The sequence below is a fragment of the Vanellus vanellus genome (assembly GCF_965231255.1).
Source record: "Vanellus vanellus genome assembly, chromosome: 2".
In the NCBI taxonomy this organism is placed as follows: domain Eukaryota; kingdom Metazoa; phylum Chordata; class Aves; order Charadriiformes; family Charadriidae; genus Vanellus; species Vanellus vanellus.
Window position 1 is genome coordinate 53958025 of NC_138906.1, and position 576716 is coordinate 54534740.

The 576716-nt window shown below is 40.6% G+C and overlaps 3 protein-coding genes across 3 annotated transcripts; 2 read left to right on the top strand and 1 right to left on the bottom strand.

Moving 5' to 3' along the window:
* The first annotated feature begins 146882 nt into the window (after positions 1-146882).
* On the top strand, positions 146883-461704 carry TPK1 (thiamin pyrophosphokinase 1). The gene is made up of 8 exons (XM_082480043.1): positions 146883-147240; positions 208431-208505; positions 268171-268240; positions 298605-298677; positions 333730-333825; positions 351466-351612; positions 396644-396755; positions 461391-461704. The coding sequence occupies exons 1-8, from the start codon at positions 147198-147200 to the stop codon at positions 461507-461509; spliced, it is 735 nt and encodes a 244-aa protein (XP_082336169.1). The 5' UTR covers positions 146883-147197; the 3' UTR covers positions 461510-461704.
* A 2270-nt stretch (positions 461705-463974) lies between these two features.
* On the bottom strand, positions 463975-466379 carry SEC61G (SEC61 translocon subunit gamma; the record flags this gene model as incomplete). Its single annotated transcript, XM_082479056.1, has 3 exons — positions 466327-466379; positions 465328-465427; positions 463975-464081 (listed from the first exon to the last, which is right to left on the bottom strand). Exons 2-3 carry the CDS (start codon positions 465419-465421, stop codon positions 463975-463977), a joined length of 201 nt encoding a protein of 66 aa, XP_082335182.1. The 5' UTR covers positions 465422-465427; positions 466327-466379.
* Positions 466380-484848: 18469 nt separating this feature from the next.
* LOC309686469 (uncharacterized protein) lies at positions 484849-487120 on the top strand (the record flags this gene model as incomplete). Its single annotated transcript, XM_082499169.1, has 2 exons — positions 484849-485571; positions 485729-487120. 2 exons carry the CDS (start codon positions 484849-484851, stop codon positions 487118-487120), a joined length of 2115 nt encoding a protein of 704 aa, XP_082355295.1.
* Between the last annotated feature and the right edge of the window lie 89596 nt (positions 487121-576716).

The window sequence follows — 576716 nt, forward strand, 5'->3', positions numbered from 1 at the left end:
TTCAAGGTCTTTCTTTGCCTATCAGCAACTGTGCCTGCTGGTAGCCATCAGCCTTCCTTAGCCTGACAGGGTCACATGGAAACTGCAATTTTCAGAGGGCTGGTGACCAGGAATTTCTGACAGTGAGCTAAATACAAAACCGCCCTGTGCCAGAAATCCTACAGTAGTTTCAGGAGCACTGAAAACTTTACAAAAATATTCATTCAGTGTTGTGTTACAGCTTCAAGAGTGGCAACTGATAGCCTAAAGTGAAGAGGATGACTTGGTTTTGACCTCTTCTGTTTCGTGGATGATGTGGAAGTTTCTCAAAGAGGGAAATTTGCAGTCTTTGCCACCATCGTGTCAGGAAGACTTAACAGCAGCAGCTTTTGTAGAAAGGCTTTGGGGGTCAGGTTTGCTTTACATTAGAAGCCCTCACCCTCCTCAGCACTTGGTATTTTTTTTTCTGTTAGTCCAAATTAAGTAGAGACAATCTAAAGATTTCTTACTGGGGAGACCTCTTTCTGCATCACAGATGGAAAAAGACAGACTGGCGAGTCTGGCTCCATGTGTGCCTCTCACTGGATCTGGGCCAGAAGCAAAGAAAAAAATGAAAGGGGTAAAGTCACCTGAAACTAATGGTTTTAGCTAAGAGGCGCCTGCTGGCACGTCTCTAGCAGAGCTGGTACTGCTGGGTTCCACATTTGACAGTCAACCACTAAAAACTCGGAGGGGGACAGTAGAGCACACTTTTCCTCCTAATTTTTTAGATGTGCAAAGAATAATGCACAGAAAAATTAGAAAGAATACAAAAATCATGGAGACATAAAACACAGCCAGAGGAGAAAGTCAAGCCGCATTTTTGTTACTGCGCCTGCCAGCTCAGTCACCTTCCTACCCGTTTTTATTTTCAGCTGCTGAAGCTGGGAGGCTAAAGTAGAATGTTTGATGTTTAGAAGCACAGGACTGAATGCCAGGCAGAAAAGTGATATTTCTTTTGGGGGAAAAAAAATTCACAATAAATCAACATAAAAGTAACATGCATTTATCTGATAAATGCCTGGGGGCATTTCTGAGAAGAAGAAACATTCAGAAACTGCAGACAACACAGCAGTGGTTGGGCGAAACCAAGAAAGCTGATCTGAAAATCTGAAGAAAACTTCTGTCACAGATCCTTTATCTGTTTAATATCCTGAGACCGACTTCTTGCTGCACAGTAGCCAAAGGATCAAGTCATTTGTTAAGACTGCAATGAGGAAGGCAGAACCCAGAAATCTGCTTCAGATCTGGAAGTTCAGTACATGTTAGACTGAGGTTGTGCCCTTGCCCTGGCAGATACAACTTCAGCTGCCAAATAGAAATCTCCTTTCTGATTCTTTCACTCCCTCCCTGAACAGCCACATGTTCTCACGAATAATCTGTCTAGGCTCAGAACAGAAGGCCAGAGTATTTTATACCTCTCAGCAAACCTTGCCCAGAAGTATGGACTCGAAGCCGTTTCTGGGAGGGTGGTCAGCGCATTCCTTCCCATCGTGGCACAGCGCTGACGTTCTTCTCAGCTACCCCAATTCCAGATGGCCAGGCCAGCATGGAAAAAATCCAGCTGGCCAGAAAATTCCTGTTATTTTCTGAGTAACACAAATAGTAGTAAGAGAAGAAGAGGTCACTAATAGATAGCACCGTTGACCATCTCCGAAGATCAGTAGTCTTATTTTACCAGTTTTCCAGGTAAGAAAACTAAGGTAGAAGTGACATGTTTGGGGCCATCTGACAGGAAGCATTTGCTGAACGGTGCTGCTGAGGAGCTTGCAGAGTGTAGCAATCCAAATTACCCGGATCTCTTCAGGCCAAAAGTGTTACTTGTGGGGCCTATTCACACAAAGGATTAAACCATCAATCCCAATGTGGAATATCGTGGGGAAAACTTTATTGCCCAGGAGAGGCAAATGAACTGGGTAGATCTGTACAGCTATGCCACCAAAACGGAGAGGTGATCAGAGAACCCACATGAACTGCAGAGAAACAGAGGACATTGGGTTCTTGAGAATAACCTTCCTTAAACATCAACCTATTTATTCTCTGATCAGTTGTCTGAGGAGGCTGAGTAAGAGAAAGCTTAGCTTTATCCTTTACAGATAGAAGCATATTGTTCAGATAATAGTCATCTTTATTAGTAAGACATGCAGAAATGTAATAGCCCATCCCATCCAGAATATGTTGTTAAATTAAGAAACTTGCAAATTTAGAAACAGCCAAAGCTGCCGCTGCTACTGATGTAAGACATCACTTGATTTCATTCAGGGGAAAAAAAGAGAGGGAGAAAGAAAACGTAAAGGCTGCAAAACGTAATCTGTAGTCAGATAGTTCAAAGACAGTTATTTCTTGCCGGAAAGGCAAATGATAATTTAATTTGACATCCAAGCCAGAGTAAGCTTTGTAATAAGATAAACTGGAGTTTGATTGCTTGCTGCTCACCATAATTTGGTTTGGAATTTTAGAACGAAAATGTCTTCGTTTACTATTTTGTTAGTGTCTTCCAGTTTCACCATAACTGCTGATGCCAGGGCTGCACAGATTAATTTGCTAAATAAATATTGCCTTGCTTTTTTCAAATAAATGTGTTATACACAGACTTGGGTGAAGTAGAAATATAAACTATATAAAACTACCCTGCTAAGCTTTAACTCAAAGTAACCACTCTGAATCCAAATAACGAAGAAAGATTTTGAGACAAGTCAGCATAAAACATGTGGCACAGGAAAGCATGCTGAGAAACATAAGAAATTTGGTATAAACACATTTTCCAGCATTCGTGGAGAGCCAAGATATCCAGCTTATCAGAAAGATCAAATGTTTTCTGAGATTTGTGCAAAAAACAAAACAAGAAACAAGTGGCGTTTTATGTAATGCCAGGTTTTTTTACTAGGAGGTTGGAGCTCTTTGGAACACATTCCCTTCATGTACTTCAGATAACATTTTGACTGCTGTATGAGAACAGCAAATGCATCGTGTTTGCTGAAGAACAGTAGGTTTTAGGTTTCAGAAGGTTTTTTGGTTTTCTTGCATTGCACAATACAAAGAAGGGAGATCTAAAAATTTGCCACCTCGATTTTCTGTTGTTTGTGTCATAGCACTGTTGCACTTCAGCTTCAGGGACTGTGAAATCTTTAAAGACTGCGGAGCTGGAGCCTGCTACGTAGAAAAGACATGAGCTTTCCCTCACCTCAGAGGTGGCAGCTGCCAGGGAAAGGCTAATAGCGTTTTGCAAGCAGAGGAAAGCTTCTGATGTTTTCTCAGCTAAGAAACTAGAACTGACGCTACCGATAAAAAAGTAAGCATAAGATTGTTGGGATGTTTGTTGTTGTTTGGTTTTGTTTTTTTTTTTTTTTTTCTTTGCCCTGGGTTTGTGGAAGAAAAGCCCACAGTTTGCTGGGCTTTGACTTTCCATTGGTTACGCATCTTGCTGAGGAGGAGGCTCTCCCCACCCTTAGTGCTTTCCCTTCCTTATTCCAACTATGACTGTGTCAAGCAGGAGGGAAGGTGTGCCTGTGCCTCAGCCCCTGCAAATCACAGTGCAGCTTACACTGCCAATTTGTGTGATTTTCCAGGATAATGCACTGAGCGTGACGAGGTGGGCACAGGCTCTGCCTGTGGACCCTCACTGCGTGCTGGTTCCTTGCAGCAGGGGGAAATAACCTCTCAAACCACACTGAGCATTGGCTCAGTGAGTGCGAGTTAAGAGTCTGTGGCTGTTCTCTTCTTTTAAATAAACCAGCATATTTATTCTATGTAAATTAAGATAGAAGTCCATTAAAATCTAATCATGAGAATGCTGCAATTGGTTTCCAGCAGAGTGCTGCCACTTTTTGCATTTGCTGGTACAAAGCAAGAAAAACTGGACAGAAGCGGGTGGCACATCTCACTCGTGTCATTCACCTGCTTTCTTCGCCCTTGCGTGCTTTCAGAGTCGAGTCATGTAAGAAAATTTTTACTGCTTTTACATTACGCTGCATCCATTTTTCTTCTTTGGCAGACTATTTTGACAGTAGAAGCCCACTGAGCCTAGTCCATGTTGCTCTGATTCAGGCTTCAGGTGAGGTCTCATCCAGTCTCATCTGAAGCTCAGCCCACTTTGTCCTACAGCTTTCTGAGGAAAAAAGCTTCCCGTTAGTTTGCCAGCGTGAATAATTGCAAAACAATATATCTAGCTATATGAACAAAAAATTGAAGTAGAAAGACTCTTCTAGGTTTTATTCTGTAGTTGCAATAATAGGGATGCCATACTGCTATTACTGCACTTCTCTATATTTTAATATCTCAAGGCCTTTCTCCAGGGTGTGTTATAAAACCACCCAAAGATATTACAGGAATAGTTGTCTACTGCTGATTCTTAATTGCTAAGGGTAAACACTTCTCTTCAGGAAAGGACTTTAAACCAAAACATTTTTCTTTCCTCCAGGCGTCTCACTACAACTAAGAGCCATTCACAGTCTGGGAATGTTCTTTTTTTGGAAACAAAATTTAACACCATCTTTGGGCTGCATACCTGAAGAATTTTCCTCTCCTACTAAAAAGCACCTGTGCTTCCCTTCCGTAATTTAACTTGCTCTCTCCAGCTGGGACTGCTCCTTGTGTTTAGTCATCCAGCAACTGGAACTGATTCTGGTAAGGATAGAGTTTCTTTTTTGGTTTATTTTTGTTTTGTTTTGGTTCCATCAGGCTTGCAAGCAGTTTATGGGTAAAAAAAAGTGCTTTCTGTAATTTGTCAAGAGTCAGGAGATGTAATCTGGCCAGCAACTGGACATCTTCATCTCTTGTATTAAAAGGCAAAAGTGTCTTTTATTAAATAACATTTTTAAAAGGGGGACAATCAATTAATTACTACATGAATGTTTATTTCTCCTTGAGATGGAAAATACATTTCTGGAAAACCAAATTCAAGTCCCAGGTTTTACAGACTGTCTGGCCATTGTGTGAAAGCCTCAGTATTTATAAAAGGTGTGTTTCCTGTACAAATTGATGTTTTCATATTCAAAATGGTACTTAAACTGACTCTATGAACAACTTGCAGAGGGTTTCAGGCTTTCAGTTTTCTAAATGCTTCTTTGAGTTATAAGTCTATGCTGTTCCCTGATTACTTAAATCCTTGATCATGGAAAGCAGTAACAGCACTGCAGTAGACTATGTAAAATAACATGGAAGGCTGAGACAATCTGCTCAATCTGGAAAGAAAAGTTGTTCTAAACAGTGTTGATCACTTCAATTTTCCTTTTTTTGGTAACCTTCTATGTATTTACTCTAAGTCTTATGGGAACTGCTGCAGACTTCAGGCATGCAAGTACCATTTACAGGAAGTCACGCAGGGTTTCTTAATTTTTTTTCCTCACCAAAAAACCTACAATAGGAACCATGCTGTGTCCTTGCTCCTCATGGTAAACAAGTGTATTGCTTTTCAGTCTAGAGATAAGCTGAGTAATGTCTCATATCCCACAACACATCAAATCCATTCATTTCTTTTATCATTTCATTTACTCTTCTCTATGTTGTGTTTGCTTTCTCACCTACCTTTCATTGTTTTGTCCTTACCTGGTTTCATAAGCTCACATACATCAATAATCACCAATACTCACTTCTCCCACTGCAGCAACACTTTGTGCTTTTGCTACCCAGAGTTATTTTTTATTCCTTTCCTGCTCTTACAAGTTCACTGCTTAGTCTTGCAGTTCATACACTATCTTTTCCACTGCTTTCAAAAGTTTTCATTCCCTTATCAACTTCTACTGCTACCCTATTTCTTCTTTTCTCACTTCATCACTAGACTTGTTGGCTTCTGGTTTTGGTGTTGTTTTGGGTTTTGTTTTTTTGTTTTGTATTGTTTTTTTTTTTTAAATTCTCTTACTACTTGTTACAGATCCTTGTCCATGTACTCTGGCTTTCTGCTCATATTTGCACTAAAGCTCTGCTTTCTGCAGCTCTTATTTGGTTAAATTTCACATCTCCTGTCTACCTACTTCATCTGCCTTTTACTGAACCTTCATCTCTGAGTTTCTTTTAGCCACATTTTCTGCATTTGGCTGTGTAAGGGTTTGGTGGGGCTTTTTTTTTGTTCTTGTTGTGGGGTTTTTTTGTGTATGTGTGTGGTTTGGGAGGTTGGGCTTGTTTTCAGTTTTGGTTGCTTGGTTGTTTTTTTTCTTTTCGTCACCAAGCTTTCACCAGGCAGGGGGAGTGAGGACAGGAAACGAGAATCATCTTGAGGGGAAACAGAGAGAGACTCCTCAAACCGTGGAGCTTGCCTGAGCAGCAGATGTAGGTTTATCTGAGACACTGAACTACCTGCTGTTTGTTTTTCCTACTCTGCTCAAGGAACCTGCACTCTGTGCTTATTTTCTGCAAATAAACAAGATTACACCAAATGATATATCTGACTACTATAATCTATTTTTCATCTTAACAGGAATAACTTTGCCAGGCTGTATTGGCTAACTACTTCAGCAGCAAAGTGGGTAATAGCATGAATTTGTAGTGCAAATTTAAAGAAAATGTCACAGCTGATTTGAAAGATAGAGTATGGTAGATGACACCTTTAAATCAGTGCTCTACGTTCACGTGGCTGTAAAAACTAACCTGTCTCCAGTTAGCTATTTAATAGTTCTCAACAATATAGTATTTATTTAAAAAAAAAAAAATTGTCTGGAGCTCTTCTTGAGATCTGGCTTTCTATCCTAAAGAAATTGTAAATGGGGAGAAGAATGCTGTTCATGTATAGTAAAAAGGGCATTTTTTAAACTAGCATATGAAAAAATTGTTCACAGGGCTTTGAACTAAAGTAGTTTAAAGTTGCCTAAAAGTACTGTCACATTCGCCTTGCATCCTTCACGTGTTTAACAAATTAATACATCATCATGAAGAATTTTACAAGGAAAATAGTTAAATTCAAACTCATTAGTATTGTGCAAGTTGATTTGCATTTTGGAAAGCAAAATCATTTTCTTGTACTTGCAGGAGGCAGGTTACTCTAGCTCATCCTTAAGCAGTAAGCGTGGTACAGTCCAAATAACAGTGACCAACCTGACTTTAGAAAGGACTAATATCTTCTCCTGTTGACATCGGTCAGGTGATGCCTGTGATTACTGTTCTGTCACAACAACTACTAGCCGAAAATTAGAATGTTTGTTCAGAGTTCAAACATTTTGAACAAAAAAAACCCCCACAACCAATTAGTTAACGTTTTGCATTTCAATGAATCAAAAAAGTTTTGCCCTCTTAAGAAATGTTGTATTTTTTGAAAAGGTGTTGTGAATAGTCAGATACCTAAGACTGAATGGCTCGACTCTATCAAAATGTTAGTTTTATTTTTCTAAAACATAATTTAATCACAAAATGATACATTCTCATACAATGATAATGATCTCCAAAGCAACTGTATTTTCCAGTAAAAAACCAAAATGTTGTGGCAGACCGATAATTTAAAGTCTCCTATAAATAATCCATTTAGTTGCAGACACTCCCACAGAGACCTCTCCCTTCCGCTCCACTTCAGTCTGGTCCCTTTGAATTGTGAATAATTGCCAATTATGTCAAGTAATTATTTACCCGTTCCCATTAGCAACAAATGGTGGTCCTTGCAATTGCTCTACACAAGTGAGTTGTCCAGCTCCGCTCTCACTGTTTCTTAATATCTATAGTTATGAATGCAGATAGGCAAAAATGCTAGCTTTGTGACTTATTACAGGGGCAAGTGAGGACCTATGAAAGGGAAATACTGAATGCAAAGGCAACAGGGCCTTTCAGACCATTAGTATTAAAAAGTAGCTTTGTCTGAGTGAGGATGAAAAAAAGGGAACAAACGCTTTCGGAACTGGTCTTTTATTACAAGCAGTAATAACAGAACTCTTAAGATAAGTAGATAATCTTTTCCCTTGCTGGCTATCCTTTGTTGGGTTTTAAAAAAAAAAATATGCAAAAAAAGTTATACACAACCTTACACCTCATTTCATTTTAAGCATGGAAATAATTCCTCTTCTTTAAAACCCCAGATTTTCTATACTTTTGCAATATTGTGCTAGACATTACTGCTAGAAGCAATTAGCAACAACTGAAGAAGTCGCTTCATTCTGACAAGAGATGAATGAGTTGCCATCTCACATCTCATTAAAAATCTAATCTGAAAAGCCACTGTTGAAAGTATTTTGCAGTATTTCATCAGCTGCCTTTTCTTGTTCTGTTATACCCTTATGCTCTGGTCAGGAAACCTCCAGTGATCTGACCTCAGAGCGCTAAAAATCCACCCTTGAAGTTTGTTCTCTCTTTTGTAGGAGATGATAAGAGCTCATCGTTTCCCTGTGCAGCTTGTCCTGTGGCATGTGAGTAGAGCACCTCAGCTTTCTGCCCCATTGCCTGTGAAGGTCAGTGGCTTTTTAGGATCTCAGTTTGAATATAGCACATAAAGCAAAACTGCAGAATCTGTCATAGCTGTGCTGGGTACAGATTCTAATATTTGGACTAATAAAAGCCATTTCATAACAGTAAGCCACACCCACAAGTGGCTGATAAATGCCTCACAGATGGCTTCTGTCCCTAACAGCGTATATAAGGACCAAACATCTTCAGATATTGGAAATTTTGCTCTTGATGATGTTTATTTTCAAGTTTATTCCCTTTTCAGAGTCACTTTCGACTGGCCCAGCTCACATATTTTCATAGCTTTTGAAAAGAGAAAAGTCTTAGTAATTTTAGCCTACTATTAAGGGCTACAAATTTAATTTCGCAAATTTGGAGCTTTCTGTATAGCTGTATTAGTGACATAACAGGTTAAAACCTGTTCATTTCTACATAGCAAACAATTATGGGTGTATAACAGATTAGTCTGATGCTGAACGACCTCTTTGAAAACAGAATATCCTAAGACTCACTACTGTGCTTGTAAGTGTCAGGTGAAAGTTATTTTTAGATTTGTGAAAATTTTTGCTCTATAGAAGTGGATTTAATCAGCCAGGGCTGATTAAGCAGCTGTTTACTGTGAGAATAAAACACGGAGCTGAAATACTGTTCAAGTAAAGAAGAATGGGATGCTCTTTTTGCTTTTTATATCATGGGATGAGTTGTAAAGACCCCCCAAAAATAGCCTGTACTCACAAATACAAAACACTTCAATGAAGTCATTTTACTGTTGAAAGTGCTTTTTGTTGTTATTTTCTTTTGTTTACTCCCTCCAGAATTTCTACTTGACTGAAAATTCAGAGTTGAGTGTTTATGTTGAGGAGGAACGAAAGGTGGTTTTGAGATGCTCTTGAAGACCAAAAGCAACAGCCAGCTCCACGTGTTGTTTTGTGGTACCGGCTGCTGTCTTTAGCAGTGTGGCTGAAACAACCCCTTCATCCTTGAACAGCTCTACTGAGCCCTACTCACCCTCCAGTTTAGGGCGCCAGTGTTCTCTTGTCTGCTGGGGATTTTGTTCTCCAGATTTACCTTCCTATTCCTCATAATCACATGCAGGCTTGCCAGATGCTGGTGACAGTGCATGCCCCACTGCAAGTAAGAGACACCACAGATACTCGCCTTCTTGGTTCGTAGGTTCCCTGGGGATGATGACAACGTGGAGACATGGAGTGAGGGATGTCTCTGATGACAAATATCTGGGTGAGGAGAGACAGTAAATGTTGTGGCTCCTGCACAGATAAGGTAGCTGTGCTTCTGTTTTGTTACAAAATTTATATTAGTTGTAGCTTAGACTCAGTCTGAAAGTTGATTTTCTAAGCACGAGGTAGATCTTAGAATTTTTTTTCAATATTTCTTAACTATTGTGTATTGCCATCTTTTTTTAAAAAAAAAATCAAATAAGTAATTTTCAATGTTTCTTGACCAGTTGTTCTGAGTCATTGAGCAAATTACCAATTCTTTTCCTTATGCTGCAGCTTGAGATTCTAGCATATTCCTTGGCCTATTTCTTGGGTTAAATATATGACCTTAAATGGTGAGAAAATGATACATCTCTCGGGAAATCTTAAGATTTGCTGTACACTTATCCAGAATCAGAACAATTTTTCTTCCTTACCGATGACAACTCTCATCAATCTTTTGCAGATAGACAAATGAAAATCTAAGTTGTGATCCATGCATAATATTATAGCTACAGGTTACTAGCAAAAAAAAAAAAGTTTAAGTTCAGCTAATGGAAAATTTGGACCTCCTTCACTAATAGAAGCTTTCTCTCTGCTGCGTCTGTGATGCTGGCAAGCCCAAAACTAAGATCTAACCTTTGAGTTTGTTTCTCTTACTGCTTTTGAAAGGAGAGTGCCAAAGAATATCTATGTGCCCTTTTAGTGACTTTCAAAAAACAAGAAAATTGTACAAAAACAGCAGCACCGGGTTCAACCAGCTTCATGCTGTATTAGGAATCCCTTTCTTCCTGCTCAGAAGTTGCAGGCAGGCTTGAGCCTCTCTTCCTTTATGTCCCCTCTTATATGTTTTAATATTAAATATAATCTTTGACACACTTATCAAAACCACCAATGGCTACTGTGCCATCATCAAGGTTTGCATTTCCTAACAGACACTCTGAATTGAAGGATCTTCAGCACATCTAAAAATTCACCATTTCTTTTGCAAAAGGTGTTAGGGTTTCACTCTTCCATCTTTCTCTCTCTGTCTCTCTTGTTTCTTCCCCTCTCTCTTTTCCACCTACCCTCCAGCTACAGCTGCTGTGTTCTGGGGCCTGTTTGCATTTTGTAATAATTATTGCAGAGCCTCTGTGCTCCCTAGTCTCTGGTTCTGCAGAGAAAGTTTTCTCTGCCTTGTTATTTATTTGCCCAGTCATCTGAAATCCTAGTGAGTAAAAGATGTGGAATAATGCTCCATTCGGAAGGAAACTGCTCATTCTCCTGCTTTGCACACTGTTACCAAAATATCATCTATTTTAATAACAACACAAGTAATTCCAGTAGATATTCCTGTAGATAAAATGCCTGCAGTAATAGATCTAATATACTATTTATTGCCCTTTAACTTAGTACTTGTACTTGAATGACAATAGTCCCACTGCGAAGCAATTGGTATAAGTTGGCCTACTGTGCTATTATGCTTTAATGTCCCTTACCACACACTTTTATACTGCAGCAAACATTTTTGTTGTGATACAAAATGTAGGTGATATCAGGTTTCCCTCTGCTTTGTAGTTTAAAACAACAACAACAAAAAAAGCCCAACTATATTTGAGGTTAAAAATATATACCTATATTGTGTATATATATATATATTTTATATATATGTGTGTGTGTAAAATGAGTTGGATTCTATTCTCTCTACTGAAGTCAATGAAGCCAGTTTGGTTAAGTGACAGAATCAAGCTGTGTATGACAGTGTGGGTATGTGTATTTGTTGTCTGTGAACTGAAAAATATCCTAGCAGGACTAATAGAAAATAAAACAAACTATGATATAATTTGGAACAATGCTTTCCTTGGTGAAGGAGAAAAGCAATTGTATGATTAAAATAGCTGGAATCAAGCTTATTGCACAGATAAGTAGCTTATATTTTGCAAGAATATGATTAATTAGAGAATAATTTATGTGCTATATAGTGTAACTGTATACTGAGAGATAGACAAATCTCCTTCCCTAGATTGTTTCTAGCCCAAATTTCTCATAATCCTTCGTTTTAGGTAAAGTATATGAAAACCAACAGAATTTAACATTGCAAAAAATGTATGTGCACTGTGTGACGTAGGCTCGGAAAGCATCTGATGCTATAGAAGAGTGACTGCTCAATAAGGCTCCTACAGCCTTTGGGTCATGTGAGGGCTCTGATTCTCGTTAGCTGCACCTCACTCAGAATGCAAAGGTGAGGATTGGGAAAATGGAGAACTGCCCACTGTAGGTGAAGATCAAGTACGAGACTACCTGAGGAATCTGAAGGTGTACAAGTCCATTGGATCTGATGGGATACATCCGCGGGTCCTGAGGGAGCTAGCAGATGAGGTCACTAAGCTGCTAGCCATCATATTTGAGAAGTCGTGGCGGTCTGGCGAGGTTCCTGCCGACTGGAAAAGGGGAAACATAACCCCTATTTTCAAAAAGGGAAACAAGGAAGACCCAGGGAACTACAGGCCAGTCAGTCTCATCTCTGTGCCTGGCAAAATCATAGAGCAGATCCTCCTGGAAACTCTGCTGAGGCACATAGAAAACAAGGAGGTGATTGGTGACAGCCAGCATGGCTTCACCAAGGGCAAGTCATGCCTGACAAATTTGGTGGCCTTCTACGAAGCGGTTACAGCGGCAGTGGACAAGGGAAGACCAACTGATGTCATCTACTTGGATTTGTGCAAAGCGTTTGACACTTTCCCACACGATATCCTGGTCTCTAAATTGAAGAGACATGGATTCGACAAATGGACCACTTGGTGGATACAGAACTGGCTGGATGGTCACACTCAAAGAGTTGTGGTCAACGGCTCGATGTCCAAGTGGAGAGCAGTGACGAGTGGCGTTCCTCAGGGGTCAGTACTGGGGCATGTACTGTTCAACAACTTTGTTGGTGACATGGACAGTGGGGTCAAGTGCACCCTCAGCAAGTTTGCTGGTGATACCAAGCTGTTTGGTGAGGTAGACATGCTGGAGGGGAGGGATGCCATCCAGAGGGACCTGGACAGGCTGGAGAGGTGGGCCCAAGCCAACCTCACGCAGTTCAACAAGGCCAAGTGCAAGGTCTTACATCTAGGTCGGGGCAATCCCAAGCACAAATACAGGCTCGGTGGGGAATGGCTAGAGAGCAGCCCTGAGGAAAAGGACCTGGGGGTGCTGATTGACGAGAAACTTAACATGAACCAGCAATATGTGATCGCAGCCCAGAAGGCCAACCGTATCCTGGGCTGCGTCAAAAGAAGTGTGGCCAGCAGGTCAAAGGAGGTGATTCTGCCCCTCTACTCTACTCTCCTGAGACTCCACCTGGAGTACTGCATGCAGCTCTGGAGTCCCCGACATAAGAAGGACATGGAGCTGCTGGAGCATGTCCAGAGGAGAGCCACGAGGATGATCCGAGGGCTGGAGCACCTCTCCTATGAGGAGAGTCTGAGAGAGTTGGGGCTGTTCAGCCTGGAGAAGAGAAGGCTCCAGGGAGATCTTATTGCAGCCTTCCATTACCTAAAGGGGGCCTACAGGAGAGCTGGGGAAGGACTTTTCACTGGGGCATGTAGTGATAGGACGAAGGGGAATGGCTTTAAACTGGAAGAGGGCAGGTTTAGACTAAACATTAGGAAGAAATTTTTCACTTTGAGGGTGGTAAGGTACTGGGAGAGCTTGTTGAGGCCCTGTCCCTGGAGGTGTTCAAGGCCAGGCTGGATGTCGCCTTGAGCAACCTGGTCTAGTAGGAAGTGTCCCTGCCTATGGCAGGGGGGTTGGAACTCGATGATCTTCAAGGTCCTTTCCAACCCAAACCATTTTATGATTCTATGATCATTTTTTTCTTTCCTTTCCCTTCTGCATTTAGGAGATGGTGCCTTGAAAACTGGTCTCTTGGGGATGCTCCCAGGCTGCCTGGGCAGGGGTTTCTATGCAATGACTTAGCTACTTTTAGACACAAATCATGCTTTTGTTCTCTTTTCCACTTTGCTTGTTGGGGTGCAAGGAAGAAAGGAATCCATACTTTTATTTTCTCTTTGAAGTGTATACATATAAGAGTATTTTGGTGAAGGTCATCCTCATCTGAGAAGGGGGAACTATAAGGCTACCTGATTTTTCCCAGCTACCTCCTCTTAATATGTCCAGAAAGGTTATATTCAATTGGTTGACAGACTTTTGGATGTGTAGCAACGCAGCCCAGCAGTAAGATCTAGAAACCTCAGATGAACAACCACTATGCACATGCAGGTTGGGTGTGGGAGACTTGTGAAGAGAGTCCAATGTGTCATAGTCATTTCCAGTCAATTGTATGTGTGACCTCAGACTACGCTCATGCATAAGTGAAAACCATCCAGGATACACCAGATGACTATGCATGCCTGTGTTCTCCCTGGGGGTTCACCCAGCTAGGGAACTTTTCAGTCAAACTCTTGTCAAAAAAGACAATTGAGTTTTGTCACCAGGGAGAACAGAAGGATCTGTGTAGGAAATGCCAGACACAGTCAAGAGCAGTATTTAAATGTTTGTAGATATTAAGCAAAAAATGTTTGTAGATATTAAGCAAAACAACATTGCACATAACCTGTCTTTTAAGTTTGGTCTTTATGAGTAACCATGAGAGATTTTGAACTGCATCTGCTTTTAGAGAAAGTTGTTAGATATGTTTCTAAGGAGAAAATAACCTATGCCTTCTGAGACCCGCTTAAGGAAAAGGTGGTACTGCTGGTTTTGCTGAATATTTGTCAGAGCTGGGTAAAACCATCTTTGGGTTTTGTGAAAAAGAAAATATTCAGTAATAAATTTGCAACATCCTTCACAAGAACTGTTTTAAAATTATATATGAATTTCAATTTTCAAACTAGAACAAGTGCCTTCAGACTTCTTATTCCTCTTTTTGTTCCAGACAGCTTTATTGCTGAAATGCTCTTCTACTAACAGTAAACAGGGCCTCAAAAAGCCAGCTTGCTACAACAAGAGGTAAGAAGAGCAAACCAAGGGCTATTGCAGCACTGCAGATGGAAGGGCTATGCCTCAAATAACATAAGATATTCACGCACAAAAAGTCCACAAAGGTCTGTTTTTATTTTAAGAATTATAATGTCAAGTTATATAATTATATTAAATTATTTTTTTTTAAAAGGCTGAGTTGTTTTGTTTACATGTTGTTAAAGCATTAAAGTGTAAGCCTTATATGGGAAACAACAAAATGAACAAATAAACATTTAGTAGGGTTTTTTTAATTGGTGGTAAATTTGCTAAAACAGAAAATCAATTGCATCTTTATTATTTTATTTCTACACATACACTATGGTGTTAATGTATAATTAAACTGCAGTGTGTTTATTGCTTTTTGCATTGTGGAGTAGTAAAAGAAAAAGACTAGAAATAGATTTCTGTTTGTCCAATGCTGTATCGCTTGCAGCTCAAAGTGTCAAACTTGCACATCAGGGTCAAAATGTATGCAAAAAGGACACAATTTGGACTTCTGCTGTGATTGAAAATAAAACAGAAAAGAAAATCACCCCTTTCCCACAGGAAAAATCAAGAAAAAGAAGTTGTTAGAAATAATGAGAATGTTGTTTAGTATATTTTACCTTGGTTATTATCATTATTAAATAGAAAAATTTTGCATGCCACAATCAGATTAAAGAAACCTGTTTGTTTTCTTGTGAATTGTGTATGTCTAGCAGTTTATTTAAAAAGAAATGTGGTAACAAGGCATAAGATACACCTGCTCTGAGCTCCTTGATCACATTGATGCTTGGAAGACTTACAAGAAAGCGAGGTTTGTAACCTTTTCTGCAAGTGTCATCACGCTTTCCTGCATTTATTGCCATTGCCCTGAAAAGTGGCAGTCTTATGTGCCCTGCTGTCTACAAGCAAGGACTGGAGACGCAGTCAGATAAGTAGAACACAAACTCTGAAATGCGTAATCAATGTTTGATGAGGAAGGTGGGAGAATAAGGAAGTTTTCAATAACTATTAAAATCCACAGCCTAGACTGTTAGGCCATTGCTCATTGTAAATAATACCTTGCACCAGTGATAGCTCTTGTAACTTGAATTGAAAAAATTGTGCCCTACCTTCATTCACATTACAATATATAGAATGTTAATATGACCCAAAGTAAAGCAAAATTTGGCTCCCAAATTTTCCAAATTTTTAGTAGTAAAAAAAAAAATTATTAAAATTTTTTTAATTGTTTTAGGTATTTTAGGAGGAATTACTGTGTTGAGTAAATTAAAGTCATCCCTGGAGGGATCCCCAGGTGGGCAGGTAGGAGCAAAAATTGACACTTAAAGACACGTATAAGACAAAGAGTGTTTAATTATTCTTGTAATGAGGATTTTATAGAATAAGAGCAGGTGACTTAAAGCCAAACACACTTCTGTCATAAGAGGATAAGCAGAGCAGAGTAATTACTGGAGTGTGCTAAGGAGAGGTAAAGCATATACCATCCTAAGAAAGAATGAAACTTCTGAAAGCTATCTATTTGAGAGAGGAAACCAGAAAAAGAGGGAAAGATTATAATGCATCCTAGCACATTTGAAAACGATGTCAAACATGCAAGACAGCTTGTGCAACTTCTAATTTGAGATCAAATTATAACATAAGTGAGGGCCTCCAAGCAGAGGAAAGGTTTATGAGAAAGACTTTTTTTGTACATTAAAAAAAATAAAAAAATAAAAAAAATACAGATTTGGCAGGCTAAGGAAGGCAACCAAGCCAAGCCATATGTTTTAAGGGGGGAATCAAGAAATGTTAATGCATTGCACAAGTAAATCTTAAAGCTCCTATGAGCATACAGAAATGAAACAATATCAAACACTCAAAGGAGAAGTATAAACAAAATCTGATCCATTATTTAGAAGAATCAGGATGAAAAATTGTGCAGACCATGGGGGAAGAAAAAAGAAAAGAAAAAGTCAGATTTAAGCAGCGTCCAGTGTTTAGAAAGACTATATTCAGAAGAAGCCAACCCATCTTTTAGAAAAATCCGTAAAGAAAGACTGAATGGATCTAAAACTAAATTAATGATGCAATCTTGGACAACAAGTAAAAGGAGGGCTTTTTGTGAAATTAATCCAAAGAATTATATGTGAGAACTGAAACATCAGCCTTAATACTAGTGAAATCTTTATGATTTGTCAAGGGAACCCTGGTACATCAGCCTGTGTGCTAGTAGCAACAAAGGCTTTAGAGAATAGTTAGGGGTGCTAAACTAAGGAAAGTTGGAAGAAGAAAGCAACAGAATAATTACTAGTATAAACGTGTATGAAGGAACGTAAAAAACCCCAAACCTGTATCAAAAGTTTGTCTGATAGAACAAACATGATATGCTTCTGAACCACTATTTTCGCTATCTAGAAGTAGCATCAGTAGAAAATTATGGCTTTTAGAGATGAAATTTCAAAGCTAGCATCTGACTTTACTAAATGGGGCATGGTAAATGTTGTTATGATGGGTAAAAGAAATGGTTTTCAAAGAAATATGATCATAAGTATGTTACTTCAGGCCCAGGGTGTCCAAGCTCAATGCTGTTATAGAAAGTGTTGTAGAAATTGACAGAAGAATGTTTTAAAAACCTGAAAAATCAGATTCCTATTTGGCATCCCTAAATTTCAGGGCACAGTCCTTTAAATTTGATCTCTCACCAGCTAAAATGTGGTTTGACAGAAAACTTAGAGACAGACAACTAGATTGTATAACCTCTTCTTTTAACTTAGCAGTAAGGTAAGTTAGAAAAAGAAAAAATGAGACAGAAAGTGTACTTGGGGAATGGAAGCTATCATACAGCCTATACATCTGCAAGACAACATACATGATGGAAAAACATGAGCAAACAAGGCATTAATCACTGGTGAAGTTGTTCCAATTAGGTTGTTATTGAACATACAGGAGAAATTGGAGAGAACTTCTCCTCTTCAAAAAGAAACTGAAGGAGTAAGGTGAGTTCTGAAAATTTAAGTGTAGAAACAGAAGCAGCTGTGGACAAGTTGGTAAAAGAAGTCACAGTGTTGTAGTAGTTGAAGAGATGATTAGGGGAAGAATTGCGGAGTTTCCTTCAGGAGGCCAGAAGAAGGATACAGAAGGACTTTTTGCAACAGACAGTTGCCAAAGGATCCCTTGCTATACAAGCAGCAGTAAAAGGCAGCTAATACAGAATTTGTCTTGTATGCATCTTTGAATGTATCCCTTGAGAAGTAGAAAGGAATAGTGATATTTGGGGTAAGCTGCAACCGCATAGCCAAGTGTCAGGTTATCGATGCCATTCATGGCTGAGCCAACAGAAAATGAAATGATGGAATAATTGTTAAAAGGTACTGGGGATACTCGATAGCTATAAAACTTAAGGAGAGGTTACACCTGTCAGGCATGATGTAGACATGAGTCCTGCTCTGGCCAAGGGGCTGGCCTAAAAAATTGACTGAGCTTTCTAACTCACCTGGAGGATCTGTTACAGTAGCAAGAGTCTGCAACTGCATTTGGAATAAAAGACTCTAGTAGGATGCCCAGTTAAAAAATGAAATGCAAAATGAAAATTAGAGTCAGAATATTTCCTGGGAAATGAGTTTTCAGGTTCTCCACTGAAATGAAGGATCAGCAGGTACAAAAACATGGCTCCTTATTCTTTCCACTCACTCTCCTCCCTATTCACTTTCCTAAGTCCCAATTCAGTAAAGCACACGATGAATTTTAGAAACCTTTTGAAATCCCAGGACAACTGAGTGCTTGGTGCTTTCCATAAAAGTAATGGTTGGTAGTGGTAAGTGCATGTTCATAAACTTTGATGTATCAGAATCTTATTTTGTGCCTGTTCCTGCTTCCACAGAGATTTTGCAAAGCTAAGAATTAATCTGTGCGCCGTTGGCTCATTTCCAAACAGTAACCTTGTGGGGAACCTGCAGAGCATGGGTCTGCCTGATGAACTCAGATACGCAGGGTCCTACTTGCTCCCAGCAGCCTCCCTCAGCCTCGAGGAGCCCTCACAAAGGGCAAAAGCCTGGAGTCTTTGGTGAAATGCACTGTGGTTGCACTGATTTATTCCTTTCAATAAGGAGGAGGAAACAGATCCTCAGACCTTGCCAACGTGATGCCTATCTAGGTTAACAGTAAAATCAAGCTTCGCCATCCCTTCCCGCGCCTCTCAGGGCAGCATGGGCAGACAGACAGAGCCAGTGAGATGCCACTGGGAGCCCCTCCATTTGCTTGGAACGACTTGGGTTGGGCTCTGCAAAACTATAAAACAAAACGACACTCCCTTCCCCAAGATCTTGTATTACACCTGCTGCTCCGTCTACCTCAGAGGGAGGAGAGCAAAACGCCAGCAGCTCTGTGGCCATGCCAGGGCTGAGGATGGGAGCACTGTGGTCATTCAGAGACAGAACTAATTTTCCTATCCGTGCCTCTCGGGATATAATTTTGATGAGTGCATGCACAGCTTCTTGGGCCACAAGTTGAGAAATATCTGGTACCCCAGCCTGAAACTAATTGGCATAACTCTAACTTAGGATCTCTCAGATCTTGGAATATTTTTTGGAGAGGAGAGGTTTCTCGTAAGTGGGTTTTCCTAATTATGGAAGCCTATAATACCAAGGAGCTGGTAAGGTTTGTCCTCTTCACTGGATCCCAGGGCTACTGTACTAACCAGTAAACTAAGGGAGATACCCAAGAGTGATGTGTTACGAACAGAAGGCGTACATAAGTGTATGTAAGCCTGGAGATATTTTTTCATAAGCTTTAATCTTGAACATCCTCTCCAGTAGTTTCAAGTGTTAGAATGACCAGGATCACGCTATTGCTTAGGAATGAGAATGTAACAGAAGCCTTTTCAAAGTATCAAGGATACTCCGAAAACGTCAGTGTTCATTAAATGTTATCAAGCATTTTATTCAGATGGCACAGTGCAGAAAGGTCCTGCTGTGAAAGACTCTATATATACTCAAAGGAGAGAATTCATACCCTACTAGCTCACACTCCAGGGAAGATAGACAAAAGGTGAGTAAGAGGAAGCATTTTTATTCCTGTTCTACAAAAAGGGCACAGAGAGGTAAATCACTTGTTGGGGTCATACAGAAAGAATATAATAACATGAAGTCATGTAAAGACTAATTCAGTACCTTCCCTTATAAGATCCTTTATTTAAGAGTGCTGCGTGACTCTATGATGTAAGAAATTAAGATGCATTTTCTAAGGTCTCCGTTATGATGTGTTGTCTTTCCAACGTGAATAAGAGAGTCCTTAATTTAGCTGAGTTTAATAGAGTTTTAGACGCAAACATGCAGTCATTTAAAATGTGATGCTGTTGGATGCAGATCCAGATGACCTAAAACTAAGCCCACCGAAGCTGATTTGATCTTCCTCCACATTTTGGGAATAGATATTGTGTGGGAATAGGTTGGACAAAAGGAATGGAGAATTCGGCATTCAGCTAGTCATCATCACTCTGTGTGCCTGTGTTGCAATTGGTTGATAGACTGCAAGTCTCATTAAAAGCAGTCATGAGAAGAGCAAGGTAGGTATTGAGAATTTACCTTTTTGAGGGTTGTTACTTTTGATGCTTTCTAAAGCTGAATTTTGAATAGTAAGATGATGGATAGTGAATCATTTAAAAATAAATCTTGTTTAGGTCTTTAGCTTGTGTAATAGGATCTCATTTAACAGAACTCCTTGTTAACTCATTAAGGAAATTCAAGACTGGGGGATGCAAATGGCTTTGCATACTGCCAGAAGGCACGATGATGCATTGAGTTGTCTCAGAAGCAGGTGTATTTATTCCATTGATTCTTTCAAAAACATTCTGTGGATTTTATGTCTTCTACTTTTCTCCCTTCATTTCCATCAATCTATAATTAATCTTGGGGAATGTTTGCTGTACATCATTGTCATTTGCTACCCTGTGAGGCTGCTTTGGAAGCCTGCCTCTTGCAGACATAAAGGAAAGAAAATTTTTCTCAAGATACAGTGGGTGCAAGAAATGAGTATCAGGAAGACCATTCTTTGGCCTTTTTCTGCAAAGTGTCTACAACCCCACAGATTAAAGGCGAGAAATGAGAAGAAGGAAAGACTGCACATATGCAGTGGAAAAGAGAAGTGGGAACAGGAGAACAGGACATGAGAAAAGCATTTCTTTAAAGAAAATAACTCTATACAGTTGTATTTTAACAAGTATATGTATTTAAACATATACCTTTAAACATGGAACTCTTTCTGAAGTAAGGGATGAAAATGGTTTGGTTTTGGTTTTCTGATATATTATCAGGTAAATTTTTCAGGAAATGAAGTTAAAAATTTTATTAGATATATGCTGTCAGAGTGGTTGAATTCTAACATTAGAAAAAAATATGTATTTTCATTAAACTTAACTCAGAAATTTAAGGAATCAGAAAGCTTTGGTACTCATTAAAAAGAAACTTCACTCTTTCCAAGTTCAGGAACTAAATAGATGATGACTTCAAGGTATTCCTACTGTAAAAAGGAATCAATTAATGAGAACTTATGTCACAACTGTGTCGGACAGCAAGTTGCAAAGAAGTGACATTTGCTTGGATTTGAAAAGGAAGGGAAAACTTTGATTAAGAAGCGTATGAAATATTTATTTATGAGTATTTTTCTAATGTGTTCTGCTAGTAGCAAGTCTGTACTATGAGGTTCTGCAGTGTGAACACACAAGCACTATGTAAAGATCAGCCTTACCGAAATGTTCACTGAAAAATTAACCAGGCAGGATGTTGTTCTTGCTTGTGCTTCACAAAAATCACAGGGAGGAGTTGTTTGGTTTTTTGCTTGATTCTTTTGAAGATACAATTTCAGAGAGTAAAATAGGACCACCCTGGAGGCAAAAAAGCAATGTACATCCATCTGAAACCAAAACAGCGAGTAGCCCCAAACATTCAAAACTCAGGTACCCAAACCATATTCTTTTTCAACTCGGGTTTTTCTTCCTTCGGCAGGGCAGACACCTCTGTTCTCACTCTGCAGGGTGGGTACTTTATTCCTCCAGCCATCCTGGTAGCCACACTGTGTAGCTCTTCCTTCTGAATTCATGTGTCTTAAGACTTGGTGATTAGAGATGTGTTTTGAATTCTAGATAAACTGTTAACAGGGTTTTATAGGAAAGCATTTAAAACCCTCCATCTTTGCTAGAGCGACTTTGCCTGACAAATATTAGTTTTCTCTTTAATGACGACATCAGATTGGTGTCTCTTGTTCTTCCAAGCTGACTGTCTGCAGGGAGATTTTCTTCATTCTTTATTAATTCCAGCTGATTATCTTCCAGTACATAAGAGGATTTTCTCTGACAGCATTGTACAGTGTTACAACTGCTATGTTGTCTCTCATTTCTCACTTCATTCTCTAAGGTCATTTGGTTCTCTCTACATGATAATCCATTTCTCCTTTCCAGTGGTGTCTTCCAGGTCTGTAACATCCACACGTTTTATTAGTAGTTACAAGGCTTTTCCTTGCATAAATGTTACTAAAGAAAAGCTGAATACACCATGTCCAATGACCTGAGAAGTTCTCCTAACAGCTTGTTAGTTTAGAAGTTCCTTATTTACCCAGTGCCAGTCATCTCCCTTTACTTCCTAACCCATTTTATAATCCATTTCCTAATTCCCATCTTCTCTACCCTAGCGGTTCCCCTTCAATGCCTTACTATAATGCAGGCAGATTGGATCTAGCGTATTTCCCTGGTCTGCAGAAAGCCAGTATCTTCTCAAAATAAAGTATCATCTGTACCTGGCTTGATGTGCCTTTTTTCTGTTCTCCATCCACACTGCAGAAACAACTATTCTTTTGGGCCTGTCAGTCGTTCTTGAATTCTGCTGAAAGGAAATTACAGCTTTTATTGGGAGCTTCATCTAAGAAAAATCTTCAGGATGGTGTGAAAATAGTATTGAACTATTCTGTAAGAAAGACAAAGAAATGATTGCACTGCCCCTAGTATATTTTAATGTCTCTTTAACAACCTCTGCAGAAACATCATCATTCAGGCTGTGCAGGTACTGATTCTAGTGCGGTGTAACGATTAAAATAACCTTATTTAGAGGAGGAATACAAAGCTTTATAACAACAATCCCCATGACTAGGCAATGAAGTTTGGTGAGGTTTCTATATTTTGTAATATTTTTTGTTTATTTTTGAAGCAATGTAAAGGGACAGACTCATTCTAGTTTCTTAAGAGAGAACAAGGGCTTGATTAATTGTGAAAATTTCAGATAATGATTTTAACAGGAGGGGGGGTTGGCAGAGCAGTAAAGAGGAACTGAGGGATTTGCCAGTCAAAGACTTTTCAGAATGAGATGTCCAGCATTTGGTTTTGCCACTTTGAAGCAGGCCAGCTTAATTAAATAGTTATGGCCCTAACAGATGTGTAGACATGTAGAAAATTGTTACTCCAGAATTTTACGCTTTTATAAAACTTGCATTAGAATATCACATTGCTTTGGAAAGATGTATTCAGTAAAACTAGATAAACGATGTATTGAATGTCACTTTGTAAGGCAGCACAGAAGCCTTTTTCTTGCCATTGAAATAATTTTACGTTTTTGTCCAATAGTAAGGCTGTCAAGATGAAAGGAAAAATAAAAACAAATGCAAATCCTGAGGGCACTCTGTTTCTTCTGTCCAAACACACGCAGTAACAGAAACAAGTGCAAAACATTAATAAATCTATTCCAAACGTCGTTAGTCACCTGTGGTCACTGCATGGGAAAAAAAAACCACCTATCTTAGTGACATGAGTGGCAAGTCTGTCCAGAAGTTGTGGGTAACAGCAATGAGAATGTGTCACTAGACATTAAGAGATTAAAAGCTCATGCTTAACACCTATGCTGTCTGTATGGGTTTGAATGTTTTCTTTGTTTGTTTGAACTCAAGATACACTCTACCTATTTGTTCTTTATAGATCTCAGAAGAAAGTCTCTCTTAAACTCCACTTTTGCTGGATTTTGAGCCTCTGTCATAAACAGTGCAAGAACAAACAGTATTCAAAAGATCACATTTTGCCTCCAGGTAAATTCACTGAGTGTCAAAGCAAGTGATTTATTTATTTATACAGCAAAATCAACCTGTTTTTCAAATCACTAAGGTTCGTATTGGGATGGGGTGGTGGGGAAAGTTGAAGACTAAGTTACGTGCTTGGTTCTTATTTCATTTAGCTTGGTCCCCCTGTTAAATGTGACCCTGTGGCAGTTTATGGCCCCCATACGGTATAGAGTTTGAGTGAAAAATAGATCCATTTGGCCATAGTTTCAGGGAATGTTTTTCTAGACTTTTACACTGCGGAAAGCTTTATTGCTGCTATGAGTGGGGGAAGATACAGACTTTCAAATAAATCTGCTTGATATTTACATGCTGATTGTCTCAGCTTACGTCTATACTTGCTATACAATTTCAAACAAAAATGAAATTAAAACAAAACAGAAAAATGCATCTTAGTTAAGTTTTCATAACCGAATGGTAATTTAGGAGCTTCTTCTATTAGGGTAGCTATCTAAGAGTTCATGGAATCATGGAGTTTTCAGAGTTGGAAGGGACCTCCAACTTTTTTTTTTTCCGTGTATTTGAATGGAACTTCCTATGTTCCAACTTGTGCCTGTTCCCCCTCGTCTTGTCACTGGGAACCACTGAAAAGTCTGGCTCAATCCTCCTTCAACCCACCCTTTAGATACTTGTATGCCATAATAAGGTCTCCCCTCAGCCTTCTCTTCTCCAGGCTAAAGAGTCCCAGCTCTCTCAGCCTTTCCTCATAAGGGAGATGCTCCAATCCCTCAGTCATCTTAGTTGCCCTTCACTGGACTCGCTGCAGCAGTTCCCTGTCTCTCTTAAACTGGGGACCCCAGAACTGGACACAGTATTCCAGTTGTGGCCTCACCGATGCACAGTAGAGGGGGAGAATGACCTCCCTCGACCTACTGGCCACACTCTTCCCTATGCAGCCCAGGATTCCATTGGCCTTCCTGGCGACAAGGGCACATTGCTGGATCATGGATAATTTACTGTCTACTGGGACCCCCAGATCCTTCTCAGAACTGCTTCCCAGCAGGTTCACCCCTAACCTGTACTGGTGCTTTGCATGCTTCCTCCCCAGGTGCAGGACCATGCACTTGCTCTTGTTGAATCTCATTAGGTTCTTCTCTGCCCAGCTCTCCAGCTTGTCCAGGTCACGCTGGGTGGCAGCACAGCCCTCTGGTGTGTCAGCCACCCCTCCCAGTTTGATTGTTACTTTTGGGGTTTGTTTATTTTTTTTGGCTGTAAGTGTCCCTCTTTTTTTTCCCCATAAATTGGAATCAAGTAGATATATGGAGTAAAATTTTTGTTTGTTCTCTGACATTTTTTGTTAGATTTAAAAGATTTTTCAGTTTTTACATGGCATCAAGCCTAGATCTTTCAAAGTTTTAGTGGAAAGCCACAGAAGGCAAGATATTAATTTGGTGGCTGACATACCTTAAATGGAGTAGGCTCATATATAAAATGAGCAAGGCTCGAACCTTGGTCTTATTCATCACAAATAATATGCTAGTAACAAAAGGTAATTTTTGGGTCAGTGGGGTGTTTTGCCACTCTTCCCCACCCAGCTTTGGCAAACAACTAGATCCTGCAATTGATCCATTTAAGCTGGAGAAGTTAATTAAAAGCCCCATGTTTCGACAAAGAATATTTTTCACAAAACTATTTTTCCAATGGATTTTTTTTTAAAAAAATCTTATCCATTTTTTTCTAATAGTGATAGAGGGTCCTCAAATGCAAGATACTTGCAGATCTTGGTCACTATCTATACATTCATAATATGAGACTTTGCTTTTGGAAAACCCTGAAATGTGGATCAAAAGAAAGGCAGAAATACAAAGCTTTAATATAATATTTTTGGGGGGTTAGGGGGATGGGTGTGGTTTTTACACCATAATGTGAAATGTTTAAGAAACCACGCCAATATTTCACAGAACTAGAACAACCCTGCCTTGTTGATGTTTTCACTTCATTCAGCTAAGGTAGATCCAAACATGAGATCCAATGTTCACCTGCAATATGTTAATAAAGGATCATACAGGATTGTGAGTTCATAAAATTGTGACTACTTTATGTTGTTGTTAATGCAGTTTCTTCTGGAAGTTGTGCAATGTATTGATATTCTGTAGTTAATAGGCTATTCTAGCAGAATTCAATGTATAAAGACATAAATAAGTCATTGTGGAACAGAAAAAATCAGTATTTCTTATAGGGGGAAGTTCAACTGACTCTGGTCTGGTTATACAAAAAGGAAAAGGACCATTGCATGCCATTTCTTGTGTCAGGCTTGCAACTGCTGTGATAGAGAGGTCCCCCATAAAGACCATTCACTTTCTGATTGAAACTTCATATGCTAGTGTCCTGCATCAGGAGGAGCTGAAGTCCCCCAAGGAATGCAGTCCATAGACAAAGCTGTCATAGGCAACTCTGTGCAAATTCTTGTAAGGCAGCACAGAGAGTGGGGGTGGAGCAAGTCAGCAGGGAATCCCTTACCCTTAGTCCTTGTTGGCAGTATGTACTGAGCTGCTCAAGATGAGGAACAGCCCACGAGAAGATGCCTGTGCAGCATGCTGGAGCCCACACTGGCCTCCAAGCATCCTGGTGCCTTTCAGACAAAAGCATAACTTGAAGTCACTACTACTGCTGCTTCTTCTTTCCCTGGACTTTTTCTTTTTAGGAACTGCTGAAAACCTGCAGTTTTCTTCTTACTGGCAGCCACCAGGCACACGGGAATGCTGAATAAGCAGGAATTTCCATTGCTCCAGGAGCTGACTACACTGCCAGGTGTCAGACTGACTTCAAGTTTCTCAAGGTTAAACTATCATGAGAAGTAACTGCAGTGCAACGCGCTTGCCCCTTTGTCACTGTGCCTCGTGGTGACCTGAAGAGATCATCTGAGCAGATGAGAGGGGAGCTTCAGAGACAGTCTAGTCTGTAGGCAACCCTAAAGTGAATTCTGTGGCTTAACTACTGAAGAATCTGTTGCAAATAAAAAAAAAACAAAACCAGGGCCAGACTTCTTGAGAAACCAAATTTGCCCAGATGGAGTACTCTACTAACATGTCTACAACCTCTTCCCTACTCTTCACTCCTTCAGGGATGCTGTTGGTGTGCCCACGGTAATTGGCACTTTGCGGTGCTAGCATACATTCTGGGGCTCCAGAGTGCCTAACTAAATTTATAGGAAGGTTGTAATCTGGACTCTTACTATTTCTTAAACTGATCCCATCTTCTTCTGTGCCTTTCCAGCCTGTATGAGGCCTCAGGTAGAGGCAGAGAACTGCAGCCATTTCTTATGCTCGTGCTTTATAGACTGGGACTTTTCCAGGTTTCTGAACCCAGTAACCTAAATTGTTGACAAGTTGTTGTTTCACAGTTAAATAACTGCTACTTTTCTTTGCTGTGTAGTGAGGGGCAAAGGTATTCCACACACCACTTCTGAGTTGATTTAGGAACCCTCTGAACAAAAAGTGTTAGTTTTATTTTCAAAAGTCTGCACAGGAGCAAACTTTGCCCTCGTTAAGGCGTTCTGGGAGAGTTAAAGCACAAAATTAGCAAAATGCGTATAACCAAGCTGGGGGAAGAAAAATAAACTTAGGAAAGAAAGCGAGCTAGTATAATCTACATCTTCTCATACTTGCCTGGAATGCACATGCAATAGCTTTGTGGGACGAGCTCAGAAAAATCAATACTCCAAATGAAATATCATTGGAATCCTCTTCTCATTTCAGCTGTGGTCTCAGTAAGGAGCCATAATGTATCCATGAATAATGTTTAGCTTCAATCTCTTTTACAGCCGTTCCAAACAGATGAGCAATTTTTGAAAAGCAACTGTTGAAGATGCACTTTTGCCTCTTCATCAAAAACGTATAAAAATGAAATATATTGCAGTATTTATTGCAATGTAATACAAACCTTCATGGTGATCCAATACAGATGCTTCTTTTTCTCTGTGGCACCGACCTTCAAAAGTGATGATGTGAAAAGCCCTAGATTTTATGACAGCTTAACTCAGAATACATTACAGCTTCTATATTAATATGTATTTGAAACTGCTGTAAACTTTGAATATGAAAAGAAACGCTGTACCTTGTACTCCACTATAAAGTTTAAATATGAAGAGAAAGATATTCATGGAAGCATAAGCAGGATTTAACAATATTTGTATGAAATGAAGTTCCCTTTTTATCTTTCCCTACCACACAAATAGTTCTTTCTGGGTGTTCCACGAATTTTATACTTGTTAGGTAAATCTAATTATCAGCAATGTAAAGGGCACCAGAGCAGCAATACACAGAACTGCATGATACAGCCATGTGTAGATGTACTGGTAACTTAATAGTTAGGTTTGAAAGCAGAATTCCGAGACAAGGTGTGTTTGAGCAACAGCTGTGAGATACAGGCTGTCTGCAGCTGTAGCAAACTTTGTGAACCAGTCCTGTCAACTCGAGCTAAGCAAACAACTCTAACACCTCTCACTGAAGGACATTTGCTGTCCCTGTCCCAGTGATGAAAAGCTCAAGAGAGCTACAGAAGTAATTCCTCTTCATAGTCCCCAATGGCCTGTGGCCCTTGCTCCTTGGAGATGCTGTTTGACTCCACCTGTAGTAGATCCTAGACTTCAAGTCACTATTACCACAATCAAGGGCTTCTAACAAAGGAGTGACACTAATGGTTACTGCTATAGCCCTGTAGGCACAGGTCTCCTACCAGCTTTGGTGGTTCCCCAGAAAAGCAAAGAAAGACACAACAACCATTCGAGGAAAAAACATCACTTAAGGTTGTCAGCTTTGATGCTGCAGCTGGCAGCATTTTGCTGCCAGGAGGACCAGAAAAGATGAAGCAGAACCAGGAATTGCGTTCACGGAGGCATTGAGAGAGGACATGGTTTGTCCTCCAGCTTAACAGTTGTAATTATGTTTGGGTTCTTTCCTACATTTCTTTGTGTTGCTTAACCTACCTGTCTCCTCTGTGTGTGTGTGTGTGTGTGTGTGTGTGTGTGTTGTTTTGATTCCACAAGTTACATGCCCATACATCCTGTCAGGTATGAATTATGGCAATGCAGTGAGATAGCTCTCGCTGAGATAGTACCCTCACCTCCGCAGGTGAGGTGCGATTGATAGAATGTCACGTAACAGCACTGGCTTTGTGATTCTTCAGTCTTCCTCCTGGCCCATAGCTGTGCCAAGTTGGGAGAGAGCACCCGAGTTCACAATATCCATCACAGAGACAGCATAGACAGGATTAGAGGTATGCCTGAATAGCAGGTGGAGTGAGACCTGCTGAGGAGGATACTCACTACTCACCAAGTAATGTTTTTATGAAAGAAAAGCTTTGTCTTTAGGGGCACTAGAGGTTTCCCCAGTGCATGTGACTCCAGAAACTAGATGCTCACCTCCTCTTTGCCCTGTGATTAGCTCAGACATTGATTGTAAAGGCAAGGATGGTTCATGATGGAAGGGGAACTAACTGGGGAATGAGGAAACCATATCCTGCCTAGGGTAGCTACCACCCTCCTTTGCCGTACTCCTGTACAGGGTGTCACAGGGCCCTCATTTCGCCACCTCCTGGTTCAGATAAATGATCCCAGAGAGGATGTGCATTGCTCACAGATTCTGTGCTGTGGACTTTATGTAGCTCACTGGTGGAAATAGTGAACAGCAACAAGATGGCGCAGCAAGTCCAGAGAGAAGATCGGAGATCTGTAGGAGGTGAGGTCCATCATTTGGATCATATGGGGCTGTGTTTCAAGCAGATGAGTTCAAAACACTTGCTGCTTAAATGTGGCACAGTCACAGATGCAAAGGAGCATAGGGTAGTTTGCAAATCCTATCTTCATATCATGGAAGACATGTCAGAGTGACTACAAAAGAACCTAGAGGCTTCTGCAATGCAGATGTGACTGTTGAACACACTTTTTGGGAACTCCTGTCAGTTTAGAAATACTATCTGTGAGTCTAAGGTAGTCTTCTGGAATGGATGGCCTTAGCTGGCCCCCTTCCCTTTTAGAGATGGTTTTCAGTGCATCCCATTTCTTTGATGTAATAAATGTTGATCTGCCTTTATTAGTTGTGCCTACTGCAATAAATTGAAACTTTCATATTATCCTCCTGTCTGGAACCAATTCTGATGTTTCTGTTGTACAGCCACTTTTGGGACATTTCTACATGCTGTTTCAATATTTTCAATAAGGACATAAGTTCAGTTTGCACCCAAAACATCCAGTTGGGAGTAACATGGATAGGGGCAGTGTGGTGCTAAGACCGAGCAAACCAGCTTGGAGTATATTACCTCCCACTCACTGCTGTCTGACAAGATTGCCTGACTTCTAATTGTTTAAAAACATGGGTGAGCTTACCTGCACCTGTTTGCATATGATCATTAGGGGAGCACCTGGAGTACAACACAAAGGAATTCCAGCCACTCCAGACAGTAAGTCAGCTTCATCGGGGGCCCAACTTAAATGCCTCTATGTAAACGCACATATATGGGGAATTGTCCTGGTTCCGGCAAGGATGGGGTTAATTTCCAAGGAGCCGGCAGGGGAGGCACGTATTCCATACCACGTGACCCATGCCCCGCTATAAAAGGAGCTAGCCGGGGCGGGGGAGTCAGTCGCCACTCGGGGGCGGGTCGCGGCGGTGCGGGTCCGGTCGGTGCGCTTCGCGGCGGTACTGTAATCGCGTTCTTGTATTCCTTTACCGGTGTTATTGTTTTTCTTTCTTTCTTTTCTTTCTTTTTCCCTTTGTCTGTTCTGCTAAATTATAATATTTCAACCCACGAGTTTTGCCCTTTTCTGCTGATTTTTCCCACGGCTGTGGGAGTCGTGCGAGCGGCTGAGTGGTTCTCTGTTGCTGGCTGAGGCCAAACCACGACAGGAATAAAAAGGAGGAGTTAGAGATGTATGCATACATACAGGACATGTACATCTTATTGGCATCATGGCGACGTGGTGGGATGGCTCATATGACCGGAGTGTTGGAATGGAAGGATACAGGCTCTTCAGGAAGGGCAGGCAAAGATGATGAGGAGGGTGTCACCCTCTATGTCAATGACCAGCTAGAGTGCATGGAGCTCTGCCTGGGGATGGGTAAGGAGTTGACCGAGAGCTTATGGGTCAGGGTTAAAGGGAGGGCAGGGAAAGGCGATGTTACAGTGGGGGTCTGCTACAGGCCACCCAACCAGGAAGATTGAGTGGATGAGGCCCTCTATAGACAGATAGGAGTGGCCTCATGTTCACAAGCCCTGGTCCTCACAGGGGACTTCAACAACACTGATATCTTTTGGAGGGACAACACAGCAGGACATAAGCAATCCTGGTGGTTCCTGGAAAGTGTTGATGATAAATTCCTTCTCCAAGAGACAGAAAAGCCATGCTGGACCTTGTTCTCACCAACAAGATAGGTCTGGTGGGGTATGTGAAGCTCAAGGGCAGCCTTGGCTGTAGTGACCATGAGATGGTGGAGTTCAAGATCCTTAGCGCAGTGAGGAAGGTGCAAAGTAAGCTCGCTACACTGGACTTCAGAAGAGCAGGCTTTGGCCTCTTCAGGGACCTGCTCGGTAGAGTATCGTGGGATAAAGCCCTGGAGGGAAGAGGGGGCCAAGAAAGCTGGTTAATATTCAAGACCACCTTCTCCAAGCTCAGGAGCGGTGCATCCCAACAAAGACGAAGTCAGGCAAAATACCAGGAGGCCTGCAAGGACGAGCAAGGAGCTCCTGGAAAACTCAAGGCTGGTGGGAAGGGATGTCATTCAGAGGGACCTGGACAGGCTTGAGAGGTTGGCCTGTGCAAGCGTCATGAAGTTCAACAAGGCCAAGTGCAAGGTCCTGTACATGGGTCAGGGCAATTGCAAGCACCAATACAGGCTGGGTGGAGAATGGATTGAGAGCAGCCTTGAGGAGAAGGACTTGGGGGTGTTGGTTGATGAGAAGCTCAACATAAGCCAGCAACGTGTACATGCAGCCCAGAAAGCCAGCTGCATCCTGGGCTGCATCAAAAGAAGCATGGCCAGAGGTAATTTTGCCCACTCCACTCTCGTGAGACCCCACGTGGAGTACTGCATCCAGCTCTGGGGCCCCCAACAGAAGGACATGAAGATGTTGGAGTGGGTCCAGAAGAGGGCCACAAAGATGATCAAAGGGATAGAGCACCTCTCCTATGAGGACAGGCTGAGACAGTTGGGGTTGTTCAGCCTGGAAAAGAGAAGACTCTGGGGAGAACGTATAGTGGCCTTCAAGCACCTAAAGGGGGCTTATAAAAAAGATGGGGAGGGACTCTTTGTCAGGGAGTGTAGCAATAGGACGAGGGGTAATGGTTTTAAACTGAAAAAGGGTAGATTTAGATGAGATGTTAGGAAGAAATTCTTTACTGTCAGGGTGGTGACACTGGAACAGGTGGTCCAGGGAAGTTGTGGATGACCCATCCCTGGAAGTGTTCAAGGCCAGACTGGATGGGGCTTTGAATAACCTGGTCTAGTGGAAGGTGTCTCTGCCCATGGCAGGGAGGTTGGAACTAGATGATCTTTAAGGTCCCTTCCTCTCCAAACAATTCAATGATACTATGATTAGAAATGCCTCCAAGTTCAAGCAGCACTCCTAATCTTTGTAGAGAGAGAATGTCAAATATGCCAGCTCAGTTCTTTGGCATCGAATGTTTCTTAATCAAAAAGCATTAGGAGGGATGAAGGTGAAGATGACTCCTCAAGGAAAGTACTTATGCACATTTTAGTATATACAAAGCATGCAAGTTGATGAACAAAACTAATCCCTGTGAGAAGGCATAAATAAACCATACATAGTGTCCTTTTCAGTTCAGGCTTAATAGCAACTTTAACAGTATGTAAGTCTGATTAATACCTTCTGCAAAGAAAGGCATTTGATACTTTCTGTATAACACAATTCCATGAAAAGACATAAGATTCTTACATCTTTCAAAGCTGACTCCTTTCCCCATTGGGTTTCTGATATCTGGGCTATGGAACAAGGATGAAATCCAAAAAAAACCACTTTGATGCCTAACACTCAAGAGAAGTGGAATTGGAGTTTCCCGGTCTAAAAATAAACAATCCACACCACTTTTATATAACTCATCAAATGTCTGACCATTTCCCTGACCTCTCAGACAAGAGCACATATACAACTTATTACACACTTAATGAAAGTTACCTCCTCCCAGCTGAGACATAACAACAACTCCTTTTCTATTACAATGTAAAATAAACCCTGGAAAGTTTTCAAGTGAACTTCATTAGTCTGCAGAATGGAAGACCATGCCCACCGTCAGCTACTCTGTTAAGGAGACAGTCATTTCCAGCCGAAGAAGGCAGTAACCTCTTACATTGAGCTAACATCATCACAAACAGTCACCTATTTTTAGCAGTAGTTACTTAGGTTCCTAATATTCCATTTTGTATGTGCCCAGACATACCAGACTTGTGGCTGGACCAAGCTGAGCTAAGCAGCTTTGTGTCTTCTTATGTTTGACTTGTGTGTGCATCCCTAAAATATTGACTGAAATCATATTAAATTTGACGCCCTACCCTGACCAGGGTGAAGCTATTGAGGTTTAAAAAAAAAGCCAAGCTTTACAGAAGTAGGTTTGAACAAAAAACCTGGAACTGTAGCTTTTATAGTTGAGAGAAGAAAGGTCTTGTTCATACTCTCTTTGTGTTACGTGTTCATGCAAAAAAATCTCCTGGGAAAGAGAGAGTAGTTTGTGGTTTGTTCAGAGCCCAGTCGTTTGGCATGTTGGGATACCTATAGCAGCTCAGGCTTAGTCGTTCCTAATAGTAAAAGGTTGTCAGTCATCCAGTGCTGCCTCTCCATGGCTAGATCTACAGCCACATGATAACTCATAGTTGGGTCTGCATTACAAAGAGCACCAATGGCACCAGCCTTGCTCTTCAGCAGTAAACACATTGTGTTTGTCAGCTTCCTGAAAGCCTCAGTGCTTTGCCCCCTCTAGCAATGCATGCCATTCCCAACATATGCCAGCTTTATGGGAGCTCTGTGACCACCTCAGTAGGCTCGAGGCTCAGCTGAGACACTGCTGCTATCACTCACACTGAGCCTTGCTGAACTTGTGACCAGTGTCCTCACCTCAGGGTCGGTCTGTTGGCCTCAAGCTGGAAGGAGCATTCATGCAAGGGTCTTGAATACCCAGATGATATTGCAATCTATATTCCAAAGTATTAAGGAAAATAATTTATCAGTACTTTTTTTTAATGCCAGTGAAAAGTTTTGGCTGCTGCATGAAGGAGCAAGAAAAGGTTAAGTACCTACCATCTACTGCAGAGAAAGTCTCTAAAAGTTGATTAAAACACATCTTTAGAGGACCTTGATGTTTATCATCAGCCTTGCCATACAGTCTGAAAAAATGCTGGAGTATTGTGGCCCAAGATTTAGGCAAACAAAAATGAAAGAGGATAGCACCTGTCAAGCGACTATTGGTGTGGGAATTCCTGGGGAAGTTAAAGGAGAAAGGGCTGAAACTGCAGGAGTAGCCATGTATTTTCTAGACCTGGAACAACAATGTGTTCATTAACCTTTGGCAGTAAAGCTGTAAACAGTAAAACTGTAAGTAGGGGGCAGGCACCTTGTCACTGTGCCTGAGGCAGCCAAGTGGGTGATGGAGTATAGGCTATGCCATTCCCCAGAGGGAAACAAGGCCTGTGAACATTTCTCTTTCTGCAAGCATGGCATTTAGCCAAAGGCTGGGGAGTCTCGATCCAGATGGAAATAGTCAGGACAGAACTAGCAGAGGTGGCATGTGAGCCAAGCTTTCCTAAATGACACAAAGACACAAAAGATGATGCAAGATTTTTTGTGAAGACCAAAGAGCAGAATCCCTGCAGGAAGCAAACCAAAACAGCCCAACAAAGAGAGTCAGGAGGACCTTCCCAGAAATGCAGGTGGAAAGTGCTTCTAGGTAAAGCTTCTCAGAATCTCACAGAAAAAAAGTATAGGAAAGGTAACAAATCCTGTGTACCCGGGGAGCAAATCGTAACAAAAATTATCTGTCGGAGCTGAAGGGTAAATGGGGTGCAGCAGGACAAGCAGCAAAGAGCTTGTGGGAAGAGCACAGGATGGCTGGGTGGAAAGCAGGGAGTAAGCAGCCTCATCTCAGAGGAGCTTTGGGCAAAAGGGGGTTACACAGGGTTTGCAGCAACTCAGAAAGCTCCTGAGTGGACTGAAATGAGTCCTGCAGAAAGGACCTGCTTACAAGCATGCAGGGAGCTAGTTCCTAACGGTATTGCTATTGCTAGCTTCCCAAGGCAAGCTTTCCTGTGTTTAAATGCTCTTTGGTGTTTATTGTGGAGTTCTCCAGAAGAAGGAGACATCAGCAAATCTGCTGACAGGGCCCTGAGGGCTTCACATGGGGCCCCCACCTGCCCATGGGCCCTGTGACTTCTATTTAAGTCAGACCTAGGGGTTCAGTCCTTTTTCTGAGCTATGCTGTAAGTGTACTTAGAGCTGGGTCTATCTTCTGCTGTGCTGGCTTACTGCCTGGCTTTTCTGGACGTATTCTGGACTTAGTCATTGGTATAAGCATTGCCTATAGGCCTGTACTGAGGTCTAACTCTGCAGTGGCTGGCTTTGCCAATGTGGTCAAGCGTGCCACTAGTGGTTGTTATTGGTCCCCATGTGCCACAGATGTACCTCTTCATATGGAAGCAGACAAAGCTGTGCTAGTCTGAAGATGGAAGATATAAATTGGGCCCATCCAGCTGTGCCAGGCCTCCAAGGACAAAAACTGCAACTTTGCACTTCGATACCTTGCTGGTCTCTACACTTTCTAGAACGTGTTGCAGGAGAACAGACTGCAGAGCTTCAGACAGGGAGGCGTGCCACACCATAGTAACTGCACGTAAGGGTGGGAGAGATGACTTTTGTGCTAGCCTTGGCGACTGTATGGTAGAAAGCCTGGTTCTTTTAAAAACAAAATGCTTTCACCCTAAGTTTCATATAGAGGCTTAAAGTCTGAGAGTGCTGAGAGAAGAGACTTGCAGTTGCTCTTAAAATTGAATAGTGCCATATAATCTCAATAAACAGAAATGCAATAGCAGAGTTAGTCTTTCAGAAAATGCACAGCAGTCAAAACTTGAATAGTCAAAATCAGCTCAGTGGGTTTAAAAGCTGCCACCTCTCTAGCTGTTCTCACTCTGGAAAGGTGGGAGGCAAGTGTGAGCAGTGGGACTCAGATTGTAGTTGGGAAGGTCTGGTGATGTGACTCCAGCTTATGCAGGGCTGGAACTGTATAATGCCTGAAAAAAAACCCAGCAGCCTGGAGTCATGTGTGGTTTTCTGTGTATTTGCCAGTTAGCTTGTTATGCCTGCTCTTGCAAGCATGTCTGGCTGAAGAGTCTGTGATGCTGCAATGCTCTCCTGGATTTCCCTCCTGCGCAGGTGAAGGCAGGAAGGGGGAAGGTTTTCTGGAAGTGTTCCTTTTCCAGGAGTTCAGCTGCTGCTGCTGCATCTCCAGCTGCCCCAGCCCACTCCCCCATGCAGAGCCCCCTTGGTATTAACTCTACGCTTCTCTCTTTTGCCCTCTTGACAGCATGAACATCCACACTTGCTGCAGTTTGCCTGAGCAGCCGCAGCAGCCTGCAACAAGGGAACTTTCAGTGCTTCTTTGTGATTGCTACTGAAAGCAGTTCAGAGTCCTTCCCCTGATTTCTTTGCTTGTATCACTGAGGGGAAAAATAATCCAAATGAATATAAGGTAAAAGATTTTATAAACTCCCATTAAACATGCAGGATCTCTGTTGTAATTAAATATTAGACTATGATGAGTGCATAACGACGACTGTGGTAATTCGCACAGTAAGAATGCAGCTTCGCTGTCACAAGCATTTCTGTTCTTAAATACATGTGAGATGTCTTGTCACATTCCACCACTGGATGAGGACTAATAGACTCTGGAGAACAGTACTGGGCACATGAAGTTGAAGGGTAGTGTCATGCTTACAGACTGATCCAAATAGTAGCACCTCTCACTGCAGTTTATACTCAATGCATTCCATATTTCCTTTTTCCATATCTTCTCCTTGAGGGTTTTGGTAATTCTGCTTTATCCAATTCCCTGTTCCTGAGGTGAGGCAGACAGCTGCAATTTTGCTGGTCTTGGTGTTCACCTGTCCTTGCCCCTATCTCCAGGGGACCCATTAAGAGCTAATAAATCTTTCCTGACTCTGACTTGGTAAAACAACAGAGAGACAATGCAGGATGTCTGGAAGCAGGGTGTTGCTGGGCACTGTCCTCCATCTTCCTTGGCGTTGCCTTCCTTGGACAGGCAGACAGCTGCCTGTTGTCTTGTTCCCATTGATAGCACCTCACCCTGCATTAAACATTTGCTGTTTAATGTCTCCAACTCTGACAAGACTAGACTGTCTTTTATGGCTGTAGTGGTTTTTAGGGGAAAATTATGACTACTGTAGCACATGTCCATAAGATCTTGTTTCACTGAATATTTTGAAGGGGTTCTTTCCAGTTTCTAGGTTTCAATGGAATGTACAACTTTAGGAATGTACAACTTTAGGAATGTAGAACTGGAAAACAAGCTCCAGGTGGCAATATCCTAAAATGTAGCATAACCTGATGCACTTCCAGAGTTACTCTTGGGTCCTGGGTCTATCTGTAATGTTCAGGTAATCTCTGTAAGAATGCCCATAATCCTTTACTCCTATATCCCAAAAGAATCCTATTAAGCATAATGGAAAGTTCAAAAAGAGCACAGCAGGAAAATATTAAGCAAGGAAGCATTCAGTCTGAATTATTATGAATTTTGGTTAATCTCACTTGTGCATTACTTGCCCTTCTCACTTGAATCTGTCACATTTGTAAACATAGCCTTCGTAGATTTTGGTCAGTTTTAATTGAAAGCCAAAGACAGTAAAGTAGATTTCATACATTTTTAAAGACGTTCCTTAAAGAAATTGATTTTGTTTAATGACCTCTTTGTATTTCTTATGATAATGTAGCAAATACGAATCTCTGGTTTGTATGGGGTGGACTGAAAGAATAGTATGTCATCAAAATGACCTATTTTCAGAAATCACTCGGCAATTTGTCAGAATGAGAGATTTAACTAACCGAGGCCCAATTTTAAAATAACTATGTAAATGGAATAATTTCAATCTCTTTTGAGGACAGGTAAAGCAAACTTCAGAGCATGCTACAAGGATCTGATATCCTTCCAGCCACCTAAAATAAATTACCTTTATTCTCAATGGTAAAATCATGTAAATCAGCGTGGTTTGTACTGCAATCAATCAGCCGTTCCTTATTGCCAAGTGAAGTGGTGTGTTTCTGCCACTGATGCATGGCTGATTGGCAAAAGCCAGGCTTTAAAGCAAGGGGGAAGGTTAGGATCAGTTGAGACAACTGTTACCCACTTTGACTCAGAAAATAAGTTAAAATGCTTTTTAGGACTACATGTACTCGTTCTCCTGTGCTATCCAGCTGCCATTGGATAAAGGGAAGCTTTTTTCTGATCTTCAGACTGACCTAGACGTTCCTGCATTGATGTCTTCCTCTCTTCTGCTGGTATGAGACATAGATTGTTCTCAGGTGCTATGTATTTGAAAGACAGTAACATAGATTATTGACTATGCTGAACACTAGTCCAAAGTGACATTATTCCCCAAGATTAGGCCAAGTTTGTGGCTGCTCAGAGGGCAGGAAAATACTTGAGACCTTGGAACATGTGAAATAACAGCTGCAAGTGTGCATCAGGTGAAAGATACCAGATATTAGATGGGTATTTGGGGAAGGAGAGAATTGGTTTTAGAAGAATTTTTCTTAAAAGTAAAGCAAATACGTATATGTTGATGATAAATTTGCAGCCTGTATAACATCCTACTTCATAAAACTTCATTCTTACCTGAACATTAAACTGTGCAGCAAAACCACAAGTTTGTACATGTGAGCCATAGTATAGCACACTTCAAAGAGATGATTAGTAGTCAGTGATCCCTAAACCCATTATCATCACCTGGTTGATTGCCATCAGGGCTGGCTTCAAGATCTGACAATGGTCTTGCATTTCCATGCATCGATCTCTTCGACGCTTGTAAAAAATGTCTTTACATAGAATGGAAGTTTCAGGGTATGGCAGGCTTCATACTGAGACTTGCGCATTGCTTTTTCCACTGATTAAGGCATTTTGCTTGAGGATTTTTCAGTTCTCAAAAGGAGGGTAGAAAGGAAGAAAAAACAAACAAGCAAGCACAAAATGTTGCCCCTTTCTGGTGAGGAGCAAGGTGAACCAGAAATAACAGGCAAAATGATAGCTTTTTCCAGCTGCTGTTCTGTCACATGGCTGCAGCGTGAGGTGGCACCTGGCCTGACACCTTGCAGTTGCTTTACACTATATGATGAACAACTCAGCTACACATAGAGCAAGAGAGGCTTTGGGATTTGAATTTGAAATAGTAATTTGAGTGATTTTCCTTATGTACTAGGTCTGGCTGGGATGGTGTTTGTATGGTGCTGCATTTCAGATTTGTGACCAATATAATGCTGATAACATTGTTCTAGGTACTGCTGAACAGTGTTTGCACAGCATCAAGACCTCCTCTGCTTCTCCCTCTGCCCCCACCCCACCCCCACAGTGAAGAGATTAGGAGAGAACAAAAGGCTGCGAGGGGACCCACCCAGGCAGAGGACCCAAACTAACCAAAGAGCTACTCTATGCTGTATAACAGCTTACTCAGGAATATAATGGAGAGGAGGGGCATTTAGGGAGGTTAGCTATGTTTTGTGTGGCAACTGGGTGGGCATCAGTTTGCCCATGGGAGGTGGTGAGTGCCTTTGCATTGCTTTTCTTCTGTTTCTCCTTTCTTCTTCCACTTCTCCTTTACTTATTAAACTATTTTTGTCTTGACCCATGAGCTTTCTCTTACTTTTCCTTTTTGTTTCTCCTCCTATTCCACTGAGGGTGGGGGAAGAAATGGAGTTAGGGGTGGGGTGGTGCTTAGCTGCCTACTGGGGTTAACCCCCAACACCTTACCTTATTTCCTATGTCTTTTTGACTCTTTGCATAAATATGTTTTCTCTTTGTCTTTAAATTATAAAATACCTGACTAGCAGGAAACTAATCTGTATACCTGTGACAGCTTGAAACAGAGATATAAGAACTCTTCAGACCTGCAGCCCCAATACCTTTCTCCAGATTACCCAAAGACTATAAAGCATAATTCTGCTGTAAGGTGTAGGCTAATGTAGGCACTGGAAATTTTAGGGTTCAATAATGGAGAAGCATCTTCTGGAGAATGCTATTACTCAGGTCAGGCTCTGGAAAGCAGGGAAGACTCAGTTCTTGCATCAGCTTGCAACTGTTGGGTTTTTTTGTTAAGTCTAGAACACTACGATTAGCAAGTTGCCAGTGTAGTTAATAATGACTTTCATAAGTATTTGTTGGACTTTCCTAATCGGGTGCAGTTACTACAAACTAGCCTCACTTTTTCTGTGATACCTTAATGGACAGCAGATTTTGAAAGGGGGTATACTTTCTCTAACTATAAAACAATAGTATGTTATAAACATCTGCATAACCTTATCTTTACTCTGAATAGGATTTCTGAGTGATCCAGTGCTCTGAGTATCAACATATTAGGGCTACAAATCTCCTGTGATTACCTATAAGAGTGAAAAACGCTGTGTGGCTTATGTGCAGTAACCCCTACAGAAGTCTATGCAAAGGTTATCTATCGAGCATGAAGCCATGCAGAACTTACAAACTTCCCAGGAGTACATGAAATGTTTGCTTCTGTCAAAAATCCTATAAAACTTCTTTTGTTCGCTAGGATTATAAAATGGGTTGAAGTCCTGTACGGTATGGGGCTCTACCACAGGTTCTAGGCATGGCAGATCTGGTTAGAGACACTGTTCTCATTAGTCCTTTTCTCACCTTTCTGTTGATCTACATCCCAAATCACCGCTTCCATTTTGGAGCCTACTGGTGCCCATGAACTGTAGCGTCTTGGTTTAAAAACTGAACAAACTGGATCAGATGTTTAGAAGTTTCACTGTAATCTTACTAAATATTCTAAGGCATTAGTGTGAGTTGCTGTGTAATAAAAGCCATTCTCTAGTCAAATCTGAGCAATGGCACTACAAATAAACGATAAAAGAACTCTACAGTCATAAAGTTGTTCAGATATTTTGTACTATCCCATGCGGGAACAGTTAAAGACAAATGGTAGAGCTTACTGCTAATAAAACATTAGTACATCTTGTATGTTCAAGAGTCCCTATATAGGTAGGTGAAAGCCTTTGAAAATAAGTTTCAGAGGCCAGAGCTGCTGTAATGGTACCGAAAGACAACCTCAGTAACTTCAATAAGTAACTAGATACTCTTAAGACCAGACTCTTGTTAGGCAGTAAAGGAAAGAGGCTTTGGACTTCTTTATTCTTATTTATGCATTGTATTTATAAATTTGTAATGGAAATAGAGATCAGCCATTATATGGCTGTATGATGACACTAACCAAATAAAATAGCTAGACATTGGCAATTAGTGTGTAAGAACAGTTATTGGAGAAACAATTAGATATAAAGTATGATATGGCAGAATCACCAGTTCTGGAAAGTCTTGCTTAATCACTTTGTCTCAAGAGTATTGAAAACTTTGCTGGTGCTATTTCTGAGAAGGGATCTGATAAACAGGATTTCTACAGCAACATTTGACTAAAACTGGCTTTATTCATATATGTACATATAAGTGTCTCATGCAGATTTGGTTTTGAATGGTGTGAATGAACAGCAGAAAGGATTGCACCTAATTATTCCATGTTAAATGTGATCCTTATAGCTCAAGAAACAGTACAGAGTAGTTTAAATGACAGGCTCCTTTTCAGTATGAAAAGTGGAAAGCTCAATTTCTGGTGCTTTGGAAAGTAATTTTTATATGTGTAAAACACATTCTTTCTATACAGGGGCAAAAAAGAAAGGGGTAGAGCCCAATACAGTTTTGATCAGTTATAGCTGGTGTGGTTTGCTTTATTTTTTCTTTGAAGTGTTTGCAATATGCTTTAGTCATGTTGAGGTATTGCAGTTTTGACCTCTTTCAATTTCTTATTTCATTGTAGCATCTTATTTTAAAGCCCAGATTCCACAGAGTAACAAGATTAGTCTTCTGCACTACTAGAGTGTGAGCTAAAAATGATTGAGGACAATCCTGGGATAGTTTGAAAGTGCTTTCTAGTTGTGTCTTGGACAGCATTGCAAGTTGGAAGTATTTCTCCAGAAGAGGAGAGCTACAATAACATGACATTCCTTCAGAGTTAGTGCAGGTATCTCTACAGAGTGCAACACTGTGTTGTGTTGACAGATTTGTTCACAGCTTTGAACACACTTCATCTGAACTTGTTGATGCCTCTTTTTATGTTCCTGTGCAAACTAATCTTTAATGCTCAAAGGAGCAGGAGGCAAAAATGCCTGCATTTGTGCCCAGGCTATTCCTGGAAGTAGATGCAAATGGCAACTTTAGTGCGGTGTGGGTAGTACAGCTGTGCTGTATGGTTTTGGTACCTGCAATGGCAGTGTGACCTGTGTGTGCACATAAGTCATCAGGCACCTGCTACTATCTGCACCATGTCTGATGCCCTCTATATCACTGGCTGTTGCTATACCCAAAGCCCGCTTGACTGAGATCAGGTGCCTACAGGTTGTATGAGAGGCTGTGTCACATCCTATGTTGGTGGCAGAGCAGAGGGAGCTTCACAAAGGGAAATTAAAATACTCTCCATTTGATGGTATTTTCTTCAAAGTTATTCAGCTTGATCATGTATCAGCACAGCTGGGTCTAAGACTGATTTTTTATTGCCAGGTTCTTGGTACAAAGAGTCTTTGTGTTGTGAGGACTCTTGAACAGTCATCCATCACAATCTTACAGCAGCTTGCTCTTGAGGTGATGGACATGACATAGTAGTTAATCTTTTCATATCTGGTAGACCTAGTTGTCCTAGCCCCCTTACTGGGGTGCACCGGGGTAAATGAGATTTGTGCCCATGTCACTCTCAGGTAATTAGAAGCCAAATCTTTAGGAGCTTTGGCCAATGCACGTTGCAGTGAGGCTACTGCACCTTCTGTCTGAAAGGCTCTGGTAGAGTGGGCTTGTATAGAATTTCCTGACAGGCATAATTACGTATAATGTCATTCGTGCTGTTTACAGAACATAGCATGGGGTGATAGTTATTGCTTTTGAGAAGTGTGCAATCTTTTCTGAAGTCATTTTAAAATATGATTCACATGGAAAATTGGCATTTGCAGGCTTTTTAGCTAGACTTCCTATCCCTATGAGTCCTTTGTTTGATTGCATTTTAAAAATACATATTTTTAGACAGTAATAAGAAAGGACGGTGAAGAGAAAATAAACAGAAACAAGTTTGTTTCTGAAAATAACAGCGGGCCCAGGGAGTATTTTTTTTTTCTTTATATCTGAATCACCGTGGTTTTACATTGATGACTGCACTATTTTCTCTGGCTAGTTCCATTGAGCACAGAGGGGAGTTCTGGGCTTGTAGTGTCTTGAGCTTCCCCTGTGGCACCACTGACAACCTGATCACCCTCATGTGAATGTTTTGCTATCAGTTATTTCTTGTCTGTTTTACCTTTCGTCTTTCCATGCTTAGAAAAGGCATTGGATAAGATATATATTGAAGTACACAGAAGTCTTCTAGTGAGGATCCAGGGTTTGTAAGGGTTTTCCAGGTGGCCAGATCTGTGAGTTGACTGCTTATGCTAAGTCTGTGAGACGGAAAAAGAATATTCTAATATGAATCTGACTTAGAAGACTTAAACTGACAAATTTCCTTGCTATTCCAATAAACCTATTCATTCTTTGGGACAAAAACATGCTCTTAACAGGATCCAATATTTCACAAAAACTCCCATCCCAAAACCCATCCATATTTCATTCTTCTCACTTATTCCAGGCATTTTATCTTGTATGAGGTGCATAGCATTTGGCTAAAACAATCTAAGCATAACTAGAAACTTCTGTACTAAGATTCAAAATGAGAACATATGAAAGAAGAATCATAACAAATATAAAGTCTAGGTTGGAGGACTTGTATGGAGATTTAGCGGTCCAACCCTCTCTTAAAGCAGGGTCTTAGATTATCTAATCCAGAGCTCCATCAAGCTGTGTCCTAAATATTTTCAGTGAAGGATAATTCACTTCTCTGGGAAGCCCATTCCCAGGTGTAACTATTTGGTGAAGACTTTTCAGAACTGCCTCCAAGCCAGATCGTAATACTGGCTTAAAAATCTCTGAGTAAACTGATTTTACACACTTGTTTTCTCATAGACTTCATTGATTCACATTGTGATACATGAGATATAAATCACCAAAAGAGAAGGCTGAGGGGAGACCTTATTATGGCGTATAAGTATCTAAAGGGTGGGTTGAAGGAGGATGGAGCCAGGCTCTTTTCAATGGTTCCAAGTGACAGGACGAGGGTTAACGGGCACAAGTTAGTACACAGGAAGTTCCATTCAAATACACAGAAAAACTTCTTTAGGGTGAGGGTGACAGAGCACTGGCACAGGCTGCCCAGGGAGGTTGTGGAGTCCCCTTCTCTGGAGATTTTCAAGACCCGCCTGGATGCAGTCCTGAGTAATGTGCTCTGGGCAACCCTGCTTTAGCAGGGGAGTTGGACTAGATGCTCTCTAGAGGTCCCTTTCAACTCTGAAAATTCTGTGATTCTGTGAATCTGTGAAAATAATTGCTGTAAATATTATAGCCAAAATAATTTGTGTTGAAGACAGGACAAAGGATGCTGACTGTCCAGTCTTAACTTGTTGCTGTGGTTCTTCATTGATATAAAACTAATTTCTTGAATGAAGCTTGCCTATTTTTAGGAGGCACTAGTTGTTAGGGGGTGGTCCTTTGCTTAAGGATCTTCCTTGCTTGGGCCTTCATGAGTCTTGGACAATGAGGAGTAACCTTGCCTGACTTTTCCCTTGTCTGGTAGGAATAGGAATATGTCTGTTCCTGATGGACTAGCAGGGAAAGGAACGGCGTATGAGATGCTGCAACCTTGTTGCTGTCCTCCTGCTATTGCGAGCAGGATCTTCTGCTGGTAACACTTCTCTGCTGTAGTCTTACCAGAGTACAGGTCTTCTGGTCTTCACATTAACTAACATTCCTCAGTCTTACTCCTGAGACCAGTGCCTTGGGAATGGTGTTCTCTTTATCAAAGCAGGTTGTTCTTTTAACCCTTGTCATGCTTTTTCTTCTGGAGCTTGTAAATACACATGCACTGCTATTTATAATCCATTTGTACAAATCTTACGATTTCCATTACAAATCTCTACAATTCAAACTTGCCCCAAGAATGTGCCATGAGCATATAACACACACATTTTTTCTTTGCCTTATAGAGGTATACATTAATAGTAACGTTCATCAACAAAAGACAGCAATGCAAATGATATACTGCCACCCCTGCTCGTTTGGAACTGTCCACAAACCTCTGGAAAAATTATTCAAATATCCTTGTTTCTATTTGAGGAAATAAATTAATCATGACTTGAGGGAAAAGTGTTCTAATCCATACCAGCAATTACTGTCCAATTTGGAGAAGACACTTCCTCTCCACTAAGCTATTCCTAACAAAAGAAAATATGGTAGAATTAGTCATGTTAAGATATTTTTATTTATCTTCCTTACTCCCACAGTGCTATGAAACTGCTGCTGTTTCTTTCACTTTGACATATAACTCCTCTCAAAATTTCCCTAAGCATAGTAATTATTTTGAACTCTTTTTCTGACAATTGATTAGAACAGGTTCTGAGGATAAAACAATGTTTTTAATTAGTTTGAACATTAGTTTGAATTCATAATGCTTGAAAATAGGAAGTGCTGCTTGCTGTTATTAAACCAAGGAACGCTTCAAAGTCATCAAAATGTCATTGGCTCAAAGTGAGGAAATTATCAAAGTGTAGGAGGTAGGTCACTACTTGCCTTCTTGAAGAACAGGCTAAGCAAGAGAACTATATTTTTATGGCTCTTCTCAAAAATAGTAGTATGTGGCCTTTCAGCATAGCTAAATAAAAGATAATAAAATCTTATCTGTCACACTGGGAAGTAGAACTTGTTTATTATTTTCTTTTTATAGAAAACATTATTAGCAGGCAAGTTACATTAATCTACTGGAGTATGACGCTCAATAAAATCTTTTTTTAACTACTTCATACAAAGAACCATATTCTCCCGAAAATTATTGTTCTCACCTAGACCAACCTTCCACAAAAGCCAGTGGGTGTCTGTTTGTTGAATAAGTATTTTAATATGTAGGCTGGGGTATTCTGAATTGAACTGTAAAGACACTTTAGGTATAACACTAGTTAGCGGACTGGGTGGCTTTTAGATAGATACCTTCATTGGTGAGGGAGGAAATTGAAGGCATGAATGCTTCTCTAATAAATCATTGTATGTCATCTCTCTTCTGTAACTACCTTGTGCAAATTCCAGCTGTAAAATACCTGCTTACACAGCTTGGTCAGCTTTATATACATGCTGAAGTGTTTCCCCTTGCTTTCACTGTTTCTGATGCAGGTCAGAATCCTTGTCCTTGTACAAGTGTCAAGTAAGCATTGCTGAGACACTGAATTACTTGCTCCCCATTTTTAAGACTCTGGAAAAGGGATTAAGTGCAGTTCAGATTTTTCTGTGCCTTGCCTAAAGAAATCCTCAGGCTTCTTCTTTAAATTAGCAAGTTAATGTAGAGGGAAGAAAAGACGGCAGTTTTCTGGGCTGGATGCTTCTCAGCACATCCCTCAATATGAGTTACAGTTAACTGAGTGTGCAGAAGCAGCTTCATCTCCTCTCCATAATAAACTGATGTTGCTTCAAAGCCACTTTGCCTTCATCATTAATACGGGGAGGGAGTTGATCCTCTATTTTTGGAGGAGAATGATAGCTGCTCCTGAAATCTCAGTGTAGGTGGCACTGTTGACCGGTGGGTCAACAGAAATGTAAAAGCTAACCATTCCTGCTGCAGCTTAGCTTCAAAAAAAACCCAATATGGAGCTCCTGGCACTCTTAAAGCTTCCAGTATAGACCTTAAAAGAGAGCAGCCGCATCTCCTCCCTCCTCATACTTCCCACCTCCCACAATATTGCCTATAGAGAAAGTTTGAAGTGGATTTTGTTAACTCAGTAGGTTACTGGGCTTTTTTTTTCCTGTGTTTTCCCAAGATTTCTGTGCCTAATTGGCTTGTACAGGGAAGTAGGAGAGGCTTTTTTTCTGGGCAGAACAATCAGAAGTCTCCTGAAGACAGACATTATAAAGCTGGGGAAGGTTGGGTAACCCAGCCTTGTTCTACCCTCACCTCTGCTGCAGGGATATTTTATATAAAGACAACATGAGCTCCCAGGGACTCCATCTGCAGCTCGTTGTCTTCTCTCTCCCTTCAAACTCAGCACAGGTTTTGAGGACCATGACTTTGACCTGAAGTTATGACTGCTGATGTCCATCTACTGAAGAGAAAACAGAGAGGTGTTATCTTGTAGCAGAGCTGTAATAAAACTTAGCTTGAATACACTACCACAGGACTTTACTTGCTACTGCTTACTGAAGACTCGCAAACAGGCTGTCTCAGCTCTCCTGTTATCTGCACTCCCGGTTGTCTGGAGCCATATGGTATCCTTGTATACCTTTGTATAATCAAGGTTGTGTGGCATTTACTATTTTTGTTTTGTCAACAGACTATGGCCAACCTTCACCTTTTCTCTGTACATCCTGGTTCTCTGTTGTATATTCTGTGCCTGTTCAGTCCCTGCAGATAAAACAACTGCAGCAAGCACAGGAGAGCTGAAGCTTCCTCTTATCTAAATTGTTTGCATGCATTAGTTAAAAGCTACCTGACTTCTGAGGTACCTCACCAGTAAACCCTTTTCTTTTACACCTCTTGTTACCTCTTCACTGTTTCCTATTTTTGAGCTAATTTTCTATCCTGAAGCTATTATTTTAACCTATGTACCATAACTCTCTGCCTTATTCAATTATCTTCAGCGTGGAACCTTATTACTCTTTGAAAATATAAGTGTGTGAAACGCTGCATTTCCCTTGCTCCTACTGCAGCAGTATTATCTCTTAAGAGCAAAAGTGAGTTAGTTTAAGCAGGACTCTTACGGATCCTCATTGGGTATTTAGAATCAAATTATTCACATGAAGATCATCATAATATGTCCTTCAAAACATTTATTCACCTATCCTCATTCTCCCTTAACTTTGTTAACCAGGCTATAATTTGTTTGCCACAACATATTTTGTGGCTTTTTTCATTCAATAGCGGTTGTAGGTTTCCTATTTTCCAGTCCTCTGGAGTACGTCCTGTGACTAGAAAAAAAAGCTCCATCTTTGTCCTCTGGAAAGTTTGGAGCGAAATAACCGCTTAACAATTCTGCCATCTTCATCCTTCTCTCCAATTCCCTACTATCACTTTTTAGTGGACCAATTTTCTCCTTTATGGTCTGTCAAGTGAGAATATATGTGAAAAGTCCTTTATTTTAGTTGAACATTGCCTGGCAATTTGGATGTTTGGTTTTCTTATTTTACACCTCTAACTGGAAAGAAACACGCTGCCAGTTTAGCCTGGTAGCAAGAGTTAGTAACTATTAAACACATCAGGCATTTTATTGATTGCTACTTGAATGACAGCTCTTTATCATTACAGTGCAGCCTCAGTGCCTCAAAAGGAGGACCACAGGCTTCTGTATTTTGGGATATTCAGATCCACACCTGAGCTTGTGACAGACCCCTGCTGTAATAAAGTGCTGATCCTCATCCCACCCTTCTCATCAAAATGCTCTGTTCTCTGTAAAACTGATATAAACATGTTCTTCTGGAGCCTCTTCTCTGCCTTTGTATAATGTATGAAGGACTTTGAGAGCTGTGAGTGTGGAGCAGGTAGCACCCTATTCGGATAGTCTGGAAGCTTGAAAAAAATAGGGAATACCAGTTACTGTCTGCATCCATCGAGCTAAATAGGAAAATCAATTTATATTTAATAACACAATTCCTTCCACTGCTGTGAGAGGCACTATAGACCCTAGCTTAGCTACTTTGGCACATGTCTAGCTGCAGCTCACTTATGGGAAAGTAATGGTATTTCTGAGATCAGCATATGTTAAATCCCCCTGAATTTACCATGAGGGAAAGCTTATTTCACCTAGGTCATACCTGTATAATTGAATGCTTCCAAAACAGAAAATAAGAAATTCCTCATTCATTTGCAGTTCCCATATAAAATGGAAGATGTTTGCTTAAACTGAATAAGCCTGTAAAAATCAAGCTTTTCTTTTGTGTTCATTGATATGGTAGCCACAAGGATGATCCAAGAGCTGGAGCACCTCCCCTCTGAGGAGAGGCTGACTGACTTGGGGCTGTTCAGCCTGGAGAAGAGAAGGCTCCAGGGCGATCTTATTGTGGCCTTTCAGTACCTAAAGGGGGCCTTTTTACTAGGGCATGTGGCGATAGGATGAGGGGGAATGGCTTTAAACTGGAAGAGGGCAGGTTTAGACTAAACATTAGGAAGAAATTTTTCACTTTGAGGGTGGTAAGGCACTGGAACAGGTTGCCCAGAGAGGTTGTTGAGGCCCCATCCCTGGAGGTGTTCAAGGCCAGGCTGGACGTGGCCTTGGGCAACCTGGTCTCGTGGGAGGTGTCCCTGTCTATGGCAGGGGAGTTGGAACTCGATGATCTTCAAGGTCCTTTCCAACCTAAACCATTCTATGATTCTATGATTCTATGGTAGAATAAAGATATGAAAGAAGCTCACTTTCAAGATCTTAACAAACATGTAATGTATTATTGTGCATTTAGTAGAAGGGGCTTGTCCTCTTTAGGATGGTACCTTAAAGCTTATTTTGCTCTATCCTATTTCAGCAATTTTAAGGGAGTTGTAATACCTTCCCTAGTCCTGCTGCTGAAGGAGTGGGCAGGAGGAATCTGCAATTCATACAGGGAGAAGTAAGCACTAGATCCTCAAGCAGAGGTACTTTGGAAATTTCTTCAGGTTTCACAGTTGCTCTTCTAATACGCATCTGCTTCCTGATAGGTGCTTGTCTTAAAATCCGAAATCCTGCCAAAAAGTTGCATATTAAAAATAGGACTTGAACTGCTGCTTGACCAGACCACAGCATAATTCCCTATGCATGTAGTAAGTGTTAACTCAATCCAAAGAAGAACTGATGTTTTTCTGTTGGTTTTTCTGTTGGAATAACTTTTGTCAGAGAGTGCTGATTTTCAGTAGTATTAAAAACATTCTTAATAGCTTTGTCAACATGATTAATAACAAAACCAGGTTTTTTAGGTATGGAAAAGTTGTTTTGTTCTGACTTCTGTACAAAGTTATAATGCGGTGTAATCATGCTAAATACAAAAATGTCCCAAATGATTAATGAATAGCAGGGCAGAATGCTTCCTCACGAGACTTGTGAGAGGGCTGCCACCCAGAGGGACCTCCAAAGGCTAGAGGACTGAGTTGACAGAAAGCTTGTAAGTCCAGCAAAAACTAGTGGGAATTCCTGCACCTGACTGGGAGAGAATAACGCTATATGTACAAGAGTACAGGTGCCTGTGTGGATGGATCTGGAGGAGGAGAAGTTGCTGCATGCTCTTACTGCAGTCAATGTTAATTATGCAGGGGGCTGCATTATCCAGGATGTAGCTGTGAGGTTGAGAGAAGGGACCGTTCCCTTCTCTCCAGCACTTGAGTGTTGGAAGTACAAGGCGTGGTTTTGCCCCTCTGCAGTACAAGAGACTAACAAACTGGAGCCTGTCCAGTGGAGGGCTATCAAGGGGGTGAAAGGGCTGGAGGATATACCATATCAAGAGAGACTGAGGGCATTTGGACTGTTTAGCCTGGAGAAGAGAAGGCATCTGAGGGGATCTTCAGCTATCTGTAGGAGTCTTGCTAGAGAAGACAGAAGACAGGATCTTCATTGAGGTGCACAGTGAAAGGACAATAGTCAGTTGCTGCAATTACTGCAAGGAAAATCGTGAGTTATAATAAACTTTCACAATGACAGTGGTCAAATGCTGGAACGAGTTTCTGGAGATGCTTTGGAGCTCTTCAGAGTGTGGCTGTACAAGACCCTGAGCCGCCTCACCCAACTTTGAAGTCAGCCTTACTTTGAGCAGAGTGGAATTAGATGACACTTGGAAGTCCTGCCCAATGTAATCTATTCTGTGAAAAATCATGGTAAAGTTTGATATAAGGCTTGATCAGAACTTTGGTACTATGGATATTTTTTTATGTTATTCCAGAAAGGGGAAGAGGTGGTCATAATCCTATGAGAGAAGAAAACTGGGTTTCAAAACTGTTCCCATACAAATCACAGAGATGTTGCTCCTGATTCAATTTTAAACTTGTCACAAATACAAATAAGTTTAAATCTGATACTCCTACCTCTCTTTTAGTTCCAGCAAATAGGGTATGGTCGTATACTAGCGATGGTAAATGAGGATCTTCTTTCCATTTCACTCCCTGGCATGGTAAACAATGAGTAGCAACATGTGTTCTACAGTTGAAGTCCAATTTGTTAATCATGTTTCCCAGGGCAGTGCTCACAGGCCACAAGAGATAGCAACCCCACTGTGCTAAATGTTCTGCCAGCACATTGTATTGTTTTCTCTTATATTGCAAAACATGTAATCTTTCTAAATCACTTGACATCTGGAGTTCTACAATACACAAACTAAAAGAAAAAGATTGTGCTGGGCCCAAGTAGGGGGTTTGAACAGCCAAGGAGTATTTTTCTATAGCTTATTCAAAACCAAACTTAATCTTACTCGTGTGTATGTTCATGAAAATCTTAGCATTCATTTTAAATCCTTGTGTGTTAATAGAAAAATTAATAACTGCATATTTGAATTAAGAATCTGCATTTAATGATTTGCATTTTGTTGGTTATGTAATTTAAAAGGCATTACTTTTGGATCCTGCTTGAATGCTTAATACAACTTACATCACTGATAGCGTGTATTACAATTGGCTGTACGGCATGCTTTAAAAGTTGTGCTAGTTCTACAAGTTAATTTAGAAGGTTGCAGCTTACATTGCAGCATATGTACTTGATTTTAATAGAGAAGGCTGAAAGCATGTACAAGACCAAAATTATTTACTGAAGCAATTTGAGGATACTTTTAATGAAGTACTGATAAGAGGATTCTTCATAATGCTTGGAGAATTCATAAATAGGGAAAAATACTATGAATGAATCCTTTGGGGCTCTGAGAGATAAGAATATAAGCAAAGATCAGCTCTAGTTTCTTTTTTATTTAGACCAATATTCTGTCTGTGGCTAAGGTGGAGGTGTGTTTCAGAGGAGCACACCCAAGCCCAGTGCATTTAGCTGCATAACTGGCAAAGGAGAAAGGGCCCCTGATAGTTACTTAAGGAAATCCAAATGGATTTTAATTCATTTTACCAAGAAAATGTTCTATTAGCTGTTACTTATTAATCTTACTGATGTGGAAGACAATGTTAAAAAAAAAAAAAAAAACCAAAACAACAACAACAAAAAAAATCACTTCAAGAAAAGGAATGTTGAGAGTCCTGATAAACAGTGGAACAGGAAAGATTACGCCCTTGCAGGTTTAGGTTTGATAGAAGTCCTTGCCAAAGACAGTTTCAGTGGAGCACAAGAGACAGAAGGCAGACTTCAGAGAAGCTAAACTGGAATTGGGGGGAGGGATTATAAAGTGTGTATTTCATAAAAATGAACGAGGTGACACAACAGTAATTGTGAGAGATGGGCAGAGTCACAGGAGAGATGGTAGGGAGGAACTAGAAATTACTTATTAAATCACACTTACAGTGTGATGGGGGTGAGGGGATAAACCAGAAGAGAATGAGATATTAAACAGAGAAAGAAAGGGAAGGAAACAGATAAGAAGTATCTTAAAAACTGGAACAAGTAGGAGAGAGAGAGGGAAGTGAGCAGATGAGAAATATTTGTTTCGGGTGAAAGGAAAGTGTTCTAGGAGAGAAATGGGAAGGGGAGGTAAAGGAGGGTAAAGACACAGATAATTTTGTCAGCTTTCTGTCTAGGGAGGGAAACAAACAGAATAATGAACCAGAAGTGCAAAAAGGATTCAGCATCCAGGATTTAGTCAAGTTGAACAAATTGCAGACACTTGCTTAGAAATATGTCAGCCTATTTAGAGGATTTCCTCAAACACTGCAGCATACCATGAATAGAGAAAGACGATTTGGTGACAGAGGGTGTTGTCAAAAAAACTGAACTGGTGCTACTCTTGCCGTCAGCAAACACTGAAGCTTGGGGAGATTGAGCAGCGCTCTTCACAAGAGAAAGAGCACTGAAAGCAGATGCCAGCACATCAGCGCAGCTGAGCTGAAGTCAGCAGGGTTAGATTGATTGATGAGCAGGGGGGTGGGGGCATAAAGAGGGTTTGCTGAATAGTGGTGGAAGGAGGTGGTCAGTGAGAGAATTTGGCAGCAGAGAAGACCAACAGAAGAACTTTGGAAAACTCATAAAAGCAACTGCAGTGGAGCTTTGGGGCCACTGAATGGCAGAACATAAATTCTTTTCCTACCTATGTGAAACCTCCATTTTATCATTGGTCAGATTGCCTGTACATACTACACTGGCTAGGAGCTTGTACAAGAGCTTCACTGCTCTCATCATTAGAAATTTAATTCACAAACAAAACTAGCTCATAGCCGTTTGTTCTTTTGCCAGTACCAGCTTTCAGATTCAAGTAGCTCTGGCTTAAATATTTCTCTTTCTCTTCTATAAAATAGAATATCTGTATCCCCACTGGGCACTTTTGCTCCCTCTCAAACGCTAATTCAAAGGTAAACACAGCTGACCAGAACTGTGTATTCGATAAGGTCTTCCTATTGCCTTTTCAAGAGTGCTAGGAACTGCCTCTGGCAGTGTCTGCCTTTTCCACAGCTGCCTGACAACGGTTTATTCTCATCCTATGATTAAACCACATACCTTGGCTGAAGCAGGGCTCGAGATCGCATGAAGAAAGGAAAACAAGGGCACAGCCACCCCAAATGAAAGGCTCATCATCAAGGACACTAAAGTTTTATTCTAGAGATGCTGCTCCTTACTGCAAGGCTGTCCTGGTTAATTTGTTGATGAAAAAGCCCTACACCTTGAGTCTTGATGCAGAGGTCTTCAAGACTAGCAGGGTGCTTTTCCTGGAAGAGCCTGGACTGTGGTGAATCACATAGACCTTCTAGCTCAAGTGTGAAACATGGCCACAGCCAGCCTGGGTATCGGCTGATCTGGACAACATGACAGGAAGACTTGGTCTGCTGCTTGCTTAACTGAAGCCATCACTAAGGTATGTGCACTGTTCTCCCCTTAGACCAAACCAAACATAGTCAAACCATAACATAGCCAAAGCCACCTGGGATGTCTTTATACTTACTGGAACAAAAATGTCCAGTCAAATTTTGCATTAGAAAATTAGACAACTGGAGCCTGTTCCCTTCCAGGATATCAGGACTTGTCTTTTGATTCAGACTTTCACAGCACAAGGAAGTTAACGAAGAAACACAATACCACATTTCTATCTCTAGCCTATTTTATCGAATATTCTAAGTAGTTATCAAGAATACACGTGTTTTGTTACAGATTACATTCTTCAATTTGTTTAAATGCACATCACCTTCACTGATTTTTCAACTTGCGGAGTTAGCAGCACTATGCAGCCTGTGCCGAAGTCTAAAGGCAGCTTTTTGGTCCAGAAGCTCTCTTAGCAAAGGAAAAATTTGGGCAGAACTTTCTAGTAACTGAGATCTTGCACCCATTTATTCCCCTCATGGCACAGATCTGTTCTCTCTCAGCTGCAGGTGGAAAAGAAATTGAAACACTTTGAGCACTGAGGAATCTAAAAAAAGATGTCCTGTTAAAAATGATGACAGAAGAGCCTGCCCTCAAAGTTTTATGCCGGGATAAGATTTTAGGAGTTCAGTTATTGGCATATGCTGTGTGTTCACCAAGCAGATGGGATCAATAAGGCCTTCTAAATATATGCCTACCTCACTTTTATAACCAGGCTTCTAGATTTAGGAGTTCGTACATACATATGTATATTCAAGGATCAACAATCTTGAATGTGTTCCTACTAGCTTGATTAAATAAACATACCTCTTGGACACAGAGCAAAGTGAGCTTTTTTAACAACAAAATAAACCCTAGGACCTTTATAACAGCTTAGGCAGACAGTAACCCCTGACAAAATACTTGGCACGCTCATTCTTCGTGAGTTGTAATAAATCTAGTTCGGGAGTTGTAAATGTGTATTCTCCCAAATCAGCTATTTGTGCCACGGCTTGCAGCATCAACCCACAAGCAAAATAATTGTGGGCTTCCTTGCCTTGAATTGCTGTTCACCTGGGACTCACTGGCAGCCACAAGCTGGGTAATACAGCCCCAAGAGGCAGGGAACATCAAGAGGACAGGGAAGAACATGAAGGAAGCGAAAAGAAGATGATTAAATAAAACAAGGTGAAGAACAGAAGAGACAACTGGGTGTGTGTCAGACAAAAAAAAAAAAAAAGGAAGGAGGAGACAAAAAAAAAAAATATACAGGAAGGTGAAAAGAGAGCAAGTGTTACCAGAATTGGGGAATAAACGGTGCTGGTAGAGCAGGTGGGGAGACTATGTTTGGCATTCGGGCTGCGTAAAGGTTCAGTCCTCTAATAGCTAACGGGAACTGAAATATCTGTGCCAGGGGAATTTCTGAGGTACTTGTTTTTCTTCCTGAGTTGAGGTGCTAATTCAAGGTACCACAACTTTGCAGTGTCACAAAAAGCTTTGTTTTGAAGATGCCAATGTATCAGGTTGAAGCAAAACATTTGCATTAAGGGCAGTTTGATAATAACCTGTGGTGCGCTGCTTTGCTACAGTGTCTCATCTGAGCTGCAGCTAGGACGTGCTCCATGCCCTGTCTGATACGCTGAAGTCCCCAACAGCCTTCATGGCTGCATCAACCTACCTTGAGAAGACCTCAGTGCATCAGAGGAAATGCAGTCTGGGCTCTTGGCTCTATAATGGGCTCCGTAAAAATACATGCCTATTTGCTCATCTTAATAAAATGTGGGAGGCTGCCTACACAACTTAAAAACACACCGCTTTATAGCTGGGCTTGCTGGATTTATCAGCTTGTGTCTGGGAATTTGCAGACGTGCTTTATCTGCATTTTCCTTTTTCCTTTGGACTCTGTAGCACGGTCTTTTGGTTTTGCTGTTGCTTTTATTCTCCCCTGATTATTAATGGTATTTGTCTTCTGTTTCTCTGTACCTTTCACATCTTTCTGCTTCTTGTGTTGAGTCTCATTTGCACTGTTTCTCTCCTGTCATTTCCTTCACAACCCCTTTTTTTCTGAATTCCAGCATCCTCCTTCACAATCAGATTTCTTCCCGTCATGGTCCATCTCTGGTTTCTTTCTCTCCCATATGTGTGCCAAGGTGTTCCAACAATGAAGGCTTTAGTCAAGCAAAATTGTCATAAAAATGGGAACTGGCTACCTTGCAAGATAGTGTTCTTAATGTCTGCTATATCTGTCTACATGGGAAGTTGGTGCACTGTGAGTTCACATCCAAATTTATAATAAATTTACTCCACTGAAACCAAGCCCTAGGCTCCTAAAAATCCAAGTAGTTTCCAAAATTTTACACATAGTGCTTTCTGGTTAATAGCCTTATAGTTTAGAAAATGCACGTGTAGTAAAACATTTCTAGTTTTGGAATATTCAATTTTTAAATGTTCTGTGAAATTAGAGTATTTCTGAACTTTTGATTCTTTTTTAAAAGAAATTCTTTATGAAAATGCTTGGTTCTCTTAAAGGTCATTGCAAAACATATATGTTGAATGTTTACACCCTTTCAAGAAATTACTTGTATTTCTGAGCACATGTTAGTATTCTTCGACTAACTGAGAAGGTGTGTTGGGGTGATGGGGGGCTAGAAGATGCTTAAATCTACAGGACACAGCTTGCTCCTGAACAAAACAAAACAAAAAAAAAAAAAACCGTGGTAAGCGATGAGACATGTACAGCTTCCCTTTTTCACTAGATATACAGCTTGGTTTATAGTGAGAGCTGCTATATGAACTGCATATGCCAGCTGTGTTATACACCCATGTGTTTGGATTGCTGTGTATGAATGGCTATGTGGAATAGAGTCCTTCTCATTTTCCTTTTATCAAAGCCCTCCCACATAGCCCTGGAGTATGTAAGGTACTGTGAGCACTATAGAAATCTGAATTAAGGAAGGTTTCATGAAACAGCCTTCTTCCACATCTTCTTGTGGGACTGAACTTCAGTGGCAAGCTGAAGCCCAAAACTTGAACTAGCTTTTGAACTTCAAAATTAAAGTCGATGTCTCAAATTGAGACTCGTGATCTGGCTCAGACCTTCAGTTTTGTAGGATAACAAGTTATTAGATATCACTTCGTCTCTTGCAATGGGCTTCAGCAAAAAGAGGAATAGGGCCTAGACACGTTGCTTACCGTTAGTTTAAACAGGTCCTCCTTCCCTGCTGTCTGCTTTGGTCCCTTCACAGGCTGCTCCTACCATCTAAACGTTCATCCTTGCCTGACAGACTCCTTGATTTTCTTTGTGACATTTAGTTACAGATCATGATAAAATATGGAGTCCCTGGTCCATCACTGCCTTTAAATTATTTGTAATTACAAGTATTCTAATTAGTTTAGATTTATGCTCTATTGCTCCATTTGTTTACTTTTGTAAAGATTTTTTGTCAGTGTGCACTGTGCTTGGCAAACATGCTTTCCTCCTGGATTTATAACATGGTTTAGTCATAGTTAGCAAATTATAATTTCAGTGAGGTTTTAAGTAGTCTAAATCTCAATAAACTCAACACCAGTGTTGATATTTATTTTCTTCCAATTTGTGTCTAAACATGCTTGTTTTTCAATTGTCAGTCAGTTCATTTTTCTCTTTGTTTTTTAAGAATGAGGATACAATCTCCTGAGCCTGAATCTGCAGGATAGCATTTTTTAAATGTTTATTCACATTGTTATTTTCATTGTGTGTTTGGAAAAGAGACACTGTGATCTGCCTGGGTATGTCAATAAATTTGGATCAATGTCTTCACACCCAAAGGCTTAAAATGAGACCTTGAGCTCTTAAAGCCTTGGGCATCTTGTAAAATTCAAGTGTTAGTATGCTTAATGAAATCTTAAAAGGGAAGGTAAAAATAAGACCTGTTTTACTCTTTACCAGTCTTTCAGTGTTTTACTCTTTACCAGTTTTACACCATTAGGAACATTGGTTAACTATTCTAAAGTAAAGCTGAGTTACTTTTTATGTATTTATAGGAAGATATATAAAGTAATACCTGTAACAATAATAAAAATTATATTAATATACTGACTGAAAAATGCACACCCATAACTTCAAAAGCAACTTACTGCTGAACATCAAACCATGTATTTATGGGCCTAAATATCCATATAAAGTTAGTTAACTACAACTTACATTAGTTTACAGGACTTTGTTGTAAGTATACACCAGTGGTAAGTTCAGTGATAGGGTGTACATTTCCTCATATTTCACCTGTGTCTAGGACCAAGTCTTAAAAATCACAAAATTCAGCTTGGCAGTGGTCTTAAGAGGTTATCCCACCCAACTTCCTACTCAAAGCAGGGTCAATGCTGATTTCAGGTGGTTTTCTCAGGATTTTGTGCAGCTGGGTCCCTTGAAAACCTCCAAGAAACTCTAAAACATCTTTCTGCAACCCTCTCCAATGTTCAGCTATGCCTTAGTGATTTTTTTTTCCCTTTATTTAGTTGAAACTTCCCTTGTTTCAATTCAGAGTGATTGTCTCCTGGTGTCCCACAATGCACCTCTGTAAAGATCTTGGCTTTGCCATCTTTATCTCCCTGCAGGCCATGGGAGGCTGCTGTCAGTTGTCCCCAGAAAAGCCCCACTTCCTCAGCTCCTCACAGAGCAAATGATTCAGCTGCCTGACTGTCTTTGCACTCAGCACTTACCCCAGTTTATCAATGTCTTTCTGGTACTGGGCAGCGCGTATGGATCAAGAATTTCTAAAAGAGATTCCCAACTTGATCAGTTTCCACTGCTAGTAGCTCCCTTTCTTGAACTCTGTCCCAGGAACAAAGTCCCAGGAGTTCTTGTTGAAGATGAATACAAAGAGAAGGGGTTGAGTACCTCAGCTTTAAACATATCTGCAGTCATGAAATTCCCTGCCCCATTGAGCAATAGGTCCATGTTTTCCTTGTTTATTCTGCCATTAATATAGAGGTATGAAGCACTTGTTGTTGCCCTTATTCCTCATTGGTTTCACTTCTAGCTGAGATTTGGCTTTTCTAATACCATCTCAGCATGGCCAGGACCTTCCTCTACATTTGTTTGCTTCTTCTCCTTGATTCCAGCTCAGTTCCTGCTTGGTAAAGCCAGTCTCCTCCTACACTTGCTAATTGTTCTAAACATTAGATGAACTGCCCTTATGCTGGAAGAGGTTGTTCTAAAAGACCTGCCAGTTCACTTGAGGTCATTTTCCCTAATGAGCTGTCTTTCCTGCCTTACCAGGATTCTTCATACATGTTGTTTTTCAATCTTAAATTAATATGTAGGTTTTTTAAGCCTGATCGTTAGTAGCCTATCTTGTCTGATTTCCCTTAAGGCTGTTCAGAAGAATGATTCCTCTTCACCCAAATTGTTTCTTGTCCCCTTCAGTGCGTGGCACTATCTGTTAAGTATACATCAGGTCTTACAAACCTTGTCACTTCTTCCAACGGCTCACAGGATGGCTTTCTCCAAGGATTCTTATTTTGCTTGGTTTTTTTGAAAGAGTATTTCTCTTTCATTGTATGGCTTAATAATGGAAGATGGCAAGCACTCTTTTGTAATATCTCTTTTTCTCCGAGGAAACCCATTGCAGTCACAGTTAAAGGTTCAGGGAGAGAAAATCTAACTCTAAAAAAAGAAAAACTAATCTAACTCAACTGATTAGAATGCATATTTGTCATTCTCAAAAAAAAAAATAAAGGTAAAGGATTATAAAGGTAATGCTAAAAGTGATAAATTAGCTCTGGCAAGACGGGTGTTTTACTCAAGCCTGCTGTTAGTTCACAATATTTCAGCAGGATGATTTTCTTATGTGGCTTTTGTTTGTACAAACCGGTGACTTCTTCCCACCCCACCCCACCCCACCCCACCCCACCCCTTGGTGCCTGCTGAGCATAGGCCAGCCTTCTCTGTTCTTTTTTCTTTTTCTCTCTCTTTTTTTCTTTGAGAATAGAGAAATTCTTTTCATCCTCTTATCAAAGTCTGAACAGAAATAAGAGTTGTTGGGTTCAGCCCATCTTACTCTAATGGTTAAGGTAGTTGCATGTTTCATCAGTCCTACCTGAGAATAGCTTCAGAGGGTTGCGGCACCTTATAACTATTGTAGGGGCAATGTTTAGAACAAGAACAACAAGATTTTTGAAAATTTATAGTTAGTTTGGAACTCTCTTTAATCTCAAATTGTACTCCACTTCATCTACCTGCAGCACAACTGAGGAAGCACATTAAAAATTAGTGATGGACAAGTTGACTGAAAGATTTGGTTAAAGGGTGACTTCATGGAGAACTGTGACTTTCAGAAAAATAGACTGACCTTTATGAAATGATGTTTTGTGGATTTAGAGAGCAGCTAATGTTTCTGTAACCAAAACAGTGACAGCACATGAATTACTTTCTTCCTTGGTAGACATGGATGCTTTGTATACTTTTCTTCATGTTGGCTTGCTTCGTTTGAAGTTCCTTAATGATTGTATGCCTGGATAACGTGATGTAGGCTGTTCAGATGAAGTTCTTATGATTATTTTCTGGTCTGGAAACACCTAGCTCCTTTCCCAGTGGGTCAGTACAGCAGCTGTCATCTTGCCTATGGATAAAGAACTTTCTCAACCCAGTGGCTAAATGTAAAGCAGTGGACAACACTACTACTAAAACTGAGTAGTATCACATCAACACATCAACACTGCTAATGCAGTAGGGTGGGATGGGTAAAGGAAACCGTACAATTTGGAATGTTATGATCCATCCCTTTCCAACTCAAAAGTGAATACAAAAACATACAGAAAAGCAGACATGTAATTTAGTGTCAATAAGTATGCAAAGCATACCAGAAAATAAGCTAATCCATTTTTGGCTGTACAAGAAGAAAACTGTTCTATAATCCAGACTTGAGATGCAGCCAATTATAGTGTTCTCTTTTTTTTATGAAGAACATGTGAAGCCTTTTTAGATGGCCTTTACTTACTTATTTCTGTCTTCCTTGACTGTCCCTTTTATTTTCATACCCGATCAAAAAACCTGTTTTTCCTCCCTGTTCTCTTCCACACTTTCACAGTTAACCGGACAACGTTTTTTGTTCATGAGATATGACATTAAAATAATGACATTTTATTGCACTTACAGTAGAAAATAAGGTTGAAGTGCTCACCCAGAAGTCATATGTAGTCCCTGTTCCATCAAAGCAGAGCTGGGTGGACATTTTGTTAAACGTTAATAGCTCCATTATTCCTCTTCCTACTGCCTGACTATTAGGGAACCACACTAGCATTTAATATCTGTAACATCTTTTTAAAAAATCCCACATTAGAAATACAAAATCAACAGCAAGAAGTTTTGATGCTCAGCTTGAACTGCTTTGCCTATTGACAACAAACACATTGCTTTCCTGGAAATAAACTCCTAAAATACACACTGTGGTAACTGAAAAACCTTTATGTAAGAAAACAACCCAGTGGGATAAAGGTCTTCCAAAGTTTTCTATTGATACTGCTGTTTAGCTCTGTCTGTCCAATTTTATTCTGTAAGCAGACTTGATTCTGTTACCTAGAATAAGCTGTTGCAAACTGAATATAATTGCGGGCTGTCCTATGAATAACAGGTTTATAAATGGGTCTGAGTCTCAGTTATACCAGTTTCAACCCACCGTGCCTGTACGCGTACCTGAATTTACATCAGAGCCATAAACCCTGTGGCACCAACAGCAATCCTACTATTTGGCCACCTATTATTTCCTTAAGAAAAGCAATGCATAGAAGCTGTATCCCCTAGGATGCCTGTCCTTTACATGCTTGCTGACTGCAGCTGTCCTACACCTAGACCTCAGTGGTACAGGACACAGGCCGCATGGGTCACAAACAGGTGTCTAACAAGCCCAAAACACCGTAGGCCCTAAACTCTAATGGAGTCGCTTGAAACTTGCTGCTTCTAAACTGCTCAGATGGACCTACAAAATGTGTTGCACTACAATGGAGAAAGGGCTTGGGGTTTTACATCCAGTGCTATTTTTCTTTTTAATCTGTTAGCTGAAACCACGATACCCTACTGGCAGCTGAGGATGTCTGGCTTTTGGGCCAGAGCTCTGTCTTTTTCTCCCTGCCCAAAAGCATCGTGCTCATGAGCTCTGTCTCTTGAGGAATGAGCAGAAATTCTCTAGCAAACCTTTTGTTGCTTGATAAGTACCAGAGGGAAACATGTCCAGTATTTCCCTTAATCTTATAGAGAAATACACCAGTGTGAGGGCTTGGATATTCTTTTGGAAGCAGAGCCAAGTAGCTTGCAGAACCTGATGTTACATACACCTTCAGAGTTCATGACCCATGTTACAGTTTGGCAGAGTAAACCAATTTTATATATATATATATATATATATATTTTAATTTTTTTTTTTGGTAAAAATGTTGAGCAAGCATGTTACTGAGCTAATTTATTACAATGATATTAAGGTAGTTAAAGATGGAACAATATGGTGATCAAATTACGATCTATTGTCTTTAATGTGATCTCTGTATCAAGTTTTAATTTCTTGCCAAGGGAAGCTACTTGTTACAGGCAAAATTTCTGTTCCTGTCACAGTAAAGAAAGAGCTTTCCCAAAGCCTTAACCTCAGCTGAAGGTTGAATTGTGTACAGTAAATTATTTTATCTCTTATATCTCTTTATTGAAAGAGACTTTGTGGAAGTGAGACTTCCACAAACACGCACAAGAATATGTTACTAATAAGATAGAGTAACAAAAGGGAAAGTTGTCACGTCAGTGAGACAAGGGTATAAATAGTTTGAAGCACTTCTGCTTGATTACTCAAGATCTTTAATTTAGGTAGTTGTTGGCAGGCCTTCAGGGCATGAGTCAGCGCCTCTAAATTCAAAGATGTGGATCCATCACGGTTCTTTTGCTGATGATTATAAATTTTCTTCTTAAGAGCAGAAAGGCCAGGGCAAGGAAATGCAGAGAGTTTGGGATGTTATGAACAGCAGGAAAGAGAAAGTCCATTTTCTTCTATATTGTTGTTATGGGAATTCCCATTTTCCCCAGCTCATGAGCAGCTATTGTGGCTTCTTGCCTAACTGAGTGAATTCAAGAGTCCAGAATAGTCATTGCAGTCAAATCCCTTTGGGGGAATAGTTAATGTTAATGTCAGTGTGGGAAGCCTCATCACTGAATAAACTTCCATTTTGGCAAACAGACAATAGGTAAGCTGATCTTTTAAAAAACAAGAAAGATTAAAGATGTCAGGAATATATATAGTTGAGAAGACTATTTATTACATCCTTTCCTGTCTGGTTGAGATGCCTACAATCAGCAAAAAGTTTGTCTAGTCTATTTCTCTCAGAAATTTATTTAATCATTTAGTGTTTCTTAAAATACACAAGATCATTTCAGTAACCAAAGACTAGGGAACTAATATGAAACCTTAAGCATAGACAGAAAAACATGACCTTGTTGGTTGTGGTGTTGTAAAACCATGAGCTGCATTTGTATCAAAATCCTAAACATTATCAAGTTCTCCTTTGAATTCATGTGCCCAGAACTGGCCTCAGATTCAAGTCAGTGTGAGACTTCCCACCAGCTTGATTTTCTCAAAGGTGGCCCAGTTCTGCACTCCTTGGTCAAATAAGATCCAATGTTGTTGTGTTTTTTTTGGTTTTTTGTTTTTTTAAAAGGTGGGGGTTCCCAAATCAAAGCTAATCTTCAGAATAGAGAAGTTTTGCTTCTACTGGAAGACTTTGTGTGAGTAATACCATTGTGTGATGTTTAGAATAGTGTTTTGAAAAGTCATTTGATAATGTCTTCTAAATTATTTACTGAGTGGAGCATCTGATGGACAACAAAGTGATGCCCTTGGAAAAGAAAGGAGCACAACATCTGGAGTGCAGCTTGTAATCCCAGAAGTACTACTCTGTATCTTGTGTTGCAGTCAAGAGGCAGTGAAGGTAAAAGCAAGAGGAGAATCAGTAGTGTAGTCAGTAGTTGTGATGTCTGTAAAGAAACTCAGCCTCTAATCTTTGCATTGCCTGTCTCAGAAGCGGATACACATACAACATAGAAAGTTTGCAAGAAGGGGATGATGTGAAAGGCAAGGGAGGCTTAGCTCTACATTAAACAAACCGTGAAAGTTTTGTGCCCTCCTTTACTCTTTTGTCGCACTTTGCCTGTGGCGCATTTGCAGTGAGTGCTCTGGCCTCTTCCCTGTAAGGAGCTCTGTCACGGACCGCTGCGCTGCTGCAGCACACCAACACCTCTGGTAGCTGCATGGCTCTCCCCGTACAGCTCTGCAACTGGCACACACTGCCAAATAAACTGTTGGCAATTACTACCTTTCCTACAGATTTGGCACATATCAGGAGCAGAGGAATACTCACAGAAGTGCTCTATTCCTTAATGCAGTCCTCTTTTCTAAACGCAATATTCTTTGTCTATAAACAGCCGTGCTGGACAACATTTTTACTTTCTGACATAAATTGTAAAAGCATCCATTAATACTGGCAAAATAAAGCAAATGCATACAGTCTATTTATTTTTCCATTTTCAACTCTGTGACTAGAACATAATAAAGCAGATTTGAAGGAGGTAAGCTGGTTAACATGTAAAATGCGACAAAACCCCATTGTGTGATGGAATAGCAACTTGTAAATCCCCAAGGCCACTCTTTTGTATTGCTTTAGAAAATACATGGTGCCAGAGTGGCTCATTCTTCCACCACTCTCTTGGCAACTTAAAACAAGGGATGTGCCAGGCAGTATGGCCTGAAAAATGCCAACTGGAAAAAGCAGATGCCAGGTTTTTTGGACCACATGGAGTCCTGTGCTCCCATAAAAAGGCACACGTTTGCCACTACTCTGAGCAGTGTATAGCAAACTAAATAAGCATATGTCCATTATACCTCAAAACGTTAACTAATTTTAGTGAGGTAATTCATTGCCTGTGGTTTGTTTATTTTTTATTCTGTGTTGCTATCTTACAAATCATGTTTTTCTTACAAGTTAAATATCCCAAAATGTTGGTTTGTATATATTTTTCTGTGCATATACTTGTATACATATAGTGAGAGAGACAGAGGCATGTAATGCCAAATGCTATTAGAAAGAATTTGTTGAATGAAATTGAGTAAATTCTAAATATTGAAACTGCTGGAATTGGCCATGACTCAGAGTTTTTAAGTCTTTTGAGATGTCTAGATTTCTCACTGGTGATATTAACCCAGTATTATTTATGTATGTGTGTATTTTTGGATTGATTTATTTTACAACTGCAGTGAATTTTATTTGCAAACTACAAAGTGAATGCATGTAGTTTGGGTAACAGGTAACCAGAAATCAGTCTGGTTCCAATTACGTTGGTTTGAGTTGGTCCCTGGTGTTCTGTCTTCAAAAGCAGATTTGACTGCAGATACTCACTTAAGGATATCTACGCATCAGAGTAACGTGCAGACTTTACCTTTTTGGCTTAATTTGTGTAAAAGAAAAAAATCCAACCCAACATAGCTTGGGCTCAGTAAGTTTAAATTCTCTTGTGTTTGGGGGGAGGGAGGAGGAGCAGAAATACCTGTTGTATCTAATGCTACCTTCCCCATGTATGGAGAGTCAGTGTCTAGGCAAGAAAAAAGCAATTGGGATAAAGCAACACAGAGCTGAGGCACGATAGATGAAAACAAAGAGAAGTGTGGTGGGTTGGGGTTTTTTGTTTGTTTTGCTATGGGGACACCTTGTTGCCCCAGATCTTGGAACCTGGGGTTTCCTTTCTCCATTGGTCAGTGGAACTGTTCGCCAATGCAATTATTAGCAGGACAGCAGCCTTGAACTGGCATCACATAGAGGTGTGAGTATATTTCAAAAGGAAAAGGGACAAGTGGGCCAATTTAATAATGCAAGATTCTTGCGTCAGAAATGCTGCTATAGTTCTGGATGGCTGCATTGTCGCTCTGCATATAATTTCCCCCCCTTTTTCTTAAAAGCAAACTTTATAAAGTAATGGAAACAACTTGATTTGGGAAGCAGGTTTACAAGTCAGGATGGGAGGATGAAATGTCGTATAAGAAAGACTAGTGTAGGCCAGGTAAGGGCCTTCCTTAGCTGTACTGTGTGCTTTTCTGCAGATGTGTTTTTAATTCCAATGTGAATTTAGTTAAGAGCTTTGAAAATGCCTAACCTATTTAAGCTCAATACAGAAGGCAACGGGGAATCATTACAATGACTTATAAGATATGGGGTACCAATATTGAAATAAAAACGTGTTGTTCCAAACGCGATGTTTCAAGCAGTAATTCTGCAACATCTAGGACTGCTTTATGAAGCACAATCTTTTTCTTTAATAAGGAGATAATCGAAAATAAGTTAGCTGGGCTTGAGAGAACAAACGGTGTTTCTCTTGGCTGGCTGGGGATCATAAACATGTTTTTGACAAGGGTTTAGAGAAAGCTCTGGCTGGATGAGGTCATATAACAGAAGTTGGGCTTTCTGACCCCAAATATATATCTGATGTGATGATTCTACACTTCAGGAGCTGTCAGAAGAAAATCTCTTGGGTTATTTTTGTTACTGCTTTGACAGCAACTAGTGTCTTGAGGCACTAGGAAAGAAAAAGCGAACCTGACAGGACAGGAATGAATTGCCTCCATGACAGAAAGAAACTGCCATATGTAAGGAGGTAACACACAAACTGCAGGAGGGGGAAGATAAATAAGAATGTATATGAGGACAATATCTTTTCTATATTGAGTGTCTAAGGGCATTAGTCTTCCTTATGCTTTCTCCCCTTGTCTCCTGCTTTCTCCCTGTCATGAAGAAGTGTACTTTTTTCAAGCTTGCATGTTTGTTGTTTCAGTAGTTTTTATTATGTACATATTCATTGCACTATGTCTTTCTCAATATTTTGCATATAAACCCCATATTGAAACACCTCACCTAATTCTACAACATTTCTCAATACCCCTGAGAGGTTTTTTAAATGGACGACATGGATATAAATCCCTCACTTATGCAACCCACTGGAGGTCTTAGAAAGCCTAAGCTGTGTCTCCTCTAAACCCCCCAGGAAGCCGGAAAACAATATTAAATGTTTAGTGGCTGATTTGCAAGGGTCTCTTATCACCCTGTATTTGTGGGCTTGGATATTAATGTCTTGGATCGAGGGGTCTTTTTGTGATGGTTTCTTTAGCTCTGTAAGTGACGTGTAGAAAAGGCAAAAAGTTGATATCATTTATGTCTGTTGACTTTCTGATGGTATAAAGTTGTTAGCTGGGAAGCCTGTGTTTAAGAAAGTACTGTTCAAGCAATTAATAAGTACTATGGTTACAATTCTTTCCATGATTTTTCTGTAGAGTCATAGAATGGTTAGAGTTGGAAGGAACCTTAAACATCATCTAGGTCCAATCCCCCTGCCATGGCCAGGAACACCTTCTACTAAACCATGTTACTCAAAGCCACATCCAACCTGACATTGAACACCTGCAGGAATGGCGCCTCCACAACTTCTCTGGGCAACCTGGGCCAGTCTCTCACCACCCTGACAGTAAAGAATTTCTTCCTAATATCTCACCTAAATCTACCCTCTTTCAGTTTAAAACCATTACCCCTTGTTCTATTGCTACACTCCCTGATAAAGAGTCCCTCCCCATCTTTCTTATAAGCCCCCTTTAAATACTGGAAGGCTGCAATAAGGTCTCCACGGAGCCTTCTCTTCTCCAGGCCGAACAGCCCCAACTCTCTCAGCCTTTCTTCGTAGCAGAGGTGCTCCAGCCCTCTGATCATCTTTGTGGACTCACTCCAACATCTCTATGTCCTTCTTCTGTTGGGGGCCCCGGAGCTGGATGCAGTACTCCAGGTGGGGTCTCACAGGAGCAGAGTAGAGGGGCAGAATCACCTCCTTTGACCTGCCTGCCACGCCTCTTTTGATGCATCCCAGTATACAGTTGGCTTTCTGGGCTGCAAGTGCACATTGCCAGCTCATGTTGAGCTTCTTGTCCACCAACACCCCCAAGTCATTCTCCTCAGGGCTGGTTTCAGTCCATTCTCTGCCCAGCCTGTATTCGTGCTTGCAATTGCCCCGTCCCAGATGTAGGACCTTGCACTTGGAGTGTTTGAACTTCCTGAGGTTCACACAGGCCCACCTCTCCAGCCTGTCCAGGTCCCTCTGGATGGCATCCCTTCCCTCCAGTGTGTTGACCGCACCCCACAGCTTGGTGTCGTCAGCAAACTTACTGAGAGCGCGCTCAATCCTACTGTCCGTGTCACCAACAAAGATGTTGAACAGCATTGGTCCCAGTATCGACCCCTGAGGAATGCCACTCATCATTGGTTGCCAATTAGACATTGAGCCGTTGACTGCAATGCTTTGAGTGTGGCCATCCAGCCAATTCCTTATCCGCTGAGTGGGTCCATAGATCAAATCCATGTCTCTCCAATTTAGAGAGAAGGATGTCATGTGGGACAGAGTCAAATGCTTTGCACAAGATAACCCAGAAAGAAAAAAAAAAGGAAAATATCTTTATTTCTATTATCCAGATCTTTTTAGTACCACATCTCAAAAGCAACTTTTCTAAGACTCAGACTGTTTGCTGGCAACAGTTTTCATAAAAACATGAGCAGAGAATGGAGTTAAAGGTTGATTTTTGCCGTTGTGTAGAGAAAAACAAGTCTGTTGTAAATAAGGATCAGCTATTTCTCACTGCTACAGCTAATATTTTGATCTTTCAGCTAAAAAAATACAACATGGAAAAATCTTTCTTGAGTTTTTATGCTGTTCAGCAAAAAGAAGTGATGTTAGAGAATGGAGGGAGAGCAGAACAAGTAGGTGTGTGCATAGTCTCAAGTAGTGGTTTCATCAGTCACATTTGGCCTGCCTTGGATGTGGAGATCAGACTGAACGAACATCTGAAGAAAATACACCCACTAAAGTCTAAGTGAAAGAATAACTTTCTAATCCCTGGGTGAACAACAAATACATACCTCACAGGGAATTTAGCCAGCATATTACAACAAAGACGGCAAATTTCCGTAAGTCAGAAATCAAAAATGGTTCCTCTCTGGAGTTCAGGGGGATTCCTCTGACCTCTCTCCACAAGCTAGAAATTATTCAGACATAAAGTGTGCAGAAGAAAATAAGCTTACCATATTTTGAATTCTTTTGAGCCCCTCTTCTCTCTCTCAGGAATTGGTGACATCCTACCACCTTTGACCTACACCTGCCTGCCTAATTGAGAAGCAACTTTCTTTTCAAGATAGGCCAATCGTTATGCCATGCCAATCATGCCAATGCCTTTCTCTCTTTCTCTTGTTTTTTGGTTTTGGTTTTTTTTCTCTATTTCTTTGATAGGGAGATTATCTTTACAGTTTAGTTAGTATTAATACTAGCTCAGATGAGTGGAAATAAGCCCACATCATTCGGAATGACTGGCTTCACTCAGAAAACATTGCACTGGTTGGCATATTCATCTCAATCTGAAGAATACCTTCACTTGTAAAACTGTTAATCTAAGTCATAGCATCTAAGCTAATAACTTATTCAAAACCATACAGAATAGGTTGGTCTTACCTTCTCCCCACCCCTCAGTCAAATGGCCACAATAAACCACAGCTGGTGCTAATCGGACAACTTAAGACCTTTGTACGATTTTCTTTTTCCCTTTTGGGCTTTGTTTTTCTTGTCTTCTTTTGTTTGAACTCTGTCAATGCTGAAGAAAAAGAACATCTCAATCAGAAGAGCCAGAGCTGTTGGAGGGGCACTGAAGCAAGACTACATCACCTATGAACTGGCAGTGAGGGATGTATACTGCATACTTAATAGCACCTGCAGATCATAAGATTGATCACCTCCATGGCAAGTGCTGTACAAACATGTTATAAAGCAAGACAATCCCATCCCCACAGAAGATACAACTGAAAGTCTCTCCTGTCTCCTTCTGCTCACTTTTCTACACCTACTCTAATTAGGATTCTCCTGTTCCTGTTCCCTGTTGTCTTTCCACTCTTCTTCTCGGGCTCCTTACAGTGAAGTGGAAAAGATCCCTTCAGGCAGCTTTGTACTACTTCTTGCTCCATTTGACGTATGGAGGTAGCATGTTTTGTTGAGGCTTCACCATGGCAGACCTCAAGGTGTGAGGGTAAAAAAAAAAAAGGTATTCCTGTGGGATCTCATGTAGTTTAAGCAGTCAGCTTTCCTTTGTGGCAGGGCTGGACTGCAGGATCTTTGTGTCATCTTCTGAAAGTTAAATACAAGTAAATGAGGAATAAAGAATGATTGTGCAAGCATGTAATGAGCTAAAAGGTCAAACAAATCAAGAAACAGGATACAGGCGAGACAAACGGGGAAGGGATTGGATGTAGGCTACACCTAGGCTGAAATTTCAATCATTGTGGTTGCCATAAGCAAAAGCATATAGAGTCTCTGTCCTTAGCTAGCACAGGATGCAATTGCTGCAGCACTGAAAGCTGCCAAAACTTTTTAGTTCAGAAAGGACAGAATTGTTAATGAGTCTAGATGGGTGCTTTCAGGAATGAAGCCACTTTTGGCCTGCCTGAGTAGAATTGCACCGGAACAACTTATTTTGCACAAAAAAAAAAAAAACTGCCACGCTTATTTTTAACTATCATCTTTGCAACTTGCGAAGAACAGGGAAGGAACAAATTTTGGCACATGTACTTGGTACCTCAGCAGGAAGATTTTAGAGGATAACAGACTAGACATGGATATTTTAGTGGTAAAAACTTCTAATCGATTCTTCAATCCCAAAGTTAGCAGCCAAAACCTCCAGCTTTCAGGAAGGCTTTTGGCTTACAAATGCTTTTCCATTGAGATCATTTGGGGAAAAAAATAGAAAAGTATTAAAGATTTGAGCCTTTACTGGTTTGCAGTTTTAATGCTAAATTCTGGGAACTACATTTGAGAATTTATGTTGTCAAGAACAGTACAGCTTTAATCTGCAAGTCTTCATGTCCCTTGATCCCTGAGATGTGCCACTGACAACAGTTTCTATTTTAGAAAAGACATGGAAAACACGTATTCGAGAGGAAAAACCCTGGAAGTAAAAGGTGGTGCAATTTAGGATGCAGAATGATCCAGGTACTGGATACAGCAGAAGCACTTTTATAGGAAGCAACAAGAAAGCACTAAGCAGTTCGTTTGGAGGTATCATGGTAATACAGTGGCGTACAGAAACCAAGCGGGTAGCGGGGCAGGAGGAGATTAAAGAGATGCTGCTTTTCTCTCCTAACTTCAGAATTCCTTAGGCACAAGGTTTGCATGGTGTTGTAGCTGTATGCGTACTCTAACTTTGGAAAAAGGGCTTCTTGGGGATTTTTAGCGTGTCTTCAATTTTGACTGTGCCTGCATTTCGTTTTACTTCCCTCTTTGTTTATCACTGCACAATCTACTGCACTGTGGTGGCTGTTCTTGTAAGCACAGCATGTGCCACTATGGCAGCAGCCTTTGAACCAAAAAAGAATAAATTATAATTTCAGTCCAGTTTTGACTGGATGAAATAAACTGGGAACCTTTGACACCTTGGAAAGAAGTTCCTGGGATACCAGTGCATCTATATAGGACAACAACCTGACTCACATAAGAAGGATGTTGTATGCTACTCATTGGTCTGTTCTAGGTAAAACTATCTTGAAATATCATTCTGAATATCAAATTTTGACAAGTTGTCAAAAGAAAAACACTTAAAATTCTAGCTAATTCTTCCATGCACAACTAGAAATTGTATGAAAGGACATTTTAAAACTATTTCCAGCCTATGTTGCCATGCTAGAACTGAAAGTAAGTTTTGGAAGTGATTCTTACTTGCCCTTAGATAAAAGGAAGTTGATTGTAGCTCATAATCTACCATCCCAGACTGGCTATTGTGACTTTTGTGCTAAGAAAAACAGTTACTTGAACTCAGCATCTTTCACCTGTCAAGAAAAAGATTCCTTTCTTGATTGTATAGAAATAAAACCTTGAGGAAAAGTTCCAGTTAAAAGCCTTACTGTCTTTGGTGCCAACCCCCAAGTAAAGCTTATACTACTGCCTTTTAAAATCAGACTGAGCCAAGTACTTCAGAATATATTTTGGAGAACAATATTACTTTGGCAAAGGAATGAACAAGATTAAATTAGGTCAACAGTAAGTCTTCTCTACCCGTAATATCTTTTTTTTTTTTTTTTTTTTAACAGGAACTGTAGAGAAGTTGACTTGCTCAAGTGTTATTCCTTCCAGCTCTCATCTAAAATTAGAAATAAAAAGTAGAATATGCCAGTTGATGCTTCTGAAGATAGGATAGAAAAAAAATGGATTTTGTGTAAAGACAGAGGCAGGTTGAGACTTTGAAGGTAACAGCAATCCTTCTGCTACTAGGGAAGCAACTTGTCTCAGGGCTTTAATTCTGTAGTATTTCTTGCTCTGTACTATCAGTGGGGGAATAGCAAAGTTCTTTATAGCAAACTCAGTTCTAGCTGTAACTTTTTATCTGGGCGGAACCACACTCTGTCTTTTCTGACAATGCAAATAGATAGTAGAGGAGGGCAAGCTTCACAGATGCTGCTGAATATAGTGTTTTACTCAATCGATGGGATACTTTTCCAGTAAGGTAAGAACTTGCCTAGGTGTCTAAATACCAATCACCTGAGGAAGATATGATATAGAGGCTGCATAACAGCCATGGCTCAGAATCTAACAGAACAACACATACAACCAGGGATCATTACTTTTTTGTGTATGGAAGCTGATATTTTATTAATTGTATTGAAAATTACAGGTTTTGCAGTCTTCTCTGAAGTAAGAAACATGGCCTTAAGCTAAATCAAGAGATCTTTTGATTATTTTGGCAGTAGATTTCTTCTGGAACAGCTAGATGCAGTTAACAGGCAAAAAAGTGCTGCCCTAGCAAGCAAATTTGTAATCCCTTTCATGCTTAGAGTATGAACTGCTGTTGTAATGCAGGCCCTAAAGCACACAATCACAGAGTACATCCTCGTTGACTTGGAAGTATCCCTTTTTCACTTTTGTCTTTGTCGAGTTGCGCTTGTGGGAGTAGGTGAACCTGTTTTGTACGTGTATACTGTGCTTTGTCTTAATTACGATTTTGTATTCTGTTTGTGGGAGACAATCTGGGGTAAAGCTGAGGAATCTGTGTAGTGGCTCTCTTGAACAATAGCAGCTATGGAAAGATCTCCTGTCTCCAACTTGCTTTCAAGGTATGACTCGAAATGCTGAATCATCACCCAGACAACAGTTAAGCAGCCATATTTTGAAGCCTATTATGTATTAAGTACCCAATACTCCTCAGCAGCAAACTAACACATAGTCAGATACATTTTTTCGCAGCCCTGGAAGAGAAACTTATTTCTCCATATCAGTTGAAACTCGTGTTACAAACATGTACATACTAATGATTTATTGACTGATCTTTGCAAGAAAGTGATCCATGAACAATACTTGATTTCCACTGACTGCAGGAAAGAGATCTCAGCATGACTTTGGAGGTCCTCAGCTGCTTTTAGTGTCAAGCATTGTGATTAGAGGGCAAGATAAATAGCAGGCCAGAAAATGCCTTTTTTTTTTTTTCTTAAAGAAAGTGTCAGAAAGAGTGGGAAATTGTGAAGAGATTTTCTCATAGGAAACGCCAACTTCAGCAAAGAAAGAAAATAACGCTGATCTTGAAATATTGCAAGGGTACTCTGGAGGATTTGCACCTTGAAATTTACATGTCCTCTTCCATTGGGAGCCAGCTTCCTCAGGTATTTCCCCTGATAGAAGAGATTGGGTGCTGAAATATTTGAACTAAAACTCCTCTGCAGCACAATGGTAGTTTATTCAAATCAAAATGCTATGAGTTTGGACGCGTTGTTCCTTGGCAAAGCCTACTTTGGAAAGCAGGTGTTTTCCTATTTTGCTTCAAAGCAATTTCCACAGAACATTTTCGCTGTCTTTATTAGGAAGTGACAAGTATGTTAAATTTATTATTGGAATTTACTTTATTCAGAAAATAATTTACTGCTTGCCTTAAACTTTACTTAAAAATGCTGTCTTTTCTGGCTTAAATTTTTATTTTACCTTATCTTTATTCTCTGGCTTACATTCTTCAAACTGATTCGTTTTTATATAAAATGTGTATCTACTTAAATATTCTTATTTATATCATTGTAAAAAATAACGGCAGATGGATCCCTCTTGGTGTTTGCAAACAAAAATAATGTTTGATGATGAATGCACAACGTTGTCATCCAAAATTGCTGTTTATGGTGAAATGCAGCCTTTAATAAGAACTTGCTGTGTACGTTGAACAGTATCCTGGATTTCTGCAAAATGTTTCAATAAACTTGTCACACAGATTTCTCTCCTTACTGGAAAAGACAACTTAATGCCTCCTCTATGTTTACCTCCATTGTGGATTTATCAGTGAAGGCATGCATGTGTATATACACTCTAGAAGGTTTTTATGAATTGCACAGTTATTGTTATTTCCCTCATACACAGAGTAAAAGGCTCCTTTCAGCCTGACTGAATTTTAATTCTGTTTCAGAGAATAAGAGAACAGGAAAGCATCAGTCAGACTCTGAGCGAGAGCATGTTGTGGGTGTCCTCTGCATAATCTGTGTGGTTGTGGGTGGCACAGCCTAGGCTCAGCTAACAGTTAAAACAGCCTGATTTGTCTCCCATAATCTCGCTTTTAGTATTTGAGGATTTTATCAACTGTAAACTCCTCAGGTTAAAGTTTTCCATGCTGTGTGTGTGCCTCTGGCTGCTTGTATCCAGCAATTCTTTGTGAAAGCTTCAGACCAATATGGTGCAGGTATTTATAAGGTGATGATTAGGTGGAAATACCATGTTTAACTCACTTGAAAGAATAAATCCAAAAATATTTTTAAGAACCATCAGCAGTGTTTTTTCCTTCTCTCAACCCGCCAAACCCCGTGTTTTAGTGCCAACACTGGAGGTAGTGAATCATTACCTGCAAATGTTCTCTTTGTTTCCATGAAAAATAACCTACTTTCAGCCATGTCAAGAGCCTCTGAAAGAGGTTTTCTGGGTATGATCAACAGACTTTTTCAACAGGGCACCAGATTTCTCCAGAGATGATCTGCCCTGGTTACACCCTGGCCCACTTGACAGTGTTTGCCCTTATGATCATACTGCCCCAAACTATTCGCTCTTGTGTGACTAAATGTGGTCCAGGCTCAAGCCCTGGTGACTGAAATAGATTTTCCCCCCAAATTGTGCCTGAAGTGAGGTGGAAGCCGCTTTGGGAATTGTGGGCTAAGACGTCACCTCTCCCCTGCTTTCTACCCCTTAGCCCTACGGAGGGAGAGGTTCAACTGAATTACAGAGTACGTGTGAGCTCCATCTAGAAGAAGGTGGTGGAGGCAGGTGTGATTAAGGCCAGACAAGGGAACTAGGGCAGAGAGCTGTCTAGGGTGAGACCCTGGCAACTAGAGATAAAAAGAGAAGAGCGGGGTGGTTATAGAGACAAGACAGCACGTATTAGATGCCCACTGCACAGAGAAGGGAAGATATAGCTGAGATTTTCAGAGCAATTTTAATTATTTGTTTCTGTTTTTTCTTCTCACTTTGATGGTGTGTTGAAACACATGATGGTATCCTGAACGCTTGTTTTACACTTTATCAGCCTTTTATTCATCTCCCACCCCTATAAATATAGGAGGTAGTCTCAGCCTGTTGAGAACATGTCTAGTCTATTCCTTTTGGCAGGGACAGAACAACACTTCCTTCATGTCACCTAACAGCCTTGTTTGTCGGGGGATAAGCTGAGCCAGCATTACATCACTGGTAGCATATTTTGAGCTCTGCTGCTCTATCCAGGACAGTAGGAAAAAAGTATTCTGAACATGAGAGTTGACAAGCAGGGGATAGTTTAGCTTCCTTCATAATGTGGGGTCAGCTAGGAATTTCTTTCATTGACTCAACGGCAAGTAAATTTCTAATTTCATGCCAAAGGTGCTGTTTCCTTCTTGGCTTAAATGCCAAGAAGTGGGCACATTTATTTTTTATCAGACTGCAAAAGACCCCCATCTCTTTTCTTGCTGTACAGACTGCTTCCCTACATTATCTTTCCTGTGCCTTTCTGTTACTTTTTTAAGGTTGTTCTTTCCATTGAATCCAAGTTTATGTGTGCATTCCTGCCATATTACGGATTGTCAGCATTATTTATTTGCATATATTATTCTTCCATCAACTTCTTTAATTGCTCATTAGGGCCACTCTAACTATTCCTTAGCTGGGGTTCCTTTTCACCTGGCATATGTTTGTTCCTTGGCTCTTTAATCAGGAAAAGCATAATTTTATCTATTTTTTCTTCTAGTGCCTTTAGCCAAGCAAAGTCTTCTGCTGTCTCGATTCTTCCATACAGCATTTTTTTGAGTCTGTAGTCAGTTGCAGTCTGAGCTTGCTTATGCACCTTTCTCTTCAACTCAAGCATTTTAACCAATCTTATTTTATTTGTGCCTCTTTGTCACCTAGGATTCCCAGTGCATGTACCATGGCTAATGTGAAATATTTTTTCCTCCAAGTTTCGTTGCTCCTTTTGGCTAGTTTTGTGCAATGTGTGTTCCATTTTCAGGTGTGCATTATTAAGGAAATAGACTTCCTATAATCTCTAACAGCAAAGTTTAATGTCATATTTAGTCTTAAACACTGAGCTTAAATAGCCAACAAGGTTTCAGAGAAATGTCCTTGCTAAAAGCCTCACATGATGAGGAGGCATGCGGATCTTTAAAAATTGTGTGATATTTGTGAAACAGGTGGAATGGCCTGAAGCAGCTGAGGCTAGAAATCCAGGAAGGTCTCTTCTCAGTCAATTGATACTGTGAAGTAAATGGAACAAAGAGCAATTATAAATTCAAGCTACTGCTATTTGATAGTCAAGTTTATTTCAGGAGTTTATCATAAAATTTTAGCTTAGCTAATCTAGAGGATTATTTTGAGTTGTCCTGGGAAAAATTATCACCACTACAAAGTTTACAGCTTTATAAAATAAGGCTGTGTTCTGTTTTGTCTCCAGATGAAATGGGGAAACATTTCTGGAAACGGTAAAACAAACTATTTTGATGTTTACATATTGAACTAAAAATTTGATATCCCAATTTTGTCCTTTTCCATGCAATTTCTTTTCAGCTAAGTCTTATGTACAGATATTTGTGTACAAATGGCCAAAGTGGAAAGGTCTGTTTTTCAGGAAGATTTTACTAAAAAGGAATTTTAATTATTTTTTTTTAAGATTCATACATTATTTATATGAAAGGTGTTCTCCACTGTATTATTTTTTCTTTGGAACTCCTTACAAATCTAGTAAGGGGAACCATGAAAAGCTTTAAGCACATACTTTCATAAAATTCTGTGAGGTCTGTCACTAGAGATTTTGTTTGACAAACGTATCTATATAATTGTTAACAAGGCTACAGCACTCTTGTGAAAAGCCTTTATTTTCTTCCACTTTAGATTATATCTGTAATATTGTGAGTGTTGCTGCCTGGTCTTGATGTAATCTAAATATTGATCAGTTGTTTGCTTCTGTGTTTGTTGAAAATGTACAAGTTCTTCAAATCTAAAAATATATTCAATTGCTGCCTTTTCATAGAATCATTGAATGGTTTGGGTTGGAAACAACCGTTAAAGGTCATCTAGTCCATCCCCCCTGCAATAAGCAGGGACATCTTCAACTTGATTGGGTTCATCAGAGCCCCATCCAACCTGGCCTTGAATGTTTCTGGGGATGGGGCATCTACAAGCTCTCTGGGCAGCCTGTTTTGCCTTAGTTAAATTAGAAATGTATGTTTCTAGGACACTGAGCAACCACCAAAAAAATAAGAGCGCAGTAAGTAGTCCAGGAGAAGGGTATATGACTGCTTTATCATTCTCCTCTTTTTCTGTTGCCCTTTATATCAATACAGTCTGCCACATGTCACCCACTTTCTTCTAACTGCATGACACTCATTGCCATATCCTGTTACGTTTCCCCTGGTTAAGTTCCTTCTCACAAAACAGGAGCAGAGAATGATAAGAAAGAAATATAATCATCTATAAAATGTGGGTTTGATAACATATTGAAGGGGATTAAATTATATGGTGCCCACATTAATTGCGTGGATTTGGATTCGAGGATTGAGGTGGCACCTTCTCATCTGATGTCTAGCTCACATGAGAAATCCTGACATGATAAAGCATGAGAGCCAGAAATCGGAAATATGCTGCCAGACTGAATTCTTGCTTCCCGAAAGTGCAGGATGTTGAGGTCAGCCAATGGAGGTGTCTGGCTGGGGGATGGCATGGCAAACTGGGCCTCCCTTGTAGGCACCTTCCTGCCTCTGCGAGGTCCCTGGTGTGAGGGATACGGCAGTGCCCTTGGAGCCGAAGCATGGAAATACAAGCTGTTATCAAACCCATTTTTGGCGCGACTGTTCAGTGCATGTTTGCTCAGTGGCTACTGAAATGGATAGGGCTGAGGCTTTGAGAAGCTTATAGGTGGAAAAATATTGGCCTGGCTTTCGGTCTGGCAACCTCTTAATGCTGCAGCCAGCTGCGCTGGGGATTAAATGCACCCATGAAGATTACAAATAAAGTGAGGGTAGGCATGCAACGTCCAGGCCAACATGCTCCCAGGAATTCTGTGGGCAGCAGACCTATTCAGGGCAGAGTCCCGTTTTGTCCGTCATTTCTAGCACACATCTTCTAAATTTCCAGTTAAAGACTGGTGGAAACACATAGATGGATCCCAGTGGCTGTTTTAGGATTGCAGAGGCAGTGTGTGCATCTGTATTTCCTGATTTTAGGTGCTTAAATTTGCAACCTAGCCCTTAAATTTGATTGTTCTTTTTGTGGAACTATGTACTATATGTTCTTCTGCCTACTTTCTTTCAGCAGTAGTACAATGAGCAAAACTCAAAAGCCTACTGACAAAATTTTATTTAAAAAAAAAAGCCAAAATAAGAAAATTAGTGTAAACTTTAGTGCTGAGGCATTGTCTTTATAGTTAATAAAAAATTTCTGTACCAAGTGCCTAGTTCTCATGTACTTCAGTCCTCTATAATTTTTTAAGTTTACACAATAGGGTGCAGTAGCAAAATAATTAAACCTTTAGTTTTAAAAGAGCTTAATTTAAAAAATATATCTTAGTATCTTAATATTGAGGTTAGTTGTTTGGGTTGGTTTTTTTACTAGCTGCTGCCAAACACTAATGTCACTGCTTGGGTGTCATAAAAAGAACAAATTTGTGACTGATTTCAACTTTGTATAGTGGGAATAATTTCACTTGGGGGGCATAACTCTACCATTTGGCTCAATTAGACTTGAACAGACAAAGCAATTCATGATTCCTGGAGGGAAAACAACCTTCTGCTTCAACAATACAGATTCAGAGGGCTTCATCTCCAGAATGATCTTCCAGGGCATGAAATATGTTTCATTTAAATCTTAAACCTTGTTCACAACCAAGTAAAGTCTGTAACAAGAGTTTTTCATTCTGATTTCTTAGGGTTTCTTTTCCTCGTCAGTGGGTTTTAAATATCTGCTAGGAAACAACAAATCTTTGTGACTCATCAGCAATTGGAAAATACAGTGTCTTGGAAAATGCAGTGGAGATCTTGGAAAATACACTGAACGCATGTGCACCCATGTGTGGTTTTGTGTGTATATGTGCATACGTGTGGTTGTAATGATTGAACTGAGGCTGCATGAATACATAAGACCCTGCTTGTTAGCTCTTTGCCAAACTCTCTCAAGGCCACATTTACCTTGGATGAGGAAATATCTTGGCTGAGGTGATTCAGTTATCTTTAATGAGGATGCCTGTGTTGGTCTGTCAGAAAACGTCCCAACAACCTTTTCAGTGCGACGTGCCGGACTCGATGCTGACATGCAAAGCGACCAGTGCTGACCATTTGTCTGCAACCTCTGAACGCCTGGCAGCCCTGCAGCTGCAGTCTGCCTGCTGGAAATCCACACAATTTCACCAGCAGCTCTAACAAGGGGAGGAACTGGGCTTAATCTCCTCAGACGTTGCTCCTTATCCTTCTTCACCATCACCAGGAGGTGCAGGTGGTTTAGATCCCCTGGCATTGCACTTGCCACTCCTCCTTCTCCTCTCTACCTGCTGGTTCTCATGGATTTCCATTGAGCATCCCTGGAGAAAATGTTTACTGTTAAGGACGAACAAAACCCATAAGGGATCTGGCTGCAGAAACTTCTTCAGCCTGTTCTCAGCTTGTGGATTTGTTTCAAGATCTAGTCCTTTAAAAATTTACTCCTCGATATCCTTGTGCCATTCTTGTCGCAAACAGTAGCACTGAAAGACTGGAGCTTGCTTTTTCTCTTGGCTGGGCCTCACCTCATTTTTCATTTTAAATGACACAGTCATCGGAAGCCCAGGAGAAGCATAAACTCCTTGAGGAGATGTGTAAGAAATAATTTATTTTTTTAAGTTACACTTGGCAGTGAAGGTTCAGAAAGGCCTTAAGCTGCCTTATAAAAACCCATCTCTTCTACAGAAAATGATGACAAGGGACTCGCTTTTTAAAAGGTCAGATCTTTGGGATGAGAGATGCAGTATTGTGCGGGGTAGAATGTCGTGCCATCCGGGAGGTGCTAGGATAAATGTGTTTCTACATCGTGACTCATAATAATCATATTTAGTGTAAACGGTAAATATTTTTTCTCTGTAGAGTTTGTGCCACAATTGGATACATGGATATAAGATTTTCACTTGGGGAATATGGTGTCAGTGTAGGGATGTGGAGAGTTTAAAGGCTTCTGACAACTGTCAGTTCAGAAATCCGTGACAAGAGACATAAAAACAGTGATAATAACTCCACAGTAAGGGACAGCTTAACCTTTTGATCTTGAAATGTTTACATATATTTTATTGTTTGGTATAGACTTATACAATTTTACACACAGACAATAAACTATTGTGAAGAATAATTATTTTGCTGACAAGTAAGACAGAATTCATTATTCTTCCTAAGGAAAATTAAAAAATGAAGAATGTAAGGATATTGAACATTCCTCTGACTACTGTTGATGTTCCTCCTCTAAACGGTAACCTTAAAAAAATCCGCTTTTGACATAAGCACAGAATTCTTGACAAGGCGACCAGAAACGTGATATTTCTGGTGTTTTTCAAGCAAATCAAGTGCCACCTACAGCATATCTGAATTCTAATGAAAGTCTGCATGCTAGAACCTTTCCTCTACAGCGTGATGCTTGAAAACTGTGTCAATAGGAGAAAACTACAGCCTAAATATTCAGTTAGTATGTACATGCTTAAGCACAGCCCCATGCAGTTCTACAGTTTGCAGAGTTGCCAACTCTCACATATAAACTGTGAGGGTCATGATATGTAATATCATTATTAAAATATCAGCTTGCTGAGAAACTGGGTTTTCTTAGAAATAAATGAGCTTTCTGTTGTGGAGAAGAATTGGGAGGTAAGAATCTAAAAGTCTCAGAGTTCAGGGCACAGACCGAACATATTTCTGCAGCCACATCAGCTATCTATTTTGCCCTCTCTTAACACCAGCATTTTAATGATGCTAAATAAAAATCCAGGAGTGCTTTAAGGACTGAGCAATTGACTTCTTGAATTGGTATTAGTGCTTGCTTATTTTTTTTCATATCCATAAAACTTCTCATGCAGTTTCTTTACTACGTTTTTGTGCTGCTGATATCACATGTAACCCAGCACTTGAGTTCTGCATTCCAAGGACAACTTATGTACGTGTCATATTCCACTTAAATCTGACTTAAACCAGAAATGAGTCCTGATGAAGTCCTAATGAATCCAGATGTCAGAGTAGGTGTGACTGTAGGCTAATTACAAATGCCGTTTTGATAGATGCTGAAAGCTCTCAAAATGACTGGCTTTCTTTGTTCTGTTTATGAAATTATACTCAGCAAGCTCTTCTGCAAATTCTCCTCACTGACTTGGGCTTTGGGTTCAGTCTCCTTTCTTTTGCTTTCTGTTGTCTAGAGGAGTCTTTCACTTGTGCATCACATTCTTGCAGGTTATTCAAATTTTTAAAATTCAAGTACGGTTTTGGGTTTAGTGCCTGAAATTTTTGACATGGCGGGTGACAGAACCTGCGAGTAAAGTTCTCCTCTGCCATGAAAAGATGTTTCCCTGGGGCCGGATCAACTGCTGGAATGTATTGCTGACCCACAGGCTTCTATATTGTGTGCATCGCCTTATGAGATCATTTGCTAACTACAAACTACTTGACACAAAGCAAGCTAGTGATCGGGAACTGCTTACTGTAAGATGTCTTTTCACTGCTGGAATAGAAGGGGATGAATATAAATAAGAACTCTGACAGGAATATTTATGGGTAGATTCAAATTTTATTTTTTTTTCCAAACAAACAGTATTAATCGCTTTCTACCATCAATGTAACTTACTGGTAAGAAAACGTAGGCATCGTTTACTTGCTTTGTATCTCATGTTTGTAGTGTTACTGAATGAAGTGTTAGCTTGAAGCTTTTCTGAAATAAGTGGTTTGTACTAAGTTCTATCGGCGCATCATTACTGTGAGAAATAATACTTTCCATAATTAAAAACAAACAAACAAACAAAAAAACAAAAAAACAAAAAAAAAAAACAAACAAACAAACAAAAAAAACAAGTAGGGAGATGTAGTACCTGGATAAGTACCCGATTAACTAACTACCTGTAAGGCTAAAGCTGTGTGCAAAAGAAGGCTGGCTCTTCCCTGAGTCCCGCCACACTACCTTGCACAGTGCACTGCTAGGAATGACAATGTAATTGTCACCCAGCGTAGTTGGCATTTCAGACATGTCTTTAGGAACGCCTATATATTTAATGATCAGAACCTGCAAAAGGGTATTTAGTGCCCTTCAAGACCAGAAGGTATGACCCTAATTTGGCAAAGAAGATGCAGCTGAACAGAGCACTCATGCACCTGAATGCTTTTCCTGGATTAGGTTTTAACACCTTCCGTGTACTTGAAATTCAAAATCCATGAGTGCTCACAAATGTGAAGCCAGATTTTGACCCAATTACTCAGACTGGTACAAGGTTGCTCACATGGGTAATTGGCCTGAAGTTGAGAACATTGCTTGTAAGCCTGATATAAAACAGCGTTTATTCATGAAAAAGTGCAATTTAATCTCAGTGGAAACAGTAGTTTAAGTGCCTCTCTTGAAAAGAGCAGCTTTCTTTGCTGAAATACATTTTTTAAATTATAATTCTTTGATAGGATACAAATAGCCCTGAGAATACTGTTTTGGTCATAACATCTCTTGGTATGTTTTATCTAAATTCTTGATCAAGATACCAAAACTGGCAAAGAAACTGCCCCAGGAGCTCCTTCAGATTAATAATGAATCTACTTTATTCTGGGGAGAAAAATTGCAAACAGTGCAGAAGTTGAATTTCCATACAGGGCACACTAAATCTGTAAAGTTCAGTCATTTACACTCCCCCATTATCTGGTCTCTAAGCCATGATTTAATGAGCTCTCTTTAACTGGGAACACAACAATCATCACGCTGAAGTTCTCTGATGCCCCTGGAAAAGAATGCTTCGTATTCTCTTGAATAAGTCAGAAAGAAAGAAATCTGCATATCCTTTGCTCTTTGAAGTCTTGTAAGACCTTCATTAAAAAAAAAAAAAAGAACAGAAATTAAAATTCTTCTGAAGTGATGTAATTTCTGGACTGCATGGGTAATCTAAATGGGGGTAAACAATTAACATACAGATCCAACAGATCATTCTTATAAAAAGCAGCCAGAGTTAGAAAAAGAACACCTAAAAGGTCAGACCTGTTGAAAAAGTTGTGTTTTTTTTCAGGTTTGTTTAAAATTATACATAGGCAGTGAACAATGAAGGAAGTTAGCCTAATGATTATGTTTAAATGTATAATTATGCAGTGCCTGAAATTTGTTGGGGTAGAAGGGCAATAGGAATAATTTACCGATCTTCATTAAAATCACATAAGCTACATATTTTAATAGACTAATATTAAAATTCATTACATATGCATTTACCAAGAAAGGCAGAAAAAAGCCGGGGGTTCCGTGGATCTGTGGTAAGCAACGAGGTTTTTTTCTTCCTGATTTTTGTTGTTGTTTTTTTCTTTTAAAAACATATGGTAGATGTGGTAGATGGAAGAATGTGTGAGGACAGTTATATTATGAGTAGTTCTTTAATAGACAGCTCAGGTACCCCTTTCAGTGTTTGTTTCTTGGTTCTTGCTCAAATAGTTAAATTTATTTTAATTAGTTCTTGTCTTTTTTCCTTTGTTTTGTATATACAGTTAAAAGTAATGGCATAAAATTCTGTAGAAAGAGGGAAGAATTGTTTGGATGCAAGTATGAATTTTCTTTTTTTTCCATTCAGGAATAAACAGAGTGATGCCTCCAATTTTGTAATATTTAGGTAAACTTTTGCAAGGATGCTGTTCACTTTTTCTCAGACTACCCCAACCTACTTCCTTCAGCCACATCAAATCTGTTTAATTAATAAGCTTGCAAAGTTGCTTCCAAACTTTACTGATAAACAGAAGCAGATATATCTTTTTTTTTCTTTTCCTTTAACTCACCTAAAATGTGGAGGCAATTGCCTTTCTTAAGAAGAAACAGAAATGACCACCCTTTTTATAGATATATCTCTCTCTACATACCAACGAAAGTGATTTTGTGTGTGTGTGAGAGAGAGGGAGACTTTTCTCTCTTGGAAAGGAAAGATATATACGTATCTGCAGGGTAAGAAACTGCTGTCTTCAAAGGGGAATGGCCAGTGTTTTGGCAATGATCTTTTACTGCATATAGCAAGTAAGTCTGTGGTTGGGGGTGGATGGGGATTTTAGCTATCTCCCTAGAGCCAGACACTAAATATAGAGCATAGGCTGCCAAGCCTGCATCCTATGGAGGGCTGAGAAAGGAGAGGTCGAAGGGACTATTTTGTGGTGGTTCAAAACAACCTTTCTAAGAAAAACAGATATCCCATGGGGCTTCACGACAGCAGAAAAACGGACTCATTGCCCAGGGGCTCCACCGGCTTCCATGTTGGGAATAAACTTTGCACGACGTGGAAAGCAGTATTTCCCTAACGCATGCTGTGCGTTAGAGCCGCCTTTAACCATCTCTCCCAGGTCTTCTGCTGCCACCTCTGACAAAGTGATAGTCATAGACTGTGGGGAGAAATATTTAATAGCGTGTTGTGGTGGCGTTGCCTTGGCTAAGAGTCAAACGCCCAGCCAAACACTCACTCACTCACTCACTCACTCACTCACTCACTCACCCTCCTCAGTGGAGTGGGGGGCAAAAAAAGGCTTGTGGGTTGAGACAAAGGCAGGGACATCACGTGCCAACTACTGTGATGGGCAAAAGAGACTTTACTTGGGCAATTACTTTCATTGCCATTTAAAATAGATCTGGGCTCTGCCGTGCCCTGTGGTGGGGCCACTGGAGCCAACCGTGTCCGTCTCAGACAAGCCCAACCTCGCCTCACAGAGATGTCTGCAGACCCCTGCCAGCACCTGGGCACCTGCACCATGTAAACATATATAGCAGGAGAAGAAGCATTAATAGGGCTTCCCAAATGAAATGTGATAAGCAGATCTGTGAGAAACTGCATTACATAGAAGCAGAACTGAGTTAAAATAAAACCCTGAGAGGTACATGAAGTTAACATTAACAATAACACTTCATGGCCTTCCCTGAGATGTCCTGGAGACTGTGTGAGAAAGCACATGATACGTTTCCCTCATTAAAAAGATGAAAATAGTCACTAAAAATATGTTGGTGATACAGAATGGGATGTAGTGCATGTCAATAATTGTGCCTTATGTAATACAGCCAATGGGATAATTTTAAAAATGTTGCTTGATATACCTAATAAGTTAACCAAAAATATTAGGAAATAATGACTTTTCTTAAAATTAAAAAAAGGAAAAAATGGAAGCTCTTCAGACTACCTGAAATCCAAAGTGATACAGCACGCTTATTAATGTAAAGCGAAGGCTTAATAAACTGTTGAGGGGAAAAAAGGCACACAGTAAAGAAAATTAGCTCAAAGAACCTTTATGAAAAGGGCAATGGAACTGATAAAAAGATTCTGGCTTATCTCCTCAGGAGAGCTCATCTGAAAGCCATTTGTCAAATAAGAACTGAAAAGGGATGTGATAAGAGATCCTAGATCTATTAAATCTGTCTTTTAGGATTTCTATACCTATTGTGTCATATCACCTCACAATACAGAGTGAATAAAATCATATTTTAAAATGTGAAACTGCCATTTATATCAAAAGATGCAATTACATTAGAGGAGGCAGTCTCAAAGGGAGATTGAAAATACTTAAGGTTTAATAAAAGTTTTAGGAAGTTTGCTAAAATTTTAGAAACAGGAAGGCCTTTGAAAAGCTTGTGGAAGTGACAGTGCCTCATCAGTTGGTTTGTTTTCAAACCTACAGCTACAGCCTTCTAGATGGATAAAAAACATCACTGGTACTATTTGCCATCGCAACACACTGTTTTGTTGAAAGAAAAATGTATGTTTGGAATGGATGAATTTTGAAAGCCCTGACCCCACACTAAATCATAATTGTATAATATGTTTGCATAATTGTAATTTTTATGCCATTAAGGTTTTATTACTGCAATTATGCTATACGGTGTTTCACCACTGTAAAGATGAAATTATTTTTAGCTACTGTATGTATACTTTTTTTACGATCCCTATCTCTCAACAGAGTTTGTAATTCAGGAAAAGGTGGTCATCCAGAAATCGTGAAAAAAAAAATTTGTTCAATTGTCAGAATTAAGAGTAATTTCTAATCAGTTATTGTATATGGATATAGATCTATGTGTAGCTGGGACTCTTATTGTCAGATTTCCCTTTAAAAGTTATTAAAATATACACTGCCTGAATGAATGAAGATTAATGTATGGTCTCCTAGTAAAAATGAGCTAGCCTGTATCGTAAGGGTGGAAGATTCAGATAACCTGTTATCTATGATGAATGGAGTCTGCCCATGCTGCTCACAAAGGTACTCGTTTTGTCATCGTGACTCATAAAAGGACTTTGACTATGTTGAGTGGCTATTGTTACTGTCTTGAGCTATTTTGAATGATATGAATTCTGCTTGATCTTAAAGCACATAAAAATATCTGTCTTGTATTTATTCCAAGAAATAGCATTGTGTGTCAAGACAGATTGTGGAAAACATCGTCTCATTTTGTGGGTTATTCATAAATACTGTGACCTTCAGAAAAATCACTTAATCTACCCTTTAACTCTATTGCCCATTTTATAGTAATTCTCAATTTTAAGAGCATTTTTGAGAACATAATCTATCAGTAGTTTCAAAAAAGGTGAGATAAGGTGATGATAAGCGACAGAAAAATGGCAAAGTAAATGTTGTTTAGCTTCCTGTTCTTCTTGCTGGGTCATTTTCTGTAGAGGCACTACTTGGAATATTAAACAAGTATACCTTAGTGCGAGGAAATGCTGTGGGCTCGGTGTACGAATTACCGCGCCAGAGCCTACAGTCTGTGACTCAACAGATCAGTCTAGATTATCCTAACAGTGTCTTTCACTTCAAAATCTAGTCGATGTTAGCAGTCTCAGCTGAAAAGACTGAGCAAATGACCTCTTAATAGGTGACACGAGATTATATTCCAAACAGCTTTTTATTTTGCATATTATCTCCAGTTCTCCTGACTGCTGCCTGTGTTAGTAGGGAACGAAGCACAAAACTCCATGTCATTTTTCATACATCAGTACAAATCTAAAATATATCCATTTGTGTGTAAATGCCATCAAAAATGTAAATCCTCATGCCGATCCTGTGCAGAGCTCACTGAGGGAGCCCTAGTGAAGGAGCTTCTCCCCCAGAACTTACAGGAGCGCTGCTGTGCACATACAGCAAGCGCAGCCTCTGCTGAAGTGTCGGGCAGTGAAGGTCACACACAAACTGTGACCAGCAGAGGAACTGCTTATTCAAGTTTCTGTACTACTGTGGGCAGAGGAGTAATACAAAAGGTCCAGCTTGGAGTTGAGTCTGTTAAGCGCAGGACAGTCCCCAGGGCCTGTGTAAGAGGGTTGGTTTATGGTAAGGATGGAAGTCCATCAGAAGACACAGGAGTACTTTAAATCCAAGCCAAGTGCAATGTGTTGCTGGTTGTGATTGCCTTGCAAAAGTGATCACAAGGTGTTTAACACCTCGAGTTAGCGTCCTGCCCTGCTGATGATTACTTTGTCTGAAGCTTTGCTACCAAACTGAGTCTGTGGCCATCCCTCAGGAGATGTGATGCACTCTAGTTTCTGCGGATAACTTGGGTTTTGGTAACATGGAACGCTGTTCTAAAAATTGCTGTACAGTCTAACTTGCTCTTCCTCTTCTTACAACAGTGGGGAAGGAAAGCCAGAAGCAGGACAGTTTTCTGCTTTAGTTAGTCTGCTATCTGGCCATTTATGAGATGGGTCTTGCCTTTGACTCTCTTACAGTCTATTAAAAGAAAAGATAAAAAATAAAAAAAAAAAAAAGAGAAAGACAATAGATTCTTTTCTGAGCTTTTTAAAGCCCTGGTTAAAAAAAAACCCAAACAACAAAAACACAAACACAAAAAAAAACAACCCAAACCAAAACAAAAAAAACAAACAAAAAAACCCCAAACAAATAAAAAAACCACACCACACAAATCCAAAATGTCATTATTTACATCCAGAAAAGACTATAATTGGATTCCAAGGCTTTATACAACATTATTGGGTAGCTAACTTAACTACAACACATGTCATCAAACTTTCCTTGTGGAATATTGAAGGCTTGGCCTTAATGTACTGTATTTGTTGTTAATGAGAAATTTACCATTCCAACAGCTTTTCTTAATTAGGAAACCCAAAGGATTCGGACTTTCTTTTAGAAAGGAAATAAAACTATGGCAATTCTTGTCACTGCATTTAAAATTCTAGCTTCAAAACATTTAAAATAATAGTTGAGAAATTGGTTTAGTAGAAAAAGGCATAAAATATTAATAACCTACTTTAAAAATGACCATTTACAAACCAAGGCTGCAGGAGGAGTTATTACACTCTCCTCTCAAATCTTCCACTTACATTGTTCTGTAATTAAAAATACTTAAACTTCTACAACAATTGGGTTAGAATCAGTCTTATTCCTGGAAAGTCAGAGAGAAGAGTGAGAAGATACTGAAATGTATGTTAAATGTACAAAAATAGCAAACTCGATTGCAAGAAAAAACAGAAAAGTTTTTACGTTTCAAATTGAAAGAGGAAGCAGGCACAACAAAGGCTGTCTCCCCATGCAAATCAATGGGATTCATCAAGTTTGATATCAGTTGAGCAAACTTTCTGAAAATATTTCAAAATATTTTGGCCAAGATTGAGATTTTCATAACTAAGACAGCTTTTCAGAGAGTTTTTCCATCTGCCTAAAAATATTTATTTTGCTTTTGTTGGAGGGAACGGACATCTAAACCTTGTCAAAAGATTGTTTTTGTAAAATGCAAAAATGTGAATCCTTGCTACTCTCCCATTTTCCTACAGTGGGGAAAATGAGAGGGAAAAGGGAGAATCTTATCTGGTTCAAAACAAAGTCTTTCCCTGAAAGCATCAAGCAAAACAATGAATATGTTGTTTCATCTTACACTGTTAACAGAAAACACACTCGGTTTTTGGCAAGTTACGATAGACTCTATCCTATGCAGTCAAGGCTGTGGTTCACAGAACAGGAGCCAGAGGAGGTGTAATGATGGAGATGTCGTGAAATGGGAAACTGGCTTGAGGCAGATCATTTCTGTTTCCTGAAAGCATAGAATTACTGGTAGTTCCAATTATTGGAACATTTATTCATATAAGAAACATTATGCTTTTTCCAGGAACCCATATTTAGAGAGTACAGAAATAGCAATTGCAAAACCCATTAAGAGCCAAACAGCTCCTTAAAATATTCTTTCTACTGCAGACCTGCAGTATTTTAAGGATCAACTTTCTATTGTAAAAGGTCAGAATCCCGGGATGCAGCTTTTCAATGATATAAACAGATATAATTCCACCAGCATCACTGACTTCCATCAACTGACATTTGGCTTTTTCTCAACCCCATAAAGCGAGGTCTGCACAGGAGGGGATCAGCACAAGTGGTTCGAGGGAACCATAGCCCCCAAAACCAATGTTAAATGGGGCTTAGGACGTAGATCTCTTTCATGTGGTTGAATTTGATCAATAATAAGTGCCCGCTTTGTAGTGCATGGCATGGGGGTGAAAGACTTGGGGATTTATCTTTTCCTAAAGGACATTAAAGAACTTTAAAAACTGAAATGTCTTTTTTTACATTGGAGGGCAGATGATTCTAAAGACAAGCAGAGTTCAAATTCTATGATATATAAATGCATACACAAAAAATGTTAGACCTATTAAATAAACATGTAATATTACTGAATCATATTTATTAAGGTTTCAGGTCTGGTTCACGACTGTCTGAAATCGCTTGTTTCAGGATTACTGTATTGATGTTAGGGTACTTCACATCTTTGAAAGATGCTGATATATTTCACACAATGTCTGAATGGTTGAAGTAATCTGTTGGCTATATTAACAGATACGATCATTAATAATATGTTATTGTGTATATGAGGGTGAAATGTGTACGAGAAATTTTCCTACGTTTACAGATGTAAGAAAAATCTTTCGGGTTTTTGTCCCAAGTACTGTTTCTGCTGTTATTTTAACAGAGAAAAACACCTTGAGCTACTATAGCCAGATTTAATCTAGCAGTACAGTGGTGCTGTAGGAGAGTAGTGTATCTTTTTGTAGTTGAACAAATACTTGGTACACAGCTTGAAAGAATTTCATATTACGTAGATGCTTCTAAGTTTTTACATATTCGATATTCTGAATGTTGTGTGCTCCAGCCCAAGAGTGTCTATGACATCTCTAATTACAGTTTATCATTTATGCCAGATGGTTGAATAATCATCAGGTTGTGTTTATTCTTATTTCATAAAATAAAATAATATATTAAGTGCAAGTCACAAGAACTTGATAGCAGAAGGGAGAAACAGAAATTTGCTTATATCTAATACAGGATTTGTGGTATTTCTTAAAATTGTTTCTGCTGAGAAAGATTTAGTGGAAAAATTCAAGATAGTGCTAATATTACATAGAAGGTAAGCTCAGCACAAAATTTCTATTGAGTGGAAAAGCCCAGAAGAAAAAAACATTCTTCTCAATGAGCCTGAGAGTGTTCTGGTTTGCAGAATTGCATGCTCCTTGCTGAAGAGAACTATACTAACGTATGTTGAGGTTTTGAAACTGCACAACAATTTAGTAGCTTAAGAATTATGACTGTTTGTTGCACCCTCATAATCGTTCCAAGGATTGGCTACCTGGGGCAACGACCTATTATTTTGATGACAAGGTTGATCTGTTTTCAGTTCTGTGCACACTTCTGGAGCCCTACTTGTTATTAGGCAGTATACAAAGGCTATATATAAACAGTGTTTGCAAAGTGACATCTCATTTACAGCTGCTTCTGTAAATTATTTCTATTTATGTTAATTACTGCATATTTAAATTTGGAGAAACAATCAAGATAAAGAGCACCAGCACTTTCCGTTTTGGGTTGAAACTGTGGAGGTTTATTTAGATGCAGACTCTCTGATAAAGGTAGTACTAAGATGAAAAATAAGCTGCATAACCCAGTAAAATCAGGCTTGTTAAAAAAGTATGCTCAATTCTTTCACTCACCCATTGTGAGGGAGACAATTAATTAATTTGGGGCTATTTCAGGTACCATGAAGACACAAGAACCCTGCGCTGAAATTTGACAGAGCTGTGAGGGATATGTTAACAGTCAAGGCGAGATTCTGCTAATACAGGTCTGGGTCCACATTTTTTTCTCCTTTTTCACACTTTTCCTCCTCACTTGCAGATCGCTGTATTTCTGTAATAGCTTAGCAGCCAGGAGAGACAGAGGAAATAATAACTCCTAAGTAGAACTAGCTGGAGGAAGAGCTGCAATTGCCTTCGGATCACTGCTTACTGCAGGAGTTTGCCCTCTCCTATTCTCTTGCCTTCTATTATTAAGTCTTCCTTATGTGACTATTGCCCATAAAGGTAAGAAGTAGAAGTACTTGTACCACATTTTGGAGAATGTGGCAGAACATCCATAGGGCAATCCAGCTCTGCCTATTAAGTACAGTCCCAAACCAGTCATCCTTGAATTATACTATTTGCTATGGAGAAATCTAAGCTAAACCCACAAGATGGACTTTAATAAATACAGCAAAATGGGAATAATTTAGTTCCATTCATACCTGTGTAAGATTACCTCACTGGTGTTATGCGCCATGTGGCTGAGAAAGAGCCGAAAGCTTTTTCTTTTTTAGTAGCTGTGTTCTTTTATAGTGTGGTCCCATCGAGAGGACATTAATAAAGCAGCTATAGTTTGATACTATTCAGCAGGAAACTCTTGTAGCTCTGCAGACTTTGTCTCATTAATATTTCTCTGAGCCCTTCAATCTGAAGGGCATGTTGTGAAGCTGGATCTTTTCTCGGGAAAATCCTTACCCCATCCTAAGACTGGCACCAAAATATTTAAATAATAACCTGCTGGCCTGTCCTCAACTTCCCTCCATTTATTCCTACAGCCAAAATAAGGTATTGCTTATTGCACTGCTTAAAGCCTGGATGTTTACGATTTGGTTGGTCCCTCTTTTTCTCCCCTGGAGGAATACATCATGTGGAAAAACGGATATTAAGCTTTTGAAGGTAAAATGCTACAAATAGGCATATTTAATACAACAACTTTGTTCCTTTGCAGAGGAAATACCTTGCAATGTTACATTTTAGATGTGTAGCTCATTCAAACAACTCTCCTTCACTCTGGCTTGGCCTCTAATTTACTTTTTCTTTCCTGTAGACGCATTAATAAATAACAGATCCTTCCAGGTACCATAGGTTTTAAATGTAACACTCTGTAATCTACCCCCTGGATATCTTTTGTACAACATTACTTTTGAGCTTAGCCTGTTTCAGCAGTGTGTGTGGGAGAGAGCAATGATCTGAATGCTTTAAGAAACACACACCTCCACTAATAACGCTTAGCCTTTGCATGACATGTTTCTCCTGAAAGGTGCTCTACTACAATCAACCCTTCAGTCCCATCATTCGTTATTTTAGGGTTAAGAAGTCAGCGGTACATTTTTCAAAAGCATGCAAGTTGTTTAGAAACTCAGAATATTCTCCCCTTCCTCCCTCTGCCTCAAAGCAAATCTGTGGCCAAATTTCCACATGTATTTAGGCCTTCAACAAGACCGGCCTAGAGAAATTTCAAGAAGCCAACACAGGTGGCCAACGTATGGTTGAAAATTGAGATGGGCCCCTGAGGCCATTTCGTGCATGCTTGAATAACTTTGAAATTCCAGCCACAGGGCATTTAGTAGTGCATTTTTCGACTTGCAATGAAACCTTAGCTGCTAAGAGCCAAAGATCTTTTTTCGAAAAGGAGGAATTTGAGAAAATAAGCATATAGGTACTTTTGGAAATTGTACTTTATGCATGTAGGGCTATGATGGAGGGCAGGGGAGGGGAGCTGGGAGGAGAGGCTGACCGTTTTTGCAGACTCTTTGGCTTTCACAGAGGTGGTGGGTACTTAGCAATGCAGTCTTAGCAGGCTCAGGATTACAAATGGGTGTATAAAGAGTAAAGATTCAGAAGTCTGCCCAAACATCACATGAATTAGCCATGTTCCTCTCCATGACATTATAAGACTTTCCATGAGACTTGCATAAATGTCAGCAGAAAGTCTACTTAACGTTGAATTTCACAGCATATGCTCCGAGTAATCATCTACTGAGATCAAAAGAATTACTGTCTCTCAAACTGAATTAAGTACCTTCATTCACTATTTTTGTGGACCACAGCAACCAGACAGCAGTCTTTAAGCCTTAACCATCTCAGAAATTTCCCATAAGCTTTCAATCTAATTTTGATTCAGTCTCCGTCTTTGCGACTGGGAAATGAGCAGTAACAGGTTGTAATGACCTTGGGCAATGAGAGAGTAGATGGCAACACAGACACGAGTGAGCAGATTGTGGTTCGGATGCAATTTTCATTTGGAGGCATGGAATAAGCGTAGTGAAGGGACAATGGCAGGGAGCAGGGCAGCACTGATGGTGTGGAGGAAGGAGGTGCAAGGGATGGTGAGTACCTCAAGGAGGGAAGAGCAAGCCGGCTTGAGAAGGCGAAGTGAGAGAGTGCCAGCAATCCTGGCAGCAAGGCTAATGGGCTGAATAACCTCGCAACAGGCCAAGGTTATAAGCAGGTATGTGAAGCCACAAGCAGGTGTGATACCAGATGACAAATAAAGCAATAGAAAGAGAAAGAGGGAAAAGGGAAAAGAAAGTGGACGGGAACAAGCACAGCTTGGTGCCAAAAAGAAAAGCAGTGAGAAAAGGTAGGAAACAAGGTGGTAAAGAAGAGAGAGCGAAGGAAGAATCAAGGCCTGGACATTAATACGTACAGAAAAGATTCCTTGCCCCTAGTGACAAGAAGCAGTAAATGGGGAAGATGAGAGAACCACTGGTAGTAAATGGAACAACAGTGGAGAGCTGCAGTTGAGGGATGGGTAGTAAATGGCAGCTAACTGTGTGGGAAAGGGCAAGCGGACAGGGGAGGTGGCGGTGGCAAAGGGGACAGTGAAGAAAGGCAGAGGGAGGATGTCATGGGAGAGTAAATGAGGCAGCTGAGGAAATCAGCAGTCATCATGGGCATGTGGTGAAAGGAGATAAGTGTGGTAGGAGGGGAGACAGTGCAGGTAGAGTGAGTATTTTGTCAAGGAAGGATGAAAACAAGGCAGGTGATCTCCTGAGCAGGCAGTGAGCTTATAAAACCAAGATGCTAATATAATGTTGATAAGGGACTGTGAGAGCCCCCACAGCCCAGGAGGTGCTGGCACACCGCAGCTAGAATAGCCAAGCAGAGTGACTTGAAGAGGAGGTGAGCTGGGCTGCGAGGAGTGCTGGCAAAAGCTGTAAAGCTAAAAGGGAAGAAAAGAACCTGTGAGAGAAGGTGGCAAGAGTAGGCAGGGAGTGGTGGAGCTGGGAGAGGCAGTTCAAGCAGGCAGTGATGGGCACTTCAAGAGCTAGACCAGAAGAGGAGAAAGTCAGAACAGGAGGCAAAGCAGCAGATGAGGAGAGACCCAAGTGATGGTCGGGATGAGCAAAGGCTCATCACTGTTGGTTGGCAGTAGGCTGCAGAGGAGGCACAGCTATGGCTGGCAGAAGAACTAGTGATAGAAAAAAGCAATAGAGAAAAACAGCTGTGGCAACTGGAGAGGAGGAGTCAGCAAACAGGAGTGAGGTGAAGGGGAGCTCTAGGCAGGCAGACACGTGGGAAAGGGAGCAGCAGCATGGGGGTGGCTGGCTAACCGGTCTGTGAGGGGAGGGAAGCACGGGAACAGCGTTACAGCAAGCCGTAATATGGAGAGGCTTGGTGGTATTTGGGTGACGGGCACAGTCAGAGAGCACTTGGAGGAAGCAGAGCTGTGAAAAAAATAGGCCGAGGCTGTAAATCAGATGTGTGACCGTGCATCAAGAGAGATCAAAGGGATGCTGCAGATGAGGCAGGGACCAGGGACAGCAAGGGAAGGGAGAGGAAACAAAGCTTCAAGAAGGGGTGAAAGAAGGGGATGGAGAGATTGGGACCAATGGGTAAAAAATCAATAGTGCAAAAGGAGAAGTAGTCATTTTGGCATCTGGAATAGGTGGAAACAGGCGTAACAGTGAGAAGAAAGGTCTGACCAGTGGCACAGTTAACACTAAATAAGATAAGAGAGTAGGCTGTAAACGTGTCTGTGGAGAGAGGCAATAAGTACAGGCTGGAGACATGACCAAGGCAGGACTATCTGGTAAAGAAAAGGCTGTGAGTCAGAGAGAAGTTGGGGAGAAAATGAGGTCATGCGGGAGGGTGCAATAGAGGTGGCAAAGGGGCCCTAAGGAAAAGCTGGCTAACAGGAGAGCACGACTGGCCCAGTCATGAGAGGTGAGGAGGATAACAAACACACAGATGATCCGAAGGAGAGGGAAAAGACAGGTTTCCAGAAGATGCAACAGAAATTCCTTTTGGACTGGGAGCAGGCAGCAGGAGACAGAAAATACCCTGCCAGAGAGAAGTAGAAATGACTGGTGGCAGGGCTAATGGTGGGCAAGCTGGAGTGGGCAGGCAGCAATGACCCCCACTGCTATGCTTGCAGGGTAGAAAACAGGGCAGAAAAGGAGGCAGGACCAGGTAACAGAAACATTATGCAAGTGAATCAATAAGAACAGGGTCATGACAGAAGGAGATAAGTAGTTATGTAGGTAAGGAGGGTATGAGGGCAAGTGGCATATAAAAAGGCAAATATATACAGCCATGCTGAAAGGGAGTGAGAGAAGTGTATGGTGATTAAAAGGAGGAGTGCGAAAAAGTATGGGTCACTAAAGGACAGCTGTTTTGGCAGGAGATTGTGTTGGGTCTGACAGGGATGGAGTTAACTTTCTCCATAACAGTCCATATCGTACACTCCACACAGTTTTAAATGGACTAGGGTGTTTTTTTCTTTATTGCTGTTTTCACAAGACATGGGATTTGAAAGCTACTAACAGCAAGTCTTAGTTTATTCTAGTCTGGGCTGGTTACTAACAGAATCAAATCCTTGAATTTAAACAGTCAGCGTTTCCCCCACCCCCACCCCCGTTTGTGTTAATGAGCTGAGGTGCTTACTTTTCAGTCATTGTCTCTGCCTTTCTGTAAAAGTAATTTGTTCAGGCATTTGCATGTCACAGATTGCCCCAAAAAAACTGTGCCAGCTTCCTGGATTGAAGAAAGTTATAATTCACTAAGCAGGGCTATGGCTGGCTGGAAATAGACATTGTCTAAATCTGACTGTTATGGTGTGAAAAGAGTTAATAACTGGCTATCAATGAAGAAGTAGTTGGACCCGTTTTGTATTGGCCTACCTAGTTTCTTAGTATGGGATTAGGAGTAATTACTTCAGTCAGTGCTGTGTTTACTCACACATCAAGTGGGTAGTAAAAAGGATAGATGCACCATTGGCAAAGGCCATATCAAGGATTTACAAATAAGAAAAAAAATGAGGAAAAAAATCATTGTTCTCTGTTTACATTTGCACCTGAAGTGACTCTCAGATTTTCAAACTGGTCTCATAGATCAGTTAGATTCAATGGCAGATGCATATACTTTATCACAAGAGGTAATTTCAGGATTTGTCTAAAGCTGAATCACAGCAAGAGAAGATCAGCTTATCAGGCAATATCCTAAGTAGGAGCAGCGAGGAAGCAATCCAGTGGAGTTGACTCAGCCCTTTGCCCTTCTAAATCAGATAAATTGAATTGCATGCTGTGTGGCCTGTTTCAAATAAAACATAAAGGCGAGCAGCCCTATTAACTTTGCCCAGAAACTATGGCCCACGTTCTTATGAGTCCGTCTAAGGGAAAGCAAATCAAGTTTTCTGTCAGGGAGTTACAACGTTGGCCATGTTACTTTCTCCACTCAGTGGAGAAAGTGCCACCAAGTCCATCTACACTGAGTACAGAAACTGCCTCTGGTGACCGTATTCTTATCTTTGCACCTCCTACATATTTTGGGGAATAATCAGTGCCTAAACATCATTAAAAATGGAGTATGCACCCAAGAGTTCTTGATCACCAGTTCCCTTTTGGTCTCTGTTTGGTGGCAGGCCTGCTTGCTACTGCTCACCCATGGAAGAGCTGATGGATTCTGGTTGTGCCATGCATATGATGTGTATAATTAAGCACTTGGGCTACCTGTAGGGTGAGTGATTATAATACATTTATTTCCTGCATCAAAGAGAGCTCACATTTAATTAGTTTTTCCCAAGTGAAACAGATACTGTGAGGGACTGTCAGGGAACTCATTTCAGATTGCGTACCATTGCTAGTCAAGTTTCTTTGAAATATTTAAGAAAAAAGTTTATCAAATAAAATGTCAGGGTATTGCTGGTTTTCTGTCACTCTTTGCATAGAAGTTGAAATGGAGGGTTAGCTCGTTTTCTTCCAAAGTTACAAGCTTTACTGTCAACACATCCCCATATTTAAAATTCTGAAAGAGATTAAGGCAACTTTGCCCATGAAAATATAAGATAAAGGCAGTTTTGGGAGGACATCAAAACTAATGAAGCCTGGTTTCCTCTGGATTTGTGTCCTACATTTGTATACCTGCACCACCATCATAATAATGTTCGATTTTCGTTTTAAGCTTCTTTAAGAATTTGTCCCCTATTCTAGCTGGTATGAGGTATCATCTGTTCTCAACCACTGCTGACTGACTAGGTCATAGGACAGCTCAGGTTGGAAAGGACCTCAGGAGGTCTCTATTCCAACTTCCTGCTCATAGCAGAGTTAACTATGCCATCAGACCAGTTTGATCAGAGCTTCTTCCTGCTAAGTCTTGAAAACCAACAAGGATGGAGACTGTACAGCCTCTCTGTGCGGCTTGCTCCACTGTCTGGCTACCCCTAGATGAAAAAGTCATTCCCTTACATCCACTCTGGACCTCTTTTCTTTCAACTTATGTCTGCTGGCCCTTTTCCCTTGCCCTGCACCACTTTGAAGAGCTTGGCCCGATCGCCTTGCTGTTCCCCCTCACCCCAACCCCGCTCTCAGGCACAGGGAGACTGCTGTCAGGCCCACATGAAGCTGACTCTTCCCGGAGCTGAACCTACCCTGGTCCCTCAGTCTCTCCTCATGGGGCAAGTGCTCCAGCCCTGACCATCCTGGGGGGTCCTCCCCTGAACTTGCTGCAGTATACTGATGTCTTTCTTGTATTGGGGGGGGGCAAAACTGGACACTGTACCTAGATGTGGTCCTGAGTAAAGGGGGAAAATTATTTCCCTTGGCCATATTCCTGTTAGAAGAGTCCAGGGTGCTGCTGGCCACCTTTGCTGCTAGGACATGTTGTGGGCACGGCCTGCTATGGTTGCTCCAAGTCAGTATCCCCAGTCTGTACCACTTCAAGGGATATAGCTGAAGAGGTAGTATAGCTGGCAGAGGTAGTATCATGCTCGTGATATGGTCTACGCATCAACTGAGTTCTAATCTGGGGCCCTCTCCTCTACCCAGCTTTTAACTTTTCCCAAAGCTGGTGAGGATGCAGTACTGGGTGGGGAAGGACCTGCCTTGCTGTCAAATTGGCCAGAAATCCACCAATGGCAAAAGTCCCTTGCGGCAGTAAGGGAGAAAAGGTGAACAACAGGTAGGCAAATGCCACATCCACACAGGCATCCTATTTCCCAGGCTAAAATTACAGCTGGAAGCACTGAGCCCTCTCCACAGAAACTCAGCTAGAACCATAAAATTAATTTATATTGACACTTTCTACATTCAGAAGAAACATGTAGTTCCCGGTTCTTATTTTAAAAGCAATATTAAGATATAGCGATGGTCTTCTGCCTTGCAGAAGCTGCAGATGGATAGAATGAACTAAGAGTGTTTTAACATAAAGCGCAAAAGAGCAGTGTCAGTCACCTCAATGGTGTTTATTATTTCTGAACCAGCATTATTAGGATCAGTATCTCTCATGACCATGTTTCTATCTGATATCCCAAAGAAGTTGCTTGAAATAGATGAAATTACCTCACCCTGGGTCTTGTCTTCTCAAGAAAAAATATCATGTTGCGTCCATGTCAAGTCATTTTCTGATCTGGCCCTTGCAAGGTCTCTGCTGCTACTTCACTATTCCTGCTTGGGGAAAATATTAGATACACTTAATCTGTCAGACCGTGAGTATATGAGCCCTGCCAGTATAAAAGTGAAATTGGAAGCAGCTGATCCTTTGCTCTACAAATAAGCAAGCAACCCCTCAAAGTCTTGGAGGAAAGATCACTAGTGCCAAAGTAAATATGAGCAAGATCAAGAAACGCTTTTTCACAATTGGCTGAAATCACAGAGAGCTCAACTAAACATGTAAAATGTAACATAAAGAAAAAGGAAGATGAGGGCACCGTACTTGCACTGAGCTCTACATTTGAACAGGCTGTCATACAATAACAAATGAAACTGTAATGACAAATAGGAATGGGATAGTAAGCTGTTCTCAGATGCATCTAATCTAGCTATTTAGATGATGAGCCATATAAATCCTTGTTGTGTCACCTAACCCTCCATTGTGCAAACACTATGATCAGGATGATGTTAAATGTCAAGGAATTTGTTTGTTCATTACATGATAGGATGACAGCTTACTTCAAAAACTTCCTGATAAAAGGGACACAAAGCATGTTTATTCATGCTAGAATAATTTATTCAGCACAGATGCGTTGCTCAACTTGCAGAACTACACTGTATTAATTTATACGTACAAAACAAAGCACGTGTGTACTTTCTCTTGAAACCAGAAAAATTACAAAGTTGGTGTAAAAAGCAACCCAAATCCAGCGTGTTCAGCTTTTGGAGCCAGTTCTGGACCTGTACAAGTTTTAAAATATCTGCACAACAGCATGCATGGGGAAAGATTGGGCTAACTTTTGCTAATGTTTATTTATCCTAAATACTTAGGCTGTACATCTATGAAAGCCATTTATTGACAAAGGCTTTCAGAGACTTTAAAATGTAACAGAATGATTAATATATTGAATTAAACCAGACAGAAGATTTTAGGACAAAATTGAATTTGGTCCATTACACCCAAAGTGATTGAATTGAAAGAATTTTCTTATAGACCTGGAGTAATAAGAACTTTTTAAAAAATCCAGCACTATTATCTCTTAGATATGTTTTACTTGAATGTTTTGTAATGAATTTGTGAAATGTATGAGTTAAATTCACAGAAGAATATAATTTTTCATAGAATCATAGAATCATAGGGTTGGAAAGGACCTCTGGAGATCATCTAGTCCAACCCCCCTGCCAGAGCAGGGCCACCTTAGAGCAGGTTGCACAGGAATGCATCCAGGCGGGTTTTGAATGTCTCCAGAGATGGAGACTCCACCACCTCCCTGGGCAGCCTGTTCCAGTGCTCTACCACCCTCAAGGTAAAGAAGTTCCTCCTCATGTTTAGGTGGAACTTCCTATACTCAAGTTTGTGCCCGTTACCTCTTGTCCTGTCACTGGGCACCACCGAAAAGAGCCTGGCCCCATCCTCCTGGCACCCACCCTTTAAGTATTTATAAGCATGGATCAGGTCCCCCCTCAACCGTCTTTTTTCCAGACTAAAGAGACCCAATTCTCTCAGTCTTTCTTCATGAGAGGTGTTCCAGTCCCCTAATCATCTTGGTAGCCCTATGCTGCACCCTCTCCAGCAGTTCTCTGTCCTTCTTGAGCTGGGGAGCTCAGAACTGGACACAGTACTCCAGATGCGGCCTCATCAAGGCAGAGTAGAGGGGGAGGATGACCTCCCTCAACCTGCTGGCCACACTCTTCTTGATGCACCCCAGGATGCCATTGGCCCTCTTGACCACAAGGGCACATTGCTGGCTCATGGTCATCCTGTTGTCCACCAGGACTCCCAGGTCTCTTTCTACAGAGCTGCTCTCCAGCAGGTCATCCCCTAATCTGTACTGATGCACAGGGTTATTCCTCCCCAGGTGCAGCACCCTATACTTGCCCTTGTTGAATTTCATTAGGTTCCTCTCTGCCCAACTCTCCAGCCTGTCCAGGTCTCTTTGTATGGCGGCACAGCCTTCTGGTGTGTCAGCCACCCCTCCCAGCTTTGTATATTCAGCAAACTTGCTGAGGGTGCACTCTATCCCCTCATCCAAGTCGTTGATGAATATATTGAACAGGACTGGACCCAGTACTGACCCCTGGGGAACACCACTCATCACTGACCTCCAACTAGACTCTGCTCCCCTAACCACAACCCTCTGAGCTCTGTCTTGCAACCAGTTTTCTACCCACCTTACTGTCCATTCATCTAACCCATTCTTCCTAAGCTTCCCTATGAGGATGCTGTGGGAGACCGTGTCGAAAGCCTTACTGAAGTCAAGGTAAACCACATCTACCACTCTTCCCTCATCTATCCATCCAGTCAGACCATCATAGAAGGCTATCAGATTAGTCAGGCATGATTTCCCCTTGGTGAATCCATGCTGAGTACTTCTGATAGCCTTCTCTTCCTCCACATGCCTTGAGATGACACCCAGAACAAGCTGTTCCATCATCTTTCCAGGGATGGAGGTGAGGCTAACCGGCCTGTAGTTCCCCGGGTCCTCCTTCTTGCCCTTTTTGAAGACCGGAGTGACATTGGCTTTTCTCCAGTCCTCAGGCACCTCACCTGTTCTCCAGGACCTTTCAAAGATGGTGGAGAGTGGCCCAGCAATGACCTCTGCCAGCTCCTTCAGCACACTCGGGTGCATCCCATCAGGGCCCATGGACTTGTGAATATCTAATTGACCTAACTGGTCCCTCACTTGATCCTCCTCAATCCAGGGGAAGTCTTCCTCTTTCCCCGTTACTTTGTCCAAGGCCTGGGACTCCTGAGGGCTCGGCCGGGTAGTAAAGACCGACGCAAAGAAGGCATTCAATAACTCTGCCTTCTCCGCATCCTCCGTCACCATGGCTCCTGTCTCTTTCAACAGTGGGCCCACAGCTTCTCTGGTCATCCTTTTGCCTCCAATATACCTGAAGAAGCCCTTCCTGTTGAGCTTGACATCCCTTGCCAGGTTTAGTTCCAAGGCAGCCTTGGCTTTCCTTGTTTCATCCCTGCACACTTGTTCCGCCACTGTGCTTCTTGGCCAGTGATGCATGGCAAGCGCTCTCATGCCTGCCCTGTACTTGTATTGCACGCACGGAGAGCTGCAAAGTGGCATCTCTGGATGGTGCAGCAAGCCTGGAGCCCTTCCAGGCACAGGATGTTTCGCACAAGCAAGAACCCCTGGGGACATGGAGCCACAGGAAGAGCAGGGCTCGCTCCCGCTCCAAACTTGTAATGGGCAAGAGAGCCCGAGAGAGCCAGGGCACAAGTGGTGCCTTGGAGGTGCAAGAGCAGCTGGCAAGAACCGAGCAGAAAGGGCCCAGAGGAGCCCTGACAAGGGGCTGTGCTCAGTGCTACAGAGGACAAGACGAAACCCATGGGGGCCACCCCGAGAGTTCTCTCTGGGAGGCTAGAAAGCTTCCTACCCCTGAATGCAGGGCACGAGGGCCACCTTCGTGGAGCAGGAGCAGCAGGCACCTAGCCAAAATGGCCCAAAGGAGCCCTGGCAAGGGGCCATGCTTAATGCTGCAGAGGAAGGCAAAAAACCCTGGGAACACTTGCTAGCCCACCATGGGGGAAAAAGGCCTTCCTCCCACAGCTGCAGGGCACGAGAGGCCATCTTCATGGTGCATGAGCAGCAGGCAGTAACCTAGCCAAATTGGAGCAGAGGAGCCCTGATAAGCAGTCATGCTCAGTGCTGCAGAGGAAAGCAACAAACCCCTGGGGACCAGTGACAATCTGCCCCGGGGGAAAATTCCTTCCTGACCTCAGCACTGCCAATCAGCTATTCCCTGAGCATGTGAGCAAGACCTGCCTCCTCCTCCCACAGGCTGGTGATGACTCCAAGGAGATGACTAAGCCCTATTCTCCCTCAACCTGGAGCCATATCAGGGGCTTCCAAGAGTAGCCAAAGGCCCCTGGCCTGATTGACCTTGGGGGAAAGAGTGCTTCCCATGCTTGGCAGGGCACCAGTACGTGTTCTGAAACACAGGCACCCCTGGCAACACCTCTGCATCCCATTTCTTACAGCTGCTGCCCCTGGCTCTGCAGGGGATGAGGATGGTGAGCCCTGCAATGCTCCTCAAGAAGGCATTCTCTTAGTCTGGCCATGGCTATCCAGCTGAAAAGGATTTCCATTCCTCAGATGAGCTTCAAAGGTAACTCTGCTGAGAGCTGGCCTTGCAGTGGAGAACCTCCAGCAGCCTCGTCCAGCCTCTGGTCTTCTTCTCTCAGCCCCCTCCAAGTAATTCCACTGGCTCCTCAATGACTTCCTCTTGGATGTCTTTGGGCTGCACCCAAGCCATCTCTAGCAGTGAGACACAGGAAGGATGCTCCCTGTTATTGTTTCCTGAGGCACTGTGACTGCTGCATTGCCAGGTGGTGGCACTGTGACATGGGGGTGATGAGGCACCCCTGTGCATCCCTGTCCACTGCCCCTCCACTCAGCATCCTTTGGAGGAAGGCCTTTAGGATGCTGACCCCAAGGTAGTCCCTGTGTCCAGGATGCCCGGGGAGCTTTCCCTGCCCTTGGTGGGCATGCACTAGGCACAGCTGCTGGGTATCCCAGACATGTCCTCTGCCACTTGGCTCCCAAGGACAAATCCAGTGCTGTTACACTTCTCTCAGGCCATGGCAGAAACCAACTCTGCAGCCCAGAGACCACCTCTATTAGCCATCCCCTCTCTGCACCAGAGCTAATGTCTCTAAGGCCACGCAGAGAGGAGGACCAGGGACTTGATCTGGCTGGACACAAACCCAAGGGGTGTAAGGGGGGATGATTTTGACAGCTGCAGCCTGGAGGAAAGCTGAAGTGTAACCAGAGCCATAGGTTGGGATGGATGGTGCCAACATACCACCATGGAAATATGACAGGCTTTGGAAAACAAGGGAGCGGAGGTTACACTGGTGTGGTGGAAAGGTTGGTCATTTTCAGACCTAGAATATTTGGATCTATGCCCAAAGCGCAGCCAGACAAACAACGACTCTTCCAAACTGGGAAAATAGCCCATTGCTGCTATCATTGTCACATCCCCTTGTCCCACTGGAACCAATGTGCGTGGCTCCTCTGTTAAACACACCCATTGGCCAAGTTTGTAGAGGATACAAAATGTGCTTCAGCCCTCCAATAAAACTTTCAGAGCTCATTGGTGACTTCAACTTTTCTGAGAGTTGTTTGCCTACCTCACTTTGTGAGACCTGTTCAGATCTTATCTAAAGCCCTGGAAAATCCCTTTTCCTTTAGGATTTAGTACTTGTTGTCCTGAAATTGTAAGGAAGGTACTATTCTTGTCATTCTGTACGTTGGTACCAAAATTCATCTGTATGTTCAGGCTATGTAAATAAGGGCATTTATACCATATACATTCATTCAGTTGTGGGGATGCCCAAGGTAAAAGAAAGGCTTTTTGTTCCCTCTGCATGAACTTTGCAGGGACATAGAGAGCTTGCAGGATTTCCTCACCATTCTTTACCAATGCACTAAGTAGCATTTGCTGCTACTTCCCTGCTTATGGTGAGGTCATCTTCTTGGAAAGAATTCCTGAATGGTTTTGTGTTCTTGACCATCTTTTTCTTTGTGCTTCAGTAGCTCTTTTTCTCCTTTGACCTTCATCCTTGAGATCCTCTTGAAAGTGATGGCAGCCCTCTCAGTCATTGTCTTGCTCCTGCTAGTCGTCATCTTCTGTAGGCCCTCCATGCCCCTAATCAACTGCTTAATCTTTGTTTTCCTTCATCCCCAACAGAATTTGTCTTTCTTGAACCCGAGGAATAAGAAATGTTCCTAGTTGCAGAGGTGAGTTCTATGGTATTCTAGTCTAGTCTAGTCTAGTCTAGTGAGCAGGTAAGATAGTACCAGGAATCCTAGATCATGAGAGTGAACTTGGAAGTGGATCAGTGTTGATATCTGATTTACTTTTTTTCTGGTTATCGTCAGGATGGATTAGGTTTGGGGGGTTGTTTGCATTTTGGTGTAGAGCTGTTGGTTTTGGCTGGTTGGGTTGAGGGGTAAGCTGCTGTTGGAAGTTCTGTTGGTATACTGACTGGTGATCTGATCTAGCAGCTTGCAAGCCCTATTTACACCTGTGAGTGATAAACAACATTCTCCATTCCAAAGACTTTACTATCAAAGTAAATGAAACATTACAGGTATATGTACTGGCAAGTAATTTCATATCTAGCCAGGAGGTCTTATTTTTTTTTCTCTTCTGCAGCTTGAGCTGCATTTAATAATAAGAGCTGTCACCTTACTATCTGAAGTCCTATAAATTTAAACATTAGTTCATGCAGTTTTATTTTTAGCCTAAGATCAAGTTTTTCTTTCCGATGCTTTTTCTGTGTGTGAATCGGGTCTTAATATTCACATTACATTTTAGAGTCTCTTGCATGATATTAGGAGTCGTAGTTTACATGCTGTTAGTCACCCTTCACTGCTTTGTCTTCGTCTAGGCACGGGCCCAGAACTCTCTCACACCAGAGGTGTCTCTGAGGGAGGGTCTGGGATCTGCTAGATATAAATTGTTATTCTTCACTGCTTTCTAAATGTGAGCCCGGTGAGGCAAGGAGGGAGGGAGGGAAGAGCTAGAGCAGCTGACTGGTGGTCTGTGTAAAGCTGAGAGGCCTGAGACTTAAGTTCAAGTCCCAGGTATGATACAAAATTCCTTCATGATCTTTTGAAACTGGCTTTAGCTGTGCCTACCAGAGCTTGCAATGCTGTAGAAATGTTCCCAAGCTAGTTGGGTACCAAAAAGGCTGCTATTCACACAGCACTCGCTTTAGGCTACTTAACCCCTAGCTGAGAAGCAGGGTATCTTCCAGTTTGAGTACCTCTCCTCAGTGCTGCACCGTATTTGTAAATATCCCCTGAGGTTTTCCATGTTTCAACCCTTCTCTATGAAATCCTCTTTCCCTGATCACACATTTTTTGATGAACTGCAGGGAGACATGCTATTTCTCACGCTACATTTGGATGGCACCTAACAATGGATGTCATAATCTCTAGCCAACAGTGTGATACAAATAAACAGAAGGAGCGATTTGCTATTGTTTGCTTGCACTGCTCTATCAGCCAGAGATAGCAAGCCAATTTTACACTCTTCAGAGTGAAAACATAGGTAAGCTTGCAGGCAGAATGATAAGATTGTAGATTGGATTAATCTTTCAAGAAGGATAGCGGGATCGGTATCACCTATCAGACATCTGAAGTGGTCTGGATGAACTGTCTTGTTCCAGTAGCGAGATAGATGAAAGGCAAAAAAACCAAGGAGGGAAACCGGACAGAATCACTTAGGCAGCTTAACAGTGACCATCAACAAGTCGGACCCCACTGACGATAGTTGTCCTTCCCCTGAGCTCCTGGCTGGCCTGTAAGTCTTCCCGTTAGCTGTCGCAAGATGGGGCAGGAGCCAGTGGCGCTGCCAAGCATGCGCCCAAGGAACCTCTGCAGGCTGGCCCTTCCTAACAAGGGAAGAAAACAGGCTGCACTGCCTTCCCAGTGAGTTCTGCTTCCAGATTGCTGACCAAGTGCTTTCCCCACTCCAAAAGCCACCTGGTTCTCTCTGTCTCTTTTTAGTGGTCTGCGGTTACTCACATTTTGTTCTGAAGTGAGACAACCTGATGCTGGTGCAGAAATTTGTGTGACAGCCCGCCCAGGCTATTCTGCCCCTCGTCCTCCTTCTCTCTGCTTTGTGGTCAACCAAGTGTTCAGCTGATACCGAATCACAAACACAACAGCGAATAAAGCAGAAGGGGAAGAGATACAGCACTTGCCTTCTCAGCATTGAGCCGTACAGCCTAACAGCTGCTATAGCATATTCCGAAAAGCCAGCTACCCTTCCAGCCATTAATTGCATGACTCTCTACCCCTAGTATTCTGAGGCATGGTGGAGTTTTATTTACAGGGTTTTGATCTTATTTCAGGGTCCTCTGAATTATAACCTCAATACTGTTGTTATACTACGAATCCAAAGGTCACAAGGGCATGCTACAATTATGAAAGATTAATGAGACGCTTCATTAACCTTTCCACTTTTGACTACTTGGAAATATCACACCTGTGTTATTTTCAAGAAGAAGAAGAAGAAGAAAAAAGTGTAAGTAAAAGGAAGCAATGTACTTTGGTGTTACTAGAACACTTTTGTGCAAGAAATTAGCACGTGTGTTTAATTTATCTTCTCTGTCTGCTAATACCTTCCACTGGGTTCTCCTTTGCCCGCTTTCTCTTTTCTTTCCAGGCCTGCTCTCACATCCCTCTGAGAAAGGCAGTGACTTTCTCAGTAGTGGAGCAGCATCCCACCAGCAGTGGTCTCACCAACAAACCACACCAAATTCAGGTGTTATTCAGGGAAGTTTGTACTCTCATAACTGTGTTTTTAATCTTCTTTTCTTTCATCTTCTGTCAGTTTTCCAACATCTCCCATGATTTAATGGTGAGTTTAGAGGCAAGTTTATTGTAGGTAAAAGGAGAAAGGTAACTTCCTATTCGTGTAGCTGTTTTACAACTGCTCTAAAGGAGTATGAAAACAACTCTCATACATATCTAAGAAAGGAAGAGTTTACTTTCTGAGACTAAGTGTTCTGTACTGCAGAATAGTTTTAGACTATGTTAGAGATTTGTTTCTATGCTGCAGTGAAGAAAATGAATAAATGAGAGAAAAACACAATAATTATAACTTTAGGCAAGCAGCTATTTCAATGTGCTCAGATTTTGCCTTAGATAACTCATTACCTAGTTTGGTATTTTTTTGTCATACTGTACTTTGAATTTTTTATAAGAATGAAAATTCAGTGGATCAAGCACTGTATACAAATTTTCCCAAAGTGCTAAATTGCTTTTTTGAATCTTTTAAATCTCATTGAAGTGCAGTAAGCCTCAGATTCCTGAATCATTTAGGTGTTCTAAAAACTGTCCTCCAGTCTATTCTCTTTAGGGGTTACAGCCCTACCTCCAAAAGCTAATAGTTTAAAATCGGACAACATAGCAAAATAATTGATGTGAGCCTTATTTCATGGAGGGGAAAAGTCAAAGACCTATTAAAGGAGAAGCTTTCACACATGTCTAAGTGCATCACTAGAAGCTAACTTCCATTTTTTCCTGCCCTTCTCCCTTTGTTAAGTCAAAGACTGACTGGTTTGTCCATGCCCATGTTTGACCTGGGCAAGAGACGCCAGACTGAGCTCCTGTTGCCAGACTCCCTGCTGCCATAATCACAAGCCAGTCTGCCTCTCCTGTGTAGTTTTCCATGTTAAGGAAACATCCAACACAGTGACATTACAGTGTTCACGGCAAGGTTGGGAAGCTCTGTAACCTCTGCAAAACTGGGAGCTTTGCCTTTTTCACTTGCCTATGGGACCCCATGCCCTCGTTGGGGTTGTGTCAGTAACATATTGTGCTTTTATAAGAGTTGCTCTTTTCCTCCCACAAAAAGACAACAAAGGAGGAAATGCTGGTGAACTGTGACTCCAGAATATTGCTCTGTGCTCAGTAATGAACCTGCTTCTTGATGGAGAGAGATGGGATTTGGAAAACACTGAGGAACTGCTCCCAGAGGTTCCCTGAACATGACTTCCCACTGCATGGGCATTGCGTGTAAATTGCACTGTCCTTGAACGTCACTCCTGTGACAAGCTCCTAATCCATCCACCCGGGTTCAGCTGAGGCTGAATTGTCACATCCCAGAGATTTTTTTTTTTATTTTATTTTTCTAATTTGCTTTTGGATGTGGAGACTCATCATTAATGAAAAACAGTTCTTAAGGCTGAGCTACCAGTGGGTGATAGCCAGTTAAGCTTGCATAAATTTCACCAAAGACTGCGGGTGAAATCCTGGTCTCACTGAAATTGATACATAAAACTCTCATGAGGGACGACAAGTCAGGTGAAGATCTCATCCCATAAGAACCAAGGTCAACAGCCCTTAGCCGCCTTTTCATTTGCCAGATGAAGTCCTAAATCCACAATTTCATTCAAAACCTACACCTATACATAGATTAATAATTTAGCTAGTACCTAACACATGCAACATATATTTGCTATCTGATGAAGGATCATGGAGTCTGTAGAAAGGCTAATGCAGTCGAACATTAACAAATTATTTATAAAGGAGCATCAGGCCCTTCTGTTGCCTTGCCAAGGCCTGCTTGGAAATGCCCATCAATCGCCTTTAACTGGTGTGCCTAATCTTCCAGTTCAATTCTAGGGCCTTTTTCCATCCTTTTTTTGCTGTAAATATACCTTATTTTTTCCTTCCTCACACAGGAATTGGTGAAGGTCAAACGTCAGTCCCTCTTTTTATACAGGACAATTTAAAGTCTATAACGATGAACTCTATATTGAACGCTTGTCTTAGTTCAAGATGTTTCTAACTTGGGCTTTTCACAAACTGTTATTGATCTCCGCCTCCAAAGCAGTAAATCCTTTCGTGTAGTAATTCCATAAATACAGCAGAGTTGGGGGGCTTTGAATCTTCATTTGATCAAAAAGTTCCAAATCTCTCAGATAAATCTATAGCTCTCAGTGTCAGCTTTGCAGGTATTCAATCATCTTTCCTTGGACACTAAATCAAATGCCTTGAGTTTATGCTAATTTTTTTGGTATGCGCCCATGACACTTGTCGTAAGTATATTGTCCTCAGGTGACTGTCAGTTAAATAATAATTTGCATTTATCATTATGAGAAAGAGGTTATCGACTTAATAAATTTAACTAACTCTTTTTCTTCTCTTTTAATTTATGGTCACAGAGAGCTATAATTTCAGGAGAATGGAGGGGGTAAAATAATTACCTAAATCTGCCTAATGCCTTCCTGGAAAGTTCTTTAAAAACTGGATTAGTAAACTCTAATCCGTATTTATTAGGACTATTTGTAATAAAACCCATTAGAATCTTCCTTGAAAATATTTGGATTCGGCAAAATTAACCTTTTACAGACACAAAAGGAGGCAGCACTGGCTAGTAATTTAGATGCAGGGTCTGAAACTGATTCCCAAGTCCTCTTCTTGGCTCCTTGTTGTTTAGCTGCAAGGCAATATGGGAAAAGCAGCTGCTTCAACACCTTTAGTAGGAGCTGGAGCCACTTCTCAAATTTAGTAATAGATGCTTGGCTGTAATCTACATATTTTTACTGGTAACACAATTGTACAGCTACCTGGAGCATGTCCTTTCTTTGCCACTATAAAGGTTTAGCTGAAAACAATATTACAGAATTGAAGACATTTTTTCTGGAGAAATGAACTGTCTTCAGATTCAGAATATATCTCTTACTGCACATCTTTTTATCATTTGCTACAATAAACGTTCAAACACTCGCCATGCAAAATACCTGCTAAAGATAAGCACAAAGCAAAACCTCCTGACTCTATTAGGCATTAAAAACATGGATTCATTAGCAATCCTGGGTTTATGGCATTTTATAATTTTCCCTACTTCTGAGGCCTCATCTGTATTCCACAAAAGAATACCTTTCTGCTTCTGTCCCACAGAGACAATCTTATGCCTGTCTTTGCTCCGTAGGCACAGTGTCCTAATCTGAAAGATATAATCTGAGTAAAACTCAGTGGAGCTGGTTTTAGTTTGAATTTGACTTTGAAGTTTGCTGCTTCTATTTCAGACCTGCAGAAAGGGGATTTGTGCCTGAAAGTTTGTGTCTGTCTTCCTGTTATTTGTCAAAATCTCTAGTGCCTTCCTTCCAGCCTTGGCTTCTTTATATATTAGCATATCACAGCTACTGCAATACTACTACTGTCAAAAGAAGACAGTAACTGAAGATGGATTTGAAAAAATAAAGTTGCCTTTGCAGGGTCCTAGATTTGCATTGTTTACCATGCTTTTGGATAAAACCATCGTTTTTTTGGCTTCATCTAATTCACTATAGGGCACATGTTTTTCCCTCTGATATTCCTACAGTCTCCGAAGACTTTCTCTGAATTTAAGAAAGTGGCTCATTGGCCAGATGAAACAAGAAGGCCCCAGCTACACTTAGGTAAATTAGGACCTTGTTATGGTTTTGCAATTCCTTTCCCAGCTACTTTCAATTAAAAAAAAAAATTCTTCTCAGTTACTCTTTAACATCCTGTGTTTAATGCTTTGTATATTTTGTATTCAACCAAAAATGTTTTGTTGATGATTTATGTTAGTTACGAACCTTTCTGCTGCTTTTCCCATGCCTCCTTATTCCCAAATGCCAGGGGAATGTAACCAAGTAAAATTGTATTATCATGAGTAATAAAACCAGTGGTTTTTAAATAGTGGTCTATCATTTGCATTGGCTTTGTTGCACCTTTAATGAAAAACTTGATAAGAACAGTGCATAGGAGCCCACGAGAAATGTTGTGGGATAATAGTTCTTCCTTGCAAAGGTTTGCAAACCCCTGCGCTTGATCACACAGAAACTACTCTGCAGCATCACGGTTATGGTGCCATGTTGGATCTGGCAAATGTTCACAATGTTTGAAAACAATGATCAGTTACTAGAATTTCTTTCAGGCTATGCTTTTTTTTACTAAAAAAGAAATAATCTGTCCTCTTCTTGCATTATCTATCCTTCATCCCAACACAACAAAGTGTGCCTTTTTCCCTGTAAACTAAAATAAACTTTCAAAAAGTTTTGGTTTTCTATAGTAGCTCCCCAAGTTACTGGAGTGATGCTAGCATAATCTATGTGCTGGAGTGAGCCACTGTCATATTTGTAAAAAGGATGAAGAACCAGTCCAGTTGCTGAGAAAATGGTGGTTTCGGTTATTCACAATCCACCTTTGCGTCTTAGGGTTAGGACCACTGAATTATGCACTCACACCCACAAATATTCATTTATGAATATACATTCACATATGTATATACTTTCATATATGTGTGTACATATATATACACACACATATACAATGGAGATATATATAATATATATACAGGACCTCAAATTAAAGTCCTTTGAGCCTGCCCAATCTAAGCAGGAAAGCAGTCAGATTGTGCTTTCAAACTTTTTAAATCATGACTCTGAAGTATTGGTTTTGCACCAGGGATACTAACAGCTGAATTTAAAAGACTCAATACAAGTAATATAATAAAGGACTATTTGAAGGACTGCATTTATAGTAAATAATGCTGTTAAATCATTAAGTGCCAGTGAACAGTACACCTGACCACCAGCTTTCTAACACTTGGCTTAGATCAAGCAGCCCCACCATGTTAATAGGAGGGAGCACGTGCTCTTGAAATCAGGAAACCTGATTCAGACCTCCACGTGCTGTGCTGGCAAACAGCAACTGGCAAAAAAAAATTGGATGGAGTGGGTCAAATTCTACATTCATTTGGCAAATGATAGCACCTGCTGTTCACTTGTCTGCATTTAAAGAGTTGGCCAGCTTGCAGTTCATCAGTGTTGCTTTTGTTCAGGGTCTACCTTGTGAACAAATGCCTCTGAAGTTCCAAGTGAGTGCCTTCTTCCCTCCCTTTTCTTTAAAAGGGAAAGGAGAAGCTCAAAATAAACTCACAAGAGATGAAAAGTAATTGGGAAATAAGACTCCTTCTGAAACACCCTCTTAAAGCCGTTTTAACCAAGAGCACATTTACATAGTGCTTTACACTACATTCTGCTTACTTACTGTTTATGTGATTTGAATTTTTTTTTCTCTGCTTATGTCTGGGTCCTGCTACACAGTGGAAGCCCATTAACTCTTCTACAGCAAAGAAACATACACAAAGCACAAAGAGCCGAAAAACAAGACTCCTGGGCTGACCTGCAGCTTGGCTCATGTGGACCAAGGAAGGAGTAGTACCTTGGGAAACTGGTATCAGCTGGATCACATCAGAAACTGCATGTAAGGCCAAGCAGTAAGTGTACAGGTATCAGGAGTAACCTACTGAAGACAATGGTTTCTCTACACAGAAACTGGTATGACTTTCAGTTTGACTATAAAGACACCGCGTGTCAAGGTGGTGCTTAAGTCAAAGCATACACAACTTCCTTGGTTTCAACAAGGGGTAGACCCCTTACACTGGACATTCTTTAACAATGTTAAATATCTTTCAGTTAGCTTCATAACATATGTCCAAATAAAGGTTTTTCCCTACTGAAGTTGAAATCATCCATTTATTACTATTCCCCATGGAAAAAGTCAATGACTACAGATGGATTCCTGCAATGTACTTCAATAAAGCATGTTGATGCTACAAAACTGCTTTGTCGAAGAGAAAGAAAACTGCTGTGCTTTGACTCTATTAAGTGTTGGTTGGTTGGTGGCTTTTGATGCATGATCACATTAAGACCCTGCACTTTAAGCCACCAATATCTTTTTTTCAAAATTCAGGCAGTAGTTTTTGAACTTTCCTTTCAAAGTTAGATGCTGTGAGCATCTGAGTTCAGGTCTTGGAACTTCAACCTGGCAGCCCTTAAAGTCTGCCCTCCTCAAAAATTGTCTTGTCAAGTGTCAAAGAGATCTAGAGTTAGAAGTAAACAGCGTTGACAGGACCATTTAACTTTTTTCTTCTCCTGTAATAATACAAGGATAGCATAAGGAGTTGCCAGAATCCACTATCCATTTCCTGTCCTGATATATTTTAAGCAGTTAATATAAGACTAGTTTACTTCTGAAAAAAGCTTTGTGATATTTAGTCAAATACTTTTATTTTTAATCTTGTGTTTAGCAGGTTGGTTTTCTGTCATTTTCTATTTCTTCCCTAATATTTTTGAAACTATTCGTCGATTTCAGCTGTACTTTTTTGGATGGGTAGACCCCTCAGAAATACTGAATGTCTGCAAACTTTGTGGTGAGAGGAGACTGGGGAGGAGAAATGAGATAATTGTGTTGTTTTGTACTAACACAGAATCCGCATAGAAGCTTTCCCATAAATCCATAGAAAACAGGCATTTACTCTCTCTGACATTCAGAAACTCATTAGGGTTTTTCTTTTCTCATGTCCTTGTTCACAACTGAGAATAATCTGCCCTCATGGTTAATCTTTTTCAGGCATACACGTTATCATAGTGGCTTGGTGACCCTACGCAGTGCACGCTCACTTCTCCTAGCAGGCTGCACTGAATGTATTTCTTCAGTCTTTTATCACTTTAGTTGCCCTCTTTGGGTTCTTACTGATTTATTTGATGCTTTTGGTTGAAGCCAGTGCTTTTCCACCAACACCAACTTGACTTACAAAATAAATCTTGGTGTAACAGAAACGAAGGTAACGGCGGCACCAGAGTGCAGCTGCAGACCTGGCCTCACAGAGTTGATATAAAGCAGCACCATTATTACTCCCTTGATTCCTCGTTCGGTAATGCTACTGTTTATGCATTTCGTAACAGCAATCGCCTCTTTTTGCAGCAGCAGCTTCACACTTCATGCTTGTCTGGAGTTAACGGGCTCAGGCTGTACTGGGATCCCTTGATTAAGCTTTGGTAAGGTGAAACACTTCAGGTGTGCTATGTTGGATCACAGCCCCAGCCTGCACTTGCGCAACAGAGCCTCTCTCTTTCCCCAGTGAAGTGCCTTGCGCATATGGTTGGTTTGTTCCAGTGCTGGCTGCAGTTTAGCTACCTCCTTTGCAGTTTTAACTGCCCTTCTTAGGGTGTCTTAGGCTATTTGGGCCAAACGGACCAGTCTGGTTGTCCACACTTAGACATTTAAAGGACTAACCAAGCACTAACCAAGTAGACTGACTTTTATTTGAATTTTGTTTTCCCTCAGTTTGTTTACAATCAGTAGGATTCCTGAGTGCTGGAGAAGTCTGAACATCACATCACTTTTTTGGCATATAAAGCTTAAGACTTAAGCGTTGGTATTGTCAGCAAGTGGAATTTAGGAAAAAGTAAGCTCCTCAGCTGCATGTCCCCGCTGGGGCAGTGGGAAAGAGAACCTCGATAAAGCTAAGAACATGGCAAATCCATTCCTGTGAGTTTACTGCATGTTACACCATACTGCGGTAAAAACCTGGGTTCAGAGACATTGTAACTCAACTGATTTATAATGGCTAAGGAAGTTGTCATCCTTTAGCTGAGATAAATCTGTGTGCATATACAGATTGCCCATCCCACCTTGGGTAATCGCACCCCTCAAACTACTTTGTTGCCTTGGTCAAGGTAGACTGAGAAAGTGCTACCAGCAGTTACCACAGCTTAGCCACTGCAAACTGATCTGTATTGAATCCCAAGTAGAACTTCTCTTGAGCACAATTTCAATTTTTGTTGTGTTCCTGGAGTAACACAGAAGGAAAATGGCCTTAATTGCTTCCCCAGTTTGAGTGATGAAACTTTTCCTACATAATTCATAAGTGATCTCTTCCTTCCTGAGCTAAGGATTATGTCTCCAGAAGGCTGACTTCTGCTGGAGCTTGCAGAGGTAGCTAACTCAAAGACATCACTCTAAGGTGCACGTCTGCCAGACTGGAGTTCAACAGCAGAAATCTGCTGTCTGACATAGTTACTCCTGATATGATGTATTACTTATTGCTGTGTCTAATGTAATGATTGTCTGAACTACTTTATTTGTCAAAACTGTCTATTTATATATGTGTATACATATATACATCTATATAAAATTAAAATGTAGCATACACACACAAAACCTCATTTGGTTTATGGTATATGTGTGCTCTGGATGGGAAATTTTGCTTTTTCCCTCGAAGCGACAAAAGCAACCTTCCACTACCCCAAAATGTTTTGTCTGGAAATTCAAATGGACTCTTACCAAGGTTGGCCTTCTTTTTGAAAAACAGGTTCCCTGTCCAAACCAGACCTCCTAAGAAGGGTCACTGTGTCACCTCTTGGTGAATCACCACAGTGCTTCATAAATGGAATAACCCAGGTAGAAGATCTAGCCTGCAGCCGAAAGAAAGTACTAGAGCTACAACTCCTATGTAGCTTAACAGCTACATTTATGAACAGAAATTTTAATTTTCTTGAAATACCCGTATGTTTTCCATCTTCCAGGTGCTGCTCATAACAATACAGCTTTTTGTAGATGAAGTGCAAGGCCTGGATAGAACAGAACTCAGGAGAGCCGTAGACTAAGTTTTCAGTTATAAAATCACAGAATCATAGAATCATAGAATGGTTTAAGTTGGAAAGGACCTTGAAGATCATCGAGTTCCAACTCCCCTGCCATAGGCAGGGACACTTCCCACTAGATCAGGTTGCCCAAGGCCACGTCCAGCCTGGCCTTGAACACCTCCAGGAATGGGGCCTCAACAACCTCTCCGGGCAACCTGTTCCAGTGCCTTACCACCCTCAAAGTGAAAAATTTCTTCCTAAGGTTTAGTCTAAACCTGCCCTCTTCCAGTTTAAAGCCATTTCCCCTCATCCTATCACTACATGCCCTAGTAAAAAGTTCTTCCCCAGCTCTCCTGTAGGCCCCCTGTACTGGAAGGCAGCAATAAGATCTCCCCGGAGCCTTCTCTTCTCCAGGCTGAACAGCCCCAAGTCTGTCAGCCTCTCCTCATAGGAGAGGTGCTCCAGCCCTCGGATGATCCTCGTTGCTCTCCTCTGGACACGCTCTAGCAGGTCCATGTCCTTCTTATGTCGGGGACTCCAGAGCTGCATGCAGTACTCCAGGTGGGGTCTGACGAGAGTGGAGTAGAGGGGCAGAATCACCTCCTTTGACCTGCTGGCCACACTTCTTTTGATGCAGTCCAGGATACAGTTGGCCTTCTGGGCCGCGATCGCACATTGCTGGCTGATGTTGAGCTTCTCGTCAATCAGCACACCCAGGTCCTTCTTCTCAGGGCTGCTCTCCAGCCATTCCCCGCCAAGCCTGTATTTGTGCTTGGGATTGCCCCGACCCAGATGTAAGACCTTGCACTTGGCCTTGTTGAACTGCATGAGGTTGGCTTGGGCCCACCTCTCCAGCCTTTCCAGGTCCCTCTGGATGGCATCCCTCCCCTCCAGCATGTCTACCTCACCAAACAGCTTGGTATCATCACAAACTTGCTGAAGGTGCACTTGACCCCACTGTCCATGTCACCAACAAAGATGTTGAACAGTACAGGCCCCAGTACCAACCCCTGAGGAACGCCACTCGTCACTGCTCTCCACTTGGACATCGAGCCGTTGACCGCAACTCTTTGAGTGCAACGTCCAGCCAGTTCTGTATTCACCGAGTGTCCATTATAGGACACACTTTTCTAGCACAAGGTACCTTAGAATCCGCGGTCACTTTTTAAGCAAGTAATTAAATCACAAAGCATTACTGTGAAGTATGTAAGAATAATTATACCCATTTAACAGATGTCTGAATGGAAACAAAGCAAAGTAGTAACCAGTAGTCCCCTGGAGAGCTAGAAGACTGGATTCATTTCCGACTGCTGTATCTTAGTCTCTTTCATAACATAGCATATTCTCTTCCAACTGCAATTTTTACAATTTTTCCTTGTTAGATCAACTTTCTTTAAACTACAGCATTTGAGCAGATGTTTCAATTCACCCTCGTGATCTAACAAGCAAATGCTAGATTAAGCTCTTGTCCTTGAAGGCTGTCTCTCTGAAATTGCTATTTTTCCCTCGGACAGTGACCTTGGGAATATCCTGGTGACAGCGCATGGCAGAATGCTCCATAAGAGAGCCAAAGGTTTAGCATTGCTGAACTGATAAAATGACTTGTCTATTCGGGACTGGTGAAGAGAAAGCCTTTGAAAAATACTATTCCTGGTGGCAAGTAACTGTTCTATTATCCAAAATGCCTTGTTGCTAGGCATTTGTTGTGTCTTATTTTGGCCTTGGCTCAGTTATTTTATAATGCAGTATGCTGCCTTTCAAGAGACTCAACACATATTTTTTTCTTTCTTATTTCTTTACCCTGTATTTTACAATCCAGTTCTACTACATGCATCTAGAAAAGCCTTTCCGTCAGCTGATAAAACTATTTTTTTGTAATTTTTCAATACAGCTATTTTAACATCACACTCATCATTAGAGGTTTATTTACCCAGAAAAAGAATAGCCATTAATGGTTAAAGCCTTTGACTATTAGCTGTTCTTATTTGCATTACTGTAACACCCTCAGGTCTCTTAAGAGATCTTGCATTGGCCTTCATATTACACAAAGATATTACAGACAAACAGTAAGATGCCATTTACCATTCCTATCCCTGAAGGGCCTTCAACCTTCTTGTTAGTCACCTGACTCCTATGCTCATTACTTTTTTTCTTTTTCCTCTCATCCATACGCATTTTATTCTTCTTTCTATTTAGCTATTTTTACTCATAGCATTCATCCCTGCTGTGGTACTGTCTGAAAGCAGCAGTTGTGTTATTCTGGCACTGTACAAATATCACAGTCCCAACCTGAAGTACTTACAGTTTAAGATACAGGCTTTCTTCTGGGGTGGGTTTATTTAAAGAGGGAATTGTGTCAGTACTGAAGACAGTCGAGTTAGGCTAGTTTTATATTAGTTTTACTGCAAAAGCAAACTTTCATACTCAGTCCTACATCTCTTTTATTTACTTTCTCTTTATAGCCATGTAATTCCATATACTTTGAGAAAATGAATTATGTCTCATACTAGCATTAACAATAAGAGAAATAACTGCAAGCAACACATTATACAGGTAAACACTACAGGATACGGCCATTAGAGGATACACGAGAATGCAAATTGTATGCTTCAGATGCTGAAAAAAGATTGTAAGGTGTTTGTTGTTTTTTTTTTTTTATTCCCCTCAATTTAGTCCAAAGTACCCAAATGCTCAGTGGGTCTGTTACTCTAAAATAGATTATGCGACACAGTTACTTTAGTAGAGGGAAACACTTGCCTGAAACTATATGGAAGTCAATTTTATGCAATTTGTTTGGATTTCAAAACCAGTCTCCTACATGCACAACATAAACATCCTCCCTCTTGTCTAGGTGGAGGCAGTTAAATGAGGCTCCTAATTCACACCGGGTGGTAGAAGGCATGCTGGAACAGGGACCTGCTGCTGCAGCCTGCACGGTAGCACTCTGTCTCTGCAAGAGGAGGGAGTCCCAGGAACCTGAGAAAATGGTGCAAAGCTTTTACTGTTAGTACTGTGGGTTTTGTTAACGGCTCCACTGATAATTGTAACATTGGCCAATAAAAGCTGGCTTTGCCTCCTAATTTCCAGATTTTGACTTTACTTTGATCTTTTATTATTCTTTCCCCTAGTCCAGGTTGGGTTGTTTTTTTTTTCTTGTTTTGTTTTGCTTTGTTTCTTTTTTTTTTATGGTCCTCATCAAACAGCTGTTCCTAGTGTGGGTGCCTGATCACTGCTGCTTCTCATTTGCCAGAGTCCCTCCAGGACTCTCATGTCATCAACACCTGTTTCTTATTCTTTCGAGTGGTGACTAAAAGGCACATTAACCAGATCCTTCCATGTCATCCACAGAACAAAATTGCCTATTGCCAAGGCAAACAAAAAAAAAAAAAAAAGACTGAGGCTCTAGCTCTGTTATCTTCCTTCTCGCCTCTCTTTCCTCTTTTTTTTTTTTATTTTTCCTTTTCTGCCCCTTCCATCATAGGAGGGCAGAATTCCTGCCCCTTTTTTTCAGATCACCTGTCAGCTGTTACTAATAGTGTCCTCCCTTGCCAGCCCATTAGCCACTCACCCGTCAGCAAGTTGACAGCATGCTTAGTACCTGCCTCTATCAAGTACATGCAAAAGATTTGTTCTCCTAAACTGAACGTACGTTTAACTTTTTGGCCCTTAATTATCTTTTTTTCCTTCCTCCTTGACCCTTCCTCTGATTTTGTCAATAATTACAGCCTGCAGGTTTATCTCTGTAAAACTGCATTCGAGTTTGTGAGCTAGATTTAAGTCTTGCAGCTCACACTGCATTTAGTCTTCCTCTGAAGTGTCATTTTAGTACATGTAACAAAGTCTTTATTAATGTTATTATTATTACTGTTGCTGGAATGTTTGTTATTCTAGATATAAAATACATTATTGAGACTGGATTCACTCCCCAAGAAGTTTATTTTGGCAGAGCTTTTCTTGGTGGGCAGTAAGGACGACTGAGTTTTTTATGGTTTTGGAAAGCTTTGATGTTTAAAGAACCTCATGGAAGACAATACTAAATCTAAATCCCTCTATTTCTAATAGGCAGAAAATGCAATTAAACATCTTTTCTTGGAGTAGTAATATAGCAGGCTCCAGCAGGTGTGTTACTATTGCAATATCAAAATAAAAAGTCAAGTCAGCCTTTCACTATAAAAATAAGTGAAATGCAGAGCAGATGCTGTAATAACCATTAATTTACATTTACATTCACCAACCATATTTGTTATAAAAGTAGATGAGGACACTGGAAAAACAAGTTATTTTGGGCTTTTCTATGCAATATCACAAGAAAGCTACTGTAATGTGTTTAGCAGAGCAATGAATACATATTGGCCAAATTTATCTCTACTATAACCCTGCAGAAAAGTAGAATGAATTTAGTCCTAAATTCCACTTTGTGGAAGGAAGGATAAATTAGAGGATTTTATTGAACATCACCTGAAGTTTTACCAGATGTGGTACTGAACTAACTTTAAAAAACATCGCAAGGAAAATAGAATTACCTAAATTTTGCTGTTCAGAATCTAGTTATAAATTCCTATTAGAAATAGATTTTAATGAGTTGAGTAATAACCTGTATCCAGAGGAACTTAAAAGGAAAGTAGCATTTCTTGGGTGTTGATTTCTGTAAGACCTTGGTGCCTAGTGCTGGGCTGTTTGTACTGATTTAACAATACAGCGTGTTCCTGTGGAGCCACACGTAGGCGTGGGCATGTGGCTACTGGGCTACTGGGTGAAAAGGTCAACAGTATCTTAGATTGTACAGTGTCTTTCATCTGGGGATGTTGAAGTGCTGCATATACAACTAAATGAACTTTGCTGTTGGTCAGTTCAAGTATGCTATTTATTTATTTCTAGAGGTGAAAGCAAAAAGCTCGTCCAGCTTTGTCAGTTTACTAGAATGGTTGAAAGTCCACTTCAAAAAGTCCACTCCAAAGCACAGTGTTCAACTCCTGAAATAATTTGTCCTTAAACTCATAGTACTTGTACCACCTCTGTCTTTGCTGTAATATTTGACAGACCTTTCTACTAATGGCAAAGTATAAGAGTGAAATCGTTTCAAAATGAGTCCTTGTTTCATTTTTTCATGAAATACGGGTATTAAACCAGAGTTTTGACTTTTCTGCAAAGCTCTCTTTTTATATTGAGATTACAATCTAGCAGATCGTAGTTCTAATAAAATCAAGACATAAGTCTCTTTTCCCTCTGATTGTTACTCATGCAGGTGGGTCCTTACGATGTTTTGCCTATATTTTCCTGTATTACAAATCAGATTTTTTGAAGGCCCTATTATAGATCTGCCTCAGTTTTGAATGGAACCTTGATTAATGTCTTGTCCTGGTGGCTTGCTAAACCTGTGAAATACGTCAGTGGGAATTGTTTCAGGCTGGCTATGAAGCCGAACTCTTATGGGTTTTCAGCTAAGAGAAAAAAGCCACACACAAAAAAAAAATTGTCAGAGTTCACTTTAGCAGAAAAATTTGCAGAGGCTTTTATGCTGTCGTTGTTGAAAAGTTTAGATTCCCCTCCCCCCGATTTTTCAATGAAAACAATTGAGAAAATCCACCACAGATTTGCTGGTAGATCCAGTTCAAGGTGCGCATTTCTCAGACAGAAAGAAACATTACGCTTGAAATCTTTTTTCCAACTGGAAGGGTTACCATTGTGCTGCATGGCATCCTTATATTTTAGTATTTTAGTAAAAGAGACAGCTCTTAAGAGTTTCGTGCTGAGCAATTTTGAGCAGGGTAAGGTAAGTGGTCAGACAGTGACCTTCAGTGATTCTCCCCCAGCAATGATGCAAAGGATGGGGGTAGTGGGGGAAGAGGGGGATTCTCCAATGAAATGAGGGGAGGGATGATGGTTTGAGCTTCCAGAGACACCTATGATAAAGACATGACAATAAAGGGAGATGTTAGCATGGCTCTGGCTCTAACCCTGACATGGAGGGATATTCACACAACCTGACTGTGGCAATTTTACATTTCCAGCTGCTTTCCCTGGACTCCCTCTGTTGTCAGTGGAAAGAAAATATGTCTCTGGAGCGCAATTCAGAAAAGGAGCATAATTTAGTCATGCAGAATTGGTCTCTGGAGAATCCCTACTTCTCTCTATTGACTACAGAGGGCATCTAAATTTGGGCTTAAAGATAGATGGTGTGGATACTTCCTTCTCTTTTTCCAAGCTTCCTCAGTGGTTCTGCTCTGATTTTAAAGGCCCAGAGTAACTGGATCATGCGATGTTTCTTTGCAAGGGCTGTCAGTACTCAAATGCACACAAGGTAATGCATTTTAGAGGACAGACTTGAAGGGCCTGGATGCTTAGACCCAATGGATTTAAAAGACACGAGATCCAAAAGTTGAATCTCTATTAACCAACTGGTGATGGACTACAAAGAGGATATGGTCCCAGGGGTTATTACAGGAGTGTGGGATTGATCTTGAGTAGCTACATAGGGTAGAAATGGGGGGGGGGGGTGGTGAGAGGAACACATGCCATATTGTAAACAAGTATTTTATATCCCAATTGCTAATCAGAAGGGGAACTTTAACTTCATTCACATTGAGCACAAAGCCACAGAATGGTGTTCCCAAGAAAACAACAGTTCAACCAAAGTTATGTCTGTGCTTGGTTCAGGATGTGATGTTCTAGGGGGCAAGGAGGGTTGTTCTTCCGACTAGCTTTAGTCTGGTCCTACTGACAGGACTGCTTGAGTGGCTGGGCGCATTTGGTGCTCTTCTGATTTAGTTTTGTCCTAAAGGAATCCCTGTGACGCACACTGAAACAGCTCTACAAGGTGCATTGCAGGCCAGTACGTGGTGATGACTGGGAGATGCACCTCAGAAGTGCTTTCATAATCTAAATCAAATTACTAATGTATGTCTACCAAAAGACAGTTTAAAGGGACAGACATTTCTTTTAAGCTTCCTGAATGCTCTTTGTACAGCTGAGTAGAATCGCTTGATTTTATTTTTTTTAATATCAACTTTGTTAAATTGAAGAAAGTTAATTTCCTTCAGAACACTTCTTTCCTTTTTTTCCTCCAAATCCCCTTTAATTCGGTAAACTCCTCTGCCTGCCCTTAAGAACATCAGAGCCTGGTACTTCACCACCTTATATTCCAATGGTCAGTTGCTGCACTGCACCACAGGGGAGACATATTACCCCCCTGATTTAGCAACACTTTGTGTTTCCATTGAACAGAAATAAGAAAGTACCCAGAGCTGGAAGACATTTGAGTGACACACACATATCTTTCACAGAGTAAGGAAAGAAAGAAAGGTGACAACTATTTTTAATAAAGGATCAAGCTTGCTGTATTTTGGCTCATACCACTGGCAAACAGAAGAGTGTTACTGTTCTGATAAGGGCTGCAAAGCTTCAGTCAGTGATGAGGTGTTTCGTGAACTCTGAACTAAAATCCCAATTCATGCATGCATTAGTTACTTTGAAGGGATGCCAACAGGCAATCTACACATGGTGGTAGAGAATCTATTTTCTACTTTTGTCATGTTTTTTTTATTATACATTTTTGTCCATTTTGCCTTTGTGTTTTTTCCCTCATTTTATTTCTTTTTCTTTTTCCTTACTTTAAGTTACTTTTATCATTCTTATAAGCTTAGTAGGACTTTGGAGAAAAACCAATGTAGCCGCACTGACTCCACTACCCACTGGGCAGCTGAACCATTGCATCTTGAAATGTCCAGTGTCCCTAGCTAGTATAAATCATTAAACAAATACTATGAAGCTAAAATGTACGTATGCACTCCCTCTCGTGTACGTACAGCATGATAGCCGAACGACACAGACACGCTTTAAACTTCCCATTAGCTTTTTGCATAGCACAAAACAAATATTACCCTACGCTCCAGACAGTATAACATATAAAGGCACTAACTTCACAAACTTCACAAGAACTTGGCCAGATTTTTAAGTGTGGGTAATTAAAGACCTGCCAACCCTATCTGTGGCACGATTACAACAGCAGCTTTTTCCTGCTGGCCTGCTATTGCTATCCCCTGGAGATCCAGCTTTGGAGGAATAAACATCAGCAAATTCCATTCAGGCATTCACCCCTCTCGTGAGAGTCACAAAAGGGTGGTGAGGTGCATATTTGTGTGCTTTTTAATGCGAACAGCAGGCACTGAATGGTGACCACTGAGAGTATCTGAAAGACTATGAAACGCAACCTCGCTAGCGGCTTGAAGCAGGAGTGACCTGAAGTGGATGTTTTCAAACCATGAATTTCCTTTAGAGCTGTTGTGCTCAGGTATGATGCACTTTAATCAGAATTTGGAAAGAGTACAAACAAAAACGTGCATAGGAAAAGGAATAACGGTTTATTGGCCTTGCCTAAAATTCAGAGGCAGCAGAGAACTTGCCAGAGAAATGCACACTCTTCTTACACTTGCTATAGCACACAAATCCCATTTATTAATATTGCAGCAGAGGAAGGTACAACTGTAATCATTTGCGATTTCAATAATTTATATCAATACACAATTCATGAATTCTGTGTTTGCACATTTGGAGAATGCTACAGCTGAAGAGTATCTACTGAAAATGTAACAGATGAGTATTTCTAATCACTTCCATGTTCTTTCAGTTCCCTGGAAGAACAAGACAGCTACAAAATGCAAAGATCCAGGTAATTCCTGACATTAGAACTGCTGCAAAATACATGGATGAATTTACGTCATAAAACAAGAAAAAAATTACCCATGAACCTGAGTGTTGAAAACACTGTGTAAACACTGAATTTTTAGCCCGTGAGTCTGCCAATATGTTTTCCTATAGCACAAAACCAGCTCCATTCAAATGAAATCAGCAACTCACTTTTCTTTGTTTTTTTGTACTGTAGTACATATGTGTGTGTATATATATATTTATGTTGGCGCATAAAATACTCTACTATCTAATTCTTCAATAGATTCAGTTTCCAAAGCAATGTATATCAAAACGCCATGTGATATGTAGTCCACTACAAAACCTTCTAAGGACTCGCAGCAGTTTTAGGGCAATAGGACTTCACCCATTCATAAGAAGTGAGGCATTCAGATGTGATGACTGGTAACTAAGGAGAGTGGCGGAAGTGGGTCATTAACATGTTGTAAATCTGAGTCTGAGGTATATAATGGTTCTTGATATCTTTTGGGGATAGCAATGTTGGTAGCAGGACAGTTTTCTTCTGTGGGTCATCTTTTTTATATTTCCATGTCTCAAAATTTGGGATGCTGGGGTGTGTTCTGATGAAAGCCCGTTTTTGTGGATATATAGAGGTGGAACACAGCTGTTGTAAATAAACAGGAAAATACACAAAATAAGAAATTAAGTCTGCTGCTATGCTGTCACTTCATGGAGTCCCTTAGCATGTAACCTTGTAGGAAAGCAGGGCAGAGTCTCCTCTGCTGGCAGACCAGGTATATTTGAAAAGACAGTGTGTCATCTGTCATGCTCGGTGGCAAGAGAGCTTTCTTTTCTGGACATAAAATGTAATCATTGCCAGAGGTAGGAACTTGGGCTTGGCTCTTTGATTTATTTATTTATGTTATTTGTCATGAAAAAAATGACAAATTGAGGCAAACATCTTCAAAAGAAAACTGATGACCAGATGAGAAACAATAGTTGAAACAAGGTGGGGAGACTAGAGTGGTTTAGATTTCTTTCGAAGAAAGATCTGGTTACATTTTTCTAGCTGTCAAAATTATTGATGGTTTAATTTGTAATTCTTTTTGTGCCAACCTAATTTTGATTGACAACATGAAAATTTTATGACTCAAAAATTACATTTTATTTTTATAGGTGATTTTAAAGAGAATTTTTAAAATAAAACTTGAAAGCTCCTGTTAAGCTGAATAATTCCTGCCTTAACTTTAACCAGCGTTTATATTTGTATGTTTATGTAGACACTGCACCCAGTTTTAACGCAAGCAGATAACTCTGGCTGCTGTCGTTTGTTCTCAGCATTGCCCACAGTTACTCTGAGGAGTAGTAGAGGTGATGCAATCATAAAAATCCACTACCGTTCCTACTTTTGCAGTCACCACAAATGGCAGTGAAACTGCAGATAGGAAATTTTCAGAAAGTTTTCATACAAGTTTAGCTTGAACATGGGCTGCTTTGTGAGAAATGGAAATATCCTGCTTAATGTGCTTTCAGTTCTTCTTTTAAGAGAGAGTAAGAAAAGACCGAAGAATTATTTATGGTCTGGGTATGAAAAGTGTCATTCAGAAACACGGCATCAAAATAAGGGATTCTAAATTTATGTGTATTTTTTCATCCAAAAAGGTAAACTACTCAACTCAACCATCAAGGAGACAGAATCTGAATGATTAAAGGATCATCTTCTTAGAGGGAAAAAATAATTGAGACTTGCACACTTGCAGTTTTTTGTTTGATGCAACTCTGCTCGAAAAAAATGAAAAAAAAAATCCTGTTAGTATGTGTTGTTAAGAATCCTGTTTTATAATGCAGACACTATAAATTACAAGGAAATAAACAAAAAGATTCTGGTAATGTCCTTATCCAGATGAGCTGTGCTCTCATGATTAATCATGTCACCAGAAACCCATGTAATCTATAGCTGCCTGTCTTTTATTTATCTGTTTATTGGGCTATCAAATGTTCCCATTTCATTAAGTGCTCGCTCTCTACTGAGAAGGTACTTAACATTTTGCATCGCTGTGGGCTTTTCTCAGGGCTCCGTGCTCCATAGCCTAGTAGCCCTATTTAGTTTCTGCTGTCCTCCAGGCAACGCCGTCTGTCACCAGCTCTCCAGTTCTCACATCAGGGCCTTCTCACCTGTGAGGACAAATTTCTGATTTGCAGGCCTTCATTAGGAGATTATAGTCTTTTCAGTATATGAGTTAATTGCAGGAGCTCTGTACATCAGGGTAGACATTCTTTAAAAATCTAGATGTCCCCTTTCTCCCTGTAGTACCCACCATGCGTACCAACCGACAGCATGAGGATGTCCCCCACTACCTCAGGGGAAAGCTTTCTTTCTTGAAAAAAAGGAGATTTCTGAGGGCAATCCAATGTATTTTCCTTCAGGGTATGGTACTTCCCAGAGGCAAGTTCACAGTCTCGCTCTGTAATGGATGGAGAGAGGGATTTCCAGAGGGCACAGCTAGGCTTACTTGTCCTCTGGAAATGCCTCTATGTTTCTACTGAGTGTAGTTGGAGCCTAAGATGATCAAAGTTACAGCAGAGGAGCAGAGAAGTGGAGCAACCAAAAGGGTTCTGTTTGACAGGAGAGCTGCAAAGAGGGGGGCAGCAGAGGGGTAGCAGCCTCTGATCAGACTTGTCGTGAAGTGACAGGCAGTCGAGTTGTTCTGAGTGTTAAAGGACAGGAAAGGGGGGGAATTCACAGCTGGAAATGATTTTTTTTTTTATCTTAAAAGATGTGACATTAAAAGATGTGACTTGAAGGATTGAACAAATAGGACGAATGCATCCTATGTTCCTACCCTTCATTCTTCCAGGTCACAAATTATTGGTCTCTAATTTTTGTACATTGTCCTGGTAGCTGATATTTTCAGAGGAAAAATTGCCAGTTTGAAAGGAAGGAAAAGGGAAGTAAGGAATGAAGAAGGTGAAGCCAAAAATACCGCAGGCTCCAAGAAATACAGAAAGTGAGTTATCATAGAGGAAGAATTGAAAGAGCAGAAGAGAATTGCGAAGTGATCAAATTAATTTGATCAAATTTGATGAAGTTAATTCTCTTTTCAAACATGAATATGCACAGGACACATGATATATGTGACCACATAAGCAGGATAAAATGCATAGTATGAGTGTGCACATAAGAAGAATAAAATCTAGGAAAATAAAATCTGTCACCTCCCAAGAATGGAGGGTTTTGTGCATAAACTTCTTTTTAGTGAGATAACCTCTTCTTTAAAACTCCCATTGATGAAGGACCTTCAGTCTTGCCTGGCAGTGAATTACACTGTTTAACCATCGTTACTTGTTTTCCTAATAGCTAATATAAATCTGACTGGCTGCAGGTTAAACCCATTCCTTCTTGTCCTGTTCATTGTGGAGAATGGTCCTGCTTCTCCTCTTTGCAACAGCCTTCTATATGTTTGAATAGTTATCATGTTAAGTCTAAGCATTCTTTTCTCTCATCTTTACAGCTCTCACACATTCAGATATATTTCCTAGGCCACTGTTACACTCAGCTGTTTTCCACCTTTACTAACAAAGGTGCTCAAAACTGCACAGAGAAGTCCACTCAAGACCATCTATCTGTTTCTGAGAGATGTAAAAATACATCCTTATGCTGACAGGCAGCACTCCCATTGCATATCCCAGGGTGATGCCTACCTTATTTGTAACAGCAGACCACTCACCTCTTTAAAATCTACTCTAACATTCAGATTTTTTTCCATGGTTAAACATACAACTTTCTGTCTTATGGGTGAAACTGACTGTCCCTGGCAAACTGTATCTTGTACTTCTCGTCATGTAATTGCCTTAGTTTTATTCTGATTCTGGTCCCAGTCTATAGCGTGCTTGTAGTTACATACACCTTGAGCTCATCAGAAAATGTAATAAGCATATTCTCTATTTCATCATTCCTGGTACCTCTGCAACTACCGACTGGGCCCAGAACAAACCCCTGTAACACCCCTTGATACATCTACATCAATAGCCAGCCACTGTAATTACTCTCTGACTATCCTTTTCCAAATACTTGCGTGCCCACCTTCGAGTAGTTCCATCAGGAAGTAATGAAGCATCTTACACAACTTTTTCCAGGATGCCCAGTTCGGCCTCAGCTTTCATTTTTGGCTGCTCTTCATAATGAACATTGGTATTTGTACAGCTGCCTTCTGTCTTCCTGGTTGGCTGAATAAGGGCTTGATTATTTTCCAACAACTTTTGTAATTACCCTTGAAGAAGTAAATTGCTATCTGTTACGTGCAGTACATCTGTCATTATGATAACTGTAATATTTCCATGTGGGCTTTAATTGGCAAGCTTTTGTAGCTTGGCAAAGATTTCATGAACTCTGTCTGTGCTCTGAAGAACAAAGAACAAATTTCAAAGGGAGGAAGACAACAGTAATGAGTATAGCTGCTACTCACGCACTATAAAGGTGTCTCTGGCTTGTAACATTCTCTGGCTTTATAGTTTGTTTGGTTTTTCAAAATCTCTTTACTGATGCATGACATTAGCAAAAATAGGGAAAACTGACTTTTCTACCATATGCTTTTCTACACTTCCACTTTATTTGGACAAAAAAGTGGGTGGAGAGCTCTCATAAGACAGCTTCATGTCATTTTCTGTACAATCTCTGTGTACCGTCAGAGTGCGTTGCTTCAGATTGCTGGCTGCACTGAAAGTTCCTGCTTGTGATGTTAGATAGCTCTCAGTGCCCGCTCTCATCTTGGAATAAAGTCACTTCTCTCAGAAAATATATTGCAAATATTTTATTGAGAACAGTTCAGAAGAAAAATGCCTGGAAGTATATTAAAGCATAAATCTTTTGATAGTACCTTATAACAAAGATCTGTCAGGCAAGTATCCCCAATTTAAAATCTCAAATAAGTTCAAAAGGCAGAGCTGAAGGAAATTATCATCACACACACAACATTGTACATCATGGCTACTATAATTAGTCTTATTTCTCCATGGACCGATCAGAATGTAACAAATCTTTATAGAATGCAACACCTTCCAATTTGATTTTCCAAAGTGTTAATTAAGCTTCCTTAAACTCTTGGGATGTCCTTTTGTTTCGTTTTGGTGGGGTTTTTTTGTTGTTGGTTGTTTGGGGTTTTTTTGGTGGGATTTTTTTTGTTGAGTTGGGTTGATTTTGGTTTGGGGTTTTTTTTTCAGATGGCTAAACAGAGATAAAAAACTTTGCCCAGAATTGTTATATGGCTTTAGGTAAGAACTACGGATAAAAGAGCTCTGATGTGCTTGTTAATATCCAGCTAATCCATCAGAGTGCATTTCCTTTTTCTGAAGTGGTAACATTGCATTAATTTGGTTTTTTTTTAGTTTATTGTAGCAGTAAAAGTGGTAAAAATAGATTATTTTTTGAAGTCTGGGACAGTCTTCATTTTAGAGACCATTTAGGCATTGCTTATTTAGAAATCCATAATTTGTCATTTGCATCTATCTCCATTTATGCTCTGCAACAGAATTAGCACTCTGCCTCAATGCGAACTTGAGCTGTAGTTGATGATAGTGGGTCAGGACTACAAGGGCGCTCCTCATTCTGAGTTGGGGATGAGAACTACAGGAAACAGTAGAGAAAAGATACTGTTGTAGGCACCAGCTCTTTGATAAGAGGGAGGGATCCTGACTGCTGGTAGGCACTTCTACTGTCACTTTTGAAAATTGCAAGACTATTGTTCTTTATGACCAGGGACTTCAGATCTAATCACTTTATTACGCATGCAGTTTAACTAATTTTTACCTATTTTTTTTATCTAATTCTTTGGTTTGTTGCTTTTGTTCCTTTGCATCTAATATCAAGTAGCAAAGTGACTCTGCATATTGTTCCAGATGTGGCTTTACTTTAGCAGTAAATACAAGAATGCATAGGTGATTTATCAGTTTTTTACAAGGTATTGGAATCTTTTGCATCTAGAAAATTCATTAAGTGTGAGAGACCATTATTCACTAAAGTTCAGCTGGTGCTTAGCAAAAACTTTCAGTGCTTGCTGTTCTTGACTTCTGCAACAAGGGAGATGGATTTTGAAGAGCGGTAGTTTACTAGGGACTTGGTGGAAACTATTTACATTGATTTGGTTGAGGAAGTTTGCCAGTTCTAACAAATACCAAATTGCCTTATCTTTTCTCGCTCCCACTATTCTCATGGTAACAGAGAACTCTGACTCATGATGCTGATCTGAGGGCCTGCCAATTATTTTAAATGCGAAACAAAGGACTAGATCTACTACTTTCTCATTTTATTTTTTTTCCTGCGAATGCTGCAGAATATTTCTTTACCTTCATTTACACAGCACTTTCTTGACTTCCCTCCCCTTGAAGCACTTGCCTTAATTTCTCTCAAAAAGTAATCACTCTTCCAGAAATGTTGCTTCCCCCATGTCTCCCTGCAACAGAATCTCCCTAGGTTTTGAAACCCAGGAAACCTGGTGTTGAAAACTGGATAAATAACTTTAAAGTATTTTTGAGGAAAGACAAAAAAAACCCTCATTGGTTTATGGAAATACATACAAAAAGCCGTTTTTTAAACTACTTATTTGTTTGTACCTCTCCTTGGTGAGGAGAAGGGAGCTATGGTGGTTGGTGACAGAAGAGGTCATAAAGCTAAGTGTGGAGACCAGATACCAAAGATTAACAGAGGCTAAGAGGAGGACAGATAGTTCTTTACTCATACTAACTAGATGTTATACCAAAAGTTACCCTCTGCAGAAGCTATGAAGTAATTTAAAATTACAAGTGTACGGGACTATTAAGATTCCCTCTTGACTGAGAGCAAGGACCTTAACCGTGGTTCTTTCTATTTTTCAAGAAACTAAGAAACTCTCACGGAGTTATAGAAAATCCTTTAACAGATGTTTCTTTCCTTTTTTTAGGCTGTGAGCATTTTGTCTAAAGCACTTAACAATTCATCAATTCATTGGAGTACAGACAAGAAGCTGGGTCTCCAGCTGAGTACCCTAGTAGGAGGTTTTAGTGTTATTGTGCTACACAGACCCTCTTCTGAATCAATCTTTGAGTACAGGCTTAATTAAGGGGTCAAATTCTGTTTTGTTACTGTTGGAAATTTGAGTTGACTAAACCAAACTTCTTTTAAATAATCACTGAGATTAGAATCTGGTTCAAGATCTGCTCACTATACAAACAGGTTTTAAAAGATATTGGGAAGAGAACTAATACCTTCCCAATAGTCTTTGGCAGTGGCATTAGCATTTATAAGTAAACACTAATAAAATTCCAAATTTAAGACCACTTTTCATCACTGTGTGGACACCACTTGCTGATGAGAAGTCGCTGTGGAAATGAATAATAAGCAGGAACTGCCAAAATTTGTCTTCACTTGAATGGTGCCATGGTCCAATTTACACAGCTTCAATAGTGGGAGACAAATGAGCAGTGATTAGCATTTATTCTGTCAGGAGCAATGGTGGTATGAATGGCTTTGTCCAAAATAATCAGAGCATTGGCTATAAGCCAAAGCAAAGGAAAGAGCAACACATGGTGTTTTACGGATTTAGACAGTTGTATAGCTTCTTACTGCAGAACAATCTGAAGTGAATGGATGGGATGGAGAGTGGAGAGGGAAAAGATGTTCTAATACTGTCATTTGAGAAGACAAATAGCTGTGAGATCAGACTTCCTGGTGCATGTACTTCAAAATACAAACAGCAATACTCTGTCTTTTGTACCCACTTTTTCTGTACTCAGGAGGATTACACAGTACTTTCCAGCCTATTCTCCATACAAATCAAACACCATCAGTCCTGGACTAAGTGGGAGATCCGTCCACTGATCATGTCCTGCTCTTATCTCATTTCTAAGGTAGTGGTCAAAGCATGAAAAATTGTGTGAGAATATGAAATACTTTAATCCAGGAGGTTTTTGTGCTTAACTGCCTTTCTCTCTTTCTAACCTACCTGTTCACTTTATCTAAAGGGATTGATAATTGGAAGTTGTCTTGAAGCTCCCACTGGATAGGCAAAGAAATGTTTTCTGATCCTGCAGCGCTGGCAGAGTTTCTGCTAGATGGTACTGTTAAAAATCTGCTCTACATACATTATCAATTTTCTTCTCACCATCAGACACCCAAAAGGAAAAGTAATACTGTGCTCACAGCTGGAAGACTGCAAGTGAACATACCAAAATTTGAGCTCTTTGGGAAGGGCTGCAATCCCATTGGATTGATGGCTATTGGACCCATTTTTGTCAGTTGAGGTGGACTCATTTGGAGGTTTGGTTTCTTTTTAACTACCAAAAAAGCTTACCAAAATAAGCATCACACTTATTATACAGTAATCAAGTACAAGAATTGTTGATGCCCTATTCTCAGAGAGTTCTTTATAGTGTGAGGATAGGAAAATCTTCCAGTAGGAGTGTTCTTCCCCGTATTTTTATTGGCATTGTAAGGAAAGAGTTTCAGCTCCCCAAATCTTCCCCAAATCCAGTGGATTTCTGAATAACTTTCGATTTTACACATTGCAGCCTTCTATGGGCTCCCTTCCATCATCAGAGCTCTACTGAGGATCTTAATTTGTGCAACCATTCTAGGAAAGGCTCTGAGCAAGTTTTATCCAGCCTGAGGTGCTACACATTAAACAGTCTTGTGAACCCTGGAACTAATGAAGCCAGATTTCCTACTTCATTAAACTTACAGTTTAGTGAAGTTCTCATTACTATGGTTCATTTTTTAAGGTAGTTTGTCAGATTTGTTATGTCCATCCCTCTGCAGAGTTGCAGATGAAGTTACTGAAGGGAGCTGCGTTTGCAACAGAAAAAAGAAGAAATAAAGCAAATTATGAGCCACTTTCTTTGTTTTTAAAATCAAAGTCAGTTGTAACAAGAGACAGGCTTCCTGACCATCACACCCGCTGCATTGCAGAGATAATGTGAATGACAGCCATTGTGATATCACCTTGGGGAACAGTTCCAAACAGCCATTCTTTAACAGCCATCTTATCTTCATACTGGCTGATTTATACATTAATTAATTATATATGGCATAAATTGTAGCCCAGTAAAAATGACTTGGGCCATTTTAGGACAGGGAATATGATTTTTCGCAATCACTGTTAAAAGGCTACAGCTTTATGTCAATCTGACAGTACAGAGTCTTAGGACTTGTCTGGGTTTGCCTTGGCCTGAACTGGTTTTAGCTTGGTTAACACTTGCCAGCAGCCACCTGACTGGTGCCTAAGCTGGAGAGGCTTCGGATTGTTGAATCTCACAGACAGCGAAGGACTGACAGACCCTGTTGTCCCTGTGTACACAACAGCAGCCCTTTGATTAAATGAGGCTGTTGTGCAACTTTCAAACTTTGGCTGGGATCTGATGAAGAGGAATGAGATTGGGATGAGAAAATTAACAAAATTATTCCCAAGCAGACCCAAGACTGAAGAAGAAAATCCCACCGTTAAGATCCTCCTAGCAAGGACCTCAGAATGCTCATGACGTGTTGTAACTCCCTCCACTGCTGTGAGATGAGGGAGACTGAAATGGTCAACCTTAGGACCCAGAGGTACAGTGAACATAACACCAGAGAACAGGATTGGTATTAGGCTGTTTTGTATTAAAAAACATAACTGCAGCTTGTATTAAAAAAATGTAACTGCACCATTAATGAAGCTTTTCTGTATTAATGAGATCATTCTGGACTATTGGACTGCTAAAAGAGTAACTGGAGTAACAAGGAATTCTTCGCTCAATAGAGAGATAGCATGTTAACTTTTGCCCATAACAACATTTTGATGATAACAAAATAACCCAATAGTAAATTTGGTGCACTATGTTCTGCTGAATTAACATAGTTGCATTAACACTTAGGTACCAAAACTGTAAGTTACTTTGACTGTACAAACGTATCAAATATACTATTACTCTGCCCTGGTGAGACCGCATCTGGAATATTGTGTCCAGTTCTGGGCCCCTCAGTTCAAGAGGGACAGAGAGCTGCTGGAGAGAGTCCAGCGTAGGGCAACTAAGATGATTAAGGGAGTGGAGCATCTCCCTTATGAGGAAAGACTGAGGGAGCTGGGTCTCTTTAGTTTGGAGAAGAGGAGACTGAGGGGTGATCTTATTAGTGTTTATAAATATATAAAGGGGGAATGTCATGAGGATGGAGCCAGGCTCTTCTCAGTAGCAACCAATGATAGGACAAGGGGTAATGGATTCAAGCTGGAACACAAGAGGTTCCACTTAAATCTGAGAAGAAACAACTTCTCAGTGAGGGTGACAGAGCACTGGAACAGGCTGCCCAGGGAGGTTGTGGAGTCTCCTTCTCTGGAGACATTCAAAACTCGCCTGGACGCCTTCCTGTGCAACCTCATCTAGGTGTTCCTGCTCCGACAGGGGGATTGGACTAGATGATCTTTTGAGGTCCCTTCCAATCCCTAGCATACTGTGATACTGTGATACTATAGTATATTTGAGAGACCAGTCTTGCAACATATCTTATCTAAGTGCTGAAGTAATTTTAATTCCTTCTAGTTAGTAAAAACATGTTCTGATCCTCACAAGATGATGCACCGCAAAGTTTAGTGCCTTGCTCTCTAATTAGCAGAAAGCAGATATTATCCATGTCAAGGGTAAATTAGTCTTTCCCTATTTCTTTATATTCCTCATCAAAACTTTAATTTACTAGGCCTCTGCCTTTCAAACCAAAGCTTCATTCTCCCTTACTTGAGTGGAGTGCTAAAATCCTCATGTACAGGCAACCTGTGTGATGAGACTGATTGTAAATTCTCAATAAATCTTTTTTCCCATATTGTGAAGTTTAGAAAGTGAGCTGTCCCAGGTGGATTCTCCAGTGTCTCGGAACATGTGAGTCTAGATTTTCCTTCCTTCATCATGGCTTTTGTAATGAAAGCAGAAGAAACAGCCATTTCTCTGTCAACACTGGTGGAAACTGAGCTGTAAATTCAGAAATTACTAAAGATACCCAAATTCTCTTTCTTTCTCACCTTTCTACGTGATTTCATGTGTATAGATCCTCATGATTTACTTCACGGAATCTTGAAAAGCATCTTTTCCTTTGCAAACCTAACAACTAAACCACCATTTTAACATATCAAGAAATAACACTGAGCTTGTTTCTTGTTCACGTATTCTACAAATAGGGTTTCTGAATAATGACAGAAACTTTCTGAAGTGTTTTCATATCATTCTCTTCATTTGATTTGCTATTGAGTCAACATATTATGCTCTGATGGCAAGCTTGTATTCCAGTACACAGGATGCTTTTAAATTATCATAGGCACTAAAGACTGTAATGACATATTATGGTCTGTTGTCCGCCTTTTGGTAGTGTATGGGTTATTTACTGTACTCATGATATTTACTTCTTCCTCACATCTGCCATCCTTTCATTGCCTTAATGGTCAGAGTAAATATTTTTACATTATAGTAGGAGTGGTAAAACATATTCCATGGTAAGAATAAAGTAGATAACCCAATACTAGATCTTTACTCTCTAATTTCTACAGAACTGAGGAGTTTGTTTTGTTTTGTTTTGTTTTGTTTTCTTAAATCCCAGAGCATCACTGTTGAAGTAAAATTCACCTCTAATTAAAATTGACCTACAAGTCTTCTCCCTTTCCCTATAAAATATACTTGTGTAACCAATTCCTCTACTTGGGGTATGCAAATCTGTTACATTATGAAATCAGTTTCTCTAATGATGCAGCTGGCAAAAACAAAAACATAATTCACATCCTGCAACAATTTAGGAATGTTTTAACAGTCCCTCAACTTATTCTTTAAAGCAGTTTTAAGGTCATTGCTCGATTGATAGATTTGCCCTGAAGTAACGAACTTGGAGTAAAAGCCTGATTACAACTACATGAGAGAAATGGGGTGCAAGGGGACAGAAAGGATAGAACTGCACCTTTTATAATTGTGGCCTGCACTAAAATGATATTGAACAGGGCCAGGAGTCATATCCCAGATTAAAAATCTTTAGGAAAGTGTTTCATCGAGAGTCAGCATTTCCTCCTCCCCACAAAGAAGTTTAGCTTTTCTTGGGACACCACTTGCAGTGTACAGCCTCAAGTGTAACACAGATTTCTTTGGCTTAGCATCTTAAGTAGGTGATATTTGCAAGAGTATTCCCTTCTCCACTTCTTGCCAAGGCAGGAAATAATATTAATCAGCTTTGCTAAAGTCACTCTGCTCCATTATTTCAGGTAGAAGGGCCCATGGGAAGACAAGGTTAGAACTCAACAGAAGGGAAGAAAAACTTTGAGAGCAGCAAGGAGGAAAAGAAAGGAATGAGGAAACAAATACTAAAATGAGAGAGAACAAGAATAAAGGAAACACACAAAGTATAGAGATCTTGATCAGTAGTGATGTTCAGGTAAAGTATTAATTTTAAGCCTTTTAAAGCTTAAATACTTTGGAGCATTGAGCTAAATGAATTGCCTAAATAGAGTTCGACTAGTTTAAATAAAAACTGTCAGGTTGTGTGGCCCAATGCTAATTAAACCAGACCAATTTAGTGTTTCAAAATATACCGATTTAAGAGCTTGGTTATGTTTGTGAATTTATCACAGTCTACAAAACAGATTTCACAGGTAAAATTAATAAGCCAGGATAAGCCAGGCAAAAGTACATGTCATGTTTCCACAAGGAGTCCTTTGGATGTGATAAACTTCGGTTTACAAATGAACATGTACAAACATCAACCTACAACTAATTTCACCAGAATTAAAATATCCTTTGGTACTTCTGCAGTTGCAAGGCTGCCAAAGCTCGCTATTAGGCTTGGTTTCCCCTTCTGGCTTCTGTCCCAGTTGCTACTTCTGCTATACAGAGGGAGAAAACACCCTTGAGCTCTGTGCTAGTAACTTTACCCACCTCTTCCTTTTTCCAGCTGTGCTGTCAACCTCCTGTCTGTCCTTTACGGTTTGTAGGCAGAACCTTGGAATGTGAATAATAATGTTGCTTTAGTGATCTTTAGTGATTATACCCCCATGACTGGGCTGATACACATTGAATCTCAATTTGAAACACCTTTCGCATTGGTATTTGGATATCATGGTGAGAAACCTCTTCGCAATGTCCCTGATAGAATATCCCTGCAGTGGAAGCCTGGGCATGACTTGGCACTGTTGGGGAAGTAACTTCAGTGATGGCTGAGGAAATGAAAACATCTGAAATGGCACCAAGCAAATGTGATGGGTATTGTGGCATAGTCAGCACAGTTTCTTAAAGGGGAGGCAACGAACAGCAGAGGTTCTGCAGGAGTAGAGATTTGCTGCATGTTTCATCAAATGCATGAGCCACCCAGCTGGATATGGTAGTCTGTCTTAAAATGTACAAGACTGATTTTCTAAGGTGACAAGGTGCCAATGCTGCAATCAACTACAGCAAAAATCTCATAGGGTGCTAATCTGCATTTTAGGCACTTCGAAAATCTGACCTTAAGTCTTAAGTAAATGGCTACCTGTTTTCTTGTGAAGTAGTTAAAAAAAATCCAAACAATTAACTTGGTATGTTTGTTCACCTCCAAATGCATTTTCTAAAAATTACTTTGTACATACTGTACTGGGTTTTGTGCATGGACTAGCTTAATGAACAGAAATACTTTTTGTTTTAAATTTTAGACATTTTTAAGTGAACATTATACGTATAATGCCTTTGCACTTTCTTCGACTGCACATATTCTTTATTAACACATTTAAGGTAGATGCAGGATCACAGATAACAAAACTGACATCAATATTTTGCATTTGATGTGCATACCACTTTAAAATTAAGCATATTAAAGATAATAGAATGATCCATTGGCAGGCCTTCAGCTGCAGACCTAGAGGTGACAGGCTATTTGGTGAACAATTTACTGAGTGTCTCACTCACCCCTCCTCCTTAACCATGAGCATTGTAAGTTCATTCTATTAACCTTAATAGGTTTGCTTTCAAAGTGTTTTACTCCGAAGATTTAAACATGAACTCTATCATATGTCAGCCTGCAGGTAACTTAAGCAACTAAAGTAAAAGAAGATGCAATATATTTATCTATGTGCATATTTCTATGCATGTCCACAAGTAGCAGCATCTAATGCACATGAAGAAATTATGTACCTTGCATGATGCCCTTCAATGTAGGTGTTTCATTGTCCCATAGCGTCTCTCAGGAATTTTTCTTTCTCTCAATTAAAGAAGCATTAATAGCAAGCATCTCCAGCTAGGAAGTGTCTTTGCATGCACCAGCTGAAAGAGGCTGTGCAAGTAAGAGAAGCTTGTTTCCCTCACGTAACAACTCCAGCAGATATATCTGAGGGTTGCCCTCTGTCCCAGCAGGATGTTCTTTTTTCTCCACCTGGGACCCAAAGACAGAATTAGCAAGCAAGTCATAACAGATTTAGCATTTGAGCTGAGGGCAGGCTCAGGCAGCTTTGTTCAGACTAAATGGGACAGAATAGCAGCCGTTCTCTTTTCTCTGTTGCTGTCTTTTAAACTGCTCATCAGACAGTGCTGCTGCCACTTTTATGGAACCTAACAAAGATACTGAAGCAGCTGGGTGCCTCCCATCATTTCCATCCCAGAGATCCCTCAAAGTGGCTCCCCCTCACAGTGACACCGTGCCCTACAGATTTAGGTCCTTGCAGGACTCAATATTTCTTCCCTTACTTTGATGAGTTAGAGCAGTGGCTTGGAGAGGTCAATACAGCTGTGAATGTCAGCTGGCCACAGCTGTCAAGTGGCCCCACTTTTCATCACCCTGGCAGTCATCACCGCAGAGAACGCCATATGGGCTTTGGCCAAACTTAGCCCAGCCAAGAGAGAAGTGACAGTAATGATTCACGAGCAAGCGCTAGCCCTGTTCTTACCCCGAGACACCTTCTGATGGCCACAGCCTTCGTTTCACGTTGACTGCCTTGCATGCTCAAATGACTGCAGGTAAAGGTTGCCCTCTGCAGTTATACAAGACCACTTCATTCCCATGGGACAGGGATGAGAACCTGATAGACCACCACGTGAAGCTATTGTAACTTACTTTCTCTCACTCTGAATGCAGGGGCACATGGACATGGCCAGAGACACAAGAAAGTATTCAGCACACCTCAGCATTCCGTGCCATCCCATTTGCTCTCACATCCTGTCCAAATGCACAATACTCACTTCCCAAATGCTGCCTCCTTGTGCCACCTACTGAGAGCTATGCTTGCAAGAGTAGTGCAGTTAGCAAGACACAGGGTAAAGACATCGAGAACTGAAAACACATGCATTTTTTAGTGCTGTGGAATGCACTTACATGAGAAATCAGACTGTGCTGGAGACGTGGTCCTGAGAGGAAAATGTGGAGTGATTCTCCACATCAGCTGTCCCACACTGAGAAGACATGTACATGTCAGACAAAATAAGACAATCCTTCCAGGCAGAATAGAGTGCAGCATCTCACTGGATTGTTCATGCTTCTTAACTCTTCTTGTGCTGCCAGGACACCACAGCGAAGGCCTCTCAGAAACTCCTAGCCAGGTTGGTCAAACAGCTTGCCTAACATCTCAGCAATCTGCATAGTCTCCTGACTCCACAAAGTCAAGAACACAGTCATAGCCATTAGACTGCACAATCTTTGTTTACCGTTGTCCATAGTGCCTTGATAGCAGCCAATTTGATGAAAATTCCTTATTTCTAAAAGTTATCGCTTCAATACACATACTCTTTCCAAAGTTTACCTTTCATCCATCTTCATGACAGAATATTGTTGATGATCATAATAAATCTTCTTCTCAATTTGTATAGAGTTGATTGATAAACAAATGCCATCTGTCTATTCATTAGTAATACAGATTTATTTGTATTTGGCTGTTGATTTAGAAGTATGGGTATACCTCATTGATGCCATTATACAGATGAGGAAACAAAGCTATCGAAGGTTACAAACCAGATCTCTCAATGGTATATTAGTTCCTAAGTCATTATATATACTTGAGTATATGTGGTTTGATTCTGTCTACACATGTCAGTAGTAGAGCACAGATTAAAACTCAGGTCTTCCGAACACAGTGTCCCGCCTGTGAGCCACAGGATTATTATACCACTATTTTCTCCTGCTTTACTGTGAGACCTAATAAAATTAATAAGGTTTATCTCCAGTCTGATCTACATCTCTATAGAAACAGATTGCACTTAATATTATATTTTTTTACTGTATTATAATCGCTTCAGGACTTGAAACAAATGTGAAGTTGGCTCTATTAACTGTTCCAGGACTTGGACTTGAAGAGTGTGTGTGTTAGATTCTGTCTGCCTGTGTATGCTAGTGACTATTTGCAGGCCTTTTTTTTTTTTCTTCCCTGAATGATTGTACCTTTCAAATTGGTGTTTGAGTTTTAAGGAGGTTGTGGGGACTTAAATTGTTGGCACAGGAGAATTGCAAGGATATAATGTCTATAATAAAGCATCCCATTTATCTACTGATGCCTGCATTTTTTGAATTATAAAGCACTTAGGGATGTTCAGACAATCAGACAGCTGAGCTAGCTAAACATTCCCAACCTTATTATTCTGCATAAATACTGAAATAGGTACTAGAATGAACCATCCCAGCCTGCTAGTTTTAACTCTGGGTTCATTTTAAAATAAAGTTAAGCTGTAAAGAGAAGGAGAAAATATTCTTAACATTTACATGTTGCATGAATCCTGACTGCCAGCCTTGTACAGACTGTTCGGGTTCATCAATAAAACTGGAATAGAAGGAGGAATAAATGCCCCCTACTTTATAAGTAGCTTGTTTCAGACATCACCGAGAGGGACCTCTGAAGGTATTTGGGTAGTTTTGATTCTATGTACTTTCCAATCGAAAGGCTTCAAATACACGTTGCCAATTATTGAAATCTGCAAGTTTTTAAATAGTACACAAAGTACTTTTCAGTCAAGTGTAGAGATATGACTCCTATTGTGGTGAAGCATGGCAGGAGGGCAGGGGCAAAAAATAAAACATTAAATGATGATGTCTGGCATTACCAGACCAATTTGACTTTGGTCTGGGGGATGGACATTATGCTGTGAATGCTAAACACAGGTCTTATCATTTCACTGTGCAAAGTCTTTAAATACCTCTAGATCTTTCAGTCTCAACTAGATTGGGCTGTTTGAAAGAAGGAAAAAAAAATCTGAAAGCAACTAATGCTACTATAAGTTAGCCTCGGCCCTATATCTGTACCGGGATGTGCAGAGACTGATCGTCCTAAAGAAGTACAGCAAACTCTGCAGGCTTTAGTCCTGTTGTATAAATCCCATTTAAATCCCCCTGCAATTCATGTTGAATTCCCTCTTCTTTCCTTTCTAAGTCCCAGGAGATGTTCTGCGTAAATAAAAGCTGCTGCCTTCCTCATAACCCTTCAACTCTTCCCATCTGAACAGTTTTAGTCATGCTGAAGTGCAGTGCAAGCCATGTCATAACTATGCTCAGTAGAAGCTTCCCAACCAACTGCTTCTCTGAATAGTTTTCATAAAGAAGATTAAGCTATCTAGAGTTTGATAAGAATAATTTTTACAAACATAAACATATATAAAAAAAAAATCTATAAATTGCAGTTTCTCCATAGACAGACCAGTCATCAAGTCTGTACAAAACTGACGGAAAATATATTGGGTGAGAGGCCTGACTGGCTGGCTAGTTACCAGAGGAGATTTAAAAGGTCTGTACACTCCCTCAACCTTTCCTGCCAATCATTCAGAAACTTCCTCTGTCAGACAGCCTCATCTGTCACTCAGGGACCTACACCTGCTTGCCTGTTTATTTTCTCACTTAGGGTTGAGGTCATCTGCCCTCCTTTTAACTAATCAGAGGAGACAGCCATAATCAAAGCACAAGATCAGTCCTCCTGGGACACCTTTCTTGAACAGCCTCTCTGTATGTTCTTCTGCAAAACTTGCAAACTGATGTAGGCGTATACAAATAGAGGAAAAGAATTGGGGATAAGGCTTTTTGGTGGGGTTTTCTTGTTTGTTTTGTTTTGAGATGCAACTAGAAAAGAGGAAAGAAATATTGCTGAATCTTTTATGTTACCTGGAAAAACAGGTGTAATATTTACCGAGGAAATTCCCATGTGTGACAGGAAAAACTGTCACTAGTTCATTAAACATTAGCCCTTCACGGAAAAATTCAACTGATGGCCTAGCACAGAGGTAATGTTCCTAAGGTAAGTGAAAGTGCTTATTTTTCAAAAAAGTAAATCAGCCTCTTGACTGCTTGTTGTCCTTAAGGGACTATCCATAAGAAAACATGCCAGGCGGGGTGGAGTTATTAATTTTGCCTGTCTGAAACTTCCTCTACTAGATACCTTTGTTAGGCTCTGCTAAACAGTATTAAATAGTTGTCAGGTCTGGCCGTAGAGATGACTGCATTTCAGCACGGACTGAAGGAGTTGTAGAGTTGACAAAAAGAGCTTTATACTGTGGATGAGAAGTTTGGATCTGAAAGAAAGGGCACTGCAAGAAAGCCAGAGTTCAGGGAGGGAAAGCACATCTGACTGGTTTGCCCATTGCCTATTTGTGGAGTGGGCTGGCAGTTTGACTTACCTTGCAGGCCCTTGCACATCCTGAAAGGATTTACAGGATACTAGTGCCAGCCTGCTCTCTCAAGACTGCTTTCTCTTTGTAATGCTATTGTTATGATGAACCATGCATTAGTATGATTAGCAGAGAGAGGTACAATCATTTTTTGCAGCGGTGGCTGGTAAAGGATTGCCTAAACCCCCAGGCCTGACAGGTGGAAAAAGCATCTCGTCAGATATGAAGATGGTGGAGAGATGAAAATCGTTGAATTTACAGGAACAACCAAAAAAAAAAAAGTTGAAAAGGAGCAAAGGAGAAGAGGAGGAGGAAGGCTTGTAAGTGAACACTACCAGGAACAGGGCCCTGACTGACACGGACCTTCCTTCTGAGCAAGTACAGCTGTTCTCCTGCATAAGAAGCCACTGCTGCTTATCAGCAACTACTTGTATCAGATGGTAACCCCCAAGAACAAATAAAAAAAACCAACCAAACAAACATTTACAAAGGAGAATGGCAGATACTGAAGAACAGCTATACTGGAGAAGGTTTAATAATTTCACGCAGCAGTAGGAAAGTGCCTGGCAAAATCAAACAGGAAAAACAAAAAGACAGAGTGGAAGAGGAGACAATTAATCAAAAGAAGGAGACCACAGGTCAACCGCATGGCAGTCCCATACCCCCTTCTTGGGAGGGAGAACAAGCTGTTTCTTCCTGATGCTGGTTGTTCTTAAACTGCTTAAAGAATGATGCTGACATGATACCAAAATCCTAACGGCCTTTGAAATTCAAGTTCTCAGTGGAGAGGGAAGGGAATTTTCACATGACAAAAAAAGTAAAACAAAAAATTTCTATAGTGTAAATGACAGTAATCAATGTCCTTAACGTCTTTTCCTTGTTTCCCAACAACCTCTCATTTCTCTCATTGTCAAGACACAAAAGCTTCCAACACTTCTGACTTTCTGTCGATCTCTGTAGACTAAAATTGCTTGTAGAGTCTAATCTCTTGTAGGTGGCAGAACAGCTTATCTGAAAGGTCCAAAGCAAAGGGTTGGTGCTTCCACCATTCAGACCAAAGGGGCACCTACAGCCATTGCAGACTTGTGTCATCGTGCGGGATAAATGTGGCCCAGTCTCGCCCAAACACTTGCCACTTAAATCCTGTTGATCTGAGTGTTAATCTCAGACTAACAGTGCGGACTGAGTAGCGGGCTGATGTCTCCGTCCCACTTCCCTCCCATTTGACTGGAAACCTTCATCGACTAACCACCAGGCTTTTTCCCAAACACCTCTAAAACCGGACCTCGCCCTCCCGCCTTGTCCCACCCCAGGGTGGCTCAGCTCAGGGCACGCTCGAAAAGGCGACCCAGCGGCTGTCTAAGGGGCTCGGCGGGCCCACTCGGCCGCTCGACTGCCGTGTGCCGGGCCGAGGGGGGGGACGGGAGCGGCGGCCGGTGGCCGTGCTCCTCTGCTGCCCTCTGCTGCGGGCCCCGCGCAGCTCCCCCGAGCAGCGGCCGCCGAGCTCCCGCCGGCGGGCCGGGCCGGGCCGGGCCGGCGGGCTCCGGGAGCAGCGGAGAGCGGCGGAGAGAGGTGATCTCGGTGCACCGCGGAGCGGGGAACGGCACCGGGTGCGTTTGGGAGGAGGAGATGGCCGCCTCCGGCTCCGGTGGGGCGGTCGGATAGGGGTACCTGCAGAATCAAAGGCTGGTCCGCAAGGTGGAAACATGAATGCTGCATTTTGGGGGTCAAAATTTGACCCCTGTGCTCCTAGCGCAAACTTAAATTTAACAGGTGTTATGCATTTTATGGCTGAAGATGAATCATTTCCCAGATAAAAGGCTGTAAGCGGTTAGAAATCTATCTAACCTATCTAACAAGTATTGTGATGATGTTAAAATAATTTTAATTGAAACTTAGGCTGTCACTACAAATGCCGCATGATTGCCCCATCCCTGGAGGTGTTCAAGGCCAGGCTGGACGGGGCTTTGAGCAATGTGGTCTAGTGGGAGGTGTCCCCACCCATGGCAGGGGGGTTGGAACCAGATGATCTTTAAGGTCCCTTCCAACCCAAATCATTCTGTGATTATGCCAGGCCTTGAAAACGAGGGAGGACAGCTGACAGCGGGTGCTGGCTGTTTTCACTGCCTGGGCTTTGTGCGGGGGCAGAAGGTGCTGCGGATGCCCGCAGAGAATGGCAGAGCCAGGCAGCCAGGCCCCAGAGGTTCTTCTGGACCCCGAGCGCAGCCGGGGACGCAGGACGGCGGCAGCACATGGGCTGCGTGCGAGGGGCCGAGGTCTCGCTGCAGGACTGCAGCCGCAGTTTGGGGCTACAATTTTGTTGTTTGGGGTTTTTTTGTGTGTGGTTTTTTTTTTTTTTTTCCGGTTTTGACAGGCAGGAAGCTAAATCTATTAACGGCTTTTATTTTGAGTGAACTGCTCATTACAAGATCTCACAGCAGAACGTTTCTAGCACGGACAGTGACTGGGCGAATTTTCTTTTTAATGATGGTGTCTATCATTCTTTGCCCTAAAGCAACCCCTCCGTACACTAGATACAAAGTTTAATAAAACGGGAGTCCTCTGAGGCCGCTTTTTCTTTTTTTTTTTTTTTTTTAATTATTTAGAAAATGAAAAAGCGAGCGCAACCGCCACGTCTCCGCGCTTTGTAGCTGCTCTTCACGGCGTCCCCCAACGCAGCTGTAACGAGGTCGGCGTCGCTCAGATGTGGGAAACGCCCCCGAGGGGCGGCGGGAGCCGCTGGGCCCAGCCCCAGAGGGGCTCGGGATGGGGGGAGAGGTAACCCCCCCTTTTGCGACTCCGCACCGGCGCTGAGGGTGCGGTGCAGTGCGGTGCGGCCCGTCAGCCCGGCCGCCCTCTAACCCTCCCTCAATAGAGGCCCCAACGGCCGCCGCCGCGCGGCCCGTCAGGGAGGGCGGGGCTCGGCCCGCGCCCGCCAGCGCCGCCGCTCCCTCCCGCCCCGCCTTCCCGCTGCTGAATCCACCGCCGAGCAACGGATCGCGGCGGCGATCGATTCTCTCGGCTTGCCTTACACACCCCCCCCGCCCCCGTCCCCGTCCCCGTCCCCGTCCCCGTCCCCGTCCCCGTCCGGTTAGACGCACCACCCCGGAGGCGGCTGCCGGTGCCGGGGGAGCGTAGGAGGAAGCTGCGCGTACCCGGGCAGTGCCGCCGCCTCCCGCCTGCTCGCCGGCACGGGCGAGCGCAGTCACCGCGGCTGCGCAGCGGAGGTGGCTCCTCAGGGAGAAGGGAAGGGGGCACCGCTACTCCACGCCTGCACCCCACCCCACCCCGTCCCTCCACCCCCTTCCCGGTCCCGCCGTGCTGGGACAGTCCGCGGGGCTCTGCCTGCTTTTTCGGTGTGCCCGCCAGGCGAGCAGGGCGGCCCGGGGCCATGGAGCGCGCGTTCACACCGCTGGACTGCCTCCTGCCCGCCGGTACGGTACCTCCCGCCCCCGGGCGGGGCGCGCCGCCAACCGCCAACCGGCCCGCCGCGAGGGAGGGGGAGGGAAGGGCGGAGGGGGGGGAACGGCGGCGGCGCTCCCCGGGTCAGCCCCCGTGTTGGGCGAGGGGCGCCGCGCCGCGCTGTCAGTCGGGGCAGGGCCGGGGGTGCCTTCCGTCCCCCGTGGCGCCGCCGGGTTCCGCCGCCGCCCCCGCTGTGCGGGCTCGGTCTTTAAAACGCTCCGGTATAAACGGCGCGACCTTCCGTCTGCCTGGCTGAGGGGGCTCCCCGCCTCCCTTCAGCCGTCCTCCGGCCCGGCCCGGCCCGGCACCCCCGTGCGCCGCGCTTCCGCTGGTTTCTTCTTCTTCTTCTTCTTCTTCTTCTTCTTTTTTTTTTTTTTTTTTTTTTTTTTTGTTTTAATACACTGATTTATTACCGTTTTATCCCCCTTTGGAGTTAAAATCCGCGTTTAAAATTTCAACCCCTCTGGGTTTAATCTTTAGTTAGCCTGCCGCGCTTTTCTGGGGTTGGCAGGGCGAGGCGCCCCAGGGAAACGTTATCTCTTGGCGAGTGGACCCGTGGGCTCGGCTTCCTCCCTGTGGCTTTGGCGTCAAAGGTCCTGGCCCGGCCCGCAGAGCTCCTCCCGGGGAGCCATCGCCGGCATCTCGCTTGCCTCTTCGGTTCTGCCTAGGCAGAGCTTTGGGGGTTTGGTTCTGGGGCTGTCTTTGGTTTTTCCCAAGCTGTTCTTGAGCGTTCTGGGTTTGTGTGGTATTTTTGAGACCGGAAAGGTGGGCGTTACTAGTATATATCATTAACCTCATCGTCTCTATGAAGGATAGAGCACCTCGAATACTCATCGAAGTAGCTTGTACGCTGTTCGGAGTAGGCACCTCTTCTTCACTACGTGTTTGCAGTATCTAATTCAGGAGGGCCCAATTTGCTATTCAATGATACCTTTATAAACAGTAAATACTTTTATCTTTCTATAACACTAATTTAAAGCTGCATAAAAATCATTTTGGCATAGCAGCTGAATTCTAACTTACACTGCTCTGTTCTGGCACTGAGACTTAAGCTGCCACAGTGAGGTATATATTTATTTACTAGTAAGATCTGGAGGAAGGGATGAGTTTAACAGAAGGTACGCTTCTAACAATTCAATATGTTTTTACGGCTAGCAGTTTAAGAACGTGCTTAAATTCTCCCCAGAGTTTTTAAATCATGTTTTGCTCTAATTCTTAAAAACTTCTTCAGGGTATGTTCAAAGCTAGTAAGAGGTAAAGGTGTACTCAAGGTATTCCTGCCAGAAACATATATTTGACTCTGTGAGCATATATTTTGACATGCATTGTTGCTTTGGGTGGAAAGAGGGAATTAGCATGGAGGTGCAATTTTAATGGGTTAACTTTGATTCATTGCAGTGTGATGTCCTCTTGTATGAAATGAGGAATAACTACTTACTAAGTGTATGGTAAAGTGAGACAAAAGTAGTACCTTAAGAATTTATCCCTGGGGAAAAACAGCCATAACTATTTATATTCTAAGATAGCTGCTTTTGATAGGCATTTGTATGATGGTAGGGCTACCGTAAGTCCCCACTTTTCAGGAGTTCTCTCACTTATTTTCTTCCCCCTCCCCTTTGGTTATGTCTGGTTGGAGTTCAAGATTTGGGATGTTTGTTCACAGTTTTCAGATGACCTTCAGGCCAGAGGCTTCAACTGGGTGTCAAGAAGCCTGCTTCTTCGAAAGAAATGGCTGCTACAAGTATACAAATTGACTTGGTTATACAGGACAGTGTGCCTATGAAACGCACAGTGCTACTGCATCTGGAGCCTTGTCATCATTACAAGCATTCATGACCAGCGTTTCCAATTGCTTTAGCCTGCTCAAAGCATGCAAGTTTAGGCAGGTTTATTTGGCGCTTCCAGTTTAAAATCTGGTATCCCACTTGGAGAATTCAGAAAGGTTTTAAAAATTGGGTAGGTGAAATGAGGCTCCCGGATTCTTCTTGAGGAAGTACCAGTAGTTCCTCTATCTGTTTGCTTCAATGAGATATGTATTTAAGTGTCCAAATAATATAAAGCTAATCTGTGCAGAACATGATGCTTCTTACAGTCTAGACGTGAGGTTACAAAAAAACAACCCACCCTTGCAAGAACATTGAAGTACTATGGACCTTGTCCCCTTGCCTTCAATAATATAAATGTATAGCAATGTATATAATGTTTCTGGTTGCTTTGTAAAGCCCTGTGTAAACACAGTGGCACATTACGGTGGGGAGAATGTGAAAGATCTGTCAGTTATGTTTGGAGGTTATTAGTTACTTTTTCTTTTTGAAGGTGTTCAGAAATTATGCTGGTATTTATATGGAATAGAATAAAACACCAGTTTTGGAACCTAATATTAGGTATCTGAATTGGAATTTCAGGGCCACATGCGCCTTGGTAATTTTAGTCAGTGTAGTTAGAGTGAGTTCTTATTTAGATTGCACATGTCCCTATATAGCACCTGATTGAGGTCCAAGTAGCAGATATTTGAGAACTGCTGTGCTAACTAATATGCTCAGGGACTTTGACCATTGTTCAATCAAACAGCTGGAGCACAGTTGAAAATCACCGTGCTACAGTCAGAACGCTGTTCTGTGGGCTTCAGAACAGTGTTGATTTGCTTAACTTCTAGCTTGTTACCCATTCTAAAATATGTTAAAGTGGGGTTGAGCTCTAAATTTGAGTATTACCTACTGAAACAAATATATTTCTATTTCTTCATTAAATGAAACCATTATAAAGGCTCACAGAAGTCCACCCTGAAGTCCTGTGAAAGGGTCAGACAGAAGTTTCATAGGGTGAAGCTGTGATGCAGCTGTTGTAGAAAGCTCATAATGATGTCACACTGCGGCCTGTGAATCATGACAAGAGTAGCTTTGTTTCTTCTGGAGCATCCTTTGATAGACTCGACATTTCCCTACTGCTGTTTATACCCTTTTCTTGCACTATCATTGCCTCCTGCTGCTTGTCCCAGACTGTGCTGGAGGCACTTCTGCAGGGAGACAAGTGTTTCTAATTTATTGTTTTAATACCATGAACTTTAGGAGCTGAGTATGCTGTGCTTGTGACTGCTTAACAGTGGAAGTACCATAGCATCCTCTAATAAGGATGCCCCTGAATACCACTTGAAACTTTTAGAAGGGCAGAGTGCCAGTTTACTAAGCTGTATTTTCTTATAGGGAACATTTTACGCTGCATGCCATAATAAGGCCTGGATTCTCACTCATCTCCAGATGTGATTAATGATTCTTTGCCTTGCACAGTCCTTAAAGTGCAGCTCATTATTGGCTTTATCAAGTGGAGTGATGCAGAAGGAGGTTATCTTCCTCAGTTTATAATCCAACAGCTCTCCATATGAGGGTCCTGTCTTGCTGAGGTGGAGGGATTGCAAAGCAGCAGCAAATCTGGTCCTTCTACTCTCATCTGTGCCTTGCAGAGAGTTTCTTGGAGCTGAGCTTCCTATGACTGACAGGGAGCCTGTGCTACCAGTGAGGGTTGGTTCCCCCTTGTCCCTACTCCTCCATACCCTGAGTCCTGTGACCAAATGCACTCCTGAGCTATGCTGCATTGAGATCTAGTGGTTAAGACTTGACCTGCTGAGAAGCGGGTGTGCTAGCTTCACCTAACTGAAGCAAGGTCATCTATATGTCATGAGAGACAGAGCCACAACAAATAGGACAAAGTCTGGCTTCAGAATTATGTGGAAATATATAGTTGTCTCTCTGTGCAAAGGGACTATAAAATTCTGCATTAAATTTAAAGCAAAGAGAACAGGAGGAAGCAACAATATGCTGTGAATGCTCTTCCATCATTCCACAAGCTTGATTGTCTCTTGCTTTACTATATGTCTTCTCCTGGAAGTGTTACTGACTGTAAACAAGTTACCTCTGAAAGGATTATATCACCATATTCCTTTTTAAATGCCTGGGGCTTGAACTTCTTCCTTAATGTTCCCTTTTCTCTCACACTAAGGATTGAAAGTTGTTTGTAAAACAGTGACATGTTTGCCATTCACTGAACGACCTCCAGACTGGTATAAGTGCTAATAACCATCTAAATGCCCTCTCACTAGAGCTCTGCGTGGTCCCTATGATGCATTATCTTGCAGTCTAATATTCAAATTCTGTGGTAGAAATCAAGACAGTCATAGTGTTAGGAAATTGACCTGATGGTCTCTGGTAGCTGTTGAACATTTAAAGGTATATGGAAAGGAGCGGAGTCCCAGGCTATTGGATAGCTCTGTAATTTTACAGGTTTTGTGCCACTGCTGTTGGGTCAGACTAGTGAAGTTTTCAGGGGAATAAGATTGTTCAAAAGCTGTGATTGAGTTCACCAAAGTTGAAAAATGTTAGCAGGGGTGTCAGTCCTTTACTGCAGGAATTCCTCAATGAAATTAGCAAGCACTTTCTATATCACTGTTCTATCTTTTTAATTGAAACACATTTAAAATGCTTTTTTTTTTTTTTTTCTTCACATGAATGCTGCTGACCTGCTCCTGCTTTTAATTTCATGTAAGTAGTAACACCATCCATTTAGTCGAGTTACCTGGGATGCCTTATCTTGTTTTTGAAGTAGCTGTAAATATTCAGCCTCGGACCCTGCTGCTTGCTAATCTGCTGTGCTGGGTCAGCACTTGTTCTGTAAGCGTTATTGTCTAGATTACTTACAGGTGCACTTACGAGTGAAGTATTACAGATGGCATTTATCACAGATAATCATTGTTAACCTCACCACTTTCTGTTAGATCTTTGCTGTTGCACACTGATAGCTTTTGTATGCAGGGGTGTTATTTGGAATGGGGCAGCAAGCTATCTTTAACCAATTGAGCTAATAGGAAAATGAATATACACTTCCTTGTTTTTGTACACACACAGTCCCCTTTTGAAATAAGTTGACCTGAAAGCCGGTTGCTGTTTGTATGGATGATAGATTCTTATCTTATGCACTGTCAGTGCACCAATACTTCCGTATCTTGCAGTCACTAATAGGGCATAGCTGACTCTGTTGGAGGGGACTGAAGTGATCTTAAAAAAAAAATAAAAAACAAACAAACAAACCACCAAACCCAAAAAACCAAGCCAAACAAACAAAAAAACCCCACCAAAACCCATCACAGTAGAAGAGCTCTAATGATGTCACTTCTGAGACAAAAACTCACATTCGTTACTGCTTGCACAGATAGTAAACCACTCATAAATTCTTTTTGGAAGGTCTTGTTATTTTCCATCAGTTGAGGCTTTCAAAAGCAGCTTACACAGAGTTCTGTGAGCAGTCACTTAGGTGTAGCAGATTGAGCCTTAAAGCTAGGAAATACACGAGCTGGCCTCCTGTAGTCTCTTTTCTTTTTTCCTTTTTTTTTTTTTTTTTTTCCTCCTGTGATTTAACATCAGATTCATGTTATTTGTGTCCAATTAAATGTGTGCAGGTCTGCTGGAAACCATTTAAACTTGTTAATGTTTAAAGATCAAAATACTAATCCTAAGAAGGTGCAAGAAGTTAAGGAAAATAGTGGACTTTCAGGTTTTGTTTTTTTCTTTACTGCATTTAGCTTGTATGTCTCTGGTCAGCTCTTAAGATATTTTAGCAGTTTCACAGCAGCTTTAACATTATGTTATACGTCAAAACTGTGTGTATACTTATATAAAAGCTCGTTTTACTTTCTGGAAGTAGAAAACAGAAGAGACTTTTTTTTTTTTTTTTTTTTTCCCCCATTTGCAAGGCTCATCCGAGTCTGATTTATGGAAAAATTGAATATGAAGCAAAGAAATGAGGCAGTTTGTTTACACAGGAGAAAACATAATACATACAGACTTCAGATTTTTCAAGACCCAAAATAACAAATCCCAGGCATACTTGTGTATTTGCTTTAGATTTGAACATCCTGAGACATTAAACAAAGCTTAATCTATGCAGAAAATAACAGCGTTGAGAGTAAAACCTAAAATCAAAGTCTTCAAAAGGAAAAAAACCAAATAACTAAAAAAACCCAAACAAACCCAAAACCAATACACCAAGCAAACAAATCACCTGAAAACAAGTTCTTCATAGCTTTCACTTCTAGTGAGTTTTAGGTTTGGATGTAACCTAAGGGATTAGGACCTTTAAAAATAGTGCTGTTAACTAGTGCTTCATCCATGGAAATTGCTAGCTAGAAATATAACAAATTTGTTTCTGTATGACATAATAAAAATAATCTGTGTTGCTCTCAAGGCATTGTTGTTGAAAAATGTGAATAAAAGGAGAGAAGACACTTCCCCCCCCCCCCCCCCCTTTATCCCCTTTCCATCCAACTCTGACCTTAAACATGAGGAATATGATTAACAGTGTTTGTGTAATACTGCCTTTGCATAATTAAAAAGAGAATTGAGAATTTAAAGTTGCTACAGGAACATTCACTTAGTTAAATTTTACATAAAGAGTACACATAGTAGCTTTTGGATTGCTTTTAAATTAAAAAGCAATTGTACGCTGTTGGTGTACATCCAGTTGCAGTTGAAGCCGCTGGAAGGCTTTTCCTGTCACTTCCTAGCTTTGAATTTTATTTTGAATGGCAGTTGAATTTTCTCAGCACTAGTGCTGATTCTTTGTAGTTTGTGTTGTAGGATTATCTGCCAGCTTTCCTCTCTGGCAGGACAGAAGCTGGAGTGACGCACGTGTTTATCAGGCCAATTGAATTCACTGGCCAGCTTCCCGTTTATTTCAGTAGGAGCAGAACCTGTCCCCTCACAATTGATTTATTTTGCAGTTGTGACTGCTGGTGTGGATTCTGTTTTGTTTTATTTCTTTTTTTTTTTTTTTTTTCCTTTTACTGTAGCTCCTCTTTTTCCTTCTAATCTTTCCTCAAAATTATCCGCTCAACATTGTTCCTGGGCAACACAGCAATAAGGGAGTAGTTCAGAAATATTTGTATGGACCATTTTTAGCCAAACTGTTCAGTGGCTTTGGTGGTAAAAGCTCTCTGTGTGTCTGTCGCAAAGAAGTTAGTTTTGCTGCAAAAGGAAAGTACGATGGTGCTACAAAGTACTGGGGCCTTGAGCTCATCATCTCGAAAAGCTTTGATTTCTGTGACGGTGTCAGTAAGGGTGTCTGTGGAGCTGCTTGGTGGAGGCAGAGCAAAGGCTGTCAGGAGAAGCATTCTTCCTTCTTCCTTCTTTTTTTCTTTTTTTCTTTGTTTTTCTTCCCACAAACATGTTTCACAATTGTGTATGCTATATAAGCATATATGAAAGAAGAGTACAATTCTGCTTCCATAGCAGAAGGGCACTGGTATGACAGTGAAATCTCTGTGTATATGTGTGAGATTTATTTGCTTTTATACTTATAGCTGATTTAGCTATGGCAAGCAAAGCATTGATGTATACACCAGACCTAAGCACAGGCCAAAGCTCCAGTTGCTCAGGGTAAGTTAAAAGGATACTGGATTGAAACCACACCTGGGCAGTTTTCAGTAGCTGGTGTGACTCAAATCATTTGAAACTTTCCTGAGGTTGACTTGTGTCACAGAGCAGCTGTGCAAATAGAGTCAATCTCCGGGTGCTTCGTTTTGAGACCTTGCAGTCTTAATGAGAGTTTTATGTATGGGGAAAATCCTGAAGGCTGAGGATAAATTTAGGGTTTGATCTGTGTATCAGTAATGCTTACAAGGTATCAAGATCTTTGTCTGCTTTAAATGTAACCAAAAGCCTCTAACGCAGATACTTGAACACAAGCAACACTTTCACTTCTGGCAATGAGTGCTCTGCAGGCGGTTCAGGGTAAAGCACAGCCTTGTGAGTGTAGTCTGTGTCCCCATATGGAGCAGTTTCCCTGCCCAGTTTACAGTTATATTTAATAACCATCTAAGTAGTGTTTTGCCATACTGTGAATCCAAGAGAAAAAACGTTAAGGGGGGCGGCTTGAGAGTCAAGCAGCTAAAGATCTGCAGCTTGGACACTTGGACTGCCAAAGGAAGTAGCACTGTGGCTTTGCTGCTGCGGATGCAACAAGAATAGCTCTTGGGCAGTGTCTGACCACCTCATTTCATAATGATTTGACTTTGATTAAACTCTGCTGTGAAAACATCTGTCTCCATATTGCTGTTTCCTGCTACAAATGGGAAATTTACCTTTCAAGTTCCTTAGAGAAGAGGTCGATTTATTTTTTGCTTAAAAAAGAAAAAAAAAAAAAAAGAAAAAAGGAGCAATATTAAGGCAACTTTTGTTAAGGGTAACTTGGTGTTTGGCTTTCTGGACTTTTGACACCGGTGTTCTTGAAAGGTCACTGCCGCAAGACTGCTTCAAATTGATCTAATGACTTTCACTGGGCTCAAAGTAGAATGAAGGGTGTTATCTGCAGTCCTATCTTTTTAGGGTGCTGGCATATTCCTGCTGTTACTGAGAGTGCTTTCCTATTAGCTCTTCTTTCTTTGCCCAGAATCCACTGTGGGAATGACATTTAGTACTGTATGTACAGGCTTTGAGCATTTCTAATGACTTCAGTAACTGTGAACAGAAGATTTAAATGGACGTTTTGTGACTGTGGGAAATAAACTCACTAATATTAGATGTTCTTCCTTGAACTGACATCTTGTAAGGCTTTTGCTTGGAAACTCAATTTCCTAGTTCCCTGTGTCTCTATTTAGACTATCTTTCTTACGTATTAGTCAGTAGTAATGCTGCTGCCATATTAACCTCACTCATAGTAAGGAGTTTTGTCACTTGAACCCGTGGAAGGATTTCTTCTTCCATTTTTGTTTGTCACCCTGTCATAAGGTCATAAGTTAAATTTTTGTGCCAACAAACCTCTTTAAGTCAGCAGAAAACTAGATCTACTGCATGACGTTTTGCTTTGTCTTCCGTGACCATTTTTTGCTTTATTTTTTTTTCCTCACACCCACAGCTGCCATAGCTGTGTTTACAAAGCCCCAAGTGTAAGCCCCATCACACAGACAGCACTTGGGAAAAGCAACAGCAATGCTAGAAGAAAAAAAAATAAAATCCCATCTTCTAGAGTATGCTACACCTCCATGAGGAGGGTTTTCTGGCAGGGACATGGGCAGAGTGTGTCACAACATGGACAGGCTCTGCATGTCTCCTTTCACTGCAGTGGGTTGTTTTTCCTGCTGATGGAGTGTGAAGTCTATGTGAAATTATCAGCCAGTGTCTGGCTTCCCCAGAGAGGACGGGCAGTGATGAGATCTGGGTTGTGGCCTTGCGATATCACTTGGTGGAGAAGGCCATATGGTGTGGGAGAGGGGGTGCTTAAAAGGGGTGTCACAACAGATGTTTGATAGCGTACTTGTTGCCAAAAGCTTTAAGTGTCACCTAGCTCCAGTAAGGTACTGTTAGAGCTGTCCCAGGGGTGCAGTTAAGGAGGAATGCTGTTTAGATAACACATAGTGTAATTTATTATTTGCATTGGCATTGCAGTGGCTATGTTTTGTCAGGCAGGCAAAGGCATAACAAGACCCAGAGATTGGGCATTGGCGCCAAACAAATTCATACTTGAATTAGGTAGAGATTTTTAACATGGAGAAGAATAACCAACCACTTGAACATTGTACCTAGAGAAAGGTGGATTCTTCATCAGCGTAAATCAGTGGCAAGTCATACTTCACTTGAAACAAGAATGAATTTCAGGCTGTCCTTTATAACAAAAGGCTAAACTAGGTTGTCACTGCAATCCTTTCTGGCCTCTGAATCTATAAATCTGAAACAGGCCACCAAAAGAGAGACTTCTTTTCCTTATTACTTAAGTAGACAGAACAAACTTGTGGAAAAAGAAAGGAACTGGCATATACTGGAGTACGGCAGCATGGAGTATCAAGTGGCTAGTCTCATGTTGCAGAGGAGATCTTTGAGAACTGGGAGCAGATTTCCAAGCTCTTGTGATGTGATTCAGAAATTCAGAGGAAGAGGACTGTGCTTCCTTCTTACATTTTGAGTAAGTTGTATGTTTTAAAAAAAAAAAACCAACAAGCCCTTTCCCCTGCCCTGCAAACCCCTATAGTACTTGGTTATGGTTCCTAAGCAGCAAAAAGAACTTAATGTAGAAAGACGATACTGCACAGTGTGCTGAATTTACCGCTGGTTACTGTGAGCTATCAAAAGCCTTAAAATAATTTCTGTATTTATCCTTATTTATCTATAAATATTATAATTGTGAATCCCACAAGGAGGAAGAAAAGGCTTGAATGTAGACAGCGGAGTGAATAGTTATGCTGAGCTTATACATTATGCCCAACTGTTCTGTTTCTCTCATGGATTTACATTTGCTGAAATAAATAGCCAGTTTCCTTTGAGAACAAAGTTGGAACTGAATAAATGTAACGCTTCAGAGTACTAACAAAGGGACTGAACTCTAAAATAATGCAGTTGTGCAGCCCAAATAATGTAAATTAGATCTAAATTTAGGAATACATAGGAAGAACTAGTAATGTTTTATGAGAGGTTATAAATTTATAGTTTTGTAGTCTGATCCTTTGGTGTTTAATCCTCCCTTTTTTTTCTTTTCCCCCAATGGCAAATACATATGGGAAATACGCATCTTGTGATTACAACAGTAGGTAAAAGGAGTTTTGTTACTTTTCTTGAGTGGAGGAGCCTATCAAAAGAGGAGAATGTGGCAAGGAAAGGCTGCTGTTCTATTCAGTGGAAGAAACTGTCAACTGTGAAGGTTATCTGCACAGAAGAATTGTCCCATTCACAGCTTCTCCAAGAGCATACATAACAGACCTTGGAAATATGCACTGGTTCTGTTACAGTTGATTCAGAAATGAATTTCAAAGAAGACTCAAGTCAAACACTAGGGGAGAAAAGTATAGGTAGCGGACAGAAGCACTAGAATACGTTGTTTGAGAAGATGAATCTAGTCTCTGTCCCTGGGAGCCTTCCCTTTTTTAGCAGTAGACAGAAATTGTCTAGAGAGGTGATTCTACTTAGTGACAGAGGAATGAACTAGATGATCTTCTGGAGACTTGGATGTACAAAAGCATAGGAGATTGAGATGTGTATTTAAAAATCATATACTTAGAGAGAGCTTTCTATACACATAACTGGTGCTGAAAGAGGCTGTTTCAGCAGACTTTCTCACTTGTGTGATTATACTAGCTTCAGTTGGGCTACTCAAACAAACAGGACTTACTCTTGTGTTTTGAAGTCTTCAGTCTGTAAAATACTAATGCTTTCTTCCGCAGTACAGTAATGATATTTATCCAAACATGATTTGTAGCAAAATCACAGATGACATCAAAAGTACACAAATGTATGAAAAGGGGTTTAAGGAGAGAAGTTCCATGAGTTCTGAAATAAGGAGTGAAAACTGTGTAGCATTGCTGTGAATTTGCCAGATAGTGAAATGTGTGATTTCATTTCATCAGTTTCATACTGCTGCTAATTGGCATTTGAATTTCTAGAGATTTCAGAGAGATTACCTTAAAAAAATCTGGACATTTACAACTTGTCTTATTTTGTTATTTTTTTGTAGATGATCTTTTGTGTTGACAAAAACAAGAAGTGTCTTGTAGAGATTATGGAAGGAGTTTTCTAGGAACCAGCTCTCTCTTGATGTCCAAGAGGGACTTTAGATTATCAAAAAGACAGTTTCTTTCAAAAAATGTCTCCTTAAGTTTGGTTTGTTTGTTTTTGTTTTTGTTTTTTTCACAAACTCAGAATATGTATTTCTGAGGGTAAAAATCAAGAGAATGCACCTATGAAGAGTTTCTCTATAGCTTAATCCACTTTATACTGACAGAATTAATTTATGTCATTTTCATGCATGTCACTATAGAGACAAGCCCCGTTGTAAGTATAATTTACACAGCTGTTATTATCTCCAATGAGAAAGCATGCCTCAAATTACAGGATTCCTGGTGATTTGAGGTACAACAGTTATGGAAGCTGTGTGCAGTGTGTTCATATGCTGCATTGGCAGATGGCTGAGGTGAACATCCACTCTCTCTTCAGCTTTAAAAATCAGAATCAGTGGCAGCGTTGTCAAAACATGTCAGCCTTTTGAAGTGTGGTGTGCAACAAACCACTGGCTCCACAACACATCGTGGCACACAAGTTGGGGCTTTGAAACAAGTGATATTCTTACTATGCAACTGTGTGTTTTGTTTGGTTGGGTTTTTTTTTAGTTGCTTTATACTTGAAGTTTGAGCTACTAACCTAGAAGACTGTAGCACGTGGGAAAAGGGTATGGCATTGAGATGCCTTCCTTGACATCAAGAAGTAGCTGTTCTTATATCGTGAATTATACTTAACCCTCTGTCTGGAAGTTTAATTTATTTTGATGGTCCTGGATAGGCGTGTCAAATGCCAGTGCACGGTAGTTCATAACAACTGCTTCATAGAAATAAAATACATTGAAATGGTAAGGGGAGAAGACGAGGCTGGGGAAGAGTATTTTCTGGATTCCTATATTATAAGTTTCTGAGTAGTCTGGAGTACCAAAAGCTATAGGTGATTTCCCTAGGGAAGGGAATAGGGTGTGGGGGGGGTTCTGCTACCGCTCTCACAGTAGGCTATGACTATAGAGGGTGCAGAAGGTAATGTCATAAAACAGAGGAAAGAAATGGAGCAAGATACAAGAATAAATACAAGTAGTCTCTAAATGATATGCTGGCTTGAATTTACTTGATGGATGCCAAAAGCCATTCTTTTTTATTTAGAGAAGACAACGCCCTGCCTGAGAGGACTAAGACATTTTGTTCTGTGGTGGTATAAAAATAACTTTCCTGATTATTCCTGACATTTTGCCATTCATGCTATGAGCTTCCTTAGAGGATAGAAGTAAACAGCCAGTATCCTGTGAGAGTGAAACATGAACTGAATGAGTTTAAGGTTTAAAATGTGCTAGCATCCGCACCAAATCCTAAATTGATGTTGTCGGAGTTCCATAGTAAGACAATGGGACGCAGTGTAAGATACCTAGGGTATGTTACAGAGGTGGACACAGTAAGCTTCTCTGAATAGAATATAAAAAAGTCTAAATTAAGAAGGCATTTATACTGATACATACTTTATACTTTATATATACACTTATATGTATACTTTACGCTTGTATATACATATATTATGCAGCTTTATGCTTCTGAAGTTTAGGTTTAAGTAGAAGGCTGAACTTTAGATGTATTATTGCTGTGTTATTTTAGCACCCTCAAGACCTCACAGGACATCTGTGATAGAGGAGGTAGATGACAAAATGCTATTCCTGCCTTGAACACTTTAAAGTCTCATCTTGCACAGAGAAGTGCCCTGGACGAACCTAGCACTTTCATGGAGTCCTACTCAACATGGAGGTGCTTGGAGCCTGTGCACAGGTATAGGTTACAGCACCGGCAGCCAAAAAAAAACATCAGCTAAAAAAACAGAGGTATTTGCCAAAGAAGTATTTTGCACATCATTACATTTATATGGGAATTCAAAGGTAGCTAAACACGAGTTGTTTAGAAAACACTGGTTCTGTTCTCATGATATTCTACAAACCTGATAATTCATTTTAGTTTTTGACAGCCAAGTGCTTTACAACATTTTGTATGTATTAGGGAGGTTTTGTCCTGACACTCCAGATGTTCATTGAAGTTCATAGTTTCTCAGCTGTTACGTACAAAGTTGTAATTTTCTTTTTCATAGCCACTAAATTTATTTTTCTGCCCTAAACATTAACATTGCTGGTTATTCCACTGTTATGCAGGTGTCTCTGGGAAAGGCTTTTGTGTGCAGCGAAGTACAAACAGTAGCATTTTGTCAGCCTATTCATTTCCAGTTATCATGAACCTGAAGGTACTTGGATTCTTTTCCTGAGTCCTGTGCTGCATAATATTGGGAAAGCTTTTAAACTTGTTGTGCCTCCGTTCCTCATCAGTAAATTAGACAATGATGCTTTTTGAAATACCGTGTGGAAGACCTCTGAAGTTTAGCTAGTAGTAATGGTACTGATTTTTTTTTTTTTTCTTTTAATGTTCACGTTGATTGCAGATTTCAAGATAACACTGTTTGCTTTGTCAGAACCCAGAGGACAGTCCCTGAACCCTTTCACAAAGGATGTCATTGCTGTTCTTTAGCTTGAAACCTCTGCTTCTGGCAGTGTGAATGCCATCATCAGAAGCAAAGCAAATGTAGTTGAACAGGCATGGTGTAGAAAAAAAAAAAACAGGTCCCACCAAGGGTTCTTTATTTGGCTTGTTTTTCTGAGATAATCAGCTGATTGCATTGTTGATTTGACTGCTCTTTTCAGTTCCCGATACAGCAGATCACGAAATCTGTGACAAAGTCAAAGGGAAAAGTATTTTTTTAGGAGACAGGATTCAGCATATTATGGTATTAGTGGCTAAATTAAGAATTCAGTCCTCTTCAGAGGTAACCTGACCATTGTGGAAATGCAGCTGACTACTGATGGGCTGCTGACATTTCATAAAAATGTTTATGTAAACGTAGAGCAAACTCTACTTTTATGAGAAAAGCAAAGAGAGGAGACTCTTTTGGTTTGGGGATTCTACCACTACCCCCATGATACCTTGCTGAATGCGATGAGTCTTTTCAAGTGACCTTTATCTTAACTTTAATCTTTTTTAACCTCCTTGGGGAACTTTAGTATCTGAATGTCTTCCATACTTTAGCATCCTGTAGCACCTTCTACACTTTTCAGATGGAAATTAATTTTATTACATTAATAATAGTGTTATGAACAGGACTGGCTTGTTGGGCATTTAAAACAACTTTACAATATTAGAATAGCGCTTATACCATGTGTGATTAAAAATTCTGTCAATTACAAATAAAAAGGGGAAGAGGCTGAGATTACAATTCCTGTACTGAAAGCTATGACTTTTAAATAATAAGTATTTTTCTTATTAAGGCTTTGGGTGCAGAGAGAAGATGCATGAGCAGCACCTGTGGCATCTTTTGAAGGTTCAGATTCCCAGTACTTTCAGAATGAGGCAGTATATGTGGAAATAATTGGAAAATAACCTTGAAGATTTCTGTGCCTATTTGAGTGTGAATGGATGTATGTCAGACCTAATTAGGTCTACTGAGGAAAACATAAATGTCAATCGCTTTTTACCAAATGCATCCAGCTACTTTTGAGATTGTGAATGTGGTCCAGTGAGCATACAGCCTGCTTAACGTCACCTTTCTATCTTATGTCTTTAGTTCTGTCCCCTGTGATGTGTGGCATTTGATTTTTTCTTGAAAACAAAGTCAAAGAGCTGGAAACTAGTCATTGCCACTCCAGTGCTTGCTTAGCAAATGTGTCCAGAAGAGGAGATCTAACTTAACTAATACGGAACGTTTAATGAAAATGGTGGTCATTTTACCTTCCAGTGGTTCATAGGGTTTAATAATTTAGATCATGGGACTCTATTTATTTCATTTGTTGGAAACTTGATGACCCCTTCAGTGCCTTGTGTAACCTGTTTTTTTATTCTATAGCTATAACTTTATTAAATCCTGTTGGAAGTGTGAAATGCACATCTGTTTTCAACCATGATTATGTGGAAAAGGATCTTACCTGCTTAATTACACCTATTGTGTGTACTCATATCTTCTTTTGTGGTAAGTGATGTACTGCTGTCTTTGCAGGGCCATCATGAAATGTACTGTCTTTCAAATGTTTTTTCTCGGGGTGGCTTCTTTAGAAATATTTCTAAAATTTCAGCTGTATGCTCTTGTAGTTTGTTAGAAATGGGTAAGCTTCTCTGGGGATCCCTTAAGACCATACTAGGAATAAAAAGGGTATTGTCTAGAAGTAGCATCACTGAGTCAGTAGTGTCTCTGATTGTGCTGGAAAGGAAAGAATGCACCTTGCTTTTAAATTTGTTCGGGGAATTTGGAGACAAGTGGCAGTTTGATATTGTTCATGTGAGAAAGTTTTTTTAAAGTCATGAGCTGCACTGTGTAAGTAAACTTTTACAAATCCCTTTATGAACTCTGTTTAGTGGTGTGAAAGCAGCTTACTCAGTTCAACTTAAATGCTTTCCTAAGAAAAAGAACTTAAATAAAACTAAAGTAAACCTGGTGGGAGCTGAAACAAGAGTGTCCGTGCAGCTTTTTGTACGAATATAAGTAAGTTGGTTGAAAATCATACCTTCCAGATATGTATTCAGCATTTTCTTGGATACAGTCCCTTACTGGGAGTGGAGGGGTGATACGCAAGAGTTTCAGCTTCCGATGCTAGCATTCATAACATTGAAATCAGTGGAAAAAATCATAGGTCTTATTTTGGCCCTGATTTGAATAGCGGAATGAAGTTTTGGAAACTGTTCACATCCATGGCTTGTCACTAGCAGACTTAAGATTTGAGAAACCAACTTCCTCCTTTCCTTGAAAAATGTTTTGTGCCTTGGAATGCTTAGAAAAGTACATGTAATTCAACAAAGATGTGGTTAGTGCATGTAGCACCAGATGGTCCTGGAGATTCCTCCATAGATTGTGCTTCTGCTTTTAGAGTTTATTGTAAGTTTGCTTAATTTTAGCCTTATTTTCTTTCAAAGTTTTTTTTTTTTCCTTAATTTCAAATAGTCTTTTTGATTAATTCACTGTAAATGTAATAACTTCAATATTTTAATTACCTATTATGGAAGCAAGAGAGAGAAGAATCTTTTGTTCTACTGCAGTAAAACAGATATGGTGCTTTAAGGGGTTTCTTTGCAAGTACTTCTTCCAGAGCATTTGCTAGAGCTGCTCAAGCTGTTCATGGGTTTTAAACGCATGTATAATTCCAATTAAATGTAATGGAATATATGCTTAAAAACATTACATGTTGTAACATTATTATCTTTACAATTGTTATTGTTATTTGGTTGTTAGCATTTGAGTCACCTTAAATTTTGTCTTTGGAAATACTGTCCACAATGGCATGCTGCAGATAGCCCCAGAGTGAGCAGGAGGAGGACTGTTACATCATGGCAGTGCTCTTGGTGTAGAGCAGAATGCTAATGTAGCAGTACTCCTTTGAGGACCTTGTATTGTCTATTTGTGTTTCACAGCTCTGTATTGGGTAGCCATTACCAACTGGCTCAGAATTCTGCACATGCTGGTTAGAGTCCTGTTGATGTTAGTGGAAGTGTTGTGATTTGTATGTGATTCAGATTAGCAAGGTAATTGTGACACTTCTGAAGGCTATGACTTCATCCTGTACAGATGTGGTCATTATAACATGCAGGATAAGCGTATAGGTTGGCTAATTGGAATCAAAAAGCTAATTACTGGTAAAATGCTTATTCCTTCTCTCTTGAGAACACACTGCTTAGCAATTCATTTTTAAGCAAATATATTTTATACAACATTACAGGTTTGCTTGATGTTATGCAGACAATGCCCTAAGTTGTTCAAAGGCTAAATTAGCAAGTGGTGCTTCTAAATAACGGGAGAGGGCATCGTTATTTCCTTGCATTGCTTCTTCTGCAGTTAGGGAACTTTGCTTTTAGGATGTTCTGTTCTTATTTTTCTTTTTCTCTGTCTCCTCATTTCTGGAAATTTTCCTAAGACATTCCACATTATCTCCTTATATTTTTCTGAGCATGAGAAACACTCACCCTTATACGAATGTTTTGATGGCTAATAAAAACAAAATTAAAACTTTTATTTGCATTGCAATATCTCCTGAAAGATGAGGCCTCTAGGCTGGTGGAAATTAACATGTAGACTGGTTCGAATTCGGAACCGTTCACATACTAGTTTAAGAAAACAGCTAGGATATTTGTAATTTAAATTGTGAGAAAAGAAGGGAAGAGAAGAGATTATGAGAAGAGAAGGGAAGTACCATGTAAAGGTGAGATGACTGCAGTCAGCACTGTGAGTAGTAATCACAGCATGCAAACCGCCGAACTGCCAATCCGTATCTGTGGTATTTGTGGTACCAGGTAAATTTTAAGAGAATTGAAGGATAATATATACTGAGCTTGAATTTTTCACACGTGTGGGATGGTTTAACAGAAAGCATTGACAATTCAAATGGCTCACACAGATCTTTTGGGCTGAAATTGTTGTAGGACACCCGTGAGTAAAACATTAAAAAGATAGTCTGAGATATCAATGGTGACAGAGAGGAGCCAGCAGCAGAGGGTAAGGACAGAATCGTCTGATAGGCTAGTAATGGGTGGGATCGTTCAGAAACAGTAGGAGGAGAGGGGTAATCAAAGATCTTCAGAGTTTTGGAAGAGGATAAGGAGGAAAGAAATGACAAAGGAATACTTGCAAAGCAAAAATAATAAATGGGGACAGACCCATGAAAGCTGACGAGTGGCTGCGTGCCAAGAACATGTTGGCATTGTTAACAAGTCTTGAGACCATTCTGTATTCTGATTCACTTACAAAAGCCCTTCTGAACCAAGAGGCCTGAAGTGTTCGTGTGCAGTCCCAGCTAGTGATGGCATTGAGTAGAAAAGACTGGTTATGCCATAAAATGTCTTGACAAGGACAAATTCTCCACTGTTTCATCGGGTTATGTGAATTAGACTAGTGGTGTAAGTAGAATTGGAACTGGCACCTGTCATGCTTCTGTAGTGTCAGAAAAGTATTTTGTACAGCAATACAAGCTAATTGCTATAGATTTCACCCGCTTTATTGTTGCATGTGCCTGCAACATGCTGTAGAGAAGAATCTTCCCTCTTAAATGTTACTGATTTTTCAGAGTGATTAGCTAAATGCTAACACAGCTTACTGCTTTTTCAGCACTCGCTCTTTGCAGTTACACCCTTGCCTTTTGTTTCTGGTGCCCATAAAATCTCTTTTTATTCTTAAAAAAAGCAGACTAATCCATGCCTGATGGAGGAGTGATCTTTCAGTTTTAGCATGGGCAAAACCAAAACATAAATAAATGAGAAACGACAGTCCATTCAGAAGGTGCTGCGTGTTTGAACACATTAGTTTGAATTTTAGGTCTGTGAACTCTGGCCTTTTATCTTGTTTGATTTGTTTTCATATTCGTATCTTAATTTTCATTCCATGTTTAATTAGTTTCATTATATTTGGTGGCAAAATGTTTGCTTTATCTTCACTGTTAATAGTCTAATTGTTTCTCTTGCCTTAAGTAATATCTCGTTAACTTTATAAGCCATCTTTTCCACACCATCTACAGAATTAATTTCCTGTGCATGTAGTTGTATTGTCTGCAGCATCTTTCCCCAAACTTTCTCAATTAGCATTTTTATTGTTGTATTGGATTTTTTTCTCTAAGAATTAAGCTGTGAAGACAGTTGATAAAATTTAGTATTATTAGTTGGCGATTTTTTCAGACATCACTAAATATCTACATATTCGCTGCTGTTGAAACAGCTTAAGAGTTTAGAGGTGCATAGGTCTTTTTAAAAACAAACAAACAAAAAAAAACCAAATAAAAACCCAACTAACATGCAATAACTGAGTGCTCTTTTCTAAATACAAATTAGAATTGTCAATAACTTTTGATGTGCTAACAACAGATGTGGTTGGTGGTTTTACAGGAGAAGAGGTACCTGTAGTGATTGTTTTCCTTAGTAAGTATTTTATTGCCATTTTCTGTTGGTTACATTCATCAGAAAGAATTAGGCCTTGTAGACAGCAAACAGATGCTGCAAGCAGGTATGTTTTAGCTCTTGGAATACTCTTCAGTATTCCCTTCCCTACCTTCCATTGAAATTACGTAGCAGAAATATAATGAAGTAATGACGCTAAACTAGCACATCAATTTTAACAATCTTTCTTTTAGATCTTTAATGCAAATATTGCTTTGTTTTGGGTGTGTGTGCAAGACATATCTTAGATTGTGACATACTTCTTGATTTTCAGATTCCCGTCATTTAGTTTAGCAGTATGCCGCCAAGGTCACTTGTGGATCTTGGAAGACCAGAGGCCCTTTTTGGGAGATGCAGTGCTACTGCAGAGGCTCTAGAGTTCTGCCAGGAAAGTTATGTTGCTGAGACAGCATTTATACACTACGTCTTTAGGTCTTTCTTGCAAATCAGGTTATTCTGGGAGAGACAAAGCGCTGAAGAGTGAAGTTATTAGCACAACAAATATTATGGATGTGTCACGAAAGCAGAAGAATTAATAAAAAAAAATTCCCATCAAAAGTAGTACTGAATGGAACTCTGGTGCTAAAAATATAACACGTTGCATTTTGTAAAGAAAAATCAAAACCAAAACACCCTAAAAAATGGTGGTTCTCTGTTACCTGGTAGATCCAAACAAGCAGAGTGACTGCTCCTGTGGAGCTCTAGAAGGTCAACTCTTCCCCCACTCCTAAAAGAGAGCTGCTGTACTGACTACGTATCATTTTCAGAAGATGAGATGAGCACCTGTATTCACAGACACTTTGTGCCTTTACTGTAGGTCTTGGGTTGAGAGATTACTCTGTCCTGGAAAACTATGCAGATTTTTAAAAGATATCTTTGTCCTGAATTAGGACAAGAAGTTGTTTCCTCAGAAAAGTCTGTAAATTTTAGCTAAGATCAACCAAAGCATTCTCATTTAGAATATCTTAAAATGTTTTATTTTGCATATGACTGTTGAAGTTCATACTTTAATAGTGAAAATTCTCGCACAATGAAATATTTCACTTGGAGAATGATGAATTTGGTTAGTTTAAGAGCTTCAGAGATTTTGGAAACAAATATGTTTATCAAACCTCCTCTTTCCTGTGAACAATTTGTTTCACTAATGAGTGGTTTTTTGAGACAAAAATTCTCAAAATTTTCCCAGTTTGCTCTATCTGCTGCATGTTTTTTCTGCTGTAAACTCAGAGCCTAGTGCTACGTGATAAAACATATGTACTTCTTATAGAAATATTTTCATTCCAATGTGCTTTAAATTTAATGTCTGCTTGTATTCCTTTGTAAGACAACAAAAAACCTGACAGTCAAGGAGGGACTACTTCTATAAATAATACAACCCTTACATAAAATCCAAGACAGCAGTAGTCTATATGTATACTTCAAAAAGGAAGGTAAGACAGTGTAAGGTAATTTAGATAGATATCCTTTTTCTGTTAATGTTCATATGTTTGCTGAACAATCCTGGCATACAGAAAATTATTGTACATTGTAAAAACATTATGGTGAATTGTAAGATGGAAGTAATTCTTTCAAACAATGCATAATTAAGCCTTGTACATTTTTAACTAAGTAAGATACATCTAGTGACAGATTCTCACCTGATATGCCTCGGCATTTCCTCATTAATTTTGATATTGTTGTGCCCATTCATGCTAGCACCAAGCATTTATTTTCTAGATTTTTTTTTAAGTCATTTAATCAGTTGTTAAGATACTTCAAATATGTGTACTGCAGCATGAACGTAGTTAAGAGTTTGACTTTAGATAGTTGAACTCAGTGAGAGTTTTGTTTGCTATTGGGTTAGATGAAAGCTGGGTTGGCACAAATTGAATGTATAGGGAAAACACAGACTCGGTTTTGTACATGTGGAACTAAAAAACATATACAGGTGGGTAACAAGGACTATCAGTGGTATGGAGCGTTTCCATGCAAAGAGACTAAATGGACTAGAACTTCAGCTTGGAAAAGGGATAACTGAGAGAAAATCCAGCAGAAGCCTATAAAATCGTAATTATTACAAAGAAAGGTAAACAAGGAACAATTATTTTCTGGCTTTTTTTGTTGTTTTGTTTTGTTTGTTTGTTTTTTTCCCAATACCAGAGCTGAGGGTGTAAAATGGAGGGTTTGGAGCAAAAGAAGTAATTTTTTGCGCAGAGTGCAATTAAATTGTACAGGCTCACTGCCACAGATACAAGGGAAATTAAAAGTATTGACTTTCAGAGGGATTAGAGAAATTGATGGAGAAATAAATAGCATTGGCTATTAAAGGCCTGGATGCAGCCTCTGGTTCAGTTCCTAACCACTGGGTGCTGAATGATACAATAAAGGAAAAGTCGTTTCATGCATGCCCGGTTTCTTTTGCTCTTCTCAAAGCATTTAATGCACGTTATTGTCAGAGTCAGAACAATGGAGTAGACAGACCTTTGATAATTAATTTTTTTTTTCTCCCAGTACCTAGTACTTAATTTCTAAAGAACTAAAGATATAGGCTGCTATTAATGGGAGAAATAATTGCTCTAGATGAAGACTTTACCCTGCTTTCCCACTCATACCTCCTGCAGATTTGTCACTGCTGGAGGTTACCCCACCCCAGGTAACAAGGTGGCCAAGTGAGCACTCCTGTTTTGGTGTGCAGGGCACAGGTTCAGAATGTCCCCAAGATACTAATGTTTTATCACGCTGTTTTTGCAGTGATCGTCAGACCACAATACTACTCAATTCATTCAACTTAAATAGAGGGAAAAGTGATATGATTAAGACAAATGCATCCACATCACATTTTGATTAATTTTTCAAAATTGGAGGATAAATCCTGTACCTTTTGAAATCAGAGAAAAGACTCTCATTGATTAAAAGGAGAGCAGGTTTTATAGCATTGATTTAGTTGAATGGGTACAAATCTGTATGCAGAGAAACTCTTTACGTTGTGAAAACATAATTGCAGAAAATAGTCTTATCCAGACTTGAATTTTCTGCTACTTCTTCTTGCATAAAGGTTCATAGGGTACTAATAATTAGTATGAGGTAACACAATAAGGTATTTTGTGCATGTTTTTTCAGCAGGCTTGTCATTCTCAAAGAATGCGTTAAGGGTATGATCCTTCTGGTATCAGTAAATCCTATCAGAATAATTTCTAGTCCAATGAATTGCAATATTTTCCTCTGTTATCAGAACTATAACATCTCTACTTATTTTTTTATCATCAGTAAATAAACAGTATGTGAGATCTTGATGGGCATTTGACAAGTATAATGTTTCATATGGACTTCATTTCACATGTTAACTATTCCTTATGGAACTAAAGCACATCTCATAGTAAGCTAAAGGATAGAATAGCTTTTCCTCTTTGATGCTTTGTAAAGTGCTTAAGCTCCTTGGATGGAAAACTCTATATAAATGCAATATAATTATATTAATGATGATAATGGCAAAGCACTGAGGAAAATGATGCAGGAAAGTGATTAGATCCTTTTCTCCCTTAGGAAAAAACCAAAACCAAAACCAAAAACAAAACAACCACCCAGCAAACCCTATGCCGAAATAGTTCTGTTTTTTATTACTTGAGAGATGAAAGCTGTGTAAAAACAAAGCAAATCTGGCTTGTAGTGTGGATATTTAACTTTCAGGATTTTGTTATATTTGCAGAGTACCTACTTTATTACCTGAGCTCAGAAAAATAAATCAAAAAAACTAGCTGCAACACAGTATTCTAGCCTTATTTTTAAAAAGGAAAAAAAAACTGTAATTAGTTATAGACATGTTAAAAAATAACAAGCTTATTTTGAGCCATAGAGCATTACAGTTTGTAATACAATTTTTCTATCAGAAAAGAGTGATAAAAACTTGTTTGCTAACCAGCCTTCCAGTAAAAACCAAGTAAATATACTTATAATTATGTGTCAACACTATGTGCTGACTATGGAACAAGCCCTGTTGAGTGTAGATCTCAAGAGAATTAATGACAGAGCAGCATGCCCTCTTTGGTTTAATTGTTGTTTAGAACTTACTGAAACGACAGCTAATGAAGAGGTCACCTGAACCGTGGAATGCAATATTGGGCCTTAAGAAAGAAAGAAGACTGACTTTTGTTTTGTGTCCCTGTAGAGGTACTGCCACTATACAGCTAGTAAATGGTTGTTCTTTTGCTCTCAATTTTAGCAAGTCTCTTGACCTTGTGTTGAAAAGCAGATGAGTTATTGAAGTGCAGCACCTCACACAGCCCAGTCTGCAGTGCTGGAACACAGGGTTGTTGTTGAACTGACTGACTGGTTTGGAGCCAAATTCACTCCTGATGGTTGTCAATATAGTGAATATATTCCCAAATGGGAGAAAAAGAGTTGACAAGCTGGTTTATGTTTTCCAGTATTAGATTATATAATGTTATAAATTGATAGGGGTGCGACAGTTTTGTACTTTGCGAATGCAGTCTGTTCTGGAAACAAAAATGCTACCAATGAATGTTTTAAATAATGTATTTCTCTGGATATGTAGTGAGTGCAGCGCTTACCTGCTAGTTTGAGTCATTGTAAAGGTAACAAGAATGAAAAAGATTGTCATCTAATTGATGACAACTTTTATCTCACACAGTGTAATCCTTTTCTGGCTTTTAACTAGCTCTAGTCTTTTTAGGTAACAACAGGGTTTTCTTGTCCTTTACTCTCTCCTATTTGGCTGATATTACAGCTATTAGGATGATGATGTTTTGTATCTTTTACACAGAATTTTGTTGTTCTCTGTCTCTCAATGCAACATTGGATTGCATTTATCATTTTTTACAACTTTTTTGTCTTTGTGTGACTTGTAGCATCTTGTGACCAGTTGGCATACCTATTGTCGTGGTTTAGGCCAAATCTGCTACTGGGGACCTGGGGGACCCCAGATGGGACCGACAGATGCTCCCCTCTACCCCTCTTCAAAGAGAGAGGCAGAGGAGGGAAAAAGAGACGTATGAGTTTAGAAGGAAGTAAACTACTTTAATGAAATATTAAAAATAAAATAAAAATAAATAATGAAATATATACAAAACCGTATCAAGCTCCCGAGATGACAATCACGACACCGTCTGGCACTGGGGCAGTCCCAGGCTGGACTCTGTGACAGACAGGAACTGGATTCCGGATCTGCATTCAGGATCGGGATCAAAGGCAGACGAACAGAGTCCTCAGACGTCGGACATTGAAGGAAGAGAGAGCTGACCCTTTGATCCCTCAGCTTTTATACTGAGCATGAGGCAGATGGGATGGAATACCCTGTTGGTCAGTTTTGGGTCACCTGTCCTGTCTGCTCCTCCCCACAGGTGGGACCCCACTATGCTTTTCTACTTCTGACCCTCCAACGTGGCAAATAACAAAGTTGGTTGGCCTTGGGGGTTATAGCAATAAGTATAAGCAAGAGCCTCTTTGCATACCATGCCTGGGCATCAGCTATAAACAATTGGTCCTATCACTTTGAGAGAGTGAACACTGTCTGCACAATATGCTGTTCATTTCAGTAGTTAGAAGAGGGCTAGCTAAGAAGCGAAGTTACTGAACAAAATTGGTCCTGTTTTACCTCAAACCAGGACACCTATTTACTTCTCATTATGTATTGGCCATTGATGAGCTCCCATCATATAGCACATTTTTTTGGTTTTGGACCCCCAAATTCATCTCTCGTGCTTTTGGTACTATTGAGTTTCATCCTGGTTTTGTCATTTCATGCCTCACAGCTGTGCATTAAATTACATAAGATATCCATCTCTTTCTTTGTGTCAATAATGTCTTCTGACTTTATCATTAGTGAACTTTGTCTTATGTCACAGTTATTAATTAAAATATTAGGACTAGTCCCAGCACTGATCCCTGAGGTTCTATGCTAGTAACATTTTCTTCAGTTTGGTACATTTCCTTTTGAAACAAATCAGTATCTTTTGGCCATTAGCTAATTTCATGCCCTATTTAACCCTCTTCTACTGATCCTTGCTTTCTGTAGTTTAAGTGATAAGATCCTGTGCAGCTTCATTTCATATTCCCTTGCAGTTTCCGATTTTATGACATCTCTTCTGAAAAATCAGTAAATAATAAAAAAGAAAAAAACCAACCAAACAAAAAAACCACCCAAAACATTTAACCTGATATGATTTTCCTTTAGTAAATTCACATTCACCAAAATATGCTTGAGTTCTTTACTTTATAATGCCATATTTTCCAGAATAACTACAGACATCGTTGGCAGATGTTTTTAAGTCTCTTTTCTGATAATGTGCTATTAGCTATGCAACTGAACAAGGTAGTAGCCCTCACAGGGTGATCTCCAGCCAGACAAACGTAATTATTTTCTTGCTGTGTAAATCAGGACTGACTCAACAGAAATCCATGAAGTCACCCTGTTGTAAATTGTATGCAAACAAGAAGAGATTTTTAAATTCAGCATTGACTTTTTCAGACAAAATTCTAGTTGAGTAATTTAATATTGCAGAATTAAATGCAATTATCAGTGACAACACATTGTAATTCTCTAGAGTTCTTTGGACTTGAGTACTGGAATTTTTACCAAAAAAAAATGTATTACCTTTCATTATACCCAGCAGAATGGGTATTAGCTAGACATGGTGGAGATTTTTTATGTGAAAACAATTTTTATAGGAGTGTGGGAATATAAAAGTTGTTTAATCACAGAATTTTCAGAGTTGGAAGGGACCTCTAGAGATCATCTCGTCCAACTCCCCTGCTAAAGCAGGGTTGCCCAGAGCACATTATTCAGGACTGCATCCAGGCGGGTCTTGCAAATCTCCAGAGAAGGGGACTCCACAACCTCCCTGGGCAGCCTGTGCCAGTGCTCTGTCACCCTCACCGTAAAGAAGTGTTTCTGTGTATTTGAACGGAACTTCCTGTGTACTAACTTGTGCCCGTTACCCCTCGTCCTGTTACTTGGAACCATTGAAAAGAGCCTGGTTCCATCCTCCTTCAACCCACCCTTTAGATACTTGGACGCCATAATAAGGTCTGGATACTTGTATGCCATAATAAGGTCTGGAAGAGCATTCATAGGTTGAGGTCAAAACTTATGTCAGAACAAGAGAAGCGAGACTCCTAAATAACACGTGAGTAATCTGTTAATTTGCAATATTGTTCCAAGGTATTTTTATTTATTCATACCACACAGAACAGCTCCAAGGGACTCGCGCCACAGGAGTGCTCAAGGTAGTGGACAGCGTGCTTAAGAAAACAAGCCTTAGCCATGTTCCTAGCGTGAGCGTGCCTGCTGCCTGGGAGCCAGTTGAGCACATGTGAAGTAGTAAACATGACTGATTTAGCTTTACCAACCCTGGGTACTGATAGCGGCGTGGTGTCTTAGATATACTGAAGGAAACCATTTATTCCATGTGCTCTTTATCATCATGTTGCTTACTGTGTTACTAAGGCAACAGACATTTTCTGTTTCTTCTGAACTTCAGTTCCTGAACTTTCATTTCATATCTGCATGTTTTGATCTAAAAGCAGTTTGTAGGGAAGCACTGGGGAAGCCAGCTCATCCATTTATGAATGGGTGTCTGCTATCTATTTCTGAGTGACAAGAAACCCATAGATTTCTACTAATTTCCTTTTGGATCTGGCTTTTACCTGTTTTTTCATCTCCACACCACTTTCTTTTCCACTGATTTGTATTTCAGCCTTTCCAGCTTCATATGCTTTTCTGTGTAGTTGAAACGCTTGAAAGTCTTCTTCCTTATCCCAATATAGACCGGAAGTTCCTTCATACGACTTCTGAATGTCACTTTTGTTTCAGTCAGTTTACTATTTATGACACAGTTTCTACTTTCAACCCTCTGTCATTTCACATTAGATATATTTGCTTCTGGCTTTGATTAGGCAGATTTATTAAATGGCTTCTTAAGATACCTTCTGGCTTCATTTTCTCTGCAGTTTTTTTTTTCTTTCTGCTTGAGCTTTTACATTAAGAAATTTGTGCCTGGAATTATATTTTTTGCTTTGATGTTTTATACCAATTGCTATATAAATAGCAATAAAATTGAAATAGGTGTATACAGATGCATACAAATATACATATTGTTCTTCACAGAAAGGGTTGTTAAGCATTGGAACAGGCTTCCCAGGGAAGTGGTGGAATCGCCATCTGTGGAAGTATTTAAAAGACGGTTAAATGTGGTACTCAGGGACATGGTTTAGTGGTGGTTTTCACAGTGTTAGGTTGATGGTCAGACTCAATGATCTTAAAGGTCCCTTCCAACCTAGACAATTCTATGATTCTATATGTTTGAAGTTTAGTTTCAGGAAAACCCTACTGGAAGAAAAGGACACTTAGGGAAAGTTCATTAAGAAAATCATAGGTCATATCATATTGTGGTTATTTTAATAGGAACGAGAAATTATGAAGCTAGATTATTTTCTGTTGGTTCAATTATGAGAAAATGGTACAGAAACAAAAAAGGCATTTCCAGTTCATTCCTTGAAATAAAGGAGGTTACATCAGTGATCTATTTAACTGAGTAGGCTGAACCTCCTTTAACCGAAGGCCTCTCTGTAGTCCCAAGGTGTCACATTTCAGTAAGATGCAATATTCACTTTCATCTGTTTCTATTACACTTTCTGCTGCTAGAGCTGTGGAAACATAGCTCCATTTAAACAAGATTCAATTCTTTGTCATTAGAATGAATAAAACAAAGGGAAGTGTTACAGTAATTTTAAATCCACTAAAATTCTCTGAAAGACTTAATAGCAGCTTTGCTAATTTTGCAAGAGGAAAAAAGTGTTCTTCAGTGGTAGTTTTGTCAGCTCTTTCCTACTGAGAACTAGGAACTGCCTTTATCTTCAACAGAATCTTAACTCAATGCAACTAATAAGGCTATTAATACACCTTTTCTTTCTAAGTATACCAACTCGGCCTTGTTATGGCTTTTCAGATCACTGTCTGAAGCAAGGTTTTCATGAAAGGCTTGGGAAGGATTTGCACTTAATCACTTCTTTTAATTAAAAGCTTTTCCTCCTCCATCAAATTCTGTGAGGGATCAATAAATCACAGAATTGTGATATTAAAAAAGGACTCTTTTGCTGTATTTGTTGCATAGCTATCTAATGGTGACTTCATCCAGAAGTCAAAATGGTGACTTCATCCAGAAGTCAAAATGAAATTTAAACACCAAGATAATACATTATTGTAGTTTCATCATAACTACAAGAATAACAGAACTTCCTCTTTTTTTATTTAGTTTCATCATAACTACAAGAATAACAGAACTTCCTCTTTTTTTATTTACCATGAGAATCTTATTGCCATGAAAGATCTCTTATAAACCAAAATTATAAATATTTTTGTTGTCATTAAAAAAATCACAATAAGAGAATTAACGACTTCACAGAACATGTTAAATGAACTTGCTGTTGATGATAGTTTCAACTACTTAGTGCTTTGGATTAAAGCCTCTGAAGTTGGCCGCTCTGTTTTTGTTTGGTTCACTGACTGTTTGAATTTCTTTTAATGTGTGCTGTCCATCTGTAGCATTTTATTCTTCTTTACTGTAAAGTTCCTCTGACAACGAACAGCCATATTCTGATTGCACTATCCTGTATAACTATTACATGGCAGTACTTTTAAAAAAAGACTGCTTTTGTGAGATTGCTTTAGAAGTCTTCTGAGCAGGTGATGGAAGGCACTAAGTGCAACTGGAGCTGTCATTGTTTCAGGTATTTGCTTTTATTTTTTTTCCACTTTTCTTTCTCTCTCCACCTGCGCCATTTAAAATAACTGAGTGCTGGCAGATCCTTATCCTCACACACAGAACCACTGATGGCAGTGAAGCTCTCATCACATACATGATGGCAGTGCACAGCTGAGACTGCTTCTTCCTTGAAAGAGCAACAACAACAACAAATGTGGATTACTTCTGCTTTCCTGATATAAATCATAAACAGTAGCTCTGCTTGGGGAAGTGGGTGCCACCTGTAGTAAGAAACAGCAGCCAGTCCAAAATAAGAAAAGATTTGAAAAGAGGGTTGTAATTTGGGGCCTGATATTTCAATCTAATGTGGACTTGAATAATACATAATAATTCATTATATATGTGCATTATTTTAGAAATTCTTCTCTTTCCTAAAAATGTTTCTTCGGTGGTTGGGGTTAAAAGTTTATATGACTGGCTTTTGAAGTCAATAGGAAGAATATGTGCTAAGTGTAAGACAGGTAACAATTTAAAGCTGAAAGTCAATTGGTTTGAAATAAATACATAAAAAGTTTAAGATGAGTAATTTAATCTTATTTTATGATGAGTGAAGAATATCCACACAGTCACTTCAGCAGAGTAGATGGGAAATGTGGTGGTTTGGTTTGTTTTTTTTTTTCAACTAACTCCATAGAAATCCACTATACCACTACACTCAGATGTCCCCAGCAAAAAATACTTGTACATCAATTGTGATTGGCCTGAGAACTGTGATAAGAAACTAGATATCTCAGGGAAGATAGCAAAACAAACTGTGAACCACATCTTACCATAAAATTAAGGATTTATTTTATGCTAAGTACTTTCACTGGGAGAAAATGGTTGTATTTAAGGTCAAAATTCAGACTGAGTTAAGGGAACAGTAACACACTAACTTCACCTGGAATACTTGCCTGTGTCTTTGGCACAAAATTTTTTTCCCCAACTGAATAAATAACTTAGAAATTCTCTTTTTGCATTTTGAGCAAGTAAAAAAAAAAAAAAAATAAAGTCTACATACCAGTATGGATCAGTACTGTTGTGAACAGATGTTATTCAAATGCTACGTGCTCCTAGAAAAGTTGGTTGAAATATGAGGATGTGGTTAATGAATTGGTGTAAGTGTTTTCAACTCACACATTCTGGATTTTAATGACTTAGCAGAATCTAAAATGAGGTTCTTTTTCTTCTTCCCTGTTTTTATTTTTTAGTATCAAAAAATTATTGAGGCAAATAAAAAAATTACTTAACTAGAACAGTAAAGAGTGCAGGAAAAGGAGCAATTTACAATTGTTATAGGAATATCTATTTTGAACCTTTGGAATCTAGTGTGTTTGAAACTGATTTAACATTTGCCTGTGCAATTAGCTAGAGGAATGTCAAAATGAAATTTAAACACCAAGATAATACATTATTGTAGTTTCATCATAACTACAAGAATAACAGAACTTCCTCTTTTTTTATTTACCATGAGAATCTTATTGCCATGAAAGATCTCTTATAAACCAAAATTATAAATATTTTTGTTGTCATTAAAAAAATCACATTAAGAGAATTAACGACTTCACAGAACATGTTAAATGAACTTGCTGTTGATGATAGTTTCAACTCCTGTAGGTGAGAAGTATGTGTAAGTGTAAGGCTTTATATTGGATGAATGTATTTACAATTTAAATAAATTTATATAATGCAATTGTTTTTAGTACCCGACAACCAAACACAGTCTGTTGAAGTCAGTGCAAGGATTACAGCTGAATTCTGTGAATTAGGCATAAAGTTCTTAGAGGTCTCTTTCGAAAGAAGCAAACGTCCCCCATTCTTTTCAGCGTAGCTGTGCAGCACATGCACTTGTCCCAGTCGGGCTTGCGGAACAAGGGAGAAATTAAGCCTGTGTTTAAAATTACGCATGTGCCTTAACTGTTGTTCCCCACAAAAACTGCTTTCTGTTTTCAAGGACTTTAAGTCATTCAGTAAAGAAGTATTTTACTCTTGTGCCATAGATCTAGTGTGGTACGTATTAATCATACCATTTTAAAGAGGTCCTTCGTTCTAAAAGCGTGTTTCATTAGTATCTTTGTATTTAATTGCAGTTGTGAAACCTTGTTCTTTATAACTGTTCTTTATCATAATGACTTTCCTGTTCTTTTTTTCCTAAATTTTTTAGTAAAAAAGACTGTAGCTTCATGTTACATCCACTTATAATGCAATTTGCATAATAATTTAAAGTAGGTTGATGACAAAGTGTAAATTGCATTCAGAAAACAAAAAAAGTTGACATTTAGCACTATTTTTCCAAATACGGGGGGAATACTTTGAGGTGTAAAATATATCGAAAATGAGAAAAAAATGCAATTCATTGGAGCTTGCAATGATGTGAGTATTGTGTAGTACAAGAACGTGCACTTTTTTCCTTGTTAAAAATATCATATAACTTACTCATTTTGGAACTTGTATTACACTGCTAGTGCATTTCATAGAATCATAGAATTGTCTAGGTTGGAGGGGACCTTTCAGATTGAGTCTTCTATTTCTTCTATTACAAATGTGTATTATTTTTTATAATATAGGATAGAGGAAGAAAGGAAAATATGTAGAGAACTCACTGTAAGCAAACAAAATTGATGCTTTTTGAAGGATAAAGGAAAGGTGGTGGAGTTAATTGTGTATAGTTCCAAGTAGCTTTAGAAGTAGCAGGAGGAAATTAGCTGTTGTGTGAAAACAGCATGAAATGTAATTCAGAGCAGCTGTCTAATTTATCAGCAAGAACAAACTGCTCATGTTCTTAAACTGTACTCAATTACTCTATCCAACCTTCTCTGACCTGTTCAGCCTGGTAGTGTTTGCTTAAAACTGAAACTAAAGAAAGTTTGCCAACCTTTTAAAATAAACTAGAAGAATCCCATGAGTTTCCTTTGCAATATACTTCCATTAATTTTTGAATTTATATAACTCTGCACTCATCGCTTCTTTGGAAGCGATGACATTCTCTACTTAACAGTGCAGAGTCAATAAACTTACATTCTTTTGTGGCTGATTTTAAAATATTGCCAAACTGGTGGTATATAAGACCAAGCTAATGGATTCTTTTTTATAGGGAATAACTGTGAAAAGTTAAGATAAAAACTATACTTTGCTGGTAGCCCATTGGGATTGCTGTTTTATTTTGTGATGTAATATTTCTTCATGTACTGACCATGGCTCTGTTTGTACTGTTTTTCAGAACAATGTCTTAAACCCTATTCCCTCTACGTTCTGGTTGGGAATTCAACAAAATATATAAACCAACAAGAGAACAGACGTTCAACCAGAATAAAATGGTGTAACAACACCAATTTTAATTTGTACTCCAGTTTACACTGTCAGTCTTTTATAAAACCCCATCAGCTGTTGTTGCAAATGTGAATGTTCTGTCACAGAACAGAAATTACTCAACATTTTGAATTTCAATACTACTTTATTTTTCGGAGTAGAGAAGACATTTATGTCACAGAACCACAGAAGGGTTAAGGTTGGAGAGCACCACTGGAGGTCAGCTGGTCCAACCTCCCTGCTCAAGCAGGGTCACCTACTACAGCCAGTGGCCCAGGACTATGTCCAGGCAGCTGTTGAATATCTCCAGGAGGGAGACTCCACAGACTCTCTGGGCAACCTGTGCCAGTACTTGGTTGCCCTCACAGTGAAAAAGTGCTTCCTGATGTTCAGATGGCATCTCCTGTGTTTCAGTTTGTGCCTGTTGTCTGTGGTCCCGTTACTAGGCACTAGAGAATTCTGCATGTAGTTCTGACAAATACTGTTAATACAGACGGGGGCAGGGGATGGAGAAGTGGGGTTTTTAGGCTTCCATGGTGTTTAGATGATTTAGCAAACCTTGCTTATTATTCCTCGGATGAACAGGACAATTGTTTCTGTAGAAAACTTGTGTGTCTTTGGTAACGCTGATCACACTGGACCCGTTTGGTGCTTGACCTGAAAAAACCCTTTCAGATGATATCATTTCTGCAACCAAAATGTAAAAAGTAGCCTTCAGTCCTTTTTATATCTTTTCTGCTTTCAAGTTTTTTCCTTTGTAAATTAAAGATCCCTTTTGCAGTAGAGAAAGCAGGTAACAATTCTGTTGAACCAATCTACTTCAGGTATTTTTTTTTCATCTGGATTAGTGGTGCAATTTAGACCTCTTAGGACATACTTTTGCGTCATTTTTAGGGTCTTATTAAAACTAGCTCAGTTCTAAAAGTATATATGTATATACATATGTTCTGTAAGGTAAACAGAAACAGTCTAACGTTGCATATATATAAAAACCAAAACATACCTTGGTAATAGTTATAGGCTTAAATCTACGATTAAACCAAATGCTATTGAGAAAATGCTAGTCACTAGGGGTTCTGGATTAAAGGTATTGTCAAGTGAACTACAGCTCGGATGGAACATTTATAGGAGCAGTGTAATGTTCTTAGGATTCTGTAAGACGTGTACTAAGGTACTTTTGATTTAGAAACTGTAAGGGCACAAAATTAGCATGGCATATCTGTATAGGTAACAGAGTGACAGTTCTCAAAATACAGTCATATACGAATGCTCAGAGAATCACAGAATAGTCATGGTTGGAAGGGACCTCTGGAGATCATCTGGTCCAACCCCGCTGCCAGAGCAGGGTCACCTACAACAGGTTGCACAGGACAGCGTTCAGGCAGGTTTTGAATGTCTCCAGAGTGGGAGACTCCACAACCTCTCTGGGCAGCCTGTTCCAGTGCTCCACTACCCTTAAAGTGAAGAAGTTCCTCCTCATGTTAAGATGGAACTTCCTATGTTCAAGCTTGTGCCCATTACCCCTCGTCCTATCAATGGGCACCACTGAAAAAAGACTCCTCCCATCCACCTGGCACCCTCCCTTTAAGTATTTGAAAGCACTAATAAGATCCCCCCTCAGTCTTCTTTTCTCTAGACTAAAAAGACACAAGTCCCTCAGCCTTTCCTCGTATGAAAGATGTTCTAATCCCCTAATCATCTTCGTAGCCCTTTGCTGGACCCTCTCCAGCAGATCCCTGTCTTTCTTGAACTGGGGAGCCCAGAACTGGACGCAGTACTCCAGATGCGGCCTCACCAGGGCAGAGTAGAAGGGGAGGATGACCTCCCTCAACCTGCTGGCCACACTCTTCTTGATGCACCCCAGGATGCCATTGGCCCTCTTGGCCTCCAGGGCACATTGCTGGCTCATGGTCATCCTGTTGTCCACCAGGACTCCCAGGTCCCTTTCCACAGAGCTGCTCTCCAGGAGGTCAGCCCCCAACCTGTACCGATGCGTGGGGTTATTCCTCCCCAGATGCAGTACCCTACATTTACCCTTGTTGAATTTCATTAGGTTCCTCTCTGCCCAACTCTCCAGCCTGTCCAGGTCACGCTGTAATGCAGCACAGCCTTCTGGAGTGTCAGCCACTCCTCCCAGTTTAGTGTCATCAGCAAACTTGCTGATGGTACACTCTATCCCTTCATCCAGATCATCGATGAATATATTGAACAGGACTGGACCCAGTACTGACCCTTGAGGAACACCACTTGTTACTGACCTCCAACCAGACTCTGCACCACTAACCACAACCTTCTGAGCTCTATCTATCAGCCAGTTCTCAATCCACCCCACTGTCCATTCATCTAGCCCGCACTTTCTAAGCTTGCTTGTGAGGATGATGTGGGAGACAGTGTTGAAAGCCTTGCCAAAGTCAAGGTAGACAACATCCACTGCCCTCCCCTCATCCACCCATCTAGTCACTTCATGATAGAAGACTATCAGATTAGTCAGACACGACTTCCCCTTAGTGAATCCATGTTGACTACTTCTGATAACCTTCTTTTCATCCAGGTGCTTTGAGATGATACCCAGCACAAGCTGTTCCATCATCTTTCCAGGGATGGAGGTGAGGCTGAACGGCCTGTAGTTTCCTGGGTCATCCTTCTTGCCCTTTTTGAAGACTGGAGTGACATTAGCTATCCTCCAGTCCTCAGGCACCTCACCTGTCCTCCAGGACCTTTCAAAGATGATGGAGAGCGGCCCAGCAATGACTTCCCACAGCTCCCTCAGCACTCGAGGGTGCATCCCATCAGGCCCCATTAATTTGTGGATATCCAGTTTATCTAACTGATCTCTAACTTGCTCCTCATCAACCAAAGGAAAGTCTTGCTCCCTCTAGACTTTCTCTGTTACCTGCAAAGTCTGGGTTTCCCGAGGACTGGCCCGAACAGTGAAGACAGAAGCAAAGAATGCATTTAGCAACTCCTGCTCCTTGAGAAGTATTGCAGGGTTTTATACTTGGTCATTTTTTGTCTGCAATGGAACAAAATGCCAAGTTGTCACTAATAGGGATTATACACACAAAGATTGATGGAGTGGGAAATAAGTAATGAAGAGGAAGAGTATGATATACAATGGCATTTGGATTTCTGGGTGAACTGCTCATAGACAGAGAGGGTTAAGTGACTGCAATTAGATGCAGTCCAGTGTAAAAGTCAGAAATAAAATGTTTGAGTTCAGAAGAAGGCTTTGAAGTGAGGAACAATGGTTCTGAAAGAAAGTAAATATGAACTCACAGGTAAGTGCTGTGGCAGAGCCTATTTTTGTGCAAGGGAACTTCATGCTACCTCCGGTTTTGTCTTCCAGCAGAACTTGTACTGAATACCATGTCCAGTTCTGGTGCATGCTAATTGAGGACAGCACTGAGAAATATGGTATGGTATGAGAAGTAAGAATCATACTTAAAGGAAGACTCAGGGCTGTGTTTGTTTAGCTTTGTAAGAGAAGTTTATAAGACTTGACGGTAGGGTATGACAGGAATTCACTCATAGAGAGCACTTCAGTCTAACAGACAAAGGTATACCAAGATACATTGTCTGTGTGAAGGGTATTAAGAACACTGTGTGGGTGTTAAAAGGGTTTGTTCCCTCCCAGCTGGTGTCATAGTCCATCTTGAAACTTTTAAGTGCCCTCACCTCACACCAAATTTGAGTTTCTTGCCAGCCAGTGCCTCTGTGACCTTTTCTGACTCAACTCACGTTCCACTGGTTTCCTAAGGACTCACCCACATCACTGAACCTTTTTGCATCTGTCTGATCCTTTTTCATGCTTGGAATATCCTTCCTTGCCTACACTCCCTCTTGGCCTGTTTTAGCCCTTCAAACACAGGTTGGTTTACTTGGACCCACAACATTATCAATTGTAACGTAATGTGGAATAAAGCAATGAAACTTCTTCAGGGGAAAACACAGTCCTTTCTTCTGTGCACTTGAGCTTACCTGACTCACAGTTACACTGGTTTAAACCCATTATTTGCTGCTGGTTACTGTTGTACTGAATATTGATTTTTAGCTCACTGTGTATCCCATTGCATTGTTATTTTTTTCTGAGATGCACATTGTGCATAGCTTTTAGCTCAGCCAAAGGTGTTCCTTGTGTACCCTGATGGAGGTGCTGGGAGGCATCACACCGTCTTGGGGCTTAATACAGGTGACTGTATTAAGCAAAGATCATCCTTATGTGCTGTCCGCATCTGTGCATAGGGTATATAGGTGGAAAATTGAAAGCACTTTGGTATCTTGGCTGGCCTAGGCTTGTTATAAGTCTATAGGGATTGTCCTTTATAGGATCAAAAAAGAAAACAAACATCAAAATTCAAACATCCTACAGTTCCTTAAGACTGCTGTTTTAGATGACAGAATCTTACAAATGAGCTTGAACAGTTCAGTTTCAAATATGTCTTCCTTACTCATGATTTTTTTTTTGTTTTGTGTCCGTCCTGCCACCCTCCCCTCTCTCCCCCCTTCCAAAGCAATAGCCATTTTCTCTTCCTTGTTTTCAAAGCTTTCCTGGGTCATGTGTTCCAGCAGGGTTATATGGCTTTTTTTTTTTTTTTTTTTTTTTGACATGAAGCATTTCTGTGACCAGTTCTTCTCTGTGGTAGGAAAAACTTGTGCAAAGTGAGGAACCTGAGAAAGGGGAGCATGATCGGTGGAAAAATGGGAGAAACCTTTCCCTTGAAAATAAGCAGATAAGTCTGTATTTATGTATCAGCTAATAACACAAGTTGTGCTTTCAAATAAAAAACATATGAAAAATAATTGTAAAAAATTGTGTCTGTAATCTTTTAATGATGAGATATGAGCAGCTTTAAGTCAGAAAAGACTTTTTCTTGCAAATCATTCACTGGTGCAGAGTTTGAGACAAATCTTGATTGAGAACATCACTTAACAGTAACAACTGCATCTCATTTTACCACAGATTTTGTGTAAGCGAAAGTGACTGAGAAAGGTTTCAAGTCATCCTTGAACCTCGAAAGAGCCTGTTGCTGAAGAGGGAGTGAGCTGATGCCAGATATATAATAGCTCCCAAGATTTATAGAAGAGAGATGCTTGAGGACTGTAGGGAATGAGAAGGACCACAGTGGATTGGGAATGGCTAGTAAATTACAGATGACAGAATTGTCTGCCTGGAGTGGTGTGTGAGATCAAATTATCTTTGTCGTAGTGGTTCTATTTTTAAGATGCATGTGATGAGGAAGGGTTATTGGACTCAACCTTTGCCTATAAATACAGGTGGTTCGTGAGTAAGTCATGAGTGGTCTGGAAGTAAAAAAAAAAAAGCTTGAAAGCCTTCTGTTGGTTAGGGATGTAGTACACAAGTGTACAGTATATTTATTGTAGTCAAAAATGAATCAATTTGTCACCAGCACTTCAGGTGCCAGCTCAGTATGTTCAAGGTGTGCCTAAATCTGCATGTGTGTATATCTGCGTTGACCTATATTGTGAGAAAAATGTGGTAACTGCTGCAATATCTTTTAAAGTCAGCTTGTAATCCTAAGTGGAAATGGAAGTGAACCCACGAATAACTAGATCGCAGATGTTTTTCTTTTGAATCTGGTTGTTATCACACAACTGGTTTGAGATTATTTCCCTATGGCTTGGTTGGCAGCAGTCTGAACTTCCCCACCTGATTTTCCCTTAAAATACCTTGTATAAACCTGTTTGTCTTCGTGTGTTGGCCGTAAACTCTGACAAAGGAGCAGATCAGGCAGGTGAGTATTGTTTCTTAGCATAGGTCTTTGGAGGGTGACTTTTTGGCCATGCCTTTGTACCACCATTGACGTGGTACACATTTGAAAAGTTTCATATAACTAAAATGGCAAGTAATTGTATGCCCTGTTTACAGACTGATACTAACTGTCCAAGTTTCGTCTGGTGCAATTGGCATGCCTTCCTTGAGGAAGGATAGTCATGATCTTTAATACTTCTTAAACCAGTAAGAAAACCTGCAGTAGTTTATTAAAATAACGGTAAAACTTATTTGGTTTTAGTTAGGTTTCTTAGTTGAAAAACAAGTGGCAGGAAAATGTTTCTTTTTGTAAAAATAGATGTATGTTGGGTAGGTCTGTCATCGTATTATTGAAAAAATGGTTTATTCTGATAAATGGGGTTTTGGTTCTATCTAAGCTTACTGTTCGGTTGCTGAGATAAAGAAAGTGCGAACAAAAGGTTCTGTTTCTAAAAGAAGAATCCAGCCTGAGAATGGTGACCATTGACAGTAGTTATGGATATAGCTGAGGCATGATGTTTTGGTGCTTTTGGAAACAGTAGAATCAACATGCACTGCTCAAATTGTTACTATGGCTCTGTTTCTTGTTGTAAATTCCCTATGCGCCTGACCAGCTGCTTGAGAAGTATGACATGAGTTTGCCTTGATAGTGTTTCAAGGTTGGACTTTTTTTTAATGACCAGGCAATTACTTTTTGTTTCATGTATGTATATGCTGCTAGCATGGTTCAAAGTATGTGGCAAGTGGCACTTTGTTCCAGTGACTTGATCTGCATTTCTCTTCTCTCCTTTTGGCAATTAGATCTACTTAGTAATCAGCTCTTTAAATCTAGACCACCTCGTACGTTCTTGAGCAGTACCACTACAGTGAAACTCTGATCATTGCTGGAGCTCATAGCTGTTACTTTAAGAAGAGTAATAATACAGTATGAATGTGCAAAGAAAGAATAAAGATACACTGTTTATCTTGTTGTCAAAATGCTGTCCTTTCTTATAATCCTTAGAATGCTTTTATTTTTGATATTCAAGTTCTTTATTGTACAATCACTATTCCTGCTTCAAAGAGAGTGAGTTATTAATGATCTCTCTGTCGCTTAAGGGCAAGGATAACAAGGTCACTGGGGAGAATAAAAATTAGAGCAGAAAGTGTTCCTTGTGTATGTTGTTTTGCTCGTTGAAGTATCTCTCCTTTATAATCTTTATTCTCCATAAATTGTAAATAACATGATTTGACAGAAATATAGATTGCCTTACTAGACAGTAATGAATGCTTTAAGAATCATGATCATTTGGGAAACTATGCCAAGAAGCAGAGAATTTTGTTTTCAGTCATCCAAAAATGTGCATTACAGAGCTCATCTTCATCTCTGGCATCTATCAAACAGCTCGCTGGAAGCAGCAGAGCTAGTAAACACAAAGTATGTTGGAGTAAAATGGTCCCCCATGGGGAATAATTTAAAGTCATAGTGAAGTGTTGTTTTCAAAAGACATCAAATTACATTTCCACTGGAATATCAGACATATTAAATGCATGTGTGATGGAGAGTTCAGGTTAAAAGAGGCTGCCGCTTCTGCATTCACTGAAGAGCTCAACAACTCACATTTGTCTCAATCTTTCACATTCTGGATCTGTACAAGCCCACAGTACTTCCAACAATTTGTAAGAATGTTATTTAAGATGTGTCAGTGTCTTTTTTTTTTTTTAAATTTTATCTTATTTTTTGTCAGTCTGTTTTATACACACAAAACCAGAGGCTAATAAGTAGATACTGTTTTATTGTCTCTCACAACTGCGCTGCTTTTATGTTTTCAAGCATATACAGTATGTCCATAATATATTGATGGACAAGGTACAAGGGCCTCTAATACAGAAGCAGGGAATTGCAACTACAATTTTCTAAGGCTTTTTTTTTTTGTTTTGTTTACTTGACAGCTGTCTCTCTTGTTTCTGTGCACAGCTGGAGATAGCATTTGGCCCAGGCAGTGAACTGGGTTACCTGAAAAACAAATTTCTGTTCAGAATGCTCAACAAGAGTTGCTGCAAACTCCATGAAGAGTTGCAGGTGTACACACTTGGGAGAGGATGTGGAGATGGGTCACGGGCCAGGTTTTGCATGTCCTCTCTCAAACAAGATACTATTATATTCTCTTTTCTTGACATCTGCTTTGCAAAAGCTAAACTTGGGTATGGTGAGCTGCAATAAACTACTGTGAGCTTTGCAGGTGTTTAGGGAATTTTAGAAAATAAAGTTTACCAAAATTATCTGTAGATTGAACCATTTTTCAAGATAGAGACCTGCCAAATCCTTTTAGCCACAATTCTAAAGTATCTTACTGTTAGTAAACAATTACCAGAATTTCCTGTTAAAGTCTAGTAGACTTCCAAATAGCAAACTGTACTGCAAAACTCACCTATATGTCTTTTAATGTTGGCTTTATATGGATAGCCTACTCTTATTATGATAATAATTTCTAATGTTACTGAGAGTTAAGTTAGGCTACTAGACTGTAGAGACCCTATTCTTTGCATATGATGCGATATCCATCTTGTGATTCCTACCGTCAGGACCCATATGAAGTTACTTTTCACCCCTCCTTCTGTATGCTGAATTTCTGCCTGCTTACCTTTCCAATTACAGCCTCCACGTCAGTGCTATCTTTTCAGAAGCCGAACCTGCTGATTCGGTGGTGGTTGGAGGCTGATGGGGCAGGGTGAGATGTTAGGTGCCAGGATCCTGCTCTGGAGGGCTGTATGCAGTGAGATGCTCTGGACAGCAGATGAAGTGAGGCCAGGGGTGGGGAACAGGTAGCTGGGGAAGGGGCAGGGGATGCTCCTATGTGGTGTGGGCCTGGAGGATGTGCCACATAATGGGTAGGGCCATATGTGGAAGCAGAGGCAGTGCCATGTGGCGTTTGGAAGGAGAGATGCTGAACCATGTGGAACAAGTGCTGCTGAAGCCACAAGAACACTTCAGCCATTTCTGTGTATTGAGGGGAGACGTTTGGGGAGAGGGTCTGTTTTACTTCTTTCCTTGTCCATGGTCATCACTGTCTTGCACGGCCGGAGAGGCTGGAGAACAGAATGCGTGCCTGGGGGTATTTGCGCAGCAGCTTTGTCTGACCTGAAGCATTAGGGATGCTTCTGTGCACTGAGATGTGAAGTTATGTGGCTTGGCTGTTGTTCATTTGGGACTTTACAAAAAGTACCTGAAAGCCATGCACAGCCCTTACTCTATCTCTGCTCAAAACTGTTCCTTGTGTAAAAACAGCCATTTCAGCCAAGTAATCTTAGTGCCGTTGTGCATTTAGTTAATTTAATGGGCGATTTTTTTTGTTTGGTGGGTTTGGTTTGAAGATGCAGAGCAGTTGAAGCAATATGCTTCCACACTGAAAAATACCCTGACCTCATTTGGAAAATCACCACCTTTTATGTTGCATTCATTTAACTTATCTAGCCTAATTCACTGTGCAAGTGTTGCAGCAGCCTTGCAGCTTGGGACACTGGTGACTTCATAAATGCTTCCTCTTCCAGATAGCTGCCTGGTGGCAGATTTCCAGTCCATGTGTGTATCTTTGTTTTTCAGGTGCAACAAAAATGTAGCAGAGCTTTTGAAAAATACACTTTAAAGGAGCACTAACATGTTAGTATCTCCCAGTTTTTGGTGGTCACACCACATTATAAGCAATTTTTGTGTTGTTACTCAAGAATGTTTGGATAGTTACTCAGTTCAGATCCGCATTATTTTGAAATTCATGGCTTTTAGATTTGAACTTGATATTCAAAAAGTCGAAACACATTTCAGGTTCCTTCATTTGTTTTTATGATTGTAGCATTTGGTGCCAAATGGGGCATTTTAATAACTTTTTTAATGCTGAAATTATGTGGTGGCTTTTTGGTTGGTTTTTTTTTTTTTTTTTTAGCATTCCACATCAGAGAAGTAAGGTAATTAGAAGAAAAGATTCATTTGTGTGTCTATAGAGATATACTTAGCAGTCTACTGAATTGTCATTTGAATTTCAAAATGCATTGAGAAGTACAGGTTTACATTTACTTAAAAAAAAAAAAAAGCTTCAGCAAGAATTTTTTTGCAGGGCAAGCACCATATGTAGTTTTATTGTACTGTGTACGGTAGTGATTTTAGCTTTCTAAGGAATACAAAGTTAGAAGTAAACCTGCATCTGCACTCTGCTGTTCTGTTTTTTCATCATTGAAACTTCATTGATTTAAAAACTACAGGTGTGAAACTTTCCTCATTAAATTGCATGCTACAGTTGATAGGGCAAATCCATCTAAACCATTATCTTCTCTCTGGAAAATGAAAAAAAAAAATCTGAAGTGTTGCTGACCTGTTTTATCTGAGTATCATTATAGTAAAAAAGGAAATAAGGGAATTTTAAGATATAAGATATTTAAGATATGAGAATTTGATGCATTTTTAAAAAAAGTAATATTTAGGAAGACTGAGAAAAAAAGACCTTTGCATTATTTGGTATTAGGTGGTTCTTAGAAGCCCATCAAATGCAGCTTCTTAAGGTTAACTGTAGTGTGTGAACACTCTTATCGGTATCGATTGTTCCAATAAGTTCAAAGATAATAAGACTGCATGCTGGATGGAGTTTTGGGATAGTATAGGCTTAAAAGTCAACATACTGAGTGTGAAGGAAAAGCTGGAAGAGGGACTGAAACATAAGAGCTGCTTTGGTTCTACTTTTGCCTCGCTGAAGGTGAAACACTTGTGTGTGCGCACTTCATATCTGGAATTTCTCTCACTAACTGTTATCCTAATGATCAAAATAGCCTGTTCGTTTACTGTGTGTCAGGAAAAACGGCACGAGGGTAGAGGGAAGTTAGTTACAGACTTTCGCAACTGGCACATGGGGGGAAATGGTGGTCCTTTAGAAAACCAGCACAGAACTCCTGCCTGTGGAGACAGGATCTCCACAGAGGGCTCAAACTTATCAAGTGATTTTGACACTGTGACAATCCCTGGGACAGGGCTGGGATTGTACTCACTAAATTTAGGTTTGACAATACATGATAGTGCCGGTGAAATAATTGTCTGGTTACAAGGCTGTTTCACTAGTCGTGACTTGTGTACGCCTCTGTGCTTCCTGAGTCTCCATGAGTCACACTGGTGATGGCCCAGGCAGCAAAGTCAGTATTGGTGCCAGTGAATGCCAAGTGCCAGCTCAGTGTGTGCTTGATCTTGAAAAATTACCCCCAGTTTTGTAGCCCTTGTTATTACTAATAAGGGCCTCTAAAGATCCGTTTGTGTTTGCCTATTAATTCATCACTACAGTTAAGAGTGTTTACACTTGTTAATGTTTTGTAAAAACGTTCTTAAAAGAAAAAGTTAATGGCCCCTCGTTTTAATCTGATTTAAACTGTTTATCCTTTTGCTTCTAGGCATATGTGTTTTCTTCCATTAGTAGACTACTGTTTGCCATAGTCAGACTGCCATAAGTAGGACCCATTGCATTGCAAGTGGTTCCTTTTGTGCTTAGCAATGTCTGTGGTTATTAAAGAAAGTTTCTCTTCTTTAAATAAAGGATTTGACTTTTTTATTAGACATAAAAGCTATTAAGTTTTAAATGCCATTTGTTTTTCATTAAAAAGGCTTTTCTATTTTAAATCCTTGACTTATTTTTATTAGAAAAGTAATATTCAGCTTTTCATTTTTATTTTTTTTTAATTTATTGATGCTTAATCCATCAGCTAAATACAGAGCTGTAATCCCATATGGCAAACTATGTCTTGCTGTGTATGTGGGTGTGCACACGTGTGTATGTGCATGGATATTTTTATGCTTCCATAGTTCTTTATTCTTCTCCTTTGACTTCTCTGTTTCCTCTAAACTTGTCCTGGTGGAGAAATTATTAACCTTGATTAAAAATTTATTTACATTCGCATGCAGAACTGGAAAATCAAAGCAGTCTTGAAGGGTCTAATGTTCATTCTTCTTTTCTTTCATTCGGTCCATAATTAGAGATGCTCTTTGAATGTGCTTTCTAAAATAAAAACTTTTATTTGATATATTTTCCTCAGCTCATCTACATTTAGTTGCAGTGCTAACTCCTGTTTCAAAATCAGACAGATGAACCATCTGCTGGAGGCACGTTTGCGTTGCAGAGGAGATTAGTCCTATAATTTATCAGCGGTACCCTCATTAGACATTGTCATATTAGTTGATAGTGATCTTGGTTGTGGCTTTAGGGAGGAAGTAGGAGGTGGCATAAGGAGCCTGAAAGCAGTTAAGCTGAAAGTAAAGTGTATTCGCAGTAGATCTTGCTGACAGGAAACTTTGATTTGGTTGTAGGGCAGTTATAGTGCATCAGAAGCAGAAGTTCTTAACCACAAAAGTACGCTGAAACAGCAGATTGAAATTTCTGCAGCTTCTTCCCTTTTCTGGTGAATTTTTACACAAGGTGAGAGGCTCCCACGCAACATCCTCCCTAAATTTATGAGATTCCCAGGTGGGGAACTGCCTAATGCCCTGTGCTCAGGAGGAAAAAGGGCCATAAGCAGTGCTCCGGAGGCTAAGGGGATGGTAATTGACATTCTCCTTCTTTAAAGATTCACCCGCCATGGTGGGCTGCAGAACTGACCAAGAGATCTTGATGCTGTTTGTCAAACTAAAGGTGTTTGATTTTTGCATATGACCCAAATTTTTTGTTCTTGCCCATCACCATCATCAACATGCAGTCATGCATTTAATTTTGGCTAACTGTGGTTGTAGTTAGAGTTGTAGACTGTTAGAGGTAACAGTGTAAAGAAGCAGTGTTGCAGTCTCCTAAGACACAGCACAGCAGTTATCGCACTGGACACAAATTAGCATGAATCCATTATGGGTTTGTGCCTTGACACAAAACTGTAACACAAAGAGAGAGGTGATGCTGTCCAGAAATAAACTACAAAAACCACAGCGGGATTTTCAGCTGTTGATTTTTTTTTTTTTTTCTGATTAATTTAAACAGGCTTTTCTGTGCTTACAAGAAGTGGAAAAGAATGCAAAAAAATTCTTCTGATATGCAAGTTAAATTATTTAATAGTCCTTCTGACCTTTTTCTTATGAATTATGAATTACAAAATTTTGCAGGAGCGTCAACCTCTGTAGCGAAATCTTGAATTATTAGAACTCCAGCTTGGCATCTTCTGTTCCTTGTCTGGCAGATTTGGCTTGGAAAAGTAGTTTGAGCTGTCTATTTCATATTCATATTCATATTCTGTATAAAATTTACTAAACTACTGTTGAATAAAAAACATCTAAGTTTTTTGTGTGTTTGTTTTGATAATTCACTTTTGTTTACACTTCTCCTTTATGTAAAAAACTGGTTGTCCATACAATTTTTATGTGTACAGGCTACTACAGCTGAGAAAAATACGAGTCAGCAGATTGATTTCAGAGGCAACTATTGCTGCTGTTTTAAAAATACCAGTTCTGCAAATACTTAAGGTCTCTGTTTAGAGAGGTCTCTGTTTAGAGAGGTCTCTGTTTAAAGTTAAAAGTCTGCAAACAGACTTGTGGCTTAATCTCCTAGCTGTGGCTGCATTGGTGTTCTTTCTTGGCCAACTGATATTTGGGGGGAAAATTGGAGTAGTTTTGAAGCTGATAAGAGTGAGAGATTCTTTTGACTTTCTGGGCCATCGTAGTTTATGTCTGACCCTGAAAGTAGGCAGCTTTTTGAAGAATAGGTAATAGTTCAAAGGCTGCAACCTCAAAAGTCTCTTTTTCTACGTTAGCTGTATAGGCCTGATTTTTATCATTCCCATAATTCTAAAAAAGAAAAATACCATACTACTTCCTCAGTTTTTTTAACCTTTAATCCAATGTGAAATGGAAATGTTGGTTAAAGTTTAACCTAAGTGACCAAGTGATATTTGGGAATAAAAGACTCTAAAAAGGTTCCAGTTAACAGAGAAGATGTACTCTTAGCATTTTCCTGAATCCTTGGACTTATCAAATGGAAGTGCTTTCCAAGACAAAATTTGAATCCCATAGGTAAGATTGCTGCCCTGTGTGGGAGCTGTAGTCCAGAGGAGCAATTATATAGAGGGAGAAAAACTGTATTACAGGAATTTGGGGTGAAAAATTTTTTTATCAACAAAAGAGGGGAAAAAAAAGTGTGATGATGATGATGATTAAGGAGTTTTCCTGATCGAACTCCAGACTCTCTGCTGCTACGTATCTTATTATTTCCTTTTTCTTTTTAAAAGGTGCCATTTAATTTCTTTGCATATTATTGTGTCCGAATACTGCGATGACCTCTGTGATGACCATTTACCCAGTAGTCCAGAAAAGTAAATTTTAACTGACTGGATCAATGTGAGGCAGAAATTCTTCACATCTGTGTCATGAGTTTCTGGCCTGGACTTGTATTCCCGTGCAGAAACCCACCAATTTCAGATGGACTGTGTCTGGTTTAGCCCCAGTGGGTTTCGGTGTTGACTGAAGTTTACAACTTAGCTGGGAAGAAAACCCTGGGGAGATAATTTCAGACTCTCAACTTATTCACTAGAGAACACTGCTTCTCATACAAATTGCTACCAATCTCTGTACTTAGGGAGGCCAACTGTGAAATGAGAATAATAATGCTTATTCACCTTTGTAAAGTGATTTCAAATCTACAGATGGAAATTTAAGTTCAAAGCATTATTATTAAATGCATTTTCCAGATAGGGTAATGAAGAAGAGAGAGGCTTAGCTCCTTTTCTTAGTGTCTTTTCCCAAAATGTATTAACGCACTGGTCAGGGTGTATTTTCTTTCTCTCTCTAGATCTGATAAGCAGCTGATGAAAGTCCTTTACAGCTAACGTTTAGGCTGCGTAAATTATGCTTTTAGATATTCAGCTCTAATTTCCTCCATAAGTTTACTCAAATGTTGCTTAACACATACAAAAGTTCTCATCAAGATAGAACCCATTTAAGTTTTTAAGGAAACTTTTATTTTAAGAGGGTGGCTGTAGACTGACTATTAGATGATCGGCAGTTCTATAAAATGAAGTGCTCTGTTAGTCCATGGAGCAGATGAAGAAAGACGAGGGTTCCCTCACACAATTATATTAGAAAAATAATTACAATAGGAAATAGTAATAAATGTGATACTGTTTTAATCGCCCTTCTGTTTCTAAGCCTTTAGGATTTGCATTTTCAAGTGTAGCTTCTCAACTGTAAATGTCAGAAAATCTCTTTAAATGAATGAAAGTTAATAGTATGACTGTACGTGGGACTTTTTTAACACTGAAATGGCAAAATTCCATTAAATTTAAAATCTGTGAAATACTGTGAGGTTCAAGGCTTTGAAGTGCTTTAAGAAGTTGTCTGTTTTAGTTTCTTGTTGAGAAAAACTAAGTGCTTCAAGTTGCATTGGGTTTTGTGAATTGGTCTCATGTCCACTAGGACACTGATTTGGCAGAAGCTGGAGTTAAAATGGAAGCAGATGTGTAGTTCCTCTGGAATGGCTAAGATGGCTTAAAGATTTAAATCTAAGTGTGCACTAAGGTGTTGTTTTGGTGGATTTTTTTTTTTTTTTTGGAGTGGGTTATTAGTCTCTGATCCTTTCAGACTGGGTGTTAAAGTGCTGAATGTTAAATATGTTTTTAGAGAGCGGTGGTTAACTGGTGAGCTCGTGGTACTTTATCAATATCATTCTGCTTGAGGCTGTGGGGACATGCGAACTGCTGTGTGCAATCAAAAGGTGAAGTAACTTCAGAAAGAAAATATTAAAAGAAGATGGAGAGAAATGCAGTTCTCTACAGCGTTTTTGAAGGATCACAAAAAGCTATGGTGAATTTGGATGGAATAGCAGTGTAAGCAGTAGAATATGCTTTGAGGTCCACTTTAAATAGTCAAATAAACCAGAAGACATCAGGGTGAAATTATTTTATGACAGTCTTTATATTCACTGCAGGAGAAGCAATAAAGATATTTACAATACAAAGTTGTGTATAAGGAACCTAAATTAGGTCTCAGAAAGAGATATTGCTTATTTAAAAAGAGATGTTCACCAAGGCAGTCATGTTACTTTTCTGCTCTATGGATTTATGGTTTTGAAATGGTTATGCCCTATAACTCTTAATTAAGCTTGACAGTTTTAGTATTGAAATTGAAGGAGCTGGTTGGAAAGACAGTCTGCAAACAAGGGCCTCTCTTAATGGTCCCAGAGCTTGTCTTTGTTTACAAGGTTTACTGTATTGTGGAGGAAGGCAGAAAGTAACAGTTACTTTTAATCATACATGATCTCCAGCATGTCAAAAGAAGGGACTATAAACAAGCACAAGTAGCTTATAATAAAAGCAGTTATTAGAGACTTTGTGTAGTGACTAAAGCTACCAAACCTTATTTGTGTGACAAGTATCTTATGGGAACAGATTGTCATCATGATTTGGTGGCTCTCCTTATGTAAGCAGTCTACTTACAGGCATGCTGTGGGGGACCTACTTTCTTGTAAGCATGTATTTGCTGGATATGGTATCCTGTTCTACCAGACTACAAAGTGACCCCAATAATACTATCAGACCAGTTACTTGCAAAGGGCTTTTTCAATCTTGTTTAAAAATTAGATTAAGGACAAAGAGCTCTTATTCAAAATTTTCGACATTAAGTAATTTTTTTTTTATGCCTCTGGAAGAAGCATTGATATTCTGGCAGTGTTCTACATTTGTTTCTTTATCACCTAGTAGTTTTATTCCAAAATTCAAATGTTGGCCAGTTCTTGATTTTAGTAAGCCCATCGAATAGCTTATCAGAGCTATTCAGTCCACAGAACATTGATTTTAGTTCTTTTTTTTTTCTGCCAGATGCAACACAATGACATATTGCAGAATAAAATCTGAAGAGGAACCTCATCCAGGTTACATAAAAATTCCTTACATGGCTGATAATATAATGCAATTTTCATTGCCTTTGGGTTTTTTAGCTTTATTTTTGTTTATTTTAGCTTGTTTTCTCCAGATGAAGATTTATCTATTTATAAAATATATAGAAGTAGGTCTTAAAAATGTTTTGTTAAAAAAAAGAAACCAGTAGTGGATGTAAAATTATAGAATGTCCTAAACCAGGCAACAGAACTAAGCTGCCACGATTAGGTAAAAAATTAACTCTAGAAATAATGAAGTGAGGTTCATGAAAACAAAAGACATTAATTTAGAAGTGAAATGTTTGTGAAGCTTGTTGGCAAATTGCAGTCCATTGCCTTTCCTTCCTACATCTGTTAAAAGGACTCTCAGGATAATAATGAAAGACATTCTCCTGCGCATCACTCTTTACCAGAACCTCACTCTGGGGGCCTGAACACCCTCCCGCCACCACCACCACTTATGTGGGCTCTGTTCTGACCACTGTGAAAGCCCTGGTTGCCCTTATGAACTTTCTGGATGGCACTCTGTACCTTCCATCAGATCTGTTCCCTTCGAAGTACAGAAGAATCTGCTTTGGGAAAACAGCAAGCCTGAAAAAGGTGGTATAGTCACGAATGTTCTCTCTGGCATCCAGCCCAAAGAGGCTGGAGTTGTTACAGAACCTCAGCAAAGATTTTCATCAAAGCATATGAAGTCAAATCCTGGAAGTTAATGGGAGTTTTCTCATCAGTCTCACCCATGGTAGCCTAGTTGAATGCTATGTGCAGTTAAATAAGTGCTTAATTAGTACACAAGGGTTCAGAACAGTAAGAGATACTGTGTTTCATTGGGGTGGCTGAAGGGAAATAGGGAAACAGAATTTTTAAAGTTGTCCGGACTAGAATTTGGCCAGAAGCCATCTGTGATTTGTAATGTTTGTTATAAGATCAGGCTGAGAAGCAGAAAGGAACTTCTGGTTTTTAGTGTTTGCTCATTTGTTGAATAGGAGTGTGATCTTCCTGCAGTCACATAGTGCCCGTTTTCCCATTTCTGAAAATTGGATGTTACTGTCTGCACTCTCAGCATTATACTGGAGTTCAGCCCTTGAGCTATTCAACAAATACATATATGACTTTTAGCCATGGTGTACTCATCTTGGGCATAGTAGTTAGACTGTGTATACAAGGCAGAGGGAGAATTTGGTGTATAGGAAGAGTACAATCCATCAGAATAAGTGTATTAAGAAGGAATCAGGCTGAGCTTGTCAACAGGAGCAGGGGGAAAAACAAAACATCTAAAATCCTCCTCTGTTGGATTTAGACATCTTATGCTGTTCCTCAGAAAGTTATTTCCTCCTTTTGTGACTCCAAGTGCCGAATCTTCTGAAGATAGCAAGACAACTACTCTTCTCACCTGAAAAATACCCTGCAAAACCAGACATTATGTTCTGAAGCACATCACACATTAGAAAGGAGGCAAAACTGGGTATAATGTTCTTGTAATACCATGGTGAAGTAATTGAAGGGTTTGTTCAAGGTGTCAAAGAGAGGTCTGGATAAGTAAACAGTGGAGAACTATATCCAGGTCAGTGGACTGCAGAAATGGACTTCCCTATGTTCCATTTAACTGTTTTATGAAAACAATTCAATTAATCTATTTAACTTTTGGAGTGGGGAGGGAAGGTTCTGCTTCCCTGAGAGTAGCGTCATGTCTGGGGAGGAGAGCGCTGTCTTGACTGAAGCAGGATTTGGATGTGAATTCCCTCTGACAGAGAAGGAACCTGAATGTGGGTCATCAGCCTCCTGAGGGAGCACTCCAACTATTAATCTGTGCTGATAAAAGGTATAGCACCTTCCCAGTTTTTAAAAAGGAGATGGCTGATGCTGTGAAGCCGGATCTATTTGGTATGCTCTGAGAACAGCTACTTCAAACGTGCCCTTCAAATGAGATCAGTAGAGAAATGCCTGGTTGGTGGACAGCAGTGGTGTTTTGAGATCAAAGGAGACATCAGGTTGTGCCAGCCTCTTAAACTTCAGGTGCATCTCAGTGCAGACAGAGATCAGACTTTTATGTGCATAGGAAATGTTAATGCCAATAGCTGAAGTGTCAGTGGAGTGCTTGGTGGTAGCAGAGGAGGGGTTTTGAGTGCTGAGCAGTCAGGCACTTCGGCGTTCACGTGGATCTTACTCGTTGGTCAGTACTGTGATATGTAAATCATTGGATATTTTCTGTAGGATTAACAAAAGTTAATAGATATCTAAAGATATCTGTTCACCATAGGTAGGTGAAATAAGATGGCATTATACTGTTTGCAGAGCTGAATGTTTGCTGAGGATATTATGCTTTATACCGATTTGACCAAAGAGACTACTGAATAACATCATCTGCCCTGTGATTCCTTGAAGTCACCTTACTCTTACAATATGCAGATTGAGCTGACGATAACGGCTGAAGTTCTCAAGTCAGCTGGGGAGTTTGTGTGCCTAGTGGTATCCCTAGAAATAGAGACATCCCAGATAACAAGTATTGTTAGCATGGTGTATTCAGACAATGTGATGCTGTGTTTTTAAATGCGAGGAGGACGTTATATTAGATCTGGCTATTAATCAGCTATAAAATAAGCAGCTGTCTTGGGTTCTCTTTTAAGGTTGGAACTAACTTGAATAGCGATAGTAGTTTTGGGGGCACTGAAGAGGTCAGTCGGTGTTTCCTAAAGTTTCTCTAAAGTAAATATATTTTAATATATTTTTGAGGAAAAAAAGGTTAAAACTAGACGTTAATGTTTTATAGTAATTTCTGTTTATTTTTCAGCCTGAAGATAAAATGGAAATTTCATAGATTCTCTCTGCATCTGCTTTCATTTTTGCTTTGATGTAGATTTAAGCTCCAATCTTAATGCTCTGTGCCTAGAAACTTTAAACAGGAAAGTCAAATTTACCATGACACTATCAATATTTTTCTAGCAAGCCTGTATGTCTAATTCTTGTCTTTTAAGAGCTTCCAATTCATATCGAACTTAAAAGGTGTAAAATGGGTACTGCCTCAGAAGATGACTTGCCTGTGAATAACAAAGTAAAAAAAGGTTTGTTTGTTTGTTTTTTTAGAAGGTAGTTGCAGTGAGATTCATGCACTTTTAAAGTTTATCTGAAATATGAAAGGTCATGTCAGATTCTGCAGCCTTGGGGACTAGACTTCCCATTCTGCAGAAAATTGTCCCTCCTCCTGCTATTTTACTCCCTATTCATCTCTTTAGCCTCTGCTGGCTATTTTTTCCAGGCCACAGGATGAAATCTATCTGACTAATCTCCTAGACCCTTACTTGTCTGTGCCTATATCAGAAATCTTTTTCTTTTTTTGGTTTGCTAGACAGTTTGAGTCCAACCAGTAGTCCTGAGAACTGGTAAGGTGATAACAAGCTCAGCTAAAAAATCCCCTGCTGCTTCCAGCTCATTCTGAACTTTGTTGTGCTCAGGTTGAAATGAAAGTCCTATTTGCACAAAGTACAGGATGATGGGTGGATGGTCCAGCAACATTTCTGAAAACAAGCAGCAAGGGTATGAGGTAAACCAAGCCAAAGGCCTTGCAGTAGCAAATGGTGCATATGTCGATGTGTCTCTCCAAGAGCTTGTTAGGGTTTATACATGTTGCTAGCTCCCTGATGTGACTGGTTACTCTGATGGTTTTATTTTCAGATGAGAGTTGTTTAATGGGGCACAAGCATTATTTCCATGCATATAAATAGTAAGAAGTGTGATTGTTATGATTTATATTTCAATAGACAGTTCTCATGATTCAGTTCAGTTGAATGTTGCCCTGAGGAGTTGAATCCTGCCTTGAAGTTTCTTTGTGATACTGGACAAGATATCTAAAATTGAAGATTCACTACAGGGAACTGTGTGATTTTATTCTGCTTGACCAGACTCAGGTGTTTGAAACATTAAGAGCAGAAGCCCTAAGCACTCAGAAATGCAGCTAGGGACTATAGGAATTTGTATGAAAAGAAGTGTCCCATTGCATACTGAGATGAAAAATGCAGCTCTCACAATCTCCAAAGGAGCACCAGAATTAATTGACAAGTTTTCATTGCAAGGAGCAGCAGTGGTCAGTAACGTAGGTGGATTATCCCATGTGCATGGCTGTGTTTGTGACTTATTGTGAAAAATTAGTTGTTTCGAATTCATCCACATAAATTCTTGTAGAGGGCTCTCCAGAGAGTACCACATTGCAGCTTTTCAATAAATCTGTTTGCACAAATCCCCTTTCTTTCCTAGTCCTTTTGCTGGAATTTGCCTGGACAATTAAGAGCTGTAAAATATTTAAAAATCAATAGAATTTACATGAAAAAAATAACACTAAAATGCATTGACAGGGATAACACTGTATTTGCACGAAAAGCAGCTGGGTATGCATATTTGATTTATTCATTCAATAAGTTTGAGAACATGTAAGGTCTGTGATCCTCTTGCATAATTTGTGCTGGTTTATTATTGGAGTTGTCACTCTTACGAGGAAAATTAAATGGCTTGTTTGGAGGCTTGGGATTCAGTGTGGTAAAATGCAACTACACAATGTTTTGTAAGCAGTGGCTATAATTAATACAATAGTCCAAGCTTAACTGTTTATCTGAATTAAAGCTGACAACTACCTTGTTAGCAAGAGCACAGACATAGGGAGTGGATTTTACTGACTGACTTGAAAGTTTTTCCATTTTCAAAGTAGCAGTTCTGCAGGAGTTGTGAAACTTTTTAAGCGTGAAGCATTTACATTTCAGAATGTTGATTTGGGCTGCATAAGTTTGAAATGATGTTTTTTAGATTCCCCAGTATGACACTGGGTTTCCTGGTGAAGGGAAGTGCTGCTGGGGGAAAACTTGATTCCAGAAAGAGAACAGCAGAATGAGGAACATTTTTGTATAAGGTGCACTATTTGTTCAGTACCAAGTGAGGTTTTATTCTGAAAGGTAACCTTAAAAAGTAGTATCTTAGGATTCAATGTTAAGTGCTTTTCCAGGAAGCTATAGCGCAGGTACACTCAAGTTTTGGGTTAACCGTCCCCCCAACTTTCGCTACACAAAAGGTACAAGTGTTGGTTGCCACAAGTATAGCAATCTAAAGTTAGAGCTAAATTTTCATGAGTATAAGGCTACAAAAATCTGCTGCTTATTTAAATTAAGCTGATCTTGTGGCATTAGTCATCTTAGTTTGGTGAAGACATTGTTTAAAAAACCAATGTGGTAAGCCAAAGGCCATGTGACTATTAGTATATTTATGTTAGCATTTTATTTTGGATCAAAATTATGCTTTTGAAGCAAGTCTCTGGATCGTGCCTATTTACTGTGCTTTGCTTTACATTGAAGAGTGGTTTTGGAATGTGTAAGCTAAATTCCTTTTGGATGAAACTAAAAATGTGTCGAATGAGTGCACATGATGCTCTCCTACTGCTAATGGGTAGGTCTGGTCTACAGGACCAGACTAGACCTAACTTGAAGTAGCCTTCCTCCCTCCCTTTCTTCCCAAAACAAGTATAGTGTGAGTAACATACCTTCAGCATCAATGTTTTTGCTCTATAGAACTGATTTTATTGTGCCATGCTACTTGCTAATGTAGACACAGGTAGTGCTCATAGTCAGGGAGTTGCAAAAGACCTTCGTTGATAAAACCAGAATCTTGTCTTGTGAGGCAGAAGTCAGCTTTCAAGAATAACTGCTAAATCAGCAAGCAAATCGCCTATTAGGAACTGCACCTGCGTGTCAGGTAGGAAACTACAGGTCGTGGTGTTTCAATGTCTAAAAAACCAAAAAAAAAACAAAAAAAAAAAAAAAAAGAAAGAACTACAATCAAGAAACTCTACTCTTTCAGGAAACAGAGCATGCTCCATAGTCTGATGGACTCATTCTCCTTAGTTTTTGTCTAATTAAACATTAACTTACTTCAGTTACGATGTGGAGGCTGTTCCAGTTGAGTATTTTGGGGAAGTGGATGGTAGCTCTTAAAATAACCCCTGAATGAAATGGCCCATTCCAATAAGCTGGCAAGTACTTCTTCCAAGAACGTTGGTTTTGGACTTAACAGCTGGGGACAAGTGCTTACCTGGCAGAAAATGATGCAGATTTGGTGCTGATCCCCCAAATTCATTTATTTTAGTTTTAAAATCCCATGTTCTCTCTGTTTAGGTAATATCTGAGTATGTGCTGAGTGTCTATTTTTCATAAAGACAAAGTTAAAAAAAAAAAGAAAAGGTAATATATTGTCACTTGTTTAGTGGAAAGTCTGATTCATTGTTTTGTTTTTTTTTTTTTCAGGTGGTAGGTAGAACAAAGAGCCCATTAGGACTGCACTAAAATGCTGATGAATGTCAAAGAAAAAGCTAATTGTGGTGCTACAACTAACACAACAAAATGAAAGTTTTACCAAGAAGCTTTTTGAGGTTTTAGTGAGCAGTTAGAACACTTTTCTGTGTATTCAATGTTACAATAATTTTTTGCCACTGGAGGCAGCAAAAGATACTATTTTAGGAGCCTTTCTCTTTCACTGATGTAAAATGAGAATACTTCAGGTGTAATCAATGGCATTTTTCTACATGAGCCTTTATTTAAGCAAGAATGTGAGCTACTTTAAGAGAGTAGTATTCTTTAAATAGCTGTGTTCCTAATTTAAGAATAGCTGCATTAAAACCTTTTTTCCTTAAGTGTTTGTTAAAATTGTCCACTCCAATTCATTACAATGAATTATTTATTTTTCTTGATATCATAATTCATAGCTTTATAAGCTCACTTGTTAATGATCCCGTGTTAGTGCCATCTGCTTCACCAATAGCAGAAGTTCCCATTCCAGCTTTTGTTTGACTTGGTAATGCTTAGCACTACACAGGAGCCAAGTTTTTCAGTCCACACAGCGAAAAGAAAATTTTTAAAGTAAAATCTGATATTTTCTGATTTTTTTTGTAGATTGTAAATAGGAGAGTTTAATGTATTCATTAAAAAAAACCCACAAACAAACACAAACCCAACACCAAAACCAAACCCCAAACCAACAACATAGCAAATTCCTTCAGTAATTTTGCTTTGGTGATCTTTAGGAATAGCCTTATCTATCTTCTTTGTAGTTCTGCATGAAAAGTATTTTGTTGCGTTTGCTGGTTTCATGAACTGCTTTCTTCAGGGTTTATTGTGATAGGCTCCCACTAAATATAACTTATGTGGCATTCTTAGAATCAACATTTCAATGCTAATTCATCTGCAGAAGAAGAAACTCCAACTGCCATGTGAAGAGTAGCCCCAGCTTGTTGCTCCACTGTCTTTTATCAGTGTCACTATTTTAGAATTGTGAAAAAATGCTTTGTCCCTTCCCACATACTCTGACATTTAAGTAGGCAATGACTGTTCATTTAAAAAATGAATCTGTAGGGCAGATCTTTTTTTTTTTTTTTTTTTTAAATCCTGGAAAGTAGACTGATGTGAAAGCAGCAACATGAGCAGGAGGAAATTTTCAGTGGGATGATTCAGAGTTTTTCTCTCTCAGAAGCTCATTGTATATTTGGACTCCCACCGATGTGATCAGGAATATGTGTAACCCAAATCTCTGCATTATCCTTTCAAGGGATCTTGGTTTGCATCTTGGATATCTAGTTGTATTTTCACCAGTACAGAAATTTTCTCAAAATTTATAACCATCTTCCAACTTTCTAGATTAAATTAATGAAGTACTTTATTAAGGGTAAAATCCCTCTACCCCCACACTCCCTACCTCTTTCTTCCTTCTTCCTCTGTACTAAACCTCTTTGTGGAAGATGCTTAATAGATCTTTGGAAAGGAAAGGAACAGCTCCTCTTCAGGCAAGTAGTAAAATACAAATACCAAACAACAAAGCAAACATGAATTACTAAGTGCAAACCCCTTTCTGTGGTTGAAGCTCTGACTTTGGAGTCATACTTTGTTAGGACCTTCAGGCATGCCCATATCTTAGCACAGTGTAGCCCCCCATTGTGTGTTACTGCTTACATCATTTCACAAAGGCTGGGAATAGCAGTGGTCTTTCCAAAAGGCCCTCTTGTTTGAAGCAATGAAAGCTTTTTGCCCCCTTGGAAAATTAAATAGCCAGCAACCTCACAGTCTGCAGAATAACTTCTAGCGATACTATTTTAACACCGAAAGGAATCAAAGAAGGGGCATTTATTATTTTATTGGCTACCGGAGAAAAGGTTGTCTTTAAAAATATATATGCCTTTTGCATATGCTTTGTGACAGACATATAGCCTGAAGACTGGCATGTGACAAGGCGAAATCAATAAAAAAAAAAAAGGATAATGATATTATAAATATTTATAGAATAGCTAGATGAGTATAATATGACAGGAGGAAGCCAAGAAGGCTTTTAGAATAGCAAATGCATGCTCTAAAATATATTGGAATTCTTCTGAGCGAGTTAAAATTGGGTAAAAAGGCATTGCATAGTCTGACAGAGACGTTCACAACACCTTTGATTAAAGTCCGTTCTAGGCAACCATGAGAAAAGCTTCATCAAACAAGTTCAACTAAATAAAAGTTGGAAAACAGAGGAAGGAAAAACTTTTCAGAAAGGATGAGGTTACTCAGTGATGGTCCCAGTGGGACTTGTAAGGATTGTTGATTGATTTGCAAACTAGGAAAGTAAGGAAATGGTTGTCTGTCCATTTCGTCAGGATTAAAATAATCCAGCTTTATTCAAAGACTAGGAATTTTCCAGGTCCACTAAAAGATGATTTTTAATTAAATTTTTGTATATAACTGGCTGTTGATGTAGTTGTGCACTTGTTGATACACACATCTGTAAGTTATACCTGTAAGACTGCAAGGTTTATAAGCAGCAAATAGGAAAACAAGGGTGTGAGACTGGAGATGAACAAATTTGATTCCCTAAATGCAAGTAAAAATTTCCTCTAGTCACCCTTCTGTCCTCCTGTCCTGTAGATATTAGGCCTTACTGCGTGGCTAATTCGTCTACAAGAGGACTTACATTGTGGGACTTGGCTCCATTCATTCTCTGGGTTGATGTAAACATCAAGAATAAGCCAGAGGTTTTGTATGGAGAAATTTATCCTTTTCTGCTTGTGCTGCAGATGGCTGAATTTGCTCAGTCTGCAAAAGCTGCAAGAAAAGTACATAATGAAAGAGAAAATTATACTAAAACCAGAAGAAACTATGCAAGAGACCAACTTGTTCTGCCTCTAACAACAGGCCAACCAAAGCTTCTTCAATGGAGATATCTGTTTTTGCTGCTGAATTCTTGCTTACAGAATTCTCTTTCCCATTAGTCCAAACAGAGCACAATTTTGTTAATGGTTGGGTCAGGGTGCTAATTATCTTTGTGAAAAATGGATGGGCAGACGGGTCCAGGAAATAGATGCTTCCTAATTTGTTAAGGGCTTTTAAAGATAAATGGCCTTGAAGTAGATTTGTTTTCAAACGAATAGCCAATAGAGTGCTTGGAGCAGTGACCCAGTGAGCTCTCATCAGTTTTTCTCAGAGTGATGGGTGTTGCGTATTCTGTCCATTGACGTGGTCTTTGCCATCAGAAGTCCCAATTTATTAATAGTTTTTAGGGCAATAGTTGTAAATTATTGCAGCCCAATTTTATTGTTTTACATCTACCGAGGACTGAGCCCTTTGTGTAGCTTTATATTAACTCAGCGAGCACTATTAAAATATTGACATTTAGGCTCATTTTGGTAGCATTAATCATAGCATTTTATTATGCATTAATTGCAGTGGTTTGAAATGACTGGAACGTTCACTTTTCTAAAAGCAGGAGAAACAATAATTTCCATTCCTCCAGTTTTTCAACCCATAGCTGTGGTTAAAAAAATCTCCACAACCCAAAATACATAAAACAAATCCTCCTAATTGTGTGTGCTGGGAGCATCTACCTCTTTGCTTCTTTGCGACAACTGAAAAGTAAGAGCCAGCAGATCTTAAAGGCCTCACTGGAAACTCTTGGAAGTGTCATCTCTGAAAATCAGCCTCTGAAGTCTTGATGTGGACATCTACAGCCAGGCCTTGGCTTCAAAAACATATCTTAATATATACCAAGAGCCCTCCTGATGTGCAAAAAAAAAAAAAAAGCTAAAAATCTTCTGTGTTTCTATATGCTGATATAGCTTAAGGGTTTAAAATAGGTGTAGAAATCCCTTTTGTGATTCACCAACAGGAATAGGTTTACAGGACCTGTGTCTATTTGTATTATCATATCAGTAAAAGAACCTGTGATGTTTGCTGGCTCTCTTCAGTGGAGGGCACCACTAGATGATTATGTTTAATATAAGGAGTTGGCAGCCTTTCTCACTTAACCATCGTTAGGATATGTGCTGCTGAGGTCCCATTTTGTGAGGCAGCTGGAAATTGGCACTTAGTTTGAATGTATTGTTTTCTGCCTTTCTCTTAAAGTTCAAGGACAAGGCAAAACTGTTCAGACTAAGCATAGGCAAAGGTTTTTCTCACTCTCCTTTGTTTACTTGGTGCTCTGACCCCTCCATTTTATTATGCATTAATTGCAGTGGTTTGAAGTAAGTAGATTTATTTTTCTAAGTAAATTTATTCCCCTATATGTACATGAATTAAATAGAAGTGTGGACCATGTCAGCAAAGATGTAAGTGGAAGACATGAGGGAAGGTATTTGAAAGCACAACGCAGAAGGTAGCTGCGGTAAATATGTAGACTTTTTACTGGAGTAAAAATTATCTAGGTCTTCGGTACTGTTTCTCTTAATACTTACAAAGGAGGACAATACTGTTACCTCTGCTTTACAAATAAGGGAGCTGAGGCATAGGACAGGTTAGTGGAGAAACCTCAAATCACTCAAAAGGCAAGATGGAGAACAGTGCAGCCATTCATGATTTTAAAGGTTGTTCCCTCCCTGCTCCCACATGAAGATGTTTCTGCACCTTCAGCAGGAGTTTCACCACCTGTATTTTCCCTGGTAACATCATATGGCTTAAGCCAGAGCCTCACTTATAGCCTTCTGCCTCCTGCTGTACTGGATCTGCTGAAAAGCCCCAAAGACTTTCTAGTGATAGAGGTTTTCTTTTTTCAATTCCAGTGGCTTCACATGACCAAATAATACTTCATTAACCTGATTGCCTAAAGATATGGAGTTCCAGGGGAAACTTGTATTCCTGTATGATTGGCAAGATAATTAGGAAGTGGAATAATCCAAATCCCAGCACAAGCAACCATCATAAGATTTATGTATTTATTATTTGAAACCAACATGTGCCATATCATAAATACTTTTATTTTAAGGCTTTTATATTTGTAGGTTTATTATTGATCTTCACAATGGACATATTGCTAGGGCAGGAGGCTTTAGGGGCCCATTGAGACTGTGGGATCAGGTCAAGTTGCTGGTAAATCCACTGAGATTTTTAGTCTGCAGTATCACCTAGATAACACAGGCTAAAGTTCACTTTTGCTTTTACTAGCTTTGATTTTAAGCTTCTTGGGCATGGGCTTTCCTTCTGTATTTGTAAAGCACCTACCACAATTAGAGCTTCTACATGGTATGAAAATGTAGGCACAGCAGACACTGATGGTAGCGAGGGTTCTGCATCCACCAGAGAGAGTGGAATATGGGACCTAGATTAGAGACAGGTTCATACAGAGTCAGCTACAGCCTTCCCTGTTAAGAGAGGCCAGGACAAAACTAGTATCAGTAAATGCTGCATCCAGGTGGCAGCAGCAAGTGGGAGATTACGTGCGAGAGCTGTATAGATGTGGGGTCTTGTTGAGGATGGCCTTCAGTGGTTAAAAGTCACTTATAAATTAAATGTTTAGCAAAATCCTACCAAGTAAAAGGTGTCTAAGGAAGTTCCAGCAGCTTCTCGATCCGAAACTGATGAAACCTGAGAAGCAAAGAAATTAGCGGAGTTGCTCTGAGGTGGTTGGACTAAAATTAATATGACAAAAGCAAGATAAAGAAAATAAGGGGAAAAAAAATCAATATTCTTGCTAATAAGAATCAACATTTATCTTACAGGAAACCTGAAGTTTTGCCTTCTGATTCTGAACCAGCCTTTCAGCAAAGATCATTTCCATTGTTTGTGGAGCAAAGGTAATAATAACTTACATACATCTTCATTTGCTTGTTTATTTAGCTGCTACCCAGTTAATGTACTTCATGTCTGTTGAATTGCAATGTGGCGATTTCCTCTTAAGTAGAGCAACCTTCTGGTGAGGGTGTGAATTGGCAGAATATGTCCCTTGTTGCTGAATGCAGCAAATGAGCTGATTATGCAAATTCTGCATCTCTGCATTGCTTACGTCAGTGGGAACTTTATGGACTGATCTGTGTGAGACTGTAGCTTTTCAGAGGCATCTTAGGAATGATCATTGTTTTGCTGACAAAGTGTAGTAGATCAATGGTGCATTTAAGAGTCTAGAAGCAAGCATTGCTTTAAAGGTCATCAGTGAAATGTGTTAATTTTAATCAAAATAAAATGAACCATGTAGATATTATGTTGTGGAAGCAGTGGGAATTTGTGTGCGTGTCAGAAATATGCAAATCAGATTTCACTACCCCTTTGTTTAATATGCACAGTGCTAATCATCATCTCTGGTATGATAGCTGCAGATTTACTGACGTTTTGTGGGGATAGATAAATCTTTACAAGCTTGGAGCTATTAATTCCTCTGGTGCAGAAATGTAGTCCTTCAGAAGCTTTCTGACAAACCACAGGAACTGTCTCTAACTTGTTAGCAGGCTGGGAACCTTGCAGAGAGATTCCTCTTAACTGACTGGGGCAGATAGAGCTCTTTGATTTCACCATAGGCATAAGGGCTGGCAGGGGGTAGCTGTACAGTTAAAAGGTATTGCAGTAAGGGATGAAGTGGGAAGGATGTATTCATATCACTTAATTCCAGTAAATCTAAACTAGGTGCCTATGTAGGCATGAGTGAAAAAAGGAGAGACTTGCACAGGATGATTCCAAGCATCTGAAAGAGTATTGTACCCCAAAAGGGCTCTGTCTCACTTGCAATATCAGCAGGAAATGGCAGCAAGAAGTGCTTGGTGTATTTTCTAGATATGATTCTGCATGTTTTTTGATTTAAAAACATACACTGAAAGACATACTCTGTGTTAAATAACGATGGGAAGAAGGGTAAGTATTTTCATCTTATTCCTTTGTCCCACCTTGGTTGTTTTTTGAGTGTTGAGGTTAAAAAAGAGACAGCAAACCAGGTGTGCACAGTTACTGAATTGGCAGTATTTAGTGTCTTGTCATACCTTGCATCTGTTGCTTTTATGCTGTATTCTGTTAATCAGACTTTTTTTTTGTCTGTCCTTTGGAATTTTAAGTCTTCCTCTTGCAATCAAACCTGTGCAGGGTGACTCTTGGGGCATGGAGTGCTTCTTATTGTAACACTTGTGGGCCCTTAACTACAGTGCTTCAGTGAAGGGCTGGGATAAGAAGCTGAATAAAATTGAGTAGACCACAGACTGTCTTTCTTGAGACTACCTCAATGGGTTCCTGTCCTCTGAGCATAGCTGTGCTGAAAGTAATTACTGGTGCTACGGAGAGTTTTTCAAAGAATCTGTGAAAGTTAGAAACTGAAGGCCTATTTAAGCTAATAAGACTTTTGCTGGTAGGTTACTTCCAGAAATAGGTGGATATTTTCTAAGTGACAGAGGAAGGTGATGACATAGTGAACCTGAAATGTTTTTCTTCAAAACATCTTAGCTTCAGTAAGCCTCAATGAATCCAGGACAAGGTTTTGTCAATGTCTGACAATCCTATTGGACTAGTCACAGAATCACAGAATGGTCAGGGTTGGAAGGGACCTCTGGAGATCATCTACTCCAATGCCCCTGCCAGAGCAGGGCCACCTACAGCAAGTTGCATAGGACGGTATCCAGGTGGGTTTTGAATGTCTCCAGAGTCGGAGACTCCACAACCTCTCTGGGCAGTGCTCTGCCACCCTCAAAGTAAAGAAGTTCCTCCTCATGTTAAGATGGAACTTCCTATGTTCAAGTTTGTGCCTGTTACCTCTTGTCCTATCAATGGGCACTAGTGAAAAAAGACTGTTCCCACCCCCCTGGCACCCTCCCTTTAAGTATTTATAAGCATTGATGAGATCCCTCCTCAGTCTTCTCTTGTCTAGACTAAAAAGACCCAAGTCCTTCAGCCTTTCCTCATAGTAGAGATTTTCTAATCCCCTAATCATCTTTGTAGCCCTTTGCTGGACCCTCTCCAGCAGTTCCCTGTCTTTCTTGAACTGGGGAGCCCAGAACCGGACACAATACGCCAGATGCGGCCTCACCAGGGCAGAGTAGAAGGGGAGGATGACCTCCCTCAACCTGCTGGCCACACTCTTCTTGATGCACCCCAGGATGCCATTGGCCCTCTTGACCACAAGGGCACACTGCTGACTCATGGTCATCCTGTTGTCCACCGGGACTCCCAGGTCCCTTTCCACAGAGCTGCTCTCCAGGAGGTCAACCCCCAACCTGTACTGATGTGTGGGGTTATTCCTCCCCAGGTGCAGTACCCTACATTTACCCTTGTTGAATTTCATTAGGTTCCTCTCTGCCCAACTCTCCAGCCTGTCCAGGTCTCTCTGAATGGCAGCACAGCCTTCTGGTGAGTCAGCCACTCCTCCCAGTTTTGTGTCATCAGCAAACTTGCTGATGGTACACTCTATCCCTTCATCCATGTCATTGATAAATATATTGATCAGGACTGGACCCAGTACTGACCCCTGAAGGACACCACTTGTTACTGACCTCCAACCAGACTGTGCACCACTAACCACAACCCTCTGAGCTCTATCTATCAGCCAGTTCTCAATCCACCCCACTGTTCGTACTACTGTAGGTGTCAACAATCTTGTGCCTCCTGGATCCTGCTTTGGAAGGAGTTTCAGTGGACAGACTGTTGCAGAACTAGGAGAACCTGGGGTTTTTGGTATGTGAAAAGAAAGAAGTTCTGAAGGAATGAAACGCCCTCAGAAACAGTGCTTGATGACTAGCTGTATATGCTTGAGATCTCATAAAGGAGAGGTGAGAAGTAAAGAATGGGGTTCTTGATCCACAGAATATTGACAGCTACAAAAATTGGGGGGGGAAATGGAGAGGAAAATAAAAGATAAAATATTGACTGACTTCTCTAAGTAACAGCATTCTTGGATGTTATACTGAGTATAGAAAGCTGAGACTTGTTATTTTCAAGTAGGTTGTGTCCTACCAAAGTAACTAATTTCATTAGTCCTGTCACTTTAGTGTCAAGTAAAAATGAAGGTGTGATGTGATATGTCCTGAGTTAAAAAAAAATAAATAAATAATCACATTGATAAGCGTGGCTATTCTAGGCTAAAATATCCCAGGTGTAACTCTTCTTGACCTCAAGAAAAAGTGGTTGCAGCTAATTAGCCTTTGTCTTATTACAGACTTGCATGAAATCTATTTTTACTGACATACTTTGAAAAGAACTATTTAATTCTGTACAAGTTTTCATGTGCTTTGTGAAGGACACTGAAATCCAGTTTCTTTACTTCCATGGGACAGATTTTACCACTCTTACAAGATGGCTAAGTGACGACAGTGAGGTACTATAAGCTAATGATGACGGTGATTTTAGTCTATTATATTCTTTACTGTAGTAAACCGATATAGAACACATTCTTTTTGTGTTGGGTACAGTCATACAGTAGTAGTGCTGTCCTAAAGGTGGGATGGATGAAATGCTGGAGAAGGAATACTTTGCAAAAGCACAATGAAGAATAATATGGGAGAAAACACTGAAGGATTTATTTGGTTGGGTATAGTGGGAAGGGAGGGGACAAACGAAATGGCAAGATAAACTGAAGAGAATAGACAGTAAAGGGGAATAGGTATGGGAAAAAGTTCTCATTATAAGTGAAGCTGTTACAAAGAGACTGAATATTGGAAGATGAGGTGGATACAGAGGGTTGGGAATACACTGAGTAATCACAAGGCTGGGAACAGTCAAATCCATCAAAAGGGCTCTGACTGTAGACGTTACTGCAGCCATTTTTACCAGTGGAAGTTGTACAGCTTCCCTCACAGTCCTTATCCTAATTGTGGAAAATATGTGGAAGAGACAGGGCCCTGCTTTTCTCAGAGCTGCCTGCTTTTGTGTCTGGGAGGCTCCCGTGAGACTGGATCCAGTAGGGCCTTCCCTTAACCCTGTCACACATCCGAAGTTCTTGTATTTCAGTGATATTTCTAGCTCCTGGTTTGAATCCTGTTTACCAAAAAAATTGTTAGGGGAAAAAATTCCAGCTTAAGATTAGTCTCTACTTCGCAAATGGTTTCAAAGATAAATATATCTTTAGCAGAAATGACTGCGAGTTGAAGGTCTAAAGCTGTCTCTGTTTTAAGTTTGAAAAGTATGGAGGCCCAGGTTTTAGTGGCTGAAAACAGAAGGGATTTTTCAGAGAGTAAAAGAAAGTTACTGGGATTTTGATTCTTCTCTTTAAAATCTCTTTAATTAGAAATTCAATGACTTATTTATGCCAAGGATTTCAGCAATGTCTAGTGATTGCAAGAGCTTCTGGTTTTTTTTTTAAAATGTCTCCCTAGGGAAGTACCAGGAAAAGGAAAGAATTATTGCGGTGCTAAGAAATCACCTGTGTAAAATTTTCTCAAATTCAGGATCTGAGAATTGTTTCTTGTTTCTGACAACATTGCCTTTACAAGCTGTAGTACTCAAATGATCCAGAATTGTCTGCATGTCCTCACTTGATGGTAGCGTGCCAAATGGCTGTGCATTGTACTTTCCGTTCTTGAAATGTTGACAGAGACAGCTATAAAGAGCAAGAAGTTATGCTCTGAAAAATATCATAATTATTTCAAGAATCAGAGTAAAATGGCAACATTCTACAGCCATCTGATGAAGTTCCCATCAGTGCTGTATTTCTGGGAATGACAGGTTTGTTCTTAAATAGCATCTTTGGATTTGCTAGTGGAGAAAGACTATTGCAATATGTTTTTTTTCCTTAGGTTCCATTTAACCTCTGGCTGGCTGTTCTTATATCCATGGCTTTACTGATAAATGCAGTTGCAGAATTAAAAGGTTGGTTAATACAGTCCTGCTTGGCTGAAGAGGAAGACTATTACACCTTTGCTTTATGGTAAAAAAACATGTCCTTGGGTGGTTGTGATACATTAGCCACTGTGCCTTCCTCAAAAGGATTGTGATCTTTTTCTGCAAATAAAGGCTTTCTGTGAAAGCCTTAAATCAAACAGAAAATGTTGAACTACTTTAAATATTAGCCATTCGTACTATAAAATGTCTCTGGCTGATGTACTAGAATAAACTACTGACATCCTCTTGGAATAGGCTGACTGAATCCTGACTTCTGGGATGTGTATTTAATGTTGGACAAGCAGATGGGAAGGAGACATTATTCTATCAGTCCTTTCTGGTTTAAAACCTATGAGACTGGGCTGCAAAAATGTCTGTCTCTCAGGAGTATTTCCCTAAATAGCCTCTTTCTTGGGCCATTCCTTTCAGTTAGGGAAGCTGGGGTCTAGCTATTTCTCCTTATTATGCTTCTCTATAGGCACAGTATATAGGTATTTTATGACACTTTGTAGATCGTAAACATAGAGGAACTCCAGAAAGAGGAAAAGCTTGTTGCTTGCCCTAGAGATTTTAACTCTGTGCTTTTGGGAGTCTCTATGGAGTCTCTATATTGAGACAGCAGGAAGCAAACTTCTACAGCAGCAGTGTGATATACCCAAATTCAAACTTGTGTTAGACTGTCTTCATGTAAACAGTATTTTCTTACACTACATCTGTTGTGATTGCTTATCCATAAATTGAGTTTTTTCAAGTTTCCATCTCTATCAATACCAATTTTACAACAATCAAAGTGGCTATTGGATTTTAAATAGTGTCTTGAATCTGAGGCAACTTTCCTGTCAAGGTCAGCCTACTGTTTGGTGAAAATGCTGCTAATGAATGGATTGTTAGCACCTGGAGATGACTATGAATTACAAAATACCTCCTGTTCCTGAGTAATCAAGTAAGGAAAGGTGCTAATTTGTATCATGAATTTTAGAGTCACCTGCCTTTGAACACCACATGCTTCCATGCATTTTAAGTTCCGTATGCTTTTGTCTGCAGTATAATTGGTGATTGATATTTTGAATGTCTTCTGTTGAGGTCCAAGAGCTGTGTATAAAGGCAAATAACATATAAATACAAGTAGCAATGCAAAGCTCAGATAAATATACTCAGGTAACAGATCAGTTGGAACAGTTTGAATGTCTCCGAACAGAGAAAAGGATACTGTAGTTTAACAACAGGAGGGAAATAACCTAACTTTTCTTGGTGCCATTTTTTCTTCTCCTTGTTTGATACCTTTTCCTCCATTGTCTTCAGTGGTTGAACTCACCTACGCTTCTGGAATTATTGGTATGTACAGCCATTCACTTGCTCTCTTACCTGTCAGCAATGAACTTGCCTTGTTGGCATATGCTGCACTTTTTTCTCACCTTTTATTTTCATTTCTAGCTGAACTACTTGTAATATATCTCAGATTTGTGCTAGACCCAGAATTGGCAGCTGGCATAAAACTTGAGTGAATTTAGAGCAGCTGCTATTAATAAATAGGAAAATGTTCATAAAAATGGTGATTGGGATGTCGCATGGACCTGTATGCTTTATTGCACTTTCCAGCAGGCGTCCAGACTAGCAGTAACTGTTACTGCTGGCCTCAGCTAAACTACTCTGTTCTCCCCTGAGTAATATTAGACTCCTGATAAGTCAACAATGAAGTTCACTTTTCCACATTTGAATCAAAACAGGAATATAATTTCTAGTTTGTATTTAGTAGCTTAAATTGGCTGTTCTGTGTCACTCAATTTAGATTTAAAAAACAATATTTTACAGTCGTGTGCCTGTTCTTGGACTGCATGCAGTGAGTTAATGTCCTTCATTTACAGGAGCGTGAGAGAATTTATTTCAAGTATTCTTGAGAGTAGAGGATCTTCAATATATTTTAGGAACAAGAAAATCTGACCCTGATTAGGGCTGGCTAGCACCATGCTTTAAACTTGGAGACTAAGTAAAATCTGGATCTTGGAACACGCAGTAGTTTGCACTAGCAGGGATTTGGGGAAGAGAGTCTTTCTAGAGGAAGCTGTGGCCATGGCTCAGTGTATAAGCTTGACCTCTACCAGATTTTCAGCAGTGACCTGGAGGTTTACATTTATCTTCATAAAACTAAGCTTAAAACTCCAGAGATATGGTAAAATTCTCCCATTTGTGACATGTATATTGTTAGTGCCTTTCTGATTTGGAATCAGGTCTCTCAAGAGGTAGCCTAGGTGTGTGGACATTTTGAAAAGTAGGTGTCATTGATTTTTGTGGATTTTTAAGTAGTTACTGGCAAAGCTGAGAACAGAGCTGATCTTCCAGGCCTTTTGCACAATTCAAGTTCCCTCACCATAGTAGCAGCTGTGATAGAACTGAGGTCTTTAGATAAAATTTAAGACATACTAAGCTGCATTTTTTTTTTATTGTTGATTTTAATTCTCTGCAAATCCAGCAGCAGGGAATTCTGAGATCCAAAAAGAATTTTTGTTTGTTTAATGGATTTGAGATTTTGTTTGAAAAATGAAAAAAAAGAGTAATTAAGATTCCCCTCTGTGATGCTTTGAAAAGCGAAACCCTGCTGAGCTGAAGTTCAGAGTAACAGAACAATAGAGGATTACTTTGAAGTACTAGTAAAAAGCATAACAGATTATTACAGCACAAGAAAAAAAAAAAGGGAGGTTATTACAGTGCTTTTTTCTACTGAGCTGGAATGCAAATCCTGTTAGGGGAGTTCTATTGTCACAAGATTTGCTATATAGAAACCTTTGATAGCATCATAGTATATATCCTGTTACCATGATGTTTCCCAGAGGACAGTTGAAAGGAGGAACTTTGGAAAATATTCTCAGGAGGATACTTTAGAGCACCCCAAGCAAAAGGGAAGCATAAGGCAATAGAAAAAAAGGATGATTAATAGCTCATTTTGTTAGTGATTCAACAAGAGAAATGGTCCTGGGAATGAACCCAGAGAGCAGGGGTGAAGGCATGAGGTTAGCATAAGTAAGATCTGTGACAGAAAAGAGCAGGTTCTTAATCCCATAAAGGGAACACTTGGATTTTCACTGCCTCAGGCTACACAGTAAGAAGTGTTTAAAAAGATTGTTTCTCTGGGAGTCGCTACAAGGCAAAGGTATTATATTCATGGCTAGAGCTTAGCACGAATCCACTACTAGGGTGAAGATGTAAGGTCTTGTAAAAGGTGGATGTTGTCTAGGTTGCTGAAGTCAGAGTCTTCTCACTGGCTGTGATAGCCTTTGGATCAAAGCGTTGGTTTATGGTCTTCCTTTTTCTCTTACTCTGGGGTTGCCTTAGGGCAGAGAAACCCTTTTTTTTTATTTTTTTTTTTTTTTTTTTTTTTTAGGCCTATACTGACACAAACACCTCACCATTAATCTTGGTCTAGTGTTTATTTCAAATGGTGACTGTTTTTTAAAAGTGGAATTCCTCTTTTTAATTTACCTAAATCTAGTTATGTTTCCAGCATTTGAATGTTAAAACTTTTGATTACTTTATTACTGTGATTGTAATAACGAGTAACTGGGCCAGTGAACACTTTAACTCTTCTGTAATAAGTCAAGCCTGTGCTAGTATTTGTTGGCTACTTGGCAGGTGGAGTGTCCATCCTTCACTGTCTTCAGTGCCTGAAAGGACATCAGTAGGTTAAGAACATGGATGCTGGATTGCTGGTTTTCTCATCTAAATGATTTACTTGTGCTCACTCATATTATCAAGTATTAAACTTGAAATTAATGTAAGTCAGAAAATAGGTAACTTTTCTGCTCGGCTCTACTCATCTCTGCTCTTTTGTGTAGGCTGTTTGTTAGATTACAGCAGTACATAAATATAATACTAAAAATATCACATACCATAGAAGTTCTGAAATGATTGATGGACTTGTGTCAAAGGTGTCAAACACAGCTCGCTCTCTAATCCTTTCTGTTGTTCTTAATTGTCTTCTGTAGCATCACTACTTCTAAGGTTCTTTAATGTATTTTGGTGTTATGTTATTTAGAATGTTGTCTGTGTGATATGCATACATGTGTTTTGTTTGAGTTTGGGATCATGGGGGTGTTTATTCTTAGGCAAAGACCAGAGTTTTTCAAGAGTTAATGGAGGTCTGGGTCCTCACTTTATGTACCTAATCAGAGAGACATAGTTTGAGTAAAAAGAAAATAGTTCTTATTGGTACCAAAATGATACCAGTTAAGTCTGTTGACTTCACAGCAATTATTCTTATGCTTGACATACCAAAAGTAAGTGATCAGGTACTTTGCTGGATTTGGTACGAACTGCGTCTTGTTGGGATGAGCCAAAGGAGCTATGCACAGTGTTAATTATATTATCTGAGCATGACAAATTCTAAGAATGATTTGAGTTTTTTTCTGAATTTATTTTAGTTTTTTATCTCTGCCCTAAACATGTTAATATATGGGACAGAGCATGGATGTTCAGCTGTTGAACATCCATATTAGTTGAACATCCATATTAGTTGAACATCCATATTAGTTGAACAGTTCCATATTAGAACTTTGGAGTATGGGTTGGGGTTATTGCCTTGTTTATTTCTGTTTGCACCAAAGATTTGCTTATGTAAATGGATGAAGCTCTGTTGACTTTGGTTCAGTTTCACTTGTTTACACCAGCCAAAAACTTAGCACATAAAAATAGAATGAGTTTGTGGCTATTAACACCTTTTCTCTCACAAGTTAACAATTCTTTGTCTAATACACTAAGGATACTCGGTGACATACAGCAGCCTGACTTCAGTGTCGTTGACAGTGAATCACATTGGAGCAGAAAGAAGAATTTGTCATATGTTTCTCATTCTGGAAAATTCCATTGACCTCAGAAATAGCAGGGACAACCCATAATTTTTAGAAGTTTTTTATTATCATCTTCCATTGTTGGAAGCTTTATGACTAGGAGCTTGATGTAAAGGCTCTTGATGTCAATATTCCTTCAGTTACTTTGAATTAATTTGGCTCAGACCTTCATAAAAATCTTGCTTTAGAGAGGGTCTGCTCCTGTTTTCACTGAAATAAAGTTTAACATTAACTCAAATTTACTGGATAAGGTATTGTTAGCACCACAAGAATGATTGTTGGTTCAGTGTAAAGTGCATTAGTATTGAAGTAGTTCTTGCTGTAGAGTATGAATACTATTCTGTTGGAATTTCTTTTTGAAAATTCCAGCTCCTTTGAACTTTAAACCCTGGCTGCTTGTGTTCATATTACAAGGTCTGGCTCTTTGGGGCTTCTGTTTCTGGCAGTATAAGTTGTTCAGCAGGTAATTTAGTTTTTGCTTATTTCTGAACACACACTTCTCTTTCAACCTTTATAAAGTTACCTGCATCAAAGCACTAGCTCCTAGCTTCCAGTAGTCCATAGTAGTAGCTTGGTGTTTGTGAGATGTAATCTATGAATAATCGATAGGCAAGTTAGACTAGATGGTAAAGTCTAGAACATCACGCTTGAAATGTGTTTCATTCCTTGAGGAACAGAGAAAGAGGGACTGAGTAGACTTAGCAAATCGTTGAAGTGGCTGCAAATATTTTGAAGTTAAAGAACTGGAGAGGCTTAGAATGCATCTGGACTGCTCTGTTGGGTAACACTAGAGGCCTAAGAAAGAGCACACATTTTTAACATGCTGTAGCAGTCATTTAAAGTTAATTTGGGGCTATGCCAATTCTACACTTTAATAATGAACTTAAGTTTTTTACAAAGTATTTTGAATAAGTTATTTAGCCTGTGAAGAGGTATGGTTCAACAAAGTAACACAACTCATGTTTAATACAGGGTTAAGGTGGGCAAAACTGCATTGAAGTCCATTGAGTTACAAAGCAAAAGCACTATAAGTGCAATATCTGGCCTACACCACAGAATCACAGAGTGGTAGGTGTTGGAAGGGACCTCTGATGATAGTCTAGTCCATTCCAAAGCAGGTTCACCTAGAGCAGGTTGCACAGGATTGTCTCCAGGTGGGTTTTGAATATCTCCAGAGAAGGAGACTACACAGCCTTTCTGGACAGCAGCCTGTTCCAGTGCTCTGTCACCCTCAAAGTACAGAAATTTTGCCTCACATTCAGGTGGAATTTCCTATGTTCCAGTTTGTGCCCATTGCCCCTTGTCCTGTCGTGGGGCACCACTGAAAAGAGTCTGGCCCCATCCTCTTGACGCCCATCCTTTAGATATTTATAAGCATTGATAAGATCCCCTCTCAGTCTTGCCTTCTGCAGGCTAAACAGACCCAGGTCTCTCAGCCTTTCCTCATAAGAGAGATGTTCCAGTCCCCCAGTCATCTTCGTAGCCTTCCGCTGGACTCTCACCAGTAGTTCCTTGTCTTTCTTGAACTGGGGAGCCCAGAACTGGACACAATACTCCAGATGCAGCCTCACCAGGGCAGAGTAGAAAGGGAGGATGACCTCCCTCAACCTGCTGGCCATGTTCTTTTTAATGTACCTCAGGATACCATTGGCCCTCTTGACCACAAGGGCACATTGCTGACTCATGGTCATCCTGTTGTCCACCAGGACTCCCAGGTCCCTTTCCACACAGCTGCTCTCCAGGAGGTCAGCCCCCAACCTGTACTGTTATTCCTCCCCAAGTGCAGTACCCTACACTTGCCCTTGTTGAATTTCATTAGGTTCCTCTCTGCCCAACTCTCCAGCCTGTCCAGGTCTCTCTGAATGGCAGCACAGCCTTCTGGTGAGTCAGCCACTCCTCCCAGTTTTGTGTCCTCAGCAAACTTGCTGATGGTACACTCTATCCCCTCATCCATGTCATTGATGAATATGTTGAACAGGACTGGACCCAGTACTGACCCCTGGGGAACACCACTAGTTACAGGCCTCCAAGTGGACTCTGTGCCACTGATCACAACCTTCTGATCTCTGCCATTCAGCCAGTTCTCAATCCAACTCGCTGTCCACTCATCTAACCCATTCTTCCTAAGCTTACCTATGAGGATGTTATGGGAGACTGTGTCAAAAACCTTGCTGAAGTTGGGGTAGATAATGTCCACTGCTTGCCCCTCATCTCCCCAGCCAGTCATGCCGTCATAGAATCCACAGATCCTTTCATAGATCCATAGATACTTCCAAAAGAAAGAGACTTTGATGATCTTTCAGTTTTGATTGGCCCAATCGACATCTTAAATGAACTGTGACTCCCCCTCTAAAATACATCCCAGCCTTCCCTGTTACCCATTCAGGACTGGGAGAGAAGCTGAGCACTGAGCAACTGAGGCATACGGTCAAGCAGCACTTCTTAACAGCTTGGCCTATGTTTCATCTTGATTTAAAACTACTGAAAACAGTGAATATTTGAACAGTCTGCTTACTGTCTTGACAACTAATCTAAGAGAAAGGGAATGAGAATTATACCTTCTGTTCCTAGGAGGATAAATATTAAGTCCTTTACTCTTCAGGCAGACCATGACTGCGAACAAACCCTTACAAAAGCAGCAGGGCAGTATATTCTCTCAATCTGTAAAATGTACAAGTTTAAGAATTTTCAAGTCAGGAGAAGAATTTTCTAGGTAGGCCTACATCATAGATGAAGTATTGAAATCATGTTGCTCTAATTTTCATAGTTATTTTTTCCTATCCCAGTTTAAATAAACGTTGCTCCTGTTCTTACTATATGATAATGAGGCAAATGATGGAATTGGTGTGCATTTTACAAGGTGTGGAAAATTGTGTCCTCTGTGACAGATGCTGTATTCAAAGGAATCTCTGTGGTTATTTAGACTTAGACCTTTTCACTGCTAGAAAGATGTGAAGTAATTACAGATCTGGAATGTGATTTTTTTTTTTTTTTTTTTATGAGGTTTCTGGAGAAAGTGATTAATATCAGCAAAATGTCCTCAAGAAGTCACAACATATGGGCATTGCCAAATGAGTTAACCTGAGTGTGGCACAGATCATGTGTCAACTCTATTTAGCTGAGCTATGTAATCATTTTGAGAAATTTATGCAAGGCTGTTATGTTGTATCAAAACATATTTAAATTGAATGAAAGGCCATCAGAAGAAGCTTCTGTCAGGAACAGTAGTCTCACCAAGAACTTTGAGCACATTGAACCCTCTGAATATCTTACAGAACTGTCTGGTTTGGTTCACTCTACTTACCTGTCTGTTTTTCATAGTCAAAGGAAATTTCTATCTTGGAGACTGTGCTTCTTAGTTTATTTTTTGAAGTTTGATAAATGTTTCAAAAGTTACTGTGGGAAAGGAGAGTAAGCAAAGACAGAGAGAGAGGAATGTGCTTGAGTACATAGAACATAACTGTATAATCCATAGTTTTTAGGAAATAAGATTAGATCAGGCAAAGAGGGATTACAACTAATTTTAATTCATGGAAATATCAACATACTATGGAAGCAGACTAGTTCTTCTAATTTGTCTATACATTGTACTTGGTGTTGCTGTAATATAAATAACTGTGATATTAGCAACTGTTTGCTACAGTCTCCTTTTTTTTTTTTTTTTTTTTTGAATATGTCTTTCCCTCTGCTTTCTGAAACAGAGGAGAAGACATAAGAGGGGGAGATGAGGCATAGCAAATGTCTACTAAATGTCACGCTGACAAGGTTTCAAATTGCACTTCCCATTTTGCTTAAGTAGTAATTCACTGGGTCCCCCAGTTATATCTCACTTAATTTGTGCCACTTAGCTGGAGTTTCTTTTTTGGTTGGTTTATTTATTTATTTATTTATTTTGGTGCCAGTGTTGTTTTCCTCTTAGTCAATGGACTGAGGTTTCTTCTGGCTCTCCACAGAAATTTAGACATATCTGCTAGGTACCTAAAATTGAGGAGGTGGGGAAGGCTGTATAGCAGTCCAGATTTGAGGTTATTTTCTCTTCTGTTTCCTTGGCCAGTTTACTGCAAAAACAAGAGGCAAGTGAATTTTGTGGCAGCTGATATCTATACAGCTTTGTTTAGTCTCAGTGTTATCTGTCTTCTGCCTCAAGTCTTTCCCACTATCCATCTCAAGCCTTCCTTTTCTATTTAGCAACAGGGGAAGGACAATGAGGTTAAGACCCTGGAGACTGCAAAGCTGTCATCTAATTTTGAACTTGCCTTGGTTGTCATTTTCCTTGACCACCTCTTTTTTGTAGGCCTATGCACCTTTGTCATAGAGCAATACTCTCATTAGAACTTTGTAAAACCCAGATACATATTAACAAGGCATCTGAAGTTGACCTTTTGTCTGGGAGGGAGATTGCCAATGCTCTTGGCAGTGATTTGTGAAGTTTGCTTTCCTCAGTGAATTTAGGATCAGTTTAGTATTTAAGCTTACTTCTAAATCATGCATTTAACTTTATTGCTTTTTCTTTAGATCTATAGATTTGAGTGAGCATTAATGCATCAGTCATATTTCATTCAGTGATTATAGTGCTTGATATCCTTTGTATTCACCTCCTAGAAATGCTTTGGCAGCAGAAATGACTATGCAAAAAATGGATAAGAAAGTGTAGAAATAATAAATGCACTATCAATTTGGCTGACACAGTTCAACATTTTAAGTTTTGTTTGTGACCCACTGTTCATCTCTGGCAATTTAAATATACATATGCAGTGTCTTTTTTCAAAATCTGCAGGACAATAGGTGGGCTCCAGTGTTAGTAGTTTAATAAATCTTTACTAAGAGAGGTTTCTCTTACATTGGAAGTGCACGCTGCTGCTGTCCTCATTTCGATATTAAATTTAGAAGTGTGCAAAATTTGTTGAAGTTTGCTACAAGTCTTAGCAATTTTTAAAATTTTTTTCTTTGGTAAGTGTGCTTTCTTATCCCTTCTGGGCCTGCTTAAAATAACATGAATAATTGCACATTGAACCTTTGTCTCTGCTGATGCAGTAGCATCGCATTGTCTAGGGTACTTCTTTATCTAGGCAGTGCAGGATGCTATAGTTGATAATCCATCTCACTAGCCATAAAAGGTTGGGGAAAAACGATTTTGAAGACACTTTGGGGTAACAAATTTGATTTACATTTTATGTGTCGTGTTTGACTGTAGTAAAGAAATATCCAGCTCATTTCCAGCTCCAGAAGAATGGCACAGTCATTGCCTGCAGACTGAATGCACTGCTAAAAAGAAACTATAAAAGATTTGTTTTGGAATGGTTTGGAGGTGTTTTTAAGCCTGCTAATCTTCTTATTCCCAGTTTCTTTGTGATACTTTGTATTATAAAAAACGAATATCACTATTTCCTGTGAATTAGTGTGGTTGGTTGAAGCAACTCGAGCTTAATGATGTGTTTTTCTTCATTCATAGACACAGTTGTTGAGCTTGTAAAAGAGCAGCTTGTGTGGACATTCCTTTTCTCATACTGAGACTGCAAGACCACCGTAAATGTTCAGTTGGGAGGTAGAAGTGTGTGTTATATACTAGTAGATAGTGGATATCAGTAGATTCGGTGATTTCATGCTGAAGTCAGAATTACAGAGAACAGTAAGAAATAATGCTCTGATTAGAGACAAAAAAACCACTCTGATACAGAATCACAGAATCACAGAATCATCAGAGTTGGAAGGGACCTCTAGAGATCATCTAGTCCAACTCTCCTGCTAAAGCAGGATTGCCCAGAGCACATTACTCAGGACTGCATCCAGGCGGGTCTTGAAAATCTCCAGAGAAGGGGACTCCACAACCTCCCTGGGCAGCCTGTGCCAGTGCTCTGTCACCCTCACCGTAAAGTAGTTTTTCCGTGTATTTGAACGGAACTTCCTGTGTTCTAACTTGTGCCCATTGCCCCTCGTCCTGTCACTTGGAACCATTGAAAAGAGCCTGGCTCCATCCTCCTTCAACCCACCCTTTAGATACTTGTACGCCATAATAAGGTCTCCCCTCAGCCTTCTTTTCTCCAGGCTAAAGAGTCCCAGCTCTCTCAGCCTTTCCTCATAAGGCAGATGCTCCAAGCCCTTAATCATCTTAGTTGCCCTTCGCTGGACTCGCTCCAGCAGTTCCCTGTCCCTCTTGAACTGGGGAGCCCAAAATTGGACACAGTATTCCAGTTGTGGCCTCACCAGTGCAGAGTAGAGGGGGAGAATGACCTCCCTCGACCTACTGGCCACACTCTTCCCTATGCAGCCCAGGATTCCATTGGCCTTTTTGGCGACAAGGGCACATTGCTGGGCCATGGATAATTTACTGTCTACCACGACCCCCAGATCCTTCTCCTCCGAGCTGCTTCCCAGCAGGTCCGCCCCTAACCTGTACTGGTGCCTAGCATTCTTCCTCCCCAGGTGCAGGACCTTGCACTTGGTTTTGTTGAACCTCATTAGGTTCTTCTCTGCCCAGCTCTCCAGTCTGTCCAGGTCACGCTGGATGGCAGCACGGCCCTCTGGGGTGTCAGCCACCCCACCCAGTTTGGTATCATCAGCAAACTTGCTGAGGATACACTCTGTCCCCTCATCCAGGTCATTAATGAATATATTAAACAAAATAGGACCAAGTATTGACCCCTGGGGGACACCACTGGTTACAGGCCTCCAACTAGACTCTGTGCCGCTGATCACAACCCTCTGAGTTCTGTCCCGCAGCCAACTCTCAATACAGGCTGGAGATTTTTGAGCTTCAGTTTGGGAAATCAAGTGCATTTCCACTTTTCACTTTTCCTCTGTGTGAAGAGGTTAGAAGTCATTTCAGTCTCTGCTCTCTTGGGAGTTGCAGTGATTTCTTTTTCTATGCTCACTTAGGAGCTATTGATCTTCCCCCAGGGAATCTAGAAAAAGTAGGATATGAAAGTGGGACACAGACAGATTTGCATCAGGGCAGTGAGTCCTTCCCTGATGTCTCTGTGGAAGAACTTTTCCTCTCTGTCCAAACACGGTTGAGTGATTCTCTTGTCACATGTTTCTACAGAGGGTCACTTACGAGGTTTTTCTGTGTCTAGAGGTGTTTCTGGTTCTCACATCATACCTGATTTTCTGTTTGGAAACCACTACCAGAATCAGAGTTGTGTTTGGAATCATACTGCAAGTACATACCCTGTCTGTGACATTTCTGAAGTGCTAAATGTTTCCAGATACTGACAGAAACAGTAGAAAGGAGCATCTGGCACCACAGCCAAGTTTCAAACATATGTGTTCTGAGCAACCAGTACCATGATGACATGAATATTAAACTGTTCTGGGATATCTTCCAGTTTACTCGGTATTTGAAATATAGTGCTGAAATAAACGAATTGTTCCTGGATTCATCAGGGACTGAGAAGCAACCATTCATTTACTTGGATTAAGAAAACTGTTTTTTTCAGAATGTTGTTTTAGTCTGTTGGTAGTGCTGTAGCACAGTGTTATTTTGTTTAGAAAAGGCATTCTGCATCCACACTAGAAGGAGCTGTGAGAGAAGCTGAGTGCAAAAATTGACACACTGTATTTTTATGGGAAATATATGGCATATTTGGGCATTCCAAGAGAAACATTGAAGTAGTAATATACCCAAACATAAATAAATGGAAGGAATGCTTTTAAAAGTAGCCTGGAGAAGTTGTGCCGTTTAAAACTGGCAAGTTTCATCACCTTCAGTTCTTTGGAAAATCTTACCCAAATCGTGTGAAAGTATGTGTTCATCTGACTGAGATTCCCAGGCTTTCTTTTCCTTATTTACACATGAAAGTTGGGAAAAGATCCTGTTATGCTAAGATGTGAGTATCTGTACAGAGCAAGTCGTCTTTTTGTGCATGGTGGTTGTTGAGAACTTATTCAAGCAATAATGCTCATCACAGTTTATTCTTTCAAGACTTACATGGAGACTTTGAGCATGATAAGGCAAGAGGCCAAAAGCAGCTGTGAAGGTTGTGTACAGCTGTGTGGCAATGCACACCAAATGCTGTTGTCTTCTTTTTTTTTTTTTTGTATGATTTATTAATGTTTAGATAAGTCGTCTTTGAGCTCTTGTTGGCAAAATGCTGTAAAGTGTTGAAACCATTGGTTAGCTTTTCTATGACTTCATTAAATCTTGGCTCAATGCCTTTCTCCTTAAAGTATGATGGACTGTAGGTGATGAGCTGGCATACCATTCTGAATGTCAGTTTGTGTAAGAGAATAAATCACAAACCTACAAGATAGCAGAGTCTTAGGTTTTAACAATAAAGCTCAGGCAGACAAACCCCAAACAGCAACACTTTCCCAAGTGACACTTCTGTTGGATAAGTATTCTTTGGAGGCATGCAGTAAAATGAATCCCAAACGTTAGCAGCCATTTTTCAATCTCAACATTTTTTTTCTGCCGACTTTCTGTTGGAGTTAAATCTATTAAAGTTCCAAATGAGTGTGAATTCCAGTTCATTGCCCACTGATATTATTTAGGCCATAACACTTGTGAGATAGATTTTATTGACACATTTGAAAGTTAACCCTCTTCTATGCTCCTGTGTAGAGGATAGCTGCTAAAAGCGCAGACTGCCACACTTGCCTTGTCAAAATCTCTAATGTAACATCTTCAGAAATGTGAACAAATACTGGTGGCTTCGGCTGCAAATAAATTACACTTGTCTTGCTCAGAATCTTAACGCTTTTCAGTAGATTCACGAGGAAGTAATAAACTCATGTATAATACCAACACGCTTATTCAGATGGTTTCTATCATTATCTTTTATGTGCAGCCATAGGCACTTAAGACAGAAGTCCTGATCCTACTTACATCACCAGTGGCTGTTTCCTTGACTTGGGTCAGAGTTTCAGAAAGGAGAAGTGTTATCCTCTACTGCCTTCACTGTCTTTGCTAATAGACCTCATCTCACTCCAGTGCAGTGAAAGTCTTAAGCGAGGGCTGTCCTTCCCCAGAAAAAGAAGGGAGAAGTTTTCATAGGATGAGCTGTCTTTACAGAGTTAATAAGGCACTTTCTTCATTCCCTACCCTCAAAGATGCTATAATGGAAAACAGACATGGACAACTGCTTCAGCTGTTTCACATTCTTTATCTGAAAGTTACATTTTTATAAGTAGCTCATAAAAGAGTAATAAATTCTGATTTGCTAAAAGCCATCTGGTTAATGGATTGCTTCAGAGCTATTTATAATAGCAGCTATCTATGTAATTAACAGTTATAGAACATACTGCTTGTGCCTATAAGATGCATATTACCATTGTATATTAACCCTTTATAAGAGATGTATGGCTGCATTCCGAAGTCCAGGACAGGTTTTGTTTGAAGAAAGCGTAATATTGAGTTAGCAATTTGAAATTCCATTTTTAGTTGTACCGTGTCTCCAGAAATTGTCTCCCTTCATCAGCGTGCATTGTTCTGGAAGGCCTGCACCTTGGCTTGAAACCTGGTAGTTGATATCATCTCTTAAATTCAGAGCTTGATGAATGCAGGTGCAGTGATATGGCCTGAGTTTGGTCAGCCTGAGCAATGCGTTCCTTTCCAGAACGTATGGGTGTAAACCTCATCTTCCATTCAATTGAAAGGACAGACATACTATGGAGATATCGAGAGAGAGGTACAAACACATGGCATTTTTTTTCTGATGTCTTTATTGACTCCAGGTGTGTGGGGATGAGTTTCAGGTAGAGTTTGCCAGACTTTCACCAAGTCCAGCCTCACCTCTCCTGCTTCTTTCAGTGAACTCTTGCAGCTCCTCAGAGACTTGCACAGCACAGCCGGCCACACTATTAGGTACTATTAGGAACTACCACAGAGTCACCACTGACTGGTAAGGTGAGTGTGAGGAAGTGTCACACGGTGTCCTGATTCAACTACTTCCATACCTCCAGAAACAAAATGGAAAGGACATAAAGGTTCTGCATGTTTTTATGTCTTTCTCTGTGATACTCAGACTGGTGTCCAAGAGATGAAATACCACATATCAGTTCCTTGGGCTGGATCCTTTTTGTGGTGCTCAGAAGTCGTCTTCTACTTGAGACTATTTTTCTAAGTGTTTCTTTAAAAGCCTCTCAAGGATCCAGCAAAATAAAAATGCTTAGCTGATCTTGTGTGAAAAGAAAAAGACTGCAAGCACACAGCAATTTCAGAGAAGCTGGCAGGAATTTTTAATGTGACTGAAAGTGTCTGAGTGACAAATTAGTAATAAAAATGTCACTAATTAGACTGTAGTAGAATCTTGATAATCAAAACTACTTGGGTGAGACTAAATATATTCAGATGATGGGGAGCCCAGATAATGGGAATCAGCTGAACAGCGAAGCAAGCTGGCAGCTTATTACAAAGGGAGGCTTAGAGACATAGTAGGTGTTTTGAATAAACAAGCACCTAACATAATTTACAGAACACAGTCCAAAGGTAGTAATGAAAGGACAGCTGGATGGATAATTTTAAATAGTAGGGAGACATCGGCTCCCTTGAATGAAGGAGGACAGAGGCAGTGCTAGAACTTCTGTCTGCGATTTTATTGAGACAAGTAAGCCTGGGAAGTCTGGCTTAAACCCGCTGAAGTCTGCTCCATCCTACTGAATGGGTCCTGTGTGCTCAAGGGGCCTCTCAGGTCCCCTCTTCTGCCACCAGCACAAGTTCATGACACGGGACGTCAATAGGAATAGGATCTGCGGCGGGATAAATTACCTCTTTAAGAGGGTGAGGGCTAGCTGATTTCCTCAGGTAACAGGTTAGTTCTGTGGTAGGAACTGGTGACAGACCTTTTGGGGAAAGGGAGGAGGCACTGGGAGGTTTTCTTTATGCGCGAGGCAGCTGGTTTAATAAATGCAGTTTAGTAGAAAATATGCTGAAAATGCGAGAAGTTGCCCTTTGCAGGAAGATGAAAGTTTGACAGTGAGGGAACAAGATGTCCACAGAGGGAAGGAATAATCCAACGTCAGTATCAACTGTTGTGTGAGGAAGAAAACCCTTCACTCTTTGACAGGGGAATGTCTTTTAAGCAGGAGCTTTTTGATTCATTGGTCGGTAAGTTGAACTGACTTACAAGGATGCTGTGATCCTTAAAATCATTCTTTCTGCTGGTTTTAATGCTGCATTTATGCCATTCTTTCTGTCCCTTCTCAGGTGGGATTGTGGGAGAAGTAGTACATTAAGTACCTAGTTTAGTGTTTTCATGTGTAGCAAACTTACGGTGTGAAGTAAAAGGGCTTTTGGTATGGAAAAGAAAACAACCCTGGGGAACAGGGCTGTACATGTAGGATAAAATAGCTCCGATATAAATGTAAAGAAATTGGGTGAAAATAACCCTATTCTGTTTTAAAAAAAAATAAAAATTTCCCTGCTGGTCCAGCCTTGTCACAGCATAGCTAGACTAAACACAAGTGTGATTCCCTTTGTCTTTTCCAATTTACTATTGTAATTACTGTAATGTGGGGTTACTGAGCTATCCCTTCGATGTTGCAGTAGGATCATTTGAGACAATGGTAATCACAAAGCACATTACTGCTACAGAAGCACTGATCTAGCCGTTCTTGAAAATATCACTTTTCAACACCATTTGATTTGAGGTACCTGTGTTACCTAGCCAGGGGTCCTTCACAGTGAAGGGAGAAGCAGAGGCACCTCCAGAAGGTGGCTTGGAGTGCCTATGCTAATGCCCTGACCCAAGTCACCCTCTTGAGTACTCTCCTATCTTGTCCCTCTGATTGCTATTCAGAGATTTTTAGGGTCAGTTAGGCAGGATGAATCAGGGTCTGCAGGCCTATTTGAACCTTTAGTCCCCTTGATACTTTTAAGCCCTTTTTTTTTTTTTTTTTTTTCTTCTTGCCTTCCATCTGGCGCATAGAGGCTTGCCAGAGTATCCTTTTTCTGACATCCCTTACTTGCCCTCATCCTGGTTTCTGACGGTACAGCTCTTCCTCACACAGGGCCACCCTTTTCTTCACATCCTGCTTCGTAAATAGTTCATATCTGGGCATTTCAGGCTTCCCCTGGAGAACCTTGCATTTGCTCACCAAGAATTTACTCACAAATTGGTATCATACTTGAGCAATCAAGGGATGCCACCAGGGGTGGCTGAGACTTCTGCTTAAGGTCAGAACCTCATATCTTGATTGATAATTGGAGAACAAGATGTGATTCATATTTAAATGGACTTAACAGGAATGTAGTCAGTTTTTCAATTACCTAGTAGCTTCTGAATCAGTATGTCAGTGTGAAGGGTATTTATTGAAATGGGTATGTGTTTTAGTTCTAGCTTTAAGATAATGCTTACACCCTCTAGAACGAAGCACAGTCCTGCTTCCAAAAATAAACAGGTTTCTCACAGGGAAATCACGAGTGGACTAATTGGGCTTCTATAGTTATCTCGTTTCAGTATGTGTAACCATAATTTATTCAACCATAATTATTCACAGATTTGTGTCTGCCTTACCTCCATGATGAAGGAAGTGTGTGTAGGAGATATTATTTCTGCGCCTGGACTAACTCAGTAAAATATTAAATGAGCTTTTCTGATGCTGATAGATGAAAGTCATTTTACACAGGAAAACGGTGCTGGCGATTATGAAAGACAGGCTGGCTGAGTTAAGGGCTGATCATACACAAAGACTGCTGTGAGTTAACAGATCAAATTTACACTTCAGGTCCCTGTTGCACCAGCGTTGCAATTAAAGAATCAGTTGCAGCTTTTTCTGGCAGCCGCTCGGGTGGCTTCACCAGCTTGTGAGCGGGAACGCTTTTGTGGAAACACAGGCAAGTCTAAGCCTGTACAGGTATTTGACACAGCACCTCATATTACTGCCTTTGTAACAAATGTTGCAGTGAAAGGTGTACACTGGACAGCCCAAACACTTTTTTCCATATGTCATAATAAGGAATGCAGTAATTCCCTAGGAAATTTCTCACTTGAAAAATAATTTATCTGCTTACAAAGTCAGTGGTTCTCTGAGCTAACCAGTAGTAAGAAACTATGTATATTTCAATGGATAGGAATGTACGGTTTCTATCTACATTTTCTCTTAGGCCAGTATTGTGGGAGGGTAGTGTGAGGCTTTCTGTATACTAGCAATCATTACCATATCCACGTGTGGGATATGCTTTTGTTGAGCAGCTTTCTAAAGCGTTTCTTCAGTGGGTCCAAGTCATTTCCATTACTAAGCAGTTTATAGCCGTGAGGAGGTTTCTACATATATTTTTATATATATATATATTTAAGCATCAACAAATAAAAAAACAGGTCAAACCCACATTAAACAGGAGTTGGAAGATTCTTCCCTTTTAATGATCCTAAGTTCTTCTGACCTGGAAATGCTAATAATTTAGATACTTGTTGTGGTTTGGCTGATGGTTGCTTAACGCCAAAATAAATTTAAGTAGTGAAAAGTCACTAGACAATACATTAAAAAGATTCTTAATGACATCAAAAGTTGCAATCTGGGGCAGGCTAAAAATAACTGAAATCAAGCAAATAAGCAAGCTGTTACGGAACTCAGCTGATTTATTTACAGGTACATCATTCCTTAGATGATCATACTATTAGTGGATGCCAGTGCAAAATTAGAGGGAAGCCTGGCAGCACGGGTGTTTTTTGGATAGTGGGTAACACTCTATAATGTATGTCTGCTAAAGGAAATAAAAGAAGATATCCTCACAAAGCTGGCGGTCCAGAAACATTGCAGTTAGGGTGAACAGGAAAGCATTTGATTGTTCTGGTCTCATCACAGTGCAAAGCGTTAACTACAACCTCGTCTTGACCGCACCACAGTTCATGCTTTTGCATAAACTACACCCTCCCACCCCGAGGTTAGTCAAGGTGCTGTATAGTTGCACAAGCAAAGGCGCAGTGTACCTATACCTGGGAGGTATGTTGCAATTCTTCGTGCCAGCTCATATTAACTGCTGAGAATTTGTATATTAGGCTGTCTGTTGCTTCTACATCTATGTAAAGTTATATTGCATAAGGGAGATGTGATTGCGCTGTCGATTTTTCTTACAACATAAGCTTTGAATTGGCCGACCAATTTATACAAATTTGAGAGAGGGATAGCAGTATCAAAAATAATAAGGCGCAATAATCTTTGTGAACATAGGTAACTAGTTGAAAGAGAGAGACAAATGTTCCCTCTAGTTCCTGACCTAGCTTGTCACTGAAATTACAGTATAAGCTTGCTACTAGACACCAGAAAACCCACCTTGTGCAAAACACTAAGATTGCTAGCCACAGAAAATGGAAGTTTCGTTACTTAAGAGAACTACCAGTGTTGCATGGTTGCCATTTTCCCTCCCCCACTCTCCTCTGTAACAGTTAACTACCAGCACCACCCCCCCCTTCTTTTTTCCTCAAATGTGATACATGTTCACACCAGTATTGATGAAAGTAAACAAAACACAGCTGTGATGGCTGACACTGCTTTAAAAAGATGGGCTAAAAATCAATGTGTGCTAAGTGCAAGTGGATAGAGAGAGTGGCAGAAGAAAGGAATTGGGTTTTTTTAAGCTACAAAGAAGCATTGCTCTCAGTGCAAAGGTAGAACATAGTATCTTCCTTTTTATAATGAAGTTTTGTGTAACCTGACTAATGGCAAGAAAAAACCCTAACAATTATGTGCATGTTCTCTTTAGAAGAAAAAGGAGAGGCTTCTGTTTCAGAGATGGAGTGGAAAGCTCACTTTTAAACCCTTTCTAATCTAAAAAATACTGACCTACCTTTTAGTGAGTCTTGTATACACTGATTTTTTTTTTATGGTCTCTGACCTCATTAGTGGTTGCTGGAAATAATTAAAACCCATAGCAGAAGATCATAATGGAAGGTAGGACAAAATAATATAATTGAATACAATAATGTATGCTTTTAGATAATGTACAATAATATGCAACAATATCTGACTTATTCTTCTCCCCTGTACAAATGGTTTCCTTAACAAAACTGAAACATGTAGTACAAAAAAAGAAAAGTGACTATATCCCCGATGGCTTAGTACTTTTCATTCTAATTCCATGAACAAAAGTGAGAATTAAAGTTAGGGCACAAAGAATGGAGGGCTGAAGCCAGACCTAGCACAGGAAGAAAGTACCCTGAAAAGGTGTGCACTGTTGTGCTTCTGTAGTTTGACTAAAACTGAGTATGCCTTCCTAGGAGGGGAGTTTGCTTTTCTTTTTCATTTTTTTATGAAAAAAAAAAAAAAAATCCATGTGAAATATTGAATGAAGTGTTTTGTTTTAATTTCTTCTACTAGCAAATTATCTAGAAAGCATAGTAGAAATTATGGGAAGTTCTCACCCTTTATATCAGGCTTTTGCACTAGCGTTCATTCTGAGGGCGAAGTTTTCTTCTGGGGATCCAGGTGAGATTCCAGGGACCATCAGGGATTTGGTTCTGAAGGAGAAGAATGCTTGTGTGATATCTGAAGAACTCTGTTCAAAGATTTATTAATTGCTTGCATATATAAAAATCAAGCCAGCATAATATGATTCTATGATTCTGTGCATAATGGAGATTGCTCCTTTGGTGGCCATTTGATGGCAGGGCCTTAAAATTTGCTATTGCTCACTGGAGTGTTGCAGATGAAACATTTTTTGTAACACATCTTGGCTCACTTTCACTGTCCTCTATTATTTTAAATGTGTTCTAGCACTTCCAAACAGTGGCTGAATTGGGCAGAACCTTTATCAGTGTGCCATCAGATAGCACGCTGCACTTGCAAAAGCAAGTAGTTGTGCTCACCTGGACCCCTCAGAGCTATAGGGCAAGAGGGAATGGGACTCTGCCTGGATTTCCTGATGTTCTTGCTTTGGATGAAAAAGGCTTTGCGTGTTCTCCTGTAAAACCTCAGATAACAAAACCCAAGACATAGCAGAAAACCACTCTCTACTAATTCACTCCACTGTGCTTATAAAAAGCCATCCCCTCGAGCTGTAGATCTCAGGCAAGGCAGTGAATGAGTAGATACTCCCTAGGATGATTTCTGAAGATTGTCTAATGCAGATCAGTGAGGGACGTGACTTCTGGAGCTGAGTGTTTTGCATTGCTAATGCTGTGTACCTCTCTTTACTCTGACCTTGCTGGCAGCCAAACCTGGAAAGAGCTCTTATCTTTCCTTCTCCTCCTTCAGTCTCCATTGTGAGTCTTCCCCACTTAAAATGATAATAGATCTTACTCTCCTGTTGAGGATTGGGTTTTGAATCTATTGAAGGCAGCTATAGCTGGAAATTTAAGCTCTAAAGGAGTCTTGATTCCCACGGGGTTGGCAAAGCTGTGCATCACTAACAGGTATCGTAGACCGGTGTGTGTGCAGTAATGAGGCTGTGGCTCCTGTGGAGTTTTTCTTTTTTAAGATGACTGAGAAGAGAATAATCCCTTTAATGTGTCTACCTTTTCCTGACAGAGTGGTGCAAGCCAGGCAGCCATGAGGCTGGAATTAAGCCGTGAGCAGCTGCTACCATTAGTGAGAGAGCATCATATTAGGCTACTGGTTCTCAAAAAGGTGGTATGTGCTACCCAATACTGGAAACATCACTGAACCATTGGAGGAAATCATCTGCTTATAGTGACTGTATATAGGGTGATACAGAACCTGTCCGGGAACATGGGAGTGGATGTAGGCGTTGTGGAAGGTTCATTTTAGACTCACTGGCTTAATGTCTTCAAAGTTGCAACTTTGCAATATAGTAATTTTATCAAAGTTATCAAGATATTATTACAGCTTCCAGACTCAAAACCATAGGAGAACTCGTGAAGAAAAAACTAGTTTGGATCTTAACCTTTGTCCATAGAGAATAAATGGAGTTGCTGTAGCATTGTAAATTTTGTCAAGAACGCTTTTTTTTTTTTGCATCTCATCTACAGCATTTTGTCTAGAGTGAAAAGAGGATCTGGAAATGTGGTATAAATCAATCAAATGCCCCTTTTCTCTGGCAATGTAGAAGAGACCATAGCCAGGGCAGTGAGGAGGGTGTTTGTGTAAATGCAACTGCTTTTCAAATACCCTTGGTTTAGCTTACATACATTCACTATTCACTTACATATATAAAATATATGTTAAGTGTTATCAGTTAATAGACTGAGACTCAAAAGAATGACAAGACCTAAATCTGCAATTAATAAACTCTTTTGAAATAAATCCATGGGTTGAAGGAGAGAAATGGGGGAGGGAAGTTGTTGTGTATCTACTAAAAACACCAAAGTGTAGTAGCGCAAGAATGAATATAATACTAATTCTTCCTGCTTATTCTAACAACTGAAGTGGCTAGCAGAACATCATATCGGTTGTGCTGATCTTATTTAATTTGGTTTCTTGGTAGCTGTATCATCAAAGACAGGCAATTTTGGTAGCAGTGCAAAATATCTTAGTAATTCTTCACTGACGTTATTGAGTGTTGGGGGCTCTTAGTGTTCCTAAAAATGTGAGAGAAACCAGACCTCAGAAATGGGTGCTTAATATGCAGAATATCAAAATGTGCATTCATACATAAATTAATCCTATTTTGTGTCAAAGGTGGGACTACAGTTTGGCTACTGAACATACATAAAGCTTACCACTAATAGCTGGTTTTATGTACCATTGCTTTTTGTGGGCCACCTACATAAAGTTGACTAGGAAATACAAATTCCACTAATTGCAGTAATACTGAGTTCTCTGTGTTTTCAATGGCTTAAGGAGGTGATTTATGCCTTTGTGATTTAAGGAGGCTAAATATCTCAGCGGCGCAGTGGATATTTGTGTACATAGTAGCTATTAAAGCTCATGGGAGTTTCCAAACTCATCTTCAGCACATAAATTGATGGAGCAAGTTGTAGAATGTGCTGATACCCTTTTGCTTCCTCTTATGTTGTACTCTTCATGGCAACATCTTAATGGCTGTACGAAAGGACTAAATCACAACTAGCTACATAAAAAGCCAATGATGAATAAGTGAGTAAGTATATTTAATAGAAATATAGTGAATGACTCAGCCAATCTGATTTCCATAGGAAGCAAGTTTAATGGATCTGGGATAAAATATTTCTGGCTTCTAGATGTGGTATTAACTCACATGGTCAATTCTGCAGCAAATGCAACACAGAAGAGAGGGAAAGAGTATTTTTTAATGTTTCTGATGTGGCAAAAGGCAAGTATGCAGGTTCTCATTGTGACAGAATCAAAAGAATAGAGATCTCTACATCCCAACTCCCAGCCTTAGTATATGGGCAGGCTGAATTGGTTGCTTGATTCTTCATTGATACCATCCATATATATGATTTCACTTTACGAATGGCATAAAAATAGTAACATCAGGAAATATGAGCACCTGTGGGAAAACTGTGCGATGCAGCCTGAAGCAGCAAACAAAAAGGAGAGCCTTTCTCTTCTGGAGTGCCTAAGGTTTTCAGATAGACACTAAATAAGTAAATAAATCCTACCCAGCTATGTAACAAAATAATGGTAAGTGCAGTCATATAAGGAATAATCAAATCAATTCAAACCTCCTAATTTGTGCCAAGTGCTAAATTTTAATTATAACAACATATGAATATTCATAGTGTTCATAGGAACATAAACACCATGGCAAAATTAAAGCAAATATTTACACTCAGACCAGGACAGTGCATTTCTTTGTTAATGTCTATTTCCAGGATTAGATCTACATTCTATAATCCAGATTGCTTGAATGGTTTAATTGTAAACTATCTTCCATGTGCTTAGATTTTCCATAATTGTCTCAGCAGAATCTTCTAGTGTCTTTTGTCACTGCTTGATGATGTTTTAAAAAAAGATTTGGTCAGAACCGTTCAGTGGTATTGAAAATATATGGAGACTGAGCAACAAAATGGCTTATTCTTCCCTGTCCCCAAGTGGCAATGTTCTAGGAATTTCTGCTATGAGGAGAGTTCAAATTTGGAAGTGCTGGGAAGATGTTTCAGAGCATACAGAGAACAGTGTGTTTGGGTTTGGGGGATCATGCTTTAGCTGAGCTGTATTCCTAAAGATAGCTTAATCTAAGAACAGTATGTTTTCTGCCTGCCAGTAACCAACATGTCCAGTGCTCTCAATGAAGAGTTAATTCCAGTGAAACCTTCAGTTCCATCATAGTGAAGACAACTGGCAATTAATTAACTGAAAACATACAGAGGTTTGAAATGTGGGAGCATATTGGAGTAACTGCCCTTCTGCCTAACGTCAGGAATACTCAAGGAGGTAACCAGTTCTTGGAATTGACTTTGCCATTAATTTTTTGGGCACAAGTGTTGCCAGCGTGTAGAGGCTAGGTGACAAGAAGCAGGGCTCTCTGTAGTCCGCTGTTACAGATGTTGGCATTACATGCATAGCATCTCTGGTTGTTTCTAAGATCCAAGTGGATGTACGATACTGAGGGAACCTAAAACTTAGTTTTATTCTTTAATGTCTTTTGAGGGACTATGAAAATGGGTGTCTAAAATTATCAGAAAAGGTGTGGGGTAAAGGATAGAAAACATAAGCAGTGAAATCAGGAAAGTTATGGAAACTGTTATTCAAGCCAGCATCTGTCTCTAAGGCAGCTCCAATGCACAAAAATGCCTGTCTTTGGGGATTTGGATGTTTTTCTCACAGTATGAGGACAAAAGCAGAACTCACATGTTCCTGCTAGTACACGCAGCATCTCACACTCTCCCCAAGTCCTCAAGGACAAAACCAGGGCCAAACATGGAAGAAAGTCTTCTGGAAAAGCTTGCATGTCTGTCCTTGGATACAGAGAAACATGTTAAATGGTAGGAGCAGAAGGCTATCTGCAGGAAAAGAACTGAATCTGATATTAAAACAGAAGCCTGGGGGGTAATTCACTGTGTTTGAAGAGCAGCTGGAGCAAACAAGCTGCAAAGCTTCATTTATGTTGTTAAGCACCCACAGACCTTCCACCAAGGTGCCTTGAGGGCTTGAATACTGTAGTGTTAGGATGAGGTTGAATATGTGTATATGACGAGCATGTGTTAACAGTATATGACGCTAGTTAACAGTAACAGCTGAATCTTTAGTTGACGTCTTGTTTTATCCAGCTCACATATATGTTGTTCCTAAATTATCAGCCTCTGCATTAATTGTCTTACTGGCTGTCATGTAGTCCTTTTGACAAGAAAAATCTACTTGGGGTGCAAACATGCTGACTTCTCAGGGTGGGTCAGGAGACACTTCAAGGGTGACCACTGCCTTTGCATGTAAAAGCATATATTGCCTGTTGGAAGCTTTTTCTTCAAATTGTTTCTTTTTTCTCCCCCCACTAGTAGGAATCCTTGAATGACAGTACCTGCTATGAAAGTTTGAGACGCAACCGTTTTCCCCAGCTATTCTGCTGTGTGTCTGTCCCTGACTTTCTGCAGCTGTAAGAACTAAAGACAGTAAAGTATATGCTGAAGGTGCAAGTCCCACAGAATATTTTCTTCATGCTTTTTTATATATCTATTACCACGTAAACCAATTTTTCTAGCAACAAGCCTGTGGGCTACTTTCACTTCAGGTATGAAGAGTAGGAGAGTGAAAAAAAATGCCAGTGTCTCAATCAATAACTTAGGTGGATAATATCTTTAAGAATATCAGTGGACGCTCAGTGCTTTGGCAATTGGGACTGAAGAGCCCCAGCTTTAAGCACCACGTATTGGCTTTCACTTAGGAAACTACGTCTCTGCTAGTGTTGATTAGGGAAGATTAATACCTATCAAGAAATTCTTAATAGAGGGCTTTGGGTTGAGTGTCATTTTTAAAAAATAATATAGGGGCAAGGGGAAGGTTTTGTTAGCAATAAGAGATTATTATAAGCAGACAATTTTGAGAAAAAGACCTTTGTTGAACAGCCATGCCTCAGCCACTTCTATAATCAGGTTATGTTTGTCTTCTAGTTCCCCACTTACTTCTGCTCCCTTATCAATCCAAGTCCCTCCTGAAATTTTCTGTGCATGCTCTTGTTGCTATTATTTTGTATCAGAAAAGGAATATATGTGTTTAAAACTTTCTGCCCTATTTTAAACTACTTCTCAAGGACCTACAGAAATCCTAATAAATCCTAATCCATAGAAATTGCTAATAAATCTGAAAGTAATTGTGGTGGCTATCTGTATGCTAATACTGTTTTTTAAATCAACTGGCAGAGCTGAATGCTGATTGATTAAATCTTTTGGTGTGGTGGAAAGATTATAGTTGGATGTGATGTTGTCTTGCAGAGCAAGCGTAGCCTTGGCTATTAACAAACCTTCTTGGGCTGTAGTTTCACACACCTCTCTGCAGGCTTCTCCTTTTCCTCCTTTATGCCCATTCTGCAACACTGACGGGAGTCTGATGACTCCTGGTTTCTGCTCAGGATTTCTGTTGCAGATCTGGAGAATGCACAGGGATCAGAAGTCCTGAGGGCATGGTGGCACAGAAGTATATGACTAATTTGTCGTAAGTGGTAGATGTCAATTTTATGTTGTCAAGGGATGTGCCTTGGGGAGTGATGTGTTTTCCTTCTCATCACTGTGAAGTAAAGATATTAATTGCTGAGGCAGTCTCAAGTATCTGTTTTCCTTCCTCCAGCAGAGCTTCATGCTGCCATGGAGCTAGCTGGCCATGTCTGAAGTTTTGCTTTCACTTACAGCTAAGGATGAATTTGTTGGGCTTTTTTTCTTGAACATTTGAGATATGTTTTTAAGGTGAAAGTATATGCATAGAGGCTAGGTGAGTGCGAGGAGAAAAGCTGTATCAGTTACTTCTGAAGCTTGGCTGCCAGTTTTTCCTCAATTGACTGAACTTCAAAAGGAGGTTGCACATTTCTGCCACAGCCTTCTTCCCATACTTTTCCGCACTTTGCAAGGAGGTAGTTTTACTAGTAGTCAAAGCAGTGTGCATTTTACTGAGGAAGACAAATCAAGCTGCTTCTACTTTATTTCCCCAGGATTTGTGGGGTGTGTGTTTTAGGGTTTTTTTTGTTTGTTTTTAAAGTCAAGCTAGAAAGCAGCTTGACTGTTGGCCATAGGTCTGAGGAGAAAGAAGCACCACCTTTGTTCCTTTGAGCACAGAGGATCTGCAGTGCCATTGCTGTGCGATGATCAAAAGGGGAAGAGAGCAGCAGGGGCAGCAAGTGAAAAATGACTTTTGGATTTCAAAATAAACTTGTAGCAAATAGGAGGCTAGGGTTTTGAGCAGAAGGATTTTCAAAATGGCAAAAAGATCTTCCAGCTTCTGTATTTACCAGTTCTGTGGTGTTGGCCTTGAGCAGCTGCATTCCTAGAGCTGCCTGATAACAGCTCAGAGCTGTGCATGGCTGGATCGATAAGGCATATCCAATAGTGCCTGAAACCTGCAAGCAAAGCACTTTCACCTTTTCTATATCACGCTTTCTTTTCAGACATGTTATTGTCCACTACTGCAGTATGTCATAAAACTTGGGAGCACACAGGGGTGTGTTGAGAGGCTAAGGTAGACCATGTTATAGCAATGTGTAATAAAGCCTGATGGGAAAACCTCTGGGATTTTTCTTAAGAGGAGGATTTACCAGGTACAGCTGGCATAGGAGGAGATGGGAGTTATAAAAGAAACCTTTTCTCTTTTTGTCTTTGTTTTCCCTCCCACATTCCTCCATTTCCCAAAAGGAAAGAGGCAAGAGTTGCAGTTCTCTGTGTTTGCAGCTCTGTTTTACTCTCGCATGTCCTGCGCGAGATGGGAAGGAAGGTGTCACAGAACAGCCAGAACTTGGTCTGGTTTGGGTAGCTATGGGTTCAGGGACACTGAGGAGGAGGGGAAATGAATTTCTGCAGCCATTTGTCATTTAGATGGTGGGAGAGTGGTAAGGCACAAGGTCTATTCCTGACTGTCTCAGGCAAAATCCTACTGAACCTTCACGCATTCACCTGACAAGCCAAAGCACAAATTTTCCGTGCAGAGTGCCACGAGATGCATAGTCCTTGCCTATGTGAAGGAGTTAAGGGACCATGAGACCGAATATGGCAGTGGTCCCTCAGTGGCTCCACCTCTCACTTTGAAGATGAGACTAAGCAGGTGTGTGGCTTGTTCTGAGGGTGACCTAGCAATTTGGTTTAAGTAGGCACCACTGCTTTCTTTTGCAGCTGGGGGATTGTATGACCGTGGCAGCACAGTCGGTGTCTAAGTAGTATGATATCACTCTAACACAGTAACAACACTCAAGCTTCTGTGGCTGACAGGTAGAAACCTGAAGTGTGAAATCAGCAGCTGAATCTCTTCCTTTTCCTGACAGCTGCCTCAGGATGCGACAGAATGAAATGAGAACTGGAATCTGTTCAGCCCCTTCTTTGTGCGTCGTTTGGTGCAGTGCTAATCCTTCGTGAGTTTCTGGCCAATAAGGACTTGTTTATGGCACGGTATACATTAAAGTCTTTTGTGTATAATATTACTACATAACAGTGCATAGTGAATAACAATCTTTCATTTGTTACAAAAATTTAGGTTAGCAATTTAAGTACTTTGAATTGGGTAGAGAGGAAAAGATCAAGGTGTGAAATGATTTGCTTGGAGTCACGCAGGCAACACAGCTGTAGAAGAGCAGAGAATTGTACCTCAGTACTCTTGGTTTCATTCTCATGCTGCAAAAGCAAGCTCATCATTCTTAATCTTCAGATATTTTTAACAAGCATGGTCTGTCTGGTAGGGCTTTGAGAGAAATGTGTATATTCCCTTTTATGCCAGGTTGTGCACAAACATACAACCCAGCTCTCATGAGGCTCTGTTTGCACCCGTCTTGTTTGTAATACTTTAGATTTCCTTTGATTCTTACCCTGGTAAAATGGTGAGAATGAAAACGGTGGCTTTGGTTTACAGCTTGGCTGTTTTTTATTATTAATATTTCTTAGCTAAGTACTGCTTTTATATTTATTGTGACCAGCAAGGTCTGTGAATACTTTTGTTTTGCAGAAGCTCACTGGAGATAGTGAAAATTAATGTCTGCGTTTTCACTTCATTGTTTTCCACGAGGCAAAACTTCCTCTTCTCCAAGGGTCTTCTCCCAGCAGCAAATGTCATTAATCTTTTATTTATTGTACCTCTTGATTCAGGGTGTTGGTTAAGCATCCACACTTCTTTAAATATATCTGCCTTGGAATTTATGTACTATATATAATGGCCGCATAGCCACATGAAGTTCTCTACCAATGGGGCTATTTTTAAAATGCTTTTCCGAATGATTTCCTATCATCATCTTCCATTTACCTTTGTCTTGGTTGCAGCCTGTTAATGATGAAGAGAGCTGATTTGGGTGAAAGTTCACTATTAACTTAATTATCTTTTATTCAGGTCCACTGGATTACTGCAGTGAATGCTGATTGCTATCTCAGTCTCTTTCTTGCCCTGAGTTCTGCATTTGCACTGCAGATTGTCTGCTAAAAATGTGCCAAGGTTTTTCTTATTTGTTCTAAATATCCTGACTATGGGATTCGTGATTGACTGTCAATCCCTTAGAAGTTATGATGTGGAGTTGCAGTATTGGTATTAGAATGAGAAAAGGGCTGTGGTCAGATGGATGTTTCTAGCTGAGGTTCCTTCTGTACTCCTTTAGCATAGGAGACTTTCACATGTACTGTTATTTTCTGCTGGGATCCCAAAAGGCTCGTGTTTAGAAGCCTAATTAAGATTTTGGTGCATAGGTGAATGGTAGCACGATTCCTTCTTACCTCGTGGTGTTGAGCACCAGCCTGTTACCTGTTTTTCTCAGCTTTGACCTCTGGGGACAGAAAGTGCATGTACTAAGTCTAAAGCTGGTAAGAAAGTACCTCTGTTCCTTTTTGGGGAAAAATCCCTCAGATACTAATTTTTGCTTCTGTTCAAAATCCTAAATGCTACGCAAAGCCAACTTTCATATTTTCATTGAAGTCATGCTGCTTTGCCTTCCCACCTCAGCAGGAAGAAGTGGCTTCCTTGACTTACACTGTGATTTCTACTTGCATTTCTGAGGAGCCTGATGCGACCGTGCTCGAGTGCTTCAGCCTGAAAGATTGACCAGTGAATGAAAGTGGTTAAGAATCACGTATTTATTTGTCATCTCATGCAGCTGTCACTGTTGGCTTTAATTTTTTACGTAAAAGTTAACTTGAAGTAAATTTACTGGGTTGTACTGTCTGTGCCATAGCTTACCTTGTACTTGTGGTAAGAGCAGCCTTCACGCAAATCTGCATCGATGTTGCGTGTCCCTGATTTTCTGTGTTACCTGCAACTATGAAAAAACAGTGCATCAGGGTATGCCATGAAATGACCTCGGAGAGGACTTTGGAAACTGAAGCTTGATGCTAAGTTTCTAAACCCATATTTAGGAACTCAGATACTAACACTTTGCTAACAGTATAGAATACATACTCTGTGGCTCTGTTAGGCTTGGTTGGTTCTCAGAGCAATTCTCCTCTGATACATTGTTTCAGGTGTGAAATTAATGTTTATAATCTGATAGTGTTCCTTTAAAACAGTTTTTATTACACCTGTACATATTTTTAATGTGCAACTCCGAATGTTGCATGACCAACCTTTTTGCTTTTCAGGTGTCTTTTATAAATCATGGCACATTGATATACTGTCACATCAATAAATTAAGTTAAGGGACTAACCTAAACAAATGCCAAAATCATTAGCAGTTAATTAACCTTCTGTACTTCTCTACAAATTGACTTCGGTTTAATTGACGACGTGAGCTCAGTTCACTTGCTCTGTGCTCATACAAACAAACAAAATGAACATGACACAAAATTGAATGAGGGGGAGGGGAAAGAGGGAAAGCGAGGAAAAGAATTGAAAAGACATGTGAGCACATCTCCAACAGAAAGTACCTGCAGCAAAATATTAACTGTGTGGTTACAACAGCAGGACTGGGAAAGGATGGGTGATGCTTAGGACTTTGCTATGCTTCCTTTGTCCCTGGCGCTGAGTAAGAATATCATTTTGGGTTGGCAAAGGTTTCAGCTTACTATGTTTTTTGGGGGGTTTTGGTGGTGGTGGTATTTTTTTTTTTTTTTTTTTTACATCAGAAAAAAAAAAAACAGTTTCCTAAACAGGCATGATAGCTCATACATTAATACCCACTTTCTTTTTTCCAAATTACAGCCGGGAAGAGCATTGTTCATCTAAGCTTGACATGACAATGACTTCATGTGACTTGTCAGAAAATGGCATGATCTTAAATTAAGAGGGCATTTGCTTGATGTGTATGGCGACCTGTGTAATTAGTTGTGCTTGCTTATGTACTGGAGTATTTTGTGCCCCCATTTGGGAAACTGTCAGGTACTTGGTCTATGTGCCCGCATGCTCTGGGCAATATGTTAGGTTACGGACCTCAGAGGAGGTCTGTATTTACATCCTTCCGAGAAGGGTTCCACCAGGCTTTGTGTGTGTGTGAGCGTTACTGGTGTGAATGATTTTTCAAGATCGGACCTGAATTTGACTTCATGGTGGTGACATACTGCTAATGCTTTACTGCGTTTCACTCCCTTTTGGAGCTGTGCACCTTTAACTCAGTCTTGCTACCTTGCGTCGTGGAGAAATGTCTGTTGGTTTGGTGATACCACAGAGCCCTGATGGTGGCTGCTGTGTGTGGGATGCTTTTCGGACTGATGAATTAAAGTACTCTTTAAGAACATTAAAAGAAGCTCGATAACTTTAACCACTCTACTTGAATACATGTGATTCAAAAGTATTTGTCAGAAATATTGTGCAAAGAGCAGAACTTTCACTTGAGAGCTTTTTGTTTTTCATTGTTTTACTGCCCCATAAATAAATATTGCTATACTAATGTTCTTCAAATAGTTTATTGTAACCTATTACTTTGCATTTTACCACAGTTAATATCAAGTTCCATATACCTAAATTATTAATCAAAATATTTCTGAAACAGCATTTGCTGCTGAAAAGATAATGTGTTGACAATAAATATTGGTTTTGTGCATCCAGAGAAAGTTTACATAAATTAAAAAAGTGTTTTCTCTTGTTAGGAAAAATGCTAAAAATCTTCAACATGCTAGTGTACATACAATGTTAGTATGCGTAGAATCAATTTTTTAATGTGTATATATAAATTAAAAGTGCAGAGCTCTGTTTGGTGGGGTTTTGCTTTTGGGGTTTTTGTTTGCTTGTTTGTTTTGTTGTGGTTTTTTTTTTTTTGTGTTGTCTTTTTTAAGGCAGTCCCTAGAGATTCTAGTAGATTCAAAAGACTTACCCTGCCAAAGAAGGGGATATTGGCATGAAAGCAGTGGATCCCAGTATAGGTGATAATAAAATACAATATGCTTGTAGATCTACATGAGCTGTGAAAGAATAATTTCCATTTTCTTTCACTTTGAAAGTATTTTGTGACTGCTAAACTTGTCTGCATTATCCTATTTCTTTTGGAAAGGGTCTTAAGTAAAGTTCTGCTTGATCTAGTTTTGTTACAAAATATTTAATATATGTATTTTTTTATTTTCTTCCCTCAGATGCTTGTCTTAATTTTAATGAATTGGAAGCTGTGGTGGAAATTGTACATTTAAAACCCACAAGAAATAACATGTTAAAGCTGTATATTTAAATTTGTAGGAAATAGGCTTGTCCAGTGACTATGCTAATAAGAAAAATGTATGTATATAAATGTATGCACAGAGCTTCTTGTGCTTTACTTATTTCTCCTTGCTTCTTCCCTCATCCCCTTTTCTAAGTTGAGCATTCCTTGAGGGAATTTGCTTTGAATGTACTGCAGGGCTGCTGGGAAGTGGATTTGTGTGTTAATTTCAGAAGGATTTTAAGTTTGCTGATAAGTTTTTCCTTCTGTGATGAGATTTCCTTTTATTAGTTAATGCTGACTTTGCTGCATTTGGACTGCATTCTCTGACGCTCTTTATGAGTAGCAAAGTTACAACCACCATAAATGCAGACAGCATGGAGGAGGAGGTGGAGTAAACAATTTATTTTCATGTGTTTGGGATTACCACATAACTCTCAAAACGGCAGAGTAAAGTGGAGTTTAATAGTCACCCTTAAGGGGGGGGGAGGGGGGTAAAAAAATAAAATTATTTACTTAGACTTCCTCTGTGTTTGTATTATCACTGTCATTCTTGGTTCAGACTAATGATTAAATGATGCCTTTTTATTTATTCAGATTTGATTAGTCGGAGAGGGATTTAAATATGTATTTTCCTTCTACACTAACAGGAGCTTGGCAAGAGAGATTCAAGGTGAGCTGAATATTAGAGAGCAGAAAGGGAGATTTGGAGGCATCCCTTTGAAAGCTGGGAGTGCAATAGGGTTTACACTTGGTTTGTTTGTGGCTTGCAACATGTTTGTGTTTGAATGGGAAGGGGGTGGGAACAGGTGAATTTGGCTCCTGCTTTATCCAGTCACATCCTGCGACTTGGCCCAAATAACAAACTCTATAGCTTAGCTTGTCAGAAGAAATTGGAAATTTTGGTTAAAGATCGATTCTGGCTGTTTCCCAGTTCCTACTGTTTAGCTTTGCACTGAAAGTACACTATGTGTATCCTTTGGTCTGTTTTTCATTGCTCAGTTAAAGTTGAAAAGCAAAAGAAAGTTTCTCTAAGAAAATTTAGAAGATATATTTTTATTTGCTTATCACTTTCAATATTACAATAACTTGCTTGTTTTACAAGTATTTTACTTACCCAACTCTTCTGAACCCGAGGTGCAGTGTTGTTATAATGTGGTTTAAAGACCTAAAAAGAAATGTCTCAATCTGTCTCAAAAATGCTTGTTCTGAAGCAGTGATTTCTGGTCCTTCTTGACTTCTGGCTCATGAAACCATTTATTTAGCCTAGTTATGACACCAAATTTAACAGTTCTGTGAGAAAAGCATTTGATTTGAGCTAATATAGAGTAAAAGGAATATATGCTTACTGGGAAGACTAGTTAATGTGTGCAGAAGGTGCTGCTGAAGTAACTGATTTCACTTGAACATAAATAGCGTAAAAGCCTCACTAAAGAAGATACCATGAGTGATACTAAAGACCACACTTTGGTCTTCATATCGTCAAGGGCATAGCAGCTTTTTGATATAGATGATATACTCCCACAAATAGAGTTGAGATGAATTTTTTTTTTAGTGTCTACTTTAAGATGATTTGGTGAAAATAGAGAAATTATGGTTCAGTAGCCTCTTGTACCTTGCTTGCCCTTCTGAGTTTTATTAACATGGCTTTTCAGGCTTGCCAGGTATCTCGGAGATATATGTTTATGGACTTTTCAGCTGTCTTTTCACTGTTGGTTTGAGTGTTCTGTCTTTGATAAAACTACTTTGGATTTTGGTGCAATAACAAGTGGCTCAAAATTGAGGGCTGACGGCATACAGTGTGAACAACAGCGCATGCGTGGCTCTCCTCAGTGGGATTTTTAAATAGATGTAGCTGTGTGGATTCACATCAGCCGAAGCTGAAACTTTTCTGTTCTAATGGTAGGACACCTTCAACACTTGACGCGATTAACTCATAGGAGAATTACATTTAACACAGCACTGCTCACTTCATTAAACACCTCCAGTCAGGTTGGGACATAGCCAAGCTACTACGAACCATGTCGCGGGGGCGTTAAAGGTCCATTGATCACGCACAAGGCACACTTCTGCTATTATGGCGTTGCGGTCACAAAATCTAGTTTTGCTTTTAGGGCTGTTTTGCTGTTTGATAGCTTAAAACTGTTTTTAAAACAGTCCATGCAACTAGACAAAAGGGGAGAATAAAAATATTTTAAAATGACAAAACTACTAAAAAGACAGGTTTGATGTTGCCACACAATAGTATATACAGGAAAAAAAAATAGGTGGAAATTTAACATGCTTTAATACTCCAAGGAACAGAAATATTTCAAGTATACTGAATATATTGAACATTATGAGCGGTGAACCTTTTTTTTCTCCTTGCACACGTTATGCTCTCCTTTTTTTCTTATATTGTGATTGCATTTCCCTACATTACCACAAACATTTCTTTAAGAAAAGTCATGCTTTTTAAAACAGAGGCATTCAGTTTGAAAATGGTTTCTGATTTTACTACTAAATGTGTTTTCAAAACAGATTTCCCTGGAACTTGTCTATCAAAGTGGTATTGCAAGCGATACGTTCCTGTTATGTATACAAAAGCCCACTACTTAAATCCAAGGAAAATCAAATCTTAACAGGCCATGCAATTCTATTATCTTTTTCAAAAAAACAAGAAGACAGTCAAAATCCAGTTTTTCAATAAAATTGGTGCCTGTTTGGACTATAATCACTAACTTGATGTTATGCTTTATGTGAAATGAAACCTTTTACAACCTTATTCTTCCCTGACTGTGGTCTGCAGGATTTTCTTTCCCCCTCTAAAGCTGCTGCACAGTGCAGGTATATAAGCTGCTGTCGTGTCTCCCATGGTTCAGGCTGTGTTTTCAGAGTCTGGGCTTGACTCCTCTCTCTGAAGACAGATGTAGCAGTGAAGTGTCCCATTTCCCAAGCCTGAGCATTGTCTGCAGGGCTCCAGCTGTGTCTTCTTTGCCTGAGCCCACCCCTGGTGTGGCTGCACACCTTCCTCGGGTCAAGGACCAAGTATTCCCGGAGAGAACTATCACAGGAGTAGACCACCATGCCAGTCACCTTCTACCTAGCTGATCAGTCACAGTCTGGGGAGGCTGGGTCCAGTCCACGGCAAAGTATGTAATCTTGGCACTTTTTTTTCCAATCACAGCAGATCACAGCTCAGGATCTTTGCTGAGCTGGTAAACGAGAAGAGGTCTTGCATGCGTAGAGGAACAGAAGGAGATGACGAGTTTCTTCCCCAGAGGTTGTACTTTATTAGATATTGTACAGACATAAGTAAGAGAGAGCCGCTGCATTAGGGACCAGCATTAGCAACCTACTGGTTGCTTCCAGTGGGTGTTGTGTGTTTTGTAGATATTATGTTATCTATTTTCTCTCTGCTTTGTCCGTCTTGTTTTTATTACAGTAGTGCCTGGAGAGGGCCTGCAATGTGCCAGTCACTGTAAGCACAAAAAAACTCTTAGGCCTAGTCCTGTTCATATTAAATTAAAAATAAAAAATAAAAAAGGGACTGACAAACGACAACAGGAAAAGATGTAGTAAGGTACCTTGCTTGCCTGGTGCCCCACAGTGCCCCAATGCACTTGTTTAACCACCCTGCTTGTTCAGAAGCTGAATCTGCTGTGGCTTCTGTGAAGTCCCTGTGTAAGGACAAATGGGCTGCTACAAACGTCTTGAGGAGAGCTTGGGGTATTGAGGCTGGAAGAAGAAAGCAGGTTCAGCTCAGTCAGATGTTTAGAAAATGGGAAAAGGAAGCAGGGAAACCCAACTACCCTTAGTTGACTGTTTGCTGTGTGTTACTGCTATTAACTACCACCATGGCATGGTGGTATCAACTCTGGTGGCAGTGCGAAATAGTAGATCAGTGCCTTGATGAAGGAGGATTGACTCTGTTCATGTTCCGAGTTCCTATGCTTCTCCCAACAGGAAGACTATGCGAGTGCTTCAGAGAGGCCAGCATAAAACCTTTGTTCTAGAAATGGCTTCTGTTGGTTAAAGAAACAGAAAAACCCCAAGTATGCTCTACCTGCAGCTTTAAGGAGATTCCTTGATGAGAAGCTATTTCACCTTGCTCCTTCCAGGCAATGATTGGATACTGTCCAGGAGAAACCCTCTTTGCTCAGTTTGCTCAGCAGTTCTGCTGATCTGCATCTTCTGTCTGGTTGCAGGCAGTGCAGGTGCTCAGCACATTCAGGATTTGCCCCAGCGCCCATGTCAAGCCTCTGCACAACCATTTCTTACTATAATGTAAATCTTCTTTGTAAGTGTTCTTTTTATTTTTTTAAACTAAACGAGTATTTCTAGTAGTAGTTTTTGGTAGCGGTGGTAAGAGCACTGACTTTTCTGTTCCTGGCTTGTAGCCATTAGGGCAAGTCAGAACCTTGTAGGAGCTCTTCTTAAGCAGGAACAGCCCCCTTTTCTAAGTAAATCATGGCACTATTGCTCTAGCAGTCTCTGGACTATGAGTTAGCATTTTTCTAGCCTTGTCATTATTTAAACTACTCCCCTTGCCTTGTCAGCCTTTGTAGTGGAAGACTAGTTCTTAATTTCTCTGGCAGTTTCTTTTTAAAATGGCTCAATGCTGTAGCAGAAAATGGCTTTTTTGTGTCAGCGGTAACTGAAGGCTAATATTTCAGGCATGAAGGAGTAGAAGGGAGAGACTCCTTGACAGCAAGCTGAAAACCCTCTTGAAAAAAATCCTTCTCCTCTCGGAGACATCAGCCTCTGCAATTTCCAGGCAGTGTGAAAGGAAGCACGTTACAGAATCCTAAAGGACCCGAAGCACATCAAAAATGGTGCTCCATAATACCAGCCTGTGGCTGAAATGGCACACGAGTGAAGAGCAGAACAGAGCCCTTTTTTTTTTTTTTTTTTTTTTTTTTTTTTTGTGCTCCGTGTAACCCAGCTAACACCGCTCTCTAGAATATGCAATATCCATAACCTGGGATGACTGGACACTAGAGTGACAGAAATTTACATATGAATTTAGCCCTAAAAGGCCCACTGCAAGGACTTAAAGGCACCATTTGGGTAGTTTCCAGCTGTTCTCAGAGGAATCAATGACGAAGCTTACTCCAGAGGTGCTTAACTGGGGGCTGCACGGAGTTTTGTTTGCACTGAATAGCAGTAAACTCTTTAATGTGTGGAAGAGGACTGAGCACTCAGTAAGTAAATGGAAAACTACACATAATGAATGCTGTTATGCAAGCTGTTACCTCAACAGTAAGAGTTTCCATACTCTTTTTTTTTTTTTTTTTTAAGCAGGTGTATACTAGCAATCTGCTGTTTGATCATGTTTGCAACCAAAACACTTAGCACAAAAAGTGTGCGTAGCTACCAGCTGTCACGAATTTCCGTGTTCTTACCACGTACCACAAAGCATCTTTGCCTGCGTCTGTTCTTGTCTGCGTCCCAGTAATTTACTAATTGCCATACCTCTGCCTTACAGCGACACCTACTGCCACGGGCAGACTTGACAGAAAGATGGTTCTTGGCTCAAAGACGTAGGTTTTTGAGCCCCAATTGATTGCTAGTAGCTTTTCTAGAATATATTTAAGTTCCCTATCTACTTCCTGAATTTGGTGTTACTGCTAAAGAAAGAAAATAGCCCTCAGGCCAGCGGTTGGAACCCACATGGTGTAAATGAACCAGTCCCAAACTTGATACCCACGCTGCTTTTTTTCACCACCTATATGATAATTTAATCTCTTTTTATTGAAGCTCCTTTACTCAGCAGGTGCCGTGTGATGTATGGCTTCAGCATGAGGAAGTCTATGGGTCAGCTTCAGAACTGACAGAAAACACACTGTAAACTATATGTCATTCAGCCGTGGCAATTTAGGATGTATGTTTGGAGATGCACACTTTGGTTTGAATTGGAGCAGCTATTTAGCTAAAAAACGGACTCTGCCATAGTACCAGTATTTGCTACCCATGGTCTTGATCCGTTAGTGGGGGGCTTCATTCCAGGCCTGTCTCTGATAACCTCCCTAATTCTCATCTGGAACTGTTTGCAGCTTGTACCAGTGGCAGACTTTATCGGATAAGGTGACTCCCCTCTCTTCCACTCTCCCCCTTTTAAATCTCTGTTAGAGATCATTTCTTCTATGCCCCGACAAGAAATTGATGGGTTAGGGCCAGCTGGAGTATGTTCATGGTAATTCACCAGTGTGAAAGGTGAATGGAGACCAGTGATCCCACTGATTAAACAGAAAAGCAAAAGTTAGGATGAGACTGAGTGACTGAGTGCTTTGCAAAATGATGTCAGTAAAGTACAGATGTGTTTGAATGTAAACTGATTCCCCATTTCTTCCCCCCCCAAACTGCTGTGGGGCTCACTCTCTTGAGGTGCAGGTATGCAAAGGCAGAGAGACTGGATCAAGAGAGATCCTGGACAGGGGACGCTTGAGTTCTGTTCAGAAAGACCTAGATCTGTCAGTTGCAATCTTTTGTTCTTTCTTCAGGCAGATTTCCCAATAGTTTGGTCAAGGATTGAGGAAGACTAATTGGACTGGACATGCTAACTTTAGGATATGGGCTCACAGGTATGCCACAAATCAAATGAGTTTGTGCAAAAAAGATTAGCAGAATTGCTGCTGGCTATGAATTGAAAGTATAGCAGAAGAGAAACTTTAGTGATATCCTCTTAGATGACAGATTTTGTTAGTTTATAGTTCAGTGAAATATATTTTCCACTGTCAAAATAGATAACTTATTTCAGTAATAGAAAAATAACATTGTTTTTTCCAGCATGAAAGTAATCCCAGCAGGGATACACATACTGTACCATGCTAATACAATTCTACTTTAATACAAAGTAGAAACTTAATATCATTCCTGAGATGTTACTATTGCATTATCAAAAATGAATTTCAGCAAGAGCAAAATGACTGATGTTCCAAACAATATTATTAAAGTTTGCAGCAGGTCTCTTACAGGCTGCAACAATAATTTAAAGGTTAGCTTTCATTATTTCTATTTTTTTGATTTTTCTGTACAACTACTTTTAATTATCTCCTCTTATAGAAGCATTTCTTTCTTAGCATCCTTATTCTTAACAGAACACTGGTTTGGTGGTTCTCTTTTTTATTTTTTTTCCAAATGCATATTGCATCATTTTATTGTCAAATGGGTGGCATCGTTCCTTTTTAGAAGAGGAGAGACTGGGAATACCCCAGTGAAATAAGCTGTCCCGGGAAATAAGTGTTTCTTTAAACAGTGCTTGTTATTTTCATTATGTGTGAGGAAATGTGCCACTCATTCCTGGGAAGAAAAAAAGGTATAATTCAATTTCTTGTCTGTCCCTGTTCTTTACTCTCAAGACCGGACGGATACATCCTTGGGGGCAGATAGGTGTCTCTTCGCCCTACAAAAACTTTTTCTTTCGTTTGTAGTGGGGGGGTGGGGGGTGTGTAGGGTGACTTCTCACAGTGACCTTTGTCTGCTGCAGGACGGAGGGAGTGTATTTTGCACCAGGCGGAAGGTTGCGCTCAATTCCCCCCTCTCCAGTGGCTTGAGCGCCCGTCAGACGGAGAGAGCAATAGCAGTGCTGTCTCTGCGTCTCCCCAGGCACAGACCACCCTCCCCAAGTCTTGTTTGCCTCCATCCTATACCTGCCCACAGGTGTGATGTGGGTTTTATGAAACTGCTGGAACAGGAACGGCTCAGTTCGGTGGTCTCATCCTTGGCAGAGGGACAGGACAGTGCACAAGGTTATTGCATACCAAGAGAAATAGCATGACTGCTCCCCTTTTATTCTTGCTTATTTTATGGGAACCTGTTCTCTTTTCTTTGTTTTCTGAATATGTTTGTACGAAACCCTACAAAGTATGTGTTCTTCTGGTTACGCTTTCTACTTTGCTCTCACAATTGCTAAATTTTAAGTGAAGTGAAATAATACTGCAGTTCATAAAGCAGACTCTGAAATAGGAGGCAACAGGGCTGGGGAGCAGTAGTGGGGGAAAACGGACACAGTAGGCAAAGAAGAGGAGACGAATATTTTTGGTGCGTGTGGGAAGAAGAGCGAGGCTGATGGAGGGTATTTGTGTCACCGTGAGTTGATGAGATGATATGTGCATCTGGAAGCTGGAATAGATGAAACGGCAAAGAGAGAGCTATTAGGGATCAAGACAGATGGCGAAGAGAGAAAGAGCAAAGATATATAGCATTAGGGCTCAAACTGTTATGCGCAGCCTGTATTCGGACAGAGTGATCAGTATGGTTTGAATCCTGATACTTGAGGAGTAGAGCTCTGCTCAGCACAGGTGGCTTCACTGAAATCAGAGATCTTCGCAGGGGGTGAGGACCAGCTGAGTGCAGGAACCTCTCAAAATATGTCATTAAGCAAATACCATTTTATGCCCCTCTGGATAAACCTTTAAACTGTAGAAGTTAGGAGTGGGGTTGGCTACAGGAAGAATTAATCACATAAAGAAAAGTTTAACCTACTCCTGTTGTTCACAGCTATTGATTTTGCTTTGCCAAAAGAGCAACGACATCAAATGTTTCTAGACCGCAAAGCTCGCTGTTAAGCCAAATTTCTGAAACTCTTTTTCTCTGCCGGGGGACTATTGATAGGTTGAACTGTGACTTGATAATACTCGGTTTTACCTGTGCACAAGATAAATGAAAGCACCAGGGTCTCTAGTTCTCTCGTTTTTTTAACCTTAGTTTAGTTTATAAAGATGGAAGTTTGATCATCTTTTCATCTTTCACAGAGAACTCATTGCACATTTAAGAAAAAAAAAAAGAAACAACTTACAAAATTCATTAGAAGCTTAGTGACTCTTTCAAGCAGGTGGCAAGGCCTTGTGCAGATTAAGCACAGCAATGGCAGATCTTTTTCTTCGCTCGCGAAACTATGCTCGTTGCCGTTATGATAGAGATGTACCACATAGGCTCTTTTGAATGGAGGATTCAGAGATGACTTTCCAGGTCTGCGTGACAGTGAGCATCACACGTGAAATCAGGGCATTGCTGTTCCTGTTCCTTGCTAGGGAGAACAGTCAGTCCCCCAGTGTTGGGAGTTGCACACTGCAGAAGAACAGCTATCTGCCTTAGGGGCTTAGTTGTGTATTATCAAATCAAGAGTAAGAGAAACAGTTTTCCTTTCACCAAACCTCTTAAGAGGGAGCACCCTGTTCTAAATGTATGTTGCTGAAGTGGGCTGGTTGAATTTGACCTCGAGCGTCTTAGCTAATGCAGGACCAACAGAGGCGTTTGGAAGTAAACTAGTAAAAAGTAGTGAGGAAACAAATATTTTAGGTGAATTCAGGAAAGTCCTTCTTTACACACGCTCATATGTATTTGTTGTGGGTTGGTTTTTTTGGGGGGGTTGGGTGTTGTTTTTCTATTTCTTTTTTTTTTTTTTTTTTTAACTCTCTAACATTCAACTTGTAAGGCTCTGGTCTGGGAATTCCCCTACATAGACCCAAGAGAGGTAGCAGAGGACCTGCTTCAGAATGGATGAGGAGAAGCATACAGAACTGAGTATCTAGGGAAGACAAGAATTCTCTTCTTTTAAAACAAGGAGATAAGAGTCAGGTGAAAAGACAGACTTCTGTATAATTCTTGTGCTTCAAAGCATGGTAGGTAATAATACTGTAGGCTCTAAGGGTCTATGGAAGATGAAGTCCACGTTAAACAAGTAAAAGGTTGTGGTTTTTTTTTTTTTAACATTTTACCAGCTTTTTGCTAGCAATACTGATTTAAACCAGGCCAAGCGCAGGAACACACTACTTTAAATGAAAATGTCATGTGTACTAATCTGGAATCTCCAGCATAACTGGTAGATAGGGTAGCATGGAATTGGTGCAGCGACTCAAATCAGGTTTAACATCCTGTCTTCTAATATTTTCTGTTGCTGATAATGAAGTGTTTAATATGGACAGAGCTTGTAAATTAAATAGAATATTGATATTATTTTCTGCCAACACTTGGCTGATTTAAATAAAGATATATTAGATATACTTAGGATAATTTTTTTTCTCCCACCCTCATAAGCTGTGTTTCTATGGAAAATTTAAAAGGGTGATAATTTCCAATTAAGTAGCAACATTGAAAAGAAACACTTACTATAGTAAGATTCACAGCTGCCGTATAGTTCTTTGGGTGTTTTGTTTGGTTTTTTCTTCATGGAACCATTTTGAGAACAAAGAGCAACAGATATTATAATGTGTAATGTATTACCATTTGAACAAGGCTGTGTCTTGGGGTTTTGTTTGTTTGTTTCACTGGGTATGCGTTCTTAAAGCAGACTTTCAGAATAAGCTCAGGTGTGCTAAATCTAGGTTTTATTTATTGAATGCATAGGTTTCAACTACAAGGAGAAAATGGCCCCAAAGAAGAGGCCAATATTTTTATTCAATAAAGACTGAATGGTTTGGCTTATGATCAAGGGCTGGAAAAATGCTTCCACATTAGCATTAATTTAAAAGGGGATATAATACAGTTAGATAGGGGGTAATATAAACAAAACAAAGAATTCCTACCCATTCCTATAAATTCACTTCTGAACTTCACACTTTAATATATGCTGAAGTCCAGCCTCTCTTCTTGAAAATGAAAAATATGGACCTAAGTGAGAGGAAAAATGTCTTTCATTTTGCACTTTTAGTGCTATTTATCTTTGTTACGCACTGAAATTTAATGCCTGAAGCAGTAATTCTGTAGCATTTTGATAAAAATCATCTTCAATGTACTCCTCATCTTGTAACTGGAAATTAGATATGAACAAATCTGCTACTAAAAATAATTTTTGAATAGTCCAGAAGCTTGCAAGTTTTCTTAAAACACTGAGCAGTCCAAAATTTGGGGACAGAAGTCCCCGCTGAGACATTGCTCTTTCATTCACTTTAAGCCTTTCTCCCTTTAGAAGGCCTTAGGGAACTGCCCATGACGCTGTTTCAGAGGTAGAGGACAAGACCTGTGTCTGCTTAACCGAAGATCTGTAAGTGGATTACCTTAGATGGGTTACCTGAGGCCAACAGGTGAACAGCATCCTCCCAATTGCCTTTCCCATCACACCTTCTTGTGGAAGAACATCAAAACTAAGGTTTTGGCACGCCAGCATTTTCCATGGGAGAGCAAGCTGGCTAGAGAGATCTGATGTTTTACTGATATTACATGGGTTACTAATTGGGTGACGCTCTAAATAATATTCAAACATCATATTTCCCAAATCATAGTATTAAATTATGGACTTCCCTATATTAAAAATCTTCTGAAAGTCTGGGTTTACCTCCAGTAAATTTATAATTTTACAGCTTCAGTGTTGTGGTTTGCTGCTACCCATAGGCTTTTCAGGTTCTCATTAGCTTTGTATAAACCTGCCAACTCACTTAAGTATTGAATTGCGTCCTCATATAGCATGCACACAAAACTTTTGGTTTTGCATCTACTTTTCCTATTTTAGGGATGACTTAGATATGGATCGTCTCAGGACCTTGGTGAACTAATGGCATTATATTTCTCAGCTGCACTGTCGTCTGGAAAGCTGTGCCGTAAGTGCATATCCTCAGGAGAACCAGAATATAAAATTTTCCATGAAAATTCTCGGCAAAAGGCAGATGGTGGTGGATTTTGTCTTGTCTCAGAGCGAGGAATAGAGGACACCTTGAACACTGATACAGCTTGATGTTTTTTCCCGTGGGCACATTGTGGATGATGCACGGGTCGTGTATTCTAAGTTCAGCCTCTGATTCTGTTTGCAGTCTTGCTGGCAGGAGAGTTGTCATGCAGAAGCTTATTCCCCTTGAGAACATATACTTGGTTTTGTTCATCAAACTCTAGATTGCCTCCTACAAATATTTTTATTACAAATATTTTTATTTCAAATTTTATCTTGTCTTATAGCCTCATGAAAGGGAGGTTTTGAAATCAATGTACTTGTTTATTCATCGCTTTTATGAACTGGGAAAATACTCCTATGCCACCTTCATTGATAACCAGACTGCTTGCGTATTGGTGTTGGTATTTTTTCAGGGAGAACAGTATTGTTTTTGCATTTGCTCTGTGTAAGAGAATTCGGATGAGAAATCAGAATTCAGAATTAGGGCTTCTAGCATGGTTTGTAGCCAATTCTGCCTGCCCAAATAAACTTTGTGTCCTGTGATGATTTGATGTATAATTTTGTCAAGATAACTAAAAACTTTCAAGAAATGATTGCCATTGGTGATTATTGCTTTTGAAAATGTAAACTCACAGCTTTTATATTATTTTAAAAAAGCAAATATATTTTGTCCTTCATTATGGGTTTTTCTAGTGTTTATTTTTCAAATATGAATAACAAAAGAAACATATGTTTGACAAAAGTATACCCTAGATCTGATTTGTTGTATCTTGTGCTAACTTATACTAGCTGACCTTCTTTCTTGACTGTTGTAAAATTTATCAAAAAGTAGGTGCCCTAGTAAGAATATTATTTCAGTTTTAGATTTATTTTGAGTAGCAAGACTTTTGAGATCCAAGATTAGTCCTGGTGTAGGTAGATAAAAATCTTCTTCTCATGAAAGGAGAAATACATTGGAATATCAAAACTGTGTACAGGTTTGTCCTTAGAGCTGTATTGGGCAGTACCAGAGTAATAGCGATGCAAATCCACTGCTTCCATGAAAACATTCTGATTTAAAGTGGTGAAATGCCAGTGTGTATGTACTTGTAGCTATTCCAAATATGAAATAAAGCAGCTAAGATCAAGTCTACTTCATAGCTAATGTTATATTTCCAGTTTCTTGGGGAAACTTTCCTTGTAGCTTACCACTGCTTGAATCTGAGAAATAAGAGAATGGAAAAGATGTAAGGGTCAGTCAGATACAGAGGGGTGAAACTGTCATAAATGAAGTAATGATTTCATCTGCTCCCAATATTTTAGACAAATAATTCCAAGATACTGGCATATTTTCAGTGTTTTAAAGTATTCACTTAATTTGGGCTAGTTTCAGAAGATGTGCTCATTTCTCTAAATTGCTTTATGGTGTCTTTAATGAATACTCCATGAAACCTTTTTTTTTTGTGTGTTCAGATGGAATACTTTTTTTTTTTTTTTTTACCATTTCTCCTGTTGCTGTTTTGAATAGTTTATTGTTTGCTTGAAAATCTGTTGAACATTTTATCTGTTAAGAGTAGGGGAAATGATCTATACACAAGATTATGCTGCATGAACTTAGGGTAGCTGTATATTATCAGACTATTAGAAAACACATTATAAAGAGCAGTTCCACATGCATTAGGAAATTGTATTTATTCTCTTAATTTTTCCTTCTCTGGTTTCTTGTTTGTCCCTCTTTCTGATACTTATTTCCAAACACCTTTTAGACTAATCTTTTTGAATAGTTTAAATAATTTTTCAAGTAGGTGTTGGTGCAAGTTTGATTGGTTCAGAAATTTATGCATTGTAATATTCTAGTTGTCTTTTAACAAAATTGAGGTTTCTGACTTTTATGAGTTGTGAAATTTTCTTGACACACAAAAGTTTTTTGTTAGACTGATTTAAAATTGTTGTGTGAAAATCTATTCTGGGCTGCTAAAGAACGATGTGTGTTTTAGTAGCATGAGATTTAATATATTTTGTGCTATTTAAAATAAGTGTGTGATTAATTTTTTGATGAGTTGCAGACTACTGCAAATCCAATTTAGGCAAACAAAATTTGGAATATAAATGTGTTAGCTGAAAATATTTAATCATAGACATGAATATGAACTTATCATGCTCATTGCCTTACACTTGCAGGTTGGCTTGAATTATTAATGCATATTGTTCAGTGGAAACAGAAGAAACAATAGCACTGACTCTGGCTGTGATGAGGAACAATCTTGCTGATGGCCAGTAGCAGTAGGAGATTATTTCTCCTTCTTTGCTATCTTGGCACAGCTGATCCCCCTTTCCCGCATACTGCCCCCCTGCTCACCCCACGTCCTGCTCACTGTGGGGTGGGGAGCAGTGATTGCATGCAGGTTTGTGACTGCTGGCATTGAATCAGCACTGCCAGATCAAAAAAAGAGCGGCTTTTTTTCTCTTTACAGTCAGATCCTTTGTGCAAATGCGTGTGTTTTAATGCTAATAAAGGTGATTTTTTTTTTTTTTTTTTTTGTTAACAACACTGGCAATTAAAATTGCAGGCAGTCGGGGTATTCCATCATGTTTGTTGCTATTTATCTTCCTTGTGTCAGATATCAGTGTTGCAGCAATGGAAAATATGAAATGAAGAAATTTAAAGTTGCAATCAAAGCTTGAAGTCAGTGTATGTTACACTGAATTATTAAAAAATATAATTTAAAAGCTTTAGAAATAAAATTGATGTTGAAGCCTCTCCATTTCACTCGATAATCAGGTAATGGATGCAGAAAAAATCTCGCTGCACACTCTTTCAGTTACTTTACCTTCAATTATATTTTGATGTATGTGTTTTTTCTTAGGTGTAGGACACCGGTAGACAGGTTATAGTAAAGTTTTTGTAGTGAAGAGCATTGTACTTACGAAGCAGTGAAAAGATGGTATTTGAAAGGCAACCTGACGGGATGTATTGTGAAGGGTAGGCAGCGTGGTGTCTGTAGGGGTTTTGGCATTTGAGAATCAGCAAATTCTTCCTCAGTGATCAGGGGTTACATAGGCAATGTTGGGATGAGAGGTTTCAGTTACCGATTGCATGTCCTCTGGGGAAGGGCCATGCGAATCCGCGGAGAATTCCTGGTGTCACAGACCAGACTTCATTAAGATGCAAATATATGATTGGAGAGAGCTTGGATTCCTTCTCACCCTGGAAAAGACAGGATTTAAGGCACAAGTAGGATCTCCAGCCTATGCTTCAGCAGCTTGTTTGATTTGTGAGAATCTTTGACTTGACAAATTGTTCTTTAAAGACGTTCAAAATAAATAGTTTATCAGGGAAAGTCAGCATTAACATTATGCAGTTTAGTGCATTTTTCCTTTTTGTGTGTGTGTGTGCCCTTATCAGTGGTTTTTACTGTTCCCTGGTAATAATAGACGTGTGCTCAGGGCAAACAGAAAAGCTGATTAAATGGTACCTTATTGCTTTAGCTGTCATTTTTCAAACACAGAGCAAAAAAAAAAAAAGGAGGAAATGAAACGAATAAACTTCTTCCCGATTCTTCCCCCAGTGGCATCAAGCCACCTAGCCTTGTCATGTAAAGGTCACTTAGATTTTAGTTGAAATGATGGCAGCAAGTGCTTTGGTTTATGTTTGGGCTTCTTCCTCCCGGTTTTTGCTGTGACACAGCGCGGGGCTGCTCCTGCTTGCTGAGCCCGTTACAGCAATGGGTGTAAGGCAACCTGCGAGTACCAGAGCTCCCGGGTTTGACAGAATGGGAGAAGAATGACAGAAAAGAGAAGAGAAAATCGTATCGTAAGTGAGGGTTGTAGGAATATTAAATCTAACACCTGACAAGAGATTACTCCAAACCCAGCAGCCTTGAATATGAATCACTGTAATGAACTCTGCGTGGAAGTGTACCTGAAGACAGTCCAGAAACTCAGTCTGGTGAAAACAGAGTTGCTCTCCTGCCTCTGACAGCACATTAGTCCTACTATATTTACTGCTATTCAGGGTTTTTTTGCTTGCAGTTGTGTTTTTTGTACTTACGAATTTGGTTTTAAAAGGGTTGTTCTATTCTTTTATTCTTTTTTTTTTTTCCCCCAAAGTGAGAATTGAGATTTTACATTTTTTAGGATTTTTTTTGTCAAGTAAGGTTTTGTTTTGATGGGTGTGTAACTTAGTTTTTGGCTGAACTTCAGGGGAGGTTCTTGTCTGTGAAAGAAATTGTTTAATTTTTCCTTTGTTTTATTTCTGTGTGAACATTTTAGGAAGATGTTATCTGTGTGGCGCTCGCTCAATATTGACTCAATGCACTGAGAAAAGAATAGGGTTTCCTAATTAATCTGCACATTTGTGCCTTCCTTGTATTCTCATATTTAATTGCGTAATGAATCCTGCCTCTTCTTAGGTTGGATCTCTGGCATTTATAGCTCAAAGCAGAGTGATTAAAAAAGCACAGCAGTTTTGTAGGAAACATATAATTACCTTACTAGATGTACAGTAGTTTTTCATCTGAGATCCATAATGCAGTCCATATGGAAGCAGGCTGCCAGATCCTGTGTTGGTGATCCTTTTGCTTGAGGACTATGTGGCTTTTATGTTCTTTGTGTGATACAGTATAGAAGTTGTGTAGCTGCTGGGCCTTTCTTGGGTACACAGATAATTTAAGAGTAGCAGGCGTTGTTTTGTTTGCAGCGTTTGTAAAACTAAAATTGGCTCCTGGGCTGGAATTACGCGTGCAAAATTGCAGATCACCACAGGCAGAAAAAAGAGCAAAAAGAAGAGGAATTTGGGGTGAAATTCCTAAGAACAGTCTCAATCCTAGAAGCTGCTGAGTAGTCCTACTGAAGGCTGACTGCTCTTTGCTGCTGATGATTACTGCAGCGTGAATGTGCAACTATAACAGCAGCTTGGAAAGCACTTGTCTCTCAAATTCCCTTTGGAACCACAGAATATACTGAGAGCAAGTGACATCCTCCATCATGCTCGTTTAAAGCCCTGTGCGCTGATGCAAATTTAAAATACCAGTGATAAGAGCTAAGCCTTTTCAGTTTCAGAGAAATTAGAATAGACCTATTTTAAATAGTTAAAAAGCCTCTTAGGAAGACCAGTGTCTAACAGCGGGGCAGAAAACTATTATGGACTGGCAGGTGATTTGCTAAACAGAGCTGCAGATGGACCAGAAGAGAGGTGTCTGCAGAGCACTGTATTTGGTATATAACAGTTGCATAGTCCTGATAACGCAGGTAGAAACACATGGGTGGAAGGGAATAGTTTGAGATGCAAATATATCCCCTAGCTAGCAATCTGCAGCCACAGAAAGCCATGGATTTCTTAAACATGTTTTTGCAGTTTCTGCATGACAAAGGAGAAAAAGAGAAAGCACATAAATACAGATTATGCATTTCGTTGCTGGTCACTGCTATTTTTTATTAATGCTGTGACAAAAATGTGTTAGCCAAATATATCAAGCAAACCAAGCAATTTTCTGCATATCTACCATATATTATCACTTACACATTACTACCAGCACTCCAAGTCATTAATTAAGCAGGTTTCTCTTATGTGTAGATTATGCTGGCAGGTTGATTATGGTTACCAGGTTACTGAATCAATAAATGAATGAGGGAAACATATTGCATACGTACAAGAAGTTGTGTAAAATTAGAAAAGGAACAGAGGGGATATACTAAGGCAGTTTAAGGGGAGTTGCTATAAATTTGAATTTAGCAAAAAAATGGATTAGTTTCAAGATCTGTTTGAGAAAAAGAAAAAAAATATTTTAAATGCTAATTGCAAGAAATAATAGAGTAGGAATAATAATAGGAGTAATAAAGTTATGCTTTTTCCCCCCAGGTTTGGGTACTGTGTATAAATGTATTCCGGTTTTATGCCTTTTCTTACTCAGTCTACAAGAGTTGTATTTGTTCTGTAGAGTCTTTTCCCCTGCCTGAATATGCAGGGCTATTGAAGGTGTGATAAAATAGGTGCTTCTCTTCTGCAAAAAGCTTCTAGGACTAGTTAGCTCAGAGCCAAGACCTTCCTTTTTTGTGTTTGAGATGCTGTTCATATCCTCTCTCACAGTGACAGGAAGTTAGTTATATTTACCAAAAGAGTAAATATAAATATATTTTTTCCATTCTTTTTGTGGTGTTAAAATAATGTATATAAAAACATATTCACTAATAATTAGCCCTAAAATCGACCTCTCAACTTCAGTCACTAAAGGGAAATAGTTCACTGGTTCCTAGCAGAAGAGACATCATTTAAAATGAAAGACGTTACTCAGGAAGACTTTGGTTTCTTCATTCACATTGCCTATAGGAAACTCTTTCAGAGATATCTTGGGCTGATAATATGCTTTTGACGTAACTCTTCCTCAGCATAGGTGGAGCTGAAGGGTGTTTACTGTTGCCATAATTTCAAATACAGCCAGACTGAACATAATGCTGCTCCCAGTAACTTGGGAAGCAATTATTGGCAGTGGCATTGAGTTCTCCATTCCATACTCTTCCACTAAGCAGCACAATGAAACAGTTGATTTTTCGGTTCTGTCTCCATTCCCTAGGTCATTGAATGACACTGGAGTGTCATTCAGAAAGGAATTTGACAGATAGAAAAGGTGGTAATTTGACAGACGGAGCTATTTCTGAGGAGTGGAGTTAAGCACAGAATATTCGGGTTGGAGGTTGGAGAGATTGTAATTTGTGGTAATGCCAGGGAGTGCAAATTCACACACTGAGCTATCACTGCAGGGCACTTGCACCCTTGTGCTCTTAATGTCGTTTCTTCTGATAACAAAACCATGAAACGGTGCCTTGGGGCTCTCCAGCTGAGCAAGGTGGCCAAGGGCACAGGTCTCCTCTGCTTCCAGTTGTGCTGGTTGAAAAAGCTAGTGTTCCCAATTGCATATCACAGAGTCCTTGTTGGAGGTGTTTGTCCTCCTGACCCATCAGAGCACAATGAGCTACTTGGATGGTTGACCATTCCTTAGTCTGCCTCAGTTCACGGAGGCAGCATTAGTGAAAAGCCTTTAGATAATGTCTTTACTGACTTAGTTCTTTCTGACTTACATAAGCTAGAGAGTAGTTCCATGTGCACCACACCTAGCAAATTTGAAGGGTCTCCAATAATGGCATAGTAACCCCTAGGTCAGAAGAGAAGGTGTGTGCCAAACCTTCTGTGTTCCAGCTGACCACTAAGATAGTCTTCCCTTCACAAGAGCCAACATCCATTTTGATCACCCTGGAAGGTAATTTGTCTTTGACCTATGTGTGAACGTTAATATTTCATCCTTTTGTGTCACTTTTCACCTTTTCATTTGTTTTTTGTTGTGTTGTTTTTGTTTTTTGTTTTTTGGTTTTTTTTTATTATTATTCTGTTTAAATTGTAAACTTCTTGGTCTCTCTGTTTTCATTGTGCCAAGCAAAACAAAGCCCCAGTCTTGTTCACTCCTTCAGTTTCTGCTGAAATAATTAATGAGGTTTTGTGTGAGCCGTTGCAAAGTGCCCAGAGACAGCTGGATTTGCCTACATGGTTGCCGTCCTGCACCTTGGCCAAATTGTTGTTTGTAAAGCAATTTTGTCTCTAATACAAAAGGCACTGTATAAAATCAGTTTCTATTATCTTTTCATAAAGAATTTTCCATCTGAATCGTAAGCTTAGAATTGCTGACTATCTCCTTAAACACTTCCAGATAATAATGATACATGTTCTTCCAGGTAATATATGTCATTACTTTTTATCAAGCAAGGCTTGGTTCATAGCTGTAGAAATAATATGATTTACTGGCCTCCAGCCAATCAGTTAATTACCTGCTAGTTACTTAAAGCACCTGGGGCTTTGTTTCATTCCAGTGTAAGTTATTAACTTGCCAGTAAAGGATCAGTACCTCATAAATAGTTTCTCTAAATAACTTTACAATGCTGCCAAAGTTCAATTTTTTTCAATTATTATTTGTTCTTATTTATAAGAATAAATTTCTTATTTATAAGAATAAATGTGTGTGGGACAGCTTTAAACTGAAGTTATATAAGGCAACTATTTTGATTTCAGATATCAGATAGCCCCATATTGAAGACTGGTTTGTTCTTTAATACTTACTCTGTTTTGGTTTTTCGATCATGTGCTTTTCAAATAATAATATCACCTGGAGTAGCAGGTGAGTCTTAACTTGTGGTAAATCCGTTGAGATAATTTACAACAGTTAAGACGCCGGTGGTCTTAAAGTAATTGAGACAGATAATCTTTCTTTTTCTGTATCTCATCCCTTCTTTTTTTCCCCAGAAGTCATAAGCCACCTCTTTGTTTAAAGTGTGTAAGAATAGATGTAAAAATTACTGTTCTTAGAAGAAAAAGGCTGGGTCTGTCTTTGCCTTTGTGTCCTGGTTTGAGGTAAAACAGAACCAATTTTCTATTCAGTAACTTTACTTTTTAGACACCTGAGAAGCATCCTTTATGCAGGTTGTGTACCTGAAGTTAGAAAATAATTTTTCTGCAGCATTCTTAGGGTTTTGGTTACAAAGAGTATCTCAACTGATAAGCTGATTTCATAGCTTGGGGGAGAGAAAAGATTCTGTAATTGCTTAGGCCCTAGGCCTTGCTTAGATGCCTTGTATCTGCTGAATAAACCAATGGCTGATATAGCTAGTTTAAGGACAGGTATTACGTACTCTTCTTGCAGTGGATCATTACTAAATTCTGTATGAGCTGAACACCCTGAGAGAACTTAACAAATATGCCCAGATGAAAGGAATTGCATTAATCCAGTTTCAGCTGTAACCTCAAGTGACAAGAGAAGTTAAAAGCTTTCAGTCAAACACAGGATGGGGAAAAGGATGTTCTTTGTGATGTTTATGTTCAGCAGGATGGGTGAGGAACCTGACAAGAGCCTGAAGCAGTAAATCATGATTGTAAGTGGCTGGCCAGCCACCATAATTTAGAAATTATCTCAGCTAATAAGATTTGTCAGGATCAAATCTACTTGACCTTGGCTTGTTAATATGGGTTTGGATGGTGGTTGGAAGGAGTGGGCAAAGTAGGTTCAGGAGACAGAGAAGAGCATGGTCCGTACAAGAAGGCTGAGAGAGGTAGTGCTTACCATAGTGGGTACGGTAATACTATGGACAAGAGAGAAGAGGGGTCACTGGAGCAGGAGCCATGCTAGAAGATTCAGAGGAGTGCAATGCTCGTTCTCCTGCCCTGCACTTTCTTGTCGCCTGCAGGGAAAAAGCTGCTATACCCAAAGCTACCTGGGATGAACTGGTAGCTTTTGTGCTGCCCTGCTTGCTTCTTTTTTTTCCCAAAAGCCTTAGCCAAGGTTGCGTAGTACTACGTGGTAGATATACCCATAGAGAACATTCCCTGTGGCGGGAGTTCAGCAGTCAAAGAAGAAAGAATGGCTTAAAGATGAGAGCAGATACGGAGATGAACTTTGTTGTCCCAGTTTGTGTTTCCTGGCTAAGTTGACGGCTAAGCTAGGGGTGAGGTGGGTTGCCCACCTAATGAGTGCCAAGAGGAAAAAATGTAGGTTTGTGTCACTGCTGAGAGATGGTTCTGACTGAGAAAAAAACACTAAAGCAAAGCGTCTTTAGCTGAAAATTGGATTCTCAGCAGCAGGAAGTGCCTGATCTGATTGTTTGTACCTTTTTTCCAAAACATGGGCAAGCTGTTCCTTTTCTTTGTCTCTCTCCTTTTTTCCTTTCCTCTCCTCCCCCCAGTCCTCTGACTTTCAGGCCTCTCCAGTCTACCAGTCAGTCTCTCTTTGCCCACAGACATGGAAGGAGTGCTCTGCTCTAGTGTAGAAGCGACAGCTTCTTTTATCTTGCCTGCTGCGGTTATCTGACTTGTGCATCTCAGAGCAAAACTGATAAAGACTGCTAAGACAAGATGGTCACTTTCAATCTTTAATATAGATTATCATATTTTAAAAATCTCATGAAAGAACTGTGGGTTAGTTAAATGATGATTAATAGGGTGTTTATGAATAAAATATACCAATTTATATCTGATTTTATCATAGTAGCGTTAGACTTTTCTCTGAATTAAGTCTATATAAACAAAGGGATCAAAAGAGAACAGCATGTCTGTGCTTATTTAAATCAATTGGAATTAGTGACACATGCCCTTTGTGGTCCCCAAGTTATGTGGAAGCACTGAAAACTATTGTGGCTTTGTTCCTTTTGTACCAGGATAGTTCAAGACCTAACCCACCTACTTTATATCAGATGATTCAAACAGTCTATGGAACAGCATAGAAGCTGTAGTAGAGTTATCATTTTTGTGTCATAGGAAGGGAAGAAAAGAGGAAACGGGTATATTTTTCCCCCCAGTTTTTATGCAGGTCATTATAGAGCCACCATTGTGAACCTTTTGCCCGGGTGAGAAGATTAAGTTTAAGGTGCAAGTTCCCACTTGTTTAGACAAGTGCATGCCCATACATGGAGGATGGGCCCTTTTCAGGTTTTGAATACTTGCTCCCACGTAGTTTAAGCTGATTGGGCAGTAGGTCAGGATAGACAGAAATAAGTTATTTGGAAAGTACAGTGGCACAGTCAGATGAAGATTGGCACTAGCCTGATAAAACCAGTTCAGATGTCTATGTAGAGAAACAAGGGAAGTAGTCAAGTATAGGAAGCTAAAAGCCATATAATTTATTCCCTATGCTGCAATGAATACTTGAGTTGACACAGAAATGTCAGTAATGGAGTAACTGGTTGTGGTGTTTTGTTCATAATGCCAATATGTTGATGTTCTGTTTCTTCACTTGCAGCTGCACTGAGAGCTTGTGCTGATGGAGGTGCCAATCGTCTCTATCACATCACAGAAGGAAGCCAGGACAGGTATGGTAACAATACAATTGAAGTCATCTCTTCTCAATGAAAGTAAAATATGGAGGAACAGGATCTGTTCACTTCATGAAGTAGCTGCGTGCTCTGTGCAGGGTACTTTAACGAACTGTGGTAGATAGTACAATATTTTCCTCATGTTATCTTTAATTTTTATTCCCAGCTGCAATTTTTAAAAACACACAGGTAGCCTGAAATACTTTTTTTCCCTGAAGCCCACTGGTCTTATTTCCTCTTGAAAGCTCTGCTCTCAGTCTTATTTTATGCACCTGTAAAGCTAGGCCTTTGATGCAGCCTCTAAAAAATCTTGCTAGCAAGGGTTGACTAGAGGAACGTCTGATGCCTCTCACCAGGAGTTGAAACAAAGTATGTCCTCTTCATTCTTCTTGTGTGAGGCCTTAGAAGAAATCCGTTTGCGGTGTGAAGGGAGATGGATAATAAAATAGGAAGTGTGCTTTTCTTTCTGAATTATTTTTAAATTAACATCAGGGCATCAAACATGACCAAAAGCAAGTACAGAAGTTATCTATAAATGTATATTCTAGGTGAGAAAATACAACTGAAAGTAGAGTATATTCTTGTTTTCTGTAATGGCATTTAAAATTGTAAAATATCCCAGGTTTCTGCCCCAGAACTGTTAAGCTGGGGTAGTGATGCAAGATACTGCATTCAAGTGGTTTCTCATTTTTGTAGTGGAACACTGTGTAATCTGAGGTTACTAAGGATCCTTTGTGCTTGTCTTTAGGATTTTCAGTTGTTTTGAGCAAGATTCCATAAATATATAGTTGAATGAAAACAAATAAATGAATAAAGCTGACTCTCAAGGCAAAGAATGAGACAGGTATTTGGTAGAGCTTAAACATATGAACAATTTTGTTCATACAGCAAAATCTGATATATATTTTGTGTATCATCTCATGGCAAGTGTATGATGGAGGCCAGGAGAATCTCAGTTTCCTCCTGTCCTTCAAGTAAAGACCAGGTTGGAGAGGAAGACTTTAGTCTTAGAGTAAAAGTTTACTTAATTTTTTTTTCCTTTGTCACCTATGAGACGTTTGATGGCTGAGATCTACGACTGCTAAAACCAAGACTGGAGTATGTCAAGCACTACCAACTGTTGCAGGAAGTTTTCCTTCTGTAATCTTCTATTTCTCTTCTCCTAGTAGTTGCTCACAGAGCCATGCCCAACTTAATCTTTAATTCAAACAGAAATCTGTTTGACTTGCAGCAAGCAGTTCTCTTTGATAATGGTGATGCTTTCCAAAGAACAACATTTAGAGCTCTCGTTTTGCCTTCTCCTGTAACCCATTCATCTCTTCTGCGCACCTTTATGTTCGTATTAAATAAATATAATTCAGGGGAAAATGGATGATTATACCTTGACTGAATAGTTCTTTCAGTCCTACATACTTGGCCCTTGGAGTATTACTTTTCTCTATCTTTCTTCTTCTTCTCATCTTAATTGCTTTGGGTAGGTATATTTTACCTTCAAAGTGATTCTTTTGAAACAAAAAAATGACCTGCATAATTTTGATTTTTGTCTTTAAAAAAATCATTCTGCTGGAAAGAATATTCATTCACTTCTCTGAAGTATTTTCCCTTAAATTCCCTGTCCAATGTTATTAAAGAACTGTCTGCTCAGAGTCTACTGACATGCTAATAATTTTTTAATGCTGTCTTAACCTTCTGTTTAAAACTCTATTTTATTCAAAGCCTTGATTGCTAATTGTGTTGTATCAAAACTTAAAAACTGTAGTTCTTTAATTCTAGAGAGATTATTATACCCAAGACATATAAATAAAGAACTTGATTGATATTTTAGGCTTGATTCTCAGTGAGACCAAAGTGTCTTTCTGCTGCTCTAGCAGTGTGAAGAATCTTTTAGAATAGGAATAAGTTATAACATTCTGTGGAAAGGACAGCTTGCAATATGGGATTGTTATAGGGCTGTCTTCCTTTGGAGATAAGTGAAGTAATTGTTGCTATTTGGAAGGGTCCATTTCCAAATCCTAGAAAAATATAGGGCTAGAAATGACCTCAGGAGGTTCATCCTTCTTTCCCTCTGCCTTAAGGTGAAGACAAACCTATCTGTTCCATTCCTGATGCATAGCTAGTTAGCTGGTTCTTGGAAATCTTCAAGGGGGAGCAATCCAACTTCCTCTATTTTAGGCTGAAATATGCCCAGCTTGTTTGGTCTGGCTTTATTGGTCATCCTTTCATATTGTTCTTATTGGCCTCTCTTCAGTTAGATTGTATCTATCTTAAAGTGCTGTGGCTGAAGCTAGGCAAGATGCTCTACAGGAGACTTACCCAGAGCTAAACAATTCTTTAACTTGCTTTTCATGTGAAGTTGGCCTATGCTGTTGAATGAAAGCAGCAAGAGCAGATCCAAGTGCCCCCTATTGCCTGCCTCCGTTGGTTTTCTGTTTTCTCCACCAGTGTCTTGACTTGTTTCTGGGCTTGAGTGGTTCACCTGTTCCCATCAAGTAAAGGAAGTTGTTGTCTTCTTCTCTATGGCGCTGGCGCAGGCTGGCTTAGCAACGTGACTTCACGTCATGAGATTAACATACGTAATATGTTGTAAGTCTTCATATGTGTTTGTGGAGTCCTTTTTATGATGTGTTTGTTTGGTTTTCCTGTAAGTTTCTCTAAAAACTAGCTCAATAAATCTGAATTACAATTATTCTTGTTTAAAAACAAACCAACCAACCCAATAAAACATTCATTTTCCTGACTACTAATGAGGAGAAATCAGGGTGTTTTTTTCAATGGTGTGTTAAAACAGATTACCTTCTAGAGCAGGAGGGGTAGGAAGAGTAACCAAAAGGCCAGGATAACTTTTCCATTAATAGGCCCATCCTTGGGACCTCTCAGTGTTGGGGGCGGGGGAAAGGCAGGAGGAAAGAAGGGACAATCCTGTGCTCTGTTGCTTTTCTTTCTCTGGATCTACAGCCCGGAAAGGCTATTTTCCTTAGACTGTGTTTTTTCTTTGTTAACATCAGCTCCTGCATAGAAATAAGGACTACTGCTAAACTGTTCTTGATTGCTAAATATTTGCAGCTAATCAGAGTTAAAGGTGAGTTAGTTATCTTTATGGGTTTTTTGCTCTGCCTTATTCTGTCTGTCTTGCCTATCCTGTTGCGTATTTGCTTGACTTACCATGAAGCACTGTTATCCACTTCAGAGTTAGGTTGTTGCTTTTCTATATCACACTACAGCAACTTCTTTCTCAACACTTTCTGATTAAATCTTAAGGCATCGATTAGCCTGTGTGTCACTGGCTTTGGGGTATGTGAAGGTGAAGTTGCATCCAAAACTCATCGTATTGGCACCTGTAAAAACAATCATTAGTAGTCGTGTCTCAGATGCTGTTTTCCAGAGAGATGTCAAATCCATTGTGTACTCAGGTTTTGCAACATGAAGAGCTTCAGGTCAAAGAGGGGAGTGATGTGCTCTATAAGAGGAAGGATAATCCTATCATAAAAAATACTGGCTTTCTGTGGTTCTGTTTAGTATTTCAGTATATCAGACTTACTGGATGACATGAGGTAGGTTGCCTACAATCACTAAGAACATCACTTTCGCTATACATCCAGTTTCTTTCTGTGAACTACATAAAGTATAAGAGTAGCAGTGAAACTGAAAAATGGTTGTGTATTTTGATGTAGCATTTTCTACATATAAAACATATATGAGGTGAACTTTGGTGATGCATGAAAACTCAGTTGCTACTATATAATTCTTCTCTGAACTAGACATGCAGGAAAGCAGCTCCAAGAAGCTCTACGTGTGTATTTGAAAATTAGGAACAAAGTTTGTAAACATCTCCAGTTGATGTAGCTGCTAAATTTCAAGCACAGACCTCAAAAACTCTTTTCAGAAGCAACATATATTCAGGAATACAGATTGCTAAAGTTTGTCTTCTGGTGACACAACACCACCCCTCCAGCCCAGCTTTAAATAAGCCATTTAGTCAGAATGAATCTAAGGTATTGGTTGTACAAGGTGATGTTACTTCTTTAACTTGAATTTAACAAACTATTCTATGTCCTAAGCTTTGTGATGAGAAGCTAAAGTGGAAAATAGAAGTCTAAACTGTACGGCTTTTACAGCTTACACTTACAGAGTTTTGTACTTTTAAGTATCAATGATTAAGTATAGACATATCACAAACTTTTCAATGCTTGCTGCTCCTGAAGAGTTTCTTGTCCTTCACGTGCCTTGAAATGGTTTCCAGCATTAGCTCCTCCATCATGTTCCCAGGGATTGAGATGAGGCCGAGCAGCGTGTAGTTCTCTGAGTCCTCCTTGCTCTTCTTGAAGACGGGAGTGACATTTGCTTTCCTCCAGTCTTCGGGCATTTCTGCCAGTCACCATGACTGATCAAAGATTATCTAGAGTGGCCTTGCAGTGAACTCAGCCTGCTCTTTCAGCACTCATGTGTGCATCCCATCTGAGTGCATGGATTTACATATGTCCATTTTGCTTAAGTATTCCCTGACCTGATCCTCATCTACCAAAGGTACATCTTCCCTGCCCCCAGTCTTTCCCCCTGCTCTCTGATGCCTGGCATTCCTGAAGGTTGGTCTTGCTAGTACAAAATTTGGAAAAGAAGGCATTCAGTACCTTAACCTTTTTCCATGGTCTGTGTAACTAGGTCCCGTCTCATTAAGCAATGGGCCCACATTTTTCCTAGTTGTCCTTTTGTCACCTATGTACTTATAGAAGCCCTTCACATTGTCTTTGACGTCTCTGGCCAGTGCAGGCATTCAGTTCCATTTGGGCTTTAGCTTGCCCAGCTTCATCCATCTGCAGGCAGAGCTCCGTGCACTCCAGCTGCTCTCTCACATAAAGGGCAACTCCTCCTACTCATCTTCCCATCCTGTCGTTCCCAAAGAGCCTGCATCCCCTTGGGGCAATACTCCATCCCTTTTTCTGTGTTCCCAACAAGACTGCAGCTCTGCGACTGCACACAGATCTCCAATTCATCATGTTTTTCCCCATGTTGCACGCGTTCTCCAGGGCTTTATTTAGTCTCAGAAGTTTGAAAAGGAAGCAACAGGCTTAACCTTTTAATAGGAAGACTGTGTAACTTCCATGAAGAAAAGTAGTCACATATTTGCTTGTGTGAAAGGTGGAAAGATAACTCATAGTGTAATTGTCTGTATATTTTGGTGGCTTCATGTGTGTGTTCTGGCAGTTCGTGAGGGTTAGTTGTGCCAATTCACCAGCTGTCCTGTCTTCCTTTTGTTGGCTAGTTCCATTGGCTATTTATTATTTACACTGAATTTGCCTAATCTTAGAAACCCGTGTCTCCATTGTCAAGATCATAAAAAAAAAAAAAAAAAAAAAAAAAAAAAAAGAGGGGCAACAGCTAGCAATACCCATATGTAAAATGAGATCTTTTGTCTTGTTTCCTGAATAACCTTCTACTCACGGAAAAGGGGGCCCCTAATAGAATTATAGAGTGAGAAATTCATATATACTTCACTGTGTTCCATATTGGATTAGAAATAGGGTACTTATGAAGGTAATTAGCCATTGATGTAGCTTAATGTAGGGTTGAGAGGAATTCTTTGCTTGAACTCTTTAGATTAAACTGGATATTGTTTTTAAGCTATCTTATATTCAGGCAAAAATTAGGGCACTGATGCAGAAAGCATTGAATGAGTTTTTCTGAGTATAGAGTTATTCTAGAAGAGTACAATGGTCTTTTTTCTTTAAAAACCATTCATCTATTCAAAACATTGTATGTTTTGTGGAGGATGTGACATAGTCGTGTGAAGGTTTTGCTTTATTAATGTTGATATAAGGATATGTTTCAGTAATGTTTAAAAAAAAAAAAAATTGCCTCTGAAACTGTGAGGTCAAAGCTATTGGAAATGGCTTTCCCGTTGTTGCTGATGGTGAAGAGTTCTTTGAATTGAGGAATTACAGTGTGAAAGCCAAAAAAGTTGAAATCTGAGGCAGTGCTTTATTTGACGAATGGCTTAAGGAAATTTTTTACATCAGACATTTTTGCCTGACCTAAAAACTGTAGCACTGTTTAAAGATCAAAATCAGGATCTTGAGTTTATCCTAATAAATTCTGCAGGAGTGTTCAGAAAGCACATCCCTATCCACAGTCTGCTCCTTTAGGAAATACCTGACTTGGGATCAATTTTTAAATCCTATCTTACTTAAGAAAACGGCCAGGCATCAACAAATTAAAAAAACAAACAAACAAACAAAAAAAAAAAACCAAAACCAAAGCAACTTATCTCTCAGTGTTTGGAAACATGAATCCATTTGGAGTTACATAGTGTGTTTGTTTCAGGTAGTGCAGATGAGAAATCCTCAAGATACATTAAGTTCATCTAGTTTGGGGCTTTTTTCATTTATGTCTTCAATTTAATTACTTTCACTCGATTACATTTTCAAATACATTTTTATTCCAGTAGCCATGCACTGTAAATATAATTCAAAGTTTGTTTCAGAAACAATGAAGAGTTGAGATATCAAAGAGTTTGAGTATCAGGAGATACTCACATATTCAGTCCTCAATTTAAACCAAGAGTAGCCTCCTGTATTGGGAGGTATTTCCTGAAAGTACTAGGACAATAACCTCACTAGGCATATCAGGTTTATCGGGTCTTTGAATTAAATGCTCACAGAAATAATGAGAGGTGAAAATCATTGGTGGTTTGTTTTTATGTATTTTTCTGGAGTTATTGACTAAGTCACCGTAGTCCTTTATTTCTACCCAATTCGTCATCAGGTGCTATAAAGGAAAAATCTTGGAGTTACATAGCCGTAGTTTGGATTCACTTGAGAATTTTAGGAGGGGCAGAAGTGCTGTGTTTTGCAGATTACACAAAGTGGAGATATATTTTGAGGGAGACACCAGCAACCAGCTGTAAAATCTTCTTTAGAGCTATGTTTACTTGGAGGTGCTTCTAATTGTAGTTAGTACTATATTCCATAAGCCATAATAGAAAACAGACAAGGGCTTTTCCACCATCCCCTCAATCTGAAAACCAAACAGCAGATTATCATCTGATTTGAAAAAAAAAAAAAAGAAAAAAAGGCACATGGGTTTATAAATATTAGCAGAATTTAGTCAAGTTATTCTTTATGTTGAATTTTTTGCTTTTGCTAGTCAAGATGGAAATTGTAGAATAATAGTAATATTTATAACTAATAATGATGGGAGGTGACAGTGTTGCCCATTGTTGTGACCCCTGCAAGTTAGGGCTCTATTAGAGAGAAGGCTTAGTCTCATCATACTCTTACAGAAGCTATGAAACAGCTAGCTTTTCATCCCTGATGTACATGTGTGTACACAGATGCGTGCATGCCTTGTTTTTTTTATTTCAGGAGGCACTGAAAGTAAGTTATCGCCTTAGCACAGGACCACGCTTTCTTTACAAGAGAAGAGTAAAAAAGAAAAGCACTCTTAGATAGAACTGCTGGATATAATTCACAAGTGGCAGAGGTAGAGGTACCAGATTTCATCTAGAGTAAGATTGATAGTATTGTCTACTGGTTAAAATGGAGAACTGGGAATCAAGACATTTGTTTTGTTCCCAGTTTACTCAAATTCATCCAGTGAGTTACCATATCATCTCCAATTCTTAGTCACCTTTAAAATGTGGGCAAATAGCCCTTTAGAAGAGCTAAAATGCTGTCCTTGTTCACGCGGTCTCAGAGTTTTCAAAATTTCCTTGTTAAAAGCTGAGCCTATGAAAGGGCCAGATGTCATTCCTCCTGAAATCAGTATTTAATAAGGAATAGTAAGTCCTAGGTGGAGGCAGACTTGATTTCCATTGGCACTCCAGGTACCTGCACATTTTAGCATAAATCCACAGATTTTCTTTTTTTTTTTTTTTTTATACCTCAAGGCATTCGAAGACAACGCTAGGACCCTGTTGGTTTAGCCACATCAACAGCCCTAAGTGTAAGACTCTGCTTTTTTTGGAATGACCCTCCTAATCTTGTTAAGGAGTTAGATGGGAAGGACCAGGACAAAGGTCCAGGGAGATCGAGTGATGAGCAAATACAAAACTGATGGACAGTTCGACACTGGTTGCCAGTGAGGTCCCTTGCCCATAAAACTGTGCTGGCCCAGTAAGAGCACCCTAAGCGAAGTTATAATTGCCAACTAGGAAAGTAAAGGGTCATGATTTGTCCAGAAGAGTAGTTCTGGAAAATACAGGAAAAAAAGTGGCTGAGGAAAGGAGAATATAGGGACACTTTCAGTTAATCCCAGGTCTCTCAATCAGAGGGTTTGTATTGCTTCAGCTTCTTCAAATAACCATATCTGTGCCCCTAGTGTACTGTAAGTAGAGGAATGTCATCACCATCTGGGTGATTTCTGGCTTTATGACATGGTAAAAATCATTTATGACCACCCCGATGCTAGAAGTTAGGACTTTGTAGTGATAAAATATCTGTGCGTTGAGTCACCGCTGGAAAAAGCAGCTCGGAAGAGTCCTGAGCTGGCCTAAGAGCGCTGTGCGCTTTATAGTGTTTCAGTTCATTGTGCCTAAGGAGTAATTCTCAGGATCCAGGGAAAGCTAGCTCTGTGGTGAGTAGCATTAGGGTGAAATGTATGCCTGTGTTTCTCTTGGATCTCTGAATATCAATAGAAATGAAGGATTAGGCAGGCAATGCTTGCTTTTATGGAGCAATACTTTTTACAAGTGTTTGGGGCAGGCTAGGGGGTGGGAGTTTTCCTGTGTTTGAAACAAAGCAAAACTGTAAAGTTCTTACAGGCCTCAAACCAGGCTATGTCTTTGCTGCAGTAGTACTTGTCATTTAAAATATGAACTTTATATTGAACATGGCAAGAGTGATCTTAGATTTGAAAGAAGCTCTGTTAAGACTGAGAAGAATGCCAAGGTCAGCGTTCAGTCTGGGAGCACAGAAATACACGTGCTATCAGTGCCTTAAAATGAATGTTAACAAATGACCTTGAAGTTGACTGATCTGCACTGTTGCGCTTCAGAGATTTAGGGAAGGATTACTAGTGCTACAGCACCTGTTCACTTTTTCGGCAATGTTTTTTTTCATAGTCTAGAAAATTCCTGGAGAGAGTGGATATAGTCCCTTCCAGGTGACTTCAAATTACAGAATATTACATAATGGGACTGAACACAAATAACACCCATAGATAAATTATTCAGATTAGTTTTTGCTGTCTCTAAAATGCTCTTTCAGTAAACTTATTAGTGATTGTTGGAGCGTAAACATATTCTGGATGTTTATTTCTTGGTTTTCTTTCCTATTCTCTTTCTTCAGTAGAGTCTGCTCTCTTTTTATAAATATGTGAAAGCCAGAAGTTCTGACTTTTAACAATTTGCATTCAAATGGGCACCTTTATTTTGAGAACAGATAATTGTATACTTCAGATCCGTTTAAATTTAGTGTTAGTGAAGTCGGTAGCTTGCGAATGGGGGACTTTATGCATTATAGACTATAATAAGAAGTAAAACTTTAAAATATAAATCCATTTATCTTTAAACTATGTTTCCTAGTTCTTCAGCTAAGATTGTTTTTAAATCTAATTGTATTCCAAGAGTGTTTCCGTTTTACAAATGGACTCTTTCAGGTTTTCATTTTAAAATGTTTTGTGCCACGGTTGTTTTCACAGAAAATGCTATCAAGAACAAGGAACTGTGCTCTCAAACTATGATCAAGGCTACTTATTACAGTTGATAAACGAGAATAGATAATAAATTAACTATTTAGGGCCAAGTGATGAGTACTCTGTGCCTCTTTGGATGAGGACAAGCCACGGAGCAAAGACTGCAGAACCAGTTGAAAAGCCGTCCATAGGAAGGGTTGAGCAGTTCATCAGTTGAACTAGGTAAGGTTGCCAGGCAGCTCTACAAATTCCATAATTTAAGGCATAAGGATTTAACTCCAGTAAAAAGTTAGAACCCTGAGACATCGTAGAGCCAGTTTTGTTCTGCTACTAGAAATAATTTGCTCAAGCATATGGATAATGTGTATAGTGGTACCTCCAAAGCTGTGTTTTTATGTTTAGATTCAGAGAAACTCAAATCTCCTTCAACTCATAGTTCATATAAAAATCACACTCCTGGGTGTGCGTACTCCTCTGCAAGCAACATACTACCTATCTGCCTTGTTTAGGTACCAGTCTGGGCTTTATTTTTGCAAAATGTGGGAGAAAAAGTCATATGATTCTTTGATTCAGTTGTGTTTTTTAAAAAGATAATTTGCTCTCTCCGTCTTATATGCAGACTTTATTTTTAAAAACTTTTAGGCAATGTACCTGAAAACCATAGTTGAATGTCAATTATAGAGAAATGTAGAGAATTCTGAGTTTTGAGCAAGGGAAGAAAGATCATTTTGGATAGCAAGTGAAAATACAGGGGGCAGTGATGTTACAAGATAGTGAAAAGGCAGTTGGAAATGGCATAACCTGTACAGAAGTTATCTTGCCCACTGATCCCAAATAACTCAGCAGAATGATGTCAGGTCATGTGGCAGGATGTGAAACTGATAAGGGAGATTGGATCCAAGGTCACAGAGCATCTTAAAATAAAGGGAGATGCATGAAGGTCCGCTGGGATTGTCTTATGATGGTTCTCTACCCATATGGGACACTCCATACAAGCAAGTCTAGAGACTGTCTGCAAACTGGTTTTGGTGTCTCTGCAGAACTCTGAACCAGTATCAGCACATCGTTCAGCGCTGGTTCATTAGCCCGACTGAGAGTGTTTGGGCCAAAACATGCACTAAGGTAGTAGGATGGTTTCTGATGCCAGACTGAGCTTGTTCTTTATGCTGTAGGCAATGCCTGTACTTGCAAATATTTTCCATCTCACTTACCTTTTTGTGAGCACCTGTGTACTTATAAGCACCTCAAGAACAGATGAGCACTGCAAAGATACGCCTAGAAAAGTGAACTTCAGGGACGTGAGGGAAGAAAGCAGTAAATGAAGGGCTAGATGACAATTTCAGAATACCACCAAAATACCTGTTCGGTGTGAGACAGTCTAATCACGAACACATTCAGAATAAAAAAACATCTGTCCTGCAGAAGTTCTTTTTAGCTCAAATAGGTGCATATGCATGTACTGTATGAAAAAAGTAGTAAGGAAGAGATGCATTCAAGTAAAAAGCACACAGCTTTTATTGGGTTTGGACTCATGTTCTGGTTTATTCCTCTGAGCAGCAATGAATATTGAACTAAATTGACTGCAAAATGAAAAAGGTCGGACAAATAATACTTGAGAATGAATACAGCTCACCATGGTTGAAATTTATGTTTTATTCTAGAGAGAGAAAAAACAAACCAAAACTGACCACTGACTTTCTCTGTGAGCACACTAGATGCAGATTCTGCTAGAAATTAGGTTTTGGGTTTGTTTGGGATTTTGAAATGCATTTGATGGATGAGGGGAAAGTAAGATTTCATGTGACTTCAGCAGAGCTTTTAACACGGGTTGGTTTTGTGGTTTTTCTTCTTTTTTTTTTTTTTTTCTTTTTAGCGTTACTTACTTAGTTTTTCTTCTTTAATGTCACAACACAGGAATAAATAAGGCCTATGTGTGCCAAATGGGGACCCAGATCACCTTTTGTACCAGAGATTCAGGAACTTCTATTCACTTAATTGGGAAGGGATTAAGATCTAGATATCTAACACCCTCTCCATACATTGCCCTGAATTCTTGCAATGTAATTAATGCTTTACGTGATGCATCGCTTCTCCATGGTGATTGCAAGCAAGGAAGCTGTCACAGCTGGATCAAATGTTTTCAGCAACCTGGTACTGACTGTTCCAACAGCCTGTGAAATGGATGGAGCAAAAGTTAGAATCTCACTGCTACTTTGTCAGTAATCAGGTCCTCTAGAGATGGGGACATAATATACTTTTATCCCTTGTGCTTTTAAAAACAAACAAAAAAAAACCCAAAAAAACTTTTAGCTGTGTAAATATTGTTTGAGCATCTATTACTCTGATTTCAGACTGGAAGCCAGCATTGGCAGTAGTTGGAAATTGTTACTTCTTATTGTATTTGGAATTACTTTGTGGTGCCCACACAGTAATCAAGATATTTAGAATAGTCTTTGGAAGTGGTAACACAAGGAATGAAATTCATCCTATAGCAATAAATTGTTCTTGGACTAGTAACTCTTGAGGGATATCCCACCTACACAAGCTGCTTGACTCTCAAACTGCCTGACTTTCCCTGGTTGTTAAGAAACTCCAGCTGGAGTAAGTTTCTTCTTTCTTTTGAAATTAAGCTGAGTGGCCCATTCAAGGTAATGCACATCATGTGGCTAATGCGAATGTACGGGTAAGATGTTTTGGATCAGACAGAGTACACACGTGCATGCAGTTTGCTCTATATTTCCTTCAGTGTGTCTTTTAAGTATTTTGATCTCTGTGTAAAAGGTATCTGGCATGTAAAAAAGAATAGAAGCAGTAAATAATCACATAGCCATTCTCCTTCATTTATTCATTATAAGCGTTATGGATAAAGAAGAGTGACTGTCCAAGTGAAGGCAATATTAGGGATTTGCATCTTGAGACTGGGTTATCCCATTACTGTGGAGAGAGCTAATAGGATGCCAGTAAAGAAGATTGATAAGGATCAGCAGGTTAGAAAAGGTATATTTTTAGAGTGCCTGATGTACAAAACAATGAAACAGTGGGTAGCAATGGCAGTGGATAAAAGGCTGCGCCTTAGGACTTCCTCTGCCTTTTTCTTCAGCATAAAAGAGAGATTGGTATTCAGATGTAGCTCAAAATATTTAGTAGGGTAGTAGGATTTTTAGGTTGGCTTTTTTTTTTTTTTTTAAAGCACATGAGTGGGTAGTAGAGTGATTTTTTTTTTTTTTTTTTTTTTAATCCCCTGCAGTTGGTGTGTGTTAAAAGTCCAATGACATCATTCAGAGTGCAGGTCATCCAGCTGTGGGCCAGAGCATTGACCAGTGCCTGTGGTTGTCATCTCCTCTGTGCAGAAGTGGAGTTACTGGGCAAGGGCTTGAAATCATGTGGTCTGAATATTTCTGTTTCTTTGTCAGCAGGGCTTTTGCCTTGGTGTTTAGGAGACCCAAACAGGTTAGGTGAGAGTTGGTACATGCACAATTTAAAAAAGGCAAAAATTGAAAGGGATGGAGAAAAAAAGGGTACAAGGAAAAAGATGGGAAGGGGGTAGAAATGTTTTTGATAATAAAGTTGAAAAGGAGAAGATTCTCTGGAATGAACCAAGCTAATCACTCCAGTGGAGCAACTGTTAATTTTGTCACAAGAAAGAAAGAAATGAAGGCTCTACAGTAGTAAAGACAAAAATGTGTTTTGCCTCTGCAAGTTCCAGCAGTATCTGTGAGAGGATTAATGTTTTCTAATTTTATTAGCTGCAGCAGGCATGTGAAATGCTGGTGAAAGATCAGATTATAATTGTGTGCATTAAAGTATTTTGAGTGGTGGAAGAAAGGCAGACTGTCCCAAAAATGCAACTGAAAAAGAGTCAGTAAACAATTCAATGCCCTTTTTTTGTTAACACATCATCTGCGAGGTTTGACAGCAAATACTTTTAATTAAGAAAGTGACAGATGTGACTGCCAATATCTCTTTCTGTTCCTTTAATTTTAGGAAAAAAAGAGAACCGTGCATAAGGTGATTTTGGGGGTGGTTTTGTCCGGGAGGGAATTGTATGAGCAGCACGCATGGATTGATGGGGGTGTTAGGTCTCAGAGGGAATTATCAGGATGATGAAGAACCCTTTTTTAAGAGTTAACATTGCTAGCAAGTGAGTTATTGATCCGCTCTGATTGGCACCAAGGGGCCAACATTGATCCATCATTGGAAGCTTTGCAGCAAAGCAATGAAAGCAGCTGCACGGGCTGTGGTTCTGCCTCTCATCTAGTGAAAAGGTTACTGCTCTCTGATTTCCTTTTAGAGTCACAGCATTTCAAATTGAACAGCATTTTCCGACAAAGACAGGAGCTGGAACTGTGCTACACTGTCCTTGGACTTGGTGGGACACTAAAGCTTCTGCTGTCTTAAATAGGAATTACGTGGGCAAAACCCTCCTTGTTTCCTTATTCCCTCTGCTTTATCCCACAGTGAAAGTAAGAGGGAAGAGTGTCCATGATTATGTTCACTGTAATGAGCCTGTCTGCTGGGGAAACTCTTGTGGCATCTTTTAATGTTATTCTAGTATTGATTTATGATTGTAACTGATAAGTTCTAGCTTCTGTTCATTAAGTGACCACATGCAGGGTTCTTATATTCCGGGTGTCCGCCCCCAAAAAAACCTGTGCATTTCATAAAATCTCAGCATTAAAGGAAATGTTTCCTGGCAGAGCAATATTCTAACAGCACGTTGCAAGTGTGCAGGAGGGTCCCAAGGTCACAAACTCCTTTCAGAGGTTAATTAAGTCTGAAAAAAAGGTATTCTGTTGTAATTAAATAGTAATGAATGAGAGGGCAGGAATATTTGGTGTATAATGCAGTACCACGATGCAAAGCCAAAATCATCTGCAAATTTATTATTTTACTTTGTATTTTATTATGAAATACCCTTGGGTGTCAGTGTAATTTTTATTCTCCAACTTGCCTATGACAGAAGGGGGATTAAGTGGTCACTGCTGTCATGCATATATGTGATCGTAATATACCTCAGGAGTGGTTTTGAGAACTCTAATAGCATTCCTGACATGCTGAAGAGGGCTTTCATCAGGAGGGTGATGCCGTCCCTGTTCTGCAGGATCTCATTTTTAATCAGAGTGGAAAGTGCTTTCTTTGCCGTGTTCGCACTGGAAAAGCCGTGGCAAGTTTTGACTTCTTTCAGTAGCGCCAGCAGAAATACAATCATGTTCATGACCCTGTTTAAGAGCTCATCAAAATTTCCCTTTTAGCTCTTGTGCTTCTGAGGTTTAATATTTCAGCATGTTCAAGCGTATTAGGCAGGATCTTGGCACAGGCCCATAGACAAGTTGTCAATCCAAATGTAGATTTTTCTGGATTTTTTTTTTTTTTTCCCCCAACCATCACTGTAAATCAGCCGATTCAGACATTCATACACTGGCTACCTCCACTCCGTTATCTCTGAAGAGTGAATGATTTTAGTCTTTGAACATATTGTAAGAATCTAGAGGACAAAAGCATGGCTGTAGTTTTAATTCCTTACTTCTGTGTTTTAAAAGTAATTTTTTAATTTTTTTTTGTTTCATATGAAAGCTGCATTTGTAAACTGTTCTTCCCACCTTGTGAAAGAAAGGGATAGGGAAAGCTACTCATTCTGGGGCTAGACAAAGCATAGGCATGAATCTAGGAACCTGCATTTTGTAAATTTTTTTTAAAATTGAGAATCCTTCTACTTTACATCAGCCCTTCCATGTACCAACATCAGCCAGGAGTACAACCGAAAAGATACCGCTCTTCAGTTCCACAGCCTGGCTTCTGGAAAAGCTGCATCAGCTCATTGATGCTGCAGCCTGCCCTTCTTGGACCTTGGACCCAACTGTGGTCCCACAGCTCTGAGAGGGGGAGTTTCTGGTCACCACCTCCCTCTCTATCATGGACCTAGGTAAGAGAGGTGGTGTTTTAGGAAGTTAGGGGCCACATTGCTGAAAACACTAGTCGTGGGACCCCCCGAAACTGCTGCAGTGTGAACCACACCGGTCATTGCTACCTAGAGGGAGAGTAGGTGCGTTGCACCTAGAGTGCACAGAGCGGAATTGGAAGGTGGGAACGGTCCGAAATCTTTGTGCCTTTTTATCAACATGCAAGTATGAATTCCTGTTTGTTACTAGCTTGCTGGCTGTAACTGGCTGGTGTAGGCTTGTTTTGCATCTGAGCTTAACAACCTACGATTTACGTGATGGTTTTGCTGACAACGAGATGGAGTTCTCTGTCAGTCTTCAGGAGGACTTTCCATTTCTTTCTGAGGACAATTACAAAAGTAACTTCAGTGATAGTTTTTCTGTCATTCCGGTAAAGTATGGGTCTCTCACCTCCTTATCAGGAAGATGGGTCCATTCCTCCCAACTTTACACATTTTTCACAAACTTATATTTATGACCTGCATTTATTAAAAAGTGGAAAAAATTAGTAGTGAATTTTATGCTGAAGGAACGGGCCCCACTGTAATCCAGAACCTCACCCTTCTATTAAATGACATCTCGAATGGCAGTTACATTACATCACGTCACCTGTGGTGGTCTTTGGGCTACTCTCAGGGGATCTTGGTACACACTAATTACATTTCCAAAGCGGGTATGTGTAATGCTGTGCTCGCTCAGAGTTCTTCTCTCCCTTCTTGTAGTGTCAAAGGCTGCAGATGGCAGCAGGGAAATTAGACCTCTGAATGTCTTCCCTGAGGAACAAGTACTATCACTATATACAATGGAATGGCTTTTAATAAGAGCTCATCATTGCATTTGTATTATTTATAGGTAGATCTGTGTTCTTAAGATTTTTTTCTGATTCTTAAAGAAAAGTTAATTAGTGTGTTGAAATTTAATAAAAGATTAAATGAAAGTGGTAATGACAATAATAGAACTTCATAGGATGGCAGTTAAGGGTTTTATAAATGTTTTTTTAATCATAATAAATTGTGAGGTTGATACGGGGGTATTGTTAAAAATTTCATATGATAAGCAAGGCACTAATAGCATCAGGGTTTACATTAAATGTTTTTTGGTTTTTTTTTCAGTTATTCTACTTGATAGAAAATTACTTGTAGAGTGCCCGAGATGAGGGCTCTTTGGACTATGCACTACTTATCCAGAATGAGGAATTTTCTGTCTAAGGTTGTTTTTAACCCATATAGACAAAAAGGGGGGAAGGAGGGGCGGGGACTGAGAACAGAGAACTACGTATCACGTATGTTTGTAATTTTTCTAATGCCTCAGTTGTGTGTACAGTTTTCTCTGTGATTGCCATTTTTGAATGCCATTTATGAATGAGCACTAAATCTGTACATTTACCTGCCTGGATTTGATATCTGTCAGGTAGGTAGTTACCGAAATGATATAATTTGTGCTTTGAATACTATATTGCGAAGTGACAGTAAACTTAGCGGTGCAGCTACAAACTGGAGGGCTAGCTCAGGTTCTCTTCAAACCTTCCCTCCGTAGTACAATTTCCTTGCTTTTGATGAAACCTTAATGATGACAGCCGGCTCTACGCTTTCTAAGGCACATACAATAGGAATCTGGTAGATAAGTGCCAGCCACAGTTTGGGCATTAAATAAAAGACTTAATAGCAATAGTAGGGCATACCTACTTAATTTACTGAAAACACACTATAGCACCCCAGTCTGACTAATGGACTGGGGGAAGTGAATACACGCACACGTATTTGTTTCTTGAACACAGTTAAGACTGTTATATCTGAAGCTGATATTGTCCAGGAAACAAACACAGCGGCACGGCAGCCACTGCCATTGTAACTACTGTACTACCAGTCTCTGAGCTATTTTAAAGCTAGCTCAGATTTATACACACTTCAGTCAACCAAGTTCTCAATGTAGCCTTGGAGACCCTTCACAGACCCCTTTTGATTTCTCTAGGTCACGCTTACACTTTGTTGGGTTTTTAGTGTTGGTTTGTTGTTTTTTTGTTGTTTTGTTGTTGTTGTTGTTGTTGTTTTTTAGCAAAGATTAAAACCTAGCAATTTTCCAAATAAATGTAGTGAAATACAAGAAATTAATTTTACACCCTCTTCTGATCTGCAAAGTCTGAATACAAGCATGAGTTGGCTCCTGAATATAAGTTTGTGTTGAACTCCTTGTGGGTTCTGACTCACCAGCTGTGCTGCATGCAGCTGTGCTGTTTTCAGATGGAGCTGATGGACAGCTTCCCTCTCCCGGAGAGGAGCGCTGCTGGATGCGTGTGCTGAGCAAGGCTGTACGTGTGCGGGTTTGAAGGATTGGGATCCAGTGAGGATTTTAGCATGTGGGTGCTCATTAGTGATTTCTGTAGTTAAAGCCTTGCAGTGGTAGATGTCTTCTAATGCGATCTGAAGGAAGAGTTATTTGTAGACCTTGACCTCTTGCAGAACTTTGCTGCCTTTGATATATTTGCTCTTAGTTCTTTCTCAATAGTTAGGACTGCCGAGTCTGTACCAGAGGTAAAAGCCAGGGCAGACTCCTGTGATTGTTATGATAGCTGTTGTATGTTGTGCTTAGGATCGCTATTTCTTTGGTAAAATTAGTTTTAATAAGCTGCAGGTGAAATATTGGTAGGTCAAATGAGTACAGTGTGGCCTAAGTAATGACTACACAGGTGCGAGAGATGTCTGGGAAGAGGCAGCCCGCTTCCTGATTTTAATATCTAATGGCTGTGGGCTAAATTATGAAATAATGATTATAAACTACATCTCAGCTTCTGTAAGTTATCTTGGCTCGATTAGCTGCTGGAGAGTTACTCCAGCATTAGACAGTAGCTGAAGATGGGAAAAGATTATACTTTCTGAGTATCTGTCTGACAACTGCTGCTTTCAGGGGGTGAAGGAAGCCCTGAGAAATGAAAAGCATTTGGCGTGATGCTTTGGCCAGAGCCAAATTCAGGTTTTTTTTCTCCTCAGGAACGTTTTCCACCCTCACACTGGATACCATGGCTGTGTGATTGCTCTCTCCGCTTTTCAGATAGACCATCCACGGAGGTGCAGAGAGCTTCCCTGTGGTGGGAATGGCCAAGTTCTACAAAGCCCTTTTCTTTGGGGAGCATTGGAAGCTGCACTGGGTGCCAGGAGGAGATCACAGAATCACAGAATTATCAGAGTTGGAAGGGACCTCTAGAGATCATCTAGTCCAACTCCCCTGCTAAAGCAGGATTGCCTAGAGCACATTACTCAGGACTGCATCCAGGCGGGTCTTGAAAATCTCCAGGGAAGGGGACTCCACAACCTCCCTGGGCAGCCTGTTCCAGTGCTCTGTCACCCGAACCGTAAAGAACTGTTTCCGTGTATTTGAACGGAACTTCCTGTGTTCTAACTTGTGCCCATTGCCCCTCGTCCTGTCACTTGGAACCAATGAAAAGAGCCTGGCTCCATCCTTCTTCAACCCACCCCTTAGATACTTGTATGCCATAATCAGGTCTCCCCTCAGCCTTCTCTTCTCCAGGCTAAAGAGTCCCAGCTCTCTCAGCCTTTCCTCATAAGGCAGATGCTCCAAGCCCTTAATCATCTTAGTTGCCCTTCGCTGGACTCGCTCCAGCAGTTCCCTGTCCCTCTTGAACTGGGGAGCCCAAAACTGGACACAGTATTCCAGTTGTGGCCTCACCAGTGCCGAGTAGAGGGGGAGAATGACCTCCCTCGACCTACTGGCCACACTCTTCCCTATGCAGCCCAGGATTCCATTGGCCTTTTTGGCGACAAGGGCACATTGCTGGGCCATGGATAATTTACTGTCTACCACAACCCCCAGATCCTTCTCCTCCAAGCTATCTCCCAGCAGGTAAGCCCCTAACCTGTACTGGTGCCTAGCATTCCTCCTCCCCAGGTGCAGGACCTTGCACTTGGTTTTGTTGAACCTCATTAGGTTCTTCTCTGCCCAGCTCTCCAGCCTGTCCAGGTCACGCTGGATGGCAGCACAGCCCTCTGGGGTGTCAGCCACCCCACCCAGTTTGGTATCATCAGCAAACTTGCTGAGGATACACTCTGTCCCCTCATCCAGGTCATTAATGAATATATTAAACAAAATAGGACCGAGTATTGACCCCTGGGGGACACCACTGGTTACAGGCCTCCAACTAGACTCTGTGCCGCTGATCACAACCCTCTGAGTCCTGTCCCGCAGCCAACTCTCAATCCACCTCACTGTCACCTCATCTAGCCTATACTTCCTCAGCTTCCTAATGAGGATGTCATGGGAGACAGTGTCAAAAGCCTTGCTAAAGTCAAGGTAGATGACATCCACGACTTTCCCCTCATCCAGCCAACCAGTTATAACATCATAGAAAGCTATCAGATTGGTCAAGCACGATTTACCCTTGGTAAATCCATGTTGACCACTTCCAATAACTTCCTGTTCCTCAACGTGATTGGAGATGACATCCAGAATGAGTCGCTCCAATACCTTCCCAGGGACAGAGGTGAGACTAACCGGTCTGTAGTTCCCTGGGTCCTCCTTCTTGCCTTTTTTGAAGATTGGAGTGATGTCGGCCTTCCTCCAGTCCTCAGGCACCTCTCCTGTTCTCCATGACCGTTCAAAGACGATGGAGAGTGGTCTAGCAATAACATCCGCCAGCTCTCTCAGCACTCGCGGATGCATGCCATCAGGGCCCATGGACTTATGAATGTCCAGCTTGGCCAAGTGGTCTCTGACCCGGTCCTCCTCAACTGAGGGAAAATCTTCCACTCTCCAGACCTCCCCTTTTGCCTTCAGAGGGTGGGATTCATGAGGGACAGCTTTAGCAGTGAAGACCGACGAAAAGAAGGCATTCAGTAACTCTGCCTTCTCTGCGTCCTCCACCACTAGGGCACCTGTCTCATTCACCAGATTGGAGATTCGGACTGCAACAAAGCAAAAGAAAGATGTTAACGGCAAGATTAGCAGGTTTCCTTGCATTTGGGAGAGGCAGTCTTTGGGAAAGCAGACAGCCCCTTACAGTGGTCAGGGTGGCACTGCCACAGGTTTCCTTACGTGTTACTAGGTTTCCTCACCTGTAGATTTGTTCACTAAGGAACAGTAGAAAGAAATAAAAGTTTACGTCCAGCAAGTCGCTGTCAACCAGACATCCTTTTGTCCACCTGTCATCTATTAAGTCGCAGAGCATAGGTATGAAACTATCTGTTTATTTCAGCAGTCTAAACATTTTACAGAAAAAAAAAAAAAACAAACAACAAAAAACCAGCAAGAGATAGCCAACATTTCCTTAGATGAACATGTTTCATCAGTCCCTTCGTATTTATTCCTTAAAAAACATGGAACAAAGAAAACTTTGATAGAAAAAAGTACTTCAAACAAGTACATTAGGTTGCAATCAGAAGGTAGATTTATTTATACAGGAGAGTTGCAGCTTTATTTTGTTTCTTCATTTCATCCCTATGTCAGGTAACTATAAAAGAGGTTTTTATTTTTTTAATTAGAGGTTTATCAGAGGCATTTCAGTTATAGCTCTGCTCACCAAAATCGTAGCTGGAAATATTTCTAATCTTACTTGAGAAAGCGAGAACTGCATATGTGTGTTCACAAGTGTAAACCTGCTGACTTTGGTAACTAAAATATCCATACTGGTACTTCGGCTCTGTAGAGGCAGTGACACCGTGAGGAGGGTAAGACAAGGATTAAAGTGAGTAGGATTTCTCTGCCAGCTGCAGAAGCCTTACCCAGCTATGGTGCTCCAGCTCACTGAAGACAGGGTCACTGCTATATTAAACACTATTCCACCAGTGGTTTCAGAGATCTTGAGGGCAACCTTTCACCTTTGCAACTAGTACTAAACTTAAAAGAATTTCTAGTAAACTTTGCAAGATGTTCTTGTCTAAGACACAAGTTCTAGAAAATGAAAGAGGGTTGTATATTGTACAGCTAAATTGTATAGAAATGGAGAATACTCACTTGAGTTAATCTGATAAAAGTGAGGATGCTTTTTGGGAAAGGTTACTGAGCATCAGATAGAGCCCAACTCTCATTTGGTATGCGCATTTATCTTCTGCTTTCTCTCTAATTAATGCTGCTGTGCTGGACAAGAGGTGTAGGTACCTTTTGAAATGCTAATGCTCTGGCAGAATATCCTGGTTCATTGTCAGCTCTAGAGAAGCTGCAGCAGAGGTCAGCAGCGAAAGGTTTAATAAAACTTCTGCCTCCCACTGACTGACCAAATTTCAGCTGTACAGAGACAACAGACTTCAAACAGCTGTCTGCCATTACGTGTATTTTCTCCATTCCTTCCTGCGTGGTTCACATTGCCTAAAAAGATGAAGCGATATGCTTTGTTCCTCTGTGTAGCCCGAGTGTTTTCAGGATCCTCGATGCATTATTTCTCTGCGAAATGTTATGTACCTTATCGGTATAAAGGCTCAAATCATGAAGAAATTTTATTAAAATATTTAAGCTACTCAAGCACATCTGCACCAAAAAGTAAAAAGGGTCAGAAGTTTGCTCAGTAGTTGCTCTACAGGCAATTAGAGCCCAGGACAGAAGACATTTACTTTAACGATACAGGAATCAGCTTTGCCTTTCAGTGGTTGTATTGTCATCAGATGTTCCGGTTTCCTCCTTAAGACTTCATGTCTTGTGAGTAGGTGTGTTTTAATAAACTTTTGTGTGGCAATTCACCTTTTATCGCTGGTCACACTTATCTATAAGGAGGAAGATGTCTCTTTTCTGGCCATGAAACAGAAAATTAATCTATAAAAGTATGTGTACGTGGATATCAGAAAAGAAAATGCAGGCCCAAACGGGAGAAGCATAATCAGGACTTTTGCAAATCTGCAGGTCTCTCCTTGCCGGCTGGAACAGGTTGCTCAGTAGGGGGATAAATCTCTTCTTGTTGCACTCGTGAGTCATTGTGTAGAAATGTCTCTAAAGGATTTCTGCTGCAAGCTACTAACTGCAGTTTCAAGCCCTGAAGAAGCAAAAGGCTTCTTCAAATTCAACCTCTCCTGCATAGGTTGTCTTCCCTGTTTTTGGAAGTACATAAACAGATGCTGAACTCAGAGCAGGAATTTAAGTACTCAGGCAAGAGTAAGTAAATTATGGAAGCAAAGAAATCCCAGTGAATGTCTTTCACATGTCACTGCTTACTGTGCTTGACTTTTAAGTGTTCTTACTGGTGTGAAAGGACACGTAGAGTTAAAATACTCGTCATCAAAACTGACTTTTAGAATTGTATAATGAGTTTTCAAGCCACACTGTAGGGGTTGTTAGTAACTATCTAATTATGAAGAAAAAAATATAATATGCATGTTTCTAGCTCTTCTGGGAAAGAAGAGAAATTGTTTATCTTGTCTTGGAAAAGTTTGTTCTCACCTTGGAGCGGTGAAATCCAACTTTGGTGGCCCTCCATGAAGAAACCCTGAGCTGGCTCTGGCTTCCAGTGCTGCCAGTTTGAGACTAGTATCTAGTTCTCAGTTTGTGTAATTTTGTGACTCCTTCGATCTAAATTTACCAGGTTTTAGGTCCCGTCCCTCTGATTCCTCACACAGTCTCCAAAATGTTAATAGTGAACAGTTTACTTTTCTATAATGTAGCGGCTGGTTTTCTTCAATTTTTTTGGCAAATTCTGCCATGCTTTGACACGAAAAGAGGGAAAACAGTTTGGGGGGTCTTGACAGACTCTATCTTCTCAGTCAGGCAAATACCCTCACCTTTTGGAGGCAGTCCAGGTTACATTGCTCATCTTCTCTCCCTTTTCCTCTGGCCTCGTGCCCTAGAAGACTGGTGCTTCTGGATGGGTACTTACCTTTCCCCAGCTTTCAAATTCATGTGCTTGTGAGTGACTTGTGGTGAGGCACTGGTGCTTATTCTGCCACTGAATAAATATGCTGCCCTAAACCATGTTGCCCTGTGCAAAGATGAAAACTCGCAGCTCAAGCCCCCCTTTTTTTGATCCTTTTACTAAGGATCCAGCAGTAAGACATGGTGCTTGAGCCTGTGAGGTGCTGAGTTTCTTCTGAGAGGTGCTGAATAGTTTCAGCTTTAATTGGCTCTAAGGTGTTGGCAACAGCACTGCATTCGCGCATCCTTTATTTTATGCAACGCATCAGTCTGGTGGTAATAAGAAGCCACAGGTACTTAACAGCAGTCTGGGAGTTTCTTGTCCTGTGTGTCCTGGGTTTTTCCGGAAGTATTTACCTAAGCACAGGAGAGTGTTCAGCACCATGGAAAATAAGTGAACAGTTCTTAAATCTCGGAGCTTCGTTTTATTTTGTACTGTATTGATTGTAACCGGAGAACAGTGTTCAAATATTGACATTTAAAAAGAAAAATGCAACAATTGTAGCCATCATTAACACTTTGTCACTGAGGGATAAGGTTTTGAGGCAGGGCGTTAGCTGCTTGATTTTTGTTAATGATAATGGGACCAAGTTGGCTGTCCCCTGCAGAAGATCTTCCCCCCACGTGTGCTTTGCATAGCAGTTTGAGCTGAGGGGAATATGTTCTACAATTTATTTCAGATTTTTTTTTTTATTTGCAAGGTGACACTGCATACCAGGCAAGCATAAATGAATGCATTATTGCCCTCATATCTTCACACACTTTTATCTTTTTCTTTAAATCATAGCATTTGCAAATAATACTTTTATGCTCTTTAACACTAAGGTCTTTAAAAAGTAAGGGGAAAAGAGGCTGTTCTCCAAGGTTGCCAAACATTAGCAAGTATTTTTAACCGCAGAACTTCCTGACTGTAATCCACAGGTTTGGTAACAGCCTGTGTAAAGAATTCTGGCAGGGTCACACTGGTCTGCTATCTGTGTATGGTCTGATGTATACATATACTTGCTTTCTTTGTGAAACTGGGGTCTGCAGTTGCAGTACTGTCTTGTTGTCCCGTCCTCCCACCCCCCCCATTTATTTATTTTTTTTTTTTTTAAGTCTTGTTAAATCTCATCTGGGTTTATTATAATGTACAAAATGTTTGGGCATTATGTTCTGTGTAAGCAATTACGTAAGGTTTGTTAAGGTCTTGGGTTAGGGTTTATTAAGGTCTTGGAAGAAGGGATGGGCAACTGGGAGGGTTCTGTTGTTTTTTCCTGAATTCATACAGCAACTAGCACAACATGTCAGTGCTACCCTAATACAAATACTATATAGTGATAAGGGAGGCTTTGTGGATTGAAATAACAGTGATGTGAACCATGGAGGCAGAATAAGTAAGCTAGCTGACTTCAGGAGAGTCTTGATGGGGAAGTGGAGGGTGGAGGAGGTAAGTAAGGACTATGGATTAGCTGTTTTTTGAGGCCTGAAGGCAGTAATAAGTTATGGAATCCTTAGTGTGATCTGTTCAAGATGAATCAAAAAAAAAACCACGCATTTTTCTTTATATAGTCAATTTAAAGTTTATTAATTGTATGGGTATTTAGTGTTCGGCTTCTGAGCTTCAGAAGATATTACCTTGCAGGTAATACCGGGAAGGTATTTATAGATTGAATAGACATTAACTCTGAATATTCTTGCAATCTGACATCTCTTCCTTCCCCAGGTACTCACCTCTGTACAACTAGATAGGGCATCTGAGTATGCTGCTTTGAGACATAATACAAATGGCATCTACTTGTGCTGTACCTGTATCTGGGAGTTAAAAAGACACTTTGATCTTCACATCAGTTAACAGTATACTTTTGACAGATTTAAACAGACTTAACGCCTTTCTGATGAGAACAGCCCACTGTCACCCTTCTACTCAAGACCAAGAGTGAAGAGGGCAAGCTGAAAGTGCATCTTAACAGTTAGCAAGTGTAGATTTGGGGGCATTAATTTTTGTTTGTTGGGGTCCTCCTGTTAAACTGTCATTTTAATATTTATCCTGAAGTAATGCTCGAGTGCTTTATCTCCTGTATATCAAAATACTAGATGCTTACAAAAGTCAAAGATGACTTTAGTGACTTTGCTTCATGTTAAGTCTGCAGCATTTTATCTTCAATGGAGTTTTTCTACTGGGAAGTAGCTTGTGTGTGTCTGTTAGTCTGGGGTAAAAGGCACCGATTTGAAACTTATTTTTAGTACTGAAAAAAAAAGCATAAGGAACCCACTCTGTGCCCTCGAATCGTACAGCTGGGATACGTACGGCTTGTCTGCGTGAGATTGTTTTCTGTGCTGTAACTGAAGGAAGCAAAGGGTACCACAGATACTGCCTTTAAATGTTCATGTCTCTGATGTTAACATTTGTTTAAAAAAGGTTAATTGCAGACAATTATGTGCTAAAGGAGCTACATCACAAGAAAAGTCAATAGTACTAGGAAACTGTAACTTTGAATTAATGATAGAACTGAACAGTTGTGCCAGAGCAATTTATTTAAGGAGGCAGCACAGTTTTTTATTCTAAACTGTTAAAGTGTGATGTGTTGGGTTCTTTTTCTTTTTCATAACTGTATAAAAAGGCATATTTACCACTCCACACTGAACTCTTAAAGTGAGTGAATAAAGAACCTAGTATTCTGATGTTTTAAATTTAATATGCTGTTCATTAGTGTTGAATATTTTAAAACAAAACTGCTTCTTGAATTAAGCTGTGTCCATTACATGGCTTTCTTGAAGGCAAAAGGCACAGTTGTGCTTACTTAGCATGAGAACCCCAGAGTTTAAATAGCTTCTATTTATTTTGTAATCTGTGTCTATTGTAAGAGTCAATTGCTGTTTTATGGTACTTGTGACTAAAATTTCATTAGTTTATCTTGAAACTATGGCAGACTTGCTCGAATCTTTTTTTTTCCTGCTCTCCAGCCCAGTATCCTGGGAGTTCATAAAACTGTTCAGTCAACATTCAGCTTTTATTCAGTTTGGATAAATCCCCTAACTGGGATCTATCTCAAAACTTATGAGAAATAATGCTGTTTTTCCTTGGTAAGCTAGCTAAACCTTTAAAGGTTTCATAGAGAAACTCTGTGGGGTTTGTGTTGTGTTTTGTTTTTTTGTTCTTTTTTTTAAAGGTACATACATGAAATATAAGCAGTCTGCTATGGAAGTGCCTTCAGGTCCTAACCTGAAAGCAATCCTGGCCCTCCTGACTCCACGCTCATCTTAGGTGGATGCTGTATAACTCTAAAATGCCCTGATGAGAACAGAAAAAAAAATGCAACCAACCAAACAAAACCAAACCAAAATGAAAAAACAACCCGCTCAAAAGGGAAGAGAATCAGAAGTAAAGAGAAAGAAAAACTCTGGCTGCCCCAAAGCCTCTGAGGGTTTTTTGTAGCTCAGTTCCTGGTGTTATGCTGCTTGATGTCGCTAGAAAAGGCTTGGTAGACTAAGCTGATCTCATATGAGTTTTATACTTTGGGTCCCATTAGGATTATGGAGTTGACTCACTATTGATAAATGTCAGTGTAAAGCAGCAGAGAATCAAGCCAGTTGAGCTGGTCATGACCTTATCTGCATAGTGATAATTAATAGCTAATGAGACTAGTAAAACATGGTTCTGAAATGCAGTAGACTGCATCATTTGGACTGTTTAGAAATTAAAATTTTAAATTGCACTTTGAAAAGGAATTGCCATCATAGGCAAAAAGATAACCTCCTCCGTTAAAGGATACGTGCCATATATGTCACTGAAATATATGTCATCTTCAATACAGTTATGCTACAGGATAAGAATTATTCATGATTTTGAGGTCAGAGGGTAGAAAAGCATGGGTTAGACTAATATAATACCTGATTTTAATCCATACTTTAAATAAGGGCTGCTGTTTTAAATTTTATGGAGGGGCCTGCCTTGTTACTTTTTTCTGACACAATTTCTTCCACTCATATAGTAGTAAGCTTGACATGTGATCCTCCAGAGCCTCTTCTCCTGGACTATTCTGTATTGTGGAGTAAATACAAAAGTATACCAAAGCAAACAAGTGAAAACCAATTATTACAAAATACTCTTAAGTTACTTTAGTATGGGGTTTTTTTCCATATATATCTCTGCCAACTATTTCCCCATTTTCTATGTCAGCTAGTGCTGACCTTCTCTGAGGTTAGTCAGCCTAGGACAATTCTGCACACTCTTCTTCACTCGTGTTAATTGGAGAAGAGGTTTGACTAAATTCTCACCTGAATCAGGCAATTTGTTCCACAGAGCTTAAGAGGACCAAGCCACAGTTTTGACTTGTGGCTGTATGTTGGCTTGCTTTTGTGGGCACGCGTGGTCAATGAGCTACAAAGAGCAGCCATCCTCTGACGATAAAGCCGAAATGTTTTATGATGTTTGTGAAGCAGACAGTGCTAGTTGAGATTTACTTATGAGCGATATTTTTTGAATTCATCAAGAGTGTATTTTCCTTGTTTCTGCTGATTGTCAAAGGGAAGAAGAAGAAAAGAAGAAAGAATTGATGCTATTCTAGGAAAAGGCCATGTTCACTAATACGAGGCTTATACTTTTTGAAACTTTGAAGTTCCCAGTTTCCTTCCTCTGTTAGTCATTTCTGGCTTTGTGGTGGCTACAGGTGAACCATTTAGAGAAGATGTTTTGAAAATGGACATAGAGCTTCCTGGCAGAGGAGACACATACAGGCAGTGTAGCCAGGAGCCCTGGCAGAGCATGTGGGAGGCGCAACCAAATGTCTTGTTTCTTTTGCTTGTAAAAATTCAGACAGAACTTCAGCTGGCTTTTGTTATGGAAATGGTTTTACTTTGGATGAGAGTAAAATCTGTGAAGAAGCATTTGATTCAGAGAAGGTACTTTTCTGGCTAATTCTGCTCCCAGTTATGCCTCTTGAAGCACTCAGGAGAAATGGTTGATTATTTAAAAGCACTGTAGTCTGTAGTTACTGTAGATAACAAAATGACAAAGATACTTTTGGATTTATGTACTGCATTTCTGTAAGATAAACAACCTTTAAGACATCAGCTTTTTCATCAGAGTGGATATGCATGTCATAACAAGTCGGCTTTCTCTGGCAACTGGCTGTTGTTCCTCCTGCCCAACCTGCTGGGACGCATCCAGGGCTTGCATTTGGAGCCATCACTGTAACGCGTAGAGTGAGTTTACTTTTAATAGCTTTGTTTCAATCAGGAAGAAATGAAAGGAAAATAACAAATTGAACAAGATTAGTTGTAGTTTTTTAGTCTTGTTGTACGCAGTAAGTATTTCATAGGGAAACTTGTGGAAAAGTAAAAAGGCAGCAATTTACAACTTAAATTTTTAAAACGTGGGATTTTTTTTGTACATTGAAAAGGTCAGTCTCACAATGAAGGAGCAAATCTAATTTTCTGTTCAGTTTTTGCTGGTTTTGAACTATACTGACTTTGGCGTATAAAACAGCACTGAAGCATTTGCGTTTGTTCTAGTTGGTTTCTGTGTCCTCGATAAAACCCAATGCAGAAGGAACTGCCTTTCCCCCTGCTGTGAGTGTGGGAGCATCACTTTTGGAGAGATTATTTTTAGAACATATCCCTTTATAACAGCCTTAGTAATAGCAGAGAACAGTGAATTTGAAATGCCATAGTTGCACGTGAGCTAACTTGCAGCAACTGTACTTACCAGTTCTGCTGAAGCAGCTTTCAGTTTTCAAAGAAAGTGGTGGCCAGCGATGGTGTATCTCTTTTGAAATCTTTGAACAGAGCCGGAACATAAGATTTTTTTAGGTTTTACTGAAGTGGGGAGTTTTTAGACCCTGCAGCATTCTTCTAAAATTCATGTGGAAGAGAAATATGTTCTACTGTGCTTTGCCCAATTCCTTGTAACTCAGCTTGAGTTACACTAAATAAAAAAAATTAGTAAAACTAATTTGCTGATGAACTCATACCCCTTGTAAGTATAGTAACCTTGGAGAAGAGGAGCTATGTATTTAATTTATTAGAGAACACTTAAATTGCAGCTTTAATTTCAAAACTCAACCTTATCTGTTGAAACAGTGGCAACACTTTCACCTGTCTTCTTAGCTGCTTCTTAAAACTCCAGGAGTTGTGCACAATGGAAAGCTGTGTTTCTGTGGTTTGTTTGGTTGGGTTCTTTTTTTAGTTGGTGGTTTGGTTCTTTTTGTGGCTTTTTTTAGCACAGTTGAAGTTTTGTTACAAATTTGATAAGAATTTATACAGTAAACATTATTAAGCATTCTGCAATGAAAAACCAAGAATCAAGTATTACAATTTCTATGTGCTTTGCACCAGTATTACTATCCAAATGATGATTAGGATTTGAAATCAAGTTCCTACACGTTTTGTACATCCAAGATATGACTTAAAAATCACTGAGCATTTGGCTTCCATATTTTGGGGGGAGAATTTTTAATAATAAAGAAGAACAGAAAGGGGATTCTGTAGTAACAACTGAAATACAGATCTTTGGAACATTTGTGGCATACCAGCTGTCGAAGAAGCATCATCATCATCTTCTGACAAACTATATCCTCTGAAGCTTGACATACAGCACTCGGTTGTTTTTTTTTTTTCAAATACTTTGCTGACTGAATGGTACATTTGAAAGATATTTGAGAACCTAGATTCTTTCTAGAAACATGCAGATACGAGTCTTCCTTACTGACCCAGGGAGATGTATAAGCATCTAAGCGATATGTAGCTCCCTCAGCAAAGAAGGGACACTACGTTTACCAGTTTTACAGTCGGTCTGTTACTTTATTTTGCATCACCTCGTATCAACTCTTGATTTAACGTGCTTTTAACTAACTCCTGTTCCCTTGAGCGATTAATGGTTGTACCCCTTAACGCTCTTGAGAAAATAAATATTAAATGTAGTAAGATGGATTAATTTTTCATTTCACTGCTCATTGCTTTCCTTTCAGCTTCTTGCCCGATTACATCAGTGGCGATTTTGATTCCATTCAGCCTGAAGTCAAGGAGTACTACAAGGTCAAGGTAAATTAAATCTCTTCGATGAGTTTGTGTGTGTTAGTGCATTGTAGGATCCAACCCATTAGTGCCCCCGTTGGTCATTAAGTGATTCTGGCTCCACTGGTTTCTTTGAGGCTTCAGTTGTGAAGCACCTTACAAGTTCAGATGTTGTGCTCTGCCTGGCACTGTACTAATGCTTAAAGTAAACACGGGAGGTGCGGTATTGCCCTAGTCCAGCGTAGGGTGCAGTTTCATAACACCAGCTCAAGAAATAGATGGTACGTTGCTGGAGATTATAGCAACTAGAAACTAGGATAAAACTTCCCAAAAATATCTGTGAATTCTTTTGTTCAGTAAGATGCAGAGCACTACAGACTAACTTCCCGTGATTGCCATGTGGCTGGTACCCACAGACTTTCTCTAGAAAGTTTCTCTGTGTGATTTTTGCATGATATGACTTTACCTTTTTACTATGAAGCTACAGATGGAGACATCTGTCTCTTTCATCAACCACTGAAGCATTGAATTATGCTCCAACCAATTCCGTGCTTCACTAGGGGAGTGCCCTCCTTAATGGGTTTTTGGACAAATTCCTGCATAAATTAATTTATTCCCAGTGTAACCACTGCATTTCCAGTGAGCAATATAATTGTAAAATCACATTTCTTAGGTCTTAGGCCTCAAAATTCTGCCTTTAGCTGGCTATTTAGCATTTAACACTTCACCTGCCTGCCTGTATAGGCTTTTATGCTGAGTACAGTGCTTTACACTTGCATCTTGAACAGCAGTTTCCTGCAAATTCAGAGTTCGCATCCATGTGCCAGCTTGCCTTTGCAGCAGGCTGCACTTGCAAGAGCACTAAATGCTTGATCCTTGTGAGCTAGTGGACTTATAGGTCTCTGATGTATCTGCTGCTAATTCAATGTGTGAGGTTGAAATTTGCCTAAAATCTTCCCTGATGGACTCAGGATCAAATGGTTAGAACAAAAGGTTTCAGACTGTGAGGGGAGGGCTGTAGGAGAGCGTAGGACTGGATTTCAGTCCTTCTCTGAGGACTGTGGAGTTTTTTTCCATATTCTGTTTCATTGTTTAGAAGGGAGAATTGTGTGATGGCAGTCAATCTTGGGGGAACAGCTCAAGAAAAATGCTTAGGAATCTTTAGGTTACAGCTTGGGGAGTGAAAATAAAAGAAAAAGATTTGGATTAACACTGTTCATTACAGACTGGACATTCATCATCTGGAGTAAATGGGGAAGCTGCAAAATGCACTGCTCCATTTGGCATGGACATTGGTATCAATGCTTATATAAACTGCATGTTAATAGGTAGGTGAGACATACCAAAGAATGTAGGTTAAGGATTGTTGAACAGAGAGAGAGGAGACGGAAGAGGTAGGAGGGGGAAGGATATGGTAGGATATGGAAAGGGATAAGATAAGCTGAACTGGTATTATAGTTTTTCACGGGGATTACTTTTCCGGCCATAGCATCCCTTTTGTCAGCTCCATTGTAGCTGACTGTTGATGGGCAGTTACATCTTTTCTATGAACACGTAGGGAACCATTCCGTTTCAGACAAAGTTCATGCACCCATGCAAGTGTTGTGCTGACAGCCTGTAAAGGAAGCAGTATTTCATCAAGATTGTAAAGGTGTAATGAAGAGCATAATCTAGCCTGCGGAATCCTCGCCTGCGGTTCTCATACACGACTGAGGAAAAAGCAGTTTGACTGTAGGATTTTAAGTGTGGGTGTACGTGGTAAGAAAAATCATTCTTTGGATTTTAAAATTAAACTTCAGTATTCAGAAAACTAGAATGGTAAATAAGGGTGGGTGTCGGAGGAGATCTTGAGCAAAAAACATAACAAAACACAGAATTTGGAGAAAGGTGCATGCTTCTTATCTTGTCCAGTAAAGCACCCTGTGTAGTCCAGGCAATTTCCAAAGTCACTGTCATTTGGAAGTGTATGTGTTGATGACCTGAAATAGGTTAGGGCTGCTTAAAACAGGCAGTGAGAGAACTTCGGGTGAGTAGATCAGCGTGATGCTATTGACTTCAGGGAAGTACAGCATCACATTGTGAGTTAGGGTTGCTTCCTGTGCTGTCCTTCCTCCCTCACCAAAGCACTCCTTCACCCGCATGCAGATATCCCTCAGAGCCATGGGGTAAGTTGTTATCATTAGCTAGTATTACTGTATTGTTTCAAGCATTCTGTTATATCCATTGTTGCTGATTATGAATGGGAACATGGAAGAATTGTTGTGCCAAAGCATAGACTGATGTGATGTTGCTGTTTTGAGTGAGCAGGTGGATGAGAATCCAAAGAAACCCCACCCGTTAACTAACTGATCCGTATTTCCCTGTACGAAATAAAGCCCTTCCGCACGCTAGCTTTTGATATTCATTGTCGATTACTTTGAGGCTGGCATGCTCCTACAGCCTTCCTCAGTTTTGCTTCCAAAGAGTCACCCTTGCTTGAATAGAAAGCCTGAACCATTCTTATCACACAGAATTACATGGAAGCACATACATGCATCATGTGACATCACTCCGGTTTCATTTGTCCAGGTTAGTACCAAGAATTTCATTAGCATGTTACTTTCATACAAAAAAAATATTTATTTTTTCCTTTGGAATGTGTGTCTAGGTAAGCGTTCTGTCTTCAGCATGAAATAAGAATATTCTGTCAGCATTCCTAATGTTTCTGCTCCCATTTACTGCCAAGCCACCTTTCCCATTCCACCAGGCAGCAGGCTGTCCTGCCTGAGTTTTCCCTGTCATATGCATCCGTCTGGAGCTGCTGCCAGGCCAGAGTTAGTAATGACTTACGCTGTAGCATAGCTTTAGCTTCTTCCAAATTCACACTTTCTATGTAGAGTATTTTATACTGTAATGTAGATTTTCATGTCTTAGTGCCCCCTGCTTTTTTTTCCATATATACCTAATGTAACTTATTCTCAAATGTTACACAAAGGAATGGTGACACTTTTTGAAGGCATTTACTTGGGGTAAGTCAAGAGCTCTGCTGTCAGTATTTCAATTGTAATGATTTAATATATACTAAGAATTCAAGTGATTTGTTTTTCCTTTGTGTTTGTGAAGCTAAAGGTAAGTTTCCCTGGGTTTTTTATCATTGTGCTTTATTGTTCTCTTAAGTATTACATTTACAATGGAGTGCCTGAGTGATCTTTTTTTTTTTTTTTATGAAATCTACTCTCATTGGCAGAAGTTAATACGTCATGACTTTTTATCTATCTGAAGATAGCACACCATGAGTTAAGAGGAGTTACTTTTTCATAGTATAGTTTATGTATGTTAATTATTGAGTTATAAAACATAATCATTTACATGTGTTTCTGTCAAAACCATCCTAGTGTAGCGCCGAGTAAGAAGGGGGAGTATTAAACTCAGTGTGTGAAACTAATTATGGTTCTATAAAGCATTGTCTATAAGCAGTTGTATCATCATCATGAACCGATGGCAGGCCTGATTCCTCCATCACACCAGCTTCATGCCAAGATGTTGCTACTGGACTCAGAAGGTTTTCTAACTCATTTAAGTGATGAAAGCAAGAGTAGATACATGCCATTACAGGGAACATGACATACAGATTCCTGAAGCCAAAGGGTTTTAGTGGAAGGGATATCTTTAAGCCAATTCCTCTGATGTTTTTAGTTGAATGAGAATTACATGACAAGTGTTTCAATTGTCCCTTAAGGGGGATTATTGCCATGGTGTCGGGGAACCTTATTTAAATGAAGTTCATAAACACGAAGCAAATGAATCCATTTTATCTCTGTGAGGTGTGGTATGCCATAGTTAGTGACAAGATCTAGAAGCAAAAGTGTTGTTTTTTCAGTTGTGTTGGAAAGTAATCATGTAATAGACTTATGAGTGGGATGTGTAAGTGATGGGTTAGGCGTGTTATGGGTTTTGGAGAGAATAAGCAAGCATGCATCATAGGTTATTCGGCTTTACTTTTTATTTTCTGCAGTCTTGGTTTTACCTCATTGGCTTGTCAAGTAGGTGTTGGTCGTCTTTTATTCTTTATGTTAAAAAATAACTGATGATTTCTCCCACTTCTTAAAGAGTTAAATAATATTAAACTGGATAAAACTGCAGCACAACTGGAAATAGAATATCATGTTTAAATTTTCCTTTTTAAATCACATTGCACTATAAGTGAAGGATAAAGAATAACAATTCAGTAGTCTTTACTCTGTGTATTTTCTGTCATAGTTAAAACAGATATCGAGAAGAGTTTTTTGTACTTTCATGATAAATGTGCATGCTTATATGATCCCATAATAGATGCTCTGGCAGTCTTTCTCTGTATAGTCTGTAGTGAAACTGCACAAATCAGGGAGGACTTGTGGTGATATTTCTGTCATTGCAGTTTCATCTGTTTCTTGCCTTAGCTGAAAGTTTCTATTATTGAAACTTTTTAAACATTACTTTGAAGTTAAAGCAGCCATTTGTATTGTTATGCCTCAAACAAGGCTGAGTTTGTGAAGTTTTGAGACCAAAGACATTATCTAAAATTATAGCAAATCTGTACTTATGCCTAGAAGCACAAGGTTGAATCCAGTGCCCTTTGAAATCCAGATTATGCTATTTATTAAAAATCTGGTTTGGCTTTTCCACTAAGCAAACTTTATATGCTTTAAAAGGCTTCTGTATACTTAGTAGGCTCTGCTTCAGATCTGTAATTAAATGCTATGAACTTATTTACAAGTCTCCTGTTTTTCCCTGTTCTCTTTTCTTTTTATAACCCATAGAGCTGCTTATTTTTGCAGGCAGTTCTGCAGTTGTAGCACTTTCCCTTTCCTTTTTCTATTACATTTCCAGGGTTTAATGGTTATCAAGGCTGTAGAAATGCTTAATAGGTATGGTGTGGGTATTGTCTTTTTGTTCTATGATGATGACCTATAATTAGGTTTACAAAATGTATTTGTAGTAAAGTAGTGCTTTACATCTCTCTAACTTCTAAACTTTCTTGTTAAACTGCATGTTTTAGTCTCATATTCTCTGCTTACTTTCTGAGGCCAAAATTTTTAATAATGTTGGGAAGTCACAATGTTTATTGATTTCCCTCAGTTATATTATTATAACTTAAATATGTAAAAAAAGCCATTGAGTTTTTCTGTGACTATTTTAATTTACCTTTTATCCCTAAATGTTAGGGTTTTTTCTAAAACTAATTTTCAATACAGGATGGGACTTTACATACCAAGAAGTTTGACTCATTTAAAGCATTCTTGTTAGACTGAACAGTTTTCTAAGAAAACACAGTTAATTTTAGAGCCTGCTTCCTTTGTGAGAGGTTTTAAGGTTTCAGAAGGAGCTGTAAAAGTTGTGCGGGTGTATCTGAAATAGTTCTGTCTTGTTCTGAACAGGCTACTCCTACTTGACAATCACCACTTAAGCTTTCAAGCAATCCCTTGTTTTATGTGTCCTGCTGAAGACACCTCTGATAACTGTAGAAAGTGCTATGCCTACCTCAGTTCAGCTTCTGATGTGTTGAGGGTGCCCAGTGCCGCCTAGACTTAGAACCAAGTTATAAATTGTAAGTTTTTCCTACTGATACACATTAATTGTAAGAACTTCAGTGTCTTAATATAGATAGAGGTTCATCAAGTTAAAATGATTCATAGGGTGTTATAGGATGGTCCTGTTATTAATAGTTCAAACTGTATATGCCATTTAGGATTTTGGACTGGAAGCTTTCTGTATGTTTTAGTCATGTAATTATTCAAGGGGAGGTTTCATAAAATGGTTCCATTCTTGAATAGTATGTCAGAGGTCTTGTCAAGATCACACTCCCAAGCGAGTTGTGTGGGTGATTTGGTTTATGCGGATTTCTTATTCATGCCAAACAAAAGTAATATCATAATGTTCCAGAAATGTCATAAATTTGTAAGAGATTCTGTGCTCGGTGGCACTTCTGTAAAGGTGAACATGACAGACAGTCACACTAGGTCAGACCAGGGGTCCATTCAGCCAGTATATGGTCTCAGCTGAGCTGGTACAATATACCTTTAAAAGCATATGCATGGACAGTGATGCTTCTTTGGTACGCTTTTTCATCTCCCAGTAATATAAGGCTTAAAGATTTCCTAAGTCAGAGGTAGTATCTTTGTGTTTAACTGCTTCATAGATTCATTTATGTTTTCCCAAAACCAGTCTACACACTTTTCTTCAAACTATGTAGACGAGACTGCGCAAGTATCCACAAAAAAAAATATGTGGCAATATGTTCCCTAGTTTAAGTGTTTACTGGGGAATATCTGCCTTTTGGACATTTTGGTTTTGAGCTTGACTTTTGATAGTCATGTTTGATTCTTCTGAATTTTTATATTGTTTTTTTTTCTTTTCACTCCCGTTCTGATTGTATTAGTACGACTGCATGTAGCATTTCTGTAGGTATGTGGGTATCTGTGTGTTCACAGCTAAACCAATGGAATATTGCATATGCCATCAAACTTATGGCCTAAAATTATGTGCAGCCTGCACAGATGTTTCATGTCCTGCTGAGTTAATACATGTATAATGGTTGGGAAGTCCTGTTGAAAAGAGTCTTCCATAAAGCGAAGGATTGTGGGACTCTGGGCTTGCGCAGTGCTGTTCTTATGTGCCAGTTGAAAAAGAAAACCAAGATATATCTTTGTCCAGTTCTTAATATCACTCTTTACCCTTTCACCAGGGTAGCATTTTCCAGAAAACAATATGTCTGTTTAGATGCAGATGAGATTTGTGAAAAAAAAAACAAAACCCTAATTCAGTTATACAGCCCTGCATCTTCTTAAGTAATGTGTATTCTTTGTGTTATCACCTGGAGTTGCACATCCCTTCTGGCAAACCTGAAGAAACGGCTAAGTCCTACTTGTGTTGTAAGATCAATGTAATGTCATTGAGATTCAGCGAGTTTTGAGGTCACTGAGAGTCACTGTGTACATTTATTAGGACCTGAGCCAGGCCCTAATTTATCTAGTAAGATAGAGAATGCAATTTGACCAAGTCCTTATTCCTTAAAAAAAATGCTCCTCTATTTTCCTTTGCAGTATTTTTCTGCTTGTTATGTAGCTTTCGGAGACAGTATACAGAAATTAAGAGATCAAACTTTTATTAGAGGTGGTTTGTCTTTCTTTTGCTTAAGTTTGAGATGGCAGTTTTCAGGTTATGAGTTGTTTTCTTTCTTCTCAGAAGTGCCTTAGCTGAAGCTCAGCTGCCTGACAGCAGAATATGCAAGAAAACAGCGCACCATATAACAAAAAATTATGCTGGTGGTATTTTAGTCTTGCATCCAATTTCAGTTTAATATGATGTTGCAGCATGAGATTTATTTCTCCCTTTCATTGGTTATGACCCAAGGAGGGGAAAGGGTAGAATCTATATTGCAATATACGTTTGAGTTACTTCCAAGAGTTTTAAAAAATTTAATCTGGTGTTAATCTCTCAAAGAAGTCATTACTCTGGTCTATCAGCCTGTGAGGGAGAAAATAGCAGAAAAGTTTAAAAAATAGAAAGGTGTTGTATTAACTTCATTTCCAGTGCAAGGAACAAAAAAGGTGTTTTAAACAATGACAGCTTAATCTGGAGAAGGAAATTGCACAGTTGTTTTGTGATTAAGCCTCTTCACACAAGAGAGACAGGTTTAATATGGTACTAGCAGCTGAAAACTCAGATGATAGGTCTTTTTAGATGTAAGCAGGATTTATACATCCGTCCTTTCTTTTTGGAGAATTTAAGAGAAAATTGTTCCTGGAGCATGAAGCTCGGTGCTCATGCCTGTGGACTGCTAATTAACGAAGCTGCAGAACCCACATCCTCGCGGTCATCAAATGTTGCTGCAAACTCCCAAGTTCAGCCCAAATGCTCTGTGGGATTTGTAAGTTTGATTCTGTTGTGGGAGAGCCCATTAGCTAGCCAAAGCACAACTCTGGCCAGCAACAGGAACACGTTAACCAAGATCATTAACCAAGAAAAAGATCCCCAAAATCCTGATGCTACAGTTTTTAAGTATTTTAAGAAGCAGCTTGGTAGCCTCTGTGAACGATTCTGTCCTGCGCCTTGTCAAAGAGTGGACAGCTCTCATTTCAGAAGCAGAATGAGAAGATTGCTCATTTCAAAGTAGGAAGGTTTGCTGGTGGGCTGGAGAGGAGGAAGAGGAGGAGGAAGAATGCTTCTGACATGCTTTCAGGGACCTGTAGCAAGCATTTTGGTGAGTGCATTCCCTTGCTTTAACAGGAATCTGTGGACTACTCAGGATCATTCTCCCTACTGTCCAAACTCCAGAAGCAGATTTACCAAGGCCACCATAAACTTTACTTCTTCGTCTTTGACACACCTATGAATTTAAAAAGGCACAATAAATTGAAATACGTGGTCCAGGGCTATCACATCTTTACTTACCATAATGTTGCCCTCCTGGTGCTTACACTTCACGTGCAGCAATGCAGTTACAAAACCTCAAGAATGATAGTCCAGATGCAAGGTTAGATTTGGTCTCTTTGTGTTCAAGCAGATAGATGAGTGCTCTACAAGCCTCCGAATGGAAAAGAAAGAGAACGTGATATCTGTTGTTTAGGTAGAAAAGTTAAATGCTTTTATATTTTGTCAGTAAAACAAAGGATGAGCTAAAGCGTCCAAATTTGAACCTGCCTGTATTAATTAACTTAACCATGGAAGTGTAAGGTTATTTGAAGTTTTGATGTGAAGCAAGACAGAGGTGGAGTCAACAGGAAAATTCAAGTGCAGCTTTGGGAGCGTAGACAGTTATTTTTCCTTACTGAATATTGATTTTGTCAAAAACATGCAAAATACAAGATCTGTTTTTTCAGCTGCACTCATAAGCAGTGACAAGATTATAAAAGTTGCATTCACATACAGAATATACCAGATGGAAATTTAACTTAAAATGTAAATTTTGAAAGAAGACCACTAGTGACAGAGAAATACCGTTGCTGAGGGGTGGAGGGGAATGAAAGAACTCAAGTTCTGGCAGCTTTAACTACAGCTGAGTAGGGAAAGTCAAATTGCAATATTTCTCGTACTTACCTTTCTGGTACCTCCTCCTTTTATTTTTCTCTTCTGTGTTTCCTGACTGTAATATTCTTTTGTACTCTTGCTGTTTTCACTGTCATCAGTAAGCATTTGAAGCTCTGCTTTTCTGTTTCAATTCTGCTGTGTTCCTTGAATGTGCTCAGTAGAGCCCAGCAAAGGATGAAGGTTTGATAAGCTGACTGTGCAGGATGCTCAGCCGAAATCCAGTGAGTCTCAGGACTAGTGTGAGTTAGTTTGTGTTCCGGCGTGCTGTTGGATTCCTTCATTTGAAGAAGCTGTGATGGTCTTTGATTAAAAAATAATAAAAGTTCCTCAAGTCAAATAGATTTGGAGGTATAATTAGACATGGAAACAGTCCCCTAAGTGATGAAATGAGTTAAGAGGGAACAATGAAATATCAGGGGAGAGGAAAATGAGGAATGGAAACTGAAAAAAATGGAAACTGAAAAAAAAAATGGAAACTGAAAAAAAAGGCAGATACTCTTCAAAAGGATAGAAAAAGGTAAGCATTTTAAGAGAGAAAACTAAAAGTAATATCAGCAGAGGGTAGGAAAGAGAACTGGATAGAAATAGAAAAATTTCCCTGACACATCAGCAAATTAGTTCTGCTGTCGTTTTTTGCAGCTGTGAAGAAGTGAGCATGATAAGCGCACGTGCATGGAAACCATATTTTTCTAATCTAAAAGTAAGATTTTCAGTTTATTAGGAGTGAGTGCAGGGAGGTTGTGGGTTTGGTTTTTTTTTTTTTTTGGGGGGGGTACTGTTTTCAAATCTTTTTGAAGTTAAAATAGGAGGACCTATGTTTATTCCAAGCTTTGGGAGCTTCATCAGGTGAAGAATAGAAAGTCATACAAGGAGCCTAAAACATAAATAACTGCAATGGAAGTTGGAATGTATTTACAGTAAATTTCCAGGTGTTAAGACTATTTTGTCCAAATTCTGCAGCAGCTGCTGCTGTAATATAGAATGTGTCTAAGCAACTCTTAATCCAATTGAAACAACTAATTTAGTAAGTATTTACTTTGCACTTAAGTGATAATAAACCTTCAAGTAAGGAATTGACAATTTACCATAAATTGCTATTAACATTACCAGATTTTCATTTAATTGCTAGAAAGTTAACCTTTAAGAGGAGCCTTGATTTGAGAGCTGAAAAGATCTTCCTCCTTTTAAGCTCAGCAGCAGGAGAACACCTTTTAAGAACAGAGTAGGGATTAAATATGGTGTCCTGGTTTCAGCTAGGAAAGAGTTAATTTCTAGTGATTGCTGTGAAAGGAATGTCAATAATGCATATTGTATTAGTGGTTTGGAAGTGATATGTTTGTGCTTTTCAAGGACTCTTTTCATTTTCCCATAGAAGCTGAGGAGGGGCACAAACAGAACAAGGGAATGGCCAATGGAATATTCTGTACCATAGATGTCGTGCTCGGTATATAAATGGAGGTTGGTGAGGGATGGGGAAATTGGTGACCATTGCTAGGGAAGGTAGCAATTCAGCAGGCAGTGAGTGACTTGTGTCATTATTTTTATTGTTATTACTGTTATTTTCCTTTTCTGTGATTGTTTCCATTAAACTGCCTTTATCTTAACCCATGATTTTTTTTCCCTTTACTCTCCCCTCCTTTTCTCCCTCTTCTCCCTGCCATTCTGGGGGAAGGGGGAGAACAGCGCAAGCAGCTGCATGATCCGAGCTGCCGGCTGGGGTTAAACCATGACACATGGGATATAATTATTTATTGTGACCCAGCTCCATTTTTTTTCCGGCTTTTAAAAGCCAGAGTTTTTTGATATATCAATATGCAGGTAAAATCTTCCATTTGTTTTGTTCACTATCTGCTGTTTCAACATATACTGAAATATAGCTGCTATGCTTTAGTGGTTTAGATATTTTAATCACTATTTAAATGGTATTTGTAGGAAGAAGTCAAAATTGGAGACCTGCCTATAGAGGCATCTCAGGGTTCGCAACAGACTAATAATTGTGCTGGATATTACTGTTCCAGCTGAGACTCCTGTACTTCTAGCACTGGGTTTGTACTAAGCAATTTGCTGTGGATAGAGGGATTAATGCCTTGTAATGGTCTTTGTGGTCCTATCCCTTTTCCCTCCATCCACTGGTGACTTATTTGGATCCTGCCTCAAAAATACTTGTAAGAGGTAAAATGTCAGCCTTTGCTGACAATTGGATAGCATAACAGTGCTCATTGTGTGTGTGTGGGGGGGGGGGGGGGATGTGATTGTATCTGTTCTGTCTTCAAGTCAAACATGGGAGTATTTCTTGGGACTTTCCTAGCAGAAGTTTTAACAGGGACAGTATTGGAGCATGTTCAGGTGTCAGAACATGCTCTGTATCCTGTATTTATCACAGGGGTTTGGTGCAAATAAATGTACTCATCAATATCTAACATACCTGCAGAGGTGCATTTCTGATCTGGCATTGACAGTTGCTTACACAGGTGAATGTGGGGAAAGGTCTCTAGAGTGATTAAAAAAAAAAATAAATCTTTTCTTCGATAAGGTTATGCTCAGTATCTTAGCTCATTCCAGACTGGAAGTGGGCCATGTGCTGGGAGGAAATGGGGAACATCACACTTCAACACGCATTTTATTCTCCCACTGATGAAATATAATGGAAGGGAAGGTGAAGGGAGTCTGAAATTCCTTGAAGTTTTTTTCCATGTTAAAAGCTCCATTACTGTTCTAAAAGAGCTCTTAACCACCAGACCTTGAGCAAGCGTAGTTTGGTGTGAAGGGCAGGGCATTACAAGGGATTATTTTTTTTTATCAACAACAGCAGAATCAACTCACATATGCTCCAGCAGTTGTAGTTAAAATATGTTTGGCTTATCTTGGAGAGAGGAGTGGAGAAGTTTTCAAGCATTTTTTGGTAATGCGTTGAATGATTGGACAAGCCAACTCATCCTCAGCCCAGGCAGTTATGGATTCAAGCACGTATCCTGCCTTTAATTACGGAGTTCAAACTGCTCTACATGCTTCAGTCCTTGTGCCACCCTCAGCGTACTGCCCTGGTTGTGGTTTGCAGCCCCAGGCTGATGGGTAGTGAGCAACAGCCACAAAGCCGTTCCCACACTCTGGAAAGAGTTAGAAATGGTCCACCCAAGGGAGACAGCCCTACCATCCAATGTTACCATTTCTATGGATTTTCATGTGCTATAAATGAATGTGCCCTCAGCAACGCAAATAGCTGGCGGTGGCCAGACTCAGTTTCTTTCTGCTTTGCTCCCCTTCTGTAGAAGAGCATCCTACTAGCTGTGAACCTTCAAAGGTCCGGTGCCTTAAATTAAGTACATCAGGTCTGTGCCTTAAATGTAAAACAAGTTTCTTGCTTCACTGGAATGTCTTTTTGAGTGCTTTATCATCAGAAATAACTGATTTGTTCCAATTGACTGGAGTCTGTGATAAAGTGTTGATTGTGGTCCTTGGCACCAGGCTTCCAAAGAAAGTGGAATGCCATGCGGCAGGTCTGCAGGAGGCACCGCTGGTCCGATCCGAGTCACTGGCAGTTCTGCTGATTGCGACACAGAACGTTCAGGATGGGTCCTCCCCGAGGCAACCATCTGCAGAGAGAAGCCCAAAAGCTACGATAATAGCTCAGTTCATCTCAGAGTTAATAAAGGGAAGTAACTGATGAATTTGCAAACTTGTCAGCTTATTTAAGACTATGGTAAATGGTGAGGCTTTCAGGATTTTGAACAGGGACATCTTATTAGAGGAAACGGAGATTACATGGCATTTAGAGTGAAAGTCAGTGATTCTCCTGTGATTGTGCCCTCCTGTACAGAATACAGGACAGCCCTGTGTAATGTTTTTTATGTCAATGCTATGCCTAAATGCCTCGCAGACCTGAAATGCAAGTAGATGTATAGGTAGAGAAATAAAGTGATACGGGAAAGAGAATAATTGCATTTGATGTTTTTTGACAAGTTCTTCTTGAACTTGGTTCTATATAGTGTGAAAAATGTAGGTATGGGTTGACAGCTTATAGATGCTGTGGAGTAGCTCAGAATTCCCTGTGGCAGAAGGATAGTGGTGGAGTAGGAGAGAGGCACCAATGCACAATGGTTAGATTCAGGAAGGAAATAGTATAAAAAGTTTAAGGTTCCATAGGGACCACTATTTATCACTTATGTGATGTACTTTTTGTGGCAAACTCAAGATGCTTGGAAGGGTTAGGGTAAATCTGATATGGTTTGATAAATACTGGAAAATTTTGTAAAGATGAACTGTACCTAAATCATCTTACTGGTGTTTACAGTGTCTCTCCTTCAGTTGAATTCACTTTCAAAGAAGTTGCACAGAGGGTAATATAAGGGACAAAGCCTTCCTATCCTGTTACCTGTCAATAGATCATATTTTTCTTCCCACTGCAAGCCATCCCACTCTCCTATCTTTTTTTTCCTCCCTACTTCCAGTGATTCACTACTTTAAAATGACTGCATTTAAGCCTTTCTTGCTGGAAGTTTTGTCTGAGTTATGGACAAAGTAAGAGCATTACAATTGGACCCAAAAATCTGAATTAAAACATGATGGGAGAGCCAGGCTTTGAATTGCATCTTCAAAACTGCATTAATTAAATGTATTCGTGTAATAATTAGTTGTACAGTACACACGCGTGCTTTCTAAATGGCCACCTGTCCTTCAAAGTGGTATTGATGAGGCTATATAATCACAGTCATTTCAACCCCAGATTATGGGCCTGAGTGCAGAGAGTCTGTCTTTGGTCTTTGATGATTCAGTGGGAGGGTGTTTAGGGTGTAGTTACTTAGGACTGCAGGCAGCCAGTGTGATGAGACAGGAGGTCTCTTCCACTTGCTGTGTTGGCAGATAATACAGTTTTTGAAGTCTGCTTGTCAGGCACTTCTGTGAGTACCCACTTTAGAAACATGCAGTGTCCTCTACATACCTTTCAGCTGTTAATAAGTAATTAGCAGCTACCTTTTGTATTACTATCACAAATTTAAAACAAACAAACAAAATTAATTTGAAGGACAAAACCACGTGACTTGTGTTTCACTAAATTCATACATTTCTCTTGAAAAGTAGACTTAATTAACATGAAAAAGATGGCATTTTGTTAATAAATTCCTCAGTTTAGTTTAAAATAATTCAAATAAATGAAGAAGACTTTTTAAATATTAACTGCTGAAAGTTTAAGGGGAACAGACAGAACTGGCCACATTACCAGCAGAGCATTTAGAGCTAGAGTAAGCTGAAGAATCTTTTGATAGTTGCGTACTATAAAGACGGGGGGGGGGAGGGGTTATTATTATCATTTTATTGTAGTCATCTGACTTCAGTTCAATGCTTAGGTTTGAAAAAAGTAAAATGTTTTATTTTCTCTTTCAGTGTATGAATAAAAATGAGGTATGAGATCATAAGAACTACTATTCATAAAGTGCAGAAGGGCTTGGTGATGAGAAACGATCAATATTATCTCTAGCTACTGAGTTCAACCACGTGCGTCCAGTAAATCAGGTCACTCTTCAATGCAAAATGTCGTTAGATAAGCTTATTTATGTCTCCATGGCATATAATATTGCTTTATTTAGTAGAGGATAAAGACACAACTGGGGATTAGAGTGTGGAATGGAGGGAAGTACGATTTAATGTGGATTGGAGCAGTAGTTGGACAACATAGTTAACCCAGCTAGAAAATTGGATAAGGTCAGCGAGGAATAACTGAAATGCTTTGTTGACTAATGTACGAGAACCTCAGCAGCAAAACAGAAGAACTAAACCAATTGTTATTGGTATGCAAATAGATTTTTACAGCTTTAGCGGAAATATGTGTAAGTGGCAGGCAAGGATGGAATAGAAATATTACAAGGCATGTGCTGATCAGGAAGAGTAGGCATAAAAAGTAAAAGTTAATGTGAAATAACTTTGTACGTTTATGATGAAACCGCGAACAAAACCAGCTGATTCGGGTTCACAGTTTTGGGCAGAAGGGGAAAAAATGCTATATAAAAGGTAAAACCCAGGTACACCTGACTGGTGGATGGCAGATAATTTTTCAGCATACAGTCTCTGAAAAAATAAGAAGACATGGTATTTGCAGTGTAGTTCTGGTAGACAGTATAACATGAGCCAGCAAATGTGCGATCTCAGCCCAGAAGGCCAACCGTATCTTGGGTTGCATCAAAGGAAGTGTGGCCAGTAGGTTAAAGGAGGTGATTCTGCCCCTCTACTCCACTCTCGTGAGACCCCACCTGGAGTACTGCATCCAGCTCTGGGGTCCCCAACATAAGAAGGACATGGACCTGCTGGAGCGTGTCCAGAGGAGAGCCACAAGGATGATCCGAGGGCTGGAGCATCTCTCCTACGAGGAGAGGCTGAAAGAGTTGGGGCTGTTCAGCCTGGAGAACAGAAGGCTTCGGGGAGATCTTATTGCGGCCTTCCAGTACCTAAAGGGGGCCTACAGGAGAGCTGGGGAAGGACTTTTTACTAGGGCATGTAGTGATAGGACGAGGGGGAATGGCTTTAAACTGGAAGAGGGCAGGTTCAGATTAAACCTTAGGAAGAAATTTTTCACTTTGAGGGTGGTAAGGCACTGGAACAGGTTGCCCGGAGAGGTTGTTGAGGCCCCATCCCTGGAGGTGTTCAAGGCCAAGCTAGACGTGGCCTTGGGCAACCTGGTCTAGTGAGAGGTGTCCCTGCCTATGGCAGGGGGGTTGGAACTCGATGATCTTCAAGGTCCTTTCCAATCCAAACCATTCTATGATTCTATTTTCTGGTAGACAGTATAACATCTTCTGGTAGATTTGGGGGGCTCTGTTCTGTGAGCTCCATGTGTAGTAATGGCTCCTTTAGTTACCTAGAAAATGCAAAGAGATTAAGTGGTCAAACTGAGCCATGAGGATAGCATGGTTATTGAAGATCATCTTACTACTCTCCATGGCAAAATGGTACCTGTCTTAAGTTTTTGGGAAAGAGGACAGAGTAGAAGTTGGGGGAAGGCCCACTGGCTAATGGGAAGGAGGACATGGAAGTGAAAATCACTGTCATTACGAAGAAGGTGACAGCTATACACTGGACAACAAGCCCACTAACCCTCCTGTCATCATCCAAAGACACAAAAGCAGGGTCAGAAGACTCAATTTCTAAATATCACAGCTCAAGCTCACAATCGCATGCGCAGGAGAATATATAGTCTTAATGCAACTGGAGATGTGTGTACTCCTTTTGCAGTATGACAACAGCAGGAGCAAAGATGATGCTATGATGAAGGAAGGATTCACAGCCAGCAGTAGAATCTCGTTTAGTGCCCTTGTAGAAGGTTTTGATGCCACCCCTGGAACACCATGTGCAACTCTGATAACCCATCTCCAAAAAGCATGAACCTGAGCCTGGAGCAGGCTCGAAAAACTCCTGCTAAAGTGAGAAGGGGGGTCAGCAGCCTGTTTTATGAGAAAAGGCTAAAAGAGCTTGTCTTGTTTAGTCTAATGAAATTGAAGTAAAACAAATATATAAATGGGCTAAACACTAGGCTTGGAGAAGATAAAAAATAATATTGATTTAAGATCCATTCAAATAAAATCAAGCTGCAAATTAGAAGTGTGCTGTTATTCATTGTAGGAATGAGCCTTTCAGAAGATTGTAGTTGGAAAAGAAGCCTGAGTGATTTTAAAGTGGATGCTAGGAAGTTTATGAGAAGTATTTCATGACATGTTTCCTGTGGCAGCACTGGATTGAATTTGATGAGATGGGACAATCCTACCTGTCCTAGATTTTAATGAAAATCTTTCATTGCCTTGAAAAATGTGAAATGGCGGTTGTGTGCATTTTAATTTGATTCCAATTTCTATCTGAAAGTGGCTTGTTTAAAGAAAAAATAAATGAAAGACACCAAAACCAGATCATGTGGTGAATGAAATGCATTGTTCACCATTTTCTGGAAAAAGAAAAAGATGTATAAAATTAATAATCTGACTAAAAGCATGTTTAGACATCTGGGGGCTAAGTGTGTCATATCATTTAAGAATAACAACAAAGCTGCTTTCTGGGTTGAGCTGATCGTGACGACCTACTGAGAAAAAGCATTTCTTTTAGAAGATAATTTTTTATTTTCTTTTTTGGACCATCAGTTTAGATGCTTCTGTGACCTTGGTGAAACCAGCTTGACTCTAAAGAACAGAATCCAGGCATATGGATTTTCCAGTTGTAATTCTAATCATTAAACATAAACAGTGCAGGTGATTGTTTTGTTTGCTTGTTTTTTAAACTTGTTTAATCTGCAATAATAAATAGTCTAGAAGCAAAAATGGATTTTACAATCATTGGGGTATTTTTCTTCTGCATGTTTTTAATAGTCAGTTTAATATGACCTGATGTGATTTGCATCTGTTATGGAGAGAGCGTGTATTTCATTTTAATGACTTTATTGGTTCATTTGACAATTGATAGATTAAATCTTGTTAAATAACGTAGGATGAGAATGAGCCTAACTTGAATGTTGATACCAACTTTCCTGTTTCAGTATTGGAAAATTAAGTTGATTTTTGCCAGACATACTGTTCTAGGATTTTTTCCCCCAAGTCTGGTAGATCTCTTGGTGATTTCTAAGGAATACAGCAAAAGTTAGAATTAATACAGCAAAAGCATATGTCCTAAATTTTTATATCAACATACATCTGATGCATAGATTCAGATCTTAGGCATTGTTTTTTAAATATTCAATAAACTAACTGTGAAGCTGAAGTTCACTTTTCACTTAACTGCATCTACTGGTCCAGATGAGCGACTTCCACAGTGAATGTGTGCTTTTCAGTGGAATTTGAAACCTTCGTGCCTTTGAACTACAAAAAGTGCAAACAAAATTTTCAGATCAAACCTCCTTTTTGACTTCCAGACAAACCAGCCACCATGTTTCATGCAAACTTTAAGTAAGAAATTCCGATAATCCATCATACAGGACAGTCTACAGATATGTTAATCTGATTAGTCTGTATTGAGTATACTGAAAGGATTGTACTTGAAATTAAGTGAAGTAGAGATGCATCTTTGCTGTAGACAGATGCAGATTTTTATCTCTTCTCTCTTGTGTCCTTCTATATCAAGCAGCTTCCATATCAAATGCCCAGTTTGTGGTTATGGAGCGGGTTACAAGCCTGTAGTTGTGATTGATATTTTATTGCTATTTATTATTTATGTTACTGTTTTGCCAGGTGCTGTAGAAATACAGTGCAAAAAGAGGGAATGCATTTTCCTCAACTAAGACAGGACATGGTTATAGTCGTAGGGAGGATAAAAGAGACAATAAAAGAAATCTTGATTTTTTAAATTTTTATTTTAATTTCTGCCTAATCAAATAATCCTTGTTATGGTGGTTCCAGAACCAATTTTCTGACAACACTGGTTTCTGGTTGTACTGTTGGCTGTCAATCTTAGTGCTACTGGCTGAATTCCCTCAAAGTCACTAGTAATGCTCCTTGTCTTTTCTCCTTCCTCTTCTTTCCAGCCTTCCCTGCCAGCACGGGCTTTGTTTCCAACTTGGAGGCCAACTTGATTAGGTGTCCCCTGGGACGTCTTTATCCTCATTGACTTGAGTGTGTCTGCAGCACGACCTGCAGTGCTCCTGAGCCTGAGAACATGACACAAAGGTGTCTGCAACAATTCTGCGCAGAGCTGGCACGGAGGGAGCACTGCTTGTGCACTTGGGTTTCACATGTCATGCACTTATAGGTCATAGGCTGGGAATCATCAATACAGGAAAGCCCTGGACAACAGCCCGAGAAATACACAGAATGTTTAGAATTCAAAGTACTTCCAGAGGATTGTCGTGCCCTTGACAATTGGTTACTATGTGTAATTATAGCATAATGTAATTATTCCACTAGTCATCTTTATCATTCTGTAGTATGGGAAGCAATAAAGTCTGCTGTGATTCATTTTTCAGCTGAAAAAGCCATCTCTGTAAGCATACTACTGAGCAAGAAAAGCTGCTGTTGTGGTACAGTCAAACAGACAGTGTTTATTATCCCCACCTCCTGCCTCCCTAGAGTTTTACTAACAGCTTACTTAAAAGCAGGTGCTGGATTTAATCCTGTTAGTGCTATTTACTATCTCTGTACAGAAGAAGGATGGCCCAAGATAAATCAATAACAGAGGAAGGGATGATGTTAGTTTAGGGATAAGGCACAGTTACAGGAAATGGGATAATACAGATTATCACTAGCAATTTCAGGTTATCGGGGATGCCTTGCAAGGAACCTTTGTCCGACATTACTAGGCCAATTTATTAACTCATTGATCCATGACCATTTATTTCTGAATACTTTGTTTCCCTTGTCCTTTTTGCCTTATTGATTTCATTGTACATCCCTGCACTTAATCTAGAAGTCAAATGTATGATGTTTTTGTTTTGTTATCATTTGTGGTGTTACAGTACCTGTGAGCACCATATGTTTAGGTTGTTTTCTTCTATGCCTCTCTCCCTGTCCCTCACTCTGTTTTGACAAGAGCAATTCCAGAGCGGGGCTGTGCTCCCCATTTAGGCGAAGGCTCTGTTTTCCCTCCAACACCAAGGTGCTTTGTCAGAGTTTTTCAAAGACTGGTCAGGGACTCCTGCCTTCCCTGTATTGTTTCTGCAGGTTGTGGGCTTGCATCATTCAGTACTTTCTGAGAGTTGATTTACACATTCATCTCCTTTCACAGTCACTGGGAAAAACTGAGCAAAAGACGTCCTTAGGGGTTAGGAAGGGTGTATGTGTCTGTGTGTGTGCTTCCCTTTCCCCCTCCTTGTACTGTGATGTACAGGTTCAATACTGTGCTAATCAGTGTCTGGCTCAGTCTACTCCATCCGGTTGTTTTTCCTGATAATGCCAAGCCAGAAGTTGGAGATGTCTTCCATGTATTAGAAACACAGGCTTGTTTCAGAACTGACTGGGAGGATTAGTGGCTCTCCTGCTGTGGGTGACAGGGCAAGCTGGCAATGGGAACCCCAGTTACCCTGGCTGCTTGCTAGGCCAGCAAGGGCCAACATGGGGTACTTGGTAGCTGGAGGGACCCCGTTGAGCTGCAAGCCACAGCAGAGTATGGCTGAGGTACTGACACAGTGGATCCTGTCTGAAGTAGCTTTTTTGACCAAAAGGTTTGGGCAGAGAAGTTAAGCTATGAAGAACAGGAATGGGTCACTAGTGAATAGGAAAAGGCTGCTGTTGGGAGCAATGGGTTGCTGTTTTTCTCACTATTTGCATTTTATACTGCCTTTATTTCTGCTTCTGAGTTAGAAATCTAGCAAAGTTGTTAGTGAGTTGAAACATGGGAAATCAAATTGTTGAATGTTTGGCATAGAAGAGGAAAAAGTGAGAGCGGGGTGGTGCAGCAGGAATATCCTCTCCGATCATTAACCTCTGAGTCACCAGAGATTTTCAAGGTGATGGGGGGGGGATGACACACAGTGTTAAATAGCTATTAGGTGGACTGCTTTTAAAGAAAAAAAAATGGATAAGAGAAGCAAACAGCACATCAGCCTTCTCAGGCTGTTCACAACAGAGTCATAGGCAGTGGCTGACAGTGTTTGCAGGATGCCCATTGAGATTAATGTGGTATGTAAAAATAAGTTATCTGAGGGCAATAATTCATTATTTACTCAAAGCATATGAGACACCATGAAAAATTAAATGGAAGATGAACATGGATTGATGCGAATCTCAATAGCAAATCCAGCTGTAGTGTTTGGGACTCTCTTAGTGGCTTCACACTTTCACAAGTATGTCCTCTGCTTTGCCGGCCCTTGGACAGTCTGCACAGCACTGTCTTCTGACATATGTCTCTATTGTCTGCTTATTGCTGACCAAATTCTTTATTTATATGCATTTTTTCTAATCTCCCATGTCTTCAGAAAGAAATAACTGAATCTCTTGAAGTATAGTTGTTTGACCCTCAAGTCTAAGAGGGTCTCTCAAGGATTGCAGAAGTCTCCTGTCCCCCAGACTAGAAGCTCTGCACCTTATACCAGTGTTGGCCTGACAGCCATGATAGAACATGAACAGAATTACTGTGGCCCCTTTGCGATGATCTGTAGATAAAGTAACTGTGCTTTGTCAGCTCAAAAATCTTGGAGAAGATGGCATATTTTCCTGAAACAAAGGGAGATGTTGCTCTTAGCTTCCTCCTCCTGCTGAGCTGGAATAACTTGGTTCGATGCTGCATCATGCGAAGTATAGGTGTTGGTTGAGTTCTGGTTGCAGACACTGGTGGTGACAGAAGGTACTGAAGATATGGCACGAGATAACGTGTATAGATTTCAAGATGAGTTACAGAATGCTAGAAGTTAAGAGAGGACGTGGCTCGAAGTTGAACATTACATGATGCAAATGACAAAAAAACCCTCATCCCTGTGTCTCACATCAATTTCATTTTTGCAGAGATGCTTTTTTGAGAGTACAAAACAAGAAGTTTAGGGGATGGCAGCCCTATGCAACTACATCAAACATCCTAATGTTGAATAATAACAGCAATCTGTCATACAAACATATCAAAATAATTGGCTGTGCTTCATTGGTAATGTTGATCAGACTGCATGGCGGTACCGTCTGTCACCAAAATGATTTACAGTAAGTGTGCAGATGTTATTTACAGTGACCTACTAATTATTTTTGAATGAGGGACTGCATTTCTTCTTGCACATGATAATCTTAGCTCCTTTTAAAATGAGCTGTGTTCGCTCTTCACCAAATTATTTTGAACAAATTGGTAGTTAATTAAAATGTCTGGTGCTATAGCACTGTTTAAAGTTCAATATTAGCAAAATTTTGGCTGAGCTTGGTAGGAATGAAGAAAAATGCTCCTACTGTCAGAAGAGATGTGTTATGGTCTTTCGCAAAACTTCCCAAACAAAGTTTTTCCTAATGGTGTATTCTTACCCAACTCTAAGTGGTAGTTCTCTTCTACTTCCATTCTAACAATCTAGCCAAATCCTTTACTTGCTTAATTTGAATGCATCGATCACAGTGGGTTTAGGGTTTTTTCCAGTGAATCCAATAAAACCAATGTATTTTACATTCCACTAGACTGCATGTAGGTACCCATTTTAGTGTCAGACTGTCACATTCAAAAAACGGATTGAAAGCTGCAGTTTTGAATTTCATTTGCATTACATGCACAAGAAAGTTGAAAAGAGTTTAAGTATCTAGGGAACAAAAGTACTGACTTCACATAAAATATCTAGAAGTGTAACAGTGGTTCTTCAAGTTTACATGAAGAAAGTATTAAATAACTATCTTCTTTCACTTAGTAATAATATAACTTGATCAGAAAAACAGCTTTTGCTTTAAATCTGCTGCAAAACCATTTCCACTGCAGGTCTCCAATGTGATTCATTCAAATGAAAAAATAAGTGAGTCGCATACTTCCTCTGTTGTGGTATTTTTATTTTTACTTGATACAGCATATAATTCTAGAGTGCTTAGTTTTTGAAATTCCAAAGGAAGCAAAAGCTCCTATGATGGCTAAAATAGGGATGCAGAATAGATGACGATTGCTACCTTTTTATGCTAACTTCCATAAAAGCACAAAGAGTTTCTGCAAAAAGGAGAGCAGCTCTAATGCCTTCTGTCAGTAGAGGAAGGCTGCTTTGTATATACCACAGGCATTGCTTGTCTGTCGGCTTTACTTTTGTGTTTTCTCTCTCTGGACACTAGGGATTTTGAAACATGAGTTTCAAGAAAGATTGGGAAAGAGAGAGAGTGTTACTGGGCATCACATGGACTGGGAATGTGTACTTAAGTAAGTCCTGTGTGCGAGGGGGCATATAGCTGCATGAAAAAGACTTTGGTAAATACCAGGAGAAACATCTAGCAGGATCCGTTGTGGTGTGGTAGTTTTCTGCTGGAAAGAAGCAAAACCTCTGAGGCTTGAAAAATCTTTTAATTAAACTGAACACAACACTTGGAGAGTGTACTGGAGAAAAACTTTCTCTTTAGAAAGACGGACAGGATGACTGAAAAGGTTAGTTTAATCTCCATGTTTTATCATCCAATTAGTGTATTAATTGCCTTCCCACAGCAAATTCAGCCCTGGAAAACGTTTAGAAAGTGTTTTCTTTGCAAGTGTCCTCATACCTTCAGAAATGTCTGACAAATCATTAACAGAATGTGTTAAAGGGCAGTCACTAATGTTCATCGTTGCTTGAAACAGCTTTGCAGGCAGAGGCTTTTGAGTGGTAGAGTAAGGTCTGGCATTGATTTGCTCATAGGGCTGTTCTGTGCCTGCTCAGTGTGGATGTGACCTGCCTAGCTGTGAACTAGGTCGCTGGGCAAACCTACCTAGCTATGAACTAGCGCGTTGGCCTCCCAGGAGCAGTGGCAGCATTTCATAGAATTGTAGAATCATAGAATCATAGAATTGTTGAAGTTGGAAGGGACCTTTAAGATCATCAAGTCCAACCGTTTAGTTCTGTTGAGACTGTAAAACCCGCCAGAGAAGAGAGAGGATTTCAGGTAGGGGCTAGGCTGAGCTTTGCCTGCTAAAGCTTGGTTAGGTCCGCTCTGGTTTGCAATTACAACATTGGCTATGGTAGAGACATAACCATTGTCTGCAAATGCCAGCTGAAAAAGAGCCATATATTCTGAAAACATCAGAATTTGGGGGAGTATGTATCTGCATATCTTGCTATCTCTGCTTGGATCTACTTCAGACTCACAGCTCAGGGAAGGTTCAGTCAAAATAATCAATATGTGTGGAAGGCTTGCGTGAGCTAAAAAAAAATTTAAAATTACCCCTTCAAAAAGTGCACATATAGCCCTGCTGAGCTTCTGATGTCTCTTCTCACAGCTTTTTGAAGCTGTAAGCTTTTTTTAGATTTCTGATCAAAATGCACAAGCAGGTCTTGATTTCTTTTTTTCTTTTCTTTCTAACAGTAGTAGTTTAAAATAGAGGGTGGGTAGAACGAAGGAAAGCAGAAAAGGAGAAGCTCCCAGATGTGATTATGTGTTAGAATAGGACGTTATGGGAATTTTATATTGTGCCTTATTGTCCTGAGTATTGATATCACTGGATGTCAGGTCAGGTTCACACAGCAATCACGTTAGCCTGTATAACTGATGGGAAGCTCAAAGCACAGCAGGATGCTTCTAAGCCTCATGCTTTATCTCGGCAGCAGTCAAGGAAATGGCTCGTCTTGCATCCTTGCATGTTCCAGATAATCTGCTAGGCCAGTCTGCCCTCATGTGTGCACCCAGCTCCTTTTGAGGCTTCCATTCGTATTTTAGTGCAATATGTAACTCTGCTTACATTGCTGCAGTCAGCTCCCGCAAACCAGTTACAGCTCTTTGCACAAATGGCTGTGGCTTGCATTTTGAATTATGAACGTGCCCTGGCTGTTCCATTGCCCTTTGTCAACAACAGATGCACAAGGCCAAATTCTGCTCCAAGTCCCGTTGGGAAAGATCACCGGATCTGATCTTTCACATAGGTGTCTGTTGAGGGTAATTCACTTAAGGCGTACACTACAGCATTGATAGAGATGAGACTGGGACCCCTGCTTCCTGGAGATGGACGTATATGCCTTAAATATAACCTATCCAGTGGACTGTGACTGATCACAGCTCACAGGATGGTTAGTGGAGGGGATTCTGAACAGGCGCTCTTAGAACAAGAAGGTGACTGCATAGTGCCCTTCATAACGCTTGTATTTATTATGCTGCATTAGCTTGCCTTTGCCAGGGACCATAACTGTCTGTAAGGAGAGCTACAAGTGGCACTGGTAGACTTCAGAAATCTCTGTTGCTATATAAACCAAAGGAATATCCTACTGGGAGAGACCTAGGCTATACGAATGCAAAATCTCTTCTTGCAGAGCTCTGTCTTGCTTGCAGAGTCATTGCTGTTAGCTGGCTACACATTATTTATTTTGTTTGATGTAATGTTTGTCACCTGTTCCAAGCTTGAAGCATTTCAGGTGTGAAATGCAAATATTTTCAGTACAGTAAGCTGGATATTCCAATTTCTAATTGAAAGGTTCCCTGAGTAGTTGTTTATATATATTATGTGGAAAAGAGATGGAGAGAACAATGTACAGCCCAGTTGCAAAGGGTTCTCTGTTTCTAAACCTGCAACCGCTGCCTATTGAAAAAGCAAGCCTTGAAATATACCTGGAAGACAAAACTGGTTTCCAGCTTACCAAGTAATGAAGTGCTTTCAGACCTAAAGACTGAATGTTTGTTCAGCAACCTCACATTTCAATTCAGAGTAGCTGAAGCCCTCCACAAATCAAAAATGCAGCAACTGTGTGAATATGATGTGTGACCTTTTATTATTCAAGAATCTACCTCAGTTATGCAGAAATATAGCAAATATCCTGAATTTCACTTGGAAATATGTTCATACTCAGTGGAACACTTGATAGTGATGAAGTCAGAACTGCTCTGCTGGGCAGTGGTTTAATTTTCCTGAGCTTTCCCTTATGTCTGTCAAAATGTCAGCATGTCAATTACTTGTGTTCGTTGCTCTCAGATGATTTGGTGATCTTTGCTGGAAAAGGATTGCAAAGCTAGGTGGTGGTGGTGGTTGTTGTTATTATTATTTATTTTCATTGCTGTTAGCTTCATAATATCACTTGTTGAAACACAGAACGATTTCATTTCCTTTTTAATTTGGGAAACCTGTTTCTGCTGGTCTACGTGAAGATTAGGCATTTGCCTCTATTCTAGGCATTTGCCTCTATTCATTCTTTATAATTATTTAACCCATAAAGTTCAATTCAGTACACTATAACTAAATAAATACCAGTTCGCCCTTTGACTTTCGCACCCTTTACAATACTGGTGCTTCTGACATCAGAATCTGTTAAAGCATGGGATAGGAATTTTCCTCCAATTATTTCCCCAAAGCAACACCTCTTTTGTCTGTTAATTTTCTGCCTGTAGTTAGCATGGAGTATTTATGGTTAACAACAAAGTACGAACTTCACTCTGCGTTACTGTTTCTGGTATCCTATAAACATATAAGCAGGGTGTAGGCCCGGTGTAACAGTGTTGGGAGAGGGTACCCACTTTTCAGCGATGTAAACCTGCTGCCTTTCTCAGGCACCAGCACATATTGGAAATATTATATAATCCACCTGTCCCGGATGATCTGCCTAGAGAAAGCGAGAGAGACATCCATAAATTTAAATTAGACATTCCCTTCATAGAGAAGGCGAAATATGACTGGAAAGAAGGTTGCAAAACTGAAGGAGGAGGAAGAAGGGCCAGGCATATCATTTAAAATGTTGAACACAGAAGCTGTCCTGAACTGGGGTGAGGATACTTATAGTCTGGCATTCTCCTTATGATCTACGTGAAATGATCCTGAAATAATGGGGTGTTCTAGACAATGAGTAAACTCCCCCTACAGAAAGCTTCTTCTATTCCTTGTAACATACAACTCTTACACTGAGGCTAGAGGTTTTAGAAACTGTCAGACAGAACAATAACAAGGGGGAAAAAAATTAGTGTTATCTAGTCACATACCTAGCCAAGTTAGAAGTTAATACAGAAATTAAAGGCAGCCAGCTGTTCATAAAGGAAATCTAACAAGCAGTGGGAAGTAATCAGTGAGTTTCCTGAAGGGAACTAATCTTGTTATTTTCTTTAATACCCCAATACTAAAAAGAAAAATGAGCCACTAAATTGATAGCACAAACTTCTGAGCTTCATCCACAATAGGAGGATATTTCTCTTTTCAATTTGCTGTCTTGAGGAACCAAAATCTTTGAATCCCTTTGTGCTTTTCTTCTACATGTAGACAGAGTTGTGTGAGAAAGTACCATTTTTTCTGAATATAGCTCACATTTGGGACCTGATCTCAATTAATTCTGTCCAGTAATCAATATCTGAGATGCAGCTCCACTCTCACGATCCGGATTCTTTTCAGATCAATTACATATCTCTCAAACTAAGGACGTACTGGTAGATACTAGTTGAGGAGCAAGAGTTCTCTAACATAAAGCCTGTCTGAATGCAAAAGTTGGAGACTTAGCTGTACTGATCATATATATTTAAATAAGCATAATGATTGGAAATGCCTTGCAGGGAATTTTATGCCATCCAGGTTAATAGCTCTTTTGCTGATTTCTATGCATTTTTCACAGTCACAGTGCCTTTGGGTCTCTAGGTTGCTGGCAAAGGATCATATCAATATAGTGTCTAGGATGGCTAAAATTTGTCAGCCCAAATCCTTGAAAGCACCCCAGTACAAGCCTTGCTGTTTTCTCCTTGTTTTGCTTACCTTGAGATGAATCTTGAGAATTGGCAATCAGTCTGGAAACAGAAGTTGATTCAAATACAGTGTCTGTTTATTAACTTTAGTTCTTTAGACTGTCTGTCATCCTATGTGATAAAAAGCAAAAGCTGTTAACCTGAAGCCCTTTTAATTTAAAAAAAAAAATACAACACAAAACCAAAAAACTGTTTTGTTACCGTGTATAAAGTGTTGTGGAATTTGAAATGCATGTAGCCCCTCTTACTCCCTCCCACCTCATAAAAGTTTATGTCAAATGGTTGAATTGCAAGGAATACCGTATGCCCCATTTCTTCAGCTTTGTGGGGCATAGGATTTACAGTTGGGGTGTCTCTTCTGTTTTCTGCTTTATTTCAGGAGAGGGCTTGACTTATTTGCATTGTCATTGGTGCAAGTGCCAAAGATAGTATTACTTTTAATATGTATTTAAGTGTAGTTATGGTATTTTAGAAACAGTACAGTTTTTAGTTTTGGTTCAAAGTGCATCCAAGTCAACAAAAAAGACTTTCATTGACACGACTGGGTAGTGACTCATGCTGTCTACAATCAGTGGCATGTGCTTCCCTTCTGTCAGAGACCGGTGCTATTCCAGTACTCTGATTTCCCTTATGCAAGCTACCTCATATCTTCGTACATAAATGCACACAGATAGAGCAGCAATTCCTGTTTCCAAGTTCCTTTCCAAGAAAAGCAAGGTACCATAATCAGTCCTATCAATAGGTTAGGATCCAAAGGGCCTAATCAGCTTGGGTAGACAAAAGCTTTTCACAGTACTGATTACAGAGGGAGCCTGACCATCAATTAAAACTCTCTCTGAATCTTTGTTTTTCAGATAAGGAAGGGCACATAAGGGAAATTTTAGAGAGGATCCAAAAACAGCAGGTGGCTGTCACTGCTGCGCTGTGCTCAGTTTTAATCATCAGATTGGAGAAATAACACGTCTGGGTTGCACAGGGATGTACAAATGTAGGTCTACTGTTTAAATGCCAGGAATGGGTATGGAGAGATATGGGTTGTATCTGACAGACCTTTCTACCTCATTTTTCTCACACAACACTCTTACCTTTCCCCTTTGTTACTTAAAAGTTTTAAAAGACGTTAGTCGTCTTCTGATAAAGGTGTTGCAATGATGTATAATTTATTGCACTTTCTAACATCTGGGTGAGTATTTAAGATGTTTGCTTTCATTCACCAAACTAAATAAATCAGAAGAATTTGTTCTAGTACAAATAAATACTATATTTATCCAGCAAGTGGAATGTTAGCCGTACTGTTTGGTTTTTATATAGGTTTTTTGGTGTGTTTTGTATTTTGCTTTTGGTTTTGTTTTTGTTTTTTTAATTTGTGAGGGTTTTATGCTTGGGTTTGGTTTCTTAGCTTTAGAAACCTTTTGGTTTTCGGATTTTCTGTTTGTTATAGGTGTCAAAGAAGGCATGTTGGCTTTCTTTGGTATTGGTCAAGTACCAACTGAAAAGGCTCATATTTTGTTCATTTTAAGTAATTGCCGTGATTTCTCGAACAATAGGCTTTTCTTTTGAAAGGCGCAACCTAATTAATGCAGAAGAACTCTTTCATTGCTGCTATCTCAACATCAATGTATGGTATAAAAAAGCTATCCTCCACCAGAAGCCACATGCTGCCTCATTAAAAACAAAAACAGGAAACATTTTATTTACTTTGAAAAAGACTGTATCAAAATAGAAATAGGGGAAGGGAGGAGAGGCTGCAGCTGTTGCAGTCAAAGTTTCAACTACAGAGCTCTTTTTTTTTTAATGCTTGTCAAATTTGACAAGTTCATGTAGCTTTTGGTTTGTGGAGGTGTGCATATGTTTACATATATTTACTGGTTTTGTTTCATGCCACCAGATAGTACTTGTTTAATAAATCAAGTGGTGTTATATAAGGTTAGAAGTGATGGTCAAAACCGAACATTCTTGTTTTTTTCAGTAATGGGGCTGTCACCTGAGTGTGGATTTCAGTTATCTGGCTTCCAGGGCATATGCTTCAACGTGATTAATAAATTCTTTTAGTTAATCTGAATGGCAGCGCCACTTAATGTGCAACTGGACGAGCCGAAACGTCATCCAACCCAGAACTGAGGGCCAAGCAATCTGTACAGTATTACTTTTGTGCTGATGCCAAGCAGTCAGCCAAATTTGAGTCCAAAAACTGAAAGAAAATGCATTTCACTTAATTATGTATTTTTGGCTATTTAAATACGCAAAATCATTTTCACCAATTACACATATTTGTTTTGTTCTCTACTGCAAAAATCAAAAGGCAATTCATACAATTAAGCTGATCAAAAAAAGAAGCTGTTCAATACTTGTTGTTCAACAGTATTTGAAACTCCCAAAAGAAATCAGTGAACTTGACTGCTTTGCCTTCCACACTTCTATCCTACTCCCAAAATGAAAAAGGATTCAATTACTTAACTTCTTGCTGGTTTGTAATTTGTAGAAATAAACCAGCTCTGTGGTTTTGGTGCCATCTTATGACATCATTCTCCAGTAACTTAAGGCCTGTAGGAAATCTATGCAGCTTTTATGCCTACCAGTAGCTCAAGCTGGATGTTCTTGTTCTGTCTTTCTCCAATCCTGTCTCTTTAAATGTTTTCAGAAACCTCATGTGACAGTCTAATCTGCTCCATCTTTATCTCATGCTAGACTTGGTTTCCGTTCTGGGAGAATTCTCTTGGATCAGCTGTGAAACACTGAGCCAACAATGAAGGCAACCACTGTTTGGATGACTGCCATCTCTGCAAGAAATGTTTCCCAGACTAGGTTTTTTCTTTCTGATACTCATTGAATGCTCTGGTCTCACACCACCACCCTTCTATTATAGGCAAGGTGGTAGAACGCAATGTCTGTTAAACTTGTCTGATTATACATCCACATATTTATCTTCTTAGCTAGGCCTAGTCCAAGACCTGCAGTCAGACCCTTTGCTCCCTTAATGTTCATTGATGCCTAATCTAGAGCAACACTTTGCTTAGCTTGGATCCATGTGTGCTCTTTCTTTCAGTATGAACTGCATTAAGTCCAACTCCAGGTGAAAATACTTATCTGCATATTTGGGTATGAAAATGTCTAGGGGTCAAAACATTCAGGGGGCTGCAGCTACTATGTGAAGAATGTGGAGTTTTGGGGTTTTCCTCCTAGTGGGCAAAAGTGGAAGAGGATGCCAAAGGGGTGAAATGACCGAAATCCCCTGGGGCTAGAAATTTACATTAAAAACTAAGAACCCTCTACCTCCTTGCTGCTAATTGACCCCTTCAGGCTCTCTGGTTGAAATATCGCATACCCATATAGCACAAGTAAGGGAAATATATGTTAGGGAAGTCTGGAGCACATGATGCATGGAAAAAGGGTGAGGGAAACTGCTTTGGTCAGCCTTCAGAAGAGAAGGTGAACAGGAGATCATATTGCTGTCTTCAACTTCCTGATGGGAAGGCAGAGAGGAGACAGAGCCAGATTCTTCTTTAAGGTAAGCAGAGACAGGAAAAAGAGCAACGATCACAATTTGCAACACAGGAGATCCTAGTTTCACACTGGAAAAGAAAATTTCATCACAAGAGTGGTCAAGCACTGGAGGAGGCTGCCGAGAGGCACTGTGAGGGTGTCCATCCTGGGAAACGTTCAGCCTAGACTGGAAACGGCTGTTAGCAACCTGAGCTAATCTAACCTACTCCTGAGCAAGAGGTTGGACTAGATAACTTTGAAAAGTCCCTTCCAACTGAAATAGTTCTGGAAACCTACAGCTCTTACTTAGTTGGTGTGTGAGATATTGGGATCGACTGGGTGCACTACTGTTTCGGCAGGTGAGAGGGCAGGTGAGGTCTAGGGGAAGGAGAGGGTTTAGAAACACAATTTAATTTATATAGCTTCCTTAAACTTTATTTGTGTATGCTGTGGTTTTGAGAGGCTCTATAAGCTGTCTCCCTTCTTCTCTTTTAACTTGGGGATATATGGTTTTCCCGTGTCTGCCATTAATGCTACCTAAGTGCATCTGTGTTGAGATTGATACCTCAAAATTGAGCCTCAGCACAACAGGAATTGTTAGAAGACTGAACTGGATGTCACTGGTGCACTAAATGAGCACAGCCAGACACAAGCTTCAAAAGATAGGCTCAAATGGCTTGCCATAGAAGGGTCTCGGAGGTAGACTACAAATTAGGATATCTTATGTATTCTGTCCTAATTATATTCTTATGTTCAGAAAGATTAGAGAAAGAACAAACATCACTTTCTTTTAATAAGAGATTAATAAGGACATTGGGGAATGGACATCTACATACTGCTTTCTTCAAACACACAACATGCTGTGATGCATAATATTTCTAAAAATGGGAGAAGTGCTGAGATGTTCAGATTGACATTTCAGTGCCTGTCTGATTTCAGTGTCTGTCTGAAATATAGGGTTCAATAATCCTATTATGTGTGTCTGGCACACTCCTCCTTCTTTAGCAATGTGCCTCCTATAACTGCTATAATAAGACAGAACAGCCAAAGCCTAATTCTGTGTGCCTCATCCTATCATTCAGTGAAGTTATATCGTCATCGAATGCAATCTATTGTTTTCTTTCCTGCTGTGTGGTATTGATTTTTCTAACCTTTCCTAATGTTAAATTTGTTTGGCTTTTTTAACTTTCTTACCAAAGGTTAATGTTATTAAGTTGAGCAGGTATCTATAAAACTACAAGCATTATTGCCTACCCTGCGATTGTTATAGTGTCCTTTCATTAAACCCTGGCTGCACTGGAAAGCTCTGTCTTGAAGATTTTTGTCATTCGGGAATACAGTGAAGGTTGACAAGAACTGTGTTTGAATTGTCATCCAATTCTGTGCTATAAAATATTGGATTTGATATGTCAGGAACAACAGATTTATCTAAAACTCTTTTGCCATCAGTGAACATGAACTGCACAGACACTAATTCCAGCGAGGCCGTAAAGAGGATGCAGGAAGATGTGAGTGCTGCTGCCTGTCCTCTTCCCCAGTACGGTCTGACCATGCCAGTCTCTTCACCAATATGGTGAAAAGAGCAGATCTAAAATCTCTGCCAATTCCAGAACTGGCTATCTGCTTGATGTGGAAAGAGAATGAGAAATCACCCTGTAATTTGAAGGAAGTGGTGGCTTTAATGGTGGCAAACATTTTTCAGTATGATCTACAGCAGTACTTGTATAAAGTGTCAAAATGGGCAGACAGTGAGTAAACAGTTTCAGGATACCACTGTTAAGCCAGGTTTTGTTTTTAGTTACTGCTGACACGGTACCGTCCTTATATCAATATCATGGGTACAGTAAACTGCCTTTAATGAACTGTGCATTTGACATCCCATTTACACATTTACATCTCATTTCTTTGATGTATCTTTGAGGCCTTTTATTGTGAATATGTGCAAAAGACAGTAGCAGGGCTGAACGTAGGATGTCTATTTGTGGTGTCACAGCTTTCTTCTGGAGCTGTGGTAAATGACCTTCAGTGCTCTCCAGCGACCGTGCTGTTGTTATCTTTCCTTGGTAGTACCTTGTAGTTCTGAAATATTTTCTTATTGAAGAACACCTTGAGAAGCTAGGCAACAGCCATCCTCAAGTAAAATGTTTTTAATAGTAGAAAGCATAAAATAATAAATAATAAAATAATTTTAGCTGTTGTAGATCATAACTCAAAAAAACCCCAACCAGACAATTTGGTTTTCCCTGGGTGGACAGCAGAATTGCAGCTTACCTGCAGCCGCCGAAACCTGACTGTCCATGGAGGAGATCGGGACTGCAGGAAGGAACATTTCAAAGTCCTGGGGGAAAGCGGGGGTTAAATGTTTTATTTATAAATCGGTACCTATAAACCACTTCTGCCAGCACTGTCGAGCCAAGCAATGGTCCTGGCAAAAGATAAAAGGCCTTCCTTGTCTACTGCTAATTTAAGAGCTGGTAACTGAGGTTCTGTCTCTTCTCCTATGCTCAGCAGGTAGCTGTCCCTGCCGTTGATTTAGTCTTCATCTGTCACATTCTCATGCTGTTCAAAGGCTGATAGTGGGGGAGGTTCTGTCTCTTCACAGTTACTCACAGCTTGGTCTCTCTTGCCACTATCAATGCTGATAACGAGACTGAGAGTACCCCGTTTTTAGTGAACGAGACATCTTTTCACTTAGAGGGGCTTTGATTAACAAATTCTCTTCAGTAATTTTCAGGTCCTACTGTGAGCTTTCTGGGTGGGCCTGAACATCCCTATACCTTTCTCGGACTCCCTCGGTGTCTTTGGCTGGTGTTGCACAACTCACAGGTTCATTACAGACTCCAGATGGCTTGGGTCCCTTTTGCCTCTGCTAATTTTATGTTTCGGCCTTTCCTGGTGAGCAGTGGAGACATGGCAGCTCTTCAGATTGTTTTACACTTAGCACTCAGTTCGGGCTCCAGCTGCATTTTCCCTAGCTTCTTCATGGTGGCAGCTGCATCGCCTCTGCAAGGGAGGTCTTTGATTACATGTACTGATGCAACTATATGATGCTTCACATCTGTGGGCTGTTATTACTACTTGAAAAAGCATTTAGAGCAATATTGGGTGTCAGAAGGGCTACTACTTTTGACCAGGTTTCTTTTCAGAAGTTTTTGAGGAGGGAGAAGGGGTATAATAAAAAGCATAGTGTTATCTCCTCCCTTATCTCTTCCACTTCATCCAAATCCCTTACTGCATGATGGTTTTGTTTGATTTTATATGCATTCTGGCTGTGCAGGGAAGCATTTCAGTGATAGTGTATGTCTTCCTTTTGAAGGCTTATTATTTTGTTTCATACAATCCACTACACTGCATCCATGCACTTGTCTGGAAAATTTTCACTTCCATACTTTTATTTTTACCACTATGGTAGAGGCAACTTTGACATTTTGGTTGTTGTTTTTTTTTTTTTTTCTAATGTAACAAAATTATGTACTTTATACACACCGGCACACATACAAAGATTCTGTAGTCCAAATGCTTTTCTCTTATCAGTTCTTATTGTGTAGAGCAGAAACATAAAATCTGTCACATAAAGACAAAGCTTTTAAGGGGACCTTGAAGTGGTAGGAGAGGGAACCTCTAAATCCAGCGTGTATGGTTATTATTTTAATTTACGATGCTGTACGGATATTTTGTATCCTTGAAGCCTCTTTGAATAGTGACTTTATGGTGTAGATGTAGTCTACTTTTCCTTACTCAGCTTTTTATCACAGGCTTAGGACTTGTGTTAGGGCTCAATTAAGAAATCTGTACTCCTGCTTTTCTCCAATTTAACATGCACTCGTCCATATTACCCCACTGCAAGGAAATTGTTGTTGGAACGTGGCAAATTAACTAGTACAACTGCAGTGGTTCCAGGAACCTTGAACGCTTTTGCATGCTTACATTTATACAGATTTGAATATATGTAACAGAAATGTAGTAATGGTAGTACCAGCGAGGACAGTCATTTTCTTGGAACCTGATCCTGGAAATCACTGATAACCCAGGGCTCACTACACCAGCATTTGTCCATCCAGCAGAGCATAGTAGAACATGCTTATCATAACTTACAAATGTACTCTACTTCTGTGCCTAGCAAACAGCTGGGACCTGTGGTCTTTGGGCTCTGTAAGGGTAATAGTCTTTTACGTAATTTTGCGTCTCCATGCAGAGACTTTGAGTTGTTGACTGCAGTTAATTTCACCAAAGACAGCATTAGTTCTCACAATTGAAACATGACTGACTTTTTTTTTTTTTTTTCCTCTCCATTTTTCTGCTTCTTCACTAGGGATGTGAATTAATTGAGACCATGGATCAGGACTTCACAGATTTCACCAAGTGCCTTCAGATACTCCAGAAAAAGATAGAGAAGAAGGGCCTCCAGGTAAAAGCAACACTTTCTTTTGTCTCTGGTTCTTAGTTATTACTCTTCCTCTCAGTGTATGTAGGTTTATGTTTTAAGTTTGCACTGAAATGAAACAATATTTTCTGCAGCCTTGCCATTCTGCCGTTTTGCCATAATTTACTGCACACCTTGTAAGCATTGATGCTTCTACTAAAAGGAATTACACAGTGTGTCAACGAACAAGCGTTGGCTTTCTTAAAAGGCAGCTTGTATTGATTTCTGTTAATGAACTACCCAAAGTGCAGAAGAGCTCTTGTGGCTGGTGTTCAAAGCAAGAATCCCATTTCAGCATGTAAATATATTTTCAAGTCTTGGCACACTGAGCCTTGATGTTCATCTCCTTCCTCTCCCCTCCCAAAGGTGAGATGGGAGGGGGAATCTTATCCTGCCAACATTACATATGGTGAGCAATACCTCCTTCTGCAAAAGGTTCCTCTGGAATCAAAGGGAACCTTTGCAGAGCAAGCAGTGCACTAAACTTAAAAGGAGCCATATGGAGTTGTCAGCTGCTCATTTCATTGGAAAGGCAGAGGAGGCAACGTTCCCCCTCCCCTTCCACAGTTTGGTTTCAGAGGCTTGTTTGTTTTGTCTCTCTAGATGTGAAGTTAAAATTCTTTGGGAATTTCCAACGTGATGAGTCAATGGCAGATGTGCTCTTGGGATTGCTGCCCTTTCCTCCCCATGGAGCAGTCCCTCTTAAGGGCTAAGCTCTTTCTTCTGCTCTGTACCTACTGGTGAAAGGAATTGAGAGAAAACAGCTGCTGCATCCTCTTACCAACAGTGAGGGCGAGACTCATGTAAGACAATGAAAACAGCAGCACAAGATGGAAGGACATGTGTAAACCTCCTCTTTTCCCATTTTCATCATAGCAGGATAGGAAAGTTGCCTGACTTTCTGAGATCACTTGCACTCCAACAAAGCAGCAAGAGATGGAAATGCCAATACCGCTCCCTCTTTCTTCTCTTCTCACTCCAGATTGATAAATAGTTAACCAGTATTTGCTTAAGTTATTTTGAAATGTCTTAATCTTCTAAAGGAAATATATGTCCATGGGACATTTCAGAGTGCTGTCGCACAATGCCCATCTGCAATTGCGTCTCCTCTTGCCACCCTCAATACATGCTGCCGCTTATCAGGGTTTTTTTTCCCATCAATATTGACAGAGATTGGAGAGTTTCTCCATACACATCTCTTATCTGTCTGGCTGTGAGCCAGGAAACTCTTTATACAATAGTTTAGTTCCACCCCCCCCTATAATTTATCATCACAAGAGCACAGAGGAGTGTCTTGCCATCTAGGACATGAATAATAATGAGTGCTGTTGGAACAGATGAGCCACTGACACCTAGGATTTGTTTTGACTTTGAGAAGTAAGGTGCTTCCCTCTTTACAGAATTACCCTTAGAATGAAGAACTTGAGTGTTTCCTGGATTTGGTTCATTATCAAATCCCAGATATTGCTATAGAAGGATTTTTTTAAGCTATCACAAGAGGTTTTATAATGAATAATCAATATGTGGTTAAAATAAGAGCAATGGGAACATGACAGCTACAGATGTGTTTCGACAATAAGTAGCCTATTTGTAAAACTTTGAATTCTTCGATCACTCTCCTAGGTAAAGCCCTGTTAAGTTGACTAAAGGATACTGCATTGTAATCCTTGATGATATTTTGTAAAGTACAAGCCAGAGTGTAATTGCGTAGAGTTCGTGCCAGTGCACTAAACCTAAGATTTCAGATCAGTTATATTTTCGTGCTGTTACATGTAAGATGTGCTTTAAATACAATCTGAGTTTTTCAGAGGTGCAAGAAGTAACACAAATATGTTTTTCTGTGACTAAGTACCGTGTTCATTAAATCCTAGCTGCTTCTTGCTTGCAGTGTCTGTTCTATAAAACACAGTAGGATGCTATCAGCTGATTTATGCACACTAACTAAAGCATACATTTCTATTTTTGGTCTTCTGCATTTTCTGGCAGAAGGAGTTTCAAGAAGTCGTCAATTCAACTTAGGCAAATAATAAGTGAAACTTAAGCAAATAGAACCCAAAACTGTATCAGAATTTTATACGTTATTAGTTTGGGTTCCACTTTGCCCTTTGTTCAGAAGCGTTAGTATAATTCATTAGTAGGAGGCTTGGTGATTCTTCTGGGTGTCCTGATAATGCAGTGCTTATCTTGATGCCTGCTCCCCCAATAACACAGAGATTCTGGGCATTTGCAATATTTACTGGCTTCCATTTATGGATGCAACCACTTGGCTCCTCTGAAACTCTCACCTCTTTGAATACCTAAATTTGCACTTAACTTTGGCATCTCTATGGGTAACATTCTTGCATAAAAATTGTCAAGTGGTAAGAAAACAGACTGTTCAAGCCATAGGTCTAAAATCTTGGAGGAGAATGCACATTTCTTCAGAGAAGAAAGCTGCCATTGAATTCTATGGTCACTTGGAAGTACATACAGCTGAGAATAAAGGAAGGGCCAGGGTCTGAAAACTAGAGTTGGGTAGAGAAGGGGTTCTTCATCTGCATTTGAATTTTTGGCCTGAAGTACAAACTCGCGTGTCACAATGTGGGGGGTTTTCTTTCTGGAGAAAATATCATAAAAGCTTTCCTTTTAACTGAGAGTATTAACTAGGTGGAATATGTCTTCCTGGTTCTAGGAAAAAATGTATGACTCCAGCTTTGATTTTTATCCGCTTTGTCCAGCTTATCCAGAGCACTTGACAAACAGGAATATGTCAAAGAGACACTAGAAATCTGTTTCCCCATGATTTATAGTTGAAGTTACTAAACAAGGAAAGTATCTCTTTAGTATCTTAAAATAAATTGATACTACAGTCATGCTGCGTTTGCTGCTCTTTCTGCTGATGTGTTTCTGCTGCTTATAGCAATATGTTAAGCTAGGAAATTAATTACATTCAACGGATACAATGGATCCACAATCCTGTGACATAGTTTGTCTGGTTAGTAAGTTTGTCTGGTTAGAGAGTAAGTTACCATTTATCTGCTATACTGAATGGATAAAATTTCTCCTCTGATCTGTCAGTCACCTCTATGGAAGTTCTATGTGAAGGAGGTTTTTTAGCTCACATGAACATACGGGGGCAATATTTAGTTCCAAAGGAATTAAGTTTGTGTAATTTACTTTCCACGTCTCTGCACCTCCATTCTCCTCCTTCTCTTCCTTCCTGCTCACCCAAGTAGCTTTTCAACAAATAACTTTTGAACAGAGGAATAGAGTACTGAAAGATAATCACATCAAACAGCTTTCTTAGAGGTCACCTGAGTGGGAGTGAAGGTGAAATAGACGCTCAGTTCCCCCCGCTGGAGAGAAGGCTGCAAAGGTAATTTAGATTTTACTGGTTGTTGGAGAATTCAGTTTGAGAAGAGGCCTTAGAAGTGCCTTTACCACAAGGAAAGATGCAATTGGAGTTGACGGTCAGCTGAGACTGTCTGGGAGAAAAAAACACCTTGTTAGTTCTTGAACTCCTTGTTCAACATAAACAGCAGTAATTCTGTCTTCTAGAATAATTAGCCAAATTCACAACTGTTTTTTCTTTAAGTCTCACCTATTAGAATAGTTCCTGAGTCCTCAGGGTCATTGATTTCTGGTTTACATTGCATATTTTGGTTGCATAGCCAAGTCTTGCAGAAAGCAGCATTGGGGTCATTTTGTGATAACTAAGCCACCTAATTACATGTTTTTATAATTACATACTGCAGTGAATGTTAGAACAAGCAGTACCCTTTATATGTGCAAGCTAGAATCAGCCTTATTTTTTCCCCTCCACAGCTGTAATTCCTTTGTGAATTGCATGGTATTGGGTGGGTGAAGCAGTGAAGTACCACCAACAGAATCTGACTCCTGAAGTTTCTTTCCAACCTAAAGGCTGTTATATATTTCTCTTTCTGCGTGACTGTGAGTATGCATGCTCATACATGCGCCTGCGTGTATGTATATAAACACACAGATTTTCTGGCAGTATACCTTCCTGGGCCTATGTGATGCTTTGTTAATGTCTTAATAACTCTGTCTTTATTTCTGCCATGTGTTTCTTTTACATTGCTCTTGGTCTATTGAACACTTAGGTGTGCACATTTTGCTTTACTGCTTTAATTGCTATTTTATCTATTCTGTGGTTATGTTAGTACTTTCCTTTCTTCATTACAAGACCTTCAGGTAAACTTATTTATGGTAATTTCTGTCTGATACTACTTTCTGTTCTTAATTTTCTCTCATGTAACACAGGCTTTTTCAAGAAACCATCTGAACTGGTAAAATGATAGGCATGCTTACAGTATGTCTTATTTAGAGGTTAGCAGGTCTTGCATTAAAAATGAACATTATTATCTTTGATTTGCAGATCAGAAAGCAGAAGTAGAGAAGGAACTTGTCCACAGTCTCCCAGCATACTAGTGGTACAGTTGGGCATGATCCTCCAATTCCCAATCTTCATCAAGTGCTCTTTCCTTAACAGTGTCCCTGGTCTGATTCACAGGCGGCTCATAGCAGCTCACGCCAGTGAGAAGTGGAAGCGTGTGTATCAATTAGGCAGCTCCAAGAAGAGTCCTCATAATGTAAAGATAAATTTAAACTATTATCTTTATCTCAGAGTTACAAACTCTGCTTTCCTTAACTGTTTCATCTAAAATACCATTTAGTCTTAAAACTAAGCTCTGGGACTTTTCATTTAACTTTATTATCTTTTCTGCTTAAAAAAAAAGTCAAAGCAGCTCATTTGGTTATATGAGCTAAAGATATAAAAAATGAATTTTATTGAAACCTACATGCCTTTCAGTGGTTTAATGTTAGGATGTTTAAATTGATAAAAGCATCAGTGTCAATATGAAAAAGTGAAAATATCCAAACCAACTCTCCCTCAAAAACCCTTTGCAGCAAAGGGATGCTATAATAACATTTCCATTTTAAAATTACACTTTAAAGTTTCAATCTGACAGCAATCTAGCATATTGCTTCTTTTAAGTGAATGCAAGCATTCCTCACTTTGCCCTTTTAAAGAAAGCATCAAATCAGTCCACTTTCTTTTCTGTTGAGGGAGGCTAAACTAAACATAATGTTAGTGAAGTCCTGTGTTTATAAAGCGTTGCAGAGAAGACAGTGGAGTGATGTTCATGTACCACCTTCAGTTATGCAGTGTTCAAACAGCTTATTAAGCACTCTCTGGTTTGTCTTTACATGAAGAAAAAAACCTGAAGGAAAACAGAATATACTCTAAAACAAAAATCAGAAAATACTTTAAAAGAGAATAATTTTTTACATAAAGAACGTGTACATATAGAAAGTGTATAATTATTGCAACTACCAGGCTTTATTTAGCTTAGCTTTGGTTTTGTCTATCGGTTGAGATTATTCCTGATGACATGACATTTTTGTAACAGCAAATATATCAGCTGCAGTTCCTGACTGAATCATAATTTTCTCCTCACATTAGTAGTTGGTAATTTCATGCCGGATCACTTGTTTTCTTTTCTGAAAACTTTTGGGGACCCGGAACAGTAGCGGGAAAGGCTTTTAAAAGAAAACCTAGAAACGAGGACAGGCTGTTACCAGGATTTGGGAACAGGAAACTAACTACGTGCTATAAATAGGTGGAGAAGCAGTCTGGAAGATAACAAAGCTGGCATGGAGCTGGGGTGTGAAGCTTTTATGAGGACTCTGAAGTTTGTGGCTCCATCTCCAAATTCCATATAGAAGGCAGGGCTAAAAATGAACTTGTTCAATTTTGATGGCACTGTTGAGTTTTTCTTCTTAATGCCTCACAGGAGGAGAACAGAAAATGCAAATGAGATATATTTTAGGAGAAGTTAAATACGTGTAATGAAAAGGTTTCTATACTGTCAAGTGCTATATCAAAAGATTTTCATGAGTTATGCATAGTAAACCTCTTCATAAACCTTTCCTGTCAGAAAGAAACAAATGGATCTAAAGTGTTTAGTGTTAATTACCACTTCTAAAATGTAGAATCTCACAATACCTTTCAACAGGAGTAAACCCCTCCTATAGGGTGCGCAGAGGTATCCTTGAGTGCTGACTATTTTGACTCTAAGGTCCAAATCCACGTTCCAGGAATGCAGTATCTAACCCCTCTTTCCTACTGTTGAGTTATTTTAAGGCTTCCCATGGTAAAGGTATGGCAAAGTACATTTCTTGTAATGCAGGATATCAGAACCTGCCAGTTCCCAAAGAGAAACACTCTAATTTCATGTGAAGGAAGCAGACAGTCTACCTGTTCCACTAAAGCTGTGGGCATCAGGACGCACTGAATATCTTTGTGTTAGAATAATTTCATGCAAAATGGGTGTCTGTAGGAGCACATTGCATCACATACTGAGAAATTTTCTGATGTAATCCTTGTACACTCTACTGGGGCTTGTATTTATTCTATGAAGATAATTTAAAGAAGAAAAAAGCAGTGTGGTGTTTCTGGAGAATGCATTGATTTTTGTTTGTTTAAAAGAGATAAACCCTTTATCAAGCTTTGGGGAGGGGAAGAACAAGGGGAAAAAATACCGTTTATTTAGGCAGTTCAGGGGATGGGAGAGATGAAGGATATGCTCATTAACAAGACTGTAGAAGCTAATAAGGAAGCCAGCTACTGTTCGCTCAACTTAGTCAAAGGCTGAATGTATTTGAAACAGAAAATGTGAGGTTACTACTGTCGATTTACCGTTCCCTTTGTAACCACCAATTTTGTCCTGTTTATAACTATTTTTGGTAGGAGACGTGATTCTCCTCCCCCCTCCAGCCCCTTCTGCTTTACAGCAGCACAGCTTCCCTGATAGTAGCTATTGCTGATGTAACTGCCTCCGTGCTGGGAAAGTGGTCGGGCCACTCTGAGGTACCACTAATCTCAGAAGACTGTCACACTTGCATTGTCAGGGTCTTAGAGGTGGACGTTGTAGCAGAAAATCTTGAACAGCCATAGGTTTTGACACCAGGAATTTCTCTGCAGTTCAAGGACTGAGAGCTCTGTTTGTTGCCTGAGATTTTCATAAATAACTTGGTTGGGGTCTTTTTTCTGTTTGACACATGAATACTGTGGTGTTATGAAATCTCCAGGAAGTGTTTTTATGAAATTCTGTTTAGTTAATGGGATGTAAGTTTATCTTTATAATTAGGCATAGTAAGAAAATTGTGCTGGTACAGCAGACTAACTGCAGATTATACTAGTCAGGGCATTTTTTACATCTCAAATATGATTTCTTCCTACTAAATTGAGATGCTCGTCAAGAATAAATGACAGGGGTTTGGCTATTAGTGAGATAGTTTCATAAAAAACTTTAGCAGTTTTCTACACCAGTGAGTGTAGAAACACTGGCTTTAGAGAGAACAGTTTCATAACTTCATAAACTGCAGTGATCTGGTCCTTCAAGCAGTACGTGAATCAACAAATTAACCTTTTTCTGTGGCTTCTTTTTTTATCCTGTTCAAGGAAACTTATTTAAGTAGTGTGTATAAGAAGGCTTCCTTACCGGTTTTGTTTGGGTTCTTTTTCCCATGACATTTTCCCACTTTTTGTTACATTGCATAGCATTTGAACAGTCAAGGAAACAGTGAAATTGCAATATTGGTCAAATCCTTTGAAGCTGAAGTGGGTCTTTCTTTTTTTTCTTTTCCTTACCTAAAAAGGAGTATTGGGGGCGTAGGGGACAGGAAGGTATTAAGACTGTCACAAAGTAAAAGTGTGTGGGTTGGTGCTACATAGAAATGGTTTAGCCTGTAGTCCTGAGGCCTCACTGTCTTCTGCAATCCTTTAACTTTCCCTCACCTTTAACTCTGGACCTCTTGGCTGACAACAGCAGTGTTCAAGAAGGGGCAGAGGGGCTTACAATAATTTAACTCTTCACAAATATTATGAAGATGAGGCAGCCTGGTAATACTTTAAAGGCCCCTAGAGTATTCCCACTGTAAAAAAGGCAGTAGCACAAGCTGAACAGAGGTGGGGTTGAAGGGTCTTCATAGCAGAGCCACACTGGCAACCCGGCTCTGCTTAGTCTGGACGCTCACGCTGTTCTTTTTTTAATCAGCTGCCTTTTAATTTGACTTTGTCATTGCTAAGGAGGAGACTTGGGGGATGGTCTCTTCAACTTGCCTAAAGAACCGATCGAGCTTCCCTTTTAAACAACTGAACAATTAAGCTGAACAATTAAAGCTCAAAATTTTGTGCAAATTAAATGTGACCGTAAAATGTTTACAGCTTCACAAGCACCTCCAGTTTAAGAAATCATGCTTCATTTCATTTTAAGGGCATGGCTAAATTTATATAGTCTAGAGGACAGCATAGAAAAATAAAATAGATTCTGTAATGGGTGTAAGCTGACATTATTCAGGATATGTTTAGCTTACCTGCTATAAATACTGAACCTACTCTGAAAAGGAAATTGGCATCCAAGATCCTAACCTAATTCTTTCAATATAAGAATATCTCCAGCCTCTTAGAAACAAATGTATAAATTCAAGACTTCTTTTTGCAAATCTGCACTCCCATGGAAAAAAAAAATAATTCTGTACTGCCCAAGTATTCAGTGAAATCACTCCAAAGAGGAACCATTTGCAGAATAGGGCCTGAGAGACACGGGAAAAAATTTCTGTCTTTAGTTTCAGGTCTTATATCTGTCCCTTGAGCATAATAGGACAGGCTATTATCCCCTTGTTCATCATGAAGATTAATGTTCAGACCAGCTGAAAATATTACTGTTCTGTTGGGACCTATAGGGAGTTCTTCAGACCTGTGTGAACCCAAGTTTAAACTTTTTAAACAGCAGAGCTAACGTCTCGTCCTACTCAGGTACAAATGCCTCTTTGGCCATTATCTCCTCTGTGATGCTGCCGCAGGAGAGCGAGGATGCCCTACAAGCTCCGCATTATTTGTGGCATCTTTTATACAGACTTCATTGCTAAATGCTAAGATACGCAGGGAAAGCACCTGAGCCATTAATTCTTACTAAGATGAAATAAAAAAAAAAAAAAGAAAAAAAAGCATCGCCATTTAATGGAAATGGATATTTTTTTTTAATTTCCTTTTCTGTGTTTTGTAGGGAATGTTTTCCCTTAAAAATCTGTGATTCTTTCCTTAAAATTTGATACCCAAATTTAATGTGACAGGACGGAAATAAAAACAGGCATAAAATGAGTTTTAAACAAAAGATGTGTCTGGTTTAGGAAGCCACAGGAACCACTGCTGGTAGTACTGAGGTCGACTTTGTTCTGACAAGTTCGAGTGCCTGTGGGCTGCTGGCAGACCGCTTCACTTAACGAACCTTTTCCATAGAAAACCTAGTACCCCACTACCTCAAAATACCACAGGTTTATTTAGCCTCCTTTGTGGGCTTTCCAAGGGTCTGGGCAGGAGCTGAAACAAAACCACTGGAAGCCATGGGGGGAACAGAAAGGGAGCTTTGGGGTGGGGAGAGAAGAGGCGGCTGTGGCAAACACATCTTATGTTGGTCTCGGCCTTCTAGTGAAGCAGAAATAATAATGAGTTAAGCAACGAGGGTGGTTAGTTAGGCTGAAGTAGGTACTTGTATCAGATTTATGTGCCCAGGAGCTGTCAGGGGCCGCAGGGGTGTCTGTGAGGCGAGGGGAGGCCGGGCTGCCCCAAGCAGGAGACAGTGGCTCCGGCGGCCCCAGCACTGGGCAGGGCTGAGCCCCTCAGCCACGGGCGGGTGCCTCGGGGAAAGCGCCGCTCAGCGAGGGCAGAACGCTGCCCGGCGGTGAGGGGCGAGGGGAAAAGTGTGAGGAACATCCCCGAGGGGAGAGGGGGACGGGGTGGGGCAGGAGGGGGTCCAGCCACGCAGAGGTTCCGCAGAGAGCCCTCACCACAGCAGGTGGGTATCTGCTGAGGGAGCTGCGGCCTGTGGAGAGCCCACCGCAGCAGGGAAACAGGCTGCAGCCCCATGGAGGACCGTGGTGGAGCAGATATCTGCCCTGCAGTCAGTGGAGGGCCCCATGCCAAAGGTGGATGTGCCCTGAAGGAAGCTGCGGCCCACAGAGAGGAGCCCACGTAGGAGCAGGCTCCAGGCAGGAGATAGAGCCTGTGGAGGACCCACGCCAGAGCAGTTTGTTCCTGAAGGACTGTACCCCATGGAGAGGGACCCCATGCTATAGCAGGGGAACAACATGAGAGGGAAGGAGTGGTGGAGAGGAGGTGGTATGGGCTGACCACAGACCCCATTCCCCTGGAGTGCTCAGGTAGAGGAGTCGGGAATGAAGAAGTGAAGTTGGGCCTGGGAAAAAGAGGGATGGTGGAAAGGTGGTTTTAGTTTTGACCTTTTTTTTTTTTTTTCTCTCTAACTTGATTTTTAATTGGCAATACATTAAATTAATTTTCCCCAAGTCAAGTCTGTTTTGCCCGGGATGGTAATTGGTAATTAACTATCTCCTTGTCCTTGTCTCGAACCATGAGCTGTTCATCTTTTTTCTCCTCCTGTCCTGTTGAGGAGGGGGAGTGAGGGAGCGGCTGGGGCGGATGCCTGGCTGCCAGCCAAGGTTAATCCACCACAGGACTGTAAAGGAAATCAAAGAGAAGTTGTCGGGGCTCATAGAGGTGTGCAAAGGCGCACGTGCTCTCATTGATATGTGTCTTGGGATATATATTCTGTTTGTGGGCTAGCAGGCAGAATTTACAGTGTCTCTGATCCATCAGATCCTGAATAGCCAGGGACCTTCCTGTACAAGACTTTCTGCCAACACGCTGCGGCAGGAGCCACAGTCCAGGCAAGGCTCCCTGATCCTCAACATGATCTGTATCCCTTTAGGGGAATAACGAAGGCTTTTAGGGAGAGTCTTCACAGCAAAGAGCCTCTTCCCTGTGCAGTGCTCTCCCCACCTGCTGACCCTGGTGGGACTGGGTTAACCTTCAGCCCAGGCTGCCAGCTGGCTGTAGTTGAGGAGTGCGAGATGACAGGCATCAGCATGGCGGGGTGGGTGTCCTGCTGTCAGGGAAGCAGTGGGTTGGGGTTGTGTTGTCCTGCTGACCTTGTGACAACATGGAAACATGTTGGAGGGATGGGAAGGAAGACTGTTTTGGAGGATCTTCATTTTGCAGCTGCTGGTTGTCTGTGTTTTTAAGTATGGATCAAGTGCACTCAGGTGTAGCAATGCTTTTGGATAGTAATCTGAAAGAAAATAGACAACAATATTAAAAAAATATGCTTTTGGCTTTGTACATACTCATCTGAAGATTTTGTAAAAGCTATATTTGGATTACACTTTGGATTTCCTCGAAGTAAAGACTGATAGCTAGGGTTAAGTGAAACATGAAATACAAAGCTTACAAAGAACGGATTGTCCTGAAGAAGATAGGATCACTTTCTTTTTCTCCCTTGAGTTATTCATTGATGGGAGTTCTTAGTTAGTTTGGTTTTCCTTTTTTTACTCCTGGAGGCAGTATATGAAGAGATTAAAAACACAGCATGTGCCAAACACAGCTTTTGGCTACTAGATGCACATGAATATGAGATTGTTAAAGAGATTTTCTAGACCATTTTAGCAAAACCTTTTGAGGACCTCTTGCATTGCTGCTAATACAGATCCAGGGCTTGCTTTCTTAGGGATATGATAGTGTACAGTGATTGGTTTTACATTTCCGTGGGGGTGATACCACAGTACCCACTGTGGATTACAGTGGTTCAGCTGTGGGAGCAGAAAGGTTAGCTTGATAGGTGTGAATGTATTTTCGTACCGTTTTAAAAAAAGAGAAGATTACATGATTTTTCAGAAGACAGATGATTGATAGTCCTGGAATCTTTGTTCATGCACCCGAATAAAAGCATCAGGGATAAAACCAGCATGCATTTTCCTCCAAAGCCTCAGTGAGCAGATTGCTCTAAGAGTTTTAGTGCACTTTTGCCTACTCACAGTGGCATGGTAATGGTCTGGAGTAGGGACAAGCCCTTCACCCAGAAAATTTGAGGCAATAAGGAATTCCAATGACCCTGGTCTCGTATACAGCAGAAATTGTAGAGCTGTGCTCCACCTGACCGGCAGTAGTAGAGCGGGAGTTATTGCTGTCCCTACTCTACCTGAGGCACAGGGAGTACTGTTTGATCAAGGTCATTCAGCACAAGAGCAAGCAGTCGAATTCAGATTGCTTGGGGTCCAGCAGTTCATGCAGATTTTGTAGATTAGGTTTCTGTAAGTAAGAAAGAATAAAGTCAATGGTTATGAAGTTTATGTTCTGCAAAATTATGCCAGATGATGTTATATACACCCTCAAATGTTCCATTTACCTGCAGGAAAGAGCAAAGCCAAATCACTGAGATGAAATCAAGTCATTTTACCAGAGATGTAAACTAAAGTCAGTACTAGAACCAAGATTAAAATGTTTTCAGCTTCTCAAATCTGACTGGATTTTAAGAGTACCTTTTTCCATACTGTCATACATGTTGCTTGTTTTAAGCAGACAAGTGCTATCTATTTGCATGCTTATTGGCATTAGCAGAAAGAATGAACCTCTCATTCGAAATTAAAAAGTTTACAATTAGAGAAAGCACTTGGGTGAAAATGAACATAAGAAGCAGAAATGCTCTCTGAAGGAGATCATATAAATCATATAAAGATTAGTGGAATCAGTGAGGTGATGATGAATCTGATGGAAGGTTATCTGTCATCTCAGGTACGCAGACAGGATGGCAGCCTTCAGCTGAGAGCTCTTGTTCCTATGAAGAGTCAGGTGGCTGAAGCAATGAGCAAATTCTGGGTAGAGTAAAGAGGATTCTGCCCGAGCAAAGTTCAGATGTTGCTGTGTGGCTGGGCATATCATTCCCATAGGAAATGAATGCCATACCTTTTAGGTAAAACACTGAGCTAGAGAGCCAGTATAATCAACTAAAATGGGCAGTATCTTGCTATATATTCAGCACTGGGTTGTGGGTTTTAATAGTTCATTACATTTACATTGCAATTTTATGGATGATATAAAAAATGACTGTGATCTGGCCAGTACAAGATCTCTAATACAGCTATGGGAGAATGAGCTGAAATCTACTCTGGCTCATTTGTTATCAAAGAAAGTGCTTGCTATGTTTTAAAGTCTTCAGTACTGAAGCTGATGCAGAGACCAGAAAGGCTATATCTGGATTTTCAAACCACACCCTGAGTTTACAAAATTGCCTTATGAAGAAAAAAAAATGCTTTTTTTGTAAACTGGTCAAAATTGAGAAAGTGTCAAAGCAATAATGCAATAATAAATGTAGCATTCATACTACTACTTAATTGTTTGCTTTTCAGCATATAATATATTTTAATATATATGTATCTCAGCATATAATATACTTCAACATAATATGCATGTAACTACAGTAATTTTATTCTCTATATCATATTCCTCCAAAATTTTAAATTAAAGGAATAGGCTTATGAATGGTAGGAAATGAGGAAAGGCTGTGAAAGGTGAAAAGATATCAGTGAAGTGAGAAGGTGTTAAAAGGAAGCTATGTTTGAATCAGGCAGAATATCTGACCTGTAATTGGCATAGAAATATCTTAGGTATTGTATTAGCAATGGATGGTCTCCATGGTCTCAGAGGGAGTGACATTTATTTATGGCTCCAGAGCTTTTAAGACGTCTTGATTACTGTTGCCTTCCCTTTTTCTTTTTCGGGAGGTCTTTTTTGATGTTCATTCAGTGCTACAGGTTGTTATCAGTAAACGTGTTCCCTTTCACCAACCCACTTCTCTGAGACTTATGTGTGTTTGTTTGCAAGTTGTCTGGCTGAAACGGAGCTCATGTGGAAGAAAGTCCTTTGAGTTGTCTGTCCGGAGCCCTGCTCGTACCCTAGGGAGATGATTACTTATCTGAGAACACAGTTTTGAAAAGAATGGACATACTTTGCTGTGAGTTTAAGCCCTGGACTTCACTCTTAGATGTCATGGTGATGCTGACATTGCAAAGCTAGATATTGCTTTCTTTTCACCCACCCCAGGCAGTTCCCAGCTTCCTATGTCCTTTCACCCTTCTCCTTAAATACTTCCTCCCCAATCATATAGCAAAAATCTTCTTTGTATTTAACCTACCCGTACCAGAAAGAGGAATGTCAGCTGGACCAGTTTTCACAGAAAGATAGTGTTTAGTATGGCTGGAAATAATTTACAGCAAGTTGTCCATTCCAGTAGTCTCTCTGAGAGTGGAAGCAGGAACCCGACCAACTTCATTCTGATGTGGTGTCAGCCTTGGCCCCCCTTGGTTACAGCATGCCCTAAATTACAACTTAGGGGAGAAGGAGGAAATACATCCCTCAATTGCTAATATGAAGTCTTTCTTTGTGCTTCCCTTCTCCTTTTAGTTGTTGTGCTGTTTGGTAGCACTCCTAAAACTCTTTCAAGAGAGACTAATGTATAAGTGTATCATTTAAAGATGACTGAACCCCACCCTTGGATCTTCAACTCTTTCTAAATTAAAGCTCGATCGCCTTTAAAGATGCTATGCAATATGTTTAAGTCAGGTTATAGATAGCCTAAGAGAAAACAGTGCCCTCTACACTGTGCCTGCAACAATGTAAGCTTTTCTTTGTAGTTATTTTGGGTTTTATATCCTTTTTTCAGGAAATGAATGGCACTGTGTGAAAACAAATTGTGCAAGGGGACTGTTGACAGGACATTCAAGTGAAGCATGGACATTTCAATTGAAGTACAGTGTGTTAGTCAAATGCTACCTGCTGTGCTGATTAGCAGTAACAGTATAATTCTGTAGCCTATATTGTATAGGAAATCATGGTAGAAAAATGAATGGTCTTACCTGTCTGAAGTGTGGGAATATATAAATGTCCTGTGCTTTGGTATTCGCTTTGTCTTAGGTTCTGGAATGACCAAGAGTCGTGTATGTGCTTTCATGGCACATCCATTTTCTTAAGTGCTTGGCAGAGTGAGAGGAGCAGTGATTGCAGGGAAGGAACTGATTGTTTTGTTAGTTTGTGATTTTTGTGTTGTGGGTCTTTTTTAACAGAGGTGATAGCTTTAGGTTGAAAAGGCTCTTGGGGTTTTTGTTGGACTTAGGCTCCCTGTGTTTTCTTTAAATAAATAAAGTGTGTATACCTAGGACTTAGGGTTCAAATAGAGGCTTTAAAAGTCCTACAATGTCTGGATGCCTGTCACTGCTGCCAAGACTATCCAGTGAAAGGCAGGACTGTCAACCATCACTGAAGTGCAGAATTTTAGCTTTTCTTTCTGCCTGCTCCTCTCACACTCCAGCTGTTTTTGTTTGTGTAGCTGTCACATACTTGTATTTTTCATTTTCACATTCCGTGCGAACCCTAAATAATAGCTACATTGCCTTTTCACATATCTTTATTAGCTTTCTCCCAACGTGCCTCTACCCCAAACCTCTGTTTTATGAATGCCTTTTCAACAGATCTACTCCATGCTAGTTTGGTTTTATTTTCTTACTTTTTGGGCACCAGTTCACAAGATTACTGCCCTGTTGCTATTGAATAAGGAGTAGGACTTCTGGATCACTTCTATCACACTTTAAAATGCAGAAGTATTTTTTTGTTATGTTTTTCTTCAACTTGCAGTACTCTAGCAATCTCTGTCACAAAAAGCTGCAGTCAGTGAGACCTTCATTATTTCAGATAGGTCCTATACTTCGCGGTATGTACACGTGTGTGAATAAGAGTGGGATTTGTCTGACATACAGACAATTTTACAAGGGAAAGAAGACACATTCAGAATGTTATTGGATCATTTTAGTTACAGGTCATAGGGAACACTGTGTTTCCTTCATCCTTACCTTTTAAACTGTAGAATAAACATCAAAGCCAAAACAAACAAGTTCATGTATGGTGAGACATATATACCAAGAAACTATACGGTAGTTGCTCAGCTTTTTGAAGACTAGGCTAGGCTAGGCTACGCTGATATTTAAGCTTTAGTCCCATTTTTCACACAAAAACCAACATACATATGGATCCTGATCCTTTGCAAAGCCAACTTAACTTCAAGGTGGTTCCAGGTTAATGTAGCAGATTTTCCCCATGGCCTCTATTGGGGTGGGGGGCATTTTTACTGCTAGGTGTCAGGTAGGGATCTCGTACTGGTGTGTTGTTTTTGTAATATTATTTTCAGAGAATTGATCCACCTTTTTAAATGACAGTCATCACCAGTCAAACAAAAGCAGTTTGTTTCTACAATGGAATCAATAAAATGGAAAACGTATTATGGCTTAGCTGGGAACAAACACATGCTTTTTACCTTTTGCTGTTTTATCTCCTGTTTAAGGATAGGTTTTTCTACCATTCATACTCTATTGGTCGTATTTTAGGTCTGTGTGATCTGTAGTCTGCATGGAAAATACATGTTATCTGCAGTACAAGAATAGGGTTGGGTTTTTTTCTTTCAGCGTTTGCTGCCAATATAATGTGTTATATTTTATCCATTCTGGCTTCTCAATTATTTTCTTGGTGGTGATGGGAAAGATGATATAATTCTTCACCAAAAGGAAAAGAGCTTAATTTTCATGCAAACGAATATTCAACAGAATCATAAAACCCCAGCCCTGGTAATAAAAATAGAATCTGATGCTATTAATACATCGTTCCAGATACACAGAGCAGCATTATGTGGCTCCTGGGTTGAGTAAAACTTCATGTAATCACAGTAGCCATAGACTTAAGCCCTATAAAGTTGAAAACTTCACCAGATGGCCATTGCCAAAGCAGCATCTAAAAACTCTGTTGCTGCAATGTGTCAGGGCTCTAGATATGACTTACTCAGTGGTAGCTTTTTAAAATACAATTACTGAACATAACTGACCCACATTATGGGAGTAATAATAATAATACTTTGCACTCAGTGACCTTTTATCTGAGGACCCAAAAGCTCTTAACCGAGGTTTTTAAATACTCCCTTTCTGCTGATAGGAAATAAAGCGTTCAGAGTCTTGATGGAGTGTGAGAGAATTGAGCAGCAGCAGCCCAACTTGGTGGCCTGTTGCAAGCAGTCGGGCGGCGCTCTGTGCGGGTCTGGGGCTGGGACAGAAGAGTGCTCCCATTCCTGACCCTCTCTGTGACAGCTGGAAGATGATGTGCCAGTCACTTGGGGTGGAACCTCCTAATTCAGTAGTACTTTTAATGTTGAGTAGAGCCAGCCTGTGAGTGGGATTGCTTGTACATTAAAATGTTGTGTGGCAGGAACAAGAACGACATATAATGGCCCTAACCTGAAATTTCCTTTGTTCACTCTGTAAACTGTGAGGATGATAGTGAAATGATGTTAAGATCTGGGGATACTAAGGCTCAGATATACCACAGTTAGCTGAGGAGCTTAGATGTGGAGTGATATATCTTAGGCTCTATATATTCAGGACCGACAGATAAGTACCTGGAAAGACTGGCCTGTATTTTAGGGAGGACAGTTATGTCCTTTTAAAAAGTATCACACATTGGTCATGAATTCACTGAGCTTTAATACTCAGCCTCAAAAATCACATAATGGTATTTATCAGTAATAGGAGCAAATAACTGTATTTGACATTTACTTTTGTATAGTCAGTAGTTATTTTTTTCTTTTTCCCCAAAGTGATTTTATTGCTTATTTTCAGGGTCTAGAGATTATGCCTGAAAGTTTTCTTGGTGACTGTTTTTGTTTTATCTTTTAGATTGATGTGATTGTGACTTTGGGCGGACTTGGAGGACGCTTTGACCAAATAATGGCATCAGTGGAAACACTTTTTCATGCGACAAATATCACTCCCTATCCAGTGATAGTTCTCCAGGAGTGCTCGCTGATATACCTGCTTCAGCCTGTAAGTGATGTGAAAGTTACTTGATAATAAAACTGACCTTCCACCCACCCTGACCTGGTAGGTCTTACATCATTAAATGCTCATTTTCTTAATTGTATTCTCTAGAGTCAGAGCCTAAATATAAAATATCTTGCAGGAAAGTGGACAGCAAATAATGGGCTCTGCATTCCTGCCTTGGAAAATATTGTGTTTAATTTGTTCAGGATAGATTTGTTTAAAAGGAGAGTGTTCTGGTTTGAAGACAGGGAGGAACACAGAAATCCAGAAGATATGAAAACTGAATTTGTGTAAATACAGGGTTTTTTATTGTAAATGAAAAAAAAAAAAAGTTTTAAAACTTTTTCATTAGATTCCAGAAAGTTTAAATTTAGCACACAGACCTTTTGCATGTTGATTAGAAATAAGTATGTCTGCAGTGAGAGAAACAAAAGAAAGCTGTAAGAGGAAGATATGAGGGAGTTCCTGACAAACACGTCAGGCAGAGCTCTTATGTGGTCTGAGTGGTGCAGTTCATTATGATGGGAATCCAGCTAGGATCAGCGAGGGAATTTATTTAAGGTGTGTTATTTTTGTGGTTTTTCAGGTCCATTATTCCACTTATTGATTCATAAAACAACACACACAAAAGATCTTGCTGGGCTTCTGCTTCTAAGATTTAAATTAAAGGCAAATCTAAGCATCAGAGAGTCTTCTGTAACAGTGAAATTTGTTTGGAAATACCTTTTCCTGATGTCAGGGTTTCTAGAAGCTTAACTAACTTTCCAATTTTATCTTGGAAAGCTTATTTCATTAAAATAAATAACATTCACAGATAAATTTGACAAAACCCTGCACCACACGTGCTTCATTGTAATTTGAGAAATGCATTAATAAGGTTCTATGAGATTATAGATTTAAATCCACAGGGGCAGATGCTGTATTAACAGCTTTGAAGCACTGTGTCTGCAGGAAAGATAGTAGGCGCAGGAGCTCATTTGCCAGTATGACAAGGAATGAGACTGATCATTAGTTGCACAGCTAAATGTATAGAGGCAGCAGAGTGAAAGAAGGCTAAAGGATAACTGGGGTTAAAATCTGAAAGTGAGGAGTAACTTGCTTGTGATTGATCTGTGGGTGCAGTACTTCACTGACCACCGTAAATTAATTTTAGGATATTTTTAAGAACATATTGAAAAGCTGAAATAAGACAGAGAATTCTCAGTTTAGCTTACAAATCACTTACTTGGACTGGAAAGACTTAATTCTTTTCATTCATCTTTTCCATAAGTGGCTTTAAAATGCCGTGCCTAAGGTTGCTTTCAGAAGAATCTTCAATGAATAATTGAACCCTTTGGAATGTTAAAAAAAAAAAAAATGATCTGTGCATTTAAATAGAAATAGGAGGTTACTAATTGTTTGGGCTTGTTCGAAATGTCTTTATGTTCTGGTTTTAATACTGCTGTACAGGAAGCATTTATTACTTTTTTATTGATGGGGAGAGTTCCACAGGATATTAATTTTTGTGCCATTCCTGGCTGTCAGTCTGCATTGCCAGTCACTGACTTGTGTAACTTCAGGCTGTTTCTAGCATTCAGAAATAAAGGGCAGATATAGGGGGCAGGCTGTTTAAACAATCTTAATGCTAACTTCGACACAAAATTGCTTTTCTGTGCTGGTTTAAACTTGTCACTGTCAGCATCTTCAGTCAACTGTCATGGTTCCTCCAGATAATAACATTAATCCTGCATAGTTTAGATAAAAATCAAGTAAGTAATTTATACACAGAAAAGAAAAGAGGATCCTAAGTTTGAAAGTACTTTTTTTTTTTTTTTTTGTATGGAGTTCAGCATGATATTTTGTTCTCGTAAACAGCCACAATCATGACATTCTCTCTTTTTCCCCTCTCCCCTTTGTAATTTAAAATCAAGGTAGGAGGGAGTTAAGCACAGTGGGAGACCCACTGACTTTTTGAAATGCAAGTCTGGAAACTGTGCAACAAATGAAGCAAGGTTTTGAGATTCAAATGCTAATGCAAATGGTAAAGCTAAGAGCATGTTGCTTTTTCTATAAAATGTAGATCTGAAACCTTTCTCTCTTGGGGAAGAAGAATCTGATCTTTATTGGATTCTTTGGATAAAATATATGAGGAAAATATAAGCATGTTTTCGCTTCAAAATAACTTTAGTCCTCCATTCAGTATGGTGGCAGACCTGTATTGGTTCTCTATCCATGTAGGCAGATGCTAAAATATTTGGATGGAGCAAATATAAACTGCTAATACCATAACAGCCCTAGGAAGGATACAAAGGGGAGTAACAAGTCAAGCTGCTGAACTTTTAGTTACTAATGCCGAAACTATGAGGACAGTGCGAGCAGATATCTAAGTAAGTACAACATAGAATCTATTAAGTAATTGCTCTGAGAGTTATTTCACATTATTACAATGTTGATAGAGAGGGCTACAGCAGAAGAAATATACTAATATTTAACACACTTGCAAAGGGTCCACAGTGTTGTAGGAAACAGGCTTACAGGCTTGCTAAAAGTCTTCAGGGTGTTAGAGGAAGACAACAAAGACAATGCCTGATTTGGAATCCACGGCAGACTACCAAGCAAGGAGAACCAGGTAAACAAAGCCTTTTTTCATTAGCCAATAAAATTATCCAAGCACTGAATGTAAGGGTAATTGGCATTTTGAGTACTGGGGCATCTCTTGGGAAATAGACGGACTGACAGTGCAAGTTTTTGAAATGTATTGATAAAAATGTTTTGACATGGAAAGTGAAGAAAACTACAAGGAAGTAAACTCTTATATTCATTTCTGACCTGTAAGGATGAACTATGCTGAGAGGTGAAGAAGAGAAAAAAGATGGGAAGAATTATACCCCATAAATACCTGTCTCTGTGGACTATATGGGGAAATTGGGTGGTAGGCTGAGATCTAGGTATACACTGTAGGTATCTAAAGTTAGATAGATGAATTCCCATATAGGTCAAATTACTGAAGAGGTATTTAAGAAAAGAGAGCAGGCATGAAATGAGGTGCAGCTGTGGAAGGGTCCAAGCAATGAGAACATAGTGTAACTACAGAAGTTGTAAGTTGACAGTGAAAGGTTTTCTCTCCTCTGAATGGGAAAGGAAAACTAATGAAAAACAGCCTAAATTTAATGCATCTTTTGCCCAGTCCTCAGTAAAGCCAAATATTCCTTTAAGCAGATAACCAACACAGTTAAAATCAGTGCCAAAGTCCAAAGACTTTAAATTGCTTCAGAGAAAAAGCAAATAAGAAATTGAACTGCTTTTGATTTTGCCAACTCCAGGGGTTGTTAGTTTTTGTGTGCCATGCAACACTAATTAGGATGGGAGCTCAGAAATAAGGAGGCTGTGTAAGAATTCCAGGAGGTGGTGCTTGCTCTGAAGCATTTTCTAATGTGATGATTGGAATTAAAAAAAAAAAAAAAAGTTTAAAAACAAAAAAGTATTGAATAGCTATCGTATTTCTTTCTGTAGTGGAGGGAAGGAGGAAAGCCTGAATTCTTAATAAGGAATAATCAGTCTTTATAAGTAGGATATTTTATGCAACAGTCCATACCTTTTATGCTTGAAATTTTGGTAATATCAATTAGAATCTACCCTGGTTGAAGAGCATTAGGCCCTTAGAGTCATGTTTATCATGCTGGCCATGCTCAATATGAATGACTTAAGGTTTCACATACATACTTTCTCATTTTCTGGTTGTGTGCTTCTCAGGAGTACAGAAACATTAGCTTCTGTACACTGAGCATAAATTATCTTTTATCTGTGAGTTTTATGGCAGTTTGTAATACAAGGTAATAGGATTTATGACCAAGAAATGAGAAGATGTCCAAGAGTTAATGAGGCCTGTCTTTTACATTATATTGAGCGGTTCAGTTTTCCCCACACAGGATTCCAGCCCTGGGATGTAGAGAAGAATTGCTACCTACATGTGAAAATGTGTTACAGCAGCATATTTTTGTCAGTTAGCTAACTCTTTTGAAAGAGTGTGTGAATACTTGGATAACCCTTTTTTCTGGCACACAGCTTTTCTTGTGAGTCCATTCTTGCCTTTCCTGGGAGAAATGGTGAATAATTTAATATCATAGATAGTAGTCCAGCAGCTAGATATGAGCAATAAGAATCAGGAGTCACATCTGTTATTCTTGGCTTTTTACTACAATTTCATTGGAAAGAAGTAAATTGTATAGTCTTTTGATCTCACAGGCTCCGAGTTTGTAAATTGTATAAAACCCACATCCTTCTCTGAATGGGTACTGTAAGGCTCGTTTAGTATTTTACAAAATGCCATTACATCCTCAGCTTTGTACTGAGGTGGAACATAGTATTATGGTAATAGTAACAACAGTATTAGTAAGGCCCTTGATTAACATAAATATTGCCATAGAGGAGGCTGTACAGCTAATTATTTAGCATGGTCCCAAGCACAGTTTTTGTTGCTAGCCTGCTATATCATTCTCACAGACAGTGCCTGGGCACAATTTGGGGTTAGCACAGGCGTTGGAGGGTACCACCTTCTCTTGGGGACAAGAGAGAACAGCCATACGCACATGAGCTGTACTGTGCCAGTTGGCTGGAGGTCCAGACAGTACTACCTGAGCCATTTTACAGATGCAGACAGGGTCACTAGGCATGGAGATCTGCTCCTAGATGGGCACATTGCAATAGATATAAGTGAGGGGAGGTACAAGACTGGAAACATCACTGGAGTTTGTTCTTGCAATTCTCTATGCCAATGTTATTTGGTTTGCTTTGTTTCCGTGCTTGTAGAGTAAAGTTTAATGGGAAGTTCAGGGTATATACCTTCAAATTCTGAGTTTTCTTCTGGCAGCTGCTTCCTTGAATTTTGCAGGAATTTCAATAATGAGTTATCAGATAGTTCTGTACCCCCTCATATGTGTAAGAAGCAAATCTGGCTTCTACTGGCACTCTGGAGAAAATCCTTAGTGAGTGTGCCTCTTCTGGGGGATAACTTTGGAATTTGGAAATGTGGGGATAACCTTTCATGTCTCCTTTTCCTATATTATTAGTATCTTTTGTGAGTAGATTCAGTTGCAAAAAGGTCCCAGTTGCCAAGGAAGGGGTTTAAATATATATTTAAACATCTATTTAATATTTTAAAAAAATATTTAAACATATATTTAGTACTCAAAATATTTGTTGTCCTGAAAGGCTGTCTTTCCTGCTTGGTATCTGCTCTCAAAGAGCACTGTTGGAACTTAATCCAGTTGACAAAGCAGTGAGACTGTGCCTCAAGCTCCTTGTAGGTCACTTGAATGAGCTTTTTTATTACTTTTTTCCTATTGTCTTTTTCTATGAGAAAGTCAGCCATTCAGCCGTTCACTGCCAATGTAAAAAAATATTAGCAATGGAAAAGTCTCACTCAAGCTCTTCTCTGGGAGCCTGATTCCTTCACAGAAACCCCTGCAGAAAGGGGTTTTGTGCTTCCAGAACCTCAGTAGCATGTTGAAATGGTTTCTCAGAAAAAAAGTTGCTGTGTTGGCAGTTTAGCTGCCTTAGTTTCCTTCTTTGGTAAGAAACTTTGAGGATTTGGTTACAGCTCAACTTTTGTTCTTAAAATAAGACTGTTAGAGTTAGAGCCTGTGTTTGTCTTATTCCCTGGGAAAATCTAGCTGAGCTGATGATCATCCAGTCATTCTTATAACGTGGTTTTGTAGTGGGTCTGTGTAAATGTTACAATCCAAAGGCTCTAGGTCCAAGTGAATCAGGTTTATTTCATGATAATCTATGGCTATGAAGTGGTGTTGCTTCATGTTTACCACCGGATTTCTGTGTTCTACTGGATATCAGTGATCCACATTTAATTCATTTTTGTCAATCACATCTTGACCTGAGGAAGATTTTCTTGCCAGCTTGCTTCTCACTGTTACAAAAGGAAAATTTTAGCGGGATTTTCTCTTAGTCGCTAAATTCTTTATAATTTAGTTCTATTCCAGCATCAGCAAGTGTGTGGTATGAAATATACAAAGCTTACATAGTATCTTAGAAATAATAATTAGCTTTTGAAACACTCATATGCTTTCAAGCAGTTCATTTAGCATCAGTTAAAAGTTCATCAGCTTTATGAAATATTTGGAATTATGTGGATTTTTCCTGGACTTTTTTTCAGAGGATGACATCTAATAGTTATGGATTACTTCTGTATAATGAAGACATATGCAAAATATTTGTTTATAAGTCTCATCCTACAGTCTTTGCATAGACAAAGAGATTATAACAAATTTGTAAGTCAGTTTGTTAGCTTGCAGGTAACCACTTTAAAAGAAATACTGATCTTTCAAGAGAGGAAGGGAAAATACCAAAACCAAGTGAAAAAGAATAGTCATTACTAAATGAGATTTTCATCTGCTCATAATTCTTAAGAAACACGTAATACTCTATAGCAGGATATGTTAATCACACAGCTGTTTTTAAATTCACATCTTAATGATTGTCTGCAAGAAAAGATGAAGTAAGGAGTCTAATTGAATTATGTATTTCTAAATTCTGGAGTCATCCAATTTGATTCTGAATCAATATCTGGTGTTTGGTAAGATTCATTGGTTCTGCTCTCAAAATTTTTCAGTCTTTGTCCAGATTTTTAATTAGTTACTACAGCAGCTGATGGATGATCATCTAGGATAATCTTGACCCTAAATAAAGCTTTTCCAATGAGGTTCCTGCTCTCTGTTGTTACCCCTAACTGTTGCAATATGATCTTGTTAAAATGATAATATGGGGTTTGCTGCTTTATGGAAACCACAAAAAGTTTTCTGTTACAAAGCTAATTTTCTCAAAGCTGTGTGTTTTCCCCAACCTGTCAATTACTTATGTTTCCTTTGAAGTCTTAATCCTTCTTTTCATCCCCACCCTTAACAAACTTCTTTCTGCAGTTCTCTGATCCTTTGGGGTTTTGTGTGCAATGTAGTATTAATCATTTGCTGTACTGTAAAACAATTCTTCTGCTGCACAAGTTGACTGCTTTATGTTAAATGATTAGCAGCAAAACATATAACATTTCTCTTTGACATTTGCTTATCAGTAGTAGCTGATGCTTAAACTGAGATCAATGGGAACCTGGTAAGACTTTCTTCTCTTTTGGTGATAGCGGTAAGCTGAGGAAGACCACAACAGTGTTTTCACTTGCTGTGTGTTCATTTAATCTTTCTTCTGTAACAAAACAGGACAAAGCTGGAGTGTGCATACATATGTGTGTTCATTCTAGTTTTGTTTGGGTATTTTTTCCAGTTAGGACTTTGATCCTATATGGGCGTTTTGTAGCAAGCTAGAGAATTCCCAAGCTTTTTGTGAATAGATTTTTGAACAAAAAAAAAAAGCAGCATTTTAAAAGACTGTAATGTGGATTCCAAATTTGATCAACAGAATTAAATACTTTGTATGTAATTTAATAAGTGATTAGTGTTGTTCCTGAGGGGTTGGTATTGGGACCGGTGCTGTTTAACATCTTTGTCAGTGATGTGGATGTTGGGATTGAGTGCACCCTCAGCAAGTTTGTCAATGACACCAAGCTCTGTGGAACAGTTGATATGCTGGAGGGAAGGGATGCCATCCACAGGGAGGATGAGAGTTGGGCCTGTGCAAACCTCATGAAGTTCAACAAGGCCATGTGTTAAAGAAATCCCAAGCACAAATACAAGCCAGGCAGAGAATGGATTGAGAACAACCCTGAGGAGAAGGACTTGGGGTTGTTGGTGGATGAGAAACTCAACATGACCTGGCAATGTGCGCTTAAAACCCAGAAGGCCAACCATATCCTGGGCTGCATCAAAAGAAGCATGGCCAGCAGGTCAAAGGAGGTGATTTTGCCCCTCTACGCTGCCCTCGTGAGACCCCACCTGGAGTACTGCGTCCAGCTCTGGAGCCCCCCCATAAGAAGGACATGGACCTGTTGGAATGAGTCCAGAGGAGGGCTACAAAGATGATCAGAGGGCTGGAGCACCTCTCCTATGAGGACAGGCTGAGAATTGGGGTTGTTCAGCCTGGAGAAGAGAAGGCTCTGGGGAGACTTTATTGCAGCCTTCCAGTACCTAAAGGGGGCCTACAGGAAAGATGGGGAGGGACTCTTTAACAGGGAGTGTAGCAATAGGACGAGGGATAATGGTTTAAAACTGGAAGAGGGTAGATTTAGATTAGATATTAGGAAGAAATTTTTTACTGTGAGGGTGGTGAGGCACTGAAACAGGTTGCCCAGAGCAGTTGTGGAGGTCCCATCCCTGGAGGTGTTCAAGGCCAGGCTGGACGGGGCTTTGAGCAACGTGGTCTAGTGGGAGGTGTCCCTGCTCATGGCAGGGAGGTTGGAGCTCGATGATCTTTAAGGTTCCTTCCAACCTAAACCATTCTATTATATGATTCTATGGTAAAAAGCTTTCTGTAAGGTGCCATATTTTTGTACTTGAAAAAAGAAAAATTATTCAAATGTTTGTCTGTATGAAGGTCTGATAGACTGGTACTTTACAGATTGATTTTGTAGTATTTTTATGATTATTGCATTGGTTTAAAATATTTGTCTACCACCAGACGCCTAGAGGGAGTAATACAATGTTTTGAAGTTTCAAGGTTAACCATTAGACATAAAGGACTAATGGGACTTAGAGGGATAATTTCTTAGAGGGAATACTTTGTGTGACTTGCCTGATCAGAAGCCACTCCCCTTAGTGATTAATCATCATACAGCAAGATCTTATTTTCTCTTTCTAATCTCGTATTTTTTTGCCCTTTTTGCCCCACCTCTTGATTTTTCTTGGATCCTATCAACTCTCTTTTCTTGGCATATCAAGATATCTTAATTTTTTTATTTCGTTTTGTAAAAAATATTCTTGCTTTAACTTAAGCAGCCACTGCTGCCCTGAAGTTTTTTCCCAGGATTCATCTCCTCTCAGCAGTTACAATTCTATACTATGAAGCATTAATTCATCTATGCCCTTTTGTCATTCTGGCTCCATGTATTCCTCTTGGATCTCACAGTATTTCCTCTTGATTCTGTTGTACCAGTGACCAAAGTGGCCTCGTCTGTGTAGTGTTGGAAGCTATTGGGGTGATGTCTACTACAGCATTCCTATGCATCACCTTTAAATTATTGTTGTTATAACTCTCTGTTCAGCTTTATCGTATTAGCTCAAATTTCTCAAGTCCTAGGATTCTGTGCTACCCACTAAGTGACACTGTCTCTCTGAAGGCATCTTACTGCCTTGCTTGAGGTGAATTTCAAGTTTTCTAATAAGAGTTTTCCTCTTTGAGTATTAAGAGGATTTCAGTGATAGTTCAGGGGTATGGGATTTTTTCAATCCCTCCCTGGCATTACAGAAAGTTCTGTAGGGAAACTAACAAGTATCAGAAGTCTGTAATCTGTGACAGAGCCTCCTCTGGAAAGCAAATGAATAGAAAATATTTTATTGCGTACAATTAAAAATGTAGCAAGGAAAATCAATGTTATTGTTCCTAGACTGAATGTAAATGACAATAAAAATTAAAGTGATAGTAGGTGATAAATTATTATCTACTACCAAAAAGAAAAACCAAAACCCCAAAATCAGAATGCTGAATACTTAATGATTGACCAAGCCTGAAGGGTTTATAGATTCCTTTAGAGGAAAACTTAAAAATGGTCCTTTCTGTTCACATCTGAGTATTGGCATTAGTTGGAAGTTGCAGGAGGTGAGCATCTGTATTCTGGCCTCACTTATATCAGAAAAAATGTTACTTCTTAAATTCAATCCCTTTATGAAATCAGTTAGGCTTTTCAATCCCTTGGAGTATCACTGTTAATTCTGTATCTGCCAGGGCAGTGGTGTCAACTGTATGGATTTTCTATGTTTACACTTACTGCTAAAAAAGGATCAGAGTAAAATAATGATAATATTTAGTAATATCGGAGGTTCTAGGGTAAATGCTGTACTACTCTGATAAACAAGATTTAGCTAGAACTATTCAGCTTTGCCCTGGGAAGTGATTTACTTTGCAATCCAAATTTTCTTCATTGTGGTAGCAACTGGTTATATTACTTCAGCTCTCTCTCTGCTGTAACAAAATATCCCAAGAGGAGATGGGGGTCAGAGATTGAATTCTTCATTGTCTTTTAAGACTGTAATACGTCTGTCACTGTCACATTAACTGCAATCAAAAATGCTTGCCAACAGTGCAGTTGGGCCCAATGACCTTCATGGGAGCATGGGCTTCCTACTCCTAGTCCTAAAGTCAAGATATTTGGAGTGAATGTGTTCCTGTTAAAAGCAAGGAAAGGAGTCTGGAATCTTGTGATTTGTCAGCAGAAGAAACACTCCTGCTCCATCCTCAGATCTAAATTTACAGAATTGGTAAAATGCCCTAATAGCCAACGAAAGGGAACAAGCTCCTTCTGTGAGAACTATCTGAGCGTGAGTAGCAGGTAACAGTGACTGGAGATACCTTTCTGCAGGAGACGAAGGCACCCGTCTGCTGACCAGACATGCTTTTGCAGGAGTTGAGTTGCTTGGCAAGGGTCTGGATCCAGGATTTTGCAGAGAGACTGCTAAGGGTCATCTCACCCTTGGATTGCTACCTTTTGCTGCTCATCTACATGGACACCAGTGACACTGCCAAGGGAAATCTGAAGTAAAACAAAAGAGACTGCTGACCTCTTTATGCAAAGGCAGACCTATGTGCAAGCCTAGACCTGCGGATGAGAGGGAAATGCTTAGGTAGGTGCAGACACAACCTGTGAGTTAACAGCTGGCTATGTAGCTGGTGTCACAAGAAATGCTTTGGCTTTTATGATCATGGGTTCCTCTGAGGAATGAGAACTGCTAGCGAGAGACAGGATACATTTGACAAAACAAGGAAAGAACACCTTTGCCAACAGGCTGGCCAACCTGATGAGAAGGGTTTTAAACTGGATTATACTGGAGGATGACAGCTTAAAGTTAAGTGAGGGAGTTGTGGTTAAGGGTGATAAGTTCAAGGGGCAGAGGAATGGAGTGAGAGCACCCTCAAGAAACATAAAACAAGTCAAAAGAGAACCCATGTCAAGTGTCTCTATCCAAATGCATGCAGCCTAGGAAACAAGCAGGAGGAGTTTTAGCTCCACATATGGACACAGAACAGTGAAATCATTGGAAGAGCTGAAAAGTGGTGGGGTAGCTCATATGGCTGGAGATCTGATAGGGAGGTAGCAGCTCTTTGGGAAGCACAGGCAAGGAAGAAAAGAGTGGTCGCCCTTTTAGGGAATGAGCAGTTCACGGTAGAAGGAATCCTGTGGGAGGCAGCTCTGAATGTCAAAGCAGCAGGTTCAGTGGAGGGGTCACCAAGATGATTGGGGGCTGGAGCACATGCCTAGTGAGAAGAGGCTGAGGATACTGGGCTTCTTCAGCCTGGAGAACAGAAGGATTTGGGGAGTCCTAATAGCAATCTTCCAGAATCTGCAAAGAGGTTAACAAGACGACAAAGCCAGGCTTATTCCTGAGGTACACAGCAGAAGAATGAGAGATAGCAGTCGTAAACTGAAATGGGAGATTCTGGGTAACTATAAGAAAAAAATTCTACTTTGAAGATAATTATGTACAGGAATAGGTTGCCCAGGGAATCTCTGGCCCTGGCAGTGTAGACGCAGGTAAATTTAACAGGTGTGGTAGAGCCATTGCACAAGTATCTGTCTGGAATCTTTTGATACAGAAGACTATGCGGCCATCTTCAGAAATAGTTCTGTCCACTCAGATCTCTCTTCATGGTTTTTGTTACCTTACAAGGGGAGATTTGTTTTAGCTTCTTGTGTAACCTCTCGGAAAAAGTGCTGAAAGGGGAAATGATTGCTGTCTCTAAATGCACTGAAAGAGTAAATGCCAGGGAGATAAACAGTCTGATTAAGCTCAAGGCCAATGTTAGAACAAGATTAAATTGCTTTAAGCTGGCGATGGATAAATTTCCATCAGAAATTAGAAAAAAGAAAGTCCCTAATTATTGGTCTGATGAGATTCCGCAACAGCTTTCCCAAAGGGAATAATGGGGAAGAGGGGGAGAGTTAGAAACAGAGCTCACTATGTTGATTTTGCGTTTCCAACTGTATTCCCCCAAAAAGTGAAGGTAAAACTTTCAAAAGTTGCCAGCATACGTCCTTATGTAGGCATCGTGTTTCCAATTGTCCTTCATTTCCTGTTTTTTAAACTTGAAGCCTGGCATCTGTGTTAGTCATTTTGAACCACGAATCACATGAGCCGTGGTGGTCAGTGGCCAGCCTTTCAGCAGCCCTGATTTGCAAACAGTTAGCGTTAGTTCCAGCTGCAGCCATGGAGTCTGTTTCACAAGTTCGCATTTTATTTATTATATCCAAAAATCTAGCCATCACTTTTCTGTATGCCATAAGAAATCACACATATCCAAAGGTGGTTTAGCAATCAGGGAAGTTTTACTACTGTGAAAGCGCATACCTTTTGGCTAGCTATGTTATAAGTACAGAATAAATTTAAGCATATGGCAAAGCAGATTAATGAAACCTAAGCATGTGCTTAAGCACTTCATTGAATTGTGGTCCGCAGATGTAAGTATACTATCTCATCTGGTGTATAATTCCAAGTTAAGATGTCTCTGCATTTTCCCATCCACATGACAGTCAGTGATGCTTCATAGGGAGTATCTGTATTTCTGTGGCCTCAACATCTGTTTCTGAATGGTTAATTTTCGTTAAGAGTTCCCATCCATTGTTAATTGAATTATGGCCTTCAATTTCAGCAATGTCAGGTACCTAAGGGAGAAGAAGGAGCTACACCCGGAGGGGAATCCTTTTACTCTGATCAAAAAATAAATTATCAGATTGAATAATAATTAGCTTGCAGACTTTTTTACTAGTCACCACAGCGTTGGCAATGGAATGTGCCCCTGCATTATGAGTCTGAGGTCTTCCTACCTCACAGCAACTTAAAGATTTTTAGATATATGCATCTAAAAGCTGCATTGCATTTTATGTCTCCTTAGGCTCTTAATAACGAGGTCACCTTGTTCAGTCCTTTCTCAGCTGTCACGTTCCTTTTGGGGCAGGGAAAAGAGGAAACCTCTCTGGTAAAAAATGCTACATTTTTCTCCTCTTTGTAACCACCAGCAGTTTTTCCTCAGCTGGGGGAGGTACTTCAGAGTGAAGTGAGAGCAGCTGAAGATCTGGAATTAGTCTGCTGTGACAATGATGCCATAGGCAGAGTCTCATTAGCTGTGAGCTTGGTGAATTTCTTTAAGGAGGAGCTGTCTGTCTCCTTTACGTTAGAGGAACATGGAAACGGGCAATAAAATTGATAAGATATTCACTGTACCCAGAGTATCAGCTGAAACTTAAAGCAATTAAAAGAGCACCAAGGGAGGACTTAGTACGTCTCTGAGGGGGCAGTGAGTCTCTGTGTGAAGTTCCAGACCCTCCTGTCCATTCAGGATTTTGTGGGAGTTATTTCCATGTGCTGTAGGTGTGCAAGCTACAGCATGCAGCCTCGCATGCAGTACGAGTTACAACCAGCTCACTGGTTCTTGAAATCCCATGGGGAATGTGGAGAGTCTGGTATAGTCCTGTTGTGCAAAATGGGTGGTCACAGGCAGAACTCTTGAGCAGCATCCCTGAGTTACCATAAACAAATCCAACTACTCCATTGTGCCACATGATATATGCCACAGGTGAAGGTGTACTTCAGAGCCTGTGCAGTTAAAGGAAGTATCTCACCATCTCTTCTGCACATATTTTAACAATTTTCTGTAAGCTTAATGATACTGAATTAATAATGCCATTCAGCCTGTGTCACTTGGTCTTTCACGTGTCTAACATATGGATCTCCTTTCTTACCTGTTCACAAGCAATCAGTGATATTGCAGAAGTATCAGGGCAACATTGAATCTCCGTTATAATTTATTAATAGTAATGCCCTTCATGAAAGTCTCTCCTTTTTTTCTCTTTTGTACTTAAACATAGTTCCACGTTACTCTGCTAAATGCGTTCTGTGTCTCCTTGGGAAACTATTGTGAAGCTGTTGATCTAGAAAACAGGTTTTTCAACAGTAACCTAGGAAGTTTTTAAGTGCTTCCAGTATGGAAGCACATTGAACTGTCAAACATATCCCTAGAAAACTCTCAGGAGATAAAATACTTAAACATTTGGGTTTTTATTCCAAGTCACCTAGGAAATTGAATCAGTTTTAGCTATTTACTGTAGTCTGTTAAAAGGCACTAAATGGTCAGAAATAACTGTCAGCACTATGGTGAGCTGACTGACATTGGTAATACAACTCAAATGTGCAGCTGAGATGTTCCTCCTCCTAATTTATGCTCTTTCGTGGCAAGGACAGCAACATTCACAAGCATCAGCCAGAGCCACGGTCTTCAGATAATGAAGCGAATGTAATTGCTCATTTCTGTAGCACTTGGAAACCCATGCATAATGATGTTCAAATCTCTCATCTTGAAAGACGATAGGAGCTCATGTTTCTGAGACAGGCTGAGACAACCCCTGCAGTTTAGTGAAACTGATACCCTGCTGGTGTCTCCTCGTGGAAGCCCAGAGGCATCTCCTGCTGAGAGCCTGCATCTGGTTGCTCCTGTGCAAACTTCACTTTCAGCTGGGGGAGTGAGAACAAGATCTTCTCACCTTTAAGTTTGGCAGTGTTTCTCCATGGGACTCTGGAAATTCTGGGTGATTTTAAGGCCACTGTTTTATAATTGGACATGTTTTCCCATCTGAGGGGTAAAAATCCAATGGTGATTCAGCTAGAGCTTACCTGAAGATGCTTTCTCTTGACTGATTGTTTTGATAATTCCTACTTTATAGTAATCTCGGAGAGGGGGAAATGGTGGTGAAGTAAATCTGAAAATAAGCCTAGTATTTAGACATGCTTGATAGTGCTCTGTACAGTTTTATACTAGAGTGTGGTACTGCAGTAGCATGATTTCTTTTCTTCAGATTATATCTTTTCAATTAGATCATTAGGGCTATGTTTATTCTCAAAACTTTTGATCATGAGGGGCAGCTGACATAGAAAGTGTTTGGTGGAAATAGTTATTTTTAGAAGAATCTATAAGACCAGGATTAATAACGTACCTCACTTTTCATATAGGCTCTGATCCTCCCCTCCATTAGTGAATCTCAGATTACATCTCATGTCACAATCTTTAGCTAGACCTCAAGGTGTATTACTCTTATATTACAGAGAGAGAGAGAGAGAGAGAGAGAGAGAGACAAAGGCATGAGGAAGTGAAATGATTTGCCTAGGTACCCAGGGAGTCAATACCATATTGAATATTGAATCCAGTTTTCCAGGTTTCTGTCGCCAGTGACCTGTCACCTGGAACATTTTGTCCCACTTCTTGGTGCTTGTGACTTGATTACGAGTGACCTTTAGAGTTGATGGAGGTTTTTACTGAAAGCCCTTAATCGTCTCAGAAAAATCACAGAAGCTCACTTCTCTATAGTAGTCAAAAATTCATCCTAGCTTCCGTAGGAGAAATTGTGAAAAAGGTGGATATGTATAAATTAATTAATCTCAGTTCTTAAGAAGCATGAGAAGAATATCTTATGTTGGAATCCAAGAATGTCATGGCTTAGATTGGCCAAATATATATATGCCAATTATAACAACTGCTGATTGCTTCTAATGAAGAATATATCCAGGAACGAAAGAAAAGAAGAACTTCTCAAGATGTGGCAGACAATTATTAGAGATCTACATCTTTTAGCTTTTTGCCCCTGTGCATGAGCAGTGAGCGTTGTGCCATCCAATAAAACATTTTTCATTTCATCAGAATATTACAACTTCAATTTTGATTGTCATAACAAAAAGCAGTTTACAGGAGACGTTAGAGGATGCATGTTTGTTCCCTCCTGCCTTTTTTAATGTGTTAGAGATGTGTAGGTTAGAAATGCAGAAGGGAAAATGACTACAGCTATCACAGTCTTTCATAGGCGACTAAGCAAAAGAAAATCCTAGGATATCACACAACAGAGCTTACAGCAAGATTTGTTCTCGCTCTGTGAGGTTTCTAGGAAATTCATATATCACGTCCCAGTCCAATGAGCTGTCATGAACACAGCCTACTCAAGCATAGCAGTATGTTGCTGCTCCTTTAGTGTGTAGTCAGATAAACTTTTGTGGTTGGATGGACAGGCACATTTTCCCCCTTTCTTATCTGAACTAATCTCTAACTGTGGATGTTGTATAAATCCCTAAGCAAGTAATTCATTCTTTCCTTTCTCAGAAGAACTGCTGACCTATGTTTTTAAAGAGAGACCAAATTTCTTGAAATTAGTTTAAAAATACAGAATTTGAGTGTTCATTCACCAGCATACATTTCTTGATCTTTTATTTTTCCCCTGAAATTAAGATACTTCTCAAACACATGTCGAATAAAATATTTGAAGTGTAGTGTTCAGCACAGAGGAACAAACTGAATACACTGTGAGAAAATCGGAATCACGTCTGTCTTTTTGTAGAGGTAAGGCAGAGGAGATTTTTAAGGGTTGGGTTAGGTCTGTAATCTAGGCCAAGTTCGGCACTGACTTTGGAAGTCGGGGAAAAACACTTGCATATAATGCTTTGCAGGAATGAAAGTGCTGGAAAGATGAGAGAGGCAATGCAGATCTTGCAAATCGTATGTGGACTGGACAGGAGAGTGCTACAGACTTTAGACAGGCTAGAGGAGAGGATGTAATAAATGACATGAAGAACTAACAGAGTATGGATATGGTAATTATCTACTGGGATAAAAAGATGAAGGTTTTCCTATTGTATTGTTTAGGGAAAATGTTAAGAGATGCTCATAATCTGGACCCATGGTAGATTGAAAAGGAAATTGAAATGAGCTCTAAGGTCATAGCAGAAGTATCTGTTGCAAGTCTCATGTGTGCCTGATCTTTGGAGGATCCAAGTTGTTCCTTGCACTCTACAGTTATGGACTTCAGCAGAAGCTGCGGTAACTCCTGAGGTGACCACCAGGGTCTCAGCCATGCCAGTTGTTAACTTCAGAGAAATACTGCCCAATCAGTGTCTGAATGTAGTGGGTTCCCTGTGAAGGTGTGTGACAGTCTTTAGCAGTTGTATGTGTGTGTTGGGTGCACTTTGCCTAAGGTTACCACAGTTGCTCCTCCCTACACATATTTCACTCTGCTTATGGTGTTGGCTGCTTTCCCAGGCAGTGTTTATTCACATGGGGGACAAAATTAGGGGAGAGGGTTCTTCTCTGTTTGATTCATTGGGGAAGAAGGCAGTAATTCTTGGAGACTCATTACTTTGTTGTTTGGCTTTCATTTTATGTTAAACCAATGCAAATATTCACCAGTATATTTATAATGCTCTGCATTCTGGTAAAATGTCAGTGCATGGATCATGCACCACCCTATATACAAACTATGCTGACACTGACTTATTCGTAATCCAGTATTTTAAAAATCACAGGCAATGTATGCTTGTGTGTAGTAAATTATTCCTTAGCACCTAGTATGGGTTACATGGGCAACCTGTGTTCAGAAGAAGGTGGTACTACTTATATTTGTGTCTCCTTTTCTCATTGATTGTATAGGCTTTTACAGGGTGAATACTTGTATACATGCTTATCCCTATTCACCTGCCTAGTCCTAGTCAAATTAGTGGAAATACTTGTTTACATCATACAGAATAATCTGGGCCTCTCATACCAAACTGTGGATGAAAGGAGCAGGACTTTCTCATTAGACCTTCGTACATAAGTTGGTACAAAGGGTGCTCTGGAGACCAGACATTGTGGCAAGTTCACAGCTAGTGTGGTAGGTGGAAACAGAGCCAGCTGAACAGACATCCTCAAAAAGACTTGGAAGACAGTCATAAGCAGAGGGAGGTATGCTAGTAGGATGAGCATTTTTCCTACCTGACCCCTGTTTCTGTGTCATAAAGCAACAAGTTTCCCAAATCAGACACAAACAAACTCTACTATTTCCAAGGACAGAGGAGGTCATGCAAGGCATGCCAGCCAGTCTTTGCAAAATGGGCTCTAATTGGCACTAGCCAGAGCCTTAATATTCACTACCTGCAATTGAGTGGCACTCAGAAAGTCTGACTTCTTTTCTCCACCCTAAGAAATATTCACAGGAAATCAACAGAATTGCTTCCAGTCTGTTCCTTACAATTGAATGGCCCTGGTCGAAATAAGTGAAGGCCAAAATCAGAGTAAAAGATAGAGCTTCTCAGAAGTAATTTCATCTCTGAGTCGCTGATGTGATTTCTGTGAAGAAATATCACTTAAACATGATATATCATGTAGTACATAATGAGGGTAGTTTATTTTACAGATTGTAGATCTGTATGTATTACTATAAATATATCACAATGATAAAATTAGTCATGTGTGAAAAAGTAGGATTCTCTGGCTGTAGGACCTTTCCACTTCCACAACTCCTCAGATTTTTTTTCTGCTGTGTGGGTGTGTTCTTACATACCTGGAGAAAATTACATAGTTCTAAAAATTGAGTGTTATCCAATAAAGAACATTTTGCTGAGCTTCATTGTGGACCCATAATATGGTCTCAAAAATGGAACATGATTTTTGAAGAGGAAGTTATTAACCATGGTGTTATAACTGTTATGCTCCCAGGAATATGATGGATGGAAAGAATATGCTTATAAGTTTTTACCAAGGGTAAATCATGCTTGACCAATCTGATAGCTTTCTATGATGTTATAACTGGTTGGCTGGATGAGGGGAAAGTTGTGGATGTCATCTACCTTGACTTTAGCAAGGCTTTTGACACTGTCTCCCATGACATCCTCATTAGGAAGCTGAGGAAGTATGGGCTAGATGAGGTGACAGTGAGGTGGATTGAGAGTTGGCTGCGGGACAGAACTCAGAGGGTTGTGATCAGCGGCACAGAGTCTAGTTGGAGGCCTGTAACCAGTGGTGTCCCCCAGGGGTCAATACTTGGTCCAATTTTGTTCAATATATTCATTAATGACCTGGATGAGGGGACAGAGTGTATCCTCAGCAAGTTTGCTGATGATACCAAACTGGGTGGGGTGGCTGACACCCCAGAGGGCCGTGCTGCCATCCAGCGTGACCTGGACAGACTGGAGAGCTGGGCAGAGAAGAACCTAATGAGGTTCAACAAAAGCAAGTGCAAGGTCCTGCACCTGGGGAGGAAGAATGCTAGGCACCAGTACAGGTTAGGGGCGGACCTGCTGGGAAGCAGCTTGGAGGAGAAGGATCTGGGGGTTGTGGTAGACAGTAAATTATCCATGGCCCAGCAATGTGCCCTTGTCGCCAAAAAGGCCAATGGAATCCTGGGCTGCATAGGGAAGAGTGTGGCCAGTAGGTCGAGGGAGGTCATTCTCCCCCTCTACTCTGCACTGGTGAGGCCACAACTGGAATACTGTGTCCAATTTTGGGCTCCCCAGTTCAAGAGGGACAGGGAACTGCTGGAGCGAGTCCAGCGAAGAGCAACTAAGATGATTAAGGGCTTGGAGCATCTGCCTTATGAGGAAAGGCTGAGAGAGCTGGGACTCTTTAGCCTGGAGAAGAGAAGGCTGAGGGGAGACCTTATTATGGCATACAAGTATCTAAAGGGTGGGTTGAAGGAGGATGGAGCCAGGCTCTTTTCAATGGTTCCAAGTGACAGGACGAGGGGCAATGGGCACAAGTTAGAACACAGGAAGTTCCGTTCAAATACACGGAAACACTTCTTTACGGTGAGGGTGACAGAGCACTGGAACAGGCTGCCCAGGGAGGTGGTGGAGTCCCCTTCTCTGGAGGTTTTCAAGACCCGCCTGGATGCAGTCCTGAGTAATGTGCTCTGGGCAATCCTGCTTTAGCAGGGGAGTTGGACTAGATGATCTCTAGAGGTCCCTTCCAACTCTGATGATTCTGTGATTCTGTGAAGTCATCCAGGGACAGTGTTTTGTGCCACTTTTTTATTATTATGGGGGAGAAAAAGCAATATAATGATATCTGTTGGAAATTACTTGAAGGCTACTGCATTTAAACTGGTTGATGTTTCTTCTGGTTAAAAAGGATGTTTCCATTTTATGATATTAAGACAAATTAGATAAAGACTGAATAAGTGTTTTAAAATGCAGCTTTCATCTAGGCAGAAGTGCAAATATGGGTCTGTTCTTGTAAACTGTAAAGTAACAGAGCTAAAACACTCTGAGTCTTCTCCAAATGTCTACCTGTACATGTTTTTTAAAACGAAGAATGAATATAACATTTGCTTTACAACAGGAATATCCCAAAGACATCTGTCCTAGAAATATATGCACAACGTCAGAATTGTGTGTGCTGCCCTTTACTTCAGTACAGTTTTAAAAAGATTTAGTTGTGCACTGTTTAACACTTTTTGGACCTAAGGCATTGCTTGGACTAACAGACATTTTATGCATCAACAAGAAAGTGCATGTGTTTATGAGAAACTTAATTGGAAAGAGGAAGGAGAATATTTAGCACTATCTGAACTTTTGTGTCCATGTGGATGAGAAATCTTATACTTCTTGAAGACACTTGTTTAATTGTGCTGCCCAGAAGAATGTAGTTCTTTGCAGGGGGACAAGACCTCATTTGCATGAGTTAATTTTTAAAAAGGCTACCTGAACTCTCCTATCAAACATGGTTCCTGACCCCTGTTTGGTTTAACTTACTATATTAGAAATGCTAGTAATAAATACCTGCATTTCTGTATGTGAGTATTGAAAGGTGAAAATGAGATTACTGCAGTTTTTGGGAATGGATGAGGGTGAAGTTTGACTCCTTATTTCTCTCCTGATTGATATTTATGATGGGTAGGAAGTATGGGTGCACTTGTGTTTGCAGGTAATAAAACCACATGGACTTTTATAATAAAGAATTGAGTTTAAGAGCATTTGTGTGTTCATTAGATTACTCAGCCACGTTTTGGGAGGTTACAGGCAGAACACATTCTGGTAGAAAAACATCCTATTAGGCAGCAAACACACACACTGTATATGTCATACATTCTTATTATTGCTTCCATATTCATTAAAGTTTAAGGCCTTAAAAGACTTGTCAAAATGTTATGCCAAGCTCAGAAACATTGCCTTGATGTGCCTTAGCTTAGTAAGTCTTACTGGCATTGCTAGCACTCTGTCTGAGTAGTCAAGAAAAAACCCTGCATTTTTCAAGTCACTTGTATGTTTGTCCCAATATGTACTTCTCATTTTTCTTCATTCTTTATATATTTTTTCAGAATTGTATACCTGTCTTATGTAACTCTTGTCTAAAATGTGATGGGTTTTACTTGTACATGTATATATGGTCCTGACTAGGGAAGGTCAAGTTAGATCTGAACTTTTTCCAAGTTCTGGGGAGGTCAGATTGGAGGCTTAGTCCAAGGCCATCCCTACTGTTCTTTTATTTATGAATAAGAGGACTTTGTATAGGCTTGAATCCATATGCTTACTGCAGTATGAATAGCTAAATTCAAACATTTTTTAACTCATGTTGCTCTCAGGATGTTCTGCTTCATGTAGAGGACAAACAGAAAAATATTCAGAGGATAAAGTAAAAATAGACTGGGAAGTGAACAAATTGGAAAAAAAAAAAGAACGAAGAAGAAATGAAAACAGAAAAGGTACAATAAAGGTGTGGGAAATCTATGCTATGTGTGCTTGTGTAAAAATTATATGCCCAGTAGGATGTGACAGCAATGCTTAGGATTTTGGGATGCTTTATACATATGGTACATTGTAAGTAAGCACCTGCTTCTAGCAAATAAGCAGTTTGATTGTGGCAGTTTCTTTGTGTCTAAAAAATGTAAAGAAACTCTTAAAGGAATTTTGGTAGTCTTGAGTCTGGGGTAGAAATGGATGGGGAAACAGTTTTACAGATAGGATAGTGTATCATGTCTTTATGTAAATATCCTGTATGTATAACATTACAATATAAAAATTCTATTTGAGTCTAGAGATCAGTGTTCTTACAGCTGCCTACAAATAATTTTATCGGACAAAATGGGAAACTAATGGTTTAGGCAGTTGGTCAATACATTTGAAGTAAGAAAGAAAAAAATCATGGGGGAAAGGTGGGGATGGTGGCATTAGAGAAAGGAATGCTTCTATTTTTAAACAATGTTGTATGTGTAAGCCATTGTTAGCGTTTTTTCAGAAAAATGTTCAGTGTGACTTACCTGAGCTCCCACTGGGCCCCGGGGAATTTGATGGTGATGTTAGTGAGAGGAGAGGCAGATGCGTAAAGAGTGCACTTGAAAACACCCCTCTGAAATTTCATTGATGTGCAGGAAAAATGCTACAGGAGCACGACCTACAACAGACTTTCATTCCATTGACAGCTCTGGTCTGTGAAATACAGAAAAGGGAGCCTTTTGTAACAAGATCCCCTCCCTCCTCAAGAAAAGTCTTTCCTGTCAGACTTTGTATGTTCTCTGAAGCATCTTAGAGCTAAAATAAATATGGGAACAGTTGGGCATCTTTACACTCAGGTTAGTAAAACTTAATTTAAAAGTAAAAGCTATTTTTACTGGACCCACTGGTGTCAATGACTTCGGAGTGCTCAAAAGAAGTTTTATTATTCTGGAAACAAACTAAAAGCATTAACTTTTGTGCTTGTCTCTGCCTAAAGCAAATTTTTATGGTCTAGTTAGGTTCCCTTGAAAACAAGCTTTTATAAGTAAATACTCATGGATGATTAACCATCCTAAAATAAAACTGTTGACAGATGTTTAAAATGTGTGGTGCATGAGGGAGAAGGTATGTATATGTTGACTTGAAAGCTAATTTCTACATTTCAGTGCATGTGCAATGGTTAGTAAAACTGTGGCATGTGCAGATGTACTTCCAAGGACTTGAGCTTGGGAAAAGCGTATCTTTTTAATTTAGTTGTTTCTAGTGTTTGGGAGGAAAAAAAAAAAAGTTGTGGCATGGTGAAGTAGTTTCCTAACTTTTGGTGTGTAAAGGAAGGTGTCTTAATCAAAGCAGATCTTTCAAGACCAAGACTGTTTTTAGAAAGTTTAAGTGGAATAGACATCAACTGAAGCAAAGCCACATGAAGAAACATGTAGAAAAACCTGTAAATGAGTATTCAGAAAATATTTTTATGTATTCTTTTACAGTACCCATCAATAAAATACCAATATACTGCTGGCTGGTTACTTGTCACTATAAGAAAAAACAATTGGATTTTGGAAATTGATTTTCTTAGAAGGGCATGCAGAAATCTTAGTTTCAGATAAATATTTCACACACTAATTTGGCTTTTCTCATTCATTCTTATTTCAAGCATAATTTATACAGCAGTATGCAGTCTGTAATTAATGCAGTGGACTCGGTTGAATAACTTTGTAACTGACAAGAGACGGTCCTTTTTGACCTTAATTTTAATATTGCAAAATTAGGCAAAATGAAACAACTTCTGCAAAAGAATGAATAAAAGATGGTTCAGAATACGTCCTTTTTCAATAAAATGACGATATTCTGTTTGATGATCCATTAGTCACTGATAGCTGGTCAAATTTTTTTGGTGGGAAAAGCAAATCACTTTTGTGACCCTTTATTTCTGCTCAACCTATAAGAGTATCTGACTTTTTTTTGTTATTTCTATCTTCTGCTTCAGAAATATTAGGTCTCTCTCAGGAAGATGTAAGAGTTCTAATTGCAAACTCCCCCCCCCCCCCATCTTCCCCCCCCCCGCCCTTATGTATTTCCCAATTTCATGAGCTTTCGTTTTTGGGGTTTTTTTTTATATAGGAGTAAGATGAAAGCACAGACATCTGGGGTGCAGTGAAGGCTGGGGCACTCTGGCACTGGGAGATCTGGGTACCCTGCTTGGGCAGAACCTGGCAGCCCTGACTGTCCCACCACCTCAGCCAGGTGGCACCTCACTGGGAACAGGGACAGGGATGGGACAGGACATGGGCCTGTAAATGGGCCAAGGAGAGCAGGGCCGTGGGCACCTGGTGACACTGTGGCAGGGGCTGACAACCACAGGTCCTGACATGGGGTTCTGGACTGCCAGCAGGGTGGTAGAAGCCCCACGGAGCTGGTCAGGGACAGTCAGGGCTGGCAGTGCCTTAGGGCCCCAACAGGGTGATGGGGGATTTGGTGTTTAAAATCAGTGATGTATTTATCGGTGACCACCTCAGAGGGAGCTCCAGGTGCTTTTATTTACCGCATGAGTCAGGCCCTCCCCTCTGCACATGGAGCTTTTCCATAAAGACCCTCATCTTCGGGTCTGCTTGTTACTGCTGTGTGCTGGTAAAATTACTGCTGGCTCCTTTATTCAGCCTTTCTGGGCTCTGGTGGACAAAGTGTTGCATGAGAGGTGGACGTAATATGCAAAAGCTACACGACTGCTGGTGAGAGATGTTGCATTGCCTTGACAACAAGTACATTTTAAGCCCGCTGATTGACACTACTTACTTCCCTTGCTTATAGTTTTATGAAACCTGCTGCTTTTTAGACAATGGAAAGAGATTTCCTCAGGAATGTGAGCCCTGGGTCAAAAGCGTTATTTACACGAGGGAGGAAAATCTGAGCAGGCCCGTGCGCTGCATGGAAGCGTAAGGTTCATCAGCGGCAGTGTGTTTGTAGCATGTAGAGACAATTACCAATAATTTAGTTTGAATATGAAAATGAATAGAGTCATTCATGTTGCTCAGGGTAGGTTTGGGTTTTTTCTTTCTTGTTTTCCAGCAGGTGAGGGAGCTCTCCCCATCAGGCAGGTATTGTGGAGTTCATCTTAGACAGCTACAGAAAAAGCATCCTGTGGTGCCTTTCTCTGCCTCTGGTTAATAATAGCTAATCTGAAAGCCGGAAGGGATTGAATGAGTTACCCACATACCTGTTGTGCTTGCCAGCTGACTCTCTTATTTATACAGGGATCCCTGTGAGAATTTTCCGGGGGGGGGAGGGGGGCGGGGGGAGAAGGAAATTTGTGTTTTAAATGAAAAACAATGAGCAACTCTCCTTTGGGTTAGGTAGGGACTGCCAGAAGTAGAAATGTAAATGCTTTTTAAGGATCTGGGATGCATTGATTTTTTCACTCTCCTTTCAAGTCTTGAGTTTGCTGAAGCCTCTGCAGTGTATTTCGGTAGTGATTCAAATCCATAATTGTTGGATGAATCTGTGGAAGTAAAAAAAAAAAAAAAATCCCATCTTCCAGTCATTGAAATTTATGGTAAAACATTGCCTTGCAATGAAACTAGGATTTGGCCTGTAGCCTGCTGGGTTTTAGTTGTGCCGCATAATTACATGCAGTACTGCTCACGCAAACTGAGACTGACTGCATGCCAGTAATTTGCAGAAGTCATTAATGAGGTTTTTGGGGAGATGGTGAAAATTAAACATTATCAGCTGGCTGGCTAATGGGCATTTACTGCATACAGTGCTAGTCACTGAAACATAGGATCTTTCATTCACAAAGTCAGAACAGATTTGTTCATTTTGTTCTGCTCTGAAGATGACAGTGTTAAAAGATTATGCATTTTTGGAAATGGCTTGAAATATTTTTGCATGATGATGTGAAGGCAAAAATTCTTGAGATAGAATATGAAGATTCTGTTTACCTATGAAGCAGAAAGTACCTTAAAGTTCTGGGCATGCTTATCTTTAATAAATCCCTGTGGTGAACTCTACCTTTGGCTGCTGTCCGGCCTCTCAGTCTTACAGTCACACTTTTTTTTTTGATAAAAGTCAGAAGTCTTTGTTATGGAAGTCAAAGAAATGGACCCTTATTTCTCTCTTGCTGAACAAATAGGTGCCTACAGCAAATAGTTTTTCATCTCTCAGCTGTGTAGATGTGATCAGTTAGTGGCCTGATTTAGGAACAGTATTATCCTTATGTACTTCATATTACATATCTCTAGTGTATATCCTGTGTTTACCGTACAGCCCACATCTGTGTTCAGATTAAGCTTCATTGCACAGTGAACCAGTTCAAGACGTAAACAGAATTTCCTTTTCTTACAGAGCATAGCGGCTTATCTTTAACTTAGGACACATTAGAATTTATCTTTCTAAGCAAGGATTTTTTCCTTTTATAAAAACAAACATAACTTTTGACTGCTTAGACATTTCATTGAACATGCAAATGAGATATATGAAGTCTGAAAATATTAAAATCTTATCTATGCACATTATGTCTATTGACATAAAGTACACAATTACAAAAAAGAAAAAGATTAGGCATCAAAGCTGTGCCCCAAAGTGCTTGGTATTTAAAACAAAACCTCCAAACTTAGAGTGGATTAAAGGCTACCTTAGCTGCAGATGTCAGGAATCACAATGGTGTTTTTAACTTTACCTGTTAGTAGTTTAAGATGCAATATCCTGAAAGCAATCTTGCTACTTTGAGCATAAAACTTTAACTACTACATTTCTTTTAGATGTAGCTGCAGTAACTAGGTTAGAGGTAATAACTCAAGTTTAAGTTTTGTTAGGTCTTGCTCTTTCTTTGTTTTCCAGGATAAAAAAAGTGAAAAATCTCTGGAGTTTTTAAAATTCTTTGAGAAAATCACTGGTCACTTTGATGAAAACTGCCTACCGATTGCACATTGTGCAGCAAAATTTGATGATTACAATGTTGATGATAGCTGCAAAGACAGCAGATGGAATAGAAAAAGGACATAAGCAATGAAGCAGCTAGTAATTTTAACATTAAGAAAAGACACATGGAAAACTAATACCTTTGTAAAAAGACCTCCACTAAGTTTATGGCTGGAATTCCCAGATGCCAGTGGGCCCTCAAAGACAGAGCTGTCTGTTATGAGTGACATCTAGACTGAAGACAATCCAGCATCTCAGGAAATTGCAGGGCAGTCTGTGTAATACAGGTCTTGTTTCAGTTTCAGCAGCTGCAGCTGTTTAGAAAATGAAAGGAATATTCATACATCCAGCAGATAGGCAAAGAGTCTGTATGGAAGCAGTAAGACAAAAATGTGTATTTTATTTTTGTGCACAAGAATCTGGAACACTGAAATTTTCCCACTTTGTTTCTGTTATATTCATTTACTCTAGAGCTAAAATAGAGGTACATATCTTCCATAGATATTTCTTCTATACTGGTCTGAGAGCAGGTTTCTGTCATGAGTCTGATTTTGCAGTAGCATGCAGTAGTAGAAAACCAAAATTCTGTATCTCAGCATTGAAAATTTGGGGAAAGCTTGGATTTAAGGTTGAATTGGAACTTCCCAATTGTTCTGTATCTTGAGTTTGTCTTCCCTTACACATGGGTGTAACCATTTCCTAAGAGAAAAATCTGTTTCATTTTAGAACAATGCAAGTCAGTACCATGTATATGTGGTTAGAAATGAACATATATGGTTGTAATTCAGGAGGAAGGTGAGGGGTTTAGTATACAAGAAGCTATTTATTTATTCTTTGATCTGATGAATTTTTAGTTCATTAGTTAAGGTTGAAGCTGGGACAGTGTAAAACAATGGTAGTTTTATTATTTAAAACTATATACACACTTGTAGGTCTGACTATAATGTTTATTTTTTGCAATATGTCCTAGTAGCCATGCCCAGCTTTAGGAATAATTTTGAGAGGATCCAACTTGTGCAGTGGAGAGATTGCAGATCTGACCATTTGCCACTGTCAGTATTTTTTTATTTTTTACTTTATTTTATAGCAAGAAAGAAGTTTACATAGTGAGGATGAGAAAAGATCAAATGGAGCAGAAATGCAATATGTGGATTGTGTTCATTAACTTGTAAGCAGGTCACAAAATCTTGCATTTTATAAATTTGGTATTGAGAAGTTTAAATTTCAGTTTGGGGGGGTTGTTGGGGGGTGTAGCAGCTTGATTTACTCCTTAAACCAGATGTAGACTTCCTGGAAATAAGTCAGGACTAGCTTCTTGTCTTGTGTACTGTAGAGCCAGCAGATCCAAGCAGCAGTTGGGTCGATTCAGGGGTAGCAGATTGTGGTGATTTGACCCTGGCTGGATGCCAGGTGCCAACCAAAGCCGCTTTATCACTCCCCTCCTCAGCTGGACAGGGGAGAGAAAATATGATGAAAGGCTTATGGGTTGAGATAAGGACAGGGAGAGATCACTCACCAACTTGATGGGCAAACAGGCTCAACTCAGGGAAAATCAGTTTAATTTATTACCAATCAAATCAGAGTAGGGTAATGAGAAATAAAACCAAATCTTAAAAACACCTTCCCCCCACCCCTCCCTTCTTCCCGGGCTCAACTTCACTCCCGACTTTCTCTACCTCCTTCCCCTCCAGTGGCACAGGGGGACAGGGAATGGGGGTTGCAATCAGTTCATCACATGTTGTCTCTACTGCTCCTTCCTCCTCAGCAGGAGGACTCCTCACACTCTTCCCCGCTCCAGCATGGGTTCCCTCCCACAGGAGACAGTCCTCCAAGAACTTCTCCAACGTGAGTCCTTCCCACAGGCTGCTGTTCTTCATGAACTGCTCCATTGCGGGTCCCTTCCGTGGGGTGCAGTCCTTCAGGAACAGCCTGCTCCAGTGTGGGTCCCCCGCAGGGTCACAAGTCCTGCCTGCAAATCCGCTCCTGTGTGGGCTTCTCTTTCCACAGGTCTTGCCAGGAGCCTGCTCCAGCATGGGTTTCATGTGGGATCACGTGCTCCTTCAGGCATCCATCTGCTCCACATGGGGTTCTTCAAGGGCTGCAGGTGGATATCTGCTCCACCATTAAACCCCATGGGCTTCAGGGGGACAACCTGCCTTACCATGGTCTTCACTACAGGGTGCAGGGGAATCTCTATTCTGGTGCCTGGAGCACCTCCTCCCCCTCCTTCTTCACTGACCTTGGTGTCTGCAGAGTTGTTTTTCATATATTCTCACTCCTCTCTTCAGCTGCTGTTGCACGGGGGGTTTTCCCCTTCTCAAATATGTTATCCCAGAGGCCCTACCACCATCACTGATGAGCTTGACCTTGGCCAGCAGTGGGTCCATCTTGGAGGCGGCTGGCATTGGCTCCAAAGGAAGCTTCTAGCAGCTTCTCACAGAAGCCACCCCTGTAACCCCTAGCTACCAAAACCTTGCCATGCAAACCTAATACACTGGTCCAGTGCTGTCGTGCACCTGTGATTCCTCCTTTCAGGAGTCTGTGAGCAGCAGTCAGTATAATAATCAGACCTTCTAAAATCAGCCTGCAGTGTATTTTAATATTAAAACCAAAACACTTAAGGAAGTTAGTGTGCAAACAGTTTGCTGCTTCTAGTCCTGTCAAATGGTTAGCCTTAATCTTTTCTGGTGATGGCAGATGTGTCTTTTCAAATACCCTCAGCAGCTTCCTTAACCAACTCCTCCTACAAAGTGCCTGTCCTCCTTGCCAGAGGCTGACAGGTCCTTCTGTACAAACAGAACTAAACTGTTTGGATCCAGAGGTTTATCTGGCATCCTCCGAGCCAGTATTTTTTGTTTAGAGTTTAAAAGTAAAATCTTCACAGTTGTTCATCTCTCCATTATATTGCAACAGTCCCAGACTAGCTATTCAAGAAAAACATATCCTGAGCTGGTGTTTTGTTGCATGCCTGTTTTCTGTAAAATGTACTATCTAAGATAAACCACAGTATTCATAGACTGTATCATGCCATTGTACAGCATTTACAAATTGTTGCAAAGGACATCACATAAATTGTTTCAAGACATCAAGAATTTGCCTTCCTAAATCTTGCTGAATGTAATCGTTTGCCACTTTCCGTGGAGGCAGATGATGTTGCCCTCTAACTATTATCACATTTCTCTTGGACCTCCTTCATCTCCAGGCTCTGTGTCTATGTTAACAAGGAGTGCAGACCAGTAAAAGGAGGTTCTTAGGGCTGAAACACTTCATGGTAGCTGATGCTCACACTGCACACATTTCAGGGTGTTTTGTTTTAGCCTAGTCCTAGTCTGGGTCTGTGATTCTGTGAATGCCTGTTACTGGATAGGGTTCTTCTGAAGAGCATCTTCCAGTTTAGCTTTATCCAGAGGGAATTTGCTGTGCGTGCTCCAGCTCTCTGTGAATCAAAGTACAGTATGTGGAGACAGTCCACAGTGGTTGTTTTATTAAAACAAACAAACAAACAAAAAAAAACCCAAACCAAAACAAACCCTGATCTGAAATAAAATGTTAATGTAAACATACTATGAATTGCCAATAGTAAAAACCTACTAGTATCTATGTTTGTATTTTACAGCTTTAAGCCATTCAGTTTTCCCTTATTTTATATATAGGAATACTTTTATTTAAATCTTTTATCACCCCTGAGTGGATTTTATTCCTCTATGGAAATTACTTCTGTGATTTCAGCTTGCACCTCCTTCATTTCAACTCTAATTTTTTGTCTTGTCCTCCACTACTGGATTCAAAGTTACCTCTATGTTGCTGATATCCCTGGCAGATGTCTTTGTCTGACCTGATTGCTCCTTAGCACCTGTCAGCTTTCCTTCTCAGTCTTATTTAAATTCTCCAAAGCTTTATCATTTTTGTTTGCCAGCAGTTTCACTCCAGTTTGATAAAAGTTCTGTTGCCCCAAAACTTTTGATGCCCCAATAAAACTTTGCTTTTAATTCTCTAGTCTTACTTAACACACTCAAACGTGACATTTCTGCTGTCTAGCAATGTTCGCATTTGCAATGGGAAGCATTTGAGATCTGGATTCTTCATTCTTTTTTCCTGATTGAAATCTAAGTACAAGCTTCCAGGTAGACGGTCATGAAGCAGATGGGGGAAACAACTGCACCTCCAGTCTGACCACTAAAAGATAATTTATCTAAAATTGAAAATTTGTGGATTTTACTTAAATTTTAACATGACACTTAAGGCCCAGATGTGGCAACAGGAAATCCTGATGCATTTAAACATATATTTTTATGGGCTTTTACAATATCTTTACCAACATTCAAGGGAAGGACTTGAGTGAGAAAAAATGAAAACCTGCTGGTTTTTGACACCCTTTTGGCCTTCTCAGATCCTGTGAGGAATCCTAGGCTGGTGGCTGAGAGCAAACAAAGAGATGAAATTGTTTCCTCACCAACCACTAGTGATTAAACAGTGACAACTCACTTTTGTCAGAAGTAATGTTTCTTGAAGCTAACAGAAGACATTCATCTAAAGAATGTATTGGTCCTTGAGGCTGATAAGATGCTGTCCTGAAACTATCCTGAGAAAAGCAAAGAGAAGGAGAAATGGAGAAATACTGGCTGCACGAATTTGGAGGGCAGACCTGAATTTTTGTCTTTCTATCCCAAAAAAGACAAGTTACAATCCTTTGATCGAAAAGGGAGATGGAGGCCAAGAGTACTTACTACATTATGTACAAGTTGTTCACATTTGAATGTAGTCACAAATGTAGTCACAAATAATTCCTCCCCAAACCTCTTTCTATCTGAGAGCTAAGACAAGCACATACTGTTTTATTGTCCAGACAGAGGCAAAATTAATAATAACATATTTCATCTTATTTGTCATCTCAGATTTAAGTTCTAGTGAACTTCATTTGAAAAAAAAAATACTGAGACATTAATCTCTCGTTAATTTGTTGGAATGACACAATTTGAGGGTCTTAACAAGATACACTTTCTAAATTAAGTTCAAATATCAGAAGTAATTTAGATTAGTAACATATTGTAGAATATATAGAAGTCTGCAGCACTAGCTGAATGAAAGAACATATTAGACAACATTTTTGGCATTATCCATGATAAAGCATAACCAAATGAACTTATTTTATTTATTACTTAAATATTCTTACACTGAGTGACCATATAAAACCTTCTGGTGCATTTCAGCCTCTCTAGATGTGCACTAATTATCTAGGCAAGTGCTTCTCAGGTAGCTACCAAGGGTGTTGCGACTATTTAAAATAAAATAAAACCTATACATTGAATTAATGTTATTACGGATGAGTGTTTCATTACAGTGATACCAGATCAGAGAGGGGCCTTCTGCCATTTCTTTCCAAAAGAAGTCTGGAGTGCCTGTTTAATAATAAGAGTGTCTGATAACAAAAACGTAGTATTTTCCCCCCATAGTCAAGCTGAATTACATTTTAAAACAGCGTATATTTCTCTCTTTCTCTTGAGGGCATTTTTTAAAATCTGATGTGCTCAATATTGGCCATTTTGACTAACCAACATACTCTTGACCAAAATTTGAAACTCTATATTTGCCTTCCATTTGGTTTCTTTCTAAAAACCTCCAAAAAAAAAAAAATGGAAGAAATGGATGATTTGTCTACAGAGATTCTGTGAATACCTTAAGCTGTTTGTCTGATTTCATGCTACCATCATGTTTGGCCCTGTAGCCAGAACACGTGGCTAACATTCAGCCTTCCTAAAGGGCCAAGTGGGGATTGTTGGCTATTACCAACTGTTTGGAGAGACGACCATTGAAAGGCTGTAAACTGCTGCTGTCAGCTGCCTGTCACACATTGGTTCCTGTCATGTATCTATATTGTAGGGTTTTAATTTTTGTTTTAAATGAGAAAGAGCTTTGTTGCTCTTTGTTTGTGCGAAGTCCAAGTCCAGCCTGTGACAGGAGCTGTTGGAGCTCCTCTTGGGCACCGCAGTCCTCTCAAAGGTGCTGACCAAAGGGAAATAGAGGCACAGTCCACCCAGCAGCCTCAGATGGGATGTCTGCAGCGCCTGCAGCTACAAATACAAGGCTTTGGTATTAGAAAGCTGGACCATTTCAGCTTGTGAAGAAGTGTGAAAATAAATTAACTCCATGGCTCATTTTTGAGAGGCGGGAATGGTATGCACATGCGTATATTTCAGAAAGAGGAAAAATTGTCATTAGATATAAGAAGATTGTTTTACTATTCAAGGTCAAAAATTTTTCACAAAAGTAGGTGGAGATATGGACAAATGGACAGACAGATACATTCACAGACAACCACATATTGTTGGTTTTATATAAAGATGACTGTTCACATAAATACGGTAAGTCTCAATCCATATATTCCCCTATGAAATTTGGCTAAAATGTTCATAAGTATACCGTAAAGCCGGGAAATGAATATACCTGTAGGTATTGCATTTTGTTTATCTTAATTTGTAATTTAAATTGAGGAGGTGAGTGTATAGTATTTTAGGATTCAAAATCAGCACTAAGAAATACAAAGACCTAATTCTCAGAGGAAACTAAGTATCTCCTGATGGAAATTTCATAGCCACCTTTCCCATTGTCCAGTTCTCGGGACGCTAGCTAGTTTGTTTAAAACTGAATGAAAATGCACTTTCAAATTCCATTTTGTACTGTGTGTAGGCCTTAGAGATTTATTGGAAGACAACGTATTTTCTATTAGCAGAAAAATTCTCTTGGTCTGCAAACTTCCATGGCCTTGTTGCTGATAATGTTTTGAGGCAAGCAGTAGGGTTTTTATTCTGAAATCTTAAATGGTTTGAACGCAATTCTGTCCTAGTACTAGCCCAAAGGCATCTTACTTCATGTAGCAGTAGCAGCGATGAAATCATGTGAATGCTTTCCATGAGGGACATGTAGCTAGAGAAGATTAGGAAGGAAAGAAAACTGGTATTCAAGAGTAATGCACCTAATTCCATAAATGATCCTTGATTATATATTATTTAATGAGAGGCACCAATTTGTAGTTCTCCTGAAGTTTAATAATGCTTTAAGTATCTAAAAATTAATTGTTTAGCTTTTAGATTTTTCAATGATTTGGCCATATGTTTTCTTTCTAGCTTGTCTTTTTGTTTCTTTTTTGATAGTTTTGTGATGGAAGAAATTAATTTGATTCTTTCATGTCATCAATACAGGCTGCAAATAGATTTGCCCTAGCAAGTTTCTGTTTTATATGAGGGTTCAGCTCCTCTTCCAAAAAATGAGCTCTGACTTGCTATTGCATGAAACAGACTGAAAATTTTTATATTCAGAAAATGCAATATATATGAGTCAAAGGGCCTAAATAGGCGGTATTACTTGTTCCAGCCTTTCTGCATTTGGCAGGGTGAGCTGTGTATCATTTTTACAGCAATCTGTCATTCTGTTGGCCATTATTTTATGGTTTTATGGTAGGGTTTTTCTTGCATTATATCACTTTGTATTTGGTATGGTGTTACTTGTTCTACAGTGGTCTTGTTTCATGGGTTCAAATTCTATTTTATTCCCAAACAGTAAATAAGAAGAGCTAGAATAGTGCAGGAGAGGACAGGACAGGACAGGATAGGATAAGATAGGATAGTTCAGTTGGAAGGGACCTACAATGATCACCTGGTCCAACTGCCTGATCACTTCAGGGCTGACCAAAAGTTGAAGCATATTAGGGACACATTCAAGGGCCTGTCTCTTCACACTGAGCTCGCATCAAGATGTTGAGATTCTTTATACGAACAGAAATCGCCTGGAGGCATGAGTAGATCACAGGGTGACTATGAGCTACGAATGGGCTATGGGCAAATGTATTCTTGTGTGTTGGGCAAGATATTTCCATAGGAAAGGCAAGGATTGTGCAAAGGCCTGGTGAGAACTCACCTGTAACACTAGGGACATTTCTCATTCCTTGGGTTAAAGAAAGACAAATTCTGTCTGGGATAAAGGCAAACAAAGACTAAGCAGGTACTTAGGGGCATAGAGTGCCTACAGAAGATGACTAGCAGGAGCAAGACGAAGGCTCAAAGGGCTGCCAGCACTTTCTGGAAGGATACCAAGGATCAAGGCCAAAGGAAGAAAAGAGCTACTGAAGCTCAAGGAAAAAGATGGTCAAGAACACAAAACCATTCAGGAATTCTTTCCAAGAAGACGACCTCACCATGAGCAGGGTAGTAGCAAATGTCACCTGGTGCATTGTTAATGAAAGGTGAGGAAATCCTGCATGCGTTCTACATCCCTGCAAAATTCATGCAGAGGGAACCAAAAGCCTTCCTATCGCTTTGGGAATCCCCACAACCCAATGAATGCATATGGTATAAATGCCCTTATTTACATAGTCTGAATGTACAGATGAATTTACAGAGACATCCAGCAGCTGTGCCCAGTGCATGACCACCTAGGGTAGGGACAGCCCCCTGGGCCTTCTGGGCACAGGGACTGCCTTGGAGCCAGCACCCCAATGGCCTTCCTCCGACAGATGCTGGGCAGAGGGGCAGTGGGCAGGAATGCGTGGGGCAGCCCCATGACCCCCATGTCACAGTGCCACCACCTGGCAACGAAGCAGGTGCCCCAGGGAAGGATAACAGGGAGCATCCTCCTGTGTCTCACTGCCAGAGACGGCCTGAGGGCAGCAACAAGGCGTCCAAGAGGAAGTCCTTGTGGAATTACTTGGAGGGGGCTGAGAAAGGAAGACTGGAGGCTGGAGGCTCTCTGCTGCAAGGCCAGCTCCCAGTGGGGTCACCTTCAAAGCTCATCTGAGGGACGGAAATCCTTTCCAGCTGGATAGCCATGGCCAGACTAAGAGAATGCTTTCTTCAGGAGCACTGCAGAGCTCACTGTCGTCATCCCCTGCAGAGCCACGAGCAGCAGCCGTAAGAAATGGGATGCAGAGATATTGCCAGGGTCCCAGTGCTTTGGAATACCTGCTGGTGTCCTACTGGGCACAGAAGCACTCTTGCCCCCAAGGTTGATGAGGCCAGGGGCCTTTGACCACTCTCAGAAGCCCCTGAGATGACTCCAAGTTGAGGGACAATACAGCTTGGGTATCCTCTGGGAAGCGTGACCTGCCTGTGGGAAGAGGATGCAGGTCTTGCTTACATGATCAGGGAATAGCTGATTGCCACCGCTGAGGTCAGGAAGAAATTTTCCCCCAGGGCACATTGGCACTGCTCCCCAGGGTTTTTTTGCCTTCGTCTGCAGCATTGAGCATGATTACTTGTCAGGGCTCCTCTCCTCCATTTAGGCTAGGTTACTGCCTGCTGCTCATGCACCATGAACACGGCCTCTCGTGCCCTGCAGCTGTGGGAGGAAGGCTTTTTTTCCCCCATGGAGGGCTACCAAGTGTCTCCGGGGGTTTTTTGCCTTCCTCTGTAGCACTGAGCACAGCCCCTTGCCAGGGCTCCTCTGGGCCCTTTCGGCTCGGTTCTTGCCAGCTGCTCTTGCACCTCCAAGGCACCACTCCTGCCCTGGCTCTCTCGGGCTCTCTTGCCCATTGCAAGTTTGGAGCGGGAGCGAGCTCTGCTCTTCCCGTGGCTCCATATCCCCGGGGGTTCTTGCTTGTGCAAAACAGCCTGTGCTTGGAAGGGCTCCAGGCTTGCTGCACCATCCGGAGTTGTCATTTTTCAGCTCTCCCTGTGTGCAATACAAGCACGGGGCAGGCACGAGAGTGCTTGTCATGCATCACTGGCCAAGAAGCACAGTGGCAGAGCAAGTTTTGGAAGGCAGAAAGTGTGCTTGTCATCGATAAGCATCATACTTTGGAAAATACCCCATGGTACCACACACCACTTCTTCTTTTTCTTTTGTGTGGTCAGTACCAATGCTCATTCTTCAAGTTCTCACTCTTCAGGAAACAGGGACTGCTTGGCCTGTGTCCCTGCTGCTACTTTCTGCGGCTCTGTGGCTTCCCTTTGCCAGACTGCAAGGGATGTTTTTTCAAGCTAAACTGAAGAATGCATCAGCCTGCTCCTGGCTACACATGCACATTATGTTCATGTTTGTGTGCATCAGCTCTGAAACAGATTCAGAAAAATGAAATTTAATCCTGTTTCCACTTGTAATCTTTGTGATTTGTATCCTTTAAACTGGTTTTGGAGGTGAAAAATCCCCATTGTGTGCTACAAATAACAGTCTCATCGTTATTCAACTCATGGTGAGCACAGGGAAGGAAGAGAGAAGAGAAGAGAAGAGAAGAGAAGAGAAGAGAAGAGAAGAGAAGAGAAGAGAAGAGAAGAGAAGAGAAGAGAAGAGAAGAGAAGAGAAGAGAAGAGAAGAGAAGAGAAGAGAAGAGAAGACGAGACCCTCTTATTGGGGGATATAAGAGGTCCTTCACATAGGTCTAAGGAAGGCAGAAGGTAAATGCCACATGTGGACTTTGTTCTTTCATTGTCTGCTAGACAATACAATTTATTCTTCCTTTTGGTGATATTTTAAATATACCAGTGGGATGCTCCCTCAGAATTATAACTGTGATAACAAATGGGGTGCTGAAAAGATGCATTCAGCTTTCAGAGCTTCAAAGTCTTGTGAGAAAGGATGCCAAGCTGACTGTATCTGTTTATGGTAAGAAATCACTGTCAAAGATTTAGGACTCAGGTTGGCCTACTTTGAATGATTTTAGTGTGCTTGTGAATATTCCTGGTATTCTGAGGATCAAATCTGTCAATGATGACACTGATGGCGTGGGTGCAGTTCCCACTGAAATGCAAGGGAACTGAAGCTATATCCATTATAAAAAGGCTGTTGCAAATAAATTTCAGACCCCTATCCACGTGTGATTCATAAAGGAGGAAATAGAGTTCAGGGTAGTACAATATTCTATTTCCTCACCATGTGCTCTGAAAAAAGAATGGATTTTTGTGTGGACCGTAATCTCCAACTGACCACTTAGCTATATAAGAAAATGGGAGAATGTGGAAAAAAGAGGAAAAAAAATTATATGTTTGAATGGCCAGCTTGAATTTTCTTTAATTATGTTTGTTCTTTCTGACCTGAGCAAAAGGTCTTTGAATTTAGTGGGTGTAGAGACAAGCAGTCAGTCATTGCTAGCACAAGATCTGGGGCATAACCCTTCTTCAAAGCCTGCTGTTATAAAGCAGAAACTATTTCCCTCTCTACTGAAAATGGATATGTTTTCTTATCCTAGGTCAATGAATATCGTTATAATAATGGCAAATTATTCCTTCCTGTTATTGACATTAAAAAGGGATACTAAAAATTGTCTCAAAAGTTCATTCCTCACTACTTCAAGCCTTTCTCTTTCTTACCTAGAGGTATGTGAAAGTAAGTCAGAAATGAAAGGAAGAAAAGAGTATTTGTGAGATTCCCTGGCTCAGTACAAACAACTCTGGCCACCAGTTTGTTTGCACTGAAGACATTATAGAGGCCAGGCCTTTATGAAGCCTCTAATCCTAATATGAAGCCCCTGACCATGAAGCCATGTTCTACTAAAAGGATGGTGGTATGTAAAAGGATTTGTGGGCTTATGATTTGCTGCATGGTATAATACAAAAAAGGCAAGGTCATCACGTGGATGTAGACTGAGGAGTGCAAGAAACTGTAAGAAGGTGTTGACCAGCAGTCTGTTGATCATTCTTCTTGTTCATGTGGTAGAGAAGATTTTTAAGTGAGATTTTGTAGGAGGAGAGCTACAGAGATTTGCCAGGCAAGGCACCTGCCACAACAGCCAGCCAAGATTCAGATGGCCAGTAGTTGATGAAAGGAAAAATTAATCATTTAATTTCTTCCCGCTAAACAGGACGGAGAAGCTCCATCACAGGATGGACTGTGAAGAACTATGCAAAAGGGAAGACAGATTAGCTGTAATAGGGAAGAGAAAGCAGGATGCATGGAGAAAGCAACCTGATCAGAGCAATCCAAACAAGAAAAAAATATGTATCAAATATTGTTGTATAGCATATGTTAGTAAACGCTGATATGCATTAGGCTTGGGAACCATACTATTTTTCTTGTATAGCAACAGAGCCTAAGCACTTTCAAAAAATAAACCAAAAAAACCCTTAGCACTATCTAGTTACACAAAAATTCTGTGTATTCTTACATAGCGTAAAGGTGCCTTCCAGCAATACTTAGGAATTCAGTGCTATGAAGAAGAAATTGTTTCTTGCCACAAGTTAGGTGACCAAATATCCTGTCTTTTAAATTAACTCCCACCCTTCTCTAATACAAAGGAAAATGTAGTCTAGGTAGAAGAGATCCTCTGGACTCTTGTCCTGTAGAAACGCACAAAAAAGAATGAGCAGTGACACTAAATGTGTTATGAACTGGTGGATGGTGAGAAAGATTATGCTGTAATTTTCATCACTTAGGAATTATAGAATATTAGTTCCCTTAGTAAAGGCCCCTCTAGATTGACAATTTAACTGCAATATTGCATAATAATTGTACAGGCAATATGAAATCTTCAGCAGCTTGTCTACTTTTCACTCTTATCTGCAATCTATTATACTCTGTAGTCTCATAAACGGATATAAAGAAAATGGTTCTGATTTTTTAGGGCATCACTAAAAATGCTAATTAAACCTATAATGATGGGCCTGCTGAGGATAGGGCATCAAATGCACAAGCTCAAGGATAAAATGTCACACTGGGCCAGTGTAAGGCTTGCTTGAATTTAGAGAAGGACCAGGCAGTTCTTGATTATTGTAGTTTCACGCTGCATTTGTGTTGTATTTTGCATTGATTTATGATAGACTGTTGTGGAATTTCATTTGTGAGTGGGAAGTTTCGACAGAATGAGTTTTTCTTTAGGGTAGTATTCAGAGCAGAACAAGAATTAGTATTTATGGCATTTGTCAATCTTTAAGATATGTCTGTGAAAAGAGATTAAACCACCCAAACTCCCTTTTAAAGTAGCTTTTGTATTCCCAGATATCTTATTTGCTTGATAAAGTGTTTTCATCACTTCATTTGTGTGCATGTTAGCAGTGTCTACACTGCTGGCAGTTTTAACCACTTTCAGTCTCCAGAGAGAAATATAATTTCGCATTTTTTGCACCTGTGATCACTGTTTTCTTGTCAGTCATATAGGCTTGACTAAAGACGACAGAGAGTTGCTTTTACTTGCTTGTGCTGCAACAGGTGATGAGCAAAAAAGGGAAGCACCTACTGTGCTCAGTAAAACATGTCATTGATATCATGTGAGAAGTGGACTCTCAGGAGGGTTTTATTAGGCCTGTAGAAAAAGTTCATGTGTGAATGTGTGAAACTCTGGATCATTTGGTCTTTGTGGATAATTTGTACATTAGATATACAGTAGCAACCACTTAAATGTATAACCTCAGGGTATAGTAAATCTTACCATTTTAGTGGCACTTACCTCCACAGAGATTTCTTTCTATACCCTTACCATAAATTGGTTTGAAGCAGATGTGTCCATTAATTGGATCTAATAGTGATTATAATTTATTCTATCTCTACTGCCTGGGATTTTATTCACTATAGAGTCATCATTTTATGAAGTGCTCCTCTTGAAGGGTAGGCTTGGTGGAGTTCTGTCTTGCAAATAACTGATACACTGAAGTCTATCCCTTTCAGTACAGGAGCACTACTAACGTTTGATAGTAAGGATCAGCAGGATTTGGTCCAACATTTTTTAATGTTGTTTTGAAGTGCAATAAATTTGCTGTTTTTTCCATATGAGTTTAAGCAGTCATTTATATGATATACAAGAGCTTTCAGATTTCTGATTTTTCACTGTAACTATGGATACTTTTATTTTCAACAGCAATAAAAAGCCTCGTTGGCTCAAATAATGTTCTGTGATTAGCATTCATGTAATAGCAAATTGGCACTATATATATTTGATTGGAAAGACAATCGATGATATTCTAGGGTTACAACAAAATAGCTCTTCTTAAATACATCCTTTTAGAAAAATTGGCTGTATTTATCACGTTCAGAATCTCAGCCTAAAAGCTTTTATTATTGCTAAGTCAAGCTCTTACGCAACTAATGATTAGTAGAAATATTTCTGGAACTTTGTTTTTACTTTATTGCCAATCATGATACTTGATTTTAAACATAAATGTTCTCAGCTTGGTTTCATCTTTGTTCCTTTCCTCCTTCTCTCTTCTGCAGTCTTTGATGATCATGTCGATTTCCCCACATTTCCCAAGTCTTTTATCTATATGCTGTTTTCTGCACCCAGATGTTTATGTACTGAAACAGATTGTGTTTTTTGCCTTTCCCTGGGTAACACTATGACATCTGTATTTAGTTTTTTGCTGCTGTTGTTTTTGAGTGTGTGCTGCCATCTATGGAGTTATCATTGAAATAAAGCTGATATAAAAAGATGTTTTGTCAAAAGATTATAGAAAACAAGATCTAGCTAGTGGAGGAGGTATCATAGGGCAGTTGGCCAGATGTCAAGAAATCCTGTTTCTCTGTAATCCCAGATCTCACAGCGAGCACAGGTGAAAGTATACTGTTGAGAAAATCGGTGACTTCTAGCAGTTAAGTGATTCAGTAGATGTATTTATACTTGAAAAACTATCAGGGCAGCCTGAAAATTGAAATAAGGTTGCTTTGTCCTCTAATCCTGTAACTCGTTCCGTTTCCTTCCCTGTTACCTTTCACATGTCCTACTCCTTCAGTCCAAGATCTGTTTATTATATTTTTCTTCATTTGATTTTTAAAGCTTAATTTTAATTCCTTATTCTTCTTCAGCATCTTGTTAACTGGCTTCATGCCTCTCCCCTCTGTCCAGTTTCAACCTACCAGGTTCCAGGTTTCCCTCCTTCAGGTCCCTTCAGAATGCAGTACTGAAGAACAGTCCCCATTCTCTCTCTTTCATACCATTTTGTTCTTTGATATCTATTTTAGAGTATACATTTATTGCAATACGTTTAGCCAAGTTGATCTGGAAAGCACTTGGAGGAGTAATTTACTCTATACTTTTATGAAGTGCCCATGGGGTATCTGTGCATGCATAGAAGCTATCAGCTTTTATCTTGATACTTGTTTATATGCTTCTCAGCTTGCAAATTTTTGAATAAGGGTTTTAGAGCCTTACAACCTTGGATAGCGCTAGGTATATGAGATCCTGGCAATCAGATTTCTCTTCATTTGAGTTAGGAGATGTGACAGAGAACAACTATGTCTTTAGGTCTTTCCTTGGCAACAACAGTGGTTGAGTGGAGGTATATGTAACCACTACTGCTTAAATGCTTTCTTATAATACAAGACATCAGAATCAAAAGGAAAAGTTTAACCTATATGGATGAAAGATTCTCTAAAATGTCTTCTGACATTTTCTTCTTATTGCTGAACTTAGAAATTGATCTTATTTCCCAGCATCAGAGACAAAATGAAGAAAAAAAATCAATGCTGAAGATTGATCGATGTTTTTCAAAACTGACTTAATAAGATAAAAATCAATGCAGCTGTATTCTTTGCCATTATTTTATCACCAGTATCATTCAAACATGGTAATGTTTGATTCTTAAGTTAAATGTGAAAATATTTCAGTTACCACCTACAGAGGCAAAAAAAAACTTAAGGAGGAGAGATTTATTTAGTAAAACTTTGGTTTTCTTTTTAATACTAATTTTGGAACTTTGAGTTCTACAGAAACTGAAAACAGTGTCATATTTTAAGTGCCAGTATGTAATTTTTCCTTTAATCACAGAGATTTAAATAGAACAAATTATTACTTGTATTGGCAAATTACAAGCTCTGATCCTCCCTTCCTCCTGAAAATATCAGTTCCATCTTGCTTGGTTGAAAGATCTGTACTTGAAAACTTGAAGATAAGCTTGGGCACCTCATTTTCCCTGTGGCAAACTCACAGTGCTTTGACTTTAGAGCCTTACTGTCCAAAAGCATTGGCTGAATAATATTTTTTGGCAAAAATGAGTGAGTCATTTGGGTTTTTTTGTTTGGTTTTTTTTCCCTTCAGTGACCATTTCCCCTTTCTATCCCTGCTGTCCCCAATAATATTAAGATCCCATACTGATCTATTTAAAGAAAAGTCTTAAAAACTGTCTTGTGTAATATCAGTGAACCAATCCCTAAACCATGAGTTTGGCTTAACAGTTGAGAGGCATTATTAAAAAATAATTTGCATTTTAATATTTCAGTTCCTGTTTACTTGCTGTCTTGGGTTTAGCCCTTTGGTCTCCTAGTTTGAAATTTCTCATAACAACTGAGGGCTAGAAAATGTGCTTTTAGGAAAGACAGTTAAGATTCTCACATAATCACTGGGACGTGTGAACTGAGATTTTTAGGGAAGTATCAGGCAGTGAAAGGCTCCTGATAAAATCCTAGATATTGGCAACATCTGATAATGACATCTTTTGTTTTAAAGATTTATTTAATGAGAACAGAAAGACAGATTTTTGCATAAATGTAACTTAAATTGAATACTTATCTGTAAGATGGGCCAGAATGTCATAAAATAGGAAATGCACACCTAATAGTGGGTAGACACAGTTTCCGAGAATACAGGACTTAATGAGGTTCTCTGTCGATCCAGTTACTTTTACCTCTCGTTTTCATATTCCTTAATTAATTGAATAATGTAGCGAGTTTGCTGCTTTCCTTAAGTATCTCTGAGCATCGATATGTGCATTCGTTGGGAACAAGCAGTCCCACCCCTTCGTTCTCTCCTTCACCATAAACTTCATTATAGACAGTATCTGTGATCACGTAACAAGACTTGTACTTGTACCTCTCCTCTCCCTTTCTTCCTCCCTCCATACCGCGAGAGAGAAGTAGCATGGCATATTGCATAGCTAAAAGGTTATCAAGCCTGAATTTGTTACACCTCTGAATTTGGCAGGCAAGCATTCACAACCACTATAGAAATACACGGCTCATCACCGCATGAAGCTGGACACCCTGAGCAGATAGATGATATTGGATTGGTTTTCTTGTTGCTCTGCAAACAATCAAACAGGCTTAAGCTATGCAATCTGATACTCCCTAATTGACAGCTTTTCCAAGGTTCATTTGTTAACTGAGAGCATGACATGTATTGAAGTTGTTTCTTCATAATGCATTTGGCATTAACAGGAGAAGCTGTCGAACGCCTCAGACATCAACATCTTGGCAATAAGATACTTCACCTCCAGTTTTGACTTTCTAACTAGTGACTTTATATATGCAAGGGCATTTGTAATGAGCGTATGAGAGGACAGGACTTAAGAAAAAAGCTTAAATACATTCCCCAAAAGGAAATTTGTGAGAAAGTATTTTTGCTGCTTGGGACATTTACCTGAGTTTTATGGTTCAACAGTTCTTTTTTTTCGGTATAAAACCTTGGTTTCTTGCTTAACAGAGTGCTTGCTGGATACTTATTTGGTTTCAGAAGGTTCTTTTATTTTGGTAAATTAATAAGTAGGCATATCTGATTTTATTTATAATGATTAAGAAGTTGTGTGTTAAAGACATGCTCAAGGGTTTTACTTGCCTGTGCATCCACAAGAGAATAAAATAAAACCCCCAAAAAACCTCTATTTCAAAGAATCCTAACCTTACCCCAGATGAAGCCCATGTTTGTTTGAAAGAATAAATTACCTGTGCAGAAGAGACCAGAGGATGATTTTTCCTCTGATCTTGTCACTGGTTTGCATTTGCTGTTTTCTTGTAACTAGTTTTCATAAACACTTTCTTAGTTTCTTAGAAAACAAACTGTGCCAGAACTCTAACATTCAGCTTCGTCTTTTTTTCATTCTGTGAAAGATTTCCACTATCTACTCTTCCTTCCAACTGTTCATATGCTGATACCTACCCGGCAAGATGTTCACACAGGGTCTATAAGTACTAATTAAGAGCTTGGTCAAAAATCCATCATCATTAATAGCTGCTGTTTCTCCTACATCCCATGGACTTGATAGTTACAAGATGAATTTGTCTTAGATGTACAAAAAACGTGTTTTAATTTCACTTTGTTGTTCTTACTTAGTGTAAGCACGTTACTCTAAATATTTAGCTTAATTTCTCTAGCACCTAGTTAAGTTTCTGTACGTATTCTTCCTTCTGGGAGGAGTACATGCCTGAAGAAGTACATGAAATTTTACAGCTGTTGTCAAAATAATGAAGGCGCTTCAGTGGTGCTTTGACTAGTGTTGTTTAGGAAGTGAAACACAGCTGTTTAGATGAGGAAAAAAATGAATGAATGGGTCAGGACGCCTTCATTTCACAGGAATAAAGAGCCTAGCTTTGACAGAAGTGCTTCTTCAAAAAATGCCAAGGGAGAATAAGCAAAGCCAGATTCTGCTTAGAAAAGCTCAGAAACAAACTTTTTGAAAGCCTTTTGAAAGACCTTTGAAAGGTCTGGAACCTAAGCACATGTCTCTCTTCCCTCTGTAAACATCAAGGACCTGAATTCCTGCAGCCAAATATTCCTGAGCCTTTGGGGAAAGTTCTGGACCTGTCTGCATCTAAGTACTTTCTGTTTTATTTGCAAAGTCTGTTGGCAAATGCCTTTTGAGTCCCTGGCAAGCACTGACTCCAGAGGTCCTTCTGTCTTGCAGGGCAAGCACAAGCTGCATGTGGACACAGGACTGGAAGGTGCCTGGTGCGGCCTCATCCCCATCGGGAGCTCCTGCGAGAGAGTGACCACGACAGGCCTCAAGTGGAACCTCAGTAAGTCAGGTGCCTCCGGGTCTGTGAGTTTGGCATTATCCTAGCTGCACATTTACACCAGCTTCACCAGTGCTGAAGGGCCCTATGTGTTTGAAGGTGGAACATGACATTGAATCCCTGCCAGACCATTTTTTTTCTAGAAATGTTTAAAAACGAAAAACAAAAAAAAAAAAGAGAAATATATTTAAACTCGAGATATGGCAGGCAGAAATGTGTTTTCCATTTGAGAGTCATTGTGCTGTTTAAATAGAGCATTTGTTGAGGTCATGATACATTACCGTCTTGATACATTGCCCTCCAGGGAGGGGAAGCCGCGAGTGCCTAAACTCCTGGTTATAAAGCATAAAGTTACAACAAATAATAGTGTGATACAGATTATTAAAGCTACCTCACTTCCCCTGAACTGCTTCACGTATATTGTCTGTTTGTCAACTCTGAATGAATAGATCTTTTTCTTATTTTAAAGAAGGAAAAGGTGCATTTGCTCTAGAACAAGGACATTTATCTGTAGAGAAAGGAGGTTTCTTGACCAAAAAAAATTGAAACAATCTTCATCTTCCCATACTGAGTCATTCAGGATGCATGTACTCAGGAAAACAATGGAATAGTTTAGATAAAGATTCATTAAAACTTAAGGAAACCAAAGCAATGATTGAGAACCTCTGGTCTTGCAGTCTGATTTACATGGCCAGACTTTAGAGACATGCCATGTAGAAAAGGCAGTTTGCAGTGTGGTGCCCTCGTTGGATAATAATTAATCTGAGGTTGACCCACTGTGCCAGCCAGCAGCACATGTGCTGGTACAGGGAGCGTCCTGTACCACTGAGGGTTTGAGGATGTACAGTTGAGGAGGTGGTAGCCATTAGTAGCTTGCTAATGATAAAAGATATAAATATGGCATTAATTTCAAGACATGAGACACTTGTCAGGTGAAGAGCTGTCTGGCTAGTGATGTTTTCATCCTTTTAAACTGGATTGTAAGAGCTCAATATATTGTATAAGGGACATTGTCTTAATTTGAAAGAGTCAAATATTTTCATTTGTACAGATAAGTAGAGCTGACAAGTAAGGTACTGAATCTTCATCTGCTCATCTCCTGTTTTGCAATGGGTTCTGTGGTCTGTTGCACTGAGGGACTGCTCGTTTCTCCATAAATGTTTTGCCTTCCAGAGTGAGGTGAAAGAAGCTCAAGCCAGCCTCACATTAATCAAGGGAGCATTTCTGAAGCCTGTGTCACTTTGCAAAAGGCTACTGTGTGGATCAAAGTGTGGTAGATTCTGTAAGGTTGCTGTTCTTTCTTGCAGTTTTGATTATTAGTTTTTCAAAAAAAAAGTTACTTTTCAGATACATCAGATATTTTTTTTAGTTTAATGACAGAAATTTCATCAGATTTACAAGGTGCTCATTAGAAAGATGGTAATTTTAATGGTGCTCTGTCTGCTCGCACAAATTACATGATGTTGTTACTACTAAATTACGCCTGCCTGACCTGCTGAACCTAAGGAGAAAGGCCTTAGGAGTCTTGCTGTGCCAGATGGAGGGGAACACAGTGGGAAGTTCAGTGGTAACAGGTAGTAAGTTTGTATATAGCATTGGTTGAGATATCAGTTTCTGTGATGTTTATTATTCTGGTTGTGCTGTAATAAACTTCTTCAGGTTACTTAGGGGAATGGCTAGATATGGACCTACAGGAATTTATATTATACTTAATTTGGTCTTTTTCTTTTTCTGGGGTAGAAAAAGGTACTTAAGTGACTGTTTCCTGCATGTTAACATGACACCAGCATCTCTGCTTCTCCCAGTCCTTGTTGCTGTCAGTTTCCAGAAGGAAACCTCAGACCTTTAAAGTGTTTTCCTTAGTGATGTGTACACTGCACCCCATTACAGGCTGCACTTTCAGTCTCAGTATTCATGCTTCTCACCGGTTCCTTCATTTACTTCTCTGCATTTTCATCACAGATATATAAAACCAAAAGTGATCTGGTCTTCCTTGAAGATATTTAATCTATCATCTGAGACACCAAGGTCATTACAACCTGAAAGTACTCTTGTGCCCAAGTGACTAGAGCTAACCTTTACTGATCCACATACAGATTTTGAATCAGGTTATTGTTGAGATACTGATAAAACAAATAGAGTGTAGTTGCATCCCCCAAAAGGGAAACCAATATCTCCAATACAGCATGTGGTTAGTTGTGACTTGGTTGGATTTTTTCCCTAATAAATAAGACTTACATTCAGATAGCCTAAGTTTGATTTTAGCCTTCATTGTGTTCATGACTTCTGTGCTGCCTGTAGTTTTGCAGTTACTTTCAAAAATGTAATTCCTCTTGTAAATTGTGATGGAGAATCAAAGGCTCACCTGGGAAGAAAAGGGAATGAGAAGATCATAGAATCATAGAATGGTTTAGGTTGGAAAGGACCTTGAAGATCATCGAGTTCCAATCCCCCTGCCATGGGCAGGGACACCTCCTACTAGACCAGGTTGTGCAAAGCCCCATCCAGCCTGGTCTGGAACACTTCCAGGGATGGGGCCTCAACAATTTCTCTGGGCAAAGTGTTCCAGTGCCTCATCACTCTCATAGTGAAAAATTTCTTCCTGATATCTATTCTAAATCTCCCCTCTTCCAGTTTAAAACCATTACCCCTCGTCCTATCACTACATGCCCTTAGAAAAAGTCCCTCTCCAGCCTTCTTGTAGGCCTCTTTCAGATACTGGAAGGCCGCTATAAGGTCTCCCTGGAGCCTTCTCTTCTCCAGGCTGAACAACCCCAACTCTCTCAGCCTGTCTTCATAGGAGAGGTGCTCCAGCCCTCTGATCATCTTCATGGCCTTCCTCTGGACAGGTCCACGTCCTTCTTGTCCTGAGGACTCCAGAGTTGGATGCAGTACTCCAGGTGGGGTCTCACGAGAGTGGAGTAGAGGGGCAGAGTCACCTCCCTCAGCTGGCCATGCTTCTTTTGATGCAGCCCAGGACATGGTTGGTTTTCTGGGCTGCAAGCACACGTTGCCAACTCATGTTGAGCTTCCCATCCACCAACACCCCCAAGTCCTTCTCCTCAGGGCTGGTTTCAGTCCATTCTCTGCCCAGCCTGTATTTGTGCTTGCAATTGCCCTGACCCACATGCAGGACCTTGCACTTGGCCTGATTGAACTTCATGAGGTTGGCACTGGCCCACCTTTCAAGCCTGTCCAGGTCCCTCTGGATTGCATCTCTCCCCTCCAGCGTGTCAACTGCACCACATATCTTGGTGTTGTTAGCAAACTTGCTGAGAGTGCACTCAATCCCACTGTCCATGTCGCCAACAAAGATATTGAACAGCACTGGTCCTAGTACCGACCCCTGAGGAACGCCACTCGTCACTGCTCTCCTCTTGGACATTGAGCCATTGACCTCAACTCTTTGAGTGTGATCATCCAGGCAGTTCCTTATCCACTGAGTGGTCCATCCATCAAATTCATGACACTCCAATTTAGAGAGCAGGATGTTGTGCGGGACAGTGTCAAACACTTTGCGTAGGTCCTGGTAGATGAAGCCTGTTGCTCTCCCATTATGTGCCAAAGTTGTAACCCCATCATAGAAGCTCACAATATTTGTCAGGCATGACTTGCCTTTGGTGAAGTCATGTTGGCTGTCACTGATCACCTCCTTGTTTTCCATATGTCTGAAGTGTGACATGGATGTCAGCATTGCTGCTGATGGCTGGCAGGGACAGAGCTTTCCCTGTTCACTTGTTAATGGCACTGACCACACACCTTCATAAACCTCAGTGAATAAAATGCTCTGATTATAAATTCATTTTCATATCTAAATCATGAAAGAAATGGCATTTTTAAGCCAAACATGACATGAAAAGCCTTTTTCTGCAGTTTGTTACAGAATTAGTTGAATGTGACCTAACAAGTTTGTTTTTAAAAAGTAGCATTTGAGTTCTCAAAATACTGGTTTTAAGTGTCTGGGCAATAAACTAATTCCAGAATTTTAGTTATGTCTGAACAGTCAAAAATGATGCACTAGGTGAGAGGGGAGCCCTAGTTTTTGCCGATAATAATTTCCAGCAACTCAAAATTCAAATAACACTGCATGATGAGGAAGAGCTGGCTTTGCATCAAGGTTTTAAATGTTTAACACTGATGTCTGTCTGAGCATATCTAGATTACTCTGCTGATTAAAATTTGTGAAACCTTCAAGGGGTAGTCAAATGTTATCTGTATCTAATCTACAGGTCCTGTCAAGAGACTTCATAGGCTCTGAATAGAAAAAGTCAAGGATTAATAGCTAAAACAGAAGCTGTACTGGGACTGAGAGTAGGCTACCAAAGGTCTCATTGTAATGGCTGAATTAGATAAACCTGAAATCTGTAAACTATTCTGCCAGCAGAGAAACAATGATGTCTTGATTATATTTTTAATATCGCAGAATTCAGTATTTTTGGTGTGCCTGTGTGAAGATGCAACAAGTATGCATGATTTTACGCATGCTTATCTCAATTATTTGCTAGGACTTGGTACGAACAGAACTTTAATTTATTTTAGTTCTCATCTTATAGGTGAAATAACTTGGAGAAGAAAGTGGAAAATTGGAGAAAATATTTTTTATCCATACTTGCTATTGTGCAGCACACATTCAGAACACATTATAAACATATTCTTTCCAATCCCAAAGGAATGCAGATCTTTTCTCTATTAAAATCTGATTTACAGCACAGGAATCAGATAATGCTTTATCTGATTTGACTCACCTGGCTGCTTGCTGATAACAGTTCCCTTGTCTAATAAATAAATAACAAAAAATCTAATAATGCCAGAATTACCCAGCATTCTTCATTAGGTCCTCAGTGGTGCTTTCATGGAAGGTGAATAAGAATGACGGTACAAATCACCTGCAGTATTCATCATATATGAGGTTGGAGGGTAATGGTAGGCTTTCCTAGGAAATGATTCCTATTCTGGAAAATTACTGTAGAAAAAAACTTGCCAACTAATTTACTCTTCATCCCTATGGCCTTTGATATGCTGTATGTCATACCTGTACTGATAATGCTGTTTATATATATAGAATCATAGAATCATAGAATGGTTTAGGTTGGAAAGGACCTTGAAGATCATATATATATATATATATATGTAAACTGTGTGTGTATGTGATTGTGCTTTCCAGATAATTTTCATGCAAATTTGCTTCTTTAGGCAGGAAGTTAAATTGCTATAAAATGCTACCATTCAAAAGAGCGCCACTGTCATTTCACTTCAAAAGGCAATAGCAATAACAACAGGAGCAAGACCTTTCTCTAACTGTAGCAACAGAGCATCCAGTGACTACTAACTTCACAGGTAGATAAATAGGATCCAAAATCTTTTTGATGCTGTTTATGTTGTTAGTAAAATTGAAATGTTTGCACTGGTTTTTTTCACTGTTTTAATTCATTGGGATTTTGTTGATGTTGCATTGTGAATGGAACATAAAGATTACAAAAGCAGTGGGGTTTTACGTCTCAGGAGAAATATGGAGTCAAAAAGACAAAAGAAAAGAAGTAACTCTTTCCTTAAAAAAGAGTCAGAGGGTAAAGGACTGTTCTGGAAAAGGCTGTAAATTAGGACAATGGGCAAGTATCTGTGTGCTAGAGAAGCTGTTTGTATAAGCACTCTGTAACTTGTTTCATAACTGAAATAGTTTATATGGCACATTTTGCTGCCCCGATTCATTCTGACTGAGGCAAACAAAGTGGCACTCCCGGGAGTAGCTCTGTTTTCAGTGGTAGAGTAAAAAGCTTCACAGCTGGACTCTCTACTTCTCTGCCTTCCTCTCTTTCCCACCCTTCTCATGTTCTTCACTGGCAGAATACTCCCAGTCCATCAACTGTGATCTATCTTCAGAGCTTTGGTGATGTATTTTTTCTGTTACTCATTACAGCTGTAAAACCCTGGATAGGGCAGGGTGACAGAAATTATGCTGCTGCTCCCAAACCTTTGGGTGGTTTTGACCTTTGGCAAGCTATTTGCCTACAGAAGAGCTGCTGTCTGCCTTCCAGGGTCACATCGTTTATTACAAGGCAAGGCCTGCTGAAATACTTTTCCAATAAAGCAGATGTTCTGATGGTGGCAGCCTGGCATCCCACTGGTTTACTGCCAGTCAGCAAAAGCAACAATGAGGGCATTGCTTAGCATTTCATGAAATGATTTTGAACCAAAAAGACCATTTGGCATACATTAAAGGATTGATGAACAGAGCACTCAGTTGTGCTGGGCCCCTAAAGCTGTATTTGCATTTTTTCCTGAACAGCAGCTTGAAAACTCAATCAAACTTTGTGAAGGGGCTTGAAATGGGGATTTGAGGTCACACATTCAGTCCATTTCCACATATTTCAAGGAATGTTTGGAATTAGCGGGAGGGAGGTTTGGTTCCAGCTCTTCTTTAGCAAGGTAGCAGGGTCCTGGCATTCAGCTTGGAAAGGCTGCTTTAAAGTGATAAACAGATATGCTCTTCCAGATCACACTGTTGGGGCAATGTTACTGCTGTAGGACTCCACTTACGGAAAGATTCATGTGAGTGCCTTACTTCTGAACTAGCTCAAACCACTTCCAGTGGTAAGTTTAGCCCAGCTGGATGGCCGTCTTTAATGGAACATAGGGACATGTATATCTGATCATTCCATACAGCAGTAATAGGCAGTAATTGCCAGGAAGGGGTTGAATAAAAAAATCTCAGAGAGATTTCTCCAGCACAGCTGTGCACAGAGCGGATGGCTCTCCACAACCTAAGTAATACCATCCTGAAGTAAACTGGAGACACTTATTTACATCTAGCTACATTGCCATGACACATTGCAACTATGGAAACTAAGTTAATTATTAATATAGACGTGAGAGGGTTGTCAAGAGAGCAAAATGCTGTTCTGTCCCTCACGTCCCCTATGTTATTTCAGTCTCTCCTTCTGCTAATGGGAATGTAACCTGGAGGTACAAGGAAATAGGTGCTCTGCTTCAGCCCAGCTTTGGTGCAAGTAATCCTCATCTCTCTGGGGACAGTAGCTTGGTGAGAATACTAAAATCGCATGAAAATCAAAAGCAACCTGCTGCTACTGAAGGATACAAGTTGTAAAGATAGAGAGAGATCTGCAGACTGCCAGAGAGCTACCGTTTAGATGGGTGGGGGTCCAAAATAATTCAGCGATGGCTCTGAATTTTCATTGGTGAGTGCAAGGGCAGAATTTGCCCCAAGAAAGAGACCTTTGAGTTTATACTGAAGCCATTTAACCCTAAAGGCATTCTCATCAGTCAACCTGCCCATATGGATACTGGGAAATCATCTCATTTAGACAACGGCAGAGGTAAAGATGAAACATAATGGTGTACTTGAATGAAAGTCAGTGAAAAATTGGCCAGAGTACAAATGCTCGTTTGTCATATCCCTTGCAAATATACTTTAATTGTTTTCATATTTAAATGCCCAGAATCAGCCATAATAAATGTAAATGTCACACTGTCGAGAGATTTCCAAAAACAAGAAAGCTCTCTGAGGCATATAGTGAGTTATTGCTGGTTCCCAATGTCTCTGCAGAACCCCAAAAGGGCAAGGACCAGTAGGAGGACAAATCAATCACGTCTGGCTAGAGTGTCTCAGAGTTAAAAAATGAGATGCATTTGTCTGTGGTGACTCAGTTAATGAACAAACGTGCTATTTAGAATTTTGGAGGGTTGTTTGAGTAGGTAGGCGTTACTGTTAAGAATTGACTCCTCCTTTCCAATTTGTTTACAGACCTTTTAGTTCTCTTTATTTCTTAGTACATACTGGTGTACGTGATTGATCTCTTCTCCCCAAAAACATGACGCTAGGGGAAATTATTTCCTCTGCAGCAATCTATTCCAGTACCTTAATGGCAAACAATTGTGGCTATTCCCTCTACAGTGTCTCAATTCTTCATTCACTACTCCCTTTGTAAACACTTTGCACATTGCATCTGAGGGGGCCCTGTTCTCTGCCAGTTTTTGCCTCTAGATGTTTGTGGAAAAGAAAAGGTGGATTTTTCCTTGCTGTTATAAGAAGTTCAGGAGAGGACAAAAGGCTGGTGGATGTTGTCACTGACTTTTTTTGTATGCTTCTAAAAAGTTATGTTTTGGCTGTAAGTTGTTTATGGCATCCTGATGTGTAATTAAAAAGCTGTTAACAACTGACTGTAGTGAGAGTGCTCTGGAACTATTAATTTTAGATGTACGTATCAATTACAGACCGCTAAGCAAATCTGTTGTTTTCAGGTGAGTTGGAAAATACAAATTTCTGATAGATGAATACATGTCTTGCCATAGAAGCAGCTGTGGCTTCTTTTGGGCAGTAAATACACATGGGGGAGTCAGGGCAACATCAGGAAGGAGAAGAAAAAAGAGAGAGAGAGTGGCAAAACTGATATGTGAGGAGGTAGCATTTGGGATTAGAAACATGTTTGGGAGAGAAGAAAGGGCAGATAACATCAAAATGTGGGAAGATATGAATACAGAGATTGAGAAAATGAGATCAGAGGTGTTTCAAGTAGACAGTTGACATCTTCCCTTTTGAAGCACTGAATGGAGACCAAAATTTCTCAGTCTTATTATATCTCTATTGTTAGCCATCTTCTCCCTCATTTTCCACTGCTGTCCAGGCATAATAACCTACTTCTACTTTCAGTAAACTGGTAAGCTCAAGCAACGCAGGCCTGTCCACTGGGTCTGCCTGGGTATTGATCCAACAGCAAAAGATGGCATTAGACATTTGATTTGAAAACGAGAAGGAAAACTCTTTACTTGCACTCTTATGGCTACCAATACAAGACCTTGAAATTAGGGAAAAACAGAAACAGATAATTAAAATGAAGTAATGTTTTTGGATGTAATCGTCTTTATAGATTCAGGACACACCATCGTTTAGTGTCCCAGGCGTATCCTCTGGGAATGAATCTTGAGCCGTAGTTGAAGGTGCGGATGTGTACAACCTCAGCTTCTCCCACGGCAGAAACAGACACCTGGGAGGAATAAGGTGAAGTACTGCTGAAATGTGGGATTTCCTTGTGGCTCAGGCCATTGATTGTCTGGAGTTTTTACTCTATGCAAGTACTACCTACTTACAAGTTAAGCCATTCATTTCTCTTAGCACCCAAGCTGAGCTCTCAGCACCCTGACATTCCTCTGCCTTGGTCCTGGAAAGCACAGGATACTCCAAAATGAAAGCCCCATGACGAATCAGGGCTCAAAGTGTGTCAGTTAAGAGGATACTATTTACTGAAAGAGTCTGGCCTGCTTGGTTAACGTGACTTTATAATTAAAGGATGAAAGCTAAAGAACCTGAATTAAAATTTCACAGGCAGACATTAATTATGGCATCTCATAGCTCTCAAGTCTAGGACTTTGCAGCCTTGGCCTTTCTTAAGAGTCATCTTCCATATGTATTATATCCAAGTGAATGTGGATCCCTGTACTATTAACAGGTAAATGTATGTAGCATGTCACATTGTATCAATAGAGCGTAGGTCAGTGTTTGGTAGCTGAGTTTCCTGTGTTGTCTATGTTTTTAAGCTTTTCCTTGTATTTAACACAAAAACATTGATAAAACCAATGAAACCTTTCAAACAAGTCCAAGTATTTTTACTCTATTTTAAGTGGGTGGTGATACATATCATTAAAAAAATAGTAAATCCAAATAAACAGGGGTAGAATGGATGTCAAGAGATCTTACAATCCCTATAGCTTTCCTATGGCATCACTCCTGAAAAACCCAAAAAGGTTCCTCTTTTATAAGCTTTCAATGTTGGGGGTTCCTTCATAACAGCTTCTTTAGAAAGTCTGCTCCAGTTAGATTTTTTTTTTCTTTTCTGTATTCTGCAGATACAGCATGTGATAAATATATTCTCATGCTGTTAAGGATTAGAACACAGCATTTATAATCTAATTGCCAATAAGAAATCTCAGTATTGTATGTTTAGGTTTCCCAAGCGTAGGACATAACTCTATAATTTACACAGGCACCAGCAATACCACTGTATCACTGCTGATTGGCATGCCACTTAATGATGCTGTTTATAAGACAATTTTCTAATCAGCTGCGTGAACACTCATCAGGAGCTTGCTTCTTGATTTAAAGCAGAGGAGTTGGAGAGAAAGATACAGTTTGTTTTGCTTATAAAAACAAACCAGGAAAAAAGCAAGTTATAAAGAGAAATATCAGGGTTTTTTTTTCCCTTTTATAAAGTATTGATACAGGGGGAAAAAAAGGCAAAACACAGTTATAGAGAGCTTTGTTATCATGAATCTGGATTATGCATTTAAAAGCTCAATGTAGAATTTAAAACTGTGGCATGATGAGTCAGTATTCTTCAGGGTATTTCCTTTGTGTATTTTGAAATTGGATGATGATATCTTAAATGTTAACATTCTGCCTTTTAACAGGTGTTATATTTCCAATCATTGTTTACTAATAATTATGTGATTTGATATTGTAGATAGTCTGTTGGGTCTAGTCAGTTGAAGCTGAAGTGTGGTCAGTTTCCCATTCATTTCACATGTCAAATTTCAGTTTTCATCCCAATAAATTTAGCCAACCCTCCCCCCTACTCGAAGATTAGTTAATTATTCCTTGCCTTCTTCCTATCTTATTTCATTCTTTTGCTCTGAACTGGACAGAATAGCTTTAATTTTAAAAATGTTATCTAAAACACATGTAAGCTGGATCAAATGTGTCCAGCGTGGAAACAATTCATTATATGATTTAAGAGGTTTTAACAAGATGAGCCTCAGTCGACCTGCACAATTTATGAATCGCTTTGGTACACACAAATAAAGTACCTCTTCCAAATTTATCCCCAAGTAATCATTGTAAAACCCTTGTAAACACACCTTGCTATCCTATGGTCTGTATATCCAATGTATGTTGAAGAATTCAAGTTTTATGAAAACTTTAAAGATTAATACTGATCCTGTGGAATTAATGGGAGAATTGCACATGGACATTAATATTAGTACGTTAATCTGGAGGTGACTCTGTCCCTTCCTTCTCTGAAACAGAGTAAAGCCCCTTATTCATCAGAAGATTTAGGCATCCATGCATTTTCAAACATGTGACTAGTTCCGTGGAATATAAAGGGATTATTCAGTGGGTAAAGTTAAACATGTGCAGAAGCACTTACTACAAGTCAAACTCTGCGGCAGGAGATATAACCTTAAAAAATGCCTGAAATGGCTTTTCTATATGTAAAACAAGGTGGTAGTGACTTTAACTCAGTCTCTGGGGTTAGCTGTCAGTGCTGTTTCCTATTCAAATATCTCTTCTCACTCACCAATGCTATAAAGCTCCCTTTTTCTAGCTCTGCATGTTTTTTTATGTATTGCTCGTTGGCTGTAGTAATTTACATGACTTCTTCCTGATTTTACTGTTGAATGTCCAGGCAAAGTATGAAGATATGGCAAGACAAATGACTTTCAAATATTTCTGGCTTCTTTACTTGTAGTTAACAGATGTGGTTTCCTACCAATACAGCTGTCAGGTCCATGCATCAAGTAAATTTTTCATATGAGGATTCTGGAAAAAAGGGCTCTGGATACCTACCAGAATTTTTAAAAAATCATAAAGTTTTCATTAAAATAACCAAAAGCATTAGAATATGATACGTATCTGCATAGTTGTAAGAGAACAAAACACTCTGGATAGAGTGAATCAACTACAGTGGATTTGAATTATTTTTTGTACACGGCTAAATATTTCTCACACTTTTGTGGCTTTGTCTCCCATATGTAAAGCAAGATTTTCAATCCACATAAAACCATGTATGCAGCAAATGCAAGGCACTCACTGGGGAACAGGGAAAATTTTCCACATCATGTTATGGGCTGGAACGTATGAAATACTAACACCAACATAAATCTTAGTTGTGCTAGAATAATTAAGGATTGTTCCTTTTTTATTTTAGAATTTGAAGGGATGCTGTGTTTACTTTTTAACATTCCAAAAGCCTGCAAACTGTTTTTTGGCAAGTGCAAATCAACAAATGCTGGCAATACTCTGAAAGACATCTTTCTGTTGTGAGCTTATGTAGAGATTTATGTTGCTCATTTGCAATGTACAGTAGGAAGGTTGGTTGGTTCTTCAGAGCTTGTGCATGCCACTTTGCTGCTGCTTTTTGTTACCCTGTGTGTGTTTATGTTAGTATAGTTCTGGAACAGACCTCGACGATTTAAGACTTGTCTTGGATTTTTGGGAGCTCTCCTGCTGGTAATTAATTTTAAATCCCAAATATCTCAAGCAAACATTGTTGTCAGTGCATCTTTAGATTAGCTTCTGTTCCTTTTAATGCTTCCGCAATTACTTTAGTGTCCCAGCTGAAATCACCTCAGAAGAATTTTAGTAAATGTTGTGAAATTCACTTTTTCCAGTTTACTCCATTCTCTGACTTCCTGGGGTAATGATTCCCTAGATGTTTGTCAGCCTTGGTTTTTCACCCGTGTTTACTGAATTTTGTGGTCTACCTTCTCTGATGCCATTTGCAACAAAACCTTCAGAAGTTAAGTCAGTCTTTAAAAAAAAAAAAAAAAAACACAAAAAAACCTTAATGTGTCATCATGGCACAGCACCACTTGCTGACTCAGTGGGTAGCACACCAGGCTGGGGATCCAGCAGTAGGGCTGGAACACATCATTAGCTCTCATTAGTATACTGTCTCTCCTCTCCTACTGTTTGTCTTGTTAACTCTTTGGGGCAGGGACTGTCTACTATGCTGAGTCTGTACAGAGCACCCTGTCCTCCCTGGTAGTCACGTAGTACAGGGATAAACATAATTAATTGCAATTGGAAGATGACTTCTGGAGTTACAGTTGCAAGTTAATACCATGGAATGATTCCTGATTTTAAATAAATGCATATTGTGCATGTGTTAGAGGCTGCATCTGGGTTATTATCCTCAAAAATTGTACTGTGGAAGGAGAAGAAAATCATTGTTTAACATACAGTGCCATCTACAGAATAGTTTGTGCAGCCTCCACTTCATACATTATATAGGGTTTTCAGGTTGCTTTTTTTATTGGTTTGTTTCTTTTCTTGTCACAGCACCATTGGCATTCACGAGAGTGGTTTAGTTTTTAGTGGATGCCTGCAGAATTGGAGGATGAGGATGAAAGTTTGAGAGCCCAGGGGCATAGCTGAGCTCTTGCTGAAGTGCTGGGGTGCAGTTCCTGCTCCCTTAGCTGCTGCTGCTTGGGAAGTTGATTCTCTTGCCAGGATACCCAAATGGGAGGTGGTTTGTGTGCTCACCCACCTCAGCTATAATCTGCAATCTGTGTAGGCCAGGCTTCATCAACAACACCTTTTCTTAATTTTCTTGTAGAAGCCTAAATTGTTGAGGTTTGTTGTTTGTTTATTTTTAATATAACTATTTCTAGAAATGCTGTAACTGAAGCTAACTTTCCTAGCAAGTAGCGACCTACTACAGCAGCCTGACAAGTGCGCAGAGGTGGAAGAAGGAGGGAAGACACTAGAGAGGAAAAAGTCCCTCTGGAATCTTGTTCTGAACATTAGGTAAGCACCTAATAAGCACCCTGTCAACTGCCCTCTCTGTTAGGGGTCAGTTTAAATGGGGGAGGGGGGGGTGGGTGGGAAGGGGAAGGTGTCCTCCCACGTTGTTACCTAAGCATATGCTGTAGAGAAAGCTGTTAAGTAGCGGTTGTGTGTTTCTATGGTTCACTGGCTGGAATGACAGTATTGGCATTGTAGGGAGAGTTGGATTTAATCCCCCAAATCTTTAGAGTGCTCTTCAGACAAATGTTAATTTTGGTGCAGAAAGCTGGATATTATAACATTTTTTAAAAAGACAGAAAAGGTGAAAAACCACACAAATATCACTCCTTCCACTCTCAGGAATCCATTATTTATGTAATATAGCAAATTAAGTTGTTGTAGTTACTGCAGAGCAAACTTGTCTGTCCTCTTTTGTCTAGCTTCTGAACATTGGAAGTTATCTGACCTTTAAGCTGTTACTAGCTCAGGACCCACTGTTTGGCATGTTCAAATTAGTGACGTTGAAAAAGAGAAATGGGAAGGGAGGGCTGAGAATGAATTCTGACATCCAGGGCAGATATGAAATAATTTTCTGGCAGGCGATCTTACAGAGAAGGAGGAGGAAAAAAAGAGAGGGGTCTTGGATTTTTTTTTTATAGTTAGGTGTGAAATTCAATGTATTTAAAGTAGCAGCAGAGATAGACTAGGAGACTGAGTGTCTGAGACAGCTGAAGTTGCATGTTAAATAGAGTTTATGAGACTACTGTGCCATTTCTCACCTGCACTGTCACAGTCGGTACATGTGAGCATGTAGGTGAGTGGGGGTGTATGTAAATAATAATTCCTCTTTATTTAATATACATTAAACCTGAAACGGGGCAGAAATATGAGTTAGCAGAGTGCTACAAAATGTGAAGGTAATTATGTAGTAGTTATCCTCAACATTTCCATCTTTAAAGTGGTTTTGAACTGCTTAAGTGCAGCAGTTACTACAGACTGTGATTAGATAAATGGATGCAAATGGTAATTGTAACTGATGAATGATTGATGATGGCTTTATATGTTTATCATTATATACCGTTGTAAACACTTTCTTCCTCAGCAAGGATGGAGCCTGTAGGCAAAATGATGATGTATTGAATATGAATTCAAATTGTAATATTTTAAAGAGTATACAGGGCCAATATTGTAGGCTGGGATAACCACAGAGCTGTTATGTGAGTAACTGGTGAACTTTGTGGTTGATATCAATGGGCTGAGCACCAAACTTCTTCCAGCTGATGTTCAGGGTCTGAATACAAGTACAGCTGGGAAGGTGGGTTAATAGGAGAGAGGGCTTGAAAGTGCAGATGGGGAACCTGAGTACTGTTGAATGATGATTTTGGGTGGGTAGACCCACCAATCCACTGCTCAAAAGGAGAAGAGGAGACACCATTTCTCTTCATTTTTATATTGCTTCTCATGGATCCTCACTTTCTTCTCAATTTTCCAGTGTCCTGTCTCAAGTCAACCTTTGTGAACTTCTTCTGCCCTGTAGATTGTTAAGGTCTATAAGACGTTTACAATGAAGCCATGGGAGTTAATGTCATACACCCCCATTTTAAGAGCTATTTGGGACAGAACAAGTATGTTTGGATAACTGAAAGTTGATGGGAACAAGGAGACCGTAGAAAAGCATGGTAGATAAGAGGTTCATATAGTCTGAATGATGCTATAATTCATTTTGATTTGTTACCTGCCATTTGCTAATTATTAATCACAGTAGCAACATTTGGCCGTTAGGTTAATTTAAAGGGACTTTTATTGCAGCAGCTTGAGTTTAATGTCAGCTTGTTGTGTATCATACAATGCAAGAAGTAACCTGTGGTAATTAAATTACAGGCTAAATCTTCATTCTACATAAATTGTTCTATTCACTGAGGAAAAAATAAGCAGGATACTGTCAAAGAAAAGCCCGAGATTATTAGCAGCCTCAGCTCCCTGCTCTGTTCCTTTACATCGCTTCACCTGCAGTGCTGAAATCTGGCTGTTATTTTTTCTATGGCATTGTAGAACTGACAACAAACTTGCCAGTTTTTTGTATCATGTGCCTGCCCTTGGGTTTGTATAAAAGTAGTGAATTAGGTTCTGTTTTATTGACCTTTTAGATGCGAGGAAAATGGTAGTCCTGTTTGCTTACACATCAAATGCTGCCAGGCTATTGTCTGCATTAACCTTTGTGGAGCACCCTGATGTGATTGTTACCCTTGCACCAGCAACACAGGTGCCAGAGAGAATTGAGAAGGGATAAATTGGAGGTGCCATGCAAAACAGCTCAGTTAAAGACATTTTTCTCCTGCACTGAAGAAAAGGTGTTCTGTATGTGTTTAACTACTTAGCTGGTCTGTGAGTCCTGTAATTTGCTTAGCCAAACAGAACTTCAAAACAGATGGTTTCTAAATTTGGGGAAAATAACCATTTCAGTGTTTTTTCCCTGTGCAGTCTGCAGTTATGCTGTAGTACTGAAATTATTTGAAAATTAAACCGGAAAATAAAATTGGGATCTTTATCAACTGAATACTAATTTCAGGAATGTACACTTTTTAGTATGTGTTAGGTTTTCAACTGCACATTTAGCGTAAGATTTGTTTATGCTCTGATTTAGTGTTTCTTGCTGCTTACTTGCATAAACACTACCAAATCAGTCAGTTGGAGTCACCAGTGTATTTAGTTCCCAGCTGCATTTGCTAATAAAAGGAAGAATGACTAGTTCCCTCCTTTGTAGAGGAGGAAGTGGAGAAACATAAAGAAATAATTCATTGTGTTTACATAGCACCGCCATCAGCAATCTATATAGGTGCCTTATCAAAAGTGTATTACCTTGTCTGGAAAATATTTTTGTTGTGAGAAACTGCTTCGTTTCCGAGTCTCTTCATTGAGGAAACTCAGCTACAGAGCATTTGTCTGGTCTGAGATTGTAAGTGAAGCTAATCCAAAGGTAGGAATCCTAGTATCCTCAGTTGGGGGTTGTTTTTTATCTTGACAGAAGTAAATCAGGACAAAGGAATTCATTGTTTGATATTTAATATTATTTTAATATGCATTTAATGTTATCACACATAGTTACTATTTCGAAAGTGTATCTAGTAAAATTATGTTTAGAAACAGTGCCTTTCTCTTAGAACATATGGTCAACTATTGGTCATTTTGTATGCGTCCATCCCTGAAGGTAAAGAGGTTGTGTAGGTGTGAAAAGAGAGTTACATTCATTTTCCTAAAAACTCAAGCATAATATTTGGTATGCACTTTAACAGCCCTTTAACTGTTAGTTGTCAGTGTGAGAGCACCTGTGTACACTCGGGTAACCTTTGAGATAACTCATTGCCCAAGAACTGAAATTATCTTGGGTTTGGGATTACTGGAGGGAATTTTAGGGTTATGACTCATTTGATTCAAGTCTTTGCTCCTTCAAGCAAGCATGTTGTCCACTGCCCAGCCGGACGCCATGGTGCAAGGCAGAACTGGGTTGTGGAACTCATTGCCACAAGGTGCTGTGTGGACCACAGATACAAATGGATTCAGAAGAAAACTTGACAAATTAAGGAAGAAGGATCCAGTAAACACAGCGGTAGTGTCTCAACCTCAAGAAATCACTAGAGCTATAGGTCCTTTGAGGAGGGATGTGCTGAGGGAAATACCATATTGCCCTGTCTTTTAAGTTCTTTCCTAAAGACCCATTATGGACCATTGCCTGAGGCTCCTGTGTCAGTGTCCTACTAAAATAAATCCTTGGAATGACAGCAGTGGCTGCTATTGACCTCTTTTGACCCTTAGAGTCTGTAGCTCTTTTTCCTCCTGAGAAAGCAGTTATATTCTTCCTATTGGCCTCCTCTTCCAAGCTGTTTTGTCCTCTGCTCAGATTAGGGTCTCATCATTTGAGTTTAAATGGTCCTTTCTTGGAGAGAGGACTAGAACGATATGCCCTTCTTCAGAAAGCATTCTCCAGTACAATGTACTGCCTGTACCATGGCGATAATATGTGTTTATCTCTGTTGAAAACATCTAACCTGCTACATCTTTTTTAACATCTCTAGGGTCTTTTGGCTAGTGCAGTATTGGTCTGCTGTAAAATGCATCCTTCAACTGCTTGCTGAATTGTCAAACTTGGTTGGCAATTGAGAGTCTTCCTCAGCATTTTAATGGACTCTGGCTGCAAAGGTTTCAGAGGAGGACTTTTACTCCTTTACATGAAAACCTGTTTTCTAGCTGGGGTTCCTAAAGGTGGCATTATAGGTCTGCAGGTGTCAATGGAAGTGGGTTTATGGGCCCAAAGTGTGGCGTTTGAAGCAAAGAACGAGTTGACTTCCCTTCTTATTCTCTCCTGAGTTTTTAGAATTTTTAAGAGAGAAGACTTTTTTTTTTTTTTTGGGGGGGGGGGGGGAGGGGCGGGGGGTGTAACAGAAAACTGGTATTACTGAAGCTTCCCTTCCAGAGGCTGTGAAATAAATACATGTGATATAACAGGGTACACACCTAAAATCTTGAGCTGTAAGAGTAGAGGTATACATAACTGAAAGCAATTACCATAATATGCCTTAGGAAGTTGATCTTTCATTATGTAATCCTGTTAAGCGGTGGTTACTGACCACAAGTGCATTCATAACAGCTCACCTGACGGGTGGAAACTCTTTACTGCTTTCCTTAAGCCCTCTTAATAATTAATAATTAAATAATTAGATAATTAAATTGACTATGAGTTGTCTTCAAATTCAGCTCATTTGTATCTTCCCTGTGTATATAATGTATCTAATAAGAGTATACAATCTCTGCTGGCTCAGAGGGAATGCTTTTGGGCAGGATATAGTCTTGAACAAGGCCATGTTGCTTTTAGAGTTGTAGTTTTTATGTAAATCAGTTTTAAGACTGAAATTGCAAACTGAATGTTCCATGGGTATCTTCTTGGCATGTTGCATCACTGGCTTGAAAGGTAAAACTACAGTATAATAGCCACTTGATGATGCTTTCTAAGGGCTGTAATGTTTCTTTATTTTGCTGCAGATATAGTAGCAGCTGGCAGGAGCATAAGGTTGCAGAATTCTTACCGCAGCCGTTCTAACTCTGTGGCTTTTATGCTACTACATTACATTTATGTACAGGGTGATGGGAAAGGAAGGGGAGTGAAATGTATTTGCACATTTTAGTAACAAACCCCAGCATTGACGGATTATATTTTATTCTGAAAGAAATGCTACTTTGGGAGTTTCATCTGATGTCTTAATTTGCAGCTTCATTGGTTGTTCTTGTGATCATTGGCCTGTTGCGTAATAACCAAAATTCCAAGAACCTGCTTGTCTTGAACTGCCTTGTCATGAGTTCACACCTAAATCTGTAAAATATTTCAACTTCAAATTTAGAAAGGTAATTGAATTATGTTATAGGAAGCAGAATGTGTTATTTTTCACATCTTTCTATAAAATCCTCATATTTTAGTACCTTGCCTCCAAGGAACATCAGGTGAATGATATCCTTCACCTCCATATATCTAGCCATCACCATGCAAAAGAGAACCTCTCTTCAGTCTGTTTTTTCAGTCAGATGCTTTGACTGAAGTATTACAGAGTTACTGTAGAAAGTAATTGAAGTAATATCCAACAAAGGGTTGTGAATTTTTCCCATATGCAGAAGAGAAGTATTATGGATATTAGTTTTGCACTTTTGTTTTTTTTTTTTTTTTTTTGTCTCTTGGGTCTGGAACCTGTGCAGCCTGTTCTCTACAAAAAAAAGACAAAAAGAGAAAGGAATCCCCAAAACTAAGACCCTGAGGGTAAATACCTAATCATCCCAGCTGACCAGTGGCTGACCTTGAGCAGGTACAGTCTCAAGTCCAAAACTGGTACTTTTGAAGTAACTTTGCCTTTTTGCAGTGTTACTTTGTGTTGCATGAGTTGCACCATTTGTGTGCCATATTTGCCTGTTCTTTATGCTTCTGTAGCCTAAATTACTCTGTCTCCCCACCATTTAGGTATAATCACATGTTGGAAGAGAAATAGCCCATGAATTGAAAGTTACAAACATGAATGTTTCTCAGTCTTGTGTCCTGGGCCTTACAGAAAAGTAGGGAAACAGCAGGTCCTTTGTGACAAGCAATGGCAGTGCTGTGCCTGGCAGGATAGTGAAAAGTCTTGGATTTCAGGAATCAAGCTGCCCCTTTTGGAAGAGCGATACATAATGAGTGAAGTGAAATACATAATTTTTCTCATGTGATAAATCGAAAAGAAATTGATGGGAAGAGATGATGCAGAAGCTCCTGCCCCCTAATCAGTGGTTCAGCTAATGTACGGTACTAGCAGGAAATTTCCAACCTGCTGATTGGATTGCTTCAGAAGAAGAAAAATCACCCCATTGCTTGAAAATGCAGTGTTTTGTCTTGGAAAGAAAAATGCATTAAATTATGGTACTTAGTATTTTAGACCGTCTGCCTTGTCAGATCAAGCTTCGCTGGAGCTAGTAGAGGCTGATTCAAATATATAGTTTCTGCCATAGCCTGGAGATGGCATGTTAGTCTCCACTGTCACTAATCTGGCTGGGAATGACAATCACAGTGATAATTACAGGAGAACTCCAGAGTCTCATAGGCAAAACAAAGCAGATTCTCCTCCATACAGAATTTGCTTCTTGAACAACCAAAAGCAACAAATCAAATCCTCCTGTGTCTAACTGATGCCGGTCGCCTGATACAATCGGATGACATTTGGTATCAAAGCAAAGCTAATTATTAGTAGAATTGTATTGCCTTGCATGTTTTAGTTTTGAAATACATACATATTCATTATTCTGTCTGCTGTTGAAAGACTTAGCAATTGGTTATTACTGTTAGATAATTACTAAATACATCCTGTTCTTCTGGAACTTGGATGAAATGCAGACTCAGGAGCCAGCAGGGAATACTCGGCAAAACTGAACGGTGCTAAATTGAAAACTGATGAGAACGTGCTGCTTTCTGCAATGCACAATTTCACTTTGGAGTACATCGGGCTGAGATGGTTTTGAATTTTGTTCAATACTGGTTGCGTGTGACTATGCTGTGTTCCTTCAAAGTGAGTGCCTGGGCAGCAGCATGTGATCCTACCTGATTGCCTTGTCCTTGGCTGCATATAACATAGTAACATACAACACATGAAGTCCAGAACAGATGCAAACCGTTACGGGTGCTCCTGATGTGAAAATGGTGGAAGATCTAAGAGAGTGGATAATTTGAGTAATGGAACCGCACATAGTTAAAACAGGAAAGACACAAACACTTCTTTGGATATCTTTTGTGTTTCCATGGATATAGTCAGCCTTCTGGGGCTAGGACTGGGATTATTTCCCTGGGGAAATATTCTAGCTAGGTCACAACTGCCTAGATTAGGGCCCAGGCAGAGAAGTTGTTCTTATCTTTGAATCTGGTTGGGAAGTTACCAAAATTACAAACCCGGAAAAAGACTTCTGGTGAGATCGGTGTGCCCTTTCCCGTAATTACTGCTAGTTCTGGTTTAAGGCTTGTCTGTCCCACAAACCATTTGTACAGAATGTTACCAGCTTTTAGTCGACTGTGTATTTTTCAGGCCTAAATGAGTAAGTGTATGTGCAAACATAGGTGCAGTGAAATGTTGCCTATTAAAAACTGAACTCATAAAAACCTGTTCTAAAAGTAATAGACAATCAGCATCTTTTTTTTATAGAGGAAAATCAATTTAAAAAGAAACAACTCTGAATATAATTAAACATCGTAACTCTGGTTTATATGTGTTTAATAGGTATAATAATACTTACCTACAGTATCTCACAGGAGCCTTCTGAAGTTTAATTAATTAACATTTATAAAAGCACACTGAAATCCTAAGATGAGAATAAACTCCAAGTACATTGTATTGTTGCTGTTGTTTTTTTGAGAAAAACCTGGTACTTCCAGAGATCCAGAACGCATTTTAGTGTTCCATCATAATTTTGCATTCACATAATTTTAGCATCTCATTGTTTTCCTAAGATTTTCCTCCTCCTAGACTCACTTAAGGCTGTTGTTTGCCTAAAACCCAAAAAGTGTATTTAGAGCAACTTTAAATGTTTGGTAAATAGTATTTCTTTCCTAAACCTTTTTTGTTTTAATTTTCTTCAGAATTGTCAGTCATAAATCAGAAGTACTTAAATAACTTATAGCCGATCTCTGTGACAGTATTAACATAAACTCAAACTATGCAGTCTAGTGGTATTCAGGGCAACTTCTTAACTAGTGGGAAGACTGTTAAAAGTCCTGTGATAGGTCTCCATAGTTTATATTTTCTCGTTACAGCAAATGAGTCCATCAGCATGTTTTTTTTCGAAAGGAAGTTTTGCAGGAAAAATAAGCAAACGAACAGCTGCAGAGCCTCAACTTTCAGTAGGAATGGAGATTTGGGGAGCAAAAGGGGTCCTCGGAAAGGATGGCATCACAGCTAGTTCATTAATTGTTGTTTTAAAGATGAACTGTTAATCAGTTCTGAAATTAGACCACATCTTTAGTTAACTAGAGAATCTAAAACCTTTTTTCTCTGTATGTAGGGGAGAGGGGCAGAGCTGTCAGACAGGCTGGCCTAGAAGTAGGCAAGTGTATTTTCACTTGTTTTGGGTAGATGCTAATTTTTCTTTGGGTTCACAGTTGTGGCAAAATATTTTTAAACCCAGGAAATCCTTTTTAATATATCTAAATATTTTTTTCCCCTCTTTATATCTACATTGAAAAAAGGCAGTACCTGGATTAGGTTATATTGAAGCTGTTTCGTAAGTTAAATCAGCCTTATTTTTTCTTTTTTGTTTTGTATTTAAACTGGCATTTCTACCTTTTAATCTAGTTTTATTGTCATTGCCACTACACAGATAGATTCATGTACACATCTTCAAAGAAACGACTCATCGGTATCATTAAAGGAGTTAGTGTCACAGGTCTACGGTCTGAGGCAGGAGGAAGGACTTACCACCAGAATTAGCCAACTGAAGGCTTAGGAATCACTGGGTGCCTCTGTCGCCTCGGGAGAAGCTCTAATAATTTATTATTATTAGGGGTTATGGAGGACCCTTAACTTTTAAGCAGCGCTCTCTTCAATACTGGCTTTTCCCCGTGCATTTCTTAGAGTTATGAGATGGAGGAGGACACAGGCTTCATTATGTACAAAGTGTTTAGCGTTTCTGTGGGTTTTTTTGTTGTTTTTTTTTTTTTTTTTTTAATGATCTTATACCAACATGAATATCTACTGCCATGAAAAACCACTGCCTGTGTTCTGGATAGTTGTTCCAGTATTTTGTCTGGATTTGACCTCATAAGAAAAATATTTTTTTATTATACTCCATTAATGGTTTCAATTATATTTTAGACTAAAAACATGGAAGTCCAGCAGATGGGAAACTGTGCTAGGAATCATTAGACTTGGGCATTTTCTCGGGTTTTGCCGAGTAACTCAGGGCCAGTCCAAGCATACTTCTCTGTGCTTCATTTTCCCCACTTCAAAAACAGGAGTAAAGCCACTGACATCCTTTAAGCACTGCGAGAGCTACTGATGAAAAGTTCTGTAAAAAAGCTAAGGGTGCCGGTGTTATTCCTGACTGTGTCGCTGGATGCACTGTGTAACTGCGGCAGAAGACTGCACTCTCCATTGGTTTGCTTCTCTTCCCATCTTCTCATGGTCTTGGTTCCTTTGACTGGTAGTTTTTTCAGGACTGGGATGATGATTTGTTTTTTGTTTGTACAGTGCCCAGCACAACAAAGTCTGAAGGCGATGACTGCTATCACACTGGTTAATAAAAACCGAACTTTGTAAGTTGATGGGATAGTTATGGTGATAGCCTGTAAATCTGTCCTGCACAGAACTGGTTCACTCTTAACTTGTCGAATTTTTGTACTTCCGGCATTTTGATCTTGCAGGTTTTCGCACTGTCTAGAATGCTAACTGTTGATTTTTAGGCAAGTTGAGATACTTTGAGAGAAAATGCAGTAGCCGTTGGTCAGTTTTTTAAGTATATTGGCTCCATTGTTTTCACAAAGCTGGTCTTAGGTATGTGTTTCTCCGTCTTCCTAAATTTACAAGCTCCTTTGCCTTTTCAAGTGAAACTCTTTAAGATCTTGTAATCAAACCACAGACAGCTAACTTATTCTTTATTTAATCTACAGTGTTTGCATGGTCTGTACTTCCAATTCTGTATAATTTAAATCCTGTGGAATAAAAAAATGCCATTGCATATTTTAGGCTGTAGTTTTGGCTTTAGATGTATAGGAAAGAGTGTTTCTGTTCACTCTGTTTAAGCAAGTACTTAAACATAGAATGATTTTAAAATGCCTCAGTTCTCATCAGATTTAACAGTAGTGCTGCTGAAAGGCTCTTGCCAGCTCTAGGGATTGGTATTTTAGCAATGCATTTTTAGAAGGGAGAAGATTAAGCTCATGAGGTCTGCAGGCAGTAAAACTCTGAACGGATCGTCAATCTCTGCAGCCTAAAAGCTACTCCTCTGGCCTTCGGCGGGCTCCACATCTATATGGTGTGCGAAGGAGCCAGCTATGCAGTCCTCACCTGGCCCTGCATACCCAGGAGGTCACGGTGCCCAGGCATTGCCCCAGCCACGTCAGTGCTGGGGACGACCTGAGCTACTTCAATGAGGGATCCGAGCAGAGCTGCTGAACAGGTAGAGGGTTCGCCTGTCTCCGATGTCTGCTGCATTTCCCCGAGTCTTTAAAATTCCTGCGATACCCACAGGTTTTTCTGAGGTGAAATGACCTATAAATATATCAGACTCTCTGAAGATATGTTGTTCTATGCCAGTCAAAAGGATAAAGACATACTATCCTTACTACTAAAAATAATTGGAGAGGCGCCAGTGAGGAACCAATTTAGAGAAATTATTGCGGTGAGATGGATCCCTATATAATTGATATTTGGTACGGACAGATTTATGGAGGTAGCTGTTACAATACTATTAAATACTTAGCTGAATCACTTAGCTCTGTCACTTTTATTAGCACAGTTTTGCACACTCTTTCCATGGTAATTTGAGCTGTGTATTTTTTATCCTTTCTGTGACTTCCTGCACTGCAGAAAGACATCTTTAAAACTCCCAGTGTCTTCCGTTATGCTCATGATAGGCAGATTGCATTGACATGGTCTTCACACAGGAGCAAGCACCTTTTTCTTGTCCTGCCTTTGGCAGTACTTCCCCCCTCCATCTGGACAGATCAGCTGGGGTTTTTTCCTCACTTCGTGCTGGAAACATACTGCATATCTATTATACTGTGTTCAAGGAAGCCGAATTTGCTTTTTTAATACAAGCTCTTATCTCTTACCAAGCATAGATCTACAAATACTGTACTATGTCCCCTACAGCTATTCTCTGTTTAGAGATTCTTCATCATGTGTCGGACAGATGGCACAATCAGTGGGTTGTATCAGAGCATTAAAAAAAAGAAATTCTTTCTCGCTGCTTCTACCCAGACTGTTTTGAATTCAGTGAGATGCAACAGCTGTAACACAATCTTTCAATGACAACTCTGAACATGGTGATGGGGAGAGTGTTGTTTCATTTGAAAGTCAAAAAATACATAGAAAAAATGGCATTAAAAAGAAACGTAAAGGGATTTAACAGAGCTATGAAGGTTGCAAGGTTAAGAACCTGACTTGTTGGAGTTTTTTATTTTCTTGGCTGTCTCAGATCAGAGGTGGATCTCCATTTGCAGCTGCTGATACAAACAATACAGCACTGTTTTTCCTTCTGTCCAACATTTCTTAAGACTGTTCCATCATTTGTCATTAAATAAGGTATTTGGTATTTAGAGGAGCCTTGCCAAAGCATCAAAGATGCTTGTATTCTTAGTGAGCATGACAGAAAAAGTAGCATTAATAATCTAAGCATTTGCTGAGAGGACAGCCCTAGATTTCTGTATTGGGTATCTGTTGTGCCTGACCATTACCAAGTCTGCAGGCATGATTTTTTTTTTTTAATATCAAAGAACCTGAAATGTTTGATAAATGTGAAATGATATAAAAAATAATAGATCTTGTGGTTTAGTCCTCATCCTACACAAGCCCTAGTAATCTTTTCTTTGTATGCTTTGTTCCCACCCATCCCTGTCACTCCTGCTCACAAGAGAAGTGGTCCTAGCACAATTCTTGTCATGGCTCCCAGCTTCCCACAAGGAAGATACGCAGTCAAATAAGCTGCCAGTATGCACAGAGTAGGAAGTATGGTCTTGACAAAAGGTTGGAAGAAAGATGAGAATCTCTGCAGAGCTGGCAAGGAGCTGCATTACAGAGATGAGGGTGGTTGGAGGTGGGAGAAGGAAGGCACTGGGGGAGCTCCTGCCTTCTGACTGCCAGGTGAGTGGTCCTGGAAGCCCCCCGCTGCTGTTTATCTTCAGCTTACTCCTGGGGAGAAAGCCTGGCCTGAGCTTTGTAAAATAAGCATGCTGTCCTTTTCTGTCTCCAGCTGCCCATTTTATACAATATACCATAGGGAGGAGATACATCTTCTTTCTTGCTTGGATCATTATCCACTTTTCTGCAGAACACAGCTTCTCACTTTATATCCCTCCAATCTTTATGTTCCCTGGTTATATCACTACGGTCAAACTGCTCCTGTAACACTGGTTTAAGTGCTTTTATTCCTAGAAACTGCATCCATTTTAAGCTAACCTAACCCTGCCGAGGTAAACTTGAGCTATATGAGGTGCTCTCAGCTAATACAGGGAATTACACAAGAATATCTGTATCAGTTTAAATTCATATTCTATTTGACTCTGAACAATTTTTTCATGTTAGCAAGTCCTAAAAGAAAGGAAGTTTTTAATTTAATCTTTTAACAGGGGGGAAATGAGAGTACAGACTAGAAACAGACGTTCTTCCCTTTGTGTTGCTGCAATATTGAATTCTCTACCTGGCACTGTGTGGGAGGCAGTTTGGATTGTGGGACAGGCTTGATATTTCTGCTAAATGATCAGCAGGTAAACGATTGTGCTGATATTTAGTTGTCACCTTTTAGGTTCAATAGTTTAACAAGTCACTCTGACAGATGAGGTGGCTTTTGCATCTCAAAGCTGTTTGGGTAGCATTTACTGCATCTCATTCTGTGTACTTCTTCAAAGCTGTTTTCATAACTGTGATGACTAGAGGGGGGCAAGGAAAAGGAAAGGAAGTGCAGCTGTGGGTGCATCCTGACAAATGCAAAAAGTCCTGCCTGAGGTTCTTGACCCAGGTTTTGACCACAGAAGTACACGCTGTTCTGTGTAGTATTGTGATGTTCTGTGAAGCTAATGCCACAGTTTACTGAGACATGGGACTTGAAATCACTGTGAGAAACACCATCCAGCAGTTTAACAACTCAATGTTCATCGCGCTGTCCCTTTTCTACCCTTACTATTATCATTTTCCCAAATTATTATTATTGCCCTCCTGGACAGTTGGTTAACTCTCTGTAAAATTCTGCTACATCAGAAGCAGGGGAACTTATCCTTTTCCAATGTGTTCAGCAACATTTGACACTGTTTTTTATTGTTCTGTGCATTTTATTATACTTCTTTCCCCATGACAACATGAAGCGGTGAACAGCTGGCCAGCTGCAGAAGTGCTTGTGCAGCCAGAGAAGGTTGGGAAAGGGAGGGGAGGGAGTCTGGTTGAGAACTGCTTGCCAGCTTTACTGCAGAATTATGATTAAAATGTTTTGTTGAGAGTTTAATATATGTGCACGTGAGAGTCAGGAAAACAGCTTGGGCTGCCTTCTGTTTCCTTCTCTATTTGTTTAGCACTCAATTTCTCAAACGTCGCATTTAGTGTAATAACTCTCCTTTCATTTGTATGATATTAATCTGACTTTTAACTCCTCTTTCCATTGCACTTTAAATGAGCTCCCTGTGCAACACCAGAGTTGGGTCTTTGATTTACATCTTCCTTTGCCTAGCAGTGATCCCACATCACTTCTTGTGGACTTGTTCTAGGTGGGCGATGGAGTGAACAAATGGAAATGACAGTTCCACTGGAGAAGCCTGTCATTCCTAGTGCAGGAGAAACCAAAGGGCTCTCTGGGAACTGAGGTCACTCTTTTTATTAAGAGTCCCTCAATATACAGCTCATAAACCATCAGTAGCTCTTTGGATGGATGTAAATCAGCAGCTGTAGTTTATGTTACTCAAAGTATTGCAGGCTGCTTTTGACGATGTTTTAGACATTTGCATTATGTGCGTATAATTGGATGGACTGCCATTGCATCCTTGCCTTCATAGCAAGGGATCCAGGGATCCATACATGCACACATAATCCATTACAGACAGTTTTGATGTACGTACTTCAGCCTTATAAGAGTTATTGCCTTTCTCTCAAATTATAACTAGGAAAATACGTAGGAAATCTAACATTTACAAGGGGAGAAGGGACAAGGGATTAAGGGATAAATTGCCTGTCGACGGCAGTGCTGCTAGGAAAATGTAGATACCCATGCTGTGATTCATCTTGCCAAACGTTAGAGGTCTGCAGCTAGCTATTCACAGTTGCTCCTTTTATACTCAGTAGATGAGTGGGCAGTTTGAGAGTATCATTTATTTGATTTACTTCAGATGTTTACCTTAAGATGAGTCACACCCCCTATACAGCTGCAGCCTTGGGGCATTGTAGGTGCTTGCATTTACACAGATGAATCTCACCCCCACTTGCTCTCCTGAGTGAAATATTTTTGAGAATAAAAGTACTTTATGAATTGCCATCATTCTTATTTCTGTATATTTTCAGAGGATTTGCATTGTGGGTGCAAATGTGCACATTTGTAAGCCCATACTTTATTTAGAGTTTTTTCCTCTCCGACATACAAGGTCAAAATGCTTCATCCTCATGTCCTCTGCAGAATTTGATCTCGGCTGTGTGGGAAATTGTTGCCATCTCACACCTCTGATGATCTCTAAAGATGACTATTACTGTGCTGACAAACACTTCCGTAATGTTTTCTTAATGCAATTGACTTTTTTTTTAAAAGTGTTTTATTAATAATTGGTGCAGCCTAGAAAACTGAAAAATGAGTGCAGTTGTGGCATTTTCATCCTAGCAAAGATACAGCACTTGCTTTTCTATGTTTTTACTGTCTGTAAATCAGAACATTTAATCAAGAGACTTATAATAAATTTTAAAGGTCACTTTTGCAAAAGTGAAAAAATACCCAACAAGATAATGTGGACTTTATTCCACTGATTTTTTAATTTTTTTTTAAGAACAGAAGGCCAATTAATTGCCCAAGCTTAATAGCAGCCCTGCTTGGACTCCCCTCTGTTCCGAAATCAGCACTGTGGTTTGTGTTTTGTTGTTTTGAATAGTTAGTAAAGCCGTCAGTCTTTGTGAAATCCATTTCTAAATTCAGAAGACTTGTACAACCTGAAATCTGTGATAAATGTTGAAAAAATAATTATATAATTTACATGGAAAGTGTGGAGGGCAGTGGTCCTTGTTTTTTTCAACTTCTTTTAAGCCCCTTTTCTTCTTTACTATGTGTTGTTGCTATTTGTTGTAATTTTTCATCTATGTTTGGTAGGTTCGTTTGTTTTGTTCATTTTAATCCAGGGCATAACAAGAATAAGCACTAAAACAGGGAATTAGGAATTAACTCAGTAATCTCACTGTTAGCACCTTCCTCATTTTCAGCTTCACTGGAAAATAATGAACATCATTTGGTGCCCTGCTCCACCTCCTTAGGGAGGTGAGGAATGGTCCTCAAAGTTAAAGTAAAGGAAATAATTTGTTCCCCTTCCCTGAAACTCTGTTTCTCTAGCAACTTTATTATTCAAAACGTAAGAGCTGATATAAGGCCTCATATCCTGGATATTAAACAAGCCTCTCTATTTCTGAACTACCAATAGTCCTATCATAGTGTCAGCTCCTCTCCCTCCTGAGAGCAACCTAGTCTCAATCATGTTTTGGAAAAAACACTTCTATTAACTGGAGTATTTTGTAGAGATTTTTCCAAGACATGACAGAAAGGTACCATGAGTCCTGTTGTATTCCGTGCCTTGGCACATCCTTAAGGTCTTCAGGACCCTTGGAAATTTTAGCGTTAGTCATTCGCTGTTCTGCTGATTTTTCAGCTAGCACAACACTTATGATTTTGGCTTTCTGAAGTTAACTAGACAGAAAAGAACCCTCACTTTACTTAAGCGATAGGATGATCGTGATTTCTGGTCACGATTAATAGATGTCATTGTATCTTACATGTTGAAAAAGACATATTTTTTTTTCTCTGTTCATTACGTGATGCCTTGGAAGTTCCCCTTTCTTAAATGTTTGTTTGACAAATCTGTGTCCTTAAGATTTCAAGATCCAAGTTTCTAGTTTTAAATAAAAATTAAATGTTGTGCCCTAAACCTGCTTCTTGACTAAATATAAGTTCTTGAGTATGTCCACTGCCATGGAGGCAGTAGAAACAAAGCACTGTGTGTTTCTGCATGTGAATGGCAGCAAATACAAAAAGAGTTTAGAATCGAGAGGTTAATTGATGATTTTATGTGTAGCAATCGTTTGACAGATCCTAGCTTGCTGAATCAGCAGGTTTTCTAAATACAGCATTTCGAATAAATTTCTTGTTGACTTGTTTTCCCTTAATGCAGAAATTTGAGTTTGAATTAATTTACCCTGCAGGATATCAAACTTTGGCACTTGGAAGTCTCTTATTTCTGTTGCTATTTTCATTTTCCACATATACTTACCATGGCCTGAGGCCACCTAGTTTGGCTGTTTACCCCCAGTTTTTGTGTTCTCCCTTTCATGTTTCTCTGATGAGTACCAGAACACTCTGTAAGACCAGTACAACTAAAAGAGGGTGTGTTTTTTTCAAAAAGTATTCATGAACAACTTTTTCAGTAGTAATAATAATGGGCCATAGTTTAGGAGACAACACATAATTATGCTGACTTGTCAGTGCACTTCACAAACCAGCGTTCCTGCAAACTGAATAAAACCCGTTCATGTGAAATATATATATCTTTCTTGGTTGAAAAGTAGCTGATGTTCTGCATGAGCTTCTAGAGTATGTTAAACCTCGGTCAGAGAGCACTGAGATATAAAATTGATGCAAAGCCAGAAAGTCTCAAGGAAGTAAGGCAGCTTTGCTAGCTGGAGAATTGATGCTGCACATAGGAGGAAACTGGTGTGCCAAGAGTTGCTAATAGGATGTACTTCAGTATAAACACGTGCTGGATGTGAAATGTGACTTTGAAACATGCCATTTACAAAGTAAATATTGCCTCAGACAAGGAGGTTGGGTAAACTTTCAGAGTCACACATATTTACAAGGAGTATATAAGCTGTGGGCTAAAGAGGTTACTGTAGTTTGCTCTGCTTTAAACTGGTATAAATCATAAATTACTCTATTAGCCTCGGTAGGGTACCTTCTGATCTACATTGTAACTACTAGAAGCCGGGATGAGCATGACATTGATTTTATGCACTTTTGAGCAAGAGGTAATGTTTAAACTGCAACATCTCGAGAGTAGCCATGCTGACCCACATGCGTTTGATGTGGGGAGACATTTGACGACCCTCCCCTTCTTTAGATGGAAAGAACAACACTCTCCTGCTTATACATCATTACACAAAGTAGAAACCAACATCTTCCTGTTTATCTCAGAAGTTGTGACATCTGAACGGGTTACAAGAAAAAAGCTAGGCAGTATCCCTCCCACCCTCCCTCCTTCTTCCCTGGGATATACCTTTGCATTAGAGTGCAGTTTTCTTACTCTCTCATTAGAGGTGTAATCCCTGTCAAGCTCTAGGCCTATAACAGCTGTTCTTCAAATCTTGACATGTAAATATTTAACAGTGCTTATGAATTAGACCCTTCCTCATGCAGTTAACTGAAAAAAAAAAAAAAAAGGGGCAAACAAAAAACCCCCAATCTTTGTTTACAGACACCAATGTATCAACTGTAAATACAGTGTAAAATCAAGGATGGCACTAGAGTGCAATATCCTGCTTAGAGAGGAGTTCCCTACAGTAGTGCTCAAAGACATGGGAATCTGAAGATTTCTGTCATGGAGGGACTAGGACTGACTATTCCAGGATTCATTCATGGAATCTTAGTTATTTTCCTGTCAGTACTGTTGCGAAAGAAGGATTTTTTTTTTTCCACACTTTCACCTGTTCAGTGCCATGTAAAGATTGCTTGACTGGTATTAAAGTTAACTACATTTTTATAGCAGGGAAGAAGATGCCACCGAAAGTTTCCCCGTTTACCTTTTTGTGCTGACTTTTGGCCCTACTATATGCTTTTGACAGTTCTCAGTGCTTGCAATATTATTTGCACATCATTAACAATTTATACTCCATGTCAAGTTTTAGATAAGCTAATGACAAGTCGGATAATATATGTGCTCATTTGCACACACATAAAAATATCTTGGATAACGAAATACAGCAAACTGCAGAAAAGTTGCCAAATACTTTATGGTTTACCTGTGTTTTATTGCTCAATTGACATCTTGAAAATAAATTGTCTTATTTTGTAGAAATAAGAAACTTTTCCATATGCATCTGCAATGTCTTTTCTCATGGGGAAAAAGTTATAAGGTCTGTATTTTTGGGGGGGGGGGCTGTTTTATCAACAAAATGCACTTGCACAATGCTATGTTCTAGGTTCATTTACATTATATAAGTAGATATGTGCATACATACAAAAGCACATTCAGGTGTAAACATCTCAAGGTATAGTATACTATATGTGTTGGTGGCTAAGAAAGTATAAACATATGCTGTTGTTATGCCATCAGGTAGACTTTCAGCAAGATGAGACCTGTAGTAATGTCAGGAAAAAAAAAAAAAAAGGATAAAACTGTTCAACAACCCATTTCCAAAGCAGTAAATTTGTATGAAAAAGCAGTGATCCATATTTCTTGCCTCAAAGAGGAAAACTGAAGCAGCTTGTGTTTCATGTAAGGGTGTTTTCACCAGCTAATTGACTGAGGTTTGTTAATTGTTTTCCAAGTTTCCACACATTTATGCAAATGTGCAGAAGGAAGAAAAACCCTGTCCACATTCCCATGCCTACTGGCGGGCCCGTGGCCTTGCAAGGCAGGAGTAGTGGGAAACAGCAGCTTTGGTAAGCACTCACCTGGTTTAGATGGTTTTGGTATTAGAAGGCAAATTGGTGAGGTTTGGCAGGTCGGTAATTCTGTCATAGGTGGCTTTACTTGAGAGAGTTTTATAGCAGGAGTGCACTCTATATTAATAATATCTAAAGACATAGCTGCCCTTCCAGTGCAGGCAGCATCCCAAGAAAACATTAATCATGTTTTCCTGAAGCAGCCAAATTGATTTCTTGGGAGAAATATTTCTTTGTCTACTCCCCAGCCATTTCTGAACCCATCACCAACTTACGGTGACTTGAGCAGCTAATGAACAAATAATTACTCCCTGTTGATCACCCGGGAGAAAGGGTACAAATATTGTTTTAGGTTCTTAGTGCAAGTAACTTCATTTTTACAAAGCTGTAGTGACCATTTTATTCTATCACCTTTTTTATGTTTGGGGTTTTTTTCTGCTCTTTTAGATCCTTGGGTTACACGGAGTAGTGTCATATTTACTGTGCTAGGAACAGTTTACGTTTATTTTAGGTTTAAATGTAATATCAGTTGTAGCATCCTAGGTAAGCTTTTACAAGCAAAGGAAAGCTGTTCAGTTTTTGTTCACTTCATTTGTATTTGTACAGTTGTCCCCAAGATGTAGCTCAGTCTTGCCCAGCAAGTGAGAAGATGGCTAAAACCAGAGCCCATTAACCCAAGCAGAGCCAATGCTCAGTGAGCTCTAGGTGAAGGTAGGACAGAGAAGCAGATGGAAAGAGTAAGAGCTAGGATAGTCTGATGTGAACCTAGAGTCTTGAAAGACCCCTTTATTTTAGGAAATACCCTAGTCATTTTGTCAACAAGGACTTTTTTTAGCTTTTGAGCTTTATTGCCTAAAATCATCTGTAGTTAATTCGTAACATGCATACTAGAAATAGTTAAGAGATTTACACGCATAACTCAGGGCCTGCCTGTTACACACTTATCTGTCGTAAGTATATGGAGCAGCCTACTGATTTGAGTTGGAGCTTCTCGCTTATGTACTCCTGTGCTTTGATGAAAGTGAAAAGGTTTTCACTGAAGATTATGTACATGCTTTAAACTCTTAAATTAACTGGAGGGTGTGCATGGGAATTAAGCCTGGTCTGTTTTACAAAGGCACCAAATGCAAATAAGGAAGGAAGAGTCTCGGGGTTCTCCCATTGTAATGGATTAGCGTGGCAGGCCCTTAATGTAAAGCCTTGCGTCTTCCTCTGAGGCCGTGGCCCCTGTGTGGTCCTGGGGAGAGGTGCATCACTACTACCTCATCCTCCTCTACCAGAATTGCTACTCTGTTAGTCTGCTGTCAGAGCAGGGCACCTGTACGCTTCCTGATTTTCTTCAGGCCAGGTTAGCTTTAACAGTTTCAGGTGTTGGGCTGAGCTAACCTGGTTAATTTTTGTGGCCAGAGGAAGTGAGGGACAGTCAATGTAAAGACCTGCTGTGCCGAACAGGTGAAATGAGCTGTCCAATTTGGAGACGTGCCTGTACCATAAAGGAGATGTCTGCCTGTGGAGCTCAGATCTAAATGTTGTGGTCTGCCACTACTCAAAGCCTGACCAGTTGAATTTTCATTTTGTATTGATTTTTTTTTTTCAGGTTTCTATCAAAACAAAATGTCCACATACCAGGTTGAGTTAGCTTAAGTAATTCCCTATAAAATCACGCCATTTGTACCAGACTGCTTTGATTGAACTCCTGTCTACACATAGGAGACATGCCCCAGGTGAGCTGGTTATTACAGTCATGATTCACACCAGGCTCATTTAAACTTCACTTGTGTTTTGGCTGTCCCTTGGTTTTTCTGCTCCACAGCATCTGCAGGTGAGGTGGCAAGAATGAACATCGGCTGGCATTTCTTACCAAAAGCTATTTAGTGGTCTGCTTCCCCTAGAAATTTGCCCCTGTAGATGACATCAAACCTGAGAAGAGTGAGCTGCAATAGAGAAGGAAATATCCCGCTCTTCACTCCTGGCCTCTCTTTCTGGGGAATACAGGTTTCAGGTCTCTTTAAAAGGCTTGCTAGTACTCAATGCATCCAAGATATGAAGATAATTACTTTGCTTTCAAGGTGGACACTACAATTATTTACACCTTTCTGCATCACTGCTGTTGGGCCTTCTACTTCCATAGGCTCATGATCCACAATCTCCAAGAAGCTGATGAGCAGTGAATCAGAAGTGGCTTAGAAGTGCCCTCCAGAAACCTCTTTTAGGGGCATCGCCACCACCTATTTTGAATCATTTCACGCTTCTAGTTTAGGTATGATTTAGAGGTTCAAGGTCAGGCACCTCTGTGGTGGAAGGCAATGGTTGGGTTATTCTGTGCAATTCTGGAGTTATTCTTATTTAGACATCAAATTAGATGTCTAAAGAAAATTTTATTAATACTTACTCTTGGGACTATTAGAAGAAATTTCATTATTCAAATGGATTTGCATTGTGCTTGTCTGTGGGGTCATAGCAGGTAATGCAAATAAGACAGAGCTAGAGCAGTATTAGAGTTTATCAAAGTTTTATAAAATACTTATTCATCTTTGTCTATTGACACTGGTTGAAGTCCTGAGGCCCTTACTTTGCTTATCTCCAAATCTTCCTTAGGCCACTTAAAAGGAAGCTAAACCATGATCTCAGCATTTGGAAGTAAATAGCCTGTCATGACTGATGCAAACAGTCTTTGAAAACAGATTGCTCTTTCAATTATATGTCAATTACAGCAGAAGTTGCAAGTGAGTTAATACTGGCCTAACATAATAGCTTTATTTATACAGGTCTGTAAAGACACTCTATTTATACAGTTCTGATTCCATGTGAGAAAGCCTTTGTTCCACTATATGTAGCTTTCTTGTTGTTTCTTTTCCAGTGTAGCGTGAGTCTTAAGGAAAACTTTTTTTTTCCTTTAATACTGGAAGCATGCCCAATGTGTTATACTGGCATAAATACATTGCCTTAAATTACATAAGAGGGGGGATCCATGTATTTTTCTAGCATTTAGTAGGGTGAAAGGGTTAGATTTGTTGTTGATTTTACTCGGCAGGGATGATTTCTTTCTCTTTTTTATTTATAACGTGCTTATTACACGAGTGTCAGAGGTGCCTTATGGATTTACCAGATAAGTAAACTCGAGGAGTGGTACTGTGCAAATTTCTCTCTTCTTCATTTCCACTTCCCCATGTTCACATTGTATAGGATTCATTTTCTAAAGACAAGATAACTACGAAAACCTGACAGCTGAAAACAACATCAACCGGGAACTTGTGTCCTGATTACACTGTGGAGAAAGCGATGTTTGCTTTATTGTGATTTATGAACAGGGCAATGACTGGCCAGGTGCTGGGCCAGGATCAGCTATTTACTTTCCTACATAAAGAGTGATGAAAGGCATCAAAAAGCAGAAGGAGCAGAAATTTTTTTGTATGCCTCAGCTAAGTGGATCACAGTGATACTTGCGAGCAGCAATCTATCTTTACTGTTCTGAAGAACATGTTAACCTTTCTGAAGACCGCATCTCACTGTAGGGTTTTGGCCTGAAATTTCTCATTCCCAATCAAAGTCCTCACCCATGTGCCTGTTCAGTCAGGAGTGAACAAAAGGCCTGAATACCAAGATCAAGCAAGCTCATGCTGTTTCTCATCTTGTGAGATTTCAAAGCTTCTCAGACATCAGGGCTGAATTCAGCATTGCCACAACTTGAGCTGTGCATCGGACAGAAACCTTTCAGCACTGCTGGAATAAACACAGCACTGAGTCAAGTTCAGAATATTCCACTGGCAAAACCACTTGCAGAATCATAATTCAAGGGTCTGATTCAAAACACCTCAGTATCAAAGAGGCAGGAAGCAGGAGAGAAAACAGCTGCTGAGCAAGTGTTTAAAATTATGTCTTAATGAATGAGTACAAAGGAGGCAAATGATTCTCATGTTCATTGTCAGCATCAGTTGAAAGTGATGCTGTTAACAGTGCTTTTGGTTTATTTGGTTTATTTTGTGAAATGAATGCATATAATGTATGTTTGTATGCAAAATCCATATATATGAGGACTGACGTGTAGGAAAAAATACTTCAGCATTATATTAATGAGTATCAAGCTGATAACACCATGATATCATTCAAAGCATTATGAGCAAATTCTTTTCCTCCACCATCTTTAATTATTTGATAACCTAGGCCAAAAAACTTTGAAAACTATCAATCAGAAGAAATATTGATACAGCACTTCTTTGGCTGCTTGGTGTGTGTTTTTGTAGAACAAACAAGAAAGTGTGGTGAAGTACTTACTAATTTCAGAATTTTTTTTGTTTTAAAGCTAAAATACAATAATTACAAGCATAAGGGATTCATTTTACAGGAACTGATAATCACTTCTCAGTGTCTGATAGATTATTTTTCATGTGCGAAAGAAAGTTAAAGGAGTTTTGGCTAATCTGGAAAATAATAGTACAGTATCATTTTACATTACAGAAGTTATTAGGTATATTTCCCCAACTATGCACTTTCCATGCTACCATGACCAAAGATGTTTACACCCCAAAACTAAACCTTGTATTAAGTGGGCTGATTTTTCAGAGATACTTAACAAGTTCCTTCTGTTAACCGCATTTAATAATGATTACAGACAAAAAATCTCCAAAAGTCTTGGAAATAAAGACTACTTCTTTCACACCTTATTTTGCTTAGGTGTAGCACAGATTACTGCTAATGTTTTTGGAAGTATTTGGATTCATACTTTGAACTATATACTTAAATATCTATTCATGTTACATCTCATGCATTGTTGTATTGGGTTTCCATGGCAAGGTTTTGGTAGCAGGGGGGCTACAGGAGCGGCTTCTGTAGGAGCTGCTAGAAGCTTCCCCTATGTGCAATAGAGCCAATGCCAGCTGGCTCCAAGATGGACCAGCCGCTGGCCAAGTCTGAGCCCATGAAGGGGGAAAAAGAAACCACTGCCCAGCAGCAGCCAGATATGGAATAAGAATATGTGAGCGCAACAACTCTGCTGATACCAAGGTCAATGAAGGAGGGGGAGGAGGTGCTCCACGTGTGGAGCAGAAATTCCTTTGCAGCCCGTGGTGAAGAGCATGGCGAGGCGGGTTGTCCCCTTGCAGCCCATGAAGGTTAACGGTGAAGCAAATATCCAGCTGCAGCCCATGGAGGACCCCACAGTGGAGCAGGTGGATACCCGAAGGAGGCTGTGACCCCATGGGAAGCCCACACTGGAGAGGTTTGCTGGCAGGACTTGTGGCCCTGTGGAGGACCCACACTGGAGCAGTCTGTTCCTGAAGGACTGCACCCCATGGAAGGGACCCACAATGGAGCAGTTCATGAAGAACTGCAGCCTATGGGAAGGACTCACGTTGGAGAAGCTCGTGGAGGACTGTGTCCCATGGGAGGGATCCCAAGCTGGAGCAGGGGAAGAGTGTGAGGAGTCCTCCACCTGAAGAGGAAGAAGCAGCAGAGGCAATGTGTGCTGACCTGACCACAACCCTCATTCCCCGTCTCCCTGTGCTGTTCGGGGGAAGGAGGTAGAGAAAATCGGGAGTGAAGTTGAGCCCAGGAAGAAGGGAGGGGTGGGGGGAAGGGGTTTTTAAGATTTGGTTTTATTTCTCGCTACCCTACTCTGATTTGATTGGTAATAAGTTAAACTCATTTTCCCCAAGTTGAGTCTTTTTTTGCCCATGATGGTAATTAGGATTGATCTCCCTGTCCTTATCTCGACCCATGAGCCTTTCATTACATTTTCTCCCCTCTGTCCAGCTGAGGAGGGGAGTGATAGAGCAGCTTTGGTGGGCACCTGGCATCCAACAAGGGTCAATCCACCACAGTTGTATTTCTAAGCTGATGAAATTTCATTTTTCAGTCATTGCTGTGATGTCTAGAAGCTATAACCAAGGCTTGAAGAGGCACTGAATGAACATATAGCATATATACAATCCCTGGCTCAAAAGGCTCTCAATCTTGCAAAAGACTTACAAAAAGAATTTAATAGATTGATGAACAGAGGAAAATAAAGCAAGGAGGATAATGTCCCTATAACCATGCTGTTAGGGAAAGCTTTTTCCTTTAAAATTAAAAATTAATTAAAAAACAATTAACAGTAGTGCTGTTTGCTCCATCTGCCAGCTGATATGTTTCTTTGAAATGCTGGTAAGGCATACTGGTTTGTGATGACCATTTTTTGCCATTAGCTGCATCTGTGTATCTAAATTCTGATTCTTACATTTGTGCGCAGAGGGTACATGGCAATATCACCTAATGGTGTCTTCCTGCAAAAAAGAATTTCAGTCTACGGCATAGAAATATATCTGTCTTCTCTGATGTTTCTGTATTTTTACAGGACACTAACACTGTTTGAATTGTATCTTTCACACCATATGATCTCTTATGCTCCATCTGTTTGGTGAATTAAATATAATAATTACTCTTAACCTTCATTATTGGGTTTCACTGCCTTTTAAGGTAGATATGCATTTTTCACCAACTTTTGCAGTACTGATTACAGAAATTACAGCAAAAAATATTTGCTACATTTGCTCATAGCTTTTATGGCAGAAATTAGTATTTGCTTTCTGATTCTCTTATGGTTTAACATAGCATGTAGAAAAAGTTGTATTTCTGTACAAAGAATGAAAAAGGAAAGAAAATTTTGGCCACTTCCTCAGTCGTGGTGCATTCAATTCCTGGGGTGGACATGGGCTAGCATTTGAGAATAAATTCTGTCCAGTGTTGTGTCCTTACAAATAACTTGCAAAACACTTTTTTTGCCAGCTGTGCAGGTTCACGGTAAAAAATGCAAATTTAGAGCTGAATATGCAGCTATTCAACATCAGAGCCTGATCAAACCTGGGCTTTTTGGTTCAGTCATTAATACCAGCCAAAATAATCTCTTGAGACTTGATTAAATTGGTTTGCATATCAGAGACTACATTAAGTACAAGGCTGAAGAAGGCCAAGATGAATCAGAATATGCAATCTTAATTCCTTTATTTCAAATGCATCCATGAAGTGTGGAGGCAGTAAGTCATTATTTCACTGGTTGTTTATTAGTATAAAACTCACATGATGCTGGGCCCTGTCCTGGTTTTGTCATCTTTTAGAGCGTTTAATGTCACACTGCTTTAAAGTCTTTGTGTGATCTACAGAGCTAACAAGGCATGAGGTTGACCATTGTGGAAGATGTTAGGAATGGCAAATGATTTGGAAAGCTGAAACTGTTTCTAAAACAGGCTCATTTTCATGTGTTTGGGGCAAACTTCCCTCTCACTTGACAAACTGCAGGAGCTAAGTAGCTTGGAAAACTCAGGTTGTTATTTTGCTAAGGGAGAAGGCACTTCTTGGTGTGGGGAAGAGAGCATAAGAGAAATGAATGCAATAACTGGATGGAGGAGGAGCATGCCTGCCCATGCTGGAGACGAGGGGGAGAAGACCAAAGGGTGGATTTGAGATAGAGGAGCAAAGGTCAGAACATCACAGGGGCACCACAGTGAGGATGCAGGGGAGTCCAGCACAAACACAGGCAGGTGAGAGAGAGGGTTAGAGACAGCATGCCCATGAATTGAAATGAAGTAAAGTGCATTTAAACCTTCAACCTTAAGCCTCACCTCCATCCTTGGAAAGGTGATGGAGCAGCTCATCCTGGATGTCATCTCTAAGCATGTAGAGGAAAAGAAGGTTATCAGGAGTGGTCAACATGGATTCACCAAGGGGAAATCGTGCTTGACCAATCTAATAGCCTTCTATGATGACGTGACTGACTGGGTGGATGAGGGGAGAGCAGTGAACATTGTCTGCGTCAACTTTAGCAAGGTTTTTGACACTGTATCCCATAGCATCCTCATAGGTAAACTTAGGAAGCGTGGGTTAGATGAGTGGACAGTGACGTGGATTGAGAACTGGCTGAATGGCAGAGCTCAGAAGGTTGTGGTCAGTCGCACAGAGTCCGGTTGGAGGCCTGTAACTAGCGGTGTTCCCCAGGGGTCAGTACTGGGTCCAGTCTTGTTCAACATATTCATCAACGACCCGGATGAGGGGACAGAGTGTGCCCTCACCAAGTTTGCTGATGACACAAAACTGGGAGGAGTGGCTGACACACCAGAAGGCTGTGATGCCATTCAGCAAGACCTGGACAGGCTAGAGTGTTGTGTGGAGAGAAACCTAATTAAGTTCAACAAGGGCAAGTGTAGGGTCCTGCACCTTGGGAGGAATAACCCCATGCACTGGTACAGGTTAGGGGTTGGCCTGCTGGAAAGCAGCTCTGCAGAGAGGGAGCTGGGAGTCCTGGTGGACAACGAGATGACCATGAGTCAGCAATGTGCCCTTGTGGCCAAGAAGGCCAGTGGTATCCTGGGGTGCATTAAAAAGAACATGGCCAGCAGGTCGAGGGAGGTCATCCTCCCCCTCTACTCTGCCCTGGGTGAGGCCACATCTGGAGTATTGTGTCCAGTTCTGGGGTCCCCAGTTCAAGAAAGACAAGGAACTACTGGAGATAGTCCAGTGGAGGGCTACAAAGATGATCAAGGGAATGGAGCACCTCTCTTATGAGGAAAGGCTGAGAGACCTGGGTCTGTTTAGCCTGGAGAAGAGAAGACAGAGATATTTATAAGCATTGATAAGATCCCCTAAAGGGCAGGTGTCAAGAGGAAGGGGCCAGACTCTTTTCAGTGGTGCCCAGCAACAGCACAAGGGGTAACAGGCACAAACTGGAACACAGGAAATTCCATGTGAACATGAGGAAAAACTTCTTTACTTTGAGGGTGACAGAGCACTGGAACAGGCTGCCCAGAGAGGTTGTGGAGTCTCCTTCTCTGGAGATATTCAAAACCCAGAGAACCCAAAAGAACTGGGTTAAAAAACTGAATATCTCCTTCTCTGGAGATATTCAAACCCTCCCACCAAAAAATGCACCAGGATGCATTCCTGTGCGACCTGCTCCAGGTGAACCTGCTTTGGCAGGGGAGTTGGACTAGGTGATCTCCAAAGGCCTCTTCTAACCCCTACCATTCTGTGATTCTGTAAACATAAATAACATTGGTATTTGCCTTGCAATAAATCAGTGTTGTTGATATGAATTTAGAATGTCCTTCATTTTTTACAAGTGATACTGTAAAAATATTGTAAAACCCAGTATCACCCTTCAGGGGCGTTGGGGTGACCTGGCGTGCACTCCAGATATCCTGTCAGCCTCAGGTGCTGAGGGGCAGCGTGGAGCTTGATGTCCAGCCGTACCTTCCTTCAGAAACAGGGAATGGTAATAGTCCCCTGTTGCTGCCGAGAATCAGGCTGCTGCAGGGCTGAGGTGAAGCTTCACCGTTTCTTTCTTAGCTTTGTCACCTTAAAATCAGCCTGTGCTCTGCTGCGTCCTCAGTTGGGCCACACCTAAGGACACAGCCTGCCTCAGTAGGCATGCTGCTCTGGGCTGGGTGGAAGAAAAAACAGTGCGTCTCCAGATGTGAACTAACATCACTTTGGTATACATAGAAAGTGTTCAAGATTCTAAAGTCAGCTATCTGTGGATCATCCTTGGCTATACATAGATGCTTTGTAGTTTCTTGTAACCTTATAAATTCCCTCTCTCTATTGGTAAAAAGCTTACATTAATACTCACTATACCAGACCATATACCTATCATGGGTCCAGAACTTACCTTTAGATTTTCAAGTCAAGGCACTCGTATAGAAAATCGTTTAAAGTCATTTATAGAGGCTTCTAAAATTTTATTGGTTATAGTCTTTCTCTTTCTCAAATCACTGTATGGTGTCACTGATGGCAGCTGAAGTACCTGGCTTTAGAGATTCAGGGTTGCAAGCCATAGCTTCAGCGAAATTTTGTTAAACTCCTTTTTAGAAATTGGTGCTCCTGCAGTGTGCTATCACATAAGTGTGATAGGAAAGTTTGATTAGCCTTTCTTTAGGATGATCTGCACTACGCATTTACAGCTTTGGTGCGCATAACTAATGCAGTCATACCAAATTAATTGCAAAAATGCCACACTGCTCTCTATGTGTTTAATATACTGTTTATATTTCTGTGTGATAAGTATACATTTTGTTGGATGTAATTACAGTGAATGTCTGTGCATATATGTACGCTACTTTTCTTCAAGATCATAACAGAAAAATGAAGGCAATTGATGATGTTTTTTTTTTTTTAAATAGTTAACCTGGCTTCTAATCCTGCGATCACTCTACACAAAGACAAACCAAGGGCGTTTTCTTGGGGCATGTATAACAGTCATTCCCACTACCAAACTACAGTTATCTGAACGTAAAAGGAAAAGCTTTAATAACACAGTAAATTTACACCCTTATCTGTGCTTGACAAAATTCTAGCCATAGTTTGATTCGACCGTATATACAATATATGTTTTTATTTAAGTAATAATGACTGAGGCGCAGAGCATTTCCTGAAAATTAATGGCTGGCTGAAAAATTTTATAGCCCAAATGCAGCCAAGGGCCATTAATCCCAACTGGTCAATTCTCCATGAAATGCCTTATGTCAGGGGTCATTTGTTACATTCCTGTCCCTCCCACCCACCAATAAAGAAGTAAAATTAAATGTTACTTTCTTCCTATGGCATCACTGAGCCTTGAAGCAGCCGCCGGAAGCCCCTGCTAGAAAGTGTTGCTGTCGCTGCCGTAGCAATGAATGTTTCTTAGTGGATGAGTGATGGGGAACCTTTCAAGAGTGGTCTTTCACTGTCTCTTACTCTACATTTGTTAGTGACTAAAGCTCTTCAGTTTGATTCTTGGAGCTGACACAGAGATGAAAAGACTGCTATGTTTCCCTTGCTGCTAGAAAAGGTGTGGAGTTAGGAAGAGGGAGGGAGTTTGCATCCCACGTATATCACGAACCTATTTTGTCTAATATGGCTGCCATCATTCTAGGACCTCATATTTATTCTCTTTCTTACATTTAGTGACCAGTATTAAATACTTGCATCTCTAGTTTATCTTCCCACAGTATTTCATTCATTGTTGGTAAAAACTGGTATGTTAGAGTCTTCATTGGGGCTGAGTGCTACTATTTCAAACTGGAGGGTTAAGGTCTGTGTAGTGGTTATTGAAGAGAATAATTATGAGATTAATAGGCTAAAAGGATGATGATTGCAACACGCTGTCAAGAAGGTGATTGCTAAATGTTCAGGTTAAAAAAAAACAAACAAGCAAACAAAACAAAAAACCAAAAACCTCTCATCGCATTTATTACATTCTTCAGAATTGGGTGAAAGAACTCTGTTTCCTTCTGCAAATTATAATGAACATCATGTCAGTATATCATTATATGTGGAAAATCTGTCACCAGGATCTGTCACCCAGTGCTTTCGCTCTCTTGCTAGCAAACAGATACACCTTACTGAGGAAATAAACTCTAATGGCAAGGAATGACAACTCAGGAAAGGGGATGACAAAAAGCGCTCCAACTCTAGGGCTGAGCACTTTCACAGCTATACCTTAAATCATAACTCTGGCAGGCTTTCACTGTCCCTCCCAGTGTATACTGGGGTTGGCAAATTCACCTGACCACAAAGAGCTTTTGTCACTGCTTTTCAGAAAGGGGAAAGAAAAGCACTCAGTCACTGTCCATTCAGCCTGATCAACCTGTGGAGACGTACGGTTTAGGTTATAACTATTTATTTGCTTTATTATGAGATGGTTCCTTAGATGGCAGTCTTGGAAGCTAGAGAGTTGATTTTCATTTCAGCCCACTGCCTCCTTGGCAAAAGGAGTAAGACAACTGGGCTTTCATTCCTCCGTTCATGAAATGGAACAACAAGACTTACCATTGTTAAAATTGTGACTTAAAATTGGAAAAAGGCATTGCAAATACAAAACCGAACTTATGTTACTATTCTGTTTAAGCACTGGAGTTTGAGAGCCTGACTTTGAATGGTCAGTCAGTGTATCTGTATATGATGAGAATGAAGGTGTAAAAAGCCTATAATTTCAGTCTGAAGTGAAAGAAGATTTTCAAGATATCCCAAGCCATATTGGTACATGAAAGAAATACTGCAGTAGGTGTCTTGTGGCTGTCCCTGGAAGCCTTCTTTAGGGATCACAGTTTCAGAATATTGGACGATGGAAAGGGTACAGTGAGCCAAGGCATGCTTGACTCCATTTCTTTCAGCAAAGTGACTTTGATCATTTGAAACTTGTTCCATATCCCTTATCCAATATATTGTTCATAGTGCTAATCTAAAAAGCACAACCAAGTAAGAGTGGATTGAATTCCACATTATTTTTATGAAAATGGATTATTTTTTCAAGTGTTTTGTTGCGCAAACTGTGGCTGGAGCCACAGTCTTGCAAATAGTTGCACACAAGTTGCTCCATTGTGCACTGCTCATATGCATGGTTTTGCTTAGGGATGCTGGCATTTGCAGGATCACAGCCGTTTTCATTAACAGTATGCTTCATCTTTAAAGCAAATCACTTCTAATGAAATTACATGAGCCTGATAGCAACACCACCACCCAGACTGGATTCGCGATCTGTTTTTTTAATTATGGAATTTAATTATTTTTCTTCTAATATTTACTATTGAATTTAATTTTGATTTTGTTTTTATCACTTAAACATCCTAAATTTTAGGGATTCACTAAAATGTGTCACATCATTATAACCCTTATTATGAATTATTCACAGTAATTACTGAGTTGTTGCAAACTTCATTATGAATTTTAAAGTACCAGAAAATCTGGTGGTGATACTGTTTTACTCCTTGTATGTTCTTAAAATATGTTGGAGTCAACAGATTGCAAAAATATGCAATTACGAAGTTATTAAAATGCAGATTTTTGGCAGGAAGCCACTGTATTCTCCTATGTTCACAGCTGTCTATTTACAGGAAAACTGCCCTGAGCAGTCTGTGGTGCCTTCTTTGAGCTAATACAGCTGATTGGGTCAGTGCAGAGGCCTCTCTAAGGACTAGGTTCAGTAACTTTATACCTCCCAGGTCATAAGCTTCACTTGAAATTATTTTTTTTAGGCAGGAGGGATTGACAGTAGACCATCTTTTGTTCTCTGTCATGCTGACGATAAATCCAGGGTGCCTCTCCTGACACTGTGCATGTGCTGTACCTACGTCTACACAGATGGTTCCTCAGATTAGAGTGTGGACCACTCGGCTGGAGGGTGTAGCAACATAAATTTTGAATTACACTTTTGAGGTCAGTATAACACGCGTTTTCCCCAGTCGGAACTGGCTTTAATCATTGCTGTCTTCACAGCTCTCTGAGAGCAGGGCGTATTGGAGTATTAACAAAGTGCCAGATGCTTTGCTTTAATGAAGAAGTAAGCACTGTCATCCTACCTTCACCTTATCCCCCATAATGTCACTGGGTGCCCGAGCTGTTTTTTCTTTCTCTCTGTTCAGTGACTTGGGAACAAAAATTATGACCTACTTAGTGTAAAAAAAAACTTTCCGAGTTGGTGCCAAAGTGTTGTGTGCAGCTACTCAACCCCGTTGCTGGCAGCCAAAAACTGTTTTTTCCATGATTTAGTGTCTAGATAGGACCAATATGTGGTGGCTCTTTCTCAGTGTCTTTTTCTGCTAGGTGCTTCCAGTACCGACTTTTATCATTCATTTGTGCAGTTTCTCCAAAGAAGCAGACTAAGTTCTTTTCCCTCCATGGAATTGTGAGACTGACACAAGCCCTGAAAAGAACGGGAAAGGTTCTGCAAAATAAGGTGTGTAGCATCTAAATGGCAAGAAACAGCACAATGGGCAAGTTATCTCTGCTGTCAACCTGGGGAGATGTTCCCATACTGTGGAGATGCAGAATTTCACATTGTCTATGATAAAGCATAATGGAAGAGCCTCCACTTCTAAATCTCTAGATGTCTGATGCTGTTGGGGGGTTGCTGGCTCTGTGAAGCAGATGTCATTAATATCAATGAGGGTCTGTAATAGCCTCCCATAGGACAAGTGGCATTTAGGGATTCAAAACTGAAATAAATGAGAACTAGAACAGGACCGTTAGAGAATATATTACAATTGGTTAGTATTATACTGTTCCGTTATATATGGAACTACATGGTAATAGTTTAATTTATTCCTCATATAAATACCTTTCTTCTCTCTCAATCAAGTCCAGTCTGTGTTGTCCAAAAAAATTCAAAATGCAGCCACCCTCTTCATAGATTTTCCTAACTGATAATAAAGAGCCTAAAACTTTTAAGACATTTAAGTCATCATTTAAAAGTTTGGTGTATCGTGAGAAACTTGTATGGGCAGTAATACAGAAAAGCTTACATCGATATCTTGGAAGGAGGAAGATGCAGTGCAAATCCTAACAGAACCTTTTAACTTCAGCATTGCAAGTGATTACTTGGTTATACAGGAGGAGGTGTTTTGAGGTTACCATGAACAGAGAGAAATGCACCTGAAGAGCTTAATTTTGAGGCTCTCCGGAGGTATAAGCACACCAGAGGGGTGCAGAGATGCAAAGCATGAATTTGTCCTTCCCTGTGCTTATGTTCCTGAGCCGCTCAGGAGGCAGGTTGGATGCAGCAGCTTGGGACTAATTTAACTTATGCCTATAGATATGGCCCTCACAGGCAGTTCAGCTGATGTAGGAGTGATGAAGCACCATGTGCTTTTCTTCCACCCTGACAGACCATCTCTTTGACTGCAGAATGAAAGACATATGGTGAAAGACAAGGAACCTAGCAGGGATCCTCCAAAGCCTGTACCCTAACAAGCAAAGGCAGGGCAATGCCTGGTTCTTGGTCATTTATGCTGAGAGAACTCCCTTGATTTCAGTTCCCAGTCCTGATTTCTGCTCTGTGAGTGGAGAAGCGTGTCCCTAAACACAGTGGTGGGCATTCCCTATGCTGCTGGTAATCACAGTTTTCAGAGTCTGCATGGGAAGAAATACTATAAAAATTAGGCCTGGCAAAGGTACCGAAGAACATGAGGCCACACCCCTCCATAAGTCCCCCCAGTACACTTTCAGGTATGTTTTTCTTCACAATGTTTTAAAGGTCCTGAACCAAAAGAACATTAAAATGTGGGGCTGAAGGTCTGGGGCCATGCTGAAGTTCATCCAGAGGAATTGAGCAATGAGGGGAGAGAGAGTCTTTTCTATCTGTGGTAACCTAGAGATTGAGTCTCCACAGGAAAAAAAACAAAGGGTCAGAGCCTGCCCACTTTCTCCTGTGCTTTTCCAGAAGTGAGTAGATGTTGATTCTAAGCAAATGATGTTGATTCTAAACAAAAAGACAGAGAAATGCAAAGGAGGTTGTGTAGGGGATTTGAGGAGCTCCCAGGCAGGTGGGTGAGGACACTGAAACCAGTGAAATGGGCTGTGATCGGGGAGAGAAGAGCAGTGCCAGCATGGGTCTTACAGCACAAGGTGCTTGAGAAGATGTAGGGGCAGACTGTTGCTAACATATTGTGTGCTTCGGTGTTGGTCAGTACAGAGTTAACAGCAGCTTTGGCCATTAGATACTTTTTAGGATTAAACCAAGAGGGAAGGAGGCAAGCTTGCTTAGTATTAAGCAGGCCCCTGTCTGGGTGCTCTTCCCCATTTTCTCTCGAAGTAATCTATAACCACATCTCAAGAGAAAAATGACCCCAATCTAAAGATTAATAGAGCAGTGTGTGGACGTTTCCAGTGATGTGTATGAAACTCAATTTTTTTTGTCGCTGTATGCACTGAGGTGTCCTTTATCAGCAGATCTCTAGATCTTAAAAACTAGGCTGATTATTGAAGAGGGCAGCAGGCAGTTTAGGGCACACAGTGTTTTCTTATGACAGAAGCTTTGCTGTGAAGTGCAGTAATTTATGTTGATAAATTGTGGCCGTCAGAATGTCTAGATCGCTTCATAGGATGAATTTCTAAACATATATCTCTAGTTTGGGTAGTGGGGGGTGGAAAAGGGGTATTTGTTTGAGAGATTAGGGGAAAGATAATGCCTGCATGTACCATTTCTTGAAAAGTAGTGCAGGACTTTCACATGTTCCTGAAATTGGCTCGTTGTCACTAGGGTCAGATTAACCCAATTTTGGATTAATGTGACCAGCAAAACAACTTCCCTCCTCCATAACCAAGCTGCAACCAAAATGGAAGAGATGACACAGCGTCAAGACTGAGTAGTTTTTGAATGCTAGGTCTTTCTTAACAAAGGTTTTTCAGTGTTGGAGTTCTGTGTGCGTGCCAAAATGCAAAGCCAGCTTGGCTCAGACAAAGCATATCTAAGTGAAGCAAGTCACCTTCATTTAATCAAGAGACAAGAAAAATTACCATAATCATTGTAAGAAAAACTGCTTTAGGGAGAAAAGAGAGGAGTTTTCATACCATGTTATTATTGATGTGTCTTCCTATCATTAAGGTTATAAATAAAGAGATTAATTTAAAAGTAGAAGGGCTAAGTTTTGTCTTGTTTTGCTTGCTTTTTAAATCAAGAATTAAAGGCACTGGTGGGTGTAGATGTTGTTGTGAGAGGTTACAAATTTCTCTGTCCTTCTTCCATCATGTCAGAGGTTTTAAATGGAATCCTTTGGACTTCAATTCAGCACAACACAGGCTGGGTACTGAGGTTTTTATGATATCAGTGACAAGTCTGTGTGGACTTAGCTTAAGCACATTATTTAGCATCTCTCTGAACTGTAGCCTGCAGAAAAGAACAGTGAACAAGACCGACTAGATAAGGTCCAAATTAGGTATGAATTTACCCTAAAGATGAGCGTGCATGTGTCTTGGAATTGCAGTTTTACCTGAAGATGATATTGAAGGTACTCAAATGGCCTGAAGATTTGTACCATTTGAACCTTATCTCCCTAAGGGAATGATAGTGAGATCTACTAGGTGTTTTCAAAGTGGGAAGTTTGACTTGTCATGACCTATCTTGACTTGCAGATCTTTTGCAAAGATGACCCTGGATTACAGCCTTCTGTAAAGTGTGAGGGCTTTGAGTTCCAGGATTTTCAGAGGGTGCTGCACTGAAATTAGTCCCATTAGCGATTAAGGGGTTTTGAGGGGATGCTTTGGTGTTTTAGGCCATCACGATTCCATGCAGAACTTGTTAAAATAGTGGTGTTAATGCTACATCAAACTGAGTGTGCTGTGGCACCTGGTCTGATACTAGTACCTGTAGAAGATCAGAATTTAATCAAAAAACCCCAACATTTGATTCCTGTTCTGGAAGAAGAGGTTTCTATATTGACAGACAGACAACTACTGTGTATGTCATTTCCTAACTTTGTCTCCTATAACTTCGTTGTACAGAGCTGCATGCACCTATGCAACAGAAGGAAAACCACAGCATAACCTGGTTACTAATGATGGTAGTTCCTTTAGGCTGAATGCAAGTATGGCATATTCTTATAAGACGTTTGTAAAACTTTACTTCCAAATAGCAGCAACGAGTAGTGGTTTCTGGCATGCCTCCTGGCATGTGTATTTTACTCAGCACTAAGAAGAGAAGCCAGTTGGGATTTGTTCAAATAAGCTCTTTCCTCCTTGATGTATTTTAATATCTTCAGTTTTGCCTCAAGTGTCTTCAAGTTGGTAGCATTTCTCCTTTTGTTATTTTTTTTCAAGACTTCAGCTTTCATTGCTAGTGGTCCAGAACCTAACAGTCTGCTGAACATAAACTAAAATGGGATGTCTCTGTTGGGCATGTACCATGTCCTAAAGAAAAAAAAAAAAAAGTGAGAACTCCAAATTTTGAGTTCCTCATCTTTCTAGTGAAAGGAAGTTTCTCTGGGTGTTACCTTTTCTTTCAATATGAAAAAGGCTGATGGAACCAATTACAGCTTTTTCTTCTGTTTCCAGACCTGAACTAAGAAAGCACAAAAACTGCAGCGCACTTTTGCCCAGTACATTGCAATGTAATTGCATCATTCAACAAAAATCACGATTGGCTCTGCAGTATAAGGGAGAAGGGAATGAGAAGCTGGCAGGCAAGTTCTGGCTCACCTTAAATGTATGCATGAGGAATGTAGTGTATCAATGGAAGGGCAGATAGGACTAGGCCCTGGGGGTTATATTCTCATTACGTTGTCTGTTCACAAAACGTGAAGGGGGAGTAGACTGTCAGACTCCTAAACTTATTAACTATTTTCTATTTAGGGAAGATTAAGTTTTGAAGAAAAACATCCAGTAATCACTGGGGTGCTATTTATATCATCATAAACTTGTGTCAACTTAACTGATTTTAATAATGATTATTATTATAAAAAACAGCAACTCTTATCTCTGCCACTACATACGTGCTGTGGTAATGAGGAATTTTCCCTTTTTTTCCTTCTCCCTTGTGCTCCTTCACACAATACCCTGACTTAACTCATTTTTCCTCTCCTCTTCCCCCCCTAGCTGTCAATCATTGTCACATTACTTTGCATCATATGCGTCAAGAAGAGTAGCTTTTTCCATCAAGTAAGCCAATTCTAAAGCTGCCTTCCCAGAGGCTACACAGATTGTGCAAGCTGGAGGAGCTCAGGAAAGAGTAAACTGGACAATAACAAAGGCTCCCAGGGCTGGTTCTGCCTGCCAATCTCTCATGCATGTATTCACACAACGCTATATATAGGGCATGCCTCCAGGGCCAGAATCCCGTCTATCAGCTCAGCAAGCAGACCTTCTATCCACACCATTAATCACAGTAGGGAGGAGGGAAACGGCTCATTACGCTACATCAATGATATTGTCCATTCTGTCTTCTACAAATTACAGGAGTTGTCTCAGTGTTTCATTCAGCATCCCCTGACTTTTGAAGTCCATGATCCAAGAGAGGGAACAAAACTTCTTAACAGGAGTGTTTACCTGTGGGCAACAGAGGTTAGCCAGCAAACTGCATTTAGTGAGTTTAGAATACTATAGCAAGGCAAGCTTTCCAAGGGATATTTTTCCAATGTTAAATTCTAGGTAGCATTCCTTCCCTCTCCCCAAGTGATAGATCTGAGGGACTTTTTCTGTTCTGCAGCATTGTTTTCAAGCCCCCCTGTCCACTTCCAGTATAGTTTGTGTGTGTGACATCTGTAAGGTATCCTTTATGGCTGACTGACTTCAGGAATGTTTGAGTAAGAACTTTCTGCAGTATTCTGGCCTTCCTTAAAGGTCCTGTGCTTTGCAAGAGAATCCTATGACTATTTATGGGTACCCTTTCAAAGCAGCATCCAGAGATTTATCCGCCTGGCTGCCAATGTTGTTAGAAGTCATATAGCTACATTTTCGCTCACAGTTTTTGGGCTTGACACTTTATTGCTCTCTTTTCTGCTTATGTACCTGTAAATGAGCCCTGTACTTCAAAATCTGTATCATCTAGGTTTCACTCTTGCACATGACATGACATGACAAACCCCTTGCCGTATACTGACCTCTTTGCTGCAGGGCTCAGCTATATCAGTTCTGTACAGACCTTGCAAGGTTCTCCAGCTTTTCCTGGTCTTTTACTTGGTGTATTCTAAACTCTCCCTCCAGTAAGGTTTAAGCTCTTTATCAGACCTTCTTCCTGGCTGATTTTGAGGATCACTGTAAAGTGCTTCCCTTGGTCCCATGAAGTCTGCATTTTAGTGGGCGGGCATGGGATGTTATTTTGATGCTTCTTAAAACAAGTCTGCCCGTTACTAGAAGAATGACACTGCCTATTTCATAACAGATGCACCTCTTGATAGATGACCGTGCCTTAAATTACAAAATAGATAACAGTTGTTCAGTCATCACCAAGCCTGATCTTGGGTCCAAAGTTTGCATGAGACATCTCTAGGTTTGGAGGGTCACCTCGGAGATACACTGGCCTCTTCCATATCACTGGATGTTTTGTACTGATATGTAGCAATATACTCCTGAATGTATGATATGAGGAGGAATAAGTGCCTATCTCCACACCTTCCAAGAGGTGAAAAAGAGTTGTAGGTCTCGCTTGCTTTGAGACTTCTTCATTTGGTTAGTTATGAAAAGTGTCTACTCTGATTGGAATATCCCAGGATTAATCTTTAGAAGTGTGAATATATTCTTGGGTACTTCTGCTTGCTCTGTAAGCATGTAGACATCAGCATCAGAGATTTTTTGTCTGGATATTGTAGAACATTTAGGATAGTAGAGCACAGAAGAATTCAAATGAAAAGATTATAGCTATATTAAATGTTTGCTATGAGCATTAGTCATAGATACATCCATCTTTTAATGCCATGTGCGGCAGACGTGTTGAAACTATTGGTATGAAACCCCATAGCAGTAGTTAAAGGAATGTTTATCATTTGGAAATACTGTGTGCTTTATTATTGATCTGCCTTTTTTGAAAGTAGAAATTCATGTTGTTGGGATTTTTTCAATTTTAAACAAACATACCTAGCTAAAATAAGTTTAGAAACAACACAGGAAATAGACTCTTACACTTATGATTCTTCCCCTGTGATAAAGAGATACTCACTCATATTCATATCTTTTTTAACTGTACTTATTTCCTTTTCTAAGACTTATGCCACACCTCTAAAAAGTTGCATTAGTCTTGCTGTAGATGATAAGTTAATCCAAACCTTTTACGGTGTTATTTTTTCATCCTTCAGATACTTTTAAAAAAGATGTGAACTTAAGAGGAACTGCTATCATTGTTTCTAGAACTAACAAATGTTTTAAAAGTAATTTGCTTTTCTTCTGATATAATTCTGCTTTCAGTAAAATTTTCCTTACTTGCAAAAAAAAAGTATTTCACATCTGTTGGTTTTAAACAATTGGTCAGATAGTTAATGTCTATGAAATTCTGCTAGGTATCATACATTTTGTGAAGTGACTACAAAACAAGAATGAGTGGAAAATGTTGAGTACACCAAATGGCCAGGATGGGAAAAGCAGTGTCAAATAAGATCCAATCATATTTTGAGTTCAAAATGAAATTCAGAAAAGTGGCTTCCTTAGCTGTTGAGAGGAATGTTTCTACAATACCCCTTAGACACTGATAATTAGTGAGGAATGACAAATGTTTGAAGATTACAGTAATTTCAGATGAGACAAGGAACATCCCAGGCTATAAATCAGGTTTGCTTTATGGAAGCTCCCTATAGCCTAAAAAAGGAGGCTGTTTGAGGATGTGTTTCCTTACTTGGCAATTGCAGCTGTCATGGTCTTTTAACCCCAAGCGCTAGAAATTGGTTGGTGTTTTAGCAGAAGTAGACAAGCTGTAACATAGTTGCCTTAGTCTTTTATTTTACTTGTGACTACTGGATTTTTAATTCCTTTCCTTTCCCATTCTTTGCAGCGTGTTAGGGGTGGTTTATTGGTAGGTTAAAATCCAAAGTCAAGTCCTCCACACAGTAAAAGTGAGAGCCCACTGACATGCATCACTGTGCCACAGCATGACTGTTGCAATCCATCTTGACCAAAGTGTTTGAAAGTTGAACTACATATAATCAATTGCATTCTTAAAACTTTAATGTCTTTGACTGTACCATGTAGCACTACATTAATTTAGCGGTGCATTCAAACTCTGCCTTTGAGGGTCAAAAGCTTACATCACCTGGCCTGGGCAGTGCCTGACATGGCACTGCATGATTAATGCAGAAGCCTTTAATTCCAGTGAGCCCAGGCAGAAAGCATGGTATAGTCCTTCTAAGGCAGTATTCCCTAGAGGAGAAGAAGCAGGAGAAAACATCCCCCAGACCATTGAATCCTTAGCAATTGCAGGGCCTGGAAGTGCATGATATGTTTCTGAATGCAGAGGATGAATCGCTAGCCAGTTTGCAAAGGGGGAGCAGGGGGGAGGCTTTTCAAAGGTCAGGAGGAGGAAGCACACCAACACAAAGAGCATTGTTCATATTGGAAATCATTACTCGAAATCAATCGGACTTTTCCAGAGTGCACAACTAACTAAAGGATCCTCAGACGCTAGTTTTCCACTCGAATGAAGTCTTTGACAGTCGATGAGACTTAGGACTTGTCTTTAATGATGAATCTCCCTTTTTTAATTTCAGGGGCAAACATTATATAGAAGCTGTATTCAGCAGCATTGACAACAACTCTGAATCTTGCATCCAAAAAAAAAAACTGTAAGAGCAGACAAAAACTAAATGAACCATATGCACTGACTTACTGATTCATATACGTGGCAGATACCACTCCCTTGTCCTTCCTGAAGCAAAGTGCTGTAATGGTGGCTGAAGTGGAAGAAGCAGGTATTACTAGCTAAAATAAACTTTGCTGTGTCATAAGTTACATTTTTGTTGGAAATTTTGAAAAAAATGCTGACTTTCTAGCTTAGAAGGAAGGAAGATTGCAAAGACACAGTGGGCAACGCTATCTCAAAAAAATCCTTTATTTTATGGGGGACGTGGAGAGCCATCTAATCCAGTTGACTGACTCCGAACTAAAAACAGTGTGGTTTGCAGCCTCCTGTTGAATTTCATGTTCTGTCTCAGGGGTGGCAGCAGATAAACTTTGCTGGATTCCTGTGAGCGAGTGTGGAGGAGCTGCAGCTCCATGAATGTCAACAAATGTTGTAAGTTTACCATGCAAGTTTGAAGATAAATGGAATAGAATTAATAAGCATCAGTAATGGCTTTATAATTGAAATAGTATAGACATTAGGGGTACATAGGGTGTTAGTAATCATATTAATTATTTGTTAACAGAAAGACAAAGTAATAAAATTAAAAATCAAAAAGCTTAGTTCACATGCAGATCTAGGGGGACATTTTGTAACAGAAATAATTGCTTTTGCTTCATCCTCAGGGTGATATTATCTGTGTCTAATTGTTTTTCCTGAAGAAAGCAGAGCAATCTAAAATTCTAAGTAATGCACAACAATTGTTAGGATGAAAATAACCACATTTTAGAAACCTCTTACAGCACCCCGCCCCAATTCAGTGAAAGAAAGCAGTGCTGCTAGGAAGGGTAAAGATAAATGGAATTACTTTCCTATTAGAAGTATAATAGACTTTATTAGTTAGTCACCTGTGCTCGGAATAGATCAGCTGTCAGGGAGAGCAAGTAGATGAACATGTACCTTGTGAGCTGTCGGAAGCAGATCAGTGTGGGTTTTTTAAATAATAATTACCCACTTCCAGAAAAATGTTTTAGACAAAAGCACAGCTGCTTTATTGATGATGCCTTTTGTGCATAAGGACAAATTTCTAGTTTGTTCTTTTCGTTTTTCCGTGTAAATGTAATATCATATTTCCATAACACTCTTTTAGGAAATGGTGCCATTCGCTGTTAAAGCTTGCATAATAAAATTATTTGTCAGGGATTTAATTTGATCAAAGTCGGTTATTTGTAATAAGTGCTAGTAGCTAAGAGGGGTTGCTGCTTGTGTTCAAGACTGGCGATGATGCCCTTGCCCTCTGCAAGCCACTGTGCAACCAGCTGTCCTGGGATTCAGTGTGGCAGGGCACACAGAAGGTATCTTTTTTTTGTATCCTGACCAGTGCTCAGAGGTAAAGGCAACTGTTCGCTTCCTTGTGGTCAGAGGAGCTCTTTGAGCACCAGATCCACTATTCTGGCACAGTTTAATAGTCTATCTGGTCTGGCAGCTTCACTGACATGAGGTCTGGGAACAAGAAACTCTGCAACTGGTGGTTGAGAGAGTCCGTGGCACAGAGGTGGCTCCTGGTGGCCACCCAGGAGTCTGAACGGACCAGCTGTGGGCTGGGTCAGTTCTGGTGGGGGCTGGACTCCGGAGGGAGAAGGGTTTAAATCTGCAATACGCTGAACCGCTCTCAGAGTTCAGAAGATCTGCTTTGATTTTCACCATTGCAACATTGCATGTTGTGTGCAGCCACCTTTATTCTGCCACAGATACTGGTTCCGGCCCGCTACCATTTGGCTGCTCTGCTTCCTGCCCCTACAAAACGCAGCAGAAGCTGGAGTTAAGGACTGAGCCTTTACAGAGCTTTGTCAAATTATATTTAATTTTGGCACTGTAGCCCAGTGACAGAGCAACTTGTGCAGCAGAACAGGACTGGATATGGAGCTGAGCTAGTGCTGGCAGCAGTGATAAGGAGGAGAAGCTAGCATGCTTAAATTTGTTTTTCAGGGCTGGCTAGGGACGGGCTTTAGATCAATTCCCTTGGGAAAATCGCATCCCCGTCACGGAGAAAGGAAGCAGAGCAGTGCTAAATTTGATGGCATACTTGACGCTGGGGACTCTTCCCACGCACTGGTAGGCAGGAGAGGAGGTTGACTGGCTGAGACCATCGTGCAATGTTTATGGCAGTACTGCTGTTCTCCTCCCTGGAGCAGATGAGCGAGATCCCCATTTAACCCAAGTGGTGTAGGTATTTACTGAGCAAATATCCATGTACCCGTATTTCAGCTACAGGCCCAGTTTGGCTGTTACAGGAATAATCATTGTATCTGCACATTTTTGCAAACGATGGAAACAACGGTACCGTACAGAAGCTGGAAGACTTGTATTATGCATGTGTTTTAAAATCCACTTTTACTGCCTCTTCTTGTGAATTTATGAATCTAAATGTGACAGGATTTATCAGGATTCCAAAGAATAGAAGAGAAAAATAATTAACTGTGTGTTCTGGTTAACTAATATCACACTTAAAACCCCATTGAAGGATAGATAGGTTTCTGTGAGAGGGGGGATTTTTTCATCTTTATATGAAGTGTTGGAAAACGACTGTAGCTAGAGGCAAGATGCTGATCAAGCTCAGTCCTGGATCTGGTTGTGTTGAAAAGCCTTCTGGTGCAAAGTTGTTCGAAGCCTGAGTACATGGACAGAGTCTACTAGCCCTGAGAACTGAGTCTAGCAAAGATTGCCTCTCCTTCCTTATCCCCCATCCTTCTTCCCTGTCTCCAACAGCTCGATCACAAGGAAAGTAGGGGGAATTTCACTCCTTTCTGCAGCACTGTGCGTGGTCATTTGATAGGATCATGTGGATATCATCCTCTAGTAAATTCAGTATATTTCACCATTAGATGCATTGTATCAACTTGGCGGTGTAGCAGCTTTCAAAATAGCAAGTATTTTTAGGTTCTTTGCCCTCGTGTCAAACCAGAGCTTCAGACCTAAATGCCAAGACAGAACGCCATTGTTTTTAGCTAAAATCTTGGGTGTCAGCGTTGTACGAGATTGCCATCTGCACCTTTGTGTGACTAAATAATGTCTCTAAAGCATGGCAGTGTAATAGGATGATGTGCGCAAAGAGGTTGTCTTATGGATGTTTAGAACTAAGACAATTCATTAGCTGATGCATCTCAGCATTCCTCTTGCTCCCTTTTCTCACGAGAATAGTGTTTATCTCACAACATGAAGTAGAGACAGACCAAAATAGCAACAAGTTATTTTGTCTAGATTATATGCAAGATCTCTGCAGTACTGACTGTCAAACCAAAGCTACATTTTACTTCTGCAGCTGTTTCTTCAGTGCTCTAACGCTATTCTTAATAGTACCTGTTACTTGTACTGCCCCTCAGAGTTATAAGTGGTTTGATAAACATTACTGGAAAGCATCAAAAAATGAAGTAAACACTCTGCTTCTTACTGGCTAAACTAAATTCTTTCAATTACTTCATAGCTTGCTTTTGCCTTTAGCTCAGCGAAACAATCTTCCGGACCAGCTAGTTCCCTGATTTTCTTTATACTTACATTTTTGGTAAATCACTTCTACTATTGTAGTATTGGTACAGCTTTGTCATACCTAGACTGGAAAGGCACTACTGAAAATAGTACATACAGCTTCCGTGTCAGACTTTCCAGGCCACTTTAATTAAGTTAAGAGGCTCAAGTGATTTTGAACAAACACTGGAGCGCATCTTGTTAGTAGTGCTAAAATGCTGCTAATAGCCATAGAAACTTCCTGCAGTTAATGATTCTTGATTTTGGTGAAGCAGTAGTAGCAGCAGAAACATTAGTGTGGAAAGCACTCTATTTCTTAGCATCATTTTTATCAGCTTATCATTTTAAATTGCTACTAAGCAGGTGATGTGACAGGAGGAGTTTGAGCTATTCTTACAGTACCACCATGATTACAAAGCTGGAAAAATATGTGGGGAAAAAAAAAAAGTGTGCTGGAAATAAATGTGAAAACTTCTGACATACATTTGCATTTCTGAAGGCTCACCCAACATGGGTGGTTTCTATCCAGGGTAGAACAGGCAGTCCTGTTAACACATTTTTCTCTCTTTTTAAATGAAATCGTTAAGCCTTGACAGCCAGTGCTTTTGTTGTCACCTCGTGAATTCCCACCGATGTGAGGGCAGGCAGCCTGTGCTGCAGAGCTCCTGCCCAGAGTCTTTGCCAGCATCTGAACTGGTGGAATAACCACCTGGCCCTGCCTGCTGGGCCCCCTTCACCCCGTATCCTCTCAAAACTTTCGTGAGCCCACTCATATGAATCTGTTGAGACTACAAAACCATTGTTCTGTGCTACAAAATATAGGTACCAAAAGTTACAATTGTTTTAAAAGTTGCCCAATGCAATCTCTGCTTATTCAAAACTCCCCTTGGCCCTAAGGGGACCTGTGCCATGACAGGCTATCCTGTCCCCTCCCGGCAGACTCGGCAAGCCTTTAGGGTACTTATGTGTTGTGTCAGTATTGAAAATAGTTCGTGTCTTATTGTAAATTACAGTTATTTGCAACTTCCAGTTTTGCAGTTCCCACTGCACAGAGATCAAGGATCCAATTTTTCCTTTGTATACATCAGTGTAAATCAAGATTAACTCCAGTGAAGTCAGTCTAATCACAAGCGTAAAACTAGGAGGAATAAAAGGAAAATAAGGCTATAAACTATTTGGGTTTTATTTTTAAATAGCAAAATTAATGCTGCTGTTCTGCAGACACAGGGTGACCTGCAAAGTACTAGCTCATGCGTTACTAATGCATCTCCATTTAAATGCAGATTTTAGCTCCTAACACAGAACTTCAGGGAAATCCTCTCCAGATAAACTGTAATAGGATACCAAATGGTAATTCAATATTTCACTTTAACTTGTGTTTCAGTTTATTGATCTTAATTTTCTATCATTTTGATGCAGCATTTGCCTAGGGGGAAGAGGATTACATTCACTATAATAAAGCTTGTAATTAATAATTAATTATTTTGGTATTCCAAACATCCGTGCCAGCAGTGGCAATCTCCTTGTATTCCTGTACCTATTTCTATTTTTGCTGGTGGAAATCAGTAAGATGTGACTTTACATATTGCAGGAAGTAATTGAGACACACAGTTGAGAAAAGCAAGCATAGTATAGGTATCACAGTATCTATATCGGACATGCTTAGCGTGACGTTGTTTTGTTCTCAGTCATTTGTGGTCACAGTAGTAAGACCCTGACTTGGTGAAATCCCATGAAGTGGGGACCCTTGTGCTACACCACTGCAGTCAAGGGTTTTCCAAAAGGCTTCCATTTGCTTATGTGTCTTCAGATAAATACAGGAGGTGTGACCGATTGGCCATTCTCACACCAAAATCACTTCCTTCGCTAAATCTGCTTCTGGTAAGGACCTCCACCTCGTAAACTCCTCTTCCAGCATGACCAGTAGATACTGCAGTCATAAGCCTCTCTCTCAGCTGTCCAGATTTCGTTGTGGTTTTAGTAGAGATGTCGGAATAACCAGAGGGCCTGCTTGTTCAATTAAGCCTTTCAAATTAATTACATCATTTGCTTTTGCCATATATCATATGTTTAAGAATAATTTTTTTCTCTGTATATGCCTCCCTCAAGCCCTGCTTAAGTGCAGCTTATAAGATGAGACCTTGATATAAGCTGTATTCTGTCGGACTGAACTTTAAGTATCCTAAATAGCACAATGAAGTCATAAAAATAATAAGTCTGCTAGATCATGAATACAGTTATTAAGAGTAATGTGATGCTGAGAGTTCGTGTTTTTGCAGCACCTAACATGACAAGACCCAATCTAGTTATAATTAGTCCACACCGCTTCTCAGTTTCCAGGCTGAAAGCCTGCAGCAAAACAGTGAACGCCTTGCAAGCAAAGGCTTAGGTCTCATTTTCAATACCGTCAACTAAAAAATAAAACTCCCAACTATGGTAGAGGTAGAAATACAATAAGAGTTTTAAAACTACATTTTTAGGTTTGGGCTTTTTTTGTTTGATTTTTTTATATGGCTTGAATACTCATAGGGTGCATTTAGTTAACATTTCCACATATTCTGGCAACCGCAAGATTCATCAATTTTCAACATCTTACAACTGAGGTTAACATTTTCCATGTGGCATACTTAGATAGATGAGCAATAAAATAGTGGAAATGGGCAGTCTTAGGGTTAATGATACCTCCTTTGTTATATAATTTGGTCAGCAAAAGGGATGTCTAAGAAATAATGATCTTCATGATTATGCTCCTTTGGAAAGCTCACCTACAAGCCCTCAGATTTCTTCTCTAAATTATTTCCAACATTCTCAAACCCTGACAGATGCAACCGCCTGCTATACAAAATAAAAGCTGCTAGAAAAATATTCCTCCACTACCATGTCTAAATAAGCCCTGCCCATGACCATGTTTAGATCTGAATTAGTGATATGTTCCAGTCCATCACACAGAACGAGACTCTCTTCGTTACTGATAAGAACATAGGGCACACCATAAAAACCTGTCTCATAATAGATTTTGTTGTTTGGGTTTCGGTTTGGTTTTGGGTTGGCGGGTTGGTTGGTTGTTTTTTATCCCAAAAGGCAAGAATAACATTTGCTTTTAGTTCTGCAGTCGAGTTGTCAGACTGCCAAACCACACCACAGAACTACTACTTAGGTACCTTCTCGTGTAACCACTCATGACCTCCACTGCTTTCCTTGGAGGCACGGCCACCGAGGCTCAGTGCCACCAAAGCATGCTGGCTTTATAGATAGAGAGTAATGAAAAATAGTATAGTACAGCCACATTGGAGGAACTGGGTAGAGTATTTTTCTCATCAGCACTGTTATCAGTAAACGCAGTTCAATTGGAACCAAAGCACTAAGCAAAACTTCAGGGGAAAAAACGTCTAACACTGCTGGAAAGGGGGGGGGGGGTGGTGGTGGTGTGTGTGTTTTCGATGAATTACTTCTGTTTTTATCCAAATCAGTCTCTTGAAAATTCTCATGAAAAACAGGAGGCTGCTGTTTGTCTAAAAGAAGGTTTTCAGTGATCCAAAATAAAATTTCTTTTAATTAGAGAATTCTAAAAATCCCAGGGGTTTTGAGATTTTGATATTTTTTTTAACAAGAAATCTCAACATGAAATCCATTATTAAAATAATTTCTGGTACCCATCAAAACTATAAATACTAAATATTAGAAAATATAAAGCTTGTTTTCTTTGGAATGAACCTCAGAAAAATAATCTCAATAGCAAGAATGGGGTTTTTTTATAGTAGTTTTTTTTTTTCCCAAGCCATAGGCTCTTGTTAGGACTTAACAAATAAGACTGAAAGCCATTTAAAAAATGCAAATGGATCAGGTATGAACTGATAAAACTTCCCACTTCTTTGACCTTGTAAACTTCACATGATAATGCATGACACAGCAGGAAGTTTTCCTAGAAGCAGTAGGTATGTATATCCTCTTATTTCCTTTAACTGGCTTAAACCTAGTTTTTCACATTAATTACTGTTCATTTATTGAATGGAAAACATGCATTTTTAATTATGTTAGTTGAAATGTTGGCTGGTTGTGAAACCGAGTACTTGGAATTGGTCCATTCGAGCCATGTGAATCAGCAGTACTGTTCTATAGTTTTTGCATTTTTTCACTTCGGCATTTCAAACTGTGATCCTCGCACAGAGGAAAATCTGGTAGAGAAAGATAAAAGGCTCCATCTAGTGGGCATGATCTTCTTGTTTAAAGAAAACAAAAGGCAAGATTTTCACTAAATTTTAGGCACGAAGAAAGACTGCTTTAGATTTTGTTTCATTAAGCTGCCATGTTGTTCTTAATTCTTGCCTTCTAGAGCCATTATTTCATATGCAAAACTGAAACATTAAGAATTATTCTGACAGTCTTGAGCAAGAAGCAATAAATGATACTAAATGAGTGGGTTTATACAGAAGAGTTGATCCACAAAGTTCTTCCTCCCCTCCCTTCAAGCGTCAATATATATTAACCAAAAATGGATAATTTGTGTGTCAACAAATATTTTAAACTATTTAAGGTTGTTTCCTACTTCAAACAGACTGGAAACATTCATAACTTGACAATAACACTTAACACAGTATTTTGGGAGCATTTTTACACAGGAGACTGTGCCTCTGTGTTGCCTCATTTTCATTAAATGACCTGTTTACCCGCAAAGGGTGAAATCTGGGTTCTCTGGCAACTCAGTCCAGTGCATGAGCTTCTGGCAAGGCATAACCTCATCGGTCTCTGCTGTCTCTTCCAAAGGCAAACACCAAAACTCATTTGTCCTGGCATTTGTTTAGGAGTCTGCCTGGCACTGTCGTGTGTCCAAAATCATCCTGATAGAATCTAGCACCTTTATTTTAGGTATGTAATTGATCTAGTCCGGTTTTTTTTTTTTTTTTTCGCTGAACTTCTGCACTGCATTGCAGTTATGCTCCAAACTCCTGAGAGATTCACACTCAGGACTCCAGTTTAAAGCAGTAATGAAACTCGGGTGTTATTCCCTCATTCCAGCCAAACATGGCCAGCAACTGAAACCTCTTCAGTTTGTTTCAGACTAATAACAAGAGTGGGAGCAGGAACAAGTAGCAGCAAGTGCAGATTTGGCAGAAGAGGCACTGAACCACATTGCATATCCTGCGTTTTTTCAGACCGGCTCTCATTTTCAAGCCACGCAGCCTGGCAAGATCAATTCCTCCTGTGCAGCTTCCAGCAACGGGTAGACAGCGTAACATGCACTGTAATAATGCACTACTACACCCAAGTTTACTGTAGCCCGTGTTCACGTCCACAATCGGAATATTTGTCTCCTGTGCAAATCACAAACTACAGCTTAATATGTTGTTTTGCACACCTCCTGATCACAGGGAGATCTCCATTTGCAGTTGGCCGCTTGATAGCAAATCCAGAGGATTCCTCCTTCAGTATTAACGCTCGATTTGGCAATTCTGACAGGGCACACAGACATGCTGATCCGGCTGAACAATTCTCCCCAGCTGCAGCTCTCCTTGTATCCTTCACGGAAATGTAACCCTCAGTGGCACCAGTGAATAAGAGCTGTCATTTGGCTTGTTTTACAGACTAAAACAAAGGATAGTCTTAAGAGTTCTTACTCTGAACCTTTATATATACAGACCAGACTGGTCTTAAAAGTGCCTTAGGGTGGTTCATATGTTTGCAAAATGCAAGCGACGCTATCTCCAAAAGGGAGGAAATGGGAGATAAAAATTAAACTGCATATTTTTTTTTGTTTTGGGGGCAGCTTTTATCTTTGGTCTCAGCTTGTAGGAATTCTCTGTAACCCTTAAAACACCTCAGTTGAAACAACGGAGAACTGTTGTTTAAAACTTCACGGATATTTCAAAATTATCATTACAACTGCACTGTTAACCGTGTTAAACTCTCCTAAAATTGACATTAGCTGTTTGTTAGAGTAATGCCTCTTGGTTTCTAATGCACGTGGACACCTACCTCACTAGACGTGCAATAGAAGAAAAGATGCCCACTTACTTCAAAGCAAAAGTTGTTAAATAATGCTGCTTTTAACTGCTGGCTTTTGCTCTAGAACTGTTCAAATTTTAAGAGATTATAGGCTTGCTGCTGAGCTAAAGCAAATCCCATGTTTGGAACTACAGTAAGATCCTTTGCCTCATTTTACTTTAAGTTCCTTGACTAGCACTGGTACTTGAGCTGATGCTAATAAAATATAAATTTCCAGATGTGAAACTCTGCAGAACATTTGACAATCTGCTTTTGTAATAGTCTGCTGTAAACTCAAAATGTTATTTTGGGGATTACGTATTAATTTATTCTCTCTACAGGTCATCATATAGTCTCATACAAGCCCTCTAATTAATATTTAACATCATTATTTTAGACGTTTATCTGAATTAGTTTTACTCAGCTGTTTTCTTCCTTCTTTGCGGGAGCAGCAGCCTTTACAACAATAAATGCACATCAATGCATTTGTTTCAAGAGTACCACTAAGTCTCTCACTTATTTTTCATAGGTAACCAGGTGCTGAAGTTTGGAACACTCGTCAGTACTTCCAACACCTATGATGGCTCTGGGATTGTGACCATTGAGACGGACAAGCCTTTGCTGTGGACAATGGCTATTGAAAGATAAGATCAGCTACAGCTGCCTTTTCTGATCTGATTCAACTCAAGTTACTGCAAAAGTTCTTTACTGTCTTAAGACAGTAAAGCTGTTCCAAAAGATATAAGCAGGCACTGATTTTATGTACTGAATGGAAAACAAGTCTGAAATAAAAGTCACTTGAGATCAAATCAAGGTTAGTAGCGATAACCGAGTTCCTCATTCTGGTACCTCACACTACTTAATCAGAAGACACATGAGCTGCCACCCAATACAATCACAAACAGAAGTGAATGTAAAGAAACTACTACTGCTTAGTCTGGTTAGTTCAGACTATTTTTACAAAGTATTTTATTCCAATACTGAACTATTTTTTCCCCTTTTGTCAACAGGAAATACACTACACAGTTGCACACAGTATAAAAGGTGATAGCACTAAGAGTAGGTAATCTTATTTTTCTGGCCTGCTTTGTAACATATGTAGGTGCTAGTGAGGATTTCTCAAGAAGAGTAGTAATTGAACTTTTCTACTTGTGAAGCAAGTTTGTGTACTGAAGAAGCTTCTGTTTTGCTGTAATACCAGTATCAGATTTCCCAGTATTAAGTGGCTGTAATAGAAGTGGCGTTCTGCAAATACCAAATGCTTACAATAAGCTTTTTGGAGTGAAACACGAATTTGTTAACCTCAATCTGAGGAGGAAGAGCACTGCATCTACCAGAGTTTTTGCGGGCTTAGTTTTTAAAATCAAAATATTCAATCATTTAATAACGGAAACTTCCAGTTCAACAAGTGCGGAGCCCTTTATAATTCTATGCACAGCTGCCTTACAGAACCAGTATCCAAAACAGGTGTATATCCTATCCAACAGTGCGAGCAAGTTGTGGATTCGTGGAATGACTGCTTAGTATCTCTGACAACTAAATCACATTCAAACTGTACATCTTAGTAACCAGCTAAGTTTGGCTTTCTTAATTAGGCCACCAGAATAAGGACTGGCAATGGAAGTTCTTTATTTGATGGAGGGTTTTTTCCAGTCAAGTACATAATATAACCTGACGGGATTTTCAAATGCAGAAAGGAATTAGGTGTAATGATGGTGATTCCAGAAATTAGTGATAAGAATTCCAGTTGACAGACTTTTAAATGACCACTTGAGAGGACACAGTAATGCTGTTTTCTTGCTGTCAACTTTTGCTGGCACAATGCTGTTTACTAAGCAGTAAATTAAGCATTAGAACAGCTTCCGAAGAGAGGCTGTACAGTTGCCACCCTTGGAGGTTTTCAATACTCAACTGGACAAAGCCCTAAGCAACCTTGTCAGAATGCAACACTGACCCAGCTTTGATCATGAGGTTGGACTAGAGACCCTCCCAAGGTTCCTTCCTTCCTGAAAGATTCTATTACAGTTGAAAGAAGTAACAAACAAACAAAAAACAAAACAAAAAAAAAACCACACTCTACTACTGAAAAAGAGCCTGTGATGTAGACAGGTATGATCACATACACTTTAGAAGAGGAATAAGATGACAAGAATGTTTGAAAACCCAAACTGAGCTTGTTTAATAGCAAACAAGTTACAAAGCTGTGAAATCTTTGCAGCAAGTGTCACAATGTCTTGCTCTTCATGATGAATATTCAGCCACCTCTGTTGAGAAAAGAAAGTAATCAGTTTCAACTAATCAAGTGTGATCAAGTGATTCCATCTGAAGTCTTAATTTGTCCTCCCACCATTGCCTTGTTAGGACAAACATTACTACTGTTACAGCTTATCTACTGTTTTCAAACATTTCTCCTTGCCTAGAAGACCACTCTTACAGGTATAAGCAAGCCATGTGTCATGTTCACAGAATAGTATTTAACCTGCTCCAGAGCTAGAAAAGGGATTACATCAGCTCTGGACAACTTGTGGAGTTTTAATTGTCAATACTCTGGCTGCCAGTCAACTTAAGGTTGAAGTATTTCATGCTGCAAAGTTCATTCCAAAAGGTATTTTACAGAATGCAGTTACACGTAAAATGAAGTTTCAAATGTATCTGGCACTCAGTAAATTAAACAAGACCAACTTTGTTCTGTGCCCTGTCATCTTCCAACACATTCACTCAGTTTTCTCTACCTTACTGTCCATGCATTTACTTCAGATACCCAATTATAAACTGGAAACACTACGAGTATGTAAGATCCAAATAAGGTAAATATGGTGGATAAACACACTGAGGAACTGGAAATCAAAGTATTTGACACTCAGTTTTGAAGCAGAACACTCAAAAAATAAATGAAGAACTATGGATCTAATATTTTGCAGCATGCTAAATTAACGATCTACTTCCTGATCAAGTCCTTTGAATAAAGTTATACCTGTCCTGTTACACTAACATGTGAAATACAGATGTACTATAGCAACGTGGATCCTGGAGGGCTCACTAACATCCTCTATTTAAAACTGAACAGGTAGAAATGAATGTAAAATTTAGTGAAATTGCAAGTTCATATTTACTTACACAATGATATTGTTGATTGGGATATGGATCAATTTGACAAAGAAACCAATAAATCCCATTATCGCAAAGCCTATTGCTGTTGCCATGGCAATCTTCTGGAACTCTGCAAAAAAAAAAAAAAAAAAAAACCAAATTTAGTTTCTGACATCTTGTGTATGGCATAAAGGAGGTGTGCACTACAGTGACCAAAGGAAAATTGCACAAAGGGCAGAAAATGGTAATGCTAACACAGGAAGCAGTTCAAAAGCAAACGGCATTGACGTTGACAAACAAATCCACTTTTTCAGAAGACAGATGAGACTTTAAGATAGAAGATGCTGCTTTGCAAAGTATGGCTAATCTCAATTTTTTTTTTTAAATAGTAAGCAGAATCAGAAATGCCCACAGTCCATAACAATTCATGGACCACTTATTCCATTGTCTTTCTTTCATGTCCCTACGAGCCCTGAAAAAGTCCCCAATACCGTACCAAAAATGGAAAAGCTACATTTATGTCTGTCACAGGAAGACAGCATCTTAAGTCCCCACAAAAATCGAGTACTTAAGTGGCATTCTCAATTACTTTAAGACAGCAACCATCAAGTGGACTAAGAAGGTCAGCCGCTCCTCACAACCCTGCCAGTCTGACAATGAATGAAGTTGTTCCTTACTGATCTCAAAAGATGTCTGTAAACTTCAGCATGACCACGTGAATAAAGCATCGTAACTACTACCATTAAAGACAACCAGTAACATTCTGGTTATACTTACAGCTTCTCTCTAATGCCCTTGAGAAAGCTCAAAAATCTTCTTCTGTACTTCCAGCAACAAAGTTCTTCCTGTCCTAATCAGACAGTCACTGACAACTGTGAAGTACTGAATGGGCCCTGCAAAAAGCAATCCTAGCTCCTTTCTAGTCTCCTAACATGAAGTGTTTCCTCCAAGGTGATGTAACAAGCAGTTTCCTCCAGAGTTTTCTCCGAGTTGACTGCAATCAGTCAAATCTGCCTGCTGCATTTGTCCTTTCAAAAGTGCACACAAGTTCTTCTCAGGTCAGTTTACCCAATACATGAAAATTGTTACTCGCCTGTCTCAAAATAGCAAATTTCAGCTACTTAGCCTATTTCATAAGGTGAGTTTTAGCACCACTCTCACACACCTCACTGAGTACATACCAGAAAGGGACACATTCAAGTTAGTTATAACCACCACCATAAACCTATTACCAAATGGACAACTGCTCAAGTTTAAATCTCATATTGGGAGCTGAGAAGCATTCATGACAAATAAATCAAGTCCCATATGGAAAGACACACGGTTAAGACAGAAGAGGAAATGAGGACTGTGTGTTGTTTTATGGTGCGCTTTACCTTTCCTGTCAGGCTTGGTGCATCTTTTAACTAGTCGTATGGAGTCTTTTACAAACTGACGGCTGGGTTCCACAAATTGCATTACCTGATCCATGATTACCTGTGAAGATGAAGGGATTTAATATCGGTGCCGCCAACGCATATACCATGAGAGTTTTTTCATTACAGCAGCAGGAGTGCTACAACATTTGTAAAGACTTAAGATAGCTTGGACTATGACATTTTAAGTTAACTGGACTTTAAAAAGATACTTTCACTTTCCAGAAAATAAAGACACTGTATCAATATATAAACATGATGACCGACTACTATCTACAAAAAATATGAAAAATTATGCTTTTTGGCATAGAAAACATCAGCTCCATCACGCTTGCTTTCATCTTATGTCCCACACGTGTTCTTTTTTTTTTTTTTTTCCCCCCGAGAACATTACTGAAGGCATCTAGATAGACACAAGTCACCCGTTTCATGAAACCCCTAAGGCAAAAGCTGGCGGAGGGGCTGGTGAGCGCTGGCACAGATACCACGGCCGAATTTTAATCTCAAAACCAAGCACCTGCCAGCCCAGGCACGACACCCGGCTAGCGGCATCGGCCCTCCTTAATCCCGCACAGTCCCTCCGACACCAGTGTCCCTCCTACCGGACCCTCTCCCGGCGACTCCCCCCTCCTTGTCACGGCGGCCGAGGCCGGACCGCCCTACCTGCCCCAGCGCCCCCCACCCGGCCTCGGGACACGCAACAGGGGCCGGAGGCCTCGCTCCGACAGAGGAGCCTCGGCCCACCGAGCCACCCACCCGCCGGGGGTAGGCCGGGCCCGGGAGCCGCGAGCGGGGCCGTGGCTGCCTTCCCGCGCTCCCCGTCTCCTCAGGCGGAGGGGCACCCGGGCGGGGGCGGGGGCGGGGGCGGGGGCGGGGGCGGGGACGGGGACGGGGACGGGGACGGGGACGGGGACGGGGACGGGGACGGGGACGAGACCACGGGCCCCGCGCGCCCCTTACCGCTCGAGCCGCCGGGCGAAGAAGGCCACGTCGCACAGCGGCGGAGGGCGATGACGTCACCCACGTCACCGCCGCGCAGCGCGCACACAGCCACACCCCGTTCCCGGCGGCGTGCGGGGCGGGCATGTTTTAAGAAGAAAAAAAAAACTATTATTTTTTTTATTATTATTAAGGGGGTTTTGAATGATTTTTTCTTTCTTTCTTTCTTTCTTTCTTTCCGGTTCCCGCCCTCCCCCCGCCTGACCGGCGGCGAGGCGGTCGGGTGGTGTCAAGGCCGGGTGGGGCCTGGCGGGGGGGGAGCGGCGCGGCCTGGTGTGTGTGGGCCGAGGAGCGCCGCCGGCAGCCGCAGGCCCTTTCCCCTACCCACCCCCGGCTTCTCCCGCCGGCGGGGCGCCCCGGCAGCCCCCCTCCCACCACCACCCCCTGGGGGAGAGGGGGCACAGGGCGGGGGGAGGCTGTTTGGGGCCCGGCGTGGGCTACGGGCCTCCACCACGGCCCTGTGGGGGCGCGGGAGGCTGCGCGGGTTGATCCGCCTGTCAGTTATGCAGGCGGCGGTTGTGTGTCATTGTGGTTGGCAAGGAGTTTGCTTTTCCGCCCGGTTGTAGTCGTCGGTGATCTCCGGAGGTCCCTTTCAACCCGTACCGCTCTGGGATTCTGTGATCCAGGAGCCTTGTAGTGGGAAATACAGGGAAGATAGCGCCAATGTATCTGTGACGAATGCTGTTCGGTGGAGGCAGGGGGAAAAAAAAACAACAACAACAACATAAAAAACCGTGTTCAGGCTGTGATTGCCCGTGAGTCAGACGTCTATTGGTTTGTAGGAGCGTTGAAGCCGTTCCGAGCTACAGGAGTTCATCACCTTTGAAAACATCGACTGCTGTGGCCTTTTTGTAGAAAGAAGTGTGCAGCACAGCACTTAAAAATGGGAAAGATTTTTACATTTCAGCGCCACAGGTGTAATGTAGAACACTTCCGTGCATGAGGGGGTAAAAGAGGCTCTCACTGCCTACAGTGAGTCCTTTCTTGCTGTTTTTGAAAGGCAAATCAGATCATGTCACAGGTAAGGGGAGAACAAGGATAACATTTAGAGATTTTTAACCTTAATTTGCTTTTGATATTAGCAGTTTCAGGCTAGAACTCTGTTCCTAGCTGGCTGCCACCTTTGAGTGTAGAGTACTTAAAGCTAATTAATTATTCATCAGTCAGGCTGCAGGGCTTTTGCAGCCAGATTAGGCAAATGCTTTGTTGGTCTCAACTCACTATTGGATTTAACTGTGTGCAAAATATTTTCTGGTCTTAACTTTTGCTGACAGCCATCATGACAGATAATGTACCATCACACCGCAGCTGGGGTTGTTGGATATCCCATGGATTTTTTGACACCACCTTCCTTGTCTTTGCCCACAGGACAGTTCCCTCAGTAGTACTGATCACCTTCAAATACAAGCTTTCTCTTTGGCTTTGGAGGGTTATTGTGTTGGGCTCCTCTACAAGTTTTATCCAAAGGCTGGACTTTGAATTGGATTTTGCTTTGAATCAGACCTCATCTAGGACTATGCCTCTGATGGGGCCCTAGTTTTGGTGGCTAAATTCTGCTGGAGCTTTTCCATGGCACACCACCCTGGAAAGACCAGGAGTCAATTGGCCTCCCACAACAGATATGCGTATCATTTGTCTCTCGTTTTTGAGGCCAGTTTGCAACTGCAAGGATGAGCAGTCTCACCACTCAGGGAGAAGAAGATCTGTATGGAAAGCAGTGCACAGTGCCTGGTGGGGCAGAGCAAGTTGCTAGTGCTCTGCATGAGAAGTCCGTATGTGGAGGCTGCCTTGGGTGGTTTTTTGGTCTGTTCTGTTTTGCTTGTTTGTTTGTTTGTTTTTTTTTTCTCTTCACTGTCATAGATAAATTCTAGAGACTTTACCAAGAAAGGAAACTGTATGATGAGCCTTGCTGTGAACCGTCACTGCAGAGGAATGGTTTCAACAGCACTTGGTTCCTCTAACCAAATGGCAATTATTGGAACAAGAAATAACCTGAAACAAGGAGACACACGTTTATGAAACAATTCATAAGATGTACTTCTGGTTGGATTAGATTATTGCTGCAATAAAGGTTTGTTCCCCCCAGTCCACCACCAAAATTGTCTATTTTAAGTTCTTTTTCCTGGGGATAAATGTTCTGGAGAATACTAGTATGTACTGCCTGGCTTAAAAATGTGACTTTGTTTTAATGTGTTTGTTACCGTGGGTTGTCTGTGATGGGGTAGAAGATACAGATTGTCCTCTGTCTCGGCTGTCCCTCACTCTCCCACAATGAGCTCTTCTCTTTCCCTGCCAGTTTGGACTTCAGCAGCTTGGGGGAGAGGCAGAGTCCTGTTTTGTGTACAGAGAGCATTTACCATTCTTCATCAAACTTTTCTTCAACTTTTTTTTTTCTTTTATAGTGTCCTTGAACTCATATATTCATAGAATCATAGAATGGTTTAGGTTGGAAAGGACCTTGAAGATCATCGAGTTCCAACCCCCCTGCCATAGGCAGGGACACCTCCCACTAGACCAGGTTGCCCAAGGCCACGTCCAGCCTGGCCTTGAACACCTCCAGGGATGGGGGCCTCTCTGGGCAACCTGTTCCAGTGCCTTACCACCCTTAAAGTGAAAAATTTCTTCCTAATCTTTAATCTAAACCTGCCCTCTTCCAGTTTAAAACTTCCCCTTCGTCCTATCACTACATGCCCCTATAAAAAGGGCATATTGTTACTTAGACTTGGTCTTCAGGGCAACTATGTTACTTTTCTGTATATATTTACAGAGTCATCTGCATTTACAGAAGATATGAAAAAGTTTGCGTCTCCCAGGCATATAGATTTTTTTTCATTGAAAGCTAGACTGTTGCTAGGGTGTTTTGTTTCCACTTTATAGTACTTGCACAGTTGGGGAAGAAAGTGGTATGCTCATGACAAGTTTTACAAGTCTTCATTTATGACAATAACTAAGCAGTACTAAGCAGTAAATAATCATTTTCTCAATAGAAAAAAGGTAGTTGTTATCCCATATTGTAGTGTGCTAATGCTGATTTGTTTCTGAATAGTAATTTTGCATAAACTGGAGCAACATCCTTCCCCCCCCCGCCATCCTATCTTACATTCCCACGGATGAGAAAATTCTTTTGATGATACTTTTGTTTATTTATACATTTTAATTTGTAGTTTGTTTCTTGTCCTTTGGAGGACATGAAAAATAAATATCTGCTTTTAATTATTAGCAGATTAGACTGTCGTATAACATCCATCCCCCAGGATCTGGACGCTTACACCCACGCTTAGAAGGGAGAGCGAGATAGATCTCGGCTTCAGCCTCTCCCATTCCACGCTGCTTACCTGCCTGCCCTAGCGCAGATCCCGCTGCAGCTTGCGGAGCATGGCGGGGTGACAGGAGTCAAAGAGCTGCCAGCAGTTACAGCAAAAATAGTTGTGGCATCAGCGGGCGAGGAGAAAAGAAACAATCATCTCCAGTATGAGAGGAAGCTCAGCCTCTGCCTGCAGAGATAGCACATGTGCAATCCCTGAGTGGCACCGGGAGGGCAGAGCTGTAGCTCTCTCTGAACAGGTCTCCAAGCTTCCCTGTTTCCCTGCGGGAGGTAACCCTGCTTTCCTGCGGAGTGGCTCGAAAGCTGCCTGGCAGAAAAGGACCTGGGGGTGTTGGTGGACAGCCGGCTGAGCATGAGCCAGCAGTGCGCCCAGGCAGCCAAGAAGGCCAACACCATCCTGGCCTGCATCAGGAATAGTGTGGTGAGCCGGACTAGGGAAGTAATCATCCCCCTGTACTCGGCACTGGTGAGGCCTCACCTCGAGTACTGTGTTCAGTTTTGGGCCCCTCACTACAAGAAGGACATTGAGGTGTTGGAGCGTGTCCAGAGAAGGGCTACAAAGCTGGTGAAGGGTCTGGAGGACAAAGCTTATGAGGAACGACTGAGGGATCTGGGGTTGTTTAGCCTGGAGAAGAGGAGGCTGAGGGGAGACCTTATCACCCTCTACAACTACCTGAAAGGAGGTTTTAGAGAGATGGGAGCTGACCTCTTCTCCCTGGCGACAAGTGATAGGACGAGAGGAAACGGGTTCAAGTTATGTCAGGGCAGGTTTAGATTGGATATTGGGAAGCATTTTTTCACTGAAAGGGTTATTAAACATTGGAATAGGCTGCCCAGAGAGGTGGTGGATTCGCCATCCCTGGAGGTGTTTAAGAAAAGGGTAGATGAGGTGCTTAGGGACATGGTTTAGAAGTGGTGGTGTTTTTATCAGGGTAGGTTAACGGTTGGACTTGATGATCTTAAAGGCCCCTTCCAACCTCACTAATTCTATGATTCCCTACCCTGCCTCTGCTCCAGCCCCAGGAAAACGGGAAGGGCGAAGTGCCTGCTCCTGCTCAGGCTTTTGTGAGGCTGGTGCCACCTGGCCCCAGCAGCAGCTCGATGGTATGGGGAGTGCTCTTCTCCCTGTGGGCCAGAGGGGAGAGACCTGGCAGTGTGGTTTTCTTGTTTTAAGGAGTACTGCCCGTGTCCTAGAAGAAAATATTTGGGTGTAGTGATCCAGGCAGGTCTCCTGTGCCTCCACAAAAAGTGATATATTTGTGATATGGGGTCTTGCTGAGCTATCTCCTTCCCATCCAAACCCCTCCCATGACGGGCAGCAGGACTTGAGCTGCTCCCCAGTAGGATGGGCCAGAGGGCTGAGCGGGTGGGCAGGAGGCACAGCCAACACCATGTCCAGGGTCTCCAAATGCCTTCCTTGTGACAGGGCGTGAGGCAGTGTTTGAACTGTAAGGAGGCAAGGCAAAAGACCGGTCGCTTCCCCAGGGGAGTTTTTGGGAGGGATAGATTGTTTGAGCAGAGTAGCCTTTGGGGACAGAGTCTGACTTGCCTTCATGAATTTGAGAGGAAAATGGTTATCCTGAGAGGCAGCAAAGGCAAAGAAAAAGACTAAGAAAACTGGGAAGGTGGCAGCTTGTGGACTTACATACTCAAGGAAGACAGGCCACTTGGGGACAGTGGGCATCTGAGTATGGCTGTGGGACAGAAAACAGACGTAGCAGAGAACAACGACCGCACAGCAGCATGAGATCTACAGCCCAAACAAGGGAATAGTGCAGAGAAGGAAGAGAGAGTGGAGAAAGCAAAGGTGATGGTGTGGGAAAGGTGTTAGGGGACTGCCTCGGACAGAGCAGCCTGTTGAGCAGTGCTGCGGGTAGGTGCCGCCTCAGATTTTCCAAGGCAGCAGCGCAGTAGCCCCATTGAAGTCATGCTAATGATCCATTGCTTGACAGTCGGTGTTGTTGGATGACTAAATGACTATAAAAGTCAGTCTTTAGAAATCGCTAAGATATGTGGAACCTTTTATTTCTTAATTTTACACTATCGTAAATATGTTTGATTAATTTATATCTCGAGAAACCTTTGGAATATCTATGTGCTTCTGACATTTAAAAATTATTTTTAGCTTTTCATTCTCCTAAACAATCCTGAGTCTCTGTTTGGACTTGATAAGCACATCTGCGTGATTTACGATGAGAAGAAAGATCATTTCCCTCCTCAGTAGCTGTACAGATGCAGGGGAAGAACATAAATTAGGAATTAATGTTAGGAAGGAAATGATAGCTCAGATTCAGGGTTCAGAAGGAAATGATGAAGTACTTGTGGTCCGTGTCTTTGGGTTAGCCTCATTAATTATAGAAATGCCACTAGATCAGGCTTTAATGCCATGGTTGTGAAAGGGAATGTCGCTAATATGAAGCAGTCAACAAGCCCCATCCTTTGATTTGCGCTGCTTAATATTCAATGGAGGTGAAATGTGGGGGTGAGGGAAGAGTGCTGTTAAAGTAGATTTCTACCAGTGTTAGATTTACTGTGTATAATTTTAAAGATGACCTTTTAAACAAAGTCCGTGTTCAATTTCATTTGAAAGACCTGAAGAGTGAGAGCACTTGGAAGATTTGTGTCTGTATAATGACAGATGCAATATGGGAGAAACAAGGGCAGTATACTAAAATGGCAGCACTAAATGATACTTCAGACTTAAAAAGGTCTGGAGATAAGGTTCCTAGATAGCAAAAGCGATACAGGGAAGTTAGCAGAGGAATAGGTGTGCCTCCATCAGCTGTTCAGGTCTCAGAGGTAAAGAAAAACCACATAGTACTTTCTGTGATGCAATGCTTGTAATGGTTTGGTTTGGTTTAGCACAGCTGCCACTGATGGCTGTGTTGTCTCTTATTTTTAGCCGCTTCTCAATTCTTTCTTTACGGTGCGCCACTTTTTAAGTTCATGGTTTGGTTTTTTTTTGTGCCAGTTAATAACATTCTCCCATCGTTTCTGGGCTCATCCAACAAAAATAAAGTAACTTTGATAAACAATGAGCCAGAAAATGCTTCCTCTAAGTCTTGCTCTGGTAGATACGGGCCTTGTCCCTGCCCTGGCAATTTCCGCCTGAAGATTTTTGTGTATAATAAGAAACAAATTACTCAATCCTACATAATAAGAACACTAATAGTAGTTGTGGAAATACTGAGTACCACTTCAGATTAAAAAAAAAAAAAAGCCAAATTAAAATTGGAAATATTCTGATTTTCCTTCTCTCCTGAGGACAAAGTTTGATTAAAAATGAAGTGACAGTTTTCTTTTTGTAGCAGAAGAGTATTTTATGTCAGCAGAAACATTTTTCAGGTGCTTTGTGTGTGTTCAGACATTTAAAAGTGGCTTTCAAAAATATGCAGTGGTTGCATGTATTATACATAAGACTCAATCATATGGTGGATACCGAAGTAGCAGCAAAAAGTGCAAGCAAAGCATCTTTTCAAGTATATTGAACATGGCCCCTGTCTGCTTCAAGCCAAGATGACAGAGCAACCAATTTGTTCAGTAACCATGAACAAGCAGTTCATCGTTGCATGGCTGTAGTGTCAAAACTGTAATTAAAAACCCCACTTTCATGGTGAGATCTTGTTTTACTTTGTTTTGGCGAACCTGCACTTATTTCGGATTGTGAAGCGTGCCCCATGCCCCTTTTTGGTATTTTAAATGTTTAGTAATCTAAAACTGTATTTTCTTTCTGTGATGTTTCAGTACACCTTGTACTCAGTTTGTGGCTCAGGATTAACTGCTCGGGATGTCTGTTCCATCCTGGTAATGGGGTCAGCTGAGCTGGACCCCAGTCCTGCTATCATGACAAGCATTGTAGTATAAAAGCTATTTCTTTATATGTCATCTCCAGTGAGGTCGAAAAATCCCAGCTGGTTGGTAGTGAGGGCCAGAACGCCATCTCTTTGGAGGTAAAAGGTGTTTCTTCAGCTTTTGCCTGTTGTAAAACTGTAAAAATATGAAAGAAGTTGAGTGCCATGGCTTTATGAGAGTGACAACCATGTGTGATAGCACAGAGTGCGCAGCTGGAAGCATAGAGGGGGACACACAGAATAAAACCTTCTTACCTCTTAAAAGAGCAATAACACTTGTTCCTAGAGTTTTTTAACAACTTTTTTTCTGCTGATCTATATAAAGTTGCTGGCTGCCTGTCTTTGTTCCTGCTTTCAGATTAAGTAGGACGTTTGCCTTTGACTCAGATTAAGCTTTTATTATGGGTTCACATTTTATAATACTGTTGAGGACTCCTGAATTTTGCCAAGTGCCTGTGCCAAAGCAGACATGTCACTGATTTGCGCTGGAGCTGCATGCTTCAGGAACGCTAGCAGCATGTGCTTTCACAAAGGGTGCCTTGGAAACATACTCTAAATAAGTAATCGCTTGGGCATAAAAGAATCCAGAGGCGTTTGGGTATGCCAGAACTGAAATTCAGCTTTGGAAGGTTTTACGGGGATGGGGATTGTTCTTGAACTTCAAAAAATTAGAATTGCAAAGTTTCTTTTTTTAATGTACCTTCTTTCTTCTCTTTTGAAGATGTTTCTAGGTGCCCGCCTCTCCTCCTTTCTGCCTTCACAAATCTTCACTCTCTGCGTTACCCCCCAAAAATTTGAATAGATCTGGGATTTTTGACTATTTCAGTTTCTAGGTGTTCAGTCTGAGGAACCTTGATGGGACCTACTGTTAAGCGAGCAGAGATAGAGTGTCTCTGAACTGTAGGTCCTTTAAAGATGTCTTGAGAACGATCTGAAAATGTTGGTCATTAGAGAAGCAGTTTTGTGTGGTCGCTAGTTGAGTACATACTCCTCCTCACATGGCAAGTGGGAGCACTGAGGGAAAAGCTGCTTTTCACAGCATGAAGCAGCTATAGACCTTCCTCGCTGTTGTCAGAATCTGCAGCAGTTTTGGTGAGTTTTATTTGGTTCTACACAGAGAATAATAACTTTCAGTGGATTACTCTGCTTATTTATCTCACCGGTAGTGCTCCAAGTCTTTATTGGTGAAAAGGATTTGGGGAATCTTCTGTTCAACTGGTACAAATGTATCCAGCAGTTTTTCAACACAAAATTGCTGGTAGTTCCTTGGTCCCCTCAGTAACGGTTGCAATTGGAGCAGGCAATGAAATATCTGTAAATCACATTTCTCTCACTTCCTTTCCCAGTAAGATAAAAATCAATTACTTGCATCACTGGAGAAAAGAACAGAAGTCTGCAATATGGCGTTGGTTTAAAATATAAATACCTGAGGATCTAGCACTTTCTGATGCCTTTATTACCCAGATGTCACTTCTTAATCATGCAGTTACAGTGTTGTAAAACTGTCCAAAATGTTGGCGTAATCATATTTAGGAAGTTTCAAAAGTGAATTTTGCTAACAGTACGGTAAGCATGTGTCTGTTTTCCAGCTCCTGAACCAGTCCAAATGCTTTCTTTAGTAATTAGATGGAAACATTTCAATGGTGGCATCTCTGCAATTTTGGCAGCTAGTGACAGCCCCAGGTATTTTTTTAATTAGCACCTTTTTTAAATTGTTAGCTAAATTAGTCAAGTATGAAATAATCTTGCCCAAATGATTATCTGCAAATTGTACTTTGAACCTTGCATCTGTCTTAACGTGTGGACACAATGCTATCTCAGTAATGCTATTAACTGGATTGCGTATGTCGCTTCTAGCAAATTCATGGCACGTAATCTGAATGAAATCCGGCGTACCTTTATAAAATTAATTTTTAAAGCGCCTGGCAGCAGTTTGGTCCTGGCATTTATAATATTACAGTTTTCAAGTGTAGTCAACAGCACTTTTCCTTATTACCTGCAACAGAGAACTTGATCTCATATTTATTTCATAAGTATAAATCATTAATTTTCATTATTCCGAGTTTATGCAGCTGGAGTAAAGGTACGTGCGCTGGGCCTGTAAGAGCTGTAATCCTGATTAGAACCTAATGCTGAGTCAAGCTGTGAAATTGATACCACAAGGCATTATTGTCCTCGTCTTTGGCGTTATTTCTTGAATTCAATATGTCACTCTTCTTGCATAAAAATACACAGGTAAGAACCTAATACTGTAAAATAATAATCCATATGTAGTATAACAGCGTCGCTGAAAAACGTTGCCTGAGAGATTTTTCTGGGCTAAAGAGGCTGAATGTAGCTTCTTCACATTTTTACCCAGGCCAGGTCCATAACATGCCAGGCACCATGCTCATAACTGTTCAACCCCAGCTCACTTACAAGCGTCCTTTCTGCAACATTTCTTTTAGTCTGCTCAGTCCCCACTCACCTCTAAGCCTGATTTTCATTATAAAAGAATAGCCTGCCCTTAACTACTCTTAGGTAGCTTCTGAGAAGAAGTCAGGTGCGTAGGAAAAAAACCTTGTTTAGTACATCTTACCTGTAGGAGCAGGATAAGGAGGTGTTACTCTGTGTTTCCCTACAGCGATGAGGCCAGGGAATATTCGGGTATGGTATGTAATATAGGTAGGAAAAATGAAATTTTACCTGGTGTGGTGGTGTGAGAGGTCTGAGCTGAAGGAAATTATGAGCTGAGGAGTCTGAGAAAATGCAAGGTAAAGCAGTGAAGACTGGTTACACTGTCAAAGTACAGAAACTCTTTCTGTTCCATTTTCTTCTGCTAGTTCTTCTTGCTGTACTTCTGAGTTGATTTGGCAATTAAATCGCAAAGCCAAACATCCTTTGACTCAGGGTACAGCAGGAGAATTTGTCTGTATTTGAGCTATCTCCCCGGGTTATTTAGATGGCTCGGCTGAAGGAAGTGGTGGCTCTTCAGGAGCCTAGTCTACCTTGGGTGCAGGATAAAGATGCCTGGTGGATAATATCCCAGCTCTGACTTCGGTACCTACGGCGGCTGGTCTGTACGTTTGCAGAGCTTCTCGTTATTCCTTTGGGGCTGCAGCGCTGATAGACCGGTATTTGAACTCCTACAAATCATTTATAGACATGAACCTGACAAACATATTGGCCCCTGAACATGATATAATTAATTCTGAGTTAATCATTAAGCTATTAAAACGATATTAAATGCTGGGAAATCTATGGCTTCTGTCTGCTCTATAGATTTAAGGCTTTTAAGGGCTGACAAATCTTTGTTATCGTCAGTTCAGCATTATTGATACCCTTGGCCTTTAAAATATACAGCTTCAATTACATAAATTAGGGTCTTTTATTGCATCAACAGCTTTTTAATTCTAAGCTTACTGGCAGTCTGTAGCTTGTCATGGATTGAGAGAGGCAGTGTTAATAAGATTTCTGATTTTAAAAATAATTGCAAAATGTGGTACACAGAAAATGTCCAAGACGCCTTTTTCTGTTCTTTTATCCTAGAGCACTGAGTGCCTCACTTCTCAGGGGCTGCAGCCTGAGAGGGGGCCAGTAGATACGAATTATCAAATAAATAATCTCTGTGAAGCTTTTCTACATGGACAAGACTTGAAAAGGTCCTGAGGGCTTGAGAGGACTTGAGTGGTAGGGTCTTAAGCTCCATGTTCTCTCTTATGGGAGGGGATAAGGAACCGCAGTTGGAGTCACTTGCAGGTTTCACGCTTTGTCTATATGTAGAATTGCACTATAGGGGTACCTATGTACAAGCACTGACGCCAGATAGTCTTTGTTGGCTGTAATAATGAGTTCAGTCCTGTCTTTTCTTAGACCTTCCAGGACTCCACGTTATTCCTAGGTGCTAAGTCTTCACTTAGTCTCTTGTCTGCTGTTAATTAGTCACATGGCTTTGGCCTGCCTTACTAGTAGTCCTCAAGTCCTCAAGCATTGTGTATCTGTAGATTTTGCTTATTAGCTGGCCTTCATCAAATCACTTCTAATACTGTCTGCATTGGTTTCAAACTCTCTGCTATGCCTTGAATGTAGCATTGAATGCAGAGGTTCTTCAGTCTTCTCTAGCTCTTAATTATCCCTGCAAGTTGTTTAACAGGATGATCTTTCCTTGTTCATCCTTAGACTCCTGAGCTTTCTTGGAGCTGCTTGAAATGTTGGCACCCTTGTTAAATATCCCCCTCAAGTCCTTGAAACAGTCCATAGAGTGGAGGATGTTCCGTTCCGTTCCATTCCGTTCCATTCCGTTCCATTCCATTCCATTCCATTCCATTCCATTCCATTCCATTCCATTCCATTCCCAATCCTTACACAGAAATGCTACCCTGCTAGCCACGGCTAGTGCTGTTTGACAAAATCCAACTTTTTCTAGCTATCTCCAGGAAGAGTTGTTTGGTAGAGTGTTGTCCCAGCCAGCCTCAGGAGCTAGAGGGTTCAAGTTATGTCAGGGCAGGTTTAGATTAGATATTAGGAATTTTTTTTTTTTTTTCACTGAAAGGGTTATTAAACATTGGAATAGGCTGCCCAGGGAGGTGGTGGATTCGCCATCCCTGGGGGTGTTTAAAAAAAGGGTAGATGTGGTACTTGGGGACATGGTTTAGAAGTGGTTTTGTCAGGGTAGGTTAATGGTTGGACTTGATGATCTTAAAGGTCCCTTCCAACCTCAGCAATTCTATGATTCTTTGATTTTAGAGCCTTGGAAGGGGACATACAATCTCAGAGCGTCTGAGAGCTCCCAGGTCTATGAACACACATCTATCTAGGCTATCTAGAGGTTAATTTATCAGCTACTGTGCACTTTGGAGAAGTTGTTCTCCAAGTGGGTCCTCAGGGGGTAGTAAGCTATCTTTCTCTCAGGATTTTTCTCTAAAAATTTAGAGTTTACAAGACATTACTTTTTAAAGGTCATCTAGCAGTGGTGACTTCCTTGATTCTGCTGATAAGTTGCCTGTGCCAAACTGAAACTGTGGTGCTGGGGAAGTTTCGTAGTGGCAGTCTTTCGGCATCTCCAAGTATTGGTGGAGGACCGCCTTGTTTCAGGGTAGACAGTGAACTAGCACTCATATTCTGTGAAAGGCTTGCCGGCTACCCTCCACCTGGGAGTTCTTCTGTCTTCCAGAGGTGGAGAAAACCTTGTCATTGGTCTTATTTAGCACTAGCAAGATCTCAATGACATTTGGCACCAGCTTCATCCTGTGCAACTTAGTGTTCACATGGCTCCAGGGAGAACAGGGCTATTCTGATGGTTTGTGGTCTCTGGCATCTCTGGCACCAGCCCATTCCCTTTGGGGTAGGTGGATAGAGCTGCACATTTGGAAAAAGTTCTCATCATTGCCTATCCCAGTAAAGCTTACTTCTAGGAGACTGGCTGTCAGTATGCCCCAACAAATGAACAGACTGGCCCAAGGTTTGACCACCCAGCCTTTGGCCTTCCAAGGCTTTCTCCGGTGTCCCTTGCTGATTGTTTTTCCAGGGACTTGTTTCAGAAAAGCCCAAGAAGTGAAGACCTTACTGGAATTTAGGAGACCAGAGCAGGTTCTCTTGCTCTAGGTGAGCCATGTTAGAGGAGTGAGTTCTTCGTACCAAAGGAAACAGAAGATGGGGAGTGGAGATCCATTGCAGACTTTAAGAACCAGACTGTGTGTATTTGGAAATGCCCATTCAGGTTAGCATCCCTGGTGACAGTGATTACGTTTTCTCAAAGTGTTTCACAAGATATTTCTAAGTTTCAGGTGTTTGCATTGCAGTAACTGATGCTTTTTCACTGATCGAAGCCATTTCCAGATACTGGAAAAAACAGCTGGAGTCATTTGGCTGCCCCAAGTGTGCTGTTCCTCTTGCCACCCAGGTCAGGGTGGCCACTAGCTTGATTGCAACACAATAGGAGCCCACACAGAAGGTGCCTGGGGGTCTGGCTCAGTGTCCCAGGACATATCTTTCTGGATGTGAGTGCCAGCGTGCCTGTGGCACTTCTGAAGTGCCCAGAGGTGACGGATCCTGAGGCACTATGTGAAGGGGCACGTGTCTTTCTGTGGATATTAAACATGAGGAGCAGGAATGCCAACATGACATAGAAGCAGACGAAAAATACAAGCAACACTTGATAACCTTGAATTTTTTCAGACAGACATAAGAATTACGTTTGGAAAACTAAGGTTTTCTGTTCTCATATGCATCTCATTCTATAAAAATTCAACAGATTGATACCCTTTTAGATTTTAAAATACTCAGGGTTACTTCAGCTTTATTGCCTTTTATGCCATTGTGTGGAAACAATTTTTGTTTGTTTACATCTGAGCTTAAAATTGCATTGTAGTGCTGCATTTAGCTACAGTAGCAGATGTTGGTGACATTTTATAGAGCATAAATAACAGCTGTGAGTTGCGAAGTCGTAATTCTGTCAGGGGATCCTTCTTGCAGTTCGTCAAAGTAAAAGAGCAAATCTTGAGTGACAAATATATATGTATTTGCCAGAAGTTTATTTCAGGCATTGCTGGGTGCCTGCTGCTTTCATGGAGCTAAATATCACGGGGTGCAGATCCTGAAACAGCAAACTTGAAGGTGTCCTAACACCCAGAGCAAGGGCCCTGGTAATTTATTAATGACAAGTAACCGGCAATCGGTGAACTAAACTTTCGGGCTCAGTTTAAGCCATGCAATAGATAAACCCCAACACCAGTCACAAGATGTTAATAAACACCTACGTATTTCTAAGCCTTTCTCTGCAGCTCATCCCAAAGACGTACACGAACACATCTTTGCGGTTACCCACACCCCCCCCGTGGCAGTGGGGGGGTACAGGTGCACACCTCGCATCCCCCACTGTTGGGGGCGCACGGGAGGTGGGATGCTCACGGTGCCGTGGGGGCAGCTCGCAGAGGTGGCGGTGCCCGCAGGGGGGCAGCTTCTGGCTGTGCCAAACCCCCTCAACCACTGCTCCCATCCCATTTCTCACAGCCGCAAAAGGACAGCCGCCTTTTATGCTTCTTTTCAAGCCGGTGCCTTTTTTCAAAAGTTTCCTGGTTACTTTTTAATCCACCCGATGGTTGTCTCGGGCAAGTTTTGGCACTGCTAACTTGCTCTCAGCGTTAGTGGTTTTCTCCCAGAACAGTTACAGGCATTTTATTCTCCCGCACGGTTTATGTTCACATTCCTGCCTTATCACTGTTGTTGTCCAGGCCATGTGGCCAGGAGGGATGCGTGCAGCTACCCCAGACCCGAGGGGAGAGGTGAGCCTCAAGCCCTGTTTCTCTGCCACTGGGGTCAGCCGTAGAGTCTCAGCATATCTTTACCTCTCGTGTTTGCATCCCTCCTCTGCGAGTACCCCACTTACTGTAACTTTTTGATTATTTTTAGCCTAGTGTAAGCATAAGCTCACCAAGCTGAGTGTTTGGAGCAGGCTGGGTCTCAAAAGTGCAAAAAGCAAAGGAGCACAGTTGTAACTGCACTGGCCTTGCATGTGAGCAAGGTGCCAACTCCTCTCCTCCCCCTGGTAGATACACTGACCGTGACATTTCTTGTGCTATGAGATGCAGCAGTGCAAAGGGGTTATATATTAAAGAAGCATTTGACTTACTTGAGGTCTTTCCTCTACGGATAATTAAGTCATCTCTACCTCCATTCTTCTTGGAGACGTAATCACTTCTTTTGTCAGTATTAGTCAGTACTGGGTCCTGTCCCGTTCAATATGTTCATCAATGACCTGGGTGAAGGGCTAGAGTGTACCATCAGCAAGTTTGCTGATGACACAAAACTGGGAGGAGTGGCTGACTCACCAGAAGGCTGTGCTGGCATTCAGCGTAACCTGGACAGGCTGGAGAATTGGGCGGAGAGGAACCTTATGAAATTCAACAAGGGCAAGTGTAGGGTACTGCACCTGGGGAGGAATAACCCCATGCATCAGTACAGGTTGGGGGCTGACCTCCATGGAGAGCAGCTCTGTGGAAAGGGACCGGGGAGTCCTGGTGGACAACAGGATGACCACGAGCCAGCAATGTGCCCTGATGGCCAAGAAGGCCAATGGCATCCTGGGGTGCATCAAGAAGAGTGTGGCCAGCAGGTCGAGGGAGGTCATGCTCCCCCCCCTACTCTGCCCTGGTGAGGCAGCATCTGGAGTATTGTGTCCAGTTCTGGGCTCCCCAGTTCAAGAAGGACAGGGAACTGCTGGAGAGGGTCCAGCAAAGGGCTACAAAGATGATTAGGGGATTGGAATATCTCTCTTATGAGGAAAGGCTGAGGGACTTGGGTCTTTTTTGTCTAGAGAAAAGAAGACTGAGGGACGATCTTATCAATGCTGATAAATACTTAAAGGGAGGGTGCCAGGTGGATGGGAAGTCTTTTTTCAGTGGTGCTCAGTGATAGGACCGGGGTACTGGTCACAAACTTGAACATAGCAAGTTCCATCTAAACAGGAGGAGGAACTTCTTTTCAGTGGTGCCCAGCAACAGCACAAGGGGTAACAGGCACAAACTGGAACACAGGAAATTCCATGTGAACATGAGGAAAAACTTCTTTACTTTGAGGGTGGCAGAGCACTGACACAGGCTGCCCAGAGAGGTTGTGGAGTCTCCTTCTCTGGAGACATTCAAAACCCACCTGGATGCCGTCCTGTGCAACCTGCTGTAGGTGACCCTGCTCTGGGAGGGGGGTTGGACTAGATGATCTCCAGAGGTCCCTTCTAACCCTGACCATTCTGTGATTCTGTAATTTTGCCTGGAAATTTTTGTCTGCGTGAGTTGGGGACTTTCAACCTTGGTCTAAGATTTCTTTGGGTGTGTTAGCCCAGGAATGTTTGCCTGCATACATAAATGTGTATTTCGTATTTTCTTAGACTTCTCAGTGCATGATCGTAACATATGGATTAAGAAAAAGTACTTAACAGGCAGACTGAGTGTCTGTCAGCCTTTCTTGGAGTCAACAAAACAAGAGAAGCAAAATCAACTTAGAAACCTTATTAACCATCTGGTTAATTCTCATTGTAATGAGTTGCCAGATAGCTTTTTAAAGGCAAACCAGTGAAAAAAACTAGTGTTTATTGAAAAATTTTCCATAAGAAGCAATCTAGTTACCTTAATTTTTTCAATATATGTGTATAATAGGCAAGTCCAGAAGAGAGAATAGAATCTTCCCATACAAATGAATATTCAGGTGTTGCTGAAAAATCTGTTAACGTCTTGCCTTTAAAAAAAAAATGGCCTCATGAGAAGACATTTTATTTCCTATGGTGCACTTTTCATGCAACCATTTCAAGAGATAAATCTAAAATGTTCTGTGTTGTATCTGCAAGAGAATGTAAATAGTACAGTGAGCCTTTTCTCTCACTAGATGGCATTATTATCCTCAAAACAGTGACAGCCACACACTTTTTTTCAGTGAGAGAAATGTACGCAAAAGTAGATTTCATTTATTTAGGTTAACTGTATTTTGTTTGGGTTCTGCAGATGTGGCAGGTTAAACAAATTTCTGTTGCATTAGTGTTAATTCTTGAGCCTATCTGGACTGTTAATTTTTGCTCTGGGTTTGCTCCTTTTTGGTATCCGTACACTGATCAATATTGCAGAGATCGTGCAAACGTAATTCTAAGTTGACTCGTTAGCAAAATCAGAAAAGGTGGTTCAAGGACTGAAATCCACAAAAGCAATGTACCCTCAAGTCCATGTGTTTTTTTCAAGTCTGCAAGATACATGGACTTAATATATAAGCCAGTGGTGTGTGAAGAAAAACACGGGTTAAGAAATAGGATTCTAGAACTTGGAGTTTCAGAAAAGGGAAGAAGCACATCAAGAAGATCAGGGGCAAGAGTGAAAGGAAACAAACAATGACTGCGACCTGGGTGTTCATAGCATGAACAAGATGGTAAGCTACTGAAATTGATAGGAGTAAACGGGTGGATTTTAGAAACAATATGTGGGGAAAAAAAGCATTGAAAAACTTTGTGAACCGTATGAGAGCAGAGTAGTCAGCTGCCTTTAGCACCATACCATGCCAGCACAGCCTGGGAGAACCTGTTGGGTGCCTTAGAGTCAAATCCACTCTAAGAGTGGATTAATCCTGGTCTAACATCGACTAGGGGCTCCAACTGAACAGGAGGCTCATCAGCCCCAAATTAGTATGAAAGTTAAGGAAGGATGTTCAAGGACACAGCTTGAGAATCTTTTCAATAGGTGTAAGATTTTACTGTGTATCAAGATTTCTTGACTCTTCTTGGTGCAGAATTGTCCCTCCAATGACCTTTGGAGCTCCAAAGATATTCCTCGGAAGCAAATGTATAAACTTCAGAAAAAGTTAGTTTTACAAAATTTTGGAAAACGTCCTAAGAAAGGATACCCCGTGCAACTGTCCTGCAAAGTTTTTTTGTGTCTCCATATTCCCCATAGGCATGTGTTATTGTCAGGACAAGCTGTTTCTTTTTTGTTTTTCATTTGTAAGGGAAAATACTTGACCAAAGCACGTCTAAACACAAAATCCTTATCCAGCTCTTATTGCCTTCATGGTGGTTGTGGCTCATAAAAGATGTTTTTGTTTAAATGTGAAAACAAATAAACAGACTCTCCAGTCCTGTGTCTGCTCTTTGTAACAGACATGCACACACAGAGATGCTCACACATGTACAATGCATCAAATGTGCAATAAACTGAAGAAGAAGAAAGATTGCAGGGACCCCTTCCTGTGTGATATGACTTTAAGAAGCCATTTCAGGATTCCAATGATGACGCAATATATGAAGTGACCTATTCTAGTTCCTGAAGTCATTGAAAGCCTGCAGCTGTCCTTAACCCCTTAATTCGGTTCAGCAGCAAGGCAAGAGAAGGAAGAAGAACAAGGAAGCTTGCCACATATACCTGGCACTAACTTAATAGTCAGAGCTCTCAGGTGAGCTGTTTTTCATCTTATCTTTCTTCCTCTACTTTCAGTGACAACAAATGCTGTGTAATATCATCCTTTTGGGTTCTGAGCACCATGCCTTCACGGAAAATACTGGCAAAATCAGATCCATCTTTTCTAATTTCTGAGGTTCATTGTTTTCTCTGGAAATCTGTAGAAAGTACAGAAAATTACTTCCACTTCAATTACAATCCATAGAAAGTACAGAAAATGACAATCCACTTCAAGCAAAACAGATGCAAAAGAGCTAGTTACAGCAACAGGAACATTTCTCGAAGATGAGGGTGAGCATGGTTTGGAAAGTGCTAAAGAGAAGACAACTGATCCACAAACAGATAATCCACAAAAAAAAAAAAAGAGGGACAAAATCTAGGGCTATCAGAGGAGGTGATGAAGCAGATTATTGGAAAAAAGAGAGAGGCCTTTGATTTCCTAGCTAAAGGTGAAAATCAGAAAGCAGTTGATATGCTGTCCTGTGGCATCAAGCTGAATCCAGACCTTGGCAGCTCACACATTAAAAAAGCCAGTGTCTTTTTGCAGCTGCAAGAGACAAGTATGGCTATTAGTGACTGTGACAGAGCTATTAAACTCAATCCCAGTTCAGCACAGGCCTATAAATTGCGAGGGAAAGCCCTCCAGATTTTGGGGCGTTTAAAAGAGGCTGCCATTAACATTTCTTTGACTTGTAAATTAGATTCTGAGGCTCAAGCAAAGTTTGAGATAGAGGAAGAGTCCAGTGAAGAGCTGGGAAGGGATGAGAGTGAGTTGGAGACACACAACGAAGGGGAGATTGAGCCAGAAATGGGTGAACATAAGAATTTGGAGGTAACCAGCGATATGATGAAGCAGGCTGATGAAAAGAAAAAGGTGGCTTTTGATGCGGTGGGAAGAGGTGAATTTCAAAAAGCTGTTCAGCTCTTCACTGATGCCATCGAACTGAACCCACAGGTTAGTACTTTGTATGTCAACCAAGCCAGTGTCTTTGTACAGTTGCAAAAGCCAAATGCTGCCATCAGAGACTGTGACAAAGCCATAAAAATCGACCCAAATTCTGCACAGCTGTACAAGTGGAGAGGGAAAGCACTCTGGCTCCTGGGTCACTGGCAGCGGGCTGTGACAAAGCAATAAAAATCGATCCTGGTTCTCCACAGCCCTACCACTGGTGAGGGAAGGCATTTCAGCTCCTGGGTTGCTGGCACAAGGCTCCATTGAACTGGCCTGCCAACTGGGTTACAATGAAGACACCAATTCCATGCTAACAGAAGTCCAGAGGAGAGTCCAGGAAAGAAAGAAAAGGGAAGATGACTTTGTGGACATAGCAGAAAGGATGAAGAAGGAACCAAAAGAGGCAGGACTAAGAACTAACAAAGCCCCCAAAGGTATGGAAAGAGTTAAGAAAGCAGCCCTGGAGGAACAAGACAGCTGTCAGGAGAAGGGAAAATCTCGGGAAGAGGCCATGAAGAAAGAACAGATGCAAGTCAAGTGGAAGATGTTAGCTGAGCAGGAGAACACACCACAGGAGGTGACAGAGCAACAGGAGAGTCTGGAACAAAAAGCACTGCAGGAGGCAATGTGGTACCTGGAACTTGAGCAACAGTTGATTGTTTTGCAGATGGAGTTGGAAGAGCAGTTTAAAACTCAACAGATGCGGCTTAAGGAAGAGGAGAAAGCCCCATGGAAAGTTCTGGAGCAACAGGAGAATGCACAGAAGTTGTTGTTGGAAGAAGAAGAGAGAAACCAGTTGAAGACTCTGCAGGAACTGGAGGAAGCTCAACAGCAGGCTTTGGTAGGACTGATAAAAAAACAGAAGGAAGCCAAGGAAGAAAGTGAGAGAGCTCAGATGAAACCCCTGGAAGAGAAAAGTGCTGAAAAAGCCCTAGGGGAACTAGCAAGAGCTCAGAAAAAGGCCCTGGAAGAATTGGGGATGGCTCAGAAAAATGCTCTGGAGGAACTGGAGAAAGCTCATAGAAGGGCCCTACAAGAGCAGGAAATAGCTCAGAGGGCTGCTTTAGAAGAACAGAAGAGAGCTCAGAAGGCTCTAGAGGAACTGCAGCTATCACAAAGAAAAGCTGTGGAGGAGCAAGAGAGAGCTCAACTAAGGGCTGTCAGAGAACAAGAGAGAGCACGGGAAATCCTGAAAGAACTTGCAAAAACACAGCAACAAGTCTTAGAGGAGCAGGAGAGGGCCAAGAATGAACAAAACAAAGCTAATAAAATCTTGGAAGAACTGCAGAAAGCAAAAAAAAAGGCCCTAGAAGAACTCAAGAGAGCTCAGAAAGAGCTCCTCTGTGAGCAAGCGAAAGCTCAGAAGAAAGCCTTGGAGGAACAGGAGAGGGCTCTGAAAGACCTGGAGAGATCTCAGGAGCAGTGTGTTGAAAAGCAAAGGAACTTTAAGAAGAAAGTCCCTGTGAAATGGGAAATAGCCCAAAAAAAGCTTCCGGAAGAAGAGATGCAATTTCAGAAGAATACTGAAGAGTCTGGGCCAGTCTGCAAAATATTCTGTGGAGAACTGGAAACAACTCGGAGGAATGACCTGAAAGAACAAGCAGCAACGTCTTTGCAACGGGGGAGAGACTGGGATAAAGAAGCAGAAGAACAGAGTGTCGGTCTGAAAACTGTTCTGGAGGAAGGACTAAGCCCTTGGGGAAGTACAGACCGATGAGAAAGCTCACTGAGGTCACCTGCAAAGCCCATTTGGGACTCCTCTGAATTGGAGTGGTTCTCAGAGGTGTGATTTGTTGTCCGACCCAACGATAAACCAAGGGAAAAATGTTTGCCGAAGAGCTGAGCTCAATTTGGAGTCATTTGCAAGTGCTCTTTCCATTAAAGTAAAATTTCATAGGCAGATACACAGAATTAGTACTTCTTTTAAACTGTATTTTTTAAGCAAATATTTGAAGCTTTTATCATACGGTGTTTTGATCCACATACAAGCTCACATGACCTTCCAAAAAGAGTCCCAGTTGTCAAGGTTCAATTCTCATGCAGGTTCAATTTCTTTCTATCTGTGTACATATTTGACACTCTTAATGATGCCTTATCCAGGAGAATGAGGGACTTAGGGGTTAAACAAATGGTGGGAATCATTGCTGAAGGGAAAGAGTGAGTGAGCATTTAATGGGGAGATAAAAATGGCAGAGTGAATTTGTGGCATGGAGACAAAATTAAGTGGTGTATGGCTTCTGACATGTGACAGCTTGATGGGATCAACGTCTGAATCACTTGAGGTCTCAAAAGGAATCCTGCTTCTCCAAGCCACTCGCTGCAGGGGGGGACATCCTGATGTCAGCAGGTCCCTTTACAAGTGCTGTTTTTCAGCGACCTGGGGTACGGATATTGCATCGGAGACTCAAAACTCTAGATTTGCTTCTTAAAATGTAACCAGTTAAAACATAACCAGTTGTTGCAGCCATTAAAAAGCTAAACAACAGGATTTGAGCCTTTAGAGTAAAATAAAACAAAATATGGAATATTTGTAAAATAATTAAATCTAAAGTGTTTTGAACCTTTTGGCTGTCTTATTTAAATTCTGAACTTTCAGTCAAAATGGCTCTTATTTTCAAACTTTGCAACTGTGAGTGCTGGGAGCATCTAACTGAAATTGAGGATTATTTTTTTAATCACTTGATTCAAAGGTTTAGAAGTATGTGATAAACTCCAAGTATTGTAAAAGTTCACTGAAAATATTTTGGGGTGTGTTATATATGCAGCAGCCCAAAGCAAAACCAAGGAAATATTCAGACCCACAAATCAACGTAGAAGAGCAGAAGCCCTGGTGCAGCTGCTGCAGTCGCTGCTTTATTGTGGCAGGAGGCTTGTTCAGGTGATGCTTGTTAGCAGGAGGGGGATTTGAAGAGAGAGGAGCTGATGGGCTGTTTCCAGGTGGAGAGAGGAATCACAGGTGTTTGGGTTGGACTGAATTTTCTGGAGTTCTTTGTCTGCTGAAGGAGTGGGTCAGAGCTGCTGGAATAATTGGGTAAAGTACTACTTTCAGTTTTATTCAGACGCCGTGTTGGAGGAAATCTTGCCCGAGTTGTTTTCTTCTGTATTTATGAGTGGTGATGAGTTTATTTAGAGTGGCTTTTTGTGTTTATACAGAAAGCTACTCCTATCTTTTTATGCCTCAGTAAGAAAGGGGGTGGAGGGCTTCCTAAAAATATGGAGACATGCAAAATGCATGAGTAATGCTAAGCAGCCTTGTTTCTGTCTCATCCTTGCGCCTGATAAATGACTCCTGTGAGTTCCTGACTGTGGTCTGCTCTTGTGTTTGAGTGTGGAAGTTGTTAGCGTTACGATGGCACTTCAAAAATAGCGCTGAGGAAAACAGCGTTGTTGGGTAGTGTCTTTTCCCTGCCCAACATGTGTCTGTTATAACAGTAGAAGTTAAAGCTGGTCCGTGTTCAGAAGTGGGGAGAAGATCTAGCACTTCCAGGGTAGAACCAAAAATCAATTTAGAATAAAGGCTGGGGTTTAAAAGAAGTAATAACTGTGATGTGGCTCAGCTGTAGCTGTTGTTGCCTTTGTGGTCTCATCTTTTCAAAACAGGGGTTGATCCCCCTTTTACAGAGTAGCTCGGGGCTATTCACAATGAGGAAGGATCTGTTCCAGGGTGCCCACTCTGGCAGCAGGAGCTCCTGTCACACTGGGAGACCTGTGGCTATCGGGAAGTGGGATGGGCACTGGCTGGACTGCTTGTCCAGGGAATGAAAGCCTGGGAGAAGAGCTGCCTCCCTTCAGGAGATGGATTTATAGCATACAGCCCCCTGGGGACGTATTAGTGTTGGGCCATTTTATAAGTGTTCTTTCTCCTCTCTCTCTTTTTTTTTTTTTTTTTTTTTTTTTTTGAGGTCAGGTGATGTCAAGAAAGGAATAAGGAGCTCTATAGCTAGGACAAGAAAATGGAAATGGGTGTTTGTCTTGGTACAGGGGGCATGTGCTCAAAAACCTGTTCACATATGTGTGGGTGAGGGGGAGAAAGGGAAAGAGGGAGACAGAAGGCATCCAAAGCACTGAGGTATTTTATAAATCTTGGGCACAGCTCTCTAGATGTTATTTTGAATAAGAAGATAAAATAGGATCCTCAGCAACATGCTGGAAGTAGTTGATTTTGGTGATAACTGCTAGGAGTTTTGGTACTTACTCTCAGAAGAGGACATCTTTCCCATATCCCACCTCCAAGACATCTGATGTGCTCTGTCCTCTGCGTTCCTCACTGCTGTTAAATGTGCCAGCACCTTGTAAGGCAGTATAAATTTCCAAAGCCCTTCTTGGCTGAGGTTACTGTTTTTCGGGGCATGGATGGGATGCCTGAGAAATCCTGTCTTCGGTTGGGCCCGCGCACTTTAGTGGAAAGGAAGACAAGCAAGTTTGGTGCTCAAGGCCAGAGAGTAACCCCCATGCTTGGCTTTCACAGTATCACAGTATGCTAGGGATTGGAAGGGACCTCAAAAGATCATCTAGTCCAATCCCCTGTCGGAGCAGGAACACCTAGATGAGGTTGCACAGGAAGGCGTCCAGGCGAGTTTTGAATGTCTCCAGAGAAGGAGACTCCACAACCTCCCTGGGCAGCCTGTTCCAGTGCTCTGTCACCCTCACCGAGAAGAACTTTCTTCTCAAATTTAAGTGGAACCTCTTGTGTTCCAGTTTGAATCCATTACCCCTTGTCCTATCATTGGTTGCTACTGAGAAGAACCTGGCTCCATCCTCATGACATTCCCCCTTTATATATTTATAAACGCTAATAAGATCACCCCTCAGTCTCCTCCAAACTAAAGAGACCCAGCTCCCTCAGTCTTTCCTCATAAGGGAGATGCTCCACTCCCTTAATCATCTTAGTTGCCCTACGCTGGACTCTCTCCAGCAGCTCTAGACTTTCCTAGACTATCATCTCAAGGCAATGAGTCACCATGGCTAGCAGCCTGTGGTCTATAATCAGTCTGGTATGTAGCAGAAGCCACATAGTTTTCTTTGCATTTAGTAATAGATGCAGGCTGACATTTTTCCTACAACTTAAAAAGTGCTGGAGAAAGCAGATACCTGGCTAAGGGCCTAGATTCTGCTGGTCCTTATCTACCATGAAGGAGAGGTAACTTCCTTGACACTTACTCCCTGTGTAGGGGGTAACGTTTTACATACTGAAGCTTAGATGCTCTGTCAGTGGGATGAGGGAGACCGTGAGGAAGTGCTGAAGAAGCAGCTTTGCGTGTGGTGAGGGCAAGGGCACATAGGTGCCCGTGAGTGGCAGCAGAGGCCGGGGCAGGGCACGTGGTGTGCCCGTCCAGAGCGATGCTGTGGGGTGTCACTGCAGCACAAGCCATGTGCTGCTGTTGCCATGCTTGCCCTGAGGTGGCTGTAAGGAAAATATATCGTAGAGACGCTCCAGAAAATACTTTGAGTGCCTTTATGTTACTCATTGTTATTCAGGATGCCAATTTCAGTTGACGTGGCTGTGTGGGACATGCAGATGGAGTTAACCACAATGAAAGAACACCTTCAGAGCAGAAAAAACTCAACAGTGCATTTTGGCATTGGGTAGAAATCTGGGTTCCTGACATCCTGTGATGAAACCTGTTGCGGTCTGACTTAAAAGAAGGCTGTGTAATAGTCACTGCCAAATCATCCTCATTAACATTGTAAGGCACCACTTTTGATTTTGATTTTGGTAGTTCTGCTACTATGCCTCCCTTGGGAGAGGGGATGAAGAGGGCTGGAGCAGCGCTAAGTTAGACGTTTTGTATGAAAGGAAAGGAAAAAGCAAGATAGCTATAGGAGTAATACTGCAGTACTAGCTGTTGCGTAGAGGACAGTAATTTTGAATTATTAAGAATATTATTAGAATTAATTAGAACACTAATTATAGTTGCAGTGATCACAGGAACTTGTCAGACTGTATGAGGCCCTTTGGGTTCAATCTGAGTTGCTATTGCAGCAGAAGGCTGGATGATAAGTATGGTCTCTATGCCCCCATCCTTCCTGTAGTGGGGAAAAAAAACCAACAAACAATTCTCTTGGAGATTCACATCTTGAGAGGGTGCAGGGTGTTTGTGTTCTCAAGTGGCCTATAGGATTCCACCACACCTTGCAAGATCAGTGAACCAGAATGCCCCTGCCCAACTGAGGGCAAAACCTGAAGAACAAGTTATCCAGAGCATATTTTAAAGACTACTGTTACTTTAATAGACTTGGTAATATTGATCGTACTCTCAGGCGGCTTACACACAGGGCTTACTAAGAAAGCCTCTCCTTTCTTCCTCTCACTCCCCTTTCTGCTTCCCTCGATGGGCTCTAACTCCTGCCCTTGCTAACAGCTTCTCTTGGGGGGAAAACCCCTCCTTGATAAGGACTGCAGCTTTCCACATGTGTGGATTTGCCATGAACCGAATGGGATTTATTTCTTCAGCCCTTTGGGGTGAATTGAAACCGCTGCAGCCAATCCTACCAATGGAGTAGAGGTTTTGCAAGCTCAGGGGCTGTCAAACTGAACTGTCAGGAAGGTGATCTGGCTGGATATAAACTGCCCCTTTTTAGGTTATAGCTTTGTTTTGGGGGGTTATCGTTGCTGAGATGTGCGTTACGCAGTCTCGCGGGCTGCGTGATGCAGGCAGTCGGTAATCCAGCATCTTGGACTGAGGGTAATGTGTCGGGGATGGAAAAATGAACTGCGACCCCTGAGAAAAAGGATTATCCCCTAATCCTGCTGAGGTGGTGGAGGGGCTCTGTCAAACCAGCTGTGCTCCTCGGCAGGGCCGACTTTCCTGGAGGGTCTGTGGGATGGCTGGCCAGCGTCTCTCCCGTGGCACCCAGAAGCCGGGGGCTCGGTACAGACATTGCTGTGAGAACGGAGACCGCACTGCTGAACTTCTAACCATTTTGGCTGACTCTGCTGTTTAGTAGTTGTAAAATCACAGTTCCAGCTGTGATGCGTAATCTCAGATGTGGGCGGGATTTATCATGGAAACAATTCCATTTTGGCTGCCTTGCTGGATCGTAGCTCATATCATGAGTGAGAAAGTTGCATCAGAAACCAGTGTTAGCTGACCACTGGAAAATATAAACTAATACTGTCAATATAAGTAGGACATCACCAAGACTTCTACACGCTGTTGCAGTAGATAGATCTGAATTATTGACTCTCTCTGTCAACACACTCAGCAGTTGAAATACTGAATGTAAATAATCTTTTCTTACCACAAGAGAGGAAAAATAACTTTTGGATTCTGTAGCATCATTTCTCCTGATGTTCTTGTCTGTGTGATTTGATGTCTTCTATCTCCTTTCTGTACCAAGACCGTAAAAGTAGATTTATGGGTAGATTTAAAATGTACATGATACTGAATTTTAATTCTACTCAGTTTAGAACTAATCTGGAATACTTCTGCCTCTTTGACTTGGACAAGAATGAATTCTTGAGCCAGTCTGTCCAGCCACAGACATGTGGATTATTTATTCACACAAGGGTGAGGGGCTGGGAGAAAGAGAGTGCCAAACGGGCTTTTCTCCCATGAGGTATCTCTGATTTTATGCAGAAATTCTCTGCATGCCAAATGCTTGTCCTTCCCTCCTAGTACCTATTCCATGTGCTGCAAATAAGAAAATAATTTTAAGTGGGGAACCTGTGAAAGACTGAGTAGAAAGAGACACCTTTCATGCTCCTTCACAGGGTCTTCAGCAGTTTGGTACCACATCTTGGAGAAACTTGTTTTCCCGTTCCTCATTTCCTGATTTTCAGTCTGCTCCCCATCCATTTGTGCCAGGGAGGGTGGAGGACTGATGTGCCACATTAAAGGAGAATTGAGTAGAGCCCTTGTATAACATGTGGGTTCCTCTAGATAATGAGAAAAGAATGTTTTGTTAAATCTAAAAGATTTTCATGCTAGGAAAATCAATCAATTTTCAATTCAGACCATGTAATTCTTTGGAAGTGTCTGTGTTAAGGTAGGCAGATCATGCTGTGTGTCTCAGCTGCCAAAGTGGGGTTCTGCAGACATTTTTCTTTTTTTTTTTTTTTTTTTTTTTTCCAGACAGTGATAACTGTAAAGTATGGTAGATTTCAGGGCACTCTGTTCTCTTCACGCTGAATTATTTATATAGCCCTCTTACTTTAGAAAGCAGCATCTCTGTATTAAGCAACACAATACAACTCTGCATCACAACCTGGGACAAAAAACACTGTATTCCCTTGAAAGCAGAAGGGAATGTTAGGTAGGCAGGACATCCTAATCTCTAAACTGTAACTGCAGTAGGACAAAGGAATTAGTGTTCCTGCTATAATAGCTGTGGGACTTTTAATCATTGCAGTGACCAGAGTAAGACAGGCTTTGGGTTAAACAATAAAGGGTAAAATGCCTAATAATAAGAAAAATTGATCCCGAGCAGTGTAGGCAGCATCCTATCAGTAGAGATATTAAACAGGTTAGATGAAATGTCAGGTGTAATGATGCACTGAGTATGATGTAGTCTGATGGGGTGACCCAAGTGCTCTCTCTTCATGGTCTCATTATCCAGGATCCTATTATGGACCGGTGCTTTTACCACATCAGCTGATTTCTTCATTTTGCACAAGCTTTTGTCATTACCATCTGTTGTTTGGTGTTTTGGGTATAGCAAAAATGTCCTGAGCAAGGACAATCTGTTGTATAAAATGCATGTGCATTGGCTGTAGGCAGCTTGGGTGGCCCCTGCAGCAGCAAACCTTTATGACCCCTTGGGGTGAGATACCAGTCACCCTGGTATGCAGGATCCCTTGGTGAGCTGAAGGGAAGAATCTGCTGGGAGAGGCCCACAAGCAAGTGGCAGGGTTTCCCCAGGGATCCTGCCCCGCTATCAGGGGCACGAGAGGCTGTGGGGTTATGCTGGTGCCTTCCCTCCTATAGCTGGAGGTGCAGAAACCCCAGCACCTCCCATGCCAGCATGACCAGCTAGTGATGTGGGAGCTCCAGGGTGGGAGCTGCTCTTGAGGCTCTGGTGGCTTCTGAGGAAACCAACAATGATCTGCAGTGGCTTTGTTGTGAACCCCTCCTGGGTTCCCCTATGGGGAACACTGGTTGTACCACTGCAGTCCTTGAGATACTCTTTTAACTGGAGGTAAATGAAGTTAAAGTGGATCTTGGGCATCTACTAAGCTTTCTACACCAAGTAGCATTTTTGCTGGAAATGCCAAGTCCATGACAGAATTCTGACGAAAGAGGTGGGTGTCTCTGTACAAAGGAACATCTGGAAGGCTGGAAGATGAGAAATTCCTGCTTGAGGAGAGGTAGCAGCAGGTAGTTTCAGTGGTGTGGAGTATGTAGGTGAATGCCAGCAAAAGATTTTTTTGCACGGTCTTTGAAAAAAGAAAGCCATCGTAGGAACATAAAATTACCGGTTTCAGTTTTGCTTCTATACAAAGACATTTTCTGGTTTGGGGGCTTATTCTGCCCTGGTTCACATTGACCTAGTATTTGAATCTTTGGTAAGAGTATATAAATTAAGTCCTTACTGGACGCGTGAACTTGCCAATGTCAGCACTGTGTCAGGTTTGGTGGGACTGCTGCCTGCAAATCCAGCACTGAGTAACCCATCACAAGTCACAGGATTTGGAGCTCACTGCAGGAACTGGCAGAAAACAAAGGGGAGGTGGAAATTAAGAAAACATCTCATCATGCAGATAGGCAGTTGAGAAAATAAACCCCGTTGCCGTAAATGGAAACACACCTTTGCTAGAGCTTGGGAGGTTCGCATCAGCAACTAGCAGGGGCTTGCCGACTTGAGTGAAGTTGCCTCGATATTAAGGTAAAGAACATACCAAGCAAATCAACCGATGGAGGGGGGAAAAAAAAAATATCCTCCTGCCACACACATACCCTTTCATACGGTTTTCCACACTTGTATTATGTTTTTGTCAATTGAAGTTAGAGGGTTTGTCCTTTTATTTCACAGAATCACAGAATTATCAGAGTTGGAAGGGACCTCTAGAGATCATCTAGTCCAACTCCCCTGCTAAAGCAGGGTTGCCCAGAGCACATTACTCAGGACTGCATCCAGGCGGGTCTTGAAAATCTCTAGAGAAGGGGACTCCACAACCTCCCTGGGCAGCCTGTGCCAGTGCTCTGTCACCCTCACCGTAAAGAAGTGTTTCCGTGTATTTGAACGGAACTTCCTGTGTACTAACTTGTGCCCGTTGCCCCTCGTCCTGTCACTTGGAGCCATTGAAAAGAGCCTGGCTCCATCCTCCTTCAACCCACCCTTTAGATACTTGTACGCCATAATAAGGTCTCCCCTCAGCCTTCTCTTCTCCAGGCTAAAGAGTCCCAGCTCTCTCAGCCTTTCCTCATAAGGCAGATGCTCCAAGCCCTTAATCATCTTAGTTGCCCTATTTATCCAAAGAAAAGATGTATTTTTGACAGTAAAAATACAGGCGCTTCTACACTGCCCTAACGTTGTTTTTAACCGTTTTCTGGACAGACCATGTTTTTATTTCTGTAATGCGTTAATCTTTGTTTTATGTGCAGAGTTTCCAGCTGATTGGTCAATACTGGTCAGAGCAGTGGCTTTAGTGATGTGGACGTTTGCCCATGGGGAATTGCAATCCTTAGTTCATTTAACAGTGGTCACTGAACTTACTTGGAGGAAAAATATAAACTGCCGTAACAAGAGGTGGTGACAGGAAAACTCGGGAGACAAGCGCTCTCTGAAGACACATTCTTAAAATAGCTGAATACATTGAAATAACCACAAGAAAGAGCATTGCAAGATTTCCACAGATACTTCCATGCTCTTTGTGGGAAACTTGGTCATTTTAAAACCTGTGAAGAAGATGCATATTTGCTGTCTTCAGCATAATTTCATACTTCTACGTGCGAAGAGGATTGAATAACTTCAAGGCAATTAAAACAGAGGAGAGAAACTATCATAAACCTGGAATAAGGGACAAAAATCCTTAAAGTTCCACTGAAGCAATTCAGATAATTGGAGAAAGAAATCACAATAAACCATGAAAACTGCATTTGTCCCTGTGGTTTACGGTGGCGCTAGGTTTGCAAGACCTAATCTAGGGCAATGCTTGGGATATTCTGTGTGGCACTTCTCTTGGTGAACACTGGGAGACGATGGATGCTATTCCTGTGGTGTCATTAATTCTCTCCCTAACCTCTTGATCTTGAAATATGGAAGACTGTCCTCTAGATGCTTCCTGCCAGGAGGTAGTCACAGCAGATGTGAGATAACAGCAATGATCTGGCTGGGGGCAGAGTATTGTTCTGGAGTAGACAACCCGCTCTCTGTTTCAACACAGCTCTGAGCCACCTCTGCTCTGTCTTGTCCTGAATTCTTTAGCAACATTTGGGCTAGCTATTTGCTTGTCTTGAGAAACATGGGGGATTATTTCTTTAAATTTTTGGCTGCTCTGATGCCTGGTAACTTCCCAGAAAGGGCTTTTATAAATTTATTTGAATTTTGACCGCATATGACTTGAACTGTAATAAATTATTGCATTAGCAATGGAATAAGCCCAAGTTTAAAAAAAAAAAACAAAACCAAAAACAAACAAAAAAAAACCCTTGTAAGCTTTTGTTAAACTCTCATTGTCTATATCTGGCATTCCCACATCGAGTGTGACCACGCTGGCAGGGAATCTGCCTGTGAGGCTGCTCCTGCCGTGACTGGGAAATAAATCCAGTGCCTGATCGAGGAGGGAGGCAGAGCCCTGTTTGCAGCAGAAGGGGCAAACATCACACGTCAGCCCTCTAAAGGGATTGTACCTTTTGTGGGCTCTTTGTGCTGAATGCCAAAAAAAGTCGTAGCAAATCTGACTGGCCTTTGACTGGCCTTTTCTTGGGAACAGGGGACTTCTTTTTTTTTATTTACCGAACTATGCAGTGCTGCAGGCACTAAAAAAAATAGATTGAACAATTTCTTTGATTTCCTGGTGTCCTGTGTGTTTATTCCACCTCAATCAGGAGCTCCAATGTTATTTGCAGCTTCTGTAGGATGCTACTAATCCTGAATAATTCACTCATGGTGGCTGTAATATTTTTACATTCGTTTTTGCAACAGTGCTGTGAAGTACTGAAGACCCAGGCTCTGTAAAAGACTGTCATCCTTTTTGTGTGTGTGTGTGTGTGTGGTTTTTCCTTTTTCAATGTTAGTGAAATCCTGCTTTGGTTTCCTACCTTTTTTCCAACTTTGAATTCTGCTGTGCATCCAAAGGCGTAGGCCTCTAAATAGACTTTGAGAATGATCTTGCTTTCTCTTGGAGAGCCTGCCGCCCTGGTTATCCTTTTGAATTAATTTCTGCATCAAACCTGTACCAGAATGGTTTTCCTAGCTGTTACCCGCTCAAGTTAAGCCTGGGATTTGCTCATCGATATGCTTTGTTTCTAGCTTGGGGCAGTGCAAGTCGTATATTTGGAGCTTGACCAGCTAATATTTTTTTTTTTTTTTTTTTTTTTTTTTTTTTTAAGTCTAGCAGACTATTTGGTAGTTGTATTGGTTCGGCCCTGCTTTTACGAGCTAAAACAAATAAACACAATACAGTAGCCAGTTATGTTGCTTATTTATGTGCATGAATCGGAAGCGTTACGTGAAAAGGGTGCCACGTTTCCAGTCCAGCTTCCACATGCAAGCAGCGTGGGACTCTGTGGATGGGCCGGTGCCCTATTCCCCCTGCTAGGCAATGCAAATCAGAGCTGCTTCTGCAGGCATTAAAAGATTAAATGCTCTTTCCATATTACAAGTGAGAAAACGCAAACATGCATTAAGAGGTTCAGTGTCAGAGCTTCATAATAGAAGTTCTCGGTGGTTTGCTTTGTCATCTTGCGTGCCCTTGAGATAAAGGGTAAGGGCTATAAAAATCAACATAACCTTTTCCTCCTCCCATCTAGATCTAGATCTGTGCCTATTTAGGGAGTGTGTCTGTGCCTGGAATGAAAACAGTTTACTTCTGGAAGAGCATGTTGTGAAAACTGTGGTGTTAGAGAGGATCTAAGAAATCTTAAACTCCGGCTTGAATCGAACCTGCAGTTTCTCAGGATCCACCAAACTCGCAGCTCGCTGGTAAAACACAGCAGCTTGTGTAAATACGAAAATATCCCATTGGCAGGTGTGTCAGCTCGCAAGTGGATATATATAATCTCTGATTGTGTACAGACCTGTGAGTCACACGAGGCCCCAAATCTTTAGAACTGTATTGGTGTCTTATTCTCATGTAGTGGTATAGGAGGGATTTTTTTGCCTGAATATTTTTTCCACGAGCTGAATGGTAGACCGCCTTGCCCTCAGTTCCCCAGTTGGACCACAGGGACAGATATACTTGCTGGCTTCGCCAAAAAGATTGCTGATACCCGTACTCTAAGCACCTCACAGTCTCTAGTCATATATGCTGAGGTGGAGGTCTGCAACCGCTAATGGTGGCTGCATAGTAGTGTCTAACCTTTCCTCACGTATGGTTAGTATGAAACGGGATTCGGTCCACCAAAGCTTCCCTCTGCTAGCCACAGTGCTTTGGTTCCCCGTCCTTCCCCTGCCCCACCAGACTGAGGCACTGAAGTCAATCTGGTTTCCCTCTGAAGCAGCACCTCAGAAGCCTGAGGCCGGACTCGGACCTTCGGTTACAGATATATTTCACGCACACGGCGTGCTTTGCTTTTGTTCTGCTCTAATCAGATTGGCAGCGTCTCCTAAGCGAGAAGTGATCAGCAGCAGCAGGCCTGGGTAAGGAGGTTACATCTAGATGGCAGTATTACTTCAGAAGAACATTAAAAGTCATCCTGGTTCTGCATGGATTGAGCCTGACTGACCTTACTTAGCAGGAGGAGAACATGCCAAGAACTTAATCTTGTACAACCCGTTAGTAAGCTTCAAGGTTTCTTGAACCTTAGAACAGTCATTTTATGTCTTTTTGCAAACCTGTTCCACCTGTCTGCAGCTTGTCAATATTTATTCTGTGGCTTATTAAATTCTCAGGCCTCATAAAAGACATTGATTTGTTTCGCTTAACCATTTATCTGACTGTTTGTCTCCTAGCGTAAATCACAATGTCATATTAAATTATATTGAAGTCCAAACCTATATAGATTATAGATCTATATAGTATTTTCATGCTAGTATCTAAATAGACCATTTTGTAAACCGACATACATTCCTAAATACTTGTGTTTAATTGCTACCTATCTCCAAAATCTGTGCACTGACGATAAGTATTTCTTGTTCTGAGAGCATATGAATCGCTGCCAAATACTGTCTGCCTTCTGTTTTATGTTCTTAAAGAGCAAGTCTCATATTAGCATCCGGAAAAGTCCCGGTGGTCACAGCTGTGTCATGCCACTGAGATTCTGCTTGAGCACTGCAGAACCCTTTGAAGTATTTCAGCAATGTCCTATGTTATTCTAAACCTCTGCAAACTCGGTGTGTACCTTGATTCTGGTATGTGGATCTGCCTCTGGGTTTTGAGCCCAGAATATGTGCACTCATGCTTTTAGGATGTGTCTGTTGGCTTTATTTTTGGTCCCGTTTTCCACCTAAAGTCAAAGCCACCCAACCTTTGTGGCCAGGTTGCTGTTGTTCCACACCTACCTGCTCTGTGTCTTCCTTCAGGTGACGAGATGAGACAAGCAGATCTCTCCACCAAACCGTGAAATTCCATTTTTTGCAAGACCTAGACTTAGCATGAATTTCCCAAAAAAAGGTCGAATGAAGATACGTGTCTGGCAGAGTAAAAGCTATGATAATATGGGCTCTTGTTCAGAGTCGTAAAGATCAGGTAGAGCAGGTTCAGAGACCGTGTGTCTGTGTTGTGAGGTGCGTGCATAATACAAGGCTGTCCTTGGCTACAGCGAGTGCTTTATTGCTGTATTGTTCTTCCCTAGAAGTGCCGCTCTTTACAAAAAGTTTTAAAACCAGCTATCCCTGCTGTGTCGTCCATTCTTGTCTGCGGTCAGGAGTTCCCCCTCAAACCTGTTACATCTCACATTTGGTCACTTTTCAGGTCTTGATTCCACCCACCCACCCCACCCTGGGCTTTTGCTGCCAAAACAGGATTGTTCCCATCAATCATTATTTATTGAGTTTCATAGCTTTTGTCCTTTTTTTTTTTTTTTTTCACTCCCCTGTGGAAATTGGACTTCAGGCTCCTCTTATCTCAGTGGAAAGTTTATCCATGCCTAACCTACTGCTAGTATTTCAAAAACAGGGATCCTGCCTCCTAAAAAGGAAAAACCAAACCCTCAGCAAACTACTACTTTCTTTAATCTCAGTTTTATGTAACCAGAGTTAACTACAAAAATATCCGAAGATATTTATGGAGATTTACCGAAAGCTTGTGTATCCTGTAGCTGTTTGGTGTTCTCTGAAACAAGAAAGTTATTTATCAGGTGCTGTAAGAAAATATCTTTATATATACATGAATGTGTGTGGTTTTGCTGTGTCCCATGTCAAATTGTAATAGGTACTAATGTGTATATTATCTCTGAGTGCAGATAAAACTATGTTGATCAGTGATGTTTTTCTTTTCAAACCTTGCTAAGATCAGGAAATTAAGAGTAACTCCAATGTAAATAGCACTGAAAGTTAGCAGAGCTGTGTTCCCATGGGCCTCGTTAGCTTCTTTAGCATGAGGACACAACCCTTTCCTCCTGATCCTTAAAGATAAAAATGTCATACCCCCAGTATGACAACAAAAGGATTGGGGGTTTTACATAACTCTTTCCCCTTCCATTGACCCTGTGAAGATTATTAAAATAAAACTTGCACATGGAAAGGCGTATATAATGAAAAGAATAACTAATATTCAGGAAATTTAACTTTCCTTTAAGCATTTACTAGGAATTGAATTTTTTTTTTTTTTTTTCTCTTTCTCAAAATATCTGTTATGCCTTCTGAAACAGTTTTCAATAGGCCCAGGAAGTCTTCTCCAATTTTTTAATTTTTTTATTTTTTTTCTCCTTACCACTGGTACTGCAATTTGCTCTCAGCACTTGCCAACTATCAGTAAGAAGGTCCTAACTTTCTGGAAACACTAAATTAAAGTACAAGCTGAAATGGGAAATGGAACCTGAGTTTAAAAGTTTAACAGATCTAGGGATTTTTCCAAAAGTGCTACTATTGTCTATGTGGCCAAAGTTGGCAAAAGTGAACTGCTAGTTTTCACGCAGTTTTGAATAAAAATAGGTATTTTACTGGCCATGATAATAGGCCACAGTCATAGAAGACTTTTCTAAAGGCGTCTTTTCCAGGATTCATTCGTAAGCTTTAGGTAAACCAGGAACTAGCTATGTCCATCGGTTCCAGGTGACAGACATTTGCCTTTAGGCGTTACTGGTGTGGGTCCGTAGGCTGTCCACGCAACTGCACGCTCCCTCTGCAGCCCCAGGCATTCGGAGAAGCTCAGTCCAGTGTGAGACCTACAGATTAAACCGCAAGTTGGGAAATTTCCCAGGCAAAGTGTGTCTATATACATATATAAACAAATATGCAATGCAGACATGACTTTTATTTTATATACATATATATGGCACATAGCCTGAAGATACTGCAGTGCTCATGCTATGTATATATAATTAATTTGATATGTAATTTAATATATTTTCTGAATATATCAATTATATTAATAGTTTTGTTGCATTATTAATATTTCTAGAATATATATTTTCTATCTACAGCACAGCGGTGCTAATGCTTCCATAACAGAGAGATGTTTTAGCACCTAGACTGAGGTTCTGTCAAAGGTTAATATGCTGGGGGCGAGGTTAGTGGGGGGAGGAAGACAGGGAGGTGTTAGTGTGGGGTTGGGGTGGTTTTTTTTTTCTTCTTCCTTCACTTTGGAGGATGACTGAACGGTGCTGATTCATGCCGCTGGATGCGGTTATAAAAAAATTTAAAGATCGAGTCTTCAGTCAAACTAGGTTTCTGTGTTTTCATCCCTGTATCAAGAGAGCAAGACGCTAATTCTCAATTTAAAAAAATCAAGAGACTGTGGTTTGGTGAAGAAAATTGATTTTTACTGAGAAGGTGGGAAAAAAAAAAAAATCATCCAGGAATTCCTGATTAATGCAACAAATACGTTTTCATCTGCCCCAGCAGAAAACGTAAATCATAACGTGGCTTTCTGCACCGGGTTTTGAGATTCGTCTTGTTGGCACACCGAATCCCTGCTTGCTTTGCTGCCGGGACAGATCTGGCCGCTGCTTCTCTCTCACGTGTTGGGTCACAGCTACAGGTGCCAAGGAAAAGGTTGACAGAGTCACCTCCATCCGCAGGGCAATAACATTTGAAGCAATTCAGCAGTCACCTTCTATACCCTGAAGTGATGATCTTCAAGCAGTCTTAAGTGCTCATCCCCTTGCCTCTGAGAGGATTGCTGCCCTTCTCGCGGCGCCTGTAATTACACCAGCGGCAAAACACCTACTGTTGCAATAAGCACATGCCGAAAATGAGCAGAGGGGGCTGAAGGGGAAGAGTGATCTTCAAAACACCAGCTTGAACGAGAGCGTGCGAGCGGAGTCAAACCCAGCCATAGCTAACGAAACTCAGCTCCGCGTTAGCTGCCCATCGACGGTGTTGGGAAAACAAATCCTTACTCTGTCCAGAGGTTGGAAAGGATTTCTAACTCTGTTTTGCTACTGTACCGTGGTTGTTAGCTTTGATGCGTGCCCCCGTTGAATGTCTTACCTCTGCTGATGACCAGATGAAAAGGATTTATTTAAGCGTGATTCACGATGCTGGATAAGGGACTCTCCGAGTTCAGTACCACCAGCTTTGCCTGCACCTTTCCAGGTAATGCTGACAGAGGATCTGTCTCTGGGAGACGATGGCAGACAAATCCTGTAGTAATTTCTGTGTGCTGTGACTGCAGATCCTATGTCAGCCTGTAGGACAGTAGGTGTCCAAAGTCTGCAAATTTTTTTTTTTTTTTTTGAAACGCTAATACAAGCCTGCCTGTGTGCCTTTGCCCCCTCTTTCATAACAATGACTTGTTACTATGCTCACGTTGGGCAAGCGAGCAGCTTGTAAATTAAGGTATTTTAGCACTTTTTAGTCCGGTACAAGACAGCCCATGCTAAGGCTCCTGCATAAAATGTGCAGGCTGTTCTAGGCTTGCTTTGCTTTGAGAAATCTGCTATGGTGCATTTGTTTGACAGTGTGTTGCACGTGATCTGCAGTTTCCTCAGCTGTACTCATTCATCTTGTTTATAGCCCTTTTATTAAGGGTCATTTACCAAACAAATAAAAATTAATTTAGACTTGTTAAACTGTAGAGACCTGCCAGGATGAGACTATTACCTGAACCCCGAAGGAAGAAAAAGTGAGCAGCAGTGCATATTTGAAGGTCTTAACAGCCCCAGGAATAGCTCTGTTCTTATGTACAGAACAGTGATTTTAAATCTCTGATCCTCTCAGGGCAACTGGCATTTTTTGCGTCCCATCCCATCTAATGGCATTACATTTCTGGGTAACATCCCTCCCTGCTTTCTCTACCATTCCTGCAGTTTTGTGTTCATCTAGACACGGAGTTTCCTCAAGCCCAGCTCGTTGCTGAGTGTGGATTCCTCTGGCAGGGCAGCAGTTGTGTGGTTGGCTGCACATCATTTTCTATTTATCATCAAAGTAAAGGATGCGGGCTCAGCTCAAGAGTCTTTTTTTTCTTTTTTGTTATCTCACAGGACTGAAACTCTTGTGAGGAGCACCGTGCTGGCAGGATCAGAGGTGGCTTTCTCAGCCAGATATGTGCTACAAGACCACTTTGATATCAGAATAACAAGCTGAAAATGACCACCTCAATACACAGTGTCAGCAGAGATAAATCCCGGCCCATTTTCACTGTAGCACAGCTTTGGAGAACTCCCCTGCTGAAGATGTACAGCTGGAGGTAGAAATGGCCTTCACCGAGGTAGAAATGGTTTTAGGAAAGGTAGAAGGAAACCCTTCTTTTCATGACAGCTGTGTGTATTGGATCTACCCTGGCTTGTAGGAAAAGGGAGAGAAATATTTTAGGTATTCATGAGTGAGGAAAAGTTCTTTGCCTGGGAAAACCAGATGAGGTGTCTGTACAGACAGAACAGATTTTTCGCTACCGCAAAGCTGCGGAGAGTGCCAGCATATCCTCCTTCATGTCTGGGTGCATCAGTGGTTGACGTTTTTCTTGTTTCTGTGACACTTGAGCATGGGTACATATCTGTAAAAAAAAACCTGACAAGGGGCTATCCCTGTTTACTTAAGGAGAAAAAAAAATATTTAAAATTATATCCTTGAACAATTCATTTTTAAAAAAATGTGGGTATCTTCCATAGCAGAGAAATGGGTCCTGAGTCTCCTGTTCCCTTTGAGTTAATCTGCACCTTTACAGAGGGACCCACCAGGCATGAAAGCATGAAGGGTAACACAGGTGCCGGAGAATAAGAGGGCAGTGTGGCTGCAGTCCTTGCCATTGAAGACTGAGGCAAAAAAAGTCATTGAGTACCTCAGCTCTGTCTCTGTAACCAGTTCTTGTGTTTCCTTCTGGAGAGGGCCCACAGTTCCCTAGTCTTTCTTTTCTCGCTGACATACTTAAAGAAGGATTTTTTTATTTGTCTTAATGTCCCTGGCCAGATTTAGTTCTATCTGGGCTTTAGCTTGTCTAACCCGATCCCTGGCTGCTCAGACTATTCCTCTGTATTCCTCCCAGGCTACCCGTCCCTGTTTCCACTCCCCATAGGCCTCCTTTTTCCTTTTGGTCATGCCCAGGAGCTCCTTGCTCATCCATGCAGGCCTCCTGGCTTTTCTGCCCGCCTTCCTCTTTGTAGGGATGCATCGTTCCTGAGCTTGGAGGAGGTGGTCCTGGAATATTAACCAACTTTCTTGGACCCCCCTTCCCTCCAGCGCTTCATCCCAAGGCACCATACCAAGCAGATTCTTCAAGAGGTCAAAGTCAGCTCTCCCAAAGTCCAGGGTGGTCAGCCGAACAGTAACTATTTATTATAATTTGTTTGTTTATTAATAAATAGCAATAAGTACATGGTTATGCTATAATGATGATGCAGCTGATACTTTCCCCTCGGAGTATTTATTTTTGCTACATTTTTTTTTCCTGCTGTACTGGGACTTGTGCTCCAAATAGGTCCAAACAGGAATTTCAGCTTTACAATACCTGGCAGCCTCCACGAAACAAAAGCCGCTTGTGCTGGGAGGCAGCTCCGTCCAGATGGACAGTGGTTTCCCATTAAGGGAGTTCATCCAGTGGGTGGGATTTTTATTTTATTCTTCTAATAATGCTGCATTGGTGAGGGGACACAACAGTGGCTCCGTTCCAAAATATCCTGCTGGAAGAAGCATTTCTGGTGAGGATAAAAGGTTAGCATCTTCCCTCCCTTCCCCCCAACTTGTTTGCACGTTATTGACTATACTTTTGTTGTGGTGGACAGTAACTGAAAATGCTGCTAAAGCCTTTGGCGATCTGCTCCCCTTTGTGCCATGTTTAAATGTTATTTGAATCTAATGAGTGAGTAAAAAGGGCCATTCAAGTGTGTTGTAACTGTGTCAAGACTCAGGATTTCTGTCCGAAAGGGAGCAGGTCATGGTTGCTGACTGATTTGTTTGTACTTTGTGGAAAGGGAAGAATATGTTTGAAAGTCATGGGACAAACTAAAGGTTTTGGTTTATTTGAAGCTATGACTAAGAAAGAAACTTAAGCATAGAGGATGGACTCATTACAGCTGGTGTTTAAGTCATCAAAGGAGGCAGAGGCAGTGTGAGGAAAGAATATTAATTATGGAGAACAGTGAGGGCTACTATTTAATTTGGTCTGTGTCAGTGTAACCATAGGAGACATTCCTGCTCCCGGGTGCAGAAGAAAGAGCAGATCTCTGCTGCTGGAACGGAAGATCTCATAGTTGTTTCAGATATATGCATCGTACTGCACTCAACAGCCCGTTTTCCCTATACTGGCGCGTCTAAAGTAGGTTGACTTCAGAGGTCTGCAGTGCCCTTTTATAACGATGCCACCCAACCGGCATGCATAACCCTCAGCATCCCACTTGCAAACGGGGGAGAAGGCTTTGCTACATGTTGGAATGAGCCTTCTCGTAAAGGTACTGTGGGGAGCTTGTTCAAAGGAGGTTGACAAAACTATCGTTGTTGGGCAGACAATGAAACTGAAGCACAGAGCGGTTGAATAATTTGCCACCCAGTGCAGTAGACAAGGCTGGTGACAGAGCTGAAGTATAATTCATCCTAGATCAGAGCCTTGTTGCAAAAGAATTAGGTCTGCTTCCCATTTGGTAGGAAGCACAGGATGAACACTAGGGGATGAAACAGGTCAGATTCCCATAAAGTTTTGCCCAATGTAAAATTTGAACAACACGATCTATGTTTTCCTTCACCCTTTTTTTTTCTTGCCCCCCCATCTGACTCACCCGTGTGGCTACTTTAGAAGGTGTAGCCAGGCTGCCACATGGTAGTAACTGCAGTAACAGCAGGTTAAATACCAGGAAATTCTCCTTTGCAACATTTATTTATATTCTGATTCAAAGTATACACTCTTTTTGTTTGTTTGTTTTAAATGCTTTTACTCAAATTTAGTCTGCATCTACCTGGATGGCCTTTCCCAGAAGCTGTGGTCTTGGTGCTGATTACGTTGCATCAAGGGATGTGGCATTTCTGCCGCAGGTTCTGCGAGGCACCATGGCAGGCACAGGCAAGCATCTGTCTAAGCGGAAATGAAATATTCCTTTTGGATAATAGAGATAAAGCTTAAAAAAAAAATAAAGGGGGGGGAGGGTTTTACAAATCCCCATTTCATTGTCCCTCACAGTCCTGCTGGGAATGTGCCTCCCGCTCCATGGCTTGCGTGGAGGAGGCTGGTCTGGTTGTCAGTCACATAGAACCTGTGGTTTTCTAGTGCTGTGGCTGTTTCCCTGGGCGGGGGGGGAAAAAAGTAGTTGAGGTGCACAAATGCAGTCAGAATGGGTGGACGCAGGAAAGCCCACCACTTCCCTCCCTGGAGCTTGAGGGAGGGCAGAGAGCTGGAAGGCGGGTAACCGACAGCAGAGGAAGAAGAGGGTGTTCGCTTGTTCCTTGGTTATTCAAGCTGGGGAATGCCTTTTAGTTTGCGTAAGGTGCGAGCTGATGCTGATCCTGGTTGGGACTTTTGAGGCGTTGCTGAAACACAGGGGGCAGGTGGAGAAACTCCCCAGACAGAGGCTTCAGCGAAGGATGGGTCGAGCCCCAGGGCACCCAACTGCTGTTTCTGAGCCCCGGGGGAGAACGACTGAGCTCCAGCAAGCGCAGGAGATAAATGTACCTGATAAATAACAAATCGTCTTTACCCACAAAGGCTCACTCTGTTCACGGTGTTTATCAGTTGTTATAGTCAGATATGCGCGAACACGCCATTCACACTGCAGCAAGTGTAAACCAATAAACGCGGGACCAATTTTAATAGGATACCCAGAGGCACAAGCTGTGAGGTGCTGAGTATCATTTGGTAGAGTCTGGCTCCAGATGTTTTGGTAACATATGACAAAGGAATTACGTGCCTCATAATAACCTTAATTTTCAGATGGAAAATGAGAGAAACGGGTACATTTACTAGCATGCGCTAACAAGACTGCTGTTGCCTTTCTGCCCTGTGAAATACATTTTTATTGTCCCCCTCCACCCTCCCTCAGGTGACTAGTTTGATCTTGCTTACAAGTTTTTGGGTTTGCTTCCAAGTTCTCAGACAGTCTCCTCTAGCTCAGAGGTTAATAATTACACCCCCTCTCTAACGTGTTGAAGGGTTGCAGAGTATTTCACAGCCCCGTGCCAATATCTGCTCTTTCACTGGGGAGAACACAGGGGTAACTTAAACCCGCAGAGAATCAAGTGAATGGAGAAGTTGGCTCCGCATGTAAAGAGGTCTCTTCACCTATAGCCAAAAGAGAGAGAGAGCATGGTGGGTGCTGCGCTCTGCCAAGTCGGCTTCCAGTCTCTGTTGGCAGGAGGAAGACAAAGCCAGTTTCTAATGGAAAGCATTTAAATGCTGAGGACTGCGAAGACGAAAGCTGGAAAATGTGCCAGGGCAGCTGCGTTAATACCTTTGTCTTGACAAAAGTATTGTACAGTTCTTGACTGTAGCTGGCATTGCTTGAATTTTATGCCATCGGTGTTTATCGCTCCCAGATGTGAAAAAAAAACTGAGGAGTCAGGCTTACATTTGGGATTGGACCTTTCTGTCCTACTGATTTTTGAACCTTAGGCATTCTACCCCCCCTTTTTTTTTCTCTGCGTAGCTGTGAGACTAGAAACTCTTCTCTGTCATTTCAAATGAGGGCTGAACTTCTCACCTAATTACTTGCCTCTGGGAGCTGAGGCTTTAACAGAAATATCGATAGTCCATGCACCCCTGAAAACAATAAACCTGAAAAAATTGACAAGATTCGCATATCCAAAAGGCTGACTTCCTTGTGGCATGTTTCAGAAAGATTGGTAGACACCAGGTAGAGGTGTCCCACTTCCACTTCTGACACTGAACATATATGTGCTTTCTACACTACTTCCATTTTCTGTATAGTAGGTCTTCCCTCTTCTGTTTTTTCGTTTTTTTTTTTTTTTTTTTTTCTAGGACTGCTTGCCCCTTAATAGATAGTCTTATGAAGCCCGGTCCTCCCAGCATCAATGGAGTTGTTCCAGTAGATGTGATTAGAAGCTCCACATCTTTAATTAGCAAGCTGTATTTGTAACAACAACCTCTGCACCTCACTGTATCCGATGTTTTTGCAGCTTTGACCTTTCTGTAGGAAGGAAATTACTCCACTCATTCCATGCTTTTCACTCCACTTTTTAATAACAGGATCTGGGGGAAGAATTACCTCTGCAAGTGCAGAGCTAAGCAGTTCGTGCTGCTACATCTAGCAAAGCATTGCTCAGGTCCTCTGTTTGGTGGTATAGCTCACTTATCCGAGGAAGGCCTTTGGGCTATTAAGTATCTGAAGGGTTATCGTGAGGATACGCAGGTGGGATATCTAGGGTAGGGGAGAGTACATATAACTAGATAATGCAAGAATAAAGTTGATCCAAGTGCATATAAATGGTTAAAAGAATTGGAAATCTAAGAAGGCTGGACCCCATACTCCTTATATAAAAAACCCAATTAACTAGCAGACCTGGTGAGTGTCCTGGAGTGCACTTCTGCACTTCCACACTGTGCTCTAATGTTTTTGAAAATTAATTTTCTGTGGTTGTTACTCAAGCTCTAGATTTCTCCCAAATGCCATAAAGCCTTGTTTATTTAAAATGCAAGGAAGAAAGAGTAAATAAATAAATCCATGCTCTTTGGATTAGAAGACAATTGAGATGATTTAAAAAAAAAAAAAAAAAAGATTCTAACCAAGCTCAGGCTTGCGTGGTTTTTACTGGCACACTTCCTTCAGGAGTTCAGTATTGTACCCAGCACCAAAGTCGTAAAGGACAAGAAAAGTCCCCTTTGCCTGGTTCCCACACCCTCCCCAGACAACATCCAACCGTTTGGACAGAGCAGGTTGGTTTCCGTACCTCTGCATAAAATGCAAAGAGCGTAATCGTTTGCTTGCAGGCTCATTTGTGGGAATCAAACCAGTCCACATCAGAAAGGAAAAGCCTGGACATGTAACAGAAAGGTGATCCCAGTTACTAACTGCACACGGGGCTGTGCAATAATGCATTGGCAGTGGGGGAAGGGTTCTTGAATAACTCCGTGCTCAGGAGTGAAAAGGCAAATAAGTTTTGTAATGTTACGTGATGGTGTAAGATCATTCAGGGCTGGACAGATTTATCCTACACCTGCCAGTTGACAGCCCTGTCCCCAGGACAAGATTTCAAAATCTACTTCAGGCTGTGCTGCTCCTACTTTATAATACAGAAGAGCAAATCCTAATCCCAGTGAGCTCAACTGCATTGTGGATTTCAGCTGGATCAGGACTTTTTTTCTTGCAGCTTCTTCTGAATATCCAGTGAGCAGTGCACCTCACCAGTGTGTGAAAAGCTGAAGGGTTTCTCTGCAATACTGATTAGCAGTTCTCTCTCCTTCTCTACCCTCAACGTATCTTGCAGATTTACATGACTACGGCTTCCACGCTCATCCAAAGAATACGTCTTTAAAGCCCCTGCCAACTAGACACTTTATCATCAAGTTGCATTGAAGAAAAATAGAGAGATTCAGTGATTTGCTGAAAACCAGAGTGAACGCATCGCAAAGTGGGTACCCTGTGAGTCTTGAGTCCCAGGCAGCATGCTAACCACCGACCCATCCTCTTCTACTAGGTCAGCCTACAAAGAGTAAGTATCAGGAAAGAGTTCCAAATGTATAAATTATTTAATTAGAAAAGCAGTGTCTCCCTTGTGAGAAAGGTAAAGAAAGTGTAGTTCTGGAAAGTCACCCTCTCCAACTAAATGCGGAGTATTCGAGAAGTGCTTTGTGGTCCTTAAGAGAGCTCCTTAGTAATCCATCAGATAACTTTTGTTATTTGATTGACTTGTCACATCAAGGGGCTTGCTTTTATGAGGCATAATCTGAGACTGGTTCTTAAGTTACAGATACAGTGTCAACAGACCCTAGAGAATATAATGAAGCTTTTCAACACTCAGCAAAACTGAACGTGTAGTTACAGTAAGAGATGTGGTCATGCAGCATCATCCCTGCATTTTTGGCAGGCGTGACGCCTGGTGCGGTGCCTGAATGCAGGTATTATCATTCAGCATACGTAGAGGCGCAGTGTTGCCTCAACATGGCCACAACATGCCCATCCCATATAAAATCTCCCTGGTAGGGCATGAGCGTGTTACAGGTGAAGTGCAACGTGGAGCTCAGCTAAGTGGTGGAAGTCCTGAGCCTGAAGCAAAGCAAAGACTGTAGCAGGAGTCAAAGAGGATTGGGTGTTTGTATGGATAATGAGAGCAGCCAACAGTTGGAGGTTAAAAAAGGAACTAGTTTTGGTTTTGTTTATTAAATATGGGTGTTCCCATAAGAATATGAAAAGAGATTTTGTTGTGTCTTTATCTGAATGACATGGTATTGGCCACTTTGTGCCAGGAGGCTATCTCAGAAGACCCTCTCCTGCTTTGCAGTTCTCCTGTGATTTCTATGACTTACTCTGAGTTGCAAAGGAAGTTACGTGCTTTTTTATTGAAAAGGCTGGCAAAGGTCTTGGGAATTTTTGTTGTCTCGTATAATTGCCCAGTTGGTTTGGTCTGGGAGGCAGGTCCCTTTATTCAGCCCCTCTCCAACTTTCCTCTAATCTCGTCGTCCACACCGTTACTCATCCTGATCGTTTGGTGGCCACTCACAAGCTGGCAGCGCTTCGCCTGTGACTCACACCTCAGTCACTTGTCCAGAAATGAAGCTGTCCCGGGGGCTGTGGAAAGGACAGACAGCCCTGGGAGGATGAGTAAACCCCCTCCGCTGAACTTTCTCCTTTGTGACTGGTGTGATGTGTACTTACGGGCTGGCTTTATGGAAGCCACAGGCATAACAAAAAACAAACAAACAAAAAAACCCCAAAATCTCATGAAAGTGCCTATGAATCAAAGCTGCTGAGGTCTGAGCTGCTTGAGTTACCTTGAGCCTGAGCCTACAGACAGAGGTTTGCCAGTTCAACCTGAGAGGAATTGCAGTCCTCCTGCATGTGTTGCTCGTGGCACTGAGACCTGACTGTAATGATCATCGTGTTGCAGATCAGCACATGCTCTCGTGGCTTCTGGGCAAATTCTTGCGCAGTCTAAAGCACCGTCGCAGGTCGGGAAAGCTGTCAGTAAAGCCCAGAGGCAGCAGAAGAGCTCTGAGGGATGTTTCCTGAAAGTGCTTGGAGGAGTTTTGTCATTTAAGAGCTGCCCGGTCAGGGCGTCTTTCCCAAAAATAAGTAGCATCTCGACTCATGGATCATGGCGTACATCGTGGCAACTTACTGGCCTGTTACGGAGGATTCTGAACTATCAGGTTTTCTGTATCTGTTGTTTTAAATATCTAGGAACACTCTCCGGCTGCAGGGATAACCGAAATGGTTTTTACAGTGTCTGTAGCAGATAGAAAGGAGATCTTTTGAAGTTCTGTCATAGAAACACAATTTATTGTGACGACTACATATTCTTCTTGTTTTTCTAATTTAAAAAAAAACAAACAAACAAACATGTGCTTGCTTGTTTTTTGAGTATGGAAGATGGCAGAATTTGAATGGAAAAAAATGGGGATAAAGGTCAATGTTATATAGGCCATTTAACTTACTGCATTACTAAAGGAAAGCAAGCAATCCTCAATAGATGTACAGAGAACTGAAAGTGAGTCTCATCTTAATAATTTAGGGTTCTTTAATCTGAAGTAAATGACTGAGGATATGAACCTGGCTGTAGTGTGAAACCAGTACTCTTAGGAGTAGGTGTTCTTACAGATTAATAATTGACTAAAGCCTGGAAATTCCTCTGCTAGTTTCTTTTCTTAACCAGCAAATCTTCTGTGATGCTGAACAGGCACTTAGATCCTGATCCTCAAGGGTAATTAAACGTCTCTATGTGGATGCAGCCCAAATCCAGAGCAAGAGGCAACATTCACTCTGAAGAACTTATGGTCTACCTGCTTAGCACCTCACATAGCACATCAGCAGTTCAGAAATGAGGCAGGGAGGGGTCTGGCCCAACGTGTTTGCAGGCAGAAAGTAGCTGAGAACAAAGCCCAGCAACCAGGGCTGCTTGCCGACAAAAGGAGATGGGAGCTCTATTTCCTTTGTTTTGTATAATTGTCTAATAGTTTAACCATTTACCTAAGAATGGAGCTATATGCAGCACTTCCGATCTCAGGGCAAAGGGATTTTGTCCTGCGTTCCATGGATCCTGAAAGTGTGCCCTAACCTCCAGGTTGCTTTTGGCCAACATACTTCAAGGGTTGGAAGGAGAGGGAAATAAGCGAAGCCCATAGATGCAAAGCAATGTGGCGCCTGCTGCCTGGAACCGTTCTTCAACGTTTGACTATCTAAGATAAAACAAGTTAAACGCATATACTTGTACGAGGAATCACATCTCAGATCAGACTCCTTAGGACTTTGCTCCGGCTCAGTGCTGTCACTGCCAGGCTAGCATCAGTCTTCCTCTTTGCTCAGCCTCCTTTGCCCCGCGGCGTCTGCCAGCTACGCAACAGCCTGGTTTCATCCCACAGCCTAAACGGGGATTGTTCAGTGGGTAGGTGAATGAACGCACATGCCTAGGAAATGGGAGGGTGGTTGGAATCTGTAGCAGAAGGAGCTGAATCCAGGTCCCATGTTGGGTACTGTCACCACTAGGATCTTACAGGTAATAGTGAGTGACTGTTTTGTTGCTGAGATGGATGCCTACCAAGATGGGCTTTGTGCTCTGGATCAGGGGTTGTATGGAGGGTCCTGTATGCCAGAGAGATGACAGTCCTGACCTAACTTCGGAGATGCTTAGTAACCAGCTCCCAGGGCATACTGTGAGCTTCCTGGACCACCAGCAATCTTCTCTAACTCTGTACTGTCTCTGTGTTGAATTTAACGGCACTGATTAGGGCAGGAACATAGCTGCATGTTGGGGGTAACTACACTGCCAGCCCTGCTGCCAGCCTTCGCTTTCTCTGTCTTTGCTTTCACAGGCTCAGTAATAGCCTGGTTTTATGAAATTCCCTTGCTTCATTTAATCCTCCACAAGTAAATCTTTCAACTTTGTATTTCAAATGGCTTGGCAAGTCCAATTTCTTCTGGAAAGGTGGTAAAAAGGTTTATTTTTTTTAATCCCTATTTCATGGTGCCAAGACGACGAGTGAGCACGTAGATTCACGTCCTTCAATCAGCATAAGAAAAATGCATTTCCTACTAATGTAAACGTTTGCTTGGTTTCACAAGCCCATACATGCAAGCAGTGATTAATCCTCTTTGTCAAGGTTGCAGTTTTCACAGGTTATTATAGTTCCAGCACGGCCAGCATAGAATTAACTTCCATAGCCTCTGGCTTTAATTCAGACATAAAAGGGATTAATATGAAGGAAAAATCTACCAGATATACCACCCTATTTAGCTTTCCCAGCTACTGCTGCATCTGTAAGAAGTAATTAATAATAAACCAGACTGGAGCTGATGAGACCAGGTATCGTACAGAAGATTGTACTGCTTTATGTGAAAGGATATGCTGTCCGGTTCAGGAAGATTTTTTAGATAAGATTCCCATGGGCTTATGATTTCAGATCAATATTTTGTATTACTTACACTTTAATTTGCTGGAAAATTATTTCCTCCCTATCTCTTTGCACTCAAACTCTTTTCAGTGGGCTAATACAATATTTTAGGAAGAAATTCTACCCGTGTCACCTTGTATAGCCTGACATGTAGTTACACTAAAACATTCAGTTGTGCCTGCAAGAGCGTCAGAAATTCAAATGGTGCCAACACTGCTCCTAACCAGCACGCACCTTCTTTCCTCTTTTCATGCTATGGAAGTCCCCACAGTGTTATAAATTACTATAGGCATTATATTGAAATAGCTATATTTGCTTGGGTAACAGATACCGTCTTTTCCCAACTGTTGCTCTCAAAAACCAAAGCATAGCCTCTGCATGCGTCTACACTAAAGCCACCAAGGATTTGTTCCTTGCTACAGACAGGGGGCAGGCATTAAGTGAACAAACACGGCAGATTCAGCCTTTACTGAAGAAGTAAGAACATGTGAGTGTTTATGTAGTTCAGATGTAGGGGTGACACCCGCTGCAAGATTTTAGCAGACTGCATGAATCCAAATTACCCTCCGGGCCACAGGCTTGCATAGTATATAGTAGAGATAGCACTTGAACGCTAACAGTTCAGAGAAAAAAAAATATTTTCACACACTTTTAAAGAGGATCTAAGGGATGTCCCTCAACTTGTGTCTTATTGCATCCATTCACACTCAATTTTTGCTCTTCAAATACTTTATTCACTTTGTGTTATGGTATCAACAGTATCTTACAGTATCAATGTAAGACTTCTGTGCAGTCACAGACTAGTTAGGATAATAAGAATGCATCCTACATAAATAAATAGATAGACAGACAGAAAAATAAATAAATAAACCCCAAACGTTCTGGCCCAGGCAGGAGATCACGCTGTCACCATGAAGCCCAAGGATCAATGGCAGCCTTTCCCATCGTTCCTTCCCTCTTGCACAGGATAAATATCAGATTATTTCATGACAGGACACGTCAGGTTTATTTCATGTGAGTGCTGCTTTGACATGAAGAAACAATATGACAGATGTAGCCAGTGATAAATGGTTTCTACCTATGGATTTTGGCGCAGAAAAACTGCGGAGAGGTGGGACAACTAATGTGTTGCACCCTTTGAGGGTACAACAGAGATTCATACAATGTAAGCCAAAGCATCTCTTCTTTCTCAGTCCTTCAAAGTTTAATTTGATATTTATTATTCCTGAGAGGCCTTTGGGTGGTGCAGTCAGTGTTAACAAGCAAGCAACTGACAATAAGAAAGGTCAGACTATGAAAGTTAAAATACAAGGATTTCTTGAGTAGCTAGAGAAGGTCAAACACAACAAACTGAGGCATCTTGACAAAAAAAAAAAAAAGGCAATTTAGACAAAAAGATTTTTTTTCTTCTTTAATAAAGGATTCGTTTAATGTTTCATGGGAAGTAGCAGCAAAGGGCTTAGACACAAGTTACTTAAACAGCACGTTGCTATTTGGAAGAGCTTAACGACATTAAATGTATGTATTTTACAGTCTTCTACTGCCCTGTTTTAGTTGTACTGACTGGCTGGTGCTGCACCTGCGGCTCTGGAAATTAGCTATGGTTGAAATGCCTGGGCCCCAATATTTCTCAGGAAATAACAAATCCTGTGTGGTGCAGGCTGGGAGAAAATTATTCCAGTCTTCCTTTGGTGTGTGCAGATGAGAGCTTCTGTGTTTGTGAAACAAGAAACCTAAATTTATGTTTTCTCTTCCGTTGCAACATGCTGATGTACTTGCAGGATGAGCATTAGCCCTCACCATGATCTTAGCTGCCCTGGGGAAGGGGTGAAAAGGTGATACCATCACAAGGGAAGCCTGCTTTCATACGCCGTCTCTTATCAAACGTGTGGATTGAAAGCCGAAACACTTGTACAGCATTCTTGCCCCAAAGGTGAACGCTCTGGAGGAAATACCGCAACATAGAACTGATTCATAGTTAAAGCCGGCTAACCAGTTTCCAACATGCAGCTTTGTATATAAAAGCGGTCTTTAAGGTCTGCGGATAGCCTGAGCCATTTAGGAATTTCTGCCTTGGCATCTCTGGGCCAAAGCTGGGAGGGGAGGGGAGAGCCGGCTCCGTGCCCCCCGGCAGCCCCGCTGCTTGGCCGAGGGCATACAAGCTGTGGATGTGCACGAGGAGAAGGGCAGAGAAGAGCTGTGCTTGTGAAACAGAGGGCGTACGGCTTGTGTACCCTCGATAAATCAGCCCCTCAGCTGCAAATTGCCTTGCTGTTTCTCTTCTGAGAGCTGGCCGTGGTCGCTCAAGTGAAGTACTCGATAGCGTCCTCTCTGTCGCTGCCTGTGCCCGTATCCTGCAGTCCTGACATCCCCAGCATTGAAATTCGGGTATTTCTAAGGCACTAAAAAATGAGATTCTCCCTTTTTGTGAATTGATTCTCCACCCAGTCATATTGCCAAGGACCACAACATTTAATTTGAGGGCCCAGATAACATACAGGCAAAGTAAGCCAGCCAGTAACCACCTGTGGTTGAAAAAAAATATTTAGGAAAAAATATCTGAGCAAAGGCCTGTTTGCAAGACTTCCTCAGATACTATAATGGCTATATTTTTTGATCTACACACCTAACGTTTGCACTCCTGATATCTTCCTCACTGTACGTAAGACCTTGCTAAAGGGGTTGACCATTGCATACTTCTGAAGGTGACTGATGTGTGACTGCACGCTCGGTGTGAGTTAATTCTTTCTGCCTCACCAGAATGAATTGCTCCAAATATCCAATGCTAGTTTCTTTACTGCAGGCTAATACATAGACAATTGCGGAAAGGGATTTTTTTTTTGTGAAGTTATTCCTTTTCTGTATCCTTAAGTACTTCAACCAGTTTTTGAGAAGACCGGATCTTCCTCTTGAGAGTGTTACATGGTATTTATGCATATTGAAGACTTTATTACTTCTGAGAATGTATTCTCATTCATAAAAAAAACAATATAATGATAGACTGGTTTTCTGTGTTGCTTTTTAATTTCCGATGTGAGTGATGTGTATCCATTTTAATATGCATTAAAAATGTTGCCTAGACAAACATACTCCATTGGTTCTACCTGGCAAGTTGCTTTCGTTGCTTGATGAGTGCAGTGGTTTTGGTCTCCACCAGTCATCTCTGGTAGCACAATAAGACTGTGTGCTTTCTTACTACTCCTGTTGTGCCACATTCAGGATGAAGAGCAAGGACTCCACAGAAAGCTGGGCTTTCTGTAGCTGTGGCCCTCAGGGAACTGTTTCCTAGGTAAACAGCAAATGACTATCAGATGAGAATTCAGTCCTGCTGCTGTTATACTTGGTGGCGCTTTGGCTACTGAACTCAGCAAGTACACATGTAATCTAGGAGTGAGGCACAACTACTGGTACTCGCTTAAATCTCATATGTCACAGTGGCCTTTTGTGATTACCCTGTATCTGGCTATTTCCATAATTATTGTTCCACTAATATACCAAGTTCCAGTGGAAAATGTAAAGAGACATTGGTTGTTAAGAGGCATTCATTTACCGTAAGCCATATTGCGATTGCTAGTAAATTACGTGGGTTTTCTAGGTAACTAACAAAAAGGGGCTTAAAACTTCATCTGTTGATTTTTAGTGGGTGACAGAGTTTTGTGTTCTAGTTTTAAAGATCTGCTGGCTGAATCCTTTGTAAGCTCCTAAACCGATCAGCACATCTGACCTACAAGAGGAGGGGGTATTTGTATCTTCAGTTTAACAAGTACGTTGGAGAGTGGACCATTAGAGCTACAGCTTGGTGGTGCTCTGTGGCACTCGGGTCCACCGCTCTAGCGGCGTCTCACCCCCGCAAACTGGCAGTCCGTCCGTGTGGCCTTATGTAGTGTTGTGTGCCTGAGCACATCCTCACAAATGTGCGGTGAGGCAGGGAAGCGCTGCCTGATGCCTTTATCAAAAGGGAGGCAGAATGTCTGGTAGCCCAAGATCACAGAGGGACTGAAAAAAGAACCAACAAATTGAGTCCAGGTCCTCTAAGCTGGAATCCTGTGCTGCTGCATAATACCTCTATCAAGCTCACTCTCCAACATCTGCTCCTTGTATTTTATGTCGGGGCATGTCCTTTCCCCATCACCTATCAGACCTCTTACTGAGGTCTTGTAGTGTTTCTGGTCAAGAGAAACGGGGCTTCCTTGTGTCTATGTTAGCATAATACAAAGCATGAATACAGTCCCTGTGCTTGGCCAAGAGCTTGATGTCCTCAATGAAGCAATAGAGTCCTTTGGTTTTGTGCTTTCTTGGATTTTTGCCCTGCTCCTTGAAACCAGTTCAGTGGGACCTTAAGCCAGGCTCTGCCTTGTCCAATGACAACCTTCAAAGGATTGCTGTAAGGTACTTAATATCAAGCTCCTTGCCTTAACAGCTTGTCTTCCCTTGCAGATGACTATTAAACTCAGTGACTGTAATAACTCGGTAATAGCTACTGCAATAAAGTGAATACAATTATTCAGGGGAGGTTTGCTGGCTGCAAAAGGGAAATGCATGTAGTTCACTGCAAGGGCTCCTGCATGTGTGATCACTGGCTTTAGTCTATAACCAGCTTAAACCTGGTGTGAATAGGCATCAACGGTATATAAACCCTATATAAACTCCCCTGCTAAAGCAGGATTGCCCAGAGCACATTACTCAGGACTGCATCCAGGCGGGTCTTGAAAATATCCAGAGAAGGGGACTCCACAACCTCCATGGGCAAGAAGAAGTTTGTAATGTTGCTCTTTTTATAGGGCTAAAAATCCTTTGGCTCCTGTGCTGGATGCTCCCTTTTTGTGTTCAGAACTGGTAGAAAATCTGGCCCTGACATTGCCACTCATGGTAGGAAGGCCAAACATAATGATGCTCAGGGAGCAGCATCCTGGCTCTCCCACGCGCACTGCCAGGGCGGGGGAGATAGCTAGGCATCATAGGAAGAGTAGGCATCATAGGAAGAAGGAAAAAAGACAGCCACTAGAGTTGATTCCATTGTTACTAATTGACCTGTTCAAAGCCAAATCTGGCACACTGTACCCCGTGCTTTCTCACAAAAACCAGATGTTTGGGAGCTCTGCTTCTCTGATGGGCTTGTTTGGTCTAAGGAGTTTGATTTCTGTCATCAGGAGGACCAGGTGGAATGATGACACTTTTCAGTCTCTGCCCAGGACCATATGAACGAATAACTGCACTCCTTGAAAATAAAGCACCAAGCAGAGAAAAGAGGGAGGAAGAGCAAGACATATTACCCTTATTTATCTAATTTCAACAGCATTGCTCTTCAAGATAAACGTACGTGCGTAAGACAAGACAAGCTCTTTTTGATCAAAAGAACTCATAGGGACAACTAATGTAACACTCGGGGCTGTAGCTGAGCTTCTTCATGCTGGAGCACTAACAAAGACATGGTTCAACATGTGCTGTATAAACTAGGCGTGTGAAGTAACTCAGACAATAATTTACCTCTGTGGCAATAAACTTGATCAAAATAGAAAAGGGCATTACAATAAACCAATCCAAAGGAGTGATGGAACAGCTTCTCCACAGCATTAGCTCCAGGGAAAGGAAGAGTGTTCTCTAAATGAGTTACAGCTGCGTGCGGTACTGTTGCCCATTATATGTTTTGACTACCTTGTAATTGCAACCTAAAGAGAGCACCGCCTTTTCAAAGAAGCTAAGGCAGTGATTCTCAGGGCATCCCAATAGCACCACTTGTATTCCTAATCACCCACCCTAAAGAACCTGTAGCGTCAAGTATTTTTCATGTATTCACCATACTCACAGCTGAAGAGGAATGGCTATTGTAAAATTACTGGGGAGAAGGAGGAAGAATGCTATACCCGTGATTGCAGTATCAGAATGGCAGAGCGTTGTTAGCTAGAGGGCTGGAGTGGAAGTGAGGAATTAAACTAGACCACAGAGGTACATCATCATGAGATCTGCTGGGCCTTTGTCTGATTCTCTTTTTGGCACTCTTCAGCACTGGAAAGTACTAGAGAGTCTTTATTATTTGGCTACCTAAAAACACAGGTGGCTCCAGCTTTTTGATGCTCTCCAGAATTGCTTGGAATATGCATGAGGCAGAACAATTAAGCAAGCTGCTTCTCGTGAATTTAAATGGCTTGCTTGAAAACCGAGTTTGGTTTGGGGCTCATGCCCATCTGCCTTCAGAGAAGAGGCACATGAAAGCGATGCAATATGATTCATGAAAGCTGCATGGACTGAGGCAAGGCATATATTCCCAAGAAATAAGAGCCGGTGCTGTGGGGACATCAGCTCTGTTGCAAATTTGAAATCAGGAGACTATAGATGAGCATCGGGGTCTGCCAGGTAGCTTCTTTATTTTAATGTAAAAGGTGATCTCTAAGGAAAGGAAAAAGGTCACCAAGAACATTATCAAACTTTGTACTCTCTACGGTTTTAACTTTACTGCACCCAGCTTTGGGTCACTGGAGGGAGAGAACAACACAGACACTGGAAGGGGACAGAGAAAAGGGAGTCTCTTCTTGGGTCCAGATCTGTTCCCCTTCTTCCAGATGTCTCTTTTATAGTTATTTCGGATTGTTTAATTTGATGCTTAGCGTGCTGTGTCACTCGTGCATACCTCTGCAAAAGGCATTTGCCCTGGAGACTTGAAGGCGACGCCTCTTCAATACTCCAAGCATCCTTAACCCCGGCAAAGCTAAGCAAACTGGAGTCACCAGCCAACTTTGGCCCAGCTGTACATTTATTTTGGCTGCAAGGGTCAACAGCACAAAAGGTAATTTGGCTGTGCTGTAAAGGAAAGCAGATGATGGTGCCAGTCTCTATTTAATCTCATAACTCATGTTTATTGCCTGTTCTGCCAGGGAAGTTGCCAGCGAAGCATACAGAAGATTTTATGGTATATCTGGTTCTTCATAAGAGAGCAATACAGTAAAGTGTCTATGCTAGCTTGGTGATGGTTCTGCACAACTGTCCTTGCCCTTTATGGAAATTGACATTGTTTGGTGTAATTAGCTTTCAAGGATGATCAATGTACACTTCGTTGAGTGTGTTTGATTTTACTGGCAATGAGTTAACTTCTGATCAGAAGGTTGGCCCCTCTTGGTTTGATACCCCAAAGCGTAGGTCCCTCTTTCAACTTGGGTACAAGTCCATGAGGGTGAAAAGAAAGAAAAACTGTAGGTTACAAGAGGTAAGTATACTTACTGGAAGGGGAGAAAATAGAATTTAACTTCTCTAGCAAGGAGACATGTCTGAAGGGTACAGAGAGTATCACACGCTAGTCATCAGTGAGTTGTGTGGTTATGTCTGGTCTAGAAGACTGAGAAGAAGAAAATGCCAGCAGAATGCATCAGAAGTAACCATATGATCACCAAAGAAATGAAAAAACCTTCCAGAACAAAAAGACTAAAAGGCTCCTATGTCAGTGATGAACCTCTGCAGTGGGAACTATATGAACTGGGAAGAATCAATCAGTGCGGTCCACTGGGACCCTGCTATTGCATAAAAGCTTGCACTGAGCTAGTTTACATGTAGGCAACTGTTCCCCAGTGAATTGTATTTTGAAACAAATTTACTGTTTTGGACAGGATTCTCAGCATTCATTAAATAGGGTTTGTTACTAAAAAAAAAAAAAGAAAAAAGAAAATTAAAATCTCAAATGTCAAAATGTATTTTCAATACTTTCAAAATTAAAGTTTTGAATCATTTGTTTCAAAATTAGCATTTTCAGACAGGAGATTTAAACGTTACCCAGAAGAGAAACACAGTATTTCCTCCTAACTCACATCCTAATGCAGGAATTTCTTTTTTTTTTTTTTTTTAACATGAGGCAAGGCACTGAAAGTAGGCATTAAAATGAAGACTCCATTTATTTACATATTTTTAGCTGCAGTTACCTTCTGAGTAGAGATTATATCCTACAAAAACTTGAAGATCAGCAACTGGCAAAATCTGTTGCAAATATTGTTGGGTGTGGTATTTACAATGAAGTAACCAACATTATAAGGAGGTGTCAACAGCAAGCTATTTTTATTTTTTTTTTCTTCCTGAGGAAATGCATGCCCGTATTTTCCGATAAGTCTGCATTGTTACTGCTCATAGCAAGGGAGATAGCTCTGATATAAACAAAATCCATTTACTCATCAACAGTATATATAAGATGCTGACTAACCCTTAGCCAGGCAGCAAAGCCTATCTATGCAGGCTTCCAGGATGGAGCTGGAGGTCACAGCTCCTAGGCTGGCAGCTGGGTAGAGCGGTTGAAGAGGTCTTTAGCCTCTCCCTGCAGAAGAACTAGATTCCAAGGAAGACTGCTATTTGTCCAAGTCTCCCCGCAGAAAGAGAGGGCTGATAATTTGCCAGAACTTGAGTGCAGCAGGTGTGTGTGAGAGTTTGCTGCTTTATTTATCTTGGAATGCAGAGACCCTAAAAGTACCCAAACTTTTATGTGCCTCAGCCAGATTGCGGTGTTGTTCCTCTGGGAAAAATGTCTGAGGTTCTCAAGATTTGCTGTAGGCCTGGATTAACTGTGCTGTCTTGCCAAGGACAGTCGGAAAGAAGGAAACCATGGCTAAATAATACCTAAGAAATGGTAATCACAAGGGCCTGTCCCACCATGTTGCTCTAGTTCAAAAATGCCATTTTGTTCAGATTTTTTAGAAACTCAAGGTGCTTTTCAGTAGGCTCCTACACCCCAAGATGATTCCACAGGAGCATATTCCTAATTTTACTTCGCAGAGTGTAATCTATGTCAATAGGAGAAGTTGGAAGTTGAAAGTCTGGCAAACGACAGACCAGTGCTCTATTAAGCTAAAGGAGACATATGGGGGATTGTCTTCCTGTAATTCCATTACTTATTCAGAAATCAAAGAGTGGGATTCTCTTTTCAGTCAAAATGTAAAGATTTCCTGATGTTTCCAAAACACAGGATTTCAACAGGAGCACTTAAAAATATCTATAGTATAAAGGTGTAAGGATTGTAAGCATATGTATCACAAGTTAGCAGTGCGGCCAGCTTTGTACTCTACTCTTCTATTTTAGTTCCTTCTCCTAGAAATGACCAGTCCATTGCAAAAAAGACTTGAAGTGACTCCAGATGTAATATACTTTCTTCAAAAATCTGTGCTTACACAGCGATGTAAGTTAGGAATATCTGGTGGAGCTTAGCTGTCTTACCAAATATGCAAATTTACAGCAACACTGGATAAAGTCAGAAAGGCTGTGGTGATATGGCAACTTTGCTTAGATTCTCCTTTTCATAGGATAGGAATCAATATATTTTATTAAATTTGAGAATATGTAAGCAACCTCATGTGTAGTAAATCACAAAAAAGTCCATGGAATGCTCTCAGACCCAAGTGGTGCTGCTTTTCTGCAATCAGAGTTCTTTAAGAAGTGTAGTCCGTGTCTGGTTTTTTGTGTGTGTCTTATTGTGAGTCAAGAGGACATATGGCTTTAGTTGTTGTTTTTTTTTTTTTTTTGCGTAGCAATAGTGGTTATGGATTGAGGCTCTGCCCCCCTTATTGTGTATATATGTGGGCCAGGAGAGAAATCCCTTGCCTTCAGCTCTTCTGAACGTGCAATCCAAGTGGAAATAGCCAAGAACAAGGTGAGGGAGGCAGAAAATGAACAAACATGTAGGTAGCATACCTCAAAGAATTCAAGTTACTGGTAACTATCCATCTTTTCTTTATCCGGGAGATGATCCACAAGTCTACACGTTCTCCAGAGTACTTCAGGCAGTATGCCACACTCATTATTACCAAGAGGAGAGTTATAAAGACCTTCATGGAAAAAACTGAGCTTGATGCCATTCTACTAATTAAGTACTGTTCCTAAATACCTGACTGCCTAGTAGTGGATGAAGAAACAAAAAATCGGTCAGGTGTCAAGGCAAGATAATGTGCCTTGGCAGCGGAAGTAAGTTTTGCAGAGCTTGAGGGCTGGGATGAGAAAACAGCAAATAGTCCTCAAGCAGAGCAGTGCTGTGCAGAAAAAGCTGCCATGCACACCTTGGTGAGGTTACGAGCCAACTGTAGCCTTGAACAAGTAGGAATGGGAGCCCCAAATCTGGCCATCCCCCAGTTCTTTGCTTGTGACAAATCACAGCTACTACACTGAGACTGGTGGTGTCAGAGAAGTATGAGCTGACAGCTTCAGCACTGTCCTCTTTGGTAATGAGGTAAGCGCCTGCATGACTTTCAGCATGTGAGAAGGGTTCTGTCAGTGTCCAGAACTTTGTATCTATTTCAATGACTTCTTAGTATGTCTCACGATCCTGGGATTGAGACCTACCCCTGTTGTCACATAGGAGAAGATGTTCGTAGAACACGGGGCACCAGGTGCAGAAGCAAAACGCCACCATGGGACTTTCACAGCATGTAGGCAGCAGGAGGAGGATTAGGCCACACACTTTGCTGCAAATGACAGCGCTGAAAATATCTAAGGTCAGAACTGGGTCAAAAATAAAAGAAGAAAATGGAAAGATAGGAAAAGAATGGCAAACTGCATCTGGTTATTGACTGATGCCAGCTAAAGAAAAGGCTTTCACTCATTCCATGGGAGGATGTGGAAGGCATGTCTTCACTCACGTGTGTGCCTCATGTTTGGAGCAGGGCTTTGACCTGCATCTATGGTATGACTAATGGGAGATAAATCCTTGGCTCCAGGCCTTTGTGACTCAAAGCAGCTCAGAGTATAAATGGACCTGTGCTCCATTACTTGAAGGAAAAACCATAGGCTGTTTATATGGTTACCTGGAGAGAGATTTTAATTCCATAGCACTGAACAAGCAGCAGATGCTATAATCAAAATATTTCAGATTGATAGTCAGGATTTCTGGTCTGAATACAGAGTACGTGGTGTTTTTGCTGAAGGCAGCAGTGAGCAAACCCATTCACCTCTGTAGCAGCTGGTGTGGACCTGAGATTCTGAATGGCATCGGCTTTGGCCATCATCAGCTGCTTGCAACCTCCTGGGCTCGTGAGTCCCTAGGACATCTGCCTGGTTGAGTGCATGGTGAAAAGAAATACTGCTCTGGTTATTTACTGCTGCATCCTCTCCTCGTTCCTCTCCAGGCATTCCAGGTGCAACCTTCTGTTCTTCAGTACCTCAGCCACGTTTGTGGTAGTTGGCTTTTTGCTCCTGGTTTGCATCAAAGAAAGGCACAAATAGAAAGAACGGGAAAGTGGACTGAATGCACTTAGAAGACTGGATAAAAGGAACAAAATGTGAGGGTTATAGCGTGGAAAGAGAATCAAGCGCTACGGGAACTGTCCCTCTGCAAAGCAACTGTGGAAATTTTAATGTGCAAATTAAAATAATCAGTGACTCCATACCAAGTTGTTTGATTAAAAGGGGCTTTTAGGAGGTGTGGGGGGATTTTTTTGTGAATATTCAGACCTGGTGGATGCATCTCAATTAGATTTAGAGATCAACCATTTGTCTCAAACTGTAGATGCTCAAATTCCCTTTTAGTTTTCGTTTCTTTTCTTTTACTTTTAAAAACAGGTTTAAATAACAGCTAGAGTGAATCTTAATGGGTTAATTCAACTCTTTACATATAGATGAGCTTGAACAAAACCTTGGAGTCAAACATCTGTGAGCTTTGGGGAACTCCAGGTTCATGCTTTGCAGCTGAAACTCATCTTAGTTTTAAATACATTTTTGTGACAAATGCCAAAACTTCCCATGAGCGATTTCTTCCCCTTTCCCCACCCAAGTCAAACCAGAATATCACTGCGGCTTCATTATGGAACTTTTATTTTCTTGATTTTTCTGCGTAGTAGCTTATGGCCGTTTATTAAAAGGCTGTAATCCAAACTCTCTCTGAATGTAACCTGAGATAATTCCCTCCTGATGCGTCTCCCCTGCTTGAACTGCAGGAGGTAATTAGTGCCTCTTTTGAATTGTTTGTCTTTCCTTTTCCCTTCCCCCCGCTTCAGCTTACTGCACTGAATTTTGACTTGATATGAATTACAGCTGGATATCTGATCTAAATACTTAGTAATTTAGTTTCTGGCCTGGTAACCTTACTTTATAGCACATTGTATAATGGAACCTTATGGAACACGCTGATATAGGTTAATATGAGGGGCCAGGTGTGCATGTCTGTTAATCATCTTAAATATCCGTTCAGTATCTCTTGATGCTATTAACATGTTTGTCCTTCATTTAATATGCAGCAGGAAGGAGGACTGAGATAAAAAAATAAGAACTAATAGAGGAAGGCTGAAACCAGTAGACAACCCTGAATGTTGCTCACAAACAAGCAACAAAAAAAGGAAAACGTCAAAACCAAAGAATGTCTCCCAGCTGATTGGATCTTCAGGTTAAATTCAAATCCTATAAATGGATTCTTCTGTGTGTGTATACTTATATACATTTACATATACATTTCACTGAAAGGGTTATTAAACATTGGAATAGGCTGCCCAGAGAGGTGGTGGATTCACCATCCCTGGAGGTGTTTAAGAAAAGGGTAGATGAGGTGCTTAGGGACATGGTTTAGAAGTGGTGGTGTTTTTATCAGGGTAGGTTAACGGTTGGACTTGATGATCTTAAAGGACCCTTCCAACCTCACTAATTCTATGATTCTATGATTCTATATATATGGCATACATACCGGCCTTGGTAAGCCTGCATGATTCCAGGACAACCTTACAGAAAGTTTGTGCATTGGGGTATAGATAGTTACAGCACTAAGCTGCACCTTCAACAGCTCAGTCAATGAGAGAGACTGATTCAGTACTTTTATCAAACCATTCCCAGTTTACCACTGTGGGGCGGCATCCAGGAGCTTAAACCATCAGGAAGACAGCAGCACCTGTAACAACAGGGGCAAAAAGATATCATACACATATCATGGTCTGTTGAAGCAGCTCTACGCTAACACATTTTATGTTAGTCGTAGAGCCTAGCGAAGAATGGATAGTAACTAGCAATGCTGCTGTCACTTGCTCTCTCATAATCATCCGCATCTGTAATGTAAAAGGTAGAGCAGAAGTCTGCAAACATTAGCTGATGGCAGTACCAGACTCCTAATTTGTAGGGAAATTTGTAGCTACAGAGGATGCCCCATACCAGCTGCAACCACAGCTTTTATTGTTTTGGGTTTTTTTCTAGGTTACCAGAGTTTGACCTTTGTATGGGGTTTTTGTCCCATCTCTACCTGTTTTACAAGTTAATATGGCCTCCATCATCCTTGTACCTGAGTGCCTTGCAGTTTGCAATATTCTTATCTTCACAGCTACCTTGTGATGCGAAGAGATGCTTATATTTCCCCCAAGGATAAGGAGATATGACTCATTGAGTTGGCTCCGCTGTTATTTATTTACATCTGTATTTGATCTGAAATTTTCTTGGTTGTTGCCTCTACTCATGTATTCCTATTGTTTACTCTCTTCCTCCTTTTCCCATTTCCAGGGATTATTACCCTATTTAAACTTGGTTTCAGCTGAACCGCTCTTTGGAGCATGCACTGAGTAAGGCTCTGAGAGAGAGATTGCCTGTTAAAGATTTCTACAACACCTGTGCCTGTGTATCGGGTGGGATAAAGGGAGGTATTCTTCTAAACTCAGGAACAAGAGGCAGTAAGAGACATGATTGTTAAATCCAGGACCTGAGGGGGTTTCTAAAAACATAGTTGTGTCAATTTAATTAAACTGTGATTATCTTTCTTCTTTTTCTTCTTCTCCTCCCTTCACTCCTTGTACCAGGCTTAATTAAGATGATGCAAAATTTTTGGTGGGCACTGCCTTGATTTAAATGAGACACCTATTGATTTAGCTCTGTCAGTTAGGAACAGCAGTTGCTCTCAGCAGATTACCTTACCTACCATTTATTGAGATAATCTTGATCATAAAGATTCATTATATCATTCTATTTTCAAGTCTTTGCAAGAAATGCACGTATTTCATAGTATCTTTTTTTTTTATTATTTTGCTATTTCTTTCCATCTTTATTGCTTGCTTCTAAGAGAAAATATATTTTATTGTCCTCATTGAAAAGGAAATCACCCACTCTGCTTATTTTGGCTCATCTTCTGTAGGATAAATTATGCTGGCAGGTTGACATACGATGGCAGTGAAAGTGCAAGACATTTTTTTCCAAGTCACTTCTTTGCTGTTTTGGATCTAGTTCCAAGCTTCTTAACGCTGCAAAGAAAATATTATTAATGTATTGTGATTCTTGGCACTTTCTGAACGTGCTGTTGGTGCTGAACAAGTGACTTTCTTTCCATGTGGCATGTGGAGTTTCAGGGCCAGGTTCCCAGTCTTCTATGTACATGTCAGATCAATGTAAATGTGATGAAGCCAAATAATGACATGGTTTTCTGTAGTTTCTCAGGATTAGGTACTGTATGACTGCGATGAGAAACCAGCTCACAATGTTTGCCTCATCTAACAAATGTTTCCAGTAGCACCGACACAAGAGAAGAGGCAGAGAAGTGGCAACACTGAGCTCACTGGCAGATCTCTGGCACTGCTATGTTTTTGAAAGCTTTGCTTCCTTATCCACTTCCTGCTACATCTTTAATTTGTTTAGCATACAGCAAGTCTCATTATTCTTAATAGGAGCTGTTGAGAAACAAGTATTTTTGAAAATCTGCCTGTACATGCTTAATGAACGTGCTCAAGGGAAATCAAACATTTGGGATTTCTATTGAAATTCCTCATTGAACCCCGAAGACTTTTTTAAGCAGGAAGAACAGTTACTTCATGCAGAAAATATGTTTTCCATGTGCCTTGCTCTTTCTCCCCTGAATCCCTTTCCCAGTTGCTATGTGAGCATATTTTCACTGTGTTTTTAGCATACTTTAACTATTTTTTACTGCCCATGAGCCAGTGGTAGCGTAAGAAAACTATATGGTTTTCTGTGCCGAATCTGTATGTGGGGTACCACTGGTGCAACTAATTTGAGTTACTACCATTTGGGAATCCAAGATAGGTGCTGGAAGTACCTGTTTAACGCCACAGGAAAGTACCTGACTTCTGATACGTGTTCCAGCAACCAACATAATTTTACACCTTTTTTTTTTTTTTTTTTTGCCATCTAGCATAGATGGCAGTTTTTTTCTGGTCAGGACAAAAGGCACCTCAAGTTATAGATCATCTACACCGTGCCACTTTCCATAAAGTCCATATTTTAACTCATTAGGACTCATCGTGATTCTGCTTTAATTACTGGGAGAAGGGGAAAGGAGAGCATCTTTCTCATTGTGTGCTATCCTCGGTGAGTCCCCAATATGATGCCTAGGCAGGCCGCGCAGTAGTGGAAAGTCTCCTCCCTGTTGTGACTACTACTGTCCTCAGCAGGTAATCCCAACCATTTTTCTCTACTAAATATTTTGATCGTTAGCGGTCACTGCTTCTGTGAAGCTATCAAAACAGTACAAGTGATGTTGGATGCTATTGTACAGCAGCAAAAATGAGGAACCCTTCCTCTCCCAGGTTTGAGCCTTGCCTGGCTGGTCTCTGCACTGCGGTCACTGCAATCACCTTGTTTTGGTATGGCCAAAACGATCACAACTGTTCAGCTCGGAAAACCTCTGTCTCCTGACTTCATGTGTGAAGCCCTGTCTCTGCATACCTGCCAGCAGCACCTTTCTTCAGGGCTTACCTGTTGTAATGGTGATCTCAGTGGAAGGGATGAGTCACTTGCAGTGTTTGTGAGTCACCAAGACCAGTCCAAAGACTTAGATAGCAGTGTTGCGGAGGAATTACAGCGGGTAATGGAAAACTCCGTAATTCCATTAATTTTAAAACCATCTGTAGGGTATTGTAACAGGGTGCAATTGTCAGTGTGCTCTAGAAGTGGCTTTAAGAGTCTGTAAGAAAATTATTATTGTCTATAAAATTCCGTAGAACTTTAATGTCTCTAAAGCCCTAGCTTTATTTGGGGTTGTTTGCCACCTTCTGGAGCAGTCTTCCACAATGGAGAATCATACATGGATGTTTAAGTTAGACTCCTTCCAACTCAACTTTCAGCTGAGCTCCTCCTTCCTGCTGACTGGTTTACATGATCTTGGGCTGAAGTCATTGGGAGTCTTTGGTTTTGATTTAGGCAGAACTGGATTTTACCTTCAGACTCTTGTAACTACTTTTGACTAAAACCTTGAACCATATGACATATAACCTCTGAAATTGGCCTACTGTTTTAGCTGTTCAAAGGGCTTTTTATTTGCAAAGCCCAGCATATGGGCTCCCTGTTTGTTTTTTAATTCAAGCTGGCCTTGAGAAATGATAAAAACAGACTGAAATAACAAAGCTACTTCTCTTGTTTTACTTGTAGAGCTGAGAACAGGCTAAGCAAATGTCAGCCAGATTTAACTCAAAAAGAAAAATAGCCTTCTATTTTATATGCCAAACTTCACTTTGAATAATAATGAACGCCTGAAATTGCTGATAGCTAAACTCTTTAACTGTAAAAAAAAAAAAAAAGGGAGGGGGAGTGGGGGGGGGAGTAGGATCAGGAACAATTATTGTAATTCGGTGATGCTAGACTCAATTAGCAATGCAGCTCTGCATTGTTAATAGTGAGTGATAAAATTTGAGCTCCAAGTCTAGAAAATTAGTTGTGTCATTTGTCCTTTCCCGGGAGAAAAGGAGAGCATGGGGTAGATGTGATGGCTGTATGGTTGTCCTGAGTCCTGGTTGCCCAGTGGACCCCTTTGTTTTGGACACGTGGAGTGCGGTAGCCCATTGTGTTTCTGTTTTAGCAGATGAGTGGAAGTGAAGCACCAGGGTCATGGTGCCAGAAGTATGGTGAAAAAAAAAACAAAACCTTTTTGTCGCCAAAAAGGCCAATGGAATCCTGGGCTGCATCGGGAAGAGTGTGGCCAGTAGGTCGAGGGAGGTCATTCTCCCCCTCTACTCTGCACTGGTGAGGCCACAACTGGAATACTGTGTCCAATTTTGGGCTCCCCAGTTCAAGAGGGACAGGGAACTGCTGGAGCGAGTCCAGCGAAGGGCAACTAAGATGATTAAGGGATTGGAGCATCTGCCCTATGACGAAAGGCTGAGAGAGCTGGGACTCTTTAGCCTGGAGAAGAGAAGGCTGAGGGGAGACCTTATTATGGCGTACAAGTATCTAAAGGGTGGCTTGAAGGAGGATGGAGACAGGCTCTTTTCAATGGTTCCCAGTGACAGGACGAGGGGCAATGGGCACAAGTTAGAACACAGGAAGTTCCGTTCAAATCCACGGAAACACTTCTTTATGGTGAGGGTGACAGAGCACTGGCACAGGCTGCCCAGGGAGGTTGTGGAGTCCCCTTCTCTGGAGATTTTCAAGACCCGCCTGGATGCAGTCCTGAGTAATGTGCTCTGGGCAATCCTGCTTTGGCAGGGGAGTTGGACTAGATGATCTCTAGAGGTCCCTTCCAACTCTGATAATTCTGTGATTCTGTGAAAACCACCTTTCCAGATAGTACTTTTTAAGCTGTTCTCACAACAGGCATTTAAAAGAGATAAGAGTACAGTTGTGCTTTTCTTGACTTTCCTGTTCTTGCCTGAGAAGGTAATCTTTCTCAGGGACAAATAAGGGAAACGTTTAGTTATATTTCTGAGAAAGGCAGCAGAGACAAGCAATGAGCTTTCTACTCTGTGTGTTTGCGCGTGTGTGTGAACGCTTGAGGAGGAAAAAAAAAGTCTTCTCAGTTTTCCCGGTTATTCATTACATGTCTGCAGCATGCCTGTTTGAACTCCAAGAGGTTATCAGTTCTAACAAAAGAGTCATTAGGGGATAGTGATTTTTTTTTTTTTCCAATCAACTGCCTCAGTGGCTCAAAATTGTTAATGTTTATTAACGGAAGAAAGTCAAAGCAGGAGAAGAAAATCAATCTGTCAGCTAACAAGGGGAAAAAAAAACCGTGACTGCTAGTTTTTGGTATGCTATGAGATATTCATCTGAATTACGCTAACAGTCTCTCTGCCTCATTCAGAATAGCTTTTGTGATAAATGTGGTGTCCAGAGAAGGTCCAAAGATAATGGTAAAAATAAAGACCATTTTCTTCCAGCTAATTGCATAGTCAAGGAAAGTAGGTTATAATCTGTATCTAGGAATATTTTAGTGACACAAATGCATATTTTTTAACTGCCATATCTAGCTTTGCTGCTAGATATGTCAGAGGAAGAGTTAAGAGCTATCTTTTGAGTGTGTTTTAATGGGAAGCCTATGGGTTAGATTGTAGTCATCGCTCAGATTAAGTTGCAGTTAAGCGTGTGTGCCCAAATGGCTTTGGTCATCCATGCCAATGCCGAATTCAGTCTAATGGGATGATTTTGACATAGTGAGGACTTGAGGACTGGCATGTTTTCAGAGCATTATATTCTGCTTTAACTGCCACATTCCTATCAGTATCAATGGGTGTTGAGCAATTAAAACTAGCGCTTCTTGATTTGAAATTCTGTTCCTGAGTGTCATGGTAGATTTACAGTTTACTACATGCCATACCAAAAGGTTATATCCAGGGCATGATGTCCATCTGTAATCATCCAGAAATACAGACACTGGGATTTCTTCACAGCTGCAATAACATTACCATAAGATGTAATGTGTGGGTCCACTCATGTCAGCTCCATAGATCATAGATAGTCCCTGGAACAGGGTGCCAGATCAGATTCCTAATCCTGTCCCTTTAGGTCTGAGTGTGTTCAAGCTTTCAGAAACCTCCCCCAGGGTAGTCTTAGGGAGAGGGAGGATAAAAAATCAGCCTAAAGTCACTTGGTCCTCTCCTCTTTAATCCTATCACCTTCATTATCAAGCTTTCTTAGGAGACTTGTTTGGTATTCTGTCCTTGACCTCTTCTTTCTTTGTACATCAGCTTTGCTCTGTCTTCTGAAAGCTCTATACATTTACTTACCTGTCCATTTTTGGCAATTCCTTAGCACCCTTTGTGTGTTTAAAGTAAAAACAAGTTCAAGAGAAGCTCACTTAATAGGCTTTTGTTTCTGTTTGATGTTTAACTTGTTCTAATCGGAAAAAAAGAACCTTAAATCTGGTTGTAAATAACTTTTGCTCCCTATTGGTTTTTAGACAAATAGCAGTTTTATATATTATGGGAAAAAGTCACAGGGAAGAAAAATTGCAATTTTCCATTGTGTATGAAAATACTTTGCACGGCTTGTAGAGAAATGACATAGGATAACAGAAGCTGAGCACCCAGGCCAGTGAAAATGTCTGAACTCGTTTAAACTTCCAGTGCCACAAGGTCAGGCTGTAAAACAAACACGTGCTACCCTGTCAGGTCACGCCACAGGATTCCATGCTGCTAATTTTGCTTTAAAATGCCTCTGACTGATATGACTTCTGTTAAATCGGCTTCATAAAGGTCAAGATGACATCCATCTCCGAAGTATTGTATGATGGGATTTGCTGAATTCTGGACTTGGCAAAATATTTCTGGATGGTGAGAAAGCGCCTCTTTTTACATCTTAAAATGAAGGCTGAATTCTAGACTGGGTGAAAACTTAAAGCCTTTCTGTAAATTAGTGGGCCTTACTTGTATGTTACTCAGAGCAAAATGTAATCTTCATTTTGAAGTGTCTAAAGCACAAAATGTTGTTAAACATAGGTCTAGGAAACACAGGATTAAGACCCCCAACGAGTGAAGAGGGGAGTGACATTGCGCTTATTTCCCTTCAGGTCCTAAATCGATGCCATTTTGCACAGATTCTGCCACTTTGGCTGTCTGGATTTTACAGTTTTGAGGTTTCCTGCTTACCTGCTCCCCCACACCAGCCATCCTTCCCCATCTCCCCCACTTTCCGCTCGGTGCAATTTGGTTCCTCCAAGCTGGCCAGCAAAGCCATTCAGGAGCTCTGTCAAATCCTGGCACAAATGACCTCCGCATCTGGCCCTTTGCCTAGCAGGAATGGACTCATTGTGGGAGTCCCAACACCACCAAGTTTCAAGTATAATTTGCAGCATGAATCCAAACTTGGAGGTGGCCTTGACTTCGTTCTCATGAATATGACGTCTAATTAATTTCACGCACGTACTGCAAAGTGCCAAACTTTGTTTGTCTAGAGCCTGATGTGTTTAACAGCTTGGAGAATGAAGACAATGGCAGCTACATCTGCTTCTCTTAGCCATGTAGAAGATATGTAACTCTCCAATGTAAGCATAGGCATGTATATATGGAAAATATGTTCTAAATTTCTGCTGAGGAAGTAGCAGTGTCCAAAAGTTAAAGGAAAGACTCTTTTAGCTTAAGCAGTTCTAATCAAAACCATTCAAAGCACCTAAAAGAAACATTATTCAATTCATTTAACTTTTACCTGAGCATTGGCAAGCATCCACGGACCTGTCCTGAGGCCCACTATGAATGGCTTTTGAATCTGGGAAGCAGTATGTGTTGAAGTGGTGTTTGGATCTGCAATGACAGCACATGTTCAGCTGTGTAAGAGCAGAGCTGAGAGGATGAGCAACCTAATACTTAGTTCTCCTTCCACCAGACATGTGGGAATATATTTCTGTTTAAATTTACCAGTGAGAGGGAGGAAATGTTGCTGAGATTCTACGAAGCTTCTGTTTGGGACTTGAAAGGGTGACATTCTCTGGTAGACAAAAAGCAGAAACATCAGCAAGCTCTAAAGGAATTAAATCGTCTTGGCTGGGATGAACTAAGGTTTACAGTGTGGATTCCTCTCTGTTCAATGTATTCCAGGGGAGCCAAGCTGAGCGCATTACTCAGCTAACGCCGTGTAGCATCTCACTGCACAGAGCGAGAGGCAGATAGGGCACTTGCACTTTTCCCCTGTGTGCCCAAGGTTGAAGTGCATCTCATCCCAGAGCTTACCAACGGGTGTGTGTTTGTGCATAGGACCCCTCTCAGGCAGCATAATCATTCTGGCACAGACTCCAATAGTTTCTCCTCCTTTCCACAATAAACAGCTACATAGGTTGACTATCCCTTCCTGTTGCTCCCACCAGCAGCCAAGTTTCATGAACTATTGTATGACTAAGTTTAAAAAATCCTTTCTGCAGGCAGGAAGGCATTTCTGATTATCTCTGACTTGGGGATATTGCTTCAGTCACTTTTTTAGGAGGTCTTGAGAAATCAGGCTGGAATTTCCAAATGTTTGTTGGATGAAGAGTGATGGCCAGTGAGGTTACTGAGGACAAAGATTGCTGCACCAGGGAGCAGCTGAGAACCTAAAGGTTAAATCCCCCACTGGCTGTTGAAGACCAAGAATGAAATCCCAACAGCTATATAGTATGCCATCTTTCATAAGTCTATTGTGCAAAACAAACCACTTTCACAGCAGGGCATCCTAGACTGCATTCTTCACTGGCAGTTATTTCTGAGAGAGCTCTGGCTCCTTTTTTCCTGTGAAGGACAGGCTGAGGATGCTTTACGCCTTCACCTGAAAGGTAAGAGATCCTTCTGTTAGCACAGACTCTGAACTATGCATTATGATGCTGAAGGTGATGTAAAACACTAATGCTTTTGACCCAGAGGCTAAAATATTCACACCGGACTATTTGCCATTACACTTTTACAGCACAGCTATAGGCAACTCGCTGATATGGATTAAATCGTCATTTTTATTAGAAGTTCCCCTTTTCAATGGTTTAAGTAATTTTTTCCCTGAAATGACTGTTCTGATGATACTGTTCCTCCAGTTTTAACCCTGTCCAAGAATTAATGTATGTGGAAAGTTCCAGCAAATATATTCTGATTTTTCTCCAAACTAGCCGAGTGTGAAAGGTCTGCCACAGGGAAAGAGCAGCATGCGGTGTCTGGTCAGGGCTCTGGATTGAATGCCTCAGACAGGGGAAAGATGACTCCAAAGCAACATTTAGTCTTCACAATCCCCAAACTTCTGGGAAACTTAAATTTCAAATCTCTCTGTTGCAACCAGCTCCCATGCCACTTCAGAGTGGGGTCATCCCCGCTCTTGCATATCTAAAGGTCTTGTGATTTCACACAGTTTAGGTTATAAACCAGCACAAAATACAGTTCACAGCTTGATGCCTTTTACAACTTGATGTGCAGATGGTAGCTTTGAATTTCAATGCTTCTGTGAATATTAAAAAGCCTGATAACATCATTTTGTTAATGGAAGATGGGATGCTGTTGGTATCCTATGCTGGAGCATTTAAAAAAGAGCTGGGTGCTCAGAAGGTTCCTGAGAGTGACTACACTGAGGTCTTACTCCCAAAGAAAATGTTAATCGGCTTTCTAAGGCTGCAGACACATCACAGCCAGCAACGGCCTGATTCCCTCCTTCCCAGATTTAGAGCAAGCCTCAAAATGCCACAGGAGGATTGACTCTGAGGAACTCAGTTTGGCTCCTGTGCGGCGTGCTGGAGCAGACAGGGCATCCTGAGCGTGTCATCTGCTCGCTGGCTGCCTGAGAGCCCCACCACCATCTGCCTCCGGCCAGGGAAACACACATGGGGAACCGAGGGCTGCGCAGAGCTGGCAGGCTCGGGCAGCCCCAAAACACTGCGCTCTGCCTCCCTGAAAAGCATTTCCTTTTAAAATCGGTCGGTGAAAGTCACTGTGGGAGAGAGAGCACATGAGTGAGCAAGCAAGCACACTCATCAGAGACGGTGCGTAAAGATGAACTACTCGGTAAGAAAACAGTCATGAGTAGTGTCTTGATTTAGAAAGATTCAAAGCCTCACCACACACAAGACTTCGATTAACCTCCACAGCGACATTAGTAACTATTTTCCTGTTAGACATTATAGATTTTACTTTGGTCTATGAATTCTGTATAATGGCCCTTTTCGTTGATTATCAAAGGCTGAGTTGATTGCCCTCCAGCATCGTGATGACATTGGTATCCTAGTACTGAGTTGATGGCATTTTAGGAATAGCTGGGTGGATCAGATTGACTCATGGCTATTGTCCAACTGTACCTTGGGGATTTAGATACTGCTGCTCATTTCTGTAGCTTCTGTCTGTCTGGTTTAGCCTCACCACTGCTAACACAGTCCCTAGTAAACTGCAAGCTCCTGAGATATTTCCATTTGGGGTTGGATTTTCTTTTTAGCAAGGCTGTGTAGATAGCGTCAGCCTCTGAATGTAGTGTGGGTCTCTCAGTACTCCCTCACTCAGCCTCACATTGAAAGAGCTTTTTCAGATACAAGGGACCTTCCAGACTAAAACCAGGTACAGCCCAAAGACATCTAACTTTGTCTAAATCTACATTGCTCCAATTATAGCTTGAATAATGTATTTTACCATCTGCTGGCAGTTCTCTCACAAATTGCTAGAAAAGCTCTCTGCATTCAGAAGCTTGTCATCCAAAGTTTAGTCTAAATGCAATTTATTTGGAAACAAATGTTTCCAGATGCTTTCTTGAAATGAAGCACCAGCTTTGATTAAAAACAAATAAATAGCTGAAACAACTGAATGAATTCTGGCTTGTGGCTGGTTCATGCCATGATGTTTCCTTCCTCTTCCAAACACCAGCAGAAGTAAACCAAGCGCGCATCTCGGTGTTTATATTGGCACTTCAGGCTCGGAAAGGCCTGTGAGCAGGGTAGCTGGGGTGAGCTGGTGGAGCAGGGCTTGTCAAAGCGTACACATCATCAGCTGGACAAATCCCAAAGGGACGCCCGACTTCAGCCCCCACTAACTGAAGGGAAGGTACCAGGCTCTAAAACATCCTGTTCTGCCTTTAGGCTGTGCCGATGACCATAAGATAGTCACCTACTTTATTGAAAAAGGCTTTTTAAATGCCCATTCTGAGCACTTCTGGTTCCCAGCGAACTGACAAGACCAGATAACCACAGCCATCAGACTATGGCCAAGCAAACGCCTTCATCCAAAAATGTATATTCTTCCTTGTAGTGACTACCTCGGCTTTCCTGAAAGGTACAGACCTGAAGCTTAATAGCCAGACACGTTTCTGAAGAAGATGCTAGACCTAATGCCAGTTTTCAGAGTACTTTCCATAGTGGGCCCTGCTTTATGCATTAGTTAAATTGCACACACAGTTTGCAACAATGGAATGAAATTCATTAACTCTCTTAATTTTTCACGTGGCTGGATACTTCCCCACATCAGACAGATACCTCAGCATGATTGAAGGGTAAAGCCTTTCCTCTTTTCCCCTCCTTTCCCCCTCCTTTCTCCTTCTTCTCCCCTCCTTTTCCCACTCCCCCCGGTTGCAGAGTACTCGGATCTACTTTCCCTTTTCGTGGAAGAAAAGGGCAAAGTTTTACTCTGTGAATTTTGCTGAATGTAAAGTGAAAGTCATCCGTGTGTGAAGAGCAGCCATATGATATGTAAATCACAAAATCACAGACCATGCAGGGCAGCCTGAATTTGTCATGGCTTTGGAGACGGGAGGAGAATTCAGTAGCTGGGAGGAGAAGAGCAGAGGACCGTTGCTCCCAAAAGGAATCTGTGTTACTGGTTTTGGCCAGGGGACGGAGATGGTAGCCAAACTGCAGCAGAGGAGCAGGGGGCAGGCAGGAGGGGATTAGTAGAGACAACCTGGCCACATCATTAAGGTCCTATTAGCCTGTTTTACTGAGGTTCATGGAAGTGGAAGCTCAAGAGCTGATATGGCAATATCGTGACTAACCCATTTTCCCATTGTTTTAACATAGGCTGTGGCTTGCTATTGTAGCACTATAAAGTGTTTATGTGGGAAATATTTCTTGTGCGAATGACTGTGCATGCTGCAGTGGGGGACGGAGTGGCCACCCAAGACAGACATGTTTCCATATCTGGGTACAAATCTCTTGCATAGAAACATTAATCTCTCTTTACCTATCTAGGAAATTTGCATTTCAGAATGGTACATGTTTTTAAGTTAACAAATATTCACAAACTGCAGGATGTACATTTAAGGCACACTTCGATAAGAGGCTTAGTCGAACGCTTGCCTTTGTAAGTTGGGTCCTGACAAATTGTGTGAGTTGTCAGTGACTCTAGCATCACTTGTCATGAGATAACAAGAAATTTCACTGAATTAGGTTCAGTTAGTACTCTGAAAACAAGCACCAACAAGTATTCATGCTCTTCACTCCTCCTTCTGTCTTTCTCCTTTCTGAAAACAAACCAAGCCAAAAGCCCCTCTAGACTTTTTTGTTGCAGTGTTACTGTTTATAGGAAGTTGAGCAAGCCTCAACATTGTCCGTATACTGGGTAAGTGTTAAGAGTCTTGGCTACTGTTGGCAAGTATTTTATTGCTGCCCTCTAAGTCCCTATAAATGCCTTAATTTTCTGAGGCCCCTGTGCCCCAAGGCTCCAGCTGATGCTGAGAACATGTATGCACCGCTTTGCACTTCCAAGAAGCATGGCATTTATGCAGGCACCCATTTCTACCATGGCAGCTATCAGAGGAGCTAATTTGTTTAACACGTTTTAGACATCCAAGGTAGCCGGTGACCTAGCTGTCTGGCCACCACCAACTTTGCCCTTGGAAAGGCAGTAAAGGATGTGACGGCAGTGTGTGGAAAAGCAAGACGACTCTGCACACAGTCGGGCTGCATATTTTGATATCCGTCTTGGAGGAGAAGATGGGAATGGAGGCACTGTGCCTTGGGTTGCTCAAGCGTTCACCGCCAGGCACTGCCCGTGTTGCTTCTACAGGGTCTGCAGAAGAGAGAAGGAGCAGGAAAGGCTCCACATCTAAAATCTGTTTCCATAGATCTGGTTGTACGGAGTGACAAGAAAATCACTTCCTCAAAAAATGTGTATCCTTCCTTGTAGTGGCTGCCTCAGTTTCCCTGAAATGAAGACAGCTGGGGCTTAGTAGCTTCTTAAGAGGATATTAGAGCTAATGGCAATTTTAAGAGTACTTTCACAGTGGGTCCTGCTTGTCCATTTAATTGCACACACAGTTGCAACAGTGGAATAAAGTTCGCGGTCATCTTTCTTTATCCCCCACCACCACTGTTCCTAGAGACAGGGCCTTCTATGTCTAGGTCTGTTGGTTGGATGTGCAGAAATACTTGGGTATAAAGTAGTGTGGGATCAAATGGAAGGCAGATAGTGAGACCCCACTGAAAAAAAAAAAAAGCAGTCTGTCAGTAACTGGATTTGGGCTGTCTTAAAGCTCCCTGTAACTGTACTCAAAGAAGGAAATGTCTCCAAGACATTTTTTGTCCAGCTCCTGATAAGATAGCATGCTGTATGCTATCTTCAAAAGGATAATGTTTTCTCCCGAGTCAGCTTTTACAGAGGGAAATAGTTGCTTCCATTTTTTTCTTGGAGCAGCTCAGATGGAAGGAATGAGATTTTGGCAAGTCTGTAGAAAAGGGTGGGGTGTCTTATAGGGGAGGACGCTAAAATGGAAAAATTTACTCCCTTGAATCGAAATGATTCCATTATCATTTGGATATGATATAACTCAGTAAACTTCTTCTGTTTTCATAATCCTGGGACTTGTTAAATTTCTCACTGTGAAGGAGGGAATTATAAGACAGAGTTCCCTGAAAAGCCCAGAAAGGCTTTTACAGTAAACGTAAGCAAATCATGGCTTTGGGTTTTAAATTCTGACTTTTGTTTGAGGAGGGGAAAAATGGTCACCCAAGAGGTTTCTCAGCTTTCCACTCTGGCAGAAGGAATTCTTCAGTGGGTCTAAATTTTCTAACACATCAGCTAAAGTAGGAACAATTAGTTCTGTCTTTTTTTATACTGACCGTTAATGATAGTCTCCCTCTTCTGATCATTGCTGCCTTTGTCACCAGAAACCTGTGGATGTGTAAGAAAGAATTGCAATCCTCATCTACGCATCACCCACCCAGGAGACATGTTTTCCTTTGCAGTGACAGCGGATGGGAACGACACCTGGTGAAAATGGCTATGAGGCATGCCCATAGCAGGAACCAAGCAGGAGAAGCCCAATGTATAGGGAAGCCCCCTTCTGCAAACATTTTTACCTCCTGTGGGTTTGGGGTCAGCTGGCCAGAAGGCAGTGGGACCAAGCTGGCAGTGCATAGTTTGGCTGTTCAGCTTCAGGGACTCCTCTGGTAATGCTGGTTTCATCAACAGCATCTCGTGCTGACTGCCTCCCTTATTAGTTCTTCCCACTGGGATTTCTAAGGCAGCCGCTTACACCAAGCTCAAAACAGTATAAAAGATTTTTGACTTAATGACAGAGTGAATACCATGTACTTCTTTAGGGGCCAAGAGTCTAAGGAGCAATCCTTCAGTACTTGATACATAATTATTTTTCATTCTTTTGAAATGCAGTGAAATTCAAATCTTCAGACCAGGAGAATTTTGTAATTAGGGAGCTTTGAAGTGGAGTAGAAATGAGAAGCCAGGGAGCACAAGCATTTCAGTGCAAGCCCCCTAATAAAGAACATATGGGCAAATGATAAAGTGGTCTAAGACTTCATGTAGCACTTGAATGTGGCCAAGCTCTAAGCATTCTCATAAAATATTTTTAATGGGCCAATTGGACTATTATAACTCTGGGGAGTTGGGGGGGAGGAGGTGGGGAGAGGTTTTAATTTTGGCCAACAGTTTCTGATAAGTCCAGAAGGAAATCCAGTTTCTGCTTGTTCTTTGATTAATACTTTGGGTTTACCTATGTGAGTTTTCTTCCACTCAGCAGAAGAAGCAACAGTGGTTCTCACTCTCAGTACGTATAAGTAGTGCCAACAACTTCTGTTGCCACTTCTGGCTTCTTTTGTATTGGTATCTGTCTCCTTAAATCAGCAACATGTTGAGAATCCCAAGCAGTAGTTGCTAACGCAGCCTATTAAGCAAAATGCAGAAACAGAGCTGTAAACAATACGATGGAACGAATTACGGCAAGCGGCCTTCAGTATGAGCCAACCTGCAGTCACATGTGCACGCAAACGAGACACCACTGTGGGGTTCAATCAATGCTCCTATATACAGCGCTTATCTTTGCATCGTGTTACACACAATCTATAAACAACACAAAAAAATGGAAGCTGACTTTCAATTGTGTTATTGTGTCATGGAGGATACAGTTAGTGCAGTAGAGAAAAATAACCAACTGGCTCTCTGACTCTGGAAAGTGGCAAAGTAGCTGTGATTTTCCGCTAGTAAAGTGAGGCCTCTGGAATGGTAGAAGCCAAGGAAGAGCAGGCAGAGACAGTATCTCCCCCCGGGGGCTCGAGGAGTACAGCTGCCATTGCAACTTGGGCCTGCAACCTCAGAGCATTACTCCTTAGCAGTAAACTTCATTACCAGTGAGTTAAAGTTATCCCATGGTGTTTCACTGCCTTCTGAAACAGCCTGTTCAGCAAACCTCTCACCTCTGGAGGGGTATAATAGTTAGATATTTCAGAATCAAATCTCTGAGTACCCGGAGCTAACAAAACTGTAGCACATGGCCAGTATTTTGGAGTCTACTACCGCCCTTTCCCTGGAGCCAGCAGTAGCCAGCGACAACTTTCTGGCTACATTCGTTGGACTAGCTTGTAGCTGCGGTGTTAGTCAGAAGAGATCTCTGCATATAAGGAAGCACAGTTTAGATATGATAAGAAAAGATGTGGTTGGGCCATGTTTCTCTGCCAGATGGGAGAGCCCTGCTGTCTCACCTGACCATGCATATGAACAAATAGCCCCGGTTGCCTGTGAAGGAGCTCCGGCACTTGTCCTCGCTGTGCTGCAGAGCAGAGGTGGTGGTGGCAGCTCTCAACTTTTTGCCATGGGGAAATGGTCGTGGCAAAATGGGAAATGAGTGTATGTGGCTAAGACACTACTACAGTTAGAAACTGCATTGCTTCCTTTGCCTGTTTCTCCTTCCCTACCCCCTACCCTTTGACATCAAATGATTATAGTTGTGCTTTGAACCTTTCAGTGTGTGTCGCTTGTAACTCACCAACCAAGAGGAATCACAGTCCTGGGCTGTATCTCCAAGCCTTGGCCATTTTATTCCAGAGTGGTTACAGAAACCAAAAACATGGGCAAGGTGGGTCTCTCCTTCCCCATCAGCTATCATTTCCAGTTACCCTCCCCTTGACCCAGCCCATTCATCTAAGCTATTCACAAGTGAGATGCTGTTGATGTCGTCTTGATGTCTTCTACTGCAAGCCCAAGTGATGCCACTTTTTTTTAGGTAGGCCAAAAGAAGCAGTCTTCCAGGTCGAGGCATCTCGCCCCTACTGCACTCTGACCTACTGAGACACGGTCCTTGTACATCCAGGGGCTTCAGTGGCCTTACTACTCACGATGTGAATATTCAGGAAATACCTTACCTCTCGTAATCTGTACTCCTGACTTGATCATCTCACCCATTCTGTCCTCTTCTTCATTCATATGCTCTCCCAAATCCTTTCTTGACTCCCGCATACACTACACAGATCTCCTGCCCCTTCCAGCAAACATCCATATATCTATTTTATTTGTTTTTTAATGGGTTGAGCAACTTCTGGATTTTTTGTCAGTCTTAGATCATATTTTTCCAAATAAAATGAAGATGTGCTTTTTTTTTTTTATTTGTTTGTTTGTTCGACTTCCTGCCAAGAGTGAGATCCGGAGTGACGCAGGTTGGGTGTAGGTCAGGTTCAAGAGGTTCTGCATGTGTCCCCCCCCAGGTCACACGCAAAACTGGATAAACGTTAGCACTGCAGTTTGTGCATGTGCCAGGTAATCTGTTTCTTTTGTGAGTGCTGAGCAGGTGCCTGTTTAGGGAGCTATGCTCTGGGTTCTTTGATATAAACTCTTAAGTTAATTAATCAACTTCCCTTCACCAAAAGGAGAGCATGTGACAAGTTTGAAAAGGGGTGTCAAGCCATTAGGACTGTCTGAACAAGTTCAGAGCTGCATGTTGATCTCAGAAAGGTCTGTTCAAACCTATCAGCCTTAAAGAAAGCTCTTCTGCCTTTTGGGGAGAGAGAACCTGCATGTATATGTGGCTCAAAAACCACAAAAAGAAATCACTCGGCATACACCTCTCATCCCTATTGCCCTGGAAGGTAAAGAGGGTTTCAGGACAGCCTGGATAATTGTAATTTTCAGAGCTCTTGGAGATGCACCTCTGAATATCACAAAACTAGGACTTTATTCTAATTGCAAGAAAATTGCATCACATAAACCAAAAAATTTATCTCTTTTATTTTCCAGTAAGTCTAAGTAAAACCCTTCAATTCCCTACCCCTGTTTCCCTGAATGTTGCATAGTAGTTGGGTAGACTTCATACTGGTCTCTTTGGAAGGGTATAAGCTGAAAGAACAGCACTGGAAGGATGATTTACTGAACACTTGTTCTGAAAACTCTCTCATATTTTTAGATAAGTTTGGGAGATGCTAATTTTAGAAATGCTAAGAGTTATGGGTGGGCAGCAGAAAACCATGAAGAAAAAACAAACCAACAGAAAAGCATTTGATAAATAACTGGCATAATGCATTGAAGAATAACTTGCAAAATATGTTTAGTTTAAGCTTAGTTGTTGTTAAGAGAGTGCTTATTTGGGTGATTTTATATCAGATGAATTAGGAGGGCTCGCTTGACTCACATCCTGAGCCTAGTGGCTGGCAGGTGAAAGAGATGAGTCAGGCCTGCCCTGAACTACAAAGTGACTCTACATAGAAATAGTATTTGAAATAAATGAAGTTTTATTTGTCTGCTGTGCACAGCTGTGCCATTTCCACTGCACAAACTTGGTCAAGACGGGTGTCTACGGATGGGCAGAATTTCAGAGGTCATGCTCCCCATTAGAACAAGGCCATTATCTCCATTTCTAATACAATGCTAAAAACAAGTGGTCTAGTAGATGTCAAATGTTAGGTACCTGAGACCAGCAAATGAGGCTCAGCAACAGCTGGAATAGGTTACTTAAAGATGAGAGGCCTCTGTGTTGTCTCTCCACCACATTCGTCAAAACACCCTTACACAAAGCCTGAAGAACGTGTACTCCTCTGAGGTATCGCCTATTTTGAACAGTATCTTCTAAATCCTTTCTGCTGATGAGAAATGCATTTTTTTCCTGCTACTGACAATCGGCAGCTCTCTTGCAAACCATTGACTACAAAATTCTAACCAGCTCCATGTGGTAAATCTGCAAAACCAGTCATGGTACACAAGTTCTCCTGAGGCCACCACTCAGTCTGCAGCACCTCATGACAGGTGGCCAGACAGAAGGACCTGACTCTTGGACGGCAGTTCAGAGACCTGGCAGCAAGAAGAAAGAGCGCTGCTTGCAAACTTTGTTGTCTCAGAATTACAGTATCCCGGAACATTATTTTAACAGTTGCTTTCCAACACTGTGGCTTTGTTGCTTCTGGCCTCCATTACCAAGCCTGGTGTTTTGGTTTTGTTTCTTTTTAAGGCACGTAGAGAGAATGCACCTGTGCTGCCAAGCACTAGGAAGGTTCAAATTATGGTTGGGGAGAGCCCAATCCATGTGCATCCATGCATAACCCCCAAATGTAAAAATTACGTACTGGAGAGTGTGCGTGAAATACCGGATCTCCCTCCAGGGTTGTCAGTCTGGTTCCAAGACTGTCAATGTCTTCAGAAACCAGAGCCATCACAAATGCCCCATTAGTCAAGGGTTAGCTGGTCCCACAGCTGTCACTCTGAGTGCCCTCTCCTGGGCTCCATCTACAAAGGATTCACTTGCCAACATGAGTGCTTCACGGAGAAGGGGACAGTGGGGTGGCAGGACCATCAGCTTAGTTTCAAAAGACCAAATCAGGGCCAGAAAGTAATTACTAGCGTGTTACAGGGAAGATGTAGCACAGGGCCATTTTGCAACCCCCTTAAGAGAGAGTGGACCAAGCTGTACTTTGTAGCTACGCTGAAATTAACTGTGAAAAGCTTCCTCTTTGGTGATGATACTCTGAGGTTACCCTGAGGTAAAGGTAAATGTAACTTCAATTTCTACAATATTCTGTGGTCACATTGAAGATATCTTTTTCTGTATGCATACATAAAGCTACACAAAACCTTCACAGCAAAAATCAAATGTACAAAATTACATCATATAGCCATGGAAATTAAAGCCTAGATATTCAAAACTGGATGTTAAAAATCAGGATCACAAAACATAAGCCTGACTTTCAAAAATGTTGAGCCACTCGCTGATGTCAGTGGGTGAGCTTAGTACTTTTGCTTCCTTATGTACACACCTCTATTTATATACCGACAGACATTTTCCTCAATTTCACCCTAAATCTCAGTGGTTTTGTGGATAATGTGCTTGCTCAGTGACACTTATAATTCCAATCCTATAGCTCATAATCCTCTTGAAGCTATGGGGAACCTGGAATAATAGTGCAAAACATCATATACTGAAGTTTGACTTTTCTTATGAGTGTCATTCTCGCAAAACAAGAGAAGAAAAAAAGAAAGAAGAAAACAAAATTTTAGTGAGTAATTTTTTTGCTAAAGCTTTACTTTTTGTCTCTTTGGGAAGGACCTTCCTTTCAAAGACCTAAACATTTTATTTTTTGACAAAAAATCCATATAAGTACATTGTAAAGACATTTACTTTTAAAAGCTCTAAAAGAAAAATGATTCTAGTTTTGCTGAATTCTTCATAGCGAATAAACTTACAGTCTCATCCACATATGCCCATTTGCCTGATCTCTATAAAAGAAAACATAAGTATACTTTTAGGCTGTACGCTAGCATTCTGGTGCCCAAGTATTTCTGCTATCCCATATAAAATACACAATCAGGTTCTTTTACATAACATCCTTGGGTTTTATTGCTTGTAAGCCTGAACTGAAGACAGTAGACACTATTTTGTTTTGAGTTGCTATAAATTTTGACATTTGTCTAAGGGGATAATTCATGCAGCGCTGTAGGACCGTTGTTTGAATTCCAGCAGGAAAAATGTGTTGTTTTGAAAGAAAGGCTTGTTTAAAATCACAAATCTCGTATAAGAAGCCAGATAATAAAGCCAAAAAAGGGAACAAAAACAATTCATACAAGGCGGACCTCTAAGCTTTGAATTGCTTGATGTATGAGCTGTCAGAAATCCAAAGTTCACCATGTGCAGAGAAATGTTTTGCAAAATCCCTAAGTTAGGGCTTTCTTGGCAGGATATATTTCCTGAGCAACGTTTTGAAAAAATTCATTGCTTACAATTGTAAAAAGCTTTCAAAATGGTGCCTTTCTGCAGTAGAAGTAGAAATGCCGTGTTAGGGCCTATTTTCAACATTTTGCTTGTGCTGGTGCAATCACTATTTATTTGCCATTTCTAGAGCTACTAAAGGTGTACGTCCTTTTGCTTCAGCTGCGATATGTGAACTTCCTGAACATTTCTGTGTGTCAAAATTATTGAGTATTTAGGAGGTAGAATACAGCATCTGAAACCTTTGGTGGAAGGCCATGCTAGATCCATCCCTAGAGAGGTGGATCTCCAGTGCTAGTTATTCAGTATAAGCAGGCTAACATGAATGGTGAGTGGCTTACAGTAAAGTGAGAAATGGTTCTAGGTTTTAAGGCTCTATGTCCAAAGGCACTGGAGACGCCTTCAGGTTTTGCTAATACCGTTTATTTTTGTGGTAGGTTCAGCCCAAGCCAGGAAGATAAGTATCAAGCCCTAAGAATGCTTTAAACACAATCCTGTGTCTTAAATCAACTTCGGATTAGAGAATTGCTTTAACAGGATCCAGAACATTAATGACAAACACCTTTGTTCTGATTGTGCTTTTTCTCAACTCCTTATGGCAGTTTCCCGAGTAGGGGAGGGTTGTGGAAGAGAGGGACTGGACTTAAGAGGCTACAGCACACCCCAAGCCTACATTTAGATACAATGTGGCCAGACCTGGCCTCTGAAGATGGTTAAACCATGGATCCCTTCACCTACCATAAGTCCCACAGGATCACAACCAGGTGTATACAAATGAGAAACGTGGGGAGCAGGAACAACAAAGAGAAAAGTCTCTGCTGATGCCTCCTTAAGACGAGTGCTAACACAGGAAGATCTGGTGATGAAGAAGTGCTGCCCACCCATTGCACTTCCACCACTGCTTTCTCCAAGTATGTTCTGTGAGCTACAGAGGGTGTCCTGCAGCCTTATGGTAGCTTGGCTTATACAAAGATAAAGGTCCCCAGCAAAAGCTATTTGATGCCTCTCTGGCAAACTGAAAATGGACTTGAGCAACATGTCTCATGGAATCCTGCACTCACCAAGATGAACATAAAGTTTCCATGGGTTTAAGAAGATTTATATATTCCAGCTCTCCAGTCAGTGCAAAGCTGGTTAAGAAATGGGGATACAGCTGTAGTGAGTGCAAGTGACCTGTGTGCATAGCGCATTAACCTAGTGGCTTAATTTCATCCCTACCTTTGTGCAAATTCTTTAACATACCACGGGGCTAGAAGTGATGTCATGAGCAGCAGCCTTATGGTTGTGTGCGTAGCTTGTGGGAGCCTTGTGTTTGGTGTATACTACAGGCTGCCCCATCAAGGTGAGCCTGTTGATGAAACCGTCTTACTCCAGCTACAGGAGCCATTTCACTCGCAGGGTGTCATCCTGCTGGAGGACTTCAACCACCTTGACATCTGCTGGAAAAGTAGCACAGCAAGCTGTAGGGAATCCAGGAGACTCCTGGAGTGCATCAAGGATAACTTCTTAAGTCAGGTAATAGACAGCCCTACCAGAGGGCGTGCCATACTGGACCTATTGGTCACCAACACAAGTGAGCTAATTGGTGATGTCAAGATTGCAGGCAGCCTGGGCTGCAGTGATCATGCATTGGTGGAGTTTGCAGTCCTGAGGGATATGGGTCAGGCGAAAAGTAATGTCAGGACCCTGAATTTTAGGAAAGCAAAATTCTACCTCTTCAAGGAGTTAGTCAACAGGACCACTGGGAAACTGCCCTCATGGACAAGGGAGCAGAAAAGAACTGGCAGATCTTTATGGAACCTTTCCCTAGAGCTCAAGAGCTCTTGATCCCCAGGTGTAAGAAATCAAGAAAGGAAGGCATGCTTGAGTTGAGACCTGCTGGTCAAACTACAGGGCAAGAAATAAATGCACAGGCAGTGGAAGCAGGAACAGGTATGCTGGTAAGAGTATAGGGATGCTGCCTGGTTGCATAGGGATGGGGTCAGGAAGGCCAAGGCAAAGCTGGAGTTGAACATGTCAAGGGATGCAAAGAAATATAAGAAGGGCTTCTACAGGTATGTCAGCCAGAAAAGGAAGGTCAAAGAAAGCCTACACACCCCCACACACACACCCCTGATGAACAAGACTGGCAAACTGGTGACAACAGACAAGAAGGCGGCTGAGGTGCACAACTTTTTTACCTCAGTCTTCACTGGCAATCTCTCTTCCCACACCTCTCGAGTGGGTGGACCACAAGGCAGGGGCTGGGGGAGCAAAGTCCCTCCCCCTGTAAGAGAAGATCAGGTTTGTGACCACCTGAGGAACCTGAACATACAGAAGTCTATGGGACGTGATGATATGCATCCCAGAGTCCTACTGACATTGGCTGATGTAGTTGCCAAGCCATTCTCCATGGTATTTGAAAAGTTATGGCAGTCAGGGGAAGTCCCCAGTGACTGGAAAAAAGGGAAGCATTGTACCCATTTTTATAAATGGTAGAAAGGATGACCCTGGGAACTACCAACCTGTCAGCCTCATTTCTGTGCCTGGGAAGATCATGGAACAGGTCCTCCTAGAAGTTATGCCAAGGCACATGGAGGACAGAAAGGTGATTTGAGACAGCCAGAACGGCTTCATCAAGGGCATGTCCTGCTTGACCAACCTAGTGGCCTTCTCTGACGGAGTGACTACATCAGTGGACAAGGGAAGAGCCACAGATGTCATCCATCTGGACTTCGGTAAGGTCTTTGAGATAGTCCCCTACAACATCCTTCTCTCTAAATTGTAGAGGTATGGATTTGATGGGTGGACTGTTGAGTGGATGTGGGATTGGTTGGATAGTCACTTCCAGAGGGTAGTGGTCAATGGCTCAATGTGTTGGGACAAGTACTGTTCAATGTCTTCATCAATGACATAGTGAGATAGAGTGCACCCCCAGCAACTTTGTTGACAATACCAAGCTGAGTGGTACGGTTGACACACCTGAGGGGCCAAATGTGATCCAGAGGGACTTGGACAAACTGGAGAAGTGGGCCTGTGTGAATCTCATGAGGTTGAACAAAGTCAAGTGCAGGGTCCTGCACCTGGGTCAGGGCAACCCCTGGTATCAATACAGGCTGGGGGGATGAAGGCATTGAGAGTAGACCTGTGGAGAAGGACTTGAGGTACTCGTGGATGAAAGGCTGGACACAAGCCAGCAATGTGTCCTCACAGCCCAGAAAGCCAACTGTATCCTGAGCTGCATCAAAAGAAGCGTGGCCAGTGGGTCAAAGGAGGTGATTCTGCCCCTCTATTCTGCTCTGGTGAGCCCCCACCTTGAGTACTGTGTCCAGCTCTGGAGCCCTCAGCACTGGAAACACATGGACCTGTTGGAATGGGTCCAGAGGAGGGCCACAAAGATGATCAGAGGGCTGGAGCACGCCTCCTATGAGGACAGGCTGAGAGAGGTGGGATTGTTCAGCCTGGAGAAGAGAAAGCTCCAGGGAGACCTTATTGCGGCCTTTCATTACTTAAAGGGGACTACAGGAAAGACAGGAACAAACTTTTTTGCAGGGCCTCTTGTGGTAGGACAAGGGGTAATGGTTTTAAACTAAACAAAGGTAGATTCAGACTAGATATAAGGAAGAAATTTTTTATGATGAGAGTGGTGAAACACTGAAACAGGTTGCCCAGAGAGATGGTAGATGCCCCATCCCTGGAAACGTTCAAGGTTCAAGGACAGGGCTCCAAGCATCCTGATCTAATTGAAGATGTCCCTGCTTACTGCAGGTGGGTTTGACTAGATGACCCTTAAAGGTCCCTTCCAACCCAAACCATTCTATGATTCTATGATTCTATTCCCTGTAATCCTAGGGAATGCTAGATTAAGCTCTGTCTCAAAAATAATTAAACCTTTTACTTTCACTCCTCCCAGTGGTGTCACTGTTTCAGATTCTCTCTGCTCTGCTGGTTAAAAACCTTATTTCCCAGCTGAGATGTAGTTATGGCTCATTTATGGTCAATCTGAATTGAACATCTAGGGGAAATCCGGGACACATGGTATGTTCAGTGCCTGAGATGGACTATAATTGCACTGATGGAGCTGCCAAGGAGCTCTGCTCAACGGATGGAGGTATTTGGAAAAGGGTGGTGCCCTTGTAGTTGTGAAAGAAATATTTCTCCATGTTATCAAAGCATAAGTCTGTAGCTCAGCTGGTCCCAGTGGATGGTGAGGGTAGGAAAGATTCTTGTCTGCTAAGCCAAACTTATAAAACTTCGAAACATCTTTTGCCTCTTGAGCTAAAGCAACAATAGGCTTAGTTTTCTCAGCTTCAGCTTTTTCACTGAAACGAGAAATATTGGTTCCCAAGGGGGACATCTGAAGCTAAGTAAAACAAGCTGCGTGCACTTACTGCTTTCTGAAAAGCAGGAGAACCTGGGACAGTACGAATGGTAAGGTTTGGTTCTCGATAAGATTTTTTTCAGAGCAGCACTGAAGGGCAAACCCCACAGTCCTAATTCAACCAAACATCTTCAAATCACATTCTGACCAAAAAAAAGACTGAACAACAGTTGCTTCTTCAATCCCTTTTTCAAAAAAAAAAAGTGCTCTAAACCACAACATTTTCTACTGTATCTCATTTTCTCATAACATGACTGGTTGCCAGATAGTGCTTCACTGAGGGTAGATCGTATATAGCAAGTCAGTGGTGTTTGAAGATCAAGCAACAACCTGCACACACCCATGTTTCTCCCTGCACTTGCAGCACTTGCACATTCTTCCAGGTTTGCAAGTTTTGCCTCTGTTCCACCATTCCTGCTCCAGCTCCCTGCGCTGCGTGTAAAGACCAAGAACATCCACTTAAGTCTATTTAGGAGATTGTTATGACAGATGCATTAAGAAGTCTTGGCTCGTTGCCCTCCTTATGGAGCTGTGTGCATTTCATAAGACGATAGGTCCTCTGATGGCCTCCTATGTGTGTTTGCAGTGACAGTGTTGGAGGCAGTGGTTTCCCGTCCTCTCCCCAACTGCTGTCAATGGGATGACTGGCTTCACTGTCCTTTGAGGGCACTAAAAGAGGGCAGCAGACGAGCTTCCAGCTGGAGTGGCCCTGCCAGTGCCTGGCTGTACTCATCACCAGCTGGGCAAATAGTGCTTTCAAGGACACAGGAACCAGAAGACAGTGCAGATCCAACTCTGAAAGGTACGGCATTGCAAGGCTGAGAGGTGTTTGGGGATGTAGAGGGAATGCAGCAGAGGGGTTGTCACCCAAATTAGCTTATGCTTCTGCACACAATGGGGACATGCTATTGCAATGTCAAATATGCTCTTTACCGTTTTGCAGGATGGTTCCTAATCTCCACGTCATGCTTTCTCTCTCTCTTCCCCCTGGGCAGCCAAGACAGCAGTAGCAGCTCCTTGTATCGCTCTGTAAATGGCGGCTGAGGCAAGAAACAGGCTGTATCTTTCACAGAGGCAAATACTCTCGTTCTTCTCACACTGCCCATCTCTGCAGGCATCATTTCAGGACTTTCAGGCTGTCTGTGAGCTGAGATCCACCTGAGAGACTGTCTGTACTCAGCCTGTCACTGTGGTGGACGTTTGCAAGGTGTCCTCGCTTTGTTCTCAGAGAGGCTGTTAGCACTGGTGGGGCTTTCAGTCTTTGAGTGCAAGGTTTAAATCCAGCTGAAAGGTGGTTTTTCCCTTTTCTGCCTCTGACCTATTCTTCACCTATCCTTACTGTCAATGAGGATCGGGTTTGTTCTGCATTGACTGGAATGGCTGGATTTTAAGACCAGGGCTGTTTTACTGTGTCTTGAGGCTCCGATTTTAATAACTGCTGCCCAACATCCTTGTACTTTTGAGGAGAAAAAAAGGGGGTGGGGGACGGAGGGGGTGCTCCTTGAAGTGCCGTTAGAGTTTGAAGTTAAATCACATAACTACAATTGTCAAAACACACATCTGTGTTTACTGAGTATTTACGTCTTTAGTGCATTTTTTAAAAGGCCTCTTCTTCTTCCAGTCAAGCTGCCAGGGATAATTTCAACACACGTTCAGAGTCCTAGATGAAAATACTGCTGATGAATAATGCCCCTCACAAAGCCTATGATGGATAGCAAGTTACACTGAGTAGTTAGACTAAACTTTGTATAGTTCCAAGGTTCCTATTCATGACACTACTTACTGCTTTGTTGCTTACTCGGGGCATCTTTTTTAATAAAAAAAAAAAAAAAACAACACCAACAACTTGTTAGCATAGTTAATAAGCTTTTGAAAATCAATGAAGCAAACTCTGGAAATGTAATAAGAACTGTCTCGTGTGAGGCAAACACTGACACAGTAACCTAACTGCTTATTCTGTATTCAGAGCGCAGCACACGTTCACAGAAAACCTTGCTGCAGCTTACTGGAGCAGCAGCTTACAAAAGGATGGAATATTTTATAAAAGGGATTTAGAGAAAATGAGAAAAGAGTACATGACCATACAATGGTTAGTGATAGCGGCTCCCCTCAGCTCCATGCTGAGCTTCAAGGCAAACAGCTAAGCCCTTCCAGCAAAAAGAAACATGATGGCTGAACAAGTGCATGCCTTGGAACCCACTGCTCCAGTTGCAGCAGGTTTCGTTATATTGTATTATTTCATTGTGAGGCTTAGATTTGTGTGTTTGTTTCTAAGAACTGCAGTAATTGCGGTTTCAGAGATATTTGGTCTTTTTTATTAATAATTGCAAGAATTATTTCATCTGTCAGATTCATCTCTAGCCTTCTCCAGCAAGGAGGAGTGAGAAACAGCCCCCCCCTTAACCTTCTGGTCGGGGGTAAAACATTTTCCTGCACCAGGGGAGGCACAGCCTCACAACTCTTCTGACGGAGAAGGAACTGAACCTGGTTCCCTCACATGACAGACAGATTCCCAGGCTGTTGAATTACTGCTTAAAGAGGGACTGGGAATATCACCACCACTCCCACCGTGTCCTCTTTTGCCTCTAGCTATGGCTTAGTCAGAGTGAACCATGAGAGGGAGGGACATGAAGGTGGTAGGTATGAGATCTTGGTGGGACGTCAGCGTGAGCAAGGTGTTAGTTGGTCGGTGACATCAGGCACTGAGGTGAGGCAGCTGAGGTGTTTTTCATGGCTAAATGAGTTACCTTTTGTCAGCTGGGCTGGTAACTGATTATCTGAGAAATACGGGGTAAAATGCATGACCTTGTACCTTTTTGCTTTGCCAAGGAGGAATTGCCCCCTTCCAAGACAGAACCACTGAGAATAAACTTCACCAACCATCTTCTCTCTCATATTTTCAGTGGGTTATCCTAAACTTACAGACAAATACTGAAATGCGTCTTATTTGCATATAATCTCGTAAAAATTGATCTTTTGTACAGGCAAATTACTCTTCTCCAGTGCTAAGGAATTCCTTTTTTTGGATTTGGGATTTTTTTAAAATTCTTGCCAATATATATATATTGTCTATGAATCTGAACCTACAGAATATATTCATGCTAAAATCAGGACAGCTATCTTTTTATTCCCCATAGTTTAAAAAGAAATTTCATGTACCAAAACAGATCACAGCTTCCTCTGCTCTTTACTTTAACCACGAAGGCCACAGCTTTCCCCATGCTGGTCCCCGAGTTGCAGCAGTAAAGCAATTTGTGAGGCTGGGCCATGAACCGTATTGTTAGTTGATTTTAAAAAGAGGCAAGGCAGCGGGGCGGGGGGGACCAGAAAACCACCCAGCAAGACCCACTATTTTTTTTTTTTTGCCCCCTGGAACTACAGAGAGAGTTGCGTGCTCCTATACAAAGTGAATGTCCCATGGGCAGTAGAGTTGTTTCAATTCAGTGACTTTTCACAACCACCCCAGACTCACTTTGCACAGAGCACAAGAAGAAACCAGGCATTCAAGGAGTGAGGCAACAAAGAATTAGGGAGGAGGTCACAAAATCTGAAATGAAATGTCATTGTGGGAAAATGATCAAAGCATGCATCCAGGGAAGATAGATGTAGACTGCCTAAAACAGCCGTGTGGGACTTGATGGAGTTTTTACTGGATCTGTGTTGCAATTGTTCTGGTGGTTCATGCTTTGTAAATCCATAGCTTGCTTTAACTTGTAACGGTGTGAACTTGATGAACTGCTGCTTGGGTCATTTGATATTTATTTGAGTAGTTTAAACTTAGGTAGTTTTTTCCCCCAATAAAATACAGCTGAAAAGAACCACTCCAGACTTTTCCACAAAACAAATTTAATCCCATAGATCTAAAGATCAGAACTGAATAATGAACACAGAAAAATATACTTAAAGAGATTAAAAGGATTAAATAAATAAATTTCTATAGAAATAATTTTTTTAAAACTTTGTGGAATGTGATAGAAAACTGAGGTGCAGCAGTGTGTTTGTGACTATCGAAGGAGCACAATTCAAAGGGCTTAAGTGCATTCCGGAGGATTTTTTGAATGGGAAATTTGCAGGTCGCCTTCCTCTCAGTGCTGCAGTCTCCTCTGCTTTCTCCTTGTCAGCTGTTGAAGGAGTGGCTGTCATTCCCAGACCTCCAAATGTGTTTGATTTGGGTCCCTGCTCCAATTTCCCAGCTGTTACTTGAAGACTGTTTTGAGGTTTGGAGTATCTTCTCTGCCTTACTTTTTGAGCCCACAAAGGCCTCCAAGAAAACTAGGAGATTTGCCAAAGCATACAGTGTCAGAGGGAGTCCCCAAAACCATGGCCTCCCTTGCAGAAACAGCAAGCTTGGCAACTGCAGCCTGGTAGTCCTGGGAAGCAAAGTCATTTGTTTATCTGGAGAATCAAGAGCAGCACCATGAATCTTTTTTTTTTTTTTTTTTGCGCAGGTAGAACTTGCAGCTTGTCTCATTTGTGTCAGTAGCCCCACCTCTGCGGTGTCCGAAGAGCTCAGCCTGAAAAATCCCAGGCACGGCATTACACTCGCTGTTGAACCCTCCCCTCGTTTCTCTCAAGTCCCGTAATTGCTCATGTCCCTGCCAGAAGGTTGAACATTTATTCAACCGAACAAAATGGAGAGAAACGGGAAGAAGAATTCAGTGATGTTGTTTTGCAGTAGGACTTCTGATCTGTTAGACGTCCCAAAACCTCAGTGGCTAGGCATGCTGTCTTTCAGATGACAGTCTTACAGTGTGTTAGGGTTTGGAAGCTTTTTAAGCTAAAGGGTAAAAATAGATGGATTCAAACCAATATGAAAATAGTCACCATGTTCTTCACGTTCAGTCATAGTATTAGTTGAGAAGACACTGAGCGATGTCGAGCAGACCAACAATTGTTGGCCCTGTCTTAGCATCACACCCTGTGTTAATTATCTGCAGTTAGGCTGTGTTAAATAGTGGTTATAACAGACACGTGTGCCACCTGAAGGTAGCTGTGCTGTGTCCCGCCTTGGAACACATTTGATGGATTGTTTCAGTTTCTGGTTTTGAAACTATTAGAAAAGTGAAAACTTTATTATGCCTTTCTGCCTGCTATACCATCTAGCCGGGTTCGGGCCCAAGCAGTGTCAGTCTGTTCAGTCTGCTTGTTGCGGTTAGTAGGCATGTGTGTCTTACACGTCATCTTCTCACACTTATTCAGGTAAAAAAGACTCATGGTAACCCTTAAAACTATTAGTAAACATGAACCTTTTAGTGATTACCACTGTACTAGTACAGAAGAACATCCACTGTCATCTTCCAGAGACTCTTTTATGATCTGAGAGGTGTTGTTCTTTCCTCCTTTTAGGCGACATTTTAATTTTATCCACTGCTGTTAGCTGTATCCTGTTTTCTTACGTTTACTGACTCCTCCTATAGACCAATTACCTTCATCATTTAGCTGAGTTATCTATATACACACCTTATTTCCCCCCCTAAGCAATACTGCACACCTATTTGATAATTTTGGGTGGGCCTTTCATGTTTTATAGCATGAGAAAACAGGCCATCCAAATATGGTAGTAATTAGTGTTGCAGCATTTCTTACGTAAAAACCTGAGTTTGACGCTCACGGGATGGCATGCACCTTGCAGCATTAATAGCTTTAACGCATTAAGATATTTCCTAACTTAAAATAAAATCCATCTGCTGACACCACTTATTTCTAACTTCACTGTATCTAGCCAGACCATACTGAAATAATGTGTAAACCTTGTTGTGGAGCCCATGGAAAGGGAGTGAGATCACTGGAAATTCAGCCGAGGTTTGGCCAGGACCTGGCCTCAGTTAACTTGGTTGGTTTACAGACCCTGGAGACCTGGTTCAAATTGCGGCTGATGAACACTGCGTACTATTATCCATGTATAAATTGCCACATGAAAGGGCAATTTTTTGTCTTCTTTCCATGAAGTTGTTCTTTCTTGAGCTCTGTGGCACCTTTTTTAGACTTCCTCTGGATGTCAGTGGTGAAAACAAAGGGAACCGCGTACAGGAAAGCTTGAAGAGAAATTTTAATGTTTGAGGGTGATCTTAAGAAATGAGTAGGAAGCTCAAGCAGTAAACTGGGAGAAACAAGAACCGACCTGTATCACCCAAGCCTCTGGGATGAAATGTCAGGAAGTTACACGGTCTCCTCCCAGCTCAGACCTTTTGTTTGGAAGTCACGTCAGTCTAAACCATTCCCTTCTGTCATCATTAATCCCAGCTCCTTTTTCCCACATTGTCTTTCCTCTCCTCACGTGCACATATTTGTTTTCTCAGTTATAAACTGGTTGCAACTCAGAGAAGGGCTAAAATAAACCCCTTTTATTCTCCTGCAGTACGGTTCGTTGATGTGGTTCCTGATCCCAACCCATGCATGCTTGAGTTGGGAAAAGTGACAGTATGGGGCAAGGCTGGGAACTCCCTTAGCTGGCACCAACTCTGCAGGACGAGGCCCATGAAGCAGTGCTTTGAGTTATCACCTGCCCATGGGCATGTTGGTTTATGTTCTATCCCTACTTTCCCCCTCCCTAAAGCCAAAAGACCGTGCATGTGACCATCCATCTCTCAGAGATGTTTGAAGGATTAAATAGCTGATACCGCTCCAGGCCTAAGTTTCTCAAACTGATTTTAAAATTGACTTGGGCATAAAGAGACACAAAATAAGGCTGTGAATTTTAGAAGTGTATCATGTTTGACAGTGATTGTGTTGAAATAAATAGATGTATGTTCACTTCCAGAAGCCTGGACCTGATTGAAAAAAAACCCTATGTTTCCTGATCATATGAGCTTTCATGGATGGTATTTATTGTCACTGTTTGCCCTCTGTTTCTCAAGTTGTTTAAAGGGCTGAAAGAAAAGTAGAATAAGTATCCTGCATGAGCTTTTAAACAGAGAAATAAAAGCCTCCTTAAAATGGATTAGCATAATGTATTTAAAAATTCAGAGAAATACAAAGACTTCGGCATGCCATGCAAAAGAGCAGAATTACTGTTAACACCCTTCATCCAACTCTGAAAAGCATCTTTTGCTTTACTGTCTATTGATGGCCAAACCATCCACCTTTAAAAGGGAACTTTTCCACCTCTAATGAGAACAGTGATTGGAATAGCCTCAGCACTCTCCTTCTTCCTATGCTCCTGCTTCTTACTGCATCCAAACCAAATAAAGATATTAATGAGGATCAAGTCTAAGTCAAGTTAAAAACTCAGTTGTTTCTTCTTAGCAATGTGTGGTTGGATTAATTTGTGAGACTATTGTCTCTTTTTCATCCTTATTACACTGTTTATCAGCTGATTGAGCTGTGCTTGTACGTGTGGGCAGAGACCAAGAATGGAAAACATAATTCTCAAGGTGCCTGGGAAATTTAAGATTGCAAGATCATGCCTGTTTTCCACGCAAACACTGCTATAAGACTTGTGATTAAATGTCTGGAGGTATTTGCTTTTGAAAAGGAAATAAAGATATTTTTCTTTCAAATAACGAAAGTGATAATTAAAATTTTGCTTAGCAGAAAAAAAGATCTACCTGACTTACCAGGCAGTAGAACAAAGTATTCGCACTTGCAGAGGAAGGGAATATGTAGCTCACATCTTGTGCTTCTGTCTTCTGCCTTTGGTGGAAGGCATGTTTCAGGTGAAAAAGTAGTCCAAAGTTTGGTTTTCCAATTCATGGAGTAGGGGAAGAGCTCAGTCATGTCTCGTCGAGAGGAGCGGGAATGAATATAAAGAATGGATAGACCTTAAATGTCTGGTTTGTATTTGTTTGTGTTATCATATTTGGGAGCATTTCTATTATAAATGTAAGCACACCCTAAAGCAGAGCAATTTTATTGAGTGTAAAAATGAGAGTCAAGTAACTACTTCTAAGCAGTGCTGGAATCATCTTATTGTAGAGCAATAACTGGCACCTTTGGAGTGCAAAAAAATGCAGCCTAAAAAAAAAGGAGGGAAAGCTTTTGTAAGATGTTCCCTCTTTGAAATGGCTGTCCTTAGTCTTTGCTCTACATCTCCTGAAGAGCAGAGGAGTGGGAGATTAACTAGAGTGATCAGCAGAGGAGGAGCAGCTACGTAGGGTGGGCTGGGGCTGAGGTCCCATGGCAGTGCCCGGGGGGCTCAACACCCACCAGCTGCGAGTGAGATGTTCCCGCATGAGGGGAAGCAGCCAGCTGTCCCAGCCAGTCCTCAGCAGAAAATCGGAGAGGGACATTCACATGTTTATTGCTGTACTTTGGAAAAGGAGCAGCTGGTATTGCACGTTATCTGTCTTCCTCTTGTCCATTTCTGTTGTTTCTCAAAGCATCCTTTGTACAGCTGCCCAATATATCCTTTGCGAGTGAGAGAGATTAGCTCATCTGAACACTGAACAGTTTAATTTTCCCAGGTTTCTAGGAGGATGCTGGAGCCAATGGCTATGAGTGATTCCTAACATTTGAATTCATCTCCTGTTACTGCCAGTCAGAGATCAACAGAAAGATTGCACAATGAAATAACTCATTTCAAGGGGATTTAAGCTCCTAAATACCTTTTCCAGGCTTTAGCTGTGTCTCAGCTTCCCATTTGCAACAGGCATTCCCATCTCAAACGAATTGCAAATCTCTGACATGTTATGAAACACCTGATCGTTGCAGAGGGAAGAGATATCTGAATACAGTGCATAGCAGGGGTCTTGAAGACACAAGGTTGTCTTCTTCTGTGTGTATCTACTTCTTCCTTACTGGGGATCATCTAGTTTAACAAAAAAAAGAGAGAGAAAGTACCATGCCCAGACAGCTCATTATGCCATTAAAGTTACTAGATTTTTTTGTGTGACGAACGTTTTACAGATTTTATGGAAAAAACCAAAGTCTTTGTCACCTCCATGGTTCTACGAATAATTTGGTGATTTAACTCCTTGGAAATATCTTTTCTTTGTCACCTGCTCATTTCCTCAGTCTTACTTTATGAGAGAGAGGGTTTTCAAAAATATTCCAAGAAATGAAGCAATACAGAACAAATAACTGTTTTTTGGAATGTAGTGAAGTATTTCTTTGGGAATCCTTGAACCAGATGAAGTGATAGACAGAAATGTTTCGCTGTAGTTTCAGCCTGGAGAACTCGTCATTTCAGAGCAGCTGGAGCATTGGCACAAGCTCCCATGTTATGTTTTCTCTTTAATCCATTCATGATTCCCCGGCAAATTATTCCATTCTTTGGCTTAAAATGAAAACACGCAAATCCACTACGCACCTAGAGAAACATAACGCTCCAGTCCTTGCCTCATGTGAGCCTCTGTTCACGTTCATAAAACTAAACTAATTTGCTCCAACTAAGAATGTAGCCTTTAATCTGTTGTCCGACTACTAAAATGGAATAATCAAGAATCATTTATTGCTTAAGGTTCAGATGGACTTAAGTGCAAATGTACCATAAATCCTTTCACTTTTTTCTTTTTTTCTTTTTTTCTTTTTTTCTTTTTTTTTTCTTTTTTTTTTCTTTTTTTTTTCTTTTTTTTTTTAATCCAGCCAGCAGTCTCTATCCTTCCAAGCTTTAAACTCATCTTGTCTTCACAGATTATGGTTGACAAGGAAGTTAGCTTTCCAGCTGGGAGGCGTGTTCCGTGTTCTCTTCCTAAATATTTTCCATGTTTTTTCTTGTGTCCTTCATACTCATTTTGTCCAAGTAAAAATAGAATGAAATAGTGTAGTCATGCAACCTGTCTGAGGCTAGATTAGTTTCAGGGTTTTCTTGCCCAAACTATGTACTGCAGGTGAGAATCTTTCATCCCAAATGAAGGACCTATCTTCATTTCAATTTTTGCTCGTCGTACCTGCATGCTCCCCACTGCCAGCTGAGGATCCAGTAGAAAGCCATGACTTTGGAGGAGGCCAGAAGCCTGCCTAAAACAATCAGGACTGGGCTGCTATTCCTCTAAAGTCTAGATCATTTTGTGGGATAGAGCTTAAATAACATAAATTAACACAGCTGATGCACTGGAATTAAAGAGGAAAAGCATGAAACCGTGCTCACCATTGCTCGTTATTAATGATCATGTCTGTGTCAGTGGTTTTTTGCACCTCTGCCAGTTAGCTTTTGAAGTTGAATATGCTTAAAGGGCTTATTTGAGGGAGGAAAAATGACAATAAGGTATCAGAGAGAGCAGATCCATGGAAAAATGATGATGACGGAAAACATGGTGAGTGGAAGGAAAGCAATTTGTAAGAGAAAGGGATTACAGACCTTTCCTTTCTTTTCTCTTTTTCCCTCCAGAGGGTGGGGGAATGTGTCCTTCAAATTTTCTGTGCACCACATTTTTTTTCCATTTCAAGGCCAAAAAGGACCTTTGCAGGAACTCAGTCTGATTTCCTTTGTAGCCCTAGCCACAAAACTTCCCCAAATTAAGCTTTCATCAAAACCATGTGTGGGGGAGAGGGTGAAAGGAGCCATGCCATGAAAAATCAGCTGTTCCTTCTAGGCGAAATGTGCGTGCTTCATGTAGCTGGCACATCCTAATGCTTGAATTTGGTGCAACTGCGGAGCCCTGGCAGGGAAGCTGCCACTCAGTCAGGACAGTGGCCACGTGCTGAGGCAGTGAGACGGGAGGTGGCAAGGTAAGGGATGTCTGGCTGGGGTGCAGCCACCTGAGGTGGGGTTGTCCCTTCTTCTGTACGTGCGCGTGTGTGTAGGTCTGTTTACTTTCTGTTAACAAATGGAAGATATAAATTTACATCATTGTATAGGTAAGTCCATGCTGCGCTTAGATCTTGGTGTTTGCATGCAATTCTGGGCCAACCCAACTCAAACCAGCAGCAGAACTGGAATAAATATGGACAGGTATAACAAGGGTTGTCCCAGGTATGAGGTGTCTTCAATACAAAGAAGAGTAAATAGACTAGGACTTTTCAGGCAAAAGAGGTGATGTGGGGAAGCAGGTCTGTGAATCCACGTATGGTGCAGAGAAAACAAATGGTGGATCCCTCAACCATTTACATAGTTTAATAGTTCTGTATTAAACTAAAAAGCTTGTGGTGAAATCATGGTGCAGCAGCTTTAGACAAAAGGGAAGAATGTCTTTTTTTTTTTTTTTTCTTTCACAAAACATGATAGTATTCCCATAACTCATTTCTGTGGGATGTTTTGGAGTACAGAACTTTAAAAGATTTTTTAAAAAATTATTTAACGAGTCCACGAAGGGTCGGCCTATTAGTCATTACCAAATGCTGTGAACAAAGGTGCAATCTACAGGTGCCCCCCAAAACACTAATTTGCTAGTAGGTAGGAGAGCATTGTGATCAGAATTACTTTGTGACAAATACTTTAGATAAATATGTGTTATATTTCATGAGTCCTTCCACTGTTTGTACTTTAAAAACAGGACACTGGGCTACACGGGTCTTTCAGCTGAGGCAGTATGCCAGATCCTGTGTTCCAGGATCTAGGGGAATTACTCCATATACATTTCAAAGCCTTTCCATTGCTTTTCCCCCCAAAATAAGGTTGACGATAATATTAGAAAAATAAGGCTGACAATCCTCTGGTTTTTCTTTCCCATTTTTCTTTCCTTTCAGTGAATTAATCTGTACCGCGTGCTTTATTAAAAAAAAAACCAAACAGTACTGAGGATCAGAGACTTGATTCTAAGTAATTGCATGAAACCTGCCAGTCCCCAAGGCTTCCTAAATACTTGTTCAAAGTAGATTTTGCAAAGTTAGGAGCATATTGGCAACTTACCTTCAAAGATGGGACTTTTCAGCTTTCATAGGAAAGCTTCGTGATTCTTTGCGCTTCCTTTGGTGGCCTGAAGGATTAAAGTTAAGAGAGGCCAGGTTTCAGACCTGGGAAAGCACTGTGAATTGTTGAATTTGCAGGCTATTTTGAGATAGCGATGCGCAAACAAAGTTTAAGTGAGGAGAAAAACATGGACTACCTGAGTAAATGAAGTATATCTTTTTGGTTGCAGGCATAAGCTGTGTCTTGGCTTAGACCCCAGCAACTCTATTGAACCCTCTTACTATATCTACGTGAACAAAGCCAAAGCAATGCCATGAAAATTCAGCAATGAGTCCTTCTGATATAATGAGCCACTGTGAATTTAAAGAGAATTTGGCCCACCAGGTGAAGGTCTCCTTTCGGTGCTTAGCAGCCTGTCTAATTCTGCTACTCCCATTTGAGATTCAACAGTATTTCCTCTACCCTCGTCTTTTAAATTTCATGAAGCGCGTGCCTGGGAAGCACGCAAAAATTGCAGGCATGGACTCAAGTATCACTTCGTAGGAACAAAATCTACATCAAGGTTGTGGCTTCTCTGGTGATACTGACAGAGCATGCAGAGTGAGAAAATGCGATGCGGAGGTGTGTGCGGTGCCGGCAGCTCATGCAAATTAAATATTCAGCCCTTTTTATTTCACTTGTGTCAGTGATTTCCTCAGCCAGGCTTCAGTGGTTTTAAAAGTGCAAACCTGCTGCTTTCTTCATCACTCGCAGGGCCGCTGGGACCTGCACTCAGCGTGCTCTATGGGAGTCAGCAGCTGCTTAAATCAGGGAAGGCATGTGGCTGATTGAATCACCTGTCATATTGATTTATGGAGCTCGAAGGTCATTTCTTCGTGGCTTGTAAGTGATTTTCTTTGGATGAAAAATATAAAAGAAGAAATTGTTGATGACCTCTTTATTAAGACAAATGTAAAAATAATGAATAAAGACAATTATTTTTTTTTTATAATTCCAGCAGAGAAAAAAAAAATCCTTTCTCCCATAATGGCATCCACAGATCAAAAAAGAAAAAAAAAAAAAAGGAAAAAGAAATCCTCATTCACCACTGACAATATCTTTACAATGTACTGATCTATCTAGTGGTTTCTGACTTGGTGGTTAAGTACCTTGCCACTTCTCTTCAGACTGAATTTAGGTACTTGCACTGCAAGCTCTTGCCACAGGTTAAAGAAAAGCCCTGCTCTTACAGTGCCCCTGTAGTTGCCTGGTGTTGCCATTCACTCAGCTAGTCTACAGCTCTCCATTTCGTGCTCATTTTCAGCGCATAGTCTGTGAAGTAAATGCTGTATAAGGCAAAGAAAGAGGAATCTGTTCTGGAAGAATACAGCAGGCATACCTGAGGTACTACGGCAAAAGACCTATCACATTTTAATGAGGAATCATTTCTTTGTCTGGAAGAATTTAACTTTTTAAACTTTTAATTGAAAAAAAAAAAAACAAACAAAACAAAGATGACAGGCGAAATAAACCATATTTTCAGTTATCTTCATTACACTAGTCTCAGTATGTCTGGAAAAGCTTTTTTTTACTGGCACACTAGAAGTCACATGCAAGAGCAAAACTTGGCCTATTTGTTTTATTCTTTATAAAGACTTTTCCTCATGCCTTTCATTCCTTTCACCCATCACTCCTGAGTAGGAATGTTGTTGATCACATGGATAAGACTGAGAGCAAAACTCCTTGAAGTCCCACAAGCGCTGAGTTTCACCCTTGGTCTCCAGGTATCACATGCATCAAATACTGCTTCTATTTTTGTTCAAGCAAAAAGCTTTTCAATAGAGAGGCTCCTGGTCACTGAGTAATATAGAAACCAGGGCAGTGCCAAGGCTGTTGCCCATCAGGAATCCTCAGAATAACCAGAAACCCCCCATGGGAGACAGAGCTAAAATAAGTTAAAGCTCAAACTACACAGAACAGATTTCAGAAATTCAAATCACTGTTTGCAGGACTGCAGTTCTGGTACAAAGTCTGTTTTTCTGCTTTTTCACCTCTCTAATGAATCAAACTTCGTTTACTTGTCACAGACCAGGAAATTTTGTTCCACAGACCTATGCAATTGCTGCCTTAGCAGTTGAGCTTGGTTTCAGTTCTGGAAAAGGAATTAGGTGGATCCACAGAAAAGAACTGCAGAAACACAGTATTTATCGAACTGCTTACAGCTCTGCCATGAACTCTGACAGCTTGAATGAAAATTAAAGGTAAAGGACTGATTAACTGTATCAGTATGTCCCATTAATATAGATTTATTTACCACTTTGCAGGGGTAAGTCAAAGCTGATCAAAAAAATGCATCCTTTCAAAAGCGCTAATTGTGAAGCCCTAGTGATCGCTTTGAATGACAGCCTCTGGGACTGCAAAGTCAGGCAAGGTAGATGAAGTGATTTAAAATACATAATAATTTTTACTTTTAGAGACAACTCAAATCAATGTTTTCCTTTTTTTCTTTCCAGAAATGTTCATCATAATTTTTCCATTATTTTACGCCCTTTTAGAAATTCTAGGTGCCAGACAGGACAAGAAACAGAAGCGCCGTAATTCTGTGAAAGAAATGGTTGTTCCAGCATTTCTGGCTTCTCAGGAAGGAAATAAGGAGTATTATATTTTCCATATAAAAGAATAAACATATGCTTCCAGTTGCAGTGACCTTTCAGATTAAGCGAACAAGACGGGCGAAAAGCAATGTTTTCATGAGAGGGTGGATGGTGTTGGCCTGCTTGCAGCTGTCTGGAACCCCGATAAATAATTTATGCTTGTGCAAAGTGGATGTACAGCGCTACCAGATTGCAGGGGCACATTTACGCTCACTGCACAGGAGTTCAAACAGCCAACACAAGGAACGAAACTCAGTAGGGGGATAGGGGGGGAAGTGGAAGGAGGAGGCCAAAAGAGGAGAGGAAGACTTTTTTTTTTTTTTAATGGCAGTCACTGCATCAAATAGTAGCTGCCTCCTGAACCTGTACACATGTAAGGGTTCAGGAAAAACAACTTTGGGTTGCTCCTTATGCTCCCTGTAATAATGATAACCTCATAACAGGCAATTTTTTTTTGGAAAGTCCACAGCCCGTTTGCTAAAAACCCAGTAGATCTGGATAGTTTGGAAAGACCTAGACTTCCAGAGACTTATCTGAAGCAAGGTTGCATCTCAGACTTGAAATACATTTTTAAAATTTGTTTCATTTCTTCTTCTGCACGCTAGATGTTGCAAGTGACTTCTAGGATGGAGGGAAGGCGCCTCTCTCCCTATCTCCCGTGGGAGGACCACAAAAGTCTCCGCTGTGGTGGAAGGGCCACTGGCTGGACCAGACATTAGGACTGGTCCAGGTCCGTGTGCCTCCTGGCAGCATCTTGCCCTAGGAGGAACCTTGCTTGAAGGCACGTGCTGCTCCGTTATGGGCAGTTCCATACCCTCACTGGAGGGTAGCAGGGGTACCTGGTCGGCTGGCAGCTGCTCAGCCAGACCTGTCACGTGGGATCTCAAAGCTGAAGAGAGACTGTGATATTTGATCACAGGGGGAAGTACCACTATAGAAGAAAGTGAAATGTCAAAGGGGTGAGGTTCTTGCTCAGTGTTCAGTAGATTCTCAGTTTTATCTGTTCCTTTCCAAAATAAGAGCGTCTTTAGAGGGGAGAAAACAACAAAACGAGGTTTTCCTCATTTCTTGAGCAAAATCCAAACATCAAATAATTATAATTTGTTTTCATTTAAATTAAAAAAAAAAAAAAAGTCATGCACACATGGTATACTTATATTTTTATATACATACTTTTAGTCATTGCAATTATTTTTGGCTTTTCTCCCAGAGTAGTTTTGCTTTATTTTTGGTGGCCAGCGATGGCTGTTCAGCGGCCTGCAGTAACGTCTGTAGCGCTGCAGGTCTCCCTGTTGAGCATCAGACATTTTACATTGATGAGAAGTTACTATTTTCATCTTGCAGTTGAAATACAGATGGTAGCACAAGAAGGGTCTTTTTTTTGTCGTTGTTTCGTTTCTTCGGGGTTGCTCACGGAGTTGGTGCAGGGCTGAGAGTGGCGGTCGTGCAAACTGCGCCCAGGAATTCGGTTCTTCCCAAAGGGGGCTGCTGCATTTCAGCAGCGGGTGAAAGCAGAGGAGATTTGCTGCCTCTCTGAGGAAAGTCCTGCAGAGACATCCTTCTGCAGCACTCTGTGTGAGGGAGAGAAAGGCATTTGTCTAAGTCGTTTAAGGTATCAGCACAGAAAACTTGCTTACTGGTTGCTTCTTTGTAGCTCACGTGAGCCTTTAACAGATATAACTTGGTGAGGATATTTGCCATTTTGAAGTGTGGCTTTGTAATCAGTGATGTTAGTAGAGAGCAATATTCATTTTCTCTGTGTGGCAAGGTTTGAGGAGAGAGGGTTGCTTTGAGTTTTTTTTTGTCCTGGCAAAGCAGGCACATCTGCAGCAGACCCAGAAGCATTTTGGAATAAGATGCTAAAGCCCTTATGGATGACAAGTGCTACATAAATCAAAGGTAGTGAAGATATGATAAGATAGGAAGTAATAAATTCTGGAAGTAAGCTGGTCCACTTGTATACTAAGTTTGGTTTAGATTTATTGTAGGATTTATGATGCAGTGTAAAAGGCAAGCAGTTCTCTGGAGAAGTGGTTTCGGTCTGCATTTGGCAGAGCCCTCATGGCTCAGGAGCTACTCCTGAGGGGATCGATGACAGGTAAATAAGAAAGCAAAGTACTGTCAATAAAGTGACATTTTACTGGTCAGAAGGCTAAACCACCGCTAAAAAAAAATGTTAGGAGACTGCAAATCAATTTGGTTGAAAATCGTTAACCTGGTGTATTCTGTTCTAATGTAGGTTTGTAGCAGGGTAGCAGGTGGTGGGGAGGGTTGAGTTTTTTCATAGCTAGACCATGGCATTTTTTCTCATCTAAAGTAAATGTAAGGAGCCAGGATCTCATAAAGCCCAGGTATAGGATCTCGTAGCTGGAATTGTTGAACTGGGGAAGAAATGGGTTAGTACTATGATACCTGTTGTACCAGGATTTGGGAGACCTGAATTCTATTTTTAGCACTGTGTAACTTCAGGCAAGTCACCTTATTTTAAAAGCTTTGATTTCTTCCCTATAAAGCAGAGGTGATATACACAGACATTGCGGAGCAGGGTCACCTCAAAACAGACTTCTTTCATCCTCCAGCTCAGGAAACCAATCCTATGAAGCACTTATCCCACAGAGAGTGGGAGGAACTCATAGCTCTCTCTTAAATATTCCTTATATTAGAGATAATGGTGACTGATAATTCTTCGTGAGCCATGTTGTCATTCCAGGATCTGATATAGTAGCTAAGGCTAAGATAGCAAATCAGCAGAAATGAATTAATGTTTTGTCAGAGCCATATCTGACATATGCAAGTTAAGCTTCTCATTGCATGACCACTTTCATGCAATGTTTTGGAGAGGCAACAGTAGCTTTGAGAATGAGCACTTTCATAGTGGAGCTGTAATTCCTATTTCTATAGTCATGTAACCTTCTCTGAAACAAAATAAAGCCCTGCTATGGCGTAAAGTGTATTTGATTCTGATCAGAAGGGGGGTACTCATTTGTGCATGAGGAGAAGAGTCTGAAGAAAATCCCATTTAGATTTGATTGGAAAGAACAGTAATGTGCATTTGGGCTATCATCTACAGATGATAGTAGTAGTAGTAGTAGTAGTAGTAGTAGTAGTAGTAGTAGTATTACTTGCCTTTAATTATTTCTATTACATTTCTTTCCTTTTCTTTTTCATGCAGTTCTGTCATTAAGTGTTCAGGAACTAATTCGTGGAATTTGTGCCACAATGTATACCACCAAACTGCATGGTGGAGCAGTAAACAGCTCATGAGTGAGTTTTCTACAGTGGCTGTGGAAACCATAGGTCTTTCCCAGTGTAATTCAGCTATTTTGAGTACCTAAATAGGAATGGGACGGGTGCAGTCCGGGGCACTGTTCTCCCCTTGACAGTCAGATTAGCTGAGTCAGAACCAGTTTCATAATAAATTAATTATTTCATATTGCAAGAAAGAAGAAACATTGATTTGCAACTGGATGTCTTGTAGTCACAATGAAGGCCATATAAAATATAAGATCGTTGTTTTCTGAGGATAGAAAACTAGTCTGTATGTCAATGGATGTTCTATGCATAGGAAAAAAAAAAAACCAACCACACATGTATGCAAGGGTTAAACAAGTCATTATTACCACATACTCCATAAGGAACTTATGGAGGAAGAAGCATCAGGTAGTCCTCAATGCAGTATTTTGCCAGAAAAATTTAAGTGAATTATGGAGTCAATTACAAATTCTTTAATGGCGCTGGTAGCAGGAAAGTCTGACCTGTGAGATACAGTGCACCCTTTAAGCTGCAGCCAAAGATCTAATTAATAGTATATCCAGCTGCTGTAACCGCAGTCTGCCCTTCTGGGCCATGTAGCTTTATAAGAAGTAACCTTGTAACATAAAAAGTCAATATGTGGTTTCTTTCACACTAATATGCATTTCTCTCAGTCACAGAGCCAACAAACTGTGTATATGATTCTTCCTCAGCGCAAGAGAAAATGTAGACAGCTTCTTAAGACCCCTTCCTAATCAACTTTTCTGTGATTTCCTCTGTCTACATGTGATTTCTGAAGTGAAAAAACATGTTTTTGCATTAAAAACTGCCCTGAATTCACCTTTGGAAGGTATTTACAGGACTAACTACTAACTACTAACTTGACAGCAGATGTGGTCATCGGTATCTCCTGCACAAGCATCTGCTTGCCAATGTTTAGGTAGTGCTTTGGTCATCTGTAGACTTGGCTGTGGATTTTTATCCCTGAAGTAGGATGCTCATGTACTAATGTGGCACGGACTAAATATTTTACACCTAATTTAGGGTAAATAGACGATATCTTTGAGGAGGTAGTAGGCAGGAGTTGGTTTTTTTTATGTCAGTGACTGACATAAAATGCTGCTACCACTATAGTCTCACCTATTGAAATTTCTTTCTAAGGTCTGGGATGAGGGACTTTCATACTGTATTGTAGATTATCTGTTTTGATCCTGAAAATTAGACAATAATAATAATAATAAATCCAACACAGTCTACAGTTCATAACCAAGCTCCAGAACAACTTGACCAATTTTAGAATGAATTCTGATAGAAGTCATGTCAAAACGGGTCTTATTGCACCGAGTCTGATCTTAGTACTGTGGTTTAATACAGCAGCAAGGAGCAGAATGTGTGTCCCCACCTGAGCTGCCCTAGCTCTGTCTGTCCAGGGGCGGTCCTCCTTTGCCAGCTGGGCTACAGGACTGTAGACTTGGGCAGAGGGGGTAAAACCAGAGAAAAATCCAAATGTGGCAGTCAAAGGCATTGCTCAGGCCAGCTGTTTTCCTGGATGGGCACCTCTGGCAAGAGCTTCAGCAGCTGGTGTGGCAGAGACCGGGCTGCAGGATCCCACATTAACGGGGCACCTTGCCCAAGGTAACCAAGCCATTCAGTGATTGACTGAGAGGGTCATGCTGGTTTGAGAGCCTATTTGGTCACCATTGCTTCAGGGGTTTCTACATAGTGCCCCATCACCTTGCAGACACAGAGCCTTGTGCAGTGCTCAGCACTCTGGGATCCCAACTCCCGCTGGGCCCCCAGAAGCTTTGGTGAATATTAATAATTAATGACAACTTTGTGATCCCCCCCCCCCCCCCCAAAACACCATGCCCCTCCTTCATCAGTGGCTGTAGGCATAACATCAGTCTCTCCACCTCTGGCTTCCACACAACGGGTCTCTGACACTGCAAAAGACTCATTGCAGCTGTGAATAAGGATGAGACTGGGCTAAACATGATTGTCCACACAGCACAGAGGTTTGTAGGGAGAGTTTTCCAGAGGAAGTGTGTCTGTTTATAAGGACCTGGAGAACACTTCATTTTCAAGACCGTAATTCTAGACTTCCTGCTGTTAAGGTTGCAGTGCTGTCCTGGACCCCATGAAGTCTTTTGGTATCGACTGATCTACTCTGAGAGGTTGGGATTTAAGCCTGGAGACATTTGGGATTATTTCACAAACCATGTTACTTGGAAAGAGGAGGAACTGTGATATGGACAGCCTATTGCAACGCCTTTGGCTGGCAGCAAAGGGAAAAGGCTGGGTTCAGTTTCTACAGAACTCTAGCAAAGTACTGTCCTGGGCTGTTGCCCAGAAAAATGGCTATTTTTGAATAATAAGTCCTCCTTTTGGAGCAGAGATTACCGATTACATGAAACCCTGGCTGTTTCTCTCGTGCTGCCTCCCTCAACCCACGCACATGGCATGTTGGTGTCAAGCCCCGTAGCTCCATCGCGGTGTAGCCCGGATTGGGCTGCGTGGAGGAAGCCCTCGCCGAGGGACTGCTAACCCTGCAGCGTGAGGCTGCTCTCCTCCACTCGCTGCACCCTCAGCGCGGTGCTTCAGCTAGCTGCTCCCCTTTGCTGTCATCAGCAGGCGCTTTTATTTACTGCCTACTCTTGCAAGTTGTTCTCCTGTTGCCTTTACTGTGAGGCGGGTGTCCCGTAGCCTCAGGGACCCACAGATGCTCCTTGCTCTAGCTGGAAGACCAGAGTCTTGCTGCCTATCCCTTGTTCTGGGGTTTCTGCGCCTCCAGGCTACAAGCCTTGAAACCATGCAGTAGCACGATTTGGCACATTCAGGAACGGCTGGCTGTTTCACACGTTATTTTCATTACTATAATTTGCTCAGGTTTATGGCGTGGCTCCAAGACCTTTCAGTCCCCACTTGTTTCTCCTCATCCTTTCCCTTCCCCTCTACCCGTGCTCCCACCCTTCTTGGTTGCCACTGCTCTGCAGCTTTCGGGAGCAGAACGTCCTTGCTCGCTAAGCCTCGAGCCACCTTCTGCTGTTTTTCAGTTGGCTTTCCCTGAGATATTCCCTTTTTACTTCTTGGCTGCTCTTCTCTCCCCCGCGCTTCATCTCTGGAGAGTCCTCTGCATGCAGAGTAACTTTTCCAGGCTGGGTCCAAACTATGTCAGTGAAAGCACTGAGGCAATTTTCCCATGTAATAAATACACCTCACGTGATGCTTAAATCAGATTAGAATGGTGCCCAAGGTGTGTTTTTAATAAACAGGAGAAGAAAATCCTATCCCACCCTACCACCTTCCCCTCCGGTTATAGAGTATTTCTTTTAAGTTTGTCTTTCAAGACAGCTTAAAAACGGTCTTTTGGCCTACTGATTCCCTTTCATCAAGGAGCAAGAAAACCACTCTGGTCCTTTCAATCCCAGTAAGCCTCAGTGTATCTAGTTGCAAATAAAGATTTTTCCTTTTTTTTAAAATTTAATCTGACATCCATCATCCAAGGGTTAAATTCAGCCACAATTCAAAGCAAGGCAGATTCTTATTTAATTTCTTGGTTCAACTCAGCTGTATGAATGGTACCCTATTTGCTGTTAGTATAAGATGAGTTACATCCCTGGAAGTGTAAAACAGGTGTGTGGTAGAGTGAAAATGGCAATAAAAGTCTAAAAGACCTCCAGCTGAGAACTTTTATCAGATATCTCTCTGTTTTGTTTTATTTTCTTTCTTCCATGTTAAAACTCATCTGTTGTAAACCGGCATAACTCTATTTGGGTCATGGTGAGGATTAAAGGAAATATTCTACTTTTTTTCTTACCTACGCAGAGGAGGAGTTTCAAAGCCTCGGCTGTGCTTGGCATCCCCTTGTGTCGGGTCTGTCTGAAGGACTTGGGAAGGGAGGCAGAGAGCAGACCTGGGGGAGAGCGGGACGGGGGTAACGCGGTGGCTGGGCTGGCAGCAGGGCAGCGGGAGGACTGAGTCACGGGCCTGTATCCTCTGCCTCCCAGCCGAAAGCACCTCCCTCCCCCTCTCTTTAACATTAATACAGGTTGGTTTTTTTCTGATCCCTCAGTCAGCACAGTCTAGCCTCAGAGGGAACGTGATGTGCAGCTCTTAGGCATTTCTTGCTTGCTGTATTCTTCTATATTATTTTTTTTTTTTTGTGAAGTGCTTTTAGTTTCAAGGAGTGGCTGACAAAACAGAGGGTAACTTTGCTGAGAGGAAGCCTTTGCTACAGGAGCAAAGCCCATGCTCACTACAGTCTCAGCTTAAACGCATTTGGTTTTCTGAGCTGGCCCATGGAGTGCTGCTTGGGGAGCGACCCTTTGGGGAGGTGACGCTGGTGGCCCTACGCCGGAGGCAGATGTGATGCCTCTGGAAGCACCACCATGCCAGCAGGAGGCTTTTGGCAGCAGGTAGTGTGCCCTGCGCCTGCTTGCCCTAGCGCTGCGAGGTAGGGAAGGGCTGTGACCCTGCCCTCTCTCCAGGGGAGTTTTGCCGGGTGCTAACATACCCGGGACTTGCACGCCAGCCCCCCAAGGACAGCCCAGCTGGCTCCTGCAAAGAGCAAGAAAAGGGAGAGGGAAGAGGCTGGTGAGCCATCCCGTCTCCTGCCGTTACCCACTGTCAGTCCATGTCTTGGAAAATGTTCCAGGCCGTTGTTGAACATTTTATTTCCCCACGGTGTGTGAGTAGCTCCAAGAAAAAGGTGTGGTTTGTGGAGTCTGATAGTCAGGGAAGGAGGAATTGCCGGGAAAATAGGAGCTTAGAAGAATATTTCCTATTGCAAAGTGCTGAGAATGACTGGTGGTGCCCTGTGAAGATGCCCCATGATGGCACCGACAGCCCTGTGCCCGCACGTCCCTGTCCCACTGGGCAGCAGAGAGCCTCCACGGCACCTCTCCATCCCCACCCCGGGCTGGTTTGTTCACTCCCATGCCCCAGCCCGATCTGCAAGAGGCCCTCTTCATCTCCACACCTCCAACGCTCTGCTGGGGCTGCCCAAGCAGACCTGCCTCCTCTGTTAAACTGGGGGGAAAGAAGGGAGAGGAGGCGGTGGAGTCCCTTTCACGTTGCCGTGAAGTAAGGTTTAGGTGAGATGCGTGCAGTATAAGGCACGCAAGGAAAACATTCTTAGTAAGCGCAGGGGAAAGCCCACGCATGATGGGAAGGCAGAAGTGAAGGGAGGAGGGATGAGTTTGGGGCTGGCGCCCAGGCTAAGGATTTCTTGGCTATTTTTATACTTTCATTCCTATACTTAAAAATGACTCAGTTGTTCTTCCTCATATGATATAATGGGCCCCATGAGAAATTTCCTAGGTTAACAAAACCTTTACGCTTGCATAACATCACTTTTTCAATATGTGCTTCTCCCCAGGGAGCAACCCAGGGAGCAGAAAGGTTAAATGCCGCAATTGCCAAAGGACTTGCCCTGATGGAGGAGCCCAAAGAAAACAGAGTTTCTTGTGTAAAACACCTCTGGAGGGCGGCTTAAGATGATACAAAAAGGTGAAGCCTGACTCCAAGTTTTACAATGTTAAAAGCAAGGGTTGGCTTGCATAGGGAATGGGGAGTGCTTTGCCATGTGCCAGACACAACTACATCAGAGGAGGGCCCCATCCATGGAAGTCTTCAGAGATTTAATGGACTGGAGCGTATGGCCCTTGGTGGGACCAGGTTGGGTTGTATGGCAGCTGTCAGGAGCACGGTCTCATAGAATCATAGGGTTGGAAGGGACCTCTGGAGATCATCTAGTCCAACCCCCCTGCCAGAGCAGGGCCACCTTAGAGCAGGTTGCACAGGAATGCGTCCAGGTGGGTTTTGAATGTCTCCAGAGATGGAGACTCCACCACCTCCCTGGGCAGCCTGTTCCAGTGCTCTACCACCCTCAAGGTAAAGAAGTTGCTTCTCATGTTTAGGTGGAACTTCCTATACTCAAGTTTGTGCCCGTTACCTCTTGTCCTGTCACTGGGCACCACCGAGAAGAGCCTGGCCCCATCCTCCTGGCACCCACCCCTTAAGTATTTATAAGCATGGATCAGGTCCCCCCTCAACCATTTTTTTTCCAGACCCAAAGAGACCCAATTCCCTCAGTCTTTCTTCATAAGAGAGGTGTTCCAGTGCCCTAATCATCTTGGTATCCTCTGCCACAGTCCTGGATGAGGTGAGCAGCCTTGTCTCGAGCTCCTTGTCCTGACCACCAAATATATTTTCCCACTGAAATACCGTCAAATAGGAACTACCTGTCTACATATAGCTGTGATAGTGAGCTGCTTCTTTCTGCTGTGGATGGAGACATGGCCTTTCACTGCTGTAAATTATATGGGAATTACAAAATAACTGCAGGGCTAAGCAAGAATGTTTTGTTCACCAAAAAAAAAAAAAAAAACAGAAAAAAAAAACAAAAAACCCCAAAACAGAAAAAGCAATAAAAGGGATAGTCAGGGCTGGTAAAATTGCAGTGTGGGAAGGATGGGAGACAGAATTCAAAGAGCTTTTGGTTCATTAGCAGGCAAACATGCTGTGACAGCTCATTGTGAAACAAATGCTTTTCTCCATATGAAAATGCAGGTGTTTATTTAAAACAAAGGCTGAGGCTGAAATTACTTTCTGTGGCTGGCTGCCGGGGTATGTGTGGTGTCCTCGGTAATCGCTGCTTTACCTGTTCACTCAGGAGCAGGGAAATCTAATGCCCTATAAATAAATAAATGTATGATCACTCTGTATTTGTGCAGCATGTGGCACAATGTGGGCCCAGGGATTCGAGGGACTACTGCAGCATAAATAACAGCAGGAGGATGAGTACCTTGCTGTGAGCGAGCCTGGTTTGTTTTAAATTAGGTCTTTTATGGTAGTTAAGTGATTCATATTTTTTTAATACATAATTTTGAGTGGACATGCTTCCTCAACTCAAACAGTGCATCTTTTCATTGCTTTTCTCCGCAAAGGGTAGATATATTTCAAGTATTCAGTTACTCCCCAAATGATATGCAGTATTTCTAGGCATGGTTTCACCTAAACTCCATTGTAAAAGATACCCAGCCACTGATTCATAACCTGGAGCCATGAAACATCCATCCTGGACTCTAGCTATTGCGTAAAGAAACACACAGATCAACTTCTGCGGCATTGTAGAAATTCAGTGGGAAAGCTGAAGGTAGGCTA

Coding starts and splice junctions, on each gene's coding strand:
- TPK1 (XM_082480043.1), top strand. CDS start 147,198: ATGGAGCGCGCGTTCACACCGCTGGACTGCCTCCTGCCCGCCG. Junction 268,241..298,604: donor ACAGAAGGAAGCCAGGACAG/GTATGGTAACAA, acceptor CTTTCCTTTCAG/CTTCTTGCCCGATTACATCA. Junction 298,678..333,729: donor AGGAGTACTACAAGGTCAAG/GTAAATTAAATC, acceptor CTTCTTCACTAG/GGATGTGAATTAATTGAGAC.